This window comes from Rhinolophus sinicus, linkage group LG06 (genome assembly GCF_036562045.2).
Source record: "Rhinolophus sinicus isolate RSC01 linkage group LG06, ASM3656204v1, whole genome shotgun sequence".
In the NCBI taxonomy this organism is placed as follows: Eukaryota; Metazoa; Chordata; class Mammalia; order Chiroptera; family Rhinolophidae; genus Rhinolophus; species Rhinolophus sinicus.
In genome coordinates, this window is record NC_133756.1 from 12,020,439 (window position 1) to 12,533,009 (window position 512,571).

Here is a 512,571-nt window from a genome sequence, read left to right on the forward strand (position 1 = left end):
TGAATGGAGACCTAGGGGGACTTCAGACAGCCTGTGACTGTCCACAACTTGTGCTCATGCAGCCCTTGAGGCTAGTTTTCAGAGGGATGGGAATGGGGGCCTTCAGTTAGGTGATCCAGCCATCCTCTTGTGCTTTGAAGATGGAAAGATGGCTATTTGGAAAGAACAGCTCACCTAGTCAGGTTCCACCAGGTCTCGGGAGCGTCGGTTTTCTCGAATACAGAATGGAAGAAGTGACAGCTCAGCCTTGCCTCTTAGCGCATAAAGTCCTTTAATTTTGTTGTAAAATCATACTTCCACAAATCAAAGGATCTGCAAAGTAACAAAAAGGTAAACGGGGGTGGGAGGTACAGAGGGAACAACACGCCCTTAAGGTCGAGAAGTAAGCACAATCCCAGTGGGCCAATCCTAGTGTGTGCCCCCCCCCACCCGTAGTCACTATAGCAACGGCGCAGACTCAGTCTGGCATGGGTCTCTGGGAATTGTTGCCCACTATTTGCGGTAGAGAAAGACCTGTCCCCCACATCCGTCACGCCAGTGCTGACATGGGAGTCGACACATGATCGGTGTAGCAACAGTTAATATAATAGAAACTTACAGGGAGGGCGGGACTTCAAGAAAGCCCTAGTAAATGCCTGTGAAATTCGGGAAGCTTTAACCAGAAAATGTGATAAATAGTCCACGGATTAGACATTCACCTTGGAGACTGTGGGGAGGTGGCAGCGAGCTGGCGGGATCATTCCAGGCAGAAAAACTGGCACCTACAGAGTTTGGAAGCATGCGAGCAATTCTGGATGGCTGAGAACACACGGAGGTTAAGTAGGGGCTGGTAAGCAATGGGATCTAAGGATTCAGAAATGGGCAGAAATCAGATTATGAAGGGTCTTGAATTCCAAACCCAAGAACGTGGACCTTTTCTTGAATACACTGACACCTTACACACAACCTGAGCAGTATAAATGACCCCTTTCTTTGTGTTTTCCCTTGTTTTGTTTATCTTTGTGTGTTATCACTTCCCACAGCATTGTGTGTCTTCATCGCCAAGGGTCATGGAGTGTAATAAAAGCTGAGTGTTTTTGGAATGATCAGATTTGAGTTTTAGAAAAGCAACCCGCAGCAATAGAGTGGGTAAGAAGGGAGCAAGGCTGGATGTAAAAAGCCATCAGAGTTCAAAGTAAATTGCTTCCCCTACCTCCAATTTTCCTTCCATCCAAGGGTTGAAATTGGGCAGCTCAAAGGCCGTTGCCAATGTGGGTTTTGTTTGGCCAGCACTTTTCAAAAAATTAGTTGCCTCACATTTTAAAAGTGGGAGGTCTCACATTTAAACAATAACAAAAGATTTCTGGCTTCTTTTGAAAAGTCTGAAGATTTGACACTTTGGGGCCCTGATTCTGTCAATAGTAATAGTATGGAGCTGAGTAGCTGCTGCTGCCTTTGAGGACATATGCCCAGTTTATCACATTCCCCACCACTCCTTCCGTCCGTCAAACTGATGCCAAGTACCAGTTGCCATTTATCATGGTGCTTTTGTTTTCATTTCCTTATAGTGAGCTCTGTTTCGCCTTTGGAGGCATCTGAGTGGCCCATCTTTGTACTTACCTATCCTGCCTGGTATCTGAGGAGTGATAACAATGAAATCAGTATTTTAGGAAGATTAGTTAGTGCAAACCAGACTGAAGTGAGGAGCTGGGAGGCAGAAAGGAAATAAATTAGAAACTGTTGAAGGAATATTTGAGAGAACTTGGTCAGTAAATATTGGGTGAAAGATGAGGAAAAGGTAAAATACAACTTCACAGAGTTTCCTGCCTGAATGGCTGGGAAGATGGTACCTCCAACATAAGCAAGAAAGTGGGAGAAGTGCAAAGGGTGGTTGTGATCAATACCTTGCTACCTCTAGTGTTTTGTGGGCTAGGGCCTTGAGTTAGCAATTCCATAAGCCTCCAGAATTCTGCTGGACATGCATTAGATGCTCAGGAAATTCCAGTTGAACTGAAACTTATCAAAGGTGGGGTATATCTAACGGGGGGGAGGGGGGGGGAGAGAAAATTGGAATGCTTGAGTGAAATCAGTAAGTTGTGGGACCTTAGGAATACTCTTCAGAGTGGGTGATTCTGGGGCTTTGGGGGCAGTTAACCCCTTTGGGCCAAACCTATGCAGATAATTTGGCAGGCAAAAATGGAGATAGGGTGGAAATGGTGTCGTTCCCTGGGAAAAGAATTAAAAAATCAAACAGACTGGATGGCAGGACTTTTCTTGAAACAACAAGCTCTTGGTTGGGGCATTAGTCGGGATTTTGGACAGTGAGCCTGGGAAAGTTGGAAGGGTGGACTTCTCTAAACGTTTTTAAGAGCACATCACTTAAAAGGAAAATAAATTTTCATCCCAAACCTCAAATAAATATTTATTAAATACAACAGCAGTGATGTTATGCACTTTATAAACCACACAAAAAGTAGAAATTAAGATTGGATAAAAAATAGAAATATTCTAGTATTTTCTTCCCATATGCCCAGTGTGTATCGTCACACCCAATGGTGCGCGCGCGTACACACACACACACACACACACACACACACACACACACACACACACACACACACGGCCCCGCTGTAGTCAAAGGGAAGCACTGGAGGTGCTGAAACAGGAGGGGCACTTTAACCAATCCGCAAACTGTTGAAGCTGAGACATCAAAGTACCGCGACTGCCTCGTGCTTTCCACATTCCAGGAACCGTCTTGGTGCTTTACACATAACATTTAATCCCCAACGCAACCTTCCGCTGTAGGTACTATTATTATCTTTCAAAATCTTAAGATGAGGAAACTGAGGCACAGTGAGGTTAAACTTTCCCAGGGTCACACAGAAGTGGCGAAGCCATAATTTGAACCCACGCGGCGTGGGTCCACAGTCCATGAGATTAATAACCACTACTGGAGAGGCGGAGGGGACACTTTTTTCTCTCGTGTGGACTTGGTCACGTCCTTCACGAATCAAAGTTGTCGTGAGAGTGCTAGGTACAGTGCGAGGAGGCAACAGGAACTCACTAACGGCTGGGCCGCCTCTAACGCGGAGAAGAAGGTCAGTTTATCTACGGTCAATCCCTCCAGAGGTCAGCGCACACAGCCGCGCAAGCGCAGAACGATGGGTTTAGTTCCCTATGGTTTCCGGGGCGAGGCGGCAAAAGGAAGACCTACTCCCGGCGTCGCGCTGCAAGTGTCGCGCTGCGGGCGTCCTTTGCGGCAAGTCTCCGTGTCGCAAGCAGATCATCCAGTAGCGGAGCCAGCGAGGAGACTAGGGCACCGCGGCTGGACGGTAAGGCTTGCATTTGTCCGCGGGGCAGTGTAGCTTAAGGAGCTTCCTTCCGAGATTTCTCTAACAGATTTCCTCTTGGATTGCTGGGCGTCCGTTCTGCCTGGCCCGAACTCTGGGCGTGTCTTCCGTTTTCCCAGGCCGCTTTGCCCGCACAGCCAATGTCACCGAAGCCTGTAGCCCACACCTCTCTCGGTTCTCTTTCCAGGCTAATTTAGATTTCTGCCAGCCTAATGCTTTGGCCTTCTGTTACTTAACCTGAAGCCCACGCTCCTTAACCCGGCTTTCAAGGCCCTGCGTGATTTCGGCCCTGCCCACAGCTTCAGCTCATTTCGTTCTTCCCGACATGCACTCTGCGCTCCAGCCAAGTCTGGGTCATTGTCCCCCAGACGTACCCAGCACCTCCTGCTGTAACTCGTGCTGTGCCCTACTGGGCAAATACTTTGCCTACTGGGCAAATTTAACCCATCTTAAAAGGCATTTTCAAGTTTCCTGGGCAGAGTTGGTGTTTCCTCCTTTGAGCTCTTCAACCCCGTCGTGTTCCTTCCTTCGGGTTCCTAATTCGCTGTGTATCTTTAGTCTGGTACTTTGCAACTGCTTCTTTCTCCCCATTCCAGTGCCTGGAACGTTACTACTCAGTAAATGACTGAACGAATGATAGAAATTTTAAAAGTGAAATTTACCTGTAAATCTACCATTCATACGTAACTATTGGCATTTTTTGTGTGCTTCCTCCCAGTCTTTTGCAGTTTTTCTTTACTTTTGTAGTCCTTTTCTTCATGTGACATTAAAATATATATTATCCTTTTTTCCCAATATCTATCATATTCTACAAAGTAGGTACTGGAGTTAACTGTCCATTGTTGCACATTTAAGTTGTTTGAAATTAATTTTTTTCAATAATTACTGAATCCCTACCTGGTCCCTGCCCTCACATTGTTCAGTATGGGAGACATTCAAATAAACAGTCCATTACAGTGGAGCACAAAATACTCCTATGGGAAGTTAAGAATGATGTGCTAACATAGAGGAGGGATGACTTCTCAGGAGAGGTGTCATCTAAGTGATATGGATAGAAATATGTAAAGAAATGTTTCTGTGCTTATGCTATTTTTGTTCTTTTCAGTTATTTCTTCAGATCTGTCTCTAAGAATTTGTATTATTGAGTCAAAACATAAACATTCTTTTTGACTTTTGATAAAAATGACTTTATCAATATAGAGAGGATTTTTATGCATTGTTTTTAAGTTCTGGTTCTCTTTTCCTTGGGTTTTGTGAAAGCACAAAATTGTTCCTCTACCATAAACTGGAAGAATCTACCTAATGAAAAAGTTTGGTGAGAAGAAATTCGGAGAATAATGTAAAATACCTTTCTAGAGGGCTAATTTTAATCATCTCATTTTTTTCTTGGAAATTTCTTATTTGACTGCACTTTTATGACATTATCTTTCTGATTTTCCATTTCAGCCATGCCTTTCTTTGATATACAGAAAAGGCTGGGTGTTGACTTAGACCGCTGGATGACAATCCAGAGTGCTGAGCAGCCCCACAAGCTTTCATCTCGGTGCCATGCTTTTGAAAAAGAATGGATAGAATGTTCACATGGAATTGGTGTTATCCGCGCAGAGAAAGAGTGCAAGATAGAGTATGATGATTTTGTAGAATGTCTGCTCCGACAGAAAACGGTGAGGAAGTGATGGAGACGGGAGCTGAATTACTTCCTTATTTCTTTGGGGCTACTTTTCAGTGTTTTTAATTGGTCATTGGGCAGTGACTTGCCCAATGTGAATTGGCAAGACTTGTGGTAAAACACCTCTAAGTAGGTACCATGTCAAGGAAGTTAAATGCCTTTAGGTGTGAGGAGAACCTGTTGTTCCTGAGTGTTCTTCCTCATCTTCTCACATATTTTCCTTAGCATTGTACCTTGCTTTAGCCATCAGGTTAGAAATTACATATGTGTGTCTGTTTCTATTTTTGCAGTCGGCCATAAAGCAAAAAATATCAACCAGTCTGGGATGTTTGTCCTTGAAAATCTTTGGGTAAAAATCTTTCAGAGTCATGGAACCCTTTTGGGGGAGGATGTTAAAACCCTACAGGTCTATTTACATTGAACCTGATATAACAATCTTAGTTATTGACGAGATTAGATTGCTGTAGGCGAGTCTAACCAAAAATGTAAGGGGAAAAGAATGTTAAGAGCATGGTGTCTACCTCTTCAAGAGTTGAGTGAGTTGTCTAACATATGGGGCCCTATTCTCCCTTAGAGAAGACATTTTTCGGTGTGGGGTGTCGTTTTGCCTATTTCTCTGCACCAGATAAAACAAATAGAAATGTTTTTATTACTCCTAATTCCTTGGAGTTAAGGGAGACAATTTAGATTGTCAGTTAAATTTATCACAAAGTTATCTGTATCAAAATTAAATTTCTTATCTTTTAACATCTGCTCTTGGCATTTGAATAAAGTGAAGCCAAACTTGGAAGGAATGAGAGGGTGCCAGGTAATACTTTTATATTGATTGCTACAGGAAGATTGACCACTAAGTGAGTAATACAGTATAATGTATGTCATAGGACAAGTCAGTCATGGTTGGCCACCCACCACCTATTTAGTTCACAACATGTCTTAACTTCTCTTCTTGTGAGCCCGTTATTCCTTGCTCAGATTAAGACTTTACTCATAATGGAAAATTCACACCAAGAGGAGGCAGTGTGAACTTTGGATTGGGAGTTAGGAGAGCTGGCTTTTGATGCCAGTTCTGCCACTACTAGTTTTGCGACTTTGGGCAAATCACTTCTTTGTCTTGGTTTCCTTATTTGGAAATATTAAGGAGTTGCTCCAAGGTCATTTCCTCATCCTGTGAACTTACGAATAGAAATGTTACTGTTTTAGAGGTCACTCTAAATGACTAGATAATTCTCCATAGGTGAGGAAGCTAGTGAAATCGGGGAATTAGAATCAACCGCCACTCTAAATGCCTAGCATGTAATAATGTATTTATTTCTCACAACAATCCTGTGAGATGTTTTACTATTATTTTCCCCATATACAATTATTATAAAAACTTAAGGCAAGGAAAAATTAATGCCATTGCCTAAGGTCTTATAGCTAGTAAGTGGTGGAACTGGGATTTGAACCTGGCAATGCTGGCTCCAGAGCCTGTGCATATATACCTATAATGTAACACTAAGTGGTGATTAGTTGTAGTTTGGAGAAAGATTTGATATATGGTGTTGTGATATCTCAACCATGACTAGTCCTCTGTTGGAAAACTCTTTTATAGAGAAAGGTTAAGGATGCAGTCTTTTAAAAATAATAAATGTTTATGTTAGTATTTAGGATACCTGGAGTTTTTCTACCGAAGTTATATCCTAATTCTTTAAGGTTAATGGAATATTTAACTGAATACACTAGCTCTTCATATTTTTGTGAAAACTTAGTCTTTCACTAAAAAAATGTTCATTGAATCACCTATTATATCAGGAACTGTTCTAGGTATCAGAAGTATACCAGTAAGAAAAACAGCAAAAAGTTCCTGCCCTGATGGAATTTATATGGGTGCAGGGTGGGGTGCAGAAAATTAACAAACAGGTTAAAAAATAGTGTGTCAAATGCTGATAAGTGCAGTGGGGAAAAGCAACAGGAAAAGGATAGGAAGGACGGGGCGTGGGAGCTAAGTAGATGCTCTTTTAAACAGGGTGGTTAAAGAAGACGAGCGACAACACATTTGAGCAGAGACTTAAAGAAAGTGTGCCATGTGGCTATGAGGGAAGAATGTTCTGGGCAGAGGAAGCAGCAAGTGCAAAAGTCCCTGAGCTGGGGCAGAGAGAGCTAGGGGAAGGATGTTAAGACATAAAGTCAGAGAGGTAGGCCTTGTAAGTCCTTTTAAGGAGGGATTCCGTTTTTTCTCTCAGTAAGATGGGAAGCCATTGAGTTTTGAGCAGACGAATAATGCAGTGAGCATTACTAAGTATATTTTCTGTGTCACAGAATCCATGTGGATTATGGCTCTCAGTCTCCTTGTATCGTGGCTTTTATTTGCTGGGAATGTCCTTCCTGAGAAGTGGCAGAACTCAGGGCTCAACAGTGACTAGTAGCTGAGCACATAACAGGTCATTACTATGTTTCCCCGAAAATAAGACCTAGCCAGATAATCAGCTGTAATGCGTCTTTTGGAGCAAAAATTAATATAAGACCCGGTCTTATATTACATTATATTATATAAGACCGGGTCTTATAGTAAAATAAGACACATTAGAGTTTGTTGTCCGGCCACGTCTTATTTTCGGGGAAACAATGGTATTTCAGTGTGGTAAAAGAGACCTTACATTGGCTATTTCTGCTTCATTCATACCAGTGAACAGTCACGAGGAGTATATACGCTGTGAGATGATCTCAACTTTTAATATTTTCAAAGATTTTAGTATGCACAAGTATGCCTCTTAAAGGTTTTTAGCCTGTATCTTTTTGTTACTGTTTTTGTAAATACTTGTATTCCTATATATAATTGGAACATTTTAGTTATTACATTTCAAGGAGATACTATATACACCAGAAGTTTATTTGTTAAAAGCTTGGGAAGTGATTTCAAGTTAATTCTTTAAAGACGGGCTTCATCTCAGAGGCCCTCTAAGATGAAAAGCTTCTACAGTTTAAAAATGAAAGCGGTTTTCCTTCAGTTCCTCCAGCCCTCACTTTCTGGTGCATATCTCCCCCTAGTTAAAATACTTTTCTCCTTTGGCAGATGAAACGTCTTAGTGCCATCATGAGGCAGCGGGATAAGCTAATAAAGGAGGGGAAGTATACGCCTCCCCACCACCACCTGGGCAAGGAGGATCCCAGACCCTGAACAGAGGAGCTGCTGGCGGCTGGAGGCTGATTTCACGTCTGTTCTTCTCCACTGGAAAAGTAATGTACGGACAAACTCTTTGTGAAAGTGTCTGACAATAAAGGATTGTTCCATCCTATTTGTTCTATGTTCTCTTGGATCATGCTTTTCTGTGATGAGATTGCAACTTATTTTTTCAGTTTGGAAAAATGCCTGTACCTAAGCCTTAAAAATTAGCATCTAGGGAATAATAAGCAGCATTTGATGAATGCTTAATGTATATGAGGTGCTTTAAATATGGGAACTCATTTAAGAAGGTGCAGTATTTTTTAATGCTTTGGTTTTGGTTTATTTTCCATAAAACACAGACTTGGGCTGGGAGGGAGAGGCAGCAAAGAGAGTGGTTGTGTGTTTACTATAAGGTCTGTGAAATCGAAAGCTAAAAAATGCCAAGTTTGGGTAATTTAATTTTGAAGAAGCAATGCCATTGTTTCAATTTGCTATCTTATGTCTGGTATAATAGTACTTCTAGTTGATATGTTTAGAAACACTTTTTTAAAAGAAAAATCCAGATATAGAAGGAAAGTCATGAACCTTAGAAAATTAATGTGTTGAGAATATAATTGAAACCTCAGATACTCTGCAGCATTTTTTTTCCAACTTTTTTTTTTTAAGAATTTATTGGGGAAAAGTGTTTTTTTTTCCCAGGACCCATCAGCTCCAAGTCAAGTTGTTGTCCTTTCAGTCTTAGTTGCAGAGGACACAGCTCAGCTCCAAGTCCAGTCGCTGTTTTCAATCCAGTTGCGGGGGCGGGGGGGGGGTAATGGGGGGCGCAGCCCTCTATTCCTTGCGGGAGTTGAACCAACCAGCAACCTTGTTATTGAGAGCACGTGCTCTAACCAGCTGGCCGCCCTTTCCAACTTTTTTTTTTTTTTTTTGGTAAGAGTTTATTGGGGAAGGGGAACAGGACTTTATTGGGGAACAGTGTGTACTTCCAGGACTTTTTCCCAAGTCAAGTTGTTGTCCTTTCAGTCTTAGTTGTGGAGGGTGCCATTCAGCTTCAAGTTATTGTCCTCTCAGTCTTAGTTGTGGAGGGCGCAGCTCAGCTCCAGGTCCAGTTGCCGTTGCTAGTTGCAGGGGGCGCAGCCCACCATCCCTTGCGTGAGTTGAACCAGCAACCTTGTGGTTGAGAGGACGCGCTCCAACCAACTGAGCCATCCGGGAGGCAGCTCAGCTCAAGGTGCCGTGTTCAGTCTTAGTTGCAGGGGGCGCTGCCCACCATCCCTTGCGGGACTCGAGGAGTTGAACCAGCAACCTTGTGGTTGAGAGCCCACTGGCCCATGTGGGAATGGAACCGGCAGCCTTCGGAGTTAGGAGCATGGAGCTCTAACCGCCTGAGCCACTGGGCTGGCCCCTCCAACTTTTTTTGTGGTAAAATATACATAACAAAATTTACCATCTTAACCACATTTAAGTATCTGGTTCAGTGGCATTAAGTACATTTACACTGTTTGCAACCATCACCATCTCCAGAACTCTTTTTTAACTTGGAAAATTGAAACAATACCCATCAAATAACTCCCCTTCCTCCCCTATCCCTTGCCCCTGGCAACCACTATTCCGCTTTTTATCTCTCTGATTTGGATTACTTTAAGTACCTCATGTGAGTGGAATCATAGAGCATTTCTCTTTTTGTGACTGGCTTATTTCATTTAGCATAATGTTCTCAACATTCGTCTATGTTGTAACATCTGTATGTATATACTACATTTTGCTTCTCCATTCATCTGTTGATGTACACTGGAGTTTCCATGTTTTAGCTATTGTGAATAATGCTTCTATGAATATGGGTGTACAAATATCTCTGAGACCCTGCATTTAATTCTTTTGTGTGTATACCCAGAAGTGGAATTGCCTGATAATAAGGTAATTCTATTTTTAGTTTTTTGAGGAATTGATAAACTGTTTTCCATAGTGACTACACCATTTTACATTCCCACCAATAGTGCACAAGTGTTCCAATTTCTCCACATCCTTGCCAACACTTGTTATTTTCTGTTTTCTTATAGTAGCCATGTAAGTGAGATGGTATATCATTGTAGTATTGAGTTGCATTTCCCTAACGATTAGTGATACTACATCTTTTCATGTGTTTATTGGCCATTTGCTTAGTTTGGATAAATGTCTATTCAAGTCCTTTGCCCAATTTTGAATTAAGTTTAGTTGTTTTAGGAGTTCTCTATATATTTGGGATATTGATTCCTTATCATATAGTCATATGATGCATAACGATGTTTCAGTCAACAACAGACCACGTATACAATGGTGGTCTCATAAGATTATAATAGAGCCGAAAAATTGCTATCACCTACCATGTTTCCCTGAAAATAAGACCGGGTCTTATCTTAATTTTTGCTCCAAAAGATGCATTAGGGCTTATGTTCAGGGGATGTCATCCTAAAAAATCATGCTGGGGCTTATTTTCTGGTTAGGTCTTATTTTCGGGAAAACACGGTAGTGACCATCGAAACAGCACAACGCATTACTTGTGTTTGTGGTGATGCTGGTGTAAACAAACCTACTGCATTGCCAGTCATAGAAAAGTATAGCACGTACAATTATACAGGGTACATAATACTTGGTAATAAATGACTTATTTATGTATTTATCATTTTTTTATAGTATCCTCTTTCTACTTCTAAAAAAATGTATGCTATAAAATAGTTTGCATGTTACTCTGGCAGCAGCCTCATACATCTCATTTTTACTGCATCTCCTGATTGCATCATTTTCTCATGCTTGATTTAATCTCATGTTGTTTTATAGATTTAGTGTAGCCTAAGTGTACAGTGTTTATACTGCAGCATTGTACAGTAATGTCCCAGGCCTTCACATTCACTCACCGCTCATTGACTCACCCAGAGCAATTTCCAGTCCGGAAGCTCCATTCGTGGTAAGTACCCTATACAGATGTACCATTTTTTTATCTTTTATACCATATTTTACTGTAACTTTTCTATGTTTAGGTAGGTTTAGATACACAAATACTTAACCATTGTGTTACAATTGTCTACAGTATTCAGTACAGTAACATGCAGTACAGATTTGCAGCCTATGAGCAATAGGCTGTACCGTATAGCATAGGTATGCAATAGGCTGTACCTTCTGTGTTTGTATAAGTATACTCTGTGACGTTTGCACAATGACAAAATCACCTAATGATGCATGTCTCAGAACATACCCTCATTGTTAAGTGGTGCATGATGTATATGATTTGCAAGTATTTTCTCCCATTCTGTGCATTGCCTTTTTACTCTGCCGATAGTGTCCTTTGATGCAGGAAAAATTATAATTTTTCATGAAATCCAATTTGTCCTTTTTTTGGTTGTTGCCTTTTATGTCATATCCAAGAAATCATTGCCAAATCCATAAGCTTTGAGCCCTATGTTTTCTAAATTTTATAATTTTAGGTCATGGATCCATTTTTAGTTGGTTGTTTTTTGTTTTTTTTTAATAGTGTTAGCTAAGGGTCCGACTTCATTCTTTTGCTTGTGGATTTCCAGGGTTTGCAGCACCATTTGTTGAAAAGACTGTTTTCCTCATGAAATAGCCTTAGAATGCTTGTCAAAAATCATTTGGCCATATGTGTAAAGGTTTATTTCTGTAGTGTATTTTATTCTGTTGGTCCATGTATCTGTCTTTATGCCAGTTCCACACAGTTTTGATTACTGTAGCTTTGTAGTAAGTTTTAAAATCAAGAAGTGTGAGTCTTCCAGCTTTGTTCTTCTTTTCAGGACTGTTTTGGCTATTCAGGGTCCCTTGAAATTCTATATGAATTTTAGGATGGGTATTTCTATTCAAAAAACATTGGGACTTTGATAGGGATTGAATCGAATCTGTAGATCACTTTGGGTTATATTGACATCTTAATATGTCATTCAAGCCCTGAAAATGGAATAGCTTTCATTTGTGTCTTTAATTTCTTTCAGCAGTGTTTCATAAGTTTTGTTGTATAAGTCTTTCACCTTCTTGGTTAGGTTAATTCCTTAGTTTTTGTTGTTGTTTTGGTTTTGGATGCTGTTTTAAATGGAATTGTTTTTGTAATTTCCTTTTCAGACTGTTTATTGTTAGTCTTGCAGCAGTTTGAGTCATAAATGTCAACAGTAAGGCTTGACTATAAGGTTCTTAAAAGGAAAAATACATTGTGTCCTAATCTCAAAATTGGAAATATAGGATTTGGCATTTGAGCAGGGTCCTACTTATTACTTGTATTAAAGAGCAAATCTTAAGCCAAGCAACATTTTCTTAAACAAATTGCTAATCAATCGCAATGAACAAGCCAGCTGGAGTCCTTCCAGAAAGATCCAGTACTGTGGCCCCGTGTTAGGTCGTTTATTGTGTTCTATACACACAAACTTTTCTGAATTTTTTAGTCCCAATGGCTTTAAGTGCATACATTAGTTTTGGAAAATCAGTGGCCAATTGAAAATGCCAGAGAGGAAAGCAGTATATTAATAAGGCTTAAAATCGGTACATGTCCTTTCATTCAAAGATATCTTTATTCCTGAGCTCGGGGTTGTAGAATGAAGGGAGAGCAAATTCCATTAGATTATATTTACCTAAAGGTGAAAATGAGTGATAGAGAACACTTACTGTGTTTGTTGGAAAGCATTGCCTTGATGTCCTTATAGGATATCAAAAGCCTCATTTACATCAGATACCCATAAATACCTGTGGGACAAAACTGCCTCTTATCTTTGTATATGTGGTCCTTTGTGCCTTAATTATATTGTTTGTTTCGGGTGTTGGTTGGTTTTTTGTTTTTGTTTTTGTTTTTTGAGAAAGTAGGATAGCAACGTTATGAGCTAGTGAAAGCAAGGAGCCAGCTCCAAGACCACTGTTCTTTAAGCAGTTTGAATAAGAACAAACAGGGTTAGGACTGTCTCTTTTTGACCAACTAGGTGGTACAGACTAGAACTAAAGTTGGGGGACAGGAGGGTCAGAAAGCTGTGAGATTCTTTACAATTGATGATTAAACACTCTGAGAGGGCAAGTTACTTACTCCTTCAAAATAGTATCACCTGTTATCCTTGCCCGTTCCTTCCACGCACTCTGGTAAATGGGAATCAGAACGTCTTTGGTGCTTTTTAATCCTGACACAAGGGAGACCACTGAGTACTTTAGGAACTGTGTTTAAATTTTTCATTTAATTTTTTTGAATAGGTAATTTATGTGGTTCAAAGGTACAAAGGATATATACTGAAAAATCTCCCCCAGTCATCCAGTTACCCTCTCCATAGACAACCAGTGTTTTGAGTATCCTAGAGATAATCTGTGCCTATAGACACATACACACACTTTTTTTAAAAAACAAATGATAGCAAATTACGCACGTAATTCCTATGTTTTGCTTTCTTCCCTTAAAGTATTTTCAAGAAAGTCCCATCAGGCACATGGTCCAATTGGAACCAATGAATAAGATTTGCTTAGAATCCTGAAAGAGAGGAGGGAGGTGTCTTCTGTATTTAATGCTGAGAAGGTTTAAGTTCTATAGCTGCTTACGCCATTTTTATTCATTCGACAAACATTTATAAGCACCCACTTTACTACAAGAAGAGAAATGTAAAGGTATACCACTCAACAGATGAAAAGGAGCAGCCAAGTTGGGAGAGAAAGAAAAACTGCTTCCTGGTAAAGTGAGCCTCTGCATCAAGTCCTTCATGAAATTAACCCTATCCTTGGATTTTGAAATTGTATGAGCCAATAAATTTTCTTTTTTGTCTAAGCCAGTGTTGTTGGATTTTCATCACTTGCAATGAAAAGAGGCCCAATTAAATAGCAAATACATCAAAATTGCCTCATTTTACACTTTAGGAAGTGGAGGCTCAGAAGGGTGAAGTATCAAATATCTGAACGTACTAGAAGCAGGATTTGAATCTAGGTCTAGACTTTCATTTCTAACTATATAGAAGGACTTGAGAGCCTTTTGCTAATGTAAGAAAATCCTGGACAAAACAATGCATAATTTTCTATGGGGCTAACAAAAAATGGTATATGCAAGGAAGCCTTGAACTCAGGAAGAATTTACAGGTGACAACTGGTCAGCTTCCAATCTGGGGGGGTGGACTCCTCGTGTGGGAATGGGTAGAGGCCTGCCATAGATGGGGAGATATTGCAGGGCGAAGTGGAAATCAGCTGAGTCTAAGACAACAGTGTGAAATGGGAGGACACCTTGGAATCTGAACATCAAACAAAAACAAATCACCTGGCTCAACAATTCTTGGGTCGGCCTGGTGGCTCAGGCGGTTGGAGCTCCGTGCTCCTACTCCGAAGGCTGCTGGTTCAATTCCCACATGGGCCAGTGGGCTGTCAACCACAAGGTTGCCAGTTTGATTCCTCGAGTCCCGCAAGGGATGGTGGGCTCTGCCCCCTGCAACTAAGATTGAACACGGCACCTTGAGCTGAGCTGCCTCCCCGTTGGCTCAGTTGGTTGGAGTGCGTCCTCTCAACCACAAGGTTGCCGGTTCAACTCCCGCAAGGGATGGTGGGCTGCGCCCCCTGCAACTAGCAACGGCAACTGGATCTGGAGCTGAGCTGCGCCCTATACAGCTAAGACTGAAAGGACAACAACTTGAAGCTGAACGGCACCCTCCACAACTAAGATTGAAAGGACAACAACTTGGAAAAAAGTCCTGGAAGTACACACTGTTCCCCAATAAAGTCCTGTTCCCCTTCCCCCAATAAAATCTTTAAAAAAAAATAAAAATAAGAAAATAAAACAATTCTGCCCTCACCCCTTCTGCTTCTCCCCAAATTTTGCTGAGAAGATAGTAGAGAAGAGGCTGATAAGCGTTAAGTAATGTAGTTGTGCACATTCTCAGGGGTGATTACATTCTGGGGCCCTGTCAGAGTTCACGCCAACGGTGAACCCAAAATATCTAGAAGTGCAACCATCCCTTTCCAGCACCAATTCTGACAAGATCAAGAAGATAGCATCTAGAAGTTTTGGATGTGGGTTAATCACAGGTGAAATCAGTCAGCCTCAACCATACTCTAAGAGGAATCTGAATGATCAGTCTCTAATATAGGAAAGGTTTTCTACTTTTTAGGAAATAATCATGACAACTATTATACTATATTTGTTTCTGTTCTTTCATACACAGTATCAAATTATGAGACATGAAAAGAAGCAAGAAAATGTGACCCATAATTGAGAAAAAGTCAAGAGAACTTGTAAATATAAATTTATTATTGCTGAATTAAATGGGAATTCTAGAACTAAAAATTACAATGTCTGAAATAAGTTCATTGAATGGGCTTAACAGTAGAATGGACACTATAGAAGAAAGGATCAGTGGATATGACGACATCAATAAAAATGATTAAAACTAAAGCAGAGAGAGAAAAAAGATTGGTGAAAAAAAGCCCAGAGTATCAGTTACCCATGAAATAATATAAAGCAGTCTACATATAATTGGAGACTCAAAAGGAGAGGAGAAAGAGAATATAGTATATGACATATTTGACAACAATCTGAAAATGCAATTAAGAAAACAATTTCATTTGCATAAAGAATAAAACAGGAATGAATTTAACAAAAGAAATGTAAAACATACTCTTAAAATTACAAAACATTGATGAAAGAAAATCTATAAAATGGAAAGACATGCATTTTCATGTATCAGAAGACAATATAGTTAGGATGGTAGTACTTCCCAAATTGATCTGTAGACACAGCATAATCCCTATCAGAATCCCAGTCAACTTCTTTGTAAAAATCAACAAGTTGGCCCTAAAATTCATATAGAATTAGACCCAGGATAACCAAAACAATCTTGAAAATGAAGAACAAAGTGGGAAGACCCTCACTTCCCATTTTCAAAACTTACTACAAAGTAGTAGTAATCGAGACTGTGGTATTAGCATGAGGATAGACATATAGCTCAACTGAATAGAATTGAGAGTCCAGAAGTAAACCCATGTCTATGGTCAATTGGTTTTTTGACAAGAGTTCCAAGACCATTCAATGGGGAAAGAATAGTCTTTTTAACATATGGTGCTGGGACAATTGGATAATCCACATGTAAAAGAATTAAGGTGGACAAATTAGAGGATATTTTTGCAGACCCATCCTATCATTGGATAAAATCAAATTTCCACAAGTTCAAGATCAGCCAGTATTATAACTGCCTGACAAAACAAAAATCAACAGTTCAGAAAATAACAGAAGCCAGAGTCTCTATAACTTTTATTCACAATGCTCAATATGCAGTAGACATGTATATTGGAAATATACATGTATAAATAGGAAGTGTGACCCATAGTGAAGGAAAAGAGCAGTCAACAGAAACAGGCCCCAAGATGACTCAGAAGTTCAATTAGCCAACAAGGATTTGAAAGCCTCTATTAAAAAATATGTTCAAGGACTTAAAGAAAAGGATGATCGTAATGCATGCACAGATTGGAAATCTTAAAAGAGAAATGAAAACCTGGAAAAAGAACCAAATGAAATTTTAGAGCTAAAAAGTACAATATCTAAAATTAAAAATTCACGGGATGGCCAGTTAGCTCAGTTGGTTAGAGCACGATGCTTGTAACTCCAGTGTTGCTGGTTCAATCTCCGCATGGGCCAGCGTGAGCTGTGCCCTCCACAACTAGATTGCAACAATTACTTGAGTTGGATATGATGGGTCCTGGAAAAACACACTTTAAATAAAAGTTTTTAAAAAATGTAAAAATTCACTAGATGGGCTTAACAAATTGGAGACAACAAGAAAAAGTTTCAGTGACATTGAAGATAGATCAAAGAGGGACAGCAAAAAAGCCAATTGAGGGAATCTCAAAATCTGGTCACATTATATGTGTCTGACTTATACTATGATTATATTTTTTTACATTCACAGGAATTTCAGAAGCAGGCAGACTAGACTCTGGTAATAGAAAACAAAACAGTAATTGCCCCAGAGGCAATTGGATGGGATTAAATGGGAAAGGACTTAAGAGAACTTTCTAGGGTGATGGAAATGTTCTATATCTTGACTGTAGTGGTGATTACATGAGTCTATACAATCATCAAAACTCATGAAATTGTACACTTAAAAACTGTATATTTTTCTGTATTGGATTAACCTAAAAGAAGTTGGGGGAGGGGGAAGTACAGGAACAAAAAACGAGATAAAAAGGAAACAAATAGCAAAGTGGTATACTTAAACCCAACCATATTAATTAAGAAATGGTGAATGAGTGATTAAAATATGAGTGAATGTAAAAGGTAGTTTTTTTCTCTTCATGTTCCTGAAAACTACAAAACAATGATGAGAGAAATTAGAGAAGACTATGGTGGACTCTTTCTAAAATGACTCCCGGTGATCCCAGTCCCCTGATAGGCATGCCCTATGTATAATTCCCTTTTATTGTGCATAGGCCCAATTTAGTAACTTGCTTCTAACAAATAGAATATAGCAAAAATGATAGGATGTCACTTCTGAGATTAGGTTACAAAGACTGTAACTTCCATTCTGCTGGTTCTCTCTCTCCCTCCCTCTCACTCTTTTTACTTGTTCACTCTGAAGAAGCAAGCTGCCATGTTGTAAGTTGCCTTGAGCCCCGCCTTTCACCACCCAGCAGTAATAAGATGAACCTCACCCATCCAGAGGAGGGTTTTGGAAGAGAGGAAATTGATGAAAGGGGTTCTTTAAACCTATTTATGAAGTCTTAGGCAGACCCCTGAATGACCCACATGTCCAACTGAATAGAATTAAATGGCAAATATTTGAGAAGTGAATTACAGTGTGGAATACCATGACGGTTTTGAGATTGGTCTCTGGTAGCACACAAAGCAGACCAGAATAACACTGCAAAGCACTCTGAAAACTAAATCATCTTTGGGATGATAGCCCACAAAATTAAGCCAGGACCTGCACACTAAACTAGAGTGACTGCCAGCTAAAATAGAAGATTTAAATAGGATCCAGTCTCATAACAAAGTGTCCAGGTTTCAATAGAAAGTTACTCATCATGCCAAGAACTAGGAACTTGAATGAGAAAACAGTCTACATAAAGATAATTTAAACTTTGGAATTATCCGGCAGAGATTTTAAAGCAGTCATCATAAAAGTGCTTAAATGAGCAATTACAAACTTTGAAACAAAATTAGAATCTCAGCAAAGCTCACAACTCAGTTTAAAAAAAATGGCAAAAGACGTGAATAAATATTTCCACGAAGATATACAAATGGTCAATGAGTACATTAAAAGGTACTCGATATCATTAGTAATAAGGAAAATGCAAATTAAAAACAATGAGATACCACTTTGCACCCACTAGAAAGGCCAAAAATTGTTCTAAACTGACAACACCACCAAATGTTGGTGAGGATGTGAGCATCTGGAACTCCCTCACGTTGTTGGTGGGAATGTAAAATGGTATTGCCACTTTGCAAAACTGTTTTCCAGTTTCTTATAAAATTAAACACACATTGACCACATGACCAAGAAATTTCACTCCTATAGTTTTTCTCAAGATAAATGAAAATGTATGTTTAGACAAAGTTGCACATGAGTGTTCATAGTTTTATTCACAAGAGGGAAAACACCAAATGATCATCAATCTGATAAACGGGGGTAAATCCATATAATGAAATACAACCTCGCAATACAAATGAATAAACTATAGAAACATGCGAAAACATGGATGAATCTTAACATCTTTTTGCTGAGTGAAAGAAGCTAGACACAGTACATACTGTATGATCCCATTTATACGAAACTCTAATAAAGAAGGCAGATCAGAGGGAAGGGGACTGACTAGGAATCAGCACAAGAGAACCTCCTGGGGTGATGGAAATGTTCTGTGTTTTGTTTGTGGTGGTGGTTACATGAGTGTTTATATTTGTCACAACTCATAGAACTATATTCTTTAAAATGTGTACATTTCATTTGTAAATTTTACCTCCGTTTTTAAAAATCCTGGTTTATTTGACCCCAAAGCTCACACACAGTCTTGAAAGAATTTGAATTCACATCCTTTCCATCTGTTCTTTCTGGTTACAGCAGTATGATTTATCAATGGAAATAAAAAGGAAATTCTGTCTTTTGAGGAACTTAAATTTTAACTACAGTTCAGAACGTGATAGGGTAATTTTAACGAGGGAAATTTTTAAAGATTCTGAAGAGCTCTTTCCTGAATTACCCTCTTCTCAGCTTTCTCACCTAAGTCACTTAAGCCTACCTGAATCACCATGTCCTACAACAAAGGGTTTGGACTAAATCATTTCTGAGTTTTCTTTCAGCACTAAAGTTCACTGATCTCTGAACTTCCAGCTAATCTAATGCAGGATGCATTGAGGCTTTGAAAGGTGGGCAGGATTTTCACTGGTAAACTTGTGAGAATGGCAGTTCAAGCAGAGATTCGATGGGCAAATGTGTTGTTGCTGGAAAGCACAAGCTCTGCTCAGAGAAGAGCAACAGCCCTGCCGTCCAGTGAACGTTAGTGTGTGTGGGAGGGGAGAAAACCTAAAAGGGGTGGATGGAACAAAACTGGGGCAGTGACTAAAAAATCGTACCCAACAGTAGAGTTCTAAAAGTACCTGGGAAAGGGCAGAAGGAAAGCAAACAGGTAATAAATTTAGTCCTTCCCTACGAGTATGTCCCTTTTCTTGATACTTACCTGCAGAAAAAAGGTCCCAGATTTGAAAGATGTTGCAGTCTTATTCGACATCGGTGCTGTATTTGACTTACAGCAGGTCTCCCTAAATGTTGTCCTTGGTCATGTGGAAGAGAACATGAGGACCAGGCTTTCAGAAGGAATCTAGAACAGCATTTCCTACATATGGGCTGTAGAGCAGGACTTCTCTGAGATGTCAATAGATGTTCTCTGAGGGAATTAGAAAAGGTCAAATATAGTTCAATAATGCTGAGTAAACCAAGTAATTATTATTGTTTTATTTTAACTAAAATTTCTTAGAGCCTTTGCTATGCCAACATGCTGTGTGATCTCCAAGAAAAGGATAGACTATAGGGCTATATTTGGTGATAGAACCCATTTTTGATGAAGCATCTCATGGGCCTAGTGTTCTATAGAACACAGTTTGAAAAATAAAGGGAAAAAAAAAAAAAAAATTAAAAATTAAAAAAAAAGAAAAGAAAAATAAAGGGATAGAAATTTCTCTTCCACAGGGTGAAGCTTGAAATTGGCCAACCTACTTCCATTTACGTAACGTTTTTATTCAAGCCATGGCATTAGGCATGAAACCAAGTACAAGATACTATGTTGGGCATTGTGGAAGAGTTAAACATGATAGATACAGCATGGTCCCTGCCCTTAGAGCTCACAGTACAGTAAGAAGTGAAATATGGACACAAATAATCAGCTCATGGTAGAACATACTCACTCAGTTCCATGAGGGAAACACAAGACCTGTGTGAGCCCAGAGAAGGGAGAAAGCTCTGTTGCGTGAGAGTGGATGTTGGGGAGGGGAGCAGGGATGGGCTAGAGGCTTTGTGGCACGTTGAACTCTAAAGGACATAAGATTTGGACACTCAATTGCAGTGACCATTCAAATTCTTTGAATTGGCACCTGTCACTTACAGATCACACAGATTTGAGCAGAAACACCCAGGCCAGGGTTACCTACTTTAATCTGCATATCATTTGGAGGCACTTATCTGCCAGCCCTGGCTGAAAACCAAAGCAACCCTGGACTGCCATGGCTCCTGCTGCCTGGGCAATTGCTCCAGCCAAGAAAGATGAGGAGAACTCGAAGTTACCAAATCCCACTTGGAACTACAAGTTCAGTCGACATGTCACTTGCATCGTAACATCAAGCATTGCAAAACCCAGTCTTGTTGCCGTCACCTTCAGCACGTCACATACGCTTTCTGAGCTTCAGTGTCTTCAATTGCAAAGTAGAGATCCTTCTATTTACTTCATGGAATTTCTCTAGCAGTTAAGTAAACACACACACACACGCACGCGCACACACACACGCACATACACGCACAGAAGCATTTAACCAGAACCACTTTGCACACACTAGGCGTGGGGATTCCGGCAACAGAAGATCAGGGGCTTCCTCTTGATAGTTCCCTCTCAGGAAGAAGCCAAAATGCACTGGACCAAAGGGGCCAGGTGGCTCATGAAGCCTCATGTCCCTGAAAGGAGTCAATGAACTCAGAGGTTTGAGAACATCTGCCTTGAGAGTGATTCTGCCTCCCACCTGGTGCTGACAGGTTTGGTCACTGAAATAGCAGAGCTGCCCAGGTTAACAGAACTACTTGTTTGAATCCATGATGAGCAACAGCTCGTGTTCAGGCCTCCCTTCAGACCTACTGAAATTTCTACATTACCAGGATCACCAGTCTGCCTGGAACTCGGAGCACAGCGAACACAGCGTTCTATGCTCTTTTAGAACACAAAGCTCCCTCCCCTTGGGGCTTCACTTTGCAGCCACTGAGAATCCAAGGCTTTTGCTGACTTACATGTTTCTATGGGCCAACTGCTTCCACAAGAATGGGCTGGAAGCTTAACTCCGGGTCATTTCATGATTAGGGGTTTCTGAAGAGGAGGAATGAGCTGGCTGTTTCCTGAGATGAGAGAGGAGAATTTTTTTTATTTTTATTTTTTACTGTAACCACTTAGAACAGTCTGTGCAGAAACAGAGTTTTGTGCTGGGAGAGAGAACATTTCTGCAATGATGTAGCAGAATCTTTTAAGGATCCTGCCAATGGCTCCTTTACAGGTGTCACACCCCATCTTTGTTGTGGCCAACGCTTTCTGGAGATCAAACATAAGTTCTGATAGAGGTAGCAAGTTCAGAATCCTATGGTAATGTAAGAACTAGGGATAAAAGTCTTCTGTAAGTATAAATACATTCGTTGAGAGAGGGGCGGGACCTATAGTAAACTCATTGCCACCCACCTACAGCTACTTGTTACCAAGCAGAAGAGCAGGCCAGCCAAGATGACTTACCTTCCAATGTCTCATGAGAAATCAGAAGTTTACATTTTTATGATAAATATGTGATTTTTAAATATCTTTAATTTTTTAAAGTATGTGAAGCACCTTTTGGTTATAGAAAGATGGAACAGACCCAGTTGACACTATTTCTCCTGCTAAGCATGGTTAAAAAACCTGGGCAGTATATATAAAACTAACATAAGAAAATTCTGAAAGAGAAGAAGGCAGACTGGCTAGCACCTCAAGACCCAAGGAAAAACTCAGCAATTAGTGCCCTGAGTTTTCTGTTTGCCTGATACCTGTCAGATTGGATACTAGAGAAGCCAGCAAAGCAAAAATGCCGATGAGTACAGACCAAAGCCCCAAGAAAAGCCTACTTTCTCTAGTCAAAGGACCAGGAAAGGAGCAGCCTAGAAAGACAGACAACCTTTAGATAATACTCCCTCTACTCCAGCCCTACCTCTACCCCCATCGAAGATATAATTACAAAATAGACAAAAGACTTGATGAGACATTCTACTGAAGACAATATGTGTGGCAAATAAGCACATGAAATAATGTTCAGCATCACTAGCCATTAGGACAATGTAAATTAATACCATGATGAGATATCACTATACATTTATATGAACAACTAAAATAAAAAATAGTGACAATAACAAATGCTGGTGAGGATGTGGAGAAATTGAATCTCATATATGCAGGTGGGGCTATAAAATGATACCACCACTCTGTAAAATAGTTTGACATTTTCTTTAAAAAATAAGCATACACTTACCATATGATCCAGAAATTGCGGTCCTGGGTATTCCAGGTAGATGAAAACTTAGCTCCACAGGAAAACCCATAGGCAGTTGTGCACAGTAGCTTTATTTGCAATAGCCAAAACCTGCAAACAATCAAAATGTCTCTCAGTTAGGTGAATGGTTAAACAAAGTGTGGTACATCCATATAGAGTGGGTTAAGTGGGGGCCAACCAAAAGATATGTCCATGTCCTAACGCCTGGATCTGTGAAAGTGACCTTATTTGGAAAAAGGGGTTTTGCAGATGTGATTAAATTATGGATCTCCAGATGAGATCATCTTGGATCATCTGAAGGAGAGAAGGAGACACAGACATAGTGGAGAAGTTCATGTTGAGATGGAGGCAGAGGTTGGAGTTATGCAGCCACAAACCAAGGAATGGCTGGAGCCAACAGAAGCTGGAAGGCACAAGGAAGGATTCTCCTCTAGAGCCTTAGGAGGGAGCGTGGCCCCCGGACAGCTTGGTTTAGGATGTCTGGCCTACAGAATGATGAGAAAATAAATTTCTGTTTTAAGTTGCTAGGTGTGTGCTCATTTGTTGTGGCAGCTCTGAGAAACAAATACACCATGGAATACTATGCATCAGTGACAAGGACCAAACTTGATACAGCAACAACTTAGTTGGATCTCAAGGGCTGAGTGACAAAAGCCATCTCTAAAGGTCACATAACTGTATAATTCCAGTTACATAACATTCTTGAAAAGACAAAATTATAGAGCTGGAAAACAGAATAGTGGTTGCCAGGGAATAAGGATGGTGGGGACAGGCGTTACTGTGACTCTAAAGGGGCACCGTGAAGGAGTTCTTTGTGGTGATGGAACAGTTCTGTATCTTGATTGCAATAGTGATTGCCTGAATTGAAAGGTGATAAAATGACACAGAAATACTTATTCACATTGTACAAGTGTAAATTTCCCACTTTGGATATGGTACTATAATTGGTAAAGGGTATATGGGACCTTCTTGTACTCTCTTTGCAACTTCCTGTGAATCTATAATTATTTCAAAATAACAAATTTAAAAAAAAAGTTTTAGAGCATCAGGGAGCTTTTTGGGGTGGTGGACATGTTCTGTGTTTTGATTGTGGTAGTGGTTATATGGGTGAATACAGTTCTCAAAACTCATCTAATCAGACTCTCAACATAGGTGCATGTTATTGCATGTAAACTACACCTCAAGGAAGTTGGGGTTTTTTAAATCAAAGCACCAAAAGTATGTGGAACAAACAAAATACATCAGTTTTCAGCTGGAGTTTTTCTAGGCCAGACACTGGAATATTCTACCTGTTGCCACCCAGTACCCTACAAATCAATACAGATTACTCAGCACTTCAATGCAAGGGTTCCCTTGCCTCCCCAACATTTTACAGAGAATAGAAAGAGATAAATGTTTATCAAATGAAGGTGAATAGAAGTCTGTTGTAGAGGAGATAGCAACTCTGGCCTCCAGCCTAATGACAATTCAGATTGCCTCTTGCTAACCTATCTGGAGCCATTCCTCTCCTTGTGGTCCAAGGAGTAAGCACGCACAGCCAGCCAGCCTAGGTTATATTCTCTCGGTCCTAGTGAGTAAATGCTCCAGGACATCAGAGAAGGAAGTTTGGACCAGGGGTGATTACTCAGTGTATCATTTGGATTGCTATTTCTCTTTCTATGCCTATTAGACCGAGCTGGAGGACAAGACTTTCCTATGATGTTCTAACCCTCTGTCCTTGCACTGAACCCAGTAGCCACTCAAGAATCCTTTGCTACTGATTAAATGTAATGCCATTTGTTCAGGGAAATACACAGCTATTTATGATACGAAGGGAAGTTCAGATTTAAGAACAAATTGATAAATGGACTTGTTTCATGTGCTGAAGACAGTGGAAAAGACACTTAAATGGGAGCCTTTCCCATCGCAGACCAACCTACTTAATTAGCTTCAGGCCACTTTAGTAGCCAAAGACCACTTCTAGGAATAAGCCTAAAGTAATAGCATATGTTCATAAAAATGCATGTAGAAGGATTTTTGTTGTAGCATTGTTTAGATTTAACAAATGGGAAAAAATCAAAATGTCAAAGAGGAAATAGCAAAATTGATTATGGAATATCCCAAAGTCGTACTAAATAGTCATAAAAAAAGGAGAGGCAGACCTTGAAAAAGTTCTATATGAAAAGAAAATGCAAGGCATCTAAAATAACAAACAAAAATATGATTGGCAAAAGATTGAAAAACAGAAAAAAATGCAAGTTTCACAGTTCAGGTAATATACCGTGTATCCCTGAAAATAAGACTGAACCGGAAAATAAACAAACCCTCGCATGATTTTTCAGAATGACATCCCCTAAACATAAGCCCTAATGCATGTTTTGGAGCAAAAATAAATATAAGACCCGGTCTTATTTTCGGGGAAATTACACACACACACACACACATGCACACACAGAGGGTGCCAAAAAAATGTATACACGTTTTAAGAAAGAAAAAAACTGTATTAAAATTACACTGATGATAACCACTTTGAGCAATTCTCATAATTGCAGAAGTCAAATGTGACTTGTATTTATCTTTTGTTATCGGTATATGTTGAGTATTACAATTTCAACAGTTTTTTTCTTTCTTAAAATGTGTATACATTTTTGGCACTATATATGTATATGCATATATATGTACATATGTATATTTTACACACCCACAAACATTTTCTTTTAAAATGAAATTATATAAATATACATGAAATTAGGAAAATGTCTGGGTGATACACAATAACTCTTTGACAGTAATTGCTAACTTTTGACAGTAATCTGGGATTAGAGGCAAATATTTACTTTTTACTTTAGAGATTTAGTTAAGAAGCAGCAGGGTTAAATAAAACCCTCTTAGGCCCATGAAATATGCTCACTCTGACTCATGAGTAGTGCAGAGTAAAACGGACTGGGATTTTGTTTTTCACCTATCAGACTATCAGGAACCAAAAGTTTTGGTAATATTGTTTGGGCCTGAATATGGCAAGCAGATCTTCTCACACATTTCAGAAGGGAGTATAAATTGGCATAACCACTATCTGGGCAATTTAGCAATACCTATGAAAATTATAAGTTCATACACCTTTTGATTCAAGAATTTCACTTCTAGAAATTTAGATTTCAGATATGACTTATCTGTGAGACTTGACATTTATACAAGATTATTCATGGCAGCATTGTCATAGCAAAACATTTGAAATCACCTAAAAGTCTATCAATAGGGTACTAGTGAAATGAATTCTGATATATCCATATACTGGAATCATATACAGTTGTTTGTAAAAAATAAAGTAGCTGTTTATGTGTTTTTCTCTGAATTGATTATTGTGGTCAAGAAATGCATGGTCTTGATTGGTTTAGGCTTAGCTGAGAAGATCCCTCCCACTGGGTTCGGAAAGAATGCTGGACCTTTGTCTTTTTCCTATAACAAAACCTTAACTTGGGCCAGTTCTGGGCTCTTGGTCCCTGCCTTGTACTCTTGTCTGATTTCATCTCAGCGCTTTGATCAGCCCTCTCAGGGGCCAGAGTTCATTCATTCATTCAATAAATATTTATTGTGCATTATTATGTGCTCGATACTATTATGGGAACTGGGGTATAGCAGTGACCAAACAAGCACGATTCTTGCCTTCATAAACCTATGCATTCTCTCTTGGAACCAACCCCCATGGCTGAGCCCAGTGTTCCGCTGCTTATGTCCACAGTCCATTGCCCACATGAGGAAAGATCTGCAAAGTATCTAGCTCAGCTCCTGAATCTAAAAGACAGTGTGGCATCATAGAATGAGGTGAGTTTTGGGAACTTACAGACTTGGGCAACTCTTCCCTATGGCCCTTACCAACGACGAGAACTTGCACAAGACACTTATCCTTTCTGAGCCTTATCTGTAAAATGGGATGATGACAGCCCATCCCTTGTGGGGTTGTAAGGACTGAATAGACCCCTGATATGTGTGAAGCATGTAGCATCGTGCCTACACAATAGGGGTTCTACACGCGGTATTTGTTTGGGTTTTATATGTCAGAACCAGAGGGCTTGGAAGGGAAAGTGACTCTGCCTCCAGGAACTGGGACAAGAGAATAGAAGAGTGTAAGGAAAAGGAGGCTCTAAGCAGCAGGAGCACAGAACTGAGAGGGCGGAGAAGTGGCAGATGGTGGGCAGCAGCCCCTGCCAGGATCATCTCTGGTCTGGGGAGCCTGAGAGTGACAAGCAGAGAGAAGAGTGGGCAGCAGGGCTGAGGCCACACGTAGGTCGCAGGATTCCAGATGGCAGAGGGACAGGGGCTGTGGAAGGCTGGAACACAGGCGCAGACCCTGCTGCCACCAAGTCCCCAGGTCCACCCCATCACCGCTTAGCCTTCCTCTCCTCTCCAGCGGCCCCCGCCACCTCTTCAGGAACCTCACCCCAGCCCTGATCCATTCTTGCCAACCTCTTCCTCTCTCCTACTACTTTCAGATGAGTATGCGAACATCGCCAAATCTTTCCCTGCTTAAAAGCAAACAAGCAAACCAGCTCCCGTCCGCATCCCACATGACCACCCTCTCATTTCTCCTTCGCCTTCACTGCCAAACTTCTCCATCTCCTTCCCACTCCTCACCTCACTCCAGCCTGGCTTCCACCCCCCAGGGCCCGCTGACCGTGCTCGTGTCCAATCACCAATAACAAGAAAGGACTTACTGTGCATGCTGGTGCCGGCCCTCTTGCCTCTAGTCTGCAAATGTGAAATTGGAGAGAGAGCTGGTTTCCTCGTAGGGCCCCTCGGTGCCTCCTCTATAATTAGAAACAGTATAATGAGAAAGAACATTTGCGCTGCATTTCATGTCACAAAGGGACTGAACTTGTCCCCTGCTCAGAGCCCGTTAGTGGTTTCCCAGTCACACTGAGAATAATTCCCAACTGCCTCGTAGGAGGCCATGCAGGGCCCGGCGCCTGCCCTTCTCTCTAACCAGCCTCATCAACCACGCCACCCACTCACCCTCACTCCTTTCTGTCCCTACTGGCTCTCCTCAAACACACACGACTGATTCTTGCCGTTCCTGCCTCCGCACTTTTGCACTTACTATTTTTCTTGCCTGAAATGTTTCTTCCTCTACGCTGTCCAATATGGAAGCTACTAGCCACGTGTGACTACTGAGTACCTGAAATGTGGCTCCCCAAACTGAGATGTGCCACAAGTGTAAAATGCACACGGAACATTGAGGGCTTAGTTCACAAAAAAGAGAATTTAAAATACCTAATTAATGGCTTTGCTGAATATGCTGAGTACTGCTTATATATTGAAATGATAACATTTTGGGTATGTTATTAGGCTGGTGCAAAAGTAATTGCAGTTTACAAGGTTTAAAACAACTGCAAAAACCGCAATTACTTTTGCACCAACCTAATGTGAACTATATTATTGAAATATATTACTGAAATTAATTTCACCTGTTGCTTTTTACTTTTTTTTTTAAAAAAAAAGAATAGACTTTATTTTTTAGAAAAGTTTTAGGTTCACCGCAAATTTGAATGGAAAATACAGAGTTCCCATATATGAGTACCTCCCACCCCCATAAATGCACAACTTCCCCTGCTATCAACATCCCGCATCACAGTAGTACATTGTTTTTATTATCGATGAACTCACATTAATTCATCATTATCATGCAAAGTCCACAGTTTATATTAAGGTTCGCTGTTGGCATTGTACGTTCTGTGGGTTTTGACAAATGTATAGTGACATATAACCACTATACAGAGCAGTTTGTTTCACTGCCCTAAAAATCCTAGTCATCCCTCTCTCCCCCATAATCCCTGGCAACTATTGATCTTTGTTTCTTTCTTTTTCAATGTAGCTATCAGAAAATTTAAAAGCACACACGTGGGCGCATTATGTTTCAATTGGATAGCATTGCTGTAGAGGTGCACAGGGCTGCTTTCTTCCTCTGCTCAGGTCTCTGCTTAAATACCACCCGCTCCGTGAGGCTTTCCCTAACCACCCTACCCTATTTAAAATAGTAGCTCCCACTGTCCTGTTTTCCTTTCTACTTTATTCTTCTTCCTAACATTTATTCATAATTGCAATACAAGGCAAATTTAGTTATTTGTTTAATGTCTGTCTCCTCTATTAGAATTTAAGCTTTAGGAGGACAGATCCTTCTTCTGTCTTGTTTATTACTGTATCCTCAGCTCCTCTAACAGTATTTGGTACATACCGTGTTTCCCCGAAAATAAGACCTAGCCGGACAATCAGCTCTAACGCATCTTTTGGAGCAAAAATTAATATAAGACTAGGTCTTACATTATATTATATTACATAAGACCAGGTCTTACAGTAAAATAAGACTGGGTATATATTATATTATATTATACTATATTATATTATAGACCAGGTCTTATATTATAGGAAAATAAGACTGGGTCCTATATTAATTTTTGCTCCAAAATATGCATTAAAGCTGATTGTCCGGCTAGGTCTTATTTTCAGGGAAACATGGTAGTGGTCTCCCAATGAGTACTTGTTTAATTAATTAGTAAATTTCAATGTCACTAAATCAAAAGGTCTCTTGAATTAAGTTACTGGAATGACAATGATGACAACAAAAAGAAAAGCATCAGTAAAAGTGCCTTCCTTACTCTCTTGGGAGTCAGGAATCTTCTTTATCAATCTTCCTTATGTCTCTCTGGTCTGAAGTGGTCCCATGTTCATGCCCAAACCAATCACTGTGGCCAGAGGAAAAGCCCATTACTGACTGGCTTAGGCAATGTCGTTTTCATTCTTTTTCGTGCTCAACTTTTCAGCCATTTCCTTCCTGTTGAAGGTTGCCTCTCCATTGTCCCATGACATCCTCCTAGTTTTCCTCCTACCTCTCTGAGTTCTTCTCTCCCACCTACCCCTTAACTGTTGGTACAACTCAGGGCTCTGTCCTCTCCTTTCCTCACTCTTTGCACTTGCCCTGGGTGAGCTCAATATGGGTCTACTTTCTGTCCTTATGTAGACAACTCCCAAATCTATTTCCAGCCCTGTCCTTTCTCCTGAGCTCCAGACCTAAATATCTCCATTGGTAGCCCAAGGGCACTTCAAAGGGAATATGTCTAAAAATGAACACAGCATCTTTCTCCCAAACCTGTACCTTCTATATAACCTTAGAGAATGATACCACTAATCTGCCTGAGACAGAAATCTGGAAGGCATTCTTGGCACCTCTTCTCCGTCACCCTTCACATCATCCTTAAGTCCTGCTGATGCTCTTCTAAATGTCTTTGACTCTTTGCACGTCTCCCATCTTCATCACTATCACTCTTGTCCAAGATCTTGGCCCATCTTGTAAGGACAAGTTTAAATGTCTTCCAACTGGCACTTATCACTGGCTTTCTCACACTCAATTTAGCCTCTTTGTAGTCTATTCTCACAGTACCCAGAGTGAGTTATTCTAGAATGCATATTGGATTAAGTATCTTCCCTGGCAGAAAAAAAAAAGTATCTTCACTGTTTAAAATGTTAAAACGGCCATCATCAAAAAGATAAGAGATAACAAATTCTGGCATGGATGTGGAGAAAAGGGAACCCTTGGGCACTGTGGGTAGGAATATAAATTAGTGTAGCCATTATGGGAAACAGTATGGAAGTTCCCCCAAAAATTAAAAATAGAACTACCACATGATCCAGCAATCCCACTTCTGGTCACATATACAAAGGAAATGAAAACAGGATATTGAAGTGATATCTTCACTCCCATGCTCATTGCAGCATTATTCACAATAGCCAAAATATGGAAACAACCTACATGTGCATCAACAGATGAATGGATAAGGAAGATGTGATATGTGTGTGTGTGTGTGTGTGTGTGTGTGTGTGTGTGTGTAAAATTCAGTCATAAGGGCATTATGCTACGTTGAAATATAAGCCAGAGAAAGAAAAATAGTATCATTTATATGTGGACTCTAAAAAAAAAGGTCAAACTCATAGAAACAGAAAGTAGAAAAGTGGTTGCCAGGGTCTGGGGCATGGAGGAAATAGAAAGAGATTGGTAAAAGGGTGCCAACTTTTAGCTACAAGATGAATAAGGTCTCAGAATCTAACGTAATACATGATGACTATAGTTGATAACACTGTGTTGTATAATTGAGATTCTCTAAAGGAGTAGAACTTACATGTTTTCACCAATAAATAAATAAATAAATAAAGTGATGGATGTGTTAATTAACCCAACGGTAGGAATTCTTTTACAATGTATACATATGTTAAATCACCATGACGTACACTATAAATATCTCACAATTTTATTTGCCAATTATACCTCAACAAAGCTGGGGGCTTTGTAAAGCCTTCAATGGCTTTACATGGAACTTGGGAGAACCCAGCATTCTCCATTACCTCTCCTATTTCTCCAGCCTCATTTTGGTCAACTTACCTCCTAGCACTCTTCATGCCAATTATTTTAAACTTCTTTCAATCTCTTGAGCCTCCTATACTCTCAAGTTCAGGACTTTGTATATACTGATCTCTGCTGTTAAGTCTCTCTCTGCTGACCTCACTTCATTGATTGATTGATTGATTGATCCATTCATTCATTCACTCATTCAAGTTTTCATTCATTCAACAAGTATCCTCTGAAAGCTAAACCATGTGCCAGGCACTGTAGGGATACAGCAGTGAACAGCACAGATAGGGCCTTCACTCTCGTGAAGCATCTGGCAGAGGAGATAGGAAATAAACAAGTAAATACATACACAGAATGATGACAAAATGGTAAATGTTATGAGGAAAATAAAACAAGGTTTAAAGGAGGTGGCAACTTTAGATAGGTGGTCAAAAAAGGCCTGTTTGAGTAGGTGACTTTTAAGCTGAGTCTTGGATGATGAAAAAGGCACCAATTGTGCAAAGATTTTAGGGAGAGGAGTTCCAGGCAGCCACAATAGCTTTGCAAAGCCCTAAGATGGGTATGAGATTCATTTATTAAAGGAACAGAAAGAAGGTCTGATTTTTTGGAATCCCATAACCAAGCGGTCTTGAGATTAGGTCGAAGCAAGGGTCAGATCATGTAGAGCACATAGACCATTATAAGGAGTTTGTATTTTATTCCAAGTGAAAAATAGAACTGTGTGTGAGGTGACATGACATGATTTATGTTTAAAAATATTCACTCTTGGCTGCTTCATGGGTTGAAATGGGGTGGGATCAAGGGTGGAAACAGGGAGACCAGTCAGAAGGCTAGTGCAGTTGTCCAGATGAGCAATGGATTAAAGTAGCAATAGAAAAATGGAAGAAGCGGTTGAATTCAGGATACATTCCGGAGGCACTTTGCAGACCTTGCTAATGGGGACGAAGGGAATCAGAGAAAGAAAAATCAAGAATAACTACTATAGGGCCGGCCCGGTGGCTCAGGCGGTTAGAGCTCCATGCTCCTAACTCCGAAGGCTGCCAGTTCGATTCCCACATGGGCCAGTGGACTCTCAACCACAGGGTTGCCAGTTCAATTCCTTGAGTCCCGCAAGGGATGGTGGGAAGCGCCCCCTGCAACTAGCAATGGCAACTGGATCTGGAGCTGAGAAGCGCCCTCCACAACTAATACTGAAAGGACAACTCGACTTGGAAAAAAAAGTCCTGGAAGTACACACTGTTCCCCAATAAAGTCCTATTCCACTTTCCCAATAATAAAAAAAAAAATCTTAAAAAAAAAAAAAAGAATAACTACTAGATCTTTGACTTGAGTAAATGGGTAGGTAGTGAAGCCATTTTCTGAGATGGTGAAGACTGGGAGAGGAACAGTTTTATGAGTAGTAGGGAGCCAATATCAAGAGTGCTACGTGGGACATTCTGAGTTTGAGCTGCCTCTTAGACATCCAGGTGGGGATGGGGAAGTCAAGGAGGCAGTTGGATAGAGTCTGGAGGTCAGAGGAGAGAGATGAGAGCTGGAGACACAAATGGGTTACTAGTCTGGATCTCATCAGTGTGTGGATAGGAGGAATAATCAGAGAAAGGTGAGAGGAAAAATGTTCTAGGCAGAGCTTAGAAATCTTTAAGGTCCCTTACAGTTTGGGGATTCTGTGCTCTTTCCTCTGGATAGCCTCATCTTCACAGGGCTCTAGCCTCTACCCATGCTCGCGTTTCACCTTCACCGTCACTTGGACACCAGTCTGATTCTAGATGGTCCAGAGGAACAAGTTGAGATAGAGGACAATAGTGGAAGGAAAAGCCAGTATAGAACAGTAAAACTTTTCCATGAAGACAGAGAACTATAAGTTTCTATTTAAGCAAGGACCTCGAAAGACAAGCCCTGGTGAAATTACCTGTGGCCTCAAGATTCTAGGAAGTGTCCCTCTACTTTTTTGTGCTCCCTCCCAGGGTACCTTGTAATGATTCCAACTCAGAAGGAATCAGCGGAAGTATAATTGCCCTTTTGCTTGTCTATCTCCCCACCTAGACTGTGAGCAGCATGAGGACAGGGGCCATACCTGATTCATTTTTGAGCCAGTAGCACAAAGCTCAGCGCATGGCACTGAGTCGATGCTTAATTAGTGTTTGCTAAATATCGGATGGGTTAGAGAGTGAGTGTCATTCTCCTATTGTGGCTGGAAAGCTGGGGGCCCAAGCAGCAGTCTGGGGGCCTAGTTTAGGACTCCAAATAGGCACATGGGTAAGAAGTTTTGGCACCTCTCCAAGGAGAGAACTCTGTTCAGGTGTTTGAGGTGTGAAATTCTAAAGTCACTAACTTTTGGAAGGAATTAGCAGAGAACTTCAGTTGGTGAAATGGGGGACAGTAGAGAAGAAGACCAATGAGACCCAGAGGACATTGTAGAAAGGAATAATTTTCAAGTGCCTGCCCCCTCTACCATCCTGTGACTCCTCAAGGACAAAGACCTGCCTGGATTCACTTCTGTGTTCCCAACAGAACCCAGTACAGTCCCCGGCACATAATATTCCTCAGTAAAAGATGGCTGAAATGAATCGAAGCCCAGTAGCACAAGGTTAGTGGCTGGCTGCCAGCTGCAGAAAGCTTGGCACATCTCGGCCTCAGCTTGATCCCAGAGTAGCACTGCTGGAGCTAGAGCTCCTGGGAGACACAGCTGAATGTCCTAAGTCCGGAAGCTTCCAGAAGCTTCTGTTCTCACAGCCACAGCATGAATAATTCAGGACAGGATTGGTGGTCAGATCTGGGAAGGACATTGAGGTTGAAAAAGACAGAAATACTTAGATGCTCTCTAGTCAGAGAGGCTGACACTTCAGCTTCCTAGGTGATTTGATTGTCCTCCCCCATAAGCTCTCCCCAGCTGGCTGAGTCTACTAAGTCCCTGCCCAGAGATCCTGGCCCCTGTGGAGACTCAGTCCCACACCCAGACTCCCCACATTCTTCCTATGTTTTCAACTTATCTCCCCCCTCAGCACCCATGCTCCTCTCTTACCAGGGAAGGGCTTTTGCACCCATTTCTGAGCTGTAAATAATTCCTTTATTGCCTTTTCAGCTTTCTGCCTCAAGGTCTCTCAGCCCACCCCCTTAGGAACTTCAGGATCAGGTCGCACAATTCTCCCAGGCTGAAGCCTTTGCAGGCTTCTGTGGAGCAATGTCCCACACAGGCACTACTGGCCTAAGGACAGTTTAGGTTACAATTATGGACCCCTGACCTTTCTCTGGAAATCTCAGAGATATCTGTGGTCCAAGGAAAAGAAACTTCAGCGAAATCAAAGGACTTGGGTTCTTTGCCTTGGCTTCAGACAGTGAGAGTGACAATTACAGCATGCGGTTTGGAGACAGGCTCGGGCTCTAACCCAAGCCTCAACACTAGTTTGCTTTGTGGGCTTCAGTAAGTCATTTGACCTCTCAAAGTCTCTGTTCCCTTATTTGTAAAATGAGGATAAAAAAGGACCTACTGCACTGGGTTATGGGGAGGATTTAACTGGATAATAAACACAAAATGCCCAGGGCATTGCCTAGTGTGCAGTTGGAGTTTAGTAAATGGTGGTTCCTTCCCCCAGGGAGAATGTAGGCAAACACAGGTTTCAGAGGGTGGATATCATTCCTTCCCATCTCCACTGTCCATTCCTGGGATGAGAGCTTCATTACCTTTGCTGGGATTATTGCAATAGTCTCCTGGCATAACCATCGCACCCATCTTGTATCTGTCCTTGGGTTACCTCCACTTTTCTGCTTTCCACCTTCCTTGACTGCTCATAACCATATAATTTAGACCAAATTTCTTAGTTTGAAGTTCAAGGGCTTCTGTAAGTTGGTCCAACCCACATTTTCCCAGCAGTTACAGTGAAAAAAACAAACACAGGATGTGGAATCTGAAGACATGGATTCTTCCAGTCCTAGATTGGCTGCTTCCCAGATGACTGAGTTAACCATCTAATCTCACTTTCTACATCCAGAAATTGAAGATCATAATATTGCCTCATGGGATGCCTTATGATTTCTTACTGTCTATCTTTACTAAGCCCAGTGGATGCATCTTTCTCATCGTTGTATCCTTAGCACCGAGCACAGGACCTGGCACACGTGGTAGGTGTTCAGTATATATTGAAGATGAACAGGGTTGTGAGAATTCGGTATGGCATGGCCCAGGTGAAACACCTGGCACAGTCCCCAATGGTAGGTTACTTGTGGGCTGGGGTGGCTTTAGGCAAACACCCTTCCTTCTCTGGGCATATTCAATCATCTGTACTATGAGAAAATAAAAGGCAATCCTGGTTATTTTCTGTATTACTATGCGTAGCATGCAGAAAGAGTTCAATACATGTTTTCTCAGTGGATGAAGCCTCTTCCAAGGCTCTGAATGGGGTTGGTGCTGTCTAAACAGGAGTCTGAGTTCCTTCCTGTGGCCGGCCGGGTTCCCCTCTATCCTTTACCCCGCAGGGAAAATGGGGCCTCCTTCTGGTCCCTCCTACATTCAGTTCCCAAAGCCAGGAGGGGACGTGGACCCGCAGGTCGCTCACCCAGAGCGCAAGCAGAGGCTCCAGGAGCGGGGACACAATGAGGGTTTAGGGCAAAGAGTGGGCAGGCAGGGGAATGGGCTGTTCCAGAACCAGGTCCCGGTCTGAGAGATAGCCCGAGAGCCTGGGAAAACGAGTCGGGGAGCGGCGGTGAGGAGCTTCAAGGGGGCGGGACGGGTGAACCAGGCCAGGGTCAGCGAGCGGCCGCGGGGCCCGGGTGGACAGGGAGCCGGAGCAGAGGGCGGGGAATGTGGGGGCGTGAGTTGGCCCTGGGACACCCGCCGCCGCAGGGGAGGAGCTGAGGGGGGAGGGACCGAGAGACAGGGTTCGGGGGCAGCAAAACGACCGGGGTTCAGTGTGGAGAGGGCACAGGGCAGCCGCCTGATGGGCGCGCGGGGAGCGCGGAAGCAGACGCGGGTGGGGTTCAGGGCGGAGGGAGCGCGCATCGGGGGGCGGGGGGCGGCGTCGGCGCCGGGGGTGGGGGAGCGGGTTGAGCGGCTGCGCGGGCTCCGCTTCAGCCGCTGCCGCTAGGGCGCGGGGGGCGGGGGGCTCGGTACCTCAGCTCGGCCATTGTGGGAGCCGCTCCCCTCAGCTCCTCTGCGCTCCCCTCCACTGTGCTCCAGACCGGGGCGCGCCTCGCAGCCGCCGCCTTTGCTGCTGCCGCCCGCCGGTCTTCCCCTCCTCCGGCTCCCAGGGTAAGGCGCGGGGCGCGGGGCGCGGGGCTGGATGCAGGCTCCTGCCTGATTGCACCCGGTGCGCGGCGGCGGCGGGGCGCGTGCTTGATCGCGCGGGGCGGCCGCGCCCGAGTCCGGGCAGCCCGCGGCAAAGGGAAGGCGGCTTGACAGGCTCGGGCGTCGCGGCCATCCCGGCCTCTCACCTGCAGCGCCAGTGGCCGGCGTCCGGCATCGCCGAGCGCACGGAGCTGGGGTTTCCCTTCGGCCGGCACTGCCGGGGCCAAAGGGAGGCGTGTTCTCCGGCAAAATGGGACACCGAGCCCTCCCAGGTCCGGAGAGGGCCAGGAGGGTAAGGTCGCTTCCCGGCCCCAGGTCTCGGCCCCTGGCCCGGTTGTCTGCTGGGTCCCTAGTCGCGCGTCCGCATGGCGCGGCCCCGCTCTTTGTCAGCCGCGCGCGGCGGGCACGCGAACCCACCCGTGTCACCCCTGGCTCGCGGCGCGCCCTATTCCCGCTGTGGGGAAGGGGATGGAGGCGAGCTGGGGGGGAAGGGCCGCAGCGGGAGAACTCCAGGTGAAGTGCGGGTCGCGGACCCCGCGTGCGGCCTTCGTAGTGGGTTGGGGGCGTGGGCGCGCGCTTCTGTGAATCCGGGATTGATGGAGTGACTAAGGTGACCGAGGGGTGGGGCGAGAACCCCGAGGTCAAACAGGTGTTTGTGGGGGTCGGGAGACTGACCAGGGTATAGCTGGGCACGGGAGGTTTCTCCCGGAGAAGGCCTTGGATGAACGGGCCTTTGTAGTAAAATAGGGCGTCTTGGGGAGGAATAGGCGGTTCTGGGAAGAAGCAGGTGGTCTGAAAGGAGGGGCGTTTCCTGCCCAGGGCTGAGGGTAGAGATGGAAGGACAGCCTAAATTTCCCCGAGGTGGGGCAGTCACTTCAGCACCGGACCTGCTATAAGAGGTGGGAGGTGGCACCAGAAGGTAATTGGGGGAGGGAGTAAATGCTGGGATAAAGAGCAAAGCTGTGCCAGGACCTGGGTCCTTTCCTTTCTGCCTTCTGTGGCTGGATTTCTTTTGGATGTTCCATGGGAAGGGGGTCCACATGCTACTGGCCAGGAGGTGCCCTGGCAGGGCTGTTCTGTCTGTCCAAGGCTGTCTAGAGGCCTACTACACTGTTTGATGTTTCTTTTGTTATCTGTTCCCGTTCTGTGCCTGTGGTGGGGATCTGCCTATGACCCAGGAGGCTGTCTCTGCCTTTTGCTGCCTTCAGGCTAAGATTCCCAGAATCCAGGAGGAGCTGTGCCCAGAGACCCTTAGTGTCCAGTCATTTAGGCCACCTCACTGTCTCCTACAGCTCTGCGTGCAGGTGTTTCCCATAAGGGAAAGCCGATGGTCTCTAGAGCTACAGTGAGAACTGGTTATTTGGGCTGGATATGGGGCCTTCAGGGAGGCTGGTAGCTGAAGGCATGTACCATCCGAGCTCCAAGGGAGCCGTTGGGGTGGTGCGCCATGTGTAGCAGATGGTTCTGGGAAGTAAGCTTGGCCTGACTGAGGGAAGGCTGCCCAGTCTGGCTGGTGGAGCCCAGCTGGCCCCAGAATGATTGTGTTTCCACTCAGATCATTCCACTAGCTAAACTGACCAGAAAAACTGACTTTCTGTACCGCCTCCCCCATTCCCCATCCCATGCTGTGCTATTTATTCCTACAGCCCTTAGAATAAGCAAATAGGCACTTTAATGCCTATTGTGTGCCATGCATGGCACCAGCTAGTTTTACATTTGCATTTCACTATGTTCTTAAAACATCATCTAAGGTGAAATGTTACCCCCATTAGCAGATGAGGAAACTGAGTCTCAGAGAGATTAAGTAACTTGCCCCAGATCCCACCAATTGTAAGTGGCCAAACCAGAATTTACTTTCAGGTCTGTCTTGCTTCACGTTTAGAACTTTTTCTAACATATCTGTCGGAGACAGAATGGGAGAAATAAAGAATTTCTGCCTATTCTAGTTCATGTTTTGTTTCATGTCTACCATTGAGATCATGCTTTAGTTTTTTGAAAATATTTCCCATCTGTTGCCCTATTTTATCCTTATACGATTCCTGGGAGGTAAGTAGAACAGAAATGTAATAATAGATGCTATTTATTGAATGCTTATTGGACACCGGGTACTGTTAAGCACTTTACCTGCAGGATCTCATTTATTCCTTGCAAACAACCCTGTCAGGTTAGGTGCTACCATCACCCCCATTTTATAGATGAGGATGCTGAGGCTCAAAGAGGTTAAATGGTTTCCCCAGGGTCACACAGCTAGTAAATGGTGAGGTAGAATTCAAATCCACATCTTTCTATCTGTGGGACCTGTAAGCTTAATCCTTCAAATGGACCAGGTAACAATCATAGTGGTTACTAGTAATAGGAGCTAACTTTTACACAGTGTTTTTGTGTGTGTGTGTGTGTGTTTTTTAAGGAGGGCGCAGCTCAGTGTGGCCCATGGGAGGATCAAGCCGGCAACCTCGGTGTTATCAGCGCCACGCTCTAACCAATTGCACTAACCGGCTAGCCCCTTTACACCTACACAGTGTTTTAAGATTTATAGATATATTTACATATATTACCCATGTGATTTCCCCAAAACCCTGTGAATTAGTTTTGCCATATGTTATCATCATCCCATTTTCCAGATGAAGAAACTGAGGTTCAGAGAGGTAAAGAGATGAAGTCAGTGGCAGAATGAAGACTAGAACCTCTGCCTCCCAAGTCCCAGAGTTCCTTATGAGACAACCCCTTCAGTCTGTTCACATATATTCCTCTCTTCTCCAGATCACATCTCCCTGGGCCCCCAGGCTCTGCTGCTACAGTCCCCACCTGGGCAATGTCGTCCTCAGATGAAGAAACGCTCAGTGAGCGGTCATGCCGGAGTGAACGGTCATGTCGGAGTGAGCGGTCTTATAGGAGCGAGCGATCAGGGAGCCTGTCTCCCTGTCCCCCAGGGGACACCTTACCCTGGAACCTGCCACTGCATGAGCAGAAAAAGCGGAAAAGCCAGGATTCTGTGCTGGACCCTGCAGAGCGTGCTGTGGTCAGAGTTGCTGGTAAGAAATGCCTGAGTGAGTTGGGTGCCTTGGGCGCAAGGGGAGAATGGGCTAGTGTGCCCTGGCTGGGTGGGCAGTGGAGGGGTTCAACCCAGGGCTCTCTGACTCAAATTTATTATTACTATTGGCAAGATGATGAAGTAACATTAAAGAAAAATTTGAAAAAGGAAAATCTGCCACCCCAACCCCTCCATGCTAACATGAGACCTGTTTTCATTTTTGTGACTTCTTCCGTGCCTTCGTCCCTATGCAGTTATACCGTGTTCCCCCGAAAATAAGACCTAACTGGAAAAGAAGCCCTAGTATGACTTTTCAGGATGACATCCCCTGAACACAAGCCCTGATGCTTCTTGTGGAGCAAACCTTAATATAAAACCCGGTCTTATTTTCAGTGAAACACGGTATGTTCCATGCAGTTGCCTTCATGACTTATGTACCATTCTAGATCTGGATCTGACTTTTCCCCCTTACTTTTATATCAAAGAGATTTTTCATATTACATCTTAGGCTTTATAGGTACCATTTGTAAAGGCTGTATAATATTGGATGATTTTAAAAATCCTACTCATTTTTCACTTTTTCGCGATAATAGAAAACGTCACAGCAAACATCTTTATGAATAACAACAGACTTCTCTTGAGTTTTTTCCTTGGGATAAAGTCTTTGGAGAGGGCAAGTTCCCTGACATTGCCTTCTAAAGGAGTGGGACACACGCTTTCCACAGTGCAAGGGCTGGGTCTGCCTGCCCTGTGGAGAGAGGTACCTACTTCTTTGCCAGGCGGCAGAGCAAAGAGTGCGGGTTTTGGACTCACAGAGGCCAGGTGCTATTAATAGATTGTGGTCCTGCCCCTGACGAGCCGTGTGACTCTGGGCAAGTCTCTTATCCTAAAAGACTCCCCATACTAAGAACGCTTCCCGTGTAGAGCTGCCTTACGGATTAGATGAGATAATGTAGGTGAAGCTCTCAGCACAGTTTTTGGCTCAGTGAAGCGGAACTTTGTGAAGTGCTCTCTCTGCTGCTTCCACTGAAGGCATCCAGAACTGCCTCGGTGGGTTGTGCTCAGCTTCTCAGCAGGCGTTGGTGCCAAAGTGCAGAGAAGTAGACAAAGCAGTGCCTGCAGCTAATTCAGTGACATCACCCACTTTTAATCCAACACCAAGGCCTGTCCTGCTGCGGCTTTTGTGTCTCTCAAATAATGCCCCCTGCCTGGCTCTGCTTTATCATCTCTCACCTGGACCTTCCACCCACCATCTAATAGTCTCCACCTTCCAGGCTTGCCCTCTTTCCTCCAAATGACTAACGCAGTATTTTGTTCTAAAATGCAAACCTGATCCTGGTAGCTGCTTCTAAACCTTCTCTGCCTCATCATTGCCTGTGGAATAAAGGCTATGGCTTAAAGACCTACTAAAATCACGCCCCAGCTTACCACTGCAGCTTCACTTTGTACTCCCAAGCACCCTGCCACGGGGAACTGTACCTTGCCCCCTGAGGTGTGCATCTTGCAGGACCAGACCTCTGTGCTTTAACTTCTCTGCACGGTGCCGGGAACCCCGCCTCTTCCTTTGTGCCGCCTCCTCTGTCCTAATGCCCCAGTGGTATCCACAGCTCCCTCCTCCACGCTCGTATTCAGACTTTCCTTTCCTCTGTGTTCCCTTGTACAGTATAGCAGTTACCCTGCAGGGCGCCTGTCACGCCCTTAGGACTGTGTCTTGTTTATGTTTTTACCCCCAGCTACTTGCACAGGGCCTTGTGCATGTTGGAGATCAACCAGTATTGACTGGATGCAAGGAGTGTTTACAGGAGAATCGTGGTAGATTGCGATCCAGGGACAGGCAGAGGGCTGTAATGGCAAGCGAGACGGAGAGGTTCTGTGGGATACTCAGAGGGTGCTCAGGAAAGGATGTTAGAGGAAGTGAGCTGCCAGGGAGGAGCCCTGGAAGATGGGCTGGAGGGTTTGAACTCTTTCTGGTGGGCCATAAGGGGCCCTGGGAGCAGGGACTCTTCGTTCCTTCTCAAGACTTTTGGGCCTGTGGCATCAGCCAGCAAATAGTTTTCCGAGCTGTTGGTAAGGTGCAGGAAGAACTCGACTAGTTCCCAGCCTTGAAGAGCTGTGGCTGAGGGGCCCCGCGCCTCGCAAACCCCTCATTCTCCTGAAGGTGGCAGAGTGGAGGCCTCCTTCTCCGTTCCTTATGCCCTCTACCCCTCCGCCATCACTTGCAGATCCCTTTGTGATGGATGATTTCCCCTTCCAGTCTTCTCCAAGGAGCCCCACGGGATGATTTGCCTGCTGTTTTACATTCCGAGTCTAGAATAGAAGTGGAGTGGACTCAAGAGGGTTCAATCCCCAGGCCGAGCCCCCAAGGACACCACTGGGTCTACTGAGCAAAGGGGTGGTGGGCGCTGGGCTGTTGTTTCCGGCGTCCATGCTGATCTTCTTCACATCCTGACACTGCCAGTGACTGTCTCGAGGAGGGGGCTGGGCTAGGGAGGCTGAAAACGGGGAGACTGCCATGGTTAAAAATAATGTGCGCTGCAGTTGGGTGTCTTTGGTTAGCAGGAGAGAAGAGAGGCAGCAGAGGGGGCGGGACTGCTACTTCAGGGCCTGGTTGCAATCTTCCTGCGATTTTAGAACACCATGGGGGCTCTAGCAGAATAATTAAACAGGCATTCTTTCCTGTTAGGTGCAGGAGGGGGGCGTCGGGGAGACCCTGGGTGCTCTGAGGCTCTCTGAAGCCAGAACTTTCATTCTGGGAGGAAATGAAGTGAGTCTTACCCTGGAAGGCAGCTCTGGCCTCCGCAGTTTTCCCTATGGGTCTGGGTTAGGAAGCCCAGTGGGGGTGTCTGGATCAGTCTCACCCTATACAGAGACCTCCCCCTCCCCTGGCCCCATAGGCATCCTGAGCTGGTCTCAGGGCTTCGCTTGTGCTTGAGACGCCTGATGGGAAACCCCTGCTAATCACACATGTCAGAGTGAAAGGCATGTCCGGGCTGAGAAAGCTGCTGATCTCAGTCTACAAAGTCAAAACAGGCTCTAGGGGCTCCACACATGCTGTGACCTGATTCTTCCCATCCTCATCCTTTCCCTCCATTTTCTCTCTCTTTTATTTGTGAGCCCTATTCTCAAGTCCCTAAGCCCGGCCACATTGAAATGGAACAATAGTCATTAATGTGAATGCCTTGTTGTTTCTCTTGATCAGTGTTATGGTTTACATAGAGATTTCATAACTCCTTGTGTTAGTTAGGACATGTGTTAGAATCGGAGGCCCAGAGGGTTTCAGGGACTTGCTTGTAGTCACACAGGACTGGTAGACCCAGATCTTCTAACTCCGAGTATATTGCTATTTCCATTTCCTCAGGCAATACCTGGCAATCAGGCCAACCTGAGTCTTCTGTAGATGACAATCTAAAGAGCTCACCTGGCCTCCAGACTCACCAGAGAGACCTTCTGGTCACTTCTGGGGGAGATTTCAAGACCCTGGCCTATAGAAAAAGGCAGAGACAAAGACTTAGGAAAGTTTGTGTCTTCCCCTCTGACTCTTGGTCATTAGTGAACAACTCATTGGTGGGGGGCAACAGGAATTGGGGAGCTGGGGAGGTTACTCTGGCAAATAGCTCAACCCATAGGGTAGAAAAGGGAGAGGGAAGAAGGCTGTATCCCTTGAAGCTTGTGGGGAGTGGGGGGAAAACAAGGTGCAGGACAGTGTCACATGGTTGTACAGTGCATGACTCTAGGGGGAGCCATTCATACTTGTCATTCATTGTAGATTTGTATATTTATTATGACAAGTTTCCTGCAGATGGCAGTAAAGTGTCTGGAAGAGGGGATCACGTTTGGGCTAGGGGCCGGGTGCAGGAGGGATTCACCATCCACCTATCAATCAGGTATCACATATTCAGGAACTTCCCTGTTCTTGGCATTGATACTCAAAGATGGCTGAAGATGTGGTCCCTTCTTCATGGAACTCAGTCTAATTGAGAGGACAGAGGGGACAAATAACTACCTTCCTGTGGGTATTGTGAAAGAGAGGGGCAGAGTGACTCAGGACTAAAGACTGGCCTCCTACTTAACCAGTAGAAAGCATCTACTATAGGATTCATTCTTGGGATCCCCCCAATGGGTGCTGATGAAATCATCATCCCCAGCATCTGCTCCAATGTGGCCTCCCCCAGGAAGCCTTCTCTGATCTCTCCAGTCAGATGGCAAATGTATCTCTACTCACCCCTTGTTTCAGTTGGTCTTATATTAAAATTGTTTCCAGGTACATTTCCCCCACCAGATCTGGAGCTCACTGTAGTCAGGAGCCCCATCTTACCCTTCCTTGTGTGGCCCCAGGATCTCACTCGGTGAGTGTGGGCTCGAGAACCTAGAGGCTCAGTGAGGGCTGTTGAATGTAGCTCAGATGCCGACGTTTGCTCTGCTTTCAGAGCCTAAGCTCAGCTGTGGGAGTCACTCAAGGGCCTGCCCCGGGGCAGACAGCATTGCACATGTGTGCCTTATCAGAGGAAGGGATTTGCTCCTCTGTGCCCATATGTCTGTCCTCCAGGATGGAAACTCTGAGAAGGCGCCTCCGTGCTTGTTTGTTCGCTCATTCACTCATTCAGTTAAAAAAAATAGATTTAACCCCAGTTATGTGCCAGGCACTGCGGAGACAACTGCATCTGGAGTCAGAAAACTTGGGCAAGTGACTTGACTTTTCAAAGCCTCGGTTTCCTTATGTATAAAAGGGAGATGATGACATCTGCTTCACATGATCATTGAATGAGAATCAAAATGCGCTTCACAAACACAGGCTAACGTGCCTGTTACTGCATTTAGCAGTGTCATTCCTTGTAACTTCCCTGGGCAACTAGAAGAGGCAGTAGAGACTCCAGGAAGGTAACAGTTCCCCAGGCAAGCGAGGCCTCTTAGTTCCATCCCTTCCTTTTGTTCACTCTAGGGCTTTGTCAGAGAGCAGATGAAAATGGTGTTTTTTTTTCCTGGCCAAGCCACTGGGGAGAAGAAGGGAATACAGGAGTGGGAAATAAGGCCCTAAGAACAATTCCATTGGGAACCCTTTCTCCTGAGGAGACAACCTTCTTTGCCCTGAAGCTCTGAGTTTTACACCTGAGGAGGCTCCTTCCTCCCCAGCTTGTCGGCTTCTTCCTGGCAGTATCTATCCTCAGAGTCCCTGGCCCTGTCCTGGAGTTTGGTTTCAGTAGCAGAGAGATGAGCAGGAGAGAGTTTCCTGAAAGTGGGGCAGAATGAATTGTAGCTACACACGACCAGCTCAGCTCCAGCTCTTTGAAAGTAAATCTGGGTCACAGTAGCTAGAAGGATGAAAAATGACCACGTGGGCAGAATTCTGTGCAGGCAGCGGAAAAGACAGCCAAGCTATCCTTTCTCTGAGGCTCAGGGTCCCTATGGGACCCCAGCTGGTGAGAGAAGGTGGTTGATGCATTGCAAAGTACAGTCTTTATGCTGTAGGTATTCCATCACGCTTTCCTAGGGACTTCCCAGGTGATGCAGAGAAAGGTTGGAATGGCAGCCTGACTCATGCTTTTCTGTTTTGGAGCAGCCAAGGACTGAGGTTAGGAACGCGGGGGAAGGGCTGGTTAATTTGGGAGCTTCGGAAGGCTATCATTTCTGTCCTTTGGGATTCAAGATGTGATGCTACCAGAGGAGCTGACAATGCAGCACGATCTAGGGCTGCACTTGTCTTTTATTTCAGCAGTCCTCCTCCTGGTAAGAGGTCTGTGAACATGCCTGGGTGTATTAATATCCCGTCATCCCCAAAGTGCTATCCTGAGCCTGACCAGTTGCTGCGGCTAGGACCTGCTGTGATCTGGCCCTGGGTCTGCCTGTTGCCACCTGTCAGGTAGAAGCCAGCCAGCTTCCTGGCTCTGCCTTGGCTCTCCTGCAGGAGTGGAACTGGTGCTGCTGGCTGGAATCTCCCTCTGGACTTAGGATGCTGTCTCAGAGAAGGTCTGGGAGGCCCTGTAACTTGAAGAGTGATCATGGCTGAAGTTCTGTGCCTCCCCCCCGCCCCCAGAAGGTACCAGGATTTTGCTTTGTGGTCAAGGGAAGGATTCTGCCTGGAGCCTCAGGGGGTGTGTCTCTGGCCATGCCCTTCAGTCTTCATTCCCACCGTTAGTAATTTCCTTGTTTGCGCACTCTTCCATTTGTTCACTGAAGGGAATGCCTTTGGGAGACAGTTGGAGACCCAGTTCCATCATTTGCCATTTGGGTGACTCTGGGAAGTTACTAACCTCACTGAGCCTCGCTTTCTCATGGTTAAAATGGGGGACCAAGAGTGCAGAGTCTTGTAGGGTGGATTCAATGAGATAGTAGGAATAAGGTGCGTAGCCCAGTGCCTGCGATGCAGTCAGCCCTCAGTTTGTATTAGCTCTTCTCATTAATATCGTTCATTCACTCATACACTTGTTCACTAATTGATGAATGTGTTGATTTATCCTTTTGCTTACTCATTGATCATGTTCCTTTAACAGATATTCCCAGGACGTTTTTTGGCTAGGCTCAGACTGGGCTTCAGAATCCAGCTCCCCTCTGGAAGACAGCTAAAATGCAGCATGTGCTGTGTATACTGCAAACCCAAAGAGAGTTATGAGGAAGTTCTGTGAGGGAAGGGCTTCCCCCTACTCCTGCCCTCACTCCTAGCTTAGAGCAGTGGTAGCATTTGATTGGGACTTGGAAAAGAAGTAGGAACTTGCCAGGACAACCTGAAGAGTGAGGGCATGTCCCTGCTGGCTTATTTCTATTCTTGCTCTCCTTTCTTTGACCTCAGTAGAAAGGAACAAAAGGAAATGAAGACAGAGCAGCTGGTGGAAGTTAGGAATTAAAGAATTCAGAGGGTGGTTTGGGGAGTTGAACTCTGGACTCAGTCCAGGAGCTCCTGAGAACTGATGCCAGCTGGGATCCCCTTGTAAATAATAGCTGGAAAAGCTACTGTGTATTGAGTCCTACATGGGGTGGTGACAGGCAGGCTGGAAACTGAGCACAAATCCCGAGAGGCTCTAGAGAAGTGGCTACTGTTCTCGATTGCGATCAGAGTCACCAGCATGAGGGGAGGCCTGGGGCACAAGCCCCTCTCTCAAGAACAGAATTTCTGTGATTTTTAAAGACTTCAACCTGAATGTAGCTCAACTTTAGTCTCTCAAGACTACGTCCTCGAAATCCAGACACATTTTACATATATCATGTAATCCTCATAAACCCTGTGGGAAGTAGTTGCTGTTCTCCCTGTTTTACAGAAGAGAAAAGTTAAGGAACTTGTCTGAGGTCATCCAGTGAGCAGAGTGGAGCTGGGGTCCCCAATGCTGACTGTGCAAAGCACCCTCTGGAATACAACCTGTACAGTATGCCCTTTGGAATTGTTCATTGCTGTGGCTCAGGTTGGCCTAACTGCAAATCCCCTGCATTCTTCAGAACGTTTTGAACATATACTGAAGTAGTGAGAATAGTACAATGAACCCCCGCGGCCCAGACTCAAGAATTATCAACAATGAACCTCCCGGCCCAGACTCAAGAATTATCAATTCATAGCCAATCCTATTTCATTCACACACCCTATTCCTGCCTCCCCAGTTTCAGTATTCCCATACGTTCACCTCCCAAACTTTTAGACTATTATAGCACCTTTTCCCCAGTAGTAAACACATCAGTTTATCTGCTCAGTAGTCATATTTGAAGACTGTGACTAGTCCCACTTGACCCATTTCCCAGAGGTGTCATGAGAGATTCCACGCCCGAACACAAGGGCCCCAAGGGAAATACGTCCCTTTCAGTGTTGTTTGTCTGAGCCTCTGGTCCTTCCAGCTTGAGAGTCATGCCCTACTCCCAGAATGCAACAGAGCTAGGCTAGAGTGTGAGCAGGGTCAGAGCTAGGCTAGATCCTGAATTTGAATCAGGACCCTGCCAGAGTAATTGAGTAAAGTATCCTAAAAATGGATTTTGAGGATGTAGTCTTGAGAGACTAAAGTTGAGATGCATTTGAGTTGAAGTCTTTAAAAATCACAGAAATTCTGTTCTTATGAGAGGGGCCTGTGCCCCAGGCCTCCCCTCATGCTGTTGACTCTGACCTTTTTTTTTTTTTTTAACATTTTTTTAAATTACTTTTAGGTGCACAAAACAATGTAATAGTTAGACATTTATCATTTATATCCCTCACACAGTGACAACCCCTTTCCCCCCATCCACTACCGCTCTGACATTGCACACAGGCATTACATTTCCACTGTCTCTATTCCTAAAGCTTATTCCACTTCTTGTAACTATGTGTGTGTGTGTGTGTGTGTGTGTGTGTATATATATATATATATATAAAATTGTAGTTGACCTTCATTATTGTTCAGCTTCAGCTTCAGGTGTACAGTGCAGTGATCAGGTATCTACATCATTGGTGACTGATCTTAATCGAGAACAGTAGCCACCACTGCTCTAGAGCCTGTCTGGGATTTGTGCTCAGTTTCCAGCCTGCCTGTCACCACCCCTGTAGGAGTTTTCACCCTGAGGTAGTATTGGATGGAGAGATGTTGTTTCAAGTAGAGGGGAGGAGCCACACCTCCTAATTTGGGGACCCTCCCAGTTCCCCCCGAGTACAGCCTGCCTGCAGCCTTTTGGTAGGAATCTCAGAGGCTCCACACAGGGTGAGACCTTCTGCCCCAGAGAACGGAGGCTGGGTGTGGCTGAGTGTGCGGGGGCTCACGTTAGCCTGATTCTTTCCAGAGAGGAAATAAAATAGTTACATTCACAGAGAGAGTGGGAGATAGCAGAGGGGTCAATACCTTTTCTAGCTACTATTGATCTGTTCCAAATGCCAGGCGTTGTGTTTGGCATCTTACATGCTTTATTTGACCTAATCCTCCAAACAACTTCAGGAGGCACATGTGCTACAGTAGAGGAAACAGAAACCCAGAGAGTTTGGTAACTTGCTCCAGGTCTCCCAGACAGTAAGGCGCCAAGCTAGGAATGGCACTCTCTGCCTCGGGCAACCCAGTGCCTCCCCCATTACAAGGAACAGTAGTTTAATAATAGCTAACATCTGCACTGCACTTCAAGGGTCACAGAGTGCCTGAACACCCATTATCTCCACTGCCTCAGAAGCCCGGGGCTGGTGAGGCATTCCACGCCCCTTTGGGACAGCTGCCTATCAGGGGTCCAGTCTCTGCTCATGTCCCTGAGTAAGGATTGGACATTCTTTGGCATTGGCTCTGACAAGCCAGGGGAGAAGGCCTAGGAAGAGACTGAGGTAGAGAGACTTGGCCAGTTGCTATGGTAACCCAGATGGCTAAGTAACCATTTTGAGGGTTGCTATGGTGACAGGGTGCCGGGCTGCTGGGTGGCAGGGATCCTGTCTTTCTGGGTGGCTGGCACCATCCAGGCCTCTTAAATTAGCGATGTTGCACTTTCTGAACAGAAGAGGGCAGCATGATGGTTGGCAGAGGCTTCCCACTCCAAAGCAGATTTGGGAACTTGAAGCAAAACTTAGTGTTTCCAGCAGCTGGACAGAAAGGGAACTTTTTCACTGAGATGGCCAAAGTTAGTGTCTGAAAGGTTGGTGGAGCTGAGCCTGGAGGCAGGTCTCCTGAATCGAGAACTAGACGATTTTCTTCAAAGAGCTGGCTTGGGGCAGCCTCTTTAGTGTCTGCTTCCAGCTACTGTTGGGCAACGTAAAAAACACAGGAGACAGCCTACCCCTGCAAGGAGGAATGGAGAGAACACACACACACACACACACACACACACCCTCTACTAGCAAATTATTTATAAAGCATCAGTAACACATGTAAAATAATGCAGCATGAGCCAAGCTGAAGAAGTGCTAGGAGTAAACCTTCTAGAGGTTGGAGGAGTAGCGCTAACAGGAGAAATAATTTTGCACTTCCCTCTTTCATCTCTGCACATGAAGTGCCCTCTGCTCTTGGCCACTGAGTGGACACTGAATCGGATTCTCAATTATGTTGAATCTAGCCCACATCCCCCACGCCCATGTGACTTCGGTGAGGCATTCATGCCCTCAGCAAATATTTATTGAACATCTACTAAGTGCAAAGCATTTTGTTAGGCCCGATAATGATAAAAGATGAAATAGATGTCTCTGCCTCAAAGAACTTATGAACCAGGAGGTTGAGGCAGTGGTGCAGACATCTACCTTAGGTGTGGGTGCTCCAGGAATGGAGGAGACAAAATGCAGTTGGGATTTTGAGAAGAGACTCTTCCACTGGGATTCACTGAAAATCACTTTATGTAGGGTGAGCTTTCAAGATGGGTAGGATTTCAGTAGGTGGAGTTGGGGGTGGAGGACATTCCAGGCAAAGGCTCAGAGTTTGATTATAGGGGAAGATGCTGCACATGAGGGTATCCTGCGAGATAAGCTTGTAAAGGAAGGTAGATGTCAAAATATAGAGGACTTTGAACTCCAGGCACAGATAAGGGATACTGTGAGAGATAAGCATGCTTTCTTCTTAAATACCATACATAGCTTCCTAGCTTCTCAGAAGCCACAGGCAGCTGAGTATTTTAGGGTCATCTGGTTCACTTATTCATGCATTTAATCAAAATTTTAAACAAATATATACTGAGTGCCCTATATGTGCCAGGTCATTTGCTAGAGGCTAAGAATCCTGTGGTGAGCAAGACAGACAGCAACCCCAGCCCTCCGGGAACTAATGATTTGGTAAGGATGAAAGACACCGAATGATAACTTCAAGGGTGTCAATATTACCAAAGGGGAGTAGAGGGGGCAAGAGGCCCTACTAATCCTGTGGATCAAGGCAGGCTTCCCAGGAGGAGTTTCAGCAGAGGTGTGAGCCAGGCCAAAAGAGGAGAGCAATGAAGGGTTACAGACCAGGAGAAAAGTAGGTGGGAAGGCAAGAGAGCACAAGAGCACATCTGAGGAGCTGAAAGAAGTTCAAAGTGGCTGGGCCTTATGGAGAGGGGCACTTGAGAAGCTTAGGTGGGGGAGGTCACCCAGGAAAAAAATAGGGTTTTATTTACTTGTATTACCCTTTCCCCCCACTAGATGCCCTTCTGAGTACATCCTGCCTCCTTCTGCTTCCCCCATTGCAGCCTCCTTAGAAATGCAACAGCAGTCGTACCGTCAGAAGCAAAGGAAAATCATAGACCAAAAGGAGAAGCCTCAGAGCTGTCCCAATTGTGTGGTCAGGCTATAAATTTAGACTCGCTTGGAAAAAAACAAAAACCGCCCCTTCATAGGCTTCCTTCTTCCCATCCCCCCAGAAGCTGCTTTGTTCCTCTCTCCTTGTAAAAATTTTCTCTATAAAACAGGAACATCAGCCAAACATGTGGAGTTCCCCCTTTCCATTCATTAGAAGAATGCGTTACTTCAAAATCTCACGGAAACATTTAAATGCAAGTCTTGTCGAGAGAGTTACTTGAGTCTGAGAAGCCCCCTAGCCACAACCCAAACCAGAACTTTCTTCCTTGATTACCGTGTTTCTGAACAGGAATCTCAACCCCTTGCCCTGGCCTGCCAAACCTTTCAGGCCTTCAACAAAGCCTGATTCCCAGAACAGACTCGCTCTCCCTTCTCGCCCTTGTCTTTCCTCACCTTTGATGAGCCACAGTCACAATTCTTGAGGGATCTGCTCAAAAGTGGCACATGTGGCACATGCAGCAGCCCCAGGAGGGGATGGAGGGGCTCTTTAATGAAAGTGAAGAGGAGATGTCTGTTTCAGGGGAGAGGGTGGAGGTGAGTGTGTGTGTATTTCTGGGCTGCCTTAGCCCTACTGGCATAAAATAATATGGGAAATGCAGATGACTCAGCACTGATACAGTCAAGATCCCCAGAGTTAGCATTTCTATATGCTCTGCTGTTTATGAAAAATGTGCTTATGCCATCAATCACCAGCTCCTTCATCCTGCATCTTCTACTAAAAGCCTTTTATTTATTTTAAAAAGAATAAACCTCAAGCTTATTCACCTCCTTTTCTTGAACTGAGCTCATTAGCAGCTGACACCAAACTGTGAACTAGCTTTTTTTAAGCACAAAGGATTGAACTGGAAGGACATGAGCATTTGTCCAAGATCCTCCCTGTCTGTCCTCTTGTGGCCCTTCCCTGTATGATCTCTCTGCCTAGAACTTGGGCAGGTCAGCAAAACTTGATGGAAAAAGATATGATTAATGGCTTGCTCACCCGATTTCTGATTTTGGTGTGATGTGGAAAGCACCAGTGTGCACCTATTAGTGAAAAGCATCATTTCTTCTTCTTGTTATTAATGCACTGAGCGTTGACCAAGTACTTGGCACTACTCATAGCATACAAAGATGCAGGCCTTGTCCCTGGGGATGGGGGTGTTGAGGCCGGGGTGGGGAGGGGGAGCGGGGGTCGGTAAGAAGCTGCTCATTAAAAATCGAGAGAATGGGAACTCTAATGGAAGCCCAAGTCCCAATTTTGGCTGCTCAATGTTGCATGAATTCTTTTTTTACTTGCAAATGTGCTGTTATTGTGAGATCAGTCAGCCCAACTGTTTACCCACAACCACTTCTCCACCCCCTGAAAAATCAAGTTAACAGACTTGATGAAGCTGGGAAGGATGCTGGCTGGCTGGGGGCAGCTGGGGGCTAAAAGATCACCTGCATTTTACCTGAGTTCCTCATTCACAGTTCTTGGCCCCAGTGCAGTCTGTGAATACACAGCTGAATGGAGGAGCGGATGTTATTGGCAACTTCCTCCACAAAGTGGTCCCAAATAAATCCCTACCCATATTTACCAGTTTCCTTTCTTCACTTTCCTTTTCCCTGACAGAGAATCACTGGCTTCCCTTTTTCTTTTCCTGACTAGTTAAGGCGCCAGAATCCTTTTCTTTGTTCCTTAACAGTCCTGGTTCAGTCTCAGTTTCCTACATTTCTCCCTTTTGATCTAAGTGTTCGAATGGCTGTCACAATGCAATCATGTTGGGTCTCTCCTCTTATTCACCCCATGGTGCAGTGAGAATCCTATTTTCGTTCCTCCCTCAGTTGTCATTTCTCGGCCTCTGGCTCTGCATCCTTGGCCTGGTTTACTTCATGGTGCTTGGTCTGCCCTCTCATTTCGAGTTGTTTCTTCCATTTCTGGAAAAGCCTTTGTTCCTGGGATTCTTTGTGGTCTCAGTGTTCCCTCAGGCCTCATACTGCAGCCTGTCTGGGTCTTGCCCTTGTCCTCATTCTGACCGTGTGTAGCCCTGGGATCTGAGGCAGCTAGATCTTTTGCTCTCTCGTCTCCTTTCAGTTTCTCTAGGTCCTTCACCAGCAGCTGCACAGGCCCAGCTCGGTTGCTCTCCAGCCGGGGGCTCCCTCCTTTGTCCCAGCTCCGGGTGGAGGTCCGCTCTGAATGGGGCTGCCCGCCCACCCTGTGGAGTCGGCTCCGGGGTCTCCCCGCCCGGGCGGCTGGCCCAGCCGTTCATCCTGACGCGCGCGTGCGGCCTCCTACTCAGCCAGACGCCCGCCGAACACCCCCGCCCCCCTGGGCTCGGGCCCCTGGTCCCCGGCGGGCGCTGGTGCGCAGCTACCGGGGGACCCGTGTGGGCAGACCGGGCCCAGCCAGTCGCAGCCCCGGCCGAGGACGCGCCGGGCGGCGGAGGCGGCGGTGCGAGGGGCGGGGAACGGGCCGGGCCTGGCGCTCCTGACAGGAGGAGCCGCCGCCGCCGCCGCCCGTCGCCGCCACGCCGGGGCGGGCTGAGGGAGGAGCGGAGCCCAGGGGTGGGGAGGCGGAAACGCGAGCCGGGACCGGCGGGCTGCGAGCGGGCTGAGGAGCGGAACGCGACTGACTGCCAGGCCGGGCGAAGCGGGCGGAGAGCGGACAGCGAGGGCGCCGCTGCCGTCTCCCAGCCGCACAAAGGGCCGAGGCTGGGGCCGTCGCCGCCTCAGGGCGCGGGCCTGGAACCGGCGTCGGCCGGAGCCCGGGGAGAGCGCGGCGCGGGCGGCCATGGCTGGCTACGTGCCGGGTCAGCAGCCGGCCAACCGCAGCCAGGAGAAGGAGTTCGTGCAGGCGTACGAGGATGTGCTGGAGCGCTACAAAGGTGCGGCCGGGCCCGGGGCCGGGGTCGGGGGCCGGCGCGGCGTGGCCCTCCGAGTCCGCTGCAGGTGGGGCGGCCGGGCGGGGTCGCGCCCACCCGGGCGCCGGGCCGGCCTCTGAGCTGCTCTTTCTCCGGGCCAGTGTATTTACAGAACTGGGATAAAGCTCAGCGATTCTCACGTACAATCGACGGCGCTTTCCATAGCACTAGTTACATTATTTAGCCCTTATCTGGCCCAGCTGGAAGGCGGCGAGACCAGGGGCTGGCTTTGGAGCCCTCCTCCTGTGGGGAGTTGCCGAGGAGGAGTGGGGACGGGGAGAAGCCACCCGTTCTGCGCCCTGTGCGGGTCTTCCCCGGAGAGCCTCGGACATCTGCGTGCCTGCCAAGGGTCCCTCGCCCCCTTTTGTCTCTCTCAGTCTCCCATCGGTCGCGTGGCAGCCGAGTGTGAACCCCCTGGGTTTCTTTGGGGCCGGTGTCCGTGAGTGTGCAGTTTTGGTGGCCAGGCCTCTTCCCACCCTCACCTCCCCGGGGGTTTTGAGCCTGACCGGGGCTGGGGTCTATTGCTGCTTTTCTCAAAAATCAAGGTTTGTTTTGGAGCTCGGATTTCCGCCCCTGGAGGCTCTCTTACGAAGCAGTGCTGCAAGTTAATGCCTCACCTAAACCTGGGGTGAAGACTGAAAGTTTTGACAGGCCAGTGGGTCTGGGGACAGCATTACCCTAACTGCTGCAGCTGCTCCTTAAGTGGAAGCCAGGGATGCGTGGCCTTGGGAGCCCTGCCTTGATCTTTAACATCCAGTTCTGGGGTTGTGCTTTGTGTGGCAGTTGTGCTTTCCACAGACATGGAGATTTTCCCAGAAACTACATAGGCTGCACTTTCTCCTGTTTGATTCAGCTGGGGCTCTGGTGACTGGGCCTTTAGTTTCTTTTCATCTGAAGGAGAGGAAACTTCAGCCCTTTTGACTGAGTCCAGCATACTTGTTTACGACTCCTACCCAGTGAAGGGAAACTAATGAAGAAGCTGTAAAATGCTCCTTGTTTTTCCTTGTGGCATTAGAGCCCTGCTTGGGAATGCAGCGGGAGAGGGAGAGAGAGAAATGAAATGCTAAAATGAACCAGCTTAGGGAGTTCTACTTGTTCCCTTCTGCATCAGCTCCTGTAAGCTGTCCAGGTTTTCCTGCCTGCAGCAAGTTTTCTGTCAACCCCCTGTGGTCTTTTAAGAAATGTGGTTCATTTCAGAGCACAAAGAGGTTAGATTGTGCTGCTGAACTTCATTGAAAAAAACGCTGCTAAGTGACTGGTTCCATTAAGTTTCCTTTGCAGGCTTTTGAGTAACACTGCGCTCTTCAGAGGGAGGATCCTCTGGGCCTGTCTCGGGTTTGGTGGCAGCTTTAAAAATCAGCAGAATTAAAACAAAAACAGGTGAAAAAAATCTCAGTACCTCACTAGATCATGTTGCTGGTGGCCTCCAGCTGAAAGGAAGTTGGATTTCCTAGCATATGAAACTAGGAAAGAAGAGGGAAGTAGGGTTTGTTCCAGGAGAGGCCTCTTGTGTTCAGTCCTTTTTAGCTGTCTCACTCAGTTTGGCTTTCCTCTGAAGGACTTTGATCAGGTGTATAGGAATTTGATCCTTCCCAGACACAGATCTCTTTCTTGAGGGGAGGAATGAGTCAAAAATGGTGGCCAAAGTGGATTAACTTGAGCTGTTTGAGGTTGTCATGCAGTCTGTTCTATGATAGGTGCAGAAGAATTTCTTTCCTCCCCGCTGCACCATTCTCACTGGGAAGTCAGGATGGATTAGCATCCGGGCCTTTGTTACTTTGCTGTATGGAATTCCTGCATTTTCCAGACTTAGAAATCTCTTTACTGCCTTAATAGGAGAACTGTTTGCCTAAGCTGGAATCAATAGAGTGATCAGGGGAGGTAGTTTGTGAGGATAAAGCCAGAAATTCGATTTGGGGAGACTGGGGGAAATATTGATGATGATGGGGTTCTAGACTCTCATTGGTTGGCCACCAAATTATTTGGATCTTTTTCTGCTGCTATTCATTTGTAGTACCTCATTCTACCAGTGAAATAGGATTTTTGTATTCAGAAGGAGAGGTAAAGTTTTCAGCTACATAAACTGCCCCTAGAAGGGGCAAAGGTGAGAAGGGAAGTGATGCACTTGCAGTGTAAGGACATAGAACAGTGTATTATAGCTGTATTAGGAATGGTTGTCAAGCATAGGTTTTCCAGAATTGTGCCTGGCAACCATTTCTCTGTGCATTGGTAGTGAGCATGGTTTTGGCAGGATTAGATGATTCATCATGGACGTAAACACTCTCTCTCATTTCCTAAATATCCCAAAGGTTCTTTCAGAGTCTGACTGGCCAGCAAATAGGAGGAGGTATTAGATTATAACTCTGGATCCTAACAGTTCAGAGGGGGCAGCAACCAACAGAGCCAGGGTGTGTCCTTGATTCTTCCAGTCTTCCAACAATTATTAAATACCTATTAGAGGTAACAGAGCGTTAAGCCCTGGAGATGCCAGAATTATGAATGAGACCCGTTTCCTGCCTTTGGTTATTCACATCTAGTAAGGGAAAGACATATACAAACAACTCATTATAATACTGTATTAAGTGCTAGAACAGAGGTGTGTGGAAAGTACTGTGGAAGCAAGAGGAGGATTGAATCTCTCCCCTTGGGTTCACTGGGAGACTTGACAAAGGAGGTGACACTTCAGTGAGCCTTTAGGGAGGAATGGGATTTGGTCAGATGGAGGAGGGTGGGAGGGGAGGAGGCGGAGGGAATAAATATGTGCAAAGGCATGAAGGTATGAAAATGAATAAAGGGCTTTGAGGAAGGTGGAGTAGTTGGATGTGACTAAACGGCTAGAGTTTTGATGGGAACACATGATACTGTGAAGGGCTCTGAGTCCAGATTCTTCTATGGTTTTATATCATGGGCAGTGGGGGAAGTCATTCATTGAAAGTTTTTTAAAAAGCAACAATTCGTATGCCAATTTTATTGCTTCATAATAGAGGACGTACCTGTCCAATGATTGGAATACTTACATCTCTGTCTGGGGCACTCTTTCCCAGTACCAAAGTGCTTATAAAGCTAGTAATCAGATGATTGCTTGGTAAACATGGAAACAAAGAAAAAAGAGGTGCATTGTTTTGAGGACTGTTGCATCCAGATGATGATATGGGCCAGTCACAAAGTCCCTCTCTGTAGATTCAGATCCTTATGAACACCAGAGGAAACAAAGAAGAAACAGAGATACTAAGAGAACCAGGACCTGAGTTTTCTAGGATAGTGACAAACTCTGTTGTAGAAGCTGGCTACATGTGGGCATAGTTTTAGGTTTTAGTGAGGAGGTTTAAAAACAAACAATCTAGGTTCATGGTGGTTGATTAAGCAGAAAGGGTAATATGGAGGTTGGTTCAGGCAGAATTAGACTTTGTTTTCCCAAAGCCCTAAAGCCTAAAGAGTCTTTACGTGTTAGGCTGGACTAGGAATAAAACAGAACATTCACATTTAAACATTGGTAACATAGACTATCTGGTATTTGAAACTTAAGAGTTCGTACCAGGTGTCATGGGTTATATGAAGCTAGTTAGGACTGATTTTTGTTCATCATATCACAGAAAAGAACTTACATAACTTACTGCACAGAGAGGAGTGAAGGGTCTGTGTGTTATTTAATGTACAAAACCAGCAAGGCAGCATAGTAGATAAAGTAGGAGACTAGGCTTTGAATTTCTTAAGTCTTGCGCTCCAGTCCTAGTTCTGCCACTTGTGTTGTGCGACCTTGGAAAAGTTACTTGTAATCTTTGAGTTGCTCATCTGTTAAAATGGAGATGATAATGCTAACTCCTTGGGATTCATGAGACTACAAGTGAGCTATTGGCACGTATTAAGCCATTAATGTTTAGAAAAACCTTCATGTATATAATACTTTGTATTTTACAAAGCAGTTTTATATTCATTATCTTATTTGATCTTTATAATAGCCTGTAAGGAAGGTATTAGACACATGGGTAAATTTAGGCGTAGAGACGTACATTATCGTCCAAGCACCGGGGTCTGTCTAGACTTCTAGGTGACAGTTTCACACTGTTTCACAGAAGGAAGGTTTAAAATCAGAGCAGTGACTTGGGTTGAGATAATTGTGAAAATACTTTGTTAGTATCATTGTTAGTGTCATTATTAATAGTTTTAGTCTCTGGACTATAAGTCACATACCTTGTGTGGCCTATGTTTTCAAATCTGTGCACTGTGGAGAATTTTTTTCCCCCATATGGGAAAGGTTTCGTGGTGTATAAATCACTTTGAAATTTTATACAAAAGCAATGTAGTGCAAAGTGGTAGTTTTGTTAACACACTGGTTGGAAAATATAGGCTGAGGATTTGGTATTGTTTACCTAAGTGATACTCGTATACACACCCTCTTGGTTAAATGGAGATTCAGCATTTTGTTTTGTTTTTAACTTTATTTTAAGTGTGTTTTTCCAGGACCCATCAACTCCAAATCAGGTAGTTGTTTCAATCTAGTTTTGGACGGCGCAGCAAATCAGGTAGTTGTTTCAATCTAGTTTTGGACTACGCAGCTCACAGTGGCCCATGTGGGGATCGAACTGGCAACCTTGTTGTTAATAGCACCTTGCTCTAAACAACTGAGCTAACTGACTGCCTGTAGATTCAGTTTTTAAGTTCCTTTTTAGAACACAACCCTTGAATTGAAGTGGATAGCTTCTAGACAGAACAATAGGGCAATTGCTGCTTCTGAACATGGACTCTTAATTCAGAAAGTGAACCAAGTTCGTCTGCTGGGAAGTCACAAGCTTTGGCCACATACATGCTGTTGAAATCATAAAATGTGCGCATGTGCTAACAACAATACTTATGGGAACTTTCGTCTTGGGCTTGCTTGGCAATTGACATAATACAGGCCAGGGAAATGCATCAGCTGAAGCCTTATTGTCCTGGTATTTTTCAGCACCGATTTCAAGTTTTAGAGCTCATGGTAGAAAGAATACTTGAGTACACATTTGGGAACAGAAACATCCCAAGATCAAAAGTCACAAGTAAATAATTATGGGTTGCAAAATGAGTTTGTAGTGTGTTTTTTTAGTGGTCTTGAAAACACCCAGGCTTTCCTCCTTTTACTAAATACAGTTGGCCCTTTCAGTTTCTGGTAATTATATGTTGAGCCGTGTTGTGACTCGCTTGTGTGGTGTGCTAAAGCTCTGCGTTTGCTCTTCATGGTTTTGATGGGAGTTTATGCCTCTGTTGTCTTGGTCCTACCAGTGACATTTACTAATTTCCTGGACTGGAGGAGCCCTTTCAGGCCTGTTGGCTTGGCTGGCAGTATCTAAAAATGTTTATTCCAACTTTTTTTTTGTTACTTCTAATAAAACATTATTTTTCCTTCCAGAACTTCCCAGTGCTTGGAATAAATGACAATGAATCTCTGATTCTTTGTCTCCAGCTTTGCATAATTTGACTTGCTCTGCATACCTGTGTCAACTGTTAATGTCCAATATAGCTCTCTGCTCCCTTTGGACGGGTCTCAGTAGGTCTTCCTAGGTCCTCAGACCTGCCTCTGTTCTTGTGTGTTCTGTCTTCCTGGAGTGCCCTCCTCTCCCTGTCTTTTCTGATTATTCAAATCTTATCTCTTTTGTTAAAGGTAAGCATTAGACCTGTGTCCTCCATACAACTTTCTCCCATTACTCTATCAGACATTGACCTTTCCCTTCTCTGATCTCTTACAATGTCTACCTCTCAATTAGTCTCTTAACTATATACTGTTTTGTATTATTCTTGTATTGCCTCACATTTGTTAGAATTGTTCCCCTATTAAGGTTTTATGCGCTTATAACATAGGGACTTTGTATACTTTTTTTGTATGTGGTTGATGGAATTCCTGTCAGGAGAAGGCAATCATAGCAGCATTTTCAAGTTATATTTAAAATAATTTCCTTTTCATATTATAAAAGTATGTGTTTAATGTAGAAGATTATAAAAAATACAAGAAAGTATGTAGAGCTTTAGATAATATACCTTCGTTAGTTTTGTGTGTGTGTGTGTGTGTGTGTGTGTGTGTGTGTGTGTGTAGGGGGAGGGTGGAGAGGCAGGCCGACCAACATAGACAGATGTGCTCTGCCTGGAGAGAATGGGGTTCTCAAGGATATGCCCTTTTTGGCCAGCCTGAGACCTAGTCTGCTGTGGCTCCATAAATTTGTGTTACACTGTTAAGTCTGCTCTCCTTGGGCACAAGCATTTATTTTTCTTTCTCTGTTCAAAATTGCTTTCTTCTGCGTGACCATGTGTCAGTCAGTCATCAGGGATGATTTGGGTCCTTGCCGAGGACAAGTAAATTAATCGGTCAGTCAGAATCTTTGGACAAGGGCTTTGGCAGCTGTGCTGCTGGATTCTCTCCTACCGTAGCCAATTTCTGCCATGATTTTTGTTCAGAAAGGTAAATATAATTCCTTTGTGTTGATGAAAAGAATGAGCTTCCTTAAGTGTCTTTTGGAGTTTCGATGGTTTTCAACCTGTAGGAGCATGTTCGATTGAGACAGATAGGAAGAGATTTTTTTGGGGGTTGTGTTTTTTTAGTCAGTCAACAACAATGAAATCAGCTCACTTAGTGCACTGCATTCTTCTAGTACCTACAAGGAGATACTGTGTTGGGGGAAGGGTATTGCGGAGTAGGGTGGGCCTCTTAGAAGCATCGGGAGAATTATATTAAGGTTAGGAATACAGGGAGCGAAGTCCTGACGGTCAGTCTGAGGAACCTCCGTTTTCCACAGTGGGCAGGACTAATGTAGTGGCTGTGTCACGGCCAGATGAGAGGGGGGATCTGCTCTAATTGAGTCACGAGGTTAGATAGTTGGTAAAGAGGAGAGGGATATATTTGAGAGACATTTTGGGCAGGTACAGGGACTTAAATTTAGATAATAACATTGCTTAACATTGTTTTCTAGAAGATTTTGCGTTAAAAAAAAATTTACGATCCTTCATGGCTTTTCCAAAACAAGGTCCTCTTTCTTGTTGTATTAAAATCTTCTTTTAAAGATTGTATTCCATTTTGACCTTGTTACATAGGGCTATGTATTTGAACCTATGACTGAAGGTTGTGTTTGAGTCTCTACTTCTCCTTTAAATGAGCAGTGCTGAGTACCCCAGCACACCAATTCTAGCCACTGTGGACGACCTTCAGTGTATGCTTCCGGGGATCCCGGCCAAGAATTGCATAAGAAATCCTCTTAAGTCCTCTCTAAAATCTTCAATTATATCTTGAACTGCTAATCTCCCAGGGTGTCAGGGGGCTTGTTTGGAGGATCCATTCCCTCATGTAATTAATAAACATTTATTACATGTCTCCTCCGAACCAGGCAGTGGGCAAAGGGCTGAGGAAACAAAGATGTCATCCTTGCATCTCTAGGATCGTACAGTTTAATGGGGGAAACATATTGGTAAACTGACAATTACCATCCAGTGTAGGGAATGCTATCGTATAGGTAAATACGGGTGCTTTCGTAGTGCAGGGGAGGCATCCAAGAGGAGATGACTGAATTGTCACCTAAAGGATTTGGAACTCTGGGCAAAAAGTTCAGGGAGAGGGCATTCTGGGCAGCATGAACAGAGGTAAGGGGATGAGGGGTCTTGAGAGGGAATATGGGGCATTCTTAGTGAGGTTGGAGTGTAGGATGTGAGGGAAAGAGAAATGAGATGAGGTAGGAAAAGTGGGCAGGACTAAAATGTTGACTGACTTAGTGTGTCATGCTGTATGTATAGTTTGGACCTTAGGCTGCAGGGTTTTAGGAGTCATTGAAGGATCTTATGCAGAAAAAAGCTATGATTAGATTTACATCTTAGAAATATTTCCTCTCTGGCAACAGTGTGAAGGAGGATTGAGAGGGTCAAGACTCGTGACAGACCAGTTAGGAGGCTGTTACCGTAGTTTAGGCAGGGAGTGATTAGGGAGGGGTAAACTAAGGTACTGTAGCAAAGTAGGCACAGCAAGATGTGATATGGGGTAACATCCATGCGTTTTGCTGACTAATTGAACGTGGTGTATTAGGGGAGAGTGAAGAACCTCGGATTTGGAGGTTTCTGGCTGGGTTTCTGTGTGGGAGGGTAGTATCATTAACTAAAATAGGGAGTGGAAGAGAAGGAAGGTTATCTGCGGTGATATGGTGGCAGTGCTGTCACAGGGGAAGATACTGAGTTTAGTTTTGATTGCACTGGGGGTTGAGGTTTCCGTGGGAAGCTCCCCAGAGGTGTCCAGCAGGTAGGTGGCTGTATAGAGAACTGTAGGTGAGGCAATTATCAGCTTATCAAATCAAAACCACAGGAGTGGGCAAGAGGATTGCTTAGGAGCGTGTGTACAGTGAGAAGAAGTTTGAAGCAAAAACTGGGGGGAACTCCAAGCGGAGGGTGGTTTTGGGAGCAGAGGAAAAGTAGCCCCTGAAGGAAATTGTCACCGAAAGGGGGTTAAGAAGGAGGTTATGCCACACGGCATCAGATTATGCAGAGGTCAAGCCAGGTGAGGACTTGAGGCTCTAACATGAAGGTCACCTTTACTGGAGCAATTTCAGTGGAGCTGTGGGAAGCGCATCCAGAATGCAGTGGGAAGGGAATGAGGTGCAGAAAGGGAGTCCGAGTTTTGAAACCTGGACTTGGAAGGAACAGAGAGGAGGAAGGCATTGTGTAGAGGGGGATGGAGGGTGGAGGGAGTTTTGTTTGTTTATTGTAGCGTAGCAGAGACTTAAGCATGTTTAAGTGCTCTTTGGACAGACTCTGTAGAGAAGGGGAGCTGTAATACGTTTTCTTGAGATACTGTATAATAAATTTTAAAGAAGGGAGAGAATAGTTGATGGGAGGGTGGGGTCCAGAATCAAAAGAAGAATGTGTCTGATGAGAAAGAGCGAGGAAGGCGAGAATGCAGGTGGTTAAGTTGGTTGATTAAAGGTATAGGAACTTGAGGGAATTTCTCCTGATGGCTCTTCTCTCTATGAAGTGGGGTGAAGTTATGTGCTGAGAGTAGGGGCTGTGTGTTTGTGTGTGTGCTCACATGCGTGCACGTGAGAGCGTGTGCACACTCTTTCCCTCTAGCGCCAGAAGCACTCAGCAACCTGGCTGTAGATCCTGAGAAGGCAGAAGGATTGATCCAGGATCAGAGTTTTCCAGCAGAGGTCTGATGGAAGAATAAGGCGTCCTTATAAAAAGTAGCTAATATCTGCTTGGTTGTTCTCTGGCTGGCTCTTATTTTGTCACCCCAGCAAAATTGTCAGCTCCTTCTGGGCAGGAACCATTTATGTAACTTTTACATCCCTTTATAGCATTTAGTGTAATACTGTGCAGGGCAGAAATTGCTTCTTATCTATTTGTTGACTTCATCTGACTTTTGTAGTCAGGGGTATCTTGACTCTTGATGTAGAAGAGGCTTTTCTCACCTGTAGTGTTTAACTCCCATCTCACTATCTGATAGGGAGAGTGCAGGGTTCATCGGTTTGCGAGTGAATGCTCCAGGCTTAGCTTGAGCGTAAGTCTCGCAGGCTGGCTAGCTTCACGTACTCTCCCCAGGGAAGTTGAGCTTAGAAAATTAGAAACATTTGTGCTTTCCATGAAGACTGCGGGATTAGTATTCCTTATTCTGTTTGGACCCGGCTGTGAAGACAACTTGGGTTCTTTGCAAGACTAGACAAAGTGGCTTTTGCAGAAGGTGCAGCCTCCTCCTCGTTTATTTTGGCAGGCGGGCAGCAAACGTGATGTATTTGGTCTCATGACTCATAACCCTCCCTGTGTTACCTTAACAGGTTCAACATAATCACTGCCTCTCAGATCATGATGGTGTCCTTCAGAGTTTATCTGACATTTATATCTAAAAAGAGTTGTAGTTACCCTTTCCTTTGCCCTCTACTTGTTTTTCTTTTTTTTTCACCCTTAGTCTACTGTAGAGGATATTTCCTAATGTATTAGGTCCAGTTCAGAACTGACTTAGGTCTTACCCCTTTTGGCACACTCTGCTCTCTTGCTTGGTAACTGGCGTGTGCCCCACAGTGTAGGTTGTTTTCTGCTCCTTGTTTTGTAAATTTGGATTCTATATCGGATAAACTAGACATGAGTCACTCCAGGGAGTGGAAGGTGTGTCTCCACTCATTTGGAGAATCTTTGATCTTGTTTCAGTCCCTGGTTTGGCTTATCTGGTACAGTTTCTCTCTTCGTCCCACAGAGGGGGGTGTGTGTGTGTGTGTGTGTGTGTACTTGTGTATCCTTGGCCTCTCGTTCCACATACTGCAGTGGATGGTCTATTCCAGGGGACGCCACTTTGCATGTATGGACTCCCTCCACACTCCTTGTCATCACCATCAGCAAAAGCGCCTCTATTCAGAGCCTCCTAGAATGCAGCATAGTATCTAACGCTGAGTGGAGTTCATCATCTCTCCGCCCTCTAGGAGTGTATAGTATACACTAGATGTTACAAATGACAAAAGCAATAAAGAACGTGTAAGCAGTTGACCAAAAATGGATGGTCACTCCTCCTTTAACTGTCATTTTCACAATAGGAGATACCCTGAAAATGAGACCCAGTCCAGAGAGAGGGGATTGGCAGAGACAAGGTCATCATTGTTCCCAGTAGGATGGCAGGGGAGCCTCCATCTGTGGCCCGGTGGTGTCAGGCAGTTTCTCTCTAATGTCCTTTCCAGTCATGCAGGACATCGCTGCTGTGTTCTCTGTCCACAGAGCCAGGACAGGACCCTAGCAGGGGCCTCAGTCTCCAGTGACCTGTGGCTGAAGTGGCAGGTGGGGAGAACGCCTGGAACGCTTGGGTCCTCGGGTACAGTTGTCTTTGTAGCATGAGGAAATTCCTCCCAGATCTAATGCGAACACTTGTGTTCTCACAAACACCACAAATGAGCCATGAGCCATGGGGTCAGTGTTGGGTTGGAAAGAATCTGGTCTGGCCTGGTCTGGGGCACCTCTGCGGGTGGAGCCATCTAGGGTAGGACCCATCCCAGGCTCTGTTGCTTAGTTTCGCAAATGGAAAACAGGGACCAGACTTAATTTAGTTGGGGTGCTTTGAGGTCCTCACATCTCTCAGAGGACTGGTTCATTGTTCTTATTGTTAATTAGGATAAAGAACTGTTTTTATCCTAACTGTTTCATGTAATACTGACTTTATTAGGAAGAATGGGGACCTGTCAGGGGCTGGAATTTCCCTCCCGCCTCCCCGGGGGAGGGCGAGATGGAGCAGCACTGGGTTCCCAGCTCTCAGGCCTCCTCTCTGATCATCCCGTGGGCGTGGGCGGCTCCTAGGAAGGGGTGAGGCAGTGGAGGCCCTGGCATGAATATGCCCTTGAGAAGGGGTAAGAGGCACTAGCACAGGTGGTATGTTAATACAGAAGATAGCTGGGGGCAGTGTGAAGGGGTGAGTAAAAGCAGAAAATACTTACTGCTGCCATTAGCTGTTTCCCTTTGCCTGCATACATTGTCTAAAAGCAGGGCTGAAACTCCGGCATGCTTTTTCTCCTCCTTCTTTTCTTGATTACATTTCATTTTCGACTTGTAAAGATGTATAATACCTTCAACAAATAGGCTTGAGATGATATGGAAAAATAAATAAAATTTTTACAGATTGGAAAGCTAAGTGGTGCTTTGATTATGGTCTTGAGGTATAACAAGTGGTTTGCTTTTTTTTTTTTTTTTTTTCCAATTCATCATAAACCAAAACTGAATTGTAGTGTTTATGCCTCTTGTGTATATTTGTCTGAACTTCCCAACCTAATTGTGATCTTGTTGCGGGTGCAGGTTGTGTTAAGTGAGATGCGTATGATCTACTTCATGAATTGAGCCACTCTGCAAATGGTGGTGGTGCTTAGATTTGTTTGTATTTCTGGCAGCTTCCAGCACCTTTTCCAGTGATGATTTTTTTCCCCACGTGGTTGTCCCACAGATCTCTCAAACTTGGAATGCCCAAAACGGGCATACCCGCTCCCTGCTCCCCGGCCTGCTTCTCTTCCGGTGTCCCCAGCTTAATGAACGCCTTCCTCTTCATGCAGTTGTCCAAACCAGAAACCTGGGCTTCCTGCGTGTCTCCTCCTGCTCCCTCGTCCCGCTGGGCAGCCCATCTTTCAGCAAGTCCTGTCGATTCCATCTCCTACATCTCTCTCCATCTGTCATCTCCAGCCCCATTGCTAATTCATGAGTTCAGGGCCTTATCGTCTCTTACTTGGGCTGCTGTGATTGCTCGTTACCACTCTGACTTCACTCTTTGTTTCTTCCCCATCTGTCTTTCTTTCAAAGTCCTACCATAAGGAACCTTCCAAAAGTGCAAAACTAATCATGTCTGGTGGTATGTAAGAGAAGACAGTGGGGCTAATAAAGGCAGAAAATATGTGTTGCTGTCCTTAGGTGCTTTCTTTTGCCGTTGCCTTCCTATGTTTGAGAGCAGAGCCGAAAGCCCTGCATTCTTTTACTCCTCCTCCTCCTGGTTACATCTCATTTTCTGACTTGTGACGATGGATGCTGCTTGAAACCCCTCAGTGGTTTCCATTGCCTGTACAATAAAGACCACACGTGCAACAGAGCCTGCGATGGTCTGATCCCTGCCCACTTCTGGAACCTCATTTTCCTTGCATTTTTCACTTTGTCAGGACCAGGCTATGTTCAGCTTTTTTAGCATGCCAGGTTGGAGAATATCTTTGTGTGCCCATGTTTCCTCTGTCTGGAATTCCTCTTTCACTTGTTAACCTACCTGCCAGCAAATTCCAGTTCAGACATTGTTTACCCTTAAACACAGTTCAGACATTGTTGGGAAGCCTTGCCTTTCCGTGTCTTCCCATATGGTTCAGCTTTCTCTGTCAGTTGTATATTCTTCTGATATGTGCATCGCAGAGGATTGTGGCTTGGTTGTTGGTAGGTTCTCTTCTCTCCACACTTTGTTTCCTAGCCTCAGCACCGTGCTTAACACATAGCCGTGCTCGAGGGATGTTTGATGGATGAAGCATCTGCACACAGATTTGCTATAAATGTTGTTCACTGCATGAAATCAATCTAAATAATAAATAAGAGGATATAGCTTAAAACAATAGGAGAAATTCCAGTGAGCCTGAGGGTAATAACAGTAGATTGTTAGGATGGTATGTCATTTTTATTCATAAGAATTTCAAAAAGAAAATAGAGTACTGTCATGGATAGTTTAATTCTTCATTTGTTAAAGACAGGAAACGGAACCAGATGTTCTCCTGAGGATTCTTTTAGATCTCTGACTCTGGTCTCAGTGTGTGGCTAGGATTCTGCATGAGACGCTTCTGTGCTAAGTGCTTTGTGTTTGCTAAATATGTAATCCATCCTTTTCAGGAGCTGAAGCTCAGTGTCACAGTCAGATGGAGAATTGTAATGTGCAGAATATAATAAAATCCCCTTAGATGATCTGCTAATTCCCCTCTAGCGGAATTGTAGAAGTATGTAAACCCCTAACCTCCATTTCTTCAAGTCGTTTTTCTTTTTTGGAGCGTTATAATTCTACTTCACCTTACTCCGGGAGCTCCCTGTTGTCATTTGGCGTGTTTTACTTACTTTGTTTATTGTTTGATTCTTTCTCCCTACTAAAATGGAAACTCCTTGAGAGTGAGATTTTTGTTTATTAACTTGTAACCCTAGCAACCAGAAGAGTGTCTGTTATATAGAAGGTGCTCAATAAATATTTGTTGAATGAATGAACTAGAAATGATCAGTTCAGTTCACTCTTGTTCCGCGTAGTGAGGCATGGAAAAGTTCGATAACTTTCTCAAGGTCAAATAACTAGTTAGTGTTAAAGCCAGGTCACCTCACCAGATGAGTGGTACCTCCCCTGCCCCGTTCTTCCACCTCCCCCGCCCCACTCCGGTTCAAGCCGTTGTTTCTCAGTCGAGTTGTGTAGGACAAAGCTCCCTGGCCCATGCTGGTATTATGAGCCTTGCGCTTCGCCCGGCTGAGGCCATTGGTTGCCAGTCGTCGGTCGGCAGTGCACAGTGGCTCATGGCAGCTCTCACCAGCTGCCGGCCGCTCACGCTGGCCACCGGCCACTCACGCTGGCCACCGGCCGCTCCTGGCAGCACACAGTAGCCCACGGCAGCACAGCAGCCCGTGGTAGCCCACTCCAACCTCCGGCTGCTCACGGCAGCCCAGCTCCAGGGAGAGCCGTTGTTCACCATCTTAGCTGTAGAGGGCACAGCTCACTGGCCCATGTGGGAATTGAACGGTTGACCTCGGTGTTAGGAGCTCGGTGCTCCGACCACCTGAGCCACCGGGCCGGCCCAAGTGGTGTTTTCTTAATGAAACCACACTTAATACAGTTCCTTTATGTAATTTGATAGTGATGCGCATTGTGGACTTAACTGTATCTCCTTCTGAGCAGGGATGGGGGAGAAGAGGGGAGGAAACGAATATGCATTGGTGCCCTTACTAAATGCCAGGTGCTTTTTCTCATTTAACCACAAATGACATCCTGTGACAGTCCAGTGACATTGGTAGATTTTACAGATGAAGAAACAGAGACCTAAGGAACCTAAATAACTTCCCTGAGGGTCACACTGCTAGTAAGGCACTGATCTGGGCTTTGAACCCAGGCTGATTAACTCCACTTGGCAATAGGCCCTCTTACCGTAAGTGCAATATAAATTTTGAATTTGTGGTCTGAGTTGCTTTAAGATTTTCAAGTTAGACAACTCATGAAAATGGTCTGATTTGAACTGCGTAAGTAGAATTTCGAAAGTGTTTGCCAACAACTCGCTGGAGCACTGCGGCTGTGGTACAGGGAGGAGTCTGAAGGCTCTTGAGTCGAAGCACAATCCTGTGCTGTGGGTGGCGCTGTACACACCCGCTCAGTTCTGTCCTGTATAATTCAATTCGAGCCCCTTTTGAACCCAGCGTCCAGGACAACCATAGGAAGGTGATGATGGTGTGCTCCTGTGCGGTGCCACCACTTCTGAGTGTGTGGGGTAGTGCTCGTAAATGTAAGCACAAAGGCAAAGCCTGAAATGTAGGACAGGTAGAGCACGGGAGGACGGAAACTAGCTGTTTCTGTAGTAAGTAGGCAGACCCATAATTACCTGTGTTGCTCAGAGACCAGAGCTGAGAGGGGGGATAGGGAGAGGTCACACCCGTTATCTTTGGAAAAATGATGGGAGTAACTAACCCCTAGTTTCCAATTTACTCCAGAAACATTTGCTCACCATTCAGAGTCACGGTGATATGGACTTTGGGTTGGCTCCTTGTCACCCCACATCATCCCAGCATAAGGTTAACATTTATATTTTCATTGAGAGGTCCCCATAGAAACCACAGCCATTCATTTTGAATTCCCCGTCAGCTTCCTCTCAGGTAGCTTTGTGTAGCGTCCCTTAGAGAGTGTGGCCTGAGCTGAGGTGGCCCCGGAGGGGAGAGGGAGGAATAGTGCAAGTGGCAGAGGAACAAAGACTTAATGAGGAGGTTTTTCTGTCTTCTGGGAGTTCACTCCTTTCCATGAGCTGATTGCTGAGATACGGGGGTGCAGGCCCAGGAGGAGGAGGAGCCATAATGGGAAGCAGAATAGTGAGGCACTGGGTGGTGATCCTGGACCGGCAGCATCGGCAACACCTGGGAGCTTGTTAGAAATGCAGAAGGTTAGGCTCCACCCCAGACCGGCTCAGGCAGTTTCCATCTTAGCAACACTCCCAGGTGATTCTCTGCATGTTCAAGTTTGAGAAGCACCGAGCTGGTGATTAAGGGGTTCAGTGCAAGGAGCTTTGGAGTCTGACAGACCTGGGATTGAAACCTGGTTTGGCCATTCACTAGTAGCTGTGTGACCTTGGATAAATTATTTAACCTCGCAGTGCCTCAGTTTCTCATCCACAGAATAGGGGAACGCTACCTGACAGGGCTGTTAGGGAGAGTAAATGAAATATTGGTGCATTTTGTACTTGATGGTGTCTTAGATTTGATGAGATTTAGCATTATCTCTAATGTACCAATACAGAGGTTGCCACAGAATAAATAAATCATAAATATTATTACTAATAATTAAATGAGGCAAATTTACAGGAATATACAGCCTTTCTATTTTTCTCTTTTCTCTATCACTTAATGAGTGCATTTTTCTGCAATTTTATAAAACTGTAGTTAATGTGTGTATACTCTTTGGTGTTTGCTTAGTATTTTTTAATGATAGTTGCAGCAGCAGCAATTAACAAATGTAGCACTTACTAATGTGCCAGGCACTATGTTAAGTACTTTCATATTAGTTCATTCAGTCCTTACAGTAACCATATGAGAAAGGTATAAACTCCATTTTCAGAGGAAGAAACAGAACAGAGAGGTTTAGTGACTTGCCAAAGATCACACAGCCGGTAAATGGCAGAGCCAAGATTTGAATTGAGAAGTTTGATTCTAGCATCTGTGCTCTTTATTTTGATTTTTGATTGCTATTTTTTATTTTGATTGCTATTGTCCTCAAACTTAGGTGGTGTGATGGAAATCAGGAGAATCGGATACCTGATTCTGCCACTAACATTTGTGACCTTGATTCACTTTACTTCTTTGGACCACTTTTCTTTATTGATGGGAGGAATTAGACAAGGTTTATAAGGTCTCTTCATTGATTCATTCAACACATGGTAATTGAAATACAAATTTGGTAGGAAATCATATCTAGGGAATTGGTTCAAAAGGACTTGTTCAAGGAGGTTGGTGTAGTTAAGAACAAGCCGTTTGAATCTTGGCTCAGCCATTTCCTGGCTACATCATGTTGGGCAGCTTAACCTTTCTAAACATTGATTTCCTTGTTAGTAACGGGGAGAATAGTTTATACCTTGTTGTGAAGTTTGAAATAATGAGTATTAGCACCTAGCATGTGAGGCACACATGGGTGTGGGTACTCAATACATGTGAGTTCTCCTTTTTTCCTTGTTTCTGTTCATCTGGGGATGGTTAGGGAAGCAAACACACCAGATTCAAAGGAGTAAGAATCTTGGTCCTAATGTTTTTTTTCCATGATGGTATTCTCATTGTTGGGAGATGAGAATTAGTAGAGAAAGAAGTGTGTATATAGCCAGGTCCCGTCAGTTTTCAGTAACCCACTTTCTGATTTTAAATTAAAATTCCTTTTGAAAATACATAGTTTATAATAAGGTAAATGCCAATGGGAAAAAAAAAAAGATGGTGTATTAGTTTCCTGGGTCAGCCATAACAAAGTACCACAAACTGGGTGGCTCAAACAATAGAAATTTTTTGTCTTACAGTTCTAGAGGCTAGAAGTCTGAAATCAGGGTGCAGCAGGGTTGGTTCCTTCCCAGAGCCCTGGCGGAGAACCTGTTCTAGGCCTCTTTCCGAGCTTCTGGTAGCCTCAAGCGTTTGTTGGCTTGTAGAGGGTGTTCTCTCTGTGCCTACAGATCAGTATATGTGTCTGTCTCCATGTTCGACTTCCTTCTTTTAAAAGAACACCGATCTTACCACTTCTTAAATTATATAAATGTCTAGGCACTGTGCTATACACCTGAAATTAATATAAAATAATATCGAAAGTGAAAATAAATGAAGTGAAAAATAAAGAAATAAAAGAACACCGATCTTACATTGGGTTTGGCTCCACCCTAATGACCTCATCTTCACTCATCACTTGTAAAGGCGCTATTTCCAAATAAAGTCATATTCACAGGTACTGTGGGTTAGGATTTGAAAATCTTTTTGCAGACACAATTCAACCTCTAAAAGATGGGTTAGCTACTTTCTAACCTGGAGAGAAGAGCACATATAAAATTAACTTTTGCTGGTCTCTTAAGACTTCTTACTAAGATGCTCTTTGTGGGGACACAGGAAGAACCCAGGTTCACACCTTCTCCTGCTGTTTCTGCACTTAGGTTTTGGCAACATTTAGGAAGGAGCTGAGATGGAGCTGATTTGTAGCTTGGTGGGAGATGTCTCCCTGTTATTGGCTGAATAGATTAATAAAAATAATAGTAATAATAATAGCTCCCATTAGTTGAGTTTTTACTGTGTGCCAGGGACTGTGTTAAGCACTTTATATATATTGGCCCATTTAATTCTCATCAAAACTCTGTAGAGTAGATCTTATTATCATCATTACACAGAGGAGAAAAATGAGGCTCAGCCAGTGAAATAATTTGCCCAAGGTCACACCTAGTAAATGGTAGAGCAGGCATTCAAATCTAGCTCTGTGGGACTACAGAGTTCCAGCTCTTAACCACAGTATTATACTTTCCCTTCACTTCCTTGAATAGAACTGTCTGGCCCAAGTCTCTTTCTTTTCTCTAAAAACTCCTGGTTCTGGACTCATGCCTGCTGAGGGGGTCAGGGAAGTGACCTTTACTTGCATTCTTGTAAGTTCTTATTGTTTGTGAGTGGGGAAGGGAGTGTGACTTCAGTTGGCATTTTTTACCTTGTGGTTTAAGTCTTGCCAAGGGGCCCCAGTCAGGTGTGGGGCATTGTGAGTTTCTTTGAAACAAAAAATACTGTTCTAGAATTGAAGAGGAAAAAACACAGGCTTACTATGTTTATATGACTGTTATTTTTACTACAGAATTACACATGCTCATTGTAATACATTTAAGCAGTACAAAGAAAAAAGGATTTCTCTTTTTTCAGGCTTTCCACCTAGTCCCACTGGTCAGGATAACCAGTGTTCAAGGTTTAGTTTGTGTTCTTCCAGCTCTTTTCTTGCCAGGCTTACTTTGGAAGTGCCCCTCTTCCCCCTTGACTCCTTCGTGCTGGTCTCCTCCTGTCTCACAGCCTGCCCTCTTATTATTTCTTTACTTTTTTCTGAAGGTGATGTTCCCCTGCGTGCCCTGTGAAAAACAGTCTTATATTGCAAAGGGTCACGTGGGAGAACTAGGCTGTAGAGTAGGTGCCAGTATAGCAGACGCCAGATTTCCTAGTGGTACAGTGGCCCTCGCACCGCACTCCAGTTCCTGGCCCCTCACTCCTCTTCTTGCCTTATGTCCCGGTCATCCTTTGCTGTGCTCGTGCCCTCAGCGCTCACATTCAGATGCTTTCTTGTCCATGTGCCTTGCTCACATTACTGCCTATCTGAAAAAAGTCCTCCACTATCTACTGAAAAATTTATCCTTCCAGACGCACTCCAAATGTTATGTCCTTAATGGGACTTTTTGAGCTCTTTCAAGTGAATAAATTAGCCACTCCCTTCTCTTTGCTTTAATAGTCCCTGCCTATGTTATCTATTTTTATCATACCATTTTTAGTGCAAATGTTTTAGTATATTTTTGTTGTGTTTATTGCATAAATAAAATTCCCATTATGATTATTGTTTTATGCAGACAATACTCATTTAGATTTACCAATATTTACCTTTTTTTTAAAGTTGCTTTTCCTTTCTCCTCCTTCCATTTGGGATCATTTTCTTTCTGCCTGAAAAACTCTGTACCAAATATTCTGTAGTATAGCCTACTGGTGATAAATTCTCTTAATTAATATTTGCCTCTTATTTATTTTTGATGCCATATACCTGACTTACTTTTGGGCTTTTGTTTGGTACTTAGGGTTTGTGTCTTTGCTGGAGCCATCTGCTTTCCAGTAAGATCTTTCCCCACCTCTGCTAGTGAAATCCTACTGGTCTTTGGAGCTCAACTCAAGTTCTCCCTTCCCCATTAATCCTTTTCAAACCATACTAACCCGGCAATAACTCATTCTTCTTCTGAACTCATAGCATTAACTTACACCACTCATAGCCAGTTGACCACGTAATGCTGTCTTTTATTATTTGTTATTTAACTTCCCACATATTTGCCCAATTAGATTATGCCCTTGGTGCTCACAGATGATGATTTCGTCTTTCTAGTCCTCATTTTGCCTACCACAGTGCCCTGTATTTAACAAGTATTCACCAAATGTTGATGTGATCGATTTTCTTAGTGCTTCATACCCTTTTAAAGATCAGGTGCTCAGAGCTGGAAGCCTGAGGAAACACTCAAATGATGTCATCTTGGCTGCCTGTCAGGACGGGGTGTGTGCCACTGAGAGGAGTGTCGGCAGATGAAATACTTGTGTAACAGGTTGTTTCCTTCTCTAATGAATGGGATTCAGGCTCCACATTGGGGAAAAGAGATGGTAAGTGTAGGAGGAGGGCTGACAAGGGGATGGAAGGGAGGCTGCTACATCATTAGCTATCAGGATGTGGCTTTATGAAAATCATAAATGAAAGGATGGTGTAATGCAGAGAGAGGGAAGCTTCTTGGAACCAGCAGGCTGATTAGTCAAACCAGCTCCTCTGGTGCAAACCAGTTATTAATTGCCATTTATTTTCTTTCAATAAAACTGTACCACCCAGCTACTTGCTTTCTCATTAGGGTGAGACTGGAAAAAGGGCTGGGTTTAGAATTAGGAAATCCAAGAGAGATGCAGAATAGTCATAGTGAGGCAAAGGATGGAGATACTCCTTTCTCTCATTTGTCTTTTCAGCCCTAGACCTTTGGGGTTGCCAGGGTCTCCTTGTATTTACTAGTAGGGTTGCTACTGGAGTGATTATAAAACCTCTCATTTCTATCCTTAACTACTTCCTTTTGCCCCATCTTGCTTTTCTCCTTCACTGATACCCTCTTACCACACACACTAGGTTGGTTCTCATTCCCATCTCTGAGGTCCGGGTGTGCGGTGGACCACCCTGTGGTTAGTTGCCTAGACCTTACGTGTAACCTCCCTTTCTATCCTCCAGTCCTCTGCCCGCTCCAAATAGTGGGAAGGTAGAGAAAAGGAAATGGAGTGGGATAGTTTTTAAGTCTTCCATGGCTTAGAGGGCAGACTGTTTTGATTGCATATTAGGGGTCTTAGGGCCTCCTAATATGAGGATCTGTTCTTTTGTTGATAAAGAGACCTCACTGCATCCTTCATTCTTTTGCTCTGAGTAATAATGGACCCAGAAAAAGTCTTGTGCTGGGGGTTGGTATCTTCCCCTGAAGGGGAAAAGATAACTCTTGGACTTGATATTTTTTTTCTCTATCAGTGGGTATCTCATTATCAGAAGATGAGAATTAATGATGCTTTGCACAGAGTATAAATATAACAAGACCCTAATACATTTGTAATGACTGGGCTTTTGGTTTTGAAAACACCCTTTTAAAAATATATTGTTTTCGGGGGCCGGCCCTGTGGCTCAGGCGGTTAGAGCTCCATGCTCCTAACTCCGAAGGCTGCCGGTTCGATTCCCACATGGGCTAGTGGGCTCTTAACCACAAAGGTTGCCAGTTCAATTCCTCGAGTCCCACCAGGGATGGTAGGCTCCGCCCCCTGCAACTAAGATTGAACACGGCACCTTGAGCTGAGCTGCCGCTGAGCTCCCAGATGGCTCAGTTGGTTGGAGTGCGTCCTCTCAACCACAAGGTTGGTTTCGACTCCCGCAAGAGATGGTGGGCAGCGCCCCCTGCAACCAGCAATGGCAACTGGACCTGGAGCTGAGCTGCGCCCTCCATAACTAAGACTGAAAGGACAACAACTTGACTTGGAAAAAAGTCCTGGAAGTGCACACTGTTCCCCAATAAAGTCCTGTTCCCCTTCCCCAATTAAAAAAAAATAAATCTTTAAAAAAAAATAAAATATTGATTTAGACTGGATGCCTCCATACATTTTGTTGAATGATTTCTCCGCAGACTAATCTGAAGGGACGAATAATACTGAATGACTTTTTATACTTGTAGATCATTAAACGTTATGGTGTTACTGAGACTGCCTTGGTGGGCAGAGTTTTAGTCCATGGAAAATGTGGGTTTGGGTGTCTCCTTCTTTCTCTCCCTTCAGATAAGTCTCTGTGTCCCATTGTCTGGCATTGGGAGGGATGAGCAGCAGGGTAGTGAGTACAGTTGTCTCATTGTTCAGGCTGTTTCCTGGGTGCGGTGCTGTGGGGCTTCCTCCAGGAGCTGACTCAGGCGCTCTCTTCCATTATGGCGGCATTCGTGTTTTTACACGTTGTATTCATTTACAGCCTTGGCACTTTGGGCAGCATCATTGGGAGGTGTTAGGTTAGGAATGGAGAAAGTACACATGCTTTTAGACGTTCTTTGAGAAAGGTTCCTTTCACTGGGCAAACCAAGCCTCCCTATAGGCTGTGGCTTGAGAACTAAAGATTTGGAAGCATAGACCCTGCCTTTTCGATGTGACGATCCCTCTGAAGCAGGTATTTGCTTGTGCTCCTGTCCTCCATAAGACCCTGCGCAGCTCGAGAGCGTGGACAGCATCTCATTCATCGCTGTGTCCTTGATGTTGAACACAGTGCCCAACCTGAAGTGTTTATAAATGTACGTTGAGTTGAAGAGTGGAGGGAAGCTTCACATGCATTGGCTACAGGCAGACGCATATTTAGCTATTGAGTTGGGAAATATTAGTATAAAGTGGAGATGGCTAAGAGAGATGGATAAAGAAGGAGTTTTGTAGATAGGACATAGAAATTTTTATTGCCTAAGAATTTCTTGAGAAACAGTTGTTTTGTGGTCTTCCTTTATATGGAAAGCATTTAGAAGTTGTATTAGTTCCATCTGACTAGCTAATGACCTTGGACAAGGCTTCTAGTCACTGTGACTTTTTTGTAGCAGGGACTAAAGATCCCTGCCTAGCCCTCTCAGATGGAGGGATTCAGCCAAGAGAGGGCTCAGAAGTAGATTGGGGGTGGGGAAAGAACGCTTTGAGCCCCTGCTAGTTGGGCACTGGAGAAATAGATAGCCGTTCCGATGATTGCTGTTGGCAAACAAAGTCTCAGCCTCTTCTCTGGTTTGTATCCCACACCCAGTCACAACCTTAGATTGGGTGGATGCAGACTTTAAATATTGGGGTCACCTGTAGCTGTTGGCAAATGTCCCTTGAGTATTGTGCAAACATTGCGTTTTGGCTCTTTTCCTTTAGTCCATGAGCAAAAAGTAGGACGTTTGGGCAAATGTGCATTTGGTTGGCATTGGGGCATGAGGGGCCTTCATTTTCCCCTTTTAACTAAATATCTATACCAAGATGGCCCAGGTTTGGAAATTCTTACCTAGGGAGTGGCTGAAGCCTGAGAGGAGCTAGGCTTTGCACAACCCCCTGCCTTGAGAAGGGAGCAGTTATTTCCCCGAGCATGGCTTGGATCATGCTCAGCCGATTTCCTGTCTTTATAGAGATGTGTTTCCTCCCCCTTCCTTCTGGAAGACATGGATATTTTTTCATTTCCTGTTTGATAGCATATTTTCTGAGCACGGAGACACTTGTTGACTATAAATCAGTTGGGCTGTGGGGGTGGGAAGGAGGCTGTTTTTGTTTGCAGCAGAATGGCTTTCATTTGGGAAATTTTAAGCATATATAATACTTGAACCCAAGTTTCCTTGTCTCCCTGGGAGAGACACAGGACCTAAAGGAATTGCTTTGACTCTCTTTCCTACCTAATCTGTGGTGGTAGAGCCGCGTCTCCCATATCTGTCAGTAAAGCTTGGTCACTCATGGGGACCGCTCCCTCTGATCAGCCCTTCTGGTGTCTCAATCTACTAGGGAGCAACTGTTAGTTCCTGGTGGAAGTGACAGCACCCTGGGAATAGAACCTGGTAGGATGCCCCCTTGAACCCTGTCTGAATGACACGGGGTGGGACTGGAATCTGGCGTCCACATTTCCTGTCCTCTGTCCTCACAGGCAGACCCTGCAGCTTCCGTTCTGTGGGTGGGGGTGGGGGTGGGAGCTGGTGGTTAAGAATTAGCTCCACCTGTGGACCCAAACAGCCGCTTCTGTTTTTCTAACCAAGAGCTGCCTGGCCATTCTGACTGGCGTCTTCCCATCCATTTGGAGTGAGAGCAGAGGACTAGAAAAGGGGAGTGGGGAGGGAGTTATCCCGATCCTCTTTGCTTCTAGTGGAGCTCTGCTAGTTATTGTTTGGGGAGCTGGGGTTTCATTCTGCAACACACTAACTCGTAGGTTTTCTTTCTTGACCTTGGAGAAGTCTATAAAAATTCTTACAAAATAGGACATTGCTTGGTAGGTTATGAGAAATGTCACTTTGAGTTTTGTGGGTAGCACAAACAGCTCTTCCTCGTTTGCTGGGGATTGACATGGTCTGCTTAAAGTTCTTAGAGGTTATCAGAGGAAGAATAGCCTTATAAATGGAATTAGTGAGCATGCACCTAACTTTTAACAGTACCGTCATGCTCCACTGAACGATGGAGATTCGTTCTGAGAAGTGTGGCATTAGACTTCCGCATTGTGTGAACGTCATAGGGAGCACTTACACAAACCTACGTGGTGTAGCTGTTACACACCGAGGCTATATGGTACAGCCTGCTGCTCCTAGGCGACAAGCCTGTACACCAGGTCACTGTACAAAACAACATGAGATTACATCAAGCATAAGGGACGGTGGTGCAATCAAGAAAGGCAGTAAACACGAGATGCACGCGGCTGCTGCCAGCGTAACGGCGGACTGGTTTACAGCAAACATGTTTTTGTAAACAGAAGGAGTACGCTCTAAAATAACGATAAAAAGTATAGCATAGTAAATACATACACCTATAACAGTTGTTTATTATTATCAGGTATTAATGGACTGTACATAATTGGATGTGCTATACTTTTATACTCGTGAGTAATGTGTTGTGCTCCGGTGCTATGAAAGCTGTGATATCACTAAGCAACAGGTAGTTTTCAGCTCTGCTGTAATCTTATCGGACCACCATTGTATATGCCGCCCTTCGTTGATGCAAATGCCTTTATGCGGCACATGATAGTAAATTCTTCCTTTTATCTGTTGCTGACCACGTACACTTTTCCTTGCTCCAGGGTTCTGTGGTTTGAGGCTCTTTTATATTATCACATAAATTTCTCCTTTAGGGTGGAAAGCAGCATTTTACAGTGGAAAGGGTATAGGCATTGGAATCCTGGTTCTGGTACTTATTGTCTCTTTGACCTTGGACAGTCACTTAACCTCTCTGAGCTGTGTGCTTTTTCTAAGTCCTCATTTGCAAAACAGTATTAATAACTATCTTGGAGGATTTTTGTAAAAGTTAAGTGAATTAACATGTAAAGCACGTTGTTTGGCATGGAGATATGTAACTGTAACTTCTTTTTATTAGTAAGAGTTATAATATTGATTTTTTTTATTGTGGTAAAATATACATAACATAAAATATACCAGTTTAACCATTCTTAAGGGTACAGTTCAGTGGTATCAAGTACATTTACACTGTTGTGCAACCATTACCACCATCCATCTTAGAACTTTGTCTTCCCAAACTTCAATTCCATGCCCATTAAACAATAACTTCCCATTGCCTCTACCCACCAGCCCCTGGCAACCGCAGTTCTACTGTTTGTCTCTGAATTTAACTACTCTCATGTAAGTGGAATCACACAGTACTTAGCCTTTTGCGACTGGCTTATTTCACTTAGCATAATGTCTTTAAGTTTCATCTGTTTTCAGAATTTTATTCCATTTTAAGGCTGAATAATATTCCTTTGTATGTATATACCTCGTTTTGTTTATTCATTGATCCATTGTTGGACACTTGGGGCGCTAACAATACAGTTATTTTTAATAGTATTGTTGTTGGATTGATTCTCTATAGTTAGAGCTCCTAAAGCTGTGAGGAAGAGGATGAAGGGAAGGAAGAAACCATTGCTTGTGTGTTGACTTCATCTCTCTAGGTTTTGGTCGCAGGACCTGTTTGGATAGGAGCCTGACACATGGTGGACCCACCAGAGCCCATAGAGAGGAACCAGGCCTGGCGGAACTTTAGGGGGAAAAAACTTGCTTCCTAGCCTGTGTTTTCCAAGGATAGACTGCTTTGTAGTGCCCATAGCTCAGCAGCTTTGCTTCCCTCCCTCTCTCCTCTGCTCTTACTATGAATGGGGCCCTTGCTGTCATGACGTATCTAGACTTTGTTACACAGTTCAGGGGCCGAGGTGGAATTGTGCAGCCGTGGGGTGGTGAGCACAGTGAATGGCCAGATGTGTGCTAGCCAGCCCAGCTTGTCAGTGTAGGATGTGTAGGATATATACACACATAGTATGTGTGTGTACACATATATGTACGTGTATGTACACATACATGTACATGCCTGTGTATATGCACACATATCCTATCATTGGTAATTGATACAATATAGAAGATGCATGTTCTCTGGCTCCCCCCTCAACTAGCCGACCACCAGAATGTCTGTGTTAACAGCAGGGGTTCCTGGGATGTTGGGGGAGGTCTCCAATGGGACTGGAGCATAAAGAACCTTAGGAGGAGGGTCTTGTCAGCTTAGACAGGTTCTTGTAGTTTCTACCAAAATTCTGAAGAACGAGTGCTCTGCTGCTCTGACTTCTCTGCCTGTCACCAGGCCTGAGTTAGACTTGGCTTCTGCCTCCTGCGCTTGTGCTGGACATAGAGGTGGAGGTTGAGGAGAGGCAGCCCCTCCAAGCTCCTGGATCCCTGTATGTGGACTCCAGTTCGTTTTTAGGGGGTAAAGACTGGTTTATACTGATTTGTCCCCAGTCCCCTCTCTGTTCTCAAGGGGACTGCAGTGTCATTGGGGTTTTTTGCCCCATTGTTTTATGGGTACAGGGACATGTCCCCTCAGTGCACTGCCGCACTCAGATTGGCCTACCTTCGCATTTCCTGCTTCAAGCCTCCGATGCATAGGGGCCACTTACCTTTCAAACGCTATTCAGGATGATGGATGTTGTCAACATAATAGTGAGTTAAAGTCTATATTAAATTAATAAGGATCACGCTTAGTTATGACTGTGTAAGTGCACATGACTGAAGAATTATGTTTGTGGTTTGTGAAGGCCACTCCAGGAGAGGATCTAAAACTGAATATTAAAAAAACCTGTTTTAGAGAAACACAGATGAAGTGTGAACGACAGCAGGGGGCACTTGTACGACAGCAAAGATAAGCACGCGAGGGTTCGGTTTGATTTTCGAACTTTAACTGGTTCCTTGGAAAGTTAATATTTTTCCCTTATGCAGTTTTCTTCATGCAAAACTGCCAGTTGGGTTTTAAGTATGAAATATTTGGCGTGATCAAGAAGTTATATTTCCTGTTGGTTGAGTAAAAATGGATTTTCTTCAAAGTTTGTTACTGTAAATTTATTTTCTTACTTTCAGATACTCTTTGGTGAGCAAGAATTTCTAGATTAAAAGTGTATTATTTCATTTAACTACATCAACATATATAAGCTTTAAAAATTTGGAACAATCTGCTGGAAACCTCAGTTTGTGTATCAACAAATTCATACTGCTCTCGACTGTGTATTACCTGTCATTCAAGGCCCTTATTGAAATACTTTCTTGTACAAAAATTATGAGTGAAAACAAAAACCAAATCCAAACAAATGTACTTCATATTTATTTGAATAGAAGTACGTACCAACAAGCACTTGAAAAATGGCTAAGAAGGTTTTACCCTTTCCACTTCATTTTGTAGCTGGTATAGGATACAAACAGCTTTCTCTTCTTTGAATAATGATGTCGAAAGGTCCTAAAGGCCAAAACAATCTTAGTGAGCTATCTGGCTCCTGAATTTCCACTGAGAAGCTTTGCTGAGAAATAACAGGATCATTTTCAGATTGGCTCTTGCACAAACTACATAATTATAGGTATTCAGTTTTCCATACATGTGACGTATCTGGCTCTTAATCAGCCTAGGAAAGTGGAGCAGAACATGTGCTGATACTTCAGATTCACAGATAAAACCTAAAACTCATTTTAACCAACTGTGTTATCATTTACTCCTACTTGAATTACCAAAGATGCTTATAGACTGGGAAAAAAAAAGAACAGATTTTCCCCCTTTTTTAAATACATTTTTAATGTTATCTCCTGTTATTGTTCACATTCCAGCTAAAATGAACAAGTGCCTACCTATATATTCCCTGTGTTTTCCTGCTTGCTTGCCTTGTTCATGCCATTTTCTCTATTTGGATTTTCATTTCTGCATCTTATTTGTCCTTCCACACTCTCAAGTGTCGCGTTGTGTGTGTGTGTGTGTGTGTGTGTGTGTGTGTGTGTGTCCTTTCCTAATCCTTCAGGTACAATTCATATCATCTTTCTGAGCTTACATAATATTATTGAAATTCACTTAAAAGTAATAATATAACTGACAACTAACATTTACACAGTCTTTTGCAAAATGCTTTCACATATATTAGCTCTTTTTTTTATTAGTTTCAGGTGTACAAAGCAACGTAATAGTTATAGACATTTATACCCCTCACAAAGTGATAACCCCCCCAATCTACTACCCATCTGACATCGTATTTAGCTGTTACGATACCATTGACTATATTCCCTATGCTGTACTTTACATCCTGTGACTGTATACACACACATATATATAAAATTATAGATGACATTCAATATTATTCTACTTCAGCCTCAGGTGTACAGCACAGTGGTCAGGCATCTACACAGTCTATGAAGTGATCCCCCTGATGAGTCCAGTGCCCATCTGGCACCCTATATAATCATTATTGATTGTATTCCCCATACTGTATTTCATATCCCTGTGACTATATTGTCGCTACCAATTTGTACTTTCTAATCCCTTCACCTTCTCCCCCACCTTTACCCCCTCCCATCTAGCAACCATCAGTTTTTCTCTATATCTCTGAGTCTATTTCTGTTTTGTATGCTCGTTTATTCTGTTCTTTAGATTCCACATGTAAGTGAGATCATATGGTATTTGTATTTCTCAGTCTGACTTATTTCAGTATATAATATTCTCTAGGTCCATTCATGTTGTTGCAAATGGTAAGATTTCATGCTTTTTTATGGCCAAGCAATACTCCATTGTAGAAATGTACCAAAGTTTCTTTATCCAATCATCTATGGATGGGCATTTCAGTTTCCATATCTTGGCTATTGTGAATAGTGCTGCAATAAACATATGGTGCATATGTTGTTTTGAATTAGTGTTTCAGATTTCTTTGGAGAAATACCCAGGAGTGGAATTGCTGGGTCATAAGGTAGTTCTATTTTTAATTTTTTTGAGGAACCTCCATAGTGTTTTCTATAGTGGCTGCACCAATTTGCAAGCCCACCAACAATGCACAAGGGTTCCCTTTTCTCGACATCCTCGCCAGCACCTGTTGTTTGTTGTATATTAGCTCTTTTGAGCCTCGCAGATAGTTTATCATTCCTGTTTTGCAGCTGAGGAAACTGAGGCTTACAGAAGTTAAGTGGCTGGCCTGAGGGTAACACACAATTAGAGCTGAATATAAATCCTATGACGTCAAGCCCCTTGTACTTTCCACCAAACAGTGTTATCTTCTGATTCTTATCCCTTGCTGCTACTGTGTGTTACAGTAAATGTCCTACGTGGTGCACGACTTTGTGCTGTCCTTGAAGGCCTTGTTCTTTGTTACCCTCATGTCACACAGCAGGGTATTGCACATAATAAGGCACCAATAGACATGTGTCAAAAGCTGATAATGAGTCAGGGAGATGGTGATGAATGCATGTGCCTAGTCCAGTGCCGGGCACATTGATGCCTCATAAATATTTGCTGAATTTAATTGTAAAATGGATCAAACACCATAGTTAATAACACATGATATTAACTCGTTCAGTTTTCCCCACAACTAAACGAGGTCAGTACTATTTTTCTCTCCATTTTACACTTAATGAAACAGGAACAGGAAGACTAAGTGCCCAGCCGAAGGCCACACGGGTGGTAAGCAGCAGAGCTAAGTTTTCCACTGACAGGCAGGCAGCTGTAGAATCCGCATGCACTCTTAACCATTACGCCATAATCAGTTGTTCAGGATATTTTTGCACTATTAGGTTCCTCCTAGACTCCTTTCTGTCTTGGGTGTGGCTCAAAGAAAAGCAGAAAGAGCATGGCTCTTGAGAGTGCTGTAGAAGAGTGGTTCTCAAACTTCAGCCTGTATCAGAATCACCTGGAAGTCTTCTTAAAACCCAGATTGCACATCCCCAGTTCTGAGAATTTGTATTTGTAACACGTTCCTAGGAGATGCTGCTGCTGCTGCTCTCGGACCACTTGTGTGTAGGATATAATAAGAGCATGGACGCGGGAGTTAAGCTGCCGGTGTTTGAGTCTCAGCTCTGCCTATTACCATGAACTTGGGCAAGTTCTTTCTGTGCTTCAGTTCTCGTCTATAAAGTGGCTGTACTGATAGCACCTGCATGGTGGGATTCTTAGGGAGACTGAATGACATACCATGTGTAAAATGCTTAGGATGGTGCTGGGCTCGTAGTGAACATGCATTGTTAGCTACAATAATGGTGTTAAGACATAATTCCTTCCTTTGTACAGTGTAGCTACTAAGACTAGACTTAAATCTAATAAGTAATAAAAACTGGCGTGAAATCAGGTATTACTTCATGTGGTCCTGACTCGAAAGTACCGTAGAGGTGAAGTGCATGTAGGTTGTAGGGCAGGAGAAGCAGTGGGGGTTCAGCGAGGAGAGGTGCGTGGGAGTAGAAGATAATGCAGAGTCATAGGATCAGAATTTAGAAGGATTGGGGTTGTCAGTGGGTTTGATTTTACAACCAGAGAATTAGAAGGAGGGAGAGGGAGATAAATAGATAGATTGATAGACACTGAGAAAGAGAAATATGGAGCCATGCCTGTACTCTGTTTGCCAAAGAGGTAACTCCGTTTCCCATTGCTCTTTCTTAGAGCTGGTAGCCGGGCTGGAGGTGAAGTTCCTGGCAGTTTGCTCTTTGTGGGAACAGTGGCAAAAGGAAGTGGTTTGCTGTCGGCTTCTGAGGTTGGGTTCTGCAGCCTTTATCTTCCACAGCTGATTCACATGCTTTTGATTCTTGCTGAGAAAGGCAGTTGTTCGGTTTGGAAGTTTTCAGATTCCAGAGCCAGCTGGACAGCTGGCCCTGTGGTAACAATTTCCCAAACTGCCAGTCCTGTGTCGCCTCATCTCCCTGGGCTGCTTCTTTTTGACTTTGAAGCAATGTCCTATATTTAGTGACTAGCAGCCAGTTAGAGGTTGGAGTGGGTTTGAGGGGAGTCTCTCTCACCTTAGAGTTTTGGATGGATCAAGTATTTGGGCCCAGGAACAAGATGTCTCCTATTCAGAAATGTTAACCCCTTCTTCATCAGTCCTGCTCAAATGACAGCTCACAGTGCTAAGAATGTACTTCTAGCTCATGGGTAAGGAACAGTGTCTATTTTTGGGTGTCCTGAAGGAAATATTTGGGAGAAGGAGCGGGGAGAAGTTCAGACAGCTCCATTTATGGTTGAGCAATGCTTGGTATTCTACAGAAGGGACCATATGGACAGTGGGGGAGAGTTTCGCATTCTCATTGTTGACCTCTTGCTCTGTCCATTCAGGGATGATTAGGGACACCTCATTAGCTATCAAAGTGGGACACATATTTCTTGGGACTCACGTGAGCCTCAGCCCGGAATCTGGGCGTCTCTGCTCTCCCCACCTGCTGAGTCACCACCCAGGAATGGCAATAGCCAGGTTGCCGCCTGGAGCACCTGGAGTGTGCGTGGAATGATGCCCTGTTGATGGGTCGTGGTCTCCTAGACACGGCTCGGGCCTCTCCAGGCCTGTTGGAGTGATAGGCTGGGTCTTAGCTCCCCCTCCAGCTGGTTCCACAAGGCGCTGACCTACTTTTTAGAGACAATTAAGTGTTTGTGAGCAAAAGAAGGCGGTGACCCAAGTGAAGGTGAACCAGAGCTGCATTAAAGAAACGTTTGGAATTACTTTTTTTTTTGTCTCACACAGCAGGGCCCATCTCAGCCCTAGGCTGATGCAGGGGCCAAATCTCAGATGCTTATCCAGATCACCAACTCTTGAATTCTCATTCCTTCAATCAGTGTCCTTTCATATAAGAAATGACCTTTTATAATCATTTGAAAGGAAGTTGGGGCTCCTAAGAGTGAATCAGCGCTATAAGCCAGCAGTCGCTTTTGGTGGCAATGACCTTGGTTCATTGGTGGCCCCTCTGAGAGGAATCTAATGTTTCTTTTTGTACAGGCTGGGATAGTAGGTGGGATGGAGCTCAGATCTTTAGGGAATGAGGGAGTAGCTTGTTGAAGTAGTCCTGTCAACTTCTCCCAGGGTTAGACTCAGGTTTTGCAGTGAAAGGAAGTGAGCTCCCTTTCCCATCTCTATCCTAGATGTCACTTACCTTATCAGCAGACCCCAGCTTCTGCTTCCCTGTTGCATGTGGTTATGATGCCTAATTCGTTGTCCTTACTGTCATACTTCAGCCCTGAGAAGGGCCCTGAGAAGGACAGTGATTCTTGTTCTCCATCGCTGGCTCTGGGACCCGAGGGTATTGCTAAACTAGCAGTAGGCAGTTTCTTAAAGGTTTTTTGTTGTTTGTTTTTTAAAGTTTATTGGGGTGACAATGTTAGTAAAGTTTGTAGGCAGTTTCTTAAGGGTTTTTTTTCAGCAACTCCACACACGACAAAGCCTATGATCTCCAGTCAACGAAAAGAATAGTTACTGATGCTGAGCCTGGAGATCCAGATCAAATCTTAAAGTTCTGGAAGGAAGAAGCTTAGGAGAATGCAATCCTGCCACTTTCTCATTGGAATGAATTCCTTCTCACGACCTCTGAGGTATCAGCCCCATTTGAAGAACTAGTTTCCATATCAGAGCACACTTTGAAGTCAGCGTGGTCTTGTCGCTGGCAAGATTTCTTGAGCATTTGAGGTGACGAAACTTGCGTGCCTCCTCCTAGAAATTCTAGAGTCTGCTCACAACCTCCTTTCTGCCACTTCTCCTATTTATTCCTTTCTGTCCGCGAAACCTGGTGTCTGCCGATGTCACAGTCAGCCCTTGGTGTCCTGCCTTCCCTACCTGCCCTACGTGACAACACTGTCTCCCTGGGCCGCACCCTCCTTTCCTTTCCCCGCGCTGGACCCACGTTCATTGTCACCGGGGCTGCTGCATAGCAGTGTGCTGACCGGCTCCTTTGCATATTCGCAAGCCGCAGCCACAGCTTGACTTTCAACCCTGCCCTGAAATCTTTGTTCTTTTCTCGTGGACTCCCATTCCTTTCCTACAGCAGCTGTTCCAAACTTGCATCGCTCTCCTCCAACGTGCTGCTCCACCCGTCTGGTAGGCTCTCAAGTCGTTTAGCCTTTGCTTCCCACAGCTCCACCTCTCACGTTACTTGTGATCTTCTCTAGGCCTCACCTCCTTCCTCCTGTTGCAGGGGCCTCTGGGCACGTATGCGGTTTGTGTTCCTAGTCTCTCCCCACCTAGTGACTCCGTAAATATGCTCAGGTTTTCTCTGTCCTAGAAAAAAATTATTTTACGCTTGTCTCTTCTTCAAACTAACTTTACCTTTTTTTTAAATTTAAACCACTAACCCTCTTTAATTGCCTTTCTTATATTCCTTTAGTCATCTCGACCCACCACAGGCTGGCTTTGGGGCCCATACCCCACTGAATTCACTCTTTTGTGATGGACCTACTTGCAGAATTCCTTAGTCTCTTTCAGTTGTCATGCTGTTTGACCTTGTCACAGCAGCCAACACTGTTGGGACCTCTTTTCTTCCCCCTCACGCTGTCTGCGCCCCCTGGGCGAGTGGGCTTGCTCTGGCGACTTCGTTCATCAGCTTTGTGTGTACAGTGGTGATTCTCACATCAAATCGCTAAGTAAGAACTTTCCCCTGAGGTCCAGACTTGTATTTTCTAGTGAATATTGCCCTTTTTCACTTTGAAGTCTACAGAAATTCTCATGTAACATATCCAGAACCAAGCTAATCATTGTTCCGCTTCTTTCCCCACCCAAACCTGCTTCTCCTCCTGTACACCCCGTCTCACAGACCAGCATCGCTGTCCACCTCCTTGCTAGGAAATTCAGTTTGGTTTGTCTATTTTTTGTCTTCCTTCAACCTCCACAGAGGTTAGATTGGACCCTAACCTCTGTTCTAGCTCAGAAACACCTCAGTGTCCATCGTTTCCCCTCCGTCCTGGCTGCACCCCGGCCCTGTTTCCGACCCTCATCATCTTGGGCTCACTGCCTGTGACCATGCCATGTTTCTGCTTAAAAGCTCCAGTGCTCACTGCCTTCCGTTTACAGGGTAAAGTTCAGACTTGTTAGCATGGGTATGATTCTCAGTTTTATCCTTTGTTTATGCTGTTTCCTATGCCTTGAATGTTCTTTCTACTTTATCTGCTGCACAAAGTCTTGTTCATACTGTAATTTTTCATTACAGTTCAAAACTAGCCTTTTATGGTGTTCCAACTTCTTTCCTCCTACCCAACCAGGAAAAATTGAATGTCCTTCCTCATCTGAGTTCTCATGGCACTTTATACATCCCTTTGTAATAGCACTTAACATCTTATTTTATAATTATCTGTTTCATTGTCTCTTCTAGACCATGAATTCAGTGAGGGCACACTACCTTCTTTATCCTTGTTTCTTTGGTGCCATAACAATCGGTTGAATTGTTGGGTTGTATATAAAGTTGCTGCTGTCCCTAGAAACAGGGTGTTTGGAAAATCTGAAAGAGCTGTGCTACTGGTGGATATTAGTTGTGGTAGAAGATCCCTTCCTCTTTTTGTTTCACAAAATATCCATGTTTATTGTATGAAAGTGATAAAATAATAAAACTATAAAATTAAAGTCACCTAAAATCCCACCATTTTTGGATAATTGCTGTAAACATTTTGCTGTATTTTCTTTTAGACATTTTCTTCTGCAAATATATACATGTAAATACATATTTTGCAAAAATTACTGTTTGTGACTTGTTTTCTTCACTTACTGTATGAGGAAAATCATTCAGTGTCAAAATATATGTATCCACATGATAGTTTCTATTGCTGCCACTAGTCCCTCGTGTGGGTGTACTGCACTCGAGCCAGTCCCTGTTGTTGGACTTGTAGGTAATTTTGCATTGATGTTCTAAACAACGAGATGAATACACCTGTGTGTGTGTGTATGTGTGTGTTTGCACACTTAACCACGATTCTTTTATGTAAAGTCCTAAAAGTGAAATTATCACATCAAAAGTCATTGCACATTTTTGAAAATTTTAAATAAATTTTGCTAAACTACAAAAGTTGTACCACGTGGTTCAGTTGTTGCACTTTGTTGAGATGTTTTTTTTCCTGTGGTAAGTTTTGTGTTGCTGTTGGAGGTTTATGCTCTGGAATGATTTCATTAAGGCTGTGTTTTACGAACATTGATCTGACAGCATATGCAACATGAGGTAGATGAAAAGGAGGGAAATCCATTTTTTTGAGGCTAGGTTAGCAATCCAGGTGAGAGGTAATAAGGATTAGACAGGCGAGGTTGACAGTTAATAAAGAAGATGGTTGTGAGAGGCATTTGGAAGATCTGATAGGTCGTGATAGTGGGTTGTGTGAGGGATGGTACTCAGAATGGGAAATGAAAAGGAGGCATTGATTTGGGAGGGAAGGTGTGGATTCACTTTGAGTAACTTGAGTTCTAGATGCCGTGGCATGCTAAGGTGGAAATGCCCCACAGGTAGCTGGCACCGCAGAGCAGCAGGTAGAGGAGAGGCGGGGCTCAGCCTTCTCGCCTGCTAGTGAACGCTGTCCATAACAGCCCTTCCAGCGTCTTTGCCAACTCCCCCCTCACACCTAAGCCACACAAGACTGTCTTCTTGGGCACCTTCATGCACTGTGTCTGCCATATATTAATAGAATCTTGCCCACTGTTCACAACCCGCCTCAAAGCCCGCTCGGAAACCTTCTCTGATCACCCAGCTGAAGTTAGTTCCTAGTTTCCTAAAGGCTAGTGGTCATTTTTTTCCTGTATCGTTTATACTGTACTTTAATACCCTATTTGTACATGTGCATTATTTTCTTCTACAAGATTGGAAGATCGTAGAGGTGTGGACTGTATCATAAACTGCATTTTGTCTCCCATGTTGCCGGCTCCGTATTTTGCACATAAGCGTCCACAAATATTTGGTGATTCATGGAGTGAATGGAACCAACTTTAGTAGTAGCAACACATTAGATCATCATCATTCAACACCTAACACCTAATAAAGTGCTAACACTATTTTGTGAATATTTTGCTATTTATTTTTCTTAAATAATGCTCAGATGTATTATGGGAGGGGAAGTGGACAACAAGATGTGAAGTGAGAACCCCCTTTTACAGCTATGTTCTTTGTTTTCCCCAAGATCCTTAACACGTTGCGTACGGCGGGGTTTAAATCCCTCATACCCCTCTGTTCCGGCAGGTTTTTAAAAGAAACTACTTTAAAATGCACTCTTCTCTTTAAAGCGTAAATGCTTCTATGTCATTTATTATTTTTCTATGGCATTTTTTAGGATTTACTCACCTATGATGTTAGTAATCCCTCCTGGTGTGATACTGCAGAAAGCAGCTTCCTTTGTGCAGTGGGACACGGCGAAAATTGTATATGTACTGAGTTTCACTTCTCACTTTTTTTGATGCGCACACTTTACACACCCGTGTGTGATATTTTTTCTTTCCTCTTCCCACTATGGGCTCCAGATGAAGCGTGGCCAAATCTCCCGAGAGCCTGGCTGGATTGTCTTCCTTGGGGGCCCGCTGCGTAGGCACTTTCACAGCTGGTTCCCTATCACCACTTGTCTCACCTCCCTGTCTTGGCCTCTCACTGCTCTCTGCCCAGTCTTTTGAAATTTCAAATCGTGCAATGGAGAACAATGTGGCTTTGAAAAAAATCCATTCTAACGCGAATGGTAGCATTGTTGCATAGCAATGCATGATATGGTGAACATAGCAATGCATGGTAGCATTGTTGCGTAACTATGGCCAATAATATGAAAATAATTCCTTTCAACTTCCTATAACTTTGCATTGACGAGGTTACAATATGTATTTCATGAGGTATCACCAAAGAGTTAAATAAAATAATTCGGTGTTTTTCCAAAAAGAACATAATTCAAAATCGCCTAAGGGATACTAAGGTTCCAAATGTTATAAACAAATCACTACAGTTCTGGAAAACTCTGTTTATTCGTACATCCACTGTTGTGAATGTAACACATGAAATGACTCATGGGTGAAAAAATGTATCCGATTCAAAATCACTATTTTTTTAGAAAAAAAGATAATATGAATTCTAAAAAGTGTACATATGATGCAGACTTTATTCATTAACGACATTTGCCCGTTAGATATTAACGAAACACAAATAATTCAATAAAATATGCAAAGTAAAAAGAGTCAACAGTAAAAACGAGAATTCTCGTTATCCGTACGCAATGTGTTAAGAGTGGTATATACCTGCCCTTTAGCTTCCAACTCTCTCCACTCTCCTGAAATTGCTGTTGTCAAGGTCACCAATCACCTCCTAATTGCCAAATCCAATGGTAATTTTCAGCTCTGATTTTACCTGACCTTTCTGTGGTATTTGACACTAATATGAAACACTCTATCCTTGAAAGTTCCTCCTTCCCTAACTTTCTGTGACCTTATCATTCCCTGATTTCCTTTCTTCATTTACAGGTTTATCTTCCTTAAATAAAGGTGTATTCTAAGATTTTGTTTTTGGCCCTCCGCATGGTTTTCTTGAGTGACCTTATTTATACTCATGGTTTCAACTGCTGGGACAGATCTTGCTCCTGAATTTGAAACTTATCTCTGAGTACTGGAGGACTTTTGGATATTGTGAAGATATATTTTGCTCAGTGTGTTCCAAACTGAACCCTTCTTCATGCCAGGAAACCTGCTTTTCTCTCTCCTATTCCTTACTTTATGTAAGGTACTACATACAGTTAGGGCTTTCAGGTAGGAATTCCCGCCCGTTCTCAGGAATTTTTTCCACTTTCCTGTTCTCGAATCCCGAGGTATAAACTGTTTTCTGTTCTCCACTATGAATTGTTTCCACAAAGTGACAGCCAATACTACCAGCCACCTGGGTTCAAGGAGCCAATTTTCCCAATTTTCCCGACAAACTTTTCTCGGGATTCAGGAACGGGAAAGCGAAAAAATTCCTGAGAATGGGCGGGAATTCCCGCCTGGAAACCCTAACTACTATATCTTCTACCCAGTCACACAAGTGACTTGAGAATCTTCCTTCTCTTGGTCCACCCGCCCCACCCTAAATCAAATAAAATTGTGATCAAATAATGTATAATTCTACTTCAGCTCTCACATCCCTTCCTTTCTTCCCATCCCAAGTACTACTTTCTTCAGATTGTTATTTCTCAGCATATATCTGTAACAGTGTCCTAACTGGTCCCCTTCCTTCGTCTTGCTCCCTTTCTTTTCACTACTGCTAGAATGCTCTTTCTAAAATGAAAATCTGATCATAAAAGAATAGTCACTCCCAAGTGGAAACAAATCATGGCTTCCCATTGTCTTTGGGTTGAAGTTTGGTTTCTTTAACATGGCATGCAAAGCTTGCCTGTCCTGCCATCATTCTTCCAGTACTGAGAGTACCCTATACTCTGTCCATACCAGACTCCTTCTGGAAGCCTTCCCTAGGCTTCCAGAGTCTTCGCTTTGCTTCTGTGCACCTGTCAGCATCAGCTGCACTACTGCTGTGTATTGGGTCATGTGCTTGTCTCCCTCACTCCACTGTAAGATGTTTGGGGCAAGAGGCTCTGAGCTCTTCATGTCAGTGCTCTCTACACGTGTGGCACAGGGCAGGCACACAGGGTCAGCTTGTTGCATGTGGGAATGATTGAGTGAGAAGGGTATGTGGTCAGTGGCAGTGCTGGGATCAGGATTCGGAACCTCGGTTTTTGGCTTTTCAATTTCCATTTACTTTTTGACTAGGTAACCCATTCACATAATTGAATATTCAAAAGGTCCAAAAAGACGCACTGTGAAAAATCTTTTATTTTTTCACTTCAACCATCCTTTTCTCCTCCCTGAAGACAGTGTTCTCAATTTCTTGTGCTTCCTTCCAGAAATGATATATGCATTTATTCATTCGCATATCTTATGAATTAAATCAATTCAGCAAATATTTATTGAGTACCTAGTATGTGCCAGGTACTATGTTAGGCTCTGGGGATAAACAGTGAGTGAACAAAACAGGTAACAGTCCCTGTCTTTATGGAACCTAAGTTCTATGTATTCTTCCTCCTTTTTTTTTTTTTACTTTCTTTTATTTTTTTATTTTTATTTATTTTATTATTTTATTATTATTTTTTAAAGATTTTATTGGGGAAGGGGAACAGGACTTTATTGGGGAACAGTGTGTACTTCCAGAACTTTTTTCCAACTCAAATTGTTGTCCTTTCAGTCTTAGTTGTGGAGGGCACAGCTCAGCTCCAGGTCCAGTTCCTGTTTCTAGTTGCAGCGGGCGCAGCCCACTGTCCCTTGCGGGAGTCAAACCCGCAACCTTGTGGTTGAGAGGAAGCATTCCAACCAACTGAGCCATCTGGGAGCTCAGTGGCGGCTCAGCTCAAGGTGCCGTGTTCAATTTTAGTTGCAGGGGGCACTGCCCACCATCCCTTGCGGGACTCGAGGAATCGAACTGGCAACCTTGTGGTTGAGAACCCACTGGCCCATGTGGGAATCGAACTGGCAGCCTTCGGAGTTAGGAGCATGGAGCTCTAACCGCCTGAGCCACCGCGCCAGCCCCCCCTCCCTCCTTTTTTTAAAAATATAAATGAAAGCTAACATACACTCTGTTCTGACCTTGTTTTTTTGTTTGTTTTTTTACTTATTATATTTTGAAGATTCATCCATATCAGCACATAAAGACCGTATCAGCGCATAAAGACCTCTTTTTTCCTCCATGCTTATTATTGTTATATGAATGTACTGTTATTTAGCCAGTTCCCTATTAATGGACAGTTTGCTTTTACAAAATGCTATAATGAAAAATTTTGTTGTACACTTGTCACTTTGCATATGTGTATCTTTAGTAGATACATTTATACCCACTTCTCCTTAAACACGTTGAGGTTTAAGGAGAAGTGGGTATAAATGTTCATAGAGGTTCTGCTTATTAGGTACTTTAGCACCTCCTGAACCATGTGACGTCTTCCCACAGAATGTTATCTTGGACTTGAGAGCAATACGTTTCTTAGAACTCATACCCTGCCATCCTGGAGTTACCACAATACAGTCTCTCTGTCTGTCTGTCTGTCTGTCTGTCTGTCTGTCTATCTATCATCTATATCTATCTATATTTATTTTAATATAACTTAATTGTTAGCAAAAGATAGCATCAGAGATAAATTCTATTATGCTATTTTTAGCATCCAGAATCTACTTCTCAAAAATATTTATTTTATTTCCTTCCTCTGCTCAAAAGCAACAAAGGAATGCTTCCGGAAATTGGTGGCCTGTCTTTCTGGAGACTTGTTTTGTTTCCTGGTGGAGGAGCCCAGGTGAATTGAGTCAGCAAGTGCTTCCCCCCAAGTTTGTCAGAATCATTAATGTGGCTCCTTAGCAGGGACCTTCCTTTAACTGACTTGGGGGTACAACTGTGTGTGGGTCCTGATGGAGCTGGTGAGAGAAACTGTTCTTGGAGGGGTGGGGGAAGCTGTTGATGTCTTTTATACCTGTAATATACCTATAGCTGTGTCAGTATGCTTTTGTTGAAGTAAATGTCCTTCCTGTCTCTTCTGGAGATCTGTATCCTCTTTCCAGTGACTCTTGCCTCTGATCTTTTATTTCGGTCCTCAGAATGCCCAGCAGTGAGGCATTTGCATTACCTGATGATTTTATGAACTGAGAGGGGAGCCTTAGTGTCAGGAAGGGCTGGCATCTGAGGTCTTGCCGGTGCAGATTCATCCTCAGAGCAGGTATTTTTTGCCTTCCCTCCGGATTGCTCAGTCCTTTTTACGTTTTTGGTCAGTAGTATCACATCACCACCGTAGGGAGGAGAGGAGTCATAGGATTCACCCATTTCTCCATGGACCACACAGCCAAAAAGAAAAGGATCAAGGAGAGGGCTGATTTGAGGGTCTGTGGCCTAAAACATGGGCCCTTTCTAAGCTCCTTGTCAGGCCCTGTGGCATACGTCTGATCCACACAAAGTGCCTCTCTAGGCCTGGGGTGAGCACAAGTGGGCAAACCTTGGACTCTTGTTGCCAAACCTGCACTTAGTTTCCAGTCAAGCCACCCTTGGTCTTGCCATTTCAGTCCGCTCCTTCTAGGCATGAGGTGTGACTTCTTTTGTCTTCTGTTCCTCAGCCCTGCAGAGGGAGCTTTGGCCCTGGGGACAACTCTTTCTTCAGATGGCAAACTCATTTTCTCTCCAGCAGGCCAGAGGGACAAGGTGTAATTCAACCCCTCTCTCCATCAGACACTGCTGCCAGGGGGAGACAATGAAGAAAGTGATCTTTGTTGTTCCCTGAATAGGACCATGAACCTGGCACCTGCTTTTGTTACTGGCTTCTTAAGTCACTGGAGACATTTTTGCTGGCTTCCTGGGTCAGCAGCTGCTTTGGTAACAGTGGCAACTGGCTATCAGGGTGTCACTTCTGCCTCAAAGAAAATGGATGTATTTCTATGAGGAGAGGTACCTTTCATGTCTCTAAGCCTCTTGTCTTCAGGGCTCGTTTAGAGAAGGAGCACTGGACGTCAGCTGTGCCCTCCCTCCGTTTGACCACTCGTGACCCCTGTCTGCTGTTAATCTGAGGAGACAGGTTCATTCCTTTTTTTGTCCTGCTCTCTCTCATTAGCCTGAGTTCTGCGTTCCCAGCACCTGCGTAGGTCAGTGGCTGGTACATGGTGAGTATGCAACAGATGTATGTGGAATGGATGATGGGTGAATTCCTTCAACTGGCTGTCCAGGTTTAGTTTCACTGACCCTGCTGTGAGGGGCTTGTGCGGGGAGGACCTTTGTTTTTAGGAGAAAGATTGCTTCAAAGGAATTATGGACGGTATTGATTTCTAGGTGTTCTGGGGGAACTTTGGGAACTCCAAGATAGGACTTGTTTCCTCCTCATTGGGCCGAGAACTTCATCCTCAGTTATAACTCTCTGCCAACGCTTGCCCTCCTGTTTCAGGAGTAATACCCTGAACCTGACTCAGGCTTTCTTTTCACCTGGGCTGTGGCATTCCTGAGCCCACGCGAGGCGGGGCAGGGCAGGGCTTCCTTTTTAGCTGTTACCTCATCGTCGAGTCAGAAGCCCCACGGCTGACACCTCATGCACTGTGGGCAGGACTTCCGGATCTGCCTGCATCCAGTCAAGTTGCACTCAGCTCTTAGGTGTCTGTGCCTTGGTAAAGGCTGTTGGAGACAGCAGGGCTTTTTTCCCCCTTTGTCAGCAGTTGGCCAGAGAATGCCTATTCGACTGCCAGATCCTAAGCCTTTCACATTTGTCTGTCTCTGGAATTTAGGGCAGAATCTCACTTACCACCTGAGGTTACATCTCACTGTTTTCCATTGTGGCACCTACTGGAGGATAAAAGATGAACAGTCACGAAGAGCATATGGGCATGTTAGGCCACAGAGCTCTGGAATGCTCCGATTCCGGGGAAAGGGCCGTGGTCTGCAAGAATACAACTGGAGTCCTGGCCTTTGACCTCCTCTCCCTTTCCCAAGAGCCTCATGTTGGAACCGTCACTCACTCAATAATTCCAAACATCCTTGTTTTTGTTTAATTTTTATCTGATATGGTGAAACACAGAGGAAATGACAAGCCAGCATGTGTTGTCTTTTAAATGCACTTAGTTCAAGTAGCTATTTTAAAACTCAGTTGTTCCTGCCATTAGATTCCTGTTGTCTGGGCTGCTTTTCCTCCCTCAGGTGGGAGGCGTCTCTGATAGAATGAGTTTTGTGGAACATTATATTGGACACACTGAGTTCTACCCCAAATCACTGAACAGCAGCAGCCTGTGTGGCAGGTGGCTCTGAAAAACGTCAGACCTGGGGAGGGGTGCCTCTCTAATGAGGGGTCAGTCAGTGGAGTCTGACCTGACTCGGTTGGCTGCCCATGGTTTCCTGGGATGCCACGGTAAAAGGAGCCAGAGTACCCAGCTCAGGTTTGGGAAACATAGGTACTTTCCATGCTATCTCATTGGCCTGATGCATGGCTTTTAGACAGGTTGCTTACCCTCTGTTTTCTCATCTGTAAATGAATATTTACAGTTACATTCATAAAAACATTTTCAAAGGTGAGTATAATAATGCGGATGAACCACTTTGAATTCCTTACAACAAAAATACTATAGAAATTTCAGGGTTTCCCCCCTCTGATTATAATGTATAGCTTATCCCAAGCCTGTAATTATTGGGGGTGGGGGGGAGCAGCTAATGGAGTAGAATGAAATTTGCAGCAGCGACTGAAATCACTAAAGCAAACCAGAAACAAATGGGCTGAGTGCAGTAGTGGCCCGGAGTGGGCAGCAGTCCGGTGTGTCTGGGCTGTCCGTTCTCCTGGGTATCGCTGGAGAAGCTCCTGCCCCTCTGAACTGTGTTTGCAGCACTTAGGGACTGAGCCTGACAGTTTCTGTGTCTCTCCTCACCCTGCCTCACACTGGATTGCTGTGCAGTGTCTCCTCTGTGTTTGGCTCTATTCCAGTCTGTAAACACGCCTGCTGTAAGGAGAGTGCAGAGTTGGTTGTTGATTTTGTAAAACCTGTCCCATGCCTTGTGATATTTGCCCAAGAGCTCCTGTTTTGGTGACATTCTTGGGGCGAGTGTGGCCCTTTAAAGGTTTCATTCTCAAATGTTAGATGAGCCTCTAGCTGGAAAGCGTTTGAGCCTCTTTCCCTACAGTTTAAACCAGAGGAGCAGTTCTCCCGGTGGAGCCTGGGCTGGGGTCTAGAGAGAAGGTGGCAGATGAGAGGCATGGGCTGTTGTGGCCTCTTGTCTCATTTGCACAGAGGAGGGGCTGGCTTCTCCTAGGGAGGTATTTCCGCTCACTGCAGCAAATGAGGGCACACAAAGGGCTGTAATGTAATGAGCCTTCTCTGGTGACGTCACTTTGTAAATGTGGTCAAAGTCCAGTTCTTGGGGGCTAGGAGACACGGTAGTAGAGATCTGTGGGTTTGCATACGCTCGCGTCTCAGCTGTCACTGCACCATGGTGCCTACTTCCAGCCACTGAACCAACACAGCTGGGCCGGGCATGAATGCTTACAAGTACCAGAAGTTCCTGGAGGGACTCAACAACCTTAGAGGTATTACAAGCCTTCCGGCTCCCTGCCTTTTGTCCTTGCTGATTGTGTGAACTCCGACTGTGGCATGTGTTGTGTGGAGTCTTTGCTTTCTATCCATCCCTTAGGGCTTAGAAAGCCCTCGTATTCCGAGCTGGCCACATTGTTTTTTGGTTGTGTTTAGGCAACTACATAGAAGAGAGTCTGTAAATGTGCTCGTGGGCGTGTAGGAGGGAATCCTCTCCTCTACTTGAGCTGCAGCCTGTTCCTTTGCTTGAATGGGCAATGAAGAAATGTCCCCTGCTGTCGTGAGCTCAGCAGAGCTCAGGGCACTCCCTGGGCAGTGTGGGTGGAGGGCTCTTGCCATTGGGCTCTGCAGCCTCACCCAGGTGTAGCTAGGGTTCTTGGGCCTGGTTTTCCACCTGCCTGTGTCTACAGTGAGTCAGGCCCAGCAGGAATGGTTGTGGGGGGAGGAGGAATGCAGGCTGGTAGGCTCAGAGATGCCATTGTAAAGGGCAAATCAATGACTTTAAAGGAGGTAACTTTTTATTAAAATGATATTTAAAGGGAATGGTGTTTGTTTTGCATGGTTGGAAACTTTTTATTAACCATAGATGAGAAAAATGCTCTCAGATGTGATGATGCAGGACTCTTTTTGGCTATTAAGGATGAAAATGAATGGAAACTTTTTCCTTACCCTTCTATAATGAATAGGTGTTTTTATTTCCACCTGTTTAGGAAGGTGCTCAAACCACCCTTCTTTCATTAGAGGTCAGGGTTCTGGACCCAGAGCAACCATGCAGCGTGGAGAAAGTAGAGAGAGGAAAAGGGTAAAGTGGGATTCTTCAGGGTTGAGGGGAACGGCAAGAGATCCAGACTCCCCTCCTACCAGAGCCTTTACTTTCTTGATCTGTTGCCTACAAAGGGATATGCAGCTATAAAAACGCTGCTCGGCTGGTCTCTCTCTTCTCTTCGCTTTTCTCCCCCCCCCGTGCCAGCCATACATTTTTTTCAGAACTTCTGACAGCTGGAGCCAACCCTTTTTAGGTTCAGGGCTCTAAGTTCATCATCCATCAGACATGACTTAGCAAGAATGAGCAACGTTAACTTTTGCTTCCCTGTCAAAGGAAGTTTTGAGACGGCAGAGAGTCTGACATTCTTCCAGACTCACGAGGAAGAGATGGGAGGTGGGGAACAGAAACCAGTGGTGCTTCTCAGTGACTCTTCGAGTTCTTGGGCCTTGTTGGGGGAATGAAGAAGCTGCAAGAATGTACCCTAGTCCGATATAAGAGCCCCCTTTTCCTGCCCTATTTCCTGTCTTAGAGGGATCCTTCTATATTCCTAGGCATGATGCCCGTCTAACGTCAGGGGCCGTTTTCCTCCTGTGTTTACAAAACCCACGGAAGGATTATCAAACTCCATTGACCTGCATGTTCCTTCAGTAGAAGAAAAGGCTCAGAGTAAAAATCCCAGGCCTCTCCTTGGACGTTCAGCTCCTTGCGTAGTTTTACTCCCTCTTATCCTTAGCATCATTCTTCTGATGAAAGACCAGAGCTTTTTGAAGATGGACCGGTGGTGGATGGAAACTATAGGAGATTTCCTTATCCATATGACTGGGGAAAATAACTTTCCTTTTGATTCCCTTCGTGTCAGGGTTTAGATGAGCAGTTCACTAGGATGGCCGCAGCCTGTGTGGATCAGGGTTAGCAGTGACCTAAGTCGTCTCCTGAGGTTCTCAGGAGACCATGCCACTCATCACTCTGTCCTCCACTGCTGCCTGTGCTTCAGGAACAAAGAGCAGGTATAGCCTAGTGGCGGGGCCCTCCTTGTTTTCCTCCCATACAACATGCATGGAGGAAAGAGTCCTTTTTTACTCCCTAAATATAGGAGTTATTTTGGTCCTCAGTTTCCTCTAACTCTCCTGACTTTCTCAGTGGGGCTAATGGAACAAATAGCTCTTGATTTTATCCTCTCGGGTATAGAGGTTTGAAGTCGCACCCTACAAAGGGTTATTTCTGCTTTTGGAAGAGGTTATATTGAAACCAGCTTGGCAGTCATTTGTTTTCTCAGCCCACCAATAAAGTTATTTTTTTTCCTCTTCCCTTTGCCTTGTCTTTACTAGGAATGAATGAATAACATTGCTAGGAGTGAATAACGGACCAGCTGTACCATCATGAGGAGTGTCCCTTAGGAGGCTGAGATCCGAGAAAAGACCACAGTAGGAGCAGCTCCCGCTCCACTTCCCACTCTAGGCACTGGGGCTCTTTGCTGTGTTGTTTTGGTTCTATTCCTCCAAGATGAACTCACGCGCGGACTGCTAACAGGCATTAAACAACAGGATAGATACACTTACTTAGTGTCTGACATGTGGTCAGAATTCACCACATGTTAGTTGGGCCTCTTCTTTCTTCTGTCCCTCCCAGACTCCTTTGAATCACAGTGAGTCCTGTGCCTGCTTTGGTCCAAGATGAGCTGGATCAGGTCACCTTCTGAGTGCGGATTTGTGGCCCTCGTCACCCACCCACATGTTTGGCCCCAGGTCTTACTCGATCTCACTGTAGGACAGTTATGATGGTTTAGACGAGAGACACTAGCATTAGGGCTATTAGTAATAACGATAAGCGCTCAGCAAGTGTTAGTTACGGACGGGGCACTGTTCTAAGCACTGTACACGTATTAATCCATGTAGCTCTTACAGTACTAACATAACAGAGACAGTTTACAGTAGTAAACCCAAGGCGTGGCTGGCATGAGAACGGGTGTCCTCTGTCCTGCTAAGGACATAACAGAGCCTGGGAGTATGGCAGCCAAGATGGCTGACTGTGTTGGTGTCTGATGCTGGGACCATTGGAATTAGGAGAAAATGCCCATGTCTGACCACGTGTATGTATAAAACACCTTCCTCTCTGAGGGAGAGTAGCATATGGTGCTTTGGAGTGAGGACAGTAGATCTGTTCTCTCCATACTAGTCTCCTTGAGCAGTGTTCTGTTTTCTAATCCTTCACTTGTATACATGTATAATAGTCTTTATGAAATAAAACATATACTATAGAGCAGTTTGTCTTATTCACCCAAAAAAAGCATCTGATTAACTCCCTTGTCTCCCAGAACCTGAATCCTTCCAGGTGGGAGAGTTCCTGGAAAGAGGGCTTGTAGGTTTTTGGCTTAGTCCTTATAATCATTTCTGGGGTGTTGTTACAGGTCTTAGGCAAGTATTTCCCCAACCCTGGGCTGCCAGGCCGACAATTACATACAAACTGTTGCTTTTGTCAAGCTCTCCTGTGGGTGGAGTTACCCCACTGTGTCCCCTGATTATGGTGAATGGCTGCTTCCCTTCATTCTTACCTGCATCATTGTGTATTCCAGAGAGGATGACAGAAAAGGGTAATTGGCTCCCCTCTTCATTTAGTTACTGACTTGGCTTTTCTCGACGTGGTTCAGCTTGCAGCCATTCCTCCGTTTAGTGAGTGGGTAATTGTTGAAGGGAGCCCAGCAGGAGAATAGAGACATTGTAGAAGTCTTTTGAAGTTTTCGTCCCCAGTTTCCTATGACTCTGCTGCTTTGATGCCAGCATTGCTGTGCAGTATATTCCATTGCTGCTGCTTCTGCTGGAAGGCTTTAACTTTTTATTTCTCAAGCCTGACAAGAACCGTAGCCATTGACTGATTTCTACCCAGGTGGACGTCTCCTGTAGGTATGACAGGTTTAACTGTTGGCCCAAGTCCTGCTCTTAGGCAGAGCTCAGTCCTGTGCTGTGACTGGTAATTGGGGATTAATTAGGGAGGCAGAGAGGTAGGTGAGGTAGAGCGATGAGAAAGTGGTTCTCTAGCATTTGCTAAGAAAAACTTGTGCTAGGTCTGGGAGATAATGACTGAGTTTTTAAAAGAAGAAATATACCCTAATGTACCCACGCATTTGCATCGTTTTCTTCCCTTGCATATGCTGTCCTGTTCCCTCTGCCTAGAATAACCATTATCCTTTTTTTCCTTGGTACCAAACTTCTATTCGTCCTTTAGTGCCTTGCTCAGTCTCACTTTCCCCCATAGTTTTGTTGTTGTTGCCTTCCCAGGTAGAATTATTATTGTTTTTTTTACTCATCTGTGTTGTCGTAGCACTTTAAACATTTATTTTAGAGCATATCACATTGTTATAATTTAAAAAAAAATTTTATTGGGGAATACTGGGGAACAGTGTGTTTCTCCAGGGCCCATCAGCTCCAAGTCATTGTCCTTCAATCTAGTTGTGGAGGGCGCAGCTCAGCTCCAAGTCCAGTTGCCGTTTTCAATCTTAGTTGCAAGGGGCACAGCCCACCATCCCATGTGGCAATTGAACCGGCAGCCTTGTTGTTGAGAGCTCGCGCTCTAACCAGCTGAGCCATCCGGCCTCTCTCCTGGTGTTTTTTCTCTTTAGTGCCAGATTAGACTCCCATAAGAAACTCCACAGTCATTTTATAGTTGTACCTAATTTTTGGTCAGAAAATGATATTACCCAAGACTGGCCATTTTGAAACATTAAATCCAATTTCAAAGCCTGGAAATGTACCATGTACAGGTACTCTTGAAAACATTGGCAGAATAGTACTACCAGTCTGTAAACAGTTGCAAATGAGGGGTTCCAGGTGTATTTTGGGCAGTGGCAACATTATTAAGTGAACAATGTGACTAATGAGAAGGCACACACTCAATTTTGGTTCCATTAGTTCTCATGTGTTTGTCAAATCATCTCTCATTATCTTATAGCTTTACTCTGGACATGCACTTAATCGGTCAGCCTAGAAGCCTGTCCCTACTGCTGTGTCTGGGCAAGAAGGACCAGCCCTCACACCTGACATGTAACCTGCAGAGGAGGGCCTTTTTTGGGAGGTGGGGTGGGGTTCTTTTTCCCTCTTTAATGTGGCTATTAAAGAACCCTAGGAAAAAAAGCTTACATTTTTTTTTGCCCCCTGCCATTAAATAGATGCACTATTCCGTCCTTATAGAAAACATGGAAAAACAAAAAGCAAAAACCCACCAAAAACCTACAACCCACAGATTACTATGTTAATATTTTCTTGTATTTCCATCTGCTCTTTTTCTATCCATATATATATAAAATGTTGTGTTATATGTTTGTTATTGTAATATGGTTCTGTCTTGTTCTTTATTATTTTTGTGAGCATTTTTTATGCCTTTATTTGCCTACAAGAATTATTTAACAGCTGATCCTCAAGTGGATGGATCATTTATTTAACATTCCCCAATTGTGGGGCTTGTACATTTCTAATTTTTCACTGCTCTAATATGATAATGAACATCCTTGTAAATCAATTTTCCTGTGCATCTCTGATTATCTTTTTAGGATAGATTTCGAGAAATGGAATTACGGGTCTTAACACAATATTCAAAGCTCTGGATGTGTGTTTTTAACTTTATTTCACTTTTGAAATCTACTGAGGGGACCTGTAACACTATGAATACCCCCCTGGCAGCTCTTGGCCCCTTGCTCTCTAGGGACAGCCCTGTCTTCAGGCTTGGTGGCCAGCTGGTTCAGATGTTTTATTACCCAGTTAATTTCATCATGGGCTAGGTGCCAAGTGTCTCTTTCACTTAGTCAGCAGCTCCCACATGTCATCATCACATCACTGCACTGTTCTACTCTGAAGCGTTTCTCCCAGAGCTCCACGCACTTAAATGGCTTCACTGATCCGCCCAACCCTAGTACCTTTTCCTCTTGTAGCAGGAGAGACCCATCAATGTTGATCAGGAAACTGCAATACCACGAGTGATCTAATCAATGCTATTTAGAAACTCCCCGCATTGGGACCCCAGATTGGTGTGAAGTTGAGATTCTCTTTTTCTTTTCTTGCTGTTACTGAGTTAGCCCCTAGCGAGTAAATTGGGCCAGCTTAACCTGATATAATAGGTTGACAAACTCTTCTGTGTCATCCCCCTTGCCGTGGGTAGGTGTCTGCCTCTGGAAGAAGTGGAGATGGAGCTGTGTGTTTAAATCAACGTATTGTAGTCAAGTGCAAATCAGCTTCTGTTACTGGAACTGACAGCCTCAGGGTTGAATTATAGACGATGAGAGCTCGGACTTGTTTGTGACTTGGAGTTGCCATCCTGGAGCGGACAGTGGGGAGTTTTCTAGCTGATGAGAGACTGTGGGTGTTTAGAGATTAGCTTGAGGCCTGAATGTAGGAGGCACCTCTGTGGGATTTGTGTGCAGGGTTTCAAGAAAAATGTCTCGACAGCAGCAAGGATAGTGGAAAGTGGCTTGAGTCACCGACAGGATTGCGTCCTTCACAGTGGGAACTGTCTGCTCCTCCTCTTCCCAGAGCCCTTAAGCAAACCTGTCACAATGGGGCAATTCTCTTCATTGGGAATCTGGGAGTCTGCCTGCTTCAGGGCTGAGACCTGGCAACACCTTTTACAGCACTAAGCACCTACAGACCCCGAGTAAATCCTGTACTTGTTTGCATGCTTGACAGTTTTGTACCGTTAAAGTTTATTCTCCTCTTAATTGTATATATTTTAGGCTTACTGCATGTCACTGGCTGGAGAGGGGCAGCAGCATAAGTGCACGTTGGGCTTGGCCTCTGTTGGCAAGACGGGGTTCCGCTTAGTACACTGGACTCTCAAATGTGTGGCCATAGTTCTGTGTTTTGTTCATTGGAGATGAGTGTTACACTGTCCTTTATCAAAGAGTGAGCCTGTATCTCTAACAGAGTGTAAACGACCACTCTTCCCCCATCCTTGGTCTAGCGTGTTTTTTGAAATACATTAGTGCTGAGAGGTTAAGGCTCTCGCCTGCATTACTCTGCCACAGTTTCTTTTGGGTACTCTTCCGGAGAAACCCCAGGCTAGTAATCCTAATCGCATATGTCACTCATTACAGTAACTGTGAAGATAGTCCCTCTGAATAAATACCACTTGCTAACCAGCACCTTTTACTCCTTGTGGAGATTCAGGAGCCTCTTAGACTTTCTGGTTTGATGTATCTTGAAATCCTTTTATTTGGAAGATGACTTTTTACAATTTGCTATCCACTAACTACCTTGCTCCCTGATAATGGTCCATGCTTCTTGTATCTTTCACTGGAAGTTCCCATATCTTTCTCCTTCCTTTCTTGAATTGAGAACCTTCTGTATGCCAGGCCCTGCACAAGACATTGGGGATACAAAGATTAATGACAGCCCCTGTCCTTGAAGGATTGTCAGTCCTATATTCAGCCTAGGGGGGAGACAGGTATATATGTGTAATATATGTAACATATAATATATATATATATACATATATATATATACATATATACATATATATATATATTTATGGCAGATGCCATTGTAGAAATATGAACAAAGAGCTATGAGAACAGAGGTGGAGTGATTACTGATGGGTGACTGGGGAGTACTTTAAAGTGGACTTGGTGTTTGAGCTGAATCTTAACTGGAGTTTGCCAGTTAAGGGAGAAAAGGTATTCTGGGAAGACAAGAGGTGGTGCAAAGGAATGGACTCATGCAAGCCTCTGTTTCCTCTGGGGAAGAATGAGAAGTGTTATGAACGGGAAGCTGGGGAGAATGGGTAGTTTAGGCTGAGAGATGTGGCCAGGATGGAAAGTTGAGTCTTTGTTATAAAGGGCTAAGGAATCGTATAGGCATTTGAGGACACGAGATGTTTTTAAGGCAGAGGAATGACATAAACACTCAGGTTTTCTTTCTGGTGGGGAGAAGTGTAACTCTGGCTGCAGTGTAAAAGGTCACTTAACAGGGAAGTGGGGCTGCAGGGAAACCAGTAAGTATGTACCTGATTTCAGTTTCTCTAGGATGAGAGAAGAAGTAAAGAGAGCAGGCACATGAAATCTTTCTAAAAAGAAGTTTGGTTTCAGAAACAAACAGTTTATGTTGAACTGGCGTGGAGATCCAGTTTCCCCACAGCTCACGTTGAACCCAACTTTGTGTTGTGCAATGCTTTGTGTGGGGCGGGCATTTCCCGAGACTGGTCAGATGATTCACTCCAGCATGAGGACCGCAGCCCCAGGTGCCTGTCAGTGATAAGAGGGAGACAAGAGCCCAATTAGCTCAGATTAGGGCTTCTGTTTCTTTGAAATTCTCTGGACTGCAGGACCTGGCCCAGGGCTCCATCTTTACATGATTCTTAGAGATAGATTTGGACTGTTGACTTCATTTTGTGTTGGAGTGTTGGCATTTGGCACTGTTGCTCACATCCCTGCCAGTTTAAAATACTCTTTTCGTTTAGCTTCAGTGAGGGAATTTCTTGGTTTTCCTTTACCCATCTGACTGCTGTTTGTCTGCCTTTGCTGGGTCTTTTCCTTCTTCTGACTCCTGAGCGGCAAGGCCATGTGGTGAAGTGGGAAGAATTGGAGCTTTGGATCCAGGCTGGGTTGGGTTAAAATCCAAGTGTCTACATGACTTGGGGCAAGTGACTCACTTTCTCTGAGCTTCAGTTTTCTCATCTGTAAAATGGGGATAAGAATATCTCCCACATAAAATTGTGGGGATGAAGTGGAAGGGCACAGGTAAAGCTCCTCCCACAGTGTCAGCACTTCAACCCACGAGATAAACAGCTGGCATTGTGACTATGCTGCTCCTGACCTTTTCTTTCTCTAGCCAGTTCTCTGGCTTCAGCTTTTCTTTTAAATTGCAGGTTCCCGCATCTGTCTTCTACTACTTAAAATCTCTCACATTTTTTAGCTTTTTTTTTTTTAAATTGTGGTAAAAAACATATAACAAGAAATCCACCCCCTATATGAATTTTTACATGTATAGTACAGTATTGTTACTATATGCATGTTTCTTGTCAGCAGATCTCTAGAACTTTCTCATCTTGCATGACTGAAACTCTATACTGTTCAACAGCAACTTCCCATTTTTCCCTCTCTCTGGCCCATGGCAACCACCATTCTATTTTCGGCTTCTATGAGTTGAACTGCTTTAAATACCTTATATAAATGGAATCATGCAGTATTTGTCCTTCTGTGATTGGCTTATTCCACTTAGCATAATGTCCTCAAAATTCATCCACGTTGTAGCATGACAGGATTTCCTTTTTTTATGTATTTATTTATTTTTTAAATAAATTTTATTGGGGAATAGTGTGTTTCTCCAGGGCCCATTAGCTCCAAGTCGTTGTCCTTCAATCTAGTTGTGGAGGGCGCAGCTCAGCTCCAAGTCCAGTCACCATTTTCAATCTTCAGTTGCGGGGGGTGCAGCCCACCATCCCACACGGAAATTGAACCAGCAACTTTGTTGAGAGCTTGCGCTCTGACCAACTGAGCCATCCGGCCGCCCCTCCAGAAGCTCAGCGGCAGCTCGTTGTCTTAAATCTAGTTGTGGAGGGCGCAGCTCACTGGCCCATGTGGGAATCGAACCAGCAACCCTGTTGTTTAAAGCTCAAGCTCTAACCAACTGAGCCATCCAGCCACCCCAGGATTTCTTTCTTTTATAAGGCTGAATAATACCATTGTAGATACAAAAATCTTTCAATTGTTAGTCTCTTTTTTTCAGTTGCCTACAGGACATCTATCCTTGGATATCTCTGCAAACTCAGTATTTTCAAAACCAAGTTTTAGACTTGGCTTTCCTCCCCTCTCTCCCATTTTTGACAGTTGTGCTCACATTCTTCCAGTCTCCGAGATCAGAAACCCTGGAGACATCTTTGACTCTTCTCTCTTCATCAACCCCCATTTTTCAATCTGTCATTGAGTTCTTTTATTTCTTCAGAATTTCTCTTAAATTTTCCCTTTCCTTCCCACTCCCTTTGCCATGACTCTAGTCCAGTCACTCACCACCGCACGCCTGAATTACTGCAAGCGCCTCCTGTTTTGTTTGCTATGTCCTGTCCCTTCCAGTTAACACTGCCAGCTACGTCTTAGTATTTTCTATTACCCAAAGTAAGAAAGACCTCTTATGCTGTGACCGCCCCGCTCTCCCCCAGTTATCCAGGCTGATGTTACATAATTTCCTAGACCCATTCTACTTTCCTAGAACACACCTTTAGCGCCAGACAGATCCATCTCCTCATTGTGCCTTGAAGTGCTTCATTCATTCTCTCTTCTGGCCTTTCCTTGTGCAGTTCTCTTTACCTGGACTGCCCTTGTTCTTTATACTTCGCTGAAATCTCTCCATTTCTTCAACCTCACTTCAGGTCTCTCTTCTCCATGAAGACTTTGATGCACATTGTCCGCGTTGATGTATCACATTCCCACACTCTCATTTTGTCTCCCTATTAAAATTGTAAGCTTTTCAGGGGACTCTTTTATGGACATTACGTTTCTATCTCTCACGGCACCTAGCTCATACCTAGCCAAGTTGAAGCGCCCATTCCCGAGCACTTATAAGGGTGTGGTAACCAAAGTGAATCGTTCTTTCATTTGACAAATATATATGAGCACCCACCATGCGTGCTGTGCTAGGCACTGGGATCCACCAGGAAACCACGCAGTGAGGAGACTGGTTGTACTGTGTACTTAGGCAGACAAATACTTACTGGTCGACTGAATTTGAAGAAACCAGGTCCGACTCTAAGTGAGGACAAATGACAAGAGGGAGACTTTAGAAAGTAAGGCATAAATGAAGCAATTATGATAGGGAAAAGGCATTTAATGGTTTCCTTCGGCAAATCACTTACTGAGTATCCACTGATACACATTTATTCCAGGTATTAGGATATGTCAGCCAACAGGCCAAGTCTCTTCCATGGTAGAGCTTATATTCTAACATTTAGAGGCATTTTAAAAATGACAAGTACTTAATATTGGGTGAAGCCCATCTGTAGGAGGTCAGCAGTGAAAGAGTTAATATGCTTGTAGGGCTCTAGGCTTTGTTGAAACAGATGGTTTCTGTGCCCTGGGGAGGTTTTTTTAAGGGGGATTAGAGAGGACTGGGCTAAGGAGGCCTGAGACCCTGTCCTTCACCCCATGGTGCCTAGTGAGCTAGTAACTGTCCCCCATTTGGTGGGCACTTATTTGTAGGCTTGTGATTGTGACGTTAGGGCTGTCTGTATGCTTCTGGAATTTTTATTTTCCTTTCCTGATTTTTTTTTTTTTTTTGGGTCCAACATCAGTGAAGTCCCGTTTTAATTTAACAGATGTTGGGATTTGTATGTGTTCCTTTCTGGCCCATGTTTGCTTTACATAATTGTAATCCTGGTCTATATGTATTTTTTTCCAATCCTTTTTTTTCTATTGTGGTAAAATGCACATAACATAAAATGTACCATTGTAACCATTTTAAAGTGTACAATTCCTTGACATTAAATACATTTACAATGTTGTGCAATCGTCAGGACTATCTAGTTTCAGAGTTTTTTCATGACTCCAAATGGAAACCCTGTACCCATGAAGCAGTCGCTCCCTCCCCAACAACCACTCATCTGCTTTCGGATTTGCCTGTTGTGGGACTTCATATAATTGGAATAATATAATATGTGGCCTTTTGTGTCTGGCTTCTTTTTCTTAGCATATACAAATGTGATTGCATGCCTTTTTTATGTAATGTTATCAGGAGTTTCTTAGTATTTCCTTATAGTCATTACAGGTTTTGGAGTTATAATGTTGATAATGGCGTCACTTAGCCATCCTCTTGTTGTTGATGAATATTTGGGTTGTTTCCAAGTTGTTGCTGTTAAAAACTGCTGCAAGTGGCCGTCTCCCTGACTGTGCGCTGCCATCTTGCAGCACCAGCTGCAGAAGAACATCGACCCTGACTGGGGTGGTGTGGCCTGTTCTCCCACTCCACGCTGCGGGAGAACAGTAGAGGAATGAATTTTGTATAGAAGGGAGCATTATGCTTTGCAACAGAAGAGCTTGATCGCCAGGGAATGGCAGGGAAAAGAAAGGTTTTTCTTTCTACCATCTAGAATTCTTCTCTGACACTCCCTCCGCCCTCTTGGGTGGAGGAAGGAACTGATTATAGCAGTTTAAGATTAAATGTTTTATTCATTTATTCGTTCAGCAAATATGTGAGAGCCTACTATATGCCAGGCGTTTGAAACTTGCCAGCAATTGAGCCTGGCGGAGCAGTGCCTTTTACTTTTACTCGGTTGGCTTTTGATACTTCCTGAGAACAAGCAGGACCTACTTCCAGGGTAATCAGAGATGATTCAGAATCCTGAGACACGGCGGGGCCTCATTACCTCATGGCTTAACACCTCAGGGGTTGGGACCATTATAGATAGTAATCACCTTAATTTGGGCTGCTCACTCCGAGGGATTTCAAAGCCGTACTGAGACTCCTCACACCTGGCAACTCTTATTCCCTAATGTGACAGAGACCTGGCTGCTAGGAGATGTCCTCCTCGTGGTTTTGTTCCTAATGTCCTGGGCAAGGCAGCAAGGGGAGGGTGCTGTTGGCTCGGTGTAGAGGCTTGTTAGAGTCATGCTGCTGTGTTCATCCAAGGATGGGGTGTCACAGATTCTGAGTTTAGCCCAGACATATCTGAGATGAGTGCTGCTTGGGCCTGCTTCTTCTGGCAGACTGTCTCCGATCCTCCCCCCTCCCCCCCCTTACTTACCTTTTAATATAAAATAGTCTTAATTTCTCTCTACCCTGTTGGGAAAATGTCGACCACTTAGGACCATTCAGTGCCACATCCTGCCCCTGAAACCCAGTGTTGAGTGGAGAAAGCACTTGAAACAATTGCCACCATATCTTAACAGTTTACTTAGGCAAGTGCTAAAACTCTGAATTGTTGATTTGGGGTGAGAAGCACAGAGGGTAGTGAGAATGCCCTGGAGCTAGGTCTTCTGCTCTTTTCCACCTACCTTGTTGCTTTTCTTTCACTGTCAGAATTTAATCTGTTATGTGTCTGTATCTTCAGATGTTTTTTTCCTAGTGTGCTTATAAGACTGTTGAACACTCAGGGAGGGGTAAGGGAGAAAGGGGTTAGACCCCACGAACAGGAATTCTGCTTTCTCTTTCTAGGTCCCAGAGTTACTGAGGGGCTGCTGTGTTTGTGTTTCAGTGGGCTGGTTTACTGAGTGGGCCACAAAAGCCTAAAGCACAAGCTATTCCCCTAAGCCTAACATTTTCATATTTTTTTCTCTGCCAAAGAACCTTTGGTTAGGGTTAAGAAAAGCTAGTCTGTCTGTGGAAATACCAAGGCCTTTTGTTTGCCAGAAGAAAAGGGCTTTTGATTAAGGCCTTCTTCTCATTTTTTTCTTTTCCTTAAGCTGCTGTGGGAAGACTTCAGAGCCTCTGAAGGTACTGTGCTTGAGGGGTTTGGGGGAAGGAAAGATAGCAAACTAAGACTAGGAGAGACTCTCATGCTTTACCACCCATTTATGCAGATGAAAAAATAAACAACAAAATCTGTCCAAGTTTTTGGTAACTGTTTTCACTAGCCTTTCTTTTTTTCTGTGTTTTATGAAATCTTCCCAAAACAGTAGTTCCCAAAGGCCCTGCGGGGCTGATCTGACCTTGAACCCCCACTCTACCACTTAGTGTGACTTTGGGCAAGTTACTTAACCTTTCTCTTTAGGCCAGAGTTTCTCAGCTAGAAAGTGAGGATTATAATAGTACCATTTCATAGTTGTAATAAGAATTGAATGAGTTAATAATATGTAGACAATACTTAGACCATAGTAAGTGCTCAGTAAATACCAACTACAATTTCAGTAAAATATTACTGCTGTTATCTATGGCAAATGTTGAGTGTAGTTTTATTTGCCTAATTATTCCAAATGTGGCTTTCTAGGGCTAGCAGAGTCAAGCCTTTGTCTTTTTAGAATAAAAAGGAGGCAAATGTTCACATCAGGCATGATCTTCTCAGTCAGGGCAAAGGACCAGGTTTATTCTCTAATGTGGACACAGCTTAGAGGCTCATTGTCTCCTTAGCTGAATGTCAGCAAGGGAATCTATTTCATTAGAAGGAACTTATTACTCTTTGGCAAAGCAGTTCCTATTTGTGGGGTGGGAGTGGGTCATGACTACAGGAAGTCACCCACTTTCTCAGTCTTTGTCTGAACGCAGTGAGGTTTCTTGTTTCCCAGGAGAGCCTGAATCAAGCTGTAGAGGAGCGGCCTCTGGCCCTCCACATACATACACAGTAGTGAGCAGAGCAGGGGGCATCTCAGTAGGGAAAGGGGGGGTCCTCAGGGCTGGGCCATTCCCAGTGACCCCAGTAGCAGCCTGGGCGTGTCACTGATAGAGGCTCTGAGCAAGTGTCCGGCCAGAAGGAAGACACCCGCTGCATGACCTGCCCCAAGGCTCTGGGCTCTTTTACAAGCTACCACCTCCTTTCCCAAGTTGCAAGGGGTGGCAAAGGAAGTGACACGGAAATTTAAGCTTTTTGTCTCTTCCTTGCCCTTTTCTGTATTGCCTTTAGCTTTTAGAAAGGATTTCCATGCCTGCCTTTTTGCCCTCCCCGTCTCCACAAGGTGAAGTCTCTTTGGACGTCTTGCAGGATGTTCCGTTCCAAAGTCAGCACATACAGGGAAAATCCCAAGGAATCAACATTGTCCTTGAAAAAATATCTTAAGTGACCCATCAGTGAAGTATATAAACATGGTTTTGTGTATAGCTGGCCTATAATTAGAGATCATTTTATATGAAAAAAGTAAGTATTCTCAAATAGTAGATTAAATTCAGAATCCAAGGTGCTCACAACGTGAGGGGTGCACGGGAACTGAGACTTGCCGAGGCCTCGATTCAAGTCCTCTCGTCTCACGTTCACCCCAGTACGTACCCTCCCCTTGGGGTAAAACCTCATCTAGTGCCGCTCTGGGCAAACCTCTGCATGTGTTTAAATAATTTCTCTCTTATGGTCAAGTTTGTATAGTTAAATGCAAGTGTATTGTGATTCTCCTATGTATATTTTTTTGCTTTCTGTTTTTCTCATTTCTTCGTCCACTTTGTAAATCCTTGTTCTAAATCTGTTTTATAGCTCTCAGCAATTCTTCTCTTGTCCAGAATGCTTATTTGTGTGTTTGCCTGTTGCGTTTCTTAATTGTTTTCAGTGTTCAGGACCCTTGAAAAGGTGGTTGGGAGAGTGAGTGGGAGGGGAAGACCTCGAATAATCTTCTTTGTTTAAATTCTGAAGTCATAGCTTTCGCTTTCCTCACCTCAGGTCCTCTTCTGACTTTTGATTTTTATCCTTTATATAATGGCCCTTTGTTTCCTTCATTTTCTCCCCCCTTTAGGTCATTTTTCCATAGAAAATTTCTGCTTCTGCTAGGCCAGTTAGAAATTAATTTTTGTTAGATCTGTTAAGCATCACTGGTTTAACCGTAGATGTTTAGTTGGTTCTTGGATCAAGTCCAAATTTGTGGGATTATAAGGAGATGACACTGAGCAGTGGGGGCTGTTAGCCCACCCAGAGAGGTCAGAGGACACTTTCCCCAAGTCACACAGCTGGTCAGCTGCTCGTTGACGTGCTGACACCACGACCTGTGACTGGGTCGTCTTTCCTCTGAATGGCATTGTTTGCCTTTGAAGCCTTGAGTAGGAGCAGTCCTTTGTAAGACCTTTTAACTGTGTTTTTCCCCTGCTGCCTTTGGGGAATTGTGGCTTCTTTTGTTTAATTTGATTTCAGTTTCTTAAGAAAAATGCTAGACAATATGAACTTCAAAAGGGTTAAAATTAGTTCTGTTTCAAAGATGTGTTTGAGACTTGTATGGTATCTCTTGGGATAGTCCAGAAACCAGAGCTGTGCTACGACTTGTAGGACCAGGAATCACTGTCCTTGGCCTAGAGGTTTGAGATAAGGGACATGGGTGACCAGAGTTCTAGGAGGGCAACGGTTTGTGTAGGAAATCAGCTGGAACACAGAAGGGTAGTTAAGGTCAACAAACATTTGTAGAATTCCACTCTTGCGAGGCCCAGGCCCAGGTGCTGGGAACACGGACGTGGTCCCTGCTCTCAAGGGGCTTGCAGGCCCCTGGGTTACCGTTAGAAAAGAAGGTGTATGTGTACTTGCAGAGAGACTCAGAGGTGGTCATTTCTCTTGTCCTGATTTGGTCACAGACCTGGAGGAGATGCAGGTGCTGTTCATTGGGACCTTGGAAAAATCCCCAAATACAAGGCACTGAATGCTAGTTTGGTCCTCACATAGGGCGAGGTGGAGTTTCCCAGGGTGTTCAGGACCCATTGTGTTGATTCAGTGAAAAGGGCAGCTGGGAAAAAAATGGGGTTCTTTAACTTTTCCTCCCTTTTCTTCCCCGTGTTCTTCCTTCTAGGAGGTACTGGTAAGCATTATCCTAGGTAATTTCTCTCCCTTGCTCTCAACTATTTCTTTTGAGCAGAGGGGGCTATCAGAAAAAAACAACTATAATAAGAAAGATGATTTGAGAAAGGATAGCCTTTGCTGCATGTAAATCAAACAATTCCTCAGGCTTGGGGGAAGTGTATGCAGTGTTTTCTTTCAAACTTGGAGGCAGTAGGAGCTCCTGGCTGGGAAGGGCATATAGTTCTGTTCTTGGCTACCCTGCCCCAACCTGTCCCTGAAGTGTTGTCTGGTTCCTTCAGCTTTTGTTGGTTTAAAACATCACATTATAACAAAGGTCAAAACTGTTGTCCTTGCTATCTCAGTCCCAAGGAAGGAAAATGGGTTATTTTCAGCCTCATATATTTTTTCTTTGCCGCGGAAAAAAAACACACAGAACAATTAACACACACAGAACAATTAACCACTAAAACCCTCCAGTGAAACAAAAACTTCAACAACCATGATTCACTTTTGGAGTCTCAGGTGTGGAGTCTCAGGACACCCTAACAGGGCTTCGTATGTAAGTTTTCCAGATTGATGACTAATGCACAAATAGCTACAGCAGGCCTGTCATTTTGCTGTAAAGAAGGGAACGTCAGAGAGGGGTCTAGGAGTCTTGCCATGTGTCTTTCATAACATTTTTATTGCCAATGGAGAGGGGGTTGTTGGTGGTGGTAGGGGTGTCTGGGTGCGTAGAGGAAGGGAAGTCTGCGAGCCGCACGCCCAGCTTCTAACTGGCATCGGTCGTGTAACCTTTCGGAGTCAGCTCCACGAGGTGACTGTGGAAACATCTCAGTTCTGCTCTACGCGCTGTTTACTCTGCTGTCTCGAGCAGCAGCTGTAGTGAATGGGAGAGCCACTGCCTTCTGGGCTGTTCCCAGTGCCCTTCAAGTCTTAAGAATCATTTGGGTGAGAATAATACTGAAATCCTGTAGCTATTTAGCTCAAAAGAAAAGCTGCACTGCCATGGTGATAAAGCTCCCAATTGAATAAGGAAAATGGCAATTTCCAAGAATCTGGGTGGTAGTTCTTTTAATCAAGTTGAGAAATGGGAATCACTGAGTAGGGGATTTCCGCAGTCTCTAGGCTGTCGGGAAACCGTTCTTCCCCACTGCCTTCTGTTTACAGATTCCAGGAGAAGAACACAAGGCCTCCTGGTTGTGTCCCTGTCCCCAGTGAGACAGACAGTGCACAGAGGCCTGCCAGTGGGCTGCTTGAGGGTTACACTGTAGCTTTTCCTTTTAAATCTTAGTATCTCACAGATGCTATACATGTATTAACACCCTTCCTGAAATCTGAAAATACAAGTAATACAGAAATACACAGTATTTTATAAGCCTTTGCTCTCGGGGAGACCGACTTGGGATTTCCTTCATCGTTTTGTCCTGGCAGACTCCTTGAGAATGGCTAGTAAGAGCATTTCTCTCTTTTTCCCTCTCTCTGGTTCGCCCCAGTGGGGCAAATAGTTGCTGGATTCAACAACATTCTTTCCCAAACAATTCTTAAGTCATGGAGGGTCACTGAGATTCATTTTTAAATTCATAGCCTCAGGTTGAGGCAAAGCAGTTGTCCTGATTGAATTCCCATGTGGAGGCTTCCAGCTGCCCAGACACCCCCACCATGTCTTTACTAGGCACATTCCAACAGTCTGAAAGCCTTGACCCTCAGGAGTGAAATTCTGCTCTGGCGTCTCCCTCATGGAACCACTTCATGAACCATAGCGCTGGCATGAATTAGGTGTCAGATTGGGAAGCTGAAGGAACAGGTGGCCCGGGAGCTTAATATAAAACTTCCTGCTTGGTAAAGTGGTTCTGGAGCCTTACACTTATTGAAAGTTTCCTTCTGCTTTTGTCAACTTTAGCCATCTCTTGATGGTCTCTTTAGTTTCCTTCCATGGTTTTCTAGGAGTGTGCTGGAATATAAGGAGTTAAACCACAGTGAACTTCTGGAGAATGATTAAACAGTGATTCAATGATATTTTAACTTCTGTTTTCAGGGGAGAAATGGAAATCACCAGGAAAAAAAGGCTGTGGTTTTGACCAGAGTCATCTTATCTTTGTTGGCCAGGGCTGCCTGCTTTTATTCAGGTTCATTTTTTAGCTGCAAGGTGAACCCCCCCAACACACTTCTTTACTGATGTCCACCTTTGTCTTGAATCATATTTCTCTCCCTCCCTGTCTCACCTTTTTTCTCCCTCTCTCCCTGCCTCCACCTCTGCCTGTTTTCCCTGCCTCCCCATGTTGTGTTCATTGGTCTTGGAAAATCAGTTCCACTCAGAATTGGAGTAGGACTTAGCTACCCTTCTGTGTCTTTCGTTCCTTGAAGGTCTTGGTATGAGGCGTAGATAGGTGATTTGGGATATTTGGAAAGCCACTGGACTAGTGGGAAAAGCACCAGGTAAGGAATTGAAGATGCCTGGGTTCGAATCCCAGCTCTGCTACTTATTAGCTGTGTGGTCTTGGACAAGTTACTCAATTTCTGTAAATCTCAGTTTCCTTTTCTATAAAATGGGGGTGACAATTCCTACCTAAAAAAGTAGGAATGGGGATTAGAGTTATGTGTGTAAAGATCATTGCCTGGTGCACAGAGTAGGCATTTAATTATGTTTGAAGTGGTAGCTTTGATGTGAGATGGGAGAGGTCGAGTTGATGGCAGGCTTCAGAGGGCCTTTGCTTAGCCTTCTGCCTCCTTAACTACATAATGTTAATAGTATGGTTGATATAGTATAAAGTTATCCTAGTCTTTGCCTTTATTCCAGTCTCGTAAGTGTGGACGCAACCGAGGAGAGCAGAGTGGTCCTTCAGCACCTCCGTGGTCTCCATCACCTCCGCCCCCAGCCAGGCTAGACAGACAGCTTTCAGTGAAGTGTTTGTTAGATAAATGCAACAGCAAGACTTACTATATTTGCTTCTCCTCTTCCAACCAGATTGTTACAAACAAGTCCATTTGATATAAAATTTCTGGTTCCCTACTCTAGTATGATGATGCAAAGATTTCTTTCTTTCAGGAATGATTTGTGGCGAATTTGTAAAAGAAGATGTAAGATAATTTATGAACACTTTTATTTTGTCATACTTGAGGCCTTTGTGGTGGAGAAATGGGTCGTCGTTATCCCATCCTTTTTCCTTTACTGAAGTGGAATAAGCGGAGACCAGTGGGGCCCAACAGCAGCCGCTGCTGTTCCTCTCAGCCCTAGTTACGCTTGATTAAGTTCTTAGAGTGCTGAGTTGTTTTGGAAACCTGTTAAACATAATGTGTTGCTTTGCAATAGGAAAGACACTTTGTGGGTTTGTAATCAGTATCTTTTAGTATATTACTTCTTTTTGGGAGGGGTCCTCAAAATGTAGTGTTTCCAGTGTACTAAGTATTTGACAGAGCATAAGGAAATTTGAGTATTTTTGTTTCAAAGTATCAGAAAACAATGACTCGGATTGCTTTTTATATGTTCACGAATTGAGAGACTTACTGTCATTAAGATGGCAAAACTCCCCAAACTGATCTACAGATTCAGTGCAATCTCTGTCAAATCCCTGCTGGTGTTTTTTGCAGAAATTGAGAAGCTGACCCTAAAATTCGTATAGAAATGCAAGCAACCCATAATAGTCAAAATAATCTTGAAAAAGAATAACAAAATTATAGGACTCACAATTATCAATTTGAAAGCTTTCTACAAAGCGACAGTAATCAAGAGTGCGGCAATGGCATAAGAATAGACATGCAGATAAATTCAATAGATTGAGACTCTAAAGTTAACCCTCTGTATTTATGGTCAAGTCATGTTTGACAAAGGTGCCAAGACAATTCAATGTGGAAAGAATTGTCTTTTCAACAAATTATCCTGGGACAATTGGCTATCCATATGCAAGAGAATGAAGTTAGATCCCACCCTCAAACGTCTACGCATCTACAAAAGTTAACTCAAAATGGCTCATAGGCCTATGTGTAAAAGCTAAAACTATATACCTATTAAAATAAAATTCAGGAATAAATCTTTGTGACCTTGGATTAAGCAGTTGTTTCTTGAATATGACACCAAAAGCACAAGTGAAAAAAAAATAGATAAACTAGACTTGATCAAAATTAAAAACTCTTGTGCTTCATAGGACACTATTTAAAAAGTAAAAAGGTGGGGTGGCCGGTTAGCTCAGTTGGTTAGAGCGTGGTGCTCTTAACAATAGGGTTGCCAGTTCGATCCCCACATGAGCCACTGTGAGCTGTGCCCTCCACAACTAGATTGAAACAACTACTTGACTTGGAGCTGATGGGTCCTGGAAAAACACACTTAAAATAAATAGAAGTTAAAAAAAAAAAGTGAAAAGACCTCACAGAATGGAAGAATAGGCAAAAACTTTGGACATTTCTCCAAAGACAATACAGAAATGGCCAATAAGCACATGAAAAGATGCTCAACATCATTAGTCATTAGGAAAATGCAAATCAAAACCATCATGAGGGGCGGCCGGTTAGCTCAGTTGGCTAGAGCGCGATGCTGATAACACCAAGGTTGTAGGTTCGATCCTTGCATGGGCCACTGTGAGCTGTGCCCTCCTTTAAAAAAAGAGAGAAAAAACAACACAAGATACCGCTTCATACCCACTAGAATGCCTACTATCGTCCAAAAGACACATGGAGGATGTGGAGAAATTGGAACCCTCATACATTTGCCGGTCGGAATGTAAAATAGTGCAACTGCTTTGGATAACAATTTGGTGGTTCCTCCAAAAATTAGAGTTGCCACATGACCACTAAGTTACAATTCCACTAAGTAGATATCCAATAGAAATGAAAATGTGTATCCCCACGCAAAACCTGCACGCACATGTTCATAGCAGCGTTATTTATAATAGCTCAAAAGTAGAAACCACCTGAATATCCATCAGCTGATGAATGGATAAACAATATGTGGCATAGCCATACAACAGAGTATTACTCAGTGATAAAAAGGAACGAAGTACTAATTTATGCTAACATGGATCAAACGTGAAAATACCATGCTAACTGAAAGAAGCCAGGCACAGAAGACCACATACTGTATAATTTCATTATAAAGACTAGGCAAATCCATAGAGACAATGAGTAGACTAGTGGTTGCCGGGGGCTGGCGGAGGGTGGAATGGTAATTGACTGCTAATGGATGTAGGGTTTCTTTTAGGGGTAATGAAATGCTCTAAAATTACATAGTGATGGTGGTTGCACAATTCTGTGAATATACTGAGATCTATTGAATTGTATATTTTAAAAGGATGAATTGTATGGTATGTGAATTAAATTCAGTATAGCTGTTATAAAAAAATGAGGGTAATCTGTGTGTATATGTGAATAATATTTTGTCAGTTGGCTCCTGGCCCTTTATCCCTGTCACTGTGAATCTTGAAATTTGAGCATCATTGCCTTGAACAGAGGGCAGGTTACTGTTGCCTCAAAGCGCCTCAAGGTGAGAAATTGAGGTTTGTAATCAGTTCTTGCAGAATAATTGATGACACTTTGTATCAGGAACCAAACCTTTCAAGGTGAATGCTCCGAGGTTGAAGCCTTTCCAAGTTTTCAGTTTGACCCTTTGTGTCCTACCCTAGTTCTTATTTACCCTCTCAACTGTGTGTCTCACTGGAATAGATCGTTTCTGTCTTGGCTTCCAGGCCCCATTCCCAGCTCCGCCAAGAACTTCACGTCTTTCATTTCTTACATTTTTCCTCCAGGCTGTTGATCTTGCTCTGAAGCATTCTTTCCTGGAAGGTGTGGAGATAGTAGCTGGAGGAGCCTTCCCGAGGTGCCCTGCCCCCAGAGGACTGACTTAAAAAGAATGACTTGCCTGGAAGGGGTTTAGGCCTGTGTTGGCAGGAAAATCTGACTCATTTGTCATCAAAGGAATTTCAAAGAAAATATAATGACAGGATGATGTCAGAGGAACAGGTGGAGACAGGAACCTTGATTGAGGCACTGGAGGAAGGTGTTGAGTACTGTGGTTGCCCGGGCAGCCAGAATGATTGATTAGCGTAGACCACAAGAAACGTCGTCTGTTTGTTAGTGCCTTTCTTCTCACGGGCCCTGGTGAGGGCAGTGCTGTTCACGAGCCTTCAGAGCCTGTGGTCAAGTCTGTGCCTGTTGTGGGTGGACTGTGTTTGTATCTGGGTGAGACATCCTGGGCCGGTCGTGGACTCCCTTCACACGCAGTGTGGTGCAGACGGGCTCCTGCGCTCCGTGCACCATCACCTCCACGGCGAGCAGGGCCTTTGACTTGGAATTGAGCCTCACGTGCTCATGGTGGCTTGAGATGTGGTTTTCTCCCTGATTTATTACCGTGTTTCCCCAAAAATAAGACCAGGTCTTCTATTAAGGTTTGCTCCAGAAGACGCATTAGGGCTTGTGTTCAGGGGATGTCATCCTGAAAAATCATGCTAGGGCTTATTTTCCGGTTAGGTCTTATTTTCGGGGAAACATGGTACATATAGGAACTTGCCTAGACAGATACCAGGAGGTCAAATCTCAGGTGCTTTATTTCCAAAAGTACTCTGGTTCCCTCCGGTCTTATTGATAAGAGCTGGATTTTTGCTTTAACCTCAATTAAGTTTCTTTTTTTCCCTTTGAGTTGGGGGCTCTCCGTGGTATATATAGATGAAGCTGATAAGTGGGGGGAACTTAGAGTCAGGAGGAAGGATAAGTTTTGGTATCTTTTCACACTGCAAAGCACTACAGTTGGTTAGATATTCCGTCTACCATTTATATTAAGACTGTAAGACAGTGCTCCTCTCACCACTGTGCCTTAGCACTGCCGGAGTCTGTCATTGTGGGGTTGGAGGCTAAATCGGCAGTTTACAAAGATGAAACTGAATCGTTCATCTGAAAGTGGCATGGAGATAGGGACTTTTAGGTAGCATAGGACGCTGCCAAGAAGCAGAAGATACTGCCTCTCCTTAAGATATATCTATCACAAGTAAGAAGAAAAAGTGAAAAACGAAACAAAAAACCCTGAAATTGGAATGGGAGGCAGGAAATCTTTACTTATTACTTGGCACTGTCTTCAGTTGTTGCCCTCTTCTGGCTGATCATTAATTCTGTTTTTGGACACTCTGCTAGGTACACGGGGGGACCACAACCCATCTTTGGAGTCGGGCAAGGAGGACGTGAACGGAGGGGGACTGACTGAGACACCTTGTTTCTTAGAGAAGGTGCTGGGCTTCCCTGGGCCTTAGTTAGCAATCTCTCTCCTCTGTTAGTTGTGCTTCTCCTTGTTATGTGTCCTTGAAATAAGAAATCATTAGAAGAGACTTTAAACCTGAAGTGCCAAAGGATCCAGGGGAAAATGTTCCTTAGAGTGGGTTTGATTTGGGAGCCCCCCGAGGGTAATCGCTGCCGTTGCTGTTTCTGAGTCAGCACCTGATTCACTGAGTCAGATGAGTCTGTGCAGAAGCCGGTCTTGACCTTAACATTCTCTTTGTACCTGCCCCACAGTATATGCAGGTCCTTTCCCCCGTGGGTTAGGAGCTAAAGGCCTTTGATCAGGAGGTCGAGCAGTGGTAAGACAGAAATAGTCCAGTATGCCAATTAACCGGAATGTTAAGGGACTATTTGTGGGCGCTGGGATTTAAATATCTCTTTGGGTTTTTTTTTGTGTTTTTTTGGTAGGGGAGGAAAAGGACCCCTTTACGGGCCCATTCTCACCTACAGGATAAAATCCAAACTCATCTTGTCATTTAAGACCTTCCATAATCCAGCCCCACTTTCTATAAAATTACTTTTATCAAAATTATATGTATTCTTATTTTAAAAGGTCAAATATCACTGTGAGGCTTATGATAGGAGTTATCTGTCCCATCCCCCCTTCCCTCTGAGAATTGCTTCCAAGTTATTTAGCTGTTTCTTTTAGTATTTTCCGCTGCATTTCTTAAATATACCCTTGTACTCGTTAATGATTGATTTTTCAGCTTTAGACATTCTCTGTTGATGTTCTATTGTAGAAGATTAGGGTTTAGTGCTTTCATCTGCCCCCTTCACACACGTCCTCTTCCCCCGGCTTTCCATGATCATACATTATTGCCAATGCGTGACATTCAGTGTTTAGTTTATATATTATATTATTGTTATATGACTATATTGCTTACACCTGAACCACATAGTATTTGTTTTATGACATTTTCTTTCTTGACCAACTTTTAACTTTTTTCCCTGGAATTAATAATTGCCCTATTTTCTCATTTGTTTACTGTTCCATGTACCTATCTCCATGCTCTCCCACAGGACTTTAAGAAAACTTCAAGTATGTTGGAACATATATAATCTTTTGGTTCAATATTTTCTTTGGAGACATCCTCCAGGAGATTTCTATTCTCCAATTATGTTCTCCAACTGAAGCGTTTAGTAAATCTGTCATCTTGGGACTTCGCTTCAACATTGTACTGGGAAATTCCTTCACCTCTCTTCTGTGTTGGATCCCATGTTTCCTGGATTTCAGGCTGTCATATTGCTTGGTTCACTCCATCTCGATTTTGGAATATTTCTTAGTGTAGCTTCCTGAGAAAAGATATATGAGAGAGAAATATTTTTGAGACTTTGCTTATCTGAAAACGTCTTTATTCTACTTTTCATTTGATTAAAGAATTTGGGTATAGAGTTCTAGATTGCAAATGACTTTTCCACTGGAATTTTGAAAGCTCGCCTCTCCCACGCTTCCAGTGTTGTGGAGAAATCCAATGCCATTCTGGTGCCTAACTTTGTTTAAAAATTAAATTTATTGGGGTGACAATGGTTAGTACAATTACACAGGTTTCCAGTGTATGTTTCTATAATACGTCAGCTATGTATTGCATTGTGTGTTCACCACCCAGAGTCAGTTCTCCTTCCATCACTGGTGCCTGACTTGTTTGTTACCTGTTATCTTTTTAATAGGTTTTAGGATTTTATTTTTATCCCTAGTGTTCTGAAATATGATGTGCATTGTGAGGATCATTTTAAATTTTCTGAGTTGAGTTCTCTGTGGTCTTTTATTTGAAAACACATCTTTCATTTATTAGTTCTTTGATAATTTCCTCTCTTCCGTTTTCTCCATTTTTTTTTTCCTGGTACTTCTGTTAATTGAATGTTGGACTTTGATCCTCTGGTTTTTCTCCCCCTCTACATATTTCTCTCTCTCTCTCTCTCTCTCTCTCTCTCTCTCTCCCCCCCCCCACCAACTTATGATAAAGATCCTCAGCTCTCTCTTTTAATTCTTCTTTAAAATTATTTATTTTTGCTATCATTTTTTATATCTCTGAGTATCCATTTTTTATACTACTAGTTTTGTGGCAATATTGCCTCTTAGGGCTCTCTGAGGATATTAATTACAGTCCCTTCAGTGATTTCCTTTCCATCCAGTATTGTCTCTATTTGTTTCAAGCTTCTCTTTGTTCATTTTGGCCTCTGTCTTTCATGTTAGAGACTCTTAAAGTGTCTGATGTTTCTTGGTGATTTTCCTATTTAAGAAGATCTGATTTGTGGGCCTTGGTGACTGGTATGCTCTTAATGAATGACCAGGTTGGGGAGGTCGGTTTCCCCAGAGTGGAATGGGCCAGTCTCCTGTCTCAGGCTTCTTAAGCCTGGCAGCCGGAGCCCTGGGGTTGCCAAGCAGGGCAGTGGGGCAGGAGGGAGAGGCTTGTTCATTTGTCACATTTCACTAAATACCCCCGTTTTCCGTGAGGCACCTCACTTCTGACCTCATGAGGGCCTGAAAACTTTTAACCAGCCTTGCTCTCCGCCTCACCCTGCAGCTCTCCTCCCCTTCCTGCAAGCCTTGGGGGTGCTTTCAGTTCCTCAGCTTTCTGGAGTCCTGCAGCGCCCGTACCTGGTATCTTATTGGCCCCCAGTCTCCACAGGCACCTAGCAGAAAGAGAAAGCTGAAATTCCGATTAGTAGGCGTTTATTCACTTTCCAGTTCATCAAGCTTTTGTTGATATTTTTCTTCTTTTGTGTGGGTTTGTGCCATTTTTATTCCTTTACTGTCATTTTCCTAAGGTTTCTGAAAAGAATGAAGATAAATGTGCATGTTAAGCCTGCCATGTGTGACCTCAAGTTGGCAGGAGTGAATCTTCCCAATAGCTTCACTTGTACCTTTTTCCCCCATTTTCTTGCTCATGCCATATTTCCTCCTGGAATGCCTAGTCTTCAAATTTTGGACTGTTGACATCCTACATATTCTTCTAAACCCAGCTTGTAAGCCCCATCCATGGGAACCTTTTTCTTATTTTAATACTTCTCTGGCTGGAGATGACCATTCCATTGACCGAGTTCCTGAAGTTCCGTTCCCTGAGTTCTTGTGGTCTTGCCACCCTCATAACACAGCATATATTGCCTTATGCTGTAATTGTTTGTACACATACCACTTCCCTGGTTAGACTCCAAGCTCTTAAAGAACAGTACATTATAAGACTGGCTTTGTAATTTTATCTTTGTTATTGTTAACAGTTAACATAGAACCTAAGCAACTAAATATTTCACAGAACCACAGAATTTTAGAACTGGAAAATAATTTAGAGATCTAGAATGTCAGCTCATTTTATGAATGAATAAACAGCTCCAGTGTGACTGAAGGATCCTGCAGTCATATAATAAGCTAATGTCAGAGCTGGAACTATAACCTCCTTCTCAGTTTCTCAAACTGCTATGTAGTGATAAAATCTGATATAGGCTTAATTAAATATTCTGGTTAATCCAAGGTTAACCAAAGGGCACTTTTTGTTTCATTCTTGTTGAAAATTTCTGTACATTTTTTTGGTCTTAGTAATTAGGTAATTTTGTCATAGATAATGATCACAAGTTTTTTTCCTTTTTGATAAACCAGGATCTTGCATATTCTGGGTTTTGTCAAAAGCTGGATAATAGTTTTCTTCCAAGGCATTGGGGACCCATAGATTATGAGAAAAAATGTAGGCAACTGTACTGAAAGTACCCTAATTGCAAGGAAATTTTTAAAAATTAGTGGTATTATGTATTTGGAGTACAGAGCCAATTTAATTGAGTCCCTAGTTAAAGTTTTGCTGATTGATAACTTATCATGGATTATTGCTCAAAGTATCTTTAAAGTCAATTATCCATCAAAGATCCTTCTCTATTTCCCTGGGTTGTCTGACTCTTGGCAGTGATTTCCAGAATGTTTGAGATAGCTCCGGAGATTCATGTTAGAGGCCTTAGATGCTCCAGGAATAGCTTATTGGGAGAAAGTTGAACTACAGCCATTGTCTTGTTTAGGATTTGTTGAATATCAGGTGTGCCAGTCACTAATCAAAAAAGCTAGATGCCATCCTTCTCCTCATCCCCTACTTTGGGCACTTGAGGTACTTAAGAGGCTGCCCCCTTCCTCTGAGATTTGATTTTCATTAGGGTTTTGCCTCCCAATATGAGGCTGAGTGATGGCAGGTGGTCTGATACGGGGGCTGCTTGCCGTCTCCACTGGGCAGAGCTGTTGTTAGGTAGGCGGTCTCTGGTAGAAGGAATCATCACCGACCTCTAGGCTGGGTTGGACTCTGTCTCATGCCCATCACTTATAGTTTTATCAGAAATAGAAACTGTTGTCCCCAGATGTCAGAGTTAGGATTTACTGTGCTCATTGGCGTTTCTGCGTTGCCACCTGGCTGCCATTAGGGGAAATTCACTATGGCTCCGAATTCCTGCAGGGGCTGGAGGAGCTACCCGTGTTTGCAGGATGAGGTGAGTGTTCTCTTCCCTTAAAACTGTTACCCACATTTCCTTTTTTGACTAGTTAAGTCAGAGGCGTCTGGGAGGATGCATGGGGGAAGCATTACTCACCAGGCACACGGAGTGGCCCTGACTGCTGGCTGTGAGTCTGGGCTGAGCTGAGTGTGAGTCAGCTCGGGGAGTGGACACATTGCAGGGCGTGGGGGTAGGCGTTGTGTGCCGGTGATGCTCCTTCTCCGCCTGCTCTTTTCTCTGTAAGGACTCCTCACAGAGCTGGGGGTACAGGGGACTCAGTTGGGGCAGCCAGTAAGCCAGCCAGCGTTGTGGTGATAAGGTTTCCTGTGAAAGGAAGGAGCTGGCTGAGTTAGCATTGCTGCCTGCTATGCTATGGCTATGCTGTGGTTTTGAGGCAAGCTGGAGCTTGGGTAACGCGAGTTCTATGTGTGAGAGTTTCACTAGAATAAAAGCAATCACAGACTCTCTCTTGGTTATCAACTCAGTCTTCTGTATCTGTCTTTGTCCAGTAGGGGTCACTGGGGCGTTAAGCTGCAAATGAGAGGAACGCACTCATCTGATTTGCGGCAGGCCGGGCAGATTCCTTGTGTTTGCTGGGTATCTTTGTAGATCGAGTACCATGTTTTTCTTTTTATATATTAGAGCAGAAACAAATGATGTGAACCTGTATTAAGACCTTTGTGGGTCTATTAAGTATTTCAAGAACAGATTATACCAAATGCCAGGTGAAGCAAGAAACCAAGACTAAGAATGGAATTGGTTTTATGAGTAAGATTTGGAAAAAAAAAAGAAGAGAGACGGGAAGAAAACTGTATTAAACATCTGGTGTACGCCTACGTACTTTATATGTCTTCCTTATTTAATCTTGATAAGAACCCTGACGATGAGTATTTTTATATACATTGTTCACACCAGGAACCTGAAGTTCAGAAATATTAAGTGGCTTCCCTAGGGTCACTTAATTATGACGTGGAACTAGCAGGGTAGGTCCTGTCAGGTATGTTTCATTTGACTTTGGTCCTTTGACCCTGGTAAGGGTCGTGAGAGCAGGTTTTATCAGAAAGCGAGCAGAGCCAAGTGGTAGCCTCTCTTGAGCAAGACTGAGATGATTCTTGTGCTGTGGATGAGGGTTCAGAACAGGCTCCAAGGGTCCACAGGTGTAAAGACACTGACAAGTCTGTCTGCAGGTGGTAAGTTCTTCCTCTTTTCGTTCAGGGCTACTGCCAAGATCTGGAAAACTATCTCACAGAGATCTAAAATGAGTTCTTTGTGTTCAAAGCGTGGTTTCCATGGGTACATAGTTTAAGTTGGTCTCTCGTATCTACCCTTATCGTAGCCTGGACTCTTCTTCTGAGCCTTGAATGTAGCTGCCCGTTGGCATTCTCCAGCCTGCCAGGCGACCTCAGTGTTGAGTCCTGAGCCCTTTGTCAGCCGGTTCCTGCCCTCCTGTATGCAGTGTCTCAGGAACACTCAGCTGGTCATGTGTTTCTTAGCCAGATCACACTAAATGAAGTGTTCCCATTGAGATCATTTTTTGTTTTTATTTGGAAACGCATTTAAAAATGCATGTAGTTTGGATAGAAGTAAGATGCTAACTTTCTTTCACTGTGTATTCACTTGGAATGAGAGCTATTTCTGGACAAAAATAACAACCTTGGCAAAATTTAGAAGCAATCCCCTTAGACAGGGCTTCTTTTCCTTGAGTCTTCTCCATTTATTTCAGATTTTGACTACCAGACTTTCCTGGGGGAAGTTTAATAGCTAGATCTCATTATTTTGTTGGGGGGAAATGGTCAGAATCCCAAAGAGAGGAATGATTTTCAATAGTACTAGGGATAGTAAGGCTAACTAAATATTCTTGTTATTTGTGAAGTAATGCCATTGAAGCCTAACTTGATTTATTCATTGAGTTGGTGTCATAGAGCTGTTTAAAAAACTCACACTTTACCTTGACTTACCTACCTCCTTGCATTGGCCACTGAAGCTGCCTTGATGCCCGCTAGGGCGTAGAGGCTCCAGGGTAGTAACAATAATAACAAGAGTTAACATTAATGAGTTAACTGTGTGCCAAATAGTCCGTGGGTTTTCTCAGTTAATCTTCACAGTGACAGTGTGAAGTGGTAATTTTATTGTCCCCATTTTACAGATGAGGAAATTGAGGATTGAAGAGATTAAGTAATTGGTTCAAAGACACGCAGCTAGAAACAGTGAAGTCAGAATTTGAATCTAGGTTTGGCTAACAGATTATGTTAAGTTAGAGTTCTGGACAGAGAGAGAAGCACTTGGATTTTTCTTTTTTTAGTTAAATTTTATTTTTTAATATTAGTTTCAGTTGTACAAACCAACATGATGTTAGACATTTGCACCCCTCACAAGTCTACTACCGCTCTGACTTCGTATACAGCTGTTACAATACCATTGCCTATATCTCCTATGCTGCACTTTACATTCCCTATTCTGTACTTTAATTATAGTTGACATTCAGTATTATTCTATTCACTTTCAGGTGTGTAGCGCAGTGGTCAGGCATCTACACAGCCTGTGAAGTGATCCCCCTGATAAATCCAGTGCCCAGCTGGCACTCTACACAGCCTTTACAACATTAGTGATCATAGTCCCCATTCTGTATTTCGCATCCCTGGGACTATTTTGTGACTGCGGTTTGTACTTCCTACTCCTTTTACCTTCTCCCCATCCTCACCCCCCTCCCATCTAGCATCCATCAGTTTTTTCTTCTGATCTCTGAGTCTATTTGTTTTGTTTGCTCGTTTATTCTGTTCTTTAGATTCCACATAGAATGTACTTGGGTTTTAAGAGTGACTTTCGTAAGTGCTACACTAGAGCTTTTCCCATTTTACTTTCTAACTTTACTCGTTTCCTTTCTCTTTTTCAAGGGTAATAGCCTCAATTGCTGAACTGGACAAGGCCACTCAGAGTTTGCATATTGGTCAGAGTCCATATCTGGAGAGATTTATAAAAGTGGAATTTCTGATCAATAAATACACTTTACCCAGTTCCAAAGAGAAGCAAAACTTACACTTGTGTTCTTGGTCACCTTTTCTCTTCAATTCCCAGATAGACTCGGAAATTCACTGTTAAAAGTGGCTTGGCTTCTTTGTTAGTGTGTTATTTGTTGGGCTTATCTAGAGGAACAGACTGAGTTATTGCTGCCATAAGATGAATAGTTTTCCAGACACTTGGTCTCTGGTGTATGTTTTTCTGATGAAAATACATACGTTCCCAAGAGCTGCTTATATTTTGGGACTCTTCATGGTTTATTGATTGAGTTTTGCTCTTTCTTGTATGTTCCCCTCTTACACTCCTTAGCACGCACAGTGCTCTTTAGACCCTCTTGTTCATTTGTTTTATTCATTCATTCATCTATCTATCTATTTATCTGCTCCTCCAAATAATGATAATTGTAGCCAATGGTTTGCTCCTCCTCCAAATAACAGTAGCCAGTAATTATTGAGCATATATTGTGTGCCAGGCACTATCTGGGCGCTTTAAATGAATTAACTCATTTACTCCTCACTGCAAGTGTATGAGACAGAACTACTATTATCACCATTTTACAGATGAGGAAACTGAGGCTTTGTGAATTAAGTAACTTGCCCAAAGGTGCTAATGTGGCATATATAGTAGAGTCTGGATTTGAACCCAGGCAGTCTGGCTTCCGATTGATCTTATAATTACCATATGCTATAGTGCTCCTGGCAGCTAGGTCACTGAGCAAGAAATTGTGAGCTTTTTCTAACTTGATTGCATTCATTGACACTTGGCTATGTAGACAGTTCTTTGAAGGGTTTCTGGGCCTTTGCATGTTTAGTGTTGTCTCAATTCCACATTGCTATGCGTTAGAGACAGGAGTCACCACGTCTCCTAATTAGCTTCTGTGAAGTCCACACCCTCTGCCTGTCTGTAGTTAATATGGGTACTGGACTCCTGGGAGGAGACACAACAGGAGCTTAGGGCCAAGCTCGGATGCCTGGATCCTGCCACTCTCAGAAGCCCAACGTTTCCCATCCTGTCAGTCATATGCTAGTTTCTCTATCAAAGTTTTAATCTCAGCTATATTTGTTGTCATTTTTTATTCTCTCTATTTACAAGCCTTATTTTTCTAGATTTCAGAAATTTTAGGGTCTTAAATTTTTAGTCTATATCTGTTGAAGTTATGCTTGCGGATGTGCTATTTTGAGATCAAGTGTAACTCCATGGCAGTTTTGATAAAACCTACAGCGTCCCTTCCCACAGGCTTGCTTTCATCTGTCAGAGACGTTAAAGTGATTCTGGGGTATTGCCTTGTTTTGAGATTTCTTGTGGCTAACAGTTGCGGGTGGCCACCCTAAATTCCTGTGAGTGAATTCAAGAGAAGCAAGTCCAAAATCTTAACGACGGTCAGAATCTTGCTTCTACAAGGCTTCTTTGATGGTTTGGGGCCCTGCCCATTGGCTGTTAGCAGGGGATATCCTGCGGGGTGCTAAATATGACTTTAAACGGCCCAATCTTTGTATAATAAATGACGTCTAAAAAGAAACCAGTCACTCCCTCCTGCCAGCCACTAACCACTTCCTGTAAATGTCAGTACACAGATCCATCTAAATGACAGTACACAGATCTATCTTAGTTTTGCTAGAGGCGGCAGTTCCCCTCCTCTTCTTCCTTCAAACAAACATGCATACCTATACACAAAGACTGGAAACAATCATTTTACCTGTATATGTAGAAAACTGGTGTATCCAAGGTATAGCTTGCCATCTTATGAAGATCTTATGAAGAGTAAACTTTGGATACCTTTTATTGTGTTCACTAATAGTAACTGTAGATTCAGAAGGAATCTTGATATTTGAGCACTTCAGATTTTTTTTCCCCTTTTAATTTCCTGGGAATTTGTGAGTGGCACAAGCATGATACTATATGATTTTTTAAATTCAGACAGTTTAACAATGGCTCCTGGTAACAGAATAAAGCAGAGAAATGGCTTTCACTTTGGGAAATGAAAATCTGGTGAAGATATTTATAAGATTGCAACAAGACCGTTATGCAATGGTGACATATACGAGTACTGCAATGTTTGGTGTTGAAGTTGAGATTCTTTCCTTAGAGCCGGGTGGAGCTGTGTACAGACTAAGGCTTCCAAAGAGGAAGTACTCCAAACATATAAATACCTTAAAGTTGTTTAATTTCAAGTTAGGATACTTATTTTGCCAGAACATTTTAGCAAAGGGAGGCAGTGGTAAAATATATCGATTGGAAATCAGACAGATAAAAATTCAGGTGTCGGTTCATTCTTACTTCCTTTGTGACTTTGAATTTTCTAAGCCCCAATTTCTTGATTTCTAAAATGGTGATTCTTAGTGGATATTATCAGGATTAAGTGAAGTAACAGATGTGAAAGTGCTTTCCAGTAGCTGCTCAACAAATATCAGCGTAGTACAGTATTAGTATAGTGTGTTATATAATAAATGCCCTTTCACGCAAGGCCGTCTTCTGTGACCATCACAGCTCTGGAGCTTCTCCACAAGAAGGGATGTGTCCTTATCATTGGTGCCCACTGTGTCTAACATAAAGCTCCATAGTTTTCAGTTAAATGAATGAATGAAATGCTCTGTTTCACAGGCGAGTCCTGTTCCGGAGGGAGCACTGGCTTTAGTGTGCACTGGATTGCACTGTCAGTTTTCCTTCTCCGGTGCTTCTTCCCTTCAGCAAACACTGTATTGATTACATTCACGTCAGGAAAAAGTCTTCTGACCCTACATCCTTCTTTCTGCTCCCTGTTACAGCAAAATTCCTTGAAAAAGGGGTTTTTACTTGTCCCAATTCCTCTCCTCCCATTCTCTTTCATTTTTTGCATATCTTATTTTTAAAAATTGTTTTTCATTGAGGTGTAACTGACATTAACATTCATTTTAGGTGTACAGCATGATTCAGTTTTTGTATACATTGAGAAATGATCACCACAATAAGTCTAGTTAACATCTGTCACTTTACAGAGTTACCCACAAATTTTTTTCTTGTGATGAGCATTTCTAAGATCTACTCTCAACAGCGTTCACATATGCCGTCCAGCATTATTAACTATAGTCACCAGGCTGTACGTTACATCCCCGTGAATCCTGCTATTCTCTCTTTAATCACTCTAGTCAGGCCTTTCTCTATTAAACTGCCTTTTTGGTTTTTGAATGTGAAGCTCTTTTTCATTCAAGTATAGTTGACATACTATATTATATTAGTTTCAGGTGTACAATATAGTGATTTGAAATTTTTTTTTTTTATTGGGGAAGGGGATCAGGACTTTATTGGGGAACAGTGTGTATATCCGGGACTTTTCCAAGTCAAACTGTTGTCCTTTCAGTCTTAGTTGTGGAGGGTACAGCTCAGTTCCAGGTCCAGTTGCCGTTGTTAGTTGCAGGAGGCGCTGCCCACCATCCCTTGCGGGAGTCGAGGAGTCAAACTGGCAACTTTGTGGTTGAGAGCCCGCACCTCCAACCAACTGAGCCATCTGGCCATCCGGGGGCTGAGTGGCAGCTCATTGACTTCATTCTTGTTGCGGAGGGCGCAGCTCGCTGGCCCATGTGGGAATCGAACCGGCAGACCCGTTGCCCAGAGCTTGCGCTCTAACCAACTGAGCCACCCATCCGCCTGATTTGAAATTTTATACCTTGCAAAGGGATTACTACGAGAAGTCTCGTAACCACCTGTCACTGTACAAAGTTATTGCAATATTATTGACTACATTTCCTTTGCTGTACATTATACCCCCATGACTTATAAACTGTAAGTTTGCACCTGTTAATCCCCTTCACCTTTTTGTCCATTCCACCCGCTGCCCAGCCCTCTGGCAACTATCAGTTTGTTTCTGTATCCATGAGTTTGTTTATTTTATTTTGTTTGTTCATTTGTTTAGTTTAGATTCCACATATAAATGAAATGATACAGTATTTGTCTTTCTCTGACTTATTTCACTTAGCATAGTACCCTCTTGGTCCATCCCTATTGTTATAAATGGCAAGATTTCATTCCCTTTTATGGCTGAATAATATTCCTTTGTGTGTATGTGTGTGTGTGTGTGAGTGTGTGATCTTTATCCGTTCACCTATCGATGGACACCTGGGTTGCTTCTTTATCGTGGCTATTATCAGTAATACTGCAGTGAACGTGAGGGTGCACATATCTTTTTGAATAGTCTGCCCTTCTTAAAGTCACCACTTCTTAAAGTGACCTCCACATTGCTAAATGCAGTGGTCAATTCTCAATCTCATCATGACACCTTAACAACTTTGACCTGGTTAGTTACTGCTCCTTAAAACACTGGCTTCTGGGGCAGCATGTGCGTTTGGTTCTCCTGATCCGCTGGCTTCTCTTTTCTGTCTCTATTGGTGGTTCTTCCTCTTCCCTATCTAATGTTGAAGGGTTTCCAAGCTTAGTCATTGAAGTTGATCTTTTCTCTCTCTCTAAGTGATCTCACTCAGTCTCCTGGCTTTAAACTTCATCCTGGGGTCTCTCCCTGAACTGTAGATTCATATGTTCAATTGCATATTCAAAGTTCCACTACAATGTCTACTAGGCATTTCAAACCTAATGTAGCCAAAAGGGCATTCCCACCCACCCACCCCCCAAAAAACCGAACAGCTACAACCACATGAACCCCAAAACCCTCTACTTCTCTGGTAGTCTTTCCTATCTTAGGAAATAGCAGGTCTGCCCTTTCAGTTTCTCAGGCCAGAACCCTTGGCACCGTTCTTGATTGTTTCTTCCCTCCTCACCCTTACTCAGCCTGTCAGCAAATCCTGATGACTCTTTATAATTGATCCAGGTTATGGACACATCTCACCATTTCTACGACCACACCCTGGTCCCAGCTATCATTTCTCAGCTACCAATTTTCACTTGGACTATTCAGTGGCATTTTAACTAGTTTCCCTGCTCCTGCCTCTTAATAGTCTGTTCTCAAAGAAGCAGCGAGAGTGATCCTTTTAAAACCTACGTCAAGTCACGTCTCTCGCTCACACTGAATCCTCCCAAGTTTTCCCATTTCACTTACAGTAAGAGCCAAAGTCTTCATAAATGGCCTATGCAGCCGTAGGTGAGCTGACCCGCTCCCTGGCCTCATTGCCCGACACTCTCCCCTTCTCTGTTTTAGCTCCAGCCATTTCAGTTTCCTCCTTGGACCCTGAACACACCAAACCTGCTTCTGCCTCAGGAACTTTGCAGTGGCTCTTTGTTTGGTACTTTCTCTAGATTAGGCATATGATTTGTTTGCTCAGTTTATTAGAGAAGGCTTCCCTGACCATCCCACACATAAAACGGTACGCTTCCCCTCTGGCATTCCCTTCTCTTCATCTCCTTTAGTATTCACCGTAGTATTAATGTGACAAACTATACATTTACTTGTTTATTTTCTGTCTTTCCTTATTCTCTTGTTAGGATATAAGCCTGTAAGAGCCAAGTCTTTGCTTTGTTCACTGTGTCTCCAGTGCCTAGAACAGGGCCTGGCACGTGGTACATAGTAAATAGTTCATGAATGAAATGTAGATTAGAACAAAATTGTAGGTGATCTTGATACCAGATTAAAATGTTCATATTGTATTAGTTCTTCCATCAAGGGCCCTTTATTATCTACCTGCTTAGTAGATTGTTCAAATCTAAAACCCTTCCCTTTTATTTTTTTAAAAAAGGTAACTTCACAGATATTAAAGCAATGTGCATTTTTAAAGCTTATCTGTGAGAATACAGTACAGTTATATACCACGGTGTGAAAGGCACCATAGAAATAAGTCAAGAACTTGTTTGGTAGAGAGATGAGGCTCTAACTCTTCCTTGAGTGACGGGCGCTGGGCGTCACAGAGGCATCACACGGCGTTACTTGTACTCTTGGCTGTTGGGTCTCTTCTGTTACATTGTGTGTCCACACTTCATTTTTTAAAGTACCTCTTCAGAGAAAAGTGGACGAGGAGAAGGGCACTGGTACTGTAAGACCTTTGCATATTCAACTTAGGTTGTGTAGACTTACTGGGTTCTTTCCAGCCTTTAAATTTGCTTGTTAGGTTTATTGAAGTGTAATTTATATGTAGTAAAACTCACCCTTTTGAGGCTAGAATTCAGTCAGTTTTGACAGATGTGTGCAGTTGTGGAACCAACATCACAGTTGGTGTATGGAACATTTCTATCACCCTCTAAATGGCCCTGTATCCCCTCAGTTCTGTTCCCTCACCCCCAGCCCCTGGCCACCACACACCTGATTTCTGCCCTTACCGTTTTGCTTCTCCAGAATGTCACATCGATGGAAGCGTACAGTATGTGGCCTTTCGTGTTTGGCTTCTTTTGTGTAACGTCGTATTTTTGAGATTCATTCAGGCTGGTGTATGTATCAGCAGTGTGCTCCTTTTTATTGCTGACTTGTATGCCATTGTGTGGATGCACCACAACTTTATTAGTTCACCAGTTGATGAACATTTAAGTTGTTTCCAGTTTTTAGTTCTTTTGAGTAAAGCTGCTATACACATTCACATACAGGTCTTTGTGTGGTCACGTTTTCAGTTTTCTTGGGTAATTAAACACCCAGGAGTGATACTGCTTGGTCATCTGCTATGTGTAAGCTTAACTTTATAAGAAACTGCCAAACTAGAGTGGTTGTGCCAATTTACACCCCACTGGCAGTGTATGAGAGTTCCAGTTGCTTCGTCTCCTTGTCAAGACTAAATATTATCGATGTTTGTAATTTTAGTCATTTTAGTAGGAATGTAGCGTACAGGGCTTTTAGCTGCTGCTGCAATGTCCGTACCAAATTTTTCGTTTGTAAGCAGGCCTTAGTTTTGTGGAATGCATTGTTTCCTGCTGTTACTGAGTGTCCTGATAGCCCCTAGGGCAGCTTCGTAGACGTTAGGTGAGGTAGAAGTTGTTCTCCTTGCTCATTCATCTTCATCTCGCCTCATGTCAGCTCTGTTTCCTTGAGCTCGCTCTGTAGTGATCCTCTGCAGTGACTGCAGGGCCCTTGCCTCCTTCTCCTGGGCCGTGGGTTTGGAAGGGTTGCCCTCCAGCTGTGCCAGGGTAATTGCGGACACTTACACATTTTTGTGTACTTTGCCTCCTCCCTGAAAGTGGTTCCCTGGTGCTTCTGTGACTTTTCTCTTTTGGCTTCATCCTGAAGTCTGGCATTCCATCCAGGCTGGGAATGGAAAGTTGAGTGTGACGTCCTCTGACACCCTCCCTTCTTGTAGAAGGGTCTGAGGTTTGTTTGTTTAAGCCGAACAGAGGACGCCAGAGATAGAGTTTGAGTCAGCTCCACACTAGTTAGGCTCTCATTTTCACTCTCCTGGTTCCTCCTTCTCTTTCCCCTCCCCCTCTGGCCAGTTGTTTCCTGGGCTTTGTCTGAGATACACTGTACAGTTTTAGTCCCCGTGAACCACTGCCTGCTGAAAACAGTTAGAGGCGAGATGGAGGAGAAGCCGCCAGGAAGTTTCTGACAACACTGCGCTGCGGCCCTGTGCTGATAGCGCCGGACGCAGTAACCTCAGGAGAAAGGCATTCGGGAGGCCTGCTGTGGGCTCGGGCCAGCTCAGCGGAGGACAAGGACCGGCCTGGAAATGCCTCTCTTAGATTCATCTTATTTGCCATCGACCATCTTTATTTTGACTCACGTTCTTGGACTTGCGGGTGTTCTGTACTGGAAGAGGTGTGCCAGAGGCAGAGCAGGTAACGGTACTGAGTTGTTCTTCAAATCTACTGTGGGGCTTTTGAGGGTGGGGTAAGTGGCAGAGGGCTTCTCCGTTCTTTCCTTAAAGGGCCCGCACATCCTCTCATCTGGGGGGCTGGCAGACCTGAGTCTGTGTGTGTGGACCTACCGAGCAAACTGGGCTGCCCGGGGACCCGTTTGGGACCCGGACTCTTTCCTGCTCTCGGAGGCTGTCTGGCTGGGGGTGCCGGTTTGATGAGGTGACGTCTGGGCTGGAAGCTGAGGGGAGTGGCAACTCTGGTGGCTTGTGTCCTTCCTCAGAGAGTGGAGCCCTTCCCTTCCTTACTTTCTCAATCTCCATGTGGTTTCTGGGTCTTTGTTTTTAACCAAAGACATGCAATGACTCTGTCACGCTCCTCCAGGTATGGATGTGGGACACCTTGTGGATTAGAGAATTTTTTGAATTTGGTGTATTTTGGAGAAAAGGCAGAAGAGGAAAGCTCAGTGAGAAGACAGGGTTGAGTGGTGTCCTCCTGGGGTGCATCTTGGAACACGGGGTGCCTCTGTTCTCTTTGGTATGGTTGACACTGTTCCTTTCCCCTCAGGCAGCTCTACAGTTTATTCTACGTGTATCCAAGGCATCCTCTTCAATGTAAGCAAGTTAACTGTTCTTTTCCCAAAGAATTGGGCCCTGCTATTCAAAACAAAAATTTTTAATGGTAACAGACCCTGCTTTCATCCCACATTGCTATTCTTGACACTATATTCCTTGAACTTCTACATGCCCAGGGCTGGGATCAGCCCCGTCTTGAGCGGATTCTGAACCTCCCTAGTTGAGGATTCATAGTCTGCCTTTCCCTGGAGCACATCATCGGCTCCCAGTGTCTTCAGCTCTGCTGCTGTGATCTGCTCACGACCTTCAAGCCAAGTATTGCCATACGTGTTACTTGGTAGCTTACAGGCTAAGATGGAGATTTGATGCCATTACTTAGCTTTCTATTAAAAGTTCATGAATGCTTGACAGAATTAGAATTAGATTCAGTCATCCCCCAGTGGCCTTTCCAGTAAGTCCCAGAAAAGCTTTTGACTAAATATCCAGATCCCAGCATGTGTCTCTATCAGCAAAACCAGAAGGAAATTTAGAAATATGTTTGCTTGTGTGGATGTGGTCTAAAAGGTGCCCCAAAGTGGCTTTCCAGAAATGTGAGCCTGTATTTGAGCTTGGAAAGAAAGGAGTAGGCAGGTATGAGTTACTCGGCCTCATATACTGTGTTTCTGGGAAAATAAGACCGAGCCGGACAATCAGCTCTAATGCGTCTTTTGGGAGCAAAAATTAGTGTAAGACCCGGTCTTATTTTGGGGGAAACACAGTAGTTCATATGTAATGAGAAGTATCATTCGAGTGGAAGCTGCTGCTTTCCTTTCCCTATGCATTATGGTAATGACATTTCCAAACCACTAATCACTAATATTGATTAATATTTTAGAAATTTAGTGTGGAATTTTCTATGAAACTTAGGAGTCGTAATGCTGTGTTTAAGTGCTTTCTTTTTTGTATTTTAGAAATAGTAATTCCATAAATAGTCATAAAATACATTGCAATAAAAAGAAAAATACTTTGTAAAAGCTCTTTATTTCTATGAAAAAACTCTGATTCTAGTACCAAATAGTTATATTGGGAATGTGCTATGTTCAGTTCATCTGTAAATTTCGAGCAGTGGTATTTCAGTTGGAGACTATGATGCCAGAGCTTCCACAGAAGTACTTAAGCGATTCTGCATCCATTTTATTATTATTTCAATTTTAAGGTGTTTATTTAAAAATGTATTTAAAAACAACATGTACACTCTAATGTACTACCTTCTGATTAGACATCGCCAGAATCAAGTTTCTCCATCATTTCTTTGTATATATGTATGCTGCTTATAAATATGTACTTGATTGAAAGGGTGAAGATGGTCTCTTCTGATCTGGGCTCTTTATTTAACTGGAAGCGTGTATACTATTGCCGAACATAGATCCTGTGCCACGAAATTCTAGGGAAGGCTCCGTTGTGGGGGCTCACGTGTTGCTTCTGTAACGGTGAGTGGGCAGCCATCGCCACGTGATGCCACGGGAATATTGGCTTAGTGTGTGCTAACAGTTTTTGTGCGTGTCGTCCCACTTTTCTAGTCATATTTACATATTACAAAGAGCACATGGCTTTTAGATACTGAAGGTATTTAACTCTGAAACATATTTCTGCTATTCTTTCATATTCTTGTATCAATTTATTTGAATAATAACCTGAGATTACCACGCAAACTGTAAAAGTGTTATTGTTTCTATTTGTTTTATTAACCATCCAATCTCTTACTAGTTCTACCCTTGTCAGAAGTCATCCTTCCTTTGCTTGAAGGGAACCCACCCCTATGAGAACATATAAACTATGGACTATTCATTTTGTTGGTAATTGGGAAGTTCTTTTTTAAACTGAAACTTGCCTCTTTGTAACTCATGTCCATTGGTGCAAATTTGGCCCAGCAAAGAGCAAGTGCACTCTCTCCTAGGTGTCAGGCTTGCTTATATTTAAAGGCTATCTTCTGCCTAGAGATTTCCCTTTTCATTACTATGTACGATTTCTAACTCCTTATCTTTCTAGTATTCCCTTTGGACAATTAAATTGATTGTTTTTGCTTTGAAAAATGTGGTGGCACTGTGTGTGTGTGTGTGCGCGCGCGCGTGCACACATGCAAACAGGTGAAGTGTGTGCAGCAAAAACGTGGGGAACGGATCACTGATTACTATTCCTTAGCTATCCTTAGCTATTTTTTTCTAGGTGTTATGGGTCCATTTGGTGAGATCTGGTTATGTGATGTAAGCACAGGGCTTTCACAACCATGTTCCCACATCACTGTCTCTTCAGCAGATGTAAGCAAGATACAGAAAGGCAGAGACAGTTTGTATTAAAGTCATATAGTGCTTACAAGATAGAGCTTAGCACTCAATTAGTGTTTAGAATTTTAAATGGTTTTCAGTACATCCTGTCCACACTTGCATTCACATATATTATCTTATTATTCCCAAAAATTCCTATTGTTTTAGTTGGCATCTTCATTTTTTCTGATTGTTAAAATAATCTCTTTCCCCCATTCTTTCTCACCCCATCCCCATCCCCACCTCTAATCTGTCTTCTAACTGTAGACAGAGTGATCTTTCTAAAATACAGAGCTGTCTGTGTCACTCTCCTGCTTAAAATCCACCAGTGCTTCCCCTCTGCTTTTAGAAGAAAGTTCAAACTCTGCAGCATGACATAAAAGGATTTTCACAATCTGCCCCTTGCCTATTTCACTAGTTTCATTTCCTGTCTTGGCCTTATAAACACCTAGTATTCCAGGATCATTTAAAAACTCGTAGCTCTTTACCTGAAATGCCTGTGCCCTTTTTATCTGGACTAGTGATACTTGGTCCTTCAAGGTAAGTGGTTAGCACCTCTGGACAGCCTTTCTTGACTGAAATAAGATTTCCTCCTCTGTGCTCCAGCAGCAGTCCGTTAGCACTTACTGAAACCTGTGTTGTTGCTTTGCTGAGCTTGTCTCTCTCTCCCTGCTACAGTCTATTAGACGGTAAGATCTTTAAGAACAGGGACTCTTACTCATCTCAGTTTCTCAAGTGTCTGAGACAAAATAGGTGTCTGAACTAATGAAAAAGGAATTAAATAGCATTAGATATAAACTGTAACAATTTATGTCCTATTTATTTGTGTATTGATGGGCATGGCTTAGCTTGATGCGTAGCCTAAGGTGGGTGTTCATTATAGGTTAATTGAATGATACACAGTTGCCCTGTGCTTTAGTTTATTAGTATCTCACATTGTGGTACTATAAACAGGAAAAGAGCTTTATAGTTAGTTGAGAAGAACATTTGCATTTTTGTGTATTTGCAAAAGGACAAAATTTTCCCTTTCTAGGGTTGTTTTCTTTATCGGTAAAATGGAAGTGTTGGACAACCCAGTCTCTTAAGATTTTTTCCATCTCCAACATCCCACTAGGAAGACGAGCTATAATCCCTGGATCTAGACTATCACCGTTTTGTTTTGTTTTGTTTTTTTAAAGCAGCTCCATTATCCTATTGAGTCATATTAAATTTAAGATTAGTTATAACATGGCCAAATCCTGTATATGAACTGTTGCTGTCTCTCCTCCAGAGACTGCAGTACCTTTGTTTCTCTTGAACTTCAGCATAAGATTTGTAGGCGTCCTAGTTCAATGTTTTCCTGTGAGATTTGGTGCAGCTTTTTGAGATTGCTTTGAACTTTGCTTTCTCCATTTATGACATTAGCTGTGTGTCTTCCATTTGTGTTATCTAAAAATTTGTCAAGCATATAATAGACAATAAATATTTCAATAAGTAGTCATCTATCAAATATATCTTTGCTCAAATAACTAAAGCATTAGGTGTTTTAATTAAGGTGGAATCTTCAATCTTCATCTTTTTCTTTCCTTAGCTATTTTTATTTCTAGATTTGTGCAGTGTGGTAGAAAGACCACTGAACTTGGAGTCAGATCTGTGTTCTAAGTCTTGACTCTTCCACTTACTACTATGTGATGTTAGGTCACTTAATTCCTCTGGACTTCAAATTTCCAATCTGTATGAGAAGAAAAGACTAAATAAGGTTTCTAATTATCTGTGATTATGGCACTGTGATCATCTGGCCCATACTTGGATATAGTACGGAATTGTGGGTGAGAGCGGGTTGAGAGTCTGAGGTCAGACTGCCTGTGCATTCATCCTAGCTCTCGTTCCTACTGGCTAGTGACATTAGTCTGTCTGGGCCTCTGTTTGCTCATCTGTAAAATGGGGTTAATAATACTGCATAGTTGTTTTGAGTGAGTTCTTAGAACACATTCTGCACATGGTAAGGACTATATAATTGTTTGCTATCATCATTTTTTTCACAAAAGATACCATTGAAGACATAGTGTTTTTCTTGTGGGATGCTGGGACAAGCTATTGGCTTTACAACTGGGAATTAAGAAATGTGATAGAAGCCAATGTGGGGAGATATAAAAAGTTAGTGATACATTATGATCTTACAGACCATGAATCATGGTCTTATATATTAGAAGAAAGGAAAGACTGCGTCAGCTTTAGTATCCTTAATAGTGGGTGATATGGGCACTTAAGGAAATAAATATATGACTTCAATTTTCTGTGCTATTGTAAGAAAGCCAGGAACTATACATTCTCAGATAACTTCTGGTCATGTGTGCAAATATTGGCCTGAATCTCTTCCTCTACTCAACATTTTAAAGATCTGTAGGGAGCAGCCAGACCCACCTTTTCCCGCCTCTAACATCCCTGGACGTGTAATGAACTATGAAATCACTAGTGGTTGGGCAAAACCGAAGGGGAGTGGCCTGGACAATTCTGTACAGGTCGGTCTCCTCTGGATAATCAGGAGCTGATGGTCTTAAAGGCCTGTCTCTGCTTTTGGCCGCAGCTTCCCTTCTGAGCTCAGGACCTCCGGGACGCTGAAGGGAGGCTCTGTCTCCTGGTAGCTAGTCTGTCCTGGTCCCCAATGTTCTCCCCTCCTTTCCTCAGTCTGCGGTGGCTTCAGGGGAAATAGGTTCTGCTGGCTGTCAGGGGAGCGAGGAGAAGGTGGGCTTTGGTTTGTCTTCCTCAAACCTTACCCAGTACTGACGATTTTGATTTTTAGAGACTGTGAAATTATTCAGTATTTCTGGAAAGTTGCCCCACATTTTTGTTTGGGACGTGCCCTAAATATCCAGTTGGCCATAGTCAAGTGTTTTTATTTCTTAACCTTCCCAAGAATATTCACCTCCTTACATATACAGCTGCCCCATCCCAGTTTAGTTGTTCTGGTTTCAGTCCCGCTCAGAAACAGGGTATAACAGGAGGCATAGCTTTGGAGCTGGATAGAGGCTACGTAATCTTGGTCGAGTTATTGAACCATTTTCAGTCTTAGTATTTTCATCTCTAAAATGGAAATGGTAATACCTTTCTTAGAGAATTGTTGGGATTAAATGAAATGATAAAGTTTTTAGCACATTACCTGTGAACTAACAGTTACAGTAGATGATCAGTTAATTTTCACTTAGGTTATTGAGTGCCTTCTAAGTGTGTTAGAGGCGGGGAAGACAAAAGACAGTCCCTGCATCTGGGGAATTTAAATCTGATAAATAAAAAGCATATCAAATATGAATCAGGAAATGTTTATTCCTTCCTATTCTCTCTTCCCTGTTTCTTATGCACTTCTTTTCCTAGGACAAGGTAAAATTCTAGGAGGACCTTCCCTCCCCAGGGCTAACTAAGAAGAGTCTATTAAGAGGAGCGAACTGAGTAGAATTGTCACAGGTTATCGGAGTGACTGGTAGCTTAGTCAAGGAGGGATAACGTCAGCTGCGAGTCCGGTTATTAGTAAGTAGTAACAGGCTTATTAGCAGTCTGTCGGTGGGAGGCATGCCCAGTAGGGAGCGAAGGAAGCTGTCAGGAGACTGAGGCAGGCCGGTCACAGGCTCCTGTACACTGAATGGCCTGCCAGGCAGGTTCCTGTTTACCTTTTTTCACTTGCAGTCCTTCCGCTAATCTCTGGAAACTTGCTGTCCTGGGTGCTGCTCCTCCTCCCTGCCTTCAGGAACAGGATTGGATGTAGCATTAGCCTGAAGAAGTCATTCTATTTAGGGAGCTGGAGCAGAGGGCCAGCGATTAGGCCTTATCTGCAGTGGGGCCTTTCTGGGTGGTGTCGGGGAGCCAGGACCAGGGTGTCTCTCCGGACTCCGACAGAGGCGCGGCTCGTCTATCCCCTGGTTGGGTCAGAATTGTGAAGGAGCAATGGATGGGCTAAAGCCATCTGAATGAAAAAGCCCTTCATTGTATTTCTTCAACATTCCAGTGTCTGGTACAATTAGCCCAGACTCAGAAAACAAGTTGGACAAACAAGCAGCCCTCTGACGGGTGAAGGCATCTCTGGCAGAGCCGAGTTAAGTGCCCCGACTGCGCAGGCAGAGCCCGCGGGTCTGGGAAGAGGAAGGGGCTTTGGGATCGCGTTCCTGGCTGGAGGAGGGGAAAGAATGGAACAGCAAGCAAATGGTGTTTTTGAAGTGGATGAAATCTGCTGTGCTCATCTACCTGAGAAGCTGCCTGGGGCTGGGCTGCTCTGTAAAGTAGGTGGGCTCATTGGGGAGGGACTGTGACTCTTCCCTTTGGGCAGCTGTAAATGTGGGGAAATGAAGCTCCCTTTGGAATCTAGGGACAGTATGGGCCCGCTCCACTCCAGCCTCTCTCATGGCGGGGTCTTCCCAGTTGGTTAATACTTTGTTATGTCCTTCTGCCTGAGAAGAGGCAAGCCCGAGGAGCGGGTTGTTGGGCAACGGATGCCCTGTTCCTGACTTGGCAGGAAGCTGTTTTACCTCCCCAGCCCTCCTGCAGCTGTGGACGATTCACCAGGTCACAGCTTCTGCTCTGCAAACAGAGGGTAATGCGAAGACCAGCTTGTACCTTCCTCACTAACTCGGCTGGACTTTTATATGTGAAGCTCCCACCTCTACATGCTGCTGTTGGTCTGAAAACACTGAGCTGGTGCTGCTTTTGAATAGGATGCTACTGGCCGGAAGACCTGGACCCAGTTTTTGGAGGTGCCCTAGGGAGGAGCTTCCTCTCTGACCTCAAGAGGGGAAGGAGGTCAGTAGGAAGTGATGGGTGGAGCCACTTCTCCGTACTTCTGCTGTCTTTCTTTTTTCATTGCACAGCCCTTTGTCTCTCTGTATCTATCTGTTCACCTCAAAGCCTTTTTGAGGAGCTGCAGAGGGTGCACAGGCCACTAGCTGGAGGTGCTTTGGGACGCCCTCCTTTTAGGTGGAGTCAGCAGACGCAGGGGTGCCATGTGGCCCGGTTACCAAGATGAGCACGAGTTCAACGCCCACCTGGTTTGCCGCATGTGCTGTATGGGTTAGTATGTGAAGTTTTCTCCTTGCCTGAGACTCTCAAATGGCCCTTGCTGTCATTGACTCATAGGATCGCATGGGCTTTGAAACCTTGCAGGCGTTACAACCTCTGGGCTTGTTAAAATGTGCGGTGCAATAGACTGGGCTGCCCTACTTCCTGGGGAACTTCTTAAGCTTGTAGTGACTGGCAGTTAAGAGCCTAAGCTTTGGATGTGGGACTTTTTTATAGAGACTGAGTTCATGCTCACGCTTGTGCCTGTGAAACCACTCTTAAGTTTAAGCTGCATAGTTCTGAAAGTCCAGGGTGTATTTTTAGCAGAAGTTGGTTGGTTACGGAGTCCACCTCTGAGCAGATTGGAGGGAGGTGGGGGAAGGCGCCGGAGGAGTCATGGCCTAGATTTCCTCTTTGGAGCTGATCACTAATTCTCTTATATTCACTCTCTTCGGCCAGCTCTGAGGAGAGAAGAAGGCTGACGATGGTCTGGGATGGGACTAAAGAAGAGTTGGAGGCTAGAAGAAGAGTCATTGGCTTTGACTTAGATCTCTCTTCATAAAGGAAAAGAGTTAGTTTAAAGAATAATGTGCTGTGACCTTGAGTAGTAAGTGGGCTCGCCTTTTTGGCCATAGGTTTCTTTGGCTTCCAACTGTAGGGTGTACAGACTGGTGCTGGAATGAGACATCAACTCATCGATTCTGGGTAAACTGAAACGATAAGGAAAATGCAGACTGCCTTTCATAAAGCTTATTGAAAGAACTGCCCTTTATTCTCGAATTCCCCTTCCTACTTTTTTGATGTTAAAATGTCCTTTATTTTATGAAAGAATTGTTATTAAATGGTAGTTTGTTTTTAGATATCCTTATTTAGCAAAATAAAAAGTTGACAACTTTATGTTAGATTTTCTAATTTATGTTGGAAAATTGACTGGTTTGTGAAATCTGAGTTTGGTAACTACTAGATTGATAATCTACTAATATCTTTTGATTTTTCTACTCTGAGTCTCCAAAGCAAAACAAAATTGTGACCCCCAAATAGTCAGATTTTCACTAAAATTGAAACCGCTGGGAACTCAGAAGAAATGTGAGAGGGGAGAAGCAAAGCGAGGGTACTGGTCGGTCTCCGACTGTTAGGCCAGTCCTGCCAAATATTTAAGTGCTTCTTGAGAAACAAAGCTGGTCCTATAATAATGTTTGGGGCACAAGACGGGGCAGCTTTAGTCAGTTATTGCCATGTAGTCTAGCCTTTTTTCTTCCCAGTAGCATTGAAATTTCCTCCCTGAGATCTAGAGGAAAGAATCTTCTGCATCTGAAAGTGCTTGGAGATAAAAGGGCCCTTTTTCTGTAATCAGAGAAGTAAGTGTAAGGAAGTCTAGAATCTTCATTGAAAGTGTTAGGGCAAAAACATACCCTCAGCTTGCCCTGCCTTGTTTAATCCCCTGGAGGCAGTGGTACCTAATAGTTAAAATAGACTTGGGCTTCAGTCGTCTGCATGGGGCTCCTGCTCTACCTCTTAACAGCTATGTGAACTAGAAAAATTGCTTAACCTTTCTATGCCTTGGTTTCCTCATTTGTGGAAAGGAGATTAAAATAGACCCTAACTCGTAGAGTCGTTATGGGGAGTACGCGTATATAATATTAAAGCGCTTAGCCCGGTGCAAGCTCCCCAGGTGATTTTGGTATGTCTGTTTCACAGACTGGTACCGTGTTTCCCTAAAAATAAGACCTAGCCGGACAATCAGCTCTAATGCGTCTTTTCGGAGCAAAAATTAATATAAGACCCAGTCTTATTTTACTATAATATGAGACCAGGTCTTATATAATATAAAATAATATAAGACTGGGTCTCACATTAATTTTTGCTCCAAAAGATGCATTAGAGCTGATTGTCCGGCTAGGTCTTATTTTCGGGGAAACATGGTACTGGGAACCATTGACCTAGTCCAAGCTGCTCGTCTTATAGTTGAATCTCAGACTCAAAGAGGGGAGGTAAGTGTCCTATAAGGTAAGAACCACAGACCAGAGGCTAAGAAATCCAAGTTGTAGCCTTGATTCTGTCCCTGTGTGACCTTATCTAAGTTCTTAAATCTCTCTTGACTTTGATTTCTTCATCTTTAACATGATTTTTTTGTTTTGAGGATTCTTAAACCTCTGTATCTCTTAGTTTCCGTGAAGCATTTCGTTTTCCTGAATGTGGTACTCCAGTAAATACTCTAGAAACTATTGAGTTTTCCTCCATCTTCCCTTATGTGCCTCTCCTTCCATCTCTGTGGCTCTTCTTTTGCCACCATGCTTACTCCTAGCTTATTTCTTTATCTGACTTCTGTCTTGTATTCTCAATGGTTCAAAGAATTATTATTAATAAAGTTCAGGTTTTCTTAAGAAGTAACATAAAATTTTAGTTTTGCATTGAAGTTTCTAGGATTATCACTTCCCCAAGTTCCCAAGTCTCAGTCCTCATTGAGACATTTTAAGTCTGCACCAACCCTTGGTGACAGATGCCTTTCGTGAATCCCTATTCTAGGTACAGCTTGCACACCTTTCCTCTTCCTTTCATTATATAAGACGAGTACATTGTGGTGTCTTCTAATACCTTCATGACGGCAGTAGAATGTGGTTGTTCAAAGTTCATGACAGACTAAGATTTGAATTCTGCTACTGCCTATGTGACTTCGGGCAAATTATTAAGAAGCCTTTCTGAACATCAATTTGAACTATAAAATGAGGATAAATAATGATATTTGATAGAATTGTGAGAATTAAATCAAATCCTAAATGAGACAGGTCTTGCACAGTGCCTGACACAGAGTAAACGCATAAGTATTTGGGTTACTCTTACCTCCCAAAGTTGACTTATATACTTATGAGGATAGGAATCATTTATATAGCGCTGGTGCCATTATACATTATTGGTGACACATTTTAATTGCTTGATCTCCAATTCAGCCCCCCCCCCTTTTTTTTGAGTTTACATTAAGCAAAGTCTCCTGGGTCCAGATGTGGCAAGAACTTAGGAAAGCTGTAATTGTAGAAGCAACATCTGAGTGGAAATCCCTACTCCCTGCTGAAAAACCGTCTTTTAATTTGAGAATACTTCTTAGTATGACTTTGAAAATACCCTCTTAAAATAAAATGCCCTTATAGATGTAATCTTGGCACATAGTGGGCACTCAGCATATGTTTGTTAAATGAATCAGTATTGTTGAGTGCCTACTATTGTCATAAATGTTGGATATTTAAGGAAATTTAAAACATGGTTCTTGACTCCAAAGAGCAAAAAGTTCCGACAGAGAAATGGGATTTACATGCAAAGGTAGCTAACAGTAGGTGTCATGTGCTGGGTACCAAGTAAACTGAAAGAACACAGGCATCTGTCGGCATCCAGAGGTGGTTGGCATAGCCAGAAAGGTGTAAAGGGAGAAGGGGGACTTCATGTGGGCCTGGTAAGGGGGCTCTAAATTAGGTAAGCCAAGAAGAGAAGCGTAAACAGATATTCCAGTCGGGAGAAAGGAAAAGGGTGGAAATGAAGTTTGGAAACAGTGTGATCAGAATGGTTGTAGTTGAGTCCCGCAGGGGCGTCTAAAGATAAAGTGGGAGGAGTAGGTAGACTGTACACTTTTTCAGGTCAGAAGCCATGTCTTTAGCTCCTCCAACCACCTAATAAAGAGTGAATACAAACTGGAATTGAATTTCATAGGGTTGTAACCGGCTGTGGAAACTAAGGAGTTGGACTTGATCCTCTGACCTTTTGGGAGCCACTAAAGGATTTTGCATAGAGGGGTGATATGGGCAAAGCCGTGATTTAGGAAGATCTGTTGAAATAAGATCTGCTCTACTTGCCACAACCTCAGCTGTCAACTGTTAGTTTCAAATCTGTACCCTCAGTTCTGACGGCTCTTCTGCACTTTAGACCTAAAGTTCCAACTCTCTGCCAGAAGGTCCTGCTAGCACCTCATTGCTTTTCTTGTGCTTTACTCCACCTACCCTCACCCAGTCTCTGCCTCCTTTTATTTTCCTTATCTCACGGTAATACCTCCTCCCAGTTGCTTTGACTACAGACATTAGAATTATCCTGACTTCTCCCTTTCCTGAACTTACCTCGTCCATAGTTAGGGGCTATTGTTTCTGCCTTTGCATTGTCCTGCGGGTCTGCTGTCCTCTTTACATTCCTGCTGCCTCTGCTCTAGTTCAAGGTCTTAGATTTCTTTCTTGGCTGTTACAGTAGACCCCTAACTGGTTCTTCTACCTCTTAGTATCTCTCTGCTGCAGTCTGGCCTTCAGTCCAAAGCTAGATTAGTCTTTCCCAAACACCATTTGGTTAAAAGGCTTTCAATGGTATGCTGGCATCTTTTTATCTACTGAATTAAGTACATACTGCTCTGGAGTGATAATGACCTCAGATGACCTTGCTCGCTTCCTTTCTCATTGCGTTGCTGAATGTATATTGTGTATAGCTATCCCATCCCCTGAAACACATTCTGTGTACTTCATTTGTTTTCCAGTTGCCGCTCATGCTTTTCCTTCTGTTTGGAATTCCTTAACCTCTTTGGGCTGCCAAAATCTTACTCGTTATCCAAGGTTTAGATCAGATGCTTTCTGTGAACTCATCTATCCCTCTGTCAGAATTAATCAACTCTGTGTTTATCAGCGTGATTTTGTGCAGCTTATGTCCATGTGTTATTTGCTTGGTGTTATTGTTAATTATTGATGTGTTGGTCTCTGCCACTAGATTGTAAACTTCATGAGGTCAAGGAACAGGCCTTTCTGACTCTCTTCCCTTCTCTTGTCAGCTCAGGTGTGTCCTTCTTAGATTTCCAGGTGCTTGGTGCTTCTTGGGGTTCTTGAACCACTTTTCATTTTTCTGTGGTTCTCCAATAAATACTCGAGAAACTAGGGAAACAAGCAAAGACTCTTTTAGGGAAACAGGCAAAGACTCTTTTCTCATTTGCCTTTTAAATGATACATGATGCCCCGGGACTATGTTGTAGGACATGTTGGATCAGAACACAGAACTTCGTGCCTCAGTTGCGGGGCATGAAGGGGTTTCATTCCAACCCTTGGCCTATTCTCAGTCTGCTCCTCATAGATTAGGACAGGTAGACAAGTAAACTATGATACCTTGCAGTAAGCACACGAGGAAGCTCACCTAAGAGTTGCATATGTAAAGGATGGGAAGAGCTCCTGGAGGAGGTGAGAGTTGAGTGCTGAAGACTGAGTAGTCAGAGACAGGAGGGACTAAATGCCATGCAGATGAAACAGTCACCACAAAGACAGATGGTTTAGCAAGGCTGGAGGTTAGGGTTTTAGGAGAGCGATGAGTGGCAGGCACGTATCACATCATCATGGGTCTTAGAGCCCAAGCTAAAAAGTTTGACTATTATCCCGAATGGAGGTTATCAGCCTTTGGAATCAAGCAGAGCTGGGTTCAAACTGGACTTCATTACTTACCTTGTAATCTTGGGCAAGTTAAACTCTCTGGGTTTTATGTTTCCAGTAAAATAGTACCTATCTTTCAGCGTTGTTGAGCATTAGAAGCTATATGCAAGGTGCTCAGCACATAAGTAGATACTCAATAAATGTTCACTGTTAACATTACTGTGAGGATGAGGAGTCCCCGAAGGATTTTCAGGTGGACAGTACGTAACAGTCTTGTCAGAAAGATTGCTGGCAGTACTGAGAGGCTGTGTTAGTTGGGCTGCTATAATGACATCATAGACCGGGGGGCTTAAATAACATACATTTATCTCACAGTTCTAGAGGCTGGAAGTCCCAGATCAAGGCAGTTGCAGATTTAGTGTCTAGTGAAGACCCTCTTCCTGGTTCATAGACAGCTGTCTTCTCACTGTACCTTCACATGGCAGAAAGAGGGTGAGAAAGCTCTCTGAGATCTTTTCTAAGGGAACTGATGCCGTTCTTGAGGGCTCCAGCCTCATGACCTAATCACCTCCCAGAGGCCTCCTCTCCTAATACTGTCACATCGGGGGTTAGGATTTCAACGTATAATTTTGGGGGGGGACACAAACATTAGTTCATAGCAGATGGATTAAAGCAGAAAGAAAGAGTTCAGTTTTTGACATGTTGAGTTTGAGATGAGCATGAAATTTTTAGGAGGCTGTTGGACATATCAAAATGGTGTTTAGGGTAAAGGCCTTAGCTGAAGATATGGATTTAGAAGTTATCAGTGTATAGGCTGTAGTTGAAACCATGGGTGTAGGTGAAATCATCCTGGGAGAATGTAAGAAAACAGCTATTCTTAACCTTTTTTTTTTTAAGCTATGTTGTTGTTTTCATTCCACAGTGTACATAACACCCAAAATTTTGCATGAAATTTTAGGTGGTTTGCAACATCTCCGCTCTCCAATCCCATCTCTGGACCCTTGGGTCCATGGATAGCTTAAGACTCTGTAATTCAGAATGAAAAGGAAAGAAGGTTAAGGATGAGTTCAACACTTAAGGGTGAGCAAAAGAGAAGGAACAACCAAAAAGGAAGGAGGAAAACCAGCATAGAATGGAGTCTCAGATTCGAGGAGAGTGGGTTTAGGAGGTGAAGAAATGGTCAGCAGTGCCTTCTGGGTTGGCAGTTAGATGATTGTGGGGAGAGCAGTTTTAATAAATTCGTGGGGCTAGTTGCCAGGTAACGTGGGGGAGTAGGAGGTAAGCAAGTAGAGACAGTGAGCGTTGTTCTCATGCTTGTTCAGGAAGCCAAGGGGACAGGAGAGAGGGATAATTGTTGGACTAAGGTTCCTGAGGAGAAGGAGGAAGTGGGAGCCAGATTTTAAATGGAAGGACTTGCCTAGGTTACCGGGAGGGACATCTCTGCCAGTGAGATGAAAATAAAGAAAATGAGGAGAGGTGTTGTTAGCTTGGTGGCCAACAGTGGTCTGAAAGTTAGAAACAAGTATTAAATCCTTCTAATTAAGGAACCCCCAAGTTATTAATTTGCACCTCAGTATATTCAATCTAAGAATTTCCCAGTGGGCAGTTGAGTTCTCCTTTGTCAGTTTATAGCCTTTGGTGGGGCTGAGCTTAGAAGAAGCATCTAAAAGAAAAGCACCTTTTCTATGATTTTCTAAGGGTACCTTCTGCAAATTCTACCTCCAGAAAGATCTTTGCTGGGCCTGGAATTAAAGTAGGGAATTATGTGTAGGGAGCCAGAGCTTAAATTTACCACAAACTGTGAAAGTCTGAGCTGCTTGGAGCATTCTGAAGTTCTGCATTAAAGTTGTTCTTTGCCTTCCCTAGTGACTTTCCTCGCTAAAATACTAAGATCTTAAACTCCAGGCACTGCAACGTCCTCTTGCCCTGATGCTTAAATTAGGAAAGAACTTCCATGTAATTGATGGGTCTGCAACAAAGGATCCTAAAAAAAGATTCTCCAGCTTTGGGGCAATGTCGTTCTCCAAAACCTTTTCTGAGGAACTTACGGCTCAGCTCTTAGCAGGCTAACTGGTTTGGAGAGTTGCCTTTAGCAATTATATTCAGAGTAAGTACTTAGGCCTCTTTCCCCTGAAGTGAAAGTTATCTGTTCAGCCATTGGCAGCATGATTGATATTTGACCATCAGGTTTCCCTAGTCCATTATCTCCATGGGAGGGTTTGGTAGGTGAACAGACTAACTATGAATAGTAAAATTAAAAAGACTCAATTGTCCTAATCGCACCTTTAGGTCTAAAATAAGGCAGTGGACTAAAAAGCAATCACATGATTTCTACCATTTCTTTAAAATATTGATAAGTTTAAAAAGAAATGTGTTAACTTTTTCTTTTCCATCTATGTATTGTTAACCTGTTACAGCAAGCACATATAACTTTTATAATAAAAGAAATTCTACAAAGAAAAATAAGAAAGAAAACTTGTGACTTCAGAGTGAGAATTTTTGTTTCCCCATCGTGTCTGCATGTCCCAGCACACAGGTGATACTTGCTGGGGTTTTAACATATGGATTGGACTCTTGTAGGTAACTCAGTTCTGATTTCATTTTGTGCCTTTCTTTAGCCAGTCTTCTAATCGTATATTGGCCAGAGTTTTTTTATTATGTAAAGCTTTAGCGGTTAGAAGCTCTGGGAGGTACCAAAAAGAAAAGCATGATCTCCTTGTGGAGTTAATGATCTTATTGGTGATGTAAAAATAAGTGTATTAAAAGTTCAGAGCTCTATGTAATTATAAGTGCTGACGGAGTGATTAGCATAGTAAGTACCATAAAAACTTGGAGTACAAAGAGACTGTTGAGAACTGGCGTTGTCAGGAAAGACTGTCAGAGTAATTTTTCTCAAACAAATCTGATCATGTCAGTCTCCTATTTAAAATTTTTCAATGCTCCCTCGGACCTTCCCCTTACCAGTTTCTTGGCGATGAAGTTTGGATTCCTTAGCTTGTCGTGAAAAGTCATAATTCGGCCCATGTCATCCTATCCAGTGTTAAATCTCACCACTACCTAATACACATCCTGTCTTTCAACCGTTCGTAATGCTGTGCTGTTCTTTGAACATAAGCTCCTTCTCTCCATGAATTTGCATTAGGTGAAATTTCATGTAGTAGTTTTGTTCCTTCCCTTTCTGGCTAATTTCTACTCATCTTTAAGGTTTAGTTAGAGCCACTCCTGGAAACTGTCACTAACCTCCCATGCTTCCCTCCTCTTCTCAGGTAGTCTTAACCCCTTCTGTTAGGTTCTTGAACACTCTGCTTACCTCTGTTATGACAATTACCAAACTGTATTGAAGTTATTTCTTTTCTCTGCTAGACTGTCATCTCATTTAAAGGTAGGGACTGTGGCTTTGTGTAACACAGTCTGTTCCAAGTCCTTAAAAAAGATTTATTCCAAGAATAAATGAGTGAATGAATGAGCTGGATTTGAAAGAATAAATAGCATTTGGAGAGGTGGAGAGGAAGAAAGTAGCATGCCATGAAGAGAAAATAAATAGTGTGAGCAATGCGTCCGTGGTTTGGATGAGATTAGTTGCAAGCTGATTCTGGTTCAGTTTGCGGGTGATCCGGGCTGGGAAAGGATGATAATGTTGGATAACTGTATCAGCATCTAAAAAGATGCTAAATGACTGGTCAAATCTAATAAAAACCTTGGTTTCAGATACTTGCAGAACTTGATGAAGTGAAAGACAGATTAGATTCTTTTTTCTTCTAACAGTTCCAAATGAGAGCCAGTAGGTTGAATTTATAAAGAAGCAGATTATGACTATTAAACTAGTATGTGTTGCTTTATGAGGTAATGACGTCTCTATTAAGTTTTAAGCCTCAAGAATATTGTAGATGTATGCAAGATTTGGACAGACCTTTCAACTCTGGACATAGGCTTCTTTGTTGCTGAAGGGATTTGTGTATCAGGAAATTAGATTAGGTAACTTCTGAAGTTTATTCTAATTTCTCAGTTCTGTGGTCTATAGTTGGAAGAGATCATTGTTCCTTGCAAAACAGGAAAGGATTCAGGGCTGAAAAGAAGGACATGAAGGTAAGACCAGAGGCAGAGAAAAGGGAGCGCTTACCAACCGAATGGCTATACGCGCAGAAAACGGAGGAAATGTGCATTTACCTGGAAGTGCGGAGAGAGCGTTTCCATGTTGGATGGCACCGGTGTGACTTTTATGAGTGAATCAGAAAGAAGGGAAGAACTGGGCAGTAGGAGAGAAAACCTGACTGAAATTCCTGTGAATTACTAGTGGACCAGATTTGCATAATTCCGCCACTTTCTTCTGAAATGTTCTCTGGCTTGGATTAAAAACGGGAGAGTCAAGCAGTGGTGATAATTCAGGTTAGGAGGTTGTCATGGTGAATAAAGTAGTAGGTTAGGCAGATGAGAGTCCCTGGGGCATTAGTGATGGCAGTTTGAATTGCTTCACCATGTTGTCTAGCACAGGTGGGGATACTCTGAGATGCTCTGAATAAATGGGGTAAAATAAGAATGGAGGGGCTGAGGTTAAGAATGCTTAGAAGTGTGAGAGATTGATTGATAGGAAGTGCTAGTAGTATGTTTGGGGAAGGAATGAGGCCCAGGATGTGGCACTGTGGGGGCTGGACATGAATCGGAGATGAAGTCAGGGGAGCCGCGCAGGCTCAGGTGCATTGTCCGCATACGAGTCTATGTTGAAGTAACGGGATCCTGCCAGAGCATACACGTGGAGATAATAAGTGTGACCCACGTTGTCAGCTTAGGTTGGGGTAGATTTTCCACATGGCGGAGGGCGGGCAGCAGGGAATGACGGTGAGGACGATTTGAACAAGACGGTGTAGGGAATGGCACGGGCTTCAGGGAAATAGAAAAGGAGCGGGGCTGATAGATCAGGGGTCTGGAAGTGGCCCTGGGAATTGGCAGTTGTGGGAGAAAGTGAGTTCTTTCTGGAGCAGTCATTGTCAAGTCATGTTTCTATTAAAGAGGCGAACAACAGTCAGAATGAAGGAGAGTTTGCCTACCAAGAAATGAGGGCTCCGTAAGACTTCGGAGAAGGAAGGGAGGGAGGAACTGTGTAATGGGGGCAAACCGGGCAGCGTCGAGAGTTTGGCTGGTTGGTAATGGCTGGTGAGGAAACTGGAAGGAGGGAAGCACTCGGGTAGGAGCGGGAGGGAGTTGAGCACAGACGAGGCAGATGGGTGTGTGAAGAGTGAGATCTAACCACTGCAGGAAGAGGGTCCCAAAGGTCAAGGCCACTGGACCCTTTCTGTTGGTGGTATTCACACTCTGGCTTTTTGGAGCTTGCTGTAGGGGAAGCAGGGAATCACTCTGCTCCCCAGAGAATTATGATGTTAAGGAGACTTTGCCATGACTTGGTTTTTGAGACACTTTATTCTAACCTGAGGGCTGACAACGTGGTCAGGACAGGAGGAATTTCAGGCAGGCCAAACGTTCCTAACAGCAAGACACTGTCTCCCAGTTCTGTGGAAATTGTCTCTACACTCCTGGAGAAACGGGTGTGGGCAAGGCAGGGGGATGGGAACTTGTGGCCCGGGTAGCACTAAGCCAGTGTCTTCTGTTTCTTTACAGATGAGCGGGACCGCGTTCAGAAGAAAACGTTCACCAAGTGGGTGAACAAGCACCTGATGAAGGTAGGACTCCTTTGGGGCCGCCGTCCTGCCCTGCGACACGGGCGCAATCCGGCTCCTCAAGCCCTTCTCTCCGATGGCTCAGCCTGCTCGCCCTGTGCTCCGGTTCTTAGAGAGACACGTGTGACCTTTTTAAAATAACGAACATGGTCATAACAGCATGGAAACCTTTACTGATCAGTTTTTTGGCTAGGACAGTAATACATGCCATTACCTCAGAAGGCTGAGGTTTGGACTCGGGGGGCGAAGCGGGGGTGGGGGGTAGTGATTCCTGGGATTCAAAGAACACTTTGCAAATTATTTTATAAGCCCCTTTATTTTGATTTTTAAAATCTGATTACTACGTAAGGATGAGGCAGAGGGGATTTTGTGTCCCCCCCCCCCTCTTTCTAAGTGCATAAACCTTAAATGTTCAGTTTAATGAATTTTTTCATATGTACATACATGTTTAACCACCATGCACTTTAAAATACAGAACACTTCCACAATGGCTAGGGTTGAGGGGGAGATTTTATTATTATTTTTAAACAGAGGAGAAACCAAGGCAGAGACATTGAAGACCTCCCTCAGGATAAACAGTATGCCTAGGGGGCAGCCATGATTTGCCAACAAAGCTTTTGAGTCCTAATTACTGCTCTGGGAAAGGTCACCAGTGACCTGGTAGTTGCCTACCCAGTAGCCCCGTTTTCTCTTCCTCTTACTTGATTTCCCTGTCGCGCTGATGCTGTTGACTGACTACTCCTTAAAGCTTTCTCTCACGTTGGCTTCCAGGACACCGCTTTCCCAGAATTACCTCTTCCCTCTGTGGATGCCTTTTCCCTGACTCTTCCACAGGCTTTTCTTCCTCGGACTCCTCCGCGTTGATGGTCCCCAGGGTCCTAACCGCAGCCGTGTCCTTGTTTCATTCTCTGCATTCTGCGTTGGCAGTCTCTTCTGTTTCAGGCGCGGGGATCGCTTGGTTACATGAATGCAAGGCAGCACAGTAGGAAAGGACGCGAGGCGATCTCACAGGATCTGATGAGTGCGTGCATTGGGGCTTTGTTAAAACTAAACCTGATCGGGCAGCTACTCGCTTTTTAGGAGGCCTTGTAGCCCCTCAGTTTTATTTCTTTCTGCATGTCTCCTGCATTAATTTCATTGCATTTCTTCCATTACTTGTGTCTGAGCTGTCCCTTGAATGGTGATACAAAACCCTGCAGCTACATGACTTAAAGACACAAATCCAACCACCTTGATTGGTTGGGATTTTCTTTTTTCTCCATGGGTCAGGTGTCTATTGTTCAGTAAACTTTGGCCACGGAAATGGTTGCATAAATCAGACATAGCTCCTGGGGGCCCCTTGTTTAACAGGGATTGCAGGTGAGGACGATTTTCAAATTATAAGATGTAGCTAAGGAGGTAATGATAGAGCCTTTTCCTGCATTCTTTCCTGAGCCGAGGTCCTGCGTATCTCACAGTGTACTTGACATTCATCTGGATGTCACCCAGACATATCCTATATTCAACACATCCCATGCTGCTGAGTATTTTCACTCCTGTGCCTCTCTGTCCAGGTTCGGAAGCTGGATTCATACTGTGTTCAGTCTCGCCCATCATCTCTGCCTTGTCACCAACTCCAGTCAATCACTTCCGACTCGGAAAAAGTTGCATCTGACTTCTCTTCTCCATCCCTGTTCCCTCTGCTCTAGTCCGGGGCCGCCTCATCTCTTGCCCTGACTATAACAGTTTCCTAATAACTGTTTCTATAATAATGATAGTAGTAGTGGTGGTTTATTGTTTACTGTAAATTAGATAATCTGTACTAAATCCTTTACCTGGATTATCTCATTTAATCCTTCAGTGACCTTATGCTGTAGATTCTATTAACGTCCCCATTTTGTCAATGGGGGACGATGAGGTTTAGAGAGGTTACGTAACCTGGTCAAGGTCACACCCTAGAAGAGGCACAGCTGAAATTTTAGAACTCAGGCCACCTAAAGTCTAGAATCGGTGCTCTGAACCTTTGCAGCACGGGCGCTGGCTTCTGCCTCCCTTTGCAGGTTCATGGTGTCAAATTCCCTTCAGACCTTAAGCTCCTACTGAACCATGTGCCATGCTGTTTCATGGCTATATCTTTGCTCATGCTGCTCCCTCTGCGCAGAATACCTTCCCCAACTCGGTTCTGCCTCCATCACCAACTTAACGCCTCCTTAATGAGCCTTTTCCTGACTCCCATGTGGAATTGACCACCCTTTTCTTTGTGCGCTTCCCTGTGCTCCTTACGTGCTTCTGTTAGAGCACGTGTAGCATTTATCTTTCCGCTGGGTTACAACTTGCTATTGTGTCTTATTTTTTTAGTGTGAGGACAAAGAAAGAAGGGGAGAAAAAAACTGTCCCCGTCTAATTCTTTCAATATGCACCAGTTGCCTCTGCCATGCTGCAGAGCCCTTCCCAGCCTGGTTCCAGTCTGTCCAGCTTCGTTTGTAGGCATTCGCCCCTGTGCTCGTGCTGTAGCCAGACGCGACAACCCACTGCTCCTAAACACTTGTACTTTCACACCTCTTTGCTTATTCATTTCTCTCCCCTCAGAATGCATGACCCAGCCGCTTCTGCTTGGCCATCACCCACTTACCCTTGAAGGCTCAGGTCCAATATTGCCTTCCTGAGACGCTGAGCTCCATCCCTGCCATTAAATTCATTGCATCTTCATCTCTATTCCATAGCACTTTGAAGAGGTCACACACTGGTCTCCCCTGTTGGAGAGCTCATTGATGCCTGGGACTGGCAGTGTGCGGTTTTCTCTACCCAGCACTGCACCCGGGACACAAGAAGTAGCCTATAAGTATTGGTTGCTTTGAGTAAATAATATTTTGATAGTGTTTTATAGCTTACAAAGCACATTCTCATCCGACTTGATCCTTACAATAACCCTGAAGGAGGTCCAGATTTTCTCCTTTCAGTTTTTGCAACTAAGGAAAGTGAGAATTAAAAAGATGAAGTGACTTCCCAAGATCACACAGCTAGGGAAGGATGGAGCTAAAGATCAATCATGAGTCTTCTGACCAAAATTACTTATTTATTTTACTGAAGATGCTCCCAACTTGCTCTGGTTTCATATCTCATCTCTGACAGTTGGAAGAACTGAATTTATTCTGCCCCAAGTTTGTCTCCCTGAACTTTGTAGTGGAATACGAACGCTCTGGTTCCCTGCTGTTCACTTGTAGCTGATGTTGCCTGTTGGACCTCTGCCTCATGCTGTGTGATGACAGGAGGCCCCGGGAGAGAGAAACGAGATGAACACATCATAGCATTGTTAGAAATTGGAGGCCAGCCCGAGCGATCTGTCATCTCAGACTTCCAGCTTACGGTTCCAACGGCATTTTCTTGTCTTGAGATATTTCAGAGAGATTCACTGCTAATCAGAATCATTGCTCCCATGCTAGAATTCTTTGAACTTTGGGCTGAGAATTAGGGATCGAGATTTGTTTTTTATAAGTCAAACATCCTTTGCTTTGTTCCCCAAGTACACCCAGATTAATGTTGCAAGTAGACTGATGTAAGATCAAAACCAAGCCTCTCAAATTCTAGATTTAGATGCCATAGGATCTTTCAGATTCTAAAATGTCCATTTATTTTGGAATAAGCAAATTAATTCCTCTTGATTATTATATTTGAGAACACTGTCGGTGTAAGCATCTGAAATATAAAAATAACCTAATTTAGAATACAAGCCTGTAAACCCAAGAGTTATGCTTTTGTGCCAGAACCATCAAAAAGAAAAATCTAGAGTTTTAAATTATTCTTAACCATATCTCTAGGTTCTGGTAGCTAATAAAGTATATCTTCCCAAAGAGAACTTCAAGAAAGGATGAGAGGGTGAGGCAGAACTGAGAACATGAGTTCGGTTGACTTCAGAGCTTGGTAGGTAGAAAGGAAAGACTAGTATTTAATCTAGCAGATGGAACAGTTTGTTCCATTTTTATTCACGAATGCAATCTAGAAGCCACTGGCCTTCCCGGATTTTCGTTAAAAAATTCCTGCTAAATGAGCAAAAGTTTTTAAACTGCAAATTTTTGCTAATGTTTTCCGTTTTCCTCTTTCTGTTTGAGGCTCCCTAGGTAGTTAGCATACAGCTCCAAGGATTCCAGACAGACACTCTTCTCCTGTGCAGCCTCCGCCGTAGCCACACGAGACAGCTCGCTGCTCCCTAAACACTGCGTGTACTTTCACACCTCTTCGCTTATTCATGCCTGTGGGAAAGGTCAGAAGGAGACTGGCAGTGGAGTTTAATTTAAGAGAGTGACAAAGTAGTGCTGGTTAGACCCTGAGGAGAGGAATGCTGCCTTTGTTGCCCGCGTGTGGTGCTTCCTGCTGTCTTTGCCTGGCCCTGGGTTTTCAAGTCTTGATTTTACTCTACGCACATCTCAACCTCCTCTAAAAGTTTTAGCCTTCATTCGGACTTAGATTCTCTACTCCCTGTGCATAAGTGCCTGCCTATTAAGTAAAGCTGTCCCTTGTGGATTTTAGTCATCCTCAGAGGATCTTGGTTAATTGGGTTTGGCCAGTACCACTGTTAGATTTCTCAGAACTTAAAGAACTCTCAAAACAGGGAGATGAGAGAATCTTATCTGTAAAGAGCTTCACACTTTGCTCCCCTCTGTCACTTTCCTTGCTCCCACAGGGATTCCCAGCCTCCACTCTTCTTCCCTGCATTTCAGTTAGGCTTGTAGTTCTTCCCTGAGTGAAAAGTCTAGGCCAGTTATAATCTGTTTTTTAGCGTTAGGCCTTATTTACCTTGAGGATAAACTTGGCCACTGAATCAATGTGGACTTCCCCTCTTATAGTTGAGAAATCTGTAAATTCAGAAATCTATTCGAAGTTACCAGGCTCACTCTCACTTTCCCTGTAGTTTTTAGTAAGTGTAGATGAGAGTAAATAACATACTCCTCTTTAAAACTTTCTCCTCTGACCTTTTTTTTTTTTTTTTGGTTTTCAACATAGTTTGGATCAACGAAATTGAGGTGCTTGTGTTTCCTTTGAACAGTGTTAAAGGAAAGTGTTTCTAGATCAGGTTTTCTACAGGTATCAAAGAATACTACATGATAATTCTTGGTTCTTTTTTGGGGGTGGGAGTCCTTTTATAATTCAATATTATTGCTAATGGGTCATTTCTCCCCTTCAAGCATCATGGAAGCCTGGTGAAGGGAAGGAGCACTGAACTCAGAGTCAGGAGACAGTGACCCGACACTTCCCAGCTCAGTGATCTTACACCAGTTACTTAACTTCTCTAGGCAGCACTTTTCCGATCTGTAAACTGACAGTGTTAGAGTTAAGTAATCTTTCACGTCCCTTTGGGCTCAGATTCTGATCCAAGCTCTTAAGTGCAGTTTATTCCCTTTGCTAAAAAGCCACTTAGAAATTGGGGAAAGCTGTTTAGTTTCTCATAACTTCAAGCCAATCTTTAAACAATTGGGAGAGCAGAGCTTTCCTTGGTTTATTAATGCACAGGGGATCGGGGAGGATTGGTCTGGGTTAGCATGGACTTGTTCTTTCAAAATTTAGTCACTCATTCATTTTTCAAAATAGCTTTTTTGAGATTTAATTCTCATATCATACAATTCACCCATTTAAAGTATATAATTCAGTGACTTTTAGTATATTCTCAGAGTTGTGTAACCATCACAATCAACTTTAGAATATTTTTATTCCCCCCAAAAGAAACCCTATACTCTTTAGTCGTCACCCCTAACTCCCTCATATTCTCCCCCATTCCTAGGCAACCACTAATCTACGTCCTGTCTCTCTAGATTTGCCTGTTCTCGATATCTCATATGAATGGAACCATACAATATGTGGCCCTTTCCTTTGTAACTGACTTCTTTCACTTAGCACAATGTTTTCAAGGTTCATCCATGTTATAGCATGTATCAGTATTTATTGCTGAATAATATTCCATTGTATGGATGTACCACATTTTATTTATCCATTTATCAATTGATAGATTTTTGAGTTATTTTCACTTTTGGGCTATTATGAATAATGAATGCAGCTATGAACATTCATTTATGTACAAGATTTTTTTCCCTGGACGTATTTTCAGTTCCTTTGGGTATATACCTGGGAGCAGAACTATGGGGTCATATGGTAACTTGTGTTTAGCCTTTTGAGCTGTCAGACTGTTTTCCCAAGCAGCCGCATCATGTTACATTCCCATCAGCAGTGTATGAGGGTTCCAGTTTCTCTACATCCCCATGAACCCTTACCTGTTCTTTTGATTGTAGTCATCCTAGGGGATGGGAAATGGTACCTACCTCACTGCAGTAGTTAGTTTTGATTTACATTTTCCGTATGGGTAATGATACTGAGCATCTTTTCATGAGTTTGTTAGCCATTTGTATCTATTTGTTAGAGGCATTCACTAATTTTGACAGTGATTTTTCACAGGGAGTGCAGACGGTCAAGGATCTAGATACTCATCTTTGTTGACAGGATAGTATTATTATTTGTTGGAAGGAAACATACATATTGATGATTCCTGAGCACTGTTGGTTGGCTTCATGTGACTGCCTCTAAAACTTCTTCTGATGCTTAGTCCACTGGGCTTTTTCTTAAGAAATTTGTAGAAAACTTTAGTCAGCCTAGTATGTGCAGAAGAGGTAAAGACTTTAGAATGGGGCAGACCTAGATTTGATCGACCTGACCATTTACTAGCTGGGTGATCCTGGGATGTTAATTGAGCCCTCCAGATCCCATTTCTACATCTGAAAAATTTCTGACATAGAAGCACTAGTAAATGTTAGCTAATTCTTTATCCTTCTCGAGGCAGAGCTGTGTCCAATATGCTTCAGAAACAGACCATTCTTGTTCTCTGTTGTTGAAAATTCTCCAGGGAAACAAATCTCACCACATTCCCCTCCCTCCTTTATCAGTATCACTCTCTGTTGGTTTTCATAGTTATTATTTGGTTATTATAATCAGACAAAGCCTGAGAGGTATAGTAAGCTAATTCTCTAAGTTTCTTATAAGGTAGTTGAATTTTGCTATTCACAGATGTAAAACGTAACTGGAAATTTTAGGAGATATTGGTGCCTTGGTGTGAAATTAACTTTACATTTCAAAGTGCTTCCTTTTTCTTTTTCTTTTCAGTTCTCTGATGTTTAGTATCCTATTGATAACGTGATCTCACTAGGTTCTGAATCCTACTATTAGGTTGGTGCAAAAGTAATTGCGGTTTAAGGTTAATTGCAAAAAAAAGCAATTACTTTTGCACCAACCTTCCAAAATTTATTTAAATAATTATTGAATGCCCATTCCCAATTTTTATACCTTATGTTTAGGTCTTATCTATCAAAAATAAATTCCTCATTGTTGTCCTCTTGTTAATCCTTAATACCAAGCATTTAATATTATCTGACTGTTTTTTATCTGTTTGCTTTTTTTACCCACCATTCATTTATAATCTGATTTCCATTCCACCACTGTCTAGAAAATTATTCTCATAAAACACTCTTGTTTGTAGGAAAATGAGAAAAACCCTTTCATAGCCCTCACCCTCCTTGTGCTCTAGCATTGGATACTGGTGATTATCCCTGGATTACACTTCCTTGTTTTTCAGCCTACCTCTTTCACTGCCTGCCCCCCCCCTCCCCTGCCCCCCCCACCCCTTTGTTGATTGCTTTTCCACCTCCTGCCTTCTAATTTGGGCTATTCCCTCAGGCTCAGTCCTTAGCACTCTGCTCTTCCTTCTTGCCCCGAATCCAGAAAGCCCAGCGTTTCCCATGTCTCTAGCTAGCACCTCTACGTGTATGGCTTCTAAACCTAAATTCTCTGCTGACCCAAATGGAATTCTGGTATTTCCAGCTGCTTTAAGAACATTTCCATTTGTAGCTCCTTTTGTGGCTGTTTTAAATTCAACATGTTTAAAGTTGAATTTATCACATTCATTCCCTTTCCAATGCTCATGACTGCTTATTTCTGAGTGGTGCGCTGTGGCTGTTCAAGGCCCACACCTGGAAACCTTTGACCCATTTGAGGGAGAGGTCTTGAAAGTTGGAGCCGCTGGTATGCTGGAGCCACCTTACATGTGCTCATGAGAGCCAAATCTTAAATTTTAGGGAATTTTGTGAGTTGGTTGCTAAGCATAGACCTTATTGAAGATTAAATTATATAAATTTACAATTAAATACATTCTATTTAAAATAAAGGTATAACTACCCAAAACTCATCACTTCATGATTATTTTACTATATGTTATTGCTGTCTATGCTCTTGAGGTTAATTATGTCGATTGTATCTCTGTGAGGAAAATACTATACAATGTGCTACATTTCTTCCCAACATCCATTTAGTGATATTATATTAGCAGCTTGAAATTGGTCATGGTGGGAGTATTTACACGCTGGAAATCAACAAATGCTACAAGTCTGAGCTGGGTGTATTGTTTTGTTCATTATCTAGGTTTAAAGTGATGGAGAAAAATGTAAACATTGCAGATTAAAAAGTGTGTTAATGTCACAATGTAGTGAGTACATTATGAATAGCACAAAATATTGAAGAAATATTCTTTCAGTATTTGAAAGCTTATGCAATTCATCGTGAGCCATTTTCTCTAATTGGGTAATTTACCCATCACCTTCTTATTCCTTAACACATGCACATACAAACATCCATACTTGGCATATTTCCACCTCTCTACCTTCTGTGGTTTTCCCATCTTCTGTCAAAACATTTTGTAATCCTTCAAGTCCTTTCTCTTTCAGGAATTCTTCCCAAATATTTCCAGCCTTTATTCTGATTCCCTTTCTATTTATTTATTTATTTATTTATTTATTTATTTATTTATTTATTTATTTATTTATTTAAAGGAGGGCGCAGCTCACAGTGGCCCATGCTGGAATTGAACCAGCAACCTTGGTGTTATCAGCACCACACTCTAACCAACTGAGCCAATGGGCAACCCCCTCCCTTTCTATTTTAAATGCTAGAATATTAAAATTGGAAAGGACTAGTTTCAGTTTTCCATGCAAAGGTAGAAATCCCAATATCCCAATCTCTGCTTGAAAAATTCCGGTGACTAGAAATTTACTATTATACTTCTGAATGTAACCCTTTTTATTGTCTAGAAATTTATTTGTTGAAAATGAATCTTCTTCCTTATAATTTCCACTAATCTTCTGATTCTGTGTTGGGAGTGTCACTCAAAGAAGGTATCACTAGGTTTGGAATAAGTCACAAGACCTACTGCAACTTACCAGAGCTGTATGGGACCTGACTATCTAGAGCCTCGGTCTCCTCAGTTTCTCCTATGGAATATGGGTAATAAATAAACCTCACAGGGCAGTTATTTGGATTCAATGGATAAAATGAGATTATGGTTGATTACAAAGCATAGTAGTTAATGGCAAAGACTAAAACCCAAAATACCAAACTGAGGCTAGTTTTTCCTCTTGTGACCTTGAGCAAGTTACCTAACCTCTTGTGTCTCGTTTCCTCACGTGTGAAATAGGAATAATAATAAAATCTCCCTTACATATGTGAGGGATAGATGAGATGACATGTAAAGCATTTAGCACAGTGTTTGACTTTAACCACACATTTTTTCAAAATGAGATTTGTTTTTCCATAGTTTCAGTTATAAAATTGGAATTTCCCCTCAAATTCACTATTAGCACTATTTGGTAAAAGAGAGGTTAAATTATATGTATGCCCTGTGAAACACTGGGTGCCTAGCGTTGACGCTTCCTTTGTAGCATTCTGGAAAGCCTTTCTAACTCTGGCTGGACTCGTCTGTCTGTCATTGGCCATCGTATCCCATTGTGGTCCATAATAATCCTGAGATGTTTCAGGATGATAAGACTCCCCATCGCCTTGTCCAAACTTTCTAGAATGTTGTTCAGCGTTGACTAGAGTATGTAATAGATCTGGCTTCAATTTTAAAAACACATACACTTCTGGTAAATGTTACCATTTCATGTGTTGTACTCCAAACTGAAAATTCCTGAATTTTATTGTTTCCAGTTTCAAATTTTGAAATTTTTGTTTGCTTAGAACCAGAGATTCTTGTGTGGCTAATAAATAATTCAAGATCAAATAAAAAGCAGTCTGTTTTACTTTCATGCACAGGTCCGCAAGCACATCAATGATCTTTATGAAGACCTGCGGGATGGCCATAACCTGATCTCTCTGCTGGAGGTCCTCTCGGGCATCAAACTGGTGAGCTTCTCTTGTCCTATGAGTGACCCCACAGGTGTGGCCCTGTTAATGGCAAATCGCCATCTTGTTGAGTTCTAGGGCAGTGGCCATCACTGCTTGCTCTGTTATGTGGGAAGAAGAAGTAGAAGGGAAGTGGCCTTTATTTCTAACTCAGACTTACAGTTTCCAAATGATGTCATTTTATCTTAATTAAATTGATGTGTCATATGTTTTCATTTCTTCAGGTATCAGTTATATTCCTTTTATGACTGCATGTTTTCTCCTTACTTGTTCTTTATCTATCTATAGATATTGGTAATATTTTAGGAATAGTGGATTCACGTTTAAAGATTTTAGAATGTGTATTTTTCTTCGTACAGTGTATTTCTATATAGACTTTTCCTGTTTTCCCATTTATTGTGAATTATTTAACTTTCTGCATTCAGCTAAGGACCTGAAGTTTACATCTAAACTCCCAGGTGTTTAGAGTTATTTTTTTTTCCAGTTCACCTCACTCTGTCCCTTCTGTGAGTCACTGGTTTGGAAAAATGCTGAAGTTGAGGCCTGAGCATAGTGCTGGATGCAGTACATTTGGGCTCCTTCGACAATTAACATGCCTGCCTCCTCCCAAAATGTCTTAAGCATTGCTTGTGGGAAACACCTACATATCTGAGGGCAGATCCCCTGTGAGCCTCATGGCGTATCAGATGATAGTTCTGATACTTGATTTGTTTGCGGAATCCAAACAACCTCCCTTGGAGGGTCCATTGTTTCATATATTTGAGCCTAATGGAAGCAGGCGATCTGCGCAGTTTCTGTTCTTCTATCTCTAGCATCATAGACAACGTACTTTTCATTTAGAAAAGTCGAAGGTTGAATACTGGAAACATCCACAAGGAAAGAGGTGCACAGCTTGAGTAGTCTGGGAAGCTCAGCCCACTCACTGCCTTTGGCAGATTCTTAGTCATTGTTTGTTGTGTTTCAGGAACAGAATTTGGCACATTAGATTTTATTCCTTAAGTAATATTCAGCTTCTTCTGGGATTAGGCTTGGCTTTCCCTGGGCCCTTTGTTTTGGCTTCACATCTTTTTTGCCTTGCAATAGAATTAACTTTATAATTTTTAATGGCCTAAAATTGAGACACTTTTTTATTAGCACAGGCAGCACATGGTGAATTCTAGTCCTTCTCTGGCCTTCATTGATAAATCTCGTAGTCAGAATCTCACCTCTACTGTGCTGGACTTGATTCTCCACTGCTCACCAAGTTATATTTTGTGCAGTTTGGCTGGTATATTGGATGAACTTGTAGTGATTTTATATTGGAAAGTGACATTTTTAGTGACATTGCTTACAAAACAGGTTACAACCACTCCAGTCTAATTTCTTTTCCTAACCTTTGAAAACCTACAGGTTTTTATGGAGCTATTCATAGGCTGTCATCTTATCACCCCAAAACATCCAAATACCTCTTTCATGTTTATTCACATTATCACTTTATCCCTTAGTTTATTCATAAAAGCAGAGAGGGTGGGTGGCCACGGAGAATTGAAGATGTGTTTCAACATAAGACGTGTTCAATATAACCATCTGCTCTGGTCTTGCATCTTTTTGGAGGTGGGAGGGTATTTTCATATTTATTTCCATCATCTTTTTTTTTTTTTAATGCTGCATTCATTTCCTTTTCATTTTTGTGTTGTGAATTTCCTGTGACTCTGTCATGTCTTTGCCTTGGTTGGTGGCCAAAGGAGCCAGCGGGGCTGAAGACCCTCCGCCTGGTGAGCATGCCCTCCTGGCGCCATGCAAACAGCGAGGAGCAGGAGGAGGAAGATGATGACGATGTAGTAGGTCCTCCCTGGGTGGCAGCGTCCCGGCTGGCACTGCAGGGCCACCAGAGAGTCCGAGGTTCTCTAGGTCTCCAGCAGCTCAGTTACAATCACCTTCTTCCCCATCCACCTGGGATTTTTGGATCCCAAAGAAAGTGGTTAAAACTAATTGTGCCTCATGCCACTGTTAGATGATCCTGAAGTGGGAATTGTTTTGCTTGTCTGAAAAAGGTTGGCACAAAAGCATGATGGTGTTTGGAGGTGTCAAGTTCCTTTGTGACCTGGAGACTCATAGCTTTCTGGTGGCCTCGCTGTGTTGCCTGAGTCCAGATTGCAGAATTGTGGAAAATTTGACAGCATGACAGTGAATTGCTCATCCAGACTAACTGGTACTCTCTCTCCACCTCTTTAGCCTTTGAATTCTCACCACACACCGTGTCATTTGTTTTCAAAACAGCCTGTTGTTTGCAAACCACTCACTGCATGGAGATATTCTGCCTTGGTCAATAACATCTCTAGTTGCTGTGGAGGACAGACATTTAACCTGCATGTTCTTAAGGTTATTTATTTTTGGAGGCGAGTACATAGGAGTAAAGCTTAGAGTGTGCTGGGGGGGCATTTCCTGCTTGCAGGCCCTAAATTATAGTCCCTGATCTTTCTCCAGAAACAGAGATGAGGCAATATTCCCTATCCTTTTAAGAGTCATCTTTCCTCTCATTGATCTCCCTTCCCGTTGCTGTAGAATCTTCAGTTTCATAGGCCCTGTCATTCTGTATGCCATATTCATAATAATTCAGCTGAAATGACAGAAGAGGGGCTTGCTGAAAAGATTTTCCCCAAACTTTTGACTTAATTTATCCTGGTGCTCAGAGAGGGCTCAACATCTCTGTAGATTATCCTAGTTTGGGAGTTTTGATTAGATATGTTGGGCGTCCAGAGAGAGCCTTCCACTCTTATCTTTTCTATGGTTGGGTTACTTTTTGCCCGTTTCAACCTGAAGGAAGGTTTCCTCTGTGCAGGTGCCCGCAAAAGAGCTACATTATATTTAATCAGCCTTTAATTAGTACCAGTTTGACATTTACAAATGAATTGGGTGTAATCTAGTGAGAGTGATGTTTTAGTCCCAGTTTAAGGAAAATAAAGGCAACACTGGAAAGTGAGCAGGAGAAAACGTTTCACAGATAGATACCCATCCCTGCATCAGGTAAGCAGACGTCATGCATATTTGGGTGGATAGAAGTCGAGCTGTGCTGTGGACAGGGCACCAGAGGCGCCTGCTGGAGATGGGCTTCTGTCCTGTGGCTGGTACGACATTCAGATTTAGTGACTGGCAGAAAATACCTTTCTTTGGATTATCATGTTGAACATCCCTACGTCATTGAGGTTTTGTTTGCTCTGGGTATTTCATACTGGGGTAAAGGGTAGCTTTCCGACATTGACACCCATCTTCCTGGAAAATAAGTTTCTTCCTGATTTTTGCCTCTCGTGGATTTTTTTCACTTGTTTATTAGAATTAGCTACCTCTAACATCTTTTGCCAGGTTTACAATAAGATTGGCTCTGTCCATTAATGTGCACTATGCGATTAGAACTTTCCACCTTTCCTTTACAACAGTATTTAACTAATTTTAGGAGCTGTAGAGCCAAAGTCTTTGTTCCCATTAATCTCATATCCAGAATCAAGGTCTGCTACCTATGACTGCGGCAGAACCTGTTGAGAAGCCGCGGCACTGATTTAGCACTAACTGTAAAATGTGCCGTGTTCGAGGAATCATGGTGTAAACAGGCCTTCTGGAGGCCTTGGTGAGCGTGGTGAAACCATGGGTTCTGCCATCGAAGGGTACTTTATGGAATGCTCCCACGCCCGGCTTCAGCCACGATGAAGTCCCTGTGGTCTTTTAGCCCTTGAAATGAAGAGGAAAGTGGTCTGCATGGGTAAATCGGTGTAGCTAAAAGTAACACCTCTTTTTTGTTTGCAGCCCCGGGAGAAGGGGAGGATGCGTTTCCACAGGCTGCAGAACGTGCAGATTGCCCTGGACTTCCTGAAGCAGCGACAGGTGAGAGGATCCCCGGCGGCCCCCAGTCGGAATGTTGGTGTTTGGTTCCTATTTGGAGTGTCCTCAGCGAGTAACCCCTCAGTAATCGTTAAATCTGACTGGCCCAGTTCTGCATCTGACTTGCTAGTGAGCAGTTCTGTCATGGCTGGACACGTCATTTGGTAGTCCTTGCAGAGAGCTTGTGGCCTGCCTAAGGGAGTGTGTTCACAGAGAAGAGCTAGATGCTAGAGATTGAACTACGGGCACCCACCTTAGATGGAGGTCCAAGGAAGGTGAGGTAAATCAGCAAAGAAGATGAAAAAAGGTACAGCACCCAGGAAAAGGGAAAAGCAGTGTGCCAAGTTAGCGTGAACATTAGATGAGGGGATGCCATCACATCAGGTCTGAGGAAAAGCTCTTAGCTGTTAAGCATTGGTAACTTAAGAGAACAGTTTTTATTAAGTAAAGTTCTTTTTCCCCCCCTTCTTCTGCCTCCCCCGCCCCCACTCCGGTTCAAGCCGTTGTTTCTCAGTCTAGTTGTATAGGACACAGCTCCCTGGCCCATGCTGGTGTTATGAGCCTTGCACTCCCCGCCGGCTGAGGCAGTCGGTCAACAGTCGTCAGTCAGCCACTCATGGCAGCTCTCGCCAGCTGCCGGCCGCTCTCGCCAGCTGCCGGCCGCTCGCACTGGCTGCTGGCCACTCATGGCAGCGCACGGTAGCCCATGGCAGCATACAGAGCCCATGGCAGCTCATGCTGGCTGTGGCCAGTAGCCCTCAGCAGCATACAGCAGCTCAACGGCAGCACACAGCAGCTCACGGCGGCCCAGCTCCAGGGAGAGCTGTTGTTCACAATCTTAGCTGTAGAGGGCGCAGCTTACTGGCCCATGTGGGAATCGAACCACCGACTTGGCATTAGGAGCACAGCGCTCCAACCACTTGAGCCTCCGGGCCGGCCTGGGAACAGTTTTAATAGAGCAAAAAAGTATTTTGAGTAGATGGAAACTGGATATAGGAAAGGAAAAAGTTTTTCCCTCTGTAGGGAAGGAAGGAAGACAGCAACACATTTTTAGCCATAAGAGAAGCCAGTAAAGAGGAAGACGGAAAATGAGAATGAAAAGAGAAAGCCATAGAATGTTGGACCTAGACATACCTCAGAGATTTGCTAGCCCAGTTTTTTCATTTTATAGCTAAGGAAACTGAGGTCTAGATAGGTGCAATGACCTGCCCCAAATCATACAAGTTAGAGCAAAGCTGGGACTTTAACACAGGTCTGTTGTCGTAGAGTTTAATGCTTCTTCCACTATCCATGCTGTTTCCTCCAGCATTCCTTCCATTGCTTCCTAATTAGTGGAACGAAATCTAGGGACTGAGGGGTGAGACCCAGAGCATAGCCGGTGTGATTCTCTTTGAGAAAGAAAATGAAAATGCCTTTCTTGTGAGATACAGGGAGAAGGAAGGAAGGGGATAAAGATAACAGAGACAGTTTGTGGTGAAGAGGAAGATGGATGAGGGGGTCGGAAAGTTCATCTGCTTCGAGAGACTGCATGGAAAAAATTGGGGCTAGCTATAGTTGCTAGGCAACAGCATGAGTCAGGATGACATTAAATGGTATGCATGTTTTTGGAGTTAGTTTTTGGTCCCTCTTATGAACAATTCTCATTAACTTGGGAAAGTCTCTTTCTGTATGCTCCCACAGCAGTTTACTTCTAATATAACACTTACTACTTTGTTGTTGTTTTTCTGTTTGCCCTAATGCACTGTAGGCCCTTTGAGGGCAGGGAATATGATCTTAACATTTTTATCTTCATCACTTGTCATAATGAATGGTCCATGATTGGCACTTCATAAATATTAAATAAATTGATACATGAAAAGTAATAGGAGAATTGGAGGCTGAAGTGTGTAGGGTACTGGAGAAAGCAGCATTGAAATTCTGTTTATTGAGTTAGAGGAAACCAGAGGGAGCCTTCGTATGCAAGGTAAATTGAGAACAATTGATTGGCTAGAAGTCTAAATAAGGCCCAAGAGTAGATTTAGTTACTATGATAGAATGAAGATGTGGGCAGGTAAGAACAGTGGACTCCAAGAAGAGAGAACCCGAGAACAGTTCTTGGTGATGGTGAAGTCCAAGTGGTAGCTGTGCAGGTGTCCAAAGCAGAGTAAACATGAAAGTCAGCAGAATTGAGAACGCCATGAATTGTGCAGATAGGGTGATATTTAGGTCATTGGGAAGGCTGCCAAACTTGCCAGGAAAGATGGTAGAAGTTGAGGTAGGAAAGAATAGGAGTTAGGTGCTGAAGTCAAGGAAGGGGTTAGCAGAGGTTGGAAGGTGGTTTGGCCCACGAAGGTGGACTTCAGAATTAAAGAGGAAAGCTGAGGGAGGTGGGACTGAGCAAGATGGCCCTGGCGGATACTGCCCGCAGACCACCTGTGGGTTGTTCGGGATTAGTGATGACAAGAACTGCATTCTGAGACTGGAAGGGCAGCTTCTCCCACCCCCAGAGGGCGAAGGAGATACAGAGAAGGGAAAGAACTTGCCCAGGTACCTTAGTCATTCAGGCAGCTGTATGGGTGACTTATAAACAACAGAAATTTGTCTCTCACAGTTCTGGAGGCTGGGAAATCTCAGAACAAGGCATATGCAGTGTCTGGTGAGGCCCTGGTTCAGAGACAGCTGTCTTTTAGTGGTGTCCTCACATGACAGAGGGAGCTCCCTGGGGTCTCGTTTATAAGGGCACTAACCCCATCCTGAGAGCTCCGCCCTCATAACCTAATCACCCCCAAAAGGCCCCACCTCCAAATACCATCAGATTGGATGTTGGGCTTTAACATACGCATTTTGGAGGGTCACAAGCATTCAGTTTATAGTACTGTCACCCTTGGTGTAAGGGAGAAGTGAGGCTTCTGTTTGAGATCACTAGGGTTCTTTAGAGACATACAGATTTCAGTTCAGTTGAAGAGATAGAAGAGGGCCCCTCAAGGACAGTTTGGCACACTTAAGCAGTAGCTCCATGAGGCTGTGACAAGAAGCTCACAGGTCAAGCAGGATGCAGGCTGGTTTTCCTGGGCCACTTGGTTTCAGCACTGGAAGTCCCGCGTCGCAAGAAGCCCCTCCGTTTCTAGCACATTGGGGCAGCTGGTCACCCTGGGGTGGGGTGGGGGGCTGTGTATATGTGCACATTGTGTTGTTGGAATGAGCTTATAGGAGTAAAGCAGATACTGTGGGAGTCATGAGCAGGTGGGGATATCTGTGACAAAGTGGATGGAAATGGAAGGAAAATGGAGGCCAGAGTCAGCCAAAGACTGATGCTGATGAGGGAGAAGAGGCATCTCCCCTGGCACCCCCTTACCTTAAAAAAAATGAAAAATGAAAGAAAGAAAAAAGTCAGGGCTGTGATGACTTAATAAAAAAGCAACTCTGGGAATGCAGAATGGTACAGTCACGCTGGAAAATAGTTTGGCAGTTTCTTATAAAGCTAAACATATACCATATGACATTTAACTTGCAATCCCACTCCTAAATTGCTCTAGGAATTTACCCTAGAGAAATGAAAACATATGCTCACACGAAAACTTGTACATGAATATAGGAGCTTTATTCATAGTTGCTCCAATAAACAACCCCAGTGTCCTGCAGTGGGTGAGAGGGTAAGCACAGCGTATCAGTATATGGATACAGTGGAGGACCACTGAGCCGTAAAAAGAGCAGACTATTGATACATGCAACAGCTTGGATGGGGATCTCAAGGGCATTGTGCTGAGCGGAAAAAAGCCAGTATCGAAAGACTGCATACTGTATGGCCCCATTTGTATGGCGTTCTGGAAGAAGCAACACAGAACAGGTCAGTGGTTGCTGGCAGTCAGGTGGGGGCAGGGTTTGACTACAAGGGGCAGCACGAGGTCACCTTTTTGGATGATGGAATTGTGTTGTCCTGACTGTGGTGGTAGTTACACGAATCTATACATGTGTTAAAACCCAGAACTGTACACCAGAAACATCAGTTTATATAAATGATGAAATCCAAACAAAAGTCACAGAACTCTGAGACCAGCTTTTGTTTCTTTTTCAGGTGAAACTAGTGAATATTCGCAATGATGACATCACAGATGGCAACCCCAAGCTGACCCTGGGCCTGATCTGGACCATTATTTTGCACTTCCAGGTAGGGTCTGTGAAGTTTAAGGTCCCTGTTGATTGGTTTGTACATGGCCTGGAAAGAGCTAGAAGTTGCACTGCCTTCCACAGACACACTGCGTCTTCCTTCTCTGTATTTGGCAATGAACAGCAGTAAGAATGGGAGTTGGAGAGGAAGATAAGGATTGGCTTGGAGACAAAGCTGTTGTAGCCTAAACCCAGAACTTCTAATCATTTTCATGATGAAATGGGATTTTTCACTTGTTTTGCTTGGCCCTGTCATTGCCAGTCTGGTTATTAGAAGTCTGCTCAGCTGAGTCAAAACTTGCTCTTTAGGGATTCAGAGTATGAGGGGTGGGGAGAGAGGTTGCTTTTGATGCTTTAGGAGGGTGGAGTGAAGATTTATAATCCTGCTTTGGTGCAGACTTGACCTCATCTCTAATGATCTTAAAATAAGCCTGGTTAATTATAGCGTTGTCTTAGTTTGGGCTTCTATAACAAAATACCGTAGGCTGGGTGGCTTAAACAACAGACTTCATTTCTCACAGTTCTGGAGCGTGGAAGTCTGAGATCGGGGTACCAGTATGGTGGGGTTCTTAGTGAGAGGCCTCTTCCTGGTGACGTCCTCACGTGACCTTTCTTGGTGCATGCATGCAGACAGAGAGAGATCTCATGTCTTTTCATCTTTTTATAAGGGCATTAATCCCATTATGGGGGTTCCACTCTCATGAGCTCATCTAAACCTAATCACCTCCCAAAGGCCCCCACCTCCAAATACCATCACATTGGGGGCTAGGGCTTCAGCATACGAATTTTGAGGGGACACAAACATTTAGTCTGTAGCAAGCATCTTTTTTGGTATGGGCTCGTCAGCACAGTCTTGTAGCACCTGTCACACCCAAGAGCGGTGGCATCTTGGTAGTACCCACATAGTCACATGGCCTTCCTAAGAAGGCAAATTCTTTTCAAGTCAGTACAGCCCTATTTTTATAAAAAGACCGTCTTGAATCACTTTAGCCCAACTAAACAAAGCTATTTCTCAGAAAGCTCTCCAATACCCAGTTACTGTTCAGGAAGCTGGTAGAAAGAGGGAGCCCTTTTTGGGCAGGTGGGAGAAGAAAGCTAATGTCCCAAAGCACTGAGGCCACTGTCCTGTCCTAGTTGGGAAATTAGCGCCACCTGCTGGTTGAAGGCAGGACAGAGGGTGTATCAGAACCCACTACCTAAGAACCTGAGAAAACAGAGTTTAGGGCTTATTTCTTGGGGCTCTGGTTTGGAGCCAGGGGTGGCAATTGGCAGCATGGGTAGGATTAGGAGAGTATGGGGGTAACATGTATTTTTGTGGAACCACAGGGTGGCCTCAGGCAAGTTTTGAATACAGGGGTAACTTGGTAAGGTGTTCCCCCACAGGGTAGGAACAGGAACTTTGTTTTGTAGAGGAATAGAGTGACCCCCTGGGAACTCTTATGAACAGAGGAGTTTTTTCTTTTTTTAAAGAAATTCTGTTTTCACCACAAACCTGCCCTCACTGTGAGTGCCCAATGTTAGTCACATAAGGCAAGAGGAATGTGTCTATTGTGTCTCTGTTTACCCTGACTACAGCTATATCTCTTTAACAAGGAAACTCAGGAGCTGAGGAATGAAAACTGAATTGGTTAATTAAAACATTGCTGGGACAGAGGAGATGGGGATAATGGGTCTGTTCCTATCCTGAAGGGCTCCATCAGGGAAATGTTTCTCTCTCTCTTTCCAGTGTCACTTGATCTTCTAAGTCCATGTGTATTTTTTTCTTTTTTCTTTTTTTATTAGTTTCAGGTGTACAAAGCAACATAATAGTTAGACATTTAAACGCCTCATAAAGTGATAACCCCTCCCTAAGGAACTACCTCTCTGACATCTTATGTAGCTGTTACAATACCATCGACTATCTTCCCTATGTTGTACTCCACATCCTATGACTATATATACCTATATGTTTAGTTATAAATGACATTCAGTATTATTCTACTTCAGCTTCAGGTGTATAGCACAGTGGTCAGGCATCTACACAGTCTATGACGTCATCCCCCTGATAAGTCCTGTGCCCATCTGGCACCTTACATGATCTTTACAACATTGTTGATTATATTCCCCATACTGTAGTAACTACCAATTTGTATTTCTTAACGCCTTCACCTTTTTCATCCTGACCCCAACCCCATTCCCATCTATCACCCGGATAGATCTAGGACATATCTGGCACCATACCTAGTTATTACAATATTATTGACTATATTCCTTATGCTATAACCTACATCCCCATGACTACTGTGTAACAACCAATTTGTATTTCTTAATCCCTTCTCCTTTCACCCATCCTTAACCCCCCTCCCATCTTAAAGAAGTCCCTCTAAGAGACCTTGTAATACTGGTTTGGTGGTGATGAACTCTTTCAGCTTTTTCTTGTCTGGGAAGTTCCTTATCTGTCCTTCAATTCTAAATGACAGCCTTGCTGGGTAGAACAATCTTGGTTGTAGGTCGTGGCTTTTCATCACTTGGAATATTTCATGCCACTCCCTTCTTGCCTGCAATTTCTGTTGAGAAATCAGCTGGCAGTCTTATGGGGGCTCCCTTGTAGGTAGCTAACTGCTTTTCTCTTGCTGCTTTTAAGATTCTCTCTTTGTATTTAACCTTTGGCATTTTAATTATGATGTGTCTTGGTGTTGACCTCTTTGGGTTCACCTTGTTTGGGACTCTCTGCTTTCTGAGCTTGTATATCTGTTTCCTTCACCAGGCTAGGGAAGTTTTCTGTCATTATTTCTTCACATAAGTTTACAATTCCTTGCTCTCTCTCTTCTCCTTCTGGTACCCCTATAATGCCAATGTCGGTATGCTTAGTATTGTCCCAGAGGCCCCTTAAACTCTCCTCAATTTTTTGGATTCTTTTTTCTTTTTGCTGTTCTGGTTGGGGGTTTTCTGCTACCCTATCTTCTACATCGCTGGTTGGTTCCTCTGCTTCATCTAATCTACTGTTGATTCCCTGTGATATAGTCTTCGTTTCCATTATTGTGTCCTTTATTTCTGACTGGTTCTTTTCTATGGTTTCTATCTCCATTTTTATGCTTTCTATCTCTCTTGTTGAAGTTCTCCTTGAGATCACTGAACATTGTTATAACCAGTGTCTGGAACTCTGCGTCTGACAGATTGCTTATCTCTGTTTCACTTTTCTTTTTCTGGAGCTTTGTTCTGTTCTTTTATTTGGGACATGTTTCTTTGTCTCCCCATTTTGGCTGCCTCCCTGTGTTTGTTTCTATGTATTAGGTCAGGCTGCTATGTCTTCCAGTCTTAGTAGAGTGGCCTTATGCAGTAGGTGTGCTGTGGGGTTCAGTGGTGCAGTCTTTCTGGTCACCTGAGCCATGAGCTCCAGGTGTGTCCCTTGTGTGGGTTGTGTGTCCCCTCCTCTTGTAGCTGAGCCTTGGTTGATAATTGCACATCAGTGTGAGGGACTGACCCTTGGGCTCACTGGTTGTGAGGACTGGCCTTCACTACAGTGGAAGAGTTATTGTGCGGGGCCTGATCTTACAGAGCAGGGTCTACCTCAGCACGACTCAGGTGCCTGCCCAATCCTCCCTATGGGTGTGTCGTACTTGGAGGCGGCTGGGTGATGCTTCAACTCGTTTTGAAGCCAGCCACTGGGGGTGCAAGCCCCAGGACCACCTTGGAGGGGATCCACTGTAGGTCTACTTCAGCTACAGTCCATGCCCCACTTAATGGGAGCCAGAAAGAAATCCGCAGATGTCTGCCTCCCGTTTTGTGCTTGGAAGCGCCTTGAGAGGCCAAGCCGTGAACCAAGGCCGGCTGCCACTAATGCCAGCTTAGGGCTGCTCAGCCAGAGGTACAGGACACACTCAAGCCAGATGCTACTTGTCTGGGTTCCGCAAACCTTTGAGAGACCCTAGGAAAATCTGCAGCTTGAGCCAAGGCAGGCGGTCTGCACGAAAAAGCCACTGAAAGCAGCCCGAGTGTGCCCGAAAGTTGGACGGCGCCAGGTCTCAAATCGTCAGGGCAGGGCGAACTTAAGGTGGGAGACTCAGAAATGGCTGGCAGCTCCCTGTGTTCACATGCCGGGAAGGGGGAGGGCTCAACAAAGAAACAATGGCTTCCGCCAGCTCCCCCATCCAGGAGAAAGCCGCCTCTCCAGCCCCCGCCCCAAGCCAGACAATTCCCCACCATTTGTCCCTGCCACCTTTCCAGCTGCTGTCCCAGCACTGGAGCTCAGAGCGAGTGATTCCGTTGGTGGATAAGTCTGCGCACAGTCCCTTGTAAGAGGAGCGCCTGTGAGTGCAGCTGTACTCAGTCTCACTCAGTCACAATGTCCACTAGTTTTCACAACCAGAAATTATGGGGACTTCTCTCCCTGGCATTGGAAACCTGGGCTGGAATCTCTTACTCTCCTCTAAGGGATGGGAAGGGGGCCCCCACAGCCGAAATAGCCCTCCCGATCTTTAATGGTCACACGCGGGTGTGAGACCAGCCCTTCTGCATCTCTGACCTTCCTACCAGACTGGAGGTGGCTTCTTCTGCATGTCCCTAGTTGAAAGGCTTCAGTTCAGCTTGATTTTAATCTTAGTTGCAGGGGGCGGAGCCCACCATCCCTTGGGACTCGAGGAATTGAACTAGCAACCTTATGGTTGAGAGCCCACTGGCCCATGTGGGAATCGACCCGGCAGCCTTGGGAGTTAGGAGCATGGAGCTCTAACCGCCTGAGCCACCAGGCCGGCCCCTATCCTATATGGTTTTTAAAGATGCTGATGGCATCTCTGGCATGTCTCCTGTCAGTGTCCCCCATCCCTCTATTGCATTGCCTAGAAATTGGTGGTTTAGATCTAGACCTGAGGCTCAGTCACATCGGTTCACTTGTTTATTTTAGGAAAACACATATTTAAAAGAAAAACTGTATTGAGGTGTAATTTACACCATAAAATTACACCATTTTCATTGTATAATTCAGTGTTTTTTATGAGTTGTACAACCACAATAATCCAGTTTTAGAACATTTTCATCATCCCAGTAAAATCCCTCTTGCTCATTTACAACTCTCCGTTCCCATTCCAGCCTCAAGTAACCACTTGTTTTCTGTCTATAGATTTGCCAATTCTGGACATTTCACCTAAATGGAGTCGTATAATACATGGTCTCTTGTTTTCTGGCGCCTTTCACTTAGCATGACGTTCTTGAGATTCATCCGTGTTGTAGCATATATGAGTCCTTCATTCCTTTTTACTGCTGAGTAGTATTCTGTTGTGTGGACATGCCCTAGGTTTTGTCTGTTTAGCAGTTGATGGGCCTTGGGGTTCTTTTTTTTCCTTCTATTATAAATAACGTTGGTATGAATATTTGAATACTAGTCTCTGTATGGATGTATGTTTTCATTTCTCTTGGATATATACATAGGAGTGGAATTACTGAGTTGCATTGTTAAGTGTGTGGATAACTTTAAGAAATTGCCAAACTGTCTTCCAAAGTGGCTGCACCATTTTCCATTCCCCCCAGCAATGTATGAGGGTTCCTCCACATCCTCTCTGCCATTTGTTGTCTGTCCTTTAGATAATAGCCGTCACAGTACGAAATGGTATTTCCTTGTTGTTTTAGTTTATAGGAAAATGTATTCTTTACGTGAATTGCATAAACATTTACTGAGGACCAGCCTTGACCAGGATCTTGGGTAGAGTCTGTGAGAGATATGAAATTGAACTAGACACCGACTCAATCTAGTTTGACTATATAATTCAAAGGAGTAAGAAGAGAGATACTATAAAATAACTTGATAGAGGTTTAAAGAATCAAGGAGGTATGGGGTAGGGAGATGGAACACAGTATATGCTCAATAATTCATAGCGACTTGTTATAATTATTAATGGATCTTATAATTTGCAGGGCTTTCAACCTAACCCACTGTTCTCTGCCCTGTTACCAATTTTATTGAATGATATAAACAGCTTTGGCTTAGTCTGTCTTCTGGATGCATATTGGCTATCTGTTTTTCTCTGTTTGCTATTTCAGCATAGCTGAATGCCTATTTTGTCTTCTCATTGAGAGAAGTTTTGCTGCCAGAGTATGTATTTTTTCAGATGCAGCTAACTACTAATTTCCTTTCTTTGCTGCTTTTGAAGGCTTGGTGTTTGCCTGTGGGACTGGTTAAGTTTTTGGGAGTGTGGGGCAAGGTTCCCTGCTTGCAAAGCTTTTGGTTGGTTGATAAAGGATTATATAGAGTCTCCATCCTCCTTGTCTTGCTCCAGATCGAGTCTGATACATATCCTGATAGTTATGTATCGTTGTGGTTTTCTAGTCTTTTATTATGGAGTGTCTATTAGCTTTTCTCACCAAGAACATGTGCTATATAAAGCAAAATAGAATTGCAGAGTAGAACTATCAAATGTTAGGGCATCAGTAACTAGTATTATAGTTCATCTCTTTTATTGTTGTTAATGAAGTAGAGTAACGATGTAGGTATATAGGTGGTGGTTGTCATCTCGAGGGAGTAGTCAGGGGAAGGAGAGAGGAGTTCCAGATTTAAAAATTGCTGCTACTGATGAGACTGGTAGTGTTGATAACTTTATGAAGAGATTTATTGTTTCCAAAGTGTTTTAACACATATTAAAAAGACATAAAACATTTCAGATGCAGCCATTTTTATTACTCCTTCTGACCCCCAGGTAAATACTATCCTGACGTTCATGTATATCATTTCCATCTATGCTTTTGTACCTTTATGACAGAGGAGTAATCATAAATAATAAGTGCTGTTGTTTGTATGTTTTTTAATATTTGACAGAAAGAGTATCGTCTTCATGTCCTGTTCTTTTTTTTAAACTAAACTTTGTTCTTGAGGTTTATCCATGTTGATAAAGGAGGACCTGATTTGTTCATTTGAACTAATTTACATAGGCTATAATGTGAGTGGAGCCCCCTGCAGCTGTGCAACGCAGCTATTGTTTGCAGTCTATTGTTTAGTTGTGTGAAGAAGGCATTCGTTACTGCAGTGAACATCTGTGTGCACATGTCCCTATGCATATGGGAAAGAGGATTTTTTGAATAGATACCTGGACTAGAATTGCTGTGTTGTACACGTTTGTACACGTTCCGTTAGTTTGCCAGGATCTTGGGGAGAGTGCTCTCAAGCACTGTAGGACTTACAGTGTTGTGTTGCTTAACACCTACTACTGTTTGATATGTTTGTTTATTTGTTGTCTGGGTCCCAGCACTGGGATGCAAGCTCAACAACAGCAGGAATTTTGTTTCTTTTTTTCCTTTGCTTTGCTTTGCTTAGAATAGGCACTCGATAAATACATGTTAAGTGAATGGATATTTTACGAATTTGATCTCAAAACTGTAGGGTAGGTAGACTAGAGAAATACACTGTGATGTCTGTTTTGCTGTGCCCATTGTTCAGATGAGCAAACTGAAACAAGACCAACTGACTTGTTTTGGGTTACACCCTAGATTCTAATAATAGGATTTCTCGTGGCTTGGTTTTGTCCAAGCCTGTTTAAAAGTACATGTTAGGATTTATAGTTTTCTAAAAGATAAGTTCTTGAAAGTCAGAATCTGACAAAATTAGTTTTCCAGCTCTCAAATGTTTATTAAATACAGTGTACGTCTAGCACTCGGAAATTTAAAACCTTCAGGGAGTTCAGGTCAAGAGTGATCTTGCTGGGTAGACTTGAGGTTTACGTTTTTTGTACTTTATGGTATTTAGTGCCTGGCATGTAGATGAGACACCATTCATGTTTGTGGAATGAATGAATGAGCTCTTCCACTCTGGAGTCTTTTACGCTGGCTGTCTCTTTGGGAGACCAATGGAGAGTAAACAGTTAATGAGAAAAAGCCAAAGGAAAAGACGTGAAGAAAAGGGAGGCCCAAAAAGTGCTTTCCCAGAAGGCAGCAGGCGCCCTGTTAAGAGCTCATGTGACATGAGAAACTCTGGTGACCAGAGTTAACTTAAATAGTAGAAGCAGAGCTCCTGCAAAGAAAAACAAGCAGCCAAACTTTGGACCTTGACACATACCTGTTTTCCTTAGAGCCTAGTCAAGACAAAGAGGATATTAGGGCCCTGGTGGTGGAGCTGGTGGTGGTGGTGGTGGTGGTGTGTCTCATACCTTTTAGCTCCAGCACTACATGGGAAGAAAACGATTTACTGTAGACGAGGCACTGAGCCAAGCACTTCATAGACATTCTCTCATTCACCCTTTGTACAACCCCATTAAGTGGTACCCATATTTTACAAGTAAGGAAACTGAATCACCTAGCAAGTTAAGCTACTTAGCTACTAAGTTAACAGAGCTGGGAATTTGAACCGAGGCCTATCTTACTAAAATCTCTCCTTTCCTTGACCAGTGTTCCTTTAGAGCAGAAGGAAATAAAGGCCTGATTTGTCCAACATATGCAGAAGTTTAAAAAGAAAAGGCTCCCAGAAGTAAAGACGTTTGGCGAGGCTTCTCAGAAAAACTGTACAGCAGCCATAGTCGTATTAAACAGCTGTCTCTCTTGGCCCCGAGTTGATCAGTTTCAGGAATTTAATTTGCTTGTGTTTCATGAATAATATTTAAGCTTCGGCCTTAGGTGTGCATCTTAAAAAGTTCCAGAGTTCCAGTTCTCTTCATTGCAGGAACGAAGGCCTAGTGCCTGCCTAGAGAATGATCTGGGAATGTCAGATTTTTCGCTGATTAGATGATTTCCTGTAGTCTGCTTAAGTTTCTGACCCGCGCGAATCTCGCTGTCTTGTTTCTTGCTGTGGTTTATGATGGCCATCAGATGGCGCTGCAGCTTTACAGTTAGCCTTAGGAGAAGGCTTAGGGGAGAAACACCCGCTACAGTCGTGAGGCAGAGGGGGTTCAGGGTCTCAGAAGCGGCTGTGTAGGAGCGGTTGCTTTAGGGCTTCTTAATACTTTCCTTTCGTGGAGGGCATTTTTCATGTTTCCAGGACAGACAGGTAGGGCTGTGCTGAGACAAGCCTTTAGGGCTGACATAGAGCCAGGCAGCTGATTTCTCTGCTGTGTCGTCTGGATTCTTTTGGCATAGACCAAACAGCTACAACCGGGAAGAAACTTGTAACCTCATTCCTTCCCCTCCATTCAGAGCCCTTTGGCTTGCGGTGGTATCTCATCTGTGAGACACTGTACTAAAAAATTGGAGCGGGTAAATCCCATTGACATAACAGGGTGATTTGTTAATCCGGCTTCTGAGACCGGTACTTCACACTTCCTGTCCTACTGTAATTTAAGTAAAAACTATCCATCTGGGCCTTGTTTTAGCAACTTCCTCCCTTCCTCCCAAATAGCAAGTATTATCTCTATATTGAGCCCTTGGTCCAAACAAATCTAGTTGCCAGTTCACAGCAGTGAGGGATCTTCCTTTTTTAATTAACGGAGTACGGACTTCCATCCCTGCCAGCATTAGACGGTAGGTAGCATGACGTAGGGTTGAAATTAAAAGTCTTAAACAGGAGTTCATGTCCTGGCTTTGCCACTTACTAGCTGTGTAGTGTTGAGCAAACTAATCAACTTTCTTAAACCTTCTTTTCTTTACCTGTCAAATGTAAAACAACGGTTTTGACCTTTTATGGTTACTGTGAGAATTAAATGAGATAATCCATAGTTTAGCATAGGGCTTGGCACATAAACGCTAAAAAAGTTGGCCGTCAGCAGCAGTATCAGTAATTACTGTTGTCATCCATCTATCGTTCAGCGGAGATGCTGCTTCTCTGTCGTATTTGGAAGTGGGGTCCTTTTTGCTGAGTGTCCGTCCACATACTATACTCAGAACTGACCACTGGGTTTTTCTTGTGTGTCATTGGTCAGCAGATGTAACAGATATCTCTTTCTCAAGAAATGCTATCAGAGAATAGATCATTAAAGCCTGTATTTCTTTTCTTAACCATGGAGATTAAGCTCTGGCCTTGCTTAGGTTATAATTTGACCTGAAAAAATAGAGATTATGTCTGTTTTGCATGATATTTTCTTATGGACGTGTTGGTGCAACAATTGAAATCTATTTCCTTTCAGAGTCTGGGGGTCATAATTGCAGCATGTCCAGCCCTGGTTCTCCTTGGCTCTTGCCTTCCTGGTTGGTACCAGCTGTGCTGGTTTGCCTTTTCCGTCTTTCTCCTCCTCCTTCCTTCATATTACCTTCTCCCGTGGCCTCTCTTCTTCTCCCCTCCCTCTTCCCTTTACTCTTACAATCTCCCCTCCTCCTTACCCTCCCTAGCTTCTCCCCTCCCCTGGCTTCTAGCTCCCTTTTGCTTTCTGTTTGTGTTTCTAAGGGCAGTGCTCCAATTACCTCATATTTGGAGAGAAGAAGCTGCAGCCAATCCGGTTTCTGTCTGCTTTTAGGTCAAGTGATTTCTGAACTGCAGTGAGATGCTTTGAATTTGTCTTGTTGCAGCTCTGAGCCTGTAAGATGGCTGTCTGAATCGGCAGCGGCTGGAAGAGACAGAGAGAGGCGGGGAGGGAGGGAGAAAGAATTGGAAGGATTGCCGGCATAGTGCATGTTTTTAAATCTGCATCTAATCCCATGAAGCCAAGGCTGGGATTTCTCTGGGATCCCAGGACGGGCTTAGCTGCGTTTTTGCTGAGATTAGGAGAGGAAGGCAATGGGAAATTCACTGGGCTGTGTTAAGGAGCCGAAAGATTTAGTAGCTCTTCCTGAGAAGGCGCCCATATCTCCTAAGAAAAGGGTTCGGTTCAGAAAGAAGTGGAGGGGGAAGAAAACCCCTTGTCCAGAGGTGTCTCCTGAGGAAGAACCCTCAGAAGGAACTGGAGTCATTGAAGAGACCGAAACCCTAACGAAGTTAACAGTGAGTCTCCGAAAGGAAGAAGGATTGGGAGGGGTACAGCATCCTCCCCCAGACATTTTACTGCCTGGGGACTCAGCCCCCAACTCCAGGGTGGCAGATCAGGGGATGATCGTGCAGGTGAAGGGGAGATTCCAGGGAGAGATCCAGACTGCCCACCTTTTGCTAGAGAATGAGTCATCAGTTGCTGGAGGGGTCTGGGATTCCCTGGAAGAGGGGATGACGGTCGTCGCTCACCTGCTTGATAACCCAGCAGAAAGGAACTGTGAGAAGTCCGTGAGCCAACTGGTGGAATTTCCGCGGACAGCGTCCTGCAGCAGCAGGGCTGTGCTGCTGCCTTTGCAAGGAGCGACTGCAGTGGAAAAAGCAGACACTCAGCCTGGGTGGCAGAGCAGTACTTCCCCCAGGACGGACTGCTCCGCCGGCACAGGAAATCAAGACCAGCTTTCAGGGGGCTGGAGTGTGGGTGGAGGAACCAAGGGGCTTTCAAGTGCCGCTGAGACAGCGTCCTGGATTGCAGAGCGTCCTGCCCCTTCATCACTACTGGACCAGTCGAGGGGCCGTAGATGCATTGAGCCTGCCCACGTGGGTCGAGTGCGCCCCCAGGCTCCCAGACTGCCTACTTCTCAGAGCAACTTGTCCGTGACTGTGAGCCTTTTGCCCTCCTCCTCTGGCTATGGCAGTGAGGGGCCACACATCCCTGGGATCCAGCCTAAAGATCCCGAACCTGAAAAGAGCTGCATGTCCTGCTCAGAAGAGGATGGCACCCTTTCTTTGGAGGCAAGCCACACCCCATCATGGGGTCTGGAGGAGGTAGGCAGGCATGTGCAAGGGATCCAAACAGGTGTTTGCATTCCTGGCCCTCAGACTTAATAAAGTGGCCTGTGGTGGGTGAGCAGTGAGGATCTTGGGGCTTCTTAACTTACCTGTGCTGGGGACTGAGAGTTAGTGACTGCTGGGCGTGGCAAAAGGTGTCTGTTTCAGGTCTGCCCCTGGAAGCTGGGAACCAAATCTTGTTGTCTCTGGGGAATCCCTGATTCCGGGTAACCGTGCAACATAACTGCCCGAGCTGTCTGGTGGGGCTCTGTCTCAAGGTGCAGGGCCAGTTAGTGCTCACTCTCAGGCGGGTCTGTGCATCAGCTTCCCCGCCACAAGAAGTTTGTGCTGTAGCACAGAGGGTCATGGAAACCTGGCTGAGCCTCTGGGATGAGCGGAGAAGGGGTGAGGGATGGTGAAGGGGCGAGGGCTAAAGCAGCTATCTTCTGTGTAATTGCTCTTCTCCCCTGGAGAATGGTGTTCTTACAGAGCTGATGCAATCCCACTCCTATGGGGACTCGACACATACTTGTGTATGTGGAGAGGGCTGATCCTCCCCTGGTTCCTAGTTCTGGCATTAGACAAGAGGGACGTGGAGTTATTGGAGGTTAATCCAGAGAGGGGGGTTAGGGCAGTTTGAAGGTGCGAGGCGAGACAAAGGTGCTTTTCTGATTGGACTTGTTTATGGCTCTAACAGGTGTTTGTTTGTGAGGTTTGTGTCGGGACATAGGTGGTGGTGATAGTGACATAGGTGCTGGGTGCTGGGGGTGTTTTCAGGGTTAAGGAGCAAGTGAGAATTCCAGAGATGTGGACACAGAGAGGAGGGGAGAATTCACCAGTGGCTGAAGAACTTCTGTTGGCCTGTCAGCCTCTGCAGAAGCAGAAACAAACACGTGAGGATCCCAGAGCAGCAAGAGGTGGACAACCAAGTAGGGCATTTCCTTGCTGAGACCAAGGCAGCTACCTGCTGTCGCCCTGCTTGTCACAGCAGCAGCAGGCCGAGGAGAGACGCTTGAAGCTGATCTGTGCCCACGTACTCTCCGCGGGGGTGAATTCCCGTCATGGACAGACCCCTTTCAGTGCCCTTTGTTTTCAGAGTTTGGAGACTCCCAGGCAGTTACAGGGAAAAGTGGCCAATGAAAAATATTTGTTGTATGGTTGAGCAAGGGGGCCTCTTGGGCTTTTGAGAGAGAGAGAGAGAGAGAGAGAGAGAGAGAGAAGTGGGAAGGCAGGCAGTGAGGCTGCTGGAGTAGGTGTTTAAGTATTTGAGTTTCATCAAATAAGAGGCAATGTCCAAGCCAGTGTTTATCTTTACATGGAATGATGTAGAGCAGTTGGGCATAAAACTAGCTGGTGAACTGAATGCTCCTTTAAAACCGCTAGCGTTGAAGTTGTGGAGGCATCATCATATCTTAGGATTCATGCTCATAGTTGAGTGAGGTTTTACGAAAGTTTGGAGTGTACAATGTCAAGGGCCTCCTAGTGGAAATCGGTTGTAGCTAATGGACCATACATGACCACGGCGCTTTTAGTGTGGGATTTCCATACCGGGAAGGGAGAGTCCCAGACAGCTCTATGAGGATTCTTAAAGAAAAGCGAGGTGGCAGAAACCTTTCGACACGATCTCTAGTTTGACAGCACAGATAGTGGTGTGATTCTTTTGCTGTCCAGTATTGACTCAAATCGGTAGTGGCATTTTGGGGCAGCCAAGTTCTACATCTCATCCCTTTTTCAGACACAGGCAGATTACTCAGTTTATAGCCCAGGCTGAAAAACTAAGTGATTGTCAGCTCAGATGGCTGACACACTTCTGAGGCTCCATGTACAGCATGTGATGTGGGGACCACAGCCTGACCATCCTATATAACAGATAAGAAGTAACTTCTCAAGATAAGTGTGAAATCCCTGCAGAATGCAAGTCCTCAAGGCCCAGGGGCTGAGACCCTCATGGGTCTCTGAAGGAACTGTCTTCAGGGAGCTGCTCCCTCAGTAGCAGGCTGTTCACACGGCCTGAGGACGGCAGCAGCCAGAGAGACCGAGGCAGCGTGTTCTGACACCGGGCCTGTAAAATGTGGGTTGAGACTCATGGCAAGAGCATCTGACCGGAGCCTGAATTCCCTCTGCTGAGTGTGAGAGGACACAGGGGTCGGGGACCAGCCGCTGCCACTCACACACCAGCTCTTGTCTAAAGCGGACACGGCTGGCAGTTCAACAGAGTGGCTTTTTTGTGTTTTGATACTTGTTTTGTTTTGTTTTTAATATGTTAGAGTAGTAACCATCTTCAGAAAACGATTCGAGTTGCAGCGTGGTGTCTGTCCTTGACTTAACTCAGACCGCATTGTCTCTCCTATTTATCAGTCCAGGGCATGTCAGTGGGAGTGGGACCAGCCTAGGGCTGGGCATAAACTTTGCACTGGGCTGTGTTTCTTTCCAGGACAGAGATACATGGGAACTGATTCTAATTCTCGCTAAGTGCAGGGTTTAGATAATAGAAGATAAGTGGTCTGCTTTCCTGGTAATACTTGATTCTTCCTTTGTCAGGAAATAGTTAACACAGAAGCAGGATGGCGGGGACCAGCTGACAAAACCGGTTTTCAGAGTGACAGGTAGATGAGGATTTGGAGCTGGATGGCAGCAGGTTAACAGCACTGGCCTTTGCTGTCAGAGACCAAGGCCTCCTCTGGCCCATTCCTGCTCTCAGTAGGACTCGCTGCCCCCACTGATGCCCACAATGCTTGTCTTACTGGGATAAGGAAAACTTGAAAACCCCTTCCTCCTCCCTGTCTTGGCTCCCACTGCTAATCTGTCCACACTGTCAGTGGATTCTGTTGAATGAAGAATTTGTCCTTGTCACAAACCCTTATGGTCCCTACAGTTTGGGGTGATAGTCAGATCTCACACTGGGGGCTAGGAATGCTGAGAAAGAGATCAGTTGGTATATTATTTTCTAGGCTCAGCCTTTTCAGTTTATAAGTATTCCTTTCCCATTTTTCCTCTTTTAATTATAAGTTGTTTTGCTAATATTGGCTTTGTATTGCAAGAAGAAAGCAAAACCAAGCAGATGAAAGTATTGGAGGAATGTAGCGGTTGAAGTTACAGGTGAAGCTAAGAAAGGTTTTTTTCTTTTACAAACAAATTTACTTAAAAATATGACTAAGGAATCATTATTTTTTAGGTATAACAGTGGTGGTGTGGTGATGTTAAAAAGATACGTACTGAAGTGTGTAATGGAAGAAATATACATGGAATTTGTTCCATAATAATAGGGGAGGGGTGAGGTGGGTGGAGAGTACCTGAGATGAGCTATGAGTTGATAACGGTTGAAACTGGGTGATGGGTACATAGGAGTTTCTTATACCATTCTGTCTCTTTTTGCGTATATATGAAATTTTCCGTTTCATATGGAGAACTCAGAAAAATGGTAAAATTATTATACGATACATATACTGGAAAAGGATACATAAGAATGCAAGAAATAGTATAGGAGTAGTGGTTAAGAGAGTGGAGCCAGATGGGCAGAGTTTGAATTCCAGCGCTAGTAACTCACTAGCAGTGTATCTCGGAGCAACTTACTTAGCTTCTCTATGATATCATTTCCTCATTTATGAATTGAGGATAAGAATAGTATATACTTTGTATATACAGGGTTGCTGTGAGAATTATATGACTTACAACAAGTAAAACACAATAAATGTTAGCTGTTAACATTATTATTTAAAGAACCACTACAAATAAACAAGAAAAAGGTAAATGCCCCGCTAGAAAAATAGGGGAAAGCCCAGGAATAAGTAACTCGCCAAAAAGGAAACCCAAATGCCTCAAACACACGTGTCTTTCTCACTAGTAATCAAAGATACTGAAATCAAGCAACAATAAGGTACATTTTGCACTCATCAGACTGGCAAAAAATAAAAAGTCTGAAAATGCCTAGTGTAGGGGAGGATGTAGAGTTGTAGACAAAACCTCTTCATACCTTGTGGGTGGAAGTATAAATTGTACTGTTACGTGGAGAGTAGTTTGCCACTGTTTAGTAGAATGAAAAATATGGGTATTTCCATTCTAGTTATATTCCCAGGAGAGATCACTAAGATTCTGATTCGAATATGGACAAGGGCACCCCCGATCGGTCACTAACTCCGATGTTTGCAATGAGCTACTTCACTGTGCCCTCTCCTGCTTCTTGAGTGAAAGTTTTCAAAGTCTGATGCCTTCTCCATAGTGGGATGGGGTCAGCCAGAAACTTCAGGACATGAGAATCGAGTATCGACTGTTCATTACATCGAGTCTCATTCCCCAAGACTTAGATAGACTTATACAACATCCAGACTCTTCCACCCGATATTCCAGCCCCTCCATGACCTAGCTAATCTTCTCTCCTATGTCATTTCCCAGTTTCAACCTTCCTGTTTTAACAGGTCAATCTCTTAACCATTTACTATTCCTGTTTCAACTTATTTCAAGTTAGAAATTTTTTTTTTAAATCTTTTTTGGGAGGCGAATATTGGGGAATAGTGTGTTTTTCCAGGGCCCATCAGCTCCAACTCATTGTTCTTTCAATCTAGTTGTGGAGGGCACAGCTCAGCCCCAAATCCGTTAAAGATTGCCCTGTTCAATCTTTAGTTGCAGGGGTCACAGCCCACCATCCCATGTGGGAATTGAACCAGCAACCTTGTGGTTGAGAGCTCGCTCTCTAACCAGCTGAGCCATCCGGCTGCCCCCAAGTTAGAATCTTTACATCCACTTTCTACCTGGAATTATTTTCCTCTTTCTCTTTGTCTATTCTGTAATATCCTTTAAGTATGAGTTTAACTCATACTTTAAGAAATATTTATCATTCCAGCCCATACTAATTTTTCATTCTGCTGAAATCCGCGACATTACTATTTACTATATTGCTGTTGCTCTTCTGGGGACCTTAAGTTATGTGTAACTCTTTCATGTGACTAAACATAAAGCACCACCACACATGACTAAATATGACTAAATATCACCACCACATACGACTAAATATAAAGTAAGATTCACCCCACCTCTGAAATTAGCCTTCAGAAAAAAAGGGAATCTCTCTGTAGTTGAGTTTTTATAAAGTCTTTCTTGTTATTGGGCTCTCATTGAAATTATAGTCAGTTCATGAAAAAAGATGAATCAATTTTTATGGCGATCAACTGACATAATTGGTTAAACAAAAAAGAGAGACCAAAAATATAAGGCAATTTTAGTTATTGTTCTTGGGAATATAACTTCCTGATTTGAAGTGTTGAATGTAATTATATGTTCAATCTTAATCACATTTAAAACTTTCTTTAAAAAAGAAATCACATCCCTTATAAAACACACACACAGCAAGTGGTCATATTATTTTTTTTAAGTAGCTTTATTGATGTAAAAGTGATGTGAAAGAGGCAAACAGTTGGAATAGCGTGGTTTTGTAAAATGTCGAGGTAGAAAAAGCATTAATGCTAAATTAATACATTAGATATACTGCTTAATTTTAACTATGTACATATGTGTAAATACATTTCAAAAAGTTTATGTATTCAAGAGGACCACAATGCTTTCTTCTCCATTCCTCTCTTCCATCCATATATTGTCATTTGGGAGAATTTGGGGACTGCCTTATTTTAGCCAGATAGGCCTAAAGTTCAAATTGGGCAAGCATGTCTATTTTTTTGTTTCCCCTTTTCTCACCTGGCTAATTTCTGCTTTAAGGTGCAGCATAGCTATTGTAGTCACAGAGAAGTTCCTTGGCGTTGCTAGTGTGGGTTACTTGCTTACCTCTATCACAGCGTTGATCGCTCTGTATGGTATATTGTCTCCCCTGTGAAACTTCTTGAGCTTGAGGTTTAAGGTTGTGCTTTTATCTTGAGATCCAAGAACTTAAACACATCTCCTAGAACATAGTGGTTACTCAAGAAATAACAACAGAATGAATAAATGGTGTTTGACTTCTGTTTCTTCTCCATGGTGCCTGGAATTGTGCTAAGCACAGGTGAGATGTTCAGTAAATACTTATTGAATTATTAGGAAAACATTAAGTTCCTAGGGATGCTTCAGAGAAGGAATTAATCAAGCCCTGATACATGTGGGTACGTGGGGGTCAAAAGAGAATTCAGGTAGACGTGCATGGTCTCTGGAATGGCGTTGAGGCATCCTCCCTTTCCAAATGGCTTCCTTTTAAAATCCAGATGAGGGGGAAAGCTCCCTGACATTGAAGCTGGGATTCTGCATTTGGGAGATTAAGGTGAAAGCTTTTGCATAGTCCAAAGGACAGCACATGACATGGTGAGTATTAAATGAAGAGATGGACAAAAGCCAAATTTAATTACTGAGGTGGTTGTGACGATAATCTCATTTTTCTCATCCAGTCACAGTCTAGGAAGGGCTCTAATCCAAACAGGGTGTTTTTACCCCCCTGAGGGAGCCAAACACTTCCCTGCCTCATTTACAGCTGTGTGGAAAATCTGAAGTAACGCTGTTCATTGAACTATTTTCAATGCACTGTGCAAAGATACTGCGATTGGCAGATAAGTGATGCCATCAGAGAGATTGACTGTGTTTGTACTGGCCGTACAACGTCAATTAACAAACTGGAATTTCTTCTATGGGTAAAAAACAAATATTCAGATTTCATTTTGTTTATTCAAGTTCTATCCTTTTTTTTTTTTTAAAGATTTTATTGGGGAAGGGGAACAGGACTTTATTGGGGAACAGTGTGTACTTTCAGGACTTTTTTCCAAGTCAAGTTGTTGTCCTTTCAGTCTTAGTTGTGGGGGGTGTCGTTCAGCTTCAAGTTGATGTCCTTTCAGTCTTAGTTGTGGAGGGTGCAGCTCAGCTCCAGGTCCAGTTGCCGTTGCTAGTTGCAGGGAGCGCAGCCCACCATCCCTTGCTGGAGTTGAGGAATTGAACTGGCAACCTTGTGGTTGAGAGGATGCGCTCCAACCAACTGAGCCATCCGGGAGCTCAGCAGCAGCTCAGCTCAAGGTGCCGTGTTCAATCTTAGTTGCAGGGGGCGCTGCCCACCATCCCTTGCGGGACTGGCAACCTTGTGGTTAAGAGCCCACTGGCCCATGTGGGAATCGAACCAGCAGCCTTCGGAGTTAGGAGCATATTGCTCTAACCGCCTGAGCCACCAGGCTGGCCCCCAGTTCTATCCATTTTTACTTTAACAAATCTATTTTCTATTCCCAACAATGTTTTGCCTTAATATGTATGTGAAGTGGCTACAGGGGAAGTACTGGGATATGTCCATGGCGGGTGGTATCTAGCCATTGAAACAAGCAGCTAGAAATGTTGTTAAGGAGAACTGGACTAGCACTGGTACTCGGGAAGGGCTGTTTTCACTGGACTCATAAAATGATAGTTTGGGCAGCATTATCCATTGTTGGATCCTCAGCTTTGCACCTCCGTAGCTCCCCCCCCCCCCCCCCCAGTGTATTTGGAGTAGATTGAGTTTTAGGGGATTGACTTCAAGAGTAATTATACTTGTTAGAGATTGGTTGATGTAAATTAAATTACAATATGAATTTTAACTGCCAAGTGATACAGTATTTGAATTGGGCACTCAGTGCATTTTGTTGCTTTAGAATATGATACAGGAAGCAAGAAATAATCTTAACATGTTGCGTACGGATGACGAGAATCTTCACGAGGGATTTAAACCCCGCCGTACGCAACGTGTGAAGGTTGTCAGGTGAACATGCAGTCAGAGCAGAGAGGTGGTAGGTAGAGGATAGATTTACAAGATGATATTACTAGGTGGCATCATCAAAGTTTGGCAACCTGGTTTTTCCCTTAGAAGTGTACCTGTCGAGGGGACGAGAATCCTGGAATGTGCTGGTTGGTTAGAAGACAACACTTACTGATTTCCCTTTTCTAGACTCCGTGCAGGCTACCCATAGGTTTTTGTTCTCATGGTCTTTCTTCAGACATCTTGGTAAGATTTATTAGTCTGCAGCTTTCTTTTATACTTCATAAAATATTATGAACAGTTCCTGACCCTGTTTTTCTGATTTTAAAGTCTCTTCTGCTGATATTTAATGTAACCTATTATGAGCTGAATTTGTAAATTTAGTATTCAGAGACTTGGAAGTGCCTTGTTATCAATTGTCCCTTATATTATATGCTATATAGTATATATAGTATATATACTATCATTGTTGATCACAGGAACCCTGAAAAGGCAGTAGGTATTCTCACTTTACCGATGTTACAGCTGAGAGATGTGGCTTATAGTTGGTGAAGCTGAGATTCAAACCCAGGTCTGCATGGAATCGAAGGCATGCACTTTCTTCTCTCCCACACTCTCATCTCTCTAAATTAGGTCTTGTGCTAGATTTTGGGAATTTCTTAAAATAACTTTCTTCATATTATAAAAATGCACATGATATAGAAAATGTGGAAAATATAAACCACCTACAATGTTACCACTTAGAGATCTAACTATGATTACTAGTTTGGTGTATTTCTCTCCTGTGTTTACACTTGCATACACATACGCATTTATCATATACATTATGCATATGTATGTATATATGACTACATAGTTAAATATATATTTTTATACCTTTATATAAAATTAGTGTTACTATGTATTATTTTGTATTTCTTTTCATAAGATAATGGTGATCATTTTCCTGTCATTAAAATTTTCTAAAGCATACCTTTTTAAATGCTACAAAGAATTTTACTATGTGTATGTGCTATATGTAACCAATCAGTTTCTTATTAAAGCTCTATAGCTTTTTGCTATAATGTTTATAATATTTTGATGAACATTCTTGTATACAATTTTTTGACCATATCTCTAATGGTTTCCTATTATGTATATTTTAAGACTTTTGATTCAACACTGCCATCCAGAGAAGTTAGGTCATTTATACTCTCACCAGTGGCAATGTTAGGATTTCCAGTGTTAGATGTTCTCGCCAATGAATAGTATCATTAAAAAAAAATCCCTAATTTAATAGGTGAAGAACTTACCTCTCATGGTTTTAATTTGCATTTCTTTGACTACCAAAGAGATGAGTATATATATTGGAATTGTCATCTGAAGTGCTGCCAGCCTTGGCTCTCCCTCTTCTTCTAAGTGTCACAATGTATGAAGAAGAAAAGGTTATTCCATGTCCTATCTTGTGGCAGATCTCTGACATCTACATTAGTGGAGAGTCAGGGGACATGTCAGCCAAGGAGAAGCTGCTCCTATGGACCCAGAAGGTGACAGCTGGTTACACAGGAATCAAATGCACCAACTTTTCCTCCTGCTGGAGTGATGGGAAGATGTTCAATGCACTTATTCACCGATACAGGTAAATCCAGTAGAAGTTCAGTGTGTCCGGAGGGGTTTCTTTTCATCTCTTGTTTGTGGTTAGTTATAATGTCACTTCCCCTCTCAACCAAGAATCTGATTCATTTTATTCATTTAAAAAGGGAATATATATTAAACTCCCAGTGTTCCAGGCACTGGGCACAAATAGCAGTAAACAAAACAGTGAAACTTCTTGCTCTCATTGAGCTTATTTAATAGGCAATAAACAAATAAATACCGGGGATGCCAAAAAAAATGTGTACAAGTGGACACTTTGGTCAGCGTTACTCAAGCAGTAGTTTGCCGTAATCAGAAGTGTCTGGACGCTGATGGTAACCACTTTGAGCCCCTCTTGTAATTGCAGATGTCAAACGTGACTTGTATTCATCTTTTGTTATCGGTATATATTGAGTCTTACAATTTTCATACAGTTTTCCTTTCTTAAAATGTCTATATATTTTTTGGCACCCTTTGTATATGCTGTCATACAAGTGGTAAGCGCAGTGGAGGGATAGGGAGTGACGGGATTGTGGCATTTTGGACAGGAAGATGGCCTCTCTGATGACGCTGGAGCAGAGGCCAGCCATGCAGGCCTCTAGGGTCAGTGTTTCAGTTGGAGGGAATAGCAGTGCAGAGGGCCTGACGCGGGGCCTGGCTTAGCATGGCTGAGGAGCAGCAGGTGGCAGGAGTGAGATGGGTGAAGGAGACAGGGATTTTAAATGACAAAAATTACAATTAGCCTACTCTTAGTGGCCATAGCACGCCCTCATTTTCACTCTACTAATTGATATACTTTCCTCATGAAGTCCAACAAGGCGACTGTTGTGTAAGGTGAGAATTAGGGAACACTGGGCTCCTGACGTGTCACTAACAATGGGATCAGCACCTCTCTACACCTCTTGCTTTCTCATTCAATCAGTGTTTTTCAGCTCTGGGTACTTTTAAGAGGTCTTCTTTGTGTGAACTCATGTGTGGTGTGTAGATGGTGGCCTTTCATGTGCCTTGGTGGACTTTTACAGACCTGATCTGGTAGATATGGAGAGGGTACAAATCCAGAGTAACCGAGAGAATCTGGAACAGGCTTTCGAAGTGGCAGAGAGACTGGGGGTCACCCGGCTACTGGATGCAGAAGGTGAGAGTTGACTGAAGTTGTGTGTGTTTGACATATACTCACTATTCCTTCTGGCAAGTTCTGACTGAGAAATTTCTTATCCTTTCTCTCTCAGATGTGGATGTGCCATCTCCAGATGAAAAGTCTGTAATCACTTATGTAGCTTCAATTTATGATGCCTTCCCTAAAGTCCCCGAGGGTGGAGAAGGGATCAATGCCACGGTAAAGGACCCTTTCTTAGATTACTTTGGTTGGTTTGGGTAGAACGTATTGATTAGAACATGTTTCTTAGGTATTTGTTACATATAGAGCACTTTTATACAGAGCAACTGAATCTACACCATCTTTATATATGCTCGTTAACTGTGGTCCCAGGGACTGAGTGTAGATATTGCTAATTTTGTAGCATCCAGCCTAGACTATTCTAAGTGTTAGGAAATTGAATCGCATTTTGAGAGCCCTTGAGGAGCTTTGAAACTGTGACCCTGAGTATAAAAATGAGCAACTGGATAGGCAATTAGAGAAAAAGGATTTTATGTGGTTTGGGATGGCCTCAGCTTTCTCCTTTGCTTGTTTTGCATACTGCTAATCAGAAGGTGTGTGACATTTACCTTTTGGCAATAGGAAGTGGACTCCAGGTGGCAAGAATACCAAAGCCGAGTGGACTCCCTCATTCCCTGGATCAAACAGCATACAATACTGATGTCAGATAAAACTTTCCCCCAGAACCCTGTTGAACTGAAGGTAAAGTCATGGCCTTAAATTGCTTTCTATAAGTTCATTATAGTGAGTAAGTCTCAGAGCTTGTGGCTGCTGGTTTCTGGGTGAAGTGGTATGAAAACTTGTGCCAGATTGTTTGCATGCATTCATTCATTCATTCAACGAATATTAATTTTGTAGGCACTTTATAACCAGTATATACACTTCAAAGAAACGGAAATTCTGGCCAAGGAGAGAGAAAAAGGAAGAATTGAGGAATTATATAAATTGTTAGAGGTAAGGAATGCTATCGTTTGCTGAGAGTTTGGGTTTGCTGGTTTGCCGTGTTGTTGCCTCTTTATTAGGCAGGGCCCCTGCATCCTCTTCCCAACCTGCATTTACAGCATTGTTCTCAGGGTGACAAATCCAGCATCACTGTAGGGCTGGTCTTGAAAATTTGTGATAAAGGGGTAGTAGCAACGATCTGTATTTTTTAAAGGGCTTACTGAAAAATGGTATACATTTATTCAGAAATCTTGAGTTTTGTGGATGAGTTTTCCTGTTTTTCAGAAGGAAGCTAATTCCCTAGGATGGGAAAAAAAGAGACTTCATTCACATTTTGATTCCTAGAGAATTTGAAGCTTTAGAGATGGGCAATTCACCTTTTCCAGAATGGGCAGTATTGAGGGGACAGGAGGAGTTGTGTAAAATGTAGACGGGATCAGTGGGTTTACAGCATGTAGTCTGTGCATTTCAGAGCTGATTATTTTGCTCTCACCTCAGGGTGCGGTACTGCTAAATAGTCCATTGTTTTCTCTTATTAGACAATAGGAAAATACTGCTGAACGGCTGGGTAAAGAAGCAAGAAGTGATGTGAGGAAAAATAAGTTAAAACTGGGGCCTGAGGACATGGCTGCGTTTTGGACTAAAGGAGTGTGTCTGGGTTTTTCAGGTGTGGATTGAATTTGGCCGAATTAAACTGCCTCAGGGTTACCACCCTAATGATGTAGAAGAAGAGTGGGGAAAGCTCATCATTGAAATGCTGGAGCGAGAGAAATCACTTCGACCAGCTGTGGAGAGGTGAGTCCAGAGCCGGAAGTGGATCTGACATGACTTGCTGGGCTGGTTTGGGCTCTGCACCTTTACTATGGTTTTGATCTTATTTTAGGCTGGAATTGCTGCTACAGATTGCAAATAAAATCCAGAATGGTGCTTTGAACTGTGAAGAAAAACTGACACTAGCTAAGAATACACTGCAGGCTGTAAGTCTGGCTGTTTTGTCTCACTTCTTTTGTCACATGATTCCCACTTTTCGCCCTGTTTTCTAATGGTTGAAGTTAACAGTTGAGGAGTCCAGCTGTGTTTTTCCTACTCTTGGAATTGCAGTGGGCCCCTTGGCTGCTTCGATCCTCGTGGGTGGGAGCAGTGGGAGTTTTCCCACCCTTATTCTCCCTTTCTCCCTCAGGACGCTGCTCACCTGGAATCAGGGCAACCAGTACAGTGCGAATCAGATGTCATCATGTACATTCAGGAATGCGAAGGTCTTATCAGGCAGCTGCAGGTGGATCTCCAGATCCTACGGGATGAGAATTATTACCAGCTAGAAGAGCTGGCTTTTAGGTGAGGAACACGGGACTCAAACGGAGGGTTTGCTTATGGCTGAGTCTCATGGATCAAGAGTCAGGTACTGAATCTTGTAACTTGGACCTCAATGGGGATGGATACTACAGGTATTTTGGCAGGAAAATTCTCCTGGTGGAAAACAGTTTCCTCTTATTGTAGGCCCTGCCCACTAAATACTTGGCATCTATGACATCCCACATATTTCACAGTGACCTGCAGGGGTGCGGTACCACGTCTGGTGCAGACCTGCTGGTGATCCAAAGCTTCCTTTTATAGAGGAGGAGTCCAGGACCCAGAGAGGGGATGAGGAGCGTCCAGGTCACATACTTTGTACAGAGCCAAGACTAACACCCACATCTTTGGACCCCAGTCTGTTTATTCTGATACACCATCTAGGAGTTGCATAAATGGGTATCGGTTTGCTTCCCTGCATTTAACACTGTAACTTGGTATTTGCCTCAAAGACAACTCTAAACAATGACGATGTTAATAATACCACCTTGCATTCCTATACCACTTGTTTTTTCTCAAAACACATATCCTGATATGATCTCATTTTGATTTTTACCTCAGCCTTGTCAAACGGATAGGGAAGATTTTATTTTTAAAAGTATGTTACAAATTTAAGTTTTGCCCTTCCTTCTCTTCTTCCACTTCAGGGTTATGCGTCTGCAGGATGAGCTGGTCACCTTGCGTCTTGAGTGCACAAATTTGTATCGGAAGGGCCATTTCACTTCACTGGAATTGGTTCCACCCTCTACTTTAACCACAACTCATCTGAAGGCAGAACCTCTGACCAAGGGAACCCATTCTTCTTCCTGGTTCCGGAAGCCCATGACTCGGGCTGAACTTGTGTCTATCTCCTCCTCTGAAGACGAAGGCAATCTCCGTTTCGTGTATGAACTGCTGTCTTGGGTAGAAGAAATGCAGGTGGGTGTGTGTTCCAGATGCTTGTACAGCGCCCTAAGATGTGCTGGATCCAGCAGCTTGTTTGCGAAGACCAGGTTGCTCCGTGCCCCTTGTATCAATTCCCTGAATCACTGGACTTTGGCCCCCTTCTCCTTAAATTTTAAACGATGGATCAGTGCAAATTCTCACAATCCCACACAGAACAGCATAGGCTTTTCTATTTTGAAACCCTTTGGGAATTTGTTCTTTCAGCTAACTGTACTCTAAGTGGGAGCTTATGGGAGAAGTTGCAGAGTTTGTAAATCTGTTATCTTTTCTGAAGTTTCCTCATTGGCAGAGAAGCTTATTCTTCACTTTTTGTTTTTGGCCTTAGCACTAACATTTAAGCAAGGCTGCTATGCTTCACAATTCTAAGGGGCACTATTTTTTTTTTTTTAATTTATTTTTCAATTACAGTTGACACACAATATTACATTAGTTTCAGGTGTACAACATGGTAATTAGCCATTTCTATACCTTCCAGAGTGATCACCCAATAAGTCTAGTACTATTGGACACCATACATAGTTATTACAATATTGTGATTCTATTCCCTATGCTGTATTTTATATCCCTAAGGGGCACTATTCCCATGTATTCTAGGATAATGGTTCAGGTTCAATATTGTCTTTCTTATCTTTCTAACCCTTTTGTATGAAATTCTTTTCATCTCTTGATGATGGATTTCCCCATGTACCAATAAATAAAAACATTCAAAAACAAGCTAATGTTTTAAAATTAATTGGCCAATAGTTGATACCATGAATGAAGCTTAATATTTTCAGATATTTCTTTCTTATGTCCATTGTGATTATAAAATGCTCCATAAAGGGAAATGCCTAAATTATAAAGTTAAGCATCTTCAGCCTGTGGAAACACCTTTCTGGTTGGTAAATGTAGGAATGTATTCCCATAATGCAGCAGCAAAAGGCTGCCTCCACTTCGATAGCTGAGGAGGTTTAGTCTCCAGCTCCTTGGGGGTGATTATGACATATTTTCCTATAAGAGGCCACGATGGATATGGTTTAGATGTCCTTTGCCCAGTCCTCTGTCCTCAGCCCCCTTGTCCAGACGTTGATTCTGACAATTTTCTGTTTCTGCTAACATAGCAGTAAATTGCTATATATGTATTTTTTCTTTTCCAGATGAAACTGGAGCGAGCAGAGTGGGGCAATGACCTGCCTAGTGTGGAGTTGCAGCTGGAAACACAGCAGCACATTCACACCAGTGTCGAAGAACTGGGCTCAAGTGTCAAAGAGGCGAGGTTGTATGAGGTGCGTGGCAGAGTCCATGATGGAGAGTGGGCGGGGCAGGGCGGGAACCTGACACTGCGCAGTGCAGCTGTCCCTAAGGAGAAGGGGGCTCTGGGAAAGAGTGATAACCGTGAGCAGCACTTGACAACACACTCCCTTTTCACTGAAATGTTGTGCTCTTTGGAATAATCTTGTGAGAAAGGTACTTTTATTAACCTTTTTTACTAAAAAGAAAAGTGCTATTGAAAGCTAAGGTCAAAATTAGTAAGTAGTGGATGCAGTTGCCAAGCTCAGGCCCTCTGCTCCAAAAGTTCATGCTCTTTCCAATTTACCTTTTGTCTGCGGTTGAGTGCTGGTATAGAGAAACTATTTAGTCTCTCTTCTCCCTCACTCGTTCTATCTTCCCGTTTTTTACTTTCACTCTCCCCTTTCAAAAAGTAATTGAGTGGTTTGACTATCATCAGGCATAGGTTTTGCCTAGAAACCTCCCAGAATTACTGGAAGCACAGAACAGGGAGGTTGTGTTCGCCCTGCTGAACTATTCCTCACTTAGTGCTGCTCCATGCTATGAAATCTGACCCAGACATATCCTGTCTAAGCTTCTGTTTTAGGACAGTAACCAATCTTTACCTGGGTGTAGACGTAGTACTTAACCTAGTTGAAACCATACCATAGATGCACTTTAGTTACTCTTTTTCTAATGTATTCTTATTTCATTTCTTGCTCACCAGGGGAAAATGTCCCAGAATTTTCATACTAGTTATGTTGAAACTCTTGGCAAGCTGGAGACACAGTATTGTAAATTGAAGGTAAGTTTTTTTGACCAACTTTCTCATGTTCTGTTCATGGAGAATCTAGTTCCATCCAAACAACTCTTTTCCCTAATTCAGAGAGCTCTTGGTTTGGCGCTGTTTTGGTTTTCTGTTTATTAGATTATATCATTTACTATTCAGCTGTTCATATGTATTATAATGTTTTCTTAATGGATCAGAAACCCTTCCCCAGAAAGTTTTAAGTAAGTAGAACTTATCCCAGCTGTCATGCTTAACCAAAGCAGTGGCTATCTGTGCTGTGAGACACCAACACTACAAGATTGGTGGGGAGGGCACTTCCATCCGTTCTCTTCATTCCTTTCTTTCAAGATTGTCCAGAGTAGGACAGGCCCAGGATCATTCTGTATCCAGGGTGCCCCACAAAGGCCTGCTGAGTTCTAACTTCTAGTTAGGACTGACAAGAGCTCTGGGAGTCCTGTACCAAACTTGTACTAAATTTAAATCCATGGAGAAGCACCCAGGGATGAAAAAGCAAGGCTAAGTTAATTTCCTGAGTTTTTCTTTGCTTTGATGTCAAATGTGCTGTCTTCTATAGATGAAAGGCTGGCAGTCTAACCTTGTAATCCTTGCTTTGTCTAGGAAACTTCTAGCTTCCGGATGAGGCACCTTCAGAGCCTGCATAAGTTTGTCTCCAGAGCTACAGCTGAGTTGATTTGGTTGAATGAGAAGGAGGAGGAGGAACTAGCATATGATTGGAGTGACAACAATCCCAATATCTCAGCCAAGAGAAATTACTTCTCTGTGAGTCTAGCACAACAGGCCTGTCGTATTTGTGTAATGGCAGAAGGACACAGTGGGGCTCATCTGCTGAGAGTTTGGGTTCCTGGATTTTCATTCTGCTGGGTAGAAATCGGGGCCCTGCTTAATGCATCTATGCATGTGAGAAGTGTATACGGACAGGGAAATCGAGTCCTCGAATGAATTTATTCAGTAAGGCAGTGTTTTGGGTGGATAGAGCAGCAGCCTGCAAGTTGAGTCATATCAGAAGCATTATAGCTTTGTGGTTAAGCTTACACACTTTGGAGTGAGAGCAATCTAACTTCAAAGTCTTATTTCTCTGCCTACTAGCTCTGTGGCCTTTGGCAAGTCATTTAATCTCTCTGGACCTCTGTAAAATGGGAAACTAGTACCCCGCCATTTCAAAGCATTGTGTAAAAGATTTAATAAGATTTAATAAGCTAATATAGGGAAGTACTTGGTACAGGGCTTAGTATTGTTTAACTGAGGTGTACTCTTGGCTTCTCAATTCTGAATTCTCTTTAAGTCATTTGATAACGTTTTGGTTTCAATCTCCTCATTTGTAAAATGTGAAGGAAAATTCAGCATTGGGCTATGGGAAAATGCTTTGAATTCTTTTCAGTGAAAGATGTATACAAGTAAGTAGGGTTAATTTTTGCTACTTTTAGTATTTCTACATCTCAGAGGATTTTTAACCATTTTGTAAACCCTGTGCAAAGGAAGCTTATTTACTAACACTTACTTGAGATACTTTAATTCCGTTCATTTAGAGTTTTTTAAAAAAATATAAGTTTCCCTGATTGGAGAGTGGCATATGATCCTTCTGAAGTAAAGAAAAAAGACTAGATACTATAATACAGTAAACAGTTTGTACAGGATCGGAAATTAGGCTCTGATAGAGATACAAGTGCTGGGAAAGCATCCAGGAGAAGGGGTCAAGTCTGATAGTAAGTTTCAGTACAGAAGAGATAGCATCTCAATTGGGTCCTATAATGGTAACAAGATTTAGAGCCAGAGGAGGGCACTATAGGCTAAGGAAATAGTTTGAGCAAAGCCAGCTAGTCAGTGATGCGGACCCACTGGTGTGTCAGGTACTGCTACGTGGGTGCTGACGTCACCTAGCTACGCTAGCCAAGTCAGCTCCTGTTTCTGCTTCCAGTGCTCGTCCTATGTTCCCCCACTTACTCAGGTCTGGCTTGTGTCCCATATCCTTTGTGAATCATTCTCCAGTAATTCCAGCATTTTTGCTCTTCTCTGAAATTCTCTGACATGTACTGTTTATGCATCTCATTTTGGCACTAACCCAGTGCTGTAGGCTTTTTAAAAGTAGGGCAGGGAACACAGCCTTTTCTTTATTGCTACTCTTCCCTTAATAGCACTGACTGTAAAATTGAATTCAATGTTCAGGAGTTGACAGTGGAACTGGAGGAGAAACAGGACGTGTTTCGGTCTCTACAAGATACAGCGGAGCTGCTGTCACTTGAGAACCACCCAGCCAAGCAGACTGTGGAGGTATGTGACGAAAGAATGTGTGAGGGTCCAATGCTCAGAGGCAGATGTTACGGAAGTACTCAGATCAGAGGCTTTGTTCTGCTGAAAGACCCGGAGGAAGTGTCAGGGATCATTTGTCCTGGATCGGCTCCCTTTTTGTCCCACCCCCAAAAGACTGCAAACACTTTGAAGGTCTAAGGAGAAGACTACGAGAAACAGGAAGCGGTATGGACGCCTAACTTCATGGGGAAGGTGGACTTCTACCATAAGTTTTCAAATAACTATCCAAACTGATCCTGTGTCTTGTTTGGTGCCTTTGCCCAGAGAAGAGAGACCGTGGAGAAAACCAGGAGGGATTTATTTATGCCTGGGTTCTGCTGGCTAGATCAGTTAGTTGCAACTGAGTGTGGAGGAAGCCTTTTCCATACTCATGTAACCCCTTTTAACAAAACCGTGTTGGATAAAGGACAAGCCTCTTTCTTATGGGAAGCACTGAGCATCTGCCAGTCAAGTATCTCCATGCATCTTCTGTTGGCCTCTGTCATTAGCAGAGTTGTACTTGGAAGAGGGCATTGCACATATTTATTGGATCTACTAAACTCATGCCCCTCCGTCTGTGTGCTTCGTCATTGCAGGCTTACAGTGCCGCTGTCCAGTCCCAACTGCAGTGGATGAGGCAGCTGTGCTTGTGTGTTGAGCAGCATGTGAAAGAGAATACTGCTTACTTTCAGGTACGTGGGCTTTATGTCTGTGTCTGTGCATGTGTGTGTGCATCAGAGAGGATGAGAAGAATATTCGTTTTCATTCTGGCAGGAGGTATGTGTGTGTGCATGCGTGAGCGCGCACCTATACATGGGAAAGGCGAGGTTAAAATCTCATCCGTGTCAGTTAGCTTCTGTTGTATAAACCACCACCCCAACAACTTAGTTGCTTAGAACAAACAGCATTTAGTAGCGCGTGATTCTGTGGGTTGACAATTTGGGTGGGCTCAGCTGAGTGGGTTTTCTCATCTTACCTGGGTTAATCATGGCTGCAGGCAGCTGATTGGTCCCAAATGGCATCGCTCACATGTCTGACAGTTGGCTGGGGTGACAGGGTACAAGTCTATATACAAGTCTCTAGCATCCAGTAGACTATCCTAGACTTCTTCACAGAGTACCTGTGTCTGCAAGCTACAAGAGAGAGGAAGCCCCAGTGCACAAACACTTGTTTCTGTTCTGTCACATTTACTGATGTGCCAGTGGCCGAGGGAAATCACGTGGCCATGTGCTTCTTTAAGGGGAATAGAAGTAGACTCCCTCTTCTCTTGATGGGAAGAGCTATAAAATATCAGGACCATCTTTTTTCTGTAGTCTATCACAGCATGAAGAATACGCTACTTGTTTTCAGGTGAGGGTGGGAGGAGGAAATAAGCTATTATCTCTGTTTGGTTGTTCCCTAAATTAAATAATCTTCCTGATCATTTTGTAATCATATCAATGAACTGAAACATTTGATCACCCAACCTCTAGGCTTTTGTGAAATATACTTCACAGCCAAGTGCTGTCACTAAGCAGATGTCGAGGAACCAGCAGTGATTTCTGAGGGGTGATGCAGACTGACTTTCCATAGGGTTCAGCACGCTTTGTGCTCGTCATCACTAATACTTCCCGGCCAAGGCATCCTAAAACCTCCAGTTTACACTGATGCGGCCTTTGTAATGAACTACTGCTAACCCAAGAAAGTGTAATCAGCTTTGCTCAGCTCTGCACAGTAAGATTCTCTTTCTCGCTTAAGACCGTGGTGTTGTGACGTATTGAGTACAAGGCAACCCTTCCTTCTATCCCCACAGTTCTTCAGTGATGCACGAGACCTGGAGTCATTCTTGAGGAACCTGCAAGACTCCATCAAACGAAAATATTCCTGTGACCACAACACCAGCTTGTCCCGCCTTGAGGACCTGCTCCAGGACTCCATGGTGGGTGTTGCATCAGTGGGATGATGACAGAAACATCCTCTGAGAAACAGAGTAAATCCTATCAGCTGCTGCTGTTTATATCCTTGAAAGCTCCTGGACAGGGGGTCGTTGTTACATGGTTTGGCTCACGTGCTAATAGAGTTTAATCAATTTGTTCTGTCTTTTTCCTTTCTTTCCTTTAAGAAGTTGCTAATGAGATTCCTTTGGGTATGTTACTGAAGTAAAGGCCTAGTTCTCTCCCCCTGAGCCACTTATGCGCCTCGTACTTTCTTTGCATTGTTCCTATCTATTTTAATTCAATAGTTGGAGCCAAAGATGAGGTGTAGAGCATGAAAAATAGGGTTGAAGAGGATCAACTGACATCAGGTTCTTTTTCACTCTCTCATACAAAGAATTTGAAAAAAACCACAACTCTAATCTGAACTACATCTGAGCCAAGTTTTTCCTCCTTGGCAATTTTCTTTGGTAATAATGAGGTACTAAAAAAATTGATATCAATTAAGGACAATATTAAAAGTCTTATTTAGATGGAATGCAATATTATCCAGTTTATTTATGTAGCAGTAATTTTTAGAAATAGTATTGCATCCAGTATTTAATACAAATCAACTTTATACTTATTTTCTCCATTGAATTATTCCTTCAGGAGTGCTGGTAATAAAATCAGCAGCTGTACTACTTATATTTATTGAATGTATATTACGTAGAGTTGGCAAGACAGAGCTCAAGGTACAAGGTACATCTCAAATTAAGATAGAAATATGTATTTAATAGATAAATTATATTTCCTGTATGAGAAGCAAGGGAATTCTCACATTTCAATAGAAAATTATAAATAAGAATCAGAATAGCCCAAAACAGTGTCATTTTTTCATGGGTAAGACTTGGGCATTTGTGAACATTAGTTGATTTTTGTTTTGTTTTGTTTTTACACTTTCAGGTATTATAAACCTGTGAATGCGTTCACATTCGGTGTTTCACTTGAGCAAGCAATCTTAATTTAATTAATTTAGAATGAAGGGTAAAAACCTGACTTTTCAGATGTTGTTTCTAGAATGTCTCTCTTGGAGATACTTCAGATATGAAGGAGGAATATAATAATCCTTGGCTATTATCTCCTCCCTCCCACAGAGTACTTCCTGTTATAGGGTAACTCCTCTGCAATTGTTGTCTTATCTTCTCTTCTCGAGGGTCGCTGCTCTGTTCCCTCCTCTCCAGGTCAGGGGCATCGGGTTGGCGGCGTCATCGGGGCATGGAATCACCTGGGTCTGCTCCTCAGCTTGTCCGTCAGGTTCGGGAGCAGCTGTCCTGGCTTCTGGTTCTTTCAGAACTTTTTACCACGCTGAGCACTTGGTCTCTGGAGTTTGAGATGTTTGAGATGATGTGGGTTAGACAGAAACTGACAGCTTTATTGCAAGGAAAATGACATGGGTAGACCAGCTCTCAAGCATGGAACATTGTGGCTGTCTCCCCGATATATTCCACTCCTCTTTCTTAACTAATAAGTTAAAGTTGTATTTCTTCCAATCATGCTCCCGGGGACAGGCACAGGTAGTTTATTTAAGCATTTCTTTTTCTTTACTTGCATATTCTTAATTCTTTAATGGCATTTCTTAACATTATTAACTCTTTACTCTCATCACATCTACTTCCATCCTAAGAAAGCCCTCTTCTGGGGAGTTTTTGTATCTCAAAATGGGCTTGAAATATCCTGGTTAATCTTCTACTCTAATGGAATTGGTAGTAGATTGCTACCAATTTTGTTGACAAGAGGTTTATTAGCTTTTAAGATAATTGGGTTTGCAGAGACTGGAGAGTTTCAATTTTGCACGGTACTGCTTTCAAACCAATCAAATTTATGTGACTGGCACAGCAAGACACTAAAGAGTAAACCCTAAATCATTTGTCACGATGCCTTCACCAACAATATTGCTTTGTACATTGTTGGTTGAAGAGCTAAGATCTTTCTGTAGAAAGTGTGACTCAATTTAAGAAAGTAAAACATTTGTGGTAGAGCTTGGGAGATATAATTATTAAAAAAATTTTAAAGAGCGTAACGCTAGCTTTTCTTAAGCAGAAGGCAAGAACTGGCTTCCACCAGTGAGAAATTGAATAATAATAATAACAACAATAACAACATAGTTGTTATTATTGTTTTTAACTTACCTGTTCTCTGAACCTTAATTTAGGGAAATCCTTTGTTAGCTTTATAGCTGTATTTGGCAGCTAGAAGTTTGTTTGTTTGTTTATTTATTTATTTATTTTGCATGGCTTTATGGCTCATTGGAAGGGCGCAGGAGAAAGCTTCAAAATTTGAATACAAAAGCACTTGGTAGAAGACAGAAATAGTTTCTCCTTTTTTCTTTATCCTTGTGTTGCTAAGATGGCTCCACCAAGGATCCCTCCTTAACTGAGAAATGTTATTCTCTGAGGGAGTGGAGCTCGCAGTTTTCTCTGTGGACTGAGTAACCACGTTAATGTGTTGTCGATTTTCTTCTCATTTTGTAGGACGAAAAGGAACAGCTTATCCAGTCCAAGAGTTCCGTTGCCAGTCTTGTTGGGAGGTCAAAAACCATTGTTCAGCTAAAGCCACGCAGTCCCGACCACGTGCTAAAGAGCACCATTTCAGTGAAGGCCGTCTGTGACTATCGGCAGATCGAGGTGAGGGGACGGAAAGGGTCCCTCTGGCTCCAGAGGGAAGGAGGGGAGCAGGGAAGCCTCCAGTTAGGGCTATGATCATAAGGAAAGGTCAAATGATAGAGTTTTTAAAAATTAGAAGTTAAACATGCTCAAATCTCTTATCACTTAAAAAAAATGTCTTCCACTCTACATTCTTGATCCACTCCCTGGCTCCGGGACTGGCGTCATCATCTGCCCAGTTGCTTAAGTGGTGACAGAAATGGTACTTAGCACCTGGGAGAAACCCTGGACTCCTCCCCTCTTACCCCACAGCTAGTAGGGCTCCCAAGGTAATACTAACTTGTACATAAATATCCCTTAGAGGTACTCCTTTCTGTCCCTGCTGCTGCCGCCGCCTTTGGCTAGACCATAAGTTTCTTTCATTTGGATCATTGCATCAGCTTCCCCATTCAATGCATTCTTTATCCTACCACCACAGTCTTTTACAAAAAAAAGTCACTCCCCTGCTTAAGTCCTACAGCAATTCACCATTTCTATTTATAAAGTCTAAATTCCTTAATGTGGCTTCAAGGTCAGAATAATTTTTCTTTACTTCTCTAACCAATACGTATGTCCCTTTCATGCATTCCCTGGTAAATTCATTTGTCACACAGTATTGCAACTATGTGCCCCACCAGAATATGTGGAGTATAGACCATGTTTGTCAGCTTACCATTTTACTATTTTTATCTCTAGTGGCCTAGCATACTTCCAGATACATAGTAGGCTTGATAAATATTTGATACACAAAAGAGTGAATAAACTTTTTCTGCACTTTCTGTCTCAATATTTCTGTCTATAAAATAGGGGTAATACTGTTGCTTACTTCCAAGAGAAAGAACTAATGATTCCAAATACTTAAACATTTTCAGGGATTTGGGTGGGAGGACAGGAAGGGAGGAGGAGGAAGTATCACAAAAGCAGAGTTGTCCTTTTAATTTTTACCCTAATGGTTGTAGATGCAGAGATTGCTCTTGGAGGTCTTATAGTGTCCCTCTACCCTTCGTTTACTGAGTTACTTGACGTGTAACAGGCATTTAATAAACACTTGCTTCCTTGATTTGTTTTATGTCTGCAACCTTTCCTGTGTTGTGTATTTTTATGCATTATCTGTTTGTCAGCATCAGGAACTCTCACTAAGTGATGGCAGATTTCCAAACGATTTTTTCTTAAGGATTTCATAGCCTTGGGATCAGATACCAAGTAATAATGGGTTGTCGATTTATCCATTAGCAATAACTTGTACATTTGTCTCTTCAGATCACTATTTGCAAGAATGACGAATGTGTGTTGGAAGATAATTCACAGAGGACCAAGTGGAAAGTGATCAGCCCCACAGGGAATGAGGCCATGGTGCCATCAGTCTGCTTCCTCATCCCTCCACCCAATAAGGACGCCATTGAGATGGCCAACAGGTAACTGCTCAGCAGCCACTCTGTACTGCCACCTCTGCTGTTGGCCCGGGTGCACTGATGGAGGGATGAATCTGTATTTGTCATCTCCTTGAACAGAGCGATCAAGTTTCGGTTGGGAAAGACCTCCTATTAGGATACCAAGTCTGGCACTGCCAGCTACACAGTAGATTTTCTGTAAATGCTTATATTCAACTGAGATATACCGGTACTGTGATGATTCTTTTTAGAAGAATTCTTGGTTATAAAACCATTTACTCTTAGAAGATTGGTTTTTGTAGAGATAGCAATTTTCTTTAATTTATATTTTATTAAAGTAATATATATATATATATATATATATATATATATATATATATATATATATATTTAAAAAGTTGAATTATACCGCAAAGCTTAGAATAAAAACTAACAATCATCTTTCCCACCCAAGAGTTCTGCTTCCCAGAGTCATCTGTTTACAACTCTTTGAGCAGATATTTCTGGTTTTAACTCCAAATTTCTAAATAATGTGATTTTTTTTTTCTATTTTCTGATTTTTTTCAACTTTGGAAATTATCTATTGATGTCCTACTCTAGGAAATTAACATTTAGCTTTCTACACACACATCTGCACACACTTCTCCTTTTCCCATCTTCCAAATGTAGTTATGTCACAATTTTTGTTTAAATTGATGCTTTTTGTGTTATTACATTAAATTATTTATAGTACTATTGGGGATTGTTGTGAGACTTACCCATTTTGCCTTTCCTCTCTAAACTCATCCTCTGCCAATCTCCTTGCTTCTGCTCAGCTCCAGTCACTGTCTTCTTCCTGTTTTTCAAACACCATATTCTTTCCTCAGTCCTTTGTGTTTCCTCTGCTTATTTCAGATATTTACATGATTCACTCCCTCACTTCATTCGGTTCATATTACTGCCCACTTGCAAATCCCCCCACTCACTGCCTGTCAGTCTCAATCTCCTTTACTCCTCTCTATTTTTCTTCAGAACACTTAACACTGCTTAACAGATTATATATTTGTTTTTTTACCTTTCCCCTCCATTAGAAGTTCCAAAAGAATAGAGGTTTATGTCTGTTTTGTATAGCTCTGTAGCCTTAGCACCTAGAACCATTCCTCCGCATAATAGGTGCTCAGTAAATGGTTGTTGAAGGAAAGAGTGAATGAATGAGTAGGTGATTGAATATATATATGAGTAAATTATTTAATTTGCTTTCTTGTATAACTTTTTGTTTCCTTGGAGTTGATCATTGTTTTGTTTTTAAGTTTGCTCAGTTGTCTATTTGCATATTATGAATTTATTCGACTGGGTATAACATAACATAACATAACATAACATAACATAACATAACATAACATAACATAACATAACATAATAAATACCAGGTCTTATATAGCATAATATAAGACCGGCTCTTATATTAATTTTTGCTCCAAAAGACGCTTTAGAGCTGATGGTCCGGCTAGGTCTTATTTTCAGGGAAACACGGTAATAGTGTAGCAAATCCAAATTGTTTGAGGATCTCAATTTAGTTCTGAAGATTCCTGTGTTGTTAGCATTTGACTTGTTGCCTTTCTCTGCTGAGCATATAAGCTCAGTTCTGCTACGGATATCACATTTTTTCCTTAGAGGGTCTCTAATGTGAAGCTCAAGTCTTTTTATAAAAGCCATAACCAGGTTCTGTGTTGTTCCTAGAGTGGAGCAGTCTTATCAGAAGGTGATGGCCCTTTGGCATCAGCTACACATTAACACCAAAAGCCTTATCTCCTGGAACTATCTGAGGAAGGACCTTGACCTTGTAAAGACCTGGAATCTAGAAAAGGTAATTGTGAAAGGTTACCCCAGGCTCATATCCTACTGGCAAGTTGTTTTCAAAAGGAACTTGTTTGCATACTGAGACACCAAACCACCCAATTAGAATAAAGTGGAGTGACAGATACTGTTTCAGGATTAGGGCCCTGAAGATGTTAGGAACCAGAAACAGCAGCTTGAATAGTTAAGGAAATTCCAGATGAAATAAATAATATATTTGGTCTTTTTGGCAGAGAGAGAAGGTTGTAGGCTTTTTCTCCCTACAGGATAAGCATCTCTTTTACATAAGTTTATATAGTAGGGGAATATTGGTGAATTAACCATTATTAAGGATCATATTCAAGGGGGCATAGAAGGTGCTAGTGGTGTCGTTTCTTAATCTAAATGTTAATTTCATAGACAAGATCAATTTGTGAAAAATAAACATGTTTACAATTATGGCTTATATACTATTTTGTGTCTATGTTAAATGTCAATAAAAAAGAGGGAGGGTGGGAGGATTGTGTTACCATTGTACTGAAGTTTCTTCTGTCTTCTCCTCTGTAGCTCCGATCGTCCACACCAGGGGAGTGCCAGCAGATCATGAAGAACCTCCAGGCCCACTACGCAGACTTTCTGCAGGATAGCCGCGACTCGGTGCTCTTCTCGGTGGCTGACGGTCTGCGTCTGGAAGAGGAGGTGGAGGCTTGTAAAACCCACTTCCAGCACATGATGAAATCCATGGAAAATGGTATGTGCCTTTGGAAAAGGGAGAAAACTGGTGGAATGAGAGCCCCAAAGGGTGCTGCTAGACCTTTCATATAAACTCGAAAGTACTGTCACCACTAAAACTAAAAACTTGAGATAGAGAAAAACTTGTAGAGATGCCTTGTCAAAATCAGATCATGGAACGAGAGGCCGTATTTCAGTCTTTATTGCTTTTTGACCTATCACATTTTCTCGTGGAAATAACATGTTTGGATCCTTACAGATCATTATATAATGCAGGGAATTTAGTATCAAGCATAAGGTTCCCCCATAAGGCCTTGCTTTCCTTGGTGGAATATCAGGTCTGTTGGAACCAGTGGTGCCCTCTGAGGGTGAAGCTGTTGTTCCCAGGTTTTCTGATCTCTGGTGTGGTGCTTGATGGTCTTCTGTGCTTGTGCATTCACAGAGGACAAAGAGGAAACTGTGGCCAAGATGTACATTTCAGAGCTGAAGAACATCCGGCTGCGCCTGGAGGAGTGTGAACAGAGGCTAGTCAAACGAATTCAGACCCCAGCCAGCTCCTGGACTAACAAGGATGCCTGGCAGGACAATGCGTTAAGGATCGCAGAGCAAGAGGTGAGCCCTGGAAGCAAGGTGCTGGTTGCCAAGTAAATGCTTTTAGAATGAATCAGATGACAAGAGACTATGGCTCCTAAGAAATAAGGCAATAGACCCATGGCAGTCCTAGTACAGAGTTCTTCCATGCAGCCTGTAAGTGCCTTTTACCTGTGCAGAAGCTTGATTTCAGCTCCCAGTGTATTGCCGGATGTTGATTAGTTTTCTACACAGTTGAGAAAGCAAATAGACTGGTAAGCTGTTCTAAGCGCTGCATTTAGGCTATGTAGTTGAAGACTGCTTAGTAGAGATGCTGCTCTCTGCTCTATCCCTTACACGTATGTGTTACTAATGACATGGTTACCATCAGTCAGGTGACACGACACAAAAATATTAAGGAAAGAGTCAGAGTCTACTCTGGGTCCTAACGCACTTTCTCTATGACTTTGGGAAAGTTAGCTCTCCTCTTTAGTTTCCTTTTTTATATAATATGTAATTCACCGAGTTGTTTTGAAAATTAAGTAATACAGCTTTCTGGAAAAGTAAAAGGCTGTAAAATGTAGGGTAGTATTCTTGAAGTAAAGGCAGCAAATATTAATTGCTTTATTAAGTGCTTAGAGGCATGCAAAGAAAAGTAAGCCAAAGTTCTTGCTTTTCGCTTAAAAGTGTAGTTAAAAAAAAAGGATAAAAGGTTGAAGTCACAATTAGAGACTTCAGTATGAGATGTTATAAAATAGTACCTAGTGTATTTCCAGATTTCCAAGCAAACCTTGCTGTAGGAATTTAGAATGTTGCTAGAACATTTCTCCTTGGGATGGTATGAGAGAGTTCTGTGAAGAATTTTAGATTTGGTGCTTGCTTCGGCAGCCGATATACTGAAAATTGGAACAATTCAGAGATTAGCATGTCTCCTGTGCTGGATGAAATGCAAATTTCTGAAGCAGTCCATAATCAATAAAGAATGTTAGATTTGATCTGGGAGCTTAAAGGGAATAGAAAGGAATGACTAATGAGGAGTGACTTTCCTTACGTTTCTCAATTATTCCTAAGCTTGAAGAGAAGGATGAGAGGACAATGTAATAATCATTGGCCAAGAGGGATTTAATATGCGTGTATGAGGCACATCATATGAACCTGTAATTCTCAGGTTGTATGTAGTCATCCAAATTCTATTGTCCCTACAAAATAGAACATTCTAAGAAATAAAGTTTAATATTCAACTCTTCTTGAGGACCTTCCTTTTTTTTTTTAACTTTTTTTTTGGAAATAGTTTTAGATATACAGAAAAGTTTTTATTCACATATATCCTTCACCCAGATTTCCCAAATGTTAACATTTTTCTGCATCTGCTGTATCATTTTCTTCCACATAGATGCATATATAATAATAGTCTTTTTCTTTTCCTCCAGAGTAACTTCTAGGCATGGTGCTCCTTTATCTCTCAGTACTTCAGTTATTTCCACAAACAAGGATAGTCTCTTACATCACCACAGGACAATGCTTAAAATCAGGAAATGAACACTGATATAAGACCTTATTAAAATTTTATCAGTTGACCTAATAATGTCTTTTGGGGTAGCACCCCCACCCTTATCTCTCCCCATCCCCCTTGTAAAAAAAGAGGAGGGGGGAGTTTTTCTGTACAGGGCTCATTCAGTCCATTATCACACGCTGCCTTTAGTTGCTCTATCTCTTTCAGTTCCTTCAACCTGAAACAGTTTCTCATTTTTTTCATCATCTTTCGTGAGCTTAACATTTTTGAAGAGTGCAGGCCGTTTATTTTGCACAATTTCCCTCTATTTGTGTTTATCTGAGGCTTCTTTGTGGTTAGATATAGGTTACATGTTTTTGGCAGGAATACCACAGAAGTGATATTGTGTCCTTGGTGTATTATATCAGGAGGCATGTGATGTTGATTTGTCCCGTTACTGGTGATAAATTTTATCACTTGTTGTTGTTTTCCCCATTGTAATTACTAAGTATCTTGTGGGGAGACACTTTGCGACTATAAAAATAAATATCCTGTTTTCATCAAACTTTCACCAACTACTAGTTTTAGCCTCTATTGTTGACTCTTGGCTGAATAATTATTAGTTTGACTGTTGCCAAAAGGTGACATTCTAATTTTGTCATTCCTTTTACATTTAAAAATTTCTATCAAAAAGAAAGTTTGCCTCCCTCCCTCTCTCCTTTCTTCCTTCTTTATTTCAGTATAAACTTATTTTATTTTAGTCAGTGGTTTTAATTTGCTACTATCTTTATTTCAGTGTTCAAAAGTTTCCAAATCTAGCCATCGGGATTCCCTTCGAGCTGGCTCCTATGTCATTTTCACATGTCATCATTATTTGAGTGCTTTATTTCACAAAACAAGATTTTCCTGCCCCAACCCTGGAATCAGCCATTGGAGACAAGGAGTCCTGCTTCCTTTAGGTGGAGAATGTTATTTGGAAACCAAGATCTGGGTGCTCTAGGGCTGCTCAGCACACAGAGCTAGAAGAATACATACTTACAAACACACCCCTTGCTATACACACACACAACCCTACTTATATACATGCATATATATGTGTGTGTATGTGTATCTACATTTATACATATGTGTAAGTACATACGTATAAATATATCACAAAGGTAGATCAATATATTTACCTGTGTCTCACACACTCACACACACACACAAACACACCTACTGATGCATATGTATCGATCTCTATCCTGTTTCAGACCAGTACCACAGGGTTTATCCTAACCATTCCTCTTTCCCTCCCTCAAGACTGAAAAGCCTCCTTTACATATCTACAACAACAAATTTACACATTGTTCAATTCCAACATGTACAGTTAGTAGTTTCAGAACTGCTGATACTACTACAAAAAATAAACCTGTGAACTGGGGTTCAACTTTTATTTATAGTTGTTTTTGTCATTTGCCTGAAGGCATGTCGATAGTGCAGATACTTTGTTCAGAAATTACTTGTGTGTGTTCTTCCCCCTTCTCCCCCTTAAGTGCTGTTTCATAGTTTATTCAGTTCTTTTATATATGGCATTTAGGCTGTTTCCAATATTTTGCTATTACAAACAAGGACTTCTTTCTAACTTCTTTGTTCACTGTCTCCATCTTTGTTGTGTGTCTTGTTCCTGACAGCGTACCCAGGAGGATTTGCAGCAGCTAAGGTCAGACTTGGACGTGGTTTCCATGAAATGCAACAGTTTTCTCCATCAGACCCCATCTGGTTCGAGTGTCCCAACTCTGCGCTCAGAACTTAATCTGCTGGTGGAGAAAATGGATCATGTATACGGTCTCTCCACGATCTATCTGAATAAGTGAGTGAACTGAGGATTTTTCCATTGGGATGAGAAGGGGAAGTGCCTGGAGTGTTTCAGGAGCAATCCAGAGAGATTGCATATCTTGAGGCACATGTCCCCATGACAAGAGATCTCTGACAAAAAGAAAGAAGAAAGGACACTAAAGAATAAAAAGAAAAATTTTAAGCTAAACTAAATACTGGTCTTTGAAGGTCTTCTCTCTGCCCATCCATCCCCACCCATGACCTTGAGGGGTAACAGATCTTAGATTCTTCGTAGTGTTGAGTGGGTTTCTGGCCTCCTACCTTTTCTCCCATGAGCCCACCATATGTGTGCATGTCCCAGTGCAACCTAGAACCTCATTTTGAATTGGCTTAAATTGGTAGCACATATACCACGCTTTCTTGTTTTTACAAAACCCTCTCATCATCTAGTAATGGGGAAATTGATTTGGGCAGTTAAGTTTTGTAAACCTCTCTATAGTTCTCCGGGTCTGTTGCCCAACTCTTAAAATGTGTGCATGTGTCAATGAAGGTGATTTTATCCTCACAGGCTCAAGACAGTTGATGTTATAGTGCGTAGCATCCAGGATGCTGAACTCTTGGTCAAAGGTTATGAGATCAAGCTGAGTCAAGAAGAAGCAGTACCGGCAGATCTCTCAGCTCTGGAGTCCCATCGCTCTACACTACGGGTTGGTTGCTCCCAGTTTCTTAGGAGGTTGACTTAACATAGCCATTGCTTTGGGTTAGCAGAGAAATGCAATTTTAGATGGCACGAAACTGATTTAAGTTTGCATTTGAACTAGGCAGAATATCATATTTAATATATTTGGTATGGATTCAGAAAAGAAGAGACTGAGAAATGTGTCTAGCTGGAAAGGGGGGGGCTGATAAAGGACTGTGCCTTTCTATTTCTTTTCTCCCTGTTCTCCCAGCAAAATCATGGCTGCTGAATTGGATACAATCGGTGGTTTTGCTATAAGTTTGTCAATCATGTAGCTGTTGATTCATTTGATTCTCACAAGCAGTTTTGTGAGGTGGATAAGGAAGGGATTTTTATCTCCATTTACAGATGAGAAACCAAGATTCATATAGGCTAAACAACCTATCTTGGTTTCATAGCTTACCCTAAGCAGTGGAGCCAGGTTTCACACACAAGTCCTTTGCACGTTTCTCTGTACTATACTGCCTGCCCTGGCTGCCCAGTGTGCATGAGGAATGTGGGGCATTTCTGGCACAAATATAGGATCTTGCTTCTGAATCAACAAATACAATGTGGAGCCAGCTGTAGACAATGTCTTTTGTCTACCTTAGTCTAAGTTCTTTTTACTTGTTAGCATGGAATATATTTAACCTGCTGCTGTACTTGTGTATTTATAGCACTGGCTCAGTGACGTGAGGGACAAGAATTCAGTGTTTTCAGTCCTGGATGAGGACATTGCCAAGGCCAAGGTGGTAGCAGAGCAGCTGAGTCGTCTGACCCCAGAGCGAAACCTGGATTTGGAACGTTACCAGGAAAAAGGCTCCCAGCTGCAGGAGCGTTGGCACCGCGTCGTTGCCCAGCTTGAGACCCGGTGAGTGGTGGCCCCATCCCTTTTCTCCTGTTAGGGTTCAAGGACTAGGTTTTAAACTAAATAGAGTTATATCTGTGTATTCTTGTTTGAAGGCAGAGGTAGAAATTAAATGAACGTATGAGTTCTGGTGAAGATAAGTGACAGGCAGTTGGGACGTCCAACCCTGAAACAGACCTGAGGCTTGCTTTTGGGTCTGTAGTGATGACCCTGTTAAGCAGTGCCTCTGCTGTGTCCCAGCTCTTAACCTAATTAAGCCATGGTGACAATGGCGTCTTAGACTATAGATTGGGAAGGTGACCTTGTGATCTTTTCTCAAGAACAAAAACCTGAGTTCTAGTTCTTCTTTCACTAGCTTTGAATCTAAATGTGACACATTTTGATAGTGGCCTTCGCAGACTCTCTTGCTTCCTTTTTATTTGCTAATTCAGTGGTTTTATCTTCTTATGACTGATTTGAATAGGAAAGACAGAAACTAGGCTGAGTAGGCAATATATAGGGAGAAGAGTTATAGCAACTTATGTAAGTTTGGATTGGTTCTCTATAATTGAGTTACTATGTCAAGGCCCATTAGACTAACAGAAGTGGTGTAAGAAACTGTTACTGAAATTAACAGTAAATAACTACTATTTTTCACCCACCCCATCCCACCGTCCTCCCCAAGAAATTACAGTGATTCATAAATCATACCTGGGGTACTCTGATGGGTACTGACAGGTACAGCCAGTACTACCTTGTTGGCAATCCTGGTAATCCTTGGCAACCTAGGTAAGAAATGTGACAAGGATTATCATGGGATGCCAGCCCCCAGGCAGTTTCCAAGGCGAGCAGGGCACAACTGGTTTCTAGTCGTCTTTTACCCCATAGGGCACTGGGTATATGTAAAGCTCTCACTCAGCATTTCATTGCTGTTCCACCAAAATAAAGATGTATCCTCTGTGGTCAGGCTCAATGGGAGGCATAGACCAAGGAGGAAATTGCCTTGTATACTTTATTGTATTTATACTGAGCTATCTGATAGCAGTTTTTCTCTGCTCTTCCAGCCAATCTGAGCTAGAAAGTATCCAGGAAGTGCTGGGAGATTACCGCGCCTGCCATGGAACTCTCATCAGATGGATTGAGGAAACCACTGCCCAGCAGGAAATGATGAAGCCAGGCCAGGCTGAAGACAGCAGAGTGCTGTCGGAGCAGCTCAGCCAGCAGACGGTGGGTGTGGCAGCAACACGAGGGAAGGTGCAGGTGGTGGGGAAGGTTAGCTCATCATAAAAGCAGATGATGTGCTAGCAGTTAAGCTTCCTCCAACTGGCAACTCATTCCCAGCCCTCTTTTCTGAAGAGGGTTCAGGCAGCATTGTCTCCAGGTACTGATTTTGTATGTAGACCAGAGGACCTGTAAGGTCCCTTCCGATTCTGAAATCACTAGATGGACAGGTTAAAATTATCTTGCTTTGTTTCCTGATATTACATTTTATTTTACTAGGATTAGAATATAGGGGAATGAAAACCCAGGGAAATCTATGAGTGGAAGAAAATGATCTCATTCAAAGCAGTTTTTATTGGTTGGTGTTTTGGGTTTTATTTGTTTTTGTGAGCATTATGGTTAAGAGTATGAAGTCTTGAGTAAGATTGCCTGGATTCACTTGCTATGAGACCTTGAGCGAATTACTGAATTTCTCAGTATTTTACTTCCTCATCAATGAAACCATTTCTTATTTGTCCAGCCAATCTCATAAGGTTATTGTTGTTAGGAGTAAATGAAGTGACACATGTAAAATACTTCGAATAGTGGTTTTCAAAGTGTGCACCCCAGAGCAGCAGCAGTAGGTTCATCTTGGACCCAAACCGAAACCTACTGAATCAGAAGCTCTGGTGGGTGGGGCCCAGCAATCTGTGTCTCATGCAGTCTTCCAGGTGATTCTGTTGCAGCTAAGGTTTAAACACTACTACCTAGCACCTAATCAGTGCTCAGCTATTTCAGTGATGGGAATAACAATGATAATTTTGTGATGTTTTGGTTCCTAGGATTTGTTTGCAGAAATTGAGAGAAATCAGACAAAACTGGACCAGTGTCAAAAATTTTCCCAGCAATACTCCACTATTGTAAAGGTAACTACCATGTCCCAAAAGGAACATAAGTGACCTCCAGCTTAGGAAGATCTGCACTGTCACTGTAGGTTTGTTTTTGGATAAATAAGCAGAGCTCTTCTGCTCGAGGCTGGCCCCATCCTTCAGTTAGTGCAGATGTGTACTTCTCGTGGTCCCCCCCCTTGAGGATGCTCAAAGAGGTACCAGACATCAACTGTGATTCGAGGAGTCTCCATTTGGATGACCCACAGACCTCTTAAACTTACCGTGTCAAAAACAGAATATTTGGGTTTTCTTCTCACATATGCTTCTCACTGTCTTGCTTATCCCAGGATATAGTACCACCATTTTCCTATTTGCTGAGGCAAAAAATCCATGAGTCATTCTAATGCTTCTCTTTTCCTTAAACTTTATGTTCAGTCTGTGAACAAGTTGGCTCCATCTTCCAGTATGCCTTGGACCTGACTGCCTCTCAGTACCCACCCTGAGTACCCACCATTTTCCTGGTTCACATCTACGTGAGGGATCTTCCTCAGACTGCTCCAGCACTTCTGAGCTGATCTCTTGCTTCTGCTCACAGGTCATATTCCCACACAGTAGCCAGGTGCACAATTTTAGAACATATTGCGTGTCACGGAATCTCAAACACCAGGGATTATAAACCACACCATTATTTTATGCACTACCAAAAAGAAACTCTGCCAATTACGAAAACGCCATTGATTGTAAGACATATTTCAATTTTAAAGATACTGAAATGTAGGGGAAAATGTGTACCTTACACTAGATGAAACATACTTGATTAGATCATGTCACTTTTCTGCTCAGAACTATCCAATGGCTTCGTATTGTACTCCACAATAAAATTCTAAATCCATGTATGGTTTTTGAGGCCATGCATAAGGCCCCCCTCCCGATTTCTCTGATAATATCTTTACATAAAAGTGACCTGAGATTATTACATACTTATTATGTGCCTTCTCATTGGAATGAATGTATGTTCCAGGGGAAGAGGAAGGTTTTTTTCTGACTTGTTCCCTACTATGTGTGTAGTACTCAGAACAATGACAGGCACATAGTAGATGCTCAACAAATAGTTTTCAAATAAATGCATTTCTTTAGTTAATATCAGAAGACTTGGTGTCACAAAGAATTAAGTTCAAATCCTAGCTTCACCGTTTTCCAGGCTTCTGATTTTGAGAAAATACTTAAACTTTCTGAGTTTCTGTTGCTATATCTATAAAATGGGAACCATAACTACCTCACTGAGCGATTATAAAGGTTAAATGGAATAACGTATACATAGAACAATGCCGCAAACTTAAAATACGTTCAGTAAATGGTGGCACGTGCTTTTATTATTATTACTACTGTTTTTTTCATAGGCTGCTTAAGGAACTCGTTTCATGTTTTGCTCTTGCCTAGAGTTTTCTAAGTAGACAACAGAAAGTAGGACATTCGAGGCAAAAGGAACTACATAATCAAAGCACAGAGGAATGACCTCATACAATGATTATATGAGGAAATTGCAAATATTGTGGTATAGCTAGAAGGTGTATGAATGGTACATAAGAAGCAGAGACGAAAATGAGGGGAGGCTGGGTCCAACCTTTGAAAGGCCTTGTTCAGTTCTTTTGGCTTTGTCTTCTATACTTGCTTCTCAAAAAGTGGTCTTTGAACCAGGAGCATCACTTGGGAGCTTGTCAGAAATGCAGAATCTTTAGCCTGCTGAATCAGAATCTGCATTTTAATAGATACCCAGATGATTTCTATGCACTTTGCTACTTGAGAAGCTCTGCTCTAGGTCACTGAAAGATTTCAAGCAGAGAACAAAGTGGTCTTCTTTGTGTTTTAGAAAAATTATTCTGGTGGCAGGATAGGAAATAAATTGGAAGTCAGGCCATAAGCAGGAAAGTAAATCAGAGCCTCTTGCCCTCGTCCTTGTGGGAGACGGAGAGGGTCCGGGCTAGGGCTGCACTCAGGATTGCCGGGAAGGGACAGAGGAGCATGGCGACGCGAGAAGAGCATTGGTTTAGGGTTTGGAAGACTGATTCTGTTGCTTACTCGCTGAGTTAATTAGGGAAACTCCCTTCCTGTCTCTGGGCTGCAGTTTTCCCATGTATGAGATGAAAAGAATGGTCAGCAAACAACAAACTGCAAACTTGGGTCAGCACAGGCTAAATCCAGCCTGCAGCCCTATTTTCATATGGCTCATGAGAAATGGCTAAAAAAATAAAAAACAAATACTGCTTCACGATACATAAATATTATATGAACTTCAACTTCAGTGTCCACAGGTGAAGTTTTATTGTAACCTAGCCGTGCTCTTTTATTATTGTCTGTGGCCGCTCTCACTTACGATGGCAGAGTTGAGTAGCTATGACAGAGTGTGTATGGCCCAGTAGTTTCCGTCTGGCCCTTTACAGGAAATGTCTCTAACCGCTAGTTTAAAAGATCAGCACAATGCCTTCCACAACGAGATACTATGATTCTATTACATGATGTGCGTGAGCTATAAAGCCCTGTGTAAACACAGTGAAATTTCTTCCTCCCCAGGACTACGAATTGCAACTGATGACATACAGGGCCTTTGTGGAATCACAGCAGAAGTCCCCTGGCAAGCGCCGTCGCATGCTTTCCTCTTCAGATGCCATTACGCAAGAGGTGAAAGGGTGGGGAAAGGGCATGTGCCACTGACTTCCCTTAAGGAAAGATTCCTTTGCCTGCGCCCTGCAGTTTCATCTAGGGCTCACCTTTCTGTTGAGCATGTGACTTCATGAAAACTTCCTCTTATTTTCAACTCTTTCAGTTTACTTTTCTGACAGATAATTTATCTAAATTGTTTTGTTGAACCATAGTTCATGGACTTACGGACTCGCTACACAGCACTGGTGACCTTAACAACTCAGCACGTGAAATATATCAGTGATGCACTCCGGCGGCTGGAGGAGGAGGAGGTGAGGACAGTGGGGCCCTAAATCATCTTGAGAATGGAGTTAAAAACACTGTGCCTCATTTATCAAAATTTAGAGTGCACACAGCCAATTTTCATTATTCACTATTGTGTTCTGTGAGGTTGCTGCAAACGCTGCATTAGCAAATAGTGAACTCCTGCACCTGAAATACATGGTTAGGTTCTGTCAATGGATAATGCATAACCTTGTTTTATGTGTGTTTTTGTTTAAAAATACCTTATTTAGTGTATTTCGTTGATTCACTAACATCGATCTTACGGCCAAGAGCACCATAACTCATGCCCGAACAAAGCTTATTTAACATACCTTTTTTCTGTTGGGCAAATCACAGCCTTCCCACACTTAGGAACACAAAACAGCACCTCCTCCCAACACTTGGGTCCATTTTAAACAGCAAAATCACTAATGAAAAACAAAAATATGAAAACCATGGCACTATTGTGTTTCCCGGAAAATAAGCCCTAGCATGGTTTTTCAGGGTGATATGCCCTGAACATAAGCCCTAATGCATCTTTTGGAGCAAAACTTAATATAAGACCTCGTTTTATTTTTGGGGAAACACGGTAAATAGACTGTGAAAAGGATACTTGTTCAGTATAAGAGCTGGAACAAGAAGGCAGAATGTCATCTTGTTCTACCCCAACTGGGAACATGGGGCAACTAAAATTTTTTGCGTATGTCTGGGAATGACTGTGAAAATGCCTAAGTATTGATTTTGGGGTTACAAGTAAATGTTAGTAGATAAATTCACAAATAGGGAATCTGAACAATTATGAAGATTATTGACTTTATAATGTTCAACATTCCCACTTTCAAATATCTTTTTTATAGGAATACAGTAACTGTGAAGAAAGGGATGTGAACAGAGAGCCTCAATAAAGCATGATTTGTTAAAGGGAAATATTAGAAACATCCAAATTCTATGCAATGAAGTGCTATGGAGCTGTTAAAAATAATGAAATAGAATTAAGTGAAGTGATACCAGAAGATAGTCATAATATGTTATTTGAGGGGAAAAGCAAGTTAGAATACTGTGTATAATTATGATTTTAGTAAAAGCAACTGTGTGTACCACAAAGACAAAGACACCATGAGCACACGCATTAGTTCAGAAGTATATCCACCAAATTCCTGGGGACATTCAGGGGATATATGTTATATATTTCAGATTTTTTGAATTTGTTGTCATGAATATGTAATCTTTTGTAATTATAAAAATCTTCTATGTCTTTGCAAAGTAAGTGTCCACGTATTGAACCACTCTTATAAAATAAATGCTTTTGGAAACATTAATCCATACCAACTTTGGGCTGTGTAAATTTAGCAAAAAACTTACTTTATGTCAATACCTACCTCACTTAATCTCTGTAGATTTTAATCTCTTCACCTGTAAATCTAAGAATTATGAAAATAAGTAAAATGGTATATGTGAAGGGCTTTTTAAAATTAGGAAATAATTGAGTACCTGTAATATATAAAACAGTGTTGTTGTTTTTAAGAAAGGAGCTAATGTACATATAATGAATTTAGCTATTAGTGTCACAGTTAGGCATCTGTGAGCAGTGATGTAGGCTGGGTAAATTATATTTAATTTGGGGTTATTTTAGCTGCTTACTGATTTAAGTAAGTTTTGTATCTCAGATTTTAGGAAATCTGAAGTCAGACCAATCTAATAAAACATTGACCGATGTACTGATTTTCTATTTCCTGTTCTAGAAAGTGGTAGAAGAGGAAAAACAAGAACATGTGGAGAAGGTTAAAGAACTTTTGGGCTGGGTGTCTACCCTAGCAAGGAATACACAAAGCAAATCTACCTCATCCCAGACCAAAGAATCCACAGACATTGAAAAAGCTATTTTAGAACAGCAGGTGAGTAGAATGTCCATCTGTCCCTTCCTGGATATGATAATAATGATAATGCATTAGATGAAATAATACAAGTCACTTATGGCCCACCCAGGAATGATTCTTATCACAGTAAATGTTAACTTGCAGACTTATAGAAACTTAATTCTTATTTATATTTCTACCTTTTAATTCAGCTATATATAGCTCATTAATAATAATCTGACCTAAGCTATGTTTTCCTCTAGGGTTTTAAAAGAGTTATTTCAAGTAATTTTTGGTTCTTTAATTTTTTTAGATTCTGAAGCTTTTCTCTTTATTTGTGCTAAATAGGTTCTGACAGAGGAGCTGACAACCAAGAGGGAACAAGTTTCTGAGGCCATTAAAACTTCGCAGATCTTCTTGGCCAAGCATGGTCATAAGTAAGTATTAAATGAGAGATTATGGCACATTTAGGGGACCAGATCTACCTGACTAACACTTAGGGTCATGGTGAGAATTCAGGCTGGAGAATTAAGAGCACCAAGAGCTGGACTGTGAAGAGCTTTGTAGTTCATGCTGAGGAGTCTCATTTTACCTTGTTGGCTATGGAGAGGGGCATTAAAAATAATTGGATTTTGTTGATAAAAGATTTCTAGAATAGTTTTCTAGGAAAAGTACTGACGTGGGGCAAGAGTAGAGGCCTGAGAGACCAGTTAAGAGGTTTTGATAATAAGAGGTATGATCAAACAGTACGGTGAATGCTGAAATTAAAAAAAAAAAAATTGATTACAGTAAAAGACACATTGCCATGAATCCCCTTCAAAATACTCCCCCTCGCTTCAAACACAGTCATCCCATCCTTCTGGCCACTTTCTGAAGCAGTTCTGGAAGTCCTCTGTTGTGAGTGTCTTTAATTGGCGTTGTCATGGTTGCCTCGATGTCCTGAATTGATTCAAAATGTTTACCTTTCGTGGTCATTTTGACTTTGGGGAAGAGCCAGAGGTCGCCTGATGCCAGATCTGGTGAATAAGGTGGGTGAGGGCACACCGTCATGTTTTTATTTGACAGAAATTGCTATGACAGAAGTGATGTGTGACATCGAGACTTTCCGTTGTGATCAAAGAATACAGCGAATGCTGCTGCTGAGTCCATCCAACCGAAAAGCAGGATCTTCAGTATGGGAAGCGGCACATCGAACCTTAGTAGCAGTGTGTGACAAGTTTCAGCTTGTTTGGTGTAGTTAGTCGGGTGTGAGGTATGGTTGCGAGAAGATGTGTTTTAAAGTATTCCATAAATCATCCTCCATCATGACAACGCTCTGTGTCACATATCGCTTCTGGTATAAGGCAGTTTCTGTCAAATAAAAACATTACAGTGTGTCCTCATCCACCTTATTCACTGGATCTGGCACCATGTGACTTCTGGCTCTTCCCTAAGTCAAAATGACCATGAAAGGTAAACATTTTGAATTGATTCAGGACATCGAGGCAGCTACAACAGTGCAACTAAAGACTCCCACAAAAGAGGACTTCCAGAACTGCTTCAGAAAGTGGCAAGAACAACGGGATGAGTGTGAAGCGAGAGGGAGTATTTTGAGTGGGATTACTGGCAATGTGTCTTTTACTGTAATAATTGTGTGTTTTTTTAAATTTAAATATGCATCGTATCGTTTGATCACACCTCGTATGGGCAAGAAATGACGAGGGAGGGAGAGAGCACAAAAGGTATTAAGGATAATGAACTTACATGTTTTGGTGACAAACAAAAATTATAAGGTATAACTCTCTGGTTTCTGGCTTAGGCCTATGGGTGTATGGTGAGCCACTAACCAAGAGAGGTATTATAAGAGAAGGTGTGGATTGAGGGAGAAGAGGGCAGCTTTAGTTTAAGATGTTATGAATGTGAAGACCTCAAAGGACTTCAGAATGGAAATGCGTAGTATGTATTAGGAAGGACCTAATATGTTAATATGCCTTAACATAGTTCCACTAAAGTTATCCAATGGGCAGCTGTATATGTAAATTTAGAATTAATGAGAGAAGTCTAAAGTGATGGAAATTTGAGTCATCAACATAGTGAAATCATAAGAGTAATCCTATTGGACGCTCCCCGGTAGCTCACAAGGGCTCAAAGGCTTTTCAGTGTTTCTTGGCCTGTGAAGGAAACTTAGAGAAGTAAAAGGAAAATTATGAGTGATACCTCAGAACGAAAGAGAGAACAGAATTCCAAAAAGAAGGGAGTGATCAGAAGCCAAGAAAGGTTAAGACTGAAAAGAGTCTATTACATTTGGCAAGTTAGAAGTTTTTGGTGACTGGTGAAAAACTCAGGGATGATGTCAGATTTAGTACGATGGGGAGCACATGAAGTGAGGAAGGTAGCGATGGTGAAATCAGACTGCTCCTTCAAGAGGCTTAGCCATAGCAAATGAAAGAAATAATACAGTAAGTAATTAGAGTAGAATATATGATCAAGAAAAGAGTTTTGTTTTTGTAAAAGATCGAGACTTAACTGTATTTTTGGATGGTATCTCGAGGACCAAAGGGAGAAAGATATTGAAGTCATGGGTCATGGGGGGGTGGGGGGTCCAAGAGGATATCAGAGAGGATAAAATTCATCAATGGGTAGAAAGTACTACCTTAAATAGGAGTTAAGACAGCTTTTCCTCTGAGGTCTGAGAGAAAGAAGATTAGGAAAAGTGTGAATCGAAGTTAATTAGCCAGGAGTGAAGTTAGAAAGTGAGAGTATTGGTGTCCTGTGTTCTTTGAAATAGGCAGAGAAGTTGTTTGCTGAAAGTTACAGTGGTGCCGAGGGGAAAGAAGGAAGGATTGACGGGAGCGTCCCATAGGATTATCAGAAAGCACTGGAGCGCAGTAGAGGTTGGAAACCAGTAGGATCTCTTCTACATGGTGGTGGGATTTCCTCCTAACTGGATATGCTTAGTAGCCTGCCTGGGGGAGCGCAAAATCCAGTGGTTTGATTGACCTGGGGCTGGAGTTTTATCAGATTAGTGAGGAGAGAGTGCAAGGATAATAGTAAGGAACTGATTGAGCAAATGGACTGTGGGGTCTGGACTCTAAAGGGAAGAAAATGAATCTAAAACAGAGGACTTATAGATTAAGAGAAAATGGAGGAGTCAAGGAAGACTTGGGAAATCTCAGTAAGTTGGTGGATATGAGTCACAGGATTCATTCTCAAAAACATAATGTAGAATGAGAAAAGGGACTTGCAAAATCCACCAGATTCAAGGTCGTGATTGCCATTGTCTCTGGGGAAAAAAGGAAAGTAACGGGGTTGGTGACAAATACACATTGGACTTTATATCTTTAATTTCTTATTTTTAAGAAAAGAATCTAAAGCAAATCTGGTAAAATACAAAATTTGGTGAAGCTAGATAGTTGGGTAATGGGTAAATAAGAGTTTGCTATACTCTCTTTTGTCTGTTCAAAATATTTCATTTTTAAAAGAGGTGTAGGACTAAAGAAAGAAAAGTAGAAAGTTAGGCTTATAGTTAGAAATTATAATCAGATAGTAGATTCTTGAAGTTTAAAATTTCAGAAGTGGAATAATTCTAGATGATAGCAGGGTCCAAGTTTGCCATGTGCAGGTGGGATTGAAGTGGAGTGGAGGCCATTTGGATTGAGAAGGTTGCAGGACCGCAACCATAGAATGTTAGATAGTTGGTGACATGAGCGTTAACATCACCAAGAATCATGACTTGATTCGAGCTAGACAGGAAAACTCGGAGCTAGATGCCCAAGTGGTTAATGAGTACGTGACCACCTGGATGATTTGTAGTCACCAGTGACAAAGCAGAATACCTTCCAGGATGGAGAAGTCATGATTTTGAAGCAGTAGAGGTCAGTTTGGGAAAGGTTTTTTCTCTAAAAGGGCTGTAATGTTTCATCTTCCAGGCTCTCAGAAAAAGAGAAGGAACAGATATCTGAACAATTGAATGCCCTGAATAAGGCTTACCATGACCTTTGTGATGGTTCAGCAAACCAGCTTCACCAACTTCAGAGCCAGTTGGCCCAACAGACAGAACAAAAGGTACTTTTAGTTTTACTCTCCAAATGTTGGGAGAGTATGTTTTGAATGGTATGAAAGCAGCTTTGCTGATTGAGAGTCATGACCACTAGCTTTCCATGACCAATGTGACTTAATTTTTAACCTCACTGTAGCAGCCATTTGTCTTGTGTTTCTTTACTGGGGTTCCATGATGTGTTGGTCAGTCAAAAACACTAGAAGGCACTTTACGAGCTAACCCTTTAGACCTGGTTCACCGTTTTTGTTGTCTGCCATCTTGTGGCAGACTGCAGTCAAAGAGAACATAAATTTTATATCTTATCACAGAGCAGTAACACTACTCCTTTCTGGCGTTGTCACTCAAAAGTTCTGAATATTGGGAAGTAAAGACCATGAACCTCTTCCCCCACTTTTTTTCGTATCTACTAAATAATTGAGAAATGTTCATTTGCAAAGCAAACTGGTGGATTAACTGCACTGACTGAGACGCTGGTTCCCCTTACCCATAGTCATCCCGTCATGTGACATCTTTACCAATTCCCCTCATGTTCATTTCCTGGACCACGTGAAAATTGTTAAGTTCCTGCTGGTTGTCCTCAGTTCTTCCTGGATACTTGTGTGTATATGTAAACTTACCATATTATATACATGTGTCTCTGGGATATATATGTGTGTTTGCCTGCTTTTTTCCTATGTTGTGAAGCAATGGCCAACTTATGTGGGGCAGGCCAAAACTGAAGCTCCTGTGGTAAGCAAATTTGGTCTAGATGATGTTCAAAGTGATATTCAGACAAAATATGTTTTGATTCTGGTCCTTGAATATGAAATTTGTGCAGCAGGAGCTAGAGTTGTAAAGACCATGAGACAGAACCAGCTATGATTTATTTACTTGAGAGTAGATTTCAAAAAGAATGTGCTGGTTGAGCGTTCTCGGTGAAAGGTAGCCCACTCTTAATGGCTTGTTGCTTCACCATATAAGGGAGTATGTGAAAAGTTTTAACAATTGCTTGCTGAGAACATCCAGTTCTCATTTTGAAAGGTTAAAAAGGGGAGAAAACAGAAAAGAAAGACAAGCTGCTGAGCACCACTACATTGAGCATGATGTGTCCCCGTTACCGTTTGTGTGTTTCATGTGAAGTATTGTTCTGATTAACTGACATCCTTGCTTACAAGTTTCACTAACCCTTTGGAGTTTAAGCACAAATGCACAAAGGGAAAAGAGGACGACCTGTTTGGGGTTCTTTTTTGCAAAAAAACAAAAACAGTCGCATGCTGGACTCTAACACCAAGCTTACACTGTGTGTGCGATACGGCTGAGCTGCTCCATAAGGCTCTATCTCTTGTCTGCCCAAGGCGTACCCTGCAACTCTGGTAAGTAGAAGCCTTTATGTTTTCTCTTCTCCTCTCCCTCTGTCTTTTTCTGCTTGTTTAGGTCAGAATGCCCATGTTTGGTAGGACTGAAATGGATTTCTCTGGATTATTTCCCAGCGCAGCTCTTCCTGCCTATCCTCCAATTATGAGGGTGTTGGCAGGAACAGTGTGTAGTCTTTTTTCTTTGGCTAGACTCCAGGCCTTTCTTCAATATCAGCGTTCTGAGACTCTGTGACTCTCATAGAAGAAATAAGTTCGCAAAAGAATCTTTTCCTTTGTTATATTGTCTGCCTCTGAATAGTCTTTACATAGATTCATCTATCTCAGAGTCATATGGTAATGCGATTTTCTCTTCAATCTCTATAGAATTAGATACCTAGTAGAGTCACATAACATATATTTACCTTATGCAAGTTAAACTCTACATTCTGGGTCAAAAAACGGGGGAGAATGGGGAATAACAATATTTTAAATGGTATGGAGAATTTGTCAGTTGTTCCATTATTTGAACAAATACAGTGAGATGGAGAAGTGAACCAAACCTGTTCCCTCATTTGCTGTCCATGCTGCATCTCTTAAAGTCTGCAGTTAATCAAGCTTGCAGTCCTCAGTGCATGTTTTTAAAATCTGGGCGGACATAGGTTAATGATTTTAAGGATTTCCTTACTATTTATCAGTCTGTTCATTTATTCATCAAGTGTTTACTGAACTGCTTGTACTGTTCATAGACACCGAATAGGCCAAATCCGTGCTGTCATGGTGCTTATGTCTCACGGAGACAGCAATGACATGCATTGTTTAAGGGGCAGGAAAGTGATTGGCAATTGCTTCCACAACATCCTCCGTATCTAGTCAAAGAGTTAGATAAGATTAGAAATTAATACCAAACAAGGACAGATAAAACCGTCTAAGAAGATGATGGTAATGAACATGAACAAGAAGAGCTAGAAATTTGGGGAGTAATAAAAGTGATGAAGTGTTATAAGTGGTAAAACACTTGAATGACTTAATTTCTGAATATCATCACTTTGTGATAAAAGGCTTCAAAATAGGAATTCTTTTTTGGGGGGATGGGAAGGTAAACAGGACTTTATTGGGGAACAGTGTGTACTTCCAGGACTCTTTCCAAGTCATGTTGTTATCCCTTCAATCTTAGTTGTGGAGGGTGCAGCTCAGCTCCAGGTTAAGTTGCCATTGTTAGTTGCAGGGGGCGCAGCCCGCCATCCCTTGCGGGAATCGAACCGGCAAACTTGTGGTTGAGAGCCTGCGCTCCAACCAACTGAGCCATCTGCAACTGGCCCATGTGGGAATCGGACCAGCAGCCTTTGGTGTTAGGAGCACTGAGCTCCAACCACCTGAGCCACCAGGCCGGCCACAAAATAGGAATTTTTTAGGAGCTGTTTTTAGGGTTTTTTTCAGGGATAAATTAGATAATGTATAAGGTTTGCCTTATTCACTGACCTCAGGAACTAACTCCTGTGTAAGATGCAACTCTATGGTACTTATCTTCTGTGCTCTTCTGGGTCTGAATGGGAGGGCGGAATAATAGCCCAAGATTTAGAATCAGACCTTGGTTTGATTCTGGAACTCACTTGTGATCTTGAACAAGTTACCTAACCTCTCTGTGCCTTACTTTTTTGTCTGCAAACTGAGGATTAAAATAATTGCTTTCCTAGGATTGTTGTGAGGATTAAATATCAGTGCTCAGTAAACATTTTAAGTGCTCAGTAAACATTTTAAGTGCTCAGTAAATCTATTAAGTGCCAAGTGGTAGCTGTAATCATAGTGTTTACTACCTATTCTAGCTCAGACCAGAAGAAAAGTTACTAGTGGTTCCAGAGGCAAGGGTCCCCAGTCAGTTCCTTCCTTGACTTGGTACTTCCAATTCCTAGACCTAATTTAACTTTAGTTAAGAGTAGTTGCCTTGGCAGATGCTAGCATTGACCACTGAAAGTATGACTGCCCCAGTTGCCAAACAGCTGCTTGAGGTATGTACACAGGGCCATTTACTGAGATACACAACTGTTGTGTGGCTACAAGGCTGCTTCAGTCTCTCTTCTAATCCTGTGGACCAGTCCTGCTGAACTCATCAGCAGGGAAGTACCGCTTCAGGAGTCTTCTACATGGGTTGCAACACTTTGAAGTTGTTACACGGGGTTGAATTCTCATTTTGGGGAACTGGTATGTGCCTGTGAGAACCGTTGTGGTGATTTAGTCTTAGAAATAGCTGTTCTCTCACTTTCACTGCTTGCTCCTTTGTAGAGCTTATCACTCAGATATGCTTAATGCTACCATGCCTCATGTAATCTGTGAACTTCTGGCCATGTTACAATTCTGCAGTTTAGAAAAATTCTTTTTGTTAGTATTAACACTGCCAGGCTTCAGAATATTTCCTACATATTGGGGCTCATCCCAGGCCGGGTTTTTCTTGTCGTCAGAATTAGGTATACTATTTAGTTATTTGAATTAGTCCTTTCAACAGTTGTGCTTGTCTGATGTAGTTTTCTTTTTCATTTTTCCTTGCAGGGTTGCAGAGCAGTGGCTGGGGTGATTGACCTAGGCACAGTGGAGATATTTCCCATCTTCAGAGCCATGCAAAAGGGCCTCATTGACCAAGACACAGGCCTCGTGCTCCTGGAATCCCAGCTTATTATGTCTGGCCTCATTGCCCCTGAGACCAGTGAAAAGCTCTCTTTGGAGGAGGGCCTAGCCAGAAAGCTCATTAATCCCCAGATGTACCAGCAGCTCCAGGAGCTCCAGGATACTCTGTCCTTAATAAGCAGGCTTACTGGGAGCAAAGGCCCTCTGTCTATAGTGGAAGCAATTGAGAAGAAAATAATCAGTGAGAGAATTGGACTGAAAATTTTAGAAGCTCACCTGGCAACTGGAGGTTTCAGTCTCCCCCCCGATGAGAATTATATTAACCTAGGGGAGGCTTTTCGCCGAGGCCTCATTTCTGAATGGCTTCATTCCGCGTTAGAGTCTCACCTTAGATCATCCAAGAATTTGATAGACCCCAACACAGCTGAGAAAATCAGTTTGCTGGATCTGATGCAGAGATGTATTGTCCACCAAGAATTAGGTTTGAAATTTCTACCTGTCAAGCAACTGGCAGGGGGAATGGTGAGCTTGAAATCAGGCCGGAAGGTTAGCATTTTCCGTGCAGTGCAGGAAGGGCTAATAGACAGGCAGGTCACTGTCCGGCTGCTGGAAGCTCAGCTTTTTGCTGGTGGCATAGTAGATCCAAGAACGGGACACAGACTTACAGTGGAAGAGGCTGTGAGACATAATTTGATTGACCAAGACATGGCTTGTGCTATTCTCATAAGGCAGCTTCAGACAGGAGGCATCACAGACACTGTCACTGGACGTAGGCTGACAGTAGATGAAGCAGTGAGCAATGATTTAGTAGCTGCTAAGATTGCCCTTGTGATTCTGGAGTCCCTTTGGTCATTCATGGGGCTGCTGTGGCCTGAATCTGGAGAGATCCTCCCAATTACAGATGCCCTGGAACAAGGTATTGTGTCTACTGAACTAGCTCATAAAATCCTTAGTGGCCGACAGCATATTAAAGCTCTGTTTCTACCAGCAACCACAGAGATTTGGTCCTGGAAAAAAGCAGTAGAAAATGGAGTGCTGGACAAAGATCTTGCCAATGACTTAAAATCAATTTGCATACCTGATGTGATGCCCCACATGCAATTAGCAGATTCTTCAGAACAAAGCAAATTGAACATTAGCCCTGGAGCGTCAAGTCTGTCATGCAGCAAGGGCCAAACTGAGGGCACGGCAAGCAGTAGCGAGAAGCTGTTGTTTCAGCTAATGACTCATAGCTATATTAATGTGCGGAATGGAGAGAGGCTGCTCCTGCTGGACAATGAGCTGATAGAGACACTAACAGCAAGAGGTGAGCACCAAGCAAGTCCTCCAGAAGGGTTTGGAATTGGGCACGAGAGACCAGAAACTCCCAAGGAAGTACAAGGATCAGTGAATGTGAAAACCACAGAAACTTTCTGTGAGGGGCTGACTGTGAGGCCTCGTGTGTTCCCCTTTTCTTCTCAGAACAAAGAATATCCTGATCAGGCAAATTTCACCACAGCAAAAGGCAAAAAAACCATTATAGAAACAGAAGTTTCCTCTATAGAGAACCCTGAAAAGGACCTATTTGTAGGGGAACAAAAAGTGGAAAACCCAAATGTTGATCCTTTGAAGGTCATAGGTAAAGTTAAATCAGAGTTTAAACAGGTACCAAAGTCAGGTACCAAAAAGGAAGACCTAACAGAAATATCTGCCAGAGAAAGTGTCAGCAGAGGATTTCTCCTTCCGGTACCCTCTAAGGAAGCACAGGTAGTGGAAAAAGAACCTTGTTCTGTTGAAACATTGAAGGAAGAATGGGAGACTTCCTTTGTGTGTCAGAAAGAACAAGCAAACACCCTTGAAATTCAACATCTTCCAGGTGAAACTGGAAGACTTCTCATAAAAACCCAAAGCAAAACGTCACAATTTCAGGTAGATGAAACTCTAGATTTAGAAGCGGAACTAAAGTCTGAAAATGACATGAACATTCATTCACTGGGCGAAAAGGAAGCCTTAAATAAAACATTTTCAGGAAGGGATGACCGTAAAGGACAAAACATTGCAAGTGGTGGTATGATGATGTTAGGAAAGACAGATGCGGAAGATGAGGGCAGTGAACCTTCCCTCGCATGCAGTCATCCTTCAGAATTGCTTGAAGAAGCTACTTTAAATATGTTATGCGCACAGTTACTTGATGGTGGTATCTCGCATGAACAGACAGGTCAAAAGCTCTTACTGAATGAAGCAGTAGCCCGAGGCATTGTGTCCAGTCACACCGCGGTGAAACTCCTGGGAAAGCTGAAGATGTTTCGGGGCTTCTTTGACTCGCAGACCTGCGAGTCTTTGACAACCGAAGAAGTCATCAATGAAGGCCTGATGGATGAGAAATTATTACACAATGTCCTCATGGCAGACAAAGCTATAAGCGGTGTCTTAGATCCCCGTACGCACACACTCTGCTCCGTGAAGGAAGCGGTTGAAGTTGGAATTCTCGACACACAAACAGCCACCAGAATTTTAGAGGGACAGGTGGTGACTGGTGGAATCGTTGACCTGAAACGAGGCAAAAAGGTTTCGGTGACTTTGGCCTCAAATCTTGGCTTGGTGGACAGTGCTGACCAGACAGAGCTTATCAATCTGGAGAAAGCTTCCAAAGGCAGAGATGCTGAAGAAACAGTTAGGGAGAGATTAATTAGCTTACAAATGGAAACAACTGGAATTAGGGACCCTGGTAGCAAGGTCCCTTTAACAGTTATGCAGTCCATTGACAGAGGACTTCTGGGGAGAGAGGAGGCTGTTCAGTTGTTGACTAAGCAGGTGGTAGATGGAGGTATCATTCACCATATATCTGGGATGAGACTTTCTGTCGATAATGCCTTTAAACATGGCATCATTGATGGAGATCTAGCTAAGCAACTCAAAAAAGTTGAGAACGTAAGCCTCCGTCAGTTTTTTCATCCTGAAACAAAGGAAACTGTTTCTCTCCCTGAAGCTATAAAATTAGATCTTGTTACCCCAGACTTGAAAAGAGAAATCCAAGAAATTCAGGCCTTGACTGGAAGCTTTGTGGATCTCATTTCTGGCCAGGGATTGACCTTGGCAGAAGCTGAAAAAAAAGGACTGTTAACTAATAAAGCAATATTGTCTTCAGGAATGATGCATGGGATTGTAGATCCTGAGAATTATAGAATTGTTCCCTATTCAGAATTAGTAAAGAAATGTAAGATTGATATTGAATCTGGACAGAGATATCTAGAAGTAATTCCCTTCTCAGACATTAAAGATGGAGTGAGTGACAAAGTACTGACATTGTCTCAAGCAACTCAGCTTGGAAAGGTAGACTTTGCATCTACACTGAAGGTTCTGGAAGCTCAGGCAAATGCAGGGGGAATCATAGATATTGCCACGGGACAGAGACTGACATTGGCATCAGCTTTGGAACAGAAATTAGTGGATGAAAACATGGTCAGAATTATTGCGTCTCATCAGTTACTAAATGGAGGAATTGTTGACATATTTAATGATCAAAGAATGACTTTAAAGGAAGCTATTGAGAAAAGAGTTATTAGTCCTGAACTCGCAACTTTGATCCAAATAGATACTTTAAAGTCCAGTGATCACGGGGCTCAGATTGAAAAGCAAGATGGAATTGAAGTATGTGAATTAAAGAAGGAAGTTCAAAGAAAGGAAATTTTAATCTCTTGTGATCAGACTGCTGAAATGAGTTGTGGTAAAGGAGAAAGTGAGAAATTATTTCAAATTGGAAGTCAGTCTGCACAAGAAAATGTTAAAGCAGGAGTTTCTGATGGGGAGCGGGCAGAAAAGAACAAGGAATTTTCATTAATGGAATTGGAGTGCAAAGATCAAGATAAGAGGAGGGCTTCTCCAGATGCTAAAGATTGTGATGGTGAAAGTAAATCATTGGGCCAACATTCAATGACACACCCTCACTCAGAAGTTTGTGGTTTTAAACTCAAAGAGGTGGCTAGTAATAACATGGAAAAAGATACAAATGAAGAGCAAGAAAAAATAGTGCCAGAAATAGAAATTATTTTTCATGTGAGACAGTCTGCACCAGATTTAGATCCTAAAAAGATAAGGAAAAACCAAGGAGAAATTATTTCAGAAGCACAAGAATCCAGTTGTGAAACTTCAGGCAAATTGTTGAGTGAGCAGTTTATGCAGAAACCAATGAATACCAGGGAGAAAAGGAAGAGAGAGAAGAAGAAGGTGATTGTAGAAGCAAGTGTCAGAACATGCAAATCAGCAGATCTTTCAGAAGAAAAGTTGAACCAAGAAACTGCCATTAGAGACGATCACGACTCTGGTACAAAGAGTCAACCGGTGGAAATAACTGTAAGTGAAAAAGGGAAAGAAGCTGATAGAGAGCTGGGATTTTCTGCTCTTTGTAAAGCTGAAGACTCTTCTTCCCCAATAATACCCAAAGGAATTTCTGTAAGAAATCAAGATACTTTAACATTTTTCAACTCTAATCAGGTCAGTGAGGGAGAAGTCAAAAATGCAAGCCTCTGCTTGACTTTAAAACCAGAAGAAAATTTATCTCAAGAAATTACTGGTGGGGCCCAGAATGAACCATTCTCTGCTATGACCCCAGGACCTAAAGGGTTGCATTACCAGGAATCAGTTGGAAAAGCCCAAGTTGCAGACATATTCCAAATTTCCAAAACAGACAAGTCTTTCCAAGGAACCACCAGACAGGAGACCAACTATTATAAAGATTCCTGTGTTACTTCTAACACTAAGGAAACCAAAGATCGGATTTGCTCATCTAATGAATATAAAGAAAAATCATACCAAGAAGTACCTTTTGACTCAACAAAATCTCTTAAATTGGAAGAAATGACCATTTCTAGAGTAGACCCAAAAGAAGTCAGTGATGCGGAATTCTCAGAGAGAAAGGACCTTCGTCATCAGGACAGCAAAAGTGACAGTGAACTTTGTGGAATTCTTGAGTCTAAAATAGTAACAACTCAGGAAATAACTGGAGAGAAATTTCTAAAAACGTCAAGCCCTATGGTTACAGGGGCAGAAGCAGGGTCCTTTGAAGGCATAGTGACTCAGGGAGTTCCCAGAGTCTTGGTGTCGCTTCTTCCAGAGAAATTGTTCAAAGATGTGTGTCAGAAAGAGAGCACAGGGCAACAGGATGCCACCGTTAGTCCTGCTGTTGCAGAGACTGGTGAGGACAAGACTGTGCCCCTCATACGCCCTGCAATGAAGATGGAAGAGAAGACACCACAAGAAAAGCTCAGAGAAAGCCCTGGTAGAGAACAAACTCCCTTCGTGACTGCACCCAAGGGAAAGGAAAACGAAGGTGTAAACCTGGAACCCTTCAGAGCAACTAAAGTAAGTTTCCCCGTGGTGTATTGTGTTGTAGATGGTTTTTTAAGGTACAGTGCTAAAACTTTTGACTGGATATTAAGTTTACATACGTATAATTGTATGCATGCAGACATTTCAGGGCACTAGATGATTCCCTAAGGTATGCCAGTTTACCATTATCTGTTTTTAACACCGTCTTGGAAAATTAGGCAATGGCTCTGAATGGTTTTCTGAAATTTACAAGCGTTTTAAGTTAAAAACTAACATTGAAGCTAATTTGAAATACTGGGGTGATACTTGAAGTCAGAATAGCATTTGGAAACTTTGCTAAAATTATGCTTACAGATTGATAATTATGAGCTTCCGCTCTCAAAGGAAGTTAATAAAATCAGTTTTTGTCTATTGATTTGAGAAGACATAGATAAAATAACATGTTATTTCACCCACCCTAAGTGTAGTAAAATTGCCTATCAGTAAGACCCAGCCTGCTTTAAAAGCAGACTTAAAGGAGAATGTCAGGTCCAAGTGAGACTTCTTTTTGGCTCCACAGAATGTGTTTAACCGGCGACTCTGTCTAGAACATGATGAGAAGCTGGTATCCTATCTGTCTCTATTACGAGACATTGAAATGAGGACCAAACAGATTCAACCTCTGGAGCGAAGCCTATCAGAGCTGCAGGATCTGCTGTGTCAGGCCAAGGTAGGTTCCCAGAGACTTCCTCGAGGCCCACCAGCTTGGAGGAAATAGAGACTGTTCAGGAAGAAAAACATGTTCAAGAGCTACCACCATTTAAAGGACAAAAAATAGACTGAAAAGGTGTAACTGGAAATCTCTGAAGAACACCAGGAAATACTGGTCTCACAGGAACCACAGCAGAAGAGACTCAAGGGAGGAGTAGTGAGCAGCATTAACTACAGTATGGAGACAGTACAATGAGGACAGAAAGGGAGACTGGCACCTTAAAGTCACTAGTGAGCTTGATAAGAACAGTGTCAGTGGAGTGGTGGGATATCAACTAGGTGGCAGTGAGAATAAAAGGGAGATGGGAAGTAGGGGCAATTAATGTAGAGCATTCTTTCCAGAAGCTTGGTGATACAGTCAAGGGAAGAGGTAGGACACTAACTAGAGGAGATGAACCAAAAGAGGATTGTTTTGGGTCGATTTTTGGGCTAAGGAGAAAGAACCAGTAGGAAAGAACCGGTCAGAAAGACCCGGTAGGAAAACTTAGAGGCGAGAGGAAGTAATGGCTGATGAAATGAGGTTCCTGATGACATAGAATTAGACAGCCTTGAGGGGGAGGAAAGGTAGCTCTTTCATTGGAACTAGAAGTTAAGAATTGTCACAGGATTGGCGTCACAGTGAGGGCAGACGGTCGGGGTTTACCAGTTCTCTCAATACCCAGGGAGTGGCTTTGGGTAGGGCTTCTGAAGGGGAAGAAAGGATGATGATGCCAGAACTACCTAGCTTTTCCATGGCTTATTTCTGGCTTCTCCACTGAGGGTCAGAATATTGTAGACTAGCTAAGGAGGAAGGCTGTAGGCTATTTTTATGTTCTTTGGTTCTGCCCCCGTCGAATTTGGGGTGGGAATCGTCTTTTTGCTTGCCTTATTTTGTGTGACATGTAATGCAATGACACCCTTGGAGGTGCAGCAAGTGGTAGTGGGAGGAGCCCTGCGCTGGGTCAGAAAGCCTGCCTCTGAGTTCTGACGCTTGCTTACCAGCTCGGTGACCTCCCACCAAAAACAGCTCGCGTTTAAGTTCTGAAGGCACCTTTTCTGTAAATACACAATTATAACATCTACTCTGCCTGCCTGTGTCAAGAATTAGTGATTATGAGAACTAAATGAAATAATGAATGTATATAAAAGCATTTTAGAATCCCTGAAGCCTGTATAGGCGTGAGGTGAGGGGGAAAAAAATGTGTTCACAGCTGATTCCTAGACAGCAAGATTTCTAGTTTTGATTTGGGAGGTAACTCCACTTTATCCCCTCAGGTTTTAGACAAGGAGCTAAAGGATCTGTCTGCCTTGGTGAGTCAGGAATTAGAGTGTGTGAATCAGATTATCGTCAGCCAGCCTCAAGAAGTCCCTGCTCAGCTTTTGAAGGCTCTAGAGAAAGATGCCAAGAATCTTCAGAAGTCCCTCAGCTCTGTGAGTGACACCTGGAATTCCAGACTACTCCACTTCCAGAATGCTGTCGAAGTCACAAAGGTAGCTTTTAGTGTTTATTCACAAGGTCTGTGCAGACTTGGGACATTTTTATAATCTAATTTGCCATTTATTTCTTAGACTAGAGTGTTAAATCAGCAGAAACAGCTAGAAGGCAAACTCCAAGACCTGAGAGCCTGGGTTGGCAATACCAATCTTATTCTGAGTGGCAGGGAATATAACAGTGAGACAGATGCCAACAGCCTGAATCAGCATCTCCAACAGTATGAGGTAAACTCTGCACCCATTTTCTCAAGCATGTTTTATTTGTCCTTTGAGTTGTATCAATTTTGTTTTCCTGCTAGGGAAACCAGTATTGTACTTATCTTTCTTAGAAAGTCTGATTTTCCATTTCAGAAATAAGATCGGCTATGTTTAGTTTTTTAGGTTATCATACCCCTGGAACTTCAGTGATTGATTATTTTTCCTTTCAGCTAGTCTCTGAGAAAGTCTACAGAATGACTTATCATTATCAACTTTATCTCCTCTTTATAACTGAGCATCTAGTATCCATCCCTTGTTTCTGTTTTGCCCAAGATCTAATCCTATGCATACACACCAATTTCAGGACAATTTTTGATCAATGATCTAGATCATGGTTTGGCAAACTTTGTCTGTGAAGGTCCAGACAGTGACTATTTTAGGCCTCGTAGGTCATATGCAAATGGCCCATTTCTGTGGCAACCAATCAACTCTGCAACTGAAACATGAAAGGAACCATAAATAGTATGTAAAGGAATAATCATGGACGTGTTACAATAAAACTTTATTTACAAAACTAGATGGCAGGCAGATTTGGCCCGGGGGGCTGTAGATTGCCAACCCCTAATCTAGGAAGATGCTTTTCTTCTTGTTAAGCCACAAATTAATTTATTCTTTTTATAGATCAATGAAAGAAAGGTACGGACTCTGAGATCCATATGAGCCAGAGGGTTTCCCTCCAGCATTGTTCTCTTTTGTGAGGGTTATACTTAAGATAATATTAGACATTACTCACACTGTTTATTCACCCTCTGCTCTAGGTACCCTTCTCCTTAAACTCTTTAATATCAGAGTAGAACCATAGAGGTCCACTTTTTCTGTTCCATCCTCTCCCTTTTCCCCAGTCTTAAGAGAAGGAGACACAAAGGTTTGTCCATGGTCAGGCTCCTTGTATAGAACTTCATTCCTCTTCATCTGGCAAGAATTGACTTGCCTTCGTTTTTCATACCCTTTTATCCAAGATATCATTGGAGGAATGAGTAGCATATTTTTATGTTCACTGACTGGGTATTTTAAAGAAGTGAGGGTGAGAAAAATTCCTGACGTAGTATGAGATATAAAAACATAGAGCATCTCATACATTGGTTTCTTCCCCTAGTTGTAACTTACCTGAATTGTTTTATGGGAAGAGAGCCACAGTCTAAGCCTTGTTTTCCTGAGAGATAGTTTCCCAAATCCATGTGTTCACAGATGAAGGGAGCATGGTCTTATGATAACTACCCAAGAAGCCTTCCAGCCTGCTTTTCAGGGTTGTTGACTGCTCTCAATTCCGAAGTGATAGAGATGTAGATATCGTAATTGTTTTTATTGCATCCAGTATAACATAGCTAATGGTTACTCAATGTTTGTGGGAAAATTACATGCTTTTAATTATTTGAAAACAGACCATTGTAGTGTCTAGGCACTTTTTACTGCTTTAAGGGAGCAATGTAACTAAATATTATATAAGAAAGTCTAGCTGTAATCCTTTACAGTTTTAAAATTTATAAGCAACGTTACTTACTGTAAAAATCAAATTTTAGTGAACCACAAATAAATTCAATATTTTCTCACTTCTAACCTACCAGTAATTCACTGCTGGACAAATATAAATAGATTTTTGGACCTAAGAAAATATAATTAGACAGATATAGCTCAGACCAGAAATTCATGTTATACTTTCCAAAACTTAAAAAAAAAAATTTCAGATATCTGAGGTTGGCAGTAGTATAATTCTGTTAACATAAATAAATGAAAGCTTGCTGCATTTGGAAATCAGTATGCAGTAAAGGAAACCTAATTGTGATTTATGAGGCATATAGAGAGATCAGAAGTGAGAGAGACTTCCAGTGCTGATTTGGCTCTAGAAATTATCAGTGTCAGTTATAAAAATACAGGTAATTAACCTCTCATTGATTATGTCACTTCTTTGATTAGAACCAACAGCTTCTGCTTCAACAGAGAATTAGAAGTTTTATTTCTTTCTTTTTTTTTCTTTTTCCTTTCCCTACTTACCTTAGGATTTGGAACAACCCATGGCTGAAAGGAAATCTCAGCTGGATGCTCTTGCCTTTGATATTCAGTTCTTTGTCTCCGAGCATGCCCAGGACTTGTCCCCTGAGCACAACCGTCAGATGCTGAGGCTCCTGAATGAACTGCAGAGGTCCTTCCAAGACCTCGAAGAGCAGACTGCAGCTCAGATGAAGGCTTTGCAGGGCCGACTTCAACAAATGGAGCAGGCAGCCCGGGTCAAGGTCAGACTGAACCAACAGCTGGGCTCAGTTTGTCTTTTGGGATGTGCTCTGTTTGGGTTTTCTGGCCAGACTCCATCTGTCATGATTCCAGAAGTCTGCATTTACCGATTCTGAAATTTCATGTCATTCAGGCCGGTTTGGTTCTGGTCCAGGAGGCAGATGTTCTAGCTGTTTTTCTTGCCGTGTTTTTGGTTTTATGTGTGCGTGTGAGAGAATATGTGTGTTTACATGTGTATGCATGTGCAAGTATTTTCTTTTTAATGAGATCCGACTCTCACTGCCGCCCATTGTCTTTGACATTGAAATGAAGAGAACATCCCTAGCTTTTTTTTCTCCCTCAGCATTCTTTTGAAGGCTGGTAGGAACTTTTAGCTATTCTGAGCTCTTGAGAAGAAGGGTTTTGAATTCAGTTTTATTCCGGGGCTTTTAAAATAATTAACTATAGGATTCATTGACAACCTTCAAACAGCTGACAAGGAGATTTTTATAAAAATCATATTTTTCAGCACCTTTCTTCAGGTAGTGCTTAGTGCTTATTCAATTATGGAAAATGGTGTGTAGAAGCAGGGGTGATACATTTTGGGGGAAAAACTAACAATCCCACCACATTCCATCACAACTGTCTTCTTGCAAAACTCAACATAATTGCATTAATGGTAATATAACCCTAGAATGCCAAGAATAATACTTATGCCATTTCTTCTATTCGAATAAATTGGAATTCAGAAAGACGATGTTAGAATTGTGATTATCACCAGTAAATCCATCTCAGGGTCTTCTTTGTTACACAATGTGTAAAGTAGAATTGAGCTTTTGAGTCAGGCTTAAAGGAAATTAGGTTACTGAATTCCATATGTCCTCCATTACTGCTTACTTATTTCAACTGTATTGAACTTGAAATAAAATACTAACGAAATACTTTAGGTTCCTTTCCAAATCTGAAAATTTGCAATGTCCTACTTGGGGATTTATGTAGCATGGTGTAGCCTGTGGGCAGTTAATGAAACAGTGTTGGTCTGAACCACATTAAGTCACGGCCCAGACCCAAGGGAGGCCCCTGAGCTGCAGCAAGTGATGAACTGCATGTGAACATTCTCTCTGAGCGCGGCATTAATTTCACTGTGATCATTAACCTTGTTGTCAGAAATGTGCTTCTTTCTATATTTGCTCTGAATGCATGTGTACGTCTCTGTGTTAACTTGTTTGCTTTGCTTTTTTCAGATTCAGTCTGCACCCATCCTAACCCATGAAGATCCCGTTTTACAGCTGAAGAGCTCTTAGGAGTTCTCTTCCAGAACCCTTCTATTTGTCCTAAAGAGGGGGAGAGAGGGCCAATTTGGGCGCCTGTTTGTAAGTGCAGGTGACTAAAACACCATCAGAAGGTCGAAACTGGTGGAAAATGGTTTTAGAAGTATGGTCAGGAGAACACATCATGCTCAATTGCTCAATCAGGTGCTTCAGTGTCAGGCAACTGAGATGAGATCTGGAGCAAGGATCAGGCACAGAGACATATTCCCTTCCTCCCCGTGGGCCTGGCTTTTCTCTTTGATATCAATGTAGACACCGGAAGGACTGAGCCAGTTGCTAAGCTTGGACAGTTGCCTTCTTACAATAGACAAGGCCCTCGTGCCTGGCATATAATCATTCCGTTTAATGGGTGTCTGTATTCATGAGACATTTGATGTATAAAATCAGCTAAATTATTGAGAAGCTCAATTAGCTTATGAATTGTCCAGTTTCTTGATTTTTTTTCCTCCTTGTCCAGTCCTGATTTTTCACATTTGACTTAATATGTAGCGTATCATCTGGTTCTGGTAGAGGAATTGGTCAGAACCACTAATTTATTGTCATCACCATTATCATCTGTGGATTTTAAGCATCTGGGCTCTCTGTTCCCATTTCCAAGGATAATAACAGCAGTCTGGCAGAGGAGCTCCCAAACCAAAACCTGGGCGCATTCTCACCTGAAATTACCCCCAATTTGAATCTAGGCCACGGACCCAGATCAGATTGTTCAGATGAGGGGAGCTTCTGAATATGATTTCTGTGCTTTTTCCTGTTCTAGTCTCTCACCAACTTTTCCATCCTTGACGTGTAACCTTCCTATTTTATATTTCAGAGAGTTATCTTGTATTTATAAAATGAGAATTATTAATTGTCTCTTGACCCCTTTGCATTTTAATTAGACCCTGCAGAAACAACAAAATACTTGTCACCAGAAACTGGAGGATCTTTGTAGCTGGGTAGAACAGGCGGAAAGAGCATTGGTGGGCCACCAAGGTAGAGCCGCCCAGCAGGATCTCTCTGCTTTGCGGAAGAACCAAAGTGACTTGAAGGTTAGTATGAATTAATCCATTTTTTCCATTCCTTCAACAAATAGTTCTTAAGGCTTGCTATGTGCCAGGCACAGTGCTCAGTGCTAGCAACATAATGGTAAACATCCCTGCTATCATGAAGCTTACCGTCTAGTCAGAGAGACAGGTAGTACACAGATAATCACAGAAATGATCTATCATAGCTATAAAGGAAAAGTTACATGAGAACATATAACAGAGACCCAGTCTAGTCTAGGATGTTAGTAAAGATTATCTTGAAGAAGTGTCACTTAAACTGAGAAATGAAGGATATATAGGGATTAAGGCATGAAGAGGTGGGGGAAGGAAAAGAGTATGCCAGGCATGGGCCTATGCATTCATCTTGAGGTAGAAATGGGATCAAGAATAATATTCAAGAACTAAAAGAAAGCTAGTTCACTTGGACTGCAAAGAACAAAAGCAAGATTAGGGAATGATGAGGCTGAAACAAGGTGGTGCCCATATCATGCTGGGTCTTGCAGGCTACATTAAGGACAAGGAGGGATAACCAAGAGGGTATAAGGGCCCAACCAGGCCTCGACTCAGCTAAAATTCTGTTGTCAACTTTTTTTTTATAGAGGAATGATCTTAGAGGATAACTACAAATAAAAATCTCTGCAATTCACCATGTTTGTAGGCCGCAGTCTTCTTTTTTGTCTTCACTAAATGTTTGCTTAGAAATTTACATTTTGCTTAGAAAGTGAAATATTAGAAAATTTCTTAATTAAAAAATATTTTTAAATGTATTGTTTGCATTGGTTTAGGCCTACCCCTTAAGCAAATTATAGTCAGGGACATAGAGCCTGTTGTAGATACACCATCCTGGTCATTCTATCTTCGTACTAGTAGAGATTTTAGGAGTTCTAAAGTTGAAGGCTCTGCCATCCCTGTTTTCATGTGTGAAGGATTTACAGGACGAGATTCAGAATCATGCCACCTCATTCGCCAGTGTTGTCAAAGACATTGAAGGGTTCCTGGAAGAGAACCAGACCAAGCTGAGCCCCCAAGAGCTGACAGCTCTTCGGAAAAAACTTCATCAGGCTAAGGAGCAATATGAGGCTCTCCAGGAACGGACACGGGTGGCCCAGAAGGAGCTGGAAGAAGTAGTGACCTCAGCCTTACAGCAGGAGACTGAAAAGGTAACCCAGACTGCTATGTTACTTGGTATTTTTCAAAAAAGAAAATTTTGGTACCTACGCAAATGAAAGGTAATGAGGGGAAACTCCCTTACAGAGAGCATAATCATGAAAAAGAGCTACTTCAGGAGCTCATCTCTGAGCCAATATTTATTTTTACAAGAAACATCCTGAAGGACTTTTAAGTAAGGAATAGTTGGTAGGAAGTTCATATTACCCCCTCACCACCACCTCCCCCAAAATCTTGCTATCTATATACTCAGTACTCTGATTAATTGAAAAATGTCAGAAATTAAAAAAGCAAATGTCATATTTCTAACATGAATCTAGATTGGTGATCCAGGAGTGCTGAGGGGACCTACCTGGGGAGTCTTACTGGTCCGAAAGCTGTCCCCAGCTGCCACTGTAGTTTCAGTGGGAATCATGGCCCTGGAATAAACCTAAGAGAGTTGAAGTCTCACATGGTCTTCTGCGCCCCACTTGGCACTGGCTGATTGAATTAGAACCCTTTGTCTGGCCGTGGACTCTGATGCCAACAAGGGAGGTAGAAAAAAGAGAAATAAATTACCAGAAGATGAATTCTGAACTACCTGGATGTATCACTTGGCATATCCTTTTAACTAAAATACTTGAAGAGTCAGGAAATAGAATTTGAGAGGCAAGTTTCAGTACTCAGTGCTCTGTTCGGCAGAGGAAAGGATAGGAGACGTCTGTGTTACCTTTAGGGAGGGGCAGCCAGGTAATTGAATGGGACTGTGCTGTCTCTTACCCAGGCGCGCAAGTGTATCACTTTTGCATACCTAGAAAGGATTCCGTCAATCCTCGCTGGGGTACCAGGACTAAATCATCTCTTAATAAAATAAAGCCCTTTAAATCCTAGGATTTGCTCAACCCTCCCACCTCCTTTTTTTTTTAAAGCAGTAAGATATAGACAAAATCTAGAGATTGTTTTAAATAATTATTTTTTTCAACAGATTTAGAAGATACTCATTCTTTTCTGTGAGTTCAAAGACTGTTTATACTCAGTCTTAGAGCCTGTCTCTTTCTTTAGCATAAACATGTCCTCCTTTACTTAACCTGTGACCTGTAATTGCTGAGTATCTAAGGCCTTCTCACTAACCTCCCTCTGTGGCTTTCAGAGTAAAGCAGCAAAAGAGCTGGCGGAGAACAGGAGGAAGATTGACGCTCTCTTGGACTGGGTGGCTTCAGTGGGGTCATCCGGGGACCTGCCAGCAGCCAGCCTGCAGAAGGGAGCCTTGGATACCACTGATGGTCACATGGGCATGAACCAGGCCGCAGAGAAACTGGACGAGCAATGTGAGAAGATGAAGGTGAGGACGTTACCTTGTTCTCGCTATGCTGCCAATGCTCTTCTGCTGGAGGCAAGTCACCATAACCCTCTCGCTCCTAAATCCAGTGAACATTTCTCAGTTCATATCTTCTTTGATGTCCCAGCAGCTCTGAAACTGTTGGCCACTCCCCTTGTAATACTTTCTCCCTTGCTTTCCATAGCACTACTCTGCCCTGATAATCCACGTTCCTTTCCCCTAGCCAGCTTTCGAAACACTGATGGGCTTCCAAGTAATATTCTAGGCCTCTTCTCATCTTTCAGAATATACTTTCCTTGGGTAGTCTCATCCGTCACAACACTTCAGTTATCATTTGTACTAAATAATTCCCTGGATATATTTGTCTTCAGCCCAAATGCCTGTCCTGAGCTTTAAGCCATTGTATAAATCTGCCTTTCTTTATGCATCTCGGAACCACGAAGCACCTCAAACTGAAAAATGGAACGCCTGTTTACTAGAGTTACTCCCCTCCCCCAATCAAACATGATCTCCTTTCTGTATTCCCACCTAATTGCCTGAACTAGGCATCATCCTGAATTCCTTTCCCTGCCTCACTGTCCCATATCGATTAAGTCATCAAATCCCATGCTGCTTGTATCTCTCAAAGCCAGCCACACTCCTTCCTCTCTGTTGAGATGTTATTATAGTCGAGACTACTATCAGCTTTCACGTCTGTTATTACAGTAGCTTCTGCTCGTCTCTGCCTGTTGGCTTTTACCCTCCAATCCATCCCCCACACTAAGTGATCTTTCTAAAATGCTTTATACATATCCTTTTAATGGTTCCCTATTGCCCGCAAGAAACCATTTCTTATAATCACTATCTCTATACTCATGTATAGAGTATACATGAGTTCATTCATTCAGCAAATATTGAGCCCCTGCTATGTGACAGGCATTGGAGATAAACCAGTGAATCAACCAGATAAACCATCTCCTGGGACATTAACTGGCATGTGCAGGCGCATTACCGTGTTTCCCCAAAAATAAGACCTAGCCGGACAATCAGCAACAATGCGTCTTTCAGAGCAAAAATTAATATAAGACCCGGTATTATATTATATTATTACCCGGTCTTATTTTACTATATACTTATTTTACTTATTTTACTTATATATATTTTACTATAAGACCGGGTAATATAATATAATACTGGGTCTTATATTAATTTTTGCTCCAAAAGACTCGTTAGAGCTGATTGTCCGGCTAGGTCTTTTTTTGGGGGAAATGGTATGTTACTTGATTAAAAGACGATTATATGTGTAGGGCACTTGAAAAACACATGCATCACATATTTTAGTAGTGACACCTTTCTAGCACCTTTGGTTTAGCTGGAGTGCTTCTGTTGAATGGCGTGTGTGGGCCATTGCCTTATTTTGTGTTAATAGGATTTCTGCCTTTGGCGTGCTGCTTCCGCGCTTGGAAGATTCATCGTAGTGCGTCCCCCCAAAGCCCTTGCAGTCTTGTGACAGCACAGAGCAGAGATGGTTCTGCTGTCATAGGGACCTTCCTGACACCTCTTGCTGGAAGCAATCAGCCTGACTGAGTAGCATCTCCATCCTAGCAAGAAACTGTCTTACTCTTGGGTGGATGGGTTGGAGGGTAAGAAGGGGTCATCTGAGTGGTGGACAGAGGCTGTAGTACTGTGCGCTCCCTACTGTTTGAGAAGGATATATTTGTCACCCCAGCTTCCCTGAGATGACGTTGGAAGCTGAAGCTATTAGGTTGCTGTTGCTACAGGTTGAAACTAGACTATATGCTGAAGGAAAATAGGCTATAGCCCTACTCGGTAGTTGGACAAACAGTATCGATAGTGAGGAACACTGAAGTCCCACTACACTCGTGAAGAACAAGGTTAAAGAAAAATAAAACAACCGCTACTTGTTCAACTTGGATCAGCAGGATCCCATTAGAATAGAAAAAATGTGCGTAGATAAGCACATAGACATAGCACATACAAATAAAAGTACAAATTACCTTTACTGCCCAGAAACAGTTTACTCTCACTAATATTGGTGATTGTTGCATAGCTAGAAAAGTAGCCTGTAGAGATCTCTATCTCTAGCTGTAGACTAATCAAATTATTGTGGTGTCCCTACTGATTATCCTTTGTTTTGGGGGATTTTCTTTTTTCTTTTTTTTCTTCTTTTTTTTGCCCAGACCCGTCATCAGGAATTGCTGTCTCAGCAGCAAAATTTCATCCTGGCTACCCAGTCAGCTCAGGCCTTCCTGGACCAGCATGGCCACAATCTCACACCTGAGGAGCGACAGATGCTGCAGGAGAAGCTAGGAGAGCTAAAGGAACAATACGCGACTTCCCTGGCCCAGTCAGAGGCAGAGCTGAAGCAGGTGCAGACACTGAGGGATGAGCTGCAGAAGTTTCTGCAGGATCATAGAGAGTTTGAAAACTGGCTGGAACGGTCTGAGAAAGAGCTGGAGAACATGCTTGAGGGGGGCAGCAGCTCCGAAGCCCTTCCCGCCCTGCTAAAGCGGCAGGGGAGTTTCTCAGAGGACGTAATTTCCCACAAAGGAGACTTGAGATTTGTGACTATGTCAGGACAGAAAGTGTTGGACACTGACAACAGCTTTGAGGAAGGCAGAGAACCATCAGCAACTGGAACCTTAGTGAAGGACAAGCTGAAGGATGCAACGGAGAGATACACTGCTCTCCATTCAAAGGTATGGGACAGGCTCCTGGCAGCCTCTAGTGAAACCATCATGGTTGCCCTCACAACTGTGGGTGTTTTCTGGGGCTCAGAAACGTGAGGACACAGAGAGCAAGCTAATTTGTGTATTGACCACAGGCAGAATGTCTTTATGAGCTACACAGAAATGCAGAACAAGGAGGCCCAGGGGTTAATGTCTGATGCCAGCAGTATCAGGCGTGTATCTCACGGCAGTGCTCACCGTCCTGTGTCCTGACCAGTAGACGTGGGCTTCCGAGAATCATAGCACAGGGGAAACTTAAACCAAGTACACAGTCTGTGTTCCTAGACAGAGCATCTAGGGTAAATCCTTATCTTCCTCCCTATCAAAGAATTCCCTTTAGCTCCTGTGTAGAATCTAGTCAGTTCTTCTTACCTGTCTTGTGCTTTCTATCAATACCTCTCACCTCCAAACCCTTTTTATACATCTCAGTCCCATTTCTGCCTGCAACCTGATGTGTACTTCTTTGGTGGCTTGTCATTCAACTCACTCTTCTCTAGTGTATTAAAAAGTTGAAGTGAATAATATGGATCAAACAATGAGGACCCCACTCATAGCAGGTGGTTGTTACCCTTCTGTCCATGGGCCCCAACACTGCCGCCAACTAGTCACAGTGAGTCCCCTGTAACAAAGCCAGGCCTCCCTTAAGACTATGCGTAGGAAGCGTCCGCCTTTGGCCTGGCCTTGCTTAAGCCTGCTTTCTCTCCTGTCTCTGGTACAGTGTACACGGTTGGGCTCTCACCTGAATATGCTGCTAGGCCAGTATCAGCAGTTCCAGAGCAGTGCCAACAGCCTGCAGACCTGGATGCGGGCTTGTGAGGCCAGTGTGGAGAAGCTCCTCTCAGATACTGTTGCCTCTGACCCCGGGGTCCTGCAACAGCAGCTCGCAACAACAAAGGTAAGCCAGGACACAGGCTGTTGAAGTGCATTGCTTTTCCAGTACCCCAAAGCAAAGCAAATCCTGGCATAGGTTAAAGGCAGCGGTTGGGATGCCTTGGACAAGAGCTGATTCCTAAACACTTTGTTCTGAGATCTGTGGCTGTGGATACGCTGAGAATTATTCTGTAAAGCTGCTTGGTAGCTCTGGATCCCGACAACTAGATTACTCACTCAGATATTTTTCTTGTGTCCTTTTTTATGGACAAGCAGCAGTTGCAGGAAGAATTAGCAGAGCACCAGGTACCTGTAGAAAAGCTCCAAAAATTAGCTCATGATCTCATGGAAATTGAAGGAGAACCAGCCCCAGACCGCAAGCATGTTCAAGAAACTACAGGTATGAAGCAGCAACAGGAATAGTACTTTCTTAATTCCTAGTATGTACCTCTATTCTGTAATACATCACACTGTACTAGCTACCGTGTTTCCCCTGAAAATAAGACCTAGCCGGACCATCAGCTCTAATGCGTCTTTTGGAGCAAAAATTAACATAAGACCCGGTCTTATTCTACTATAAGACCGGGTCTTATGTAATATAATATAAGACCCGGTCTTATATTAATTTCTGCTCCAAAAGATGTACTAGAGCTGATGGTCCGGCTAGGTCTTATTTTCAGGAAAACAGGGTAGGTGCTGAGGATGTGAACATGAATAGCTCACCCTCTAATGAACTTCATTCTTGCATCATTGAAGGACCTTTGCCACCTTGCTCAATCCCTTTTCCTCAGGCATTCATGCACTACTTCTTTCCTTTCCCGAGTAAACTAGTCATTTCTTCATTGCTTTACCCCTGAAGTTTTTCCTATTGCTTAGCTGATAACATTAATTGAGTGCTTATCATGCATGATGAAATCTTGCTTGTGCATCAAGATGTAGCCGGGGAATTTACTTCCTTTTTAAAGTCCTGGCCACCACCACCACCTCCCAAAGAAATAAAGGATAGGAAGTAACCATTCTTCTTTCTGGCTTCTCTGGTATAGTACTCTTAGCACCAATACAGGACTTAGGATTTTATTTTCACGGTGAGTTGCGATGTGCCTTCCTCTGCCTGTGCTCTCTTTTAGAGTCTTAAGTTTGTAGAAGGCATCTTTATCTTGATTATCTTTAGTCCTCAGCATCTAGGACAGACATGTTCCTGATGAGAGAAATTTCTGGCATTTAGTAGGTGCTAAATAAATAACGCTTATTGAATTTGACTCAAATGCTAATGCCCAGTAAGCTTATTCCTTCTCTTTGTCTTGATGTCTGCTGTTATAATTAACATGTACAATTTAAATATGTTCTTTTTAAAAGCACAACACAAAAACAGTCTCTACTCTTTCTTCTCATGGCTTTGATTTTCCAGATTCCATACTTAGCCATTTCCAAAGCCTCTCCTGTAGCATGGCTGAGCGGTCTGCTCTGCTGCAGAAGGCAATTGCCCAATCTCAGAGTGTCCAGGAAAGCCTGGAGAGCTTGTTACAGTCCATCAAGGAAGTTGAAAGAAACCTGGAAGAGGAGCAGGTAGCATCTCTGTCATCAGGTGTCATCCAAGAAGCCCTGGCCACTAACATGGTGAGACCTCTACCCTAAGGGTTCCCATAAAGTGTATTTGCCATGTTCCATAACTGCATCATTTTGAAAAAGTATTAGAAGAATTCATTTCCATGAATCTTCTAATGAGACTTAGAAATGGTGACTAATCGTGCATGTGAAGATATTTCTACCCAATTTCTAAGCCATTGTTAACGTGAACAGTGGCGATAGCCAAGTCATTTGGTGGAGTGGGTCAGAGAACCAAGGGGATGAGATATATGGTATCCTAAAGGCTCAGTTGCAATCCTCCAGCCCTCCTGCAGTTATTAGAAGTTTATTAGTTTGTGGCTCAGATATCCTAGAATAAGTGAGCCAGGAACTGACAGACATGTTCTTGATGACAGAAATTGAAGCAGGACATTGCTCGGCAGAAGAGCAGCTTGGAGGCCACCCGTGAGATGGTGACCCGATTCATGGAGACAGCAGACAGCAGCACAGCAGCAGTGCTGCAGGGCAAACTGGCGGAGGTGAGCCAGCGCTTCCAGCAGCTCTGTCTACAGCAGCAGGAGAAGGAGAGCTCCCTAAAGAAGCTCCTGCCCCAGGCAGAGTTGTTCGAACATCTCTCTGATAAGCTGCAGCAGTTCATGGAAAATAAAAATCGGATGCTGGCCTCTGGGAATCAGCCAGATCAAGACATTGCACATTTCTTCCAGCAGATCCAGGTGAGGATGTATCTTCCAAGTGGACAGAATAAGGGAAAGGAGGGGACCAACATCTACTGAGCACAAAACATGTTAGTGTACTGGAACCTTTACCTGCGTTATCTTAAAGAATTATCACAACCATCCTGTAAACTAGACACTATTTGTCTGGTTTTTAAAAACATAGCCTAGATTTAATTTTCACACACACAACTTGTTCAACTTGGATCAGCAGGATGCTTACATAGCTCATCATGGTCACTCAGGGATTCAAGTTGATAGAAACTTCATCCTGACATAGCTTTCATGTTATTGCTTCAATGGGAAGAGAGGATAGCATGTACATTTACCTTTCATTAGTCAAAGTAAGTTTCACTGGACCACGTCTGACTATAGTGAAATGTAATAAATCCTCAACCATGTACCTAGAAGGTGCAGAGGTAGAAATAGTAATACTTGGTGAAGAGTACTGCCTACCCCAGCAATATATGTATATCCAGGAGTAGAACTGCTGGGTCACAGTATACGCATATACTTCATTTGACCTAGGAGGGGCCAACTTGAGCTCTGGAATGGCTGCAACATTCTGTTTCACTGGTCTATTTATTCGTATACCATAGCATACTATTTTTAATTATAGAAGCTTTATGGTATGTTTTAATATCTAAGGGTTAGTCTCCTTAATTATTTTTTTTCTTTTCAAGATTTTTCATAGCTGTAATTACACATTTATTTTTCCATATGAAATTCAGAATCAACTTTGTTAGTTCTAGAGAAAAAAGTTGGCACTTTTCATTTGGGTCACGTTAAATTTGCCTATTCATACGTGCATGTATACATACACACACACATTTTTATGGATGTCTTTCCACGTATTCAGGTCTGCTTTTGTGTCTCAGAAGTGTTGTCAAGTTTTATTCTTAAAGGTATATATGTTCCTTGTAGTTGAGTCCTAAAACTGCACCGTCCATACTGCTATTGTAAATGAGGTTTTCACTGTTGGTTTTATATCTTGCTACCTTATTGAATTACTTCATTATTTGATTTTACTTGTATTGTTGATTCTCTTGGGTTTTGTAAATATATTTTCATGTAATCTGAAAATATACTGTTACCTCTTTTTCAAATTTTCAGGCCACAAATTGTTTTCTCTTACCTAGCATCTTCAGTACAGTGTTAAATAATAGTGGAGAGAGTGTGTTTGCCTGTTTTCACAGGAGAAGAGGTAGACTATAGAAGCTTAGAGACGTTTAACAGACTAAGATCATAGCTAGTAAGTGGCAAAGCTGTGACTGAATTTCAGGTCTTTTGACTCCAAAATCCTCCATTTTCTTTTCATTCTGTTATGCTGCTTGGATATCTTTCATCTTCTAGTGTGTGTTTGTTTATAAGGATCAGAGGATTTAATACATTTCCTGTTTGCTTGACAGGAGCTCAATTTGGAGATGGAAGCGCAACAGGAGAATCTCGATGCTCTTGAGCATCTGGTCACTGAGCTGCGCTCCTGCGGCTTTCCACTGGACCTGTCCCAGCACCAGGACAGGGTACAGAACCTCAGAAAGGACTTCACAGAGCTACAGAAGATGGTTAAAGAAAGGTGCGTTCTCATGGGTCTTGGTCAGTATTGGAGCACTAATTTTTTCTTGCTATTGAGTGAAATGATTACCTCCTCCTTCACCTTCACTAGAAAAGATGGCATCAAGATCTCTGCTACTGAGAACTAGAGGGTTGGAAAGTGCTCTTTCAGTCAAAGCTGCCCAAGCTACTTCACGCTTAGTGGTTTTTCTATTACTAAGTAATGAATTCCTTCCCAGTAGTGGGGCTCAGTTCTCTCTCTATAAAAGCCCAGGTTACCTGGACCAAACAGAACAAATTTGGGGGAGCAAGTAGGATTGTGGCAGGATTTGAAATAAAGAGAAAAGTTGGAGGAGATTTCCCAGGCATAATTAAGGGTTATGTTGGCACTCACCCTATTTGTTTTGACCATATCTAAGTTGCTGTTTTGGAGGAGTGTCTGGATTCTTTGAAGACAAAGATGGGAATATATTGCAGAGGTGGCTTATTTCAGATTATCAGCTCATTGGAAAGCCATGATTCCTCCATTAGAAAGCCTCCATGGGTTTAAGAGCTTGATAGGACGTCTCTTGATTTAGCAGATGTCGGCCTTATCGATTAGAGGAAAGCAGTTGCTCAAGCCAGTACTGTAAGGAGCAGATTATTTAGTGGAGGGGCGGGGGACAGAGGCATGAAGGCTTTGTTTTTCTTCCCATATGCTGAGGGCCTTTTAGCTGTATGAGGAACCAGGGTCTTTGGCTTGAAGTCTGGTAGGTGTGGCCATTTCTAAAACTGAATTCCAAATTCATTTCTCCTTTCTCCTTGATTTATTTTATTCATTGGTGTACTTACCCTAATTTCTCAGAGCCTCACTTTTAGCATCTTCCTTGCTAAAGGAGCTAACATTTGAATTTAGGTCTTGAAAGAGTCAAATACCTAAAAAGTAGCAGAGCTGGACTTGGGATCCAAAGCCTGCATGCTTTCCATTGTATCATAGTACCTCCGTAGCGGGCTCCCTGTAGTTTTCTCACTTTCACTTTAGCCTAGAGTAAGGTTGAAGACTGCTTTCCCCAGAAATGTCCAAACAAGGGCAGCAGATTCCTTAGTTTGATGTTCTCCTACATTATATGTGGTTGTTGAGCCAAAGCTGCTGTGGAAAAGATGATGGGAAAGAAAGGTCCTGTTAGGAAACTGATGCCTAGAGTCCTAGAATGAACCTAGTTTTAGCTCAAGGTGACTTCTTTACACAGCTTAGTCTGGTAAGTAACAAAACGTCTTCGTTCACAGAGAGGAAGATGCGTCATCTTGCCAGGAACAGTTGGATGAATTCCGGAAGCTGGTTAGAACCTTCCAGAAATGGCTGAAAGAAACTGAAGGGAGTATTCCACCTACAGAGACTTTTATGAGTACTGAAGAGCTGGAAAAGCAGATTGAGCATCTGAAGGTAGGTGAACAAAAAGAGCTCTAGACAGCAGTTTAGAAGCCTGTGTGGACTTTTCTCCAACTGGTGGGGATGTGGCGTGAGAAATGCAAGTTGCCATCTGCATCAAAATAGAAATTCCCATCTACCCCTACCCAAGCACTGAGCACCAGAACATCGCCTATTTAAAAAAACTAATATCAGCAGCATCTGGGAAGAATACCTATAAAGTTGAAGCTGTTTTATGGATGTTTCTCATGCTATAACAAAGACAGTTGTCAAAGTCCAATCCTTGAGAAGCTTAAACTCTCATTGTATGTTTGAAAATTAGACAATTATATGTGAGCAAGTGACTAGGTATATGATCAGGAAATCAAGGCGATAAGAACTAGTACTGTGACTAATACAGGAACAGTTAGATGGTTGGAAGGTACCTTCAGGGTAGGACACCTTTTTCCTATCCTCTGCAGAATCCCTCTGTACCATGTTTGATTCAGAGTCATCCGGCCTCTGCTTGCACCTCTGACACATCTCTTTTTTTTGTTTTGTGTTGAAACCAGCCTCCAACTAATTCATACATGCATCCTTATTGTCTTATTAAAGCAGAATTTATCTTGAGCTGATGAAATAAAAGAGTTTGATTGTTTTCACAGAGAGAGGGTGCCAGGAACATTTGCTATAGGGAATTCCCTAGGGCAGAGGTTCCCCAGTTTCTTGGTTCACAATATCCTTAATGTTTCAAGAAATTTTTCACGGCCGCCCAAAGCCAAAAACAGAAATAGAAAACCTCACATGCTAATGGGTCAGGGCCAAAGAACTTACTAGTAGTTGTTCATCTGGTGTCCAACAGATGTCGCTGTATTTCCCTCAAAAATGTAAAATAGCCTGTGAGTCAATGCAAAGTTTGGGAACTGTGGCCCTTTTGAGTCAACAGTGTTTAATAAAAGAATTGACAGCTGTGAATTGATAATGTTCAGTTTGAAGTTAAGCAACATGCGCTTGCTAGATGTTCATGGCTCTGGGTCTTGCTCTGCAGCTTCAAGTCAAAAGCAAACTACATAGATTATCAGGGAAATTCCGTGTGGAGAAAGAGATTGAAGGCTAGGATGCTGTCCCTGCTATGAAAGAAGTAAAATCTTACTGCTGGGCGGACAGTCCACATCTTAGACACAGCATGATTTGGCATTTTAGTGTTAGAGCAGATGCCGTTGTTTCCTAATGGCTTCCTATGGAAGTGAGAGCTCTGACTTCAAACCCAATATAAATTTCCCTTGAAAATACAAAGTGTAGCCTATGATTCTGGGTATTTCTCTATATCTCAATATTTAGCTTCTCATTTTACTCTCCAATGACCCTTTTCTTTTTATTTTTTACATGCATGCTATCCCCTTTGGCCAGTGGCAAACTCTTGTCTTAACTCAAAGCTTTCCTCCCTCTAGCCAGAGTTAGATGTGTCTCTTGTGCTTTCAGAGTTTACTGACTGTCCATATTTCTGTAAAATCATTTATCATGTTATAATGGAATTGATGATCTGAATTCTTGGTTTTTGGAACTGTGTCTTTATCCTCTTTTCTATTCCCAGTATTTAGTATAATGCCTGGCCTCTAGTAAATTCTCAATAAATGAGGGAGGGAGGGAGGGAGGGAGGGAGGTCCTGATTATTCCAGGATCTCATTGGAGGGAGGGAGGAAGGGAGGGAGGGAGGTCCTGATTGTTCCAGGATCTCATTCTTCCAAACCTTGGCTGGCTAAGGCTAAGATCTTGAAATGGCTGAATATATGAGGATGGTCTCTTTAACTCTTATCAAAACTTTAGGGAGTTTATATAGAAGAATAGGTATCCCTACTTATGAGGAGAAAGCTCCCAGATGTTACATTTAGCTATTTTGTTCTTTAAACAGGGTCTCCTAGATGACTGGGCAAGTAAGGGAACTTTGGTAGAAGAAATCAGTTGCAAAGGCACTTCTTTAGAAAATCTCATCATGGAGATCACAGCGCCTGATTCTCAAGTCAAAACAGGTGAGTGCAGGCTCTTAAACATATAGTGAATAAACCTCATACTTTGCTTTGGCTTCTGGTAATGACTTCTTATCTAGTAAAAGTCAGACTCAAGGTTGGATATGAGAACCAAGGGGGATCCATGAAACAGTCTTTCCCCTTTAATCTGATCTGGTTTCCATTTGCTATATAACATTGCTCCATTTTGCAAAATTCTTTCCTGTGATGGGAAAAAGTAAAGAGACTAGTTGGCCCACTTAGAACTGTCAAATGAACATAGGATTAAAGTAGGATTTTCTCGCTTGAGGAATATCTCTCTTATACATGTGAATGAGGAGGCTATGCATCATCTTTAAATTGGGGTCAGCCCTGGGCGGTGTAAGTGTGGTATCTTGGGAAAGGCTAAATATTTAGGAGTCAGTGTTGGTACACCAGAGACTGGCTCATTTCTTGGAAGTGAATACAAAGATTGGGCCTAGATACATGAGTAATCTCTGGCTGTAAATTAAGTCTTTCAAACAAATCCATTATGAGCTCAGTTACTTACTGGTTGTTAATTGGTATCTCATAGGTTTTATTACCAGACTATGTTTGTGTATTCCTGTACTAAAATCGTAAAGGAAAAGTTTACTTTCTTTTTCCCTCCTGAGAATGGCTACTTTTCTATTGTATCCTAAAGTTTAAAGATCTCTTGGAGCTACCCAGAAGTTCACTATTGAATTGAGTCCAATATTTAATTTAAAAAATATTGATAACATTTCAGGTTGTTGGTGATTCTTCTATTCCAACACATAAACCTCTAAGTTCAGTGACTTAGCGTGTGACTACATAAGGAGCTGACAAACATTTTTTATGAAAGGACAGATAGTACATATTTTAGGCTTGCGGGCTGTGTGGTCTCTGTCACATCTACCATGTTTCCCCAAAAATAAGACCTAGCCAGACAATCAGCTGTAATGTGTTTTAAAGCAAAAATTAATATAAAACCCGGTATTTATGTTATATTATATTATACCCAGTCTTATAGTAAAATAAGACTGGTCTTACATTAATTTTTGCTCCAAAAGGTGCATTAGAGCTGATTGTCTGGCTAGGTCTTATTTTTGGGGAAACACGGTATATGCCTCTGCCATTGTAGCACAGAAGCAACCATAGATAATATATAAATGTATAGGTGTGGCTGTGTGCCAATAAAACTTTATGTACAGAAATAGAGAGTCAGATTTTGGCTGGTGGGCTGTAGCTTTCTGACTCCTGGACTAGATCAGTGGTTTTTCAAACTTTTTAAAGCACTAGAATTTTTTTTCTTTTTAAATCATATAGAATTCTATGTAAACCAAAAATGATATTTTGTTGGCGTAAATTTCCCTTGTAAGTTATTTATATTATAGTACTTATTATGAAATCTGTTAATGAAACTATATGCAAATATTACATAATTTTATACAAGGGACTTGAGACTGTGAATAAAAAAATTTGAAAAGTTGAATTATTGGATGACAGCCTTATCATCTGATTTATTTCTAAACTTTGGTTGCATTATATCCAGAAAATGTGGTACACACAGTTAAGCAGTTGCAAATGATGAGAAATGTGTTTAAAAGTTCACTTTACCATCTCAGAATACTCTTCAATTAAACTGAATTACAAGCTTGAAAGTGATATAATAAGAAATTCTTGTTTCAAAGTTAATTCACCAAGAATATTCAATGAGGGCTTACATTTTTTTCTTAAACATAGAAAATGCCTAAAACTGGCGTTGAAGACAAAAACTGTCTATAACCCAACATCATCATTACCTAAAGTGGTAAGAATTCTTCATTACACAGTTCTACCCTGATGAGAGCCTGCTCTGAGAAGATGTGCCTGAGCCTGTCTTTTTTTTAGCCTTTTCCTTTTTTGACATTTTATTTAATGTAATACACATGTGCTATAGATGTTTTTCTTTGTACACGAGTAGACATGTGCAGGTTTGAATATTATAAAGTGCTAGTGAAGAGCTGCAACCTTCCAATCAATGACACTCAAAAGAACCTTAAATGTATGTATAGAAGTAAGGAGCTTCTTTATTCTCCCCCAAAAAGCAGCATACAGTTGGCCTTCAGTATTCACATCTGCAATTCATCCACCCACAGATAGAAAATATTATATTCAGAAAAAAATGTTACATTGCTTCTGTCATGTACTATGTAGTTAGGCCTGTGATGCATCTGTACTAAGTATGTAGACTTTTTAACAATACAGTGTAACAACTATTTACATAGCATTTACATTGAATTAGGTGTTATAAGTATTCTAGAGATGATTTAAAGTATATGGGCGGGTGGGGGTAGGTTATATGCAAATACTATATATCATTTTATACAAGGGAATTGAGCATCCTCGGATTTTGGTATCTGCGGGGGTCCTAGAACCAGTTCCTTGTGGTTACCAAGGGACAGCTGTAAATTGGTTGTATCTAGTGGGTTGGTATGTGGTTGAACATAATTAAATATGCATGTTTGATTGCCAGAGCTAAGCAGTTAGAAATATATTCTGAATATTTAAACCAAACATTTACAAAGCCCCTAAAAAGCACCCCTTAAGGTGCTTTAAAAATCAGTTTGAAAATCACCAACCTGAGTATTCTCCAAGTTCTGTTCTAACTCTCAAAAACTGTGACTATTTCCAGCTCCTTACATTTGTGTAGCTCTTTTTTTTTTTTCATAAAGTGCTATCACATACATTACCTCACTACCTATTTCCAGTAACCCCATGAGAGCTGACAGGATAGGTATTATTATCTTCATATTGGGGAAAGAAACTGAACTGTCCATACGGAGTTAGTGACAGCCTTACGAGGACCTTCTTCTCCTAATGACGAGTCCAGTTTCTTTGGCTGTCACCACACTGTAATGGAATATGATCTTTCTGTTTGACTCATTTTTTTTTAAATGAAAATACAATAATGTTAACATGTAAAAATTTTGTAACCACTATTTTTAATATAACCTTGCACATGACTTTTTCCACAGGGAAATCAATGTACATGAGAGTCTTAGTCTGTCCTTTTCATGTAATATTATATCATGAATATTCTTCAGATTTCTGTATAATCTTTATTATTATATGATCTAGTTTTTACTTAACTTGTGACACTCCTCTGAAATACAAGGAATCAATGTGGGGAGAGTATAGATGAAATTGTGGTAATTAGAAACAGAACCAAAGGCCCAAAGCAGAATTCATGGGAATGTTTATGAGCCAGATTTATTGGTGCTTAGAATTTCTGTTTTCTGGTGGAAGAAGGGAAGGAGAAAGTCATGAGAGAAAAGATAGGGAATCTTCCTTTTGAAATAATAAAAGAAAGACTAATTTTAATGATTATTAAAAGAATGTTGCTTTTTTTGTCCTCGATTGCATTTATTATTAATTTTTATTATGTTGAAGGACATTGATGTTAAAGTTGAACCTTTTCAGTTTTATTATAAACCCTCATTCCAAAGTATGTCAAATAACATTCTAAACATTTAATCATTTTACCAGTACTTCACGAAATTAGGGCAGGGTCCAAAGAATTCAAGTAGGAGATCTAAGACGGGAATTTGGATTTCCTCTAGAAAGGATTAGGAATCATTACTGCTAAGGAGCTGAAATACCTTGAGTGACACTTTGTTGCCTGGCAGCTAAAATGATTTGTCTCTTTCCATGAGTATGTTGTCTTGTGCTGTGTTAACTTCCTGATCTGAGCTTAAAGGGAGTGCCAAAGAACAAATTCAGTGCCTCTATGTATTCCTAACACGTTTGTCTTGCCCTGTTTGTCTCTCTGTCCTTCTGCTCAGGTTCCATACTGCCCTCTGTAGGAAGCTCTGTAGGCAGTGTAAACGGATACCACACCTGCAAAGGTGAGAATTCCATTTCAACAGTGCCTCTTTGTTGGGTGTGTTAGGACAGTGTTCATGTTTGCATCTGTGTATGTTTCCATATGTGTGGAGAACAGCTGCCAGGATGGGTGTGAGGGTAAAAATCTGGGGAGAAGCAACTGTGATGCCTCTTTGTTTGCTAGCTGTAGGCTAAACAGGTTGGCTGCCAGTGAAATCAAGGTGCTAAAGAAATCAACTGGACCACTAGATCAGACCAATAAGGAAAGACTGTGAATATGATATATGCAAATCTTTGAATTATAAGAAGCCATACTAGAGATAGTCTAGTCTAAACTAGCCCTCAATCTCCCAGTTAGGTGATTTCTCTGTAGTTTAGAGAAGAGGGAGCAGGAGAATGCCCCAAATCCTTAACTCCCCCCACTTTTGTTGTTCCCATATCTATTTAGCATTTTATTTATACATCTGAGTAATAATGCTAAAATCAGAAAATAAATTGAGAGCTCTTTTGCTTTATGTATGCAAACAGGAACTTTTATGTGATTTAGCAGGAAGATAATCTCTAATTCACTAGGAGGAGTAGGAGAGATGCTTAATCCTGATGAGTAATTTAGTAGTTAGGAACCAAAGGGGTTGTTTGGAGAGCTATTCCCAATCTGATTTCTGTTTCTGTGATACTAGACCTGACGGAGATCCAATGTGACATGTCAGATATAAACTTGAAATATGAGAAACTTGGGGGAGTACTTCAGGATCACCAGGAAAAACTTCAGGCTGTCTTCAGCAGAATGCAGGAAGTTCAGAAGGAGGCAAGCTCAGTGCTACAGTGGCTGGAATCGAAAGAGGAAGTCCTAAAAGGCATGGACGCCTCATCATCTCCGACCAAGACAGAAACAGTGAGAGCCCAAGCTGAATCTAACAAGGTATTGTGTTTACGTGAACTGCATCCCAAACACTAAGGGAAGGAACTACCATACAACTGTTCCTGCCTGAGCCCAGGGACCTGAAAGTGAGGCCTGGCCTACCCCCCAGGCCATGATGAGCAGCATGTTTGACTTTCAAATGATTAATGTGCCTAAACTCTCCTAGAGAATTTTTTACCTATGAAATTAGAAATTGTTATACGTCAGATTCAGAAACAAAACCAGATGTGTTTGCAGAAAGAGAAAAGCCCTGCTCAGAAGCATGAGCTCATTGAGAATGGGGTTTCATTTTCTGTATGATGCTGCAAACCTGACCATTCTCATCAAGCACCTTTCCAACTCTTGGAGGGATCTAAATAACTGTGATTACAGTTCGTTCTTATGATGTTGGACTAGGAAAAACATCAGAAGAAATCCAACCATATAGAAAATCCTGTAAAAACTTTTCAGCAAGATTTTTTATATTCCAATCGAGCATAGCATGTCATCTTCAATACATAAACATTGTCATCATCATCATGATTGTATCTTGACACTTTTAGTTTATACAGACTAATAGTTCCTTCTTACTGGGTTCTACTAATGTGTTATAGATAAAAGAAATTCAGGTCCTGCCATCTAGATTTTCATTTTAAAGTAAAATTTGAAGCAGAAAGGATAAGTTTCTTAAAATCACTTCACAAGTCATGGATAGACTCAGAGGTACAATCTAATGACCACCCAATATTCCAAGCATTTCTTCCATACTCACATCTTTGTTTCCTGTCCAGAAAGCTCACGGCATACATGTTCTTTCTCTTAGGCATTCCTGGCTGAATTGGAACAGAATTCTCCAAAAATCCAAAAAGTAAAGGAAGACCTGGCTGGATTGCTGAGAACATATCCCAACTCACAAGAAGCAGAAAACTGGAAGAAAATGCAGGAGGATCTCAGTAAGTTATCACAGGGGTGTTACAAATTCACCTTGTTTAAATTACTTGTCTTTGAAGCAAATACAGAATTTCAGCACATCATATAAAGCAGGAATTATTTTTAGTTAGTTTTCATAAGCAACCAAGAGGCCCAGATAGGGTTAAAGAGTGAGTTTTACCAAGAAAAAAATTTTAGAGTGTCAGAAGTTTGGCTTCTAGGGCAAGTCAAAGTGACAATCTTCTATGTTCAAGAACTAAAGAAAGCATTGGTGATCGAAATGAAAATGGGAAATCATTTATAAATAGTCAATGAAGGGATTAGATAAATTATGCTACGTTCATAATATTGAACTATAAATGATATAGGTGAATGAATATTCATTGGTATGAAAAAAACTGACGTGAAAGATGTTCATAAGATAGAAAGTTAAAAAAAACAGGCTGTAAAATATCTATATAGTATAAGATATTTTACATGCACTCATTTATGTGTGTCTATACAGTTTTATCCCATGTCTAGTTTTGTAGAACCACCGCTGCAATCAAGATACAAAACTGTTTGTGTTACTTCAGTTAAAATTAAATGAAAGTTATTTTTAATGTTAAAGAAAAATATTTAAATACTGATCTACAGGGGCCATTTCCTGTAGTTTATTAGGAACATAATTTAGGGACAAGGCCTGTGGCTGATGAGAGTAAAGGAATACATTTTCTCATTTCCTCTCTGCAGATTCCCGATGGGAAAGGGCCACAGAGGTGACAATGGCTCGGCAAAGGCAGCTGGAGGAATCTGCAAGTCATCTGGCCTGCTTCCAGGCTGCAGAATCCCAGCTCCGGCCCTGGCTGATGGAGAAGGAACTGATGATGGGAGTGCTGGGGCCCCTGTCCATTGACCCCAACATGCTGAATGCACAAAAGCAGCAGGTCCAGGTGAGCAATGCAGCTGAATGCTTTGGAGCAAAGAAACTGAAGTCACGTGAACCTGGGTTTCAATGCTCCTCTCAGCAAGTCGATTTCATATGACCCTGGACAAGTCCTTTAACCTCTGAGAGTCTCGATCCCTATTTTAAATGAGCTATTTCTAACGTCTTTATCACGGTGCCTGTCAAATAGTGAACAGTCAATAACTGTATTATTAATATCATTAACAGAGGCAATAAGATGAATGGATGTGAAAATGGAAACTTCTGACTAAATTGTAGAATCATACTTTACTTATTATCCCCAGTGGTATTCATTCTCATTACTTAATACAATATTTTATATCTTCTGGCTTTTCATAAAGATTTTCTGCTGATTAAACCTCAAAACATTGATTTAAGTGCCTAACATCCTGGAAATTTAGGTTGGTCAGATTATGTCATTTCCAATGAAATTCTGCTTGAACCTTTCTTTGTTCTACATTCTCCCCAAACTTGTTTCATTTCTTCTCACCATTTACCAGGTCCCCTAATTTAAGACCTAAGAGTAGTTTTTGAGGGAATTTTTAGCCCCTGCTTCCAATTGTCAAGTCCTTTTCAACCTACTTACAAACATTTTTCTAATCTATTGGTTTTCAAACTTTTTGGTCTCAAAACCATGTTACACTCTTAAAAATTATTGAAGACCCCAAAGAGCTTGTGTTTATTGATATCTCTTGATATTTACTGTATTAAAATGCTGAGGAATTTTTTAACTATGTGTTAATTTCAAAATAATAATGATAAAACCATAAAATTATCCTAAGTAACATTTTTAATGGAAAAAGACATTTTCAATAAAAAATGTAATAAGATTGGCATTGTTTTATGTCTTTGCAAACCTCTGTAATATCTAGCTTCATAGAATATTCTCATAGATTTTCATATCTGCCTCTGCATTCAATCTGTTGTGATATCAGATGTCTCTGGAAAACTCCACTGAGCATTCGTGATAGAACAAGAATTTTAAAAGCAGATAACATCTTAGTATTATTATAAAAATAGTTTTGATCTCATGGATCCCGTGAGAGGGCCTGGGCCTCCTGGGGGCCTCTGGACCATGATTTGACAACCACTGTTATAATCTTTCTTCCTCATCTTCCATTCTAAATGCCTCAGGTAGGCTTAATCTCGGGCCTATACCATTGCAATAGCCTCCTAAGGGGCTTCTTTGTCTAGTCTCTCCTCCACACACTTATCAAATTATCTCCTTAAGTCTTACATCTGAACGTGTTAGAATGCTTCAGTGACTCTTGGCTGCCTATTAAACAAAGTCAAAATACCTGCTCAATGTGGTGTATAAGACTTTTCACAGTCTGGTCCCAGTGTGTTTTGCCAGCCTCATTTTCAGCTCTTCCCCCATATGCCCAAGTTTCTACCCACACCAGACAATGTGTTCTTTCCAGAACACACCGCACTCATACAGCCCTGTGCCTTTGCCTATCCTAGGGCCTCCCCCTCAACTAGCCTTATTCTCTGCTCACTTGGAGAACTCCTACGTATTCTTTATGGTGTCAGCTGTGCAGCCTCTCTTGATTTCCCTCTTCTACTTCTGTCATCCCCTGTAGAGTTAATCACCTTTACTCCGTGCTTTCACAGTTCTATGTTTACATCGGTGTTTTATCATTTTTACGTTTGTTAAATTCTACTCTAGTTCATTGTTTACACATCTGTTATTCCTTGAGGTCATGTCTTCATTTTTGTATACTGTAAGTGCTGAGTACTTTCCATAAATTTTCTTATTTAACCTTTACAACCGCCAAGTAAGTACTTTACTGTCCTCATTTTACAGAAGAAGAAGCTGAGATTTTGAGAACTTTTAAAAACTTGCCTAAGTTTTTGTACGGCCAGTGAGTGATGGAGTCAGGATTTAAACCCAAGCAGACTGACTCCAGAACCTGTAATCCTAACTTCTTTGATGAGTAAAGCAGTGGCTAGAAAAGAATAGAAAGGCTTGGTACTTGCTTTAAAGAAGCTCATTACCTACTTGTGCTATATTGCAATGCACAGATTGTACGTGATGTGGGGATTCTGAGAAAGAAACTAAGAAAAACAGAGGTATTGAGAGTTCAGATGGCAAGCCCAGCCAGTGCTATAGCTGACTCTGGGATCCAGGGTTCCCAATTCAGAGGCCTGGGTTTTGCCTGGCAAAGCTCATGTGTCCCAATCCAGAAAACAATCTTTATTTTCCTAGTCAAGGCTGACCTTAGTAACTGATGTTGAAACAAAGTAAACAAATAAGGAGTAGAAATAAAATAGACACAATTAATGGTCCTTTCAAAACAAGTTTTTATTAAACAATTGTTATAAATAATACTGTATTTTCCTAATAATCTGGTCCTCAGCGCTTTCTGGTTTATTTTCAAAAGAAGTTGGCACTACTTGGCACAATCCAAAGTCAGGGTTGTTTTGACAGTGTTTTTAGATCTGTCTTTTCTCTCTAAGCATCTCGGTGTCATTTCTGTTGCAGTTTATGCTGAAGGAATTTGAAGCACGTAGGCAACAGCACGAGCAGCTGAACGAGGCGGCTCAGGGCATCCTGACAGGCCATGGAGACGTCTCTCCATCCACCAGCCAAGTACAGAAAGAACTCCAGAGCATCAATCAGAAGTGGATTGAGCTGACAGACAAACTCAATTCCCGTTCCAGCCAAATCGACCAAGCTATTATCAAGAGCACCCAGTACCAGGAACTGCTCCAGGACTTATCTGAGAAGGTGAAGGCAGTTGGACAGCGACTGAGTGGCCAGTCGGCCATCAGCACCCAACCTGAGGCCGTGAAGCAGCAATTGAAGGAGACCAGTGAGATTCGATCTGACGTGGAGCAATTAGACCAGGAGATTAAGGAGGCACAGACTCTCTGCGATGAACTCTCAGTGCTCATTGGGGAGCAGTACCTCAAGGATGAGCTGAAGAAGCGTTTGGAGACAGTTGCTGTGCCTCTTCGAGGTTTAGAAGACCTTGCAGGTGAGTTGGGGTGAGGAGCAGACTCCTGCCATTAGAGGCAAGCCAAAAAAAAAGAGTGGATTAGTGGTAGTCCCGAGAATCTAGGATGACCCTGCAGTAGCTTTTGGGTTCAGAATAGTGTTAACCTATCCCTTTGTCCAACAACAGTGAGAATTGCTGTGGTCATTGCACATAGATCGGGCACTAGCAATATGTAAAGCGCTACATAGCATAATCCTAAAGATTCGTGCTCCTCGATGTGATGGGTGGAGTTCCACACCGACTTTCACTGATGCACACTTACTTTCCTTATGCCAGGCACCTGTACACACACACACACAAAATTACAACATGTTCTCTGGACTTCTTGTCATGGCCTTGTACAGGAGAAGTTTTGTCATTAATCCATTGCCTCTTTTTCTGGAAACATTTGTGGCTTTTTACCAGCTTAGAAGTAAAAGTTTATTTCTGTTACTCAGATCACCTTATGAGACTGAAGTGACTATTTAAAAGATGTAGTATGTGGAGGAGCCTCGCTCTGTCTCTGAGCTTGTGTCGGCCCTCAATTAACATTAGTTTCTTTGCTCTAAGATTAGACCATATACTCTCAGCAAACATGTTAAATGCCATGTTCAGGCTGAATTGATTTAAATTTGATTTTCTCATTTCAGCGGATCGCATGAACAGACTCCAGGCCGCTCTTGCCAGCACCCAGCAGTTCCAGCAAATGTTTGATGAGCTTAGAACCTGGTTGGATGACAAACAAAGCCAACAAGCAAAAAACTGCCCAATTTCTGCAAAATTAGAGCGGCTGCAGTTTCAGCTACAGGAGAATGAAGAGTTTCAGAAGAGCCTGAACCAACACAGTGGTTCCTATGAAGTGATTGTGGCTGAAGGAGAATCTCTGCTTCTTTCTGTACCTCCTGGAGAAGAGAAAAAGACTTTACAAAACCAGTTGTTTGAGCTCAAAAGCCATTGGGAAGAGCTTAGTAAAAAAACTGCAGACAGACAGTCTAGGCTCAAGGACTGTTTGCAGAAAGCTCAGAAATATCAGTGGCACGTGGGAGACCTCGTGCCATGGATAGAAGATTGTAAGGCCAAGATGTCAGATTTACGGGTCACTCTGGATCCAGTGCAGCTAGAGTCCAGTCTCCTGAGAGCAAAGGCTATGCTGACTGAGGTAGAAAAGCGCCGTGCCCTGCTGGAAATACTGAACAATGCTGCTGACATTCTGATCAATTCCTCAGAAACAGATGAGGATGGTATCCGGGATGAGAAAGCTGGGATCAACCAGAACGTGGATTCTGTTACAGAGGAGCTACAGGCCAAAACAGGGTCACTGGAAGAAATGACTCAGAGACTCAAGGAGTTCCAGGAAAGCTTTAAGAATATTGAAAAGAAGGTTGAAGGGGCCAAACACCAACTTGAGATCTTGGATGCTCTAGGCTCTCAGGCCTGTAGCAACAAGAACCTGGAGAAGCTAAGAGCCCAACAGGAAGTGCTGCAGGCCCTGGAGCCTCAGGTAGACTATCTGAGGAACTTTACCCGGGGCCTCGTAGAAGATGCCCCGGATGGATCTGATGCTTCCCAACTTCTACATCAGGCTGAGGTCGCCCAGCAGGAGTTCCTAGAAGTGAAGCAAAGGGTGAACAGTGGTTGCATGACAATGGAAAACAAGCTGGAGGGGATTGGCCAGTTTCACTGCCGAGTCCGAGAGATGTTTTCTCAGCTGGCAGACCTGGACGATGAGCTCGATGGCATGGGTGCTATCGGCAGAGACACTGATAGTCTCCAGTCCCAAATTGAGGATGTGCGGCAGTTCCTTCACAAAATCCAAGCCCTCAAGTTAGACATAGAGGCCTCTGAAACAGAGTGCCGACAAATGCTGGAGGAAGAGGGAACTCTGGACTTGTTAGGTCTCAAGAGGGAGCTAGAAGCCCTAAGCAAACAGTGTGGCAAACTGACAGAGAGGAGTAAAGCTCGGCAGGAGCAGCTAGAGCTGACACTGGGCCGTGTGGAGGACTTCTACAGGACGCTGAAAGTACTCAGTGACATGACCAGTGCGGCAGAAGAGGGAGAGGCCCTCCAGTGGGTAGTGGGGACTGAAGTGGACATCATCAACCAACAATTAGCAGACTTCAAAGTAAGTCTTGCCCTTGTTTCGTAAGCTTTTTTCTGCCTAATAATGTGTATTTCCTAGGAACCAATTGAGTATACTTCTTAATTTCTGTCCCTGGTTTCATTAGTCTCACTTCCATCACCACGAAAGCATACTTTTTAGAGACTAAACAGTCTCTTGGACTTTGAGCAATAGGTTTGAACATTTTTCTATTATAATTTATTTCAGTGTTTATAACCAATTAACGGTACAGAAAGAAATGTCCAAATCTTATCTTTTTACTCTAAGAATCTCCTCTGATGAGATTCTGGAGATTTCAAGTTAACTGATTTTATAATAGCTGGGAATGTTTCTTCAGGTTCCTGTTTTCAAATTGAAGTATGGGTAGCGATAAGATAAATATTGGCTCATCTTCCTAAAGTGTTGATTTCCCCCCACAGATTTCAAGGGAAAATTATTGATGTATTATAAAATAAAATGCAAAAATTCTCATGAATTATTAAGATAAAACATGACACTTCAAAGAAACTTTTCACTTCTAGCAAGTAGCTTAAGACTACACCCCAGATTCCTCAAGTACAAGTTCCCTGCCTATAGGAGAGCTTGAGATGGACTGCCTTAGTTACAAGAACGGATCAATCCTGTGCCTGAGTCCCGAGATGGTGTGAGTGTAGGGGAAGAGAAGAGACCTTGACTCAAAGTGCAAGTTTGCTGGGTCTGGGTCTTGGAACTCAGAACTGTCGTTGGGGTTTGGCTCTCATCGCATGAGCCTTTTTACCCCAAGAGTTTACTTTGTTGTAAATATCTGAAAGTGCCTCACTCCTCTGGGAGACCTCTCTGCTCCTGTTTCCTTGATGCATGGAGTAGATTTGGAATGGATACTTCCAGCAATTTATTTCCATCACTAGTGTTTTTTTCCCCACTTACATAGTTAACATTCCTGCCATCAGAGTTGAGTTGTTCTCTCAGAGCCCTTTCCTGTCAGAATTCTATTACAAGCTTGGATGGAAAGGTGGTGTTGTCACCAGGTCAGAGCCACGTGGTCCTGAGAAAGATCACAGATTTGTAGAAAGATCCAAGTGCAGAAAGGTGGCTGTTTCAGACGGGCCCCTCTAGGAGTTTACGGTATATTCAGCATTAAAGTGGGGCCATTGGCTGAAGGCCCTTTATCATGTTTGGAAATCGTGCAGTTTGGAGCAACCCAAGTCATATTTGGGTTCCTTGAGGCACCCAAAGAAGGAAAGGGGAGATACAGAAAATTCAAACCCATGAGCCCACATGTTTTCCTCGTAGAAACTCCCACACCGCTGTGCCAGGGGCAGGTGGCTCGCCCTGCTGCACCATGTGCCTTTTCCTTTCCTCTTCCATTGTCAGTGTCTCCAAAGCAGAGCCTCTTCCTTCTGTAGGCATGCTTCACTGATCCGATTTACTTGGATCCGGTTATTTAGATTTAACTGTCTGACCAACTAAATGGATTTCTTAGAAAACTGAAGCTTAATCCCTGTCGGCTTCCAAATAGTTTTATCAACTAGATTCTGGTCTGTGTGGGGATTATTTTAAATTTTATTTACCAGGTTTTCTAATACTATATTGTCGTGATGAGTGCAGGTTAGCGTTACTACAAAGCTGATCCTGTTCTCTGCTCTGGTGATTCTTCGGGAATATCAGAGCCATTGAGGGCTGCTTTGTAATAATGTTCTAGATCATTGTGCCGTTTGAGTGCTGTATTGGAGTTATTGTTTAGGGCCTCTGCATTGCTGTATTGGTTGGGTTGGCCGTGTGTGGGGGTGGGGGTGGGGGCAGTGTGTAGTTTCTGGGGTTTTCCCCATTACCATGATACCAGGTATTTCTTACTACTATTGCTTTTCACTGTTGTTACTGGGTCTGCTTTTAGCAATCTACTCCCTTCCTTCTAATCCTCAATGAGCTAGAAAATGAAGTAACAATAAACAAGCCTGTTTTATTAAATACAAGCTAGAGTTAAATACAAGCTAGAATTTTAAAAAGAGTTCACAGGTAGGCATATATACTGTTTGGATTTGAGAACAAGTAATCATTTCCTTTTCATTTAATCCTGGGTTTCTAGAGATATTCTGAATGTTGATGTTGCTAGAATATTTTAAGGAATTACTGGACAGTACCATGTTTTATTTGTATCCTAGTATGTTGCCTGGTAGTGCTCAGAGCTCAGTAGCTGCTTAGTTGCTTGTTAAGCAATCTTCCTCCACTGGCTTCTGAGAATACACTGCTGCCCCCCGAACCCCTAACACCACCACCCTAATACTGTGGATGTGAAGCCTGGGACCAGATACAGATCAACTGGTCACCTGCACAGGGCGTTTATGTGCAGGGGACTGGTGTTGACAAGGCAGGACTGGAGGAGGAGGAAGAGGAGGAGGGAAGTGACGTGTGCCCAGGTCTGTCCTCCTCAGGACGCAGGTGCACAGCGAAAGCCTGCTTCCTGCCTTATAAAGTCAAGGGCTTTGGGGGGAGTTTTATTTCCTCCCTGCAAAGGTCTTTAGTCCTGAGGGGAGGCGTGCACTCCTGGCTTAGTTCACACTGAGCTCATGGGAAGTGAAAACAATGAGAGGGGAAAGGTCTGTGTCAGTTCCACAGTTCCCTGGAGGCTGAGTAAAGGGGAGGTCTTGTCTTCTTGGACCCATTCTGAGGCCTGAGTCATTTTCCCGATTTGAGTGTTGAGTTCCTGGGTTAATGTGTAAGTCCATTTTCCCTCACACCAGATTCATAAAGTGTGACTGCTTTCAGATTCAAATTGTTTTTAATAAAGACAAAACAGAGATGAGGAGCAATGTTTAAAGAACATCATTAGCTTTAAGTTTTCAGCGCTTTTCTTTTTATAATGGGGTCATGCTCTCAGCCCAGAATCTGCTGAAGGGAAGAGGATAGGAATCTGGGAGACAGAAACGCAGGCTCAGCTTCGTCCTCGCTCACTCCACAGGGTGGATGGAACAGACAGATGAGTCAAGTCTGCGGAGAACCTCAGGCTTATTTGGGACGATGCAGTCGGGCTGATAAACGCATCGGGAGGCAGTTAGCCTGTGGGAAGTCATGTCCTCCTCAGATGAATGTGAAAAGCCGAAAGTCCTTATTCCTGGGAAAGGCTTTTTCCTCGATTGCTCCTGAATAATTGATAGAATCTGGTCAGCCAGTGAGGATCTTTCAAATGGAAATGGAAGAGAGTCCTTTTCCAGTCTAAACATGCAAAGACCTCAGGGCATTTTCCTGTGTTCAGCTCTCTGTTAGAAGTTTAAAAAAAAAAAAAAAAAAAAAAGATTCCAGAAATCACAAATGAGAATATTGAGCATGTTTTCAGAAAACTGGAAGGAAAAGACTTTGTCTTAATCTCTTCCGGAAATTCCGTTTTCCTGAACAAGAGAGTCTCTGGTTATTGAGGAAAAGGAATTGTATGTACATAGCAGGAGCCTAAGAAGAAAGGAGGGACCTTTATTTCACTGAAACGTAAGCCAAAGAATTCTGCCAGGGTGAACTTTCTGGGAAGGGTAGAAAAAGACTTGAAATTTGGAGAAGTCTGTTAAGTCTGAAAATAACCAGAGGCTTTCCTCCTCGTTTGAAGTTCTCCCTGTTGTAGGGGTTGTAGTCGAGAATTGAGGTCATTGGGAATCGTAGCCCCCTGAGCCCCGTCATGCGCCAGCCTGGCCTTTCAGTCACCGTGTGGCTTCCTACTGGTGAGAAACCTGGATGCGCCGTCCCACACTCTGTACTTCAGATGTGTTTATATTTATTGTGTGTTCGCCAGGCTTCAGACTCACTCTACACTCAGAGACAAGAAAACACATGTGGGAAAATGGGAACCTTTTTGGGTCCGTAGGTTTCTTACAAAGGTTCACTGCACCTGTTGGTGCATTTGAAGCATCAAAGCCAGTCAGTCTTTTCCTTCCTTGTCTTTGAAGCTGGGCTGGCGCGATATAGGTGAGGCAGGCTTCCCTGGGCTGCTCTCAGTCCTAATTCAGGTGGAGCAGAGCCCAGGGTGGGAGACTGCATATGCTTTCAGCTTCTATGTGGAGTCCTCAGAGGTCTCCTACTGTGAAGCCAGAGCAAGAAAGCCCTGTAAACCCCCTCATTTGATGTTCGCCTCATGGAAAGTAAGTTTAGGCTTCCCTATTGAGCACATGGGAAAACTCTTGGAAGACAGAGCCTGAGGTGGAGCTGAAAGACTGCCAATTTGCACAAAGATACTTCTTTCTTTCAAATAGTTACAAAGTGTCAGTATCAGCCCATCTAAGTTTTTGCCAGTTAGGTTCATTAGAGAATAAAGCAAATGAGGTCAGCATTATCTACCTGCCCTTGGCAAGAAAGGAAATCACACTTGGTATGACCTGTCTGTCACCTGGAGGTATAGGTTATCTTCAGCTTTCCAGCAGTCAAGGTAAGGTGAGTAGGCACCCCCACCCCAGCCTGTGCCGACCTTTGGCTTGGCTTGTGTGTGTATGTGGGGGGGTTTGGTTTTGGTTTTCTTTCCTTAAACAAGGCTACTCCAATAATAACTACTAGGTTCCAAGGAAAGAAAAAGAATTCCCTAGAACAGGTTTTCTCAATCTTGGCACTCGCGACATTTTTGGCTGGATAATTCTTTGTTGTTGGACCGCTGTCCTGTGCATTGTAGGATGTTTACCAGCCTCCCTGACCTCCACCCACTAGATGCCAGTAGCAACCCTTCCCCAGTGTGACAACCAAAAATGTCTCTAGACATTGCCAAATGTCCCCTGGAAGGCAAAAATCTCCCTCCATGGAGAACCACTGCCCTAGAAGAAAATTGCCATCTATATGTGGGAAATTTAGGATTCAACTAGAAAAGGTGCTCGTTGATTAAGTTAAATATTTATGTAGCCAAGCAGCCTTCCGATGATCTGATCATGTCTGTAGTAGCAACAGCTGTTGCTAAGGCCGCCTTTCTTTAGGCCGGCCCCTGGATTCTCTTATTTTTGCTGGTACCAATCTAGCTGGTTCCATCTCCTAGCCACTTTCCCTGGCATCTGCCGTTTGTTTTGCGTAGAGTTGTTGATGCAGGTGTCGGTTGATGATGCATTTCTAAAGAGAAGCGGAACTTCCTTTGTGCAAACACTCCAGGGAGCCTCCTCATTCTGCACTTTTAAGGGGAAACTACGGTCTGTCCGTTGTTCTCAGCCCAGGAGCTCACGGCTTGGCTGCTTATATTTATAACCCTCCTGTGAGCACCCCCAGCCCCTCCCAGAGAACCCCAGCACTCTGTAATAATCCTCGCCGCCCCCACCGTAGGGACTGGGTGGGGAGAAGGTGAAGCAGCCGTTAAGGTCTTTAAGTCTGCTGTATGTTGAACTTTTTAGCCTCGTTTTAAAGTATCGCCCTTGGTATTTAAAATACCAGCATCACACACAAAAAATCCCAAGATTGTAGCCTTTCCATCATCTTAAAGGAGCCTCATGCCTCAGTGAAAGTAGGAAAATCTAATAGGTCATCAAGACAGCGTTGATGGATTGCACAAAACACTATCTGGAAATTTTGATAGCAAGGGAAGATTTCAAAGCAACTAAAGGAATATATCCTTAACCAAAAGAAAGGACTGAGCAGTTTGATTTGAGTTTACTGAAATTCTTTACAATATAGTGTCAGCACGTAGCATTTGCAACTGAGATTCACATGATTTTGTACAAGAAGGAAGAAAAATATGTTTCCAGAAAGACTAGAATTTACCCCATGCAGAACTTACGTTTATTGTTGAGTATTAGATGAGTGAACACGGTTGAGATTAGCACAGACTTGCAAAACAGGACAGTTTCTCACTGTATCTAGAAATACTTCAGAGAAGTATCCCAGGCACTTTCACGCGAGCTGGCTGGCACAGCTGTAAGCAGGGAGCCACTGCCGTGTCTCCCTGAAAACAAGACCGCACCGGAAAATGAGCCCTAGCATGATGTTTCAGGATGACATCCCCTGAACGTCAGCCCTCATGCGTCTTTTGGAGCAAAACTTAATATAAGACCCGGTCTTATTTTGGGGGAAACAGGCAGGAAGTGGGACACGATGCTTTGAAGGGCACTTCGTTGGTAAGTTGGTTGGTTCTCGGGAATAAAATGGTCCCACAGGAAGTCGTGTCAGGTCACTGCACCCAAAGGGCCGTCTCCTGCCAAACAGATTCTTCCAAGTCTCAGCTGTCCTGGTGGAAAAACCTAGCTATGGGGAAAATGCGCTCCCTCCCCACCTTCCTTAAAATCATGCCAGTGCCACTCCACGTGCCTTTCCCATACCAGACTCCAGTATTGGCTGTGGAAGGTTAATGGCATCCACTTCTTCCCCAGGCCTTCACAGCCATTGTCCTACTCCCAGTCTGGGATTTGAAATGTTGACCTTTCAGAAGTTTGGCCCCCCAGGGATGAGGATAAGTGCCACATGGTATGATCCTTGGATCCCTTTGTGGGGGTTAAGAGGAAGGAGTTCCATATCCCTTTCTGTCCATCCTTACTGAGCACTGTACCAGTCCGCGTGGTGGCTGCTAGGGTCACAGGACGGACAGTCTCTAGTTACCAGTGGGGTGTGGGAGACAGACACGAAGAATTGTGTGTAGTGATGTTGTAAGTGCCGTAAGAGAGACCTATGTCTAAATGGTCACTAATCCGAAACCTGCTCCACACCCCTCAGAAATCAGACATTTGAAACCCCAGGTACAGATAAGAAAACTGAAACTTAAAGATGTTAAGTAACTTGTTCAAGCCACGTAGCAAGTAAATGTTAGAGCTGGGAATGGAAAGGTCTGTCTGGCACCAAAACTCATACTTGACCAGTGGTTCTCAACTGGGGGCAGTTTTGCCTCTTGGGGAACATTTGACAGGGGAGGCTGCTGCCGGCATCTAATGGGTGCCGCTAACCATCCTAATACACAGGAGAGCCCCTTACAACAAAGAATTATTCAGCGCACTTCTGGAAAGATAGGGGGTTTCATGTTTTGCCCTCTTCAGATTCCATGACAAGTAAGAGTTAACCTACTATGAAATCGTTCTGCCTGGGGAAGCTTCATGGTTTTCCTCCTTTTTTACAAAAATTAGTTAAGAAATAGTGTTGGTTCCAAGAGTGACTTATACAGATCTGTTGGATAAAGTCAGGATCTTGGTGAACTAATTTGAGTCAGTGGCTGGAGAATTCTCTCCATGCTTGGCCAGTCCCCACCCTACGCTGCCACAAGGCTCCTGCTGTGGAAATCAATCAGCTGTGTGTCTCTAGCTGCTTCCTGTAGGGTGTGTTATGGAATGGCATCAGCCCCTGCACCAGCTGGGAGTACTGATCTTAGTGTGATTTTATCAAACTCTGTCTCTTTTGAGACAACTTGCTGTTGGGAACAAAGGATCCTCTGTTCAGAATGCAGAGAGCTAGTGTGATTGGGCAGTCAGCATGTACGCACATGGTTCCCACGGAAGAAACAGACATAAATTATGCTGTAGCCGGCTAAAACTTGGGCTTCCAAGGTGGTTTTCCCTTGGCTTCGGTCTCTTCACCCTGATTGCTGTGAATGCTTCTCCTTCCTCCACATCACTGCAGGAGGTCTCATCTGATCTGGTGAATTAAATGGTGGGTCCTGCAGAACTGATCTGTATCGCCGCCTTCAGGCTTTTCCTTCTCCAGTCTTGGAAGCTACACTTTTTTTTATCTCCACTATCTTTCCAGTATTATTTCCTATATAACCATCCACTCCGTCCACTTATCCCCAAAACTGCCGGTATATTTTAGCTGTTTGATTTCTGCCCATACCTGAAGGCTTAGCACAAGTCCCGTATCTCCACAAAACCTTCTTGGTCTCCGCAGCTCACGACCCCTGGTTGCCTAAATCACTTCACATGTGTAATTTGTTTGGCCTTTATTATACACTGCCTAATTTTAGCATTTTCTAATTATGTGCATTTGTCCCATGTCTCATCTCAATAAATCCATTTTTTTGTCCCTCAAAGTAGTTAGCATATTGGTATACATAGTGTTGGAGATTAGTGAATAGTTGATTGAATGAATGTTCTTTATTTCCCATAAGCCATGTGGGGTCTCAAAATGCTGTCTATTCTGCAAGACTTGAGGTATATCCTTGTTTGTCCTCAGAAATTCTAATCCTAGCCTGGATTCCTCAGCTCTCCATCTTGCTTCTGGGCTCCTTTTCTTTATTCGTTAGCATAGGTTAGAGGAACACAGTTTAATTTCAGTATTAGCTCAAACAAAGCAAAACTTAAAAAAAAAAATTTGCTACTTCAGATGTGCTTGAAGAAAGCTAGATTCCGAAATACTGGTTTGTAGTTACCTATCACTTTAGAGCCATTGGCATTTCCGCAGTCAGTTAGTAGCTAAGAGTCCCCATCTTCATTCAGCGTGGTGTAGTGGAAACAATGGAATACGAGTGTGAGTCAGAAATATCCAGCTTGAAATTCTGGCTCTATCATTTACTACCTGAGTGACTTGGGGGGAAATTACTTAACCTCTGTATAGTTTCTTCACCTATAAAATGTGAACAATGGTAAATCATACATTTAGGGTTTTTATAAGAATTGAATAAAGTGATGTAGATGAAAGCACTAGGCATATATTAAGTGCTCGATAAATGACAATATACTTTTATTTTAAAAAGCTTATCCAGATATACCAATTAGAATTTTATGAAGTAAGTTTATATTAATAAATAGGGACAGTTATGCCCTTTGTGCCTAGGGATGGTCATTCTCCAGAAGACTTGATCTAAGGCCCAGCCCGAGATTAGATTCATTATTTTCTTCTTGGAAAAATAGAAATGAGGATAAAGTAAAGTTAGTTTGATGATAGCAGTGAAACAAGTAGATGGGCAGACATCTTCCCTGAACAGTTTTTGTGGGGAACAAGTGTAGGGCTTGTTTCTAACCCTAGAGCAGCAATACATAGGTGGGTTTACATCATGACTGTGTGACACAGCTTTAAATATACTTTATGTACATATGTATAGATGTATACCTGTTTGCTTATTTATTCATTAATTTCTAATTTATTCATTCATATCAGAATCCCACAGCCAGCAAGTTTTTCTGAGACCGTTTTGACCTTGGCTTATGTGCTCTACCAATCAAGGTTATTTTCATATCATCAACCAGAATTAACCAGAAGCCGGTACCAGCTCAGTGGCTTCCCTAGTCATTCAGAGTTACCCATCGGATCAGTTTTAATGATCTCAGGGTCCTTGGCCTAATTAGCTTTTAACATAGACCATGTTTTCTTCCGCTGTTGCCACAGTGGCAGCTACCAAGTCAGCATCTCTGGGAGAGACACCTCTTACTGTTAATCAATCATTAATAAAGACGTTGAGATGTTAAGGAAAAAAATAGCTTAATTTCAGAGGAAAGCAGCTTAAAAACACAGGTATAATTCATCTCCCTGCAAAACACATATATTACATCAAGATGTTTTACAGAAAAGCTTAAATTCACAGTTTCAGCAGATATGTGCTTCTCATAATTTGGTTATGTGTATGTATGAGTCAGGGAAAGAAGATGGTAAGGATTCAAAGGTATTGAACTTATCTTAGGTCTTCTCTCCAGCTTGAATTCATTGCATCCATTCAAGTGAACTATTTAATATCTCTAACATCTTGCAATTCACTCCCAAAGGAAGAGCTCTGATTGCAGTCTAATTCTTTAAATTCAAGCCTAAATAATTTGTTTATGATCAATGATAAGAATTGTTTTAGTAACAAAATGAAAGAGGCAGTTTTCAGAAATCTCTTTCCTCTGTATTATTTATTCTACTTCCTTTTCTAATACTGGAGAGAGGACCCTTACAGCAAGATTCCTTGGGAGATTCAATCCAGGGATGTTTCGTAGAAACAGCCAAGCAACTTTGTGAAGGTGTTAATTTGTGAAAGTATGCAACTCTAGAACTAGAAAGACTGCTCTCAGTCCCAAGCAAAAGCCCATATGGTCACTTTCTCGGGAAAGCCACCCCTGAACCACCAGGCCACAATGAGCCCCTTAACCCATGCTCTCATATCAGTGTTGGCTTTGTTTTCAGAGTACTTATCACAATTGAATTAAAATGAATGTGTCTCCTCCGCTAGAATGTAGGCTCCAGACCCACTTGCTCATCACTCTCCCTGAGTGCCTGACATAGTTTAGGGCACATAGTAGGCTCCCATAAATACTTCTTGAAAGAATGAAAAGAATCAAGGATACACCTTGTGAAATTACTTGCCTTAAGAGGACAGGAAGAGGAGCCCAAAGAGACAGAGGACTGGCTAGAAAGGTGGCATCAGGATAGCACAGTGTTGTGGAAGCCAAAAGAATAGAGTCTCAAGAAGAAGGGAGGACCAGTACTTACCTTCTCACCACTGCCTATCCTTAACCCCTACAATCTGATCCAGCCCCCATCACAGCGCTGAAACTCTTACCTTGGAAGTATTCACTGACTTAGTTGCCAAGTCTAGTGGGTCTAACTTGTCCTTCTCATCTGTTATGTAGCATTTCTTAAAACATTCCTGTCCATTTACTTTCCCGACATTGCACTCGCTCCATTCTCTTCTCCGGCTGCTCTTTCTTTTTTGGTGTATCTTCCTACCTCCCAAACATGTAGTTCCCGAAATTCTGTCATCTGCCTTCTTTTTCCACATGTAACCCCTGGGATGTCCAACCCCTCACTGTTCTATGGGAGAAGGCTTCCAAATTTTTATCTCTACCCCAAACTTCAATCTTTTGTGTGAGGGTCCTTTATGGACACCTCCACATGGGTAGCTTTTGAGTATGTCCACTCAGAATGCTCTAAATTGAATGTGTTATCTTCTTCAAATATTTTCTTCCTCCCTGATGCTGTTTTATATTACTATGCCCTTAGGAATCCAAGAGTAATACCACAGCATTATTTTAAATGTATTTTTCCCCCTAACCTCCACCTTTTATCTAGTCAGTTGTGAATTACAAATATCCTGCCTCTGCAATTCCTTTCACAGCCCCCTTTTTCATTTTCACAAGTTCAGGCTTTTGTTACCTCTTGCTTAAACTGTATAATCCTCCTAACTGATTGCCCCAACTTCAGTCTTCCCATCTACAATTTATTCTATGCGTAATGACACCAATGCAGCATCTGCAGACCTAGGCTCAAATTCTAAGAGTCCAGGAATTGTTATTTTGAACAAGTAAGTTTAGCACCCCAAGTTTCATTTATAAATTAAGGATTTGGATTTTTAAATTAGATAATATATATTAAATGGCAGTTGAATGAGCACCCATTCCCAAAGTCTTAGGAAATTTTCCACACACCACTCAGTAAGTCTCATTACCCCTGGTAAGTTGACATCAGTAAATCTTGGGGTAGTAATGATTTTCTGAATAAAGCATAAATTCTTTGGCTTGGCATTCAAGGGCCCTGGTGAACTGGCCTTGAGCTACTTAACCATTCTGACCTCTCACTTTTCCGTTTCATACACCCTGTACTCAAGCCACACTGACTTGGAATTTGCTTTTTTAGGGTCCCTGCCTTTTTAGGTTTCCTGCCTCTAGCCCTTTGCTTAGAAATTCTTGTCTTCACCACCTCTGTATATACAAGTACAATGACTAAACATGATTCCCTCCACAAAGCCTTCTCCGGCTCCCCCTGCCTTCCTTCCTCCCACTCTTCTGTCAGGTCTTTTCTAACTCGCAAAGCCCCATGCTTTTGTCATCACCACTGTCTTGGTGAGTGGCTAAAAAGAGGGATTAATACACTGTCTTTTAGAAAGTCTACAAGCAGGAAAGGGCTTACAGGGGCCATGAGAGTTCCTGCAGAGCGTGTTGAAAGTTTCCTCATGGTTTCAGGATTACATGAGAGCTCAAATAGTATCAAAATCCTTAGTATCCCATTTAAAACAAGATTCACATCTTGCTGTCCTGCTTAATGAGCCACTCAGTAGCCATCTTTCTATAATAAAAGCACCAGAGGATGGTAGTGACTGATGTCCAACAGGTACACATTAATACTGTGGAGTTTCCACTTGCCACTAAATAAACGCTTGTAAAGTCTAGAGATCTGAGATAAAAGGTATTTTGTAATATTTAAAGCGTGCAAGATCCAACCAGTCTTCTGTATCCTCTTCTAGTCAGAACTAATCCTCCAGGAGAGGGGATGGATGAAAAGGCATTACAGAACCTGAGGAAGTGTGGATCTGAGGTCTCCAGATTTTCCTAGGGGTCTAGTGGTTTAAGTCAGGAGCAGACAAAGGCAAAATGCCAGGTCCAAAACTTGGAAAGGGAGCTGTGTTAGGGTGTGAAGCAACTCCACCCGGCTGTCTTTAATTAGGAAGACAGCAGGAAAGGCCAGGATTGTTCTTTCTTTTAAGTTCACTGAAGGAAAATCGGACACCAAATTCTGTTCTCAGGAATTTCTAAAACGAGTAGAGAATTCTTTGAACTCTGTAATCAACTAACTGGAAACTAATTTGAAATTTGGCTTCAGCACATACATCTGTGGTTATAGGAGTAGGGGAAGCATCTGAAGTGGTTCTCTGGAGCTCCCTGTACTTCTCTTTTAAAAAATTGACACACAGCATGTGAAATGAACAGATGCTTTTTTGTTGTTATTGGAGCTATCAGGGTAACAAGAGGCTGAAAGTTGTATCAGGTATTTATTTCAGTCACTGCAGTGGCCATTGGCAGAGTTCCACATACCAAAACTGAGGAGAAACTCAGGAACAGATAAAAAATAAGACATGGAGGAAAGAGACATTGTGCTGCTTCTCTTGATTTCTTTCTAAATGATAAATAAAAGGCGAAGCACTCTTGGGCTTCTTTTTTGAGGTGGAGTATTGGGTAACTTTATGTAATCCTTTCTTTAAGGTTGTGTTTGAACTTTTTGGAGGAGGTTTCTCTGTAGTACTGTCCTAACGCTTTAGTCGGGGAGTGTGACTTAAGCTGAAAACTAGTTTGAATTCGAACTTCATAGTTGCTAAAATGCTCCAGTTATTTATTTTATAATCTGGAACATTGATTGGTAAGAGGGGTGAGAATAGGGTAGATAGGTGTGGGGCGGGATTAGGAAAAGACTGAATTGATTGGCACCTGACGTGGTGAGCAAACAGGAAAGGAATTTCTGCCCATGAGGTTTGTGATTCCACATCATCGTTCTTTATAATAGCATAACTACCCACCCTTACTTAGTCCAGAGCCAGAATTCCTCAGATTCTTCCAACCAGAGGGGCCCTGGCACAGCAAGCAGTCTGTTAAGATATCTGAACACTTAAGTGTGTTTGGCCAGGGAGATTTGCTAGTGAAATGGATCTTGCCTTCCCTAGGTTTTTCCAGTTGTACTGAATAATTAAAGGAAAATTAAAACCTGAATTCCCTGAAATGCAAAGTATCAGATCTGTAAGTTGATCAACCCTTAAGATCACAGTATGTCAGAGTTAGAAGGGATCTTAAAATTCATTCTGAACAAACTGATAGAGGATTTGTAAATGTTTCCCTAAATCTCTGCCAAGTGATTGCTTGAATTCCTGCTCAGACACCTCCAGGGTCAGGAATGTCATCACTTTAGGGGACACCCTCTTCTTTGGACAGCTGTGAGAAAGCTCTTTGTTGGTTCGAATCGGCTCTTGGATCTTAGTGTGCCAGCTTAAAGAGACACCCAGAACAAGCTTCCTTCCTCCCACGTCCCAGTGCTCCAGATACTTCTTGTTGATCAGACTGCCTGGAACCTTCTCTAAATCAAGCATTCATTCTTGGTTCTTTCTGCTGTTTATTTCTCAGAAGACAGGGTTCTAGTGTCTTGCAGTAAAAGCCCAGGAGGACTCAGGATTCTGGGCAGCTCCTTTAAAATTTTAGAACTAAAGAATATTAAAGTTAGAAAGGCTGTCAAAACACTATCTAGTCTGCACCCTCACCCCCCTTGAGTTTACAGATGGGGAGAGAGCCTTTTGGATTTGAGTGGGCTGAATTGATCAGCAGTCCTTTCCAAGTGAGAAATGGAGTGTAAATCATTTTGCCAATGAAAGGCCTTTTAGTTTAAGTCTGATCTCAGTCTTCCTCATTTTCGCCAAGGACCTCTCTGGCTCAAGTAAGCCTACTGCTAGATCTCCATACACCAACTATTGGCTTCACTTGCTATTTATGTAAAGGATAGAGATAACTTTTCCATAAGTTTGACCATCTGTATTGACCATATAGTCCAACAGAGATTCAGAAATGTTAGTAGATTTATTTCCTTCACAAATGACCATCACAGAAGGAGCAGAGTATTGCACCGCTTCAGAAATGTAGCTGCCTCTGGTGGACAGTTTACCGGGTTGCCCTTTGTACTTTCTTTGTTTAACAGTTACCAGGTGACTAGATGGCTTTTCTAAAAGCCAAAAAGCTGTGGACTGGATTGTGGGCCACTTTTCTCTAGTATTTTGTCTTGAAACTTGAAATACAGACTCATGCTTTTCAGCTGGCCCCAAGGAGGCTCAGGTTTCCTTGGGTGTGCACAGCAATAAAGGAGCCCAGGTGTTTGGGCGTGGGGTACTGCTGCTGGCATCTCCACTGCCCCTCCCCCCAACTCCTATTCCTCAGTCATTGACACCGCTCAGGTCTGTGGGCAGAGAAATCCTGGTGGGAAAATGGACCAAGACCTGATGAATGTGAGAAGGGGGAGAGAGAAGGTACCTGGAGTTTATCCAATAACTTGGTCTCTGAGCGTGACCAAATTCCTTCGGAAACCCGGAAAGTGCCGAGTTAAAGGCTGGAGTGTTCTTGGGCCCAGTAGGGGCGCGCTAAAGGTGACATTGGGGGGACTCCGACAGCCTTTGGCGGCAGAGCGAGGCAAGCGTCCGCTGCAGCCAGCGCGACCCTTCTGGCAGATGGGGCCCCGAGTGGCCCTTGCCAGACAGAATCTGCTGGCTGGAGGAGGCGGGGGAAGTCCTTCTGGGTTCACTCGTCCTTGGGCTGGGCTCCTAGCGGGGTGGGTTGGGACACCGCGGGGGCGACAGGGGGCCGGGCCAGTGGGAGGAGGGCGGGGCTTTCCTTTGTCAGGGGATTTGCGCCGCGCGGCTGAGACTCGCGCGGTACCGCTCCCCTCCTCTCGCCTTCTCGGGGGCGTGGCTTTCCCTGGAGCCCGGGGCGTGGGGGGCGCGGGTTTGAGCCTGGCGGCTGGCGCCGGGGCTCCCTCGCCTGAAACCCCGCAGAAGCCCCTCCTTCGCTGCCTCGGCCTCCAATCCTCTCCGCGGCCTCCTCCCTCTCCGCTCCGGCTGCTCCTTTTCCCTGCCCCCGCCCGGGCTCCGCCTCCGCCCTCCTCCCTTGGGCTCCGCTTCGCGCTCCCGGGCTTCCAGGGGGGCTGCCCGGGCGGGGCGGTGCGGCGCGGGAAGGGGGAGGAGAGCCGCCCGCCAGCCCAGCACTTCCAGTGAGCGGCGGGCGAGCGGGCTGCGCGGCGCGAGGGAGGAGGGCTCGCCCCCACCCGGCCCGAGCGGAGCCTTTTGTTCCCAGCCAGAAGTTTGCATGCCGGGACCGTGACAGCTGCGGGCGGGGAGGACGGCGGGGCCGGCAGCGGTGGAGAATAGAGGCGGCTGCTTGACATGCAGCCCACGGCGCGGCGACTGCGGGCCGGGGACTGGCGGCGGCGGCGGGGGAGGCAGCGCCCACAGCTCGCGGGACTCAGCTACCGGAGGGACAAACTAACTTCCTGAGCGCGGGACCGGAGGCCTGCGCGGCCCGGAGCCACCTGCCAATCTGCGGTGAGGCAACCCTGGCCCTCCGGGCGCGCGACATGGCGCGGGGGAGTAGGCCGCGCTAAGCGAACCCTCCCGACAGACCCTCGGCCTCCGCTGCAGCTTGCGGGCCTTCAGAGGCCCGGCGCCGGGCTCCACGAGCCTTGTTTTGCGGTCACAGCGCTGGGCTGTTCTGGGAGCCACAACAATGCCATGATGTTTTGGAGACAGGAAGCCCCAAGCTGGCCCCGAATGAAGGACTTCCTGTGTTTAAAGTTGCAGGAATATCCGCCGACCAGCCCAGTTCAAATGCAAACACCCGAACTAGGAAGGACGAATAGCTAATTCAGACCAGCTGGACTCTCCATGGCTGGAACTGAGGATAAAATGAAAGGAATTCTTAGGAGCTTGGGCCATACATGAAGGCCAGAGTGGCTGTGCCATTGTTGTTAAAGGACGCAATCGGTATCAATTCTCTGCTTCCTACTATGGGTGAAAAGTGAGTGGAACTGGATACTGAGTAAGACTTGTCAGTGTCAGATGATATTTTTTTTTACTTGACTAAATTAGAGCAGTGCTCTTTAAAAAAAAAAAAACAACCCAGAAGCCATACAAGGAATTATTTTCTGTTTGTTGATTAAATTATACCACTTACCTGCAACTATGCGGCTGCTAGCCTGTGAGGAAAACACTGTTCCTCCAAGAGCTTCCCCTAGAATGGTTTCAAAGTGGGACTTCCAAGCCTTTCTGGAGGGCAAATCCAGTTGGCGGTTTTGGGTTATGAACATGTAAAGGGATTTTTAACTTATGCAGAATGTGTTTTGAGGGAACTCTTGAAAGACTTTTAAAAGGTTGATAGTTCATCTTGATTGAAAAAGTATGGGTAAGCCACTCAGCAGGCCGGACTGTTTAAGGCAGAACCCCACCTGCCTGGGGAAAGGAGAGGAAGAGGATGGTTATATAGAGGATTGCTATGTTCCACAGCGGTCTATATATGATACCATGAGGATAAATGAACAAATTGACCAGGGGTCAAAGCTTAATCAGACTTCAAAAAGCACCATGGAAAAGATGGAAGGAAGTACTATATCCAGCAATGGTACGTTAGGAGCGGCATCTAATGTTTTTGAGTCTAGAGCACCAGAAGGCAAAAAGCTGGATGAGAGAATAATATTTGATGCACTGAAGCTAAGCAGTGATGTTCAGAAGCCAGCACCTGTGCCACCCAGACGGAGACCAAATGCAGAACGCAAAGACAACGTTAACAGGCGATCGTGGAAGTCCTTCATGCCACCCAATTTCCCGGAATTTGCGGAGAGGATGGAAGCGTCTCTCAGTGAAGTTTCAGAAGCTGGTGCTTCCAATTCTTCCTTGCAAGAGAAGAAGGAATCCAGTTCTGCGTTCACAGGAAGTTCTGGTCATTTGAACCACAGGGAACCTCAGTCAGAGTCAGTAACTCTGGAACATGTGTCCAAATCCATAGGTATTCCAGAAGCACAGGATGTGAAAAACTTCAGTGGAGCCTGCCAAGACGTCAGATTGCAGGAGCACAATGAGAGCGCTCACCGTGAATTCCAGCCTCTAGAAGCAGAATCTGCAGCAGCAAGTGGTAACACAGATGTAATGCAGGAACACAGATTCTCAAGTGCAACCTGGCCCAGAGCCATGAAAAGTTTGGCGAAGGGAGGCTTCAGCGAGAAGCCACACCCCCTTGGGGACACAGCTTGCACTGTGGAAATGCCACCTCTCTCCCCTTGCCTCAGTGAAGAGCTATTGGATCCAGAATTGCATGTTTTCATAACCCCCAGCCTGAGAGAGAAAACAGAGTCTGAACTAAAGTTTGAGGAGGATGAGCGATGGATCATGATGGAGGCTGAGGAGGAGTGGGAGGAAGAGAAACTGTCAGAGAGAGGAAAGACTTCTCTAATGGCAGATGAGAAGAACAGCCTGACAGATATTTTTGAAGAAAGACAACAAGTAAACACTGTAGCATTGGTGGAGGATGGAGCCAGCTGCTCAGCTGCTGTCTTGGGGACTTTTGACCATCTAGCTCTTAGTCGGATTTGTTGCTCTGATGACCTACAGCCAGCTAAGGACCATCTGGCTTCTGTTGTCAAGGATACATCTCTTGATTACCGTTGTGTTCTCACAGGTGAGAGTGCAGTAGGTGAGCTGAAAAACAGATCTGCCCAGGAGCTAGAGGGTCTTGTTTTCGATTTAGAATACACTGTTGGTCCTGCCGATTCAGAGCAGCTCTCTGACACAGATTCAGTACAGATGTTTCTTGAACTTGAAAAAGAGTGTTTATGTGAAGAAGGAATAACTCCTCTAGTTGAGCTGGAAAACCAAGCCTCTTTTGAAGGGCTGGCCCCATGCCAGGATGCAGAAAATTCACTGGTAATTAGTCGTTTTCCAGGGGCTGCCTTAGAAAAGGAACATACAGGCCTTTTAAATGTAAGGATAAAGGACTGTGATACTGGATTGGATTGTGAATATTTTAATGCCCTGGATTCTTCTCAGGTGCCTAATGCTATGGAACTTACTGACCACTCTGATATCATGAAGGACACTTCCACTGTTAGTGAGGAGAAGTGTAAAAAAGTGCCTTTTAGCCCCACAACTAAAGGGGAATTTAAGTTCAGACACCCCGCTGATCTGGAGTCACCGGGAAAGCTGGACCCAGGAGGGTTGCCCGGCTCTGATCGCAGGGCTTCTCATGAAGAAAACTTAACAGCCTTCGAAGCTGAGCTGGCCAAAGAAAATGGCAGTTTGTCCCAGGTAGACTGCAGTCAAACTGAGGGGAGTGTTGAGAGGGTTTCCCTCAGTTCTACTTTTAGCTATGAACTAACAGATGTTACCTCAGGATCTGAAGTAGAGGTGTTATCGGATGGTTCCCTTTTACTAACAGATGAGATTCATTTTGAAAGTGAGGAAGGAGCTATTAATCAAGAAAAAAACAGTCTGACTTCCTTGGGAAATGTGTTCCCTTGTGAATTGTCCCTGAAGAAAGTTTATGGTGAGGCGCAAGAGCTAGGTTATGAAGCCCAGCTTTTGGAAGATCAAGCCCCAGCACATTTTCTTAGAGACTCCCCAGAGCAGGTGGTCCAGGATCACCAGAGGAAGTCCCCAGAGTCAGAGATTCTGCGTCTGCACCTGCTGGATAGAGGATGGAGACACAGCAGTGACGGCAAGGAAACTGTGAATGACATAAAGCCTAAGCTGCATGTGACCTCGATGAAGGGAGGGGAGACAGAAACGACAGATTCCGATTCATTGCTAAATATCTTTCTGGAAGAACGAGTTACCAAGGCTGGTCATACTGAACCAGTTTTGGAGGAGCGCTTACCCATCCCACAGACACCTGCCCCAGCTGCTGCAGTGTGCACTAGAGAAGATGCCCTCGATGCTGCAGTGCCCGCCCCAGAGGGGCCTGTTATAGCTGCTGTTCCAGTGCCCTTTCCACAGGAGGACATGCCAGGTGCTTCAGTGGCCACCATAGAGAAGGATGTCCCAGCTGCTGCAGTATCAGCCCCACAGGGGGCTGCTGCCCTAGCTGTTACAGTGCCTGCTTCGGAGGGGACTGTTCCAGCTGCTGCAGTGCCCACCCCAGAGGAGTCTGCAACCCCAGCTGCCTCAGTGCCCATACCCGAGGAGCCTGCAGCCCCAGCTGCCTCAGTGCCCACCTCAGAGGAGCTTGCAGCCCCAGCTGCCTCAGTGCCCACCCCAGAGGAGCCTGCAGCCCCAGTTACTGCAGTGCCCACCCCAGAGGAGCCTGCAGCCCCAGCTGCCTCAGTGCCCACCCCAGAGGAGCCTGCAGCCCCAGCTGCTGCAGTGCCCACCCCAGAGGAGCCTGCAGCCCCAGCTGCCTCAGTGCCCACCTCAGAGGAGCTTGCAGCCCCAGCTGCCTCAGTGCCCACCCCAGAGGAGCCTGCAGCCCCAGTTACTGCAGTGCCCACCCCAGAGGAGCCTGAAGCCCCAGCTGCCTCCGTGCCCACCTCAGAGGAGCCTTCAGCTCCAGCTGCTGCAGTGCCCACCTCAGAGGATCCTGCAGCCCCAGCTGCCGCAGTGCCCACCCCAGAGGAGCCTGCAGCCCTAGCTGCCTCAGTGCCCACCCCAGAGGAGCCTGCAGCCCCAGCTGCCTCAGTGCCCACCCCAGAGGATCCTGCAGCCCCAGCTGCCTCAGTGCCCACCCCAGAGGATCCTGCAGCCCCAGCTGCCTCAGTGCCCACCCCAGAGGATCCTGCAGCCCCAGCTGCCTCAGTGCCCACCCCAGAGGAGCCTGAAGCCCCAGCTGCCTCCGTGCCCACCTCAGAGGAGCCTGCGGCCCCAGCTACTGCAGTGCCCACCCCAGAGGAGCCTGCAGCCCCAGCTGCCTCAGTGCCCACCTCAGAGGAGCCTTCAGCTCCAGCTGCTGCAGTGCCCACCTCAGAGGATCCTGCAGCCCCAGCTGCCGCAGTGCCCACCCCAGAGGAGCCTGCAGCCCTAGCTGCCTCAGTGCCCACCCCAGAGGAGCCTGCAGCCCCAGCTGCCTCAGTGCCCACCCCAGAGGATCCTGCAGCCCCAGCTGCCTCAGTGCCCACCCCAGAGGATCCTGCAGCCCCAGCTGCCTCAGTGCCCACCCCAGAGGATCCTGCAGCCCCAGCTGCCTCAGTGCCCCCCCCAGAGGAGCCTGCAGTCCCAGCTGCCTCAGTGCCCACCTCAGAGGAGCCTGAAGCCCCAGCTGCCTCCGTGCCCACCTCAGAGGAGCCTTCAGCCCCAGCTGCCGCAGTGCCCACCCCAGAGGAGCCTGCAGCCCCAGCTGCCTCAGTGCCCACCCCAGAGGATCCTGCAGCCCCAGCTGCCTCAGTGCCCACCCCAGAGGATCCTGCAGCCCCAGCTGCCTCAGTGCCCACCCCAGAGGATCCTGCAGCCCCAGCTGCCTCAGTGCCCACCCCAGAGGAGCCTGCAGTCCCAGCTGCCTCAGTGCCCACCTCAGAGGAGCCTGCAGCCCCAGCTGCTGCAGTGCCCACCCCAGAGGAGCCTGCAGCCCCAGCTGCCTCAGTGCCCACCCCAGAGGATCCTGCAGCCCCAGCTGCCTCAGTGCCCACCCCAGAGGATCCTGCAGCCCCAGCTGCCTCAGTGCCCACCCCAGAGGATCCTGCAGCCCCAGCTGCCTCAGTGCCCACCCCAGAGGAGCCTGCAGTCCCAGCTGCCTCAGTGCCCACCTCAGAGGAGCCTGCAGCCCCAGCTGCCGCAGTGCCCACCCCAGAGGAGCCTGCAGCCCTAGCTGCCTCAGTGCCCACCCCAGAGGAGCCTGCAGCCCCAGCTGCCTCAGTGCCCACCCCAGAGGATCCTGCAGCCCCAGCTGCCTCAGTGCCCACCCCAGAGGATCCTGCAGCCCCAGCTGCCTCAGTGCCCACCCCAGAGGATCCTGCAGCCCCAGCTGCCTCAGTGCCCACCCCAGAGGAGCCTGCAGTCCCAGCTGCCTCAGTGCCCACCTCAGAGGAGCCTGCGGCCCTAGCTGCTGCAGTGCCCACCCCAGAGGAGCCTGCAGCCCCAGCTGCCTCAGTGCCCACCCCAGAGGAGCCTGCAGCCCCAGCTGCCTCAGTGCCCACCCCAGAGGAGCCTGCAGTCCCAGCTGCCTCAGTGCCCACCCCAGAGGAGCCTGCAACCCCAGCTGCCTCAGTGCCTGCTATGGAAGAAGTGTTCCCTGCTGGTGTGCCCATCCTGGGAGATACTGCCCACACTGATACAGTACCTGTCTCAGAGGAAGGAACAACTGTTCTAGAGGAGGGTTCCCCCATTGGAATGTGGATCAAGGAGGACCTTGATTCCCCAGCATTTGGAATGAAAGAGGTGACTGGCACTGTGCTGCTTGGGAAAGTGCCTCTGGCTGCAGCTGATGAATTAAATTCAAATGAGGTAATTGTTGCTCATTTTGTGGGGTAAGGATCTGCAGAGGAAAGTGAGATTTGCAAGTTCTCTGACTTGGTGATTAGCACAGACACAGATAGTACTTCCTTTGGTTCTCTTTGGGGCACCTGGGCTTTTCTGGTCTTTCTTTCGAGTTTATGGGCGGGAAATACGTTTTACTTCCATGTGGCAAAAAACTTTGTAATTCATATTATGCTTTTTACTCAGAGGTAACCCAAGCACAAGGGAAACTGATGTAAGCAGTCGTTGGTTTACATTTTGACAAAGATTACTAGCAAGAAAGGGTGATTCTACTTTGGAAATTATAGTGCATACGTTCTTGCCTCAATCAAGAGGCTGCTCATTGATCAGCATGTCAGGTGGAGACTGGCCTGTGGGCTTCGGAGTGACACCAGGATACTTCTAACCACTCTGGGAAAGTCACATGTGCTGAGTCTCTCCAGTTTTCTCCTTTGGTCAGGCAGAACCCTGTGAGGGTTGTGAGGATAAAGTGAGACAACCCATTGAAAGCACTGAAGGTGTATGATTTCAGTCACTTGTCAGCTTCCTCCCCCTTTCCCTTTCAAATAGATGCATGGTGCTTAGTTGAGAAAATTCACCAAACCAGGTTGAGTGAAAGCAATATACAGATGTGTGAATAACAGCTTTTTAATACAAATATGTGTTTCTTAAAACCAGAATAATGTTCATGAAAAAGTGGTATTTTAGTTGTCTCGTAAAACCCTGTGTCCTGAACCAAGTCACTTTCCTTCTTTGTACTTCTTGTTTCTTGACCTATAAAATAAGGGAATTGGGCTAAATGTCCTCCTGGGTCTCTCTTAGCTCCAAGATTCTAAGATTCTTAATATTAGAAGAGAGAAACTATGGTAGGAAGTTGTGGGGAACACATCGCTGAGCACTCCTAGTGAGACGGATTTGAGATCAGTAGGTTTCTGTAGTTCACTGTCCTGGTGTCATTTGGTCAGTGGTAAGGAGTGGAGTGAGGAGTTAGAAGTTGAATCTAACCTAATATCTTCAGAGGTTACTGAGTGCGGAGGTGGTTTTGATTTTACACCATCCCCAGGACCTTTGTCGTCGTCAGCATTTACTCCTGACTTGACTTGACTGGCAGGGTGAATATCAATCTCCTGACTGTCCATGAAGGCTGCACGATGGTTCTCTCATCCACCCCATGGCAGAGCCTTCCAGGGCAGCCTTAGCTGGCGAGAGCACCAGTTAAACATGTTAACTACCAGCAACGAAAAATCATTTTGATTGTGGGTGGGCCATAACCTGCCCGTTTTGCCATAGTTCCTCCTCCTCAGCAGAGTGGTGGTGTCACCATAGGCCTCACCAGTTGTATTGTAATGTAGCATCCCATCAGATTAGAGTGTGTCACCTTTCAGATTGATGAATTGGATTCAGTTTTCTGAATTTTAGTGAATTTTAGTGGGATTGACACCAAGATCCCAGTAACCTGTCCAAAGTCACTGACATTCTTGATTATATAGAATATTTCTAGTATAAAGCCTATGGCAATAATCAGTGAAATACAGGAATTAAATATATAAGGAGCCAATCAAATCTGCATAAAGGAAAAAAATTTAGGAAAACCCTGAACTTGTATCAGTCTCTGGGATCTCTGTTTCCCCATCTATAAAACTAGTAGATGGGGCTAGTGTAATCTCTAAGGATCCTTCCAGCTACAGGAGATAGTCATTTTATGACATATTTCCTGATATAAATGACAGGAGAAGGAAATAGTAGCCGAGCTGCAAAGTAGTCCATCATCTTTGAAGTGTGGTTACTTTATGGCATATCTGGAAGCAAGATGCCTACATCTGTGTACAAAAGGAGAAATGTAAGCCATGGCCACAGCCAGCACGGTTAGCCAACAAGAATGTAGAGAGGCTGTTTTGAAAATATTGAAACAAAACAAATATCATTATAGAAGTAATATGAATATACATATTTTACTAAATTCATGAAATATTATTGAGGGGGAAAAAAGTTTTTCCAAGATGAGAAATGTACATATTTCTTCCTTCTAAAACGGTTCCTAGAGGCAATTGAACCTGTCATTTTTATACATAAACATTTAGAACTCGACAAGTGATTATACCTAGAATGATTTAGAATGAACTGCTTTAGATCGTCTGTATGTGTGTACATATGTACAAATATACACATGGTTAAAGTAGATAAAAGCTTTCTAATAGTAATAACGAGATTTTGGTAGAAGAAGCAAAATGTCAGAATTTGTTTGCTGTTTCTATCGTGGGATCCTGAGCCCAATGAGAGCCGTCTGATTTAAACAATCTCACTTAGAGACTTCCTTCGTCTTACTTCCAATCACTGGGGAAGGGGGGAAAAAAAAACCTTTTGTATAATAAACAGCTCTATAAAATTAAAATCTGGCCCCAAAAAAAGTCTCTTTAAACAAAAATTGGGGAGCCCAGTGGTCTGAGTTCAGTGTTTGAATGCTTAGTTAATCATCAGAACCTTCATGGATTTGTTTGCTTTCCGTAACACCATTTCTGTACAAGGATTCGTTTATTCATTGGATAAATATTTATTGAGTACCTACTCTGTGCCAGGTCCTGGGGCTCCTGCAGTGAATAGAATTGGCATGGTCCCTGCCTTTGTGGAACTTGTCCTACAGTGATGGGGGGTGGCAGACATTAAGCAAAAATGACACAAATATATAGTTACAAATTGTGGCAAATGCTTTGAATAAAAAATAAATGCAATGATAAGAAATCATAGAGGTATTTAATTTCAATTTTGTGGAGTGAGGGAAAGGATTTTTAAACTAAAACCTACAGGATAAATAGAAGTTACTTAGGCACAGAGTCAAAGGGAAGAACATTCCAGACAAAGGAAATGGAAGCTGGGAAGAACTTGGCATGTTAGAACTAAAAGAAGGCCAAGTGGCTAGACCACTGTGGCCGAGGGTTCCAGAAGAGTGCCTTGAAGTAAATCTAGAGAGGTAGGCAGGGGCCCGATGATGCAGGGACTGAGAAAGATGTCCTCAAAAGGATCTGTAGCTAAAAAACTGTGAGAAGCTATTGAAAGATTTTAAGTAGGGGAGTGAAATGATTTCATATACATTTTTTAAAAAATTGCTCTCAGTTTAAAGATAGAGAAAACCGTTCCACAGTGACAGTAAATATTCTCAACATTATTTGGAGTTTATAGATCTCAGATTTCTTTGTCTCTATTTTGTTTGTTTGCATTGTGATAGATAATTATAAATACAGAAAACACTGAATGGTTTGCAAATTTAAGAAAACATCACACTTGCTACTGTCTGCAGAATGGATTTGGGGATCAAGGACAGAGAGCCCCACTAGGTTACTGCAGTTGTCAAGGAGGCTTGAATGAGAGGGATGTAAGTAGATGGGGATGAATTTAAGAAATATTTTGGAGGCAGAATCAACAAGACCTGATAATGGCTTTTATGTTGAGAGGGAAGGAGAGGAAGGTGTCAAGGATGGCTTCTAGGTTCTGGTTTGTACAACTGAGTGGCTGGGGACAGTAGTAAATTGTTGATTTAGGGAAGAACAGATTTGGGGGGAGAGGAAAGTAGGAAGTACTGTTCAATATTGGAATGGTTAGATTCGAGATGCCTGTGATTCATTTGTATGGCAATATTAAGAAAGTAGGTGGAAATACAGTTTTAGAGACATAAGCATTTATCATGGTTAACATTTAAAGACATAACAATGGATGGAATTGCTTAGAAGAGAGTGTAGAAGGAGAAGAGGGCCCAGGACTGACATTCTGCCCATTTTCCTGCCCCCAAAAGACTAACATTTGGACATCTAGAAAAGAAAAACGAGGAGAGCAAAGGAAATCAAAAAGGGATCATTCAGGATGAAAACTGGGAGAATGTGATATTACCAAAGATGAAAGTGTTTTAAGAAGTTCTTTGGAAATTTTCTGTTTTATGTTCCTGTTTTATCTTACATCTTCGCAGTAATTTTTGCTGGGTTCTGCTCTGGGAAGTGTCTGCCAGCACTGGTCAGTTAATAACATGGCACAGTCCCATTGAAATACTAAGGAGTAGGAAGTTTAATTTATCTGAAAGCACTGGGTTTGCAAAGCAGCTTTATTTGGGAGTTGAGAGACGGGAGCAAGTATTTTCAAATTTACTTTCTTTAACATTCTGTTTACTTGTGTTCAAAATAAATATTTTGTGTATATTTAGAGGTGCTTTTCATATGTTTTCAAATTTCTGAGAAAAGGTGAGACAGATACCCCTTCCCTATCAATGTAATCCATAGAGTGGAGGTGGGAAACAATGGAATCCGATGCTTCTATAGGAAATGTTCATAAAGTAAATCCAAATTTTAAAAAAAGAATTAGCTTTTTAATGATTAGGAGATCATTAAGCAAGCTATTTAAATATATTTTACTTATCTGTGTCATTTATATCGCTATCCAGTAGAGCTTCTATCTTCATACAGTAGGTACTAGCCACATGTAGCTGTTGACCACATGAAATGCAGCTAATGTGGCTGAGGAGTTGAGTTTTTAGTTAATTGAAATAGCCACAGGTAGCTGCTGGCTACCATATTGGACAGCACAGAATGAATGTGAATGTCAGTCGTGAGACACAGGATTTGATTATTGGTAAAAGGGGGGGGCTCTTCAGTGGACTTGACATCTTCCCTCTGTACTTTTGGCTCTTCTTTCTTTGCCTTTCCACCCCCCACCCCCCCACCACCACCATTTTGTTGTTCCCCAGCAACTTAAAATATGGGAGCTGGGGTTCCCTCCCCACCCCGCTCTGAATTTTCTGTAGTGAAACATCTTTAATAGAAATGGAATCGTAGCACTTGCTTTTTCTGCAAACCATGTTGTTGGGGAAACAGTCATTTTTAGCTGAACTGCCTTGTAGTGTTGCCTAACAAAATATGGTGTAATCAAATTATAGTATAACACGAAGCCCACTGGTAATTACCTTTGTAACCTTCTTTTTTCAGTGGTCCCTGGGGCTTTTCCTCCCTGGTAACTCACTTGTCCAGCCATAGACCATTCTTTCTAGAATCAGTTTCCTAATCCCAGCGTGATCTGTGGTCTCATAGGTCAAAATTAGTCTTACCCCAACTTAAAATTTTTTTTACATTTATTTTTGTCCTCTTTCATTTTTTGTCATCCTTCAATCTTAATAGTCTCAGCTGCCTCACTGAAACTGAAGGAACTTTTTATGGAAGAAAAAAGAATGGAACAAGATCCAGACTAGTGAAATATGGCTGATTTTTATCATCTGATAATGGAAAGAAATTTGATCTTAGGGACAAATATTTATTTCATTCTTTTCCTTAGAGTGGCAAAAGTACCATTCTCTTCTCCTTGTTTTCTTTAGAAATTTCTAAGTCATAATGGAGCTTAACTGGAGTAGAAAGAAACATGCATTGTTTGTTACACTTCTTTCACATTTAAAAAAAAATTCTTTTGTAGTGAACATGGATACACGGTATCATTATTTTTAAACTATTTCATATACATATCTGCATCTTACTCAGAGTATGTGTCTGAAATTGTTAAGGACATTTCCCAGAATTACTGGCCCGTTTCCCTTTGTAATCAGAGGAATACTGTTGCAAGATTATTGGCTGTGTGTGGTCTGGCCCTGGAACAGGATGGAGTTAAATGGCCACTTGGGGATTAAGCTATGAGGTTAGCATTTTTCACACTATTAATATGTTTGGGCTAATTGAGTTATCAGTCCTAGTCAGAGAAGAGCATTGGGTATATCAGTGGTCACTTAAAGCTATTCCCCAAGGTATCATTCTTCCCTTTTAAGATTGAGATACATCACACTTTTATGATATCTTGAGACTGATGCTTCTTTCTTATAGATTTTTGCATTAAATATTAATGCAAACAGATTAAAAAAATAAAAACAAACCGTGAGTCGTTGGGTTAAAGATGTAAGTAGTGCCATAACTCTCTGTAATTACTTGTCCATGGGAGGCTGTATTGAAATATGAAACCACAAGTTTCCTTGATAGTTCCCTGTACAAATGGCTTGTTTCACTTTTATTCTTGGTCCTTCTTTGTTAAATCATAAATCTCCCAAGAATAACCAGTCACTGTGTGATATACAGGGTCTGATTGCCTTTGAATTAAGTCTTCTTTGGCTTGCAATTATCTAGACGTTTCAGAAAGAACAGGTGGATCCTCTTCAGATGAAATTACAGCAGGTGAATGGACTTGGCCAGGGATTGATTCAGAGTGCTGGAAAAAACTGTGATGTGCAGGGTTTGGAACATGACATGGATGAGATCAATGCTCGGTGGAACACACTGAATAAAAAGGTAAGTGGCATGCGGGGGCGGGGGGGGGGGCGCGGTGCGGGCAGGCACGGCACAGGTAACAATGTACTGGGAATGGCGAGCATAGACAAGAGACACCTAAATTTAAGATTTCCTTGGAACCTGAAGGCCAATAACAATTTAGCAGTTGTAATCGGTAGATACGAAAAGGGGTCAGTAGTAATTTAAAAGCTCTCTGCATTCTCCTAATGAGCCTCTGTGTCTGTGATACAGGTTGCACAAAGAATTGCACAACTCCAGGAGGCTTTGTTGCATTGTGGGAAGTTTCAAGATGCCTTGGAGCCATTGCTCAGCTGGTTGGCAGACACTGAGGAACTCATAGCCAATCAGAAACCTCCATCTGCTGAGTATAAAGTGGTGAAAGCACAGATCCAAGAACAGAAGGTAAGTGAGAATGTTGGGACAGTGAACTGTAACAGCCACAGGCAGTGGCAGACGACACATTTGCTCATAGTTTGAGGAGCATGTTCAGGAGTTTTAGTTGAATCCTCACTTCCTTTCTGTGATCCGGAAAAGAAAGGTGGAAATTTATTTTTATCATCTTACTTTAACCTTACTGTGGCATATATTGGACTGAACAGTTTTACTTGTTCATGTATCCCATTTCAGTGTTTCGATCACGGCTTTATCTTAAGAGGTTTTTGGTGTTATCAGGGTCAGCAATATTGTAAATAATGTATAAGGTTGCATCTATGTCTAATTTTGGGGGGGCTTAGTTTTTATTTCAATGCATTTTTGTCCTGGTTCAAAGTAAGTTTCCTGTTAGTCACATAATGACAGTCACTATATCATTTAAAAACTTAAATGTATGAAAAGTTTATGTGGATAGTAGGAACAATCTTACGTTTTTGCCTCAGGATGAAAAAAAAAAAGCTTGTCATTCACTTAAGCTGAGGATTTGGTGCAGTAGGGATTTGGGATTTTTTGTTTGTTTTTTCATCCTTATTTCAGATTTTATCACTTTTCATTCGCTTTAAACATGTATGTATCCAATAGTTGCTCCAGCGGCTCCTAGATGATCGAAAGGCCACCGTGGACATGCTTCAAGCAGAAGGAGGCAGAATAGCCCAGTCAGCTGAACTGGCAGATAGAGAGAAAATCACTGGACAATTGGAGAGTCTTGAAAGTAGATGGACAGGACTACTCAGCAAGGCAGCAGCCAGGTAAGGCCAAAGGGGTTTTGAGAATGGTCAGAGAAGGTTTGTTGTGTCCTGTTTTTGACTGGCTATTACTGAGGTGCTCTGAAAGCTCCTGGATGATTCGTACAGTGCTTTGGAAGGTGTTTAATGGATTTTATTTTGAAGAGGGATACGTTCTTAGAGGTGATCCTCAAGCCAGAATAACTCTCAGGAAATGAGCCTCAGCTCCTCCATACATTTCTGAGAACTGAAGACTCGTTGATCTCTGTTGTTGTTCTGCTGCAGCATAATCCTGGTTCCAGGTGACAGACGCAGACTCCTGCAATTCAGCCAGTTATTTTCAGAGTTTTTAGAGCAGGTTTTTTTTTTCCTTCAAATTTACAAATAATGCCTTCAATATTTGGAATTGAAATATATCATATTTATTTTCTCTTAGTTTATCCTAATATTAGGTGTTTTTGCATCTAGGAGCTAGTCTGTGGTTCTGTTAAATGTATGTGCATTTAAGAAATGAATCAACTCTACTTTCTTCAATAAATGGCCAAAAGACAGGCAGCATAATTTCCTCCTCCAAGGCAGTGCTTTCTCTTTGCTTAAAGTTATTCCAGTGTCACTTGAGCTTAATAAGCCATATGGGTGTCTTTACTTTTAGCCTGGACTGTCCCAGTTTTAAACGTAAAGGCTAGCTAATCAGAAATCAACATGAGAGTAGTAGAGTTGATCATTTATTCTTGTATCCTTTCAGTTGTCTAGGTAGCCAATGGCAGTCTTCAAATAAATTCCCCTTCAATCTTCGTTTCCTCACCTGCCCACCGTGCTCGCTTATTTCTTATCTGAGTTTTAAAGTATCACTTGCCCATATTAGAGGGAGAAACAAAAATGAAAGAATTCAACTTATTTACAAATTGTACTGCTTTTTTCCTTCTCTCTCTGTCCATTTCTAGTAATAGTGCTATTAACTAACTTCCAGTTACCTAAGCTTAAAACCTCAGCCCCATTTTTGCCCGTCTACCCCATTGTGGCCCACATCTTTCAGGATGCTACATTCTGCCAGTTCTACAGTGTCTTTCCTATTTATCCATTTCTCTAATTCCCTTTCATGTACTTCAGTTCTTGACTTACGACTTCTCACTTGGGCTAGTTCACATGAGGTGGCTCATCTTAGGTGGCTTCCTAACTAATCCACTTATCACTCATCACTCTACTGCCACTTACCCTCAGGCCTTCACCTCTTCGCATGCTCAAAGACACTTAATGACTCTCTCTGTTGCCTATAAATAAAGTCTGGACTCTTTAACCCAACATTCAAAGCTTTCTACTATTTGGCCCTAACCTACCTTTCTTACTTTCCACTATTCTTCTCGGACCTTATAGTATAGATAAGGTAAACCATATTCTTTTCCTCTGTACCTTCTGTCAGTTTCCTAATTCTGTCCTTGCTGATGCTGTTGCATCTTCCATGAAATACTTTTGTCTGTCTCCCCTTCTATAAACTGTTTCATCATTCCCCAAGCTTGGAATAACCTCACCTCCCTCTTAACTGCCATAACTCTTTCTGTACCTTGTACTATGGTCATTATTTTAAGTACTTATCTCCCAGGTCCATGAGCTCATTAAAGTCATGACTTTGTTTCTAAAGTATCCTGTTATGACTCTTTCTACATTACCCACTTCCATCCTCCTAGCCTAACAGTTTCTGGGCCAGTGTTTTAAAGAAAAAGACCAAGAGCAGTTTCATTTGTTACAGACATTCTAAGAACTTTTAGTTAGATTTTTAATATTGGAATTTTGATGCCTCTAAATTATTTTAGCTCTTTTTGCTACTCCAAATCCTGTATACACTGAGGTCTTTAAACTTTCGGATTCCAAAATCAGAGATGAGTCCGAAAGACTAGGAATTAGGGGCAATCTTTTTAAATAAAATTCTAATTGAATAATAACCTTTAAGATTATATGTTTTAATTGTGTTAATTAAAGATGTATTTTGAAGGCTGGCATAAACAAACTAAGAAAAGAAATTATAGGTCTCTGGCACATGGGCGGCCAGCTAGAGGTGCGTTTCCACACTACTGTGGTAGTCGTATTATTTTTTTTCTTTTCCCAAATAAACCTTCTTTTTGGCAAAAAAAGAAAGAAAATTATATTCTTTATATTGACATTTTAAAATATCATCTAAAAGTACATTTTTCTTTATATTCAAATGTAATTGAATTTCCAGATCATTAAAATGGCAAATCTTTATATTTAAGCCATTTCTTGTTAAAATAGGTTTGTCCATAGGACCTGGCACAAGGCAGGTGTTTAGTAAAGGTTTGGTGAACTAAAGTACAACATATACTCCTGGGCCTTTTTAAACGACGTAGCATTTAGTCTATTATTAGTGATTCAGAGTCATCATTATGGCCTTTTATTAATCTGGGTGCTAATACAGTTCTGTGGTTGTTTTTCTGCCCCTTATCAGGCTGCCTCCAATATTCAGGCTTCCTTTCCCCTTTGTAATTTGCTGCTTTTATTCTACAGGGAACTGGAAATCCAAGCTTAGTATGGATGTTATATTAAATAAGATTTAGGAGTCCAAGTGAGCTATAATGTCCATAGTTCTGCCATTTGTGTTGGCAATTCAGCTAGTCTGGAGGTCATTTTTTGCCTTAAATCTGGGTTCAGAGTTTTGCTCTGGGGCTTGAAATTACTAGAAGCCTGACTGGATTTGGGGATATGGAAAGGGAGTTCTAGTTTATAGTCTACCTTTGCTCTTCAATTGCTCTCTTCACTCACAAGTGAAGGTCGCAGTGACAGACAGAGAGAAATGAAGACTGATGATTTTTTGACTCCTTTAAACTTTATTTTGGTCATGTGTTCAGATGATGCACAAGCCACATTCTATAGGAGAAAGAATTGGAAAGTCTGGTTCTCCTCATTGTACTGTTATTACTACTTAGTGGGTGCCTTGGACAAATCTTTCTTCAAGCCTTCAGGGTCGGTTTTCTCTTTTGTAACTGGGATAATTATTCTGCCTACCTTACAAGGTTATACAGAATTGAAATAAGGTAAGGCTTATGAAAACCTTTAAAACAGCAAGTGCTATATATGTGTGTTCTGTTTACTGTTGATATTTAAAATGTACCTGGTGAAGATTGTTGTGGTTTTTTTTTGTGTGTGTGTGTGTGTGTGTGTGTGTTTTGTTTTTTGTTTTTTACTGAATATAATACTGTTGTCTGTCTTAATGTGACTTTTTGCCTGAGCAGTTTCCTGTATATATTTGTGTAGGCAAAAACAGCTGGAAGATATCCTGGTTCTGGCCAAACAGTTCCATGAGACAGCTGAGCCTATTTCTGACTTCTTATCTGTCACAGAGAAAAAGCTTGCTAACTCAGAACCTGTTGGCACTCAGACTGCCAAAATACAGCAGCAGATCCTCCGGCACAAGGTAGGAAGCAGGTGTGGTAAATGAAAACAAAGAACTGGAATGGGAAGTCCTAGAAATTAGAAAACTGCCTGCGACATTTCAGAAGATGTTTCTTGTGGAGTTTCTTTTTTCTAAATTTAATATAAAATATGGTCAAATTACTAATTGGAATAGTCACATTCTTGAAATAAAAGTAGATAGATATCAGATCATAGTCTATCATCATAAAAAACAGCTTTGTTTTCAACTTTTATATTATTTTTGCCTTTCAGTGGGTACACTTTTTATATTATTTAATTTATTGCATCATTTGTTATTCGTTGTTCCATGTTTACTTTTCATTTATTTTGTTTCTGTTATTCATTATTTCCATCTGGATTTCCAGGCTCTGGAGGAAGAAATAGAAAGCCATGCAACAGATGTGCACCAGGCAGTCCAAATTGGGCACTCCCTCTCCTCCCTGACATGCTCTGCAGAACAGGGTGTGCTGTCGGAAAAGCTAGACTCGTTGCAGGCCCGATACAGTGAGGTTCAAGACCGGTGCTGTCGGAAAGCAGCCCTGCTTGAACAAGCACTGTTCCACGCTAGGCTCTTCGGGGAGGATGAGGTAGAGGTGCTCAACTGGCTTGCCGAGGTTGAGGACAAGCTCAGTTCAGTGTCCGTAAAGGATTACAGACAGGATGTCCTGCAGAAACAGCACGCTGACCACCTGGTACTCATGTCTTCCATTCTTACTGGTTGTGTTCCTGTTATTTTGTAGTTCTGATTCATGTTTCTCTTCATTTCTTTTTTATTCCAAACATTTCAACTTTATTTTACGTACAAGTGCATAGTTGCAGGCTTATGCTACAAACTAATCTGTTTTATGATGAATCCGTGGAAATGCTTAACAAACTGAGTCAATAATTCTGGAAGATGAACCAGAGTGTAGTCAGGGGCCATCTCAATTCCAACTCATGTTTTACATCGTTAGGTAATGTGTCACTCAGATTGCATCTGAGCAGAAACTTTCATAAAACCAAGTTACCTAAATAGTACTGTTGATCATATATCTGTAACTTCTAAAATATTTCTAGAATTTATATGCTCAAATTTCAGGGATACTTTGTCATCTTAGTAGAAAGAACAATTTGCCTTTTTCATTTCATTGCTATGAAATTTCTTTTAGGATAGTAAAAATAGGCAAAGCAAGGGGGTTTGTTGTTATTAATAATCTAAAATTCAGCTTCATTAATTTCAAACATTGGGTTTTTAACCAGGGTCCAGATTTAAATCTGCGTGTTCTTGCTGACTTTCTTCTTTTGAACTTTCTTTCTTATTCTTTGTTTTGGACACAGTAGACATTTTCGCTGAATTCTCCTCTACCTTTCTTGGGTTCGGGTTTGGTACCAATAGATTGGTAAAGCTGATTTAATCCTAAAACTCTTTTCATCCAGTACAAAGGAAAGCCTCCCTGTAAATATCTAATTTAATTATTTTGAGTAATTAATGGTGTAATCAAAGAGATAATGAAGGAATCAAATAGCTAATGTTTACATTAAACTCGTATTCAGCTCCTATTGCATCTCTCAAAGATCTCATTTCTTTCCATTTGTTGTGCCATAGTTTTAGGATTAATGGTATTCTTTCCTTTCAGGCTTTAAATGAAGAAATTGTTAATAGAAAGAAGAATGTAGATCAAGCTATTAAAAACGGTCAGGCTCTTCTAAAACAAACCACAGGTACTTCAAAAAATGCATCTCTTGGCACCTCTCTGGTTATACAGACAATTACATGTCCAGGCAAATAAGCACCCTGCACTTGCCACTTCTCTTTGTACGTAGAAGCTTAGTATTCACTGTTGTATTACTATGTGCTCCCAGGAGGCTGGTAGCCTGGGTTCCTATTTCCTGCTATATCTTTTGAAAACTAAAAGACTTTGTTGCTCACATCTGGCTATAGATGACTCCCCGCTTCCCTCCAATATGTTGAATGTCAGCATTCACTGCAAGGTTCTGGGAACATCTAGATGCACCTGCAGTTGAACTCAGATCTTAATAATCTCAGAAGAGGCTTCTTTTATTGATTGACAGGTTTACTTCCTTCCTCCCTTAGTGTGGGATGCTAGGTGAAATCACTGTCATAGGGAGGGAGCGTCTATAAAAAGTAAGCTCTGATTTGAAGAAAGGGGGATAAAGAGACTCCCTCATCCCTAGAAGGGGACTCCCTCATATCTCTTAAATATGAATAATTATGTGTGGTCTCCCACAGGTGAAGAGGTACTGCTTATCCAAGAGAAACTGGACGGAATAAAGACTCGCTATGCAGACATCACAGTCACCAGCTCCAAGGCCCTCCGAACTTTAGAGCAAGCCCGGCAGCTGGCCACCAAGTTCCAGTCTACTTATGAGGAGCTGACCGGATGGCTGAGGGAGGTAGAGGAGGAGCTAGCAGTCAGTGGGGGACAGTCTCCCACAGGGGAGCAAATACCCCAGTTCCAGCAAAGACAGAAGGTGAGCTGTCATTTCACAGTGTACAAGGAAAAAAGTTTCCCTCTTTGTCAGAATCCTTAAGTTTAAATTCTTAACTTTTCATCACCAACTATCTACGTTAAATCTGAACCAAAAATTTCTGCCTGCCTCCTTTCTTGTTTACTCATGGACAGTAAGATTTGGCATAAAGACAGACCAGTATAAGAGCACTTGTTATGATCTGAAGATGAAAAAAGATTGAATCCCAAATCCCTAGGAAGTTTGTGTGGTATGTAACATTTGGGAATTTACTTTCATGATTCATTCTCTAAAGAGTGCTTCATGGTTGTATTTGATTTTCCTACAGGCTCTAGTGCAGTTTTGGAGGCACAGAAATACTATTTAGGTACTTAACTGAGTTAATAGGTTGATGCAAAAGTAATTGCGGTTTTTGCAGTTATTTTTAACCTTTTAAACCTCAATTACTTTTTTTTTAATGATATTCATTGTTTATCTGAAATTCACATTTAACCAGGTGTCCTGTTTTTGTTTTTTTTGTTTTTGTTTTAAAGATTTTATTGGGGAAGGGGAACAGAAGGAGAACAGGACTTTATTGGGGAACTTTATTTTTTCCAAGTCACGTTGTTGTCCTTTCAGTCTTAGTTGTGGAGGATGCCGTTCAGCTTCAAGTTGTTGTGTCCTTTCAGTCTTAGTTGTGGAGAGCGCAGATCAGCTCCAGGTCCAGTTGCCGTTGCTAGTTTCAAGGGGCAGCCCACCATCCCTTGCGGGAGTCGAACCGGCAACCTTGTGGTTGAGAGGACGCGCTCCAACCAACTGAGCCATCTGGGAGCTCAGCGGCAGCTCAGCTCAAGGTGCCGTGTTCAATCTTAGTTGCAGGGGTCGCTGCCCACCATCCCTTGCAGGACTCGAGGAGTTGAACTGGCATCCTTGTGGTTGAGAGCCCACTGGCCCATGTGGGAATTGAACCGGCAGCCTTCGGGGTCAGGAGCATGGAACTCTAACCGCCTGAGCCACCGCCAGCCCCAAACCTCAATTACTTTTGCACCAACCTAATAAATGCCTATGAGTAAAGCAGTATTTATCATTTCTACTGAAGTAAGGAAAGAAAAGAAAGAACTATTTGTTTTACTCAGAAACAGTCTGTCTCAAGAAGTCTTGCGGACAGATATAAGCAGCACCTAAGCCTAAAGTCAGGCTTGGAGTGAGTGAAAAATCTGAGACAAGAAAAAAGTACAGGAAGGAGGTCAAAGCCCTGCTGGGATGTGTGGCACAGCTGCCAGAGTGCTTAATTTAGCAAGGTCTGGCCTGAAAACGGTTTTTCCCTCCTTAGGAATTAAAGAAGGAGGTCATGGAGCACAGGCTGGTGTTGGACACGGTGAACGAGGTGAGCCGTGCGCTCCTGGAGCTGGTGCCCTGGAGAGCCAGAGAAGGGCTGGATAAACTTGTGTCCGATGCCAACGAGCAGTACAAGCTGGTCAGTGACACTGTTGGACAAAGGGTGGATGAAATTGATGCTGCTATTCAGAGATCACAACAGGTAATGTGTATAAACACCTCTGCATGAACATTTTAGGCAGCAGAGATAGATTTGTGAGATACAAAACTATGACCCACATAAATACAGTCTCAGGAATAGAAGAAACAAGATCAAGGTAAATCTGGTGCAACACATTATTTCAGTGGTGAGAAGTAATTGGGAAAGGTATGTGAGGGTGGATCAGGGTTTGACCCAAAATACCTGTCCCCTTTGAGTAGAGAACTTGGAGAAGAGTCTGTGCGAGCCCTCTTCTTAGCCAGTGCCCTGCTAAAAAACTGACGGTGATGGGAGTAGATAATATCTAGATCCAAAATGTCCGAATGCATCACAATCTTAGTTTGGTAAATCAACTGTTTTAACATTAGATGGAAGAGGGGAGGGAACCAAGAACTATAATTACTATCAAATATGCTAACCAAAATAGCAGAGCCATCCAAAATAGAATCCTCCCCGTAAACACAGGTGTCATATTTCCCTTGATCTTTTTTCTTTCCTGCTTTCTTAAAAAAGTTACTTGCTTTTCTTTGTATCTGGATATCAACCTATTAATGTGCCATGGTGCAGAAAATAATATAACATGACTCCTTGGGTTCATAATGATAAGCAAATGCTTGGTGAACCACATAGAAGTTTGCTCTGACTCCAAGTGCATCCCCCCTGTGTCTTTATTTATATTCCAAAAATCTTAGCCAGATAATTCAGTATGAAATTTTATCGTGCTTGGGAGAAGCTTTCTTTTCTCTTTAAATATTAGTGTAGATTGGCAGAGTTGAAAGCGAAGAGAAAAAAGATTGAGGGACCCTCATTAAACAACAGTCACATAGAACAGAATCTTAGTTTTTCTTTGTTACTGCATACCTGTTAAAGGTTTGATGTTCTTCTGGGGTCTTAACGCTTCTTCAGCTGAGTGAGTACTTCCAAGTTAGCTTGACTCAGCTGTCTGCTGCCATGGTAAGTTTGTTTAAACATGTGATTAAAACTTCAGTGTATGGGTAGGAAAGGGGATTGGCAGAAAGAGCACAGCCTCATAGAAGCACTCTGATTAGATGTATACTTTTTATGAGTGTCAGTTTCCATTGTCATTTCTAGCTGTAGGACCACTAACTGGATTCTCTAACTTCTTTCTTAAAAAGTTGAAATAGGATTAACTCATTTGCTAAGGTATAATCAATTCTAAATTGTCTGCATCTTGATTTGTGATTTTACGAAATTCTCCCCAGTTTTGGTTTTAGTTTGTAAGTTATAAACTGTATTATTGAAAATGCAGGCCTTTCTGTGTTGAATAAGTTAGAATTCCAAGAAGGAGGACCCTGACTGTATATAATATGTTCATTTTTCTTCAACATGTCTACTAGTATGAGCAAGCTGCTGATGCAGAGCTAGCTTGGGTTGCTGAAACGAAACGGAAACTGATGGCCCTGGGTCCAATTCGCCTGGAACAGGACCAGACCACAGCTCAGCTGCAGGTACAGAAGGTAAGTGTAACACTGACATATCCAGTGTCCCAAACTAGTATAATCATTAGTAGCTTAGAGTGACTAGGAGAGAGTTTCTGATGGCTCTTCCAAGTCAAGTGGAATGATTCACTGTCATGAATATGGACAGATTAATTTTATAAATATTTGGTTAGGATGAGGAAGAAATTGTTTTGCTTTGTGAGAAGGGAGTAATAGGTTCATTAGTCCAGGAAAGGTTAATAATTTTCTGGATGATTTTCAGAAGGGAAGATATTTTTGTAAGCTACTAAGAGATAAACATTGAAGATGTATGGATAGGCAAACTGTCAGACTTTATAACAGTAATTTTTGTGATGTGACTTTATTAAAATAGAATTTTGTTTAGGTTCTGTCTAACCACTGACACAGGCTTGGGGTCCTTTTACTTCTTAACTGTAGTTTACTTTTCAAAGGCTTTCTCCATTGACATCATTCGGCACAAAGATTCAATGGATGAACTCTTCAGTCACCGTGGTGAAATCTTTGGCACATGTGGAGAGGAGCAAAAGGCTGTGTTACAGGTGAATTGCAGTTATTTATTCACCATATTATTGTCTTGATTATGGTGAATTAGAAGTACAGTTGTGAGATTATAGTTTAAGAAGGTTTTTTCCCTCTTCCTAGTAGCAGTATTAAAGTCCAGCTTGATGTTGTGGAGAATTCAGACTCCTAACCCTGTGTTCACACATGTCTGAACAGCCATGCTGTATAATGTGAAATGTATTACAAGTCCATCTTCTTTTTAACTGAGGAATTGCTACTTATCCTCAGTACATGAGTGACCTTTCAGAAATCTGTGATAGATTTTTCAGAAGCATATGCAGATATTTTTTGTTGCTTTTTTTGAAATCCTTCTAAAATCATACCCATTTCTAAAAGGATTGGCCAAGAGAGTTAGTTTGTACACCAGTTTTTTGTTTTGTTTTATATATAAAGGGTACGGGTAACTACTCTTTCCTCAAAAATCTTCGTAAATTGACTTAGCTGCTCATAAATGCCAGGCTTGTGAGACGTTTTTATCCAAGGAAAAGAGACAAGTGAAATCTGATGGATAAAGACTCCTTCATAGCTACTGAGATGTTCAGTCTTAAATTGACCCGTTATAGTAATGCGGTATCTAAAGTTGTAAAAGATTATTCACTAAAAGGTTAATTTTGCTGTTTTACTGTATTTGAAACAACTATTTTTAAAAACTTGAAACAATTTTTAAAATTCTACAAGTAGTACATATATGTATGATAGGAAAATAACATGTATGAATTAGAAAAATCAGGTAAGTATAAAGAAAATAAAAATCACTTGTAATCCTACTAGATTAATCCATATATTTTTTTAACATTTTAGTGTGTGTTCCTTTAGACTTTTTAATGTATATATACCTACATTTTTTCTTAAAAGAAGGGTTCGTGATAGTAATAATACTTACACTTTTGTTGTTCATAGGAAAAGACAGAGTCTCTAATACAGCAATATGAGGCCATTAGTCTACTCAATTCAGAGCGTTATGCCCGCCTAGAGCGGGCACAAGTCTTGGTGAACCAGTTTTGGGAAACTTACGAGGAGCTCAGTCCCTGGATTGAGGAAACTCGGACACTAATAGCACAATTACCTCCTCCAGCTATTGATCATGAGCAGCTCAGACTACAGCAAGAGGAGATGAGGGTAAGAAGCATGCTGAGTTTCATTTAATTGCAGAACTTGAAATCTATTAAGCTCCACAATCTATTAAAAAACAACATATTTATTAGTGCCTACCGAGTGTAAGTTCTGTGTTATAAACTCTTTTCCCCCACTTCTTCTGCCTCCCTTTCCCCCCACTCCGGTTCGAGCTGTTGTTTCTCAGTCTAGTTGTGTAGGACACAGCCCCCTGGCCCATGTTGTAGTATAAGCCTTGCCGCCACGCCCCCTCTGCACCCCCCCCCGTCCCCCCCCTCGTCCCCCTCGTTCTTCCCCCGTCCCGTTCCCCCCCCCCCCAGGCAGTCAGTCAGCTGCTATAAAAGCCATGCAGCTCCTGGCAGCACATGGTAGCCCATGGCAACTCACGCAGACTTCCAGCTGCTCAGGGCAGCCCAGCTCCAGGAGAACTGTTGTTCACAATCTTAGCTGTAGAGGGCATAGCTCACTGGCCCATGTGGAAATCAAACTGGCGACCTCAACATTTGGAGCACGGTGCTCCAACCACCTGAGCCACTGGGCCGGCCCCTATAAAATTCTTAATCAGTTAGAATTTCTTTGCACAAGAAAAATATATACCTAAATTATTTTCTTTGTCCTTTAGTATGAATCAATTAAAGAATACAATTGTGGAGCTACCAGGATCCTGGGTGTTGCATAAATAAATGAAGTAAACATCAAGGGAATTTACCATCTTAACAGTGACGATGGGATGTTGTTAGACTTAGGGTGTGGTCGGGTGGCTCTTTCCATTTGGTTAGGCCCAGCTGGAGTGAGAGCCTTGAAGGAATGTCAAAAAGCATTTGTTGCATATAGTTGAGAGAAAAAGGAAATTTGTAAACACTTCAACAAATGCTATTACCACTTCAAAAAGAAACTTTTTAGGATGGCTGGTTAGCTCAGTTGGTTAGAGCTTGGTGCTGATAACACCAAGGTTGCTGGTTGGTGCCCCACATGGGCCACTGTGAGCTGTGTCCTTAAAAAAAAAAAAAGAAAAGCTTTTAAAATGTTTATTTGGTTTTAAAATGCTTATTTGGTTTATGGCTTGTGTTTATTTCTGTCTGCATTCCTGTAAGTGGAAGGTTGTAAACTAGAAGCAGTCAGCAGTAAAGTCAAGGAATGGTTGGAGTACCAGAAATGTTGCTCTTTGTAGCTTGTCCTGCTTAGTGCCTCAGTCTGGGGAGAGAGACAGATCTCAAACCATAGAAATTACAGTTAGTATGTATAAGTATTTCCAAGCACAGAAGATGGTGGGATGATTTGTATTGCAGGGTGAGGGTGAGAGTGAGAGAGGATGTATCTGGGAACACCTGGATGATGGGACATCTGAACTGGCTTTTAACGATTAAGAGAATCAGGCAGTGTCCAGAGCCCAAGACTTAGGTTTTTTTTCCCCTCCATAAATGATGAAATGCTGGGACTTGCTAGTGTTTAGTAATTCAGTTTGTTCCTCCCAAAGTTGGTATGAGCTCTGATCAAAGTATGTAAGCAAATAAACCAGTATAAAAATGCTCATTTCATTTTAATTTCTTTACATAGCAATTAAGGGAATCCATTGCTGAACACAAACCTCATATTGATAAACTGATAAAGATAGGCCCACAACTCAAGGAGTTAAACCCTGAAGAGGGAGAAATGGTGGAAGAAAAATACCAGAAAGCAGAAACCACGTATGCCCAAATAAAAGAGGAGGTGCGCCAGCGGGCCCTGGCCCTGGACGAGGCTGTTTCCCAGTCGGCTCAGGTACGAGTGTCTTAAACTCCTTCGGCTGTCCTGTAGTCTAAGCAGGAAGTCTGTGTATCAGGTATGCCTCTGTGCTCAGGAGTGTCTAGACCAGCATGCTAATGAGACACTGTCAGAGACTAGGAAGCTTTGCTGATCTGTGTTTTCATTCAAGGAACATGGGGGTGCTGACACTAAGGAGGGTAAAGTGTGGCTTAGTTGGTCTATGTTGTCTATTGGTGCTTTCCTTGAAAACTTTATATTGTGACAGTCCTTTAGCAAGGATGATTGTGGATAAATTCATCTTAAAGCAACAAATGCCTCAAGATTCCTGTTGGACCTGTTACTTTTGAGATTTAGAAGACAGCACATGAGTTCTCTTACTCAAGAGGCCACCAGCTAGCTCTTAGCTCAGAGTAAGATGCTTGAGGAGGGAGAAGAGCCAAAGAGGAACATAAACCAACAGCAGTGGTATTTAAAGCATGTTAACTACATACTTTTTAACTAATATATTACTGTTAGTGGTACTTTTGTCATGTCTGGGTATTTTATTCCTATGTTTAGTCAGTATTCTTGGTTAATATTTGTACTTACTCAAATTTTTCCCCCCACCTTCCGTCCCATCTCTCACTCACATTGTGGAATGTGTTACTTTGTGTTGTTGCTGCCTGCTCCTGTCTTCCCCACATCGTCACATTTCATTGTTGTGTTGACCGCGCCCACCATTACAGATTACAGAGGTAAGGTCCCACCCCCATTGGGATTAGGGCGTTTCCATGAAGCTGAGGATTAGCTATAAGGAAATTTCCCTTAACTTCAGTGTAATGAATTTTGTTAATGCAGTTAATTATGCCAGTTTCATTTGGGGCAGAACCTAGAAGTAAGGAAGTGATGAGCAGTGGTTTTTCTGAAGGAAATCCTACCATATATTTTCTATAGGACACTTAACAGTTGATAAACCTTATTCTAATTAGCAAATACAGAGTTGGTTTCAGATATCCGTATTAGGGGGCAAGCTTACCTGTTTTGCTCCTATTTCTCACCTCTCTGCTTCAGATTGTAAATGAAAAATTTATAATTATAGTCATGTTATTTAAAATATCAGAAAAGTGGGAAGGTAATTGTTCTTTTAGAATAAGGTTAGATTGGGTCTTCCTTAATTCCCTTTCATCATGCCAACATTTTCCTTTCTCACTGTTATATACGGTGATTGTTAAATTGCATGCTATGATAATTTAAAACTCCAAGTCATTTAGCATATTGAGTTCCCTATCCATTTACATAGTAGGTGGAGGGCATCTAACTTGTTGGTCTAATCTGTTGCATGCAACTGTCATCTGAGATGTTGACACACTGACTCTCACCAGTTTCATAGTCTTGTCCCTTTCTTGTCACATTTCTGGTATATTACTTAATATCTTTTTTATTCTTAAAATAAACATTTACTTTTTCTCATGGGCCAACCCTGGTTTATTATGCCCAAAACAGTTCCTTAGCCAAACCCAACATCCATCAGGCTAGGCCATGTGCAGGTTATCTTAAACGGTGGTAGATTCATACCTTGACCTTATTCCCTATATATAGCATTTCCCCCAGATGTCTGTTGAAGTACTGCTGTGATGGCTAATGGTCTGACATTTGTTTAGTTCCATGATAAAATTGAGCCCATGTTGGAGACTCTGGAAAATCTTTCCTCTCGCCTGCGTATGCCACCACTGATCCCTGCTGAAGTAGACAAGATCAGAGAGTGCATCGGTGACAATAAGAGTGCCACCATGGAGCTAGAAAAACTGCAGCCTTCCTTTGAGGCCCTGAAGCGTCGTGGAGAAGAGCTCATTGGGCGATCTCAGGGAGCTGACAAGGACCTGGCTGCAAAAGGTGCTTGAGAAATCTAATTATTTTTAAAGAAAACCAACAGAATAAATTCTAGGCTGTGGTTACTTCCAGCATCCCACCAGATGTACTTTGTTGAATGTAAAGACAGTCCTCAAGTAATGAGTATTCCAGAAAGTCATTTGGAAGTCATTTAGAATTCAGAACACATTTCCCCTTTGAAACAAGATTACAATTGGTAGTTAGATTCCCAGGCCAGGAAACAAATGCTCCTTTAACCCCTAATATGAGTAAACTGCAGTATCAATAGTGGGGAGAATATAACTACCTTTTATAACACTTTCCATGGGAAACAAAATTCAACACAAAACACTGGAAATAGAGTTCTCATCTCAGTCTCTTTATAACTTAGGGGTTTTGTATCATAGCAGTACCTTTATAGTAGATGGCAACTCATCTCCAGATTACCTCTGTGATCTCTTTCTGTGGGAGACTAACATAAGCAGAAAGTGTACATGTAGAGATAATAAAGCTAAGATAGTTATAATAGTTATATCCTTTAGTTATAAATTTTTAAAGCTCTTTTGAAGATAATTTCAGTGAAAATGTGACAATTAGATGGTATTTCTGATGAAGCTGATTTCACGTACTGAGAGCAGTCCTATTCATCTCTTCCCTTTATACCCTCAGAAATCCAGGACAAATTGGATCAAATGGTATTCTTCTGGGAGGACATCAAAGCCCGCGCTGAAGAGCGAGAAATTAAGTTCCTTGATGTCCTTGAACTAGCGGAGAAGTTCTGGTATGACATGGCAGCTCTGCTGACCACCATCAGAGACACGCAGGACATCGTCCACGACTTGGAAAGCCCGGGCATTGATCCATCCATCATCAAACAACAGGTTGAAGCTGCTGAGGTGAGAAAAAAGCAAAACCCCTTTTCCTGTGTTTGTCCTCGAGAAAGGCACTTTATCCAAGTGTTCCGTGTTAACTGCTAACCCAAGCTCAGTGCCTTAAAGGTTGTGTGGGGTTGGTTTTTTTCGTGTTTTTTTTTTTTTAAGTTTAATAGGATATTTTCCACTTGAAGAAAATATCTGCTCATTATAGTAGATTTCTTTCTTTTACAAGTTTTACCACCTGCACATTTGTATAACCTCCACCAATTGTGATATAGAATAGTTCCATTACACAAAACTGATTTTCTTGTTAGTTTTAAACTTAACAATTCAAATTAGTGTGATATGCTTAGAAAATCCAGTTTTGCTTTCATTTCTGAATTTAGTCCTTGCTGTAGTATATATTATTTTGTTTCTCAAGTAAATCTGTTTAATGCAGAAAAATAGAAAATAGAAAAGAAAATAAAATTTGGACTCATCATTCAAAGATAACAATTGTTGCTTTGATATCCTTTTTTCTAGTGTGTTTGGGGAGCCTAGTTTTTATTTTTACTAAGTGTATTTCTCCACTCTTTTTGTCCAGTCTGTACAAACCAAGCCTGTGTTGATATAACCTCTCTTACGTCTTACTTTCATTTCAGCTTTTCTCCCTCTCCCCACCCCTGTCGTTGCCAGTCCATGAACCACTTTTTAGGATCTGGCACACAACTGACTTTTCTTCAAGATTGTATGGCTTGTATTCCTATTATGCTAGTCTTTCAGCTCTTCAATTTATGACTTGTGCTGTTATTATCTTACCCTTGTTGATACACTTCTCTGCAATAGATTCCTGGCTATAGGTTATAATCTCCTTGGAAGGGAGAAGGGTGAACTTTTGGTAAATTATTGAAGTTCATTACATCTTCCCAGACTGTTTATATTTATACATACATAGTTTATATATATAGTTTTATATATAAATATATTTGAAACATACATTTTTGTGTGCATATATATGAAAAATAACCAGAGCCTGAAGCTTCACTATTTAGATAAATGAAATATTAAGAACATTGAAAGGCTTTTGCGAAATTGACAGTTCTGTTTAACATCTTATTGATGGGGATATAATTACATTTGCAAAGTTTGGGAAGTTCTGTTCTGCTTCTGTTTTGGCTTATGTTCTGTTCATTTACACGTAGACTATTAAGGAAGAGACAGATGGTCTGCATGAGGAATTGGAGTTTATTCGAATCCTTGGAGCAGATTTGATATTTGCCTGTGGAGAAACTGAGAAGCCCGAAGTGAAGAAGAGCATTGATGAGGTGTGGAGAAACATATAAGGAGTTGAGACGAAAATTAGTGACTCAGACTGAAGAGTGGTATTAGTTGAAGAATCTGATTGACTGTTTTTCCCCTAGATGAATAATGCCTGGGAGAACTTAAACAAAACCTGGAAAGAGAGACTGGAAAAGCTTGAGGATGCCATGCAAGCTGCTGTGCAGTATCAGGACACTCTTCAGGTGAGGACCCATGAGGTGACCACCATGGAAATACAGGTTCCGTGTTGTCATATTCTGAATGCAGCATAAGAGTGGATCACCTTTACCGGACTGACCACAGCAGTTTCAAACCTAAGACAACCTGTGTCTATATTTCTTGCCAAAGTTTCCCACTTCTAATGTGAAAAGTACTGACACCTGAATTTCTACTCTTCTTGCCATGTTTTTCATCATCCTGTGTTCTTCATATTTATCCTCATGGTAGCTACACAGTGAAGCTGGCCTTCCTGTGAAAGTCATTGCTTGCTAGAGGTTCCAAATCCAGGTTATCTTGAAGCACAACCTGGCACAGTCGCTTCAGCACATCACGAGCTTGCTAGCTGACCATGAGAAATACCAACTTTTATTCACATTTAGTTTTTCCAGATTGTCATTTATTTTAGGCATTATCTCATTGGCTTTGTTCTGAAATCCCGATATTACTGGATAAATATCATTATCCCTTACCTCTGCACCCTTACCACCTAAAAACAAACAGCACACAGTACTTTGATTTTTCTCTTATATTAGCAGAGATAATGCTAGTTCTCTCCCGACTCCTTATGTTTTTATTTTCTGATTGCTTATTTGTATTTTTGCTTTAGGCTATGTTTGACTGGCTAGACAACACTGTGATTAAACTCTGCGCCATGCCCCCTGTCGGCACTGATCTCAACACTGTTAAAGATCAGTTAAATGAAATGAAGGTTTGTATCCGGGAAGGGTTGCTTCTTTGTAGTTTCTAAAGACTTGGTTTGATGTTAACCTTAAGTATGGTTTTGATAGGAGTTCAAAGTGGAAGTTTACCAACAGCAAATTGAGATGGAAAAGCTCAATCACCAGGGTGAACTGATGTTAAAGAAAGCTACTGATGAAATGGACAGAGACATTATACGAGAACCACTGACGGAACTCAGACACCTCTGGGAGAACCTGGGTGAAAAAATTGCCCACAGACAGGTAAGGCAAATGGTGGAGTACATGAATGGACTGCTATCTACTGTTTTCTAGTTTCTTGACAATCATTCTCTTTACACCTTTTTCTGAGTAGCATAAGCTAGAAGGTGCTCTCTTGGCCCTGGGCCAATTCCAACACGCCTTAGAAGAACTGATGAGTTGGCTGATTCACACTGAAGAGTTGCTAGATGCTCAGAGACCAATAAGCGGAGATCCAAAAGTCATTGAAGTTGAGCTCGCGAAGCACCATGTAAGTATTTTTATTTTTCATGTCTAAGCCTATTGATTTGAGACCAAATATTGCCACAAAAAGCCTTTTAATAGTGTGTGTACCTTAGAGAACCAGATTTGATGTTATCTATAGAGATAAATTATGTTGTTTAACCCTTTTTAGGTTCTTAAAAATGATGTTTTGGCCCATCAAGCCACAGTGGAAACAGTCAACAAAGCTGGCAATGAACTTCTGGAATCTAGTGCTGGAGATGATGCCAGCAGCTTAAGAAGCCGTTTAGAAACTATGAACCAATGCTGGGAGTCAGTGTTACAAAAAACAGAGGAGAGGGAGCAGCAGCTGCAGTCAACACTGCAACAGGTACGTGCATGGTCACAGTTAGGTGGGTGGAGCTGGGCACATACAGCAGCATTCAGAAAGCCTGTCTACGTCCACAAAAGGAAAGTCGTTTGGGGTAGAGCCCCCTGTGTCCTGAGAGGAAAGTCATTTCTGTGCTGGAACTTGGCTGGAAAAAACAACTTTTGATTTGATGGTCCTTTCTTGGGTTAGTATGTAGCCCAGTCTCTTTACTATTCAAAGTTAGAAGATCTTTGCTATAACAAACCTTTTTCACAGATTTAGTTGTTTCTTGGATCAAGTCAGGTCCTTCCACATCTGATTTCCACAGTAGCTTAGCCAATCAATTCATCGGTTATACCAGACATCTATAATATGTTACAGTGAGGTCTGAAGGATTCTGCTAGATTCTAAAAATAAATAATATATTGGCCCCATGCTAATCCAGCAAAAGAGCAGCTCTGCCTGAGATCAGCCCAAAATCCCTCCCTCAAGATAAGTTCCTCATGTGGTCATTTAGAAAGTTTACTTTTGAAACTAGAATTGACTACTGACCTTGCTGGTATGTTTTTTTCTCAAAAGGCCCAGGGTTTCCACAGTGAAATTGAAGATTTTCTCCTGGAACTGACTAGAATGGAGACCCAACTTTCTGCATCTAAGCCCACAGGAGGCCTTCCTGAAACTGCCAGAGAACAGCTTGATACACACATGGTAATAGAGATTTCCTGAAATTGAACATAAGCATCCCATATTCAGTAGCTCTTTTCTGAATTCACAGAGAGAGCTGTATCAGGGAGTCTACAAAGTCTTGCCTTTTTACCGACAATATAGTATAACCTTGAGGACTGCTGCCTGTGTGTGGGCTTTTAATATGTGACCACAGGCAGCAGTGGTGACAGGGAAGTCGGCTGAGAATACAATGGTAAGCTGGTCAGTTCAGTGGGCGGAAGCATATTGACTTGAAGGTGTGGTTGTATTTAAGAAAAAGACTACTTAGGTGGGATTTATAGTCAGTAGATACTGGCAATGTTTCACAAAGTGGCTAAGAACAAGGCAGCATAATTTCTGGGCAAATCCTTCAGGAAAAAGAGAAATAAATTATGGGGGGTCTATCTTTATGATCTCTGATCCTTAAAACAAATTCTATTTACTTGGTGACAAAATGAGTTTGATGTTAAGGACAAATGGTGGGTTTCATTCCCTAAGTGCTCAGCAGTTGAACTGAATCTAAAAGATAGGGTTTAAATTGAGATGAGACCTTCCTGGACTTTTCCAGACTGTGCTCATAAATCTGTGTGTGATGTCTTGCAGGGAATTGGCATTATTGATATCCTTCCTGACTTTTCTTGTAGGAACTCTATTCCCAGCTCAAAGCCAAGGAAGAGACTTACAATCAACTACTTGACAAGGGCAGGCTCATGCTTCTAAGCCGTGATGATTCTGGGTCTGGCTCAAAAACAGAACAGAGCGTAGCACTCCTGGAGCAGAAGTGGCACGTGGTCAGCAGTAAGATGGAAGAAAGAAAGGTATCACCACCAAATACAGTGTGTGATGACTGTATTCGAGTAGTGTTTGGTGGTGGCAGGTTGTTGCCATCTGGTTTCTGTGAGGACTTTTTGAAGACTGGTATATTGTACCAGAAGTTGCAGAATCGATAACCTCAGAATTGCCTTCATGCTACTCATCTCTTTTCTGCCGTTAAATTTCCTTTTTCCATCCATGTCAAGTTGCATTGATGGTACTAGGTTCTGCCAGTATTTGCTTTTATTATTCATTCCTTTTCTGCATCTACCAGTTAAGACATTCCTGCCCAGTGATGGGCCCTATGTCCATTGTTTATCAGATTTGTGTTCCTACTTAAAAACAAGGTTATGTTGGAGTTGGTGACTTGAGATTGGGAGGGTGGGGACAGAGAGCATGCAGGGAGTAAGATTAATAATTTCGCACAAGGAATTTGGATTCAAGTGTAATAAGTACAGTATGCAGAAAATTGTACTAAAAATCAAGAAAGAAAGAAATTATATGGTCTCTTCCCAATCTTCCTCAAAAATCAAATTCTCTTCAAAAGAAGAAAAAAGTGTTTCAGGATCCAGGCCCCAAAACTGTTTTTTATGAGTACTGAGTTTCAGAGTATCACTGCAGAGTTTCTGTGCTGGGCAAATTAAATAATGGTTCAAGTCTATTGGCCACCTTCATTCAATAAAAACTTATTAAGCATGTGTGTACCAGGCATTGTGCTTGGTATATAGTAGGAACAATAAAGGCGTGGGTCCTACCAAATTTAATGGGCAGAAGCGCATAAAACAAATATTCGCATATAACTGAACATTTGGAGAGAAGCATTAATTTTCTAGAATTCTAATGCGGGGTCTGGTGGTTTCATTACACAAAAGAATGGCTAGACGACCTGAATGTGTGGCTGTGTTCTAATTCTTAGACAGACTGTTGGCTGTAATTCCTGCAGAATACAGAACTAAAACTAATTAAAGAAACTGAGGCAGATTCTGACTCATACTCAAGAAGTTTCTAGAGGGTTCCCCCAACAATGGAGAGGGTTCCCTCAAGAAATACCCGTTATCAGTGGAGTTAGTCAGGCAAAGGCTGTGTCTAGGATAGTTATTTCTGATTTTGCAAGAACATTACATTTCAGGCTCATCACTGAAATCATTTCTTAAGTACGTGGTGCTATATTAAGAATAAATGGCGTTCCATCTAGGAACTTGGCAATATATTAATTTCTAAGCATTTCTAAGATTTGATACAGATTTTATTTTTCAACTTGATTTATTTACATTGGACCTGTACATTTTTGTAATATTCATTATAGTTTTTTCTAGGTTACAAAAGTAACCTGAAAACATGAGAGGAAAGTAAAAATCATGTGTAACCTAGTTAATAGCAACTAACATTTTTAGTGTACATCCTATGAATATGTTGGCTCTATTCATTTTGAACAACCTGTCATTATTCTACTTTGCCTGCCTGCTAGATGGGCCAGGGACAGAGGCCATCGCCCAGGGGTTGGGGGTCAAGGTCTCTGAGGATGGAGCTTATAGACTGTGGATTTGGGGTGTACTCATGGACAGTTGTACATGCGCTGACTGAGCTATTGTTTTTGCCATCTGATTTAGACCAAAGTGTCTAAAAATTCACATCTAGGGTTGTCAGTATTTTGCTTAGACTATAAGGCTTTAATTACCTTTTCTGCTTATAGCATCAGTGTCAGACTCAGACATTTTTAGGTGCCACGTTTTCTGAAACACGCTTAAACAGAGTGCACTGCAATAAAAATCATTTTTATAGTAAAGTACTTTTCGTTTAGTTGCTTTTATGCCACGAAAAACACACTAAAAGAAAATGAGGTTTTGTCCAAAGCAAGTTGCAGATCCTGAAGCTGTCACCACTGTAAAGGGTCTGTTCACTTACATTTTGAATAGTTTTATTCCGGTTCTTTAATGCCCAAGGAAGTAGGGAATGGCAGAGAAGGCAACTCAGCTGCAAATTGTGATATTTCCTTTTTTATACACAGTTGTTTCGGTTTCAGACACTAACTTCAAAATGTCCCCTTCTTTGCAAACAAAACATGTTTGGGGGTTGATTAAATGGGGCTTCCTTTTTAGAGGTCATTTCATTTGGTGTACAATTCACGCCTTTGTCCTTGAAGCTATTAATCCCTGAATTTGGCGCTTTTTTCTTTTTGTGTGTGTGTGTGTGTGTTTTAATTAAAATTCAGTCAAAGCTGGAAGAAGCTCTCAACCTGGCAACAGAATTCCAGAATTCCCTGCAAGAATTTATCAACTGGCTCACTCTAGCAGAGCAGAATTTAAATATCGCTTCTCCTCCCAGCCTGATTCTAAACACTGTCCTTTCCCAGATAGAGGAGCACAAGGTAACTATGCCACACACTGTGATATCGCCTTCCTTTTGAAAGGACTGGTTGAAAGAGATGCGCCACTATCTTATCTTCAGTTTAAAAAGAGCAAAATTTTCCCTCAGGTTTTCGCTAATGAAGTAAATGCTCATCGAGACCAGATCATTGAGCTGGATCAAACCGGGAATCAGTTAAAGTTCCTTAGCCAAAAACAGGACGTTGTTCTGATCAAGAATTTGTTGGTTAGCGTCCAGTCTCGGTGGGAGAAGGTTGTCCAACGATCTATTGAAAGAGGGCGATCACTAGATGATGCCAGGAAGCGGGCAAAACAAGTAAGTTATAAAAGAAAGATACTCATTTACTGAACATACTTGAGCTGCATGTGTTGAGTCTCTGGATTGGTTCTCATAAGTGTTGTATAGTTTGTGTATTCTTTCGTGTTACAACTTATCTCTTATATAATTGTAGTTCCATGAAGCTTGGAAAAAACTGATTGACTGGCTAGAAGATGCAGAAAGTCACCTGGACTCAGAACTGGAGATATCTAATGACCCAGACAAAATTAAACTTCAGCTCTCTAAGCATAAGGTAAAGCAGTTGGTTGCTTTTATGTGCTGAGCTTAGTATTTACTGAAGATTGTACTGTGCTAAAAGTAAAAGAACTGGTCAAAAGAAAATTAATCAGTTAATATTTAAAAAATCAAGATGATAAAGCCAGCATTCCATTTTGTATCTAGACAGTCTAACTATAACAGTTTCTCATTTAAAAAAAACAGTTCAAACAAAGTGATTGTAGTAGTAAACCAGTTAAAACTGTAGGCCTTTAGAAATACGTGTTGCAGTATGTGGCATAAACAAAAACTTACAAATTTCTTAAGGATAAGCTCGTTTTAGTTCAAGAAGTGGTGATATTTATACTATATACCAACCTGGAAATACAAAAACATTTTTCTTTGTTCGAAATCAAGATGTTATCGGACTTATGGCATGGTTTTTTTCCTTTTATTTTTGGAAACAGGAATTTCAGAAAACTCTTGGTGGCAAACAGCCTGTGTATGATACCACAATTAGAACTGGCAGAGCCCTGAAAGAAAAGACTTTGCTTTCTGATGACACTCAGAAACTTGACAACTTACTGGGAGAAGTCAGAGACAAATGGGACACTGTTTGTGGCAAGTCTGTGGAGAGGTGAGCATGAGTGTCCCCTGCATGGGTCTGTATATTGTGCCAAAACTAAGAGACTGTTACCGGATTCCATAAAATGGTAATAGAGCTAATGCATCATTAACAGGTTTTGTAGCATCTCAGTGTCTCTGGTTAGTTCAATGAGAGTTATGAAATCATTTGAATAAAATACATTAAAAGTCTCTTATTGTAAACTTGAACCTTATTGTATTAGAAAGAGAGAGGCCTGTAAAATCAAGCCAACAGTAATAGAAGATTGGTAATTCTAAATATTTCTAAATCTCCGATTTCTAATACCAGTAGCTGTCTCACTGAGGGCTCTCACTATGTATTAGACACTGTGCAAAGCTTTACATGTATTACCTCATTTAACCATCATAGTTCCTGTACTGAACAACTCCTACTGAGTGTGTGCCTAAAGTGCTCACTAATCATCTACCCTCATAACAACCACCTAGGTGGGTGCTGTTATTCCCATCTTACAAACAAGGAAATGATCGTAAAGAGGTTCCTTAATTCCCCCAAGGTCACTCAGCCACTAAGCAGCAGAGCTGGGATTTGAAACTGTTCAGTTTCATTCTAAAAGTGATACTTGTATCCATTTGTACCCACTGTGCTATATAATATCTGTATCTTATTTATACTCCCAGTTTTCAGATGAGGCAACTGAGGTTCAAAGATGTGAAGAGACAGCCCAGTGTCACACAACTGGAATAGATAGAGCTAGGAGTTGAACTCCTAACTCCACATCATTACCAAAACCACTACCATCTCTATGGAGTGGTATAAAGTAATGAACACAGGCCTTAGTCAATAGGGTGTGTCCCTGTGTACAGCCATTGGACTCGAAGATGCCTGAAGGGCATCTATACCTGTCTCTTGCACTATGCTTAGTCCTTTCTAGAGAATGGTTTGATTAAAAATGTCTAGGCATCTCTCTTAGTCACTTTTTACTGTATTTCTAACCATTCCAACATGGAGGTTTCTCTCTGAGTTCAGGCAGTATTCCCTTTCGGCGTCAGAATTGTGGGCCATTCATAAAAGAATCCCTAAAAACGGCGAGGTTTGTGTGTGCTTTTCTCAGGCAGCACAAGTTGGAGGAGGCCCTGCTGTTTTCAGGCCAGTTCATGGATGCTTTGCAGGCCTTGGTCGACTGGTTGTACAAGGTGGAGCCGCAATTGGCCGAGGACCAGCCTGTGCACGGGGACTTGGACCTTGTCATGAATCTCATGGATGCCCACAAGGTGAGGGGTGAGATCTGGGCTGCGTGGAGGCAAAGCCGTTGGGGCCTCTACCTATGTGTGCCGTCTGCTCATGCGCACCTTCCAGGGGAGAAAAGAAATCTGAAAGAGCCTGGATCTCTGCTTGTCACAGGGGCGGCTCCCTGCTCTGTGTGTTGAAACAAACTGCTGCCAGGATTCTGCATTAGTCACAGAGAATTTACCAAAATTGGTTAGATTCAGATTTGGCAATGTGTAAACTTCTCTTGGAGAGGTTTCCCCCACCCCCTTCCTATTAGTATCTTTCATTTGAGTTACAAATGAATTTAAATTCGGGACCCCCTCAAGATACCCATTTCCACTGACATCTGAAATGAAAATGAGTGCTTTTTTTTTTTTTTAAACTACTTCTGAACCTAACAAGCCCAGCACCATGCACACCAGTATTTAATGTAATCTAGTCCTGTCATGTTGAGCTGTATAATGTCCTCCTACTTCAGCACAAAGCATTCAATTTACTTGGAAATTACATCAAATTCTTACTATGTGCATGGCAGATGTGTTCCTATTTAATTCCCACAATTGTGGAAATGTTAGTATAACATTATTCCCATTTTACTCATTAGGAAACTGAGACTCTAGCTAAGTAACTTATCCAAAGTCACACAGCTCGTATTTAGAGCCACTTTTTCATGTTTTTTTCTTACACATCATCCGGACTCTCTCTCTGCATAAAAGACACAGGACTGGAACCTACCAAGAAAACTGAACTAAGGGATTACTTTCTCTGTGGTTTTCCTTCTTGGGTTCAGTCATTTTGCAGACACACAAATTTTCCTGTTTTCTTTTCTAGGTCTTCCAAAAGGAACTGGGAAAGAGAACGGGAACCGTTCAGGTTCTGAAGCGGTCAGGCCGAGAGTTAATTGAGAATAGTCGCGATGACACCACGTGGGTAAAAGGGCAGCTGCAGGAACTGAGCACTCGCTGGGACACTGTGTGTAAACTCTCCGTCTCCAAACAAAGCCGCCTTGAGCAGGCCTTAAAACAGGTCAGTGACCTTCACAGGGCACCCGGGGGTGGGACTGAGCAGATGCATTCCAGTTTCTTTATCAGAATCAACACCAGCCAATCTCAAAGTGAACATAAACTCGAATTTTGATATTCTGAATGTTCTACAGAATTTTAACACTCATTCGTATGAGAGAAATAATTCAGTTGGTTTTCAAAGATCTACAAATGAAAGATGACCTTTGTGGGGCTTTGATAGGGTCATCAAATAACTATGACGGACTAACGAATTCAGACACAGATCCTTTGCTGGGCATTCCCCAGAGTCCAAGACCTTGGCTGCAGAGAGAGGTTCAGTCTTGTGTGCTTGGTTACTTCAGGCAGAAGAGTTTCGGGACACAGTCCACATGCTGTTGGAGTGGCTTTCTGAAGCAGAGCAAACACTTCGCTTTCGGGGAGCACTTCCTGACGACACAGAGGCCCTGCAGTCCCTCATTGACACCCATAAGGTAATCCAGCCCCAGGGCCCATGACCCACACCACCCACCATGGTGAGGGCTGCCCCCCAACTGAGGAAAGCAGCTTTTGCTTGTAAACTTCCAACTCATGTGCAAAGGAGCAAAACCAGAATGGGCCTAGCTTGTTGGTTTAGCAGGAATGAGAAGGAAATGCCTGGTGGTTTTTGTGACACCGTACGTATCATTATTCATTTGTTTTTACAAAAGTAATACTACTTGGTGGTTGTAAACAAGTCAAAGGTCATGGTATTATATAAAGAAAAATGTAGACTGTTCCACCTCCCTTTTTCCTCCCCTGCACACGGCCTTGTTCACCTTCCTCTGTGTTACCAGCTTCAGGCCTCCCGGCTCCCCCAGAGCCTCTCACAGGCTGCAAAATATAATGGAGGGTCTGCGGCCTCAGTGTCACTGTCCTAATGAGGTGCGAAAGGGTCCCTTTTTAATTTTTGTGTTACCCACAGGGAGATTTTAATCTTGGTTTTGTCATTGTATTGTATTGTATTGTAGGCATTTTTTAAAATACTGTAGTGTTTTATAGCTGTTATTTGTCCAAAACAATACTGTTTATACATACGGAGATAAATGAAAACAGAATTTGAAAAAGAGAGAAACTAATTCAGAATAGGAAAAGGGACATACCTCTGTGTCCCTAGTCCCTGTCATCTGTAGCAGAGAAAGTCATTCTTGTATAAATCCCTCACCTTCTCGAGTGCTTTAGAAATGGAAAGAAAATGCCAGAGACACCTCAATACAGGCAGTTAGAGCTCTGTTTCAGCAAACACATGCAGGAAAAAAGACACTTTCCCCTCATAGTGTAAACTAACTGCTGCTAGAGTAGATTTCTTTTAAATTTTTGTTCTCCGATCTTTTTTGTTTAGGAATTCATGAAGAAAGTGGAAGAAAAGCGAGTGGATGTGAATGCGGCAGTGGCGATGGGGGAGGTCATCCTGGCTGTGTGCCACCCTGATTGCATCACTACCATCAAACACTGGATCACCATCATCCGGGCTCGCTTTGAGGAGGTAAGTCCCTGGTTCTGGAGGAGGACTACACGTGCCCGGTTTATAGCAATGAAATAATAGAGTACCACAGAGCTTTCTGTTTTCCCCAGATAAGGAATCTTTTACTCACTGGGAATAACTTAACAAGAATGAAGTTAGCATTTTAATGATGACTGTTTTTCTCGGTAATGTGCAGAAATCTGGAAGGTTAGTGCTGGTGTAGTGGTGCGTTAGTTGATGCTTCCAGTGGGCAGGAATATTCTTCCTTCCTCCGAGTCCTGTGTTAATAGGACATACAAGATTTGCTTTCAGAAGAGCTGGTTTCTTCATCTCTTAACCCAGCTCTGTCACCTGAGTCAGAGTGAAGCCTCTTGACTGCTTGGGTGGTCTTTTCCCTAAAAAGTCCCTGCTAGGGTCAGATGAGGGACTTTAAAAACAGAGATGTGCTTGACTGAAAGAGGCGATGGTTTCTCTCCCCCAGGTCCTCACGTGGGCGAAGCAGCACCAGCAGCGTCTTGAAACGGCCCTGTCGGAACTGGTGGCTAACGCCGAGCTCTTGGAAGAACTTCTGGCGTGGATCCAGTGGGCTGAGACCACGCTCATCCAGCGGGATCAGGAGCCCATCCCTCAGAACATCGACCGAGTGAAAGCCCTCATCGCTGAGCATCAGGTACGTCGCCGCATCGTGTGTCACTGCTATTCCCTGCGCTGCTCATGGAGCCCATTTCCTTTCCCTTGTGTGTCCTTTTTACGTTGCTGCCTAACATATTCCTACAGACTTAGCAGCTTAAAACAACACACTTACTATTTCACAGTTTCTGTGGGGTAGGAGTCTGGGCATGAGTTTAACTGGATCCTCTTCTTAGGGTCTTATTGGGCTGAAATTATGGTGTCAGCCAGCGCTGCAGTTCTCATCCAGGCTCATTCAAGTTGCTAACAGAATTCATTTCCTGTGGTTATAGGACTGAAGTCTCCGTTTTCTTGCTGGCTGTTCACCAGGAGTTATTGCCAGCTCCTGGAGGCTGCTGTCAGGTCAGCTTAGATCATCAAAGCCAGCAGGAGAAACTCTCCGGTCTGCTCTTACGTAATAAAATATAATCAAGGCAGTGATTGTCCCATTCTTTCCACAGGTGTCACCCACCCTCAAGGGGAGGGGATTACACAGGACATGTACACACACCAGGAGTGGGAGCCCTGGGGCCATCTTAGGAATCTGCCTACCATCCTGTTTCCATTGACTTGCCCCTGAGCCAGGGTCCCATTGGTCTGACCCCTCTACACCTGGGTTCAGAAAGCTGTCTTGCATGAACCCAGAGATGGGCCAAGACAACCCATCAAGTTTAGGGTGTAAGTTTAAACTGAAAGAAGGAAAGCTCAGTTCAGCTATCTTCATAATACATCTTTAGGAGGCAAATCGGCTTTTTAACCACGAGAATTTACACTGAATGCAAGCATGTGTCTTGCTTAGCTATACTGTGAGCATATGGTCATTTTAGTGTGTATAAATAGTTCTCACCAGTGAGACCTCCCTCTACTTCCTGTCAAGTTTGTCTACATTGACACCACTCCTAACTGAGAGGTGATCTTCTGCCTGTTCAAGGCCAAGCCCTCTTAATTCTGTTATTCTGTCTCTTCCCTGTGTCATCAAGCGCTCCCAACCTGTTTGCTTTCCTCCAAAACTTGTAGACATGTCATCTCAATCCTGTCCCCCTCAAGTTACCCTTATGGCTCCCTCCCTCCTTTTACTCCCTGTCTTCTCCTGGCTTGTCGCTCACTCCGCAGCCCCTGGGATCTGGCTCCTATCCCCATCAGGACACTGACATTCTGCCAGGCACACCCCGCTGGCTAACCCAATAGACGCTTTTCGTGTTTGTCTTATATGACATGTGGCATAGTCGCCTCTTCCTTCCATCTCAGAACTCGTCTTTTATGTGTCCTTTCATCTTGTTTTCCTCCCATCTCCTTGACTTCTTTCTCAGTCTTCTTAGCTGGTTCCTGTTCCCTTATCCACTTGTTAATGTTGTTCCCTGAAGTTCCACTCTTGACCCTCTTCTGAGGGTCACACTGCTGAGGTTTTATCTAGTCCACCAGCCTCAGCCATCACCTGTATACAAAGACTTGCACATCTTTTCCTCATCTCCAGCACTATCGTCTCTTAAGTCCAGACATGCAGTGAAGCAGAGGCAGCTCTGAAAACCCATTTCATCCTTGCCTGACCCCATCCCTCCCTTCCAAACGTGCCTTCTCTCTCCCATCTACCCAGTCACCCAACGTAGAATCCTGTGATGTGTCTGAGACGCCTCTCTTTCCTATAACCCCCACATCTAGCCAGTCACCCAGGCCTATCTGTCCTACTTTCACAATACTTTTGGCTCCGTCTTTCCAGCCCTGGCTTGGGCCCTCACCATGTTTTGCAACCATTACTATAATGGTTTCCTAACTTGTCCCCCACCAGGCTCTATCTTCTGCCTTCTACACTGAAGCCAGAACACTAGCACTAAAACAGATCTGATAAGTCTCTTCTCTGGATCAAAATCCTTCAGTTGCCCTCATTGCTGTCAGAACAAAATCTCAGCCCCTTAACCTGACACAAGACCTTTCTGGGTCTTTCTCCTGCCTGCCACTCCAGCTCTCCTTCTTGCCACTCCTGATTGCATCCTTAGCTCAGCTGCGGATCAGAAGAGCCCTGACTCATTTCACTGTCCGGCTTCACTGTGCCCTCTCTGCTGGCACTGCCTTGGTCTTTGGTTAATTCTTCATCCCTCAGTACTCAGCTCAGGCACCAGCCTTCAGGTGGCCTCGGACTGCAGGGTGCCCATCCTGGGTCTTCCTTTGGCACCCTGGGTGGTATTCTTTGCCCTGACTGCCTGGTTTTCCTCACTCAGCTGTGAGCTCCTTGAAGTCAGAAGCCACGTCTTAGGCCTCCAGACTCCAGCACCTGATGAAACACCTTGCTCACTCGTGTTTCTTGAAATGAGTGAGACAGTGTACAAAAGCATCTATCAGTTGGTCTGTCGTGGGCTTGGCCTTTGTTAGTAGGAGGTGCCTGATTCCATCTTTGTCCAAGAAAACTCAACTCTTTTTTTCTATTGTTTGTGTTCAACAGACATTTATGGAGGAGATGACTCGCAAACAGCCTGACGTGGACCGTGTCACCAAGACATACAAAAGGAAAACTATGGAGCCTACCCATGGGCCATTCATCGAGAAATCCCGCAGTGGCAACAGTATGTTACCAGCCTGCTCCCTTACGATGCTTCATCCCTGCTAGCTGAAGATATGCACTTTCCAAAAAACACTGTTTTTTGAAACTCACTTTTCTTACACTGACGTACAGTAACTGTACTCCATTTTCTTGAATTGATATGAAATTTCGAAGTAGTTAAATTCTTTTGCAGTGACCTGTCCATTGTTTTGGTCATCAGTGCTAGCTGTTTACGTTTGGTTTGCAGTAATTTAATCGTAAACTAACTGAGCTTCTATAGAACCAATGCTTTTTTAGTTGATTTGACATTTCCTCAGTTCACTAAGGTAGGACAAAATTGGTTGAAAATATGAGATAAGTACCTATTGGTTGGGGAGGAGAATTAATAGTTTTGAAGTTAATATGCTTCTGTATCTGAATGTTCCCAGGTCCTATGTTTCTTGTAGTTCCTGATTGGGTATCATTATAAGGATCTCCTAAGTTCAGACGTGTGGCAATTTCTCTGTGAACTGACAAAACCAGCTTTTCTAATCTCGTGGCTGTTTTCCTTTTAGGGAAGTCCTTGAGTCAACCCACACCTCCTCCCATGCCAATCCTTTCACAATCTGAAGCGAAAAACCCACGGATTAACCAGCTCTCTGCCCGCTGGCAGCAGGTGTGGCTGTTAGCGCTGGAGCGTCAGCGGAAGCTGAACGATGCCTTGGATAGACTGGAGGAGGTAAAGCCCTGCTGAGCTGTGACTTTTTATCAAAGACAGCCCTTCTGAGGCCCTCTAAATATGACCTGTGTCTCTTGACCTACCTGCTCAGAAGTAGAAATAGACCAGTGTAAGCCAGTACTCACTCTGTCCCTCAAGCCCCCTAGGAGAAAAGACACATATGTGAGTAAACCACTCACAGCAGAGTAGGCCGTAGCACCTGGTAGTGGAAAGCAAGCAGCCAGCCCATCCTGTGACTGGCCCTCCTCAGCACCTGGTTGTAGTCGAGAATCAGGATCGTAACTTTGCAGAGTTATCTCCCAGTCTAGAGCTTATCACAAAAATGACCATTATTGAGCCCTTTAGGTAAAGATATAAGCAACACAGTTATGAAATAAGAGTAATTTTTTATCATCTTGCTATTCTGTTAGTCGTCACTAGATTATGAAAAGAAAATATATTTTGAAGTTATCAAAATCAGTCTTAATAAAACAGTACCCCATTTCCTAGTTTCTAAAACAAACCTGTAATATCTTTTTATTTCCTTATTTGTGCGTATCAAAGCAGCTATGTCCAGAAGTGAGTGTTCTGGGTTTTTTGTTGTTATTTCTGTAGGTCAGTTGAGCTTTAAGTATATTTGGTTTTTGGCTTTTTCTTTTTGCCCTGTTCCTTCCAACTTTGGAGTTTGAAGACCAGGGGAAACCACTGCACTGTTCAAGCCCTTCTGAGTCAATATCCTAACATAGTCCAAGCAGCTAAACATCGCCTGCCCGTGTCATGGGCCTGCTGCTGTCCATCAAAGGCACATGCTTCGGGTGGAAGTCAGACGGGCAGTTGGCCCCTCTGGCGTCATTCCAAAGGAACATGCTTGCGTGCAGGGTGGGTTCTTAATGCTCCAAGCCAGAACTCAAGTTATCTCATCTCAGAAAATGGTGGGAAACATGGAGCCTGCGAACATGGGCCTCTGTGATCCCAGTTCCTTTCAAAAATCACATAAGTGAGGAGTGCTAATAAGCACTTCTTTTCTGGGATAGAATCCATTCCCTTACACTGAAGAGGGAGATCCTTGGAGAAAGTGCGACGGGAAAGCAAGGCTGACCCCTCCCATTCTTGTTCTCCGTGCTCCATATTTCCCATGGTGGTGGCTCAGTTACTGTTTATCCTGCTGCTCCATGATACCACAGCTTGTGTAAATAGTCATGGCTTTAAGTGAAGGAGCCAGATTGTTCCTTCACAAAAAGAGGCAACACACAGATATGGTTGGTGCCCCTGTGGGAGGCCGGCATGGCTTTACGAGTGTAAGTTTGGGTATGTTCTGGGCAGGTTTCAGGGCCAGAATGACAGGTCTTGTTAATACCTCTGATTTCTGTCTAGTTGAAGGAGTTTGCCAACTTTGACTTTGATGTCTGGAGGAAAAAGTATATGCGTTGGATGAATCATAAAAAGTCTCGGGTGATGGATTTCTTCCGGCGAATTGACAAGGACCAGGATGGGAAGATAACACGTCAGGAGTTTATTGATGGCATTCTAGCATCCAGTGAGTCCAGTTAGAGTTCCAAACACAGTCACACCTGGGTTCCTTACTTCATAGCAGCAGACGAGAATCTGGCTAAACAGTCCTTCTGAAGTTAAAGCTATAGTCTTAGAGGAGAAATGGTACTACGTACCAAAAGTGGTCTATCATTTTCTTGGAAAGAAGAACCTCATCTTTCTGAGAATAAAGGAAGCAGGTCTTGTTTGACACATTGTGGCAAGTAAAACATATTTGAGGTACAAATAAGGGGCTAAATTTTATGAACAATGAGGTTCTAAGTAAAATGTTTGAAAAAGTAAGTTTTCATTACATCAGTTTCTGACATCTATGTAACAGCTTACAAAGTGTATGATCTCATTTATTTTCGCCACAAATAATTGAGGGATAAAGTAGTTACAGCACAAAGCATATCCCACAGCTGTACTACTTTACATGGAAATATTAAAAGGAAGGTCTGTCTGGAGGTAATATTTGCGCTGAGACCTAGATAATGAGAAGGGTCCAGCCACCTCAAGATTTAAGGGGAGGGAGAGGGAACGGCAGACACAAAGTGCTGAGATGAGAATGAATGTGCCATGTTCCAGGCATGGAAATGTTAACGTGGCTGGAGCGTCATAACCTAGGAGAACAGTAGGAGAGGATGTGGGAGGATAGGCAGCAGCCAGTTAATGCAGAGCCTCATCAGCCATGATGAAGAGATCAGATTTTATTCTAGACGGAGTGGGACAGTGAGCAGCCCCCAGAGCTTTCACCTGAGAGACAGTGTAATCTGATTTATACTTAAGTCACTGTGGCTACTATAAGTATTCCCCTGTTTTGGAAAGCAATTTTTCAAGAACCTAAGGCAATTATCTAAACAAAAAACTTCATCCTGTTAATTCCAGATTGTCACTATTCAGAAATAATCAAAATAGCTAATAATAGTGGAGTTGATAAATTAAATTCTTAAGTTGGGTGGTGGTAATATTATGTGTATGCCTTTTGGTGTATCTGAAATATTACCTTTTTTAATTGCATGGTGGTGGGGTAGTCTATTAGCAAAAATTTTACAGTGAGTAGTCTTCTGACTTAAGTTGAGCATGTTTTCCTTTTCAGAAAAAAAGTCAAGATATAAATGTTTTTTCTTTCAAATAGTATTTATATAACCTCTAGCCAACTAAGTAAGCCCGCACAGTTAATGTTCCCCATGTGACTGACTTTCTGCAGAGTTCCCTACAACCAAGTTAGAGATGATGGCTGTCGCTGACATCTTTGACCGAGATGGGGATGGCTACATTGATTACTATGAATTCGTGGCTGCTCTCCACCCCAACAAGGATGCTTATCGACCAACAACCGATGCAGATAAAATTGAAGATGAGGTATGAGAAATAATTGTATCTTGAGTACATTTCTGACCGTAGGTTTCTGCTGTCCTGAATTTGGTTGGGTGCTGTTGCCCATATTAACCCTGAGACTCATCTGTTGGGAGGTGATTGTTTGGAGTTCTGTTTGGGAATTCCCTTCTGGATGACGTTGCCCCAGAGGATCTCTGGCTGTTGTGCTCTAGCTCAGTCTAAATGGCTTCTCAGTCAACTGAGTCACATCTGTGTGGCTCTGAAGTTTCCAGAGAACCTTAACTTGGTTCATAGATACCGTGTTTTTTTCACAGACTCGTCTCCCAGTCCTGAGCATCCTGACTCAGGGCCCAAGGGAGTGGTCTTCAAGGGGTGAAATGTAAAATAATGTTTAAGATGGTGTGTACCACCAAGCTTTCTGCCTAGTTGAGAACTATACCAGAGTGAAAGTAGCAGATTCAGTAGTAGCACATAGAGAGCCCAAGATCTGTTGATCTGGGAAGGGAGAGGCAGTGGGGCAGGTCCTGGGAATGGCCTGGAACTCCCCAGGACTGACTGACTTCTGGGGAATCTTGGGCTCCTAGGTTGAAATTCAGATCAGTTCATACTTTGCTGTATTACTTGATGTATGCATATTGGCACATTTCTCCGAAGGAATTTTGAAGCAGGAGAGTTACGTGGCAAGTCCTCATACTTTTTCTCTTTGGTTGTCTTCAAGTGTCCCAGTTAGTAAGAGCAGTGTGTCTTAATTCAGAATAGAAGATTAATGCATGTGTCAGAAACCTAAAGTGCCTTAAAAATAAGTAATGAGTAGCCTCTCTGTTTACATGTAAAAGTCTTTGTTTCTTTGAAGAGGAAGCCTTGCTTTACCCTTCACACTTTTCTTTTTTGTTGTTTGTCACCAATAGGTCACAAGACAAGTGGCTCAGTGCAAATGTGCGAAAAGGTTTCAGGTGGAGCAGATTGGAGAGAATAAATACCGGGTAAGGAAGAGAAAAGCAGTCCTTTGTGGTGGTGGTGGTTCCTCCTGCGTGGCCTTTACAGGTGAAGGCAGCCCGACACATAGCCAACTCGACGATCCCACTGCCGGTACTTGGAGGACCAGAGCCAGTGCGACCTGAGATACGGTCACTCTCTAGCCTTTGTCTCTATAGATTCCCAATGCCAGGCCCTGTTGGGCTAAGCCTACTGCCCTGCATAGTCCATCCACAGACAGGGTTGTTTCCAGCTGATAGCAGCTTGTACATGAGCTCAGTATGGAGGAGACATTTCAAAGCCCTCTTTTTGTTGCTGACCAGTCTCTAGGGAAACGAAGACACCTCTGCTATAAGACAATGACTGACCATTCACCCCAAAGAGCTGGTCATTGTAAGCCTGAGTGGCTCCTGGGCTCAGAGAGGGCTGCAGGACTGTGTCAGGGCCCCAGGGGGCACTCTGCCTCCTCTGAGCTGGGCTATAAACGGCCTGGATGCCCTGGGTGATGCCGGGCTCAGTGATCTTCCCTGGAAAGCCATGCTGAGTGTCACCATAACTGACAGTGAACTGTGCTGTGTTTAGCTGCTATTAGGAGCAGGGTCAGGGCATAGAAGGGGTGCAAAACAGGGCTCCTAAAATAAATTCAGCAGCTTGTCAGGAATTCTCTAAAGTCCTAAGGAGAGTCTAGGATTGGCAAAGGATTTAGAAGGCCATGTCAGATTAGTTACAAGCACCAAGTTAGAAACAGGAAAAAATCTAGGTTCCATTAGTACCTCAAAAATGTCTTCAGAGTACACCAAAAGCGCACTGTGCTACTCTTAGCTGGGGCCTGTTGGGTGACTTTGTGTTGGACCACCCCAGGGCACTTAGTTAATAAAGCTCCACGCAGTCTTATTGGGTTGTTGGGTTTTGTTTTCCTGGGTTTTTTTAATGACCTATGAGAGAAATGAGTTAAAATAAGAACAACGTGGAGTGGAAAGTTTAGGTCTTAATTTGTATAACCATGTCCCTGTGGCAGGAGCTGACAGGAGCTCGGTGAGAATATGGTTAGCATGTGTCATTAATGCTTGAAGACTGGTAACATGATTTTCATTCCTTAGTGTTAATTTGACAAAATGTTCTCTTTTTTTCTTCCATTTTCTCCGTCCTTTACTCTTATTATCTGTAGTTCTTCCTCGGCAATCAGGTACAGTGTGCCTTGCAACATTCTCCTCGATGGAAATGATCTGTGTAGCTAATGCCTGTTCTTTGCTATGGGAGAGGACATATTCTGAAGCATGCCTGGGTCACATCTGGTTGTCTTACCAAGTAGAGGAATTGCTAACAGGGCTAGTATTGTAGCGCTGTCTTGGCAGCAAAGGATATGTAAGTCTATATTTTTTTAAAAGGAGATGAAATTTTCCATTCTAAATTAGATTGACTTAAGACGATATTATGCTGGACTGAGTTATAAGTAGTATGGTTCAGGGGAAATTGAAGTTGTGCTATCAACCCGTCCTTTTAAAAAGAACCTGGTCTTATACTTCTGTGTTGGAAGTCAGAGTGCCGGATAGCACATCTGTACTGTAGTCTTCTGACCGTTAGTTAACACGAATGTTATAATGTACACTAAGTCAGAAAGTCTTGGGGTATTTAAATACTCAGTCTGTTTAAATACCTTATTAATATTTATAGTTACTTGCACTTATAGTATTTTATAATTATAAGGTACCCAGGAAGTGTAGTGTGGAAATTATAATTGGCCATAGCCTGAAGTTTGCTGATTATGCCAGCCAGCCAAAATCTGATGGGATCAAATTAAACTTGCAAAAAAGATAGCGTGATTTTGACTCTACTTGGTAACTCTAACCATTTAGATCTTTTTGAGGGCTCTGGGGTCCTGTGTCTTCAAATGGAAGGAAGTTGCATGGGTAAAATCTGTGTTGTGATGTGTAATCAGAAACATGGAGTTGATTTGAGGCCCTCAATCAATGTTAAATTCCAGGCACTGTAATAATCACTAACTACAGTAATCTTCTGGGCCAGTGGGAAGAACAGAGGATAGAAAGAAACTAAAGACAAGAACAGTGAAACTTGCTTTAAATACGTCATTGTACAGGAAACACCAAGTACCGTGTTTCCCCGAAAATAAGACCGGGTCTTACATTAATTTTTGCTCCAAAAGACGCCTTAGGGTGTATTTTCAGGGGATGTCTTATTTTTTCACGTACAACAATCTACATTTATTCAAATATAGTCATGTCATCTTTTTCTGGAACATCGTCATTACGTACTAAGATCGTCTGGCTGACGATCTTAACTGGGGCTTATTTCGGTGTAGGACTTATTTTCAAGGAAACACGGTATGAAGTTCATTTCATACATGAGGCCCAAAGGATCGCATGCCAACAGTCACACAGCTAATGTCATAGCCATTGCAAGAACCTATGTCACTGAAAGAGAAATTCCGTTTAAGAGAAGGAAACAGAAGTTACTCTTGCCCCTAAGACTTTGTTCTGAGGTCTTTGCCACACTGGCAACCCAGCTCTGCCAGGTTTGCACAGGTCCCCATTTTCAGAGCTGCTGTAACCCCTTCCACCACTTGCCTACACTTCCCCAGCACTATGGCCACAGACGGGTCAAACCTCCTTTTCCCCGTAGCTCAGCCAAAACGAGTTAGAATCTCTCAGAGGAGGCTTTAGTAAGAAATTAAGGGGGAAAAGAATGAAATAAATGGAGTAATTCTAAAGAGTGAAAGTAAATTACAGGGCACAGTAATGTAAGACTAAAGTTCATCTTGGGGTTCCTTCCTGACTCACTCTAGAGGACACATAGGCCCTTAGTTCTTTCCTCTCCTCATCTGTCTGGACAGAACCCCGAATTGTGACAGGCCATTACTGCTCTTGCTGGAATCCTCAGTTCCTCCCAAAGGACCTCCCCATTTTCACTCGTTGGGCCAGTGTCTGAGGGAGGCTCCTGTAGAGGCCAAACGGGCAGCTTCCTTCCCAGGACAGGACGCTTACTCCCTCACATCTGTGGGTCCCCACTTCAGTGCTCTTCTCACTACACGATGCTGTTGCTCTGGTCACTTTTCAACTGTATGGGATGAAAGATGTAAGACTATTTTTATTTTCAAAGTAAAGATCTGGTGGGGGTGATGTTTTCCAGTCACCTTGCCTATATAAATAGTGCTCTTGAGTCAGTGCAAAATAATACAGAGAATTACCATAAATACTTTAATTTGGGGGAAGGTTAGTTATATGTTCTTCTCAAAACATCCTTTCTGGCATTTACAGTTTTGTACATTGTTTCAAAGTTATGGTTCTGCTTTATAACTTTGAAAATCCTAATTAAGTGATTAAATAGTCCCTTCTTTCTCTCCCTTCCCGCCCCCCCCCCCCAACATTTTCATTGAATTAAATAATTTTAGGAATGCTACTTCTCCAACAGTTTGATTATTCTTTTGGGATCTCAGCATGATTCTCTTTTGTTGCCTAAAGTTTATTTTGGGGAAAGGGTAATTTATGCAGTGGGAAGCTTCAGATGTTAACGGAGCTAAGAAGTAGGAATGTTAGGCCAAAAAAAGGAAATATCAGAGAGTCATGCTTGTCTTAACATCCCCAAATGATTGTTGAATACTGTCTATAATCAGCATGGTAAATTAAAAATTCGATTTTTTCAACTAAATTTTAGTATAAATACTATTGAATCATTTGTTCAAAGAAGCTTTTCTGCTGGTGACATCACAATTAGAGAATACTTTAGGTTTATTTCTGAAAACCTGATGTGGAATATCGAATTTCCTTCTAAGCTTGTAATAATAATGATGCTTTGCAAGGGTTTCCTTAAAGCTTGAAATACTGTTTGCTGTTCTCCATTTAACTTTTGAGCACACTGTATTCAGAAGTTGACACCCACCTTATATCTACCTTTTCTTTTATGAAAACAAACTAGCATAATGAAGAATTTCATCACCGGGTTTTAATTTGGGCAGAATTTTTTTAAAAATCAACGTGAGCTAATGTTGTGTCTACCCTCCGCCCTCCCCCTTTGCTTCGGAGGCAGGACCATCACAAGTTAACTTTATCCCAATAGAAAGCATATATCAAGCCACTGGCCTTTAGCTTGATATTTCAGCTTTTCCGTATTTTAAATTCTTTTTCACCATTGTCACTGCAATACATTTTAATGTTAAAAAAAAAAAGTTAAAAAATTATTTTAGTGAAAAATGGAAACTAGTTGGAGTTCAAATTCTGCCCAAACTACCGGGTTGTGGTTGCATCTGAATCCAGTCTGCCCTGGGAAGGCGGTGCAGCCTGTTCCAGGCACAGCCTCATCAGTCTCTGCTTGGCCCTGCAGTTCGGAGATTCCCAGCAGCTGCGGCTGGTCCGCATCCTGCGCAGCACGGTGATGGTCCGCGTCGGGGGAGGATGGATGGCCCTGGATGAGTTTCTAGTGAAAAATGACCCCTGCCGAGGTAAGGAGCCGTCCTGAGCACGAAGGACACGGTGGGTCCGCCCAGCTCACGTGCTCACACGAAGTTGTGCTGGTGGGGTCTGTCTGTTTCTCCTGTTGTGGAGCTGCCCAGATGTCGTCTCACTAGCACAGATTAGAGACCGAGGGTGACAGAGTGGACCAGGAGAGAGAAGAGCAGGCGAGGGTGGTGCTGTCGGGAGAGACTGTAACGGGAATGGGGAATTTATTGCTGTCATTGAGTATTTCTGTTTGAGGTGTTAAACACTAGCCTAAAAAGGAGCCTGATGAAGCCTTGTAGGTTTCCTGTTAGGGTTCCCTTTGCCTGCAGCTTGGGGACGGTATCGGCCCCTCCCAGGTAGGGAAGGACGGGAGCTCCCTTGTCCGGGAGGCGGAATAAAGAACACCTAACTGCGAGCCTAGACACTTCAAGACAGATGATTACTTAAGCAAGACCATGTGGTGTCTGTCTGCTAAACATGAAAAGGCTGGCATGCCGGCCCAGAGGCAAAAGAAAGCCGTATGTTTCATATGAATGATGGCACCTGCAACCAGGGGAGACATGATCAACTTCTGGTTGCTACATTTTCTTCAGCTGGGGCCTTTCCTTTTTCCTGTTAACCGAGCTGCATGTGGATATATAGGAGGCTCCCCCACTGTCTGCCAGTTTGTCTTTCTTGATCAGTTTCTGCATTTCCTGCTGTGTCTGTTTCTTTGTGTTTATATATTTTTTATTCTAGTTCACCATCCTGGGAGTAAAATAAAGCGCTCTGATTCCAGCTCTTCGATTTCCAGTCAGTCTCCCATAGGTTGGCTTTTAAGCTTTGTCCCTCTTACCACACCCCAGCCTGTTGAGAATGGCTTCGCTTCTTAAACTGTAGCACCTCTTTGCTCTGTGGTATCTGCTGCCTTTATGAATGCTTTGAAATAGCCAAACCATAGCTTTTCTAACTATTACAAGTTGACGGAGCATATAATACTCCTGTTGAGACAGAACCCATAGAATTTGTTCTGAGTTTTTATTTAACGAACACTCACATAGCTTTATATGCCGCACACTATTAAAAGAACTACAAATAATTCATTTACGCCTCTATGAGGTGTAGATACTGTGTTTATCTCCATTTTATAGAATAGAAAGTGGAAGCGTAGAAAAGTTAAATAATCTACCCAACGACAGACAACTAATAAATGGTAGAGACAGGATTCAATTCCATGGTAGTCTGGCTCTAGAGTGTGTGTTCCTGACCGACATGCTGTGTGTCGCAGAGGCTGACATACCCACCACCACCCATTTTTGTGTGTATTAGTGGTTCAGCCTGCACAATTAGTTTATTAAGGCTTATTTATAAACCTAGCAGGGATATTTACAGTACAATTACATAACCTCTTTGGAAGTGATTTATAGTCATACTCTGAAGCATTTAAATCTGAAGGGTGTGCAGTTCTCACATGAATGCAGATATCTCCATAGATAGTTCCTCTTGTTTTATCTCAGTCTGTATTTATCCCAATAAACCAGAGTGATAATTTTCATTAGGAGTTCCTTTTTTTTTTTTCAGAAAATTGTTAATTTGAAAACGCCTATTCTGGGCAAAACTGGAAAGGGTTTACTCACTTTTAGAATTTAATTATATTGCAAACCAATTTCCTTGACATAAAAATCCTATTTTATTGTTTTAAATGAGCAATATATATCATTTTAACTTTAACGCAGTAAAACATTCCTATCTAAATCTATTAATAAGGTTTTATTTTTTGGTATCATGTATGATTGGACTAAACAAGCAAAAGAAATACTGCATGTAGCATTTTGGGATCTTTGGTTGCCTGTTTGCTGCCTGCTCTATTTGCTGTATTTATGATAACATGCTGCTGGCCAAGGAGAACACTGCTTGCTTTGTCCTTATTATCTAAAGATTGGAAACTCAAGGAAATTTGGAGGGCCGTCTAGTAGCTATTTTCAGCATCCCTTGGAGCACACAAGGTAAGGCTTTCCCCTGTGCCTCTCCAGGCATGGCCTCCTACGGCTCAGTAATCACCTCAGTGCCATTGATTGCAGAGTCAAGAACTCCCAGCAGTCTTAGGTATCATACCTATCAGTGATGGACAGGATGAGCTACTTCTATTCAAATAAAAATTGTTCTAGGAGGTGGACATATAAGGTCTCAGGCGGATGTAATAAGTGATTTGGAAAGACGTGAATATCATACAGAGAGACGTTCCTTTTACCTCTCTAGGGTCCATCGTTCCTTTTAGCTATCTCAGGTCCCATGAGGATGACTGTGGCTTCTAGAAGTGCCGCTTAGGGTAGATTTTGTGTTCATTTGTGTGGCATTTCCTTGGCGCTCTGGATTGTAGACAGCCTTATACTGCGGCCAGTACAAAATTTATGACAAGGTTATAATAGCAATGTTTACAATCATTTATCTCCTTTTACACAGCTGTTGAAAAAGATGAAAGACATCTCAAACTCCACATTGCTTTAGCCAAATGTAAAAAGCGAAAATATTTAACAATTAGGTACCAGGTACTGCCAGATTTGGAGATTTCAGTTTCTAATTCCATTAATGGCAAAGAAAATCTTGATGTTTTGAATGGAGATAAAAAGAATGCCCCATCCTAACAATTAGATACACTTTTACGGTATGGTACTGTGTATGTTTGCGAGCATTAGACAAATATGTTCTTAAAAATTTTAGTGAAAATGTAGAAAAACTTTATGAAGATTTAAGACACAATTGGGCCTAGAACTAATTTTTTTAAATTATGATAAAACATACATAAAATTTACTATCTTAACCACTTTTATGTTCAGTGGCATTAAGTACATTCACAGTGTTTTGTTATCATCATCATCATCCATCTGTAGAACTCTTTTCATCTTATAAAACCAAAACGCTACCCATTGGACAATAGCTTAGAACTGAATTTTAACTAACAGGCCTGTTCCAGCCAACATAAGGTGGCCAGCATAAATCCCTTAGAAAATGGTAGCCTTTTTGGTACGTAGTTGAAAAACTGAACTTGAAATGGCTGCCTTCAGGGTCAGTCTGTCTTCAAAATGTGATCTTCAAAAAACCTGAAAAATCATGGTCAAATGCATATTTCTTTACTGCAGGATTTCTCAGCGCTTACAAAATGACAATTGCGTTAGGGCTCTCCTAGGGGAAATGTAGCATACAGCATTTACTAAACTCCTTTTTGTAGAAAAGCCTTCAAAAGCCTCAGTTTGGGGAATTCTGCTGTAAGCAATGAAATACTGTGGAAGGATTTTGAATCGTGTACAGATAGCAGATTTTTATTGAGAAATTCAGTCCGGGGAATGAGGCGTGAGGGAGGGATGGGGAATAAGATGGGAACCAAGGAGGCCAGTGGGAAGCCTGTTTGTTACAGGCGTCCAGGGTGGAGGGGATGCTCTGTGAATCACACAGTGTAGGAGGGTGTGGAGAGGCTGGAGGATTCAGGAAGCATTAGAAGGTAGAGTCTGTAGACCGAACTGCCATCAGGAAGGAGGGACCCGCATTGATGCCCAGGTGTCTGGCTTTGATCGTGTCTAATGAGTGATTGACTATAACTTCCGACCTCCAGGAGTGGGGCTGCGCTGGGCTGTATTTGGAGGTCAGGAATGACTATGATGGCACTGAAGTCTCAGGGGGATGAGCTCATCACCAGGTTAAAAGCCTAAGAGGGGAACACGGCTGCGGACAGAACTCAGAGGAATGTCCGTTTTTAAGAAGTGGGCGGGAAGGAGGAGAAGCAGTGGTGTCCTGGGAGCCAAGGGAGGAGAGTGTTTCAAGGAGAGAGTTAGTAATCCCCCCACGTGCACATTACAACAGCAGAGAGCTGCTTTTACCTCAGGTTTTTACCTGTGCTTGTACACGTGTGTTCTCTCTTTCTCTCCCCCCCCTCCCTCTGCCTCCCTCCCTGCCTTCCTCCCCCTCTTCCTCTCCCTCCCTTCCCTCCCATATGTCACACATTTACTTCTTAATGATTCTGTCCTGATCTTTTTACTGTCTCGAGCTCCTGGGTCTCCTTCTTTAGGATTATTATCGACAGAATTCAAACAGAAGAGTCTGGACAATGTTGATTTCAGTGATGTGTTTCTCTTCACTATTTCGTTACCATATATCCTACAAAAGCTGAGCAAAAAGGACACATGTCCTATGAGAGAGAATGGAGGGGTTTGATTGCACCTCTGAGGTCTGAATCTCCTACATCTGTCCTTGACCAGCTATAATGTGCTTACCCCAGGGGACAGTGGCAAGGCACACATGTGACAGCAGATGGGATGGCACCTTGTACACACAGATTTCTTGCTTATGGCAAACTGAGGGGCTTATTATTAATGTGTCTGCTGTGGATCAGAATCATGACAAGGCTGATAGTTCATGAATTTACTTCAGTTTTAGAAGAATCTACAGATGGTACTAAACCTATAACTTACATAACTTATGGGGGCAAGCAGCTATATGACCATCAGAGATACATTTTTTAAGATTAACTGACATTGTGTGTGTGTGTGTTTATTTCCTTTTTAGCACGAGGTAGAACTAACATCGAACTTAGAGAGAAATTCATCCTACCTGAGGGAGCATCCCAGGGAATGACCCCTTTCCGATCACGGGGTCGAAGGTCCAAACCGTCTTCCCGGGCCGCTTCCCCTACCCGCTCCAGCTCCAGTGCTAGTCAGAGTAACCACAGCTGTACATCCATGCCATCTTCTCCAGCCACCCCAGCAAGTGGTACCAAGGTATGTACTGACCACCATTGTGGCCTCCTTCCCCGGTCCCGTCTTTGCAGATGTTCGCTGTCAGTGTAGCCTCTGAGAGACTCTAGTGAGGAGAGGAACGTGAAGACATACGGACCAAGCTCTGCCTAGACCAGGCTGACCAGGCCCTAGCGGTGCATAGATGGAGGGCCTGGAAGATGACTACAATTAACATTTATTAAAATATGTACTCAGGTCATTAAGTCAGAAGTGCTTTTTCTCGCATATTCCCAGTTTGGGCCCACCCAGTTACTGGTTTTGAAAACCCAGGCACAGTCTATGCAACTGGCACTAACAGATAAGTTTATGATGATGGGTCATGTATGAAGCATGCTATTTATTGCCTTTCTGCCTGGTCCCTTCCATCCTGTTGGACTGATGTGCACTTATTTTGTTTTCTGTTTCTTTAAAATTTAGTGTCTTCTATTTGTTTTTTTTATGTTTCCAATTTGCTCCCTTTCTGTTCCATTTTCAATTGTTCCCGTCCTTCCCTTTGGATTTCCGTTTCACAGACGCCACTTCAGTTCTCTCGCTGTTATGACAAACCCTGGTTGGTAAACAGTAAAGCTGGCACCCCTGTCAGGGACAGCCATTGTCCTGACCTCCAGCTGCCCAGCCCCGAGGTAGAGTATGGCTTTGCTGACTAAGGACGCCGTCAAGACAAGGTCCTCACTAACGCCAAGAACTTGACCAGCTGCTCTTCCTGACACGAGTCCATGCTCTTTTCCATCCTTGTGGTGCTTGCTCTCACAGCTGATTCATCTAGTCAAGTGGTTTTCAGGTGTTTCTAACTCAGATTCACCAAAATTGGAGATAAATAAGAGATGCCTAAAACTGGATTGTTTAACAACTTTCCAGTTGTCTTCAGAATGATATTTGTTCAGGGTGATAAACATTGGTCATTCCTGGTGATTTGTTTATTGATAGTATTTATTACTGGGCCTCTTGGAATCTCCAATTGTCAGATACACAGATGAGTTATGAACACTTGAAATTCAACTACGGTGCATGTTCAATGGTTTTCTATCTTCGCTGAGAACAGAAGAGTGGCTGGCGCCCCTGCCCTGATACACATTCCCAGGGTGGCTGGCTTCACCACACTGGTTCGAGACGTGGGTGCTGTCCACTTGAGCCAAGCACAGTATCAGTGAACGCTGCTCTTAGGCTCAGAGTTTTAGCTTCGGATTTCCTGGCCTAGGCACTTGGGTTTCTATAGCCTTGATTTGAATACACATGTTCACGTGCGGTCATTCAAATGCCCAAGCACTTTTGGAAGAGCAGTGTTTCAGAAACAAAACATGGGCTAGCGGCTTGTCTGATAGTGGGACAACTTGCATTCTAGCTCCTGCTGGGAAACATTGGGTTCTTGTGCCTCAAAAGATAGTACTGCCTTCAGTCATGGAATGCTTCAGCCAGAGAAATCGGGAGGTACAAGAAGCCAATGCCTGTGAATGGACTGCTGCCTTGGGGTTCATCCCACTCCGAGCTAAAACTCCAGTTCCAAAATAGATCTGGTTTAGAACACTGTGCGGGGACCTACCACCACTAAAACCCCAAGACTCAACCTGCTTGTCTTGCTTTTTCTTCTTCCTCAATGGTTCCAGTTTCATGAACGTTTCAAAAGTTCTAAAATTTTAAATGTTTTAATTATGAAGCGCAAATTCTCACAGGATTCTGATAGATCAGCCTTTTTTTTTCATCTTAAGTTAGTTTTACCTTTTGTTTCGTTTCATTTTGAGGTTTCATCTTTCCTTACCTATCGGTGTTCTGCAGCCAGGCCATATCTGCATGTGGACTCCCAGGCCAGGGTCTCTGGGGCTACGGTCCTCCCAGCAGCAGTGCTCCCAACGATAGCTTCTGAAACTGGTGCTCTTCCTCCTGTGTGGGCCAGGAGGGTTTATGCTTGAATGTTAATCCCTCTCTGTCGCTTCTGCTGCTGCTTGATAAATTGAAGAAATACAAGAATCACAATGAAATGGGTTGCTTTACTCTTCTACTATTTGTATCAACATCTTAAAGGTCCTGGAAAACAATTTACACTATCGACTTCGAAGAAAAATTGGAACAGCATGCTGTGGCATGAAGTGATACTTCAAATAAATTTAAAATATTCTTTCTCCAAATTAAGTCTGCTACTGTCTTTAAAAAAAAAAAAGAAAAAGAAAAAGAAAACACTCAAATAGGAAATGAAGCTCCTACCTACCAGTAGCAGTAATAATAATGTACATCTGTCCGGCTCTTTTCCAGTTTAGGAAGTGCTTCTATACTTGATGAATTCATTCAACAAGTTTTCACTGAGCCCGTCTTCAGTGCCAAACTGTGTTAGGTGCTGAGGGTATGACAGTGAACAAAACAAAGTCCCTGCTTTTGTGGAGTTTACGCTTTAATGCAGGAAAGACAGACGACAAACAGGAAACGTCCCTGGGTTGTTGGAGGGTCAGCAAGGCGGTCAGCGTGGCTGGGATGGATTGAACAAGAGAGAGTATAGTAGGATGGAAGTCAGAGTCCCTGATTTCCTGAGGGAGAAGTAAAGACAGATGTTCATTTAGATAAGTCCCAGGGCCCAGACCCAAGGCCCGGTCTTCTGGCTCCTCATCCAGAGTCCTGTTCCTGATATCAGAGCCTCACTCTTCTTACTCCTAGTCATTCATTTGACCCAGAAGTCAAGTATTTTATCTGCATTTTACCAATGAGGAAATAGACTGAAAGATCTTGACGGGAGTTTCTGCACCTACCTAGTGATGGAGATTGGAGTAATGTTCAGATCTCCATATTAAATATGTGGTATTTGAACTCATATTTCACGTTTCTAACCCCAAAACCATAATAGTTGGGATTATTTGGATTTTTTTTCCTTTACCTATTCACCATATTTCTGTTCATTATAACTATTGTAATCTTACTATTTGAGGGTTTTTTTCCATTTCTAGTGGAAATTTGTCAGTTAAGATAAAAAGTATTGGAAGCATTTTGAAATTTTAAATTGGAATGTGAAATTTTCGGGGGGGGGGGGGGAATCATCAAAATACATGACCTAGGACACTTTCAAAATCAGTCTTTGTTTTCCTGGACTTTTAATTTGCTTTTCAATCAATTAGAGATAAGCAGTCTACATTTTAAATTTTAAAGTTGAATTTCTATCGATTTCACCAAGTAAATGTGAACTTTTTATTTTTTTAAGGTTATCCCATCAGCAGGCAGCAAGTTGAAACGGCCAACACCAACTTTTCATTCTAGTCGAACATCCCTTGCTGGTGATACTAGCAATAGTTCTTCCCCAGCCTCCACAGGTGCCAAAACTAATCGGGCAGGTAAGTACCTGCAGCAGTACCTGTGCATTAGGATGGGGACTGGGGGTCGTGGCCAGGCTAGGAATTTGGAGACAGCACCCATCAGCAATCCCTCACTGCTCCCCCAGGAGCAGATCATGAGCGTACACTTAGGTGTGATGCCCAGAGAGAAACCTGCAGATTTTCTGCTGACCTTTACTTTTTCTCCTGTCACTACCATGAGCTCAGACTTGCCTTCTGAGAGCAGGTGCTCCCACAGCCAAAGCCAGACCACCTATTCTTGATCAGAAATGATCACACCGTCTTTCCCCGAAAATAAGACCGGGTCTAATATTCATTTTTGCTCCAAAAGACGCATTAGGGCTTATGTTCAGGGGATGTCATCCTGAAAAATCACGCTAGAGCTTATTTTCCAGTTAGTTCTTATTTTCGGGGAAACACGGTATTTGAAATAATGTAAAAGAAAGAAAAGACCTCCTGAAGCCGGGCCTTCCTCAGAAGCCCGTCCAGTATTGGGACTGGTAATCTTCTAGTAATTTTTTCCAATACCCCGTATTTATTATCACCGCTGGTGAGCTGAGAAAGTCAGGGAAAGATCACAGCTGTTTGCCATCGCCCCCATTCTCAATCTGCCCCTGGGTTACCCCAGCTAGCAGCCCTGCCTAACACCACCTTGGGGACATATGAGGTTAACAATGCTGCTGATAAAAGCTTATTTCTAATCCTCAGGAGGCAAGTTTCTTAAGTAGAATCATAAAACCAGAGACTTCTGTGTAGATAAGGAGACTGAGGTCCAGAAAGGCTCTGATTTGCCGAAGGTCATACAGTGGTATTAGGTTCAGAGCCCTGACATCTCTATTAAGGCTGCTGCTTTATTCTTGAATTCCAGACCCTAAAAAGTCAGCCAGTCGCCCTGGGAGCCGGGCCGGGAGTCGAGCCGGAAGTCGAGCCAGCAGCCGGCGAGGAAGTGATGCCTCTGACTTTGACCTTTTAGAGACGCAGTCTGCTTGTTCAGACACTTCAGAGAGCAGTGCTGCCGGAGGCCAGGGCAACTCCAGGAGAGGGCTAAACAAGCCTTCCAAAATCCCAACCATGTCTAAGAAGACCGCCACTGCCTCCCCCAGGACTCCATGTCCCAAGCGATAACACTGTACAAGCACCCCCAAGCCTCTGTCCACTTTGAATCCTGATCCATACATTGGGTGTATATTTATTCTGAACGGGAGAAGTTATATTGTTAAAAGTGTAAAAGAATAATTGTGTTATGAAGCTGCCTTATTTTTTTTTCTTTTTGTAAGTTACTATTTTCATGTGAATATTTATGTAGATAAAATTTGCCTCCTGGTAACCCTGTAATGGATGGGGCCCAGAAATGAAAGAAATATTTGAGAAAAACAAGTGAAAGGTCAAGATGTATTAAAAAAGAAAAGCCCCTAAATAGGGTTTCTGTGCAGCGCAGGGTTATAAACCTGCTTTATCTTTTAGGATTATTCCTAAATGCATCTTTATAAACTTGACTTGCTATCTCAGCAAGATAAATTATATTAAAAAAAATAAGAATCCTGCAGTGTTTAAGGAACTCTTTTTTTGTAAATCACAGACACCTCAATTAGCTAAAACTGAGGGGAGGGCACTTCTAATTGCTTTTTCCATTATTTTTAATGTTGTGTGATTTTAGCTGAAGAGAGGGAACCTCATCTAGGTAACATTTGCACATGATAAGCAAAAGGTCTTCTTTGCAATACTGTCTTTGAATACTGTTTCAGTACTGGGTGTTTAAAGGACAAATAGCTGCTAGAGTTCAGGGGTAAATGTAACTGTTCAGAAAACGTCAGAACATTGGGGTTTTTAGGAGTCCTGGTTTGTAACTTCCTATCCAGCCTGGCCACCAATAACTCCTGTGCTCACAAGGACCCAGGCCCTTGCCAAGAGGAGATTCCTTGGTGGCATTGTGAATTACAGATTTGTTTATCTGCATTTTTTGCTATTTATTTAAATGGTCGATCAACTTCTCACAAACTGAGGAATGAATTCCACGAGCCTATTCTGAAAATGTGGACATAAAATAAACACTTGCTCGTCCTTTAAAGGAGTTCACCAGCACACTTGTTAACAAGTCCCGTTTGCTTCCGTCTTTTTTTTGTGCGTAATAAAGTCATCTGACCAAGTGACCATGAAGAGGGGCTGTCTGGGGCTCCTGTTTGTAGCTGCTGTTCCTCTTCAGCTCCGACCATGTTGCTGTGTGATTATCTCAATTGGTTTTAATTGAGGCAAAAACTGAAGCTCTACCAATGAACTCTTTAAAAACAAGACACTTTTGTATTAAAATTGCTTGCAGTAACAAATATTTTGTATTTCCTGATTTTCTTCTCAGCCATTACCTTATATATAACATGTTACTCTGGGATATGACTGTGTTTTAGGTACTTCAATGCATTAGTCAAATCAAAATGTCTTGATGGATAAATTATGGATCTTACTAAGAATTTTTCTTGTTTATTTTATCCTCGTTAATTTCATTTAACAAGCGCGATGGGGCCAAGGCAACAGAAATAATCAGGCTATTAACATCAATCTGTAGGGAATCTAACCACTTGGGTGATTAAACAAATACCAATATATAAGAAGAGCCTAGGGTTTGAGAAAATGGGTACAGTTTCCCACAGTACACTGAAATTTCTGGTTAAATGATAGAATTTCAGAGGTGGAAGCAAAACTGGTCATCAAATGTAGCTCCTTTGTTTTACATTGGGAGAAACTGGAAAGGGAAAGGAGATGAGAGTGATTTGCCTGAGATCACAGAATGAATAAATGACAAACGACCTTGAATAGAATCCTTGACTCCCTATTCAAGACTGGCAGTTCTGTTTCCTCCAGCTCCTAATTGGCTGTATAATAATTAGAGCAGCCAAATATTAGCTAATTCTAGCAACAGGAATTAGACTAGGAAATAAGCAGAGAACTTGAGAGGTAAGAGGGATACAAACAGCTACCTGTGTTCTAATTCACTAAGCCATACTCCTTGTAATTGTGGAATTTGGTAAGATGAGCCATGTTTGCCAAAGCTCTTGAAGGCCAAATATCCAGATTAAAAGGAATCTGCAGCCTCATGGGTTCTGAAGGAAGTATTTACTTTATATTCACAGAGTTGAGTAACTTCAAGATGCCAGAACTTTGTGTAGGATCGTTTTCACCCAAATTTGCTTCCTCTACTGGGCCTGGCTGCAGAAGCATGCTGAAAACAGCTTGACCTCCATCTTTTAAGAGTCTGGACCATGGTCACTTGTTTTTCTTAAGGTTTTCCCTCAGTCTGCAACAAAGCTCAGCTGGTGATGGAATATGCAGAAAGTACATTTCGATTCAACAAACACCTGTATGCAAGACCACGTGGGAAATACAGGGCTGCCCGAAAGGGGGTTAAAGCAAAATTACAGTTCTGTGATACAAGTGCTAAACAAGTAATGCAAATATGGTGTAGGGTATTCCTGCAGCCTTAAATAAGAATAACTACTATTTATTGAGTGCTTACTATATATGCCAGTCACTGTGCTAAGTGCTCTATGTACATTCTCATTTAATACCCATCACAACCCTACAATTGGGAGCCCCATTTATAGATGAGAAGCTGAACCTGAGAGGTTAAGTAGTTTGCCTGAGGTCATAGAGTTGCCAGGTGGCTGAGGAAAACCTTTGTTTGATACTACTTTCTCCAAGAAACTTACCCCACTCAGTTCCCTTGCAGTTCTGGAGTTCCAGGATTACACTCACATCACCCACCACTACTTCCTCTCCCCTTCCTCTTCACTTTGCAGGCCCTTCTGTCAGATCCTAACCATTCTGCCTTCAGAAAAGAATTCACCTGGGGGTTCTAGGGGAAGGGAGCTGGTGGGTTTCATCTCTGACTTGGCACAACACAGAGCTGCCCACATGGTTTACGGGAATGTGAGGCCATTGTTTTAAAGAATAAGGCTATCTCCACTCATCCTAAATTGAGATAAATGATTTTTGCTATTACAAGAATCAGCCCAGCATTGGGCTGTTTGCAGCTGGGCAATACACAACCTGAGAATTATAGGCTATATCCGAGGCCCCAAATGATGTGATGTGGACTTTCCTGTCGTCCTTACCAATTCCTTCCAACCGTCGGAGCCCAGTCTGGGAGTCACTTCCTTCCAGCGCAGCACCTTAACTATAAATAAGTGCAGTGAGAAAGCGCCCAGGGAAGAGCAGGCTGGACAGAAGGGGGCTAGTCAATCCAGAAGTTTCCGTGAGGGGAATCTTCTCTTGCAAGCCGCTGAGGGAATGGACAATTAAGATGCGCAAAGGCGGTTCTTAGGAGCTCGGAAAGGGCCCCAGAGCTCCTTGGCCGGGCTGGAGGCGAGTTCGCGTCTGCTGCTCAAGGCTGTAGCAGCACGTCGAGGTCCGCAGCGGGCTCAGCGAGAGCAGGCGGTTGGTGTCGCGGGTGTTGGATTCGACTCATAGGTGGGTGGTGGGGGTGTCGGGCGAGCGGGCCGCCTGGGGTGTTGGCAGGGAGCACACAGGAGCCAGGTGGGTGGGCGCGCTGGGAGCAGCGACTGAGCTGGCCGTAAGGGAAGGAGAAGCCCCTAGCAGTGTAGGCAAGGAGACAGCAGGGAAGGCTCCCGGAGGCTGGCTAGTAACTGCGGTAGCAGGGAACCCGGGCCAGGCAGATGCTGGGAGAGGAATGCGCCCCACTGTCCAGGCTGGCACCCACGACCCACGGAGTCCTTCCAGACAGGACTGAGGCCGCATTTGGGGGCATGGGGCGACACTCCGCGCACCACAAAGCGGGTCACTGGCTGGCCGGACCGAGACTCCCGATGCCCTCCGGAGCGAGGGCGCTCAAGGACACTCCCCGCTCCGCCGCTACCCTGGGATCCCCAGACCTAGGCTCCCTGCCTGCCCGACGGCGTGGCCAGCGGCTGCGAAGGCAGCCCAGGACGACCCTGGCGACCCAGACGCCTGAGCTGCGGACCCTGCATCCGATCAACACACCACCCATCAACAGGTCGAACCGCTACCGGCGCCAACACCCGGCAGGACCCCTTCCAGGACCGGTTTTCGGCGGCCTTTGGCCCCGCCCCCGCGTCCCTATTGGTCAGGCCCGTAGGGGGCGGGACCCGACGACCCGGCTTCCAACTGAAGGCAGCTGCAGCCGAGGCGCAGAGCACAAACCGCCGGTTGGGCTGAGCCTGCGTTCCCAGGTCCGCGCCTCCCTGAGCGTCTACGGGAGCTCTCCCGCCACCTGGAGTGAGCGGGCCTCGGCAGCAGCCTGACTGGAGGGCACAGCAGCGACAGATAGTTTACCCGACGGTCCCCAGACGCCCGTGTAGCCCCTGCCCGAGGCGTTGGCTGCCGCGGCCACCGACCAAGAACCGCGACAGGTGCCGCGCGTAGGGCGCTGTCGGGTCGGCGCTGCGACCGCGGGCGAATCCCGCGCTGTCCCACCGTCCCCGAGCCCGGCCCGCCGCTTGCCGTCAGGGTCCCGGCCCAGGGCCGACGGCGCAGCGGATGCGTGCGGGGTGAGAGCCCCCAGTCGCCTCGCCATGGCCGCGCGCCCCGGGCCGCTCTGGCTCCTGGGCCTGGCGCTGTGCGCGCTGAGCGGCGGCGGCCCCGGCATGCGCCCCGCTCCCGGGTGTCCGCAGCGCCGTCTGGGCCCGCGCGAGCGCCGCGACCTGCAGCGCGAGATCCTGGCGGTGCTCGGGCTGCCGGGGCGCCCACGGCCACGCGCGCCGCCCGCCGCCGCCCGGCTGCCCGCGTCCGCGCCGCTCTTCATGCTGGACCTCTACCACGCCATGGCCGGCGACGACGACGAGGACGGCGGACCCCGCGAGCGGCGCCTCGGCCGCACGGACCTGGTCATGAGCTTTGTCAACATGGGTGAGTGTGAACTCTAGGGATGGGCGTTTCTGACTTCGATAACCGTGCCACCTCGGCGAGAACGCGCGTGTAGGGACGGCGAGCTGAGTGTCCTGGCGCCCCCACGGTGGCCCCTCGGGGAGGAACACGGGATGCAGGATCGAGTGCACAGCCTTGGGCAGCGGGTGCCCCTGCGGTGAACCGAGAGTCACCGCCTGGTGGACGGACCCCGCGGAGGAGTGGGAACTGCCGAGGTCAGGGCAGCCAGGACTAAGGGGTGTGGGGGTCGGCGAGCTGTGGGTCTGGCGGGGCAGACGCAGGAATGTGAGTCCCAGGGGCGTGTACAGTCACCCGCTCGCAAACACACCCAAGAATAGGAATCATGTAATGTCGGGTGGACCCGGGCAGTGCCAGGAAGACAGTCTGGTCCTGAGAAGACGGATGAGTAAACAGAGGCTGTGATGCTGTCACTGTGATAAGGGCTGTACTGAAGAGAGGGACAAAGTTCACTGTGGAAAACCCTGGTCACATCACCAAAGTGACCAGAGCTGAGAGGAGAACCCAGATGTCCTGAGTGCTCAGCAGCCTCTTCCCGGGGCCAAAGCCCAAGAGCCTGGAGGTGGGGGCGTGGCTGTCAGGGGAGCAGGTGGGAAGGAGGAGACTCGGCTCAGTGGGGCAGTCTGTGGTCATGTCACCCACACCCAGCACCTGGGACATGGCTTGACATGCAGTGAGTGTCCAGGCCTGTGGAATGACCTGTTGGGCAGCTTGGCTCCTCGTTGTTCTCCCAGGCAAAGCCCAGCTTTTCCTCTGCAGAGATTTCATTCGAAATCGAGGAGCCATTTACCCTTAAAGTTCTCCAAGGTATCTTTTTCCATTATACTAAACTCTTTAATCTACAGTCATGAATATTTGTCCCCCATCTGCTCTGCCTCCTCTCTGTGACCAGTGAGGGTCAAGGGTCTGGGCTCAGGCAGACCCCAGACTGGACCTGGGGACCCAAGAACGACAGCTCAGCCCGAGGTGGGGAGAGCGATGGGGCCAAGGGCAGAGCAAGGACTCTTGCCAAGGCCACCAGCCTCCCTTCACCTATGGCATCAATCTTCATCCTCCCAACAACCCAGTTAACAGCCTATTCATCCCCATCTCCCAGATGAGGATCGTGAGGTCAGAGACACTGTCATGCCCAGGATAGCATGGCCTCTACGTGGCTGAGCCAGGACAGGCCCAGGTTGTTTGGCTCTACATCCAGTCCTCAAGGACATCCTGCTGTCAGGGGGGCAGCCTTTCAGGGTGGAGGGAGCTTTAAGAGGGGTTTAGGCAGAGGGCTCCGGGGGACACGGAGCAGCAGCAGGTGTTGTGGGGTCCTCAGCTATTTGTTTCCCACACAAAGTCAGGAAGAGGGGACAGCTAAGGAGGCCTCTGTCCCTTCCAACCCAGAACTGGTGGTGGCCTAGGGTGGGTGAGCGAGCTGCTGGAGGCAGCTGTTAACCTCTGCTGGGAGCCCAGTGCCAGGCACGGGACTCCAACCTGTGGGTTTCGGATGCCAACTTTCTGGTTAGAGGGCAGGGGTGGGGACTTCGGACAGAGAGCATGGGAACTGAGGCTGGAGCTCTGTCCTCGGAACAAGCTGACCCAGGGCTCAGGACCAAGAAGAGCTGTGGAGGCAGTAACCCTGAGAATGTCCCCCAGGAGCCATCTATTAAAGTGAGTCACCACCCAGGCCATGTCCTGCTTCCTCCCACATCCCCTGGGTCAAAGCTTGCACAGCTCTAGTGGGAGCTGCTGCTGTGAATTGAGCAGCACCCTGAGCCCAGGAACACCTGGTTCCCCTCCTGACTGCTGTGTGATCTTAGGCAAGTCCCTCGCGCTCTCTGAGCCTTAGGTCCCTCCTTGTAAAATGGGACTCCCAGTCATCAGTGACTCCTCAGAGTTGTGTGATTAGTTGATACATGGGAGGAGCAGAAAGTTATCCTCTTTTAGGGTGAACCTGGCTCTGGTCACCGCCCCTGACTCCAGCCCCTCCCAGCTGCTGCTCAGCCTTGCGGTGGATGTGATGGGAATGTCCCCATGTGCCTTATACACATGTGAAACCCAGAAACAGATTTTAAAAGCGAACCAAAGGTGTTTCCACCAGTTTTAAATTAAGAGCATTTGCAATTCCATAGCTGTGTAAGTCCTCATTCCATCCATGCAGCGCCATGTCCAGCTATTTGACCAGCGTCATTTCATGGGCTCCGAGAGGTTAAATGGCCAGGCCAGGGCGACACAGCACATCCATGCCATCATCCAGGCTGTGGATTCCAAACCCCAGCTTCTTCCCCCGCCATCTCTGCGTGTTTCATTAGGATCTAAGGCCTCTGACGCTGTGGGATCAACAGGCAGGTCCTTGTTCAGTGGAGCCCAGTTGTGGGCGGGGCCAGCCAGCTGCCAGCAGGGCCTTCTTTATTCTGTCCTACTAATTGCACTAGTAGAACTCTCAGTGAGAGTGGTTTGACCTGGTAATTATCTGGGCTGATGTGGGGGCTTAGGCACCTAACAGGATTCTCTTCTTGTTTGGAGGCCCAGGCCTCAGGCATGTGAAATCGGGGCCCCTAAACCCTCTGGAGTCTAACAGCAGAGAGTCTGTGCTAACAGCGCCCACGCCCAGGCTCCCACTCCTGTTGCTTCCCGTTCCACCTCTCCTATCGGCCTCATCTGGCTCCTGAGAAGCCATGCCTGCTGCCTACTAGGTCCCTGACCATCAATGGCAGCCTGTAGGACGCAGAGGCCACGGGCCTCTCCCAGGCCTCCGGCCCTTGGGTCATGCCTCTGTGGGCAGAGCCGGCGGCCCTGCCTGGCTTGTCTGTCAATCTCAGCCTTGTAGAGCCTTGGCTGCTTTTGGCCAGGATGCAGTAATGGGGGCCAGTACTCGTGTGGAGCAGACAGAGCCAGACCCTGGTGTCGCATGTGCTCAGGGAAGAGAGAGCCCTGAGCTGGGAGGCAATACACAGGTTTTTGTCTTGTCTGGCCTGCCATTGATTCCTCCATGTCCCGAATCATGGCCCCTTCCCTTCTCTGGGCCTCTGGTTTCTTGTCCAGTACAGTGATGGTGTCAGAAAAATGAGGGGCCACGCAGCCCTGACCCTGTGGTTCTGTTGGAGGCGCCTTCTGACAGCACTCTGTCCCCTCGGCCTGAGCACAGGTGTGACTGGTTGTACCTCGGGCACTTCGGGCTGACTCAGCCCCTCTGGAGGGAGGAAAGAGGCAGGAAGTATCACCTCTGCTTGTTCCTCCTGAATCCTCTTCCACGTGTCAGTGGGATGGCAGGTGCCCATCTTCCAGATTGAGAAACTGAGGCACAAACAGCACTGTAGGCAGAAGTCCAGCCAGAAATGAATGGAGCCATCTTCACTTTTGTCCTGATCCTTCCCTGCACCAGACTAATTTATTCCTGGGTTCTCAGGCAGCCAAGGACAGGGGTGTTGACGAACTGAGGCTGTTGGATTTGAGAGAGGCTGGATCAGTGGGAGTAAGAGATCTGGTCTCCGTCACTTTCTTTGATTCTTTACTAGGGACTTTCATTTTTTCATCAATTCATTCAACAAGTAGTCACGTGGTACCTGCTCTGTGCCAGGCATAGTTCTAGTCATTGAGATATGACAGTGTACAAAACAAAGACCCTGCTCTCATGGAGCTGACGTTCTAGTGGGAGAGACAAAGAACAAATACAGCAGCCATAAAGACGATTGTCACGTGGTGTAGACGGTGATACCCCCTGTCTGGAAACCCAGAGGGGAAAAGACACTGGGAGGACTGATAGGATCGGTGTCGGGGGTTCTGACCTGGACTCAGACTGACAGGATTTGCATCTTCGCCCTGCCACCTACTCTCAGTTTGATCATAACTTTCCAGTCCACCTCTTGGAGACTCAGTTTCCTCTTCTGTAAAATAGAGATTCTCACGGTCCCTACCTGTGGGCCCCTTAGGGATTGTGTGAGATGATACCCAGTGATGACTATACCTGATGACCACAGAACTTCCACATCTGTTCCTTCATTTGCATCTCACAGTTACTATCACATCTTTGTTTTAAAAAGGCAAGTGAGGCTCAGAGAAGTTAGGTGATTTTCCCAAGGCCACACAGCAGGTGGTCTCCCTGTCTGCACATCCTCCGCTCTTCTCCATAGAAGCTGCCTCTCCACCCAGATAGAGGCCTAGTTGATCATTAGGTCCAGTAAGTGCTGCTGAATTGGACTGTATTGAATGTATGTTGTAGACTGAGAATCTCATTTAAAAAATGTATTTGTTTTGGGGAATTATAGAACTAAGGCATGTTCATTGTAGAAAATTCATATATAGATTCATTATAGAATTTCATTATAGAAAATTCAGACCATATGTTTAGAAACATGGAAACCCCTGGTAGTCCTGCCTCTACTTCAGAGAAAACCAGCATTTTAATCCTTTGGTATAGCACCCCCCCATCAGCCTTGATATTTTATCAATATAGATACTAACATTTTATTATTTTTTTTGCAAAGTGGGACATAAATTGCCCACTGTTTTGCGACTTTGTCTTTCCTTTAATAGTAAATTCTTTGTCCGTCTTAAAATTATCTTACTATTAGAGGGACCACCTGCCCAAAAGTATTTCTCTTTTTTAAAAAAACAAATTATTTCAGCTTTATTGAGGAATAATTGACTTATAAGATATTTAAAGTGTACATCATGATGATTTGATATATGTATACACTGTGAAGGGATTCCGCCACTGAGTTAATTAACGCATCCGTCACCTCACATATTTATCGGTTTTTTTTACTTGGTGAGAACAGTTAAGTTCTACTCTCTCAGTAAATTTCAATTATACAGTACGGTGTTATCCCTTACAGTCATCATGTTTTACCCTAGATCTTCAGACCTTATTCATCTTGTAGTTGAAAGTTCGAACTCTTTTATCAACTTACCCCTATTTTTCGCCCCCTCCCTCCCCAGCCATTGGCAAGCACTTTCTACGTTCTGTTTCTATGAGTTTGACTTTTTCTGTGTGTGTGATTCCACATATAAGTGATACCATGCACCATATATGTTTGTTTGGCTTATTTCACTTAGCATAATGCCCTCAAGCTCCATCCATGTTGTCACAAATGGCAGGATTTACTTCTTTCTCAGGACTAATATGCCATTGTGTATGTGACACATCTTCTTTACCCATTTATCCATCGATGGACACTTAGGTTGTTTCCATGTCTTGGTTATTGTGAATAATGCTGCAATGAGCATGGGAGTGCAAATGTCTTTTTGATATCCTGTTTTCATTTCCTTTGGATAATACCAGAAAGTACGATTGCCGGATCATATGATAGTTCTATTTTTAATTTTCTGAGGAGCCTCATAATAATAATTTCAATAATGGCTGCACCAATTTACATTCCCACCAATAGTACACAAGGGTTCCCTTTTGCCACATCCTTGCCAACACTTGTTAACTTGTCTTTTTGATGATGGCCATTCTAACAGGTGTGAGGTGATACCTCATTTTGGTTTGGCCTTCCATTTCCCTGATGATTTCTCTGATGTTGAGCACGTTTTCATGTACTTTTTGGCTGTTTGTATGTCTTCTTTGGAAAAATGTCTACTCAGTTCCTCTGCCCATTTTTAAATCAGATTATTGTTTGTTTGTTTTTTGCTATTGAGCTGTATGAGTTCTTTATATATTTTGGATATTAAACCCTTATCAGATACGTGATTAGCAAATATTTTCTCCCATACCGTAAGTTGCCTTTTCATTTTGTTGATGGTTTCCAAAGATGTCTCTCTTCCCAAGAGCTGAAGGTGGATGCCTTTTCTCTAAAATCCTGTCTGGCCCGCAGGACGGTTTGCCCTCTGGATCCCTGATAACTGACTCCTCTTTCCCCACCCCATTTCCTCAGTGTTTTCTCACCCTGCTGGGGTAAATGAGTACTATTGCCCCCAGCTGACAGAGGAGGAAGTTGAGTCTCATAAAGTAGAAGTGACTGGCCCTGTTCCTGGGTACCCAGATCCATAGGAGCAGATGTGAAAACTGGATCACAGCAATGAGGGGAGGTCGGCCCGGGGTGGGGGCGCATAATGGTTGACTACTCTGCAGTAGGACACACTGGTTTTTAATCCGGCGTCTGCCACTCAAGAGCTCTGAGATATTGAACGGGTTACTTAAAATCTCAGTTTCTTCACCTTTACAATTGGGATAATACCTGTGTCATAGTATAATGGTTAAATACCGTAGGTAAGGCATTTAACAACTTAGCAAATGCCTGGCCTGCTCAAAATGGCAGTCAGTATGATGAGGGAAGAGCCTGTTGTATTTATCTACACCCCCACCCCATCGTTTACCTACGGACCTCCTGGAGCCAAGGAGTAAAGAGCACAGTTCCAGGGTCAGGCTGCCTGGGTAAGCATTACTAGAAATGGCATGTAACGTGCCCAGTGTGGTGCCTCACACAGTTCAAATGGGAGCTGGCACATTATTTCCCACCTCTATGCCTTTGTCTAGAACACTCTGCTCCATTTCTGCTTGTCAGAATTCTTCCACCACTCTCACTAGGCTTCCTAGAAAAGTATCTCTGACCCCCTCCCCCAAGGCTCCCTCCATGCTTAGAGCCCCCCCTGTGCCCCATTGTGTTTCTCTTGGGATTCTAGTCGCTTTCTGCCTGCAGATTCAGGGGCATCCCCTCTTTTTCTTCCTCCTCAGGAAACTATGAGCAACCTTAGAATAGGGACCAAATCTGACTCTTCATGATCCCCCCCACCCGCTGTGCACCCCAGATTCTGCATGAAGGAAAGGAATTCAGTGGGAGGCAGGGGACCACGTGAAGGAGCCTGGCCCAGTCAGTGGGGCAAAGCAGGGCCAGCCCTTCCTGTTTTTTCGGAAGCTGACAATGGGTGCAGCATGTCCCTGGGACCCCAAGTCCCCTCAGGGCCCTGCCTGGAGGAAGGGGGCTTTAGGAGGCATTCTCGGGGCACCGGCTGACAGGAGAACCTGAAGACAGGTGACCCCCTCATCCCAGTATTGCCACTGAGAGGAACTCTAGGGCCACTCATTTTGTACCGGCTCCGAGTCTGCAAGTCCACATGAAGGGCTCCTAACCTGACACGTGACCCCTGGCAAGTCTCTGCCCCTTCTGGGCCCCAGTTTCCCCTTCTATGCAGGGTTGCCCAGAAGGGCTTTCCAGCTCTGACCAAAGAATGTGCCCACTCCTAGCCTCCTGATGGAGGCTCCTCCAGGGGTGAGGCATGGGGCAGGAGATACACCCAGCCTGCCTCCTCACGGGATCCCATTCCCCCTGGGAGAGGGATGTGTCACCGAGACCACAACTTTCTGGAAAACGCCCACAGTTCACTTCTTCCTCCGGTTTGAACTGGAGGAATCGCATCCTTCTTGCTCACATCTCCTTGGATCTATTTTTGGCTTTGGCAGGCTTGATGTGGTGGCCTGTGCGGGTGTTCCCTTTTAATTTGGGGTCTAAAGCCGTCTGAGGCCCCGACCAGTAATTATGAGTGCAGAGCCATTTATGGAAACAGCTCTGAAAAAAGTCAGTAATGGGAACTCTCTAAAAATACCTCAGAAATGAAGCCTTGGGCCGCCTCTCGGAGCGCTGAGATTTCTGGGTGGGAGGAAGCCCCTCAGGATGCAGAATCGATAGGTGATCAATTCCATGGCGCCCCTGTGGGGCAGCACAGGCCTTGGGGACACGGGTCTTGTTTGAGGCCTAAAGTGGGCCCCTCGACCTCTGTTACTGGCAGGACCAGCCGAACAGGCCCAGCCCGTCCGCCTCCAGGGCCCTGAGGGAGCCTGCTCTCCACCTTGGGGGCCAGGCAGGAGAGAACGGCTGGAGGAGGGCCTGGGGGAGGCTGAAGGCAGCCAGGCGGCCCAGGAGGCCATGTGGATGAGACGGGCCAGCTCAGGGGGCCTGGGATGCAGAGCCGAGCTGCGTCCCTCCTGGGGACCCTGCGGGGCTGGGGAGGGTTTGAGGGCAGGAAGGATGGATGGACACAGAAGATTCTGTTCCCTGAACGGCTGCTCTGAGCTTGAGGAACAGGGGGTCTTTTGAAGTCTTACTTTTTGGTCAGAAACAAGACAGATTTGAGTTGTCTGGATGACTCTAAATTTTGTCCATGGCACAAAAATAGTTGAAGCCTTTGGTGGTGTCGCTTGTGGACCCAGGTGTGGCGTCTGGAGGTGTACCCTGTAGGTGGTGAGTTCAAGGCCTCAGAAGTGGAAAGGCGGAAATGTAGGCTGCCTCCTGCCCATAGCGGACCCTTCCCGTAAACATGGGACCCGGAGGTGGTTTAATTAGGGGTCGGTGGAGAAGGTCCTGTGATTCTTTATTTTTCTGGAGCCAGGGAAGAGAGTTAAGAAAGTAATCACTTTGAATGTTTCCCCAAGTGGCGCTTCGTGGAAGTAGTGGTGACATTGTCTGTCCCAGACCCTGGCCTGGGTCCATAGAGCTGGCTGTCAAGTGTCTATTAGCCACAGGAAACTCCAGGGTCTTCCAACCCACCTCACAAGGTCATGCACTGTCCCGGCAGCAGCAGCAGTCGAGCTTCATCAAGTTCTTGCTAAGTCAGAGATCCTTTGAATCACTGTGCTGAGTTATTGAGGGCTGAGAAACAGAATTCGTTACGTGTCAACTGCTCTTGCCTGTCACTCCAGACTTATCTTGGACACCTCAGCCCTGGACCACTAGATTTCAGCCCCGCCAGGCTCCTGGATGTTTCTGAAACATGCAGGGCCACCTCTTCACATGTCCGGTTCCTTCTCCTTCTCCAGACTTGACTACTTTTCCCCCTCATTTACCAGGTTTCACCAAGGCAGTAGTTCTCAATCTCCCAGGAGACATTTGGCAATATCTGGAGACATTTCGGTTGTCCCAGCTGGGCAGGGGAAGGCGGTGTCACTGGCATCTAGTGGGCTGAGGCTGGGGATGCTGCTAAACCTCCTGTCGTGCACAGGACAGCCCCCCACACCTGAGAAGTATCTGTGCTGGAATGGCAGTGCCGAGGTTGAGAAATCCTGTCTAAAACAGGCCGCTGTTCTATGATGAGGGTGATGAACTAACAGACATTAACCTATGCGATGAGTTTCAGTCGTTTGTATTTGTTATTCTCTCTGGTGCTCAAATTGTCCCTTCTTTGACCATTGTGAAGCCTCTTTAGTTTGGCTTCCAAGTACTTTCACTCTTAGGAGTTTCTGAGAGCTTCCTCACCTCTGCTGTGAGATGTTCCAGGCTCTGCTCAGGCATTTCCTGCCCTGAGTGGGAAATCGGCCGTTTCTCCAAGAGCCCTGTGCCCTGGGGTGGAGTGGATACAGAGACTGCACCCTGAGTGTGAGGCTCCCACTATCCCTGCGTGGCCATTGTTCAGAGGCTTTTTCAGTGGACAAAGCTAGGGAATGTATATTTTCTAAGAGAAAAAAAATCATGCCTTCAGACTAATTTTTCCAATTCAAATTTAATATTTTAGGCTTTTATTCAAATTTTTAAATTTTATATTTCTGTTTTCTTTTTCACTGAATAATGGGGTACTAGCACACTAATTGTTTGCTTGGTCCTACAATTTGATGTGCTTGGAAGGGGATGTCACTTCTGTGGTATTCGTCTCCAAGTTCCGTAACTTCAGGCCAGTCCTGAGAAAACATCATGTAAATCCACACTGAGGGACATGCTACAAAATAATTGGCCAGTGTCCCAGTCAGGAACAAGGAAAGGCTTAGCAATGGTTACAGATCAGAAGAGACCAAGGATACCAAACAAATGAAATGTGGAATCCGTGATTGAATCCTGGAGTAGAAAAAGGGCATTAGTGTGGAAACTGGTAAAATTCAAGAAAAGTCTATAGTTAATGGCATTGTACCAATATCAGTTTCCTGGTTTTGATCATTATACTATGGTTTGTTTATGTAAGATGCTCTTCTCAGGGGAAGCTGGGTAAAGAGCATATGGGAAGGCTCTGTACTATTCTTGCAGCAACTTTTCTCTAAATCTGAATAATCTAACATTATTTCAACATAAAGTGACTCCCGCACACCCTCCCCACACTAGCACCATGCCATCCCTCGTTTGATGTCCTTCGTTACCCTCATCACCTGCAATGATCTTGTTTACTTTCTTGTTTGCTACCAGACTTCCCCACTGCACTATAAACTCCCAAGGGGCAGGGCTGGTCTGTCTTGTCTGCAGTTTCCCCAATGCCTAAATCATGGCTTGCATTTAATAAACACTGCTTTCAAATGCGTTGAATGAATGAATGAATATTCCTGGATGTGACCAGGAAAAATGAACAGAACAAAATGAGTGTTGCTAGAAAGGCTCCAGAGCATGAGAGGGCGGCATAGTCAGGAGTCATCTCCCACATGCCCAAAGGGGAAATCATGGGACACCCCCCCCCATTAGTCATCCCTGTCCTAGATTTTGCACATGAGGGAAATAATTTACTAGCCAGAAACCTTGCTCCAAGCATCAATGGTTCCCTCACCTCCAGTGCCACCATGGAGGACTCCTGGCAGTGCATATCTCAGATGGCCAGAATCCAGAACATAGGCCAGGAAGGAAGCACCCTCTGCCCTTCACCCAGCCTGTCTGAATCTGCCAGGGGACCCGGGAATGAACTTCCCAACCCCATAACCAGCAACAAAACTTTTCTGGGAAAACCCAAAAAATCACACTGTACAGACCTTGACCCTTCCCATAAATTTCCTCTGTGGACCATCCAACAATAGCAGTGGGGTGGGGAGCAGAGACAGGCCAAGTCCACCTTGGGTTCTACGCTGTTCTTTCAGTATCAGATGGTGGATGGAGGTCCACTGCAATGCAAAGTGCCCAGATGGGGGTCAGGACCCCTGGGTTCCATCTCCACATGTGTACAAATGTGGGAGGGGAGCGTATGTGGTGATCTCTGTCCTTTGAGCTCTGAAGTTCTGTAATCTTCAGCACTTTCATGAAGAAAGGGTCAATTTCTGCTCTGTGCCTCAACCAGAACTTGGGTGACGGCCATAGAGGCATTGCTGAGGGGCTGCCTCTCCGAGCCTGGACATCTGTCCACGCCCTGCTTATGAGGAAGGTGGAAGCTTGAAGGTGGAGGCATGAAGGGACACTGAAAAGAAAGTGCTCCTACATACTATATTACAGGCATGTGCTGGACCATGACTGAGTCCTGGCTGCAATAGCAAACCTGACTTTTTAAGTTTCATTTACAGTTTCATTCAAGTGGTCGTTTTGCAGATGTGGGCGCTGAGGCCCAAAGGATCAAGCGCCTTGACAAAGGTCAGGCAGGTGAAAAGGAGGTGCCCTGATGCTGTCCAAATACTTTTCCGTTGAATTGATACATTTGATGTTATATAATCTTTTCATTTCATACTTTATTCAGAAAAAAGAATATTGAATGTCTCCTTCTCCTGCCACCCCAGGGCTCTTGAGTTTCACACATGGCAGATGTCATCACTTTGATATGTCAATTATGTTAGGAAATTAGAGGTCAGCACCCCTCCCCGATTCCTAGGATATGGCCACTGCTCTTTACAAAGTCCTTCACAGCCCTGTGTAAAACGCCTCCTAATATGCCCACTTCACAGATGAGGAGCTCGCCGGGAAAGTACCTGGTCAGGACCAGAAGCCTCAGCCACAGCCCAGAGCATATATGCTTCTCAGCGAGGTTTTCGTGGTTAAAGCAGGCGCTGCGTGCCTGGGGACTACCTCAGGGAACAATCCAGGTCCCAGCAAATGCTTTTCCTCACTCAGCTTTTGAGAACTATCTTCCCTAACCCGAAGGAGCAACTTCTGAAAAGATGTCCATCCCCACAGTCCTACCAATGAAAGGGGACACCCCCTTTGGTCCGTTACAGTAATGTCTAGTTTAATGCTGCACCCCAGGAAGTTTTATCAGTTTCTGATGAAAAGCAGTATTTTCCTAAAAGTTTCCCACCCTCTGGTGCTTGCCTGGAAGAGTCAGGGTGGGCCGTTTCCTGTGCTGGAACTGCTGGGGGTTTTATTGATTTCAAACCAACAGAATGGAAGTTTGAAACTGGGGTGTGTTCAGGTGAACAAGGTGCTCGTGACCCAGCAAGGGCAGGAGGCCATGAGGCTTGGTGCCCACACAGAGCTGGCAGGTTTGTGGTTTGTTCCCTCAGTCCCTGGATCCAACATGAAATGAGCCTCAGGCCTGCGGACAGAGTTCCCAGTGAGCCCCAGGACCCACCGTCAGCCCCCAGTGCCTGGGGACGGATGCACTTACTGATGCTTTGAGAAGGCGGGCAAAGGATGTGATGGAGTGACCCGTCCTCATTCTCTGTCACAACAGCCTGGACCCATTTCATCCTGCAGATGGGGGATTGTCACACAGCCACGCAATGGAGGTGGTCTGTGTGGTCCCTGAATCCACGGGAATTGTCACCAGTGTGTGTGTGGAGGAGGGGAGTCCTGTGTAGATATTCATGGTGACCATCGCTCGGGGAAGGTGCAGAACCCTGCCCTCCATGCTCTCTGCCCATGCAGGACCCCGATGCCACCTGGGCCACGCTGCCTCGGAAACAGCCTGGCTCCGGGGGGGGGGGGGGGGCACTTGCTGCCTGTCCAGCGCCCTGACTGACGATGGATGTTCTGTTTCTTCTCCTCCCTGGTCCGGGGGTGAAATGCCCACCTCCTCCTGCCCAAACATGTGTGTCCACTGGCCCCACCCAGCACAACTGTTTGCTTGTGCATCACTGGACCAGGTCCCCACCGCGAGGACAGGAAGTGCTCCCCACATCCGCCTCTGCCACCAGCCTGGTGACTTGTGGTCACTGAGCCCAGTAGCCTGAGAGAGAAGTTTTAAAAAGACTCCCAGACATGTAATTAAAATCTCAGTGTTGGGTTTTGGGGAAGGCGCTGGACGGCTCCCACCCCTGCTCTCCGGAAACACAGATTTTTAGTGTTTGAAAGTGACAGGAGGCTAAAGTGAGGCGGCTCTAAATATACTGTCCTGGGTATTTCCGGGCAGCTGGGGAAATGTGGGATTCATCCCACGTCCATGGCCTCTTGCCCAGAGGGTTGGACCAGCACCCCCACCTCTGCTGCCTCAGGTCCCGCCCACCTGTGCTTTACTCTCCCTCTCCCACAGCTTCCACCCCAACCATCCACTCCCTTGCTGCCTCGAATCTTGGCTTCCCCTGACCAGAGGCACAGCCTGTGCTCCGAGGCCGGAGCTCCAGTCCTCAGCTGTCAGGTCACAGCTATGCTCATGCCCACTTCACAGATGAGGAGCTCGCCTGGAAAGTACCTGGTCAGGACCAGAAGCCTCAGCCACAGCCCAGAGCATATATGCTTCTCAGCGAGGTTTTCGTGGTTAAAGCAGGCGCTGCGTGCCTGGGGACTACCTCAGGGAACAATCCAGGTCCCAGCAAATGCTTTTCCTCACTCAGCTTTTGAGAACTATCTTCCCTAACCCGAAGGAGCAACTTCTGAAAAGATGTCCATCCCCACAGTCCTACCAATGAAAGGGGACACCCCCTTTGGTCCGTTACAGTAATGTCTAGTTTAATGCTGCACCCCAGGAAGTTTTATCAGTTTCTGATGAAAAGCAGTATTTTCCTAAAAGTTTCCCACCCTCTGGTGCTTGCCTGGAAGAGTCAGGGTGGGCCGTTTCCTGTGCTGGAACTGCTGGGGGTTTTATTGATTTCAAACCAACAGAATGGAAGTTTGAAACTGGGGTGTGTTCAGGTGAACAAGGTGCTCGTGACCCAGCAAGGGCAGGAGGCCGCGAGGCTTGGTGCCCACACAGAGCTGGCAGGTTTGTGGTTTGTTCCCTCAGTCCCTGGATCCAACATGAAATGAGCCTCAGGCCTGCGGACAGAGTTCCCAGTGAGCCCCCAGGACCCACCCGTCAGCCCCCCAGTGCCTGGGGACGGATGCACTTACTGATGCTTTGAGAAGGGGCGGGCAAAGGATGTGATGGAGTGACCCGTCCTCATTCTCTGTCACAACAGCCTGGACCCATTTCATCCTGCAGATGGGGGATTGTCACACAGCCACGCAATGGAGGTGGTCTGTGTGGTCCCTGAATCCACGGGAATTGTCACCAGTGTGTGTGTGGAGGAGGGGAGTCCTGTGTAGATATTCATGGTGACCATCGCTCGGGGAAGGTGCAGAACCCTGCCCTCCATGCTCTCTGCCCATGCAGGACCCCGATGCCACCTGGGCCACGCTGCCTCGGAAACAGCCTGGCTCCGGGGGGGGGGGGGGGCACTTGCTGCCTGTCCAGCGCCCTGACTGACGATGGATGTTCTGTTTCTTCTCCTCCCTGGTCCGGGGGTGAAATGCCCACCTCCTCCTGCCCAAACATGTGTGTCCACTGGCCCCACCCAGCACAACTGTTTGCTTGTGCATCACTGGACCAGGTCCCCACCGCGAGGACAGGAAGTGCTCCCCACATCCGCCTCTGCCACCAGCCTGGTGACTTGTGGTCACTGAGCCCAGTAGCCTGAGAGAGAAGTTTTAAAAAGACTCCCAGACATGTAATTAAAATCTCAGTGTTGGGTTTTGGGGAAGGCGCTGGACGGCTCCCACCCCTGCTCTCCGGAAACACAGATTTTTAGTGTTTGAAAGTGACAGGAGGCTAAAGTGAGGCGGCTCTAAATATACTGTCCTGGGTATTTCCGGGCAGCTGGGGAAATGTGGGATTCATCCCACGTCCATGGCCTCTTGCCCAGAGGGTTGGACCAGCACCCCCACCTCTGCTGCCTCAGGTCCCGCCCACCTGTGCTTTACTCTCCCCTCTCCCCACAGCTTCCACCCCAACCATCCACTCCCTTGCTGCCTCGAATCTTGGCTTCCCCCTGACCAGAGGCACAGCCTGTGCTCCGAGGCCGGAGCTCCAGTCCTCAGCTGTCAGGTCACAGCTATGCTCATGCCCATACCCACACCGCTGACTTGTGCATGGCTATGACACCCTAAGCCTGTGCATACGAGGTCCTCTCTGCCTAGAACGCCCTCCTACCACCTCTCCATCCTCCAAGACTGTCCCATCCAACAAGGCCAGTTCAGATGTCACCTCCTCCTGGAAGCCTACTCAGATTTCACCATGTTTTCGACCCCTTCACTTCCCCAGCTTGACTGGGCCTCTTGGGAGCTGTCACTCCTGCCTTGCTTCTTGTGCCTTTCTATCTCTCCCTCTGGCCCTCCTTCCTCCTTCACCTTGCTCCAAAAGGAACCTGCCATCTTTCACCCTTTGCTGTGTTTCCTGGCTATTGTTTTCCTGCCTGTGCCGTGTGTCACTCACCTCTAGGCCTTTGCTCATGCTGGTCCTTCCTCTGCAGTGTCCCTCTCCCATGACATCATGGCAAATGCACGCTCACCTTTCAAGGCCCAGCTCCATTGTCAGCTGTGAGCAGTCACTCTTTCCCACGTGCCATCCACGCACATCAGCAGACTCTGAAATACACTGTCATGTCCCTGCCCAGCCCATGGCCCTTTTTTGCCTTGGGTCTGAGGACCTATCTTCGGCCAGACCCAGCAGGGGGGCTGAGCCGGGGCCTGCTGGGTTTGGGGCTTGGTGGCCAGAAATGGAAGCTGCCCTTGTTGGTACCCACCGTGCGGGCGCTGTGGTTGGCATCTCACTACAGGCCTCGTGGGGCCCTCTCAGCACTGACAAGCAGAGCCTGGGGTCAAGCCCATTCCCCAGGGAGGGAATGCCCTCCCCAGGCTGCCCAAGCCCCTGGCTCCCACCGGGCCTTGCCACCCCAGAGCCCGAACCCAGAGCCAGGAGTGAACACCAGCCCACTTTGTCTTGCAGTGGAGCTCGACTGCACCCTGGGCCACCAGGAGCCCCACTGGAAGGAGTTCCGCTTTGACCTGACCCAGATCCCAGCAGGGGAGGCGGTCACAGCCGCTGAGTTCCGGATTTACAAGCTGCCCAGCACCCACCCGCTCAACAGGACCTTCCACGTCAGCATGTTCGAGGTGGTCAGGGAGCGGGCCAACAGGTGCCTGTCCTGCGCCCCAACTCCCAGTCAAGCCTCTGTCAGTGTGTCTGGCCCAGCCCTCAGGCGGGGGGCGGGGATGACATTTCCCAGAGGACAGAGGGGAGCTTCCTGGGCGCACACCCTCACAGATGCAGGATGCTTGGCTCAAGGCCCCGGCACCTAGGGAGAGGCCCAGTATCAGTCGTGGCTTCAAATCCCCACCCTGCCATCCTGGCTGTGGGACCTTGGATGGGTCGTTGAGCTCCCAAGCCTCAGTTTCCCCATCTGTCCACGGGCACACTAACACCTTTCTACGGTAGACACAGTGAGACAAGGCACATAAGGTGCCCAGCCCAGAGCCAGGAGGATTGATGCCCCACTAATTGTCCCCCAGGTGGGCACTGGAAACACGGAGGCAGCTGTGCCGGCTTCGGTTAATTGTTCTTTCGTGTCCACAGGGAGTCTGACTTGTTCTTTTTGGATCTTCAGACGCTCCAAGCTGGGGACGAGGGCTGGCTGGTGTTGGACGTGACAGTAGCCAGTGACCACTGGTTGCTGAACCGTAACAAGGACCTGGGACTCCGCCTCTATGTGGAAACGGAGGAGGGTAAGACTCAGGGGTCAGGTGGTGAACTTTCTCCTGGGGGATCCTCCGAGGCTGCTGGCAGCAGGCACAGCTGGAGCCCCCTCAATTGGCCTGGAGCCCACCCCTTTCTCATGTGGCCACTGGGGTGAAAATGCCCTTCCCACTGTGGGGGTCAGTGGGATAAAGAGGGCGAGGTTCCCACAGTTCAGGACAGCAGGAAGCCCTGACCAGCGGTGGTTTCCCTCCTGTCCTTCTGCAGAACCAACATTGGAGTTGCTAAGAGAGTGAGTCCATGCTTTCTTTCCCCAAGAAATGGGTGATTCTTTCTCTCTGGGGAGCCGCCTTCTATGTTGGGAGTTTCCGTGCTGGGCAGGGCACGAGGGGAAGAGGTTACATCCTCAGGCTCTGGATTTGAATCCCAGCTCTGCAGCTTTCTAACTCTGTAACCTTGGCAGGTTACTTATCTTTCCAAACCTCCGTTTTCTCATCGCCAGAAGGAGTCATGCATTCATTCATTCACCAGCTGTTTTGGGGGGAGAGCCTCCTTCATCCCAGGCAGTGGGGATAGAAAGCCCGAAAGTGGGCACAGGACTGGCGTGTTTGACTACATCAGGGGCTGCCATGGCCAGAGCAGAGTTGGCCAGGGAGAGGTTGGAAGGAGAGGAGATTGAGAGTCAGGCAGGGGGCATTCTGAGTTACGATAAACCAGGGCAAGGGGCTGGAGTTTTTAGGGAGCACTTGCACTTAATAGCAGTGGAGGATGACAGGATCTGATTCGGGTTTTTACAGAAGACCCCTCTGAGACACCCCCTCAAGGAGGTGTGGCACCCCTCCCAGCCCTTCAGTGTGGGTTACGCTTAGTGACTGGCTTCCCAGAAGGACAGTATGGAGCAGGGTGGGGCGGTAACTTGACGGTGGACAAAGCTGGCCAGCACCACCTCAGCCAGGTGATCGAGGTTCCCACGAATAAGTCACGTGTCCCTGTGTTCCCTGGATATGATGGGCTGAGAAAGCCTCTTCTCCTTGGTGGATCTTCTCTGAAACCCATCACCCCATCTAACAAAAAAAACATCTGGCAAACCCAAATGAAGGACATCCTACAGAACACGTGACAAGTACTTCTCAAAACTGTCAAGGTCAAAAACAAGAAAAGCCTGGGAAATTGTCACAGCCCAGAGGCACCTGAGGAGTTGTAATGACTACAGACCACGTGGGAACCTGGATGGGATCCTGACAGCGAAAGATGACTTTGGAGAAAACTAATGAAATCTGAATAAATCGTGGTGTTTAGTAAATAAAATTCCAATATTGGGTCATTAGTTGTGGCAAATATACTATAATAACCTAAATAAATGTTAACATTTGCCAGGGGACACTGGGTCTGGGTACATGGGAACTCTGTACTGTCTTCGCCATTTTTCTGTAAATCTCAGCTATTGTTGAGTATAAAATAAACACCCCTCTCACCTCGGTGGGTTGTGTGAACTGTGGGGGACAAAAGGGAAGTGAAGCCAGAGAGTCCCCAGGAGCCAGTGTCCAGGTGAGAGGAGTGAGGGAAGCAGAAATGGAGAAAAGTGGATAGAGGAATCCATGTATAACATGGATGCAGCCAGTGGATTTTTTTTTGTCTTGTTTTTTGGGGGGTTTTTTGCCTGAATTAGGGAAATATAGAGGAGAGGTAGGTTTGAGGTAGGAAAAAGAGTTCTCTCTGGGCCTGATGCCCTTGAGAGTTGGGCAGATGTCCATGGAAATGTCATTCCAGGACAGATGGGTGCTGGAGATACAGACGTGGGAACCACTGACATATAAGTGGATTTAGGGCCATGGGACTGGAGGAAGGAGCGTAGTGATGGAGCAGGAAGGGGACCGAGTCTTTCCGAGTGGCGTGGACTCGGGGCCTACTTGTGCCCCGGCCCGGCGCGGGCAGCGTGGTCGAGACTCCCAGGGCCCCACCATAACCACCACCACCACTACCAACACTACCTTTCCCTGGCAGACAAGCCAGAGCCGGAGCAGGCGATGGACGCCATGCTCCTCCTGACAGCAGTACTGGGGCGCTATGTGCCCGCCGGCGGCTCCAGCCCGCGCGGGCCAACCGTGGTGTCTGCGGCTTTGCCACCAGAGTTCGTGTGCACACCAAGTTCTACAGGGATCCCGTGGAGGCTGTGAAGGACATTTCGGATGGGGGGAAAATCATGGTCTGCGGCTTCCGGCTCTGTGGTATGCAGGAAAACCTGATTGGGGCGCTGCTCAAGACCCGTGTGAAGGACTTGACCGCGGTCAGCAGCAACGTGGGCGTGGACGACTTCGGGCTGGGCCTTTTACTGGCGACTAAGCAGATCAACTGCATCATCTGTTCCTACGTGGGCGAGAACGCGCTCTGCGGGCAGCAGTTCTAGGCGGGCGAGATGGAGCTAGAGCTGACGCCCCAGGGCACGCAGGCTGAGCGCCACCGAGCCGGCAGGGCCCGCCTTCTACGCGCCCATGGCCTACGGGACCCTAGCTCAGGAAGGATGCGCCCCCATCAGGTTCCACAAGGACAGCCACTTCGCCATCAAGAGTCAGCCCAGAGAGGGGAGGGAGTTTCACAGGGAACGCTATCTTTTGGAGCACGCCATCACAGCGGATTTTGCTTTGGTAAAAGAGTGGGAGGCCGACCCCATGCAGGAAACGTCATCTTCAAGGGCAGCGCCAGGAATTTCAACGTGCCCACGTGCAAGGCTGCAGAAACCTCCCTAGTAAAGGTTGAAGAAATTGTGGATGTGGGGTCGTTTGCTCCGAAGACGTCCATTCCTAACATTTATGTAGATCGCGTGATACAGGGGGCAAAATATGATAAAAGAATTGAGCATTTAACAAACCAGACAGAGGAAGATGGAAAAGACATGTCTGTGAAGGACACAAGGGCGCGAATCATCAAAAGGGCAGCTCTTGAATTTGAGGATGGCATGTATGCCAGTTTGGGCATAGGGATCCCCCTTCTGGCCAGCAACTACATCAGCCCCAATTTAGTTGTTCACCTTCACAGTGAAAATGGAATCCTGGGCTTGGGTCCATTCCCATTAGAAGAGGAGGTTGATGCAGATCTCATCAATGCGGGCAAGCAAACAGTCACCATCTTTCCTGGGGGCTGCTTTTTCTCCAGTGACGACTCATTTGCCATGATCCGAGCAGGACACATCCATCTAACCATGCTAGGAGCCATGCAAATATGGTGACCTGGCTAACTGGATGATCCCTGGAAAGAAGGTGAAGGGAATGGGGGGTGCAATGGATTCAGTGTCCAGTATCAAGACCAAAGTGGTGGTCACCATGCAGCACTGCACCAAGGCCAATGAACATAAAATCTTGGAGAAATGCATGATGCCCCTGACTGGGAAGCGGTGTGTAGGCCAAATCATCACGGAAAAAGCCATGTTTGACGTTCACAAGAAGAAAGAACTGACGCGGATTGAACTCTGGGAAGGCCTGACCGTGGAGGACATCCAAAAGAGCACAGGGAGCGCCTTTGCCATCTCACCCCATCTCAGACCCATGCAGCAGGTGGCAATCTAACCCAGAAGGAGACCGTAGTCACTGAGGCTATTTTTCATTTTTGCCTCACAGGATTTCATCCAAAGGAAGTCAGAAATTATACTTATCCTTTTCAAAATCCAGTCTGATGACCAGTTTTCTCCTGGCATCTCAGACTTTCTATACCTACATAGACTTTATTCTCTTGAAGGGGGTATGACTTTAATTAAAACAAAAGGAAAACATAGACGTTTGTCTTGTTTATTCCGTGAGTCCTAAGACAGCTCTGCTACAGTCACTGAGGACATTGGATGTCCTCTTCACTGTCTGTGATGTTTACGTTAAATTCTATGTAGCTTGAGAGGATCCCATAGGAAGAATTTTGTTGAAATGCCTTCCCTCATGAATGAATCATGAACGTAGGGGGGAAAATGATGAGGGAATAAGCTAAGAGTATAGCTAAGACACCATTTTACTAGTGCCATGAAAAACATATAAACATAAATGTCAATTTGTGATCAGAAGACATGCTATCTAAATGAAAGATTTTTTTTTTCCTTTGGTCCCTCTGACTTTTCTTCTGGGGCCTTTCATTTTGTTGCTACATTTTGTTTTTCTGTAGCCTCACCTCCTCCCCCCATATGCTTCATCCTCATAGCTAAATAGATGGTCTCTAGAAGGAAAGCAAGACTGCCTCGGTGGGACAGTGACCGGGTAATGGGATCGACTAAAGGGAGAGACACTGTGGGTGCTAACATGCCACCAGGAAGTTAACTCTGGGAATAAACAGTCCACCTGTGTGTTGCCAAGTGCTGCAGCTTATAATAGGAGGCGTTCTAGAAACCGACAGACTTAGATGGGTTTTGTCATCGTAACTCATAGTGTTCCTGTGTCGACCTGAACAGACACTTAGATCCTTCCTCTCTGTTGTGGAGCCCTAACTGGCCCCTGGTTGACATTCCCTTATAATCCAAGAGGGGCTGTGAGGTATTTCATCCTGAATCCATAGTCTGAAAGACTAGGAAGAAAAAATAAAAGAGTGTGTGTGTTTGTGGGGGGCGGGGTGGAGAATGGATGTCAAAGCCTGGAAAGGAGCTTGCATCCTCAGTGTAGATCTAGGGGGTGCACAATTGTCATGCGCATGCGCATTAGAGCAAGAAATTCCAGCTGGTCAAGGAAGGCCTTTCAGAGAGGCCTCACGATGGTCTCACCTGGAAGGAAGGGACAGACACTGGAATGGAGAGATGAGGGACCATGACCAGGTTGCGGGGTGGGGTGGGGGTGTTGGAATGGAATGTCATCAATGGGACAGTAGGATACCTTTGGGGGCTTCTGTGTGTCAGAACTTTCCAGCAGCAGCATGGAACAGGCAGAGGTTTCCAGGGGCAGATAAGCTAGTTAAGATAGTAGAAAGAAGAAAAAGGGTTGAACTCCCCATCCTCATGTGATGGAGTGACCTAAGGGACAAAAGCAAACCTGGTCCACAGCTGGGATTCCCTCCAAGCCTTCATCCAGGCAGGGATCCTGGGCCCCAGAGGATCCTGAGCTCCCACCTCTGCCTTTCTGGAATGGGGCCTGTCAGAGCTTGGCAACCTAGGGACCACCAACAAGACAGCCTGGGCCTTTTCACGACCAGCTGGAGGCAGAGAGCCTGCCCAAATATTGGGTTGAGCAAAAAGCAGAGCTGAAAGGGAGGGGTCACTCTGGTGTCTGGAAGGAGGGGCAAGGGGTCCTTTCCCAGACTTCCCAGATTAGGATCTGAAAGATCAGGTGTCAGTCCCCTTGCCACATCCCGCAGCCAGGCCTCTGCACAGTTTGCTGGGAAGGGTAGGATTGTCCTGGCTCTGATGCAGATTGCTTGGCACCTTGCACAGATACTGCTGTTCAAGGGCAGCAGCACACAGGCCTGGAGGGCTGCCCAGGTCTGAGGCGGTCCCCAGGGTTGGCCGGCTGTGGAGCTTCACCCCAGGGCCGTGTTGATGACGGTCACGCCCACTCCTGTCTGCTCTGTTGCCTCCTCATCCTTGTCTTTCCCCTCTGCTCGCAGAGCTTTCATGTGTCTTGTGGCTCTGCACCTCAGTACTGTGACTTGTCATGACCCAAACGCTCCCGAATGGCTTCTGTCTGGGGTCCTTCCAGCATCAGCTCCTGCAGCTGAAGACTCCTGTCTCAGCAGGATCAGTCATGAGTGGATTCTCTGATGGGCCCAGCACATTGTTTTGTGGCAGGTGATGTCATAGGTCAAAGGTTAGCCTCAGGATTAATTAGTTGTGCAATCCAGTATGCCCCATGGACACAGGTCTAAAGCACAGCTGTTTAAGAGCTGACCTTTGAGCAAGACTATGGGTGGGGCAGGCAATGTCCTTGACCTGTAGTGTATAATGGAGAATCATATTAGACCTGTTAATAGAACAAATACATATACCTACGTATGTGTACATCTGTACACTGTATACATAAATGCATGCATGCATGTTTCTGTATGCACAGACGTGTGTGCATGTGCATGTGGATATCAGAGTTGCAACATTGAGGGGAAATGTACACGGCAGTGGAACACTTGGCACTGTGTTTTAAGCAACAGAAAAGTGAGTTAGTAATCATGCTCTTGGTGTTTAGTGTAAGAAAATTCCACAGGAAAAGCAAATGAAGAGGTTCTGTCGCATTCTCATCCTTATAATGAAAGCCAGGAAGTAACCTGAATGTATAACGATAAGCTAATCGCTAAGTAAATTGTGCTGTATGAGTGATATTTCTTCTCAGAAGTCTCTTTAGAGTTGTTATCATATTGCTTTGACAATTAAAACATCAACAGTTCATTTGGGACGACAAAGAGGTCCAGGAAGATAGTTTCCTTGGTGGAGTCGACATTTACAGGGCTAATGAGTGTGTTTTTTATGGTGTCCTCAGTCTTTAAGTGGTTATGGGGTAAAATCCCTTTTTTATAGGCATCTCTGTACCTGGAGCCCAGGCCCCAATTGTGTCCCTTCCCACAGCCCTTTCTTTCTTTTTTTAACCACTAACTGGGCCTTGTGGGTAAGAACTTGGGCTCTGGGACTTTGGTGCAGTGTCTCTATCCCACGGAGCCTGGTATCTCATTTATGGCCTCAGGGAACAGTGAGTGCTCCGCTTTTGGGGGCTGCTCGTCAGAACAAGCACTCGCCACGCCCCGGCAGCTGCTCCAATCAGCTGGGTGTTATCAATCCTACATTAACCGCCCCAGAAAGCATGGGTGGCTGGGCTAGTCCTCGGGCCTAGGAGTCCTCAGACCGAGGTGGGAACCCTGGTTCTGAGAGTCCCTGGCTGTGTGGCTCTGGGCCGTCATGCAGTGACTCTGAAGGTTCTCAGTGACACATGAGGTCCAGGATTACTGTCAAGACAAGTGGGACCATCGGTGTGAAATGACGTTGAAACCTGTACATGACTGTCACCAACACTAACCCTGCGGTTCACCAGCCCTCCTTCCACCGTCTCCCTCAGGCCTGCCTGGGGGCAGGGGCTGCACTGGGGACTCCGGGCTTCAGATGAGGAAACTGAGGCACAGTGGGTCCCCCTCAGGCCTTCAGCCCCTGTGCTCCTGGGCCCGCCCAGGCCCCGGCAGAGGTCCCTGCTGTGTCCATGTATAAGGCCACCGCCCTTGAGTGACCGCCCTTCTCCTCTCTCTGTCTCAGGTCACAGCGTGGATCCTGGCCTGGCCGGTCTGCTGGGGCAACGGGCGCCGCGCTCCAAACAGCCTTTCATGGTCACTTTTTTCAGGGCGAGCCCCAGCCCTGTCCGAGCCCCTCGGGCAGTGAGGCCCCTGAGGAAGAGGCTGTCGAAAAAAACCAACGAGCTGCCGCAGCCGAACAAGCTCCCAGGGATCTTTGGTGAGGTCTGGGGCTGGCCCGGGTCTGAGCCCACAGGCTTTTGGCCGAGAACCAGTGGTGGTGACACAACCCTCTACCCCTCAGTAGGGTTCAAGCCGATGGTCACCCTCCAGCCACCTTTCCTGACACCCTCCTTTTGCCCCATGCCTCTGGGGACCAACTACACTGTCTCTGAGGCCTCTCTGCCACCCAGGAGTCCCTTCTCTGCCCTCCCCTGGCTCACCAGGCCTTCCCTGGAATCTCTACCAGAATCCAGTGCCTCTTCCTCCAGGCAGCACCACCCCTGGTGGCCCTTGTTTCTTCCCCAGTTCCCCTGTGGGATGCACAGTGGTTTAGGTGAAGGTCTCCCGGCCAGTCTCAGCCCCCGGGGATCAGGGATGGTCCTTACCCCACTACGGGCCTTCCTTTCCTGCATGGGAGTCGGCCCTTTGGCTGACCTCAGTGTGAGCTGCGTGACCTGTGGAATCAGGAGAGGTGAGGTGCCTCAGGAGGAAAGGAGGAGGTGCCGCAGCCTAATGGCTGAGGGTCCCCAGGGCTGTTTATTGGAGCATCAGGAGGCCCACAGGTTGAAAGTCAGGGGAGGGTGAGCTGAGCGCGGGGTTACTCTGGAGCCATTGGGAGCGTCTGGAGCCATTGGAGGTTCTTGAGCAGGGTCATGGCACCAGCAGAGCTGCAGGGATGGGCTTTAGGAGACCAAGTGATTCAGTTTCCCATCATTCATTTATTCCATAAATGTGCCCATCAGGGCGTCCCCTGCCCTGGGAGTCCCCTGTGGTAGCTGCACAGAGCAGGACCCCAGAAAAGACCTTGCACCATCTGTCCCCTGCAGATAACGTCCACGGCTCCCACGGTCGGCAGGTTTGCCGTCGGCACGAGCTCTATGTCAGCTTCCAGGACCTCGGCTGGCTGGTAATTTCTACTCTTCTCCTTCTTTCTTAAATGACCATCCCCACCTGAAGATCGTAAGAGTATCTCGAGGAGGAGGCAGAATTATGGGGAATGCCATTTTCTCATGTATTGTTTCTTCTGTGTTTTCCAAGTTTTCTAAAGGGAGAATATGTTACTTTTATAGTGAGAAAGTGTTTTCTGATAAAAGCCATGAAAATGGAGACAATCTGAATCCTGAGCCATAAAATGTCAGAGCTCCAACAGGGAAATTGAGCCAGGGTGGCAGTGCCTCTGTGCCTTTGCTGTGACGACGGCAGCCACAGGAGACGGGGGTGGGGGTGGGGGACAGGCTGGGAGGACGTGCTGAGTGCTGGTGCAGGTGAAGGGGAAAGCTTGTTTCCAGTCCTGTCTGCTGAAGGGTCTTCAGGTGGATGTCAGGTGTCTGGGGGACGGCCCGCGAGGGGCCCGAGGGTGGTTTGATGGGGCCCTGAGGCTGAGGGAGGGTAAGGGGCAGCCCTGAGTCGTCCCGTGACAGGTGCTGGACAGGGGGAGCTTGGGAGGAGACACATGATGGGACTCGCCTTCTTCCGTTCTCCCCCTTCTCCCCCAGGACTGGGTCATTGCCCCCCAAGGCTACTCAGCCTATTACTGTGAGGGAGAGTGCTCCTTCCCACTGGACTCCTGCATGAACGCCACCAACCACGCCATCCTGCAGTCCCTGGTCAGTACCTCGCCGTCCTGCCTGGACCCTGGGGGGAGGGTGTGCTGAGGAGAGGGCCTCAGAAAGCCAGGAGGCGATGGGAGCACCTGCTTGGGTCCCGGGGAGCTTTCTCTGCATGGAGCCTTTGCTGCGTGCACGTGTGCTTACATCCCACACCTGTGTACAGGCTGGCCCCTGTGTGGTCACGCTGTGTGTGCAGACTCAGTGCTGGTGCACACACACGAGCACACACATGCGCGTGGGGACATGCAGGTATGTGTGGTGGGACCCAGGCTCATACAGGCAGCCCACTAGTGGTCACAAGCACACATATACAGAACAGGTGTGCATCCCACCTGGGCACCGGTGTGCTCTGAACACGTGTACTGTGCACACTGGTGTGTTTCACCTCCTGTGACACGTGCACATGGGTGAGAGACAGGTGTGTGTTCACCCACCGCATCATGGCGTGTGCAGGGCGAGTCACTCGTGTGCCCATGTGCCCATGTGCCGTGTGCTGGGGGGCTGTTCTGGGCTTGGGCTCCGCCTTCCGTTTACTCCCCGTTGGCTCTTTCTCCTGGTCCTCCCAGCTCTTGGTTTTCCACAGATGTTGTGCTTTTTGATGCCCTGGTGTCTGCGGTAACTTTAAATGAGGAAAAATGTGTCTGTGAGGAATATCGTTGCTGCTGCTTATTGCTCAGTGTTTAAATGTTTGCTGTGCTGAGACTTCTTTCTAGAATGTTTACCTAGACTGCCTAGTACCTAGTATCCCCAGCCTTGTGTTTACCTCATAAGAAGTTGTCAAGGTGATGCCTTAGGGTGAGAGTAAATGTAACAAAAGAGGCTTCAACCCTGTAATACCTCCTTTCTCAATGTCAAGTGGGATTTGCTGGCCCCAAGGGGCTGCCTTCCTCGGAGAAGCCGAGGGCTGACAGGCTGCGTCCTCCAGCACGTGCGTCTCCCAGCACCCCCGAGAGGGATGCGGGGTGTCGACTGCACCTGCACCTCCAGGGCCGTCCCACCTCACCCCTGCCCCACCCGAGCCCACAGACCCCAGGATAGCTCCGCAGGAGCGAGCGCTCAGGCTGGGCTGGGTGCAGAAAGGCCGCGGCTGCGCTCTCAGGAAGGCTGTCAGTGACCTCAGGAGCCAAGGCCAGGCCAAGACGGTGGGTCCTGTGAGAAGGGAGGACGCGGCCTCAGCACGAGGAGGAGGTTCTTTCCAGGCGGAAGGATCCAGTGCGCAGGCCCCAGGACAGGAGCCGCTGGGAGGGCTCAGGGCCCACAAGGAGGCAGGGCTGGAGAGCAGCGAAAGAAGGCTAAGGGAGGTTACTCTGGGCGGGGCCGGGGCCACCAACATAGGCCTAGGGGTCCCTGGTAAGGTGGCAGGTGAGTGGATTGAATCCCAAGTAAAGTGAGAAGGCTTTGCAGGGTTTCAGCAAAGGAGTGTTATGATCTGACTCTCGAGAAGCATCACTCGGGCTGCGGTGAGAGGATGGGAGGCTGGACCATGGGTGGAAGGTGGAGGCCAGGAGAGTGAGGAGGCTGCTGCGGTCACCTGACAAGAGGACCTGGGTGGCTGCTGGGTGGCGAGCAGTGACTGAGGCCACAGGATGGTGGAGGCAGGGCCCCTGTCAGGAGCGACTGGAGGGAGGGCCAAGGGCAGGAACCAGGGGCCTCCAGGGAGGGCTGAGCGACCTGGTGGGTGCGGCCTGTGGGCTGAGGAATCAGTCATCTGCTTCTGCCACACGTTTGAGGCCTGATGTGACCCCATGTGGCCAAGTGGGAAGGTGGCGGGATCCCCGAGTCGACTTCAGAGGAGGCCAGGGTGAAGCTCTGAACTGGGAGACGTGGCCCGAGGCTGGTCTTCGGGTCTTGAGAACAGATGAGGTTCCCTGGGGACAAAGCAGGTACAGGATAGGAGAGGCCTGGGAAACAAGGGAGCCCTGGAGAGAATGGGGGAGTCGTTTGGGGGGCCTTGAGGCATTTGGGGGCCAAGAGAAGGAAGGTGTCCCTCCAGGCTTACCCTCCAGGTCGTTCTCCACGCAGTAGCTGGGTGGTCTCACAAAAGCACAGACCTGACCTCATCTCAGCTGAGAAACTTCCCTTCCTGCACCATTATCTCCAGGAGGCAGTCGGAGCCCTCAGCTGGGATGCGGGGCCCCTCATTAGCCGCCTTGCCGACCTCACCAACGTCCCCCCGCACCCATCCCCCTGCCTTCCTCTCCCTGCACACGCTCAGTGCCAGCACATGCCCTGGGTCTCCTGCCTCCCTGCCTTTGCACTTGCCGTTCTACCTGGAGGGCTTCCCCCTCTACCCTGGGCCCAGCCAGCTCCTGCCTGCCCTACATGCCTCATCTGCGGGCCTTCCCTGCCAGGGGTGGTCACCAGCGCTCAATGCCCCACAGCGCTGAGGGCCCGCTGTGATTGTTGTGTCACTTCCAGGGGTCCCGGTTGTCTATTGGAGTGTTCCCCATGTCCCTTTCCTCCCCCCGAATATGGGAACAGGAACCATGTCTGGGACGTTTCTGTGCTCCCCGTCCTGGTGTGGCAAGCACAAGGCACGTGTCCGATACATTTGTGTTGGACATGAGAAAAGTAGCATTATACCCATTTGGCAGAGGAGAAAAGTGAGGCCCACAGGTGAGAGAAATGTACCTAAAGTAACAGAACCTTCATCTCCTAGTGGCTCAAAAGCAAATTCAATGGAATGGCACATTAGACTCCACAAATCAACCTGTTTGGTGCCAGATGGTATACAAGGCTGTTTCTCTTTCTGTCACTGATCTGATACAGCTCCGGTCTAGGGTGGAGTCGCAGAATGGCAGCACCTGTGTGGTACCTGATTTCTGTCTCCAATGTCCCAACTCAGGAAAGGCCCTCCCTGGTTTCCAGCCACTTAGAGCCCCATGGCTGGCGCACGAGCGTGGTGTCACCTGGTTTTTTTCACGTGGGTCTATGAATGCCAAGCCCAGACAGCACATGTGGAGTGCCAGTGGCCCCCACGTCCCATTCTGGCTGGACATCTTCAAAGAGGCCTCAGCTTCCTCAGCGGGTACAGAGGAGCCCTGGGCCTCGAGCCAGCCCAGTGCCCACTGACAGTCCTGGCAGGCTGGCTCAGACCTGGGGCTCCCAGGACAGGGCTGGGCATTGGGGAACGGGAGCCAGGCTGCCGAGCAGGGTCCCCCTGACAGCCTCATCCAGGTCCTGCTCAGCAGCCTCCATGAGGGCCGAGCAGGCCTGGGCCCTCGGAGTGGCCACGACGCAGGAGATGGAAGCAGGTTTCCTTTCCTGTCCTGCCCCCGACAGCTCGGGGCTGCCTTCATGGCCCATCCGTGTGGGGCCCGATGAGGAGTCCAGTGTAAACTCAGCTCATCCTGCCAAGCAAGTCTCAGGATGTTTGTCTGGAGGCCGAAATAGCTCCCTCAGTCAGGCTCTTCTTTGGTGGGTAAAGCTGTTTAGGAGGAGGGCGTGGGGCCACTACACCCAGGTCCAAGTCCTGCCACAGGCCCCGGGGCCCGTGTGCCCTCAGTTTCTTCATCTCCCAGAGTAATACTTAGCCTTAGAAGCTGTTAGGAGGGGTGAAAAGTGCTTTGAGAAACAATGGTGCAGAACACCCAGGGTGAACCTAGAATCCTCGGCTTCGCCGGTTGTCCCACGACTCTCAGCTCCCAGAGGAGGAGGAGAAAGAGCATGAACAGTGCAGGCAGACAAGACAGCGTCAGGGACGTTACAGAAGCACAGAGAAGAGGGAGGCGTGGAGGGGACCCCAGAGGGTCAGTGCTTCAGGGGCACCAGGCAGAGGGACCGGTCACCAGGCGCACCTTGTTTGGGGACCAGCAGGGTCTAAGGGGAGTGGACGTGGCAGGGAGCAGGTGGGTGCCCAGGTGGCGCTCTGAGAGCCTCGGGGGGAAGGGGTCAAGGAGGGCAGGGTTGGGCACATGTGCACGTGACGCCTTTCCTGGCTGGAGAATGGAGGCTCCAGGGGCAGGCAGGAGCGGGGGGCCAGGGCCGGGGCCGGGACGGAGGGTCCTGGGAGGCCAGCGTGCTCATGCCTCTGCCTGCCGCCCCTCCCTGGCAGGTGCACTTGATGAAGCCAGACGCAGTCCCCAAGGCGTGCTGTGCGCCCACCAAGCTGAGCGCCACCTCCGTGCTCTACTATGACAGCAGCAACAACGTCATCCTGCGCAAACACCGCAATATGGTGGTCAAGGCCTGCGGCTGCCACTGAGGCCCTGCCCTCGGGAGGCTGCAGCCTCCACCTGGCTCAGGCCCCTCTCCGGGGGCAGGAGACCTTCAAATGCCATCACAGTTCCGGCGCAGGTGCAGGGTGGGACCTCATCCCTCTGCCCATGTCCAGCTCGGTCTGGTCGTCTCCAGGCCCCTCTGCCCGTCCCCACACCCTGTAGAGCCGGAGGCACAAGCAGGCTTGGTGAGCGACGGCACTGTCTGCGGTCAGCACACAGGCCTATCTTAGGACCTGCCCTGGCCGTCCTGGCCCACACTGTGGCTGCCAGGGAATCATCTGAGTTGCACCTGGAGTGGAAGTGGGGCTGGTTGGGCTTTGCGTCACTCACCACAGGGTTTAGGTCGGGCATTTCCGGGGCATAAACATGTACATGCCCTCAGTACAGTGTATTACTGGGCTCCTAACTTGGCCCACTGCCAGTTAGCACATTAGAAAAACAACAAGCTGGATGCGCCTCTTGCCCTGGGCCTTCCCTTCTCCTGCCTGGGGAAGAGGTGTGACCCCCCGAGAAGCAGCGCCTTGAGGGCTTCCAGTTCCCTCGCCGCCTCCATGTGGGGCTCAGCACTGAGACAAAGGGAACTTGGCCAAAGCAAGGACAATTTGTGCAGTCAGTGGTCCTGGCAGACGCACAGATGCCACCACCGCCTATGCCCTTGCCCACAGCCATCAGCAATCAGCCGAGGCACTTTTTCCACGGAGTCTGAAGACACTCGACACAACACATTAGGCACCCACCAGCCATTCAGAGTTGAACTGGTTTCCTACTCCTGCCATGCTAAGGAGCAATCAATCCATTCCACCGTGTGCGGTGCCTGGGCCGCCTCTGGCCAGGCGTGGGGAGACGGTCAGTGTCTACTGGAGTCTAGGAGGTAAGAGCAGGCTGGTCACCCCGTGTGCCTGAGTCCTGTGCTGTTTTTTTTTTTTTTTTTTTTGGTCGGGGGACCTCTGGGCCAAAGAAAAGGCCCCTGTCCCAGGGGAATGACAGGTGGTAATTAGGCTGAGCTGGGTGGGGAAGTTCCCAGAAACCACTGTTCTCCTTGGAGCAGCAGAAGCAGTTGGAGTGTTTATTTGATTTCTGACTTGCTAAGCCTATAATTTACCTGCTGGAGCAGACAGAGTCCAGCTGCCTGAACCCTGAAATACTGTGTCATTAATAGCAGGTCCTGGGCCTGCCCCAACCCACAGGCACAGCCCACAGAGGCAGAATGACCCATGTGCCCAAGGACACACATCCCTGGAATACACTGCACCCTGAGGACAGGTTCCCGGAGAGCAGGGGTGGAGGCTGGGGCCACGCTGCGGGTCAGCAGTCCCCCCACCTGGACCTGGGAGGGACTCTGGAAGCGAGTACAGAGGAAGGAAACCCCCCCCCCCCATGTACACAGGGGGCTGGTCCAGATTGGAAGGTACTGAGTTCCCCATTGGCCTGGGGCTTCAAGCTCAAGTTGGCAGAAATTGGACCAAGCACTGGCCAGGATGTCTGGAGACCTGCATTCCAGTTCCAACTCAGTCCTGCTTGTTGTCTGGACAAGTCCTCTTCCTGATTCAGACTTGAGTTTTCCATCTGTGACATGAGGACACAGGATTCTTCCGTCTCCAAAGGCCCTTCGAGCTAGAGAATCTTCCTGCCACCCTGACTCCTCTCTCTGAGTCAAGTGCCAGCTGCCATAGGACGTAAAGCCTGCCACGTCAGGACCTTATTTAACAGTTCTCTCCTCCCAGATCAGGGCAGTGGAGGCTTGGAAACTTCTGACAGATGTCAACGTTTGGTCTCGTCAAGGCCTAGCACGTAACCCGGCATGGTTTGGGGGCATCAGGAAAATGTGTGAAATGAATGTTTTAAAGATGTGGACCCCTCGCCCATCGGTGCGCTGACCAGGAACGCGAGGATCGTGACAGGACTTCCTTTTCATGCAGTCAAGCTGAAAATGCAGCGGTCACGGCCATCCTGAGCCTTCCAGCACCTTCGGCCATCCAGGCGGCCACCACAGGAAATCCAATAGAAAAGGCCTCAGAGAAGGGAGACCCTTATGGACACAAAGCCGATGAGGTGGCAGCGTTCCGCTACCAAGGCCATTTTATTTATCTGGGTGCCCCTGGCAGCCCAGGTTACATTCAAGGATGCATATTAGAAGCATAAATAAGGGCGGGAAACTCAGGCCCACTGACAGCAAAGTAAAACACTGACATGAAAGGAAGAAGCAAATGGCCCAGTCGGGGGCCATGCAGTGTGGGGCAAACTGCCCTGCCTGCCTCGCCCCCCACCCTCCCAGCACACATCTTCACAATCACACTCAGCTTTGGCCTTGATGCCAGCTCTTCAGGTAAGCCTCTATTTTTGTGTGTCTCTGTGTAGGGAAGTGGGTAACATGCTCCAAGAAATTCCCTACAATTTCACAGGAAAAGAGGCTGGGAACAGGAGAGAGCAGGTTTTGGAGTCAGCAGACCTGGCATCAAATCCTGGCTCTGCCTCGTTAATTTCAATAAGTTAGATAACCTCTGAGTTAAAGGTCCTTCCTCTGCAGAAAGGGGTACTGGTTCTGCCCTTGGAAGGCTGTGATGGGGCTCAGGCCTGTCCGCAGAGCACTGAGCACCATGTCTGAACATGTGTGTGGAGTGGAGCATCTGTTACTGGTCTGACCATAAAAGGATTTGCAAATGTGGGCCTCCTTGTGTGACTTCCTATTAAAACTTGCTCTTCCCAGAATGTGTTTGGGAGGTGCTGCTGTATTTATTTCAAAGCTATGCTTTTCCTAAGAAATCTAAACTTGGTCATTTCCTGGGATGAGGTGTGGCCTTGCAGCCTCCTGTGCCTGTGAACAGAGCCCTGGCTGGCAGTGACCTGCAGGGGCCCCCAGCCCCACCCCTCCCGCAGCCCTGCCAGAGTGCAGTGCCCACCTGCAGCCTCACAGGAAGCTAAAGGGACAAATTTTCTGGGGTTTCTCTTCTTACTGGGAAGCCTTGAGCATTTGATTCTTTGTTAAGTTTTTCCTCACTTAAGAAAATATTACACGTATGCCAGGGAAATTGTTGAAAATAAAAAACAATACAAACATGCATAATCCCACCAGAGATAACCCATTGTTAATAATTCCTTCTAGTCTTTTCCTTGGCACATATGTAATTGTCTTCATACATAATATATGGATATTTTATAAAGTTAGGATTATATTCTGTGCACTGCTTGTTGATCTGATTTATTCAATTTGATACATTTTCAAAATTTCTATTATTAAATATTCTTTGAAAACCGTTTCTAATAGCATTCTGTGCCTTGCCTCTGCCTTAGTTTTTTCATTGCAAACCAGGTCTCACCATTCCTTCCCCGGAGGCCGGCATGGGGCCCCCATGACCCTCCCGTCGAGTACCGCCCAGCATCGGGAAGCAGCCGACACTTGCATGGTCACTGGGCTGCCATTAGCCCGGAATCCCTGGACCTGGCACCGCACCTCTGAGTCTCAGGTTACCACCCGTACAAGGGTCACGGGTGCACTCGGGGTAACTTCCGGGGAAGCCCTTGCACAGCACAGGGTGACCAATTGCCACACTGGTCCCCCACCCACTGGCCTCCTGGCCTGTCCACTGGTCCCACCTTCCCAGGGCAACCAGGGAAGCACAGTAAGTGACAAGGTCATGCCCATAACCTCTCCCCGTCTCACAGGGTGTGAGATCAGTCTGCTCCACGTCCCTGCGTGTCCTACCCAGAGTGGCCACACTGAGTACTTCACACACATCCTCGTCCCTCTTAGATGTCACACCAGTCCTGAATGACTGCCTTTCTCCTGGCCTCACTGCTGCCCATCCCAACAGCCGTGACTGACCACCCAGGAGAGGGACACCTAAGTTAAGGAGGGTCTAAGTGAGGGTCTCTGTTGGGAATACTGCCAGTAGTAAATCCTGGCCACAGGAGCGGGCCTCAGCCAACCGAAGGGGAGAAGCCCCACCTGAAGGCAGACCCAGGCTGGCTCAGGGTGCCAGAGGTAGAGCTAGCACCTATCCCTCTGCAGGAGCCGGCCTGGGGTCACTGGGGACACGGGCCAACAGGCTTCTCCCCTTTCCTCCAGGCTCAACCTGATCTTAACCCAAAAGAAGAGCCAGGCCAGCCCAGCAGTTTCGTTTCTGAGTGTCGAGATTTGATTCAGATAGAACTACTGGCAGGTGGCAGGAGAACAGGTGGCAGTCCTGAAGGAGGTTTCTGGTGACTGATGGTTTCTGGTGCTCAGCCCCAGCTCCTGAGAGATTCTGGGAGGTGGCCTGGCTGATTGAAAACTGGTACAGGGTGAGAGACCAGCCTAGCGCAGGCCATAAACTGGAGCCAGACTTTGATTTCCAGGTGGGACTGGGGTGAGGTAGGAACCACCTGTGGCTTGTTTCTTATGTGTCTCCAGGACTAAACACAGTGCCTGGCAAAAGCGCCCTGGGTACTTTACAGTAATACAATTCTATTAGTTCAATGAATGAAGGAGTGAATGGGCCGCTGAGACTGATTACTGGTGCCCATCAGACCCAAGACCAGCAGGTGTGAGGGCAGGAACAGAGTATGGCTAACCCAAATCGCCTGCCTTGTAGCAGGAGCAAGAGAGAGGACAGAGGCACTTTTGCACCTGCTCTAACCTCTACAGTGGTCAGGATATGCCCTCAGAGACAGCCTGGGGAGGACAGATGCAGCAGGGGAGGCACTCTGGTCTGTGCTAGCAGGACGACCCAGTTATAGCTGCAACCACCAAACATACCTAACCTGGCTGGCAGGCAGCAGCACAGGGACCAGGATTTATTTTACCAGAATAAACATTCAGGAGCCACAGTGGTGGCCCAGCAGAAGCCCTGGCAGCAAAGGCCTGGAAAGGTGGTGGGCAGGGTGGTGCCAGGGCTGGCTCCCAGGCCCACAGCCATGCTTGGGAAAGAGCCAGAGGAAGCCCAGGCTATGCCTGCAGAGGAGCTGCTCCAAGCTGACCCCGAGAAGGGCCACGGCACAGACCCCTGCTTCACGGGACATCCTTGGGTGCTGGTTCCCCGGGGCTCATGGCTCTGGGACGCGCAGCAGCCATGTAGAGAAAGTGCCTCTTACACGTACTCCCCACAGTCAGCAATGATCACTTTCTGCTTTGGCTTCCCATCCTTGCTGCCCTGGGCCTTTGCAGGTGGAACAGAAGAGGAGAAACCGGGGGAGAGAGGGCGAAGGTTAAAGGCAGGCTCAGGGACACCCCCACACACCAGCCTGAGCAGAGGCAGCCTCCTCCTGGGAGCAGCTGGGGCCCCTCACTCCAGCTCTCCAGGCCACAGGAGGCCCGCTCCAGCTCTCCCATGGGGCTGTGCACCAAGGGCCCGGACGGCCACCTACCTCAATCTGTCGCAAGACATCCAGGCCTTCTGTGATCTCCCCAAATACCACATGCTTGCCATCCAGCCAATCCGTCTTGTCACACGTCAGGAAGAACTGGGAGCCATTGGTGTTTGGGCCGGAGTTGGCCATGGAGAGCAGGCCTGGGGGAGAGAAGGAGCACGTCAACTCCCTCCACCTGGCTCCTCCGGCCAGGCAGCCTCAGACCCGGGGATGTACTGACCACGCGGATGCCTTACCTTCCACTCAACTGACAGTCAGTGAAGCGGTAAGCAGGCTTGTTTCAGTCATTTTATACTGGTGTGTTCTATCATTCGTTCAATGAATACTTATGGTCTACTTTGAAACCAGGCCCCTGTTGAGCCCTAGGAACCTTGGTCCCAGCGCTGGTGGAGCTCACAGCCTAGTGGAAAAGTCACTGAAAAGAAAATTGTGCTGTGACAACCGTGACATAGTGAAGCCCAGTGACACAGACATCTGTGCAGGGAATGGAAGCACACGAGGCAGTCACCTAACAGAATATGTGCGTGTATGTTTTATATGTGTGCTGGCACCACCGTCATGGAAGGCTTTCTGGTGGAGGTGACATCGGAATTTCGTCTAAAAGGCCCTGGTTTGGCGGGGCTGAGGGTGTGTAGCACGAAGAGCCACAGCTCGTCTGTGGTGGCCTCTGTACCGTGTGCTCCCTCTCGATGGGGACTGTGTCCCCTTCTCCTCTCAAAGCCAGAGTAGATCAGGGTCAGACACACATCAGAGCAGCCCTGGGAAGATCTGTTTCAGATATTCAAATATTAATTGTGTTTATTATGTGTCAGACGTTGTTCCAGAATACAGTGGTGAACAGAAAGCCTGGGTCTTGCCCTCATGAGGCTGACATTCTCAGAAGGAGAACAGAGAATAAATAAATAGGAAGGTAAATTTATCATTTCAGGTAAAACGTGTGTGACAAAAAAGAAGCTGAGTAAAAAGAGCAAGAAGGCAGGACAGCCCATTTTGGAGAGGGCGGTCAGGGCAGGTCTCTCGGGTAAGTGATGCGTGTGTGACACCTGCAGGAAGTGGGGGTGAACCCTGTGGAGACTGGAGGACGAGCGCTCCAGGAGAGGAAGCAGCATTTGCCGAGGCCCCGAGGGGCGTGAGCTCTGGGTGTGTGAGAAATAGCAAGACTGCGGTGGGGACGCCGAGGGCAGAGCAGCTCGGTCCGCGAGCTCGGGGAGGTGCCAGGCCCCGGCTCACTCTGACCACCTCTCGAAGATTAGACTCCGAGGGGGAAGAGGCGAGAGCGGACATGGGTAGGTGAGCTCGCAGCACCCAGGTGGGTGTGGAGGGCAAGGGCGGCCGGACCAGGAGGAGATGTGAAGGTGGACCTGAGGTACGGGTGACGGAGGAGAGGGGTCACGGATGAGCCCTAAGTTTCTGACTAACCGGCTAGATGGGTGGTGGGGTCACGGGCTGAAACAGGGAAGAGGGGGAGGAAGAGTTTGGGGGAGAAGAACAAGAACTGTTCAGGTCTGTGAAGCCTGTGGGGTGTCCAGAGGGGAGACGACAGGGAGAGGTCGGCATGGAGTGGAGACGTAAAGTGGGCAGGATTAATTTACGGACAGGACTGAGAGCCTGGGATTAGAAGTCTGCCTGTGGTTCTCAATGGGGTAACACTGCCCCCTCTAGGCTACTTGGAAACTTCAAGGTATGTTTTCGGTCAGTAACACCGGGAGTGCTACTGGCAGTATCAGGAAGGGAGCTGGGAATCTAGATGTCCTGCAATGTCCCACCTAAAGAAGAATTTTTTTTTTAATTTTTATAAGAATTTATTTGAAAACATATACCAGAGATCAAGATCTCAAATGTTCCTGAAGAATTATTCTAAATCCTGTTAGACTTTATGTGTGGACAAAACATTCATGCACGTAGATGAGAAAAATCTGTTTATAGTGACCTGAGCCTGGAACCTAACTCCATTTTACATATAAACCAAAAAACTTATATTTTTGTATTAGATGTTTCCAGAAACAAATCTGCCATATAACTAAGGGAACACTTAGTTTCTTTTTGTTCCAAATTTTACGAAGAGATTTTCACTGTTTCAGAAAATCATGTTGATTTCATTGTTTCAGAAAATCACCTGTGACTCAGCCAACACATCTATGTGTGTAATAACTAGATTTGTTGAGGTGGTAGATGGGAGGGGGTTGGGGGCAGGGTGCAAAACGTGAAGGGATTAAGAAGTACAAATTGGTTGTTACAAAATAGTCATGGATTTAAAGTATAGAGAATATAGTCAATAATATGGTAATAACTATGTATAGTGCCAGGTGGGTACTCGACTAATTGGGGGGATCACTTCATAAATTATATAAATGTCTAACCACTATGCTGTAGACCTAAAATTAAAATAATACTGAGTATCAACTGTAATTGAAAAAATTGAAAAGGAGGAAAAGAAAAAAAAAACAGAAGAGGGAGGTGTCCTGCCAGCCAGTGAAGCAGGGATTCAACAAGAGTGTGATTCACCAAAAAAAAAAAAGCGCTTCACAGTATCAAATGCTGCTGAGAGGTGGAAAACGAGGGCTGAGGTTTGACTGCTGGCAAGAGGAAACAAACAGGCAATGAGTCTAGAAAACTCTTTTAAGAAGTTTTGCTAAAAAGGATTGGAGTGGTAGCTACAGGGGGAACCTGGGGTCAAGGAAACGCTACTTTAGTTTTTCAAGGCTGGCGGTGCTGCAGCCTGCTTGTCCGCTGATGGCAGCAGGACTCAGTGCAGGAGGGGAGATGGAGGGGATGGAGCCAGAGTTCGAGTGGCGCCTACAGAAAGAGCCTCAGCAGGAAGCAGATCAGGCGGTGAGCACGACCCAGGCACAGTAGCAGAGGTGGCTTCTGTGGGAGGACAAAGTGATTCTCTTCTGCTTCTATTGCTCAGTGAAATACAAAGCATGATTACCAGCTGAGGGGAAGCGGACAGTAGCACCACTGGAGCCAAGAAAAGGAGTGTTTTCTTCTCAGACGTGGATGAGAACCAACTAGCAAGCTGGGCAGACTGCGAAGCTGCACTCAGGCGCCCTGGAGACGTGCACTCCTCAACTCAAAGGGGACCAGTCAGCACGTGCGTGTGCTTTTCTTCCACAGACAGTTTTGCACCAGGAGAGGAGGTGAGAGAAAGGCAGTGGGGCTGGAGGCAAGAGCGAGGGAAGCACGTCCAGGGATGAGCTGTGGGACGTGAGCAAGGCAAAGGGGAGAGTGTGGACGTGGGTGCGGGGGATGGGCACTGTGTGAGTAAGTGTATGATGCCTCCAACTATAAAAACCTCAGACAGGACATTACGGTGACCATAACAGAATCCGAGCACGCACTGTACATTACAGTATTGTATCACTGATCATTTTCTGAGTTTCATAACTATACTGGGGCAATATGAAAAATGCCCTTGTTCTTAGGAAACAACACACTGAGGTATTTAGTGGCGAAGGTACGCTAGGCCTCCAGGTTGCTCTCAAATGACTCCCCCCAAAATAAACGCTGTCTATAAATATAAATAGAATAAATGGGGAAAGATGGTCACCAATGCAAACAACCGGTGAATCTGGGTAAAGGGCCCATGAAGGCTTATGAGAGCTCCTTGTTCTGTTCTTGTAACTTTTCTGTCAGCTGAAAATTACATAAAATAATTACAAAAACAGTAACACATCACTGTAGCAGCAGAACCAGGCTACTATGCCTCTTCCTCTTAAAAGGAGGCAAACATGAACTTGAGTAAGCCCCCTGACCGCCCCCCCAAAAAAAAAACCCTTGAGAAGAGAAGCCTAAAGCTCTAGCCAGGCTGAACGCGGCTCCTCTGTGCACCAGCTGGGTCTCCTCCAGACCGCCGACCCCTCAGCCAGAACCACCGCCTGTCACTCCATCCTGCACAGCCATCCTGCCCCGGCCCAGCCCCATTCATCACCACCCACCGATCAGGTCCCACCTGGTCCCGTGTGTTTGAGGATAAAGTTCTCGTCATCAAACTTCTTTCTGTAGATGGACTTGCCCCCGGTGCCGTTGTGGTTTGTGAAATCCCCGCCCTGGCACATGAACTGGGGAATCACGCGGTGGAAGCTGCTCCCCTTGAAGCCAAAGCCCTTCTCGTGGGTGCACAGGCACCGGAAATTCTCTGGGGTTGAGAGAGGACAAGTGCTGAGGTTAGAAAATATCTGACTGAATAGTGAAAACTCCAGCTCTCAGAATCTAAAAAAGTACATATTATGTTTATTTGAATGAAACATTTAAGTGTGGTACTGGCACACAAATAGACTGAACAGACCCGGGAACAGAACAGACAGTCCAGAAGCAGACCCAGGTAAATGTGGAAATTCACTATTTCATAAAAGTTGCCATCTTACCATGGGGGCAAAGAGGGATGTTTTACAAGTTGGAGTGGGAACAACTGAATAAACATTTGAAAAAGGTGAAATTGCACCCATACCTCACCCCATTGCAAGAATAAACTCCAAATGGATCAGATATCTAAATGTAAAGAAAAAAATTACGAGTATGAGTTGCTCCTGAGATCACGCCCCAATAAACTTCCTTCATGCAAATCCCCATGAACCTGTTTCCCAGAAAAACTGACGTAAAATAGCCAAAAACGGAAGGGGAAAAAAAATCAAGTAGCAGTAATATGAATATATTTTTCAGAGATATAGCAATAGAAGTCAAAATAATCACCTAAAAGAAATGAATCTTGTCTCTGGCAGGGCAGAAAAATTATGGTGTTGGGGGGTGGGGGCAGGAGAATGTCATACTTTATAACAAACTTGATAGAATGATTTTCTTTAAACTATATGCAATTATGACTTTAATAAACCTTTTTTTAAAGCTAGATTGAAACATAAAAAGGATTATGGGTAAAAAGGGCCATTATGAATATTTAAGAAAATATGAAACACACAACTGTCAATATTAGTTACCGGTGGAAGATGGGCTTTAGCTAATGAGGGGGAGAAAATTTAGCTTTTAATTTACAACCTTAAAAATAATAATTTTCCAGGGAAAAAACCTGGCAGAGATCTCCTTAACCAAATGATCAAACTTAACATCACAAATACTGCAACTGACATCAGGTGCTTCCTTATATACGCTAACAAGGAAACATTCTTCTGTGGTACTCCTGCCAAAATGCATAACCTAAATCCAATCATGAGGAAGAGCCAGGCAAAGACAAATTGAGAAACAATCTTAAAACCACTGGCCTGTACATCTGACACTAATAATAAAAAAAACAAAACTAAACAAAAAACCACTGGTCTGTCCTCTTCAAAAACGTCAAGACCAAGAAAGACAATGAAAAGCTAGAGACTGAACAGATTCGACCCCAGTACAGTGTGTGAATCTTTGTCAGGGAAGAAAAATTGCTAAAATTACTATAAAGGACAATATTGGGAAAAGTGATGAAATTTGAATATGTCCCAAAGACCAGTTAATACTGTTGTATTGAAGTTAAATTTGCTGATTTTGATAGTTGTACTGTGGTCATGTAAGGGAATATTGTTGTTCTCAGAAAATACATACTGAAGTATTTAGGCATCAAAGGACATAATGTCTCCAAATTCTTATCATTCGGTATAGGTAGGAAAACAATACGTATATAAATAAAGTATAGGGGGTAAAAAGTAAGTCAATAAAACAGATCAAGGACATAGGAGCATGCCTTGTGCTCTTATAGAATTCTTATTCTATATATCTGTAAGTTTGGAAATACATCAAAACAAAATTACCAAACAATAAATAAATAAACCAAACCAGAGGGTAATAAAAACAACTTACAACTTTGAACTGCTTATTCTGTCTAATGGTTCTAAGCCTTTATCGAACTTCAAAAATGCCTGCTTTGCTTTGTTTGTTACTAGAAGCTGGGATCCAAGATGCCCCAGATGGACTCAGTAGAAATGGTGTCAAAGACCCAGGATACGAGGCAGCTTCCTTCCCTGCTTGCTCAGCCACCAGCTTCCTGGCCGTCCCGAGCCGAGTCCTGCTCACCTGCTGTCATGGGGACGACATCTGAACGCAGAAGCATCTGGATGCGGCCGGCTGGCTTGTTCCCAATCTTGATGTCCATGTACACCTGAGGATTTGACCGGGCCTTCTTTGCAGTGGGCTCTCCCTAGGCGCAGAAGAAATCATTACGTTAGAGTGAACTCCTTGACTCCCCAGGTAGGAGAGCGAAGATTCTTCGGAATACACGCCCAGAAGCCAACTGCAGTGAGCAGGCTGGAGCAAGGTGCTGACAGGGAAAGCCCTGGGCCTGATGGGGCTGCAGCAGGGAGAGGCCATGGCCACAGCGCCCAGCTGGACGTGTAGTGACAGGAGACTCAGCGCTACCTAACTGGAGCCGCACCCCCCAGGCATGTAACGTCAGCACACCCACCCTCACACGTCGCTGGCTTCACCCCCCCTGCAGGCACAGGAGGACACTGTCCTGGCCCACAGTACACTCTGAACGTCTCCAAACCCCAGCTCGAGCCCAATCACGTTCCTCCAGTTAAACTGACCCATTTACGCGACATCACCTCCTTCTGTGCTTAGCCCTGCATAGCCATAGGCCGGCTGCAGTGGAAGCAAGGAGGGCAGCCCTCTGGCGTGGGCCTAGGTGCTCAGAAGACAATGGAGGAGGTTGGGCCTTGCTTTGTGCTCTGACTGGACAAGGCTGAGTAGATAAATAAAACATTCAATACAAACCCTCCTTTGTGTTTGATACAGAAAATTCTACTGTCTCTGACCTCTTGGTAGTGTGGTTAGGTCAACTTATAGGTACTGAACTCACAGGCCAAACACTGGGGTTATTAAGTAACAAGCTATGGTCCCTGCCCATGAGGAATTGGCCGTCCAGTGGGGGAGGGACGGCCACGACCGTGAGAGGCACACGCGTCCTAGAGCCTTACAGCCCTAGTGCACATCTCAGCCCCATCACTTATAGGCATGTAATGTCCAACCAGTTATCTGACCTCACTGTGCCCCCATTTTGTCACCTAGAATTGGGAACAATAATAGTACTTATCTCAAAGAATTGTCAATAGGAAATATTTGGAAAACACTGAGAACAATGCCCGGCATAGAGTAAACAATATTTAAACTTTTATTAAACAAGTAATGTCAAAACAATGCAGTAAATGCTAGGATAGAGGGTGCCCCGGAAGCTCAGAGGTCGCGGAAGCCCAGAAGGGACATTATCTCACTCAACTGGAGGATTCTGAAAAGTTTCCTGGAGAAAGTAACAACTGAGATCAGCTATGAAAGGCGACCAGGAGTTAGCCAGACAAAACAGCTGGAAAGGGCATTTCAGTCAAGCATCTACTTATGCAAAAACACAGAGATTTATAGGTAACTACAAACTCTTATTTCCTAGAATATGAAACGGGGATACGAACCCCTTCTATCCGTGTGATGGAGCCTGGACTCAATCCTATAGGTGAGGGGACCCTCAAATGCTTGAGAGTGATACCACGGGGTCTGTATTTAGAAACCTCCTAGCTGCTCAGTATAGGAAGACAAGGCCCGGGCAGAGAGACCACTTACGAAGCTACTGTCATTATTCACAGGAGAAAGGCGAGAGGCTAAGCCGAGAACATGCAGCAGGACAAACAGGAGAGGAGCGATTCGGGAGACTTACAAGATAAAAGGAGCAGGCTATGGCAATGCATTAGATGTGAATTATAATGAGGGGTCTAAGATGACGCAGAGCTTCCTCGTTTGGGTGACTACGTGGAAGAAAGCAAAATTAACTAGGATCGAGCATGGGGAAGACCAGAGTGAAAGGAGAGAGGAAACCCACTTCGGACATGCTTTGCTTCTTTATGAGGCCCATGAGACAATCAGGCAGAAATATGTGAAACTCGGGAAGGAGAGAGGTCAGGGTTAGGACTCGAGAACAGGAAATCACCAGAACGGGTAGTAGCTGTGATAACTGCAGATGGGACAGAAGTGTGTGAAACTGCACAAGGACAGTGTGGCAAGAGTTGCTGAGAGCTGAGGAAAGAATTCAGGGAAACACTAATGTTCAAAGGGTGGAGAGAAGAGGAGCCCCTGAATTATCTTGAGAAGCAATGGTGAGTCTGGTGTTATCAACAAGCAGAAGAACCTGCTACAGACTGAGGGGAGGGGCCTCCTGGAATCAGGGCAGGAACAGGCAGACAGTGAGCTTGGTGCCAAAATCTTCAGTGAGGGAGCGCGAAAGGTGAGAAGGGTGACGGATGCCAGGAACAAGGGACACCACTGTCCTTTGTCATCTCAGACCCCCCTTGTGCCACAGCAATCACAAATTGCAAAGCTCACCTAGAGCCCTACAAGGAGAAACCCACAGCTTCTCCATTAGTTCACCCAACACCAGCCGCATCACAAGCTTCCTGGGTGCCAGCACCAGCCTCTGCTCTGGAAGCACAGCCTTCGATCTCACCTCCTGCGTGTCCGCTTTGGGAGGCTCCGATCCTTCTTCCTCTTCATTCTCTTCCAGAGTCTTCCCAGGAAACTTCTTCAGCCAGTCATCATTGGACCAAACTGAAGGGATAGAATCAAAGGAAATGTTCATTGATTCAAGCTATCCACCAACTGCTAATGAGCTGCTTTGGTCGGCAAAGCAGACATGGCTCTCACAGGCTGAAGTTCCCTCTTGGGAGCTGCCAGGGCAAGGAAAGTTGTCACTGGGAAACGTCCAGCCTTCAGGTCCAGTTCTAAGCAGAGGCAGATGAGAAGAAGTGACTAAGCCGAGCCAAAAGGGAAGGCCCAGGCCTTGTCAAGGCAGGAAGAGCACGGCCTACGTCTATGTCCAAAACTAAGACTTACAGGGACAATGCCTCTAGCTACGCCGAGAATCTCAAACTCTTTACTTCCCTGGAGATGCCACATTCTCTCCCCTATAAACCACTCTACTTATGTATATACCACCACCATAGCAGGAAGTAAAACAGGGATAAAAACGCAAGAGGCCCAAGTTAAGGACGTGATGGGGAATCCGTGGTTGCCCCCACTCGCCTGGTCTGGAAGACCTTCCTTAATTTGGTTTGGCCAAACTGACATGAACTGTCCGTCCAAAGAATTCAGATTCATTCTGAGATTTCAATACAACTCAGCTGCTCAAACCTTGTTCGGTTAAAAGAATACCTGACAGCCTTCCATTTACTTCTGAAGAAGTCCGAGGCTTGTTCATGATTAATGTTAAGCTGAGTCTGCACCACTGCCCCCTCCCCCCCAGCCCCTTAACGGCAAGCTGAGCACAAAGCTAACCATAAAAAGCCCCTGAGCCACCACACAATGCAGCAACAGCTAGCCAGTGCCAGAAACAGAAGACTGGCCCAGCAGATGGAGAAGACACCGTCCTGGCAGCATTAAAGCTTAAGTAGGGTTTAGAGCAGCACCTGGGTAAGAGTAACATCCAGACATGCTCAGGCTGGCCTATAAGGGCTCTGGCCAGGGGAGCCATTGGAGGACGAGGCCTGCCCAGAGGATGTGGGGCATGTGCCATGAGAACCCTACTTAGGGGATGTTGCTTCAAGGTCAAAACCTGCTCTGCGGTGGACGAGCAGTAGCTCCCCGAATGGGCTTTAAGAGAGGTGGTGGTCGATGTCATGGAGGTCCTGGAGAAGGGGCCTAGGGCATGGAGCTATGGGTCGTGGTGGAATCAGGTGTAGAGGTTGGGGAAGAGAGGGCTTTGGAGGCAGAGGCCCAGGCTGTGGACGAGGGAGAGGTGTCCTTCCTCCCCCTGTACTGACCAAGCAGCAGCTGGACAACCAATGGGATGCATACATGTCCAAAACCTAAGGACACCTGGATGCCGAGTTGGATGCCTACATAGCACAACCGATCCTGAAACCAGCGATTGAAGCCTGTGGGCTCTCCTGTGAGAGACCAGTTAGTTATCACATCTGTAAATAACCTTGAGCTAACAAGATGAGAAGAAACCTGATTGACGCTGGAAGGACATATCACAATGAGTATGTCAGCCCTGTGGCCACCGTCTTCCCACCTCTGCCTCCCCTCACCTGTCCTATGCTCTGTACCCCCTGAAAAATTCCAGAAAGAGCCCATCAATGTGCCTCCCTAATGCCTAGGTTTCTGATACAGGTCTGTTTCTACATTACTTTAGCCTCTTAGAAGTGTTTAAAAAATCTGGAGTTCAAATTCTGCCACGTTGATAATAAATTAGCAACAGGGCCACATAATAGGTTACACATGGTAGCAGCTCTGATTTGATTCAAGTTGCTGCCATGTACATTGACACCACGTGTGCTGGGTTGGGTATGTGCACACTTTCTACCCTGGAATGAGATTTATAAACTTTGCATCATATCCAAAGGGGTTCTACTACTGGGTTGGCTTATACCTGCAATAGCGAGGGAAAAGCCATTTGGTTAAGCAGATGCTTCAAAAGGGCAAGTCTTGGGAGAATGATGGCAGACACCTGCTGGGGAGGGGCGAGAAGATACTAATGCTGAATACTATTATCCTTATGTTTATCCCAAACTAATCTTGGGCTTCTCCATACACTGAATTTGTTTGACCCTCTTATTTCCCTTGAAAGTTTAATTAAGTTCAACCATATTCTGTTAACTCTTCCACTTTCAGTGGAGTCTTGTACTTCTGCTGGTTTATTATAACGAGAATACAAAAAAAAAATGTGCAGAATTTTCAGAGTGACACAGTGTGAGAAAGACTTGCCTGGCCATTGCTGGCTTGAAGATGAAAGGGGCCAAAAAAAAGAAAGGGGCCAAGAGCCAAGGAATGTGGTCAATCCCTAGAAGCTGGACAAGGCAAAGAATAGACCCTCCCTGAGAGCCTCCAGAAGGAAAGCAGCCCTGCCCACACCTAGATTTCAGCTCAGTGAGACCCATTTTGGACTTCTGATGTCTAGAACTGTAAGACAGCACATTTGTATTGTGTAAGCCACCAAATTTGTGATTTGTTACAGCAGCAATAAGAATCCAAATAATTTTCTTTTGAAGCACCCAACCTGTCATAATCCTTATAGGTTTTCTCTTCCTCGGTTGTTAATGGATTTAACTTTCCAAGAGCATCATTTTTGCTGGCTCAAAAGAACCTCACGTTTTTTACTAAAACCAATAGCAGTTTTCCATAATCACTTTCAGACACTTCATGAAACTCTGCGTCTTATGCAAGATTCACAATTTCACCTTGCAATTAATTTACACTCTATTTGCAGTATACTGCCCTAAAGGTCAACACACTTTCTGAAAAGGGCTAGACAGTAAATATTTTAAGCTTTGCAGGCCACATACAGCTTCTGCTGTATATTCTTTCTTCCTCCACAACCCTTTAAATATATAAAAATCCTATAGGCCATATAGCTCATAGGCCACAAAAACAGGCTGCCGGATGGATTTCGCTCATAGACTGTAGTTTCCTGACCTCTGTTATAGATACAAAACAATCAGGGAGAGACTGGCCAACAGAGATGGTTGGTATTTATGCAAATATTAAATGGGGAGGATGTCTGAATAAGAATTAATCTTGTAAGTAGCCGGTTCATAGCAAATACTTTCATATAATGACAACTGTCTCTTCCTATAGAACTCTGAAACTGTGGAAACTGGAAACACAGTACATGCATGAGGGGCCTATGCAGTGTAAAGTAGCACCAAATATGAGATTCAGGAGAAAGCAAGGATTCTCGGCCGTACCATGTTGTTGATAGCTGCTGCAACATCCTGCCAAAAGAAAACAAGGGAAAAGTTCATGTCTGCAGTTCGATGCTTCTTGTAGTTGGCACTTAAAAACTCAGTAGCGTAAGCACAGGAAAAAAAAAAACCATTTTCCCTTCCTTCCTGTAAAGTATGTACATATTTTACAAGAACATGTACTAACTGTTTGTTAGAGCTGGTGATGTACGGACGTGTGCCCAGGTTACAGAGACAGAGAATACACATAGGAAACAGGAAAGCAGCAATGCCATGTCAGAAGGCTCGGGGTTCTGCAGGAGCTGTCTTCCACATTTGGACTTCCTGAGGGGAACTCTGAGCTAGGATCAGTGGGCCTTCATTCAGAATTTCCTGTCTCTTGGCAATGGTCACCACCAAACCATGGCAGAGGGTTGAAAAGTACCCCCGAAATTTCATGTCTACCCAGAACGTGACCCTATTTCTAAATAGGGTCTTTGTAGATACGTTAAAATGAGGTCATACTGGATTAGGGTGGGCCCTAATCCAATGAGTGGTGTCCTTTTAAGAAGGGAAGACACACAGACAAACACAGGGATGAAGGCCATGTGAAAATAGGGACAGAGATTGGAGTGATGCAGTTACAAGCCAAGGAATGCCAAGGATTGACAGCAGCCACCAGAAACCAGGAAGGAAAGAATTCTTTCTAGAGCCCTCAGACGGAGCATGGTTCTGTCGACACCTTGATTTCAGACTTCAATCCTCCAGAGTTGTGAGAATAAATTTGTTGTTTTAAGCCACCCAAATGGAGAGTGGCACCTTTTGTAACCAATGACCACAGCAACACTTACTAGTCAAATACTAAACAGGGAAAATTTCTTATCTCTGCCAACAAATTCAACAAAAGCAAATCCTCAGTGCTTTTCTGCAAGTACAGAAATGGGTAGTTAATATGTGGGCAATAGGAGGAAATATGCCATATCCAGATGTCATTTAAAAAGTGAAAAACCTAATTTTCAGATTTTTCTTAGTTAATAAGGCTTCCAGAAATACTAAAGTCATTTTGCTTGAAGTCAATACAGCTAAATAGTGACTAAATTTTTAACCTTGTAGTATCCAATTCTACAACTATAGAATTTAAGCCTTAAGTTACTTTCCAAGCATTTTGATAACCTTCGTTTACTTGCAGAAAATAAAGAAGTTGATCTACCAATTATTCATTTCAATTAAGTATTAACTACATACAGAGCACTGACCTCACTACTGAGACAGGTGACTACTAGAGAAGGGAGCACGGTGCCTATCCTCAGGGAAAAATGAATTTGGTTTCCACCAATTATTGCAAGAGCAACAGGAGTTACTAATTTATAGAACTCGGGTAGAATGGCCCCCAAAAGCCAGTCTTACTGTTTTATTTAAGAACTGAAGAACGTAAGGTTCAGAATTTTAAGTCTCAAACACAAAGTTAGTGGTAGAGTTGGGTCTAAAACTCCTATCTTAAAAAAATAACAACCAAGGGTCAACTAGAAATGTGCACTGAACTGTGATACCTACTGAAGGAAAACTCACCCAGGTGAGCAAAGGCCAAGGTTCCACTGTTGAGGCTGAGCTTCCCTGCTGCCCTCTGCTATTGAAAAGCACAGAAGCCAAGAAGGGAGGTCTGGTCAGCAGATATGGTAGGGGACAGCTCACAGCAGGTGGTGGGCAACAACGCCCAGACCTATCAAGAGTTTTCTAAGACTATCTTCTTACTAATTCTTACTATGCAGTTTATATATATATACTTTTCTAAAAGATTTTATTGGGGAAGGGGAACAGAACTATTGGAGACCAGTGTGTACTTCCAGGACTTCTTTTTTTTTCCAAGTCAAGTTGTTGTCCTTTCAATCTTTGTTGTGGAGGGTGCCGTTCAGCCTCAAGTTGTTGTCCTTTCAGTCTTACTTGTGGAGGGTGCAGCTCAGCTCCAGGTCCAGTTGCCATTGCTAGTTGCAGGGGGCACAGCCCGCCATCCCTTGCGGGAGTCGAACCGGCACCCTTGTGGTTGAGAGGACATGCTCCAACCAACTGAGCCATCCGGGAGGCAGCTCAGCTCAAGGTGCCGCGTTCAATCTTAGTTGCAAGAGGCAGAGCCCACCATCCCTTGCGGGACTCAAGGATTGAACTGGCAACCTTGTGGGTGAGAGCCCATTGGCCCATGTGGGAATCGAACTGGCAGCCTTTGGAGTTAGGAGCATGGAGCTCTAACCGCCTGAGCCACTGGCCTGGCCCCAGTTTATATATTAAATGATCAGAAATCAAAGCCCCAGAATGGTTCAACTGTGGAGAAAGCCTTTTCTCAAATCTAACAAGCTGTCAATCTCTGTCAATTTCAGCTCAAAGCCATACCACCATCCTGACCTTGTTGCCCTCAGAACATTCCTTTTCCACAACCAAGGTCTCAGTGATGTTGACCTACAGAGCCATCCTCCTGAACTTCATTACATACCAAACACACACACCATGTTTCCCTGAAAATAAGCCCCAGTTAAGATCGTCAGCCAGACGGACGCATTTAGTATGTTATGACGATGTTCCAGAAGATGACATGACTGTATTTGAAAAAATGTAGATTGTTGTACGTGAAAAAAATAAGACATCCCCTGAAAATAAGCCCTACCATGTTTCCCCGAAAATAAGACCAGGTCTTCTATTAAAGTTTGCTCCAAAAGACGCATTAGGGCTTGTGTTCAGGGGATGTCATCTGAAAAAGCATGCTAGGGCTTATTTTCCAGTTAGCTCTTATTTTCAGGGAAACACGGTAGAATGCACATGACTTACTGTTTTTTTCTCAAGCTCTTTCCCTGGCATTAGGAATCTGGACATGAGAGACACTGAGCACTCACCTGTTTCCCAATCCAGAGGAATCTGAGTATCTGATGTCTCCAAGAGGAACACAAGCAGCATGAAGAACTGTCGTCCACTTCCTCTGCCAGCAGACCTGCAAAGACACCAAGCACCTTCTGAACTAACGTCTTCCACACTCTGGGTACCGCTGCTGCAACAATGTGTTAGCAAGACAGCCACAGGAACAGCAGGCGTCCCTACAGTCTCTTGTGTACAGAATGACTTCTCCCCGTCCACCTTCAGACCCACCCCCAGCCCCTGGTTACTATAACAGCTTTCTAAATGGGCTCACCACCTCCAGGTTCTCTCCTCTATACAGCCACTAGAATGATTCCAAGTACAAATCTGATTACATCACTGCCCTGCTTAATACTCCCCAGAAGTTCACCAATGCCCACACATTCCTTAGCATGGCACGTAAGTCCTTCATAACCTGAACCCTGCCCACCTCCCCAGCCTCTTTCCCCCCCATTTCCCCAGTGCATACTATTTGCCCAAATGCTAGGTTACTTCACCCCTCTGGGTTTTTGCTCTTGTTGCGCTCCATTCAGGCAAAAGCCTTGCTCCCACCTTGAAGTCCTATCTTTCAAACCCAGTTCTGGCCTCAGTGCCTCCAGGATGTTTGCCCTCACCGTTCCAGATGGAGTCATTCCCTGAAACCCAGCCCGACCCTCTCCAACACTATGAATCATGCAATCACCAATTAGTGCTAACCAACTCCCGCAGTGAGGCTGTTTCCATAATTCCCCAGCTACTCTGGGAATGCCTTCATCTAAGGGGCCAGAACTGCGGAGTTTATGAAATGAGAGTTTGGGATGTGGCCCGAGGTCACAGTAACAAATCTTACCACCTCTCTGGGTCCAGGGTCAGAAGGGAAAAGGGTCAGCGCCAGGACCAGCAAAGCTGTTAGGTCACGAGCACCATTCACAGGCTGAGGGGGTAAAGCCCCATAAGAGACTCGGCCTAGACTGCCAGACGCTGCCTGGTGCCACCCTCAACCTCAATTCAAACCAGGCCAGTGAAGACCCCACCTCGCCCCCACACCGGGTCACCCATGTAGAACACCCTCCTGGTAGCAGCCATCTTGCTCCCAGGCTCTTCCGCCGGAAGTCAGCAGCCGGGCCCCGCCCCCTCACCCAGTTGCGCAGATGCTGCTGCACTAACCAGGTCTTAGGGAGCTAGGGGTGGAGCAGTCAAATAGAAAACACCAATACATAGCTGCATTAATCACATTCGTCAGGAACTGGGGGAATCTACTGTAGATCAATAGAGCCTTTAGATCAGTTAAGGTGAACCTGACCTTAAGGAAAAGGGGGAGTCTGCCAAAAGGAGAGAACATTCCAAAGAAAGGGACTGCTTGGGTACGGTCCTGAGGAAGGGCAGCCTGCCAAGCTCAAGGAAGGTAGTGTTCCTGGAGGACAGGAGGGCAAGCAGAGGGGTTGACCTTGGCCACATTATGGTGCTTTTGAGGACTAAAGGAACCACAAAACACCTAGGACTTCAGCACTTGTCTGCTGATGTTACTCAGACCTACCTCCCAAGCCTCTTCCCACCGCCAGAGGAAACCGTAGTTGCATCTGGGCAACTGGACCTGCTGACCTGCATGCAGGACAAACTGTCCTAGGAGACAGAAGGGACTGACAACCTCCCACCAACACATCAAGGAAGGAGGGGCTGGGTTCAGCATATCTCATATGCCCTTCAGAAATGTGCCAGCCCTGTACCAGACCCAAGGGCTATTCTCATCAGACTCCTGGTCCCTTAAATGGGTGCCAACACAAAGGTGCTCCCATAATAGAATGCAATGGAATGGGACAGTTCTGCACACCTAGCTAACCTAAAATAGCCTGCTTGTAACTGTCAGGAAAGGATAAGTTATACAAAACTTCATCTGACCCTGTTTACATCCTAAAATTACTTTTAGTGAAAACAGATTTATAGACTAAAACTGTGGTCAGAGTAAGACAGATAAGACAGAGGCAGTTTTATGGAGATTTTTTCTTTATTGAGAAACTTAAGACTTGGGTACATCAAATAAAACCAATTTCTGGGGGCGGGGGGAATCAAAACCCACAATAGAAAAAAAAAAAGTTAACACTGTCTGGGTCACAGAACCCAGAATATATTCTTTTAATTGAAAAATTCTAGGTGTTTCATAATTGACCTTTTGATACAAAATGACCTATTAAATTTGCAATTTGTGGTTCTTAGTGTTGAGGTCCATAGGACAAGCAAGGAAGTCTTCAAACCTTGAGCTGAATTCCATGAGGGGTTATTTGGCTTTTGAATCCTGAAAAGAAAAGCACCAATACCAATAATCAAAAGAACCTCACAGATTCCCTGAAACCCCTGGCTGCTAAAAGAAGGTATTGTAGAGCAGGGTTTCTCAACCGCAGTGCTTACTGACACTTTGGCCCAGATAAATTCTTTTGGGGCTGCCCTGTACAGTGTAGAATGTTTAGCGGCATCCCTGGCCTCTACCACTAGATGCCAGTGACGTTCCCAGTTGTGAAAACCTAAAATGTCTCCAGATGTTGGCAAATGTCCTGAGGGGACACCCCTGGTTGAGAACCACTGACTTTGAGGGTAGCTACAGTCTACAAGGACCCACCTTCCACCCTTCCAGGCCATCCTGTACTCAAAAGCCTCTACAGTGTGATGGTTCTCTTCCTTAAATTCCAAACGAAAGGCCAACGGGCCAAGACTATGTCAAGTCAGCCCCAACCTCCATACCAGCTCTGGCCCTTACCATGTGCACTCTTCCCTTGCCTCTGCTCATGTGGTTCTCTCTCCTCCTGGAGGTACCTACCAGTCCTTGTCAGAGGTCCCCTACAGACAAGGACCATGGCGCCCCCAAGTCCAGAAGTCAACTGGAACACACTCTAACTGTAACTGTAGTCAGGTGTGTGTGTTTCTCCCACTTTAACACCCAGGCCTGTGTCCACTGTGTTCCCAGAGCTAAGCAGTGGTTATACACACAGCTGACCTTACCAATCTCAGAACAAACCAGGGAGATGCTCATAGACATTAGGCTGTGGGATCTGATTATGACAACGCCTGTAGATCTATCACTATTCCAGACCAAAAAGGTGATTCTTGAGAAAGTTTGTTCATAACCATCAGGAAAGGATGAAAAGCTATGTAGAACCTCTAACCACATGCTCCTTATTAAGGAAACTGGGGGTTTTTTTGCTCCTTATAGTTTACAATATGTACTCTCTTATCCATATTAACTCATCCAGATGACAGAAAAAACCCAGGACAGCTTGCCCACGTTATCAGGTTAAATGGCAGAAATACAGCTCTCTACATTGTCCCTAATCTTTTAAGAAGATATATTCATGAGTCAAAACCATTGCAGAAAACAAAAATAGCCAAACATACGGTTTTTCCTTGTCTAAGAGGTAGCAGCAGCAACAGCGCCCACCTTCTGGGCAGCTTCTTTCTTGGCATGATGAGCCTGGAGGACCGCCACAGCTTCATCCACCTGTGAGACATCTCCAGGCGGTCAGCGACATCTACGGAGAGCCCTCCCACCCCTCCCTGATACCCAGGCCCAGGGCTGGCTTCTCCTGGTGCTGACTGCTTTCCCAAATACCCCACCACACCACAGCAGCCTCTTCTCTCTGCCGTACCCGGTGTCCAAGGCTACCCATCGTCCTCCCCAATGGAGCGAGCTAAAGTCGTTGGGTCTGGGGACCAACTGGCTCACCTTGGAACGGAGAGACTCAGGGGACTCCAGCATGTGCAGCAGCTCGGAGTTGTCGATCTCCAGCAGCATTCCTGTAATCTTCCCAGCCAGGTTTGAATGCATGGTTTGGATGAGTGGGAACAAACGTTCTCCTGTGGGAAGATACTGAAGTAAAAACCAGGTCGAATCCCAGTAAATGGACACTGGTGTCTATGTCAGTCCCAGGCTCTGGCCTCGCTTCTGCAAGCATGGGAGTCACTCACCCAGCATCTGCTTCTGTTCCTGGGGGGGTGCTGCAGCCAGCATGGAGGCGGTCAGGGGCTCTTGCCCCTGCACGTGGACTGCAGGTTGGGGTGTCTGAAACCAGAAAAGGCAGTGGGTTAGCACCAAGGAAAGGATACTTAACAGTGGTCCAGAGCCTGACCATTCAACATGTGAAAGTCTACTATGTGAAAGAGATGGAAGCAGTTGGCCTCACCGCCAAGGAACTGCAGTCTTGAGCAATAGAGAGAGTGAGGTGAGGAACAGAGTGGTGTGGACATAGAAACACAGCCAACCATAATAAGAACAGCATGCTACTAGAAAGGAAGGGAAATAAAAAAAAGAAAACCTACAATGCTTGGCAAGCGTCTATCAAATGACTTTAATTTATTCAAGGTTACAATGATAATTTATCCAAGGTTACCCAAGAATTAGAAATCTTGTTAATAAATAAGGTATAGTGAACATCTGTCTGTGTAGCCTTTTTCTAAAACTAAGTTTTCCTTTAGGGTGAATTCCCAGTAAAGACTGGGTCAAGGGCTGTGAATATCAAACCATTTATAATTACATCCCAGATCACTGTTATCGTACCTAACGTTCTTATTGTAGCCAACGCTTGCGGACTGTCAACAAGCAATGTCAATGAGTCACAGCCCTAAAAGACCAAAAAACGTTTCACACAGCATCAGGTTCTGGGAAATACCCCACTGAGCGCGGTGCAGGAGGAGGCAGCTCAGGGATCACAAAGCTGAGGGTGGCCCCTCCACGCTCAGTGCTACTAAGCTTTTCCACCACTGGCCGCATCTTGGCTCCAGAGACAGCAGGTTCCAGCTTAGAAAATTTGATATTGGGTCCAACTCCCCCACCGCAACTTTACACCTCTGAAGCAGAACTTTTCTGGAAGACGAGTTCTTCCCTGCCTTAATATACTCATCACCTTGCAGGACAGCTAAGCATCGACTAGGCCAGCGGAGACAGAAGTGAAATGGACGCTCAAAGAACTGAATGAGCACATGTATGTTGTAGAAAGGAGAGCAGCAAGCCCTAGCTGTCCTCTCTGGGGCCTGAGTGAAGTGTTATCAGGAAAAACCCTTCAAGCCCCTTCTCGCCCACTAGAGAGCCCCTCAAGGGCAGAGTGACCACACAGCGCCCTGACACAGAGCAGGCATTTCAACCTGTTACAGGAATCACAGCAAAGCATCTTCTGAACCATGTGGCACTGGGGGAAATCCTTTCAGTGTGCTATGGTGGACTCACCTGCAGAGGCTGGATGGCAGGATGAGGGCTGCGGACACTGGAGGCGTACTTGTAAGGCGCCACGGCCCGAGGAGCAGCGGCAGACACAGGAGCACGAGGTGCTAAGTTCTGTACAGCTGTGGGAACACCTTAGGGAAAGAACAAGTAAAATTAAAGCCCATCAGTCTGGGCAAAGACCCGTCAAATCCCATCTTTCCCCATTCTGTGTGCATCCAATACCACCTCCAGACTGGCAGCTGTCAGTCAGCCCTTGCTGGGCGGCACCAGCCCCACCAAAGTCCATAGCCAAGCGGTCCGGGCACTCAGACCCTACAACAGACCAGCAAATGCACATCAGTGTTGCCAGCAGACGTCCAACTGGCCACGTCCCACGGAAGGAGCAATTCCAAAGCAAGTTCACACAACACATCATACACGGGGCCTCTACTGCTACTTTCAAGGATCAGCCAACAGATAACATATAACTCTTTCCACCTCTCGGAATACAGGACATATTCTGGAAAAAAAAAGTTTCCTCTCTCCCAACTCCACCCAAAAGAACAGGCTGCCTCCGTCATACAGCTAGCAAACATCTGCACTTAGCCTTTTTCACACAAGTCACCGATGAGCAAAGCCTCTTAAAAGTAACCAGCGCTCCTAGAACTAATACTGTCGCCTGCCCCTTACGTACCTATCTAAGCACACGGCTAACATTACAGGACCAGGACTCGAACCTGAGCCCAACAGTGACCGACCCTGGGCAGAGCCCAGTCACGCTGACTCCCTCCTCCCCAGGCCACGCTTCTCAAGGCCAGTTTGCTCACCGACTCTCTGAGTGGTAGTAGGGAGGCCACGAGAGGCCGGAGCATTACCAGTTGGAGCCAGATGGCGAAGAGTTGGACGAGGCCCAGACTGGCGTATAGCACTTGGCATTCCTTGGAAGCCTGGCGAAAAGACAGAATATGCACATCACTGATGAACGCTGTGGACCCGACCTTAGGCAGCACCTCAGAGGGAACAAGGAGAGGCTGGGGAGACCCGGGGAGGTATATGCTCAGTAATCAAACCCCTGCTCCCCACCACCTACCTTGAGGTCTCCCACCTTGCTGCCAGCGGGGATTAGGCCTCATCTGTGCTAACTGGTTAGGTGTGTAATACGGAGGTCTTCCTTGAGCCTGTAAGAAAGAGCACCCAAGCCCTTTTTATTTTAAGGACCTGAGTCCACACTAAAGAAGTATCTCATCTCACCTCACTACCAGGCTGTGGCTAATTATTTGGGTAGAGGCTCTCTTTCCTCAAAAGCTTGGGGGAAGGAAGGTCAGCTAATGGGGATTCTTTTACTGTGTATGACCATGAGTTAAGTCCTTCCTCATTTTACTCTGACTTTCTAGAATTCTGACATCCCAAAGCCCTCTCCCCACTACTGTAGACTACAGGAGCTGCTGTCAGTGGGCAGGCTCTAAAGAGCCATGAACATATAGCAGACCCACCTGTGGAACTGCTGGCACAAAGTAGCCACCAGCTGCAGGCTGGAACTGATTTAAGATGGCATTGGCAGGGAGTGCTCTCATTCCGGCCACCCGCTGCATATACTGGTTGGTCAGGTGAGCCTTTCTCTCTTCCTTCCTCTGGGCCAGGGCGACATACAGTGGCTTGGAGCCCACAATGCGTCCGTTCATCTCAGTGACTGCTTTGGTTGCCTCTTCAGGAGATGAGAAGCAGACAAAGCCAAACCCTTTGCTTCTCCCGTCTTCCAACATTACCTACAAAAGGAGACCAGCTTAAGAAAAAGGTGTTCTATGTTGGGGCAGCTATTAAAACCAGAAAACCTGGGTTCCGCTGCAAGAGTTACCATGTCTAGGAGAGGGGTTCTCAGCCCTGTCCCAGGTTGTACCCTAGACCAATTAAGTCACTGCTCTCTAAAGGTAGGACCTAGGCATTTTCTCTGTTAGATCCCTAAGTGATTCTAAAGTTCCCAAACACTATGATATGGATAATAGTTACGCCAGGAACCCAAAGATGTTTCCTGGTATCTAGCAAAACAGCTATCTTTAGGCACCCACAAAAGATTTGGACAGTGGTATCAAGCAATTTAAATGTAGGACTCACCAAAGACTTTGGGGAACAAAACTTTAGTAAGCTCTTAGCACTGTAGGATATGCTTCTGAAACACCACATGTGGGCAGGAGTTAAAACCAATGACTGCCACCACAATTTCCATGGGAGTAACATAGCTGAAAAATTACCAGCTGGGAGACAGACAGTTGGATTCCAGGCCCAGCTCTGCAACTTCTACGCTCTACAAGCTTAACAAATCACTTATTTGCCGTCTCCAAGTCTCAATGTCCGTGATATACACTAAGGCAAATAACTACAAAGCCACCTGTCTACTGGTTCAGGCAGTCTCTTGCCACATATAGTTAGTGGTTCACAATGGCTCTTTTCCTCACTTCAAAAGGTTATTTATTGCTTTCCCTGGCTACCTCTTCAGAAGCATTGGTAGCAACATAACCATGTGTGCTTGGCACCATTTTGCTTGTGTCTTCTTAGCTCACTGCCTGGACAGCCTGCTGAAGTGGCAGTCACGGAAGTAAAGATGTGTAGCAACCTAACAACGCTCTACCAATGAGGTGGGCCAACGAGGTGTGTGAAAATGGTGCCTGTGAAACTCACAGTAAGTACAACATCCATATCCATCCTCATGGAACCAGCATTCTCTTGCTCAAGGACTCAAATTCCTTGATTTAAAAGGAGGTTCATACTCACCCTGCCAACTCAGTGACTTGGTTATTGAAAAAAATTAAGCAAATGATGCATACGCTAAACATGGGGAAAAAAACTCCCCCCTCCTCGTCCCTCCTTCTTTAAGACCAGGATGGAAGTTCCCATACCAGCTCTAAAATCCTCAAAATACCTTCGTTCAGGGAGAAAGTGTGGCAGAGTTGTAGAGACAGGCCCCAAGACAAATGGAAACCCGTCTGGATTTCCTCTGCTCTTACTGTAGCACCATCTGTCCCCACACCAGCACGAAGCAGCAAAGTATGGGAAAGATTCAGGTGCTCGGGGGTGGGGTGGGGGGGGTGCAGAAGAGGGACTGGGTCACATTCACCCCCACATACCAGTGCCGGGAGATAACGCAGGAACGACCTAGTGAACTGTCACCCTGCAGAGCCTACACTTTGACAGGTAACTGAATGCCAGGGGGAGTCTGCTAGGTTAATGCAGTAGCTACTCTCAGAAATGAACACAGTTCAGATCCTATGCCTTCAATAAAACAAATGCCAATAAACTGCTAAAAGATTACAACTTCTACTTTCAATCCCAGAATCTCAGTATAAAATACCTTAGCACTGGTGATGGATCCGAAAGGAGAAAACTCTTTCCTTAACTTCTCATCATCAATGGTGTCGTCCAAATTCTTAATGTAGAGATTCACCCCCTGCAGCAGAAAGATCCCTGTTAATCGTACTTCTATCCCCCATATATTCCCTCACTGATTCTTAAAGTGTGGTCCTCAGACAAGCAGCATCAGCATCCATCACTGGGTACTTGTTTGAAATGTAAGTTCTCAGGTCAGAATCCAAAGCTAATGAATCAGAAATTCAGGGGCCCAGACACCCACATTCTAACAGGCCGTGCAGGGAATTCTGACACAGGCTCCAAGCTGAGAAACTCCTGCCCCAAGGTTCTTACGCGAGCATCAATGCAGTCACGTGCTCTTATCTTTCCTCATAGCCGCTCTGCTGACCACTCACCCTTGCTGGGCTCTTCTTGCCACCATTCCAAACAAAGGGCTATCATTTAAGTAAAAGGAACCCACGTGACTAAGAACAACGGCTGAGGCTTCTGGAACAGAGTCCCCAAATGAAAAAAAATCTCTTTGGTCTTTGTTCTAGAATTGCTGCTGTTATCTGGTAGGCATAGACTTTTAAGCCTGATGACCTTGGGAGAAACGAGAGGAAGAGCCAGCTGCCAGTCCCCAAAGAGAAAGCTTGCTAAACTGTAAGGGTGCTCTGCCAATATTTCATAGTAAATCTGCTATTGGTGGGCTGGGCCAAGACCACCTCTCTCACCTGATACCGACTAATTCTCTCTTGTTTCAGCTGTTCAAATTTCCGTTTTAATTCGGCCTGCCGTTCCACTTTCTTCTGTGCACGGCCTACAAAAATGACTTTCCCACTTATTTCTTTTCCATTCATCTCTTCTACAGCCTAAAAAAGAAACACGTATCTTTAAAACAAGATGCAGAGGCAGGGACCTTGCTGTGGAAGCCTGTAAATCCTGAATTCTAAGAACTCTTCCCTATAGGGCTAAAAACTGCCTTCACTCCACCTCTGAAGTCAGCTAAGCAAATCCAAACGTCTTCATCAATAAAATAGGGTTAATATTTAAAAGGGTTACTGGACCAGATAATATAGGATAAAAATAGCACAGTTGTGCCTAGCTTGAAAATCTGGCTCTCACTAAATTTCTCAGGTTCTTTTGCGGGTATTAAGTGATGTATGTTACGGTGGCCCTCGCACAATGATTCACCGCCAAGCAGCTGTTGTCCTGTTATCCAATCGACGACTCTCTGGCCCTTAGTTCCCTCACTGAGGAATGGGAACAAACACCTGTCCTGTTTTCAACTTATAAGGCTGAACAGCTAAGGTGACGGGTATGTGCCAAGGGCTTTGAAAACAGTTTAAGTAATACAATTGACATGTGAAACCCCTTAAGAAGGCAATTTCGGAGTACAGTAACTGGGTATCACTACCAGCTACTAAGATAATTCCAGCTCCAGTCTATTTGCTAGCAAGGCCCTGCCCACACTCTGGGGCCACTTCCTACAAATTTTTCCCAACCCTCGTGGTACTCTCACCTTATTGGCATCCTCGTGTTTTTCGTAACTCACGAAGCCAAAGCCTTTGGATTTCCCACTGGGATCTCTCATCACCTTGACACTTAAGGTCTTACCTATTACCAAAGGACAGAACTATTAATAACACCATCTCTGCCACAGCTCAAGGAGAGAAGGCTTCTCTAGGAACCCACTTGAAGCAACCTTTTGCTGAACTCAGATGGACTCTTGAAAGAGGCACCGTGCCTGGCCTTCTAATTTTGACCAAGCTGCTGAGATGGCCTTGGGGCCTGTACGAAGTCGGATGAAGCCAAGAGCCAAGGCTTGGAGTCTATTCTTATCTACCCTGTGACCTTTGTCATGCAAGGTATTTTACTTCTGGGTCTACGTGCCCTCATCTCTTAAGGAAAAACAGATGAATTCCAGGTCTGGTGGACTGTGAAAGGGGACGCATGGGGCAAAGAACCTGACTTACCAAACTGGCTGAACAGCTCTTTCAGATTCTCATCATCCACCTCTTCCCCAAAGTTTTTGATATACACATTGGTGAATTCCTTGGCTTTGGCTCCAAGCTCAGCTTCCCGCTCTTTTCGAGATTTGAATCTGCCCACAAACCTAAAAAGAAACCATGAAAAACAGTATCACCCAGGGAACAAAACATGATTTCCAGGGGCCCAAAGGAATGCAGGTTAAAGGCTGACAGGAGAGGTTAAAACACGAGTCCCCATCCAACCACCGAGAGAGCAAGCTCAGAGACGCCCAACTCCCCACAGAAAGAGAAAGAAGCAGGACTGTCCTGCAGGGACCAGCCCCGGGGCTCCTGGCTCAGACCAGGGCTACTCCTACCACATCACACTGCCTTCGTGAAGGAACCTGATGACCATGTTTTTAAAACGTTCATTTCTGTGCATCTATGTAAATGCATAGAAAAGGTCTGGAAGGATACAAACCAAACTGTTAACAGTGGTTAATCCTAGGAGTGAAACTATTGGAATGAACTGCCTGTAATTTTTTACTGTATTCCTTTTGGTATTGTTTACACTTAATAGGAAAATGTATCCGTACAGTGAAAATATTTAGACTTCTTTCTAGTGATAACTTTGGAAGAACTGACCACGGGGCACTTACACATTACCAACGCAACCCCTGGCCGGTTCAACAACACGAAGGACAGAAATGATTTTTGCCTGTTATAGCCAAGACTTACTGTCCCTTCTCTCCCTGTATGGCTTAGCTAAGATCCCCCTCTCCATTCTACAATAACCACACCAAAGCAACAGGTCTATTATAAACACTTCCTTCTGCAATGGGACAGATTTTTCATTGTAACCAAATTAAGTATTACTGGGGAGCCAGCCTTGTATTAGAAGGCCGCTGGGTCCTAAGTTAGCCAAGTGGAGATGTGAGGACAATTTGGCATCAACCCTAGCAAGTGACCCCATGGACAGACCTGAATCACAGGAAGGCCCAAGGTCACATGGCTAGTACATAGCTCCTGGTCAGTCCAGGGCCCTCTCCACTCTGCTGCTGGCCAAGACCCCTGCTCAGAGTGGGCTCAGAGCTGTCTTCCAGTCAGCCCCAGTTGCCGATGCTCGCAAAACCCAGACGGATGCTTTTAAGGGAGAGGCAGCAGGCAGGCCATGGCTTGGGCAGAAAGCCCACCTTGGCGAGTCAAAAGGGCTGCCACGGCTCGGCAGGGAGACTCACCAGCCCTGGAGTGGAGAGGTAGGAGCAGGCCACACTTGGGCCGAGAAAACCAGTAGCCTCCTTGTGTGTGCCAGTTAATACCGAGGTGGGGCCATGGCTGGCTCATGCGATGGCTGTTGCTCCGGACTGGGACACTCACACTTTGCGGTCATTGAGGAGCATGCCGTTCATCTTCTCGATGGCCTTGTCGGCAGCTTCTTGGGTCTCGAAGTGGACAAAGGCATAACCCTTAGAGCCGTTCTCATCACACACCACCTGTCAAAGACAAGGCAGGCCACTTTAGTGCCACTGGGCAGCTCCCGAGATTTGAGAACCATGTGGTCTCCCACTCAGGGTTCTCCTGTACCTGAGGACTAGCCCACCCATGGTCAAAAGGCAGGAGACCCCAGCAGGAGAAGTTTTTCTAACACTCAGCACAGCACGAGGCACACAGTTATGTTCCATTTACAAATGGCAGCCACTATTAGGTTGCTTCTATTCCAAATGTTTTCTTATTAAAAAACATTGAGAGATCTGGGTGCAAAACCACAGTGCTGCTGAAAGACAAACCATCTTCCAAGCCCACAATAGAATTTCAGCCTAGTGTGCAGTCAGACATGTAAACCACCACCACACAACTTGTACAAAATTCTCCACAGGAACAGGTGCATGGAGAATGAAAAGAGCGAATTTATGCTTCTAAAACGACTATATACAGCTTCCTGGAAACCAGAGGCACAGCTCTAGTCCTCCCCTCCCCAACCCCAACAGAAACCTTTTGATGCTTTCCAAAGTTAGAAGACAGGAAGGATATTTCAGGCAGAGGGAGAAACAAAGACACAAAAGCATCTGCTGGTTATGCTCGATTGTGGCACAAGATTATCTATGGGGAACTTTTAACTTTCAGAGCCATTTCTAGCATTTTGAAAATTACCATACCCTGTCACCCAATTCCAAGGCAGTTCCCCATTTAGTATTTATATTGTTTTCAGGATGCAGTAATTACTCTGCTGAAATCATTTAATCAATGTTTACCTTACAGGACAGAATGTTTCCAAAAGCAGAGAAAGTATCATAAAGTGCCTTGTTATCTATAGATTTGTCCAGGTTCTTGATGAAGACATTTCCCACACCAGATTTTCTCAAAGAGGGATCCCTCTGAGACCACATGATGCGTATTGGCTTTCCCTTAATTACATCAAAGTTCATGGTATCCAAGGCCCGTTCAGCTGCAAGAGAAATACATTTCAGTCAAGGATTCACCTCACATGACTGCCACCATCCCAAGAATAGATAACTCCAGGACTTTTCAAGGCAATCACTCTAATAAAAGGCAACTCTTAAAATTAAAGGGCATCAGATTCCTCTGGCCTGTGTTGCTACTGAGGGTAGAATAAGTTCTAGCCAACTACTCTACTTTGTGGCAGAAGTCTCAACCCCTCTGGGTCTGCACCCTTGTGGGGTAAGGGGGCTAGGCAAGATCATCTAAATGGCCTATGGCACCAGGATCAAATGATAATACAGTGGTGGGGTACCCCCAAGTAGATGCCTGAACCCCAGAATAGTACCAAACCCTATATGTATTATGCTTTTTCTTATACATGCATACCTATGGATAAAACTTAATTTATAAATAAACACGGTAAGAGATTAACAATTATCACAATATACTATAATAAAAGTTGTAAGAATGCGGTCTTTCTGTCTCAAAATATCTTACTGTACTGTACTCACCTTTTCACTTAAAGAAAGTACTTTACGATTCTCTTTAGCATATCTGAATTGCCAGCATCACTACTCCTGGGCTTTGGGGCCATTATTACATAAAATAAGGGTGACTTGAACACAAGCACTGCGATCTGATAACGGAGATGGCAACAAAGTGACTAACGGGCAGGTAGTATATAGAGCATGGATATGCCGGACAAAGGATGACTCGTCCAGAGCAGGATGGCACGAGATCTCATCACGCTACTCAGAATGACACACAATTTTCAACTATGAATTGTTCATTTCTGGAATTTTCCATTTATATATTCGGACCACAGTTGATCATGGGTAACTGAAACCGCAGAAAGCGAAACAGCAAATAAGTAGGGACCACAGTACTTCATATTTGACTAAGCTTTTTTAAATCATTTATAAGACACCACAGCCTACCACTCACTGTGACACAAGTGGGACAGGTGAAATTATCCATTTTATAAAAGGAACAAACTTTTGTTCAGAGTGGCTAAGCGGTAGAGCTAACTGGTGATTAAGAAACTAGTATCAGAATTTCTGGTTCTTTTTCAGTAAGGTATTGTATCAAAGTCATCCACTATCATTTCGTCTACACTCTGTCTGAGACAAATGACAAAACAAACCCTGTGAGCAACTGATTGGGGAAAATGTGCTATCCCTCAATTCAGCCTAGTTTCTTATATTTTCAATTTCTGACAACAGAAATTGATTCAGACAAAAAAGCCTCACTCACCAAATGATAAATACTAATGGTGACACGTGGAAATGTTCTTTGAATTAACAGACAAGGAAAAAACTGCAACAACACCCTTCTGCCTAAGTAGACAGTGCAGGTAGGCCCTGTACCTGGTGGTTTCCAGGCCTTCTGAACCCTTAATCTGAGTTCTATAGAATTCCAGGACTTCAAATACCATGGTGCCCAACCAAGTTCTCCATTCAGGCCCTTGGCTCCTTAGCTCCCCAACCAAATCCATGTGTGCACCATGGAGACCATTTAAAGGACGAGAAGCTAAAATATATCATCACCGACTGGATGGCTCAGCTAGTTAGAGCGCACGCGAGCTCTTAACAAGGTTGCTGGTTCAATTCCCACATGGGATGGTGGGCTGCGCTCCCTACAACTAAGATTGAGAACAGCAAATGGACTTGGAACTGAGCTGCGCCCTCCACGACTAGATTGAAGGACAATGACTTGGAGCTGATGGGCCCTGGAGAAGTGCACTGTTCCCCAATATCCCTCCCCTGTCAAAAAAATATTTAAAAAGGAAAAAAATAAAATAAAACGTATCATCACCTGCCGGCAGGAACACTTCTCTTCACTGGTAGTAACAAGTCCCAGAGCTGGTGGTCACTTTCCCTGACTTATGCAATGTATCTCCCAGAATGTCCTCAATGAAGGGATGGAGGGAGGTCCCTGCTTCAAGGCACCATCTCACTTAGGGACAAAACTGCCCCTCCACAAGCTTAGCTGCCCAGTCAGCCAAGGGAGTATCCCCTTTTCACTTGGTTCCAACCACCTTTCCCACCTTCCTCAGGTGGGTTCCTCAGTGTGGGAGGGGAGGAAGTCAGGAAAAGTCCAGGCACAGAAGAGTTTGCTTGTAATGGCCAGTTGAGATCGAAAGCCTTGGACCCCAAAGGGTGTTTCATTAATTAGTAGCAAAGGAACCCATTTCAACACATCTCCTCTTCTATTTCCAGTGCTGCAGAAGGCAAGTCGGCTTAGTCTGACAAATCCGGCAGCACTTATTTATAGCAGGGAGAGGTCCTGCAGAGGTATGTGTTGGCAGACACACTGACCAATGGCCTCTGCTATTATTGCTAAGTGACAAGACTTTTGTTCAGAAGAGTCAAGAAGGCAGGCTACTCCCCCCGAAAAAGGCTACACTCAGCTACCTTCTTCATACCCTGTGGCCAGATACAAGTCAGCTCAGAGCACACTACATTAATGGGAGCAGTACCTCATGTCTCTCAACAAGTCCAATTCTCTGGTCTCAGCTGCATCCTGGGCAAGTGACATTCTGTGCGCTTCGTGGTGAACCAAGTATGGACAAAAATAGGGACCTGGAGATCCTTTGCCACAGAATGGCTTGTTTCTCGTAGTGATCTCTACAGTTGTTCCTTTTTAATCTGGAGTCACGTGCAGCCCGATTAGGTTTCCTCCGGCCTCACCCCTGCCATGCCTGTGGCACGCATACCTCGCCACTCCAAGCGAAGGCCTAACCTGGGCTCGTGGAGCACCGCACAGGCAGCCCCAGCTTCGCCTCCAACCTTCTGCAGCTCCTTTTCCTTCTTAAGAGTCCTATTCTCTTCAGATGGGATGAAGTAAAAGTGTTCTGACAAGTAGAAAGCACTGTTCACAGGTGAGGCAATAATCCCTACCAGCCCAGTGGATCTCCAAGCCTCGGTTCTTACCTAGAGGCCATTCTCCACAGCTGAAGGCTTCGTCCAGAGTGAAGAACTCCCACCCCAGTGGCAAACACCCAGACCTGGGAGCTGGTCTGGCACGTGCTCCTCTTGTGCTAACACAAGTGCCTGCTGAAGTTTAATGCACAGAATTGCTCCCCTGCTTCCTACCTCCCCGAAAGATCCCTTATCAGCACAAAATCACACAGACTCTCAGTCCAGGGTAAAGGCAGGGGAGGGGGCAGCAGTTCAGCGACCTAAAATTTTTGCAGGAATTGTTTCCATCGCCCTGCCTTTCTGGCAGGCCTGTGTGGGACATGAGCCCATGCCCACCGACCAGCCGAGGGTCTCCAACAGCCCAGCTCCACTGAAGCAGGATCACACACACCATGGAACACAGTGACTTCCCTCTGAAGCCGTTTTTACAGTCTCCTTGGATTCCAACCCCACTGCCACCACCGATTAGCCCAAGGTCACCCAGTTAGCAAGTGGTAGAAGACTGAAACTGGTCATCTGATGCCAGGATCCCGTGTTCTCAACTCCTGCATCCTATTCCCCACTACGGCTTCTGTGGCAACGTGCTGTCGTGATGCCCCTTCCACGAGGGTAGGGACCTGCCTAGAGGATGACTCCTGAGGCCCCGTGGGATCCTGTGAATCTGTAGACAAGGCTTCTACTCACCGTCAGCTGGCTGCTGGAAGTTGACGTAGGCATAACCCAGGGAGCGGCGGGTGATCATATCGCGGCAGACCCGGATGGACAGCACAGGCCCCGCAGGACTGAACTTTTCATACAGCATGGCCTCGGTGACGTCCGAGTGCAGGTCACCCACGTACAGGGAGGCCATGGGGTAGCTGCTGGCTGCAGCGTTCATTTCCCCAGCCCCCACCACCCCGAGCCCCGCCAGGAGGACTTCTTATAAGGACCACACAGGACAAAAGGGGCTCTTCTTGGAGCCGGGGCCCGCGCCGCGGCTCACAGGTGGCAGAGTGAAGCTGAGAGAAGCTGGAGGAGGCGCAGGGACAGAGGAGCGGGCCGAGGAGTTCAGGGACGGCTCGTTCGAGACTGCAAGACCGCAGACAAAAGGTTCTCAAAAACAATATGGCCCTCCCGGGGAGTTTGTGATTTTCAGCTGTCCTGGTCGGTGGCTCCAAATTTCCAAAAAAAAAGAAAAAAAAATTTTAAATGGGGACTCCCCTCCAAATTATAAAAATTCTTCAAGAGGCAACCAAACGGTGCCCACGCGGCCTCCGGGACACGCGTTTCTCTATAAATATAGGCCTCGGGCTCCTGGCGGTTTAAGATTACAGCAGCCAAGGGACGAGGGAAACAAAATATTTGTCGGTGCCGACTCGGCGAGCCCCGGGGGCTGAGCGCGCAGCCGCCTCCACGCCGGGCCGCGAAGGGCAGCGCGGACACGTGGTGCACGGGGAGGCCGGCGCGCTGGGGGCGGGGGCGCGGGGCTGCCACGCGGCGCGGACCGGCGGCTACAGCAGAGGCGCGTGGACGCGGGCGGCTCACCACCGGACGGACGGACACCCAGGTGTGGCGGTGGGGGCGGCGGACGCGGGCAGGCCGGAAGCGTGCAAAAGTGACTTCCCCGCGGGTTCTCCGAGAATGATTCGCTTTCTCTTTTTTTTTTTCAGGTTTTAAAGCGTTTTCGGGTTTTTTTTTATCTTTTTCTCTTTTTTTCTTCAGGCTGCTGAGCCCGAAAGCGGCCGAAGCTGCGGCGACCCGGGGCGGAGAGAGGCGGCTGGGGGAGCCACCGCTCCATTTATACCCGCCCGCCCCGGGCGCTGCTGGTCGAAGGGCGCCTGGCGACCTGGGCGCAGTTGTGCCCGCCCACTCGGCCCGGGGGCCCGAGGCGGGGCGGCCACATGAGAGAGACCCGGTGTGGCCGCGCTGCGCTACAGCGACCCCTGGTGCGCGGAGGACCGCTCGGGGGCCTGTGCCAGACCCAAGGGCAGCTGGCCACACTAGATTGTAAACCGCCCGCCCCTCTGGGAATAGAACCTGTAGACAGTTTAACCCACCAGCACGCATAATGTTCATAAACAATGTGTTCCTTAATTGTAAAATAAAGATGACAAAATAAACTATAATTATATACCGTGTTTTCCCGAAAATAAGACCTAACCGGAAAATCAGCCCTAGCATGATTTTTCAGGATGACATTCCCTGAACATAAGCCCTAATGCGTCTTTTGGAGCAAAAATTAACATAAGATCCGGTCTTATTTTTGGAGAAACACAGTAATAGATGTTCTAATATGTAAATGTTTGGGCCCCAAAAAAGGAGAAGACATTCTGAAGTTTTCAGGGTACTGGAATCAAAAGGTAAGACAGCTACAAATGCAGTAGTATCTATGGCTGATGGGATTTTTCTGGAAAGATGAACAAAGTTTGGTAAAGCTTCATAAAACAAAATACAATCATCCCTTTATTTAGATGGCAGTGGCGTTTCTGGAAAGTTAGTTGACGTTTAAGGGTGCAAAAATACTTTCTATTTCTTTGTAAAAGGGAGTTAGTGTCTAGGCTCTGCGGGGGAGAAAGAAACTTTATTTCAGCTAGTCTAATAATTAAATTGACATGAGACAGATTAACAAAAGTAAATAAACTTAATTATATATGTATGTATAGAAACCTCACATACATGGAGTCTCAGACACACCCCGCCCAACATACATGAGAGATTCAGAGACAGAAAGTTAAAATGAGGTATATATGACATTCTGAGCTAAGGATGAGGTAAAGTGCCTTGGGGCTTCAGAGGGGAAGAGGGTCATTCGCAGGACAATAAAAAGAGCAGATGTTCGGTAATTAAATGTTTTCCTACCTTATAGATAGGTCGTAAAAAGTTATTTCTGGTAATAACTCTTATTATGGGCAAGACCCCCAATTTAAATTCTTTAAGGAAAGGGGTAAAAGTTTCTCATGAGCCCGCAGGGTCTCAATTGCCTTCAGCTGAAAATAGTTCACATGTCACAGTGGCATATCTTAGAGAAGCCTGTTCTGAACAACTTTAGTCCTGCCTTTGAAATTTCCTGATAAGTTTCACATTCCAGAAATTAGGTTTGATAGATTGTTCCATATCTCACTAAACCAGTCTCAGTCTTGAGAATAGGTTAGTTCAGTTAAACAGTTGTGTCTCATTTCCCGAGGCAGTGATGCAAGTGTGCTCCCAAAACTAGGCCTATGGCAAAAGCAATCAGGTATTTAATAAGAGGCATCTCTATGTAAACAAAAGAAAAACAATGGTCAATGCTTGGAACAGACTATAATCCCAGTTCCTGAGTTCTCCAGGCAACCAGTCAAGATTTCTAGATGTCTGGCTCAAAGCATCTTCAGATGAGAGTGAGGGCAAGCAGTGATAATCTGATAGATTTTCCTGGTCTACAGTTTGAATGTCTAGGGTGATCTTTCTGTACCAGGCATGAGATTGTCCATATATGAGCTGTTGTGATTTCTCTGAAGTTTATTTCAAGTTGTCCAATTTTAGCTGACATGGCTTTGGGAAAACAGCAGTTTTAGTTCCCAATGATTTCAAGTTAGAAGGGTGGCAGAAAAATTGGAAACATTAGTTTGCAGAGTCATAGCCAGATATTGGAGGAAACTAGAAGAATTCAGCATCCAGTGCAGGTAGAAAAACATCTCAGAAGACAACGAACAGCACTAGAATCTAATATTAACAAAGATGTATTACTGAAACATAACTTTTCTCTCTAAAATCACCACCATTTTTATCAAAGATAGTCAATTTAAGACTAATTTGTTTGCAAAATAAGTCTAGTTTCAATAAACTTGGCCTGTTATTTGTATAAATACAAGAATAGCAGTTGATCATAGAGGCTCTTTTAAACCTGCTTTGCTAGAATTTTTCATAAAGATTCTACAGCTTGAACTTTAAAAATATTCTCAAGGCCAGAAGAGCCAAGCCAACGACTTGTCATTAGACTTCACCTGCAATACTTTTAGATTTGGGTTAATTCCTCTCTCTCTCAATGTTCTCAAAATATCTTGAGGTTCCTACACCTTCCAGTAAGGTGCTGGGAACCCTATAAGCAAGAGACCAGGCCAGCTGGTATTTCTGAGGGTTTTATTGGCTTCCGTAAGGGAATCTTCAATCCTTCAAGCTGTCTGGTGATATCTGAGTCTATGCATGTCACTCCCAAATACAACATTTCTGCCAAAGCTTTGGTAATCTATCCGGTTTCCGATTGTGTCTTGTTACAAGGAGAACAAATTTGTATTGAATTTATACAAATAATACTGCCATGAAAACAAGAATACTCACTGAAGCTTTCTGAATTCTTGAGGGATCAAGCAGGGAGAAAAAAGTAAATGTTTCAATTCTGCTTACAAAGGTATAACTCACCAAATTACTGTAAGTAATAGTTTAAGAGGAAAGGTTTCCTTATATCTGAAAGAACAAAAAAAATTAAAATGCCAACAATGTTTCAAACAAAAAGTCATAAAAATTGTAATCATCCTCATCAGTTCATTCAATTCTGTGTAATTAAGACCTGTTCTGCTTGAATCCAATTGGTCCATTAGTTTTCTGGACCTTGCCTGATGATTGAGGGTGATAGGGTCAGTGATAATTCCAAGAAGTTTGCAAGGCTTTCTGTCAAGGCTTGTATGCTTTGCTCAGTGAAGTGGGTGCCTTGATCCCTGGAGACTGTGGCAGCTATACCCTGAGTGGGAAAGACCTTTTCTAACAGTTTCTTTGCCACTGTGAGAACTCCAGCCGTGTGGCAGGGGAAACCTTCAGTGCATCTGGAAAACATATATACAACAAGAATAACATATTGATAACCCAAACTTAAATGGCAGTTGAGTGAAGTCCAGCTTAAATGCACTACGATGGATGGAAAAAAACAAAAAAGGGGTTTGCCAGGGAGCCTGGAAGAACCAAGCAGCCGTTCTGGGTCTCCCGCAGCCCTGACTATTCATTTAACTTACAGCCATTGTGTGCCCTTCTTAGTTTCTGTGATTCAGGAGCAGACTGTTGTCAAAGTACATGGGCATCGAGATGGCAAAAGTCTGTCACTGAGGGGTCATTTTTGCAGAAGCAGAATAGACTTCATCCACGTGTGCCTCAATCTATATAGATTTTATTGCCCCTTCCTTTGCATGAAGGTCAGCTATGGAATTTTAAATACAGAAGATTAGCTCTTACTATTGAGAAGATTCAGTTTTCTTAAGTAGTCAAAGATCTGATTAAGACAATATGAAATACAGCAAGTTTTCTTTATTATTATTTTATTGGGGAAGGGGAACAGGACTTTATTGGGGAACAGTGTGTACTTCCAGGACTTTCTTCCAAGTCAAGTTGTCCTTTCAATCTCAGTTGTGGAGGGTGCCATTCAGCTTCAAGTTGTTGTCCTTTCAGTCTTAGTTGTGGAGGGCGCAGCTCAGCTCCAGGTCCAGTTGCCGTTGCTAGTTGCAGGGGGCGCAGCCCACCATCCCTTGCTGGAGTTGAGGAATTGAACTGGCAACCTGTGGTTGAGAGGACGCGCTCCAACCAACTGAGCCATCCGGGAGCTCAGCGGCAGCTCAGCTCAAGGTGCTGTGTTCAATTTTAGTTACAGCAAGTTATTTTGATAAAACACAAAATCTTTCTTTTCTTGGCAGAAAACTTTTCACAGTATCTTATCAGGAATAGGTCAATAAACCAAGAAAACTTTGTTCTTTTACCAGATGAAACAATATTAAGTTTTAGCACACTACTGATATTAAAGCTTAAAAAAAAAACCAAAAAAAAAACACCTTCTAACAAATCCATGCAATCTTATTCAGCTTGATCACACATAAAATTTCTCAAGATTTCTTTTCACAAAACTTCTACAGTTTCCTTGTTCCTTTGAGTTTGTCTCTTGTTCTCTTACCCATTCAGAAACAACTAGTTTATTTTAGGACAAACCATTTTCCTTTAATTCCCTCAAAAATGTATTTTGATACCTATACCTTCTATTACTGAAAACATATATTATTTCCTTCCATGTTAATTAGAATTGTTAACCCTTAGAAACATTCATTTCTAGTGAAAACTAATAAGTAATTATAAATTACTTGTTGCACCAGTATTCTTTAGATTAATAAATTTATAAATACATTCCATAATTTCTAGAAATGCATGCTTTTTTGTAGTACAATCTTTCAGTGAGATATAAGACATATTTACTAACAGACCCAAATTTCTTTAGTTCCTCTGTAATAGGAAGCCAAAAGTAGATAGAACTATGTTCAGTAATTAATGTTTCACAATTTTGTCTAATTTGGAAATGATCAGGATATTCAATGAATTTCCATCAGATAATTTAATTTAGCAAAACTTTAAAGTTTTAATTTACCAAAGAGATTTAGGAAACCATTTTAAGTGCACATAAAATGTGCACAATAATTATTGCTCAAGAGTTCACCTAAAAAAACTTTTATTCTATTTACATCTACTGAATTTAATTTTTCTTAATTATGTTTAGATTACTTGTGAAAAGTTCTTCATACCGAGTTATTTTTCTTGCTGACAAATTTTGCAAAAGTTACAACATGAATCCCCAGTCTATTTGACTGACTGCCAAATGCACGCCAATACGTGACATTCCGGATGGCAGAGAACAAAGAGGAGGTCAAAACCATGCTCTCAAAACAGAACAAGACAAACGACATAGCACACACAACAGTGCCCATTTCTGGGATAAAAGGATCAATAAAACCCAAAAAGTACTCATACCAAATAACCAGAAGTCGGTCTTAGATGAAACATATTAAAATAAGACTGGGTCTTATATTAATTTTTGCTCCAAAAGACGCTATAGAGCTGATGGTCCGGCTAAGTCTTATTTTCAGGGAAACGCGGTAAATTTACAAAAGGAAAAATAAAAGGACTCTCACCACTGCTTCCACTGAACTCTGTAGGTAGAGACCCAGGAGTCCAACTTGGTAAGAATTTTTACCTTTCTTTGCCAGCTCATGTTACGGGTCCCAGGATCTTTCTACTGTAGCAGTTCAGGGTAAGCAGTGCCCAGCCAGTGAGGTATCATGCTCACAGCACCACCTCGGGGGGAGGAAGAAACTTTCCTCTACCTTTGTACGTTCTCTCAGCTGGTCTAATAATCAAATCAACATGACACAGATTAACAAGAGACAAATTTAATTATATATGTACACATGGAAACCTCAGAGGTTCAGAGCCAGAAAGGGAAAATGAGGTATAAGTGACATTCTGAGCTAAGGATGACATAAGGCACCTGGGGCTTCAGACGGGAGCAAGGTCATTAGCAGGATGATAAGAAGAGCAGATGTTCAGTAATGAGAAGTTTGCCCTGCCCTATAGATAGGTTATAAAAAGTTATTTCTGGTGATAAGTCTTATTATGGGCAAAGCGCCTAATTTGAGTTATTTAAGGGAGGGGATAAAAGTTTTTGTGAGCCCACAGCCTTGATTGCCTTCAGCTCAAAATAATTCATGTGCCAACCATAGTGGCTTGGGGAGTCCTGTTCTGAACACCTTCAACCACCATTTTGTCTTCTTGTCTTCAAGGCTCTTATTACTACTACCTGAAATTATGTTATTTATACATGTGTTTGTCTGCTTGGTGGCTGTCTTTTCTCTATTATATCTAAGCTTCATGAGAGGAGGAACCTAGAAACAATACACTTGATGTGGCATTCCTAAGAGCTAGAATATTGCCTAACACGGCACATACTAAATGTTCAATAAATGCTTGTTAAATAAGCAAATGAATACTAGGCACCCATGAGCAGAGCCCACACAGTCCCAATCCTCATGCAGCTGACTCTAGCAGGGTAGCTTGCTACCTCTCTGACCTTGAACAAGCTAGCTCACATTTCTGACTGCCAGATTTCCAATCTGTAAGTAAACTGATCAAGGGACTCATTTAGTAGGGTTACTGTGAGAACAAGCTAATACACCCAAGTACGCGTGAATTGTTTGTGTAAATGTTAATTGTCATTATTATTAAGCTACATTTGCACTAGAGAGAAGAGTTACCTAAGGGAATGCAGGAAGAACAGCATGTGTAAAGGCCCTGGGCAGGGAGTGCGCTGGAGCAGAGAGCCCAGCCTGCAAGACAGACCGTGGGGCTGTGGGAGGTGGAAAAGATAGCCAGCTCTTGGAGACTTGACACAGTTTGGACTTTATCCTGAGATCAAAGGGCAGAGCTGAAGGATTTTAAGAGAGAAGTGCTTTGGCTCAAATTACATTAAAAACAAAAACAAAAACAAAAACAACAACCCTCTGGCTGCAAAATGAAAAAGGCTTAGAGAGTGGGTACAAAGAGACCTGAGAGGTGACGGCCACTAAGGCGGTGACCGTGAGTATGGAGGAAGTGGCTTGATTTTTAAAAATTTAGTGTAATTTGTGATTGATTGGATATGGGAAGTGAGACAGTAGGAGTCAAAGTGGTTACCACATTTCTGAGAAATAAAAAACAATTAGATTTCCCACATCAAAAACAAGGTTATCCTTTACCGTGTTTCCCCCAAAATAAGACCTAGCTGAACAATCAGCTCTACTGCGTCTTTTGGAGCAAAAATTAATGTAAGACCCTGTATTATATTATATATTATATTATAAGTCCCAGTCTTACAGTGAAATAAGACCGGGTTTTATATTAATTTTTTCTCCAAAAGATGCAATAGAGCTGATTGTCTGGCTAGGTCTTATTTTCGGGAAAACACAGTAGTCTTAGAAGGGAGACATATGCAAAGCCACCAAAGGAGCCACCTGGACTCCAGGCCTGCAAAATCCAACAAGCTTGATCAGGACTAAAGGTGGGGTGGGAAGAAGCTGACAAATTGCCAGGCCAGTGGTCTGGAAGGAGGCCTGAGCACATCAGTACAAATCCGTCTTTGCTGGGGATGGAATGGGTGCAATTTTTTGTTTCACTGGGGGTGGAACCTACTCTCTGTGGGTCTGTATTTGATGAATGGTATGACATGTCAAGAGAAAGAATGTGTCCAGGGTTGGGAAGAGGAAGAAGGAAAACCTTCAAAGTAATGAGCTGCCTGCAGGTGACAATCTCTCTAGCTAAGGATTTTGCAGTATAGCAGAAATGTAAAAGCTTTGCCTTCCAGATTCATTTGCCATTCAACACACTTTATGTGGCATTCCTAAGAGCCAGGCTCTCTCTGTTCTGGGTAGTGCTGGGACAGAACTGTGAACTAAACATTCACAGAACAACCTGTTCTTATTGGGGAGAGAGATAAGAAGAAAGCTGTGTGTGTGTGTGTGTGTGTGTGTGTGTGTGTGTGTGTGTGTGAAACTTGTGAAAGTGCTTTGAATCTAGAGATGTTTTGAATGTAAAAGCAGGGGAAACCCAGCCCCATCCTCCCAGCAGGAGGCCAATTCCACCCACAAAAGCTCTATTTCCCATAAGCAACAATTGCTCTGCCCCTCAGGAAGAAAGACCTGTTCTTTGTCCACAGACAGGATCTTTGAGATCTTAGCAGTATGGTCCAGGCACCAAGACAGGCTGCAAACTTTGGATAGCAGTCATCACGTCTCTGGGTCTCCCCCATCTATATGACGGGCTCAGTAAGGCCTTTGAGGAAGAGGGGCCCAGTAACTGCCCACTAAGGAGAAAAGGTTCTTCCCTCTCTGTCCTTCCAACATTGAGAGCTGTAAATCTGCCTGACCCTTTGCTGGCCTTTACAGTTATTTAGAAAATGCTAAGAATAATCCAACATTTGATGAGCACCTACTATGTGTCCCACATAATTTTGAGACCTCAAACCAGTACTGAACATGTATGTGACATAACCAAAGACCAGGGTAGTAAAAGCTGGAACTGACCTAAGAAAAACCCATCATGTGTAGAGGTCAAGAATATAAAGGAGGAGACTCATAATTGCTGTCTTCCAGTTCAGAGCCCCAGGCTTGATGGTGGCTACAAGGATGGACAAGACATTGTCCTTTCCCTGGATCTGGTCACAATCTAGTGGGAATGACTGACTTCCGGATCGATTATTATTACAGCCCAATGCCTACAGACTTAGGTGCCAGAAATAGGAGCCCTAGGAATTAAGGTAGCAATCATCTGTACCAAGGGTGAGGATCAAAAACAGCTTCTTGGAGGAGGTGGCAATGACGCTGGACCTTTCAAAGGAGAAAGTGTTTTGGAAGGTAGAAATGGAATGGAGGCAGGGAAAGCATTCTACAAACGGAAGTCCAGAGATAGACAAGCAGTTTCTTAGCTTGGGTTAAGTCATTTCACACACCTAGAAAGAGCCCCAAATTCCGTGCTCTTCTGGTGGAAGTCATCTGCACCCCCCAGTGTCACCAGGGAGCTTCTTAGCAATGCAGCACCTCAGGGCCACCCCTTGCCTACAGAAGTACGTAGAATCTGCATTTTATGAAGAGCCCCAATAAAACTTGAGAAACTCCGTTCTAGTGTGTCCTGCTGACTACCCGCTCTGCCCTGCCCTGGCCCCAGGTAATTGTGATGTTCATACAAGACAATATTATTGAGCAATTTTTTAAAAAGTGCGATATATGCTACAATGAACCTTGAAAACATCATGTTAAGTAAAAAGAAGCCAGTTACAATAGATAGCATAGTGTAGGATTCTATTTACATGAAATATTCAGAAGAGGCAAATCCATAGAAATAGAAAGTAAATTAGTGATTCCTAGGGCTGGGGGTGAGAGTAGACTGGAAGGAAATGGGGGACTAACAGCTACTGGATAGAGGGTTTCATTTTGGAGTGATAACAATGTTCTAAAATGGATTGTGATGATGGTTGTACAACTCTGTGAACATACTAAAAGCCATTGAGTTGTACACTATAAACAGGTGAATTGTATGGTTTGTGAATTACATCTCAGTGAAGCTGGCATATACATATATATCTGTCTGTCTCAAAGAATTGTTGTGAGCACTCAATAAAACCACGAGTAAAGTGTTGGCTCTGCAAGAGTAGCCACCAGATACAGACCCTGCCCTCAAGCAGCTCACAGTCCAGTGAAGGAAATAACACAGGCATAAGAGAGAAAACAAAATCCAAGAATGAATGAGCAGTGATCTCTGAATGAGGTACAGATAACATGTTGGGCATAGCATATGAGAGAGAAATAACCTGCCTATCCATCCATCCATCCATCCATCCATCCATCCATCCATCCACCCACCCACCCACCCATCCAATAATTACTTGACAATTATTATATGCTAGACATGGGGAGCAGAGATGAATAGCATAAGAGGAAGGCATGCAAACAAATAAGTTCCATCAGAGCATGATAAATGCCTTGGAGAGAACCAGGAAGAGTAATTAACTAACTGAAAACACGAGAAAAGGGCTCTCCAAAGAGCATTTCTCTTTTTTCCTGGTATAACTTACTTTTCCTTTCAAACTAAAAAGCAATGCTTGCTTATTGAAATAAGCCAAAGTCTAAGGAAGAGAATAAAGATGAAGGTAAATTTCTCCCTTACCCCCTGGAATCCCTGTGACCTTACAGATGTGTATCTACTTAGCATTGTGTGATATGGGACCTGGCATGCACTCAGGTCAACCCAACTTGTTCCTGCTAATACTCTTGTCAATAAGTGAACCATAATTCACTCAACCATTCTCTCCTGGTAGACATTCACATTGTTTCCAGGTTGGGGCCATGACAAAATATTGCCACAAACATCTTGACCTTAATTACCAGGGTTTTTATTTTGACTGGATAGATTTTTAAAAGTGGGTCAATGAGTACATGTATTTCAAATTTTAAGAGGCACTACCAGGAGTTTTCCAAAAGTTTGTTGTAATTCAGTATCCCAAGAGAAATATATAAAAAGGCCCATTTTTTTCTACTGTGCCAGCTCTGAATGTTATCAATTTTAAACATTTTCCTTCATCTGATAGGTGAAAACTGGTATCTCTTTGTTGTGTTGATATTCTGTTAGGGTGATTGCCTTTTCATATGTTCATTGGCCATTTCCATTTCTTCATCTGTGCGTTGCCTGAGCTTGGCTTTGGAAGAACAGGCATTTACCAAGCAAATGTGACCCTTAGTATAATAGAAGACATTCCGTGATAAGACTCTGCAAATAACCCTGAGTAGGAAATCTCTTAAGAGAATTAGAAGTGGTTTAATGTTGGTAACTTTGCAGAAAGAGATGAAATGAAAGTGGAGGTATGACTGGAGGGCCAGGACTTGAAGTGTCTTCCATGCCACATTCCTAGGGACTTTACACTTTATTCCTTGGGTGGAAGACTCATTGAAGGTTCTCTCATGTGGCTGGTGTGGAGTTTGAAATGGTGAGTGAATCAGTTTCCTGGGGCTGCCTTAACAAAGTACCACAAGCTGGGTGACTTAAAAAAATAGAAATTTATTGTCAGCTTTGGAGGCTAGTAGTCTGAAATCAAGTTGTCAGCAGCCATACTCCCTGTGAAATCTGAAGGAGAATGAATCCATCTTTGCCTCTTCTAGCTTCTCGTGGTTTGCTGGCAATCTTTGGCATGTCTTGATTTGCGGTTACAGCATCCCAACTCTCCCTCTTTACATAGTGTTCTCCCTGTGTTTCTGTCTTCACATCATCTTCCCTCTTCTTATAAGGACACTAATTACATTGGATTAGGGGCCCACCCTATTCCAGCATGACTTCTTCTTAACTAATTCCATCTGCAATAATCTTATTTCCAAACAAGGTCACATTCTGAAGTATCTAGATTAGGACTTCTACACGGCTTTTTGGGGGCATGGGGGACACACAATTCAACCAATAAGAATGGGGAAGAGGGTATATATATATATATATATATATATATATATATATATATATATATATATATATATATATATATATATATATATATATATATATATATATATATATATATATATATATATAGTAAGCCCTGATGGTTATCTTACTTTTTTCTTTTTTTGTAATGCAGGAACCTGACTTAAGCTTTGATTGTCCAGGCTTCTACTTCAAAGATGGTTGTCTCAAATAAACACACTGCCAGCCACTTGACTAAAGAACCAGGCTGTCTCCCCCAACTGAGGCTCCTTTGTTTTAGAGATCTTGGTAGATTTCAATAACTGACCATTTGGGCCACTTGTGTTTTCTCTTTAAATTGCCATTCTTACGTTTTAAATTCACCAATAAAGAGTGAGCCCATGCACAACTTAATACCAAAAGGACAAACAATCCAATTAAAAAATGAGCAGAGGACCTGAATAGACATTTCTCCAGAGAAGACATACAGATGACCAATAGACATGTGAAAAGATGCTCAACATCACTGATCATCAGAGAAATGCAAATTCAAACCACAATGGGATATCACTTCACATCTGTCAGAATGGCTATCATCAATAAATCAACAAACAACAAGTGTTGATGAGGATGTGAAGAAAAGGGAAACTTTGTGCACTATTGGGATTGCAAATTGATGCAGTTGCTCTGGAAAACAGTATGCAGATTCCTCAAAAAATTAAAAGTAGAATGACCATATGACCCAACGATCCCACTTTTGGGTATTTATCTGAAGAAATCCAAAACACTAATTCAAAAAGACATATACACCTCTGTGTTCACTGCAGCATTATTTACAATAGCCAAGATATGAAAGCAACCTAAGTGTCCATCAATAGACATTGACAAAATTCACACAATAGGATATTACTTGGCCATAAAAAAGAACGAAAACTTGCCATTTGTGACAACGTGGATGACCCTAGAGGGTATTATGCCAAGTAAAATAAGTCAGACAGAGAAAAGCAATTACCATATGATTTCCACTTACATGTAGAATCTACAAAGCTTAATAAACAAACAGGAAAAATAGAAACAGACTCATAGATACAGAGTACATTTTGGTGATTGCCAATGGGAGGGGGTTCGGGGGATGAGTGAAAAAAGGTGAAGGAATTAAGACGTACAAATTGCCAGTTATAAAAACAGTCACAGGGATGCTAAGTACAGCATAGGGAATATAGTCAATAATATTGTAATAATTATGTATGGTGTCAGATGGGCACTAGACTTATTAGGGTGATCGCTTCATAAGTTATATAAATGTCTAATCACTATGTTGTACACCTGAAAATAATATTGTATGTCAACTGTAATTGAAAAAAATTGTTAATTTTTTTAAAAAAGAGTGATCCTGTGAATCCTTAGGCCCCCACCCTCGGTCCCATAGAAGCAGAACCCCAGGTCCTCGAGAGCACCCGCCCCCAGAACTCGCTGTGTGGCCTCAGGTGTGCTGTGTAATTTCCAGGTCCCGTAAGTAATAAACCTTTGTTTTTCCAACGTTTCCTGATGGTTATTTCTGAAGAGCATCTTGCAATCATAATAAGAACCTCAAGGACCCATCCGACCACAACATTGGTTATTGATCGGTTGAGAGTGGCACAAAACAGTGTACTCATGTAGAGGCGATTTACTGGAGCCCACACGAGGACAGTGGCTGCAGGCACAGACAAAAAAGGATGCATCTCAGAGAAATGTAAGAAGTAGAGTCAGCAGGAGTTGGTGATTGAATGTGAAGGGTAGCAGACTATGCCACTTTGGCATATTGTTCATTTTGAGGTGCAGGCACTTGAAAAACAACAAATGCAAAGAGAGGCTTTCTGTGAATTCCCTTTATCTACCCAAAAACAGATCTCCAAAAGGAACTCAATTGTCGTAAGTCCCTTCCCTGGAAGTTTCATCACCCTGGGAAGATTGACTCTGATCACAGGAAAGGAGACTAGAAGTCAACACCGTGCCCAAACAGACTCTGTCACAAACTATTCTATCTCCCATCCATTCTTCTAAGGGCCCATTCGTCTTTCTCCCAAATCATTTACTCTCCCCTAAGAGGCCTCGATCCCCTCTCCCCTTTCCCCATTAAGATAGTATTCTAAGCCACCTAAGGGAGTTACTCTTTTATCTCTATGTATACGTGAGGTATACATGTTAATAAACTTCTATTTGTTTTTTCCTTGTTAATATGTCTTTTATTACAGAGGTCTCAGCCAAGAACTCAGAAGGGTAGAGAAAAAAATTATTTTTCCTTCCCTACAAATGCAAAAGAGTGTGAGGGAGAAAAAGACACTCCCAGGTTTCTAGATAGATGGTGATGCCTCTGAAAGATGGGGTCTCAGGAGGGAGGGAGGGTGTCCAGCGAAGGCGGTCCGCAGAAGAGAGGTTGCAGGCCAATACTTCCTGCCTGGACCAATACAATAACTTCTAAATTGGCCACCTGCTTCAGCTTCTGTTGCTTTCCAATCCACTTTTCATATAGCAACAGGAGTCGACTTTAAAAATCCTTTCCGCTGCGTAAAACTCTTCAAGGTATTTCATTGGTCTTAAAATAGCATCCAGACTCATTACTTTGGCTTACAAAGCCCTGCTCTAATGGATGCCTTTCTCCGCAATCTCGTTCTGCATCATGCCTTGTTTATGCTGCTCCAGCCACACTGCCCTTCTTTCTGTATCTTGGCATTCCCATTTCAGGGCCTTTGCGATTGCTCTCCCCTCTGCTTGGAAGGCTCTTCCCCAGTTCCTCGCTGCCTGGCTCATTCTCATTGTTTAGGTGCCCCCTTAAGTACCACCTCCCCACAAAGGCCTTTCATGACCGTCCTATCTAAGGCACCATTGCCACATCTCTTTAATCCACCAGTTTCCTTCACAGCCCACATCATTGTCTGTCAGTTCTACTTTGTCCATCTTACTAGACTATAAACTGCACCAAGGGACAGTGTCTGTCTCGTTCACCATCATATCCCCACTGCCTGGCACAATGTCTGGCATAGAGTAGGTGTCTCATAAATTTGGTTGAGTGAACAAATGACCATATAGCTTTGTGAGTCACTAGCATACATATAATGGAAGAAGTCAGTGGAGGGGAGAAGGGAGAACACTGAACCCCAGGGAATGCCCACACTGAAGGGCCAGTGAAGGAGACTGAGGAGTATCCAGATGGAGAGGTGGGAGCTGTGGCCGTGGTGCTAACTGGATGGGATTTCAAACCGTAAATCCATCCAGGGAGGCTTTTAAAGATGGTGGTGACTAGGGGTGTTCATTGCTGAAGGAAATGAGCCAATAGGAAAGATGGAAGACTCCACATGGAGTAAAGAATCATGAGACAAGGTCCCCTAGGAATGAGGAGGTGGTGGGATCTGGGGCTCTGGTGGAGGGATTGGATTTTCCATCCACTGACCCTCCCCCAGAGGAGAGGAGAGGGCTCCTGGTCAGCCTCTCCAGGCTCTTCTGGAAGCACTCCTCCCTGGCTTACTACATACACACCAGCTACACTGGCCCTTTTACCCTTCAGGACCTTTGCATTAGCCAGGATCTCTCCTGGGACTCAAGTCCCTGGCTGCCATCCTTCTCCTTCTCTAGGTCTCAGCTCAGGTATCTCTTCCTCCCCTGAGAGGCCACTTTTCCTAGTAGGTATCTCTGAGATACTCTTATGGCACTCTGCTTATTACCTTCGCAGAATGCCGGAAAATCTAGAAAGTACTCATTTATGTGGAGCGTGAGCACTATGAGGGCAGGGGCACAGTAGGTCTTTCTTATGCTTGTATCTTCAATTCCTAGCACAAAGTAGGTGTTCAACCGTCCTTCCTAACCACCCAGTTGCCCCAACCAGAATGTGTGCATTGTCCCATTTCCCTTCTCACCCTATTCCCCTAACCAATTCACATCCAGCCAATCACCAAGTCAAAAATCCTGATCCTACCTACTGGGTTTCCCTGAAAATAAGAACTAGCCGGACCATCAGCTCTAATAGGTCTTTTGGAGCAAAAATTAATATAAGACCCAGTCTTATTTTAATATAAGACTGGGTATAATATAATATAATATAATATAATATAATATAATATAATAATATAATATAATATAATATAATATAATATAATATAATATAATATAATATAATATAATATAATATAATATAATATAATATCGGGTCTTATATTAATTTTTGCTCCAAAATACACATTAGAGTTGATAGTCTGGCGAGGTCTTATTTTCGGGGAAACACGGTAGTAGTATTTCCAGACCTACCCTGACTCTCCCGCTCCAACTGGTTTCTCAGCCTGGTCTCCTGCCCACAAACTTCCATTCTCTGCACAGCAGCCAGAGTTATCTTCCCAAAGTGCAAATCTGGTCCTGCCACATACCTGCTTCATCCCTTCAGCAACTCTTCTTTGCCTTTAGACTAAACTTTGTTAAATGTCTTAACAAAGGCTTCCTAAACTCCTAGCCTTTGCTCTCCTCTTCCTCCTTATCCATAGCCCCGCCCTCCACCTTCCGGTATAGCTCCAACTTTTAAAAAATCTTCAGCTCAGAAGTTGGCTCTAAGAAAACCGCCCTTCCCTTCCTGGTGTGGATATGTGCACATGCTGGGAACACGTCCTTCCCCACCACGGGCGCGCAGGTTGTGTCGGTCTTGTTCACCATTGTATTCCTGGTATGTGGCACAGGGTGGCACTTGCAGTATCCTCCATCCCCAACTCCTTCATCAAATAACTAATGAATCGGAGGCATAGAGGGCAGTTTTACAGGGGTCTTAAAAGCAGAGAGGTTTTGCTGTTTTGCCGGAGAGGAGAGGGGTAATTGTTTAGCAGCAGCAATGGGGAAGGATCATTGGTGGGGGGGTGGGAGAATGAGCAGACAGGCCCTGGGGAAAAGAGCGTCAGAGGAAGTCAAGTCTTCCTGATAGTCAGTGATGCAGACTGTGGAAGGTGGGTCATGAGGATTAACGAAGCTGTGTGGTCCAGTGATAAGGGGTGCAGATTTGGGGGCCATATAGGTATACAGGTCATACAGGTGATGAAACCATGTAACACACTCAGTTCCTGAACACGCGCAGAGCAGTCAGCCAGGGGGGCCCTTGTTGGATTGGAGACTACAGCACTTGATTGGACGTGATCCAAAAGTCCTAATTGTGGTCAGCCTGAACTGGCCTGGGGAGCTGGGCTCTCATGAGTGCACTAGACACACTGTTTGGAATCCGTGAAATCCTGGGACTGATACTGAGATGGGAGGATCACAGAAGAATCCACTTATCTAGAAAGGCCTTGAATCAGCAAAGGGTGATGAAAGACTTTGGCTCAGTGGAGGGTGGGGCTTGTGCAGCACCTGTGGGGAGGCCCCGTTCCCCTCCCTGCAGACCCCCATGGCTCCTCCCTGGATGCCTGCAACCTCCTCTTCATCCATCGCCCTCCAGCACCCCTGCATTCCACCCTGCATGTGGCAGCCAGAATCATTTCCCCAAAATGTAAATGACACCATGTCACCGGCCTCACCCTGCTGAAATCCTGTTACAGGTTTCTCGTGGCCTTTAAGATGGGAGCTGGCAATATAGTCTTTTCCAAACTGAGGTGGTAAGGGGGATGATTTGAGTTGGAACATGTAGGAACATTTTTAAAATTTCAGCTGTATTAGAAAAAATATGAATGGTATGTCAATCCTTTGATTTCATGAATATTCTTGTAAGGCTATAAAGGGAGCCAATTTAAAGGAAAATTTTAAGGAAATACAAGTACAAGCAGAGTCCCATGAAGGGGGTATTCGAATGATCAAGGCCCCTCTTCAGCCTCATATGGGCCTCTCTGCCCCTCCCTCTCTGGCTCTAGCTATACTGGCCTGAAAGTCCTTGAAGATGCCACCTGCTCATCTCCCCAGCGGCACCCCCTCCACCACTCCCGCCATCTTTTGCTAAGATAACGTCCATTTATCCTTCAGATCTCCACTCCAGCTTCACTCCTCCTGGGGGGTGGGGTGGGGTACATTGTGGTCAGGGTCCCTGGTGCGCTGATCTCACAGGCCTCTCTACTTGCCCTGCCTGCACTTATGATGATCTAGTTTGTGTCTGGGATTAAATCTGTGGCCCCCACTAGAATGTAAGCTTCTTGAAGCTGCACTGTCTTTCTCACCACTCTATGTCCAGTGCCTACCACAGTGCCAAGAGCATACTTTAAATGAGGGAATGAGTGAATGAATGCATGCATGCATGAACCAATGAGTGAACTCAGTGAGCTAGAGGCTCCTGTGTGTTGACACCACCCAGCTTGTGGCTTCCCGTGTGGGATTAGGAATCACCTCAGCGCCAGCCTTTGAACAAAGGGCCAACATTTTGATGTTGCATCAGGGCTCACAAATTATATAGCTGGTCCTAAGTAGAGGGTTGAGGAAATTGGGAAGTGAGGACAATGGGGGTGGGATGAGGGAGTAGATGACTCCTTCCAGAATCGTGGTTAAGAAGGAAGGAGAAATGGGGTCTCAGCTTCTCTCTCTCAACCTGTCCTGGCTCTGCTACCAGGGGTCGTGGAGACCAGATCTGGGCCCTCTTCCTGGGGGCTCCCAGGAGAGACAGGTGGGCAGAGTCAAGGACTTCTGCCCAGGTTTCTAAGGGCCTCCAGCTGCTCCCCCCAGGCCCGGGGCTTGGTCTCCTTCTCTTGGCTTCTCCCCACAACTCAGTGTTTGCTTTTCCCAGATACCACCATCCCCTCATGCCAGACCTTTTCTATAGGAAGATTTAGGTCCAGAATATATGTTTTACTTTAAAATTTTTAGAAAAATTTAGAAAAGTCCAGAGAATAATGTAACAAACACCCTTGTGCTCATCACCCAACATAATAAATGGTTAACATTTTTGCTCCAGACATATTTTTTATATAAAAAAATAGAACATCAGATAAAGCTGAAAGCTCCTTTGTTCCTCTCCCCAATCCAATTCCTCTCCCTCCCTTTCATTCCCAGGAGCAGTTGTTATTATTAATCTGATGTGTATCCTTCTAATCTACTACTTCAATGCACAAAACAGGATGTATGTTGACAGCAGCACTATTCATAATAGACAAAAAGTGGAAACAACCTAAATGTCCATCAACTGATACGTGAATAAACAATATGTGGTATATCCATATAATAGAATATTATTAAGCAATAAAAAGAAATGCAGTGCTACTGCATGCTAACATGGACCAGGTCTGAAAACATAAGTGAAAGAAGGCAGACACAAAATGCCACATATTGTATGCTTCCACATATATAGGTTAGTCAAATCCATAAAGACAGAAAAGAGATTAGTGGTTGCCAGAGCCTGGGGGAGGAAGAAGGAATGATCAGTGACTTCTTAGTAGATATGGGGCTTTTTTGGGCGGTGGTAAAAATGTTCTACATTAGATGGGGGTGATGGTTGCATAACTCGGTAAATATAATAAAAACCACCAAGCGTATAAGTTAAAATGGTGAGTTTTGTTATGTGAATTTTATCTCAAGACACAAAAGCAGAATGTGATTTTAAAATATTTTCCTAAGTTGTTTTTCATACTTTAGCTGTATTTCTGCAGCTTGTTGACTCAAGTCAGCACTATATTGATATATGTAGATATGGTTCATTTCTTTTAACTGCTCAGTTGTCTTTTATTGGAAGAACATGCCATAGCTAATTTTTCTACTGGAGAGCATTAGAAGTGATGCAATTTTTCTCTACTAGCAGTGCTGCCTCCAACAGCCTTGACAATGTCTCCTGGGGGCACATCTGGGGAGAATTTCTGTAGGGTAATTGCTGGGTTGTAGGGAATACAACTTTGCAGAACATTGTCAAATTGCTCTCTAAGAGGCGGTGTCAGTTACATCCCCATCGGCAGCTTATGAGTTTCCACAAGTCCTTACCACCAACCCTTGTTATTATCAGACTTTAATTTTTACCTACTTGATGTCTGTGTGGTTCTAACTTGAATTAGTACTTCCTCTATTTCTAGTTATTTTTGTTTGTTTTTCCTTGCTTCCTGCTTTCCATCCTTCTTTTCCTTTTTGCTATTTTCTTGGCTATTCTTGGATCTTTACACTTCCATATGGATTTGGAATCAGTTTGTCTAGTTCCTTGAAAAACCCTGTTAGGTTTTTTATTGGAGAAGTTTTGAAATCAGATTTATTTGCAGGTTACTTGGAATCATTACTATATTGAGTATCCCCATCCGTGAACAAATGATATATTTCCATTTATTTAGGTCTTCCTTTAGTTTTTCGAAATAGACTTTATTTTTTTTTAGAGCGGTTTTAGGTTCACTGCAAAACTGAGTGGAAAGTACAGAGAGTTCTCATGTGCCCCTTGCCTCCCACGCACACAGCCTCCTCCACTATCAACACCCTACAATATCCTACACCAGAGTGTACATTTGGTGTGATCGATGGGCCTGCGCTGACACATCATTATCACCCAAATCCACAGTTTACATTGGGCTTCATTCTCAGTGTTGCATACTTTATGGGTTTTGACAAATGTACATTGACATGTGGCCTCCTTTATAGTATCATATAGAATACTTTTGCTGCCGTAAAAATCCTCTGTACTCTGCCTATTCATATCTCCCCCCAACTACCCCCTGGCAGCCACTGATCTTTTTATTGTCTTTATAGTTTTACCTTTTACAGAGCATCGCATGGTTGGAATCATACAGTATAAAGCCTTTTCAGAATGACTTCTTGTACTTAGTAATATGCATTTCAGTTTTCGCCATGTCTTTTCTTTTTTCTCCATGTCTTTTCATGGCCTGATAGCTTGTTTCTTGTTACAGCTGAATAATATTCCATTGTCTGGATGTACTAGTTTTCCATTTTCACCAACCGAATGACATCTTGGTTGTTTCCAAGTTTTGGCAATAATGAAAAAAGCTGCTATAAACATCCGTGTGCAGGTTTTGAATGGACATAAATCTTCAACTCATTTGGGTAAATACCAAGAAGCACGATTGCTGAATCATATGGTAAGAATATGTGTAGTTTTGTATTCTTTTACATAAAAAAGTTTTACAGCTTTCTGAGAAAACGTCTAGTAATTTTTTGCTAGGTACCTGATAATTTTTGTTGCTATGGGAAATGGTATCTTTTTTATTATATTTTCTTGTTGCTAATCTAATAAGCATTCAATAAGAATGCTATTCATTTATGTAGGGTGATCTAATTTTCAGAAATTATACTAAATATTCTTATTAGTTTAATACTTTGCATGTAGATTCCTTAATATTATAGATAGGAAATAAATCACATACATTAAGGATGGTGTTAATGCTTCCTTCTTATTTCTTAAACCTCTTATATCTATTATTTTATTACATTAGCTAGAAATGCCAGTAAAATTGTGAATAGAGAGAATTCTTATCTTTTTTATTTTTACAGGAATGCTAGAGTTTTATCCATAAGTATGATGTTGAGATATTTGGTAAACAGCCTTATCAGGTTGCTGTACTACCCTGCTAATCTTAATTTGCCAAGATTAAGAAAAAAATGAGTGTTTAATTTCATATAATGATTTTTATGCATTTATTAAAGTGACCATGTGCTTTTAGTCTTTTAATATATTAAGGTTCAGAATATAGGAATTGTTTTCCTGGTGTTAAAGGATTCTTGCATCTTTGGCTAAACTCTATTAAACATTTCTATATTTTTATATAATATGCATTTTGTTTTCTGTTTTATTATTTAGGATATTTACACCTATAATCATAACTAAACTTGTTCTATAATGTCCTCACCTCTAATTGCCCTTGCCTGGGCTTGATGTCAAGGTTATACTTGAATTAGAAAATTCCCTATAATAATTTGTATAAAACAGGGTGTATTAATCAGAAACACAGTACCAATAGGATGTGTGTGTGTGTGTGTGTGTGTAGACAGAGAAAGAGAAAGAGAGAGAAAGAGAGAGAGAACCATTTTAAGAAATTGGCTCACATGATTATGGAAGCTGAAAAGTCCCAAGATCAGCAGTTGGCAAGCTGGAGACCCAGGAGAGCTGAAGAGTCTGAAGGCCTGAGAGCCAGAAGAACTGATTGTGTAAGTTTCAGTCCAAAACCAGCAGGTTTGAAACCCAGAAAGATTGGCTGTTTCAGTTTGATTCAGAAGGCCAGAAAAGACCAAAGTCCCAGCTCAAACAGTCAGGCAGGCCAAGTTCTCTCTTATTCAGCCTTTTAGTTCTATTCAGGTCTTCAACTGATTGGATGAGGCCCACCCATATTCTGGAGGGCAATTTGCTTACTCAGTCAATCATTTCAAATGTTAATCTCATCCAAAAATACTGTCACAGACATACCTAGAATAATGTCTGACCAAATATCTGGACACGCCATCATCCAGTCAAGTTAACACATAAAATTAACTATCACATAGGGAGAATGTGTTCTTTGAAGGCCTGGAAAACTCAACTGTGTGATATATTGAACATGTTATCCTTTTTGTGTGTGTTTGTTCAGGTGGGGAGTTTGGTTAACTTATTTTTCATGAGGATCGTTTCTTTGGAGCCATTCTGCCCTGCAGGGAACCACCTGGGCTAGTTGTTTCTGTTTCCCTTTGAGGAAGACTGGTCTTCCCTTAGTCCCTGAAGATTAATGGGACCCAGGAGACTAAAGGAACCAAGAACCACGATCTATTTTATTTGTAAAAACTGCTGGCTTTGGGGCTATACACCGTTCAGGGAATTTTGTATTTAGTATAGCAGTTACTAAGTCGTTATTTTAACTAACCACTAGAGGGCAGTAATGGATCAAGAATGGGTACAATATACTAATAAAAGGGTTAGAATCGCTAACATTTGGTAGATAAAAAGGCAGGTTTTTTTTCCTTTCTGCCCATGAGAACCCTGAGATTTAGAGAAGCTAAGAAACTTGTCCAAATCGTGTATTTTAATACATAGAAAAATCTGGAATTTTAACCTTGGTCTGCCTGATTCTAAAATTCATTGTTTCTGGTATGGGTACAATAAATTACTCTTCTTTCATTCCTTTTTTTTATTCACTCATTTGAGAGCAGCATAGCAGAATGGCTAAGAATTCAGTCTCTGGAGTCAGACCATTTGGATTAAAATTCTGGCTCCATCACATACTAGCTACTACCATAAGAGCTCTGTGCCTCAGTTTCCTCATCTGTCTGTGGGGATATTAGGACTTACCTCATAAGACTATTGAAAAAAATGAAATGAGATGATACAGGAAAAGTGAACAGCATATGGCACTTAGTAAGTACTTAATAAATTTGAGCTACTGTTATTAACTCAACCAATATTTATCGACTACTGTGGTCTAACACTTCTGTTGCAGATACGGAAGATGGGACACCACACACACACACACACACACCACACACAGCGGGACATCTCTGCCTCCTGCAGCTTACATTCTAGGGGGGGCGAGATCAACAATAAACGAAATAAGAAAAATTTTGTATTTTTCTTAGTATGAATAACGAAGATGGACAAACATAGATCATGGGAGGGGAATAGGGCATGCTGGGGCTGGAGGATAGAGATGCTCTTGTGGCAATTAATTTCTGCTTCACTTCTCAGAAAGTGGCAGCCCTTTTCATCCTCACAAGCTGGAGTCTAGTTCAACTCCTGAATGGAAGTTGACCTTAACTAGGAAAGAAATCCGGACTCTTTTCTTCACATCTCCTTATGGGGTGCCGAAGCCCCACCGCACACGTGTTAAATCATTATCTCTGGGATCGGTGCACTGACATTTTTTAAAAGCACGTAGGTGTTTCTAATGAATAGGTAGAACTGAGTGTCAATAAGCCTCCTCCCAATCAGCTGTGCACACCACCCCAAGCAGGAGTTTCTTAAACAAGGTATGACCTTGGCATTCACCTGGCAAAACCTCCCATGGCTTCCACTGCCTCCGGGCTGAAGCCCAAACTCTACGTGGCATTGAGGCCCTTCACAATTTGGATCCAGCCTCTTTCTATTAATGACACAAATGGCTACGACTGACTGAGCATTGCATATGACCCAGGCGTGGTCCTAAGGGCTCTATGTGTGTTACCCCATTCATGTCTCACCTAATCTTAGGTGTCTTGTTTCCTCATCTGTAAATGGGACATTCCAAGATAAACATTTACTATAATGTCTGCTACGTAGTTAATGCTCAGCCAACAGTAGCCATTACTGCATCATCCCCATTTTATAGAAGAGAAAGTTAAGGTTCAGGGGTGTTAAGTAACATGCCCAAGGCCACAACCCTGATAAGTGACAGAGCTAGAGCCTGAACCCAGGGAGTCTGGCTTCAGTGCCCAGACTAGCCTACTTTTTGCTCTGTTGCAAAAGGCCTATACTCAACTTAGAGCAATTTCCAGAGCTCGTCTTGCTGAGGTCTCCAGGTCTTTGCACATACAGTTCCCTCTGCTGTTAGAATATCTCTTTTCATTCTCTTCCAGGAAGCCTTCCTCCCAGCGCTCCCCTCCCCCATGACCACCCTTCAGCCTTCTCAACAGACTTCTCTCTCCACTCTCACCTCATCAAACTGTCACTGAGATAGTGGGTACACGCCCTCAGGGTGACAGTGTCCTTGTCATCTCTGACTCAGCCATGACTGGCCTGGCTCAGAGCAGACCTCCCCAAATGTTTGTTGGATTTGTTGTGAGCCAAATCCATCAGAGAGAGGCAGGCCAAGAGTGGAGAACAATACCTGCTGGCAGGGATTCCTGCCTGTTCTCAGCGGTCACGTGCACTCCACGGCCAGCACACTCGCACTGTTCTTTGGCAGAGCCTCCTCACCATTGGTCAGAACTTCCAGTCCCCTGGCCCTGACTCACTTCACTCTCCAGCCTCCCCCCAAAATCAGTGAGTGGTTCACCTCTACAGGGCCTGTACCATCCAACAGCTTGAGTCTGGAATTTTCACCTCCCCCGTTTATTTAGTCAACAAATATTTACTGAACACAGACTTCAAGTCAGGCACAGTGCTTGGTATTGGATATAGAGAGGAGCAAACCAGGCATGGTCCCAGCCTCACGAAACTGACATGCTGGTGGGGGAGACAGTCAACCAACAAGTACACACGTAAGTGGATGTGCAATGGCAAGTTCCTTGTGAAGGGAAAGAACAGGGTATGTTCAGAAAGGTTAACTGTTCAAGCACAGTAGTCAGGGAAGGCCTCTCTGAGGAGGTGACATTTGAGACAAGGCTGAGGGTATGAAAAGCTCAGTTATGCAAAGGGTAGGGGAAGAGCATTCTTGGCAAGGGAACAGCATATGCAAAGTCTAGGAGGTGGGAATGCAGTTGGAATGTTGAGGAAATGAAAGTGGCAGAAACACAGGGAACCAGATTGGAATTGGCAAGAAATGAGACTGAAAGTGAGGTTGAAACCAGAAGAGGAAAAGCTTGGATTTTATCTTTGGAAAAATAGGGTAATAGGGTAAGGGCTTTAAACTTGAGTTGAAATGATATGATTAGCATGTTTAAAGTTCTGTCTGGTTGCTGTTGAGAACTGGATGATAAAACAAGAGGAGGGTAAGGTGACAGGCCTATGGAGAGCAGTGAGCTGGGAGGTAGGAGATATGTCCAGACCAAGGGGATGGCTATGGGTTCAGAGAAGTGGGTGGACTCTAGAGAACTTAAGAAGGAGAATCACTCAGAGGTTTCCAGAAGAACTGAAGAAAAACTTTATTGGATATCTGCAACAACCCCAGCAATGGGGTGGGAGTCAGAGGCACCAGAAAGGCTTGGGAATACAAACAAAAGATACAAATCCTCAACCAGAGAAAAAAAAACATCCAGTCACCTTCCCCTCCCCCCCACCCCCATCTCTTGGGAAGAATGAACCCAATATCAAATAAGATGCTGAAAGTTCGGGCCATTTCCACCTCATTCAACAGATTCTTTTGGAGTTGGGTGCAGGAAAACATGGAAATGGGATTCCCAGAGCCCCCCTATGAGTAAATGCTGGATTCTCCGGCTAGGAAGTCCCAAGGGCTGTAGCACTGACCTGGTATCCTGGGAGCATTGAGCCACCACCTGGGGGGGGGGGGGTGGGCAGGAAGAAGGGGAGGGGGGAGGAAGAGGGGAAGAAGGAGAGGGAGGAAGAGGAGGAAGAAAAGGAAAGAGTTCTTCCTGCCTTTTGTGAGAAAGGTGGAATGGGTCTTAGCCTTGTGCCACCTCCCTCTGTCCCCCTCTCCCAATTCCTGCCAACCTGCTGACGCCCTGCCCTCCCTATCTCCCTCAGGAGCACTCCAGGCCAGTGACCCTCTCCCTGACATGAAGGCCTCTCTCCTCAACGCTGCACATCTCTGACGGGTCCAGGAGGACAGCAATCTGATGGAGTTAACACTGAGGAGTGAAAAGGATTACTTTAGCTCTTTAGGCCTCCTTGAGGAATTTGCCTTTTCAAAAGAGCTTTCTGGGTCATTTAAATGATCTCTGCCCTCTGACCCACTTCTCTGAAAGGGCCCTTTTTCCCTAGAGTTTTTGTAAACTCTACTTTGGAGCCCATGGAGTCTCCTCGATTCAGCCTCTGGTAGTTCCATCTAAGGGTGGGGGTGAGAGAACCTTCTCAGGAATGACATTTGAAGTATTTAATAACCAGTGTGGAATAAGCACCAAAGAACGAATTGCCAGCTGGAGGACCCTATAGCCTTAGGTCTATCAGGCATTTAACCAGCACAGGGCCCTGGGGGCAAGGCCACCTGGTGGGGGCTGGGGAGGGCACTCAGGAGAAGCAGGTAATTGCTAACCAGCACAGAAGTGTTTCTGCATTTTAAGAACAGGTCTGGCACACTGGTCGCGCTGAATGTCAGTCCTGGGTCTGCCCCATTTTTGTCCAGTCTCGGCTCTTCCACTGGGAAGGGTCGCTGAGCCATCTATCTGTTCCTTCTGTTAGAGGAACAGTGGCCTGGGTTGGAGCTGGGTAATGAAATGGCCTCTGAGCAGAGGCAGCGGCATGGAATCCTGGGTGAACAGGCTCTCAGGCCCTCGACCCACTGTGTGACCTTGCAGGGCCAAGCCGCCTCTGACAGCCCTTCCTCTTGCCCCTCCTCACAGTTATTTTTGTCCAGCCTGACAGCCCTTGGCTGTCCTAGCAGTCTGGGCTCCGGGGGCCGGATGCAAACCAGGCAGTACAAATGTCTGGTGCTGAATCCCAAGAGGACTCCTCTCTGGGCGCCATCACGTGGGAACGTGGCTCTCCACGCTGTGCACGCAACAGGGACCACAGGTCTGGAGGACGGTGATGGTAGGAGAGGCAGGGTGCTTGCTGGGTGCTCTTTGCTCAATCCTGGCTCCTGTCTGGGAAAGCTGTCCCAGGCATGGTGGTAAGGACACCCTGTTGCGGAATCTTACTGCTGCCAGGAAACCTCCCAGCTGTGAGCGGGGAACTGCTGGGCAGCTGGACAGTGGGTGTTTGCAGCTGGGAAGAGGGCAGGAGCAGGTCCTGCTGGGCCCCCAGTCCACAGGCCTTGGCCGTGGTGGACAGCAGGTCTTTACTGTGGTTTGCTGCGATGGGGTGGGCCGAAGACAGGTGGCTAGGGGCAGACAGGGTTCCCTTGTGGCCCCTGCTCCATTACTGTCTCAGGAAGCAAGACAGACACCATGTTCCGGCCCCTCAGCCTGGGAAGGCTGTGGCCAGTCAGTCATTGCCGCTGGTTGGGGTCTGATCTCTCTAGGGAAGCAGCCAGCCTCAGGCCACCGTACCTTTTAGGTCAAAGCTTTGTTCCCAAAGCTGAGATTCATGCATGCTGCCCCATGTGTACTGGGCAGGAGAGGGGTCTGGGTCCAGCTCTTCGGGCTCTCCCAGGGCTCATTTGTCCAGGTAAGAAGTGACACGAGCCTCTGAGATCCAAACAGCTCCAGGAGAGCTGGGTGGACAAACTGGGGCAAGCCGTGAAGAGGGGAGATGGGCCAAAGGAAGAGGGTGAAGAAGATGCCTTCATACACGACCCAGTCCAGGAGGCAGGGCAGAAAAGGCAGTGTCACTTTCAGAGCTCCTGAGGGGAAAGTCAGCTCAGAAAGCCCCGACTTCTGTGATTTCAGAGACCCAGGAGTGGCAGTGCACAGCTCCTGCGGGCCTCCCGGCTGGCCCTGGGGAAGAGGGTCTGGAGGCAGGAACACCGGTATAAGCAGGGGACCCCACAACACCAGAGGGCGTGGGGGAAGACCGCAGGAGGGGTGCCATGTGGCTGCTCCTGCCAGCTCTGCCACTGGAGGCCATGGGCAGAGGGACAGCTGGCCTCTCCAGAGGGCGGGCCCTCCGGGTGGAAGATGCCCCTCGACTGGGCAGCAAATTCCTCCGGGTTGGCAGGATGGTGCCAGCAGCTCTGCGCACAGGAGTGGTTCGGAGAGCTGGGATGGGATAAGCAAGCGAGGAGGCGCTGGGGAGGACAGGGCCGGGCGCTCTTCCTAAGATGGAGAGCTGGCTGCTTGGGGCTGACAGCCCTGGGCAGCTGTGGAAGAAGGACCAGGGCCAGGCAGGGAAGGCCAGGGGGCCAGAGGGCGAGGGTGAAGGCTCCATCTCAGCCGCATAGCTGTTAAGGTGGGAGAGAAGGCGAATCCGGACGGGGTCTGCACGGCTGCTGGGCCCTTCCAGGACCCCCAGGTACCTGATGACCTCGGTGAGGCATTCCCGGAAACCGATGCTCCGGAAGTCAACTGCCAGGGCTCGGGCATCAAAGAATCCTGCAAAGTGAGGCATGATGAGGGCACACCTGGTGGGGGGCATGCACTGAGTCTGGGGGCAGACTGTCTGAGGTCTGGACCTACCTCCCCCACTCACTCCCTGCGTGACCTTGCGCATGTCACCTCACCTCTCTGAGCCGGTCTTCCCATGTGTAAAGTGGGAATCATCATCCCTACTCAGGTAGAAGGGGTTTGTGAGAATCAAATGAGTTCACTAGATTATAAAGCATTATAAAATGTAGAATATTGTGTTCAGCATAATTCATGACTAATGCAAAGAAGAAACTTTGCAATCAAGATAACTTCATTTAAGAAGACACTTGCCAGGTGTGAAAGGGTGATGTCCATGGAAGTGCAAACAATCTTGCCTGCTAATGCAGGCAGATGATGGGAGACTCCTCGGAGAAGGCAGCATAGTGTAGCAGTGAAGCCTGAGGTCTTTGGAGGTTCAAATCCCAGCTCTGCCACTTCATTAGCTGCTTGGTGGTAGACAAGGCTCTCAATCTCTCTATACCTCAATCTCCTTAGCTATAAAATGGCATATAATAGTACCTGCTGTGTAGAATTGTGAGGGGGAAAATGAAATGGTGCACAGAAATGCTCAGTACATTAAAGGTTAGCTATCATTTATGTTACTGGCTGGGCCCCTATAGGAAGTTCAGTTTGTCCCCCAGGCCAAAGGGCAGACTGGAAAGCAGGCCCCTACTCTGGTCCTCCACTGCTGCCATGAGGCTGGGGACACTCTCTGGATGATTTCAGTGAGGAATGCCCAGGCGGACTGCCCACAGATGTATTCTCACTGCCTCTTTACACCTGCCCTTCTCTTAAGCACTACCTGGGCAGAGTCAGAAAAGCCCTGGTGAGCACAGCCTCATGACTACGGCAGCAAATCCCTGGTGTCTGGTTCATGGCTGAGGACCCCCAGAGGGACAGCTGGGCAGGGGATGATGTTTGGAGTCAGGCCTCCGTGAAAGGAAGGGCACTGGCTCTGCTGTATACTTAGCTGTGCTGACTTGGAGGAAATCCCTTCATTTTCTGTGTTCACTGTTGTTGTGAAGTAGCATTTGCTGAGTTCTTACTAAGGACTCAATTTACATTATCTAAGTTAATTTTAATAAAAAACCCTTTTATTATTCCCATTTTAGAGATGAGGAAACTGAGGCATAGAGAAGTTAAATCATTTGTCCAAGCTCATAAAAGTAGTAAGTAGTGGAGCCAGGATTCAAATCCAAAGCCAGTGTGCTCTCAGCCACAATTCTGTTTTCCCATTAACCCTTAGCCAGAAGATGGGGAAGACAGCAACCCCACTCATAAGGTTCTTGTGAGAACCAAATGAGATAACAGTAGTCAAAGCTTTTGGAAACGATAAAATGTTGCCCAAATATTAGTCATGATTTTTCTTTTAATTTGGTGACCACAAATGTAGTTTGAAATATCTCCCCCACTGGTTGATTAGAGAGAGAAGTTTCTACTGTTGGCCATGCGTTCCTCTGGCAGAAGTTCTCCGAGTGACCACCTGCATGAGGGTCATCGGAAGAGCTCGCTGATCTTGCCAATTCCTACACTCCAATCCACACGTACTGCATCAGAATCTCCGGGGTGTGACCTTCCACTTTGCCTGCCCCAGATGATACTGCTACACACAGAGAAGCACAAGGTTGGGCCACTTCAAATGCAACTGTCCCCTCCAAAGGGAAGAAGTCAAGATTTAAGGACTTAGGTCTTTGTGGCAAAGTCTGTGGTGCTTTCAGTGTTTCCCAATTGTGAAATCGCCAAAATACACAGAGAGGCGTCATGTAGACAAAATTTCTATTTGTCCGGAAGTCTTTTTAAAGCCATAGTTCCATGACTTCATTGTAACAGACTAGCTCAAAATAATGGAAGGAGTGATGTTTCTATTCTACTACAAACCCACAACTCATCTCCACTGAGCTGTGAGCACCCCGTATCAGCCCAGGACTGCCTAGGACACAACAGCCCAGAAGGCAAGACCAGTGGGCCAACCATCTGTGGCTAAAAATCTCAGGCAGGCCCCTCCCACTGGGATTCCAGTGAGAATGAGCTCATTTAGGCGAATGCTTAATGAGGCCCTGGGGTGGGTGGCGTGAGTAGTAACAGTCTGTTGGAGAAGAGCTCCTCCAAGGTCTAGGCTGGAAGGAGTGGGGTTGAGGAAAGGGTTGGGACAAATGGAGACACGGAGAGTGGAGAGGGAGATGCCGAACAAAGAAGAGAGACGACCTTTGTGAAGGCTCCACCTGGATCTGCTTCAGCCTCTCTATAGACTGTGAGCTCCATGAGGACAGTGACCATGTCTACTTTGCTCCCCAGTGTATCCCCAGGGCCCAGCCCCCAAATATCGGCTACATGAATGACTCCCAGGAGAGGAGAGCATCAGTACCTGTCCCACCTGTGGCGTGGAGCATTTTCAAGTGATCTACCGTCATCTGCAGAACCTCAGCTTTCTCCAGCTTGGAGGAGCCCTGTGTGTAGGGGAGACAGAAGAGTGAAGGCCTCCAGCTGAACTCGGTCGCTCACCTCCCCTGCAGTGTCATCAGCGCTCACTGTTTCCATTTTCCCATCCTCCTCCCACCCCACCACTGCCTGCAGTTGGGCTTCTGCTTTGGCCAACGTCTCCAAATCTAATAGATTCTCTTCAGTTCTCATGTTAGTCCTTGTCACTGCACTGCCAACCATCCTTCCTGAAACCCCTGTTCCCTCAACTTCCATGACACCACTTTTTCTTGGTTCTCCTTTCACCTTGCCTCTTGCCCTGCCTGTCCCTTAAAATGGTGGTGTCACCAGTGGGTATTGGCTCACTTTTCTCGCTTTGCACACTCTCCCCAGAGGGTCTCGTTATCGCTGTGGCTTCATCACCAGAACGCCACTCCTGCATACCCACCACCTCCGAGGCCAGCTGTACTGGGGATTCGGGTTGACAGTCACCACACCAAGATCTAGCTCATCAACTTACCCCAAAGCACTTGCCTTCCTCTATTCTGTCTCTTGAGAACGTTTTCTAAGACTCCTGGGCTCTCGCTAAGCATCACCTGGGCTCCCAGGTGAAACCGGAGGGTCAGGCTCTCCGTGCGAGTCCTTGAAGGCAGGTAGCAAGTCTAGTTCACGGTTGGTCTTGTGAAGCTTTTAGTGAATGTCTGTGCAATGACTGACTTGTTCTCACCAGCATGAGGAAGGTCACCACATGCATGACCTATGGCCATGCTTTGGAGCACAGGGTAAGAATCTTTGAGGCTGTCTGATTGTTTCACCTGTCTGACTTCCCACTGTGGTCCCTCCACCCTAACGTGTTCAATGGCAGAGTGCTCCCTCCCTGAGCACCCTGTTCCACTTTCAAATAGCTCTGGAAATGTCAGTCGTGCAGAGGAATAAGAATCCTAGAGTTCTGTGTTCCGGTGCTGTTCCACTATTTACTACCGTGTTTCCTGGAAAATAAGACCTAGCTGGACAATCAGATCTAATGCGTCTTTTGGAGCAAAAATTAACATAAGACCCAGTATATTGTATTATATTATACCCGGTCTTATATTATAGTAAAATAAGACTGGGTCTTATATTAATTTTTGCTCCAAAAGACGCATTAGAGCTGATAGTCCAGCTAGGTCTTATTTTTGGGGAAACACGGTAGCTGTATGACCCAGTAGAAATTACTTCATCTCTCTGGGCTTCGGTTTCCTTACCTGTGCAACAGGCATTAATAATCCCTACCCTTCAGGATCACTTTGAGGATTCAATTCAATGGGATGATGGACATAAGCCACAACACCTGAGACACGTCAGGAAGTATAAATTTCCATTCCCCTTATCCCTGGCCAGTGACAGATATCAGTAAATGATATCACAGCTGCTACCTATCAATAAGGGATGCCATGTGACATGAACCTCATCTGCCACTCCAACAGCAGATTTCCTCTAGCACAATCGGCAATGACACATACCTGCTTCTCAAAGGCGGTGGGGACCAAGCGCCGCAATTCAGAAAGGCTGCTGTTGATGCGATCTCGACGCCGTTTCTCTATGATCTAAAAAAACAATGACAAGAAGTTACGTGGAGGCACAGTTTCCAATGTGCCTCGATGGACACTGACTCCTATTTTCCCTTGACAATAATTTTGTGGGAGAGATAAATCTATTCTTACTTTATGGAGGAGGAAACTGAGGCTCACGGAAGGGCAGTGATTTGCTTAAGGTCACACAACAAGGATGTGCAAAGCTGGGAGGAGAATTCAGATCTCTTGTCTTGATCTGTAGGGGGGACCTTTAAAATGTTTGACCACAGATACAGCAGGGCACCAACCAATCAGAACAGGGTCATCAGCCAAAGCATTGAAAAAGGCCGTGGGGGTCCCTGCTGGGCTAGTGGTACCCCTTCAGTTGCTGGGTCATGAGGTCTGAGGAGTTACAGCCGTTGTCCTCTCCAGCTGCAAAGGCCTTTCATTCACACTACCCCGTTCTCACCTCACAATACTGGGAGCAGAATACTGATAGCAGTGAGAAATTATGACTCCTATTTTATCAGTAAAGAAAATGAGGCTGGATAGAAGTGATTTGCCTAGGTTTTTCTTTTCTTAAGGAGGGTGCAGCTCACAATGGCCCATGCGGGGATCAAAGCGGCAACCTTGGTGTTATTAGCACCACGCTCTCACCAACTGAGCTAACCGGCCACAGCTGCCTAAGGTTTTATGATCAGTGAGTGGCAGGGTGGTCTCTTCCAGATCCCAGGTCTCTGGGCTCCCAGTGCAGAAGCACAGCTGCGTCTTGGGGGAAAAGTGGGGCTGCGATTAGATGGCCAATGGCAGAAAGGGTGCCTCCTTCTTTTGTTCCCCTCACTCACCCTTCAGCACAGAGAGAAAAGGAAAGTTCTGGGTTCTGTGAGAAGAGGATGAAGGCTGGAATAAATAATAACGGCTAATTGTATATAAGGTACTGTTCTGAGTATGTTACATTAATCTTCAAAACAACACTTTGAGGTAGGTACTGTCATTATTTCAATTACAGTTGAAATGAGGCATAGAGAAGTTAAGGGTCTGGCCCAGAGTCACCCTCCTCTAGCTACTGGCAGAGCCAGGATTTGAACTCAGGCAGTCTAGCTTGGGGTGATGTTTCTGACCAGGGTTCCCCAGGCCAGGTCCCTAGAAACCCCAGATAAACCTCTGTTGGGCAACTCTGCCAGACACTCACCCCTCTTCGTTTCTTCCTGGCTTGCATCTGTGAAGGGCTGGGGGTGGACAGTGGCCTGGCCATCTGGCTGGAGAGGAAGAGAAAGGCAAATTTTTCAGAGCTGGGGGAACCATCTCCCTGGCCTGGGGTGACCTCATAGGCTGGCACAGCCCCCTCCTGGGTCACTGTGGTCTCCCAAGCTGGCAGGAGGTGCAGGGCAGGCGTGGGAGAGACACATTCTCTTCCCCTCTCCCCGGGGCCCATTTCTCCCTGGGCCAAGTCCTCCCTTGCACTCTGTTTCCTGCCCGAGGGCGGCTAGGGCCGTGGGGGTGATTGGCTCTCGCCCCTGCCCCTGCCCCATGCCCCTCTTTTTTATTGAGGCCGGCCTGAGGGCGGGCGTCGGGAACCGCGGCTGGCCACTCTGGCTCCTGCAACCCGATCCCCAGGCGGGGCGGGCGAGGGCACGGGCCAGCGGCGGTGGGGCCGGCCGGCGGGTTGGGTTTCAGAGGGAGCCGCTGGGAACGAGCGTGGAAAGAGCAGATGCCGCCGCTTCCCACGGGCCGGGCGCGCCGGCCGCCCGCCCTCCGCTGGGGCTGCAGCTGCCGCCGCCTCCCACGCAGAACGGCTGGGGGCGAGGGGGAGCGGCAACCCGGTCACAGGCCACTCTCGGACTCTGGGGACACTGACTTGGCCTCCTCAGAAGGCCTCAGCCCTGCCTCACATCGGCCTGGCTAAAGGATGGATATTTGCTTGCACCCCAGGAGTTCCCATCACAGGGAAGAGGCTCAGCCCTCGGGTTTTCCTGCCCAGACTGACCGAAATCCTCCCAGCCCCACTGTTTGGTTCGCCCTCTTAACTGTTTCCTGCTTTTGAAATGGAAAGGATTCATTGGGGTGCACAGAGGATCCTCCATTTGGCCCACACCAGGGAGGTGCCATTCAGGGCCAGGGCTGGACTGCATGGGTCAGCCAGGCCCCACCCTCCAGACCCTCAGCTCCCATGGGCAGACAACACATCAACAAATAACCTTACACAAGGTGACTCCTCTGTCATTTCAAATGCAAAAAGCCACACATCTGAACAGGAACCCATGAGCTCACATTTCTCCTCTTGCCCCTGGGTTCTCATCTCAGGCGAGCCACTCCATCTCCCAGTTCCACAAGGCCGGCACCTGGCCACCATCTTTGATTCCTCCTGAGTCCTCACCCCACCTGTTCCATGTCTGAAACACATCTCACACTGGTCTCATCTCCACTGCTGCTCTCAGGACCCAGCTCCATCATCGTTCATCTGGACAACTGCACGAGTCTATCGTTGGGTCCCTTTGCTCCCTTGTGACCCACTACAAGCAGGCAGAGTGATCGTTTAAATGCAAATCTGATCTTGTCACTCTCTTAAAACTCTTCAGAGGCTTCCCAATGATTTTAGGATCAAGGCCACCATCTTTCACGTGACTCAGCTGGTCCCTGTAACCTCCTAGACTGAACTCTCTTTTGCACTATGTGCTCCAGTCTGTGAATATACTAATATACTAATATATTTCCTGTGGTTGCACATACTGTTCCCATAGCCTAGAATTCTCTGATGTACCCCATCTCACCACCCCCCCCAAGCCCCAGCCCCTTTGCCTAGTAACTTATACCACCTTTCGGGTCTCAACTCAAATGTCACCTTCCTGAGGGAGCCTTTTCCGACATTCCCCATTGCACTAGGTATCCCGTACTCTACTCTCTGCCAGCACCCTGCACTCACAGCAGTTATACCCGTCTGTTGCTTCATCTTTACATGATTATTTGATTAATGTCTCTCTCTCCAACAAGTCTGTAAGCTCCATGACACCATGAACCATGTCTGTCTCATTCATTATTGTAGCCCCTGTACTCGGCAAGTGCTTGGAACATGGCAGAGCTCACGGCCGAGCTCCCTTCTCCTGCCCGCATCTTTCGCATTACTGGGGAGCTGAGAGGTGACACCATAAAATCCACGTCCTAGGCTTTTGTGAAATGGGGGTATATGTGGCTCACCAGGAGGGTCCCAGCCCCCATGATTTCCCTCTTGGCGTCAGAGGTTGGATCATTTTTATCAACTGCTCAAAGAGAGAAGGATGCAGGAGAGACTGGTTCAACATTTGTCAAATCCTGCTGTTACACCCCTGGCTTTGTCCAGCCACATCTGGAAAAGGGTATCTCCATTCAAACATCTGGACAAGAAGGGCTGGTAAGAGACCAGTGAAAGCTCCTGGGAGGGATGGCCCAGCAAGCTAGGTCCAGGGATCAGATGGCCAGATCCTGAGATCTGTAGGGCAGCTTGTTTACAAAGCTTCACTCGGGACAAGCCCCGAGAGCCAAGGTATACTAAGAAACCGGCCTTTGTTCCCCCAGGCTGGATAAGGCATCTCTAGGGGTATTGGGTTAGCATTGCACACGTCACTGCCTCTCAGCTTGATCCCTCCTCAGGGACCATCTGTCGGAGGCTGACGCACCCCTTTCAGGGCAGGTGGCTCTGCCATCCCTTTTTCCAGTCTCCTGGCCCCTTGATCTCTGCAGTATTACCGCTCTGCCCCCATTTCCTATCCCACAGGAAAACCTCACTTTACAGTTTTCTTGGCATCACTATGTACATTGCCCTCCTGTGAGCCTAACAAAAGCCCCATTTTACAGATGAGGATGCTGAGGCTTGGGGAGCTAAGGCCGCTTGCCCAGACTACACAGCTGCTGAGGAGCAAAGCCAGCATGGGAATCCATGTCTTCTGGCTCCAAATTCAGCATTGTTTTCCCTCTTAATTCCTATTTCCTGTCTGTCTGAATGGCCCTCCAGTCCCCTTATCCGTAAAGCTCCCAAGAGCTCAGCCTGAGCGGCTTCATGGCTGTGATCTGGCCCTGACACTGGGAGGAGGTGTGAGAGCTTCTTGGCTGAGAGTCTGAAAATAAGGCAGATTTTCACAGACCCAGAGAAGATATGTTGACCACCAAGATCTGCTCCATGGGCTTTGAATGGTCCCTAGCCAGAATTCTGGGGTGGTCTCTTGGGGTGGGGGCAGTTTTCTAGGTGGTCTGGCTGCCAGTCCCGACCACCCTTAGTGCTTATCCTCAGTTTCCCCTTGGGAACTCCCCTGTGGAGCCCTTGTAGATAATCCCACTCATTTTGCATCGACCAAAGGCAGAGTCACAATGTCCCCAATAAAGGGACCTCCGAGAGCACTGAGCCTACTGGTAAAATGAGGAAACTCAGAGAGGGGAAGGGATCTGTTCCAGGCCACACAGCAAATTAGAGGAAATTCCAGAACTAGAGCCAAGTCTGCTTGCTTTTAAACCAGTGCTCCCCATATATTCATCATCCCATCTTGTATATCTCATGGCCAGTACTTTTTGTCCTAGACAGCATATCCACATTCACTTGTCTCATTTATTGCACAATAGCCATGTGAGTTAAGTATTATTGGGGCCATTTCACATTTAGGAAAAATAATCATTTGATAGATGGAGCAACAGAGACACAAAGTTAAGAATCGTGCCCAGTAAGTCCAATTTTCAATCTAATGAAAAGTCCAATCTCCAGTCTTTTCATTAGATTATGCTCCATCATGAACACGTATCCTCCAACTGAATGGCAACCCCTTAGAGAGCAGCATTAATTGGAAGTTACCTTGTGCTGAAGCAGGGAGCTATATGCTTTAGGTTCATTACCTCATCAAAGCCTCACCCTGTGAGGTGGGTATTAGCATTCCCATTTGTAAGGGAGAAAACTGAGGTTCCGAAATGCCCAAGTTAACGGTGGTGAGAGTGAAACACAGGTCCATCTGATTTCAAAGATCGCCATGTGCCTTAAATCATGTAGGAACAACCCACAGACTCTGACCCAATGCCTGACATGTGGCAGGTGCTCATTAAATGTTTGCAGAGGGGGAAGGGAGAGGCTGTAGTCTCAGTTGGGCCCTAACATGTCAGGGGGCTGGGTTAAGATAGGAACTCAGTGGGCGATTCCCACAGATGGGGCAGGATACAACCACCAGGCAGATGCCCACAGCGACATGGAACACACTCTGCTATTTACTCTCACATCTTTGAGTGTGGGGGGTTCATGCCCTGCCTCTGACCCCAGGGAAGCTGGCTGCCCCAGTCCCATGGCCCTTGCCACTGTTTATCTGGCTGTCTTTGTACACGAAGCTCTTCTTCTCTGAGAGTTCCCTGAGGGCAGAGGCTGAGCAGGATACATCTGGGCCCCCCACACCCAGCCCAGGGTCTGGGCCACAGCAGGCATCGTTCAGCACTCCCTGAATTGAAGTATTGATGTCTGTCGGGGGGAGGGTCCTTTGGTGAGTGCTACAAAGAGGAGTCTATAAGTCAGCTCTGCCAGATGTCCAACTGCTTTCTCTCCTCTGATGGGGTCTACTCCTCTACGAATTGAGACAGTCTCTAAAACTGGGCTTTGGCTGAAAGGACAAAATGCTGTATAGGAAAAAACTGCCCACTGATCCTTAAGGCTACAGCCCAAATGCTACCACCTTCAAGAAGCCCTCCCTGTTGCCTTTGGCTGTAAATGACCTCTCCCTGCTTGGGCGCCCTCACAACCCACAGTCTGTCTCTTCCATGCTGTCCATGGTCTTTGTGTGACCTGGCTGGTCACTGGCAAGGATGCAAATTCTTAAAAGACAGAAGCCAACTCTGATCAGCCTAGCTCTCTGGCATCAATTTCATGCTTCTGATTCATGAAGACCCAATGACATTGAATTTGAGACCCCTCTCCATTACCATCACATGGTGTTGGCCCCTTCCCCTGCTCCCAGCAGGCACAGACTCAGAGGATTGCTTCTCTAAAGAGCAGTTTCTGCTAAACAATTATAAAGCCTACTAAGTTGCATAGGAAATTGTATTAGATACCCCAAAACCTAATGTACAGGATGCAAGGGAGATATCTATTGCCTTACCTCCTATTATAAGCTATAAATAATTGAAAGCTGGTGGCATTTTACTAGGATTTATGATTCAGGCAGGACCCCCTGGTCTCAGAAAACTGGAGATCATTGAAATTATGAAATGCCCTCGAAAATATCCCTAAGAATGAACTGAACTCCCCTTCTAATTATATTCTAGAGAGTCAAGTTTGGATGAGTCAGGACAGATTACAGAGCCTTCCTTTTCTTACTCGCTCTCCTCCCTAATGTTACTACTGAGGGAACAGGCTCACAAAGGGAAAGCAATGGCCCAAGCTCACATGGTGAGGTGGTGGCACATTGGGGCTGGGAGCCAGGCCTGTAGACTCCCAATTAGCCCTTGCAGCTCTTTCAGGTTTCACTAATTATTTGCTAAGTGCTAGGCCCTGTCTTAAACCCTTGACATATGCTATCTCGTTTGATTTTCCCAATATTCCCATGAAGTCTGTTCTATTATTTACACCCATTTTACAGGTGAGGGAACTGAAGCACAGGTTGTCCACAGAACTGGAAAACAGCACTATACATGTGCAGTTTGTTCTACAGGTTTGAAGCAGATTGGAACGTTTACCAACAACGGAGAGACATTGGCAGCAGGCAGGTGCAGCGGAAAGAGCACTGGAATTGGAGTCTAGGCTCTTGCACTGACCACGGGCAAGTCAGCTATTATTTTCTTCAATACCAGAACGTTAATTCCAAAGTCCAAGTTGCTCAAGGCAGGGGAGACTTTCTTCTCCTGGAAGCTTTTTGTGTACGATATGCCAAGTGGCACCCAAGTTCGGGTAGAAATTGGGAAAGTATGGTTGTTCTGCATAGTCAGCGGATAGCGGACAGGGGGTGTAGAGCTAACAGTCTATGAGGTTTTTCCCTAAGAGCTTTAGGGAAAACTCCTTGCCAATAGCCTCACCCAGGCGCTTCGACAGAGATTACAGCTGGACTTCAGACCCACCAGCTGGACGCTACCTCCATCCCAAGCCCTAAATGGCCAAGGGCGCCCAGGACCCCAGGCATTCGTGCGTGTAACGACACACACTGCACCGCTCCTCCCCACCCCAGCCCACACACGTCTGCGGGCCGTCGCCCACACCTGCGTCTCCCGAAGCCGCATCGAGGACTAGTCCCCGCGGTCGCTGAGCCCGTCGGCGCACCCAGTCCCCCACTCCAGTTCTTACCTAAGCTCACCCTCGCAGCCCACGTCGATGGGTCCGTCGGACTCGCCGTCGGAGCCGCTGGGCTCCCTGGGCCGCTTCATTGCGAGCTTAGGCTGCCAGGTCTCAGCCCAGCGCTGCGGGCTCCCAGCCGGAAAGTCGGCCCCACCCCGCCCCGGCCCCGCCCCGGCCCCGCCTCGGGGGCGCTGCCACCGCCCTTTCCCAGGGCCCTTTCCTGCGCGGCAGCCCCGGGCGGCCCGGCGCCCCCTCGCCCCCGCGGTGACGCGCAGGCGGAGCCGTGGGAAGGCCTCGGGCGGTCGCCGCTCCCACCGACGGCTGGGAGGTCCGGCTGTGCTCCGCCGCCTCGGCCACCGCGCGCTGGGTGGCCTTGGGCAGGTGCCCTTGGAGGCCCCCCGGGGAAGCCAGGGGTCTCCGTCTGTCACTAGTTCGCCCGGGACGTTGCCAATCTGTGGAGGCGCCGCTCAGCGATGCCCCAGCTTCTGCGAAGGTCGACCCCGCAGGCTCCTGCCTTCTGGGGTTGTGGGGGCTGCGGACACGTCCGGTTTGGTGAGGTTGGTGCGGGTGGCTGTGGCCTGATCCTCGACAAAAATTCCGCAGCAGCTTCTCCCACAGGAGTCCAAAGCAAGTGGAATGTGTGTGTATGTGGGAAGGGGGGATGGGGTCGGGGCGGTCAGACCTGTGAAAGGCGGCTGTCATCTCCAAAAGGGGCTGCTGAAATTGTGGCTGCACCACTTGGGCAGGATGGGCTCTGACCAAAGTTCCTGAAGGCCTAACTGGGTGGTGGTGGTGGTGGTGGTGAGAGCTGTCTCTGGGAATCAGTTCCCAGTACCAGGGGCAGAGCTGTAAGGAGGCCAAGAGCCCCAGAAAAGGCCTTTCTGAAGCTGAGGCAGGGCCTTCAAAGTAGGGCAGGGAGGCACCTTCCAGCCTCCCTCCAACAGACCAAACTGTTCACTCAGTGGGGTCTCCAGCTGCCCTGCCCCTAGCGAGGGGAATCACAGAAGATTCTCAGATTCACCTGCCATCCTCATGGGCCAGTACCTCGGGAAGAAGCACATGGGAGCATCCTGGAAGGGGGAAGCACAGGGGGGAGGAGTTGGGAAGGCAGGCTTCGTGTGGTGGGTCAGAGAAGTCCTTCCCTTTGACTCACCCACCAGGACCCAGAGGAAGCCACCTCTTCATTTGCAGAACGGGGTTGGTCGTCTGAGAATGACTGCACTTTCACCCCCACAGCAAGACCTTCTTGGGGACACTAGGTTATGGTGGTGGGAAAGAACATTCCTGTGCCCTTTCCACACATGTCCACAGACACAACCATTTGGCCAAGTTAACAACCATACCGACACACACTGATCCACAGCTAGCATGAGCAGTCAGTACCTACAGCCTGTGCCTCCTCGGGAGGCCCTGGGGGTCACCCCAACCACACCTATGGATGCTTCTGAATGTGCTCAGCTCTCGCGTGACTTCTGTGGGCACATCCCAGTGGAGGAGAAACCTCAAGCAACATAGAGATTGCACAATCCATGTACTCTGCAGTCCCTGGGAAGGCAGAAATCAACCATGTCTCCCAGATATCTGCCCTGTGTGACTGAGATTGCAAGGTCTGGCAGTGGAGCAGATTTGCACAGGAACGTCAAGGGCTCTGTTGTGGGTATGTTCGTGTGAAATGCCACAGGTCATCAAAATGGGGGGCACAGTTAGACAGGAGGTCTGGAGCTCAAAAAAGAGGTCTAAGCTGGGTATTTCAATTTAGACATCATTAGGTGGCACTTAAAGCTATGGGAAGGGATGGATTCCCTAGAAAGTGTGGATGGAGACAGAGAGACCTAACTAAATAGTTAACATTTGGTAAGCGCTTGCTGTAACACCTGAAACTGTTTTGTAGGTATAACCTCATTTAATCCTTGAGACTACTTTATAAAATAGTAACATTATCATCCTCACTTTACAAATGAGAAACAAAGGCACAGAGAGGTAGACTAATTCTCCCTAAGAGGGGCAGGTAGTAAATGGAAGGGCTGGAATCTAACAAGGTAATTTGGTTCCAGAGCCAAATCACTATGCTTTATTACTTTATATAGCTCTTATACTTTAGGCTACACTATCTAGTACTGAGCCTAAAGCTGTGCCATCAATACAATAGCCACAATGCACATGCAGCTACTAAGCACTTGAAATGTGGCTGGTCTGAATTATTATGTGTAATAAGCATGAAACACACACCAGAATTTTTTAAAAAATAAAGAAAGCAAAAGATCGCATTGATATTTTTTATATTCATTACGTGTTGAAATGATATTTTAAACATCTTGGATAAATAAAATACATTATTAAAATTAACTTTGCTTGTTTTCTTTTTAGTACTTTTAGTGTGGGTACTAGAAGAATTTTAATTGTATACGCAACTCCCATTCTATTTCAATTGGACAGTGCTAATCTAGTAAAGAGGTTCTTAATCTCAGCATTATTGACATTTTGGGCTGGAAACTTCTTTATTGTGTGGAGCTCTTTTGTGCATTGTAGAATGTTTAGCAGCATCCCTGGCCTTTACCCATTAAATGCCAGTAGGACCTGCCCCAGTTGTGACCATTAAAAATGGTTCTAGATAATACCAAGTGTTCACTGGGGGGAAAATCACCCCTTTGAGAATGAGAATCACTGGTCTAGAGAAACTCCAAGATTTAGACATAGAGCAGAAGAGAAAGGGCTGTCAGAGGAGACAGGGAAGGAACAGCCAGGGAGGTGGAGGAGAGCAAGATTTAAATTGTCAGTCAGTTCGTGTCACTTCCGCTTAAAACCATCCATAGTCTTCCCGTCACATTTAGAATAAAATGCCAATGAATAAGCAGGAGTAGAGATTTGGGGACTGGTAGCTGAAGCCATGGGGAACATGAGATAACTCAAGGAGCTAGTGCAGAGCAAGAAGGAGGATAATCCAGCATAGAAGCCTGGGGAACAACAGCCAGAGAAACTCGGGGAAGGAGAAGGAAACTCAGGCAAAAATGGAGCACCAGGGGCCAAGGTCAGAGAGGGCCAAGAACAAGGGCTTGATCAGCAGTCCAGGGGCTCTAAGAGGAAGATGTGCAATCACAAGGTCACAGAGGCCTTGGCATAAGTGGAAGAGGCAGAAGCAGGGGCCAGATCCATGGATCAGGAAGTGTCTGGGGGACGATGGAGAAGCAGGTTTGAAGAAGGGGCAGGTCAATGAGAGAGGGCACACAGGCAGCTCCAGAGACCAGGAAGGTCTCAGGGCGGATTTGCTTGCTGATGGAGAGGGTGTTAGGTGTACGCAGAGGTGGGCCCTGGGGAGCCCAGGAGTAGTAGCAGTCAGCCTCAGTCCAAAGGGAGTGAGGCAGAGAGGGGACTTCTACCCTCCCCACTTCCCCATCCCCCTGCTCTGGAGCTGAACAAGCAGGAAGAGATTTTCAACGGCAGGTTCCAGCTCCAGTGAACTGTCTCAATCCTTGACTCCTACACTAGGTCAGCCCGTCTTCTGTCAGGGCTGGTATTCAGACTACTAAACTGACACGGCCTGGGCTCCAAATGGTTAGGTTGCATGTGGGCTATATGCTGAAACAGGGATCTGCTGGGCCAGGCACCGAGCCTCTAACTGCTGGGTGATGGAGGTATCTGGGGGTCCCAGGGAAGATTTTGGTTGGCACAGAGATGTTTGGGGCAGTGGTTGGTAATTATTAATTGTGCAATAATTTATGTCTGTCTTTGGCACATAGAGGCAGGAACCAGGTGGGGTTTGCTCACTATCGTCTCCTCTGTGCCTAGTGGTGTCTGGCACATAGTAGGTGTTTGATAAATACTGGCTGAGTGACGAGTGATAGGAAAGGGAGCTAGGGGGATCCTGAAGGCCTTCCCTTTGGGGGAGGTGGTGGCTGTCCCCTGTGAAAACAGCAGTCACAGCAGGCACTGTCCTGGCCCAGGGCTTGGGGAGAGGTGGTGATGTGGGGAGGGCTAGAGCACCTGGGCGCCCCTCAGTCTTCCCTCTGCAGGGCCTTGCCCCTCCTTTTGTGTCTGGAGACACTGAGACCCAGAGAGAGGCAGAAATTCCCTCGAGCTTCATAGTGCGGCAGGAGGTGAGCCAGGATAAGAGAGGCCTTTCTGTGCCTTGGTTTTCTCAACTATGAAATGGGGTGATAACAAAACTGCACCCTCCATAGGCTGTTTGAATGTTAAATGAGGTAAGATGCATAGAACAGTGCCTAATGTTTAGAATGAGAACTTGGTAATGTTAGCATTTGGCTAAGCCTCTGTCTCCATGCATTTTCTCCTTAGGAGATTCATCTGCTCCCGTGGCTTTACCTCCTGTAAACCAATGATTCCCAAATTTTTGTCTCCAATGCAGACCTTTTCTCTGAGCTTCGGACCCATATATCCAACTGCCCAGTCCTTCTCTTACACTTACGTTGGCCCACTTACGTGCCAAGACCGAGCCAGGGCGCGCTGGGCCTGCCCTAGAAACAGCCCCGACCCCCAGCTCTCTGTGCCAAATCTCACATCTACAGGGCCTCCAGCCCAGATGTCAGGCATCCCATCACCACTTTCCTGTTTGGTGTTTAATCCTGAGAACAATCTGAGCCTCCTTGCCTCAGCCTCTCCTTGACCCCTGCTCTCCCAGGCCCTTCCTGTCCTCCCTTTGCCCTCCTCCCCTGCTCCCCTGGGACCCATCAGTGCTCACTCCCAACCTCCCCAGCTGCCACCACAGCTGGTCACTGACGGAATGTGCAGCTGTTGAGAGCCACATGTGCTGAACAGGCGGTGCACAGCCACCCCTGGGGCCAGCGGGGGTGGGGGTGGGACCATCTGTCTGTGTCTGTTTGTCAGTCTAGCGCACACACACACACACACACACACACACACACACTCCTTCTCCAGGGAAGGCGGTGAACAGTATTGGTTTGGTTCCCTTCTCCATCCCTGGGCTGCAGAATTCATGAGGGTCATGCTCCACCTATGGGGTTCCAGTGGCCCCGGCTCGCGGACCCTGAGAGCAGACTGACCGGGCTGGCCCAGTTGTCTTGATGCACATACACTCCTGCTCCCGTGTGCAGACAGTACAAAGCCCCACAGACGCTGCCCAGGGCCCTAATGGCAGGCAGGGTGATCAGAGCCTCCGTAGCTTTCCCAGGCCCTGGGGGTAGGAGGTGGGGGTGGGGATGGCCTGCAATGGAGGAAGCCAGAGGCCTCGGACACATTCCAGAGCCCCCTTGGCAGCGCCCAGAGGCTCCAGAGGCTTCTCAGGCCTGGGGCAGCGCCAGCAGCAACTGTCCTGGTTCCCACACTCTGGCCTCTCTGGAATCTCTGCAGATTTCTCTTCTATGTGTACATGATGTCAGCAGGACTAGGACATTGGGGGTGGAGGGAGTGGAGGGGCTGAAGACACCATCTCCCTGAAGTCAGATGGCCATGAGGGGGGCGATGGGGGAGAGTCTGGTCTTTGGCGTTGCCCACCCAGTAAGAAGAGGATGACTTGGCCTCTGGCTCCCAAGCCTGACTGGGTCCTGACACTGCCCACTGCATTCTTGTTGGAGCCCCTCTCCATCTCTTGGGGGCTCAGTTTTCTCATCTGTAAAATGGAGGTAAGACTAGCATCTACCTCCTATGCATAATAGTGAAGGATATAGAACTTGACCTTATTGGAGATCTTCATGGTCTGGGCACAGCTCACTCTTTCACCACTTCCCTGGCTTCCACCCCAGTCCTGTCATTTCTCATACATTTTAGAACATATAACATAGGTTCTTGCTTCTGAGTCTGTATTCTGTTCACCGTGAAAACCTTTCCTTTTCTCTATCTGGAAAACTATTACCCAGCCTTCAAAGCCCAGCACAAATGTCCCTCTCTAGGAAGCCTGTCCAGCCTCCCTCGGGTACCATTACGGCCTCTTTGTACTCCCATGATTCCCGCTATGGCAGCCTGACCTCACCATACTGCTACTTACCTCCCCTGACTCCTCACAGAGCTGTCCTTCCGGGACTGATGGCCACTCTCAGGAACCCAGGCACAGCACCCCACAACCTGTGGGTGTCTAAGCATAGTCAGGACATGGCTTTAGGCCTGGTCCCCACTCTGATGCTGCCAGGTAAAGTTTCCCACACATCTCCCCTGGTGTGGGCTTAACAGGCAGAGGAAGTAACTTAGTCCTCACGAGCTACAAAAGCATTTCTTAAACACCCAAAACAGCCATGGGCCCCCTTTCCCCCACCCAGACCAGCCAAGCCGAAGCCCCGCTATATAGTTGGGGAAAACTGAAGCCCAGAGAAGGGAAGTCAGCAGTAGATGCTGGATTAGAACTCGGGGCTCCTACCCCAGTCCAAGGCCCTGAGGCCCTCCCCCCTTCTTGGGTGAAGGATATGGAGGCTGGGAAGTGAGAAAGGGGCTGAGGCAGGGCATGGGTTGCGTGGGAGCCCCAGACTTGGGAGGCAGCCGTTCCTCACCTCTGGCTATGCTGGAATTAGATTCCATCATTTTTCCTGGTGTCGACAGGGAAACCACACTTCTATTACGCCACTTAGTAATGATGGAGAATTGTAAGACCATCAGGCACAAGCTATCCTGAGGGGCAGATGGGTGATCCTTTCCCCAGAAAGGATCTGTCAGTTCAGGTCTTCTAGGAGACAGATGCTAAGGCCAATTAGAGGTGTAAGAGATTTATTGAGGGAACCACTTGTAAGGATGAAGGGAGGGAGCTAGAGTAAGCAGGAAGAGCCTTTTAACCGTGACAGAGGTCTGACCCCTGTGAAAGAGAGAGAGAAGGAAGGAGTGGGTAGGAAGAGCCTCAGACTATCATGCAGCTCTGAGTCCCATTGTCCATTAGAGGGGCCCCATGTAGGGCAGAAAGAGTCTGGCTCTTGTCTCTCCCTCGTGGCCAGCCACTGACGGGGAGCAGCCCTGGGAAAGCATGCTATCTGCAGATCCAAAGGTACAGCAGCTGGAGGCTGTTGGCTAATGACACTCCTTGCAGCTGGTTCTCTTGAAGGCAAATATGAGTGATGTACCCTCCTGGCAGCTGCAGAACATACATGCTTTACAAGGTCACCCAGTCCAGCGAGCAGGTGACAAGTTCACACCCTGGGGTGGTGGCTGCACTATGCTAACACTGGGGTGAGTTTTAAACCACACAGAACTTCACAGGGCTTCTAAAGAGACTTTGCCAGACCAATGAAGGAATGAAGATTCAGATGAAGTCGGGTGAAAATATGGTGTTTCAGAGGGAATAGCACTGAATTTGGAACAATAGCTTGGCATCAAATTTCCTTTCTGTATCTACTAGTGTGTGTCTTCAGACAAGTCACTTCTTCTAAGACTTGGTTTTCACCTTCACAAGATGCGGATGAGAATGTCTCACTCATGTGTTCTTAGCCCAGATCCAAAAACAGAGGGATGAGGGGAACCAGTATTTTTGTCTCTAGAAAGATGGCTCTGATTCTTACACAGGTGCCCATTAAAGACTGCTCCTTAAATTTTTCCACTGAATGGAGTAACCCAAAAGGCAGAAATAATTTGTACTGCCCCTGAGGTTCAGGGGGCATAGCTCAAACTAACGTAATGTAAGCTTAAATTTTCTTATATGCGTTTTATTTTAAAAATATGCATGAGCGAGTCAGTATAGTATAGCACTTAAGATATATACTCTGGAGCCAGACAACTTGAGTTTAAATCAAGCTCTGTGACATACTCTCTGAACTTTAGTTTCCTCATCTGTAAAATGGGGATAATAATAGTACCTATTTCATAGGGTTATTATGAAAATTAAATGATTTGTATAAAGTGTTTAGAACCCAATCTATTCTATTCACTATTATGATGTGATTTTGCAATTTTATCCTTGAGCTACCTATTTATAAAAAAAAATGTTTTTATTTTAAATGACTTATTGGAAAGTAAAACTGACCACACAATAAACAAAAGGAAAACAAAGATAGAACATGTAGCTCTCATGTCTCGGAAGTGTCGCAAGTTGAAAAGGGAAGGTGCAAAGGAGGAGAAAGAATTGTGCGCACAATTTCTCCATCCCGATGTTCCACGCCACAACACATCTCTACCACGCTGTGGGGTTTTGTCCAAATCCAGTCCAAGATCACACCGGAAAGCAGAGGATTCAGTTATGGCACCAGAAGGTTGGGTCTGCTCACCCAAGGCCTGGGCAGGAGAGGGTGTTGGGCCACCATCCCTCCTACTCCCCCCTCCCCCGCCTTCTGCCTCACCTTAGACATGGTCCATTAGCTACAAACCAGTGGAAGCAGCTCTGGTACTACTGGCCTTACGGACGTTATAAAAACTTCACAGTGAGACCAAGGAGTCTCAGACCACAAAGTTTCCATGACGTTCCCAAGTAGGTGGCCCCAGAGTCCCGAAAGAATCTGCTGGATGGGAGGTGTGAGGAGGGAAGTGGATGAAGAGCCACATTTCTCCTTATCCCTGGGCCTGGGTGAGGGACTGCAGGTCAGAGAACCAAGGAGGCACATTGAGGTCTAGTCTTGAGCAGAGGCAGGTGAATTATTAAGATAAACTTGGGTGAGATAAGTTATACCAGGCTGATGGGGGTATAATCATACATGGGAGCCAACCTCCAAGATGGCTTCCAATTAGCTCCAGCTCCTGGTCTTCACACCCTTGTGTAGTCCCCTCCCATACTGTGTCAGGTTGGTCTGTGTGATCAATGGAATATGGTAGAAGTGATGTAATATCACTTCCAAGGCTGGGTCCTAAAAGATCGTTTTTTTAAAATAAGTTGGCCTTGGTTTTTCTTGGATTACTCTGGGGGAAGCCAGCAGCTGTGTCATGAGGATATTCAGGCAACTCTGTGGCAAGGAACTGAAGTTACCTGCCAACAGCTGTGTCGGTGTGCCATCTTAGAAGCGGATCCTCCAGCCCCAATCAAGTCTTCAGATGACTGCAGCCCCAGCTGACAGCTTGACAACAACTTTTTGAGACACTGAGCAAGAACCACCCCGCTCAGTGGCTCCTGGATTCCTGCCTCACAGGGACTATGACAAAATAAATGTTGGTTGTTTTAAGCTGCTAAATATTGGGGTAATTTGTTACACAGCAATAGATAACTAGGGCCCCCATGCCTTTGGTTTCCCACCCAAACAGGCCACAGGTGATCCTTTGGTGATCTTTTTGGGAAAGGTATCCAAAATATTTTACAATATTGCTCAGAATGACAGTTCTGAAATGACGTTGGCTGCAAACAGCTGGCCCAGTCCTATCAGCCTTGAATTCAATCATTCAATTATATGCACATTTATTGACACCCTCTTAGGGCTGGGGACACCAAAATGAAATTGGAGATATTCCTTTGGGATATGGGAGAAAAAACCATGGACATAAATATTGTTCAAGGGAGGAAGCGATCTGTCCCTCATGATACATAGTTTTGAGGGAGACTAGCTGAGGAAGTTGTGTTTGAGATGGTCCCTGACGGAGCCTCAGCAGATGGAGGTGAAGGGAGTGGCAGGAGAAATGAGCCCAGATAGATTGGCGTAGAGGTATTGGCCCTAGGTTGGGCGGACTGTGGAGGGGGCTGAGGGGCAGGAGGAAGTATTACGTGAGGGCTGAGGTTAGAGTCTGAGTGACCCCCTTCCTCCTCCATCTCACATCCTTTCTTAGCTCCTCTTATTCCTCCCACTCCATTAAAGCCCCAACCCCTGGTAGTTCCAAATGGGAGCACTGAATCCATGCCAAGAGTACTGCTGGGGGGGGGGGGGGGAGGGGATGGGCAGGAAGCTTGCCTTCTGATGGGCTTAGGCTGCTGTACATCATAGAATCTCCCCCCAGGGTGGTCTTCGTGTGGCTGGGAGAGTCTACAGAGAGACACTGGCACCATGGATAGAACAGATTCCAGGCCTCCTCACTACATCCATCGCCATTGCCATTTCTTGAGGGGACCCTAAGCCAGTGTATGAATATGGTTATGGCGGGGAAGCAATTAGATAATATACACTTATTTTTTTAAAATCTTCTATTTATTTGAATGGTCTTTAAGAAGCCGAGGCCCACGTTGTAAAATTAAGGTACAGGACAAGCACGAGGAGTCAGAGGGATCCACACTGACAAGCACGCAGCACCCTTGATCATATGACTGAGTAAATGCTACAGAGCCAGACAGATCTGGGGCCTGGGAAGGGCTGACAGCTGACAAAGGAGGAGCAAAGCTGGGGAAAGTATGAGCAGTCTTATCCCCAGGCAAGGGAAGTCCCATTGATTAAGAAGCACACCTCCAACTTTTTAAGGAGGCACTTAGGTTTGCCATAAAAAGCAACCCAAGGAAGTTAGGTTATAAGGAAGACCGGGCAGCCCACGTTTGCAAAAGATAGAAGTAGAGTTTTCATAAAGCAAATGGTACAAGATAGGGCTTCTGACAGGTAAATACAAGCACACTAGACATAGAGGCTTCATTTTAAATCTTGTTCTAAATTGTGGGTACTGAGATGCTTTTAAGTAGAAAATTAGAAGTTAAGGATATGTGTGCTATTAAGGTAATCAAGAAGTTTGTATGTACACAGTTTAAAACACACAGGGATGAAGTAGGTTATCTCTAATGTCTCTTAAAGATCCAAAACTCTGAGTTTGAGTGTAATATCCTTACACTCTCAGTTATTTGGTTCTAAAAAACCCAACTCACTGGGCCTGAGTCAGAGGGTGCAAACCGGAGACTCAAGGGCCAGATTTAGCCTACAAGATGTGTTTTATTTGGCCTGCACAGTGTTTTCTCGATTCGAAATAGTTGCCAACATTTAAAAGTCCAGATTTCCAGGTTCTCTTGAAAAAGGGGGTGGAATATCTGGCAATACCAGCCCACATTCCCACACAGCAGCAACCATGTCAGACGACAGAGTCTGTGTTTTCCATTTCACTAAAGACCCTGCATAGTCCTCTTTGTTCATTTTCGTTTCCTGCCTGGCCCTTGGAGGCATCAGGGTTTGGGACCTGGCCCAGGCATCCAGTCTGTGATGACCTCATGTTTTCTACTTGGTGACAGCTCTACGTCTAGCCCTAGGGCCTTTACCCTAATTCCATGGAAGACCCATCTTACCGGTCGGCCCATGAAGGCATATGCACCTGCAGTCAGCAGTGTGGGGGTCAGTGACCCCAGTCTGCTGAGATTTGGTTTCCTTTACAGATGAGAACTGAAAAGTTGCCATCCATATTTCACTTTCATCAATTGAATCCCAAAGGCCTCTGGGGCATGGTCCATCAGGGAGATATTTTCTGATCAAAGCCGAGGGTAAGTCACTGTTGGGCTAGACTAGAACACCCAAGCAGTGGAAGGAATCCCAGCCTAGGCTGGGCTGGGCCTGGGGTGGGGCGGGCAGTAAAGAAGGAAGCTTTCTTATCCATGGCCATATATGACCAGGGAAGCTGTGTAGAGTTGGCAGGTTTTGCGGGTGCCTAGGAGGCACCACTCACATCATAGCTAGTGTGAATGGCTCCATATGAATTTGTGCAGCACACAATCTGCCTAACTGTACATGTTGGCCCTGGAACTGTCAAGAGGAGGGAAGAAACAAGTGGAGATGAGGCAGGTGCAGCCAAAAGGGGTGACCTAGCACTTCTTTCCCAAGGCTACAGAGGGTAGGGGTGGGAGGTGGAGTGTTAGGAGCCAAGACCTTGCTGGCCAGAGAAAGATAAAGGGCCTGGCCTAAGCAGCCTTCATGATGCCCATGTGCAAATGCCCATGAGATGATAGGAACAGCCAGAAATAGCCTCAGGAAGCAGAGCTGGCCATTAGTAGATCCAGGACACTTAGTCAACAGAGATAACCGTCCTATACACACACACACACACACACACACACACACACAGTTGACACACACACACCTAAACATGCATGCATGCAGTTTTTATCCTGTTGCACACGCTTATGAGTGTGTGCATACGTACAATCACAGTGGTAAGAGCAATCAGCTCATCACACAGGTACATTTAGCAAACATTTTCAGAGCACCTAAAGTATCAGGTTGGTGCAAAAGTAATAGCGGTTTTTGCAATTATTTTTAACCTTTTAAACAGCAAGTACTTTTGCACCAACATAATGCTTTTTGACTGAGCTACCTGCTGGAGTCCAGCACAGCACCAATTATCATTCATGGAAGGAGAGAAAAGCAACCAGTGAATAAAACCACTACGAATACAAGAAGCAGCTGAGAGCTGGCCTACAGTGCCACCTACTGGCCGGAGGGGTGCTTACACTTGGCTTGAGGACGGTGAAACCCGGGACATTGCTTCTAAGGCACCCTTTCTAAGGAAGCCACCAACCACAGGTTCCCACCTCTTTGTGTTCTGCCTGAGTGGGGTGAAGCCCTGGTATCCTCAGAGTTGCACCACAGCATCAGAATATGAACATTCCGGGCCTTGCATGCCGCGTGGAAAGCAATATCTGACGCCAAAGGAGATGGCAAAAGTAGTTTTCATCTTTCACGCCAATTCCAACCCACTGATAGAGGATTCTGAGGCCACGTCTGAGCTTAGCAGAGAAGAGTATCATGACAGAACAGTGACAGCAACCGTAGCTGTAGGTAGAACAGCTTCCACATTTGCCATTTTTGCAGCGGATCCTAAATCTGCAGATTTCTCATGCTCCACAATTCCGTTGTGATGGTGTTTCTTGCTTACACCCTCCCAGCACAAGAAAACTGCCATTCCCACTTTCACTGGAGTTTCTCTCTCACTTGATCAGTAACTTCTAAGCCAACTAACGCCCTCTCTGGGCCCATCTTTGTGAAGCATTTGTTCTTGCTTCCACAGACAGCCTATGGGTAGCTTGTTAGAGCTAAGCCCCACAGTCACCACTGGGCACTTCACTTTTTCCAAAACTCATATTTAGCTAAGGCCCACCCATCTACTGGTGGCTTATCACTTCCCAAAAGGCCCAATGAGGACAATGACAAATCAAGAACAACAAAACCAGCCTGAGCAGATGCTGCACAGCCAGCTGGGCTTAGCCCTGGACGGGGGTCCTGCTCCTTGCCCCTCAGCCATCAGCTTGGGGGCAGTGGGTGGGGGTGGGGGTGCAGCCCACTCAAAAAAAATCTGTACATTAATCATATTTCAAGTTACAACAGGCCCTGGGTCACTGAAAGTAGTCAAAACTTGAAATCTTAAATCCTCAGATGATAAGGGTCTATTGTGTTTAACATCAAGGTACTTAGCTAGTACTTGTGAGACTCTGTAGCTCCAACAGTGTCCACAGATGGGCACAATGCCCCCTGTGCTTCCCCCCCTGCACCCCCACCCCTGCAGTGGAGCCGTCCTCTGCCTGAGTGCTGAGGTGGATGTAAGCTGGTCTCTGCCACTGAAGAGCGGGCCTGGGATGTTTGCCTTCGCCCAGGGGTCAGCAAACTTTTTCTGTAAAGGGCCAGATAAATACTGAGGGTGCCAAAAAAATGTATACACATGACTTGTATTCATCTTTTGTCATCGGTGTATATTGAGTATTACAAGTTTAATACAGTTTTTTCCTTTCTTAAAATGTGTATACATGTTTTTGGCACCCTCTGTATTTTCAACTCCACAATCTCTGTTAAAACAATTCACACCTCTGCTGTTGTGATGTGAAAGCAGCTGTAGACGTACAGGAACAAATGGGCATGGCTATGTTCCAATGAAAGTTTCAATTTGGCCCAAAGAACCATAGTTTGCCAACCCTGCATTAGCCCAACTTGGGGTCTTCAAAATGGGTTCCATAGAACTTGGGTGTGTTTGAGGTTCTTCATTGGCTCTGCAAATGTTTGGCTCTAATTTAAATTCTTCTTAGCTATTTAGGAAGCTATAACCAAAATGTACTCAGTCAAATGTGTTATAGATAGTATTTTAACATGCAGGAAGGAGGTCAATATGTTAACTGACTGTCAGGTGAACTCCTTTGTTATGAAGCTTCTATTGCCACCACTATGCACACGTATGGGCCATATGACAAAATGGTTAAGAGCCTGGGTCCCAGCAAAAGCCAGACATGAGCTTGAGTCCCCGTGCTGCCACTTACTAGCTATGGGAATGGTCAAGTTGCATTACCTCTCTAAACCAGCATGGGCACCAGCAGAGGGGACACTGGCCATCACACTGGTGCAGCCTCCTAGAAGACCCTTTTCCTGGATCGTGGGAAGATGCAGCAGTCACAATAGAGGGGCCAGGGCAACTGAGGTCATTGAGGGGCACTGAGGGACTCAGGCCAGAGCTATTGACCAATTGCTATGGAGATATTTCCATATTTTAAGCACCAGTTTGGCTGTACTGGTACATACCAGTTGAATATCATTATAATGCTGGAACCATCTTGGATATGAACTTCTTGCTGGTTTTGGTCTCTTCTGGCATTTTCTGCTGCGTTCCCACCATTCTGCTTGGGCTCTCAGGAAGGGGAGGGGGCTATTTTGCTATGATCTTAGCAGTCTCAGTGCATAATAACAGGACTTCTGTTTTTCTGCTAAATGGCAGTTTCCATTGGATGGGGGACTTTATTGGCAAGCATTTCCTGGGACGTGTTCTGCAGGACTTGTTGGGGTGCAATACTTTTGGCTATGGGGGTCCAGCATGTCAGGAACTATGGCCCCTCTGCCCCATTGCTGCAGAACAAGTTGGGCCTGGGGCTCTGGTGTTCACCTGGCTTTTTAATTTGCCTGGTGAATGCTCTTCCTCACTCCTTGAAACAATCTGGTGTGTCTGGCTGCTGCCTAAACATGCCCTCAGGACTTCTGGCCTTTTATTTCAGCCTCTGAAAGCTTTTTTCTAGGCCTAAGATGCTCATTTATGGTTTCAATAACAGAATTTGGACCCTACTGTCTCTCATTGCCCAGGGCTGTCTCTGTCTATTAACAGTGGCTCCAGTGAAATCCAGGCTTTAACTGCACCTTATCTTTCTGCTGCCAGCATCACATTGTTCTCCTTCCTGACAGACCTAGGAGAATCAGTGGTGTTTATCACGAGGCCCTGGGAACAGGGCCTCTTGGTTCCCAGAATCCCTGGGGTTTATCTTAATTAGGCGACATCTGGTGCTGCCTTCACAATGCTTGTGTCCACCCTGGTCACGCAGCCTAATGCCATTCTGTGGGCCACCAGCTGGTTCTGGGAGCCCTGCAGGCTCATCCAGGGGGATGGAGGACAAAAGGCGTTTCTGTCCTTCAGCCAAGATCAAAGATGACTTCGGTTGAGCTCTCTTTCTCACTTCCTTTCCTCAAGGCTGTTCTTAGATCTCACAGTATCTCTGGCTGGGCTTGGAGCTCAAAACCAGGCCTTCTGCCCTGAGGACTCCTCTATGGTCCAGAAAGATCCTGGCTGTGGATGAAATGACCTTCTACAAACATATCTTCATCACCCGCCCTTCCCCTGATAAGGCAGTTGGTGCTGGGCGTCTGCCCTGGGCACTCAGCACAGCCTTGTTCCCTCCCCAGGACCAGCCTCTAAGTGGCCTGCAACATGGATAGTGAAAGTCCAGCCCAGCACTTCAATTCTGGCCCCAACTGTTGCTCATTTTGAGAACCACCTGTTTTCTCACTTTTTCTCCTTCCTGGATGATCTTTCTGCAACTACGGCCCTGCCCTACACTGCGCAGCACCTGTGCCCATTCAGACCCTGGGCTGAGTCCTCAAAAGGACAAAGGTCATGCCCTGAATGGCCCTTGCTCCCCTTTTCCTGACCCCACAAGCGTTCTAGCTCCCCTGCACACACCTCCAGACTCCTGTCCCCTCCGATGACACCTTTGGTTTTCTTCACAAATTACTTGCCCACAGCGAGGATGCGCCCCGGGAGCTGAGCCCCCCATACAGGTATCTGCTCAGCCCTCTAGGTCCTCCTGAGGGACCAGCCAGCAGTGCTCCCCCATCCCTCCGGAGCGCCAGGCTGGTCAGCAAAGGAGGAAGCTGACTCATCAAGCAGTGAGAGTTCTACCCTGGATGTGGTGACAAAGGGACTGCAGGGGTTCCTGCAGGGTGGAGGATTCACAGGTGTACCTCAGAGGGTGTCCCTTGCATAGCATCCGGGTGATGGAGAACTCATTACCTCCACTCTCGATCCTGTAGCTGGAGAATCTTCTAGTGCACATTTCAGCTCCTTCTTCTCTAACTGGTCACTGCCTCGGATCAGACCTCCTCAGTCCTCACATTTCCCATGTCACCCCAGGCGGCCTTCCCTCGGGCTCAGCCGGGACAACCTCCCACTTCAGCCACTGAGCTTTCTTCCATGGGCCAAAAACAGTAAACCCGGATGCTCCGCCTCTTTCCCCACTGGCAGAGCTGCTTGGTGACACAGCAGAATACAATAATGGAGGGAGTGAAGGTTGAGGTGAGGGGGTTGGCAGGCAGGGACAACTGAAATTTGGCTAAAAGCAAAAGCAAAGGAAACACTGCGCAGGCCGCCTCTGAAGCGCCTTCCCAGGAGGGGCCTTCAGTGCCCCCTGCGGGCTGGACCGAGTTTACGTGCAGATTACATTAAGTCCCTCCTTCCTTTCACAGACCACCCCAGTTGGCAGCTGACCCCTGAGGACTCAGGTCAGAGGATCACAGGAAGCAGATGGGTCATCTTGTCCAGTGGTTTCCAAACTTGTAAGGTTATAGGTAGGGTAGCTGTGGACAACTGTGCATTTTGCCCCTTTGACAAAGGCCTCTGTGGGCGGAGGAGTCAGAAGGGGCTGAAATTCCACTTACATCCTGCTAAACAAGCTGTGTACCCCAGTGTGGTCTGGACCAGCCCAGAGGAAGGGTCTTGTTTTCATAATTCATTCTAGAGACAGTGTCCTTCTGTAATCTGCACCACGGTGCCATGTGGATTAGCAGCCCCGGCATAGAATGCCTCCTCCAAGGAGGGCAATCTTATAAACCAAACTTCTTTAGCTAAAGGAGTTAGAAAACCACATAAAAGGTGGGGAAACTGGAAACTGAGGCTTGTGAAGGGAGGGACATACTCAAAGTCATGCAGTTAACGCCAAGGCAGAGCTTAGAGATCAGATCCCTTCTCTCTCAAAGCAGTGTTCTTTGCACTACACTGAGCTCGCTTCCACCCCAAACCCTCTTTGAGGCATCCTGGCTCCTCTGACCCAGCCATTCTTCACAGTCTTCCTTCCCTAGCCAGGACCACGGCACAGTGTTGGCCCAGAAGGAGGCTGATAAGTATGCTGCCCGGTCTGCATAATTGCCTCCAAGTACCTCACTCATAGGGCTGCGGGCAGACATGCAGCAGGGCAGAGTGGTGAGGAATGAGAAGGGTCCACCGGACGACGTGTCAAAGTATGACAGAGAGCTGTGCCTGGGGCACTGCGGGTCAGTGAAGCTGGTAGCTCAGCTACTGAGCAGCTGGGGCCTGCTTCATAGGTACCGTCCGCCGGGGTGTCTGGGCCACGCCGTAAGGCACATGCGCGGCCACTGTGCCCATCTCCTGAGCTCCAGCCACATGGAACATCTGGTCATCAAAGAAGATGTGTGGGCGGATCTTCTCGAGGAGGGGGCCCTTGGGTGCTCCCGCAAGGAACAGGGCCTCATCCGTCTCCAGGCCCCAGCTGCGCAGTGTCTTGAGAGCCCGGGCCCCAGAACTGGCTGCACTGCGTGCTGTCACCAAGTAGGTGCGGATTGGGCACTCCAGCCGCAGGCCCTTGGAATAGAACTTCTTCTGCAGCCTACCCAGCGCCTCCAAAAAGCCCTTCAAGGGGCCCTATGAGAAGGCAAGGGAACACTGTGAGTTCACCCCTCTCCCAAACCTTTGCTCCCTCTCCAGCTGGGCTCCTCCCTAAAGCACTAGTGTCTTGGGATAAAAAAGCTTCTCAGGATCCCCAAATCTCTCAGTTCTGCTATGCCTGCTCAATGGGAGTGTTGGTACCCGTCAGTCTGGGTGTTCACACTGTTATGATTGGGATGTCCGTGTCAGCATAGTACCAGGGTAGCTGCTACTATGTAGGTCCAGCCATGTGTCCCTCACGTACATGCATGTCTGTCCTGCAGCTCTGTAAGTGTAGCCTTCTGTGCTCACCAGCAGGGATGATATTAAAAGTATTTAGTAACTATGGCATGGGCAACTTCCAGGCAGAATGGATTCCCACTTCAAACAACTGGGACAAATAGACCAGTGTGTGACTGGCTCAGGGTCTCATGCTCCAGCTCCCTAGGGTCCGGGAAAAGATTTACTCTCAGCAGTGCCCAGAACAATGAAGGTTAATCAGGACACATGAGTAAAGAAACAAATGAAGATGAAGAAAACTGCTACCTCAGGTGGATGTCAGGAAAGATGGGCTTCAGTCTTGGAGACCCCTCACCTGCTGAGTGACTGGAGCAAGCAGTGGTCTCCTGGGCTCTGCCTACCACTTAGTGGGAAAACTGTCCTGCCCTGATTCCCAAGGATTTCAGAGGGAATTAACAGGAATGGAAGTAAAATGAATATTCAGGGGCCACAACTGGACCCTGCTGAGTTCTTGGGAAGGGGGGCTGAGATGATTGAGCACCCAGATTTTTGTTAAAAGCACCAATAGGAGCTCCAAGGAAGGCTGGAGAATCCCAACAGCTCCAACCCCAGGGAACTTCCCCCAGGCTCTAGGGCATATTCTGCTCTCAGCAAAGCAGGCTTCCAGCTGTTTGACGATGAGTAAGGGTCCCTGAGCGCGATGGAGAAGGGAGGGATGGCAGGAGGTGGGAAGGGCTGGTATGGCCCAAAGCAGAGGGGCTGCTCCAGACCCCACACCCAGCTGGATCTTGCTGCTCCAATGAGGGGCACCATCCCAGTTTTTCCTTTCCTCCAGGGAGGGAAACGGGGTTTCTTCAGGGGAGGGAAGCCTCCTCAGTGGACTGAGGGAATCTCAGAGAGGAGGTGAAGGTTCTAGAGAGGTTGGTGGCTTCAGAGAGAAAGAGGGTGAGGCCTTCAGAGTGGGGTGGGGACTTTAGAGAAGGGATGGAGACGTCAGAAAGGGAGTTGGGGGCTTCTGAGAGGGATGAGAACTTAGAGAGAAGATGGGGGCTTCAAAGGGAGGATGTGACTGTAGTGGGGAGGACAGGGGCTCCATGAAGCGGTAGAAGCTCACTGAGAGGAGCCAGGGCTCAGGTGAGAGGGATGGGGGCTGGAGGCTTGGTGAAGGGAGCTGGCGGGATTCTGGCCACGCTCAGGGTTTGGTTCTAGGCTGAAGATTCCAGCCAAGGGCAGGTTCTGGGGAGCCCACTTCTCCACTCAGGGGTCCTGGGGCATATGTGGAGCACCTGGGCCAAGGGTTTGTTCTCGTGGGTCTTCTCATGCTCGAAGAATCTGTCCAGCCCATGGGCCTTGACGATGCGCTCTGACTCATCTGAGAAAAGCACGGCATCCCCATCGAAAGCCACACGCAGCTGACTCTGGGATACAGCCACATCCCTGCTGGGACTGAAGACGGTGGCGGCTGCGATCCCTGGGCAGAAGGAGGCAAGTGTTGTGTTTTTATTCTGGCAATAGGGGCCCCCTGACACCCGCCTCAGTTGCCTGGAGCCAGGAGAGGGCTATGTCACGTTATGCTTGCCCCACCTGCCTCACCCACCTGCCTCACCCAGGATTTGGGGCAAGGCTAACCAAGGCTAGTATTCAGAATATTTAAAAACTGGCCAGTAAGAATGGATGGTGGCTTTTGCTCTGAGCGGGGCTCGGAGGGCTCTGGCCTAAGCCAGAGTTTCCCTTTAGTTGCTGCTTTGTGGGAAGGTTTGTGGGGGTCCCAGGGAGGCACTTAGAGGACTCAGGACAGGAACTATTTATCAATCACTATGGAGGAATGTCAACACTTGAATATCTAGTAAGGTCATGCTGGTACGGACCAGCAGCACGTCAGTCCTGGCAGGAAGGAAGTGTCCCTCAGGCCGTTGCTGTCCTTCCAGGAGTTCCTCACAAGCCCCGGATACAGACCTACAGGGGGGCTGGGAAGGAGCCCCAACCCTGGCTTGGCCTTCCTCTCTTGCTGTTGATTCCGGCAAACACCTCACCTGCTCTGAGCCAAGGTAACGTTAAGGATATTTCAGCTCTTTCTGGGGCTGAGATCCCAGGCTGCAATCTGAGGGGGAGGGTGCAGGTACCCTCAGTCTGCTGCCACAACAGCACCCAGGTATGTCCTACTCAGGGCAGCCTGGCCGTTCATGGCTCCTTGAGGCAATGTGGTGGCCATGGGAAGTAGCACTGATGACATTTGACTGTACACAGACTCTCTGCAACCCTGGGCTTCTCCTCAGGGTCAAGGATACTGGTTGGGAACCCAGGTTCCAGACTAGAGCTACTCTGGACAATAGAGAGCCATTGCTAGGAGGCTGGAGACCTGAGCCGCTGGCTTAGTCCATTCCCTGTTCTTCACCTCTCCAAAGGCCACTTCAGCTCTACTCTTTGAGAATCTGAGACGGGAAGGGCCGGGCTTAGGCAGAGCTCTGGGAGGAGTACGCAGTGCCAACCCCGCAGCATTTCACTAGCCTGAGGTGCTATAAGCAGGACCAGGTCCTGGGCATCAGGCCAGGCACCTCCTCAGCTCTGCCAATGCTAGAGCCAAGATGAGCCAGAACCACCCCCACCCTGGGCAGGGCCTCCCTCCTGACCCCCCACCCCCATCTCTAGCCTGAGCTCAAATTGCAGACATATAGAGGCACACATGCAGGCCAGTGTCAAGGTCCTAACCAGAGGGTGTGACATCTGTGTAGCGAAATGGCTTCTGGTTCCTGGTTAAAGAAAGCCTCTTGGAGCCCCCAAGCAACTAAGAGGAGTGAGATATCAAGGGGTAGAGCGGCCAGGCTTCTAGGCAGGAGACAGCATGAAAGACGAAGAGAAAAGAGAATATATTGTTGGTTGATAAAGAAACCTGCCAGTAGCGCTCAGCCTGAGGAGCGCTCTCAAGCAGTGGGGCCATCCTTCTTCCCTTGTCGGCCTGTTTCCTTCCACGTGCAATAGGAATATACACTCTGTCAGAGGACCAAGGCTATGGCTACTACCCCAAACTGTCCCTTGAAGGAGACACATGGAGGAAAATTCTCTTCGTCACTACTTGCAGCTGGGGCTCCTAACCTCACCTCAGCACTGGCCAGCCCAGCCACTGGAATGCTGGCCATTTCCCGAACCCCACTCATTGCTCAGGCTAAACTAGATACTGATCTCCCTCCCCACTGGCCCAGAGAGGGGCAGAGACTGCCCGTGGTCACACAGGAAATCAGAACTCCTACTGACCTGGAGGATTCCTAGAAGGGAGTAACTTTCTGGGCCGTAGGGAGGGTTTCCATGGAAACAGAAGGCTGGGTGATGCTGATGAATGAAAGCATCCTTACTCTGGGGAGGGGAGCGGGTGAGAGAGGGGAATAGATGGGCAATAAGTGGAATAGGTGGGGCCTTGTTCTCCAAGTTTACAAGACAGGTCATAGGAATTAAGTATTCCCCTTCCAGTTACCATGGCAACCCCTAGCACCTGCTCAGACCTTTAGGACCAGGTCTCCCACCTCTAGTACCTCTTCTCCAGACTCCCCATATTCTCCCTCCCCAGGTTGACTCACCTTCATCAATGGCTTCCCGAACTTTTTCTGCATCAGCTGACAAGTAGAGGTTTGTGTGATAGGCCTTGAGGTAGCAGATGGGGCTATTCCCACCTGTCATGCAGAACCTCTCGATGAACAGGTCTGGGGAGGAGGTAGAGAACACCCAGGTGATGCCTGGGTCAACCCTCAGGGCCTCAGAGTGGTCCCTCCGTGTCCAATGGATGTCATCTTGGTTCTAAGTGGTGGTGGGGTAGCAGAGTGATTCTCTGAGTGGTTTTAGGCCAGGGTTCCCCCTCTCTAAGCCCCTCCACCCTTCATCCATGAAATGGGGATGATCAAATCTCTGGAACAGTTGCCTGGCTCACAGTAACATCCTCTTGTCAGGGAATCACAATACTACAAACGTACTACAAAAGGTGGGTCCCAGCCATGAGTGACCCTCCTGGACAGAGCTGATTGGATTGGGGCAGACACTTGACCCAAGCTGGACCAAGCAGATGTTTTCCCAGCCTGGGCTGATAGTCACCTAGTACCCATGTCTGCACAGGTTGTGAAATATTTGCTGGTTGGTAAACGGCTGCTGCTCTGAGCCACTGATTTAGCGCATCATTACCCAGCCCCTCATGCAGGACAACCCAATGCCTGGCGCAGCAGGGGTCCTTCACTACCTGCTCCAGTACTATAGGTGCTGTCTGTCTAATTGCTCGGTGTCTACATCACAGGTGGTTAAATATTTTGAATATCACTCTACTTCCAGCAATTTGAAATCATATTTTAAAATGCCAACTGGACTCTCTTGGTTGCTTAAAACAAATAGTCGTAAACTTATCAATTTTGGCCATGTTGAGGAAAAGCAGAGAAACCTAGTTTGAGGAGAGAAAGAGATGAGGGAAGAGGAGGAGGAGGAGGAGGAAGAGAAGAAGAACAGACATGGTGAGAGAAGCAGAAATAAGGGCTCACGGGACAGAGAGAAAAACAGCCCAGGAGAGGTTGGATTCTTGGATTCGGGCCTTTGTAAGCCCAGTCTTACTTCCGGTCCTGTGGTGCTAAGAGGCACCCCTGTAACCTAATTAGAGATTATTCTCTTCAACTTGCGCTAGCTCTGGAGAGTCTATTACTTTCCATCAAGAAGTTGAATTAAGCCACAAAGCCCCTTTACTCTGACAATTGCATCCCCTTCTCCCAGCAGCTTTGTGGGCCTGTTAGCTCCATTGCAAATAGAGAAACTGAAGTACAGAGGCAGCAAATGTCCTGCCTGGTCACGTAGGGAGTGGGGCCTGTGCAGTGGTGTGTTGGAGCTGGCTTGTACCGGCTTTTAAGAGCCGGATGTTAAACATTCAGGGATTTCTGGGGGGCCAGTTAGATCGTTCAACTGTTGGTAGCTCGAAACCAGCCACAGTGGGAATGTTTATACCCTGAAAACAGCAATGCTATATTCAGGGGTTTTTTGTCAGTTTCTTTGTGTGTGTGTTTTTTTTAAGAGCCAGTTTCCCAGCACACCACTGGGTTTGGGGCTCCGGTTGGTAGGCCCTTACCCTGCAGAGGTGTGGCCCTGTCCCCAGGGTCTGGGAGGGCTGTCCCATGGCCACACCTCTCATGCTCACCATAGTGGTTGATGCTGTTAATGAGACGGACGCCCACTTGAGCGTGGTTGTTGGTGACGAGGACGATGTCGAAGATGTCTTCACTGTCGGGGTACAGCTCCCGCAGCTGCCTGTTCACAGCCTCCAGCGCCTGGATGGGAAGGGGCACCCTCCAACTCAGACCCCCAGAGATTTATACCTGGAGTTGGTTGCTGGGATCCAACGGGAGGAGAGGGGAGGTCAGGGGCCAGGCTTGGGGTGACCAGCGGGCATGGACTGTCCCTCCTAATCTCTGCCATTGTGCAGGTTGATTATTGCTCAGGGCTGCCTCACTGACAGGGTGAGCGGAGGCTGAAATCCAGCCCCTGAGCCATTCACCAAGCTGGTTCCGTGGCGTGGGGCTGCATTAGTTGAGAGGATGGGGCGGGCTCTCCTTCCCACCATGGCTTGGTCCCGTAGACAAGCCCTGCTCCTGCCGGGTGGCATCAGCCCCGCGGACCCCTTTCCCCTACTCAGACACCCATGGGTGCTTTTGTCTAACCCCCCACAAAGGCACTGTATGGCTAGTGGTGGGACTGCCCCTCACCTTCACGAAGGGGAAGGCCGGCCCCGGGCTAAATGGCTCGTTCTCATGTTCTAGCTGATATCGCACGTACTCCTCCACACCCTGCTCGGCGTAGATCCGCTGCTCCTCGTCCATGCGGAACAAGGCTCGCGAGGACACAGCAATGGTGACTGCGTTCTGAGGCTTGGGCTGTGGAGGTGCAGGAGAAGGGCCGTCACTCACACTCCCCTGAGTGTCCTGTGCTGGCCCCTCTGAGTAGTGGGGCAGGGAGAAGACCCAGGCCAGCCTCTGCCCTCAGGAGGCTCAGCCTCAGGCAGGGGCAGACCTATGTCAGCACCCCATCAGTGCAGGACCCAGCTGGGGACTGACGGAGATGAGGAGCACAGCAGGAGAAGAAGAACATGCCCTCCGGGAGTTTGCAATCTAGCCAGTCGTCTGGACACAGCAGAAAACTGAATACAGTGTATGTGCCCAGAGTATGACTGATGCTCAAGATGGTCTCCAGATGGTTTCCATTATAAGATGAAAGCTGCATGTCCTTAGGAAGACATGGTGCCTAGACACACGACAATTATATAAGAAAGTTTATCTCCAGCCCACAATTTTCTCCTGAGCTCCAGACTCATATATCTAACTGTCCCAGTTGACTAACAGACACTGAAACTAAACATGCCCAAGGATAAATTCCTGCCACTCTCTCTACTTCTAAACCTGGTCTCTTTCCCCCTCCCTCAGCTCACTGCTCAGCACCAAGCACTCATCGCCTAAACCAGAAGCCCAGAAGTCAGCCTCAAGTCTTCCCTCTTCCTCAACTTCCTTTCCCCATCAACCAATTATCAAAACCTGTGAGCTCCACTAGAATCCATCCACTTCTTTCTGTCTTCCCTACCACAGTCCAATCTACTACCATCTCCCATCTCCTCCAATCTGTCAGCCATATTGCTGTTAGGGATTTTTCTCAAGTTCAGATCTGGTCATGTCCCCCTCCTTTGTGTGGTGCCCACTCCTCAGACTCTAGTCGATTGCCTTGAGTATAGAGTAGAAAACTCTTCACAAGACCCCTACCTATCTCTCTACTTTCACCTCCCATGACCCCACTTTGCTCAATCTGACATTTCTCACGTCCAAGCACACCTTCCGTCTTTCTCTGAGCCTTTGCACTGATGGTCCCCCTGCCTGGCCTATTATTTCCCTGACTCTCCATCCAGCTAACTTCTTCCAAACTACATGGCACCTCTAGGAAGCCTTCCCTCACCCCTAGTCATGGGTTTGCTAACTCTCCTTTCCTACTTTCCTATTTCCTTTTTAGTAAAATTTAACACTAAATCGTAATTCCTTACTTAATCATTTCTATTTCTAGGCAGAGTTCTAGAAAGGAAGCAGGTAGGAATCATGCTTAAGTTCTGAGGGAGCAGGAACTATGACTATCTTGTTCATTTATTATATCTCTAGTGCTCAGAACTGCACCTAGCTCACAGTAGGTGTTTAGCAAAGTTTTAATGCCTCCAAACTTTTAAGTAATGTATTTCAACAAGAAACAGTATTTGCCACAATGAATTTAACATGAAATAGAAAACTTCAGTGCAGTGCCCTAATTTGTTCAGATTATTAATATATAGTAGGTGCTCAGAAAATATTTTTTTGGTTGATGCAAATTTAGCAAATATTTGTTGATTCTTTGTGCCAGACAGCTGGGTTCTGCCTGGGGGGTGGTCCTGGTAGAGACTTGGCTGCTGCCCTCAGAGCTCACAGGCTGGTAGGGGAGAAAGACAGGTAAACAGAGATGTAAAAGGGACTGAAATGAGTGATAGAATACAGGTGAAAGCCAAGTTTTGATAACAGGGGTTCAGAGGAAGTTGTCACGGGAGAGGAGGCATTTGAGCAGAGCCTTGAAGGAGGAGTAGGGCAAAGGAAGGCATGAAGAGGTATGCACATACACAGTGCATTCACACAGGTGAGCAGAGCCCAGGGCATGGGGGCGGGGGGCGGGTGAGTACAGGTAAGGAACTAGAATGCAGAGGGCCTTCTCTCAGGGCCCCAGGAGGTCCTTAGAACTCCTTCACCACCTCCAGTGGAATAGAGACAAGGGCATGCCATCACAGACAGCAGCTGAAAATCCCAGGGGAGGGCAGATGTGGGTGCCCAAGGGACTCACAGACACCCAGAGTCCCACTACATCTCTACGACCTGAGCAGTCCTGGGACCACGATTCCCACTACACAGATGAGGACACAGGGGCTCAAGTTGAAGGCAAGACTCAAACGGACCTTGCACTCCGGCCTGCTCTTGATAGCCCTGCGGGCCGTGCACGGCCCCGCTGCTTCCGTCTGGAGTCAAGTCGGCTTCCAATCAGTTGACAACATTGAGTGATGCCCATGTGACAGGCACTGGGCTGGGTACATGGCAGGAAACAAGACAAGTGTGACCCCTGCCCCCATGGAGCTTATGATCTGTCCCCAAGGCAGGGATCTGTGTCATCCGTTAGAACAGCACTATCTTTCTGTGATAATAGAAACATCCAGCGAGGTCTGCATGGCTACATGGGCGATGGAGCAACTTGAAATGTGGCTAGTGGGAACTGAGAAACTGAATTTTTAATTGTGTTTAATTTTAATCAATTTAAATTTAAGTAGCTACAAATGGCTAGTGGCTAGTGAGGCTTTAGAACCTTAAAGTAGGAGTGAAAGACCAAAGAGTTCCACAAGCTCGTGAGGTGAACCTCAGTTTGCTTTTGACTTTTACTCCAACCAAGCTGCTGTATGTGGCCAGCAGGGTCAGTGCCAGGCAGTGGCAGGACAGGTGCCTCTCCCCTAGGGCTTAGCTCAACTACTCTCCCAGTTGCTGACCAACCCTGTGTGTCTGTGTGTCCTTGGGCTGCATACCTCCCAACTGCCTCAGTGCCTGTGAGCCTTCAAGAAAAGAAGGTAAAGTTAAAAGACCCAAAGAAAAGGGGTAATAGAAGGATGGCCAGAAATGGTAAGGATGGGCTTGGGAGAATAGGGAGACCCACTCTCATAAACCCAGGAAGCCTGTTGGCCTTCAGGACAGGGGCTGAGCTTACTCCGCCCCCTGGGCTTACTGCCCCAGGGCATGGGCCCATCATCCCTTCAAGGACAAAGAGCGGGATGTCCTCCCAGCCCCTTCAGGCAGGTTCCCAAGCCCGTCACTCCAGCCCAGGCAGCCAGCCAAGGTCTCACTCCTCGCTTTCTATCCCACAGTCCCCGCCAGGCAGCCATGTTCTGGGTCCCCTCTGGGTCCCACCTTGAGCCATTGCAAGAAAACTATGCCAGCTGCCTTGGCTCCAGGAGTCTCCACTTCCTTCTTTTACAGATGGGGAAATTGGCCCAGAGAGGGGCAGAATATTACTCTAGGTCACACAGCAAAGCCAAGGCAGAGCCAGGATAAGATCCCAAGTCTTTGGTCTACAACCTGGCCTCTGTCCACACAGTAGCCCCCCTCATATGCCCATCCTCAATAGCTCCCAGAAGGCCCCAACCCTTGCTACTTGAGCCACTTCTCTGGGACACTCTCCTGATGCAGCTCTTCCTTTCTGGATTTGGGAGAAATGGTGAGGGGCGTGGCACCTTCAGACCAAGGTTTCTAAGGGCAGGGCTCTCTTTCCCCTCAGAATGGAGGTCCCAAGGGCAGGACCCTGCCTGCCCACTCAGCCTGTTCTTACACTGTACAAGTAAAGTCTAAGGGCCTAGAGGATATAAGCTGCTATGGAAATAAGGATCCCAGCTGGAAGAGATGAGCGACCTGTCCAGACTCCAGGAGGAGCTAAGGAACAGGTGAAAGGGGCTGGCCAGAGGGGGGAGAATTGAGCACTTAGAGTCCCTGCTGGACATAGCTGCAGAGGGAGGCCACCCTGTCATTCGTTGTCAGGTGACCTGGGGATCGTTCCTCCAGAAATCAGAAAGAAGTCCAGATTCCAGACTGGGAATTGGGTCAGAAAGACCCTTACCCTAAACCAAGGACTCAGCCTGGAAACACTGGCCTCCAGGAAGCCAGGGTCCTGCCAGGTCTCTCTGCCTTCCATTGGGGTGTGTGTGGAGAGGCAGGCTGGTTATTCTGGCTTGGGGAATAGCGATGAGGGGATGATGGAGGACAGCCCAACCCCACCCAGCCTGTCTCAGGAGCTCTCATTTTGGCTGATATGCTTCTGCTTGTTGGATCCAAGATAGGAACATGGCCAAAAACTATTATTTCTAGAAGGACTGGGAGGGAGAAGGGCTGCTGGAGAAGAATGGGACAGAGACGTCTATACTGAGGAAGTCCTCTGACCCCATGAGGTAAGGGCCTCCTATGGGCCTTCAGAGCTTAATATTTCACTCAAGCCCCTGGGAATGAGCATAAGCCCAGGCCAGGACATGATGGGGCCTGTCATGCAGGGACTCAGCTCCCGCTCCCCGCACAAGAATGTAGGATATGGTGAGGCCAAAAAGGAACACCAATGGAGCCATAGGTAAGGGAGTCACACCACTATTTCTCGCTGGCGGCTGGTTGGAGACACAGGAAGCAGGAGCCACGTGATGCGCAATCCACAGTCCGCTTCTCTGCCAGCCAACCAACCCCACTTGCCAGCTGCAATCCGTACTTGCTAGCCTAGCCACGGCAGTTATATTAGTGGCTAATGGCTAACCCGTAACAGCTGATGGCCACCCAGCCACAGTGGATGGCCATCTAATAATTAAGCCAGGACCTTTCTACGTGAGGCCAAGAGCCTGGAAACTGCTCTCTGGGACTCTGTCCCCACAGGGCCCATGAGGCCCAAAGCCCCCAAAATAGCCTGTGGGAGGAGGGACTACTGCAGGAAGGAGTAGGGGCCAGGAAACCACTCGGCTCCTTTCCTCCCCAAACTGTGAGGGTTAGGGGCTGACAGAGAAGTCATGAGTAACAACTGGGCCTGAGTTCCCTGGTTCCTTGGTGCTTGGGGAGGAAATGGATTGGTGAGCCCCACTCACCACCCTACCCATGACATCAATCCAGCTTCCTCCTCAGACCCTGCCTGCTGCCAGACACACCCTCTCCAATCCATCCACCACACTGCCCAGGGTCATCTTTCTAAAATGAAAATGGCATCAAGTTAATCCCTTGCTGAAAAATCCTGCAATAGCTCCATGATTGTTTTCACACTTTTTTAAAAAGTAGGCTGACCTTTTATTGAAATGAACTCTTGGGGGAGACCCCAATAGGTAAACCAGACATTACCATATGTTATTGATATAAATCTACTTTGCAAATTCAAATGCATTACATGTACAGAAAGTATTTATTATCCCATCAACCAATGAAAAGAACACAGTTGTTTGGGTGATGACAAATGTGAAACGGGGGGTTAGGATGCCAGTGCAGACTTAAGCTTCATCAGCTCGTCAATTTGTTTCTGTGCTTGTTGGTTTTTGCACTGTATTGGAAAATCCTGATTGATAACCAACGTGTGGTTGCAAATGGTAAAAGGTTTTTTTGTTTTGTTTTGTTTTAAACTGCAAGCCTCAAGAGACTCAGCAATAATTGTCAGCAACCTCAAGATACTCTTTCATTAAACAGATCACAGGAAAAGCTTTGTTCTGAGGTTTTAATCAACCTGCAGTATAAATTAATATGTTGGTGGTCTCTCAGGTGCTAAAACGTACACATAACACATTTCAGTGAGTTGAGTTTTATTTCACATTTTTAATTGTTTAAAACATACTTTGAACAAGAAAGAAAATAAATTGGATTCACATGTGTGCAGACCCCCTGAAACACGGGGCTCTATGGATCCTAGTTTTAAAACTCCTCACTGAATAAGATCCAGGCTCCTTAACCTGGCACTCAAGCCCCTCCGTGGGTCTCTGGCAGCCCTCCAACTCTTCCCCAAAGATCCTGCATTCTTTCACTCAGTTGCCCTCTCCATACCTTTTGTCCATCCTGTTTCCCTCTCAGCCTGGGAAACTCCACCTATTCAGGCTTTAAGATCAGCTCAAATATCACCTCTCCACAAAGCCTAACTTAGTGATTCCCTCCCTCTGCTCCCCCTGTACTTGTAGGGTCTTTCACCTCAGCACCCACCATGTGCAGGGTCTCCCTCAGTGCAGTGTGAGCTCCTGAAGCAGGGACTCAGCCCAACTCATCCCGCAGTCCCCACTGCCGAAGGGGCCTGGCGATACTTCAGGAAATGACTGTGACAGGTGGGCCTCCTGGGGAAAGGTTCTTAGAGGGAAATAGCGGGACACTTTAAGGTCAGGCAGTAGCTCTTTGGAGGATGCTCTGAGCCAGCGTCTATTCTCAGTCTCCTCCCCAAGCTCTGATATCTGGTAAGCGGGAGTGAACAAGGCCTGGGGGCGCCAAACAGGGCATCAGTAACTTGTCGGATGGGGGAGAGGACCTCTCTCCTCTGTGTGAGTCTGGGAGAGCTGAAACCACACAGGCGTAGTGGAGATGTTGATGCCCACTGCTAAGGGAGCAGAACCAGAGCTGGGGCACAGAGCCCAGCACTGGGAGCCCGAAACCAGGGGCGCAGAGTCCAAAACGCACCCTTAGGACACGGAGAGCACAGCGTAGTGAGCCCAGGACATAGGGCCCTGAGCCAGACCCCAAACCAGAGGCTTGCTTCCGGAGCCCGGTACCCAGAAGGCAGAAACCAGAGGACACGGCAGGGGGCCCGGTTTCCAGAGTCCGGTTACCGGAGCCCAGGACGCCTCCGCAGGCGTCCATGACCGGCTTTGCCAACAAGTGCTGCGGGCACGCACCAGGCAGCCCGCTCCGGGAGGGGCTGAGCCTCCGGCCCCGAGCTGGGCCTTGATGGCAGCGTGGGGGAGGGGGATCCTGGCGTAGAACCCGAGTCCCAGAAAAAACACCCGAGCAGAGCTCCCAAAATAAACACGAGCCCGCTCCAACCGCCCGGCGCATTCTGGTGCTGAGGGGCTGCGTCCCCTCCCGGAAGGGTGCCAAAGGTCCCTCTTCAGGGGGCTTATGACCGCTACCCTGGTGACCTTTCCCCTGCCCTCCCTCCATACCCACATCCTGTATTTACCGATTTGGGTTTCTTCTTGGGCGCGAGGTTGTCGTGGAAAGTCTTGGCTTCCGCCCAACGCGGGACCGCGGCGGTCTCTGCCCCAGGCCCGGGTTCGCGGGGCTCAGGGGGCTTCCCGGACTCCATGCTTCGGCTGTGACCCAGCCCCTCCAGAGCGGGTGGCTGCGGAGACACGGAGCTCTCCGGGCTGGGCTGCTGGAGGGAGGCGCGTCCCGGCTGTGAGAAGGGGGCGGGCAGCGGCGGGGAGTGTAGGCTGGCGAGCCGGCGGGAGGGAGGGGTGGGGGCGGGGGTGCCAAACTCGCCCTCTCGGTTGCGGGTGTGTAGCTGTTGTATGTGTATCGGGGGACAACTGAGATCTCCGTCCCAGACCGCCCCACGCCCGAAATGAAAGGGGTGTGGTGGGGGTTGGCCTCTCCGGTCTCAGGTAGAGGGAGCCTGAAGCGGAGCTTGCGGGCTGCTGCGGATTCGTGGTGTTCGTTAGCCGGGATGGCGTTCTTCGCAGGCGCTCCGGGAGAGAGGGCAGGCCTGACAACTTTTTTTTTTTTTTTTTTTAACCAGGATGGTGAATCCCAAAGTAGAAAGTGAAAAGCTGGCTGCCCCGCGCCCCCAAGCTAACCTCCTCTTTCCCCTCCGATGCCAGAACTCTCCTCAAGTGCTAGTCCATCCCGTGGAGGCGGAGGGGGTAGTGGATGGATAGCTCCGTCCATGAGGAGGAGCCCGCTCCTACCCGGGCGCACAGTGGAGGGCCCAGCCCGGCAGCTCTTCCCCACCAAGGCGGAAGGGACCTTGAAGTCCGTGACGAGACCAGATTCCCCTCTTTGTGGACCAGTACCCAGAACAGGGAGACTCAGAGGGACTCTGAACCTCAGTTCTTGCTGGGCCCTCGAGGGCCAGCAGGGGGCGCGCACTCCCAGGTGCCACCTGCCACGCCTGGGGTGGTTCGTTACAGGCCATAAAGTGGCTGGGTAGGAGGGTAGGAAAAGAGAGCCTCGGAATCAAAGACTTGCAGCACCATGCTGGAGTTTAAGGTCATTGTACCCCTTGGTGGAGAGCCCGGAGTGCAGACACTAATGCCACCCATCCCAAGGCACAATCCAGGAAGCAGGCAAGGGGCATCCCTGTGTGAGCCTAGAAGTTGCACAGGTGGATGGGAGCAGCAGGAGAAAATACTGGCTTAGTCTGGAGAGCGTCCCCATGGGAAGATGTACAGAATGGAGGGACCTTCCCAGACTCCTTCATGTCCTGGGAAGAACTAACCAAACCTTGTGTGGGAGGAAGCTGAAGATAATAACAAAAGTTTTAGGATTGGGGAAATATGTTTAGACTTGCCCTTCTCTGAGCTTGGTAGATTGTTTCCATAGACGACCCCAAACTCTCTCCCATCATGCCTGCTCTTTGGCAGTGTGACGTTGACACTTCTCCCATCCAGAGGTGGAGCTGAATTTGAGTTGACTCAGTGTCTTGCTTTGACTAATAGAATGCTATAGAAGTGATGCTATATGGTCTCCAAGCTTAAGAGGACTTGCAGATTCCAGTTTTGCCCTCTTGGGAACCAGCTACAATGTAAAGAAGTCTGGACTGTGCTGTGGGAAAGGCCACATGGTGCGACAGAGAGGCCCTGGAGGATAAGAAGCCAGTGGAAAACAGTGGTTTCCCAGATGACCATGAGCACCAATTGCCAGACACATGAGTGAGGCCATCTTGGCTGTTCCAGCCCCAGCTCAGCTCCAGTGTGATGCCACTGGGTGAGTGACCCCAGCTTACAGCACATGAAGCAGTAAAACCTCCTAGATGAGCCTAGCCAACCCACAGAAACATGAAAAATAATAAATTGTTGTTTTGAACACTAAGTTTTGTGGTGGCTTGTTATATAGCAATAAATAATGTAACTCTAGGAAAGGGTCAGTTTTTCTCGAGTTCCTCGTGGAGACGGAGGAGGTCACTTAGGAAGAACATATAGAGTGGTTGTATGGATGAGAGTGAGTACCTGATGCAAAGGTGAACCATCCCCATGCTGTCCAGTGACCTTTAACCTGTGTGGCCTGGATTGAAAAGATGATCTGGGCCAATCAGATTCCTCTTTCTCAGGAATTTGGAATTGGGAAACAGGAGGGATAGTCAACCGCAGGAACAGAAGCTGAGGATGCTGTGAAATACAGTTGGCTCCCAACAGACCTGGATGAGCCTTAGCAGCTGCAGTTATGTTCAGCATGAAACCAAGAGGGGATAGAAACTCTTTGACAAGAATGAGCCAATCAGCAGATAAAGATGGGAAAAGATGTGCAGAGGGGCAAGAAAGAGAAACCAGGCTGCCCTGAGAGGGAGCTGCCTCTGGTCCTGATAGTTTTCCAAGTTTCTGTTAAGATCCTGGCTATCGTGCCCATCTCTAAATATCCACGAGATTCTCCATATTGCTTCAACAAAAAAAAGTTGCTGGCTATTGGTTTTGTTTGGTTAGCAACCTTTCCCACCCTCTTCTTCTAGTACTGGCCCTGCTTCTCTGGTCATAGGAGTAGACATGTGACCTAGGCCTGACCAACTGTAGAACCCTAGTTCCCTAGACACAGTGATTGAGCCGAGGATGAGCACATGACTCCAGCAGGGCCACTCTCCTTACTCTTACATAGGGATGCTGGCAAATTTGTTTCTTTCTTCTCTGGGGCTATTAATTCAGGACAATGTAAGCTGGGAACCCATCTTTCCCTGTGGCAGGTGAGAGATCGTTGGAAAAGCACTTCTGAAGAGGACAATGAGGTCACAGAGAGAGAAGCAGAAGCCAGGAGGGATAGAGGGTGCAAGGTGGAGCCTCTGGATCCAGCAAAGTCTGAACTTCCCAATTACATGAGCCAATAAGCCTCCCTTTTTGCTTGAGCTTGTTTGAGTTGGGTTTTGTTCACTTGGAACCCAAAGGCTTGACTCATACAGCCCCCTTTACTTGGAGACTTACACGTGTATCCTGCTCAGTTGACAGGGAATCTCATAGGAAACTGTATGATAAATATGATGGACTGTGTACACATGAGGAGCCAACTGTCTCAGATTTGAGAGGGCTTCACCGAGGAGGAGATCACTGAGACAGGGGAATGTGTGGCCCAGGGAGGGGCAATGGCTTGAGTACAGGTGCAGAAGCCTAAGAGATCCCTTAGGGAAACGGGGACAATTCAGAGTGGCTCAAATTCAGGGTGCAGGAGGGGACAAGAACAGGCTTCTGAGGTCAGCAGGTGGCCCATCATGCAGGCCCTTGAGGGACTTTTAAGGAGCTTATCACACTGAGGGCAGAGGGGAGACTGAAGAGTTGACATGATCAGATTTGTGCTTTAGGGAGATCACTCTGGTTTTTCTCGGAGCAGCTAGATGGCACGGAAAGCAAGCCTAAAGGTCGACTAACGTGGGCTAGGGATGATGAGAGCCAGAGGGGAAGTTTTTAGGAGATGGTAACCCAACACCTCTGTACCCCAAGGCAGACAGGAGACAGGACTCCGCATCCCCCGTGTGGTCTCAGCTGGGAATAGCAGCTCCAAGTTCTCAGACTTCTGAGTCACCTCACTAGTTTCATGGCTGCCCTGAGGCCAGGTCAGCCTCCTTCCTCTGTCCTAATTGCTTCCTGCCAAGGAAGCTGGCCCCCTCCTAGCGTCCTTGAGAAAGCCCTTCTAAAAGCAATTGAGCGTTTCAGGAGGAAGCAGGCAGCTCCAGCTGCCACTGGCTATCGGGACCCCAACCCCAGCCGGGAACAGTGTCTCTCTGGCTGTTGGAGAACGTTCTGAGAGAAACATTTCACCACCAACTCCCATCCCCATCATATTGGGGGTCTCTGGGCTGGGCTCCTGTGGATGGTATAACAGGTTACGTGCCACACAACCTCTGACCAGCAGTGCAGGTGGGGCCTGAAATCCTGGGCACACTCCACTTGTCAAGCTGTGCATCATGGCATGACAAGGCTATATTTTGTTCAGAAGAAGGGATATATTTTTCTAATTAGCCCATAGGTGCCATCCACTGATCTGACTGCATACTTTGGGGGATACTTCCACTCAGAAGGGGCGCCTTTTCCTAATTTGTACAAAAGGCACCATATGGACCATCGTAATCCTGGCTCGTGGCCTTTCTCCCACTGCCCACTATGCACACATTTGGGTTTTTATGATGCCTTCCACTGGACAGAGGGCGAAACTAAGCCCCACTATCCACTGCCACTAGCTCCTTTCTGGGGGAACTGCTCTGCCCACAGACCGCAAATATCAGCATCTGGTCCGGCCATAGATGATTGGACCAAGGGGTCCCCCCCAAAAGCTAAACTTAACCAATCAGATTCTCTTGCTTAAGAACTGGAACTAGGAGACACAGAGGGGACTTGTCAGTCACCGGTGAGTTTTCACACAGAGGTGGGGATGGAGCCACTCTATACAGGAAAACCAAGGAAGTCTGAAGAGAAACCAAGGAAAAAAGCACAGATGCAAATACTGCCAAGGGCCTGAGAGCCACTGGGGCCCAGAGAAAAGAGAAGCCCCACTGTTAGTTGTTCATTTTTGATTTTCTATCTGTAGGGCCCTTGCAATCGCTTACGCCTTCCTTTGAACCATCGAGTGGGTCTCTGTTCCATGGAACCAGAGTCCTTGCTAGAACGGGGACCTCAGCCCCAAGGAGTTGCTGAGGTACCCCACCGTGTGAGCTCCCCCTCTTTCCCCTCACCCCATCCCTATCCTAGCTTAGAGAATAGGAGGAACCCTCAACATAGTCACACCTTTTATTCACTGTCAGTGAAAAAAAACATACCACGTAGCACAGGGTTGCACAATGAGGGGGACACCTGAAGAGGGGAGGGGGCCATGCTGGAGAATGAGTTGGGAGGTCCCCCTCTGCCACCCAGACCCCCTCCTGCAGGCCTCCACACTCCTGGAGCCTCCACCAAGCAGGAAGGGCCAGACACGCTGGGAAGCCCAGTCCTGCCCCCACATTCTGGCAAAGGTAAAAGAAAACCCGAAAATTTCAGAAAGAAAATCCCAGATTTTTCTGAGACTTTTCAATTGCAGGATTTGAATTATATAGTTTTCAAAAATCATGAATAAAATATGTAAGAAATGTATTCTTGCCCCCACAGTGATCTCTAAAGTCAGCACAAAAAGCCTCACCCAGGGTGGATCTTCAGGAAATATTTGTTGCTTTTGCAAATTTTTACGTAAAAATACTTACAGTGTCAGCTTACTACCCTACCTAGAAACCCCAGTGTATTCTCTTGTTCTCTCCTTCTTTCTCTGCAGCAGGATGAATGTCTACCTCTAGGGAACTCTGCCAGCATCAGGAAAAGATTCAGTGTCTTTGTTTATGCACTTCCTTTTTCTTAACTTTTGATTTAAATTAAGTTATATATCCTAACTAGATTTCAAAGGGCTGGAGTGGCCATCTGAAGTAGCCCTTGCTGATGAGTTTTAGAGAGAAGAAATAAGGGGCTCATCAATTAGTCCAAAAGTTTGAATGAAGACAGAATACAGTTGGAAGGCAGATTCTGGAAACTTGCAATTCAGAGTTGCTGCAAAGATACAGAACTTCAAGGAGAACTTGGATATGTCAATGTTTTAACTGTCTGTATATTTTTGAGTCTATGTGAGTCATACTTCAATCTCTGCTAACCTGGTGCCCTGTGACAAGTCCCTCTCAGTTGGGGCAGAGAGGGGAGGCGTGCGTCTCCTCTCACAGCATGGCCAGTGCTGTACCACAGGAGCTCCTGAGAACACACACAGTCCTTGGGACGTCCAGGAGCACGTGGGAGTAAGGCCTGGCCTGCCTGTGGCTCTTCCCATCAGCTAGATGGTGGTCCTGGTTCCTGGCCTGGCATTACGTGTTCAACACTGCTGGGCTGTCTGAGGATCTTTGGCCTGATCAGCAAGTATCACCCAAGGGTATGTGTCCAGGAGCTTGGAGTAATCAAATATGCCCTCACAGGTAGGACTTGCCTACCGGTTGGGAAAAAAAAACCACAAACAAACAAAAAAACAGTTCTCTTAGGGAGAAAGGTGATGGTAAAGACAGAGCAAGATGCTTCCAGGGTTTTAGTCAGAGGCCGCCTAGCACAGCACTGACCTGTTAGCAGAGCTGCCCAGAAGCAGGAAACAAGATGCTTGAAAATATGGGGACTTCAACCAAGCTCCTGATTCTTTTTGGAAGACCACAGCCTCAGAAACTTCTTAGCAGTAAGCTTGTAAAAAACCGAAACCAACTTAGCTTGCCTCACAGTCAACCTCCGTACAACCCAGTCAGAGAAATGAGGAGGGAAGAGACTCTTAAAGAAAGAAACACTCTTAGAGCCTTAGGGTTCAAGGCTCGGCACTGTGTCACCTCCTGACTGTGCTCTTGCACAAGGGACCCCCCCTCTGTGCCTCAGTTTCCAAGTCTGGAGAAAAGGAATGAAAACTTCCATTTCCCTAGGCTATGAGGATAGAATGAGATGGGGTAGATGGCAAGCCTTTGAAAGCCATGAAGTTCTGTATGATTGGGGCTTAAGTTAGATTCGATGTTTGGGAGATAGGAAGCCCACTTTGTAAAAAGCCTCCACGGGAAGTGTCAGCTGACTCAGGCTGTTGAGTATCTGTATCCATGGTGCTGACTGGCAGCACAACACACCCAATGGCCATCTCCTGAGAGCAATGGAATATCCTTTGAGGCATTATTGGATAAAAACCTGCTGGTTATTGCCTGAGGATGTGAATTCCCCAGCCTTGCCATGTGGCTGGTCACAGGCAGGATAGAAAGAGAGTGGCCACCCAGTGGCCTGGCTACCTCCAAGGGCAGCAAGAAGGAAGGTCCAACAGAGTTGGGGAGCAAAGGTCAGCATCCCCACGAGTTTCTACCGACAGAGAAGGAGGACAGGTGAACACTCAGAAGTAAGAGGCATGCTTCATTGTTTTCTTACAAATACAATCCCACACCCCCCGACTCAGCAACCATTCCCTGCTCCCACCCTTCCCTCACAGCACCTGTGTACGAGGCTGTTTTCACCAGTGGTTCAAGAGGAAATCAGCTGTCACTGCACATCAAAGCTAATTTCTGATCACAAGTACAAGAGAAAGTAAAGTGAAAAACTTGATGAAGAAGCAAGGTGAATTTTCTGGCAGTCAAAGCATGCAGCTATATAGCTCATGGATCCAAAAATCAGAAAGTAGACATTGGAAAGCAAAGCCAGTGCACTTGGAAGACGATGAATCACCTGGCAGATTTAGGATTTGGGGTTAGAAAAAGCTTTTCAAATGGAGCATGCCCACCACATTTTTAGGCATTTGGTCCATAAATGCAACCTGGCAACCTAAACAGTGGCCAGGTGGTCCTATTCTTTTAGCTCCTTCTACTTCTGTACTAGTGAAAGGACAAGCCCATCCTTGAAATTAGACCAAATCCTGAAAGGAACTACTAAGATGTGGGAAATACACTATCTCACTCTCGGCCAACCTTGTTTTTTCTGTTTCAAAGTCAGCACCTAATCAGAGTAAGTATACAACAGAGTTGCTTGCTGAATTGAAAAAGATCATTAAAGAGGAAGCAGCAGAAGTTGCTCATGGTGACAGCTCAGGATTTAGCCTGATAAGAAAAAGTGTTATCTGGTAAATTTGGTTGGTACTTTCCCTTTTTCTTTTCATGAAAATTAGCATTGTCTATATTCCTTTGATCATTTTACAAAAAACTAAGTAATATAAAGTATATTTTAATACCCTAAACTAACAAAATGACTTCAGCTCTTTTAAAGGGTACTAAAAAAATAAGTATTACATAAACTTCAATTTTTCTTAAAACTTCCACTCACATGCTTCCTAGACTTCCACTTTCATTTCATCCTTCTGCAGTTCTGTGTGGAACTCAGTGGAAAGTTCCTCTCAAACTGACCAGCCTTGCCGCACCCTCTGCTCAGCTGTGTTCAATATCCTCTTTTGAGACTGACCACTGGAAGTCTGCCTCATACTCTACGAGCTTTCAGAGGGCACAGAATGTGCTGGCAGACTACCATACCCGTAGCGGCTAGAGGTGCCTTACGTTGAACAGGTGCTCAATAAATGTTAGCTGAAAAAGGACTGAGTGAACGTTCTAAAGGCTGGGGTCAGAAGGGCCAGGTACAGTCGAGGGGGTGGGCAGAGACCACCTTTAAGGGATCTGGGTCCTCAGCAAAGGACAGACTCAATTTGGCCCTGTAACTGGGGTCTGTGGGGCCACATCCTATAAAGCATAATGCCAGGAAGAACAGAATTTCAAAGCAGAACCCCAGCTCTCCTCCTTAACCCTGCCTCTAGAGGCAAAAGCCACCTCCCCTATGCCCAGTGGATGTTGGTTCTGGGCCAAGACTGAGGGTGGCGCTAGACCACAGGATACCTGAGGATCTGTCTCTTTTTCAGAGTGAAATGGTCCCTCAAGGATCTTGATTGAAGGGAGCAAAGGCTTGGGCAGAGGGTTGGGTGGGCCAGAGAGTGAGGCTGGAGTATCTCATCCCCTGGGGAAGGGCCAGCCAGAGAGGTCATGGGCTTGGGAGGTGGCCGCGCCCCTCCTGGCCAGGGCCCCTCACCAGCCTCTGCTCTCTACTTCTGCATGTCACACTGCAGCAGGAGCACAATGGATGGGTCACTCTTGGCTGCCTCCTTGAACTCTTCCAGAGTAATCTGGTCATCCTTATCCTGGTCCATCTTCTTGAAGATCTTGTCCACGCGCTGCTGCGGTGTGAGCCCGTCCTGGTTCATGCGCATCATGATGACGGTGCCCACCATCTTATAGATGGCCTGGTAAGGCAATGAGGAGGTGTGAACACTCACACAGGGCAGGGAGGATGGAGGGTGAGTGAAGGGGTGGGGGTGGGCAGGGAGAACACTGGGAGATGGGGAGGATACTGGAAGGTCATGTATGGTCATTAAGACTGGATATTTAATGAGCTTCTCACACTAACATGTGTAAAACCCAACGCTTCACCTCCAGCTTGGTGCCCCCCCTGCCCCTGCCCCAGCATTTACTGTCTCAGTAAATAGCAAATTCATTCTTCTAGTTGTTCAGGCCAAAATCCTTGATGTCATTCTTGACTCCTTCTCTTTCTCTCTCGCACCACATCCAATCCTTTAGCAAATTTTGTCAGGCCTAATTTTGCAATAAATCCCACATCCAACCACTTCCATTGACTGTTCCTCCATGGCTCTCCCTTCCATCAGCTCCTGACTGAGCTGCTGTGGAAGTCTCGTAACTGGTTTCCCTGCTTCTGGGGCTCTCCCACCCCTTTGGTCCATTCTCCACACAGAGAAGAGAGCCCTTATTGGCTTCCCATCTCACTCAGAATAAAGTCAAGTCTCTACCCCAGACTACGAGACGCCAAATGATTGGGCGCCTGGCTTCCTATCTGATCTCCTTCCTACCACTCTCACCTTGCTCACTTCTCTACCACCCTGGCTCCCCCGACCACTCCTTAAACACTGCAATCACAATCTAACCTCGGGGTCCTTGCATTTATTGTTCCCTATGCATAGAACACTCTTCCCCAGACATCTACGTGGATAGCTCCCTCACCTTATTCAGGTTGCTGCTCCTATTTCACCGCATGAAAAATTACTTTCCCTCCATTGCTCTCTCGCCCTGTACATTGCTCTGCTTATCTTCTTCATAACATTTACTGCTGACATAGCATCGTTTTGTTGTTGTTGTTTTTAAATTTTCTCACTAGAACGAATGTCCCCTGAAAGCAGGAACTTTGAACAGTGCCTGGCACGTGGTAGGCAGTCAATACATATTTGCTGAAAGAATAAGAGAACTTAGGCTCTGGAGTCAGACTCCTTGCGTACGACTTGCTGCGCGTCCTCATCTGTAAAAGGAGCTTTCTGACAGTACCTACGTCGCTGGGTTGTTAGGTAAAGCACTTAGCACAGAGCCTGTCCTACACTGAGCCCAACCGATCCCGGGAGGCGGGATGAGCGGAGATGTGGGCTGCAGGGAGGAGGCTCCTGAGGCCCGAGAGGAGGGTGGCTGGAGAGAGCGGTGCCCGAGAAGGCCCGGCAGGGAAGATAAGGGGCGCGTCACCCTAGCACACCCGGCCTCTCGATCCGCCGCAACGCACCTCAATGATCTCCAGCATCTCCAGGCGCGTGATGCGCCCGTCGCCGTCCAGGTCGTACATCTCAAAGGCCCAGTTGAGTTTCTGCTCGAAGCTGCCGCGGGAGGTGACCGAAAGGGCGCAGATGAACTCCCGGAAATCGATGGTGCCGTCGCCGTTTTTGTCGAAGGTGCGGAAAGCGTGCTGCGCAAACTTGGAGGCGTCGCCGTAGGGGAAGAACTGAGACAGGGACGCGGGGCATTTTGGCGCGGCGACAGCCTTGCCCTCCCGGCCAGTCCCCCGGCGTGCCTGGCCCCGCCCTCGCCCGCCGGCCCTTCCCCTGGGGTGCCTGGCCCCGCCCCCGCCCGCCCGCCGGCCCTCCCCTGGGGTGCCTGGCCCCGCCCCCGCCCGCCCGCCGGCCCTCCCCTGGGGTGCCTGGCCCCGCCCCCGCCCGCCGGCCCTTCCCCTGGGGTGCCTGGCCCCGCCCCCGCCCGCCCGCCGGCCCTCCCCTGGGGTGCCTGGCCCCGCCTCCGCCTCCGCCCGCCCGCGGGCCCAGGCCTGCCCACCTTGATGTATAGCTGCTGGAACTCTTCCAGGTTGAGGATGCCGCTGGGGCAGTCCTTCAGGAAGCCCTTGTACCACTGCTTCAGCTCCTGCTCGCTGAACTCTGTGTTCTGAACCAGGTCCTCCAGCACCTCTGGGGCCAGCTTGCTGTTGGTCTTCCCCATGGCGGGGCCTGGAGGACAGGCGTCTCCTTCAAATTGGTCCAGGGCAAGGCCTTCACCTCAGCAGCGGTCCTCCAAAGACCCCGTAGGACAGGGTTCCCTTTCTCCATGACAGCCACCTCCCATAACAAACCCCACATTCCCACCACCGGGATCCCTACTTCTGCACCAGGGTGGGCCCCCCACCTCTCACCACCACCCTCAACAAGCCTCATCTTCCTACAGCTGGACTCTATCCTTCACCACATCCCTTCCCATAGGACCTCCTGCCTCTCCTCCCTGCCCCTGTCCCCCCACCAGCACAAGGTGTGTGTGGGGGTCCCTTCCCCTCATTACCCTCTCCCATAAAAGGGCCTCCACAGCAGGCCCCTCCCCTGTCCTCAGACAGGTTTTCTCTCCTGGCACCCAGGATCGCTAGCCTTCCGGTTCTCAGCTCTCCTTGTCACTGACGGGTACCGAATGCTGCAATCTTCATCCTCTGCTGTTTACACCTTCCATAGCTCTCCCCACCCATAGAATAGAGTCTTAATTCTCTCCTTGCTATTCAGAGCTTTCGCACTCAGCGCCCACCTGCCTCTGCAGGCTCCTCTCCTACTAGGGGCCCTCACGTGTGCCCCTGGCGCCATCTCCCAAATTCTTCCTCAAGGCCTTACAGGCCACCCCAACAGATTCTCTCCCTTCTTCCTCTGTACTAATGGAAGTCCTGGTTGGTAGCACTGATGACCCCCATTACATTCTGCTTTTCATTAGTTCACTCATTCCATGAGCATTTATTGAGGCTGACTGTGTGCTAGGCCTTGTGCTAGTGATGGGGATAAAGTAGACATGAGCCAACCTTCAATAACTCATAATTGGATCAAAGAAGTAGATGGCTGATTACCAAGGGCTTTCAATCCATGCCAAGGAGTTTGGCCTTTACTGGAGGGGACAGAAGCTCCTGGGGTTTTAAAGTGAGGGCTAGGAAGACAGCATTCATTCCACAAACACTTACAGAATGCTTACAATCTAGCAGGTCCTGAACTAGGTACTGGGGACCCAGAGAGAAGGAATACATTTTAGAATTTTTCCTTTGGATACAGTGTGCAAGATGACTTGGGTGGGGGGAGGAGGGAGAGCAGAGAGGGGCCTGCTGCATAGTTCAGGTGAGCGACGATGACACCAGCATAGGGTTGAGAAGTGATGGGGAAGCACTGAGGGATGTTAGGACGGAGAACTTGGTGACTGACTGGATGTGGGGTGAGAGGGACAGAAGAGTTAAGGCAGATGCTCAGATTTTGGGCTGAGTGCATGGAGGTGGTGTTGCTGAGAAGCAAGTTTGAGAATGAAGAGTCAGTCCCCAGCTGGAACATGAGCCCTTCAGGTAGCCTGTGCCAGAGGAAGTGTTTGCAGAAATGGGGGACAGTCCCAGTACCACTTCTCCAGGAAGCGTGGCCACAGTGAGGCCCCACCAGGCCCTGAAAGCTGGGTGGACACTCTTGTCTGAACACTATGGGAGAAATGTCCCTACAGAGCTTGAGTTTTCCAGGACATGGCCTGGGTGGCGACTTTGACATGACTGGAGTCTTTGGAAGGGCACCAGCCTCCAACCCCAGGGTAGCCTGTCATGAAGATACTCTGGAAAAGGAAGCCCTCAGGCCAGCAGAATGAATTCCACTTCCACAGCATCTCCAGGCCAGTGTGGCTTCTAATCTTTACTGCTGGAAACGCCCTAAACAACCAGAGATTGGTCTGCTCCATGCCCCCTCCCTTATTGCATGACCTCAAGTTAGTTATCGGATATCTCTGGGACTCAGATTCTTTCACTGGGCCATGAGGAGGATCAAGAAGCTGGAGATGACATCTCCCCCCACCTACCACTCTCAGAGGATGTAGAATCCTATATGCCCCCAGGAAAAGCAAGGAAGGAGAAGGCATGCTATCTTCAGGAACCAGGAACTGGGGGGTCCAAAACAGTTGCACTGGAGCCAGAGTCCAGCATGCCTCTGGAACTCGTGGGCAGAAAGAGGCAGGCTCCAAACCCATCTGTGCCCTCCCCAACTCCAAAGCACACTGAAGGCTCGCCGTACATTCAAGAAAGCTAGAGAGCCCGGAGGTGGAGGTGTCTGACGGGAGAGGCAGAGCCTCTTCCGCTGTCTGCTGTGGGATGTGCCTGTGTATGTGTGTGAGGGGCGGGGTGTGGGTGGGAGCACGTCAGTGTATGAGACTGCAAATCTGTCAGAGCACCAGTCTTTGTGTGTGTCATAGTATCCGTGTGGCTCTCACCTTCTGCCCCCTTTCTCCTCCCTGCCGTGTTGCCTTCCCACAGTTCTGTCTCCTGGGGCCATACCTATTCCCTGCTCCCATTTGGTCCCAGGTGCACTGAGAACTGTCTCCTCCTTCATTTCTCCTCATTCCCTCTACTTCTCTGAGATCAGCAGGTCAAAGCTGGCAATGCCCTTTAAGATAATCCCCTTATTTTAGTGAAAACCCAGAGAGAGGAGAAAACTGGCTCAGAGTTACACAGCTGGTCAGTGGAAGGGCCCAAATGAGCACCCAGACTGAATCCATGCCATTGCTTGGTCCATCCTCTCCAAATACTGGCTACTCTTGTCCAGTACAGGCCTTCCCTACTCCTGCCTTTCGGGAAAACCATAGCTCCGATCTCCCTCTTGGCCTCAGTGGGACCTTCTTGCTGAACTCCAGGCCATGGTGCCTGATACCCAGGCAATATGCACCCCTCGGGGTAGCCCACCAGTACTTCTAAGTACAACCAGACTCATCCTCAACCTGTGGCTGACCTTCTCTCTCCATCGCCCTTTCTTTCCCTCCCTCATCCAGGGGGAAAATGCCATCTTAGCTACCTTCAGTTTTCCCCTCCCTTTTTCCTAGGTCCAACTTGCCACCAAGTCCTATTGTTCCTTCTTTTAAAGAGCTCCTGGAACAGTCACTGTGTCTTCTCTCTCTCCATAGTCGGGGCCAGGGGCACAGCTAAGGAGGCTGAAATACAGCTGGGGAACTGCTTGCCAAGCTATGCCCATGGGCTCAACTGCCTCAGACAGAGTGCCTTTCTTCTGATTCCTCTGTTTCGAGGGAATGTCTTTCCTGCTTTTGCCCAGAAGTGCAATATAGGTTAGAGATGGCCCACAGGCCCCCCTTAAACTCCAGAATCTCGTGTCAAGGTGCTTAACTGTCTAGCCTTACCTCCCACTGCTTCCTTCACAACTGTGTACTCCTTTGAAGCCAAGTTTCTCACAGCCAGAACCTACCTCACCTAGTGCTTAGCTGTTTTCCTCCCTAATATCCTCTCTTCGCTCCTGGGCTGACACAGCTACAATCAGCCTGCAGGCCTGACTGAAGCCCACTTCTTATGATCAGCCTCTCTCAGCCTGGACAGTGGACAGTCAGCAGCATGGCACAGTATTTTGGGCATGAGTAGACCCTGTGAGACCATGGAGTTGAGCCCCATAAGTATGTAGACTTCAACGCCCTCTGACCCTCACCTAATGCTCTAGAATTCTAGGATGGAGACTGATTTGGAAGAGGCCTTTGCATTAAACTTTTGCCTGACCCTCCAGAAAAGTTCTCCAGGCCTTTTTGCCCAGGGCAAAGAGCTTATCCCCTCCCAATATGACCCAGTTCTCTTTGGGGCAGCTCAGACAGGAGACAGGTATTTTTCCCATTGTTCCTAACTTTGCCCTCTTGTAGCTGCCCCACCCGGGTTCCCACTCTGCCCTCTGTGGCTGCACAGAACCACCCTGCAGAGACCTAAAGGCCATGCCTGGAACCCAGCAATGTTCACTGAATGTTCCTTGGTGGATTACATGAGAGGGACAGAACCCCCTTCTTCCTCTGTGGAATGGCCTCAGGCTGTTGTTTTATCTGTATTCTCCTGCCATTGCATCCACTTAAGGAGAAATAGAAGCCAGACCTGGGGAAAGGAAGGGTTCATCCAAGGTCAAGTAGAGTCCATCAGCAGCAAGGCGAAGGCCAGAATGCACTGAGGGCATGTTCAGTTGGCGCTGTAGACCAGCTGACCATGTGCAGGCTCCTCTGCTTACCTCTTGAGGGCTGCCCTCCAGCTGTGAAGGAGCTGGCACTGCCCCATACATAAAGCCGCTGCCCCTCTTTACCCAGAGGCTTCTTCCAGAGGGCAGGGCTCAGGGTTGTGGGCTTCAAATGGGGAGGTGACAGTGAGGGTGGGAGGGACTGAGGGATGCAATAATCCCACACCTCACCCAGCTTCAGAGGAGCTGGTGCTGAGACGGTTGCCATGGTGACAATAGCTCCCTGGTCAGGAAATTTTTCTCTCTTTCCTCTCCTCCCTTTGCTTTCTCCAAGCAGCAGCCATAGCGGCAGCAGCCACGTCTTCTCCCTCTCCTTCTTAATGAGAGGCAGAGGATGATAAACAAAGGGTGGGCCCTGTTGGCCACCTTCAGCTTGGAGCTACCCATGGCATGTGGGCTGCTGGCCTAGGAGGGACTCCTAATAGCTGTGAAGGGGCCCAGGCCTGGAGAGTATGTGGGAGGAGATGGTCTGGATCTAGGCCTCCTTAAGCAGCAATGTCCCTTCGCTGAGGACTAAAGCCCCTCAGGCCTCCTCTCTGAAATATCTTCCTGGTTCAGGGAAAGAGAGAACGAGTCCTGTTTTCTCAAAATCATCCACAGAACCAGAGTGTGTCAGCTTTGGAAGTCTGTTCAAGATCAACTCATCTAGTCTCCCCTCTGTTCTGACCCCTTCCCCATTTCATGAAGTATCAGAAAGGGAAGTGACTTGACCAAAGTCAGACAGCACTGAGGCAAAAGCAAGATTTGAACCCAGCTCTTCGGCTCTCCAGGTTCAGGCCACCTTAGGGAAAGGAGTGACAGTTCATACGGAGCTTTGGCACAGTCCCTGCAGAGCAGCAGGAAGATAGGAGGGAGCAATTGGGTGCAAGAAGGCCAGAGAGGGTACAACTTAGAAAGACATTTGAGAGGTAGAATGAGAGGACTTGGTGCTTCGACTGTGGGGGGTGAGGGGAATGGAAGAGGCTGGGCCCTTGGCAGCAGTGACTGACAGGTATGGGTGGTCTCCTGGGGGATGGCGTTCTTATTTCATCCTCCAGCCAGGATGAAAGAGGCCAAACATGGGGCCTCTGCCTAGCACTAAGACCATGGGGAGGGGGCGCTGTTGAGAAAGTGTCATGGGGGGGGGGTGTTTGGAGGGGAGCTTCTTCCCTCCCCCAAGTATGCTGTGAGCTCTGTCAGCTTGAGGGGTGGGAGGAGAGGACAATGTGAAGTGGGAAGGGGCTTTCTGTGGAGGTGGAGGCGGTCTTTGGAAGCAGAGACCTTGTGATGTGAAGTGTGTTGAACTGCTGCTGGTGCTGGATGATGTGGGCAGGGGCCATCTCTGGACGTGGGAGGTTGCCATGGGGCTGGGTGGACTACCTATCTCCAAAGGAGGAGGGAGACTAATGCCTCCTCTAGCATGAGCATCACACTTCCAGGTGTGTGTGTGTGTGTGTGTGTGTGTGTGTGTGCGCGCGTGTTGGGGGCCAGAGCAGTGGTTGTTCTTACCTGAGCTGGGGGTAAGGAGGCATCTCTGTCTCCTTTCCTGCACCCATGGGGCCTGGACTTGGGTGAGGGGTTCCCTGGCCAGGAGTGGGCCCGTCAGATGCTGCCACCTATGGCAGAACCAGGGGTCTGGGAGATGAATCAGAAGGGGCAGGAGGCGAGCATAGGAATGGAGAGTGGAGGGGAAAGGGACAAGGGCCTCCTCCCGGCCCTTCCCGCGTTACCTGAGGCCGCTCGCCGGTTTGCTGGATGGCTCCGAGCCTCGGCGGGCCGCAGGGACAGAGATTGGCTCGCGGGCTGGCGGCCAGGTTCTCCCAAGTCCGCGCCGGAGCCGCCTCCCAGCTCTTGTATCACTATGTCTCTCGGAGGAGACACGATTTGCATAAGCCCCGCCCCACCCCGGGCAGATTGGACGTTGATTGGTTCCGCTCGGGCAGAGTGGCAGGCGGGGTCTCAGGTGGGGACCGGGTGGCCAGTGAGACCCGGCTGCGGGAGCGCGCCCCGCCTGCCTTCGCTGACATTCCCGGAGTCGCGAGGAAGGGGGAGGGCTGTACCCCCAACTGTACCCCGCCCTGAGGCTCAGACCCCAGGCCACAGTCTGGGGTGAAAAGTGTAAACGACTGAAGTGGATTCGCAAAAACAACCGCACGATTACTATGGAAACGGGAGAGCCACAGCCGAGTCTCTAAGCCTTCCCTTCCTGGGCCCCAGCGGGGGTGGGGATGGAAGAGGGGATGAGTCACAAGATGTGACCCCCTCCATATCCCACCCAAAATTGGAAGAAGGCGACAAGGAGCTGCCGAGGAGCTGAGTGGGGGAGGAAAGAGATGGGGTGGTCCGCAGCTCACACCGTCGCATCACACATCCCAACACACCCACTCCCCTCACGCGGTGGATGGGAAAAGAGGGTGGATGGGCGCCGAGAGCGCAGTACGGATGGCGAAGTACCCACTCTGTCTGGTTCCACACTAGTCGTGGGCTCTTTACAGCCCCTAATTCCAAGCCCTCCCCAGCCTTCCTTATTTCTCATGGACGCCCCCCATAAGGCACCTCGAGATCTCCCCAGAAGGATCCCTCTGCCTACCCCATGGACCCCTCTATTCCCCACCCTCCCGTCTTCCCGTTCTGTAGACGGAGCCGGTCCCTAGCCGCCGCCAGTCTCCGGCTTCGGATGTTGACACAAACCCGAGGCGGTTTATACTGAGAGGGTCTGGAAGGTTTCAGGGCCCCGGGAACACCTCCTCCTCGTCCCATTTGGGTCTCCCCAAAGCTTGGCTTGGCCTCCCCGACTGCACTGGCAGCTGAGAGTTCCGGACCCAAGGCTGTGGGAAGGAACCCTTTTATTCCAAACTGGGGGCGAAAGGGGAGCAGACAGCCTCGGGGTGGGTCATGTGCAGTGGAGGGACTTCTAGGCATCTGTCAAAAGTGTGGCGGGGTGTCTGAGGATTGGTCGAACGGGAGCGGGGATGCTGAAGAGGGGGGGGGAAGAGGAGGGGCTTCTGCTGTGGGAGCAAAAATTGAGGTGGGCGGGGCAACGGGGGGTGGGTGGGCGATGAGGACCCACCTGCGCGAAGAGTGGAGGCAAGGCTTCTCTGGCTGGTCCTAGAAACTCCCAGCAAACCTCGCTAGGGAGGAATCAGAATTAGTGGATCTCTCTCTCTCTCTCTCCCTCTCTCTCCTTCCTTCCCTCCCTCCCTGTCCCATTTTCCTGGCTGCAGGGTATGTCTTCTCTCTGGGGACCTGGCAGCATAAGAGCACTACCTGGACCTCTAGTCAGCAGGCATATCCCTGGCCCCTGTGGTTGATGACTCACGAAGGACAGGTGTTTGAAAGTCCTGACTCTGCACTTCCTGAGCACCTTCTCTGCTCTGTGCCCTGGAGACCCAGAGATGGGCAAGAACTCATTCCTGCTCACAGAGAACCATAACCCAAGGCAGGAGGAAGTGAGGAGAGGCAGCAGGGGTTGCTGGAAGTGGTACCTGAAACTGTAAAAAGGTTCCCATCTTTGCCAATGACACCACATAAGACCGTCTCTGGGCCTCCCAGTCTGTAAAACGTGGGAGCTAGTAGAGGAGGCCCAGGAGAGCAGGGAAAGAATTTCAACTAGCAGGGTGAAGAAAGGCTGTCACCCTGGACAGAATGATGTGGGCATGAATCTGACCGCGCCACTACACTTGTGAGCTCCTTAATAATAACTAACATATATAGAGAAGTTACTTTGTGCCAGGCATTATCCTAACACTTTATACATATTACTTAATTTATTCAGAATAAGCACGCTATGAGGCAGATACTATTATTACTCCCATTTAACAGATGAGGAAACTGAGGCTCAGAGCAGTTAAGCAACTAGTCCAAGTTCATATAGCTAGTAAAGATGCAGAGCTGGGATCTAAACCCAAGCAGTCTGGCTCCAGAGCCTACACTTCTAGCCACCACACAATACTGCCCCCCTTAAGATACTTTAAGTTCTTTAGGGGAAAGACCTTGGATTGGAATATTCTTTCTGATTCCCGAAGACATTAGAAAGGCAAAGCCCAGCCTCCTGGGGACAGCTTCTCTGTCTCAGGTGAACAAGACATGGGATTCTAACAGCAGCAGTAGAGCTGGCAGTCGTGAACACAGGGAGAAGCCCTCCTGCCCTGCAGGGTGCCAGCCAGTGCGTAGCTTCTCGACTTCCCCACTCTAGGCCCTGGAATCTAGCATGGGATCCAGGAATCCCAGGTAATCAGGAGAAAGAAAGTAAGGGGTGGTTTGTGAAGCAGGATATATTGGACCTGCCCTGGCTCTTTGAACCAGGCAGGACCACCCAGGCAGCCTCACCCACGAATCATCTCAGGGCCTGCGAGTGTACCTGAACTGCCAGTTGTAACCCATCTTCACCTGCTCATAATACTTGAGATGCTGATCTTGACCCTGCCTCTGCTCTTCAGGTTTGACATTGATTGATCGCTTCACTATATACCAGACTCTCTGCCGAGCCCTTTATCTGCATTATCTCACTTAATCCCAGAGATGACCACTGCCAGGGGTGATATTAAAAATATCTAACAACCCTGTTCAGCACGAGCATTACCAATCAGAATGGATGCTGGGCTTAGTGCTAGAGCAAAGACTTACCGTGTTTCCCTGAAAATAAGACCTAACCGGAAAATAAGTCCTAGCATGATTTTTCAGGATGACATCCCCTGAACATAAGCCCTAATGCATCTTTTGAAGCAAAAATTAATATAAGACCCGGTCTTATTTTCGGAGGTACACGGTAGTAGGTCTCTGTTTTGCCAAGAGTTAACACTTTAGTTATTGGATCAAGAGGAGCAGGCAGGAGAAAAACTAGAGAGGTGGGGGCCCATGGGCTACTACTACCGATTTACCAGTCAATTTAGAAGTATTTTAGTATTTTAACAGCCAGTTCAGCTGTACCAGTTCATACCTGAATTTCAGCCCTGTTATTATTGCTTTATTTCAGCCCTGATATTATTGCTTTATTTCATGGCAGTGGATGGAAGCTCAGAGAGGTTAGACAACTTGCCTATTGTAACACAGCCTGTTAGTGACACAGTTGGGACGCCAACCTAGGTCTGACTCCAAAGCCCACAATTCTTAACCACTGACTGACCTGTGTTCCTGGAAAGGGGCAGTATACAGAAAAGAGCTGGGGTTTCCATTGTTCTGCAGCTAAAGGCTGAGCCAGAGGGATAAGGTTTAAGTTCTGGAGCTTTGTTGTGGCCTTGTTCTCAGGCTTGGAGCCTTGGCAACACCTGTTCCATACTGTTGAAAGAACGGGCCCTGTAGAATGAGGGCAGAGCAGGCTGCATGGAAGAAGGAAAGTGTGGTTGTGCGGGAAGCCCTACAAAGGGGCACAGAAGGAATTGAGGGTTCAGTGAGGGCAGAGGTCTGTAGGCAGTGGCCACTTCGATTTGCTTCAGCAGAGTGTTAGCTAGCTTTCTTCCCCTCTGGGTCCTGAGCAGTGCCTTTATGATGGATAATGCCTTCCTGACTCCCTGGCTTTCCTCAGCCTTGGCGAGTGCAGCCTGGTGACAGCTGGAATTCCCCTGGGTCCTAGATATTTCACAGTCTTCTTTGTGGCTGGGAGAGAGTGAGATCACCAGCTTTGGGCTTCTTCCCTTTCTCCTATGGCTAAGCAGGATTTTTGTTTCTTTAATTTTCCAAAGTAGAAATAATCTTTTGTGGTTTTTTATTTGTCTGGTTAATACATGGTTGCTTAAAAATTGATACAGAGAAAGTGGAAATACCCCATAATCCCTTTCCTGAGCATTACCTGTAGGGGACCTTGTGTTTTTGCCCGCCCTGCCTTCATTGCCCTCCTGCCGGTGAAGCCCTATAGTGTAAAGGGTTAAATGCACAGACTCTGGAGCTAGGCTACCTGGGTTTGCATCCCAGCTCATCACTTTCCAGCTGTGTGACCACAGGCAAGTTGCTTTACCTCCCTGTGTCTCAATTTCCTCACCTGTAAAATATGGATAATAATACATAGACACAGATAATAGTTTAGTGGTTGCCAGAGGGTAAGGGGGGTGGGGGGTGGGAGATGAGGGTAAGGGGGATCGAATATATGGTGATGGAAGGAGAACTGATTCTGGGTGATGAACACACAATTGGATTTATAGATGATGTAATACAGAATTGTACACCTGAAATCTATGTAATTTTACTAACAATTGTCACCCCAATAAATTTAATTAAAAAAAAATATGGATAATAATAATAGTACCTATTTCAAAGGGCTACTCCGAGGGTTAAAATGAGTTAATAAATATGCAAAGTGCTTAGAACAGATTTTGCTTCGGGGGATTACCCAGCCCAATTGTGTACAGTGTAGCTAGGACTATCAATCCAGTTGTCCTGCCTTCCCATGGACAAGGGTTGGGCATGACACTTAAGTAAGGCTAAGTAAACTCTCTCTTTTTCTCATTCTCTCTCTTTCTTTTCCAAGTTAATCTGAATCTTGAATAAAGTGACTCAAGGGTAGTTATCACTGGTTTATTCTAGGGCAGTGCTCTGATGACACTGTCCATTCATTTCTGCTATCTGAATTCCCAGGGACCACTCTGGTACATGTCCTGTCCAAGACCTACTTCTGCTTCTCCTTTGGTTCTGTGAGCCACCTCACATCCCTACCCCAGCATTTCTTTTCTCCTTTCCTTTCCTTTCCTTCCCTTTCTTTTCCTTTCCTTTCCTTTCCCTTCCCTTTCCTTCTCTTCCCTTCCCTTGCCTTCCCTCCTTCCCTCCCTCCTTCCTTCCTTCCTTCCTTCCTTCCTTCCTTCCTTCCTTCCTTCCTTCCTTTCTTAACTTATCTAGAGGTGATTTCTGTTTGCTTGCAGAAACCACATAGGAGTTTGGCATATTTCTCTATCACTTATGACACTTGGGTGCAAGTGACAGAAAATCTAGCCCACAACAGGTTAAGCAAAAAGAGAATAAATATAGTGACTCAAGTAAGAGAAAACCCCAGGAGTAGATTGAACTTTAGGATGGCTTGATTCAGGAGCTTAAACACCGTGATTAATATGTGACCTCTTTCCAGGTCTTTGCTCTTCTATGTTGACTTCATTCTTAGGCTCCACATAAAGGCAGGAAACCTGCCAGCATCTGTAAGCCAACACACCCTCAGGTTAGAGGCCTACAGAAAAGGAGAGAGCTGCTCTTCCCCAGCACAGCCAGTCACCATCCTGCGCTGGTCCTCATTGGCCTTATTTGGGATCTATGCTACGCTCAGAATCAATCACTGAAGCAGGAAGATGCAGTGCTCTGATTGCCCAGGGCCGAGTCACTTGCCTACCTTAGAACTGAGACAGAAAGTCAACTCCTCCCGAAGCTTGTGTACCCAGAGTAGGGAAGGTGGGTGTTCCTACCAAGGATGGCAGAAGTTCCTAAATTATAAAAACACATACAAGTATACATATGCTGACAGGAAACAGAGGGCATTCAAAGAGATAACTGAAGATAGGTCAAGGAGGGAACTATTTACACAGATATGGGGAGAGTTGAGAGAAATCAACAAAGTATTGTCAAGCACCCTGGGGCTAGCACCAGTGGAGGGCCATTACCCCCCCCCCAGGCCTCAATGGAAGGGGGCACAGCAGTGAGGGGGGAGCCTTCCAGTGGGACCCCTGGCTTTTGGTAAGTGAACACAGCCACTGCAAACATGTGGCCTAGCAGGGAGAGACTAAGGGTGGGTGGAATAAATACCTTGACCTCCTCCTATTCCCATGTGTCATTCTCCTATTCCTGTTTCTATTGGCCAAACCCAACTGGAAGTCGGAGGGCAAAGAAGCCCAGGTGATGCAGTTCACAAGTCAGCTTCCTGGAGCAGCACAGAGAGGGTAGAGGGTGGAGGCAAGCAGAGTGAATAGACTATATCTATTTCCAATGGGAATAGACTCTAGCCCTATCTCTATCCCTAGCTCTATACTTATACCTATTTCAAAGGAGTACTCTGAAATCTATCTATATAGACACACATATTATATACATATATGTACATAATATTCCAATACACATATCTATTCAAGTACATAGTAAGAGATTCATGGGCTAGTTAGAAAGCCCTTGGACAAGTTGCTCTTACCTCTCTGCAATTCAGTTTCCTAGTCTGCAAATGGGAATCATAAAAATAACGACTTGTTGTATGAGGATTCAACAAGAATAAAGTGCTTAGCAGAGTGCCTAGCACAAGTAAGAAGTATATTCACATAAATATATGAATCATGGTTAAGGTACTATATTAGACAGGGCAAAGGTTAAGCTGCTGTAACAAACAGATCCAAACATGTAATAACTCCAATGCAACAGAACCGTATTTCTTGTTTATGTACAGTCTAGTGTCAGGTGGATGGGTGGCTCTCCTTATAGGGATTTGGGACCAAGGCTCCTTCTATCTTGTGGTTCTACCATCCCTTGGGGTTTCCAGCCAGTGAAAAAGGAAAGAGGGAGTGGAGGAAGCTGACAGTGGCTCACAACACATACTTTCCTATTACAGGGAAAACAAAAATCATTCTAGTATTTCAAAGAGGGAATTTAATACAGGAGATTGGACACAAAAGTGTTAGAAGGGCTAGAGGAACAAAACACAGACTACGCAGAGATTTCTAATTAGAGGAAGCCACTACCACACCTAGGCTGAAGGGGGCAAAACCAGAAAATGATGCAATCCAGAGCCGATGCATTGCTAGGTCCACTGGAGCACCTGCTGCGGCCACCATTAGCACCAGCACTGGTGCCCAGCAGGAAGCCGGGAGCTCCCACTCGTGAGTGCTGCTGCTGTTATGGCTGCCGGAGCGAGAATTCGTGAGCGCCGTGCTCTGAGGTTGCTATAGTGCCCTCCCCAGTCACGGCCTGTGGAACTGCTTGAACAGGAACACATGAGCCTATACTCACCCACTCTGTCTGCTGCTGTCGCAGCTGCTGCTCCTATCACTTCTGGAAGACAGAAAAATCGCTTCTCCCTTCTTCCTTCCCAAGTCCCACCAGTGCCTCTCATTGGCATAACCTAATGGGAAGCCAGTTTAAAGCAATCTGGAAAACAATGTATAGGCTCCCAGACCCTTGCTATACAGACGAGAGCATAGCAGGATGAGAACAGAGTTGAGAACAAGCAGGAAAGTGACTGGTCCCATAAGTTCAGAGTACTGAAGATTGTAGTTCCAGCTACCTTTCTGCAGAGTTTGCTGAGAGGCTCCACTTCAAAACTAGCCCAAGGAGCATAATCTCAATCTGTTGAGATTTTGCTTCCCAGCAATTGTCATCAGTGTGGCTCAAATAAACTCTTATAAGCTTAAAACACACACACAAACAAACACTAGCCCAAGAATCTCTTACCCTTCCACTAGATTTCTATACAGAGGACTGAGACAGGAGGAATGCTGCCTGTAAAAGCAGACATACTAGTCTCTCCGCCCATTCCCTGTAGGTGTATTCAAATGGTTCCCTTCCCCAAAGTACTGGCAGGGGGACCCCAAAGGATTAGCTCATGAAGTTTTGGGGTAGCCTCAGGAAGGGGAATCTGACTCTTATTTCCCATTTCTGTGTCAGCTGACCCATAAGCTGTGTTGATCTGCCTCAGGGCTGCAATAGCAGGGGTAGGACAAGGTAGGAAAAAGCTCTGGGGAGAGAAGATATGGTGGCAATGCCAGCCGGAGAGAGGGTAAAGATTGTACCCTTGCATGGTCAGCTCCCGAGAGTTGCAGAAGATAGATCCCG

The 512,571-nt window shown here is 45.0% G+C and overlaps 9 protein-coding genes, 1 long non-coding RNA gene, 2 other non-coding genes and 1 pseudogene across 61 annotated transcripts; 5 read left to right on the forward strand and 8 right to left on the reverse strand.

The window, feature by feature from the left end:
- The first annotated feature begins 3,154 nt into the window (after positions 1-3,154).
- NDUFS5 (NADH:ubiquinone oxidoreductase subunit S5) lies at positions 3,155-8,273 on the forward strand. Its single transcript, XM_019726587.2, has 3 exons — positions 3,155-3,311; positions 4,776-4,993; positions 8,051-8,273. Exons 2-3 carry the CDS (start codon positions 4,778-4,780, stop codon positions 8,153-8,155), a joined length of 321 nt encoding a protein of 106 aa, XP_019582146.2. The 5' UTR covers positions 3,155-3,311; positions 4,776-4,777; the 3' UTR covers positions 8,156-8,273.
- Positions 8,274-18,684: 10,411 nt separating this feature from the next.
- Positions 18,685-37,996, reverse strand: LOC109444877 (uncharacterized). Its single transcript, XR_012497134.1, has 5 exons — positions 37,958-37,996; positions 36,374-37,393; positions 27,581-27,673; positions 22,869-22,979; positions 18,685-20,008 (listed from the first exon to the last, which is right to left on the reverse strand). It is a non-coding gene; the product is annotated as an uncharacterized LOC109444877 (long non-coding RNA).
- Positions 36,460-347,893, forward strand: MACF1 (microtubule actin crosslinking factor 1). 32 transcript variants are annotated; one of them, XM_074334445.1, is made up of 102 exons: positions 36,460-36,511; positions 39,308-39,579; positions 155,036-155,097; positions 165,196-165,285; positions 167,010-167,105; positions 169,066-169,143; positions 173,195-173,287; positions 194,045-194,211; positions 195,230-195,342; positions 195,437-195,543; positions 195,946-196,065; positions 196,222-196,317; positions 196,973-197,100; positions 197,189-197,282; positions 197,486-197,640; positions 198,303-198,573; positions 199,737-199,865; positions 200,576-200,653; positions 201,257-201,418; positions 202,823-202,927; positions 203,542-203,637; positions 204,738-204,863; positions 207,372-207,524; positions 208,803-208,957; positions 210,653-210,779; positions 211,316-211,499; positions 211,923-212,092; positions 215,216-215,394; positions 215,929-216,067; positions 216,756-216,949; positions 217,990-218,152; positions 218,968-219,051; positions 221,587-221,694; positions 221,889-221,987; positions 223,722-223,874; positions 224,184-224,272; positions 227,744-227,879; positions 231,753-237,167; positions 237,694-237,843; positions 239,139-239,354; positions 239,433-239,582; positions 241,613-241,846; positions 244,033-244,182; positions 245,106-245,339; positions 246,476-246,667; positions 248,845-249,363; positions 250,112-250,288; positions 250,540-250,663; positions 251,672-251,880; positions 252,246-252,563; positions 253,973-254,139; positions 255,384-255,540; positions 257,417-257,534; positions 261,335-261,397; positions 262,055-262,296; positions 263,099-263,228; positions 263,938-264,137; positions 266,637-267,132; positions 267,783-269,254; positions 296,945-297,106; positions 297,338-297,508; positions 298,121-298,287; positions 301,531-301,690; positions 302,055-302,381; positions 303,306-303,390; positions 303,920-304,161; positions 305,471-305,677; positions 307,033-307,152; positions 307,587-307,694; positions 308,617-308,835; positions 310,387-310,590; positions 312,216-312,447; positions 313,093-313,319; positions 314,480-314,602; positions 314,699-314,800; positions 315,424-315,525; positions 315,605-315,778; positions 315,870-316,025; positions 316,170-316,367; positions 316,926-317,054; positions 317,696-317,869; positions 320,077-320,232; positions 320,340-320,546; positions 320,683-320,802; positions 321,233-321,402; positions 322,484-322,643; positions 323,473-323,667; positions 324,008-324,136; positions 325,024-325,167; positions 325,628-325,816; positions 328,253-328,373; positions 328,906-329,069; positions 330,423-330,585; positions 331,789-331,943; positions 332,828-332,902; positions 334,063-334,080; positions 337,233-337,350; positions 338,087-338,155; positions 341,888-342,099; positions 342,630-342,740; positions 345,299-345,428; positions 346,297-347,893. In XM_074334445.1, the coding sequence occupies exons 2-102, from the start codon at positions 39,360-39,362 to the stop codon at positions 346,551-346,553; spliced, it is 22,704 nt and encodes a 7,567-aa protein (XP_074190546.1). In that variant the 5' UTR covers positions 36,460-36,511; positions 39,308-39,359; the 3' UTR covers positions 346,554-347,893. The 32 variants fall into 32 exon arrangements, with proteins under 32 accessions (XP_074190546.1, XP_074190557.1, XP_074190537.1 ...); XM_074334456.1 differs by lacking the exon at positions 338,087-338,155; XM_074334436.1 differs by lacking the exon at positions 167,010-167,105.
- Positions 163,955-164,028, reverse strand: TRNAI-GAU (transfer RNA isoleucine (anticodon GAU)). The gene has a single exon. It is a non-coding gene; the product is annotated as a tRNA-Ile (tRNA).
- A 2,709-nt stretch (positions 347,894-350,602) lies between the features above and the next one.
- Positions 350,603-385,651, forward strand: BMP8A (bone morphogenetic protein 8a). Of its 5 annotated transcripts, none has more exons than XR_012497172.1 (8): positions 350,603-351,305; positions 367,071-367,260; positions 367,698-367,846; positions 375,010-375,204; positions 376,034-376,113; positions 376,703-376,813; positions 380,871-383,362; positions 384,347-385,651. XR_012497172.1 is itself a non-coding variant. In XM_074334464.1 (7 exons), the coding sequence occupies exons 1-7, from the start codon at positions 350,972-350,974 to the stop codon at positions 381,018-381,020; spliced, it is 1,209 nt and encodes a 402-aa protein (XP_074190565.1). In that variant the 5' UTR covers positions 350,603-350,971; the 3' UTR covers positions 381,021-384,293. The 5 variants fall into 5 exon arrangements, 1 of the variants encoding a protein (XP_074190565.1); XR_012497173.1 differs by lacking the exon at positions 384,347-385,651 and having other exon boundaries at positions 380,871-381,907; positions 382,196-384,293; XR_012497174.1 differs by lacking the exon at positions 384,347-385,651 and having other exon boundaries at positions 380,871-381,907; positions 382,224-384,293.
- On the forward strand, positions 369,804-372,334 carry OXCT2 (3-oxoacid CoA-transferase 2). Its single transcript, XM_019718779.2, is given in 5 exon segments — positions 369,804-369,905; positions 369,908-370,289; positions 370,291-370,483; positions 370,486-371,030; positions 371,032-372,334. Coding segments are annotated over 5 exon segments (1,530 nt in total). The 5' UTR covers positions 369,804-369,844; the 3' UTR covers positions 371,381-372,334.
- Positions 385,652-385,768: 117 nt separating the features above from the next.
- LOC109438740 (peptidyl-prolyl cis-trans isomerase E) lies at positions 385,769-400,970 on the reverse strand. Of its 2 annotated transcripts, XM_074334466.1 has the most exons (6): positions 400,895-400,970; positions 394,799-394,899; positions 392,386-392,509; positions 390,335-390,520; positions 386,380-386,522; positions 385,769-386,171 (listed from the first exon to the last, which is right to left on the reverse strand). In XM_074334466.1, the coding sequence occupies exons 1-6, from the start codon at positions 400,953-400,955 to the stop codon at positions 386,103-386,105; spliced, it is 684 nt and encodes a 227-aa protein (XP_074190567.1). In that variant the 5' UTR covers positions 400,956-400,970; the 3' UTR covers positions 385,769-386,102. The 2 variants fall into 2 exon arrangements, with proteins under 2 accessions (XP_074190567.1, XP_074190568.1); XM_074334467.1 differs by lacking the exons at positions 394,799-394,899; positions 400,895-400,970 and adding an exon at positions 394,678-394,698.
- Positions 395,653-396,461, forward strand: LOC109438744 (chromatin target of PRMT1 protein; annotated as a pseudogene).
- Positions 400,971-402,875: 1,905 nt separating the features above from the next.
- On the reverse strand, positions 402,876-418,616 carry PABPC4 (poly(A) binding protein cytoplasmic 4). 11 transcript variants are annotated; one of them, XM_074334460.1, is made up of 16 exons: positions 417,437-418,616; positions 413,645-413,838; positions 412,770-412,885; positions 411,399-411,538; positions 410,945-411,039; positions 410,157-410,294; positions 409,427-409,522; positions 407,574-407,846; positions 407,186-407,258; positions 406,956-407,027; positions 406,327-406,413; positions 406,105-406,232; positions 404,850-404,943; positions 404,608-404,738; positions 404,280-404,382; positions 402,876-403,185 (listed from the first exon to the last, which is right to left on the reverse strand). In XM_074334460.1, the coding sequence occupies exons 1-15, from the start codon at positions 417,627-417,629 to the stop codon at positions 404,293-404,295; spliced, it is 1,920 nt and encodes a 639-aa protein (XP_074190561.1). In that variant the 5' UTR covers positions 417,630-418,616; the 3' UTR covers positions 402,876-403,185; positions 404,280-404,292. The 11 variants fall into 11 exon arrangements, with proteins under 11 accessions (XP_074190561.1, XP_074190560.1, XP_019574344.1 ...); XM_074334459.1 differs by having other exon boundaries at positions 404,323-404,382; positions 406,908-407,027; XM_019718785.2 differs by having other exon boundaries at positions 406,908-407,027.
- LOC141572578 (small nucleolar RNA SNORA55) lies at positions 409,013-409,143 on the reverse strand. Its single transcript, XR_012497902.1, has one exon. It is a non-coding gene; the product is annotated as a small nucleolar RNA SNORA55 (small nucleolar RNA).
- Positions 418,617-443,124: 24,508 nt separating the features above from the next.
- Positions 443,125-474,671, reverse strand: HEYL (hes related family bHLH transcription factor with YRPW motif like). Of its 4 annotated transcripts, none has more exons than XM_074334468.1 (5): positions 473,444-474,671; positions 451,349-451,415; positions 450,106-450,189; positions 448,551-448,632; positions 443,125-446,152 (listed from the first exon to the last, which is right to left on the reverse strand). In XM_074334468.1, exons 2-5 carry the CDS (start codon positions 451,409-451,411, stop codon positions 445,482-445,484), a joined length of 900 nt encoding a protein of 299 aa, XP_074190569.1. In that variant the 5' UTR covers positions 451,412-451,415; positions 473,444-474,671; the 3' UTR covers positions 443,125-445,481. The 4 variants fall into 4 exon arrangements, with proteins under 4 accessions (XP_074190569.1, XP_019574350.2, XP_019574349.2 ...); XM_019718791.2 differs by lacking the exon at positions 473,444-474,671 and adding an exon at positions 457,433-457,591 and having other exon boundaries at positions 448,560-448,632; XM_019718790.2 differs by lacking the exon at positions 473,444-474,671 and adding an exon at positions 457,433-457,591.
- NT5C1A (5'-nucleotidase, cytosolic IA) lies at positions 474,179-488,592 on the reverse strand. Its single transcript, XM_019718782.2, has 6 exons — positions 488,051-488,592; positions 481,054-481,221; positions 480,489-480,618; positions 478,903-479,025; positions 476,617-476,801; positions 474,179-475,087 (listed from the first exon to the last, which is right to left on the reverse strand). The coding sequence occupies exons 1-6, from the start codon at positions 488,174-488,176 to the stop codon at positions 474,722-474,724; spliced, it is 1,098 nt and encodes a 365-aa protein (XP_019574341.2). The 5' UTR covers positions 488,177-488,592; the 3' UTR covers positions 474,179-474,721.
- Positions 488,593-492,780: 4,188 nt separating this feature from the next.
- On the reverse strand, positions 492,781-504,753 carry HPCAL4 (hippocalcin like 4). The gene is made up of 4 exons (XM_019718783.2): positions 504,573-504,753; positions 498,662-498,831; positions 498,120-498,335; positions 492,781-496,803 (listed from the first exon to the last, which is right to left on the reverse strand). Exons 1-4 carry the CDS (start codon positions 504,730-504,732, stop codon positions 496,606-496,608), a joined length of 744 nt encoding a protein of 247 aa, XP_019574342.2. The 5' UTR covers positions 504,733-504,753; the 3' UTR covers positions 492,781-496,605.
- Between the last annotated feature and the right edge of the window lie 7,818 nt (positions 504,754-512,571).

What these genes read in the sequence shown, in the direction of transcription:
- NDUFS5 (XM_019726587.2), top strand. Translation starts at nt 4,778, where the DNA reads ATGCCTTTCTTTGATATACAGAAAAGGCTGGGTGTTGACTTAGACCGC. An exon ending in GTCTGCTCCGACAGAAAACG is followed by an intron (nt 4,994 to 8,050) that starts GTGAGGAAGTGA and finishes CTCCTTTGGCAG; the next exon opens with ATGAAACGTCTTAGTGCCAT.
- MACF1 (XM_074334426.1), top strand. Translation starts at nt 183,890, where the DNA reads ATGGGAAATTCACTGGGCTGTGTTAAGGAGCCGAAAGATTTAGTAGCT. An exon ending in ATCTGCTGTGTCAGGCCAAG is followed by an intron (nt 237,844 to 239,138) that starts GTAGGTTCCCAG and finishes TTATCCCCTCAG; the next exon opens with GTTTTAGACAAGGAGCTAAA. An exon ending in TTCAGCTCTCTAAGCATAAG is followed by an intron (nt 320,803 to 321,232) that starts GTAAAGCAGTTG and finishes TTTTGGAAACAG; the next exon opens with GAATTTCAGAAAACTCTTGG.
- BMP8A (XM_074334464.1), top strand. Translation starts at nt 350,972, where the DNA reads ATGGCCGCGCGCCCCGGGCCGCTCTGGCTCCTGGGCCTGGCGCTGTGC. An exon ending in CAAGCTCCCAGGGATCTTTG is followed by an intron (nt 375,205 to 376,033) that starts GTGAGGTCTGGG and finishes TGTCCCCTGCAG; the next exon opens with ATAACGTCCACGGCTCCCAC. An exon ending in ACGCCATCCTGCAGTCCCTG is followed by an intron (nt 376,814 to 380,870) that starts GTCAGTACCTCG and finishes CCTCCCTGGCAG; the next exon opens with GTGCACTTGATGAAGCCAGA.
- LOC109438740 (XM_074334466.1), bottom strand. Translation starts at nt 400,955, where the DNA reads ATGCTGCTTGTGTTCCTCTTGGAGACATCAGATACTCAGATTCCTCTG. An exon ending in TCCTCTGGATTGGGAAACAG is followed by an intron (nt 394,900 to 400,894) that starts GTGAGTGCTCAG and finishes CTATCCCTTCAG; the next exon opens with TTTGGTCCAATGATGACTGG. An exon ending in ATGTCTTGCGACAGATTGAG is followed by an intron (nt 386,172 to 386,379) that starts GTAGGTGGCCGT and finishes CCACCTGCAAAG; the next exon opens with GCCCAGGGCAGCAAGGATGG.
- PABPC4 (XM_019718784.2), bottom strand. Translation starts at nt 417,629, where the DNA reads ATGAACGCTGCAGCCAGCAGCTACCCCATGGCCTCCCTGTACGTGGGT. An exon ending in TGACAGCTGCCAGTCTGGAG is followed by an intron (nt 406,233 to 406,326) that starts GTGGTATTGGAT and finishes TCTTTCCCTAAG; the next exon opens with GTGTTCCCACAGCTGTACAG. An exon ending in GGAACAGAAGCAGATGCTGG is followed by an intron (nt 404,739 to 404,849) that starts GTGAGTGACTCC and finishes ATCTTCCCACAG; the next exon opens with GAGAACGTTTGTTCCCACTC.
- HEYL (XM_019718790.2), bottom strand. Translation starts at nt 457,512, where the DNA reads ATGAAGCGGCCCAGGGAGCCCAGCGGCTCCGACGGCGAGTCCGACGGA. An exon ending in CCAGGAAGAAACGAAGAGGG is followed by an intron (nt 450,190 to 451,348) that starts GTGAGTGTCTGG and finishes TTGTTTTTTTAG; the next exon opens with ATCATAGAGAAACGGCGTCG. An exon ending in CCACCGCCTTTGAGAAGCAG is followed by an intron (nt 448,633 to 450,105) that starts GTATGTGTCATT and finishes CCCTACACACAG; the next exon opens with GGCTCCTCCAAGCTGGAGAA.
- NT5C1A (XM_019718782.2), bottom strand. Translation starts at nt 488,176, where the DNA reads ATGGAGTCCGGGAAGCCCCCTGAGCCCCGCGAACCCGGGCCTGGGGCA. An exon ending in TAACAGCATCAACCACTATG is followed by an intron (nt 479,026 to 480,488) that starts GTGAGCATGAGA and finishes CCTCCTCCCCAG; the next exon opens with ACCTGTTCATCGAGAGGTTC. An exon ending in TCGGGAAGCCATTGATGAAG is followed by an intron (nt 476,802 to 478,902) that starts GTGAGTCAACCT and finishes CCTTCTGCCCAG; the next exon opens with GGATCGCAGCCGCCACCGTC.
- HPCAL4 (XM_019718783.2), bottom strand. Translation starts at nt 504,732, where the DNA reads ATGCAAATCGTGTCTCCTCCGAGAGACATAGTGATACAAGAGCTGGGA. An exon ending in AAACCGGCGAGCGGCCTCAG is followed by an intron (nt 498,832 to 504,572) that starts GTAACGCGGGAA and finishes CCTGTCCTCCAG; the next exon opens with GCCCCGCCATGGGGAAGACC. An exon ending in AGATGCTGGAGATCATTGAG is followed by an intron (nt 496,804 to 498,119) that starts GTGCGTTGCGGC and finishes TTGCCTTACCAG; the next exon opens with GCCATCTATAAGATGGTGGG.